Source organism: Podarcis vaucheri, assembly GCF_965113315.1.
Source record: "Podarcis vaucheri genome assembly, chromosome: 8".
Lineage (NCBI taxonomy): Eukaryota > Metazoa > Chordata > Lepidosauria > Squamata > Lacertidae > Podarcis > Podarcis vaucheri.
In genome coordinates this window covers 77,938,272-78,514,987 of record NC_138766.1, presented here as the reverse complement: position 1 = coordinate 78,514,987, position 576,716 = coordinate 77,938,272, and the positions used below count along the sequence as shown (strand labels likewise).

Genomic DNA, 576,716 nt, shown 5'->3' with positions numbered 1-576,716 from the left:
CCTGAGGGTCTGACTACTGAAACCCAGATATTATCTCTTTAGAAAGCCTGTTCAGCAGCCGGTTTGAGGTTCCCATGCCAGCACACTGTAATATGTAAGTTAATAAGCACTTGCCATTGATGCTTTCTGTAGGAACCATTTAATTTTTTAATCATATCTTTAATTTACTGTTTGCGCTTTTATCCAGCTTTTTGTGTATGCACACTCACAGTCAAGTGGGAGTTAGGGTAAGTCTGAGCTCCCTAGAGAATAAACAGTGACCAATCTGGGGGTTATTGCTCTTGCTAAAATCGATTGGGCTTTTTTTTTTTACCTTTATCTATAATTATCCTGCAATAACTGGCATATCATCATATATGTGTGTGTGTGTGTGTGTGTGTGTGTACACACACACACACACACACACACACACACTACATATATAGAAAGTGCTTTTCCAAGAAGGAAGCAACATCATGTTATTCCCCCCCCCCAAAAAAAGTGGGTGTCTTATTCTTAAGAACTGGTGCAGATGTTTTTGCACCTGCTCTCCCGCGCGCAAAAAGAACTGCTCATATGAGTAGTGTCCTTGCATGAGCGGGTACAGCATGGGAGATATTTATTTTCCCGATCCTAGGACAGAGAAGGGCAGATCTGCATCCAAGAATATCACTTTTGAGCTAACTTGAAATGTGTCAGAGCAGCCACGTGTATTACGCTCTCCGTAGGGCTACCTTTGAAGGTGACCCAGAAACTACAACTCTCCACTCCCATCGTTCAGCCTGGTCACTGAGGTCCAGCTCTGAGGTCCTTCTGGCAGTTCCCTCCCTGTGAGAAGTGAGGTTGCAGGGAACCAGGCAGAGGGCCTTCTCGGTAGTGGCACCCAACCTGTGGAACGCCCTCCCATCAGATGTCAAAAAAATAGATAAACAACTAGAAGACAACAACTAGAAGACATCTGAAGGCAGCCCTGTTTAGGGAAGTTTTTAGTGTCTGATGTTTTATTCTGTTTCTAATATTCTTTTGGAAGCCGCCCAGAGTGGCTGGGGAAACCCAGTCAGATGGGCGGGGTATAGACAATTTTATTATTATTATTATTATTATTATTATTATTATTATTATTATTAAAAATTTACTTTTGAACACCTCTTAAGAACCTATGTTTACCCAAGCTTTCCTGGACTCGAACATCATAATCACCACCATCATAATTATTTGCTTTTCTCACTGATCAGTTTTATTTGTTAGCTGCAATTGCACTTCATCTGGCTTTTGCAACATTATTATTATTACTTCCTTGTTTTCAAGTAAAGCAAGTGTGGAGGGAAGCAAATCTGAGCTTTGCCTAAGGGTGTTCTGCTGCTTTCGAGCAGTCACTGCCTCCCCCCAGCCGCCTGGCTCACTTCCAATACTGGGTGTTATTTATTTAAATTTTTAACACCGCTAGATGATTTGAAAATACCTCAAAGCGGTTTACGAAGAGTTGCCAGGGATCGAGCCTTTGGCCTTCTGTCTGAAAAACCTGTGCTGTTCCACTGAGCTATATGGCCTGTCCCCATCTCAAGGCTCTTTTTATAGCATAGAATCATAGAGTTGGAAGAGACCACAAGGGCCATCGAGTCCAACCCCCTGCCAAGCAGGAAACACCATCAGAGCACTCCTGACATATGGTTGTCAAGCTTCTGCTTAAAGACCTCCAAAGAAGGAGACTCCAACACACTCCTTGGCAGCAAATTCCACTGTCGAACAGCTCTTACTGTCAGGAAGTTCTTCCTAATGTTCAGGTGGAATCTGCTTTCTTGTAGTTTGGATCCATTGCTCCGTGTCCGCTTCTCTGGAGCAGCAGAAAACAACCTTTCTCCCTCCTCTATCTGACATCCTTTTATATATTTGAACATGGCTATCATTATATTTCATTAGTGTCCACGTTTCCTTGTGGAGAAACTCTGATCCTATCCTTCTCCTGAAAAATACAAAGGACGTCCGAAGAAGAAATGATACCGCAGTTTAGAGTAGGCCAATTTCGTTTTGGAAAACAACCCCCCTAAAATGCATAATTACACGTTTTTGACCCATCATATGCCTCCGACAGGCAGAAAAGCCAAGATTCAGTGCAAGTGGACTCCAGGTAGTAAGTAGCACAGCAACTGGAGTCAAAACAAGATCTTTACATGCTGCAACCAATAAAAGGCTAGTGGCCGTGAAGTGTTGGAAACTGTTTAAAATTACAAAGCCGTGAAATGGTAGGTTTGCGAAAGGGGTAAAATATCTCTTTTCTGATGATGTTCCATGGCTAGCTCCAGAGTCTTCTGAGCACCCACAGGTGGGTTGTCTGCATAGATTTCTGAGAAATTGATCCAGTATCATTGCTTGTTTGTTTGTTTGACAGGAGTTATACACCGCTTCATCCATAACCTCTAAACCATTTACATATAATAGTAAATGTTCTTCGGGGCTTTTCCCGCCTGCCTCCGCCTGCATTCGCTCCATAAGACGCACACACATTTCCCCTTACTTTTAGGAGGGAAAAAGTGTGTCTTTTTTTTTTTAAATGATATTTATTAAGGTTTCAAAGAAAAGAATTACATGAATTTAAAAAAGAAGAAAAACAAAGACAAAAGTAAAAATAAAAGAGAAAATACAAATACAAAAAAATAGAAAAAAACACTTAAAAACAAATTAATCCTTCCTTATCTTACATTTCATTTCCTTGCTTTCCTGACCTCCTCACACCTCCCTTTTTTGTATTCCAATTCAGCTAGTTAATTCAGCAATTTCTTTCCCTCTTTGTTTTTATCTTAATCCTTTAACTTAATATATTATAACTTTGAATTCTCACCTGTTAATAATCCATTTTTACATACACCTTTATAACATTGCTGCTTAAACCACTTGACTTCATTCTGACATCATTCTAACATTCATTAATTTTGCAATATTTCTGTAAATAATCTTTAAATTTCTTCCAATCTTCTTCCACCGACTCTTCTCCCTGGTCTCGGAAAAAGTGCGTCTTATGGAGCAAAAAATACGGTATCTTGCTTGGCCCTGACTAAACATGGTTTTGCAGATTGGACTAGAAAAATTTGTCCAGGCGGCAATTCTGCTTGCAACGTAGGCAAGACACGAAAGTCGCAAGAATTTTTTTCCAAATTTCGATGCAGCTCCACAGTTGCGCTGGGCAGCCCCTGGGATTAGCTGCAGTTATTGGACTGATGTAAAATGCAGCATGCAAATGTGACCTTCAAATCACATCATCTTCCGTATGGTGACCTTTCCGGTTTCTGAATGCAGTTCTTTCTCTTCTGTTTCTTTCCTTTTGATTAAACATACCCAATTCCTTCCCCTTTCCCCTTCGTATGCCTTGCGTGGCGAAGCCTTATTATCTAATTGGCTTGCCTGCGTAGCAGTGACCAGCTGTTAAGTGTGGAAATTGCTCATATGTATGGAGCGTCACGTTTTTGTTTGGTTTAGTCATTCTTAAGCCGCTTCTCAGGCAAATTCCTGAGGTTCTTTACAGTAAAAATAAAATACTGTAATAGAAAAATTCAGAAGTGCACTATAAAACATCATTCAAACAGTCCAACAGCAGTGAGACCCCCCCCAAAAAAAATCACAGTGAGATCCCAAGCCAATGTCATGTGAGGTGAGTGGGGTTGAGAGACTTCAAAGAAGTGTGGCTAGCCCAAGGCCACCTAGCAGCTGCATGTGGAGGAGCGGAGACGCGAACCCGGTTCACCAGATTACGAGTCTACCGCTCTTAACCACTACACCACACTGGAGGGGCAACAGGACATCTCCAGAGCAGCAGTTTCCCTTGACACGTTGCTTGGATGGAAGAAGGACCTCCAAGAGAAGTTATCTGTGGTCATCCTGGACTCCAGATTACATGATCTAGCTGAGCTGAGGTGCTGCTAATATTCAGGAGGGAGGCATTGCAGAGCAGCAATGATCAGGCCAGAATAATAAGTGCAAGAGGGTAAGGCAGCGGAGCCCTAATTCAAAACCTCAAAGCAAAGGTTGCTAGTTTCCTTGCTAATTCAGAGGCTTTGTGTCTCCTGGTCCTTGCAAATCTCTATTCCCTTTCGTATTTGAAGAAGGATCTTATAACGGAGCCACAAATACTCCCTTTGGCTCCTTTGGTCCCAGCAACAGTCTGTGAAGTTTTCTGTTCAAGTCCCAGAGTCTCTAAGAGAAGAAAAATTGTTTCTGCTGGTTTTGTGTTCTAATGTCATTATGATGGTGAGGAGGAAAGTACAGACCCTTTCAGGTTTCTCCCTCCCCTCAGTCTTCGGCTTTCCTTTCTGTTTCTTTTATACAAAGATGAGTTAACGTTAATTTAATTACCTTACAGCTTCTTAAACAGTACCACACATAAGAGCTGAAAACCATACATTTCCCTCCTCCTCTTTCTCTGGAGAAAAAAACATATATGAATCATTTGACCACAATTACCATTTTCCCCCGTTAGAGAAAGCACCTTGCTGTCTATTACATAAAGTGATTTATTAGTATGTGGGGCAGACCGTTTGAGATACAGTGTCTGCCTAACCAATGAGACATGGGTAATTGCACAGCACGAGGCCTCCAGAAACAAATTATATTTCGCATTTAATATAAACCCAAACACCTAAGAAGTAAAAACACAATGACTGTAAAAACAAAACAAAAAACCACCAAGTCACAACACAGGGGGGCTGTATTGAATGATCTACTCAGAGTAGACTCATTGAAATCAATGGACATGGTGTAACTTGTGTCCATCAAATTCAGTAGGTCTTCCCTATATTTTTAAGACTAGTCCTACTCAAAGTGACCTATTGAAGCTAATGGACATTACTTACTGTAGCCAATGAATTTCAGTGGATCGACAGTGAGTAGGACTTGGCTGAACGCAACTTACTATCATCATCAGTATTGTGGCATGTTTTCCTTCCTTCATCTCTGCATTTTTGCAAACCGCTGCCCCATGGGTATTGGGGAAAACGGGCCAGTCTTTGTGACAACTTCCTAAGCATGGGTTGTAATCAGATCTACATCTTCTTTTTAAGCAAGCCTTTTCTCCCAATTATGGTTCTCCCAGAACCGTAAGTAACACAGAACTAATAATAGTAGTTACAGGGAACCCGGCAGAGGGCTTTCTCGGCAGTGATGCCCTCCCTGTGGGCGATAACCTGCGGCTCTCCATTATGGGAACAAGCCCTTCACAGCAGTCAGATCTTTGAAATGTTGCAAGGCATGGCTAGCCTAGCGCAAGCCTGAAGTCAGAAGCAGTCCTTTCTGCACCAAGCTGTTGCTTTGCATTTGTTCGCCATCAACGTTGAGGACGGCGAAACAGTTAATTCATTTTGCCATCAATTCCCTCACCCTCCCCCCTTTGCAAAAGTGATTTGACACAGTCTAGCAGGGTGCTGTTATTGAAAAATTGAAGCACCAGGTGTGATTAAATAAGATCACACATTTCATTCCCTCTTTAATTTCACATCAGTCTTCAGCAGCTGTATCCTCGTGCTTCCCTACAGCCAGAGAGCCACGCCGCATTAATAGCAGACGTCTCATTGTACAGCACGTTCCATCAGCTGACGGTCGATCGAAGCTGTCCATGAACGCAGTTATTTGTTTTGATGGGCCAGGCCTGCAAACCTTCCTGCGCTCTTCCCCTTTTTTGCTGGAGTTAAGAGACGGGCTGCTTTATTGTCATCGTCAGAGGTGGGCATCGGGGGCATCCTCGAGGCTGTGTCTGGCTGGACCAGAGCCAAGGGCCCGGAGGGGAGATGTGCCCTCCAGTTTGGGGTCCCTCAAGCTTGAGGTCAGTGAAGTTGAAGCCTGAAGTGTAGCAAAACAGGTACTGCTCTGTTGGCATAATTGTCCCATACGTAGGCCCAGGATTTACAGAACTCCAAACCCTTCATTTGCTTAGCTGAGTGGCAGAGAACATAATTTGCTTTACATGTCCTAGAACAGCGGTTCTCAAACCTGTGGGTCCCCAGATGTTGTTGGACTACAACTCCCATCATCCCTGAGCTCTGGCCTTGCTAGCTAGGGTTGATGGGAGTTGTAGTTCAACAACATCTGGGGACCCACAGGTTGAGAAAGGCTGTCCTAGAGGAAGTCCATGACATCTCCAGTTGACAAGGATCAGGTAGCAAGTGATTGGGGGGCAGGAACCTTCTGGCTGAGACCCTGAGGAACATTACCAATCAGACTAGGCATTTCTGGGCCAGAGGGACCTGGCTTATGTCAGTTTGCTACATTCCTAAGCTGTCTGCCAATCCTAGAAACGGGTATGCAGTTGGCAGAAAGGATTAAGACTCTGGATTGGCCAGATGATAATCCTTTTGAGAGAGGGCTATCTATCTTTCTTCTGAGGACCAGCATTCCCTCAGGGGTCACCTGTAAGAAGCCACACGTTGACAGCAGACAGAGCTAAAAATGTTCTGAATTCAGTAATTCAGAATAGCCCTCCCTCAATTTTTACCCTAACCACTCCTGAGCAAATCTAACCAGTAAGTCCCCCTTGGCTTGATGGAGTTGTTGTTTAGTCATTTAGTCATGTCCGACTCTTTGTGACCCCATGGACCAGAGCACGCCAGGCACTCCTGTCTTCCACTGCCTCCCGCAGTTTGGTAAAACTCATGCTGGTAGTTTCGAGAATACTGTCCAACCATCTCGCCCTCTGTCGTCCCCTTCTCCTTGTGCCCTCCATCTTTCCCAACATCAGGGTCTTTTCCAGGGAGTCTTCTCTTCTCTTCTCTTCTCTTCTCTTCTCTTCTCTTCTCTTGAGGTGGCCAAAGTATTGGAGCCTCAGCTTCAGGATCTGTCCTTCCAGTGAGCACTCAGGGCTGATTTCCTTCAGAATGGATAGGTTTGATCTTCTTGCAGTCCATGGGACTCTCAAGAGTCTCCTCCAGCACCAGAATTCAAAAGCATCAATTATTTGGCGATCAGCCTGTTACTAAAGCGCAACAACTTGGGACCAGGATACCTGAAAGATGGTCTTCCCTCTTACAATAGCTAGTTGATCACTGTGTTCTGCAGGTGAGGGTCTCCTGCAGATGCCATCCTATTAGGTGGTCAATGCCACACAGTGTAGGAATTGGGCCTTTAGCGCTGTAGCACCTATCCTTTGGAATTCCCACCCCTTGAAGATTAAATAGGCGCTGCCTCTCTTGTATTTTTGGCACCTACTGAAGGCCTTCCTCTTCCGAGAAGCCTTTTAAGTTTAGCTCTTTCCCAGTCTGCACCTATATTGTAATTGATCTTAAGGTGTTCTATTATTTTATCTCTTGTTGCTTGCCACCCTGGGCTCCATTGGGAATAAGGGTAGGGATATATATTAAGTAAATAAATAAATATATGGAGGATTTGGGGGTGATTGTTTTGCTACTCATTAGATTGCTCCGAGCGCTAGTATTTTGAGAAAGGGAGGGGGAAATTCCTTTGTCCACCTTCTCCACACGCTGCTCTATCATGTCCCCTCTTTTTTTCTTTTTCTTTTTTGATGAATAAGCCATGGTTTTATGCTGCTGCCGTAATTCACCCAATACAGTGGTGTTGCTCGGGTTAAGTACTTAATTCGTTCTGGAGGTCCATACTTAACCTGAAACTGTTCTTAACCTGAAGCACCACTTTAACTAATGGGGCCTCCTGCTGCTGCCGCGCCGCCGGAGCACAATTTCTGTTCTCATCCTGAAGCAAAGTTCTTAACCTGAAGTACTATTTCTGGGTTGGCGGAGTATGTAACCTGAAGCATATGTAACCTGAGGTACCACTGTAATAGCTCTTCTTTTTTTCTTTTTTTGCTGTCATCTTTTTTTTCTTTAACAAAGTAATAATCATAAATATTTTGACAGAATAATAATCATAAATAAATAAGAATAAAAATGTTCACCCCACCACTGAGACCATTCCATTGTAACTATCCAACCTCTCAAAATTTCAACACTTCTTGTGATGGTTTGACCCTTTTCCATTTTAACAGTACAAATTCTACAAACACCCTCCATATCTCCTCAAAACCATTTCTCCTGCATGTTCCCCGTCTCACCTTAGTGACACATGTTAATTTATCATTAATAGATATATCCCACACCACTTTATACCATTTTATATTCAGCTTGCTGCTTCCACTTCCTAGCTATAATAATGCGTGCAGCTGTCAGTAAATTTGTGAGCAAGTCCTTCCTAGCCTGCGAACCTTCCACCCCATTGTAAATTAATAATAGTGCTACCTCTGGACTTTCAGTCAGCTTTAACCCAGTGATTTCCATTATCTCCTTAAACACCCTTTGCAAAAAAAAAAAAAAAGGTACATATTTACACCACCACCACATGTGAACATAATTCCCTGTTTCCTGGCATCCCCTCCAACATAACACCGAATATTCCTTGTTTATTTGATTTAATCCGATTGGTGTTAAATACCATCTCCGAAACAATTTATAATAATTTTCTTTTATTCTTATAGACAGCATTTTCAACGGACATTTATCCCATAATTTCCCCCAGCTGTGACTATTTGCCCTGTTATATCCTTTTCCCACACCTTTCTTAATTGATCTTCTTGAGCCTCCATTTCTATTAATATTTTATGTCCCCTCTTACTGATTTTTTCCTCTCTGAAATAAGAATCCTCAAATGTTTAAATGAACGTAGGAGGAAACCAGGAGAGTGGAGGAGCAAGCTAGAAAGAAAGCAGGAATGCAGCAGTGCACACCAAGTCCTTCCTGCCTAGAAGAACTCCCATGGTCAGCCAGCTGGGCGGAGTCATTCAGAAGGTTCTTCACGGAGAAGGCTGCTACCTGCAGTTCAGCGATTGACCACCTGGGGGGCCACACATTGGTTCCAGCAGGACCTCCCTCACACGTGCTTAGGGTGGAGTACTTGGAAGCATTTGAAGCTGAGCTATACTCATAGAGTGTTACTTGCTCAAGCCTGCAGATTTGGACCAGTGAGTCCACAAAGATTTAGACCAGTAAATCCACTGAAAATAAGCTGGAAATAGGAAGCTGAAGAGATTCTTTGCTGGTGGAAGTGGGTGCTGTTCAATTCTTCATTCTCAATCTGCCCTGAGTATTCATAGTTTATTGTAATTTGTCTACCCCCCATATTAAAGCAAACTTGCTCCCAAGGTGAGATTCTCGAGAAGGCAAGAAGCACATGTTATTAAATTAATGGGAAAGTTTCCTTCTCGGTTGGGGAGAGCAGGACAAATAAAACCACTTTGACCTTTCTTTCCCTGCATGAGACAAATTAAGCTCCACAGTTCCATCATAAATGGAATCTTGTAGCAAGCATGTAATTTGACTTGCATGAAATGCACATTTTCTTAATGTCTGCACCCTACGTAACTGGAACGATGTTCTCTGGGATTTTTTCCCCGGCAATGAATATCAAATTAGCACATGCTTTTTACTGAGCTTTTGCTAAGTAAACAGGCAGCTGCTTCCACTCAGAGCTCTCCTTCTCTGTCACCGTTTTACTTAGCAGTGTAGCTTTTGGTTGACTGGATGGAGTTACCAAATAAGGACAATGGTGTGCAGTGTAAGAAGTATTGATAACTTTGAGAGTATCTGGTGAAGAAACTTGTTTCTCAAAATTAATATTTAAAATGGGCAGACTTATAGTCCTTTCGAAGTTTGTCATCTCTCAGGACTTGCGATAAAGCTGGTGTCCTCTAGATGTTGTTGGACTTCAGGTCTCATCACCCCTGGCCTTGGGCCAGAACTTCTGGGAGTTGGGGTCTGACAACATCTCAAGAGCCAACAGTTCCTTCAGGGATGTCAGAGCTAAATGCAGTAACAGCCCCACTAGTCAAAAGAAGGAATTGAGATAGACCAGCCATATTGATACCCTTGCCTCTTCCAGTTCAGGTTTTATTACTTGGTCTGAGAAACTTGGAGGCTCTGTTCTGGTTGACAGTGGACTGCCTCTCCCTGTCTCCTCCTCCATTCTTGCCTTGCACCCAACAGGAGCCAAGTATGACACCATAATGCATCTTGTTGGCATCAAAGGAGGGTGACAGCAAAGTTTCCGAGAGAGGAAAAGTGTGTTTTCAAGTCAAGTACCTATACAGAAGAATTATTGTATAGTTAACCTTATATCAATGATTCTGGCAGATTGCTTGGATAGCTATGAATCTGGGAAATAGCTTAAGCTCTCCCCGCACCCAGCTTGCTGCAATGATAGATGATCCCTACTGTCACAAGGCTGCTGGGAGGGTTCAGGTTCCCTAATGTTGTGAGACACGCCAAGCTAAAAGCTATTAGAGCAGTGCAGAGCTGCTTGTACTAATGTTTTAAACATTGCATCTGTATTAGATTGGATTTTATTGACCTTATTATCTGGAGATGGTGTTTAAAGGTGTATGCATTACACGGGTCTTGGGAAAACCTCTGCAGCATCCATGCTGTGGCTGGAGTTGTTCTCCTGGGTCTCTGCCTAGCATGCTGCTGTGCGGAGCATCTATTGGACAGCCATAGATGCTAGCTATTAGAGAGGGATTAAATGCAATGAGATGGAACGCTAAAGTGAGCCTTCCCCAAACTGCAAAACAAATGATTTGGAGATTTGAGCTTCCCTAAGCAGAACTATGACCAAACAACGGTTGACATAGTGCCTGGGAAATAGGGCGGCTCTTTGGTCCTGGGTGTCAAGACTGCAAACTGACTGTCGAGATCTTTTAACCACAGCTATCCTTTAGGACGGCATCTTAAAAAGCAGAGACATCACCTTGCCAACAAAGGTCCGTATAGTTAAAGCTATGGTCTTCCCAGGAGTGATGTATGGAAGTGAGAGCTGGACCATAAAAGAAGGCTGATCGCCGAAGAATTGATGCTTTTGAATCATGGTGCTGGAGGAGACTCTTGAAAGTCCCATGGACTGCAAGAAGATCAAACCTATCCATTCTGAAGGAAATCAGCCCTGAGTGCTCACTGGAAGGACAGATCCTGAAGCTGAGGCTCCAATACTTTGGCCACCTCATGAGAAGAGAAGAGAAGACTCCCTGGAAAAGACCTTGATGTTGGGAAAGATGGAGGGCACAAGGAGAAGGGGATGACAGAGGACGAGATGGTTGGACAGTATTCTCGAAGCTCCCAGCATGAGTTTGACCAAACTGCGGGAGGCAGTGAAAGACAGGAGGGCCTGGCATGCTCTGGTCCATGGAGTCACGAAGAGCTGGACACGACTAAACAACTAAATAACAACAACATCCTTTAGGAACTAAGCTCTTCTTATTTGCCTTGGCAATCCCAGCTGAGTTGTTTGACCATATTTAGAAATGATTCCAGTTTTGGCCCAAGGCAGTCACCCCATTTGTGCAAACACTTCCCCCTGTGCAACAGGACCACCTCACCCTCTCTTCTCCCCACACCCTCAGCTCTCCAGATCTGCTCTGGAGGACAGGGGGAACTCTTAGAGCAGATTGGAGGGCGCGTGGAGCACTTAGGAAAAGAAGAGGAAGTCCTTGCGCCTACAGATTCCTTCTGCAATGCCAGTGCTATTGTTGGTTTTGATGTTGCAGTCTTCCTTGAAGACTAGACTGGACAGCTGGAAAGGCATGCTGGGCATGTTTAAAACAAATCTATAAATATTTAAAGTTAGAAACACCAAAATAAGTAAATTCAAATATTATTATCGCTGTATAGTGACATCCCCAACCGGCAATTGTCAGCTCAACCGGCAATTGTCAGTGGAGCTTTAGTTAGGGATATTTCTTGCAGGGCAGGAGGTGTGTCTTCACAGTGCAACAGATTTCTATTGGAACTCTTTATATTGGAGCAGACAGACAGACAGAAAACAAGCTGTTCTGCAATATAAAACGAGTTCCACCAGGTGGTATGTCAGGAGTGCTCTGATGGTGTTTCCTGCTTGGCAGGGGGTTGGACTCGATGGCCCTTGTGGTCTCTTCCAACTCTATGATTCTATGATTCTATGATTCTATGAAATGGAAGCGACTACAGCAACCCCGGCCACCATTTGCGACAGCTGCTACCTGTGCCCCCTGCCGGAGTGAGGCTTCCCAAAGCTGCCACTCAGCAGGGTGCCTTAAATGACTCCCAGATGAGTGTTAGCTTCGTGGTGGAGTGCCTTTCGCCTGATCTTCTGCTGGGGAGGATGGCAGGGTGCGCAGTTGCCCTGCCCCACAGACTCCTCCAATGCTGAGAGACAGTTGAGGTGCTCACACCCCACCGTAAACGAAAACTATAGATGGGTGTGTGTGAGGAATCAGCCCTTAACACAAGCTGAGTTGCAGCAGACATAATGAAGTGTGAAACATGCTGTTCCCAGTTGGCATGCCATGCTGCTTTAATTTGCAGAATATATAATTATGCAGCATTAAAATTTCAGGACCTTAGTCTTTGACAGAAATTGAAATGAAAACAGACAAATGCATGAGTCAGAAAAGACAATTGCTGCGATCGGAGTAGCTCAGAGTATGGCGCCGTCGCCGCTTTCTCTCTTGCGAGGCTCTCGTGGCCTGATCTCTGCCCTGGTAAATACTTGCTTGCTTATTGCACCACCGGTGGGTGGGCAGCTTGTCTAAAGTGGGAAAACATCATGAAAGGGAAAGGCTGCCGTCTGGTTTCCACAATGTCGCTGCATGTAATTAGCGCAATGTGTGCACTGCCAGCATGAGCATAGGGGACAGTAAGCCACAGGTGTGGGATTTGTGCGGAGAAAGACATGCACCAGTCCCCCGTGCTATTGTGGGCTGCATCAACAGGAGTACCGTGCCCCGATCAAGGGACTTCATACCCCCATTCCATTCTGTCTTCGTCAGATAGCACCTGGAATACTGTGTCCAGTTCTGGCGCCACAATTTAAGAAGGATGTTGACAAGCTGGAAAGCGTGCAGAGGAGGGCAACCAAGATGATCAGGGGTCTGAAAACCAAGCCTTGTGAGGAACAGTGGAAGGAGTTGAGTGCAGTCTGGAAAAGAGGAGACTGGGAAGAGCTAGGATAGCCACCTTCAAATATCTTAAGGGCTGTTACACGGAAGACAGAGCAAGCTTGTTTTCTCCTACTCCAGTTTGACCCGAACCAATGGCTTCAAGAAAGGAGATTCTGACTAAGCTTTAGAAAGAACTTTCTGACAGTAAGAGCTGTTTGAAAGTGGAAGTGTCTCCCTCAGGAGGCTGTGGACTCTCCTTCCTTGGAGGTTTTTAAAGCAGAGGTTGGATGGCCATCTGTCATGGATGCTTTAGTTGAGATTCCTGCAATGCAGGGGGTTGGAATAGATGACCCTTGGGATCCCTATGATTCTGTATTCTACGTGTCAGCCTTACAAAAACATGGTTGGGGTGTCTCTAAACATGTACTAGATTGCCAAGATGGCTGAAGCATCTAGTTCCCTGGTCAGCAACAGGGTTTTGTGGTCAAGCCGCTTTGCTGGGGGAATTGTTTACCAGTGCCCTGACCCTTTAAGGCAGAGCTTTGCAAACTCCTCATGTTGTTGACACACTTTTTAGACGTGCATTATTTCACGACACAGTATTTGATAGCCAACCGGCTGTTAAACGAACCACTTTCCATCCCCAGGAGGAGCGCGGGGAGTGTTCGCAGGATACACCTACACACTGCAGCCGACACACTAATGTGTCGCAACACACAGTTTAGAAAGCTCTGCTTTAATGGGCATGCAGGATCCTGGGTTTCCTCAGGCAGCAAACTGAGGAGTGGCAAGCAGAGGACAACCCACACACCCTTCTCACTGCCAGCTGCATCTCAACACCTCACAGTGCCTTTGTCAATCAAATGCAAGGCTATAGCCAAGTGCCTGCTATAGCCATCAAATTATTTGAATGAGAGGTTTATGTGTCCTTCTATTCCATGGGAGTGCAGGAAAGGCACCAGATATGGCAGTGGGCGCAGAGTTGAGCTTCCTGTGATTGGGGTGGGTCCAAAGGGGCCTTTCTAGGTGCAGAAAGTGCCTCTGGCTTTCGGAAGAGCTGTTTTGCACCTTGCAGTAAAGGTAAAGGGACCCCTGACCATTAGGTCCAGTTGTGGCCGACTCTGGGGTTGTGGCGCTCATCTCGCTTTACTGGCCGAAGGAGCCAACATACAGCTTCCGGGTCATGTGGCCAGCATGACTAAGCCGCTTCTGGCAAACCAGAGCAGCGCACAGAAACACTGTTTACCTTCCCACTGGAGCAGTACCTATTTATCTACTTGAACTTCGATGTGCTTTTGAACTGCTAGGTTGGCAGGAGCAGGGACTGAGCAACGGGAGCTCACCCCGTCGCGGGGATTCGAACCACTAACCTTCTGATTGGCAAGTCCTAGGATCTGTGGTTTAACCTACAGCGCCACCCGTGTCCCTCTTTCTTGTCTTGCAGTACAGAAAGCCAAAAAATCTCCATCTAGTTGCACACACCCCTTTACGTGAGCAGGGCACAAGAACGTCTATGTTTTAGCATTGTGTGAATTTATTTCCAAGCTCATTTGTGGAACAGTGCTAGCGGCTAGTTTTTTTCCACTAACAGTTCTTTGGATTCTGCCCAAGTTTTGCTTTTGAAAAGGTAAGTCTCTCACTCTTATAGCTGAAAAAATATGCTTGGAAGTGTGGGGGCAATGCCTGCTGAAATTTCTAAAGCCGGATGGTGTCTCAAAATGATTTCCAGGCTTGGGCATATGGGGCTTCATTGTCCTGGGTAGTTCTTTACCCCTTGCCATGATTGATGAGCAAATGAACAAATATGGCCAGATACACAGTGCAAATTCAGATATTCTGCAAATTTGCCTAAGTTACGTAGCATGGAAAATTCAAGTTTTATTGATGCAGAATTGGGATTGGGTGCTGAATTTGATGGTGGTGGGGGGAGGTTAGTAGAAAGTGTACATAATTCTAGATGCAGTTAGATAATCCTTATAGGGGGCCTCTTGGGGCACTGTAATTCCTCAAAGACTGGCTAAGTTCCTAGGCTTACTGAGAAAGGGAGGCTGCAGGGGAATGTCACAGGTCAATTATACTTGTAGGCATAGCACATCCAGCTCAGCAGGTTGATCAATGACGCCTGATAAACACATTAGTGAGCATCCTCCGGTCAAATAGCTGCACCACAGTGGCAATGCATCGTTGTTTGTTACCCAGGAAGTTCTCATCAGAACAATTAATGGTTGATCAACTATCCTTTTCAACACAGTGCCTCAGGTAGAGGCTAGCAGAGTCTGGGATCGTACTGCATGTTGTCAGCTATACTGCATTTCCTGAACCTTCAGTTAAAATGGAAATTCGAGTTTATCATTCACAGACTCCTCATTAGAATGGGCCAAGGGGTCCTAAACGGCCTAGGCCCAGTATACCTGAAGGAGCGTCTCCACGCCCATCATTCTGCCTGGACGTTGAGGTCCAGTTCCGAGGGCCTTCTGGTGGTTCCCTCACTGCGAGAAGCAAAGCTACAGGGAACCAGGCAGAGGGCCTTCTCAGTGGTGGCACCCGCCCTGTGGAATGCCCTCCCATCAGATGTCAAAGCGATAAACAACTACCCGACATTTAGAAAACATCTGAAGGCAGCTCTGTTCAGGGAAGCTTTTAATGTGTGACATTTTGATGTATTTTTAATGTTTGTTGGAAGGCGCCCGGAGTGGCTGGAGAAACCCAGCCAGATGGGCAGGGTACAAATAATAAATTATTATTGTTATTGTTATTCTCCCTCCAATGGGAAAAAACGACTATTTGTACCCCCGTCCCCCCCAGCTGCTTACACAGTTTGCAAATCTATTCAGCCAATACCACAATGGTGCAATCAAGACAGGAGATTCTGACTCAGCATAAGAAAGAACCTAAAAGCTGTTTGACAGTGGAATGGTCCCCCTTGGGAGGTTGTGGACTTTGGGAGGTTGTGGACTTGGAAGGTTTTTAAGCGGAGGTTGGGTGGCCATCTGTCATGGATGCTTTAGTTGAGATTCCTGCATTGCAGGGGGTTGGACTAAATGACCCTCGAGGTACCTCCCAGGTCTAGAATTATGTGATTCTATGAGTGTGGAGGGGGAATCAGATAAGGCCTGAGAGTCAGTGTGGTGTAGTGGTTAAGAGCGGTGGACTCGTAATGTGGTGAACCAGGTTCGCTTCCCTGCTCCTCCACATGCAGCTGCTGGGTGACCTTGGGCTAGTCACACTTCTCTGAAGTCTCTGAGCCCCACTCACCTCACAGAGTGTTTGTTGTGGGGGAGGAAGGGAAAGGAGAATGTTAGCCGTTTTGAGACTCCTTCGGGTAGTGATAAAGCGGGATATGAAATCCAAACTCTTCTTCTCCTCTTCTTCTCTCAAGCACAGTATGTATCAATGAAGGCTGTTCACACATTGGAGTGTGAGCCATGGAGTGCAGGCTGATTTGAGTGATGACGTATCTAATAACTGGCATGCATGTGAAGAACATCTAACACCATATGCTTTTCTGTCCTCCTGCTGCTGGTAGTAAACAAGCATTCTTTGCAGCTCTCCACTGACAACATCAATGCTGTTGGTGCACAAATTAGAAGCTAAACAGAAAGCCATGTTAATTTCAAGCTCCATTAGAAACACCGGCAGAAGAAAAGGGGGGAGGGCAGTCAATGTTTCCTGAAAAGGGTACAAAAGATGGTCAGGGTGCAATCCTTGATTTTCTGATAAAGAACAGAGGAGGGTTGGCTAAAACAATCGACGCAAATGGGAAATATACTGGTGGACTTAATGGAGGATGCATGAAAAACCAATAAACATTAAAGAAAGGGAAAAAAGAAAGAAAGAAAGAAAGAAAGAAAGAAAGAAAGAAAGAAAGAAAGAAAGAATAAATATACCCTAGGTGTCTGGCAGGATGGAGCTATTGCCAGCTTCCTAGCACTTCAATTCTTCCAAATAACTTTTATGGACAATCCGGTAATGTTTATAGTCTCGCGGCTGCATACGTGGAAAATTGTTCCTTTGAAGAACGCTGTGGTCAGATTTCACTCTTGACGTTTCATTGGCATAGCCCATCTATGTGTGAGAGTCCTTTGAGCCATTTTTTAAACATTTGTCGTCCTTCCAGGGCAAAATCTGCAAAAATGCATTGTTCCATTTGATTATTCAGACACATGGGGTGGCGGGAGGAGCGGGAGAGTCAGGTTTCAGCAATCAATGGTTTTCTCTTAAGTTTGCAGCAAAATGGATTTATTTTGTATCCAGAGCGATGTCTTAATATGGGCTTCCAGGCTTACATACTAAATGTACAGACTGCACAGATGTAGAATCTTATGCCCTGGAAAGATTCAAGAAAAAGCTAGTTAGAGATAGGGGCGTTTTACACAAAAAGTATCCTGACTCAGAATCTAGGGTACCACATTCCATTCTCGGCAACCTTCCAGGACCACGTGTCAATGCTGGGTGGTGCCAGAGGCAAGAATGGGCAGGGCAGCAGATGTATCTTCTACCTTTATACAGTGGACTCATTTCTACACTTACTCTAGCCTCCACCCAGGGAAGCAAGAACCATGATCAGCGTTCAAGGGCACATTCCAGTCAGGCAAAAACACATATGGGAGGTGTTAAGCAGAGCCTGGAGAGGGTGTGGCTGGGAATGGAATGTGGACTCTGGAGAGGCTTGGGGGACTACATTTAGGGCCAAACCTTCCCCACACCTGAACCTATTTGCGTAGCATGGGTTGCCAGTGCCCGGGGCCGTGCAGAGTGGTGGGTGGATGGAAGCAAAACGGGCGGAGTATGCATGCACATTCAACTGCTTGACAATGTCCATGTCACTCAGGAGATCACAGCCACAGATATAAGAAGAGTCATTCCATTGTCTGAAGAGGTCACTTCGTGGTTCACATGGAGAAGCCGTTTTCAGTCAAAACTGCTGACCGGGTGTTGATATTTTGTCCCCCTAACAATTTTGCGCCTGGGGCAATTGCCCCTGTGCTGCACCACTGACTGAACCATATGCTTCTTGGAGTATGTATGGCCCTGTTCCAGATCTGGCTCATCACCTGCAATTCCCTTTGAAATCAGTTGGCCTTAAGTTAGTCTTGATTTACTAAAGTCCCATTGTTCTTGGTGGGTCTTAATAACCATAACTTTTGGGTGAAATTTATGAGTGGCCAAACATCACAGTTACCGTATTTTTCGCCCCATAAGACGCACCGGCCCATAAGACGCACCTAGTTTTTTTTGGGGGGAAATAAAGGGGAAAAAAATTTATTTCCCCCCAGGTGCGCTGCGCTAATCCCGAAGCTTGGGGTGTGCGGAGCTCAGCACGCCCCAAGCTTCTGGGTGCCGGCAAGGTCTCCGCTAGCGTGGGAGAGCTGGGTCTCCCACAGCTAGCGGATAGCTTCAGCGAAAGCCTGCATTCGCCCCATAAGACGCACCCACATTTCCCCTTCATTTTTGGAGGGGAAAAGGTGCGTCTTATAGGGCGAAAAATACGGTAGTTCTTAGAAGGAGCTCCAAAATGCCAGTCACCAATAAATTCCTTCCAAATCAAATTCAGCAGTTGCCCATTGTCTTTTCATCTCCTCTTTGGGAGGCTACATTTGCATCAACTTGGTCAGGTAGCAGGTTTGCCATTTGGTTTATTTGTGAATGGCTGTCGAAACATTTGCTTTTGCTGTTCAAGCCAGAATACGTAATTACAAACTGAACTACCCTCTGGATAAATGTTGTGAGTATTCTTGCAGAAGGTTAGCATTCTCTTGGACCCAGAACACATAATGTTTATTACCTGCTTAACCATTATCCATTCATAGACTTGCTGTTGCTATTATTACTCAGTTTACATGGCCCTTTACAGAATAACGTTGGAAGAATCAATTCCTAGGCCAGAAGAACAGACAACAACTTTTGATGGTATGGGCATGTGATGATATCTAAATGTTCCATGGGTGAAGACAGAAGGCAGAAGTAGCTAACCTGTAGCTATCCAGATGTTTTTGGACTCCAACTTCCATTAGCCCCAGCCAGCAGGGGCAATGGTCAGGAATCATGGGAGTTGTAGTCCAGCAACATTGGAAAGCCACAGATTCACCACACAAGGCATCAAAGGAAGCTACTCTGAAGATGCAGCAGGTAACTGGAACCAACGGTAGAGTCAATCAAGGTCACTAGTTGAGATCATTGTAGCAGCATGGTGCACTGGCGTAGCGTGGGGGGTGCAGGGGGGCCGGCCGCACCGGGCGCAACATCTGGGGGTTAGGGTTAGGGGGCGCAAATCCACGGGTTAGGGGGCACAAATTACTTGCCTTGCCCCAGGTGCTGACAACCCACGCTACGCCACTGGCATGGTGTAATGGTGAAATACATTTAACTGTGCTTCACCTTGTACAATATGTTGACACAACATGGGCTTTATTTTAGATACTTCTGCAGCTGGAGCCCATGACTAAGGAATATTTAAAGGGTCCCCTAAACCTACTATTGATCCCGATGGCCTTTCTAGTATGTAGTAGGTAACTGTGAATGGAAGGTTTAGGTTGACATTGCCCCTTGTGGTACTAAACATACCACTAGATGGTGGTGTTTGTCCTTGACATGCTAATCTGCATCCTTCGACCACACCTGATCTCTCTCCCTCAACCCAAGCATGCAGCTCAGCCAGTATTTGAAATTAAATTATGAATGGTCCATTGAAATAATAACTTTACAAACCTCACTCCGAGCACAGACGTGATTGGTCAAAACAAGCAGAACACTTAAGTTTTGTTTTGCTCTCCTAACCTCTTTTGATTTCCTCTGGTCTTCTTGTTGTTGTTGATGATGATGATGATAATGGTTCATCCCAAACCAGTCAGAATGCTTAACTCATTTTTAATTCCTTAAAAGTTCCTGGCAAATCACAGCTATATCACAACCATCCCACTGTTTCATTCCTTGTAACTCATTGTAATAAGACTATCCATTTCAACCCAGCTGTGAAACTGACCCAATGGGTTTGAGCTGTCTCCCAAGATTTTGAAAGGGATAAAATTTAAATCACGTAAACCCTGATCATTTGGGACAGGAGGTATTAAAATTAGGGTTAGTCTGAAAGTTCTTAATTTTTTAAATTTAGAAATAGCAGCTGTTTCATGGGAAAGGAGGTGGGATGAAAGTGGTTTACCTGCTTTTTGAAGGTAGGGGTGAATTTATGGACGTGGGAAGAAAATATCACCATTCCTTCTCCTGGCTCATGCCTGCCATTTTGGTTTCTCCAGAGCACTCTACATCATGGCATGGAATTGTTCTATAGAGCACCAGTCTCCCCCCTTTCATGACCTGGAAAATTGCATTGAGGCAGGGAGAAAGGAAAACCACTTTGGCTCAGCATTTAAAATCCTCTTTCTCCTTTTTTAATATGATTTGACCTGTACTGGAAACCAACTGCATGCCCTCGCCATTTCACCCTCATAATGCAGATATCCAAAGTATACTATACACCCAGGTCAGAGCCTTAGGACCTGACATTTTCCAGCCAGTCTCAGACAGACAGACAGACAGACAGACAGACAGACAGACATATCTCCAGAGAACAGCATCTTCCCTTGGAACTCAAACCAGATGTCTTCCTAATTCTTTTCATAAGAGAGCATAGCGTAGTGGAAGAAACATTGGTTTGGCCTACTTAGGTTTTGCGTCCCATTTCCTGTGACTCTGACCGCTCCAAGGCACTAATTTTAGCAGCCTCGTCTCACCCAGTCTGTGCCACAAGCTTTGTTACAAATCAGTTAGGCAGTTGTCCATGTTTACCTACAAAGCACAGGAAATGCAGTGGCGGTATGTTGCTGTTTTGTTTTTAAAAAGGCATAAAGACTAGGCAGGGAGAAGAAGAAGAAACAAAAAGATTTGCTTCCTGGTGTGTGGTCACATCCAGCTGACAGCTTAAGAGCTGAGCCAGGATCATGCAAACGGGTGTTTATTGTTCCAAGTTTGGAAGAATGTTCTGTGGCTGTAATAGGCACAAGTGCCGTTCTAGAACACCCATTCCAAGAACCACGTCTTGTTTATTTTCCTTTCTTTAAGCAGGAAGTCTTATATCTTCCTTTGGCCAGTAAAGGAAATACATAAAATTTCAGGATGCACATTGTTGACCAGAATGACATTCTCTCCCATTTAAGTCCACAGGACAAGAGCTACACACACACACACACACACACACACACACACACACGGTTTTCTTTGTAGGATAAATGCACAGGGCAGAGCTCAGTGTTTGGGACCTTCCAGTGAGCTGAATGAGGCTGTTTGGCCTTCCCTTTGACTAGGAGGGATCTGCAATATGTGTGACGAGCAGGGCATGTGGCATCTCACCCATATCCCCTCTGACGTGAAGGAAGTTCTGTGCATGGCTCAACTGCCGGGGAATTTGTTTTGGCTCACTTCTTCGCTAGTTAGCCATTAAGAGTCAATTTCAACATGATTACAAATCTACCTTGGGCTTGCCTGAACATGCAACTGTTGTATCTGCGAGCTGGACACAGGGGTCTTTGTGCAATTCTTGCCCGCTTGTCTGCTGTGTCACTGACCTTCCATGGCTCAAGCAGGGAATAATTGCAGGGAGCTTTTACACGCAGTTGATTGTATCTTATGTGATCAAGGATCCTGCTTTATCAAGATCCTCGAGTGCTCAGAAATTTTGACTTCTTTTATGAGATGGCCTCTCTTTTTTTGGCCACCGTTAATGTAAGAAATACCCTTGGCCCTTGGGAGTGAATTTTGGAGGGCTGTGAGGGAAGCAGGAAAGGGTTGTTGGGCAAGCAGAGTTCTCTTCTATCTCTGAATCCAACCCATTACTCTTGTAAAGTGTCAAAAAATGTAAGCATGAATGTAGCAAGCTAATGTTTGCCTGCCTTAGGTGTACTGTATGGGCACATTTGGGCTTGGGATTGGAATGAAACTTACCTGTCTAGCCAAATTCCTAAAATCCATTTGTGCATCCCTTCCTTCCTTCCTTCCTTCCTTCCTTCCTCCCTTCCTCCCTTCCTCCCTTCCTCCCTTCCTCCCTTCCTCCCTTCCTCCCTTCCCTCCCACCCATGGATTTTTTCTTTGAATCTGATCACCTTGATCCAACTCCAGTCCTCCTTTTAAAATATCATAAAATAGTAGAGTTTGAAGGGAGCGTGAGGATCATCTAGTCCAACCTCATACAGTGTAGGAATCTTTTGCTCAAAGTGGGCTTGAACCCACAACCTTGAGATTAAGTGTCTCATACTCTACCAACTTGAGCTATCCCTCAAGGTTGTTTACACACAACAAGTACACAGCTTGTTGCACCAGGATGCAGACACACGTTCACATGCGCATTTCATTGAATAAGAGTTTGGATTTGGATTTGATATCCCGCTTTATCACTACCCTAAGGATTCTCAAAGCGGCTCACATTCTCCTTTTCCTTCCTCCCCCACAACAAACACTCTGTGAGGTGAGTGGGGCTGAGAGACTTCAGAGAAGTGTGACTGGCCCAAGGTCACCCAGCAGCTGCATGTGAAGGAGCGGTGAAGCAAACCCGGTTCACCAGATTACGAGTTCACGGCTCTTAACCACTACACCACGCTGGCTCTCAATGCACTGCGGACAAATGGCACCCAAAGCTGCATTATGTGTCTACTTAGTTCCGGGTGGGAAACCTTTGGTCCTCCAGATGTTTCTGAACTACAACCCCCAGCATCCCTGGCCATTGCCCATGCTTGCTGGGGCTTGCTGGGAGCTGTGGTCCAGTAACATCTGGAGGGACGAAGCTTCCCTGTCTCTGCTTGAGCGGGATCAGGGTGGACAAATTTAGCACTTGGCACAGTTTGTTGCATTCGTAAGGCAAGCATCATTTGGCAGGCAGTGGTTTGATGTTGCTGTTTAGTTCTTCTTCGGGGGTTTATTTGGGGGAGCGTTTGTAATAGTCTCTTAATGAATTATGAATGTGATAATGTGAACGTTTCCCCTCACAAGCCAGCCTTCACAGCTTCTGGAGTAATAATATTTTCCGTGGTGCTTTAGGGCATGCAGAGTCCTCACGGCTTGGAGCCCCACTCGGTTCCTTAAGGCTTAACAGAGTCCTTTCCTCTCATTGCAAGACAATTAATTTTTATGATTCGTTTACCGATACTGGCACAGGCTTTGTTTTTGTAATGTTTAGTTGAAAATTGGTTTACAGCAGTTTCTTTTTTTAAAAAAAATATTATTATTATTTTAGTGCAGTGAATGCGACCGAGGCAGGGGAGAAATCAAGCCAATGTGGTAATGTGCAGCTTTGGGTAGAATTTGGAGGAATTCACAAAAAGGGACAGCCAGCCTCGAGGGAATGGCTTCTCTTCCTAACGTTTCGCTGTAATCCTTCTGATAATACCTCAGACTTGTCAGCTTTGGGGCGAAAGAGCCAGAGCTGATTTCTCACTGACTCAAAAAATAACTCCATGATGAACAGTTTTTTAAAAAAACAACACACAAATAAATACACTTTTCTTCTGTAATATTCTGATTGCACAATCCATTGCAAACATAACTGCAAAATGTAGCTCTAAGAACTTTGGTATCTCTCTCGTTCCCTGTCACCTCTGTTGATTTCATGTATCATTCCTTAAATGTCATCAGTGATGCTATGAAATGTCACACTTGGTTAATATTGCCAGTATGAGCACATTATAGCCGTGCTCTCCTAGAATAACGGGAGTTGGAGGGGACCTGTTGAGTCACTTTGCCCATATCCCATACCCTGCAATTGTCCCGATTTTCCTGGGACATCCCGGAATTACAGAAGCCGTCCTGGCTTCTGATTGGATCCCGGAATGTCCCGTTTCTCCATCACTGCCACCACTGAGCTTGGGGAGGAGGTTGAGCTTGCAGCCAGCACTGGGGCTTGCAGTGGTGCCACAATCTTGTGTGAGTCAGCCGTGTCTTTCAATGCTACATTCTCACAAGAGCCACCTGTCTTGCATAGGAGCACCAGATGACACTCATCCTGGTTTTCTCCAGCAGAATATTTTATTATTTGTTACATTCCTATACCACCTTTATCTTCCAAGGATCTCAAGATGGTTACATGGTCCTCCTCCTCCCCATTTTATCCCCACGACAACCCTGTGAGGCAGCTTAGGGCTAAGGGGCGGTGACTGGCTCAAGGTCACCCCATGAGCTGTAGAGTATGATACCCGCTGCTCAATCCAGCTGTAAGTTGAGCCTCCTCAGACCGATAGCTTTCCAGCCTCTGCTCAAAGTCCTTCAACGTGGAGAGCCTGCCACCTACCTGATTATTATTTTTTCTACTGTTGAACTGCTGTCACTATCAAGAAGCTCCCCTAATGGTTGCCAGCTGGTTTTACAGGCCCCACATGTTTGAGAGACTGCCTCCTTCCCTGGAGAACCTCTTGGGTATTAAGATCAGCAGAAGGAAACCTCTTGGAGGTATTTTCACCCTCAGAAGCTTGGGATGATGGTTGCCTTGAAGAGAGGTCATTCTCTATGGCCGTTTCTAGGTTGCGGAATTCCTTCCCCTCAGAGGTGCATCTGGCAAGTTGATGATACAGTTTCCACCACATGCTGAAGACCTAGATTTTTTCCGTGGCCTTTGACGCCTGAGATATTTGTTCTCAGAACCTGTTGCTGTAATTTAACTGTTTTTTAATATTTAATTTTAAATTCTTGTAACCTACCTGGGGAGCAGCTTCATTAAGTCTTTGTGCAGCGAAAACTCTGTGTTTCACGGCACTCCCCCAAACTGAGTAATTGATACTCAAACCAAGGGCCATAGATATCACCCCAAAACCCAACATGGTCTGATTCATTCCAAAGTGGTGGCAAAGTTTGTCAACACTTTTGCAGCACTTTGCAGCAAAACAGAGTTCTGGTGGTGAGACCTGAGCAGTCCGTTCAGAATTCCACACCCTGGTTTAATGAGAAGTGTTTTGAGCTCGGGTTTCCAACCAGCTTTGAACGCTCTTGAACACATTATAATCTAAGACACAGTTAACCATTTCCCAAACAAAATGCAATGGAGAATTTTATCAAACATTTTGCTCAACTCAAGATAAATTATTCCTCCAATCCACTAAACCAGTAACTTGATAAAAGAGAGAGAGAGAGAGAGAGAGAGAGAGAGAGAGAGAGATAAGGTTAGTCTGGCAGGCTTGCTCCTGCTAATCACCGCATTGTTTTCGAGATACTTACAAATTAATTCCTGGCGGATACGTTCTAGTATCTTCCTTGGTATCAGACTAATCAATCTGCAGTTTTCCAGATCTTCCTCTCCCTCCCCTTTGAAGATTGGGACAACATTTGTCTGCCTCCTGTCCTGTGGGACCTCACCAGTTCTCCAGGATTTCTCAGAGACGATAAGATTGTGGTTCTGAGAGTGCTTTAGCAAATCTCTTTAGTGTACCCTAGGATGCAATTTATCGAGCCCTGAAGAACTAAACTCATCTAAGGTAGCTCATGTACATTGCTACAAAATCCTCCCAAAAAGTCAAAGAATCAAACCCAGAACCAGACATACAGAATCATACACTGTGATAGGAATTTTATGGTCTTAGATATATGGTAATGTTCATAACTGCACATACATAGATCAGCACAGAAAAGCCAACCTGGAACCATTTTGACTCCTAAACTGACCAAATCCTTTCTCTGCAAGGTTAACCTGGAAAAGCCTCCCCATTGTCTCTTTCCTCACAAATCCTGTCTCAAAGATATGAATAAGGTGTGAGCCTGTGACCTGGCCCAGGAAATAAGTATTTTACCACTACAAAAGAATGGCCAGGCTCCCCAAGAAATCCAATCAAGTAACTTGCCAGACAGGAGATAAACTGTGACAGGAGAAAAACAATATTTAAATTTCTGTGGTGTAGGTGGGATGTATCTGAGGGGTGGTCTTAGGTTACACCCCTTCTGTGATGTATGCATAATGTTTCTGGGGGTGGTCTTGGTCTAGAGGATGGGAATTTCAAAAGTCTTTATAAGCCATTGCACAGCATTTTTGTGGGTCCTCTTCCTCTCCTGCGTGTGAGGGGAGTACCCTGTTGCAACAGATCAATAAAGATCAAGCTTACTAGCTGCTTTGCTTCTCAATATTCTCTGGTTGGCCTCTGTTATTTTCTCCTACCAATAGGGAACCTATGTAAGGACTCTATATGGGCTCTTGGATACCCCATAAGGGAAAAGGTCATATTTTTATTTACAACAACACAAAACTGGGTTTTCTTGCTCTTCCTCCTCACCCAGCAACAATTCCTAAAATACAAATATATTAACGTGGCCCCTTGCACCGTTTTGACAATGGTGCCTCTGGGAGGCTGCTGTGCTACAATGCCATCAGTACTCACCACCGGAGTTGCATACCCTCCAAGTGTTCCCATTTTTCAGAATGGTTTCTGATCTGATCCTGGAATGTTCCTATTTCCCCTGCCAGTGCTGCTGCTGTTGAGATCAGGGAAGAGGGTGAGCCGGTGCTTGTCCTGAGTGATTGTGGCAAGGGAGGACCCCATTGCTTCCCCATGGCCTCTGCTGGGCAGCTTGCAGGAGCTGCTGGAGAGCAGGCAAAGAGGAGGAGAGGCTGGCAGATGAAGATGATGGACTTTATGGAGCTAGCTGACCTCACTGGAAGAATCCGCGACCAGAAAGAAGGGGAACATCAAGACGTTTGGAAGGAGTTTAAAGACTATTTGAATAAATATTGTAACATTAAAAAATTAAAAGTTACCAAATATACCTAGGATTAAATTAGGAGTTAATTAAATAAATGAGATTTAGAATGTTAAGAAAAGTGAAGAAATTTGACTATAATTGGAATATTGTTTTGGAATAATGATACAGTGGTGCCCCGCAAGACGAATGCCTCGCAAGATGGAAAACCCGCTAGACGAAAGGGTTTTCCGTTTTTGAGCTGCTTTGCAAGACGATTTTCCCTATGGGCTTGCTTCGCAAGACGAAAACGTCTTGCGAGTGTTCCGATTTTTTTCCACTACCCCCTTTTCCTAAGCCGCTAAGCCGCTAATAGCCTTTTAGCCGCTAAGCCTTTAATAGCCGCTAATCCGCTAATAGCGCTAGGCCGCTAATAGGGTTGCTTCGCAAGACGAAAAAAACGCTAGACAAAGAGACTCACGGAACGGATTATTTTCGTCTTGCGAGGCACCACTGTATTGGAAAACTGCTACATTCAGTTACAAGGAAATTCAGATGGGAGGGACTAGAGGAAGTCAAGCAATATGTCTATGAGGTTGGAAGTTTAATTAATTAATTAATTTGTATTGTTTATGTGTTTGCTGTTATATCTTCTGTTTTTATTCTTTATTTGTTTTCTTTGTTTTCTTTTTCTTTTTGTTTCAGTTGTTTTACAGTATGTGTTGTATATGTATGAAACTCAATAAATATTATTGAGGGGGGGGAAGAGGAGGAGAGGCTGCTGCTATGGAGGCCCAGCTCCGCATGATGCTGAGGGGCAGGTGGAGAACTGGGCGGGAAGAAAGGAGTTGCACAGTGGAGTGGAGCACAAGGAGTCTTGCTTTTTTTATACAGTCATACCTCATGTTACGTTTGCTTCATGATACTTTTTTCCAGGTTGTGTCCCGCGGCGACCCGAAAGTACCGGAAAAGGTTACTTCCGGGTTTCGCCGCATGCACAGACGCACAAAATGACGTCATGCACAGAGGTGGCGAATCATGACCCGCGCGTGCGCAGACGCGCCACTAAGGGTTGCATTCTATTCATGTTGCAAACAGGCCTCCGGAATGGAGCCCGTTTGCAACCAGAGGTACCACTGTATATTTAAATAATGCTTCGTGCATCCACATCTAATTTTGTCCCTTTGTAAAATTTATTTATTGGTGTGTGTTTTTATTGTTTTGTAAATCTACCAATGTCAAGGACTGTGTGAGGAGGGCTGCACTGAGGAGGAATGGTGGGAGCCACCCCCTTCTCCTGATCCTGAGTCTTCACAGGAACAGGAGGACAGCATAGATTTGGAACAGTGGTTTGCAGAGGGACATAGTTCAGAAGGCAGAAGCTGGGAAATACTGGATGGGGGACAGCTAGAAGAAGAAACATTGGGAGAGAGAGGGTTAACAGATTCACAGTCCTTGGACAGCATTCCTCCACCGCCCTCCCCAAGGTCGAGAAGAGCTCAGAAAGTCTCAGAACAAAAAGCACAGAGGGTATGAACTCAGCTACAGTAATTAAACTCAGACGTAGGAGTGGCGTAGATTAATAGGGACAGAGGGGGGTGAGCCTTAATTGGAAGCACCGCCATTTCTAACAAGACACAATCTTTTGTGATTATTAAAGAATCTAACGTTCCTTTTGTTTGATCTTATTATTTACTGCCACAGGGGAGGAATCATAGAATCATAGAGTTGGAATAGACCACAAGGGCCATCGAGTCCAACCCCCCTGCCAAGCAGGAAACACCATCAGAGCACTCCTGACATATGGTTGTCAAGCCTCTGCTTAAAGACCTCCAAAGTAGGAGACTCCACCACACTCCTTGGCAGCAAATTCCACTGTTGAACAGCTCTTACTGTCAGGAAGTTCTTCCTAATGTTTAGGTGGAATCTTCTTTCTTGTAGTTTGGATCCATTGCTCCGTGTCCGCTTCTCTGGAGCAGCAGAAAACAACCTTTCTCCCTCCTCTATCTGACATCCTTTTATATATTTGAACATGGCTATCATATCACCCCTTAACCTCCTCTTCTCCAGGCTAAACATGCCCAGCTCCCTTAGCCGTTCCTCATAAGGCATCGTTTCCAGGCCTTTGACCATTTTGGTTGCCCTCCTCTGTACACGTTCCAGTTTGTCAGTGTCCTTCTTGAACTGTGGTGCCCAGAACTGAAGCCAGTTTCCCAAAGCCTGACAGCCAAAGAATAAAATAAAATCGGGAATAAGGGGTTTTCTCAAGACACTGGAGGGCGTGTGTGCTGTGTCCCGTTGATGTTGGAAGGGTGCCCCCTTCAGAGAAGCTCCTCTAGGTGGTCGGCTTAAGCCCTTACGGGCCTGCCCCGCTCCCCATTGCAGTTACGGGTTGACTGCAATGTGTACGGAATCAGCACCGGCAAGGAAGGGGCACATTCATAAGTCTTTCTCATGCCCAGTCACAAGAAAGGCTGGCGGGGAGTGTTGTGATTCATCCCCATCTGATTGGAACCCTTGTATATCTTTCCTTCCGTATAAATAAAGGTAAATATATTCTGAGATCTCTGGGGTAAATCTTTCCTCGGCGCTCGAGAGATATTTCTCTGCTGGGAAACAATTAGTCTGTGGATTTACTTCTGCCTTGTTTTCTATTTCCTGTTTCCTTTACCCCCTCTGTGTGATACGCCGGCTGCCTTATGAAGGGTTGGGGATTAGCTGTGCAGCAGCACACAATGCACACAGCCAAGGTAGCAATAATGTGAGTCATTCCTGCTGCTTGCGGCAGCCCACCTAGCATTTGCCTTGGAGTAATCTCACCTTTCCTGTGATGAAAAAGTAGGTGATTTGCCACAGAGCCCTTGCGAACCCTCGCTATGTAGCGTAATTTTCTCTGTCTGTGCTGGTTGCTATAAAACCAATCTATTTTTATGGCTGTCTCTATCTGAGATATTTCTGGCTAATGAAACAGTTCAATTTGTTTTGGGTGTGTGTGTGTGTGTGTGTGTGTGTGTGTCTGCCAAGGGTAAAAAAATATATATATCTGCCAAGGGTAAAAAAATATATATATCTGCCAAGGGTAAATAAAAAAATCCACAATGGTGTTTGTTCTCTAACCAAAAGATTTTGCATGATAGAAGCAATGCCAGGTCAAAGCAAACTGCTCCTGTTATGGTTCTCTGCAAGAAGAGAACATTAAATTATATTAAGAAGTGACCAGCATCTACCTGATAAGGTAAAGGTAAAGGGACCCCTGACCATTAGGTCCAGTCGTGACCGACTCTGGGGTTGCGGCACTCATCTCGCTTTATTGGCCGAGGGAGCCAGCATACAGCTTCCAGGTCATGTGGCCAGCATGAATAAACCGCTTCTGGCGAAAACCAGAGCAGCGCACGGAAACGCTGTTTACCTTCCTGCCAGAGCGGTACCTATTTATCTACTTGCACTTTGACGTGCTTTCGCTCAAGGATAATTAACTATGAACCCCAAAATTTGGGATCCCCTCCAAACCTGTGCCAAAGTTTTGCATTTGTTTTGCAGCACCCCACAAACTGAGTAATTGACACATCAAACATGGGGTTCATAGTTAACACCCAAAAGGTTTGGAGGGGATCCCAAAATTGGGGGTTCATGGTTAACAGGGCCTGATTCTCGCACAGGCTAGCCAGAAGTTCTTCTGCTCTTGCTTTTTTCTTTTATCCGGTGTTGTACCTTGGTTTATTTTTATTGGTCAACGTAGTAGGAGATTGGGGGTCTCTGGTTTTTAAACGTTAGTCAGAGTCCACATCTCTAAGGGGTGTTCGATGCCTTGCAAAATTCCTGTGTGCAAGGTACCGTATTTTTCGCTCTATAAGACGCACCAGACCACAAGACGCACCTAGTTTTTGGAAGAGGAAAACAAGAAAAATAATATTCTGAATCGCAATGAAAGCGGCAATCCCTCTTGCTGTTCTGGCTTCTGGGATAGCTGTGCAGCCTGCATTCGCTCCATAAGACACACACACATTTCCCCTTACTTTTTAGGAGGGAAAAAGTGAGTCTTATAGAGCAAAAAATACGGTATATACACAGAACCTCCCTACTATCAAACTACCATTCCCCCCCCTGCCATATTTCCCTTCTTCCTTCCCACTTCTATTTTCTTCATGTTAAAACTATGCTGCTTTGAAACTGTGAAGCTCCCTTGCTATTTTCGCCAGTGGATGATGCATGTTGTTAAGTAATTTGTTATATTTATAGTATTGAAATGTGGGTTTTCTGTCTGTTGTTGTATTTGCTGTTGTTGTTTCGCTATGTTGCTGTGAAATTGCTTTTGCAGTGTTTGTTTGAAACGCAACCCTGTTTCATCGTAGTTCATAGAAGTTCACAGACTCGTGGAGTTATACGGGACCACAAGGTTCATCTAATTCAACCCCCTGCAGTGCAGGAATCTTTTTTGCCCAAGGTGGGGCTCAAACCCACAACCCTGAGATTAAGAGTCTCGTTCTCTACTAGCTGAGCTATTGAGTTTGTTGTGAGCCACTTGGAGCATGTTACTTTTTTGTGTGGGAAAGCAGCATACAAATAAAAACGAATGAATGTTGTTGTTGGAAGGTATCTGAGCACTGAAAATAAGAAACACTTCAATGGCTTTCTCTATGCTCACCTATATTAAAGAGCAGGAGCAACTCAGGTGGAAGAGAGGGAGAGCCCTTGCCATCGGAAACAGATACACTTTTGATGTACAGTGGATGCTCAGGTTGCAGATGTGATCCGTGTGGGAGGCACGTTCACATCCCGCAGTGCCGCGTCTGCGCATGTGTGGGTTGCGATTTGGCGCTTCTGCACATGCGCAAAGAGCGATTTAGTGTTTATGTGCGAGTGCCAAAACCCGGAAGTAACCCGTTCCGGTACTTCCGCGTTTCGGTGCGTCCATATTCCGAAAACGCGCAACCTGAAGCCTCTGTAACCCGAGGTTTGACTGTACTTTTTTTTGCGCTCTTGGCCCCAGATTTCAGAAAGGCTCTCAGCGAAAACACATTAATGAGTTTGTAATTGCTGGTCAGAGCCCCATGGCTATTTCTGAGATCTTGCTCAAATTCTTGACCAAATCCTGGACAGATTTTTTTAGGGTGCTCTGGGAGGTGCAGAAATGAAGAGAATCACTCTCCTTTGTAGATGTCTCCCACAGAATTAAAAGCCACAAGCTTGTGCAAAGTGCACCCAGTGGATACAACACCTAGTGTGCTTGTTTTAATTGCTGGAGCTGTTACATACACTGTATGAAAATGACTCTCGTGTACTGGCCATGATAATTTCTTAAGAGTCCTGTGCATCAATTTCAGTGCCCTGCCACAGCCGTTGTCCTAGGTTCCTGACAACATGGCTCTTTCTTTTTTCTGCATCCAACCTCTCTTCTTACTTTCTTTCCTCCGCCTTCTTTAGCCTGCCGTCTGGAGAGATGCCACTTTTTAAAATATAAAAATCTCCCTGCAAGTAGAAAGTTAGCACACCAGGACAAGGTGCTTCTCTCCAGCTGCATGTTGGGAACTTTGCTGACTAGGAATACAGATTCTGGCTTTGCAGGGAGTTTCTTATGGAGGCGGCAGCAGCAGTATTTAAAATTGTATTTCCTGGCTGCAGGTGGTATAGTTTGCTGTGCCTCTGTAGATCTGGAATCGGTGCGTTAGATGGTACATTAGATTCTTGAGGCTTCAGAAGATATGAGCTTTAGAATTTGTGCAATAAACGTGCTTTGTGTCCCAGCGTTTAAAAGTGGTTAGTTGAAGTTCACTTTGGACATTCTTTTCAGTGCTATTTTAATCTGATCTAAGGGAGATGTGTTTAGAAGATAAATAACTGAATTAGTTTCCCAGCAAAAGAGGGCAAAGGCAGTGGGGTGGGGTTTCTCCTTTGTAGAAAAAAGCCAACAACAATGACATCCTCTCTTGGGGCAAATCTAATGTGCTCTGTTCTTAACTGTTCAGGCCTTTGTGTGCTGTAGGGAAAGAACACAGATTAAAAACATAAACAGCTGAACATGCTGTCAGGATCCAAAAGATCGGGCTTGGCTCTTTATTTTGTGTCCCATGCAATTGTTTCCTATTAATGTCAATCGGAGCTCTTGACAGCGAGATTGTAACTTGCAATTAATACCAATAAACTGTGTCCCAGTGTGCTGACTAACACTATGCAAAGCTGGAGACAAACCCAACACATAATTATGCTACCCAACATGTAAAAGCTTGACTTGGCAAGGGCAATGGGGTTTTTATTTGCCAGAGGTCCTTGCAACGCTTAGGAATAACCGTCTGAAAGTACAGGTGTCGTTCTCTACCCCAGTGTTTCCCAACCGGTGTTCCGCGGCACACTAGTGTGCCGCGAGATGTTGCCTGGTGTGCCGCAAGATGTTGCCTGGAGGGAGGCGGGCGAGTCCAAAAAAGGTTGGGAAACACTGACTTAAGTTTCTCTTTCAAAAAGGAAACATGGGTTAAAGCGGCGCCACCGCCTCCCACTCACTTTCCTGCTCTGGCTTCTCTAACAGTTTTCCGAGTTGCGTCACTGGATCAAGCCCCCTTTTCCACAGGTGACACGGGGCTGGAGGGAGGGAAAGAGGGCTTTACGTCGCGCACAAAGGCAGCCTCCTAGAAGCGCTCTGGGCCGGCGCCGTTTCGCCGAAGGCGCCGGAGGACCCCCACCCTCAGCTCCTTCAGAAAGGAAGCCCCGCCCCTCGGCTCCCTACTCCGCCAGGCAGCTCAGCTGACTGACGAGGACGTGCTGTGGCGGCGGCCGCCGCACAACCACCGCAGTTGCTGGCAGCGTCCGCAGCGCAATAAGTAACAGCGCCTGGTGCTGCCAACTCTTTCTCTCTCTCTCCCGCCCCCCCCCGCCCCAAGCTCTCGTGCGCCCCGCGTCAACATCGCCGCGCGCAGCTTCCCGAGCTCGAGGCCAGCCGCTGCATGCACGTGCCGGCTCGTCATCGGCTCCGGTTGTTGCCTTTCTCCGCCAAGGTCGGTGGACCCCGAGCCTAGGCTTCCTTCCCGCACCCCGCTTTCCGAAGACCACACACCAGTTGGGCCAGTACATATTCCCCTCCCGTGACTGGAGCGGAATAGCCCTTTCTCTTCTTCCCCAACCCTTGTCGTTGGAGGAGTCCCTCAGTCCCTCGCTTTGCTGCCTCCTCCCCCCCCCCACCCCCAAAGCTTGGAGGTTCCCCGGCAAGGGGGAGGGAAAAAAAATTGAAACTTACACTTTCGTGCGTCCCTCCCGGCGTGACGCTGCGCGCTGACGTCACGGGGCTGTAATGGTGGTGTGCCTCGAGATTTTTTTCATCAAACAAGTGTGCCTTTGCCCAAAAAAGGTTGGGAAACACTGCTCTACCCATCTATTTGTTTTAACATATCTTCATTCGTTTAGTATGTGGGTTTTGTCTCTTCCAGAGAAGGCACCTGCGTCAAGGCAGAGGTACTCCAGTCTGTGGATGTTCCTAGGCATAGGAGCTGAAGGGGTTTTCCCTCCCACCCACCTTTTTTGTTCACGGATTAGCGCTTCCCCAATTTGGCACCATTAGAATGTGCATGGGGTATGAGAAGCCAGACTTGGAAGGAAACTTAAGCATTGACTAGAAATGCAAAAAGAAGGGGAAGAAATGGAGGCAGTGAGAGATTTTACTTTTTTGGGCTCCATGATCACTGCAGATGGTGACAGCAATCACGAAATTAAAAGACTCCTGCTTCTTGGAAGAAAAGTAATGACAAACCTAGACAGCATCTTTAAAAGCAGAGATATCACCTTGCCGACAAAGGTCTGTATAGTTAAAGCTATGGTTTTCCCAGTAGATAGATAGATAGATAGATAGATAGATAGATGATAGATAGATAGATAGATAGATAGATAGATAGATAGATAGATAGATAGATAATTTATTGTCATTGTCCGTATATACACAGTATGCACAGCAACGAAAATCAAACACCCACCCAAAGACCGGATACACATATACATTTGCACGTATCTCCGAGCTCTCATCCTATTTGGTCATAATCTATAAATCTATAAAACATACATAGTCTAGAATATAGCATGACCTATTTAAAAGCATAACATAACCTAAAACCTATCTCATTCCTTCCTCTCCCTACTTGCTAAACCTTGCAACTGGCCCTGAGATCATTATTTAGTGCAATCAGAGCTCTTGGATAGAAACTATTCAGAAGGCGTGTGGTTCGTGTTTTCATTGTCCTATATCTTCTGCCCGAAGGCAATAGTTCAAAGAAGTTGTGAGCAGGGTGGGTGGGATCTCTCAGAATGTTATGTGACTTCTTTAAGATGCGAGACGTGAAGATCTCATCCAGGGTTGGTAGTCGGAGCCCAATAACGTTCTGGGCAATTTTAATTGCTCGCTGTAAAGCTTTTTTATCCGTTTCAGAGCTGCTCCCATACCACGATAATATACTATAGGTTAAGACACTCTCGACGGTACTATGATAATAGGACAGGAGTAGGTGCTGGGATAGATTCAGTCCCCTGAGCATTCTCAGGAAATACAACCTCCCCTGCACCTTCCTCACAACCATATTAATATTTGTAGTCCATGAGAGGTCCTCCGAGATATAAATGCCCAGGTATTTAAAACTACCAACCCTCTCCACTTCCTCGCCATTTATGTGCAATGGTAACAATACACTTTTCTTTCTCCTAAAGTCAATTATGAGTTCTTTGGTTTTTTTGGTGTTAAGCATAAGATTATTTTCTTTACACCATTGAATTAACCCCTGTACTTCTTTCCTATAAGCAGTCTCATCGTTTCCACTGATGAGCCCCACCACTGTTGTATCATCCGCAAATTTGATGATTGTGTTGGACTTATACAGTGGGGTGCAATCAAATGTGTACAGAGAATAGAGAAAGGGACTTAGCACGCATCCCTGAGGGGCTCCTGTGCTTAATACTAGAGTAGAAGAATAGTAAGGTCCCATTCTCACTGTCTGCGGCCTATCAGTCAGGAAATTCCTTACCCACAGACAGATCTTCTGATGTATACCCAAGTTGGTCATTTTAAGAAATAACCTGTCTGGCAGAATTGTATTAAAGGCAGAACTGTAGTCCACAAACAACAGCCTTGCGTAGGTTCCCTGTCGTTCTAGATGACTCAATACAGTATGGACGGCGATGGAAATAGCATAATCAGTAGATCTGTTTCTTCTGTATGCAAACTGGAACGGGTCCAAAGTGGATGGAAGACTAGCCTTAATATAATCTAGCACCAATCTCTCAAAACATTTCATAACAACAGATGTTAAGGCTATTGGTCTATAATCATTGAGAGATACCAATGTGTAGTGATGTATGGAAGTGAGAGCTGGACCATAAAGAAGGCTGATCGCCAAAGAATTGATGCTTTTAAATTATGGTGCTGGAGGAGACTCTTGAGAGTCCCATGGACTGCAAGAAGATCAAACCTATCCATTCTTAAGGAAATCAGCCCTGAGGCTCACTGGAAGGACAGATCCTGAAGCTGAGACTCCAGTACTTTGGCCACCTCATGAGAAGTGAAGACTCCCTGGAAAAGACCCTGATGTTGGGAAAGATTGAGGGCACAAGGAGAAGGGGACGAGAGAGGACGAGATGGTTGGACAGTGCTCTCGAAGCTACCAGCATGAGTCTGACCAAACTGCTGGAGGCAGTGGAAGACAGGAGTGCCTGGCGTGCTCTGGTCCATGGGGTCACGAAGAATCGGACATGACTAAACGGCTAAATAACAACAACAGCAGAAATGTATTGTTATAGGTTGTGGATGCTAGGGCTTGTGGGTGCGAGTCACCCATATTTTTTAGAATTAGAGTTAGAATTAGTCAAGGTTTAATCAGTGAGCCACCCATTGGGTGGGGGGAGGCAGAGGGCAGTCGCAAGCTGCCCATTGCCCTTTTGGTCATCCCGGAGCCTGCAGGCATCCGAGCCACCGTGTCAGTCCTGCTCCCCTTGGTGTGGCACCCAGTGCCCCCCGCCGCCCCCCCAGCTATGCCTCTGGTTTTAATTAAACTGTGCCAAACATAGAAAGGCCTGGATTTAGCTTATGTTAATGAACCAGGCCAGACTGGCAGGGCTAGTTGAGTGTAAGCCATTAAGAAACAAAGACCAGTGATGGCCCATCAAGGAAGCTGCCAAAAGAGACTGCCAGACAAGGAGGGGAGGAGCCCTTCATCCAGCTGTGTGTTGAAGGGCCAGAGACAAAGGGGTCTTTCGGATTTCAGGGTGGATGGCATAAGCACACAGGGGAATTTTTGCAAGCAGTTTGGCAGGGGAGAAGGGGCGGGTGCTCAGAACAAGATGTGGGCTGGCTGTAAGAAAGAGGTAAAGGTAAAGGGACCCCTGATCGTTAGGTCCAGTCTTGGACAACTCTGGGGTTGCAGTGCTCATCTCGCTTTATTGGCCGAGTGAGCCGGCGTACAGCTTCCGGGTCATGTGGCCAGCATGACTAAGCCACTTCTGGCGAAGCAAAGCAGTGCACGGAAACGCCGTTTACCTTCCTGCTGGAGCCGGGCGCTCACCCCGTCGCGGGGATTCAAACCACCGACCTTCTGATCGGCAAGCCCTAGGCTCTGTGGTTTAACCCACAGCGCCACCTGCAGAGAGAGGCATGGAGGATGGCTTTTTGCTGTTCTTTGAATCCAAAGAGGAGGAAGAGTAGGCCGCTTGGGGATGTGAATGCTGTGTAATCCCTTCAGGTTGTATATATATCTGTAAATAAACCATATATAAAAGACACTGCCTCATTCTCCTAAAGGAAACACAAGTTCCTGAACCCCTGGAATCTCGTGGAGATAGGGGTGGCGGGTAACCATATTGGGAGCTCAAGTCATTCTGAGTCAGGTGCAGGCTAGGAGCTGGGCTGAGAAGCCCATTTGAGAAGAAAGGCTGAGAAACTCACAGTGGTAGAGTTGTTATGTAACTCCGTGAATGAAGAAGAGTTTGGATTTGATATCCCGCCTTTCACTCCCTTTAAGGAGTCTCAAAGCGGCTAACATTCTCCTTTCCCTTCCTCCCCCACAACAAACACTCTGTGAGGTGCGTGGGGCTGAGAGACTTCAGAGAAGTGTGACTGGCCCAAGGTCACCCAGCAGCTGCATGTGGAGGAGTGAGGAATCAAACCCGGTTCACCAGATTACGAGTCTACTACTCTTAACCACTACACCACACTGGCTCTGCATGAGCATTCCAAACTGTCACCTGAACCCAGGCTCTTGGTTTGCATCCTCTAGAGCAGTGTTTCCCAACCGGTGTTCCGCGGCACACTAGTGTGCCGCGGAACGTTGCCTTGTGTTCCGTGGGAGGGAGGCGAGCGAGGCGGGCGGCGAGAGGCAGGGCGGCGGCGAGCACACGCGGGGCGGCGAGTGAGCTCCCTCCCACATCCCATCGCCGCTCGCTTCGGCCGGCCTACTGGAGGAAGGCGCGAAAACCTCGCGCATGCGCAGGCCTTCCGCCTGCGACAGCCCAGTAGGCCGGCCGAAGCGAGTGGCGATGGGATGTGGGAGGGAGCTTGCTCGCCGCCCCGCGTGTGCTCGCCGCCCGACTCGCCCACCTCCCTCCCACGGCACACCAGCCTACCTCCGTGGGAGGGAGGCGGGCGAGTTGGGCGGCGAGGGGCGGGGTGGCGGCGGCGAGGAGAGGCCGCCCAGCGTGGGGCTCTCGCCGTCTGCCTGCCTGGCTGCCTGCGAGCTCGGCGGGCAGCGCTTCCGTCCTCAGCGCCCGCCTCGCGGCTCTCATTCCCTGCCCCTGCCAAAGCTCACCCAGCCAAGCTGCGCTCTCCTTCCTGCCTCGCTTTGCTGCCTCCTCCCCCCCCACCCCCAAAGCTTGGAGGTTCCCCAGCAGGAAGGAGGGAACTTAATCCTCTCCAAGGGCTGCGGAAAACAGACATGCAAATGGGGGCTTGCCAGCACTTCAAGCGCCGCCGGCTTTCTTCGGGAATTACCGCCCGCCGAGCCCGGTAATGCTGACAGGCCGAGCCGCGGGGCTTGGCAGCGCAGCCGGCAGAGTGTGGGAAAGGGCGGCCGCCACGTGCCGGGCAAGGCGAGACTCGACGGGGAGGACACCGGCAGCAGCGCCCCCCCCCCCCAGAAACCCGCTCCGGGCAGGTAATTCACAGAGAGTGGACAGAAGGAAGCCTTAAAGGGCTTCAGCCTCCCAGAGTGGCGGGGAATAATAATAATAATAATAATAATAATAATAATAATAATAATAATAATAATAATAATAATAATTGACAGGTGGTGTTTTTCTAGGTGAGGGGGTGGGGACTGTAATAACAAAAAAATCAGCTGTATATCAACCGCTGTTTTGCAATGAGGAATTGCAAATAAGGAAGATCAAAAGGAGAATGTTTTTTGGGGGGGGACTCTCTTCCTCTTCCTCTTCCTCCTCCTCCTCTCGTTCTTGCTCCTCTTCCTGGCAAAAGGGCTGCTGAGACCCCTTCTCTCTTGGGTGCCGGTGGGTGCTGTGACGTTGACGCTGCTGTGGCAAGTGCCTTTACTTAGCAGAGTGCATTCTCCTTTACACAGGAGGGGAGGGGAAAAAATTGAAACTTACACTTTTGTGCATCCCTCCCGGCGCGACGCTGCGCGCTGACGTCACGGGGCTGTAATGGTGGTGTGCCTCGAGATTTTTTTCATCAAACAAGTGTGCCTTTGCCCAAAAAGGTTGGGAAACACTGCTCTAGAGCCTAGAGTCTAGGCAAACCAACAGCTACAAACCAAAGTTGGTTACCATACTTGGTTTATCTTTGGTGAGACAAACCACAGCCTTGAGTTTGAATGACATACTAAAAGAAACCTCAGCATAGTCCTAGACAGCAGGGCAGCAGCAGAACCAGGCAAGGATTGCAGCAGCTGCAGGCTCCTATTGAGAAACACACACATTTGCACTAAGCTATGGTTTGGCCGCGGGTGGCGCTAGGGACGCGGGTGGCGCTGTGGGTAAAAGCCTCAGCGCCTAGGGCTTGCCGATCGAAAGGTCGGCGGTTCGAATCCCCGCGGCGGGGTGCGCTCCCGCTGCTCGGTCCCAGCGCCTGCCAACCTAGCAGTTCGAAAGCACCCCCGGGTGCAAGTAGATAAATAGGTACCGCTTACCAGCGGGAAGGTAAACGGCGTTCCGTGTGCTGCGCTGGCTCGCCAGATGCAGCTTTGTCACGCTGGCCACGTGACCCGGAAGTGTCTCCAGACAGCGCTGGCCCCCGGCCTCTTGAGTGAGATGGGCGCACAAACCCCAGAGTCTGTCAAGACTGGCCCGTTCGGGCAGGGGTACCTTTACCTTTTTATGGTTTGGCTTATCATTCGGTCCAAACCAAGCCAATGAAAGCAAACAGCCTGGCGGCATGTAGATGGGGATCACATTGCTTTTTAGCAATAGCAGCAGCTAAAGGTCTCCAATCCTATGCATGTCTACTCAGAAGTAACCCCCACTGTGTTCAGCAGGGCTTACTCCCTGCTAAGTTGGGATAAGGTTTGCCGTGTCAACAAGGCTGTGAAACTGAGCGGCTTCCCGGGTGCTAAGACTGCATTATCGATTTTGACACTGAGAAATGCCCAGGCTGAGCACGTGCTGTTCTTAAACTCTCTTGTGTCTGTCTGCACCCTTGCAGCTGCTACTTTGCATCTGGTCCCGGTCGGTTCTGGTAAAAAACAGTCGATCCTGCATTCCCAGCCACGCAGTGGGGAATGTCTCGGGTTCCCAGAGAGAGATGCATAGAGGAGGTCAAGGAGGTCTCGCACTAAGTTCTCTGGCAGGAGGATCCATGGGCCCTCTTCCTGCCATCAGGACACCTTGCAGGTGGGAGGAATAGGTGACCTGAAGTTTGCAGCTGCACAGGGTACAGAAAGAGAGACAGAGCAGCGGTAGGCAGAGAAACTGGCCTCATAGGTGAAAGTCACATAAATAATTTCCCTCAACTGAATCTAGTGCAACTAAACCTATTGCATTGGGAATAAAAGGTGTCTCTTGTCTTCTGCCTTTGTGATGCCCTCATCGTCCTGACAAGTGATGGAGACCAGGTTTGCATTCCGACCTCTTGCTCCCCTGTTCCTTAACTTAAACTAATATGATTGTGTCTCCTGTCATAAAACCATAAAACATTTAAGTCTGAGCTTAAAGGTGTCAGGCCTTTGGCCGACCAACATCAGTTACAAGCAATAAACCACCCTAATAATAATAATAATAATAATAATAATAATAATAATAATAATAATTATACCCTGCCCATCTGGCTGGGTTTCCCCAGCCACTCTGGGCAGCTTCCAACACAATATTAAAATACAATAATGCCTCAAACATTAAAAGCTTCCCTAAACAGGACTGCCTTCAGATGTCGTCTAAAAGTCTGGTAGCTGTTGTTCTCTTTGACATCTGGTGGGAGGGCATTCCACAGGGCGGGTGCCACTACTGAGAAGGCCCTCTGCCTGGTTCCCTGTAACTTGGCTTCTCACAGTGAGGGAACTGCCAGAAGGCCCTCGGCGCTGGACCTCAGTGTCCGGGCAGAACGATGGGGGTGGAGATGCTCCTTCAGATATACTTACAACAAAGCTATGGGACATGTACTCAAGCTGCCTCTCGAGAGCTTCTAGACTAGAGTCATAGAATCCCAGAACTGTAGAGGTGGGAGGGACTCCAAGGATCATCTAGTCCAACTCTCTGCAGTGCCGGAATCCTGCCCACTGCCGTCCCTAGGTGGACTCAAACCACCAGCCAGGCACAGATGGTGCACAGGCCAGAAGATGCCTTAGTGCACACTTTGGAGTGTGAGTCATGCCGTGAAGAGCTAACAGCTGATTTGCACAGCCTGACCCTGACAATCAGCTGGGGCCTCTCCAGCTTTGCAACTCAGACAAGCATTTCTGCTTTCATAAGGGAGTGGATTTTCCAAAGACGTGATAATTGTGGTAATTGACTTTCTGCCATTTGGTGGGAGGTGCTGTGGGCATTCTGGAAAGGTGTAAATACAAATTGCCTTGGCCTTTCTTTAAACAAAGTTTTACTGCCATTTAAATTTTTTTACTGCCGTTTCCATGAACCTGACCTGGCTCCAGGCTTGTAAGGTTCAGTTGCCAGATTCCTGACAAGTTCAATCAATTCAGGAAACTGCTCAGTAGTGCCTAAAGTAGTATTAGCCTTGTCATTTTAGTTTCCTGGCCATTAGATCATCTTTGTTATAGCTGCACTATATTAAACTCAACGGCTCATGCAGTTAAGGTTATAAGAAGATGCCAAATACGGTGTCAGACTAATGATCCTTTTAGCCTGGACTCCGAATAATGTTTAATGGCTATCAATTAAGGGGATGACCTTTTTGTCTAGTCTTTGGATTACCTAATAGCTGGAAATGTTTCCTCAATGCCCATTAATGGCTAGGAGACCTCTCTTTTTTATTATTAAAAAATGGCTTTTTATGGCTGGTGGCTACTAGCTATGACACATCATGGCTGTCTGGCTGGGGAAACAGTCAGACATTTCAAATGCAGCTGATAAAGGAGATGGAAGAATGAGATTTTGTAGAAAGCTAGAGGGAGAAGGACTCTGAGGATATCATTTTTCATTGGGGTGGAGGTTATGTTGCTGTAAAGACAGGCATTGTCTGTCATAGTACTTTTTCAGGAAAACAAATTGCTTGCATCTGCTCCAATCTAGATGCCATAGCTGTAACTGAATCCATTCTGGTGGTCAGAAGGGCTCTGTCTAGTCAGACTTTTGTGGATGTTGTTTAGTTTCTGCAACCTGAAGATGTGGACAGGGTTCTTGGAAAGGAGAACCCTATTTTAGAATAGAGCATTCAAAATGGAAAGCAGATACCAAAAAAATGCAGTTGAGATTCCCTTATAAAGCACCGTAAATTAGCAGCGAAGCAAAATACCCTGAATGTCTTTCATCACATCCAAAAAAATGCAATAAAAACTCCACACGTCAGTTGAAATATCACTAGCAGGTTTACAAAATCACTGAATCAGAAGCTGTGCCTCAATGTCTCACAAAAAAAGAACCAACCTTTGCATTTTCCCATGTAATCAATTTAGCCTCAGCCATTTTCCACCAGGACAAGGGTGGTGCTGTGGGTTAAACCACAGAGCCTAGGGTGTGCTGATTAGGTCAGCGGTTCGAATCCCCGCAACGGGATGAGCTCCCTGCTCCTGCCAACCTAGCAGTCAAAGTGCAAGTAGATAAATAGGTCACGTCAACAGGTCACGTCACGTCAAAGTGCAAGTAGATAAATAGGTACCACTCCGGTGGGAAGGTAAATGGTGTTTCTGTGCACTGGTCTGGTTTGCCATAAGCAGCTTAGTCATGCTGGCCACATGACCCAGAAGCTGTACGCCGGCTCCCTCGGCCAGTAAAGCGAGATGAGTGCCGCAACCCCAGAGTTGTTCGCAAGTGGACCTAATGGTCAGGGGTCCCTTTACCTTTATCTTCCACCAACCAGAGCAGTAACACAGTTAATCCCTAGACAACTTTTTCTCATGAAGCAAATGTCCCATCTGCAAAGGATCCATAATAGCATAGCACATAATTTACAACCAGCTCATCCATCTAAGGCAGGGGTAGGAAATCTCAGCCCAGGGAGCAAACACAGCCCCCCAGCCTTCTCTCTTTGCCCCCCAGGAATCATAGAATCATAGAGTTGGAAGGGACACTGGGGTTCATCTTCTAGTCCATCACCCTGCAATGCAGGAATCTCAGATGAGCATCCATGACAGATGACCATCCAACCTCTGCTTAAAAACCTACAAGGAAAGAGAGTCCACCACCTTCTGAGGGAGTACGTCCCACTGTTGGAACAGCTCTTACCATCAGAAAGCTCTTCCTGGTGTTTAGTCGGAATCTCATTTCTTGTAACTCGAAGCCCTTGGCTTGCTCCGTCTTCCATGCGACAGCCCTTGAGATATTTGAAGGTTGCTTGACCACACCTCCTCCCACCCTCTCCTTGAGTGCTGTCCTGTGTGCTTGAATTGTGATCATGCCTTTGGCTTCCCTGGGTGAAGAAATGCGTGTTGTAGGGATGGGGAAACCTCTGGTGTTTTCACAACTGGAATGTGACCTACTTACTATGCGCTTCCATTGCTCTGCCTATTTTTTCCCTAGGCCAAGTCATGGCCCCTTGAAGGCTGGTCATGTGGGAATCTGGCCTTGAGTCTGGAATGGGTTTCACCATTCCTGATCTAAAGAAATCCAGCGCCATACAGATAGCAGCAGTACCGCTCCTTCCCTGTCCCAATGAGACTGCAGTGAGAGACCCACTACTGAAGAAACCATCACTTAATCATTCTATAACAACTATTAAGTATCAGTCTCACATTTGGAGGGGGGGTTGGGGGGAAGGCTCTTGAGAAGCCATGGGTCTGCCCATGAGTCTGACCCGCAGGGGCTCACACAGACCTGTTGCACTTGATAAGAAAAAGATGCACACATCTGCTTTTAAACCTTTGAAAATGCTAGGTGGGATTATTACAGGGTGACTGTTTGTCCTCTGAACTGTGCACCAAGCATTAAATATGATAGGCAAGTAGTTAAATATGTCCGTTCACAACTTTTCAAAATTCTGATCAGAATGTTCCTAATTGGGGAGCTGATTTATTTCAGGCACGGTGACACTAGGAAGGGACAAAACACCATTGGTAGCAGTGGTGCCCAAAGTAACATTATGTATATTCTGCTTTGTTGCCATTTTAGGATTTGCAGTGTGTGTTATTAGCACTATTAAGTAGCCATCAAAAGCAGAAGTGGGTCCCATGTTGAAGGTTGGGTCTCAGGTCTGGACCCATTGACCTGCTATCTAAACCAACCATATGCATTTCGTGTTTTTCATATTGTGGTTTTATGTTGTGAACCACTCTGAGATCTATGGGTATAGGGCGGTATACAAATAAAATAAAATTCCACCTACTCTCTAAAGTTAAGAAATGTCTTCCTAAAAACACACACACACACACAACCTGTACTCAAGAGGCTAGGACGGTGCAGGGATGTAATCTTTCCAGCATCAAACTCCTGGTCCTAATGCTTTGTTCTTAGTGGGTCTTCTGCTTCTCTTGCTATTTTTTTCCTAGCATGGAAGATCCTGTTCAAAATTGCATGGCTGTTCAGTTGAATGGCTAGGTACAATAGCTGGAAAAGTCAAGTTGCACCTGACCAAAGTTATATTCACTTCTAGCCTTCAGGAGGACGGAGGTTGCAGTTTCTGAAGAAGCCAAGTGTTGGCAAGGGTCTATTTGAAAAAGAAGCAGACCAGAACTAAATTATCGCAGTCCTCTTATATATTGTCTTCTTTCCCCGGTAGTTGCTTTCTGAAGCCTCTGCTTCCACTTTTCAAGGTTCGTTAGCACTTGAGAGTTCAGTAGGAGATCACAGAACAGGAGGCAAGAAGTTCACGGTCACCTCCTAGCAGAGATTGCGAAGATGGGAGAGCCAAGAAGACACGGCAAACCTGTGGTCCTCTAGAAGTTGGGATCCAACTCTCATCAGCCCTGACCATTGGCACTGCTGGTGGAAATTGACAACATCTGGAGGGCCACAGGTTCCCCATCTCCAGTGGGTCCATACAGATGTGGAATTACTGACAGGCTGACCTTTGTCTTCATTCTGGATACCAATCCTATAAAGAGCACTTAACAGTTCAACCCGAAGGATGTCTGCTCACAATTAAGCTCTGTTTTGTCCCATGTGGCTTAGTTCTAAATGTGCATGCAGTTGCAGGCTAAGAAATACTATACGAACTTCTGGATCTACTCAAGGGTTGTCTGTTTGGCTACTGCAGTTGGCATCATAGTGGAATCTCATTTTGAACTTCGGCGGCAGCAGAAATTGCTGCAACTGAATGCTGTGGCCCCAGAGGAGAGGCAACATTTCATAACAGCTGGGCTGTCGGCTTGCCAGTAATCCCTGTGGGAGTTGTCAAATGTGTGGGCCAGCCCAGAGAGTGTGGATGTGAGTGCAAGTGGGGTTGGACTGTCAAGAATACAGATGTGGAGAGCGCCTCAGGTGAAGAGGAGAAGCTAAGTTTCGGATGTGGAACGTGACAGCGAGCAGTGAACATAGTGTGGGCAAGGGTAAATCTTTTAGGTTTTGGGAAAGACCAGAGGAGCAAAGTTTTGGAAAAGGAGTGTGTCAAAATAAATGCCGCTTTGTTCCATACATTTAATGCGCTGCTGCTTCGAGACCAACCAATTTATACTCCCCATCACTGCTTCCCCAGGGATTGGTCTTCAGTGGATATAGCTGTAAAATCTTAGGAGAATAGCTGTTCAAGGAGCCTTCAGGTAACACGAGAGAAGCAGAAGGGCACTGGGAAGACTTTCAGAACCGCAAACATTTACATCTAGCAAAATCCTCTATGCCTCATTTGTTTGCAGCTCTGAGGCATCCATTGGGTTTCAGTTTATTTATTTATTTTGCAAAAAACAGAGAGAGGGAGAAGTCTTTTCAAAGAATAGGCACCTTGGGAGCATTTTACCTTCTGTCGAATCTTCTTAAGTAGGAAGCCACCAGAGCAAGCACAGAAGGCTAGAGGAGGAGGAGACTCCCAGCTAACTGTCCCCTGGCAAACATGAGTTTGGATAATGGCGCTGTATGACCTTGGTCATGCCACCAAATTGCTTCAAGCTTCCTCATTGCCTGCTTCCACAGAATCCAGTATGGGTTGTTGTTTTTTTAATCACCCATCCATTTGACTTTGAAGGTACCACAAGACTCTGTTTGCTTTGTTAAAGACCAGCAGATTCATTGCAGCTGTCAGGGTTACTTCCAGATCCTAGCTCACAGAGGATCACGCTAGCCAGCGGTTGTTGATTAAAAGTCTTTATTGAGTTACAGTCTCCATTCTTGAGCTGCTGCGTGCAACCCTACGCCTTATGCTTAGGTCGGCGAAGCTCCTTCTGAGTCTCCGCCCCTTGCGCACCAACTTAATATCCTAGCCCTGCTCCACCTTTTCCGCCTGACAGTTCTCCTCTGGGTCCCTCTGCCCCCCTGGGTCTCTCCCTTCCGGGATTCTTCTGACGCTGACCCCCCTGACTCCCCTGTCTCCTTGCGCCGGGCTTTAGGACCTGGCTCTCTTTCCGGGCTGCCTACTGCGCCACCTTCCTGTGCATTTGAACTTGGCGCGCGCGCCCAACCTTCCACTTTCCGTCTAACCGTCACTTCGCTCCCCGATGAAGGTGTGGCCACTCCTGACTCGTGCCCTCCCTCCTGTTGTGAGCTGCCAGCGCTAGTTCCCAGGCGCTCTTCCTCTTCCCTACTCTCTGGCGGTGACGTAGGTCCCGATCTCCAACTGCTCCCCTCTGAGTCCCCTCTGGCTCTTTCTTCCTGGGGTGTCCCCCTAGTCTCCCCCCTTGCCCTTGCCACTGGTGCTCCTCTTTGTGAATCTTCTGATTCACTGGACAGACTCGGAGATCTCGGGTCGTCGTCGTCACTCATCCTTTCTTCTGCCTCCTCCCCCTCGCTCTCTGTTTCCTCCCTTGCCCTCGCCTCTGCTCCTGAACCCCTGACATCCATCCCCCCCTCAAAGCCCCCCCTTCCCCCCTCCCCTCCCTCCGGTGCGGGAACTGGGTGCTGCAGTGTCAAAGGGACGAATGTCGGGTACAGTTCGCTTCCCGTGGCCGGCCTCCATCCGCAGACTCCCGGTTCTTCCTCCCTGCTCTCATCAACGACGGTCACCTCTGCTTCCATCTCCGTGCCGCCGTGCTCGAGACCCTGGTTGTCCCCGAAAAAGTCCATGTCGGTCTCTCCCTCGCTTCCTTCTGTAGGCGTAGCTCGTCCTGGACCCTCCAGCCACTTCCTGCGCCACTGCTCCTCTGGTCGATCATCCCACCAATACGAGGGTTCTGAGGCAGATCCCGAGGGTGACCCCTCCGGGGAACGGGCGTCTCGTGTCGGTTCCTCATCCGAGTCGAACCCCCGGAACGTGCTGGCTGAAAGCGTGGGCGTGAAAAGCCAGTCGTCGAAAAAGTCCGCCGGCATTGGCCTATGGGGAAAGAGGGCATGAAACTCTTCCTTGAGCAGAGGTTCATCTAGAGCGTAGCCCGGCACCCAGCTGTTGGCATTGGCCGGGGTGCCCTCCTTAGCGAGAAGGTATTCTACCCCCCTCTTCCCCCCATCTGGAGTCCAAAATCTCCGTGACTTCGTTGAGGCGCACCTCCTGTGCCACTCCCCGTTGCCTGGTTCCCTCTCGGAGCGGACTCGGCGTCGTGCCGGGTTCCTGAAACCTGTGCGGTGCCTTGTAGGGAGTGAGCACCGATCTGTGGAACACCGGATGCATTCTGGAACCCTCCGGAAGCGCCAGCCTGAAAGCCACCGGGTTGACCTGCTCTTCGACTTGGTAGGGCCCCAGTTGCTTATGCCCTAGTTTCTTCTTGGCCAACGACCTGGCCGGCACTGCGTGGGCTGCTAACCAGACCCAGTCTCCCACCTGGATCTCTTCGCCAACCCTTCTGTGTTTGTCTGCCTGCACCTTGTATGCGTGTTTGGCCAGCTCCAGGTGCCGCCGCAGCTGATCGTGAACCTCTTGCAACTCCGACGCGAACGCATCTGCTGTCTGCGGCTCCCCCTCCACCAGTCTTTCCAGTCCCGGGAAGGTTCTGGGGTGCCTCCCGTTGTTGGCGAAGAACGGCGTGACCCCCGTGGACACGTGCTTCGTGTTGTTGTAGGCGAACTCGGCGAGCGGCAGGTAATCCACCCACGTCGCAGGCTGTTGATTCGCATAGCATCTCAGGTACTGCTGCATGATGGCATTGACCCGCTCCGCTTGCCCGTTGGTCTGCGGGTGTCTCGCCGACGCCAGGTTGATCTTGACGTTTAGGAAGCCCATCAGCTTCTGCCAGAAGTTCTAGATGAACTGCCGCCCGCGGTCGGACAGAATAGACCGTGGCAGACCGTGAACCTTGAACACGTGGTCTATGAACAGTTTGGCGGTTTGTTCCGCCGTGGCCACCTTCGCACACGGGATGAAATGCGCCATCTTGGAGAACAAGTCCACCACCACCAGCACGGCCGTCTTGCCCCTCGAGCTGGGCAGATCCGTGACGAAGTCCAGGGCGACTCTCTCCCATGGCTCGACCGGAGTTTGCAGCGGTTCCAACAGTCCGGCCGGCGGTCTGTGCACTGGTTTGGCCCTCTGGCAGGTGTCGCACCTCGCCACGTAGTCCGCGACCTCCCCTCTCATTCCGGGCCACCAGAAATCCCTGGCGACTAATTCCACCGTCTTCTCCTTGCCAAAGTGCCCGGCAGTGGGCGCGTCGTGCAGCTGATGCAGTACCTTGGCGCGAAGTTCGTCTCCCGGCACGTAGATGGCCCCTTTGCGGATGAGCAATCCATCTCTCAGCTGGAACCCGTTGGTCGCTGCCGTGCCCCTTCGCATCTCAGCCATCTTTGCTTGCGCGAAAGAGTCATTCTGCAACGCTTGTCGCACCGCCTCCAGGTCCACTGTCGCCGCAGCGCACGCCCACACTGTTGGCGCGAAGATGTGCATGGCGGCCGCTGGCGTGGCGTCCTCCAGATACTGTGGCTTACGGGATAGCGCGTCCGCCATGATGTTGGTGTCCCCCGGGACATACTCTATTCGGAAGTCGAAATTCGCAAAGAACTCAGCCCAACGTATCTGCCTCTGGTTCAGGAACTGTGCCGTGCGCCAGTGCTCCAGATTCTTGTGGTCCGTGCAGACCTGCACCGTGTGCTTGGCTCCAATCAGGAAGTGCCTCCATGCTTTGAACGCTGCATGAATAGCCAGCAACTCCCTGTCCCAGATGGTGTAATTCTGTTCGGACTTGCTGAGCTTCCTGGAGTAAAACGCTCCGGGCCTCCAAACCCCCTGCGGGTCCTTCTGCAGCAGGACTGCTCCGACGGCCCTGTCCGAGGCGTCTGTTTCAACTCTCATCGGCCTGCTAGGATCGACATGAAGCAGCTGTTCCTCCGAGGCGAAAAGACGCTTGAGTGCCTGAAAGGACTGCTCCGCCTGCGCTGTCCAGATGAACTTCTTTTTCTTGGAACTGAGCGTGTCTGTAATGGCTGCAGTCTGCATAGCAAAGCCTTTGATGAACTTGCGATAGAAGTTCGCGAAGCCGACAAATCGTTGGACCTCCTTCCGGTTGCGTGGGCTTTTCCAATCCAACACCGCTCGAACCTTGGCGCTGTCCATGGCGAGCCCCTTGTCAGACAACCTGTATCCCAGGAAATCCACCTCCGTCACGTCGAATTGGCACTTCTCCAGCTTGGCGTAAAGCCTATGTTGCTGGAGCCTGCTCAGCACTTCCCTGACGTGTCTGTCATGCTCCTGCTGCGATTCCGAAAAGATCAGGATGTCATCCAAGAAACAGACGCACGTCTTGTAGAGGAGCCCCGCCAACACGTGATGCATGAAAGCTTGAAAAACGTGGGAGCCATTTTGCAATCCAAAAGGCATAACTCTATATTCGTAGGTGCCCAGGGGTGTGAACATGGCTGTCTTCCACTCATCTCCTTCCCGCATGCGAATCAGGTTGTACGCCCCTCGCAGGTCCAACTTGGTGAACACGCTGCCCTTGCGTACTTTCGCGAGGAGGTCGTCGATTCGGGGCATGGGGAAGTCCGACGGCTTGGTGACACTGTTCAAAATGCGGTAGTCCACCACGAGCCTTTTCTGGGGCGTGTCTCGCTTCTTCACAAAGAATACAGGACTGCCCCCCGCTGCCTGGGACTCTCGGATGAAACCGCGTTTCAAATTATGATCAATGAACTCCTTGAGTTCCTGCAGTTCGTCTTCAGACATGGAATACAGCTTCCCTTTGGGCAGCGCCGCCCCCGGCAGCAGGTCAATCTTGCAGTCATATGGTCTGTGGGGGGGTAGCTTGTCTGCCTCCTTCTCGCAGAAAACCTCCAAAAATTCTGCGTACTTGTGGGGAATCGCTTGCAGCGTGCCGAGCAGCAGCTGTGACTCCTCTTGCTCCCCTTCTTGCTGGGGCATGATGCAGTGTTCAGCACAAAAGGAAGAACCGAAGGTCAGCTGCCTCTGGTACCAAGCCAGCGTCGGGCTGTGCCTGTCCAGCCAACTCATGCCCAATACGATAGGCGTGTCTGAGAGTTGAGTGACGTTGAAGCTGATAATCTCCTTGTGATTTCCAAGCCGCAGCACCATAGGTGGCGTCTGCTTCACCACTTGCCCCCCTAACAGCTCCCTGCCATCCACCGTGACAACCTGCAGTGGCAGCGCGGCAGGCAGCAACTGTATAGCGTGCCGGTCGACAAAGTCCTGCCCTATGAAGTCTGCATTGCTTCCCGAGTCGACGGTGATTGGCACGTCCATGGTGATTCCATTGGGTAGCTGGAGCGATGCGGTGAGCCTCACTACTGGCTTGGGCGGGAGGGGGTCCATGGGCGGTAAAATCTCTGGGGACTGCTTCACTGACACGTCTGGCTGGGCCCCAGTGCCTCCTCTTCCAGCCAGACATCGTCGTTTCCCTGCTGTGGTTCTCCTTGCTGCGTTGCTGCAGTCACCATTGCTGAGGCTGCAGTGTGCTTGTGGAGCCTCCGGGGACACTCTTTCGCCAAATGGCCTGGATCCTCGCAGATGTAACACTTCCTGTTCCCTCTAGGAGGCTTCGCTTTCACTGCTGCCGGTGCTAGGGCTCTGGCTGCTGACTGAGCCCTTGCACTCCCAACCTCCATCGGTTCCACCCCTCCCCCTGTTGGGGGCGTGGATTGCGCACGCGCTGCTTCTCTGGGAAGGAAGGAGGAGCCCCTGGCTGGTTCGCGCCCGCTGCGCCCTTCGTCCCTGCTCCACGGACGTTCTTCCAGCCGCACTCCCACCGCCAGCGCCCTCTGAACGATCTCCTGCGTGGTCCGGGGTCTCTCCCCCCTCGCAATCTCATCTTTCACCGAGCTGTTCAAGCCCTCCCAAAAAAGGTCTCTGACGGGAGCCGAATCTCTGTCCCATTCCAGGGCACTGACCAAAGCGAAAAAGCGGGCATGATATTGCCGTACGCTGGCCCTCCCTTGTCTTAGTCCGTGCACCTCCCTTCGGGCAAGATCCACGTCAATGCTTGATAAAAAACAGCCATCCATCGCTTTAATAAAGGCGTCCGCATTTTGGAGCGCAGGATCCTTATCCCTCCACAAATTGCGCAGCCATGCTTTAGCGTCTCCATGCAAATCGGACATGATGAACCCCACTTTCTCTTGTTCATCTCTAAAGTCTTTGTGCAGTAGTTGTAGTGCACACATTACGTCTGCTCTAAAATTGGGGTACTGTTGCAAATTCCCATCGAAGTGCGAGACCAGACTGCCTGTGCGTCTCCCCAACCCAATCCCCTCTGATTTGGGTGTCTGTTGCCCCTGCTTCGTAAGCACGTCCAACCTGACCTGGAGATCCCTGTAGGCGGCCGCTGCGTCCTCCTCTCTCTTCCTGGACGCCACCGCCTCGGCAGTCAGTCGTGAAACCGCGTCTCTGAGTTCCGTTATTTGCTGTTCGGCCATCATATTGTCTACCGTTCGTGAGCTTTCTTGTAGGCACCCGCTTTCCCTCCTCTCCGCGAGGTCGTGGATGTCCACAATTTGAAGAGAAGGAGCTTACTGTCAGGGTTACTTCCAGATCCTAGCTCACAGAGGATCACGCTAGCCAGCGGTTGTTGATTAAAAGTCTTTATTGAGTTACAGTCTCCATTCTTGAGCTGCTGCGTGCAACCCTACGCCTTATGCTTAGGTCGGCGAAGCTCCTTCTGAGTCTCCGCCCCTTGCGCACCAACTTAATATCCTAGCCCTGCTCCACCTTTTCCGCCTGACAGTTCTCCTCTGGGTCCCTCTGCCCCCCTGGGTCTCTCCCTTCCGGGATTCTTCTGACGCTGACCCCCCTGACTCCCCTGTCTCCTTGCGCCGGGCTTTAGGACCTGGCTCTCTTTCCGGGCTGCCTACTGCGCCACCTTCCTGTGCATTTGAACTTGGCGCGCGCGCCCAACCTTCCACTTTCCGTCTAACCGTCACTTCGCTCCCCGATGAAGGTGTGGCCACTCCTGACTCGTGCCCTCCCTCCTGTTGTGAGCTGCCAGCGCTAGTTCCCAGGCGCTCTTCCTCTTCCCTACTCTCTGGCGGTGACGTAGGTCCCGATCTCCAACTGCTCCCCTCTGAGTCCCCTCTGGCTCTTTCTTCCTGGGGTGTCCCCCTAGTCTCCCCCCTTGCCCTTGCCACTGGTGCTCCTCTTTGTGAATCTTCTGATTCACTGGACAGACTCGGAGATCTCGGGTCGTCGTCGTCACTCATCCTTTCTTCTGCCTCCTCCCCCTCGCTCTCTGTTTCCTCCCTTGCCCTCGCCTCTGCTCCTGAACCCCTGACAGCAGCATAAACGTTTCTGGAGTAGAGCTTGCTCATGTCTGAGGAAACAGGCCCTAGAATCACAGGAAGCTGCGTTTATACCAAGTCAGACCATTGGTTCATCTAGATCAGTATTTGTCCGCACTGAACGAAAGAGTCACTCCAATGTTTCTCTCCTGGGATTGAACCTGAGACCGTCTGCATTCAGAACAGATGCTGTGGCCCTTTGCTAAACCACAGAGGCTTACTCCATGGTACATGTTTGCCCCTTGTTTGTGTCGGGATCTGTGTTCGACTGAGCTGATAAAGCTCATCTTCCTCCGGCCGAGTCCTTCAGAATCACCCCTGATGTGATTGATGACCTGAACCTTTGATGAAGCTCCAGGCACATCCCATTCAGCAGAGAATCCAAAACAGCACGCAGAAGTGATGAGATTTATGGCTACATCGCTATGCTTTATTTCTTACTACGCAGACAGCAAAGAAAAATACATCCTCACTCTGTGAGAGCAGAGAGCAACTGAGATAAAGGAACAGGAAACCAGTAACGTCACATCCGTCTCCCATCTCCCGTGAGACTTCCAACAGCCAGGAAGGTCTCTGGAATGTAAACAGAGTCTTGTGACTCTAAGCAGCTGCACAGTGGCAAACAGAAACTAACAGTTTGCAGCTCTGCTGGCTAACCTTCTTGGCTTTACTAAAGCAAAATAATTTAGAGGTTTTTTCAGCTTCAGAGTGAATTTGAGTTTGCCATGTGCTTCAAAAGGAGGAAGGTCCACTGCCCAGTTGTAAAGCGTCTGGCTGGGATATATCAGTCATTGACATTGCAAAACTTCAGGCAATGAAACTGGGCAAGCTGTCGGCCTGAGAGCAACTAAAGTTGACAGTTTTTGTGTTGGTGTCAAAGCTGTTCCATAGGCAGCCGTCAAGCCAGAGCTAAGTAGCCCAAAAGACCCTGTAAAGGTTATTATTGACAAAGCAAAAGTCCTAGCCTGAACAGTAGGCTTTTCTAATGCTTCCTGTTGAGGAGAGCCAATGGCCAGCCTAGCTGGGTGGAGGCAATTTACTGCAGAGGTAGCCAATGTGGAGGACTCCACACGCTGTGTGGCACGCGCCGGGCGCCGGCCGTTAAGTGCCGCGCGCTCCAGCTGGCTGGCGAAGCGCGAGGGCAGCAGCCGGCACGCTCTTCCCCTCCCGCTGAGCGCCAAGGCGGGAGAATGCGAGAGTCATGAATCCATTAATGAACTCCGCGCGCGTCGGAGTTCCAGCGGGGACCACGCTCGCGTTTCCTCCGAGCCTTTCGCTTTCTCTCTCTCTCTCTCTTCTGTCCCCCCCCTTTTCCCCAGCCCCAGCACCCGCCGCTTTCTGTGGTTCTGGTCACTGGGACTGATTAATGAATCATGAGGTGGCTGCTGTTAATGCATTTATCTGGGACAGACTGTACCGCAGCCTTCAGCCTTCACACGGCGGGGTGAAGCGAGCGCGCGAGAGAGCGAGGCTCCCGCTTTCTCGGCGGGCTCCGACACCTGCAGCCGACCCCGCTGCTCTCCTCGCCCGCCTGCCTGCCTCCCGCCATAGAAAGAGAGGAGCTCAAGAACCGCCGCTCTCCATGGCTCCTGAGGAGAACATCATGGCAAATGTTACTTATATGATCCTATGTCCTTGTCCAGATGTATGTGCCAGGCACACAAATAAAGCTTTAAAGAATCCTGTGTGGGTGTCTGAGGGCCCTGCTCCTTCCTGCCACTCACCATCTGGCCCGGGGCGGGGCCTGAAGGACTCACAGGGACTGCTGCGTCTGCTGCCCAGGAGGACTCTCCTGTGTGAGTGTTTGAGGGCCCTGCTCCTCCCTGCCACTCACCATCTGGCCCGGGGCGGGGCCTGAGGCCTCATAAGGACTGCTGCGTCTGCTGCCCAGGAGGACTCTCCTGTGTGGGTGTCTGAGGGCCCTGCTCCTTCCTGCCACTCACCATCTGGCCCGGGGCGGGGCCTGAAGGACTCACAGGGACTGCTGCGCTCTGCTGCCCAGGAGGACTCTCCTGTCTTAAGAGGCCTCATGAGGCACCGGGACACCACTGCTCCGGCTTCACCGTGGGGGTTGAGGAAGGCCGCTCCCTCCTGTAGGCACACTCCTCTCAGGCCTAGGGGACGGGGCCCACACTCGCCACCGCTACTGTTTTAAGGACACTGGTGTTGCCGTGGCAAATGTTTAAAATGTTTTTATATATTTTAAAATGTTTTATAGGGGGTTTTACTTTTTACTTTGTTGTACCACCATGAACGGTGGTTTTTATTGATGTATTTCTATTTTGTTCTGTTTTATTTTGGTTTGGGGTTGGCTATTGAGTGGGGTGGGGATTTGTTGTGTTGGTACAATTGTTTTTGATTTGACTCGTTTCTATTTTGTAAATGGAGGTTGGTTTGAGGCTTGGGATTGCTACCGTAGTGGGGCGAGGGAGGTATGGCGGTGGGGGCAGATGTCATAGGCGAAGGGGATCGAGATATGGATATGCTCGTACCCCTTCCAATCTGCGCCCCATCCCGAGGGACGAAGGTAGGGTGAGCAAGGATTACTCACCTCCGTCACTGGTGTTGTGCAATGCCAGGTCTATAGGCAAAAAAACCGCCACCCTGCGAGACTTCTTCACCTCGCAGGGGGTCGACCTGGCTTGTGTGACAGAGACCTGGGTGCGCGAAGGGGAAACTGTTACCTTACGAGAGATGGCGCCCCCGGGTTTCTCCGTCCTCCACCAGTCGCGGACTGTGGGCCGGGGGGGAGGGGTGGCATTATTAATCCGAGAAGACTGTTCTTTCAGGGCTCTACCATCGCCATCGATCCCCGGCATTGAATGTGTTGGCCTAGTGTGGGGCTCCGAGGAGAGCTTGGCTGTCTGGCTGGTGTACCGGCCACCTAGCGCACCAGCAGCCACCCTGTCAGGCCTGCTGGAGGCGGTGGCCGGCTGGGCCTTGGAGTTCCCCAACCTATTGGTACTGGGGGACTTTAACATCCATGCTGATGCCACTCCCTCCTCACAGGCTCTGGACCTGGTGTCTTCCATGGCGACACTAGGGCTCTCCCAGTTTGTTTCGGGCCCCACACATCAAGCAGGCCACACGCTGGATTTGATCTTTGGCGCCGGTATAGATGTGATCATGTCTCCCTCGATGAAGGTGCCATGGTCTGATCACTATGCACTGAAAGCCAGGATTGATTTTCCACCCCCACCCTGCTTAGGTGGCGAGCCAATTTGGGCTCGCCCGCGGAGGCTGATGGACCCTGATAGATTCCGTCAGGCCTTGCGGGACCTTGCTCCCCCTGGCGACTCATTGACTGAGCTTGTTGAGGGCTGGAATATCCAGCTCCTGGCAGCCATCGATGAGATCGCACCTAGGCGCCCTCTGCGACCCCGCAGAAACCGGGCTCCCTGGTTTACCGAGGAGCTTCGGAAAATGAAGCGGGACCTCAGACGGCTAGAGCGAGTATGGCGGGGTGCCCGTGACGGAGCTTCAAGAACATCTTATAGGGTTTTTATGAAAACCTACGAGATGGCAGTGAAGGCCGCTAAGAAGTCCTACTTCTCGGCCTCCATTGCCTCCGCTAGCTCTCGCCCGGCGCAATTATTTAGTATAATTAGGTCTTTAACGTCCCTCGAAGGACAGCCAAATTTAAATAACAATTCGGCACACAGCTGCGAGGCATTTGCGAGCTCTTTTGCGGAGAAGGTCCTGTTGCTCCGCCATGACCTCCCTGCCAATTTGGATACAATGAAGGAACTGGAGGCCCCTCGACTGTCCTCGGGTCCAGTATTGGACCACTTTGACCGGATATCCCCAGCTGATGTGGACAGACTCCTCCAAGCTGGAAAGCCCACCACTTGTCCTCTTGACCCGTGCCCGTCCTGGCTGATTAGAGCGTGTCCAGACGAGGTGCGGGCCCCCCTGGGTGATATCATCAATTTGTCCCTTGGCACTGGGATGTTCCCAGGGGAACTGAAGGAGGCAGTGGTGCGTCCGCTCTTAAAGAAAACATCATTAGATCCTTTAGATCTATCCAATTACCGCCCGGTTTCGAATCTTCCATTCCTGGGTAAGGTGATTGAGAGAGCGGTTGCTGAACAGCTTGGTAGGTTTCTGGATGAAACATCTGCTCTCGACCCATTCCAGTCCGGCTTCCGCGCTGGTCATGGGACCGAGACGGCTCTGGTCGCCCTAACAGATGATCTCCGCAGGCAGCTGGATCGAGGCGGGTCGGGGCTGCTGATTCTTCTAGACCTGTCAGCAGCCTTTGACATGGTCGATCACGAACTCCTGGACCGCCGCCTTGCCGACGTGGGGATCCAGGGCGCAGTCCTTCAATGGCTGCGCTCGTTTCTCTCCGGTCGGGGACAGAGGGTGGCGCTTGGGGGGGAATTGTCATCGTGCCACTCCTTGGTGTGTGGAGTGCCTCAGGGTGCGATTCTCTCCCCGATGCTTTTTAACATCTTTATGCGCCCCCTCGCCCAGCTTGTCCGGAGTTTTGGGCTGGGTTGCCATCAGTATGCCGATGACACCCAACTCTATCTGTTGATGGATGGCCATCCTGACTCGGCCCCAGATACACTGACCAGATGTCTGGAAGCTGTGGCTGGATGGTTACGTGGGAGCCGGTTGAAGTTAAATCCTTCGAAGACAGAGGTCCTCTGGCTGGGACGGAGCGATATGGGATTGAGGGGGCAACTCCCGTCTCTTGCGGGGGTGCAATTAGTGCCAGCATCATCCGTGAAGAGCTTGGGTATAATCTTCGATACCTCCCTCTCTATGGAGGCGCAGATTACAGCTATAACAAAGGCGGCATTTTTTCATCTCCGCCAGGCTAAGCAGTTGGCTCCTTATCTCTCTCGCCCTGACCTAGCCACTGTGATCCATGCGACGGTCACCTCCAGACTGGATTATTGTAACTCGCTCTACGTGGGGCTGCCCTTGAGACTGACCCAGAAACTCCAGCGGGTGCAGAATGCCGCAGCGAGACTCCTTACAGGGTCTTCGCTGCGAGATCATATCCATCCGGTGCTGTACCAGCTGCACTGGCTCCCGGTGGAGTACAGGATCAGGTTTAAGGTGCTGGTTTTAACCTTTAAAGCCCTATACGGCCTAGGACCCTCGTACCTACGGGACCGCCTCTCCTGGTATGTCCCACAGAGAAATTTACGGTCTGCAAATAAAAACACCCTAAAGATCCCAGGCCTCAGAGAGGTTAGGCTGGCCTCAACTAGAGCCAGGGCCTTCTCGGCCGCGGCTCCAAGCTGGTGGAACGCTCTGTCACAAGAGACTAGAGCCCTGCAGGACCTGGCATCCTTCCGCAGGGCCTGCAAGACAGAGCTGTTCCACCAGGCCTTTTGTCAGGGCGCAGCCTGACCCCCTCCTCTGGCAATCTGCACAAAAATTTGCTTGATGGTTGCCATTAATTTGATTTTAATTTGATTTAATTAATGTTATAATGAATGTTTTAGAATGTTGAACTATTTTTATTGTTGTTAGCCGCCCTGAGCCCGGCTTCGGCTGGGGAGGGCGGGATATAAATAAAATTTATTATTATTATTATTATTATTAACCCCTATCCTCCCTCACCATTGGCCATGTTGACTGCTGGTGATGGGAGTTGGAATCTGGAAGGCACAATCTTGGCTCCTTCTCTTTTGCGATCAAAGGAGATGCTTCATCTTGTAGTGTTGTTGGCTGCATAAGCCGTTGATTTCTGAAAGTGTACGCAGCAGTTCCTTGCAGTTAGATCAATCACTGGTCTATCTTCAGAAGTGGGCAGCTCCCTAAAATTAGATGTGGATGTCTTCCTATGGCCTATTAGTCCACTGACATATTGGAGGGAATTAAAGACAACAAATTGACAGAATGTAGACCTGCATCCTACTATTTTTCTGTTAGCATTTCCTTTCCTGCCCTGCCTTCTGTTGAGTGTCTAGAGTTGTTCATTCATACAAGGCTTTTTGTAGATGCCAGTTTGTTTTAAGAGTTGTTTTTCTCGCTGCTCAAGGTCACCAACAGCTTTGGCAGAGCATTAGTAGAATGAAAAAGAGACGTGGGGCATATCTTGCATGACACAGACTTCTGAACCTTTATCTTTCAAGTTCCCAAAGTCCTTTTAATAGTAGATCTTGCTTATTTTAATGAGCCTCATTATACCTCATTTGTTCAGCTCTCTTGTGTGCTGCCATATGGCTCCGGTGGCTACCTAGTGAAAATGTATTTATTATCTCATAAAACATATATATAGAGATGTCAGATGCATGTAATTAAAGGAATTGTCTTTTGAGATATATATATTTTATCAATTAACCACCTGGAGCTTCCTAGCCAAATCTTAATCAGCTAGCTGACGGAGGACATCTTGAAACCATGTCTGGAAAGAGGCAAGCAAAGATCTATATATACATACAGGCATAAGCCTCCTTCAGGCATTCACGAAAGTGTGATAATTGTAAGAAGAAAGAATGGGGGGCAGGATTCTATTCAGTTCACATTTAGAGGCGAATTTCCTATTTCTCATTTCCTGACACGCAGCTGTTGTTCAAAATTTTTACTTTTCCAAATTTTGCAGTGTAGTTCTACACAAATTCATATACTAGAGGACAGCACACATTAGAATGCACATGTTAGTGGGGGGGGGAGAATTAAAAAAGTAGCTCGCTTGTTAGAGCACGAGACTCTTAATCTCAGGTTTGTGGGTTCGAGTCCAATGGTGGGCCAAAAGATTCCTGTATTGCAGGAGATTGGGCTAGATGATCCTTGCAGTCCCTTCCATCTCTACAATTCTGTGAAAATGCACGATATTAGGGGAAATTGCATAGGAAAATGTGTACACTAGGAGAAGAGTACACTTGCACTCTTTTTTAAAAAAAATAAACTGATGAGGAAAGGTAGAGAGCTGAACCAAGATTGGAAAAACAAGAAACCCAAATTGGCAGCTCTGCCCATTCCTAATAGGAAGCAGAAGGGCAAGGATGTGAACTCTCATCTCAGCACTGCACCCCATATGCCTTCCTGGCCTAAAATTTATTATATCTGTGTTCCTCACGTGTATTCCCTCCCCCCCCCCTTTTTTAATGGTAAAATTTGGACCCTGCTTTGCTTGGCATATCTCCCAGTTCTAGTTGTTCGAATTCCTGCTCCATGATTGCAGTCATCGGATTTTTTTCTTTCACATGACGGTGTATGTTTTGACTCCACAGAGTGGGAAGTGACGAAGACAGGATGTTTGTGTTACTGTGTTCCGTGAAGTGGGACTATTGTCCTTTGTCCTTTGTTCTCTTTGCTGTCTGATGCTAGAGAGAGAGAGGGAGCCATGTTGCAGTGCTCCGTGTGTGTTTATATGTAAATAAAAAGTAGATTAGCCAAAATGCTGAGTTGCTGAGGCCTGTCATGCAAGTTGCACAAACTGTTCGGATCCCTGAGTGTGCCAATGTCTGTTGGCATCGGTCGCTGTGATGTTCTGGCTGAAGAAAGCTTTTGAAGCTCCCGATCGACCAGGAGGGAGAGAACATGCCAGTCGGGCATGGGTCTCTGCCAGGGTCCTACTCAAGTGTAGGCTAAACTCCTGACACTAGTAAGTGCACAGAGTAGATCACTCAGGCTTGAGATCTAACCCCCTGCCCCCAACATATGAAACGTTAGCTAAAAATGGATGACATGTTTTAATTTCTAAAGAGAGAGGTGCAGAGACTCAGACCATATGGGACAGAGAGACTTCTTAATGCAATTTGGAAGTGAAGCATGGGCAGAGCAGGTTGTGCTTCCCCATTGGAGAGGGACGGGCATATTATATATCTGCTAAGGCACATTTTGACTACATTCCAACTACCTGGTAGAAGCAATTGTTGGCTATCAAGCCTGGCCATTATTTTTTTGACTCCTGGGAAGTACCTTTCCTTCCTACAAGTCCATTGTGTGCTGGCAAATGATGTCCGCATGCTCTAAGTACAGATCCCACGCTTTCCACCTGCTTCTTGAATGGAATGGCATCCTTGCTTAACCAGGATAGCTTAACACATCAGGAAGGAACTAGTGAAAACTTGAGTTCACCTTGACACACTGAATATTGTGAGATATAGCATAATCCTCACAAAGTGATTTTTATGACATCAGTTTCCTGTGTGGATTATGGTGTTTGAACACTCCTGGTGCGATGAGAGATGTTAGGGGAACATGTCAAGGTGGACTCGTTTTCCAGTCATTTGCTCCAATTTCCTACCACGCTGAACATTTGAATTGGTCCTCGGAGACAATTGGAATGTAAATTCAAGAGTTTATAGCTTTCTGGCTGAAAATGGGTGTATGTTTTTGTCGGCAAAGCCTGTGGTTTTTTTTAGCAAAAGTAACTTGAGTTTCCTCAGCTTTGCCCATTCACTTTGCCCATTATGATGCCAGTCTGTAATGCACAGACCCCTTTGCTGTGTGCAGGTCTCTTGCTTCAATAGTACGTGTGCAAGCAACATAACACTTGAGGGTCCTTAAGGGATGCAGGTGGCGCTGTGGGTTAAACCACAGAGCCTAGGACTTGCTGATCAGAAGGTCGGCAGTTCGAATCCCCGCGACAGGGTGAACTCCTGTAGCTCGGTCCCTGCTCCTGCCAACCTAGCAGTTCGAAAGCACGTCAAAGTGTAAGTAGATAAATAGGTACCGCTCCAGCAGGAAGGTAAACGACGTTTCTGTGTGCTGCTCTGGTTCGCCAGAAGCGGTTTAGTCATGCTGGCCACATGACCTGGAAGCTATATGCCGGCTCCCTCGGCCAATAAAGCGAGATGAGCGCCACAACCCCAGAGTTGGTCACGACTGGACCTAATGGACAGGGGTCCCTTTACCTTTACCTTTACCAGATCAACATTCAGTGTTAAAGGGCATTCTTTTCTTTAAAAAGGGATCTGCACCAGAGGCCTTGGAGACCCAATGACCATTAGAGTTATGGGTGTTAGGCAAGATGGACCAATTGTCTAACTCTGTATAAGCTAGTTCTTTATATCCAAGTATGCTGTGATCTCAAGGAGACAGCAGGCTCACTCATAACTGAGCTATGGATGTTGTGGAGAGCCTTCTACAGAGTGGTGTCTTTCACCACTTAAGGAATTCTGTCTAGAGAGGAAATGCTGCAAAGAATTCTGGGACATGTTCTACCACACGCCTTGTTAATTTTAGGTTTGTCCGGCCTCACCACTGCTCCATTTGAGGTGAGAGTTGTGCCATAGGACATACCCAACACTTTCTTGTGTCTGCATGTTGTGGGATAAGACGAGTCATGAGTGGATAAGCTGTCCTTCAGTGAAACTCATTCACCACTCCTGATCTTCTGACTTAGGGACGTTGATAACTTTCAAAGGGTTTCCCTGGAACACAGTTTGAATATCACCGCTGGTGAATATAAGCTGTCATTACAGGATATTAGTTTTTGTTATAGAGCAGGGGAAGCCAACATGGTGTCGTCCAGATGTTGATGGACTACAACTCCCATCATCCCAGACCATTGGCCATGCTAGCTGGAGTTGAAAGAAGTTGTGCTCCAATAACAAATGGAGGTCACCACAATGTCTGCCCCTATTACAGATTTTGTAATCCCCTTTAAGAACATGTGAGACTGTTTTCTGCAGCTGGCTTCTTTGGGAGCCAGAAAGTTAATTGTGAAATAGTTGTGTGTATTTTCTGCAGGTGGTATGGTAGGAAGAACTTTGTCTTCATTGCTAGCACAGATCGAACCCTCTGGAGAGGTCTTGTATTAATTTGTGTCTTGTATTAGAGGACTGGGAACTTGCTTCCTTTCCCTCACCTGGCAGCTAACACCAAAAGAATTATGTTTGCACAGTCAAAAGTCTGTTCTGGGAATGGTGACACGAGAGGACACAGAAAGTCACAGCTCGAGCCCTTGTTTGTCTCTCAGCAAATTATGTAGCCATCACATGCATCCCCAGATTTACTATCTCTGAACTAATTTAGGGTTCGGGTCTCGGGCTTAAATAACTGGCTGGATAACTTGCATAACTCTCTGCATAACTTGCAGAAATAGTTACAGCTTTTGTGTGAGCATTCTTTATGATGGGTTATTTCAGCTACAAACAATGGGCGTTCCCAAACCCAGTGAGATCCTTGCGCGCTGCTTTTTCAGAGCCAAGCCACAGAGGATAGAAGGTAACATCTCCAGCTTCTAGGGTCAGACACATGAGTGAAGGTCAATGGGAAATTGTCAGGCAGAGAATTGAGGCCAAGGTAGATTACCAGGAGGCATCTTAGATAGGTGGAGGTGGGTGTGGAGAAGGGTTGCCCAGGAAATCGAGAGAGTGTGGCTGGCATCAGTGGTGGGCATTGCCGGGGACCTGCTGAGGTTCATTTCTTAGTAGGGGAGTTGCAGCTGTCTCCCAGAGCCCCCTCGCCTGTTGGCACTCTTCTTGCCATTGGCTGCCTGCTGTCTCTCCCTCTGGCAAAATAGGAGAGGGCAAGTGGATAGCAGGAACCAGAAGAAGGAGCAACAACTGTTGCCACCTCCTCACCCACTTGTGCCTCAAGGCAGCAGTAGGGACTGAGCCCAGAGGGAGTGTGTTGGTGCCAGATAGAAGGCAGAGGGACTCACGGAGGATATCTCGGTCCACCCCCCCCCATCGTTCTACCCGGACACTGAGGTCCAGCGCTGAGGGCCTTCTGGCGGTTCCCTCACTGTGAGAAGTGAAGTTACAGGGAACCAGGCAGACGGCCTTCTCAGTAGTGGCGCCCGCCCTGTGGAATGCCCTCCCACCAGATGTCAAAGAGAACAACAACTACCAGACTACCATCTGAAGGCAGCCCTGTTTAGGGAAGCTTTTAATTTCTGATGCATTACTGTATTTTAATATTGTTTTGGAAGCCGCCCAGAGTGGCTGGGGAAACCCAGCCAGATGGGCGGGGTATAAATAAATTATTATTATTATTATTATTATTATTATTATTATTATTATTATTAGCAGGGTATAAATAATAAATTATTAATTTTATCATCATCATCATCTTGACACAGGGCCCTTAAAGCCTGGTGCCAGCGTGGCAAAAGTCTTCTGCGGGGACAGAAATGGTTACATGACTATACAGGGGACAGAAATAAGGGTGAATGCACTGTAAGCGAAGCTACTAAAGTGGTACCTCGGGTTAAGTACTTAATTCGTTCCGGAGGTCCGTTCTTAACCTGAAACTGTTCTTAACCTGAAGCACCACTTTAGCTAATGGGGCCTCCGCTGCCGCCATGCCGCCGGAGCACGATTTCTGTTCTCATCCTGAAGCAAAATTCTTAACCTGAAGCACTATTTCTAGGTTAGCGGAGTGTGTAACCTGAAGCGTATGTAACCTGAAGCGTATGTAACCTGAGGTACCACAGACAAAAAGTCAGCTCACTGGAAGGATTTTTGTAGGGGACAGGAACAGCCAGGAACTAACCACGTTGGAACTGGATGGAGCAAGGCAGAGTCCCTCACAAGCAGCTTGTGATGAAAAATCATTTATTTCTTTTCCAATCAGCAGTCATGGCAACTAGAGCAATGCTCTGGTCCAACTCCCAGAAGGCCTGCAGTTTGAGTCCACCTCTGACTGATGACCTTTGCAGGTTACAGAATAGCAGACACTGCCCCTCTGGAGAGGAGAAGCACCAGCCACTTAACAAATACCAGCCTCTCCCCTATTCTTGCACCCTACCCCCCAAGCAGTCCATGGATATAGCATGAACAAAGAAGAATGAAGCAACCTGCTTGGCCATTCTTGCTTGGCATGGAAGCGAGTTTTAATCATGGCTGACAATTTCAGACGTGATTTCCCCTTGGGAGTTAATCTCCTATTTAGGCCCGTTCTTATAACCAAATGGGAGGCTCTGGCAGTGGCCCTCCAGAGTTTCAGACTAGGAGTCTCTCCCAGCCTTATTTGAAGAAGCTGGGAATTGAACTTGGCACCCTCTGCATGCCAAACAGGTCTTCTGCCACTGAGCTGCAGGCCATCCTCTGTAACAAGAATGTGGCCTGAATTGATTGGTACAGGGAATTGCATGTGCTGATCATGCACCTGCCTGTTGCTCTACCTTCCGGAATTGCAACTCAGCCTGCATTGCTGCACATCTGCCGAAAGCAGGTTGAGCAGTAAATGTGATGTGTATATGGTGAATATTCACACAACCTGCATGTTCAACACCACGGTTTGGTCATGTGAACTGGCAATAAGACGCCGACGTGGTTCAGAATGTTCAGAATTGATAAGATCTGGATGGGAAGCAAGCACTAAATAACTGCTCCTGTTACTCCCAAGATGCGGGTGGCGCTGTGGGTTAAACCACAGAGCCTAGGACTTGCCGATCAGAAGGTCGGCGGTTCGAATCCCCACGACGGAGTGAGCTTCCGTTGCTCAGTCCCTGCTCCTGCCAACCTAGCAGTTCGAAAGCACGTCAAAGTGCAAGTAGATAAATAGTTACCGCTCCAGCGGGAAGGTAAATGGCGTTTCCGTGCGCTGCTCTGGTTCGCCAGAAGCGGCTTAGTCATGCTGGCCACATGACCCGGAAGCTGTACGCCAGCCCCCTCAGCCAATAAAGCGAGATGAGCGCTGCAACCCCAGAGTCGGTCATGACTGGACCTAATGGTCAGGGGTCCCTTTACCTTACCTTTACCTTACTCCCAAGTTTAGACTAATTCTCTACCTGGCAGCAACTGAAGCCAAGACTCCTATGACTGACGTGCAGTGCATGTTGTAAAATAGTGACTTCATTCTCTTTGAAGAATCTCAGCCTATGCTTAACTACGTTACTCAGACAATCAGTTTGTAGAGAAAGTTGGGATGCCGGGAAAATGCTCCAGAAATGCCTTTTCCAGGCTTTCTATTACTCTTCTGAGACGTTCATATGTTCGTGTTAAGTATTCCTTTTTATTACTATTTTTCCATGGCTCAGGGCTAATGAATACAGAAATCCATGCCTGCTTAGTGAAACTGTCCGGCTTAGTGAAACTGAGGACCTAATGGTTTCCGAAATCCATTCATGTACCTCTTTTTCAGGCATGCGACAGCTGACTTAACCAGGGGAGAATGGTTAGAAATAGTAATCTCAGTTTTTCTTAGCACTTCAATTCCGTGTTGCCTTATGGAAGATTTGCACATATTGGCTCAAGCCAACACTGACTTTGTCCTGTACAACTTCCATTAATTCAATCTATTATTTGACCCGTGTCTCAACCTTTATTTTGGTGTCGTTTTATATTTCTCATTCCATACCTCTGTGGACCAGATCTAGGACCCCAAACAGACACACAGTTCGCGTTGTTGGCAGATAATGCTCCACCAATGTGCACGGGCATATTTCTCTGCCGCTGCTAATGGTGGCTTTTGACTTGAGGCCTGAGGGCTGGGTTCATGTTCTGAACCAGACACTGGTCCCTGCCAGAAACCCTGGACTACCTGCTGCAGTGTTGTTTCTGATTACCTTAAAAGCAATCGACACAAAAGGAAACAGGACCTTTCGTCAAGAACTACTTGATAGAAGAAGAACAACTCTGGGACTGCTGCCCAAACTGGTATCCTCTGTTTTGCAACTCTCCCCCTGCATCCAGACCATCAACGTGTATATTTCTTCACTTCTGAACCCATGCCTATTGTAATGGGAATTGGGGTTGCTTGTGCGTAAACTGCAAACTGCTCCAAGCTAGTCGTATAGCTAAAACTTTCCCTGGTTTGACAGCCCTTGAAACGCGACTGTCTTAGTCACTGGCAGAATCCGTGAGTGGGCGTCTCCTAAATTTCTTCCAACATAGAAATTCTTTGACTCCCAGTCTCCTCCTAGATTCTCTGCGCGGAAGCCTTCTGCGCAGCGTGGGCGTGCCAAGCGGAGGTCCAGTGCACTCTCCGCTGATTTCACTGGAAGAGTCTCGGAGCCTCCTCTCCACAGTACTCTCCACCTTTCCTTCCTCCCTGGTGTCCCCTGGATTTCCTTCCCCAGAGGAAGCTCTCTCTCTCTCTCTCCTTGCTAGTTCCCTCCCCTGCATCATTGGAGCGTCTTACCTCTCCTCTTGCCTCTGATGGCAGTTCCCTGACACCTACCGTTAGGCAAAATGTGGTGAAACCATAGGCATATAAACCACTGTTCTCACAAGTCCCCTAACGAGCCTGCTTCCCTCAGGTACAGAGAAGGAGGTTGTCCCGCCATCAGTGATGAAATATTTTGTCTTCTGTGTGTTTTAAAGGAGGGTTGTGGATTTTTCTCGGTCCCCCCCCCCCGTTTTATCTTTCGTAAACCATTTTGAGTTGTTTTTTACCGTCAATCGGTGTTTTGATTAAATAAATAAATAAATAAAATAGATGCCAGTCACATGCTGTATATCAAATTGGTAAGGGTCTCACCTTGACCTCAGGCTGCCCTTCCCCGCACCAAGTCAATGGCTTCTGGCAGACAACAGCGATCGCCGTTTGTTGACATCAGAGCATTTGGGAAGTTATGTATTATTTGGGGAGCGGGACTATTTCAGTGGCATCCCTGTGTTGGTCATGATGTGCTGCTCAACCTTAAAGTCTTCCATTTTAAATTCCTCCAAGGGCTGAACTTTTAAGTAACAGTGAGGAATATGAGGTCCTTCAGAGCCTGAAGATTGAACACCCCACGTAAGCCTCGAACACATTTTCCTCCTCCTTCGGTGCCGTAGCTGCAGTTTTAATGCGGTGTTTATCTGTCATTGTCAGTAATGCCCATGAAATGCATAAACCTGTCTGTGGGATCAAAGGAGCTATGCTGTGATTGAAGAAAGAGCATTCCACTACCTAAACAGAACTGAACATACTAAAATACCGCTGTTGAATGCTTGCATTTGGTGCAGTTCAGTCAGCACAGGTTGTCTCCTGTATTTGATGCAGATAGAACACCTTTTTGCCCTCTTCCTTGACGCTGATCTCCAGGGTTTAGATTTCATGTTTGTTTCCAATACCCATCCTGCCTGTTACCTGTCCTTGGCGATACATCATTTGCATGGTGACGCAAAAGGAGTGGATTGTCAGTCTTCATAAAATGTCAAGGACCCAGTGTCAAGATAAAAAGGCAATATTCTTGTAAGTGGTTCAGGCAGACAATAAAGCCTTTTTGTCAAGTTAGAGATGGTAGCATCTTCCGTCTCTGAGTGTGAAGTGGCTTTAACGTGGGAATATCTTGGCTCTGTAGTCTGCTATATGACCTGCTTCTCACAGAGGTGGCAAATCTGTGTTGGGGCTTTGCCACTTTGAGATGCAGTTGGAGGCTTCCGTTTCTGAATGCTACTCCTTGCAAAAATAAAAAAGGGATGTCACCAGTAGCTTCTTTTGATGGTCAGGTAGCACTTCAAAGCCACAAGCCAGGAACAGGGTTCCCCTCGACCCATACACTTTCTGAAGTACAATTCGTCAGGTACCAGAGCAAGGTGGGATCTGAATCTAGTCAACACATCCATCCAGCAGCAGCTACAATAGTATAGGTACAACATTTCACATGTACAGTGGTACCTCAGGTTACGTATGCTTCAGGTTACATACGCTTCAGGTTACAGACTCAGCTAACCCAGAAATAGTACCTCGGGTTAAGAATTTTGCTTCAGGATGAGAACAGAAATCATGCTCCAGTGGCGCGGCAGCAGCAGGAGGCCCCATTAGCTAAAGTGGTGCTTCAGGTTAAGAACAGTTTCAGGTTAAGAACGGACCTCCGGAACGAATTAAGTACTTAACCCGAGGTACCACTGTAGTGCATGGATGTGTGAACATATAAAACCCTTCTGATAGAGGGTTTTTACAGAAATAAGCTATATCACGGGTCAACATGTCGAATGTACACCAAGTCTGGGATTGTGAACTGTTTTTAAAGAAGGGCAATCTGACCTTTGTTATAAAGAACTAATTACTTTTCTTTTAGTAGCAACATGCCTACTAGTGAGTGGAACAGAATTGGAAAGGATTGGAACATCTGAGTATCTCTCATTGTAAACAGACTATACGGTCTATTGCCGTATCAGAAAAATTAACAAAGTGGTTCAGGCATTAAATAATACAAGTGATGTAGACGATTTTGTTGAAATATGGCATCCTTGTATAAAACACTGAAATCACAGATTGGACTTCGGCAAATTTCTCTAGATTGATCTGTCCTGTAGCAGGGAGGGGGCGAGCTGGGGTTTTGTTTTTGCATCCCTTTCTCTCTCTCTTTTTGTAATTGTTATATATTGGAAGTCATTAAAACTATATTGAAAAGCAAGCAAGCAAACAAAAAATATCCCTCCCACAGCCTTAGAGGCAGAGCGTTGCCATCATGGCTAGTAGCCATAGAAAGCCTCTTCCTATTCATCTAATCCTCTTTTGAAAGCATCCAAGTTGGGGACCATCAGTCGCACCTGTGGCAGCAAGTTTGCTTCAAAATTAGCGTGTCTAGAATTGCAGCCCTAAGGAGAACAGCAGCCCCCATCTTCATAGCATTTCTCAGGGTTGTATGCCCCTCTTTATAATTATTTTCTCTGACCACTCCGATGCTGGGGTTGTTGTGGGTTGGCATGCAATGAGGAAGAATAGCTGAAGGGCATATGATGCAATTTGCCTGCATGGGCCCATATGACAGAGTGAAGTGAATGCCTCTGATTTGTAGCATAAGGCTAATGGTGAGTTATTTGATTTATTGTTGTCTTTTTATGGCCGGGGAGCAGGGAGAGAGGTGTTCGTTGGTTTTCCTGGCTCAGGTCAGGTGCCAAAATAACTTGACTGGCCTTGACTGGCTACCGAGCAGATAGGCACTATATCACCAAAACAGCGGGTTGCATAGACTGAACTTCATGTTGATAAACAGCAAGTGTGAAGCTGGAATAAAACACTCTCCTGTATTTGTGCTGTCAAATGCCTTGGTCTGAGGATTTTCTGCCACACTGTGTTGGTTGTGCCTCTAAGCAACAAAGCATGCACACACAAATACCAAAAGAAAATGTAGACACACACACACACTTTTTAATGCAGTCAATTGCAATGTGTTTATAGTGGTGCATGTTGTGCACATGAATTATAGCACCCCAGCAGAATTTCTGAAAATGAAAATTCCTGGATACTGCCCTGTCTAACTTCTCCAATCTGATGCCCTCCAGGTTTTTTGGACTACCGCTCTCATCATCCCTGACTATTGGCCATGCTGGCTGCAAGTGATGGGAGCTGAAGCAATATCTAGGGGGGAACAGGTTGAGGAAGGCTGATCTAGCTCATTGTAAGGCAGGTCCATGGGTCCAGTTAGCTTGTTTCAGATGTGTTCTTTCCTTTCTTGAAGAAAACAATTCTGCAGCCTATCTTGGTTTTCCTAGTCTGGTCTCCTTTGGACCACATATCCGAAAGGGACCAGGCTAGGAGCACTGCAAGCTATGGATTTTGCGTGGCTGTCTTCCCAGGACACTTTCCTAGCTGCGCGCCACAGCAGGAAAAGGACCATAGCTCATCTTTGCAGGCAAGAAGCTCCAGGTTCCAGGCATTTCCAGTTTGATGGGCAAATAGCAGGTTATGGAAGGTCCTCCTCTAGGGACCCTGGGAAGCAGCTGCCAGTCAAAAGTGCCTTGTACTATGCTAGATGGACCAATTCTCTAAGGTAGCTTCATATCTCAATATGAACATGGGAAGCTATCTCCAAGCTCTTGGGCAAGCAGTGGCGTGACACCCCAGGATGCTTATTCACTTTGATCTGCTCTCTTTCTGTGGCCTCCTTTCAGAGTGTTCCCTCCAGTGCCATTCTACTGGGTTATTTGCATTGGGGTTGCAAAAAAAGGATAACCTTTTTATCTGATGGAGCGTCTCCACCTCCATTGTTCTGCCCGGACACTGAGGTTCAGCGCCAAGGGCCTTCTGGCGGTTCCCTCGCTGCGAGAAGCCAAGTTACAGGGAACCAGGCAGAGGGCCTTCTCGGTAGTGGCGCCCGCCCTGTGGAAAGCCCTCCCACCAGATGTCAAAGAGAAAAATAACTACCAAACTTTTAGAAGACATCTAAAGGCAGCCCTGTTTAGGGAAGCTTTTAATGTTTAATAGGTTAATGTATTTTAGTGTTTTGTTGGAAGCCGCCCAGACTGGCTGGGGGGACCCAGCCAGATGGGTGGGGTATAAATAAATTGTTGTTGTTGTTGTTGTTGTTGTTGTTGTTGTTACCTTGCATTGCTTACATAAAAAAGCAAGGCAAGACCATAAGTGATTATTCTTTCAACATTTTTTTAACGGGGTGAGGGGAAGAGAGAATGTAGATACTAGACCAAATTGGCAATGCCTTCACCACTCCATCAACAATTATCGTCCTGGCCGCATGGTATTTTGTTTGTTTTCTGATCCTAATTAATCATCTTATTTTTGAGTTAAAATAATTAAAGCTAAATCCTCTCTCTTCATTTTAATCCTTCCCGTGCTAAGCCGCGCACTGTTGCGCCATGCTGTCTATCCTGTGGAAGATGCTTGGAGCCATTTTCCTGCCTCGCAATCATGTTGTCTCTTGGAAAGTTATAAACTCTGAGAGATGAAAACACCTTCCTGAAAGAAAAAAAAGAAGGAAGGAAGGCAGTGTTAATAAGCAGCTCCCTAATCACAGCGGATGTATGCCTAGATCCGTGATCATAGGACACCAAATGTCAATGTTCCTCGCCGAAGCAAGCACTGGAAGTTAAATGCTTTAATTGGGTTTTACTTGCTTTGTTTTGTTTCAAACCTAAATGAATCATAGAGCTAAAAGGTATATTGTGCAAGCTTGAATAAAAGTCATTTGCCAAAAGTCTGTGCAGATTTCAAAGTAATTAAAACTCATGGACTGCCTACTTGGCACTATCTTCTTAATTGATAATCAAAATGAGCAGATCAAATAAGTATGCTTTGAACACAGCTGATAATTGCCAGCAATTCCCTTTGAAATTCTTGGATCAGTTGGATTCCATCATTAAACTGGTTGTTTGCAAATTCGCTACTAGTTGATGCAAATCCACAAAGAAAACCCTTGCATAATACAACGATGACACTGGGTCTCATTAAATAACATAATAAGTTTTAGGATGAGATGAGAGGGAAATAAGTTGCTTAGAATTTGTGCCGCTTTTTTTTTTTTTTTTTTTTGCCAAATCAAGGCGAATGAGAGTGTGTAAAGGTAAAAAGCAAGACTCTGTTCACTGCACTGGACAATGATGTGGTAGAAGTCAACCAAAGATTTAAAACCCCTTTAAAAGCAATGGGTGTTGTCCATTGTCACCCAAGTTGCATGATGGAACTTCCTTTTCCTCTCTTCTCCTGCATCTCCTTGTTTCATCACAAATTAACTCCAAACCTCCAGAGTACATTTCCGGGTCAGAGAATGGATATCTGTTCCATTCTGCTGGCAAACACTGCTGGCAAACTATACCTTAGAATGTGTTCCTGAAAGGTGGGGTGGTTTGCAGAACGAGATACATCAAAAACTTAATCGTAATACAGTGTAGTGTGTGCGTACTTTCATTTCTTTAAAACAGTTTTTTTTTTTTAAAAAAAAGAGTATATTACCCAACTATTCCTGTCTAGAAAGACAGATGTAGTTACAGTGGCACCTCGGGTTACAGACGCTTCAGGTTACAGACGCTTCAGGTTACAGACTCCACTAACCCAGAAATAGTACCTTGGGTTATGAACTTTGCTTCAGGATGAGAACAGAAATCGCACGGTGGCAGCGCGGCAGCAGCAGGAGGCCCCATTAGCTAAAATGGTACCTCAGGTTAAGAATGGACCTCCAGAACAAATTAAGTTCTCAACTCGAGGTACCACTGTATTCTAAACTCCAGAACTCCACGCTGTTTCTTTATTGGAATACATAGCTTACTGCCATTGGGACAACACACAATCAGCTACTGAATGGCCCCTAAAACAGATATCTAGGGTGTTGAAGAGTTCTTTTCTGAACCAAATGCCTTACTAAGGCCCAGTGTGTAAGGGACCTGGACTGCAGAGAAAACTTACTCATGTAAGAAGAGTTCCATCACTACCCCTCCAGCCCACCGGGGTCTAGTTTGAATGCATTTCACCATGTGCTCTGTTCCCTGTACATGCCAATAGCAGCTAATTATTGGTGTACTAATGCTACACATATATGGGATGGTGCACATGGAACGTGATGATGGCAGTGATAGCCACCAACTCAGATGGCTCGGCTTAAGTGCATGTGTCCTACTAAGCGGAGTATTCCCTCCAAGAAAATAACGCATGAACAGAGCCAGAATGTTCTTATTAATTGCTTTTGAATGCTGCAGTTGGTGTTTTGTGCTTCAGGTAGTGCTGGGATAATTGAAACAGCTGGGGGTGGGGGAGGAATCAAGTAGGATTCAAGGTGGTCTGCAAAGCTCTGGGGACAGATGTGCATATAAATGCACATTAAAAATAAACCCAAATAAATAAATACTGAGTTGCTCGCTCTTATTTACTTCTTGCGATCTGGTGGGACAGAACTCATTCCCACAAGCTTAGATGCTTGCATTTTCTATTATTACTTAAGACTTTTAAAAGAGGGGGAGGGAAATCTGTCTGAAGCTTATGTGATGTTTCAAAGTAAAGAGATGAGTAGAATTTGCATAATAGAATCACAAAAATGGAAAGCATGGAACATTTGATATTTAAAATAGTCTCATCTAAAGCTTTTAGCTCAGGTAGGAAAGGTTAATAAAAATCCATCCATACAGCATATAAATTATTCCAGACTTTAAAATGTAAAACAAAATTATGTCCAATCCATCATTCTGCCTTCTCTTACAAACATATGTCTCCTTAACAAACCTTTCCTACTTAAACACCTACTTGAAAAATTAAAGTGAAATGCACCACACTTCTGACTTGTGTGAGCTATAATCCAGTGTCCAGTCACTTAGCTCTAGGACTTGGCCCTAGACCAGGGGTCGGCAAAGTTTTTGTGGCTTGGGCCGGTTCACGGTCCTGCAGACGCCACGGTGGGCTGGAGTGTGTGTGCGCACGCACGCACACAAACGCAAACACTATTTCTGGCGCTCCTTCCGGTGTGAAGGAGGCGTGCGCAGCTTCCCATTGGCTGCAGGAGCTTCCTGCAACCAATGGGAAGCCGCCCAGCATCACAGAAGGCGGTCCCTGCTCTGCTCTGCGCCAGTTTAGCATGGCGCACAGGAGCCAACCGAGCGGGCAGCAGGGGTCCATGGGCCTTAGGTTGCCAACCCATGGTGTGAGAGCACAGTGGAAGGTGCCATTGAGCATTTGCACCTTGTCTTGCCCGTGACAATGAGTAATCAAAGCCAACCCTTCCATACTTGGGAAGTGAACTCATGGGAGGGTCTGAGGGGTAGAAGACATGACTTGCAGCCACCATCACAGAAATGAAATGCTACAGAATGATGTTGGAGTACCTATGAGGAAACAGTCGAAGTGCTGTACTGAAATCAGGGGCCAAAGATCCGTTTAGTATTTTGAGATTATAACAGTGATGGTGAGGTTAAAAAGAATTATTAGGGCTAGGCAGATCTGCCAATTTTGTTTCTTTTAGTTTCTCATGTTCCTGATTCTGGAATTCAGTCCCCCTACATTCGTTTGCAACAACAACAACAGCAACAACAATAATAATAATAGATTCCTTACAAAAACTCGTCAGAATTTAGTACAAACTTCTCCTAATAGACACATTTTTGTATGCCATTTTGATTAATATGCACAATTTTGCAAGCAGTTCCCCCTAATACAGTGGTGCCTCGGGTTAAGTACTTAATTCATTCCGAAGGTCCATTCTTAACCTGAAACTGTTCTTAACCTGAAGCACCACTTTAGCTAATGGGGCCTCCTGCTGCTGCCAGGCCGCCGGACCACGATTTCTGTTCTCACCCTGAAGCAAAGTTCTTAACCCGAGGTACTATTTCTGGGTTAGCAGAGTCTGTAACCTGAAACATCTGTAACCTGAAGCGTATGTAACCCGAGGTACCACTGTATCCCTTTTTGTATGTTATTGTTATGAATATATTCATCTGACTGCAGATGTCCATCTAATAAATGCATGTTGGGTTGCAGAACTGCTTTGCAAAATTCAAAGAAGTGCAGAAAGGAATGGAAGCATGGGGGGGGCTGGTTGCTTTGTCAAACACAGGCAGTGGTACCCACCAGTCCAAAACACTACATCTTCAGATTCTAGATGCACAACTGAAAATTAGCACTGGCAGCCACCCGGTTAAAAGCAATCACAAATTGGCTTAACGTATATGTTTTTCGTCCATTCGTCCATTAGTTACATTTGCATCTGAGTAAAACTAAATGTTCTGAAGCAATGAGTGTTGTTTTCTTTGTTTTTAGATCTTGCATCCATGTGTTAACAGCAGGCATCGACTTAGAAAAAGACATTCTCTTCTATCACAGGTATCTTTTTAGTCAGTTAAACATTTGTTAATGGATTGACCTAACAAATTAAGAGAATAATATTGTGTTGTTGTTGTTTAGTCATTTAGTCGTGTCTGACTCTTCGTGACCCCATGGACCAGAACACGCCAGGCACTCCTGTCTTCCACTGCCTCCCGCAGTTTGGTCAAACTCATGCTGGTAGCTTCAAGAACACTGTCCAACCATCTCGTCCTCTGTCGTCCCCTTCTCCTTGTGCCCTCCATCTTTCCCAACATCAGGGTCTTTTCCAGGGAGTCTTCTCTTCTCATGAGGTGGCCAAAGTATTGGAGCCTCAGCTTCAGGATCTGTCCGTCCAGTGAGCACTCAGGGCTGATTTCCTTCATAATGGAGAAGTTTGATCTTCTTGCAGTCCATGGGACTCTCAAGAGTCTCCTCCAGCACCATAATTCAGAAGCATCAATTCATCGGCGATCAGTCTTCTTTATGGTCCAGCTCTCACTTCCATATTGGGAAAACCATAGATTTAACTATATGGACCTTTGTTGGCAAGGTGATCCTACTGAAAAATCTGTGTGTCTGGCCTTCCTGCTTGCACAGACGACCGTTGCAACCATCATCTCCCTCAAGCAGTAGGAGCCTACAGCTCTTGAAACAAGCCAGGCCACTTTAAAAATAAGAGCTCAGTCGGTACAGAATGAGACTGTTAACCTCTGAGTTGCAGGTTTGAGCCCCATGCTGGGGAGTCCTGCATTGCAGGGGGTTGAACTATATGTCCCTTGTGGTCCCTTCCAACTCTACAATTCTATGATTCTACTTGGAGGATGGAGCTAGCCACCGAGACTCAACCTGGAGTTAATTGTTGCTTAAGCAACATCCTAAACCTACGCCAGTCTGAGTCCCACATAGACTTTCCCATTCCAAATGCCTCACCTGCCTCCTAGCACCATCACCTGAAGCAGAACAACAGCTGAGGCACAGCTACAGTGGTACCTCGGGTTAAGTACTTAATTCGTACCGGAGGTCCATTCTTAACCTGAAACTGTTCTTAACCTGAAGCACCACTTTAGCTAATGGGGCCTCTTGCTCCTGTCACACTGCTGGAGCACAATTTCTGTTCTCATCCTGAAGCAAAGTTCTTAAACCGAGGTACTATTTCTGGGTTAGCAGAGGCTGTAACCTGAAGTGTATGTAACCTGAAGCGTCTGTAACCCGAGGTACCACTGTACTAGCCATTGAAACACCTTTTTTGGTTTTATCCAGTGGATTGCAGTACATTCCAAAAGGTTAGCTAAACTTGTAAATAAGCCTCATTTCACGATGCAGGTTAGGCAAATGATCCATGCAGTCATTTCTGCAGACGGTGGGTCAATTCCCACCACTTGTAGCTACAGTTTGCACCAGTGTAGCTTGGAATCCTTGGCTTTATTGAGAAGATATAAGTAGAGAATGAGATATAAAACATGGATGATTATGATTGAAGTACATTCTCCCCCAGGGGATCGTGTCACAACTGATGGTTTCATTTATTTTTTGTGTCTCTTTAATGAAAATTCACTCTGCTGGATATTTAGCTAGCCCAAGGAAACTTTTCCATTTGTTATTTATGATGTGTAGAGTTTCTGTTCTGTTGGCTGAAGACGCTATATTTTAGAACGAACCAAGATGCAGATTACTTCTCACTTGACTCTTCTTATTCAATTACTACCTTTTCTCTCCCCCTGTTCCACTTGGCTTGGCAATTGTCCCATTACTTTTAGCAACCATATGCAAGCTATTATTCATGCTAAATGACCAGTAGGGTTTTTTTAAAATGTATGAAAAAGTCTGGCTTTTTTCATTTATTTTTAATTTGCTATCAACTCTGTTGCTGTAACTGGTCATCTGACTGTCCAGTTACAAACTTGAACATTTCCGTCTTTACAGCACGAGGTGTAAATTCCAGCTAATATCTATTCCAGTAGGTGTTTCCTGTTTCCTCCTGTGCTTAAAGAGATTTCCCATCCTTTGCTTATTTATTCCGTGTCTCAGCCTTCCAGTAACAAGAGTTATCTGGGCAGTGTGCAAAATAAAAATAAATCGCAAATACAGTACAGTTGCAAATTAAAAAGCATCAGATAGGGCAGTTAGAACTTGAAAGCAGATCACTTGATCAAATGATCAATATATATTTTTAAAAAATGAAGTTGTGATGCATTAGAGCAGAGCAGGGTTGGAGAACCTGTGACCAGGGATAGTTCAGTTGGTTAGAGTGTAGTAGAAGAGAAGAAGAGTTTGGATTTGATATCCCGCTTTATCACTACCCGAAGGAGTCTCAAAGCGGCTAACATTCTCCTTTCCCTTCCTCCCCCACAACAAACACTCTGTGAGGTGAGTGGGGCTGAGAGACTTCAGAGAAGTGTGACTAGCCCAAGGTCACCCAGCAGCTGCATGTGGAGGAGCGGGGAAGTGAACCCGGTTCACCAGATACGAGTCTACCACTCTTAACCACTACACCACGCTGGCTCTCATTGTCAGTAGTGCTGACAATGTCAAGGTCATAGAATCGATCCCCATACAGGACAACAGCATATTCCTGCATTGCAGGGGGTTGGGCTAGATGATCCTTGGGGTCTCTTCCAGGTCTACAGTTTGATGATTCTATTATTCTCTTGGTCCTTGCATGGCTCCATCAGCATAGCCAAAGACAAGGACGAATGAGACTTGCCCAGCAACATCCAGTGGGCTGAAGATTCCCCATCCTTGGAACAGGGCGTTGGAAAAACAAGCCCAGCCATCATGCTATAAATCACAGCACTCTGTGAAATTGTAAAGGTCTGGCCAGACAAAAAGGTTTTTGCCTAGCATCGGAAAGATATTAAAGCGGGTGCCAAAGTGTGCTTTTTTGAGGAAGGCTGAAATTGGCACACCAACCTTAGCTGGTAAAAGGCAATCTAAGCCACAGAGGCCACTTATGTCTCAGGTGGCAAAGATGGATTGCCCCAAAACTTTGGATCTGACTCCAAAGGATCCTTTAATGCAGTCCTCTCCAGAACAGGCTGAACATGTATCGAACCTGTCTGTTGCTTCCCTAGATCCTTCTGCTTTTGGACAGATACCTCAGCATTTTTGGACCCTCTTGCACTCATGTCCTGGTTGTCTACTGTGAGAACAAGATGCTAGACTAGGTAGGCCTTTGGCCTGATCCAGCAGGCCTCTTATTATGTTCTTACAATAACCCCATTCTGGATAGCCTCGGGGTTTGGAGACAATTTCCCCTGTTTTGGGTCCACTGCCTGCCTGTGCCAGTTTTCAGTCACATTGAATATTTCATTTTTAAAGCAACAATCTAATACTTTTTATGAAACAATTCCATTGCCATTTTTATTAGGTGACAGGGGAAGCTTTAGATAAGAACAGGTCTGTACTAGGCAGTGACTTGCTGGTTGGTATTCTGTAACATTTAGACTAGCCTTTTAATAACTGGGATCACCACACATTGACCTGTGTTCTGTTGAGCTAGAATATGGTGGAAATGGCCTTCTTACCTTTACAAAGAAGCAAACACTCCTTAACAGAACCTTATTGGAGGTTTCATAGAATCTTATAGTTGGGTTCTCAAAGGTCATCTTGTCCAACCCTCTACAATGCAAGAATCTCAGGGAAGCATCCTTGACAGAACCTCTGCTTGAAAACCTCCAAGGAAGGAGACTCCACAACCTCCTGAGGAAGACGGTTCCACTGTCGAACAGCTCTTACTGTCAGAAAGTTCTTCCTGGTGTTCCATCAGAATCCCCTTACTTGTAACTTGAAGCCATTGGTTTGGGTCCCACCCTTCAGAGCAGGAGAAAACAAGCTTGCTCCATCTTCCATGTGACAGCCCTTGAGATATGTGAAGATGGCTGATGTATCTCCTCTCAGCTTCCTCTTTTCCAGGTTCCCTATTGGAATTCAGGTCTCAAACCAATGGCTTCAAGTTACAAGCAAAGAGATTCTGACTAAACATCAGGAGGATCTTTCGGACAGTAAGAGTTATTTGACAGTGGAACAGACTCCCTCAGGAGGTTGTGGACTCTCCTTCCTTGGAAGAAGAAGAAGAGGAGGAGGAGGAGGAGTTTGGATTTGATATCCTGCTTTATCACTACCCGAAGGAGTCTCAAAGCGGCTAACATTCTCCTTTCCCTTCCTCCCCCACAACAAACGCTCTGTGAGGTGAGTGGGGCTGAGAAACTTCAGAGACGTGTGACTAGCCCAAAGTCACCCAGCAGCTGCATGTGGAGCAGCAGATACGCAAACCCGGTTCACCAGATTACGAGTCCACCACTCTTAACCATTACACCACATTGGCTCTCTTGGAGGTTTTTAAGCAGAGGTTGGATGGCTATCTGTCATGGATGCTTTCGTTGTGATTCCTGCGTTGCAGGGGGTTGGACTAGATGATCCTTGTGGATAACTTTCAACCCTAAAATTCTGTGTTTCTGTGATTCCTATAGTCATGTCTTGTTCCAGTTAGTTCCCATGGTCTGGCTTGTTGACAGCCGGCACTGGAAGCCGATCACTAACAGTGAAATGACTCTTACTGCGTTGTACGGGCACGCTGCGCTTAGTGACGGCTGTGAGTGAGGTATTGTGCTGGTACTCTGTACTTGTCTGTTTCTGCCTGCTTTCATTAATGCGCTTGGCCCAAGTACTCCCGCTTCCCTGGAATGGAGTCTGACAGTGCCATTTACTTTCCAAGTGCTGCTGATGCAATCTTACCCGCTAAGATGCAGAGAATCATCAATCACTGCAGGGGAGCATTTGCCACAGCAGTTGCCACAGCAAACAAGAGAGGGGAGCCAGAGGGAGCTGGCATGAACGAGATCTGCCTGCTGGGCATAATGGTGTTGCCACAGAAGAACAAGGCAGACACGCCCTTGCCTGGCCTACTGCAGGCATTGATTGATTGCCATTATTTGGAGGACTAAATGCCCCCAGCTATGCACATGGGGAAATGCTCCTGTTGTTAGGTGTGGGACACATAGGCGGTAAGCACAACACATCACAGCAAAGGTCTCTATGGTTCGAATATAGTGGACATCATCTCTGACCATTGGCCGTGCTTGGCTCAGGTTGATGCAAGTCGGAGTCCTGCAATACCTGGAGAACCACAGGTTCCCATCCCTGATCTGTCTAGTCCAGCACCCTGTTTTCCCCTGTGGCCAACAAGATACTTCTGAGAAGACCACAAAGGTCTTGCTTTGTTACTGATATACAGCAGCACTACTTCCAGACCTGGAGATAGGAACTGAGGTATGGAACTGAGTACCCTCCAGATGTTGTTGGACTCCCAACTCCCATCAGCTTGACCAGCACAGGCAATAGACAGAGTTGATAGGAACTGCATTTCAACAACATTTGGCAGAGCGGGGTGGGTGGGTCTAGGTTGGATACCTGTGCATTTACAGAAGGTAAAGGGACCCCTGACTATTAGGTCCAGTCGTGGCCGACTCTGGGGTTGCGGCGCTCATCTGCTTTATTGGCCGAGGGAGCCGGCGTACAGCTTCCGGGTCATTTGGCCAGCATGTCTAAGCCACTTCTGGCGAACCAGAACAGCGCACGGAAATGCCGTTTACCTTCCTGCCGGAGCGGTACCTATTTATCTAACTTGCACTTTGATGTGCTTTCGAACTGCTCCGTTGGCAGGAGCAGGGACTGAGCAACAGGAGCTCACCCTGTTGTGGGGATTCAAACCACCAGCCTTCTGATCAGCAAGTCCTAGGCTCTGTAGTTTAACCCACAGCGCCACCCGCATCCCGTGCATTTACATAGCAACTGCCTAATAGACCTCCATGAATTTGTCTCATCCCCATCTAATCTAAGAGAGCAGCCATCACCACATCTTCAGGCAATGGAGCCCATAAATTAATTCTGTGCTACGTACCTTATTTTCACTGTCCTGAATCTGTTGTTGGGTGACCCCGAGTTCTAACAAAAAAAGCAAAGGATCTCCATCCGCTTTTCTCACATTGTGCATCATTTTATAAGCTGGTTCCGTAACATGCCGTTTCCTTCACAAGTTTACTTTAGTTCAGTATGGTTTGCACCCATGTAATTGGGCGTAGCACTGCAACCTCCACCATCTTTCCCCCTAAACTTGTTGTTGTTGTTGTTGTTGTTGTTGTTGTTTAGTTGTTTAGTCGTGTCCGACTCTTTGTGACCCCATAGACCAGAGCACGCCAGGCACTCCTGTCTTCCACTGCCTCCTGCAGTTTGGTCAAACTCATGTTCATAGCTTCGAGAACACTATCCAACCATCTCATCCTCTGTCGTCCCCTTCTCCTTGTGCTCTCCATCTTTCCCAACATCAGGGTCTTTTCCAGGGAGTCTTCTCTTCTCATGAGGTGGCCAAAGTATTGGAGCCTCAGCTTCAGGATCTGTCCTTCCAGTGAGCACTCAGGGCTGATTTCCTCAGAATGGATAGGTTTGATCTTCTTGCAGTCCATGGGACTCCAGCACCATAATTCAAAAGCATCAATTCTTCAGCCTTCTTTATGGTCCAGCTCTCACTTCCATACATCACTACTGGAAAAACCAAATTTAAGATGCCTCAAATAGGGGAGCTAGTCTCAAACGTTTGTTGGGGGAGACCTAGGTTTTTTTTTTGTGGGGGGGGGGAAGTTATTTGTCCTGTCCTCAAGCTTTTTATGATGGAGGACCTCTGTAGCCACCCCCAACGACACGATCTCAAGATGGAAGGGGAGGGAACAGCTGCAGTCGCCTGCGATTCCTGCGCAATGTTTGCCATCTTGCCAAAGGTTGCAGGCAGCTTTACCTGCAGCAATTGCATGTTGATTGCCCTTTTAAAAGACAAAGTCCAGCAACTGGAGGAACGTGTAGCTACGCTCCAAAGAATTAGAGAGCTGGAGCTCTTCTTGGAAGCAACAGAGCACACCGTCTCCACCAGGGAGGAGACAGGGGACTCCCCTGAGAAGGAGGCTAGTTCACCAACACAGGAGCCAGATATATGGAGAAACGTGACTCAAAGAAGTAGGAGGCCCAGGGTTCACTCTGATTGTTTAGAAATACACAATCGCTTTGAGGTCCTCTCCCCTAGCATGGAAGACGAAGAGCAGACTCCATTTGAGGATCTCTCCCTCATTACAGTCGATCAGGTATATGAAGACGAGCAGCAAAGTCAGTCCTCAGGGAATGTGCAGGCGACCTTGGAATGGACAGCTCACGGAAGAACCCCGACCAAACCCAAGAGGAGGCGTGTAGTGGTGATAGGGGATTCCCTACTGAGGGGAACAGAAGCAGTGATCTGTGGGCCTGACAAGATGTCTCGGGAAGTGTGCTGTCTCCCCGGGGCTAAGATCCAAGATGTAACTGAACGACTGCAAGGAATCATAAAACCCACTGACGAATACCCCTTCCTCTTGGTTCATGTGGGAACCAATGACACTGCAAGCAATAGCCTCCAGAAGATCAAAAGAGACTACGAGGCTCTCGGCAGGAAATTGAAGCAACTAAATGCACAAATTGTCATCTCGTCTGTCCTCCCAGTTGAACGACGTGGCCCAGGGAGAGAGGGGAAAATAGTGGAAGTGAACAGCTGGCTTCGCAAATGGTGTAAACAGGAACGGTTTGGATTCTTAGATCACGGACTGCAGTTTCTTGAAGATGGACTTCTGGCAAGTGATGGGCTGCACCTCACAACGGTTGGGAGAAATGTTTTTGCCAAAAATCTCAGAAACCTCATCAGGAGGGCTTTAAACTGACTAATGTGGGGGAGGGAGACAGTGCTCCTGAAGGTAGGAGTCTATCAATTAATGAAGATGATCATCCAAATGTCATAGACCAAATGGAGCAAACAGCACGCGGACCTAGTGGAGGGAGGAAAAAATCCTTAAATAAGAGACACGGGGGAATGATTAATGGACTTCAATGTCTGTACACTAATGCGCAAAGCATGGGAAATAAACAAGATGAGCTTGAGCTCTTGGTACAGCAAACTAAATATGACATAATAGGCATCACTGAAACCTGGTGGGATAAGTCCCACGATTGGAATGTAATAATGGAGGGATACAATCTATTTCAGAGAAACAGACCAGACAAGAAAGGAGGAGGAGTGGCGTTATATGTCAGGGGTGTGTATACCTGTGAAGAGATCCAAGATTTAGAACCTCAAAGCCAAAGTGAGAGCATTTGGGTCAAAATTAAGGGAGAGAAGAATAACAGAGACCTCATTGTGGGAGTTTACTATAGATCCCCAAGCCAAACGGAGGACATAGATGATGCCTTCCTGGAACAGATGGCCAAGCATGCAAAAGGAAGGGAGATAGTAGTAATGGGGGACTTCAATTACCCGGATATTTGTTGGACGTCAAACTCAGCCAAGAGCATAAGGTCAAACAGATTCCTCACTGGCCTTGCAGACAACTTCATTGTCCAGAAAGTGGGAGAAGCAACAAGAGGAACAGCCATTTTAGACCTGGTCCTAACCAATGTTGATGACCTGGTTAGTGGGGTAGATGTGGAAGGATCATTAGGCGCGAGTGATCATGCTCTTCTGAAGTTTACTATACAGCGGACAGTAGCAGCCAAGCATACTAGGACTCAATTTCTTGACTTTAAGAAAGCCGACTTCATAAAACTTAGGGAAGTGCTGGGTGAGATCCCATGGACAGCAATACTAAAAGGAAAGGGAGTTCATGATGGCTGGGAGTTTGTTAAGACGGAGATAGTAAAAGCACAATGTCAGGCAATACCAATGAGACGAAAACATGGAAGGTGCCTAAAGAAACCAGGGTGGCTATCTAAAGAACTTTTAACTGAATTAAGATTTAAAAAGGATGTGTACAAAAAATGGAAAAGGGGGGAAACCACCAAAGAGGAATTCAAACAAATAGCCAGCACGTGTAGACACAAAGTCAGAAAAGCTAAAGCACAGAATGAACTCAGGCTTGCTAGAGAGGTTAAAAGCAACAAAAAAGGCTTTTATGGGTATGTTCGTAGCAAAAGGAAGAACAAAGAAACAGTGGGGTCACTCAGAGGAGAAGATGGTGAAATGCAAACAGGGGACACAGAAAGGGCTGAACTCCTCAATGCCTTCTTTGCCTCAGTCTTCTCCGATAAAGAAGACAATGCCCGACCTGAAGAATTTGAAGCAAATGATTCAGCAAAGGAAACACAGCCCAGAATAACTAAGGAGATAGTACAAGAATATTTGGCTAGATTAGATGTATTCAAGTCTCCAGGGCCAGATGAACTGCATCCAAGAGTATTAAAAGAACTGGCAGATGTGATCTCAGAACCACTGGCAGTCATCTTTGAGAATTCCTGGAGAACAGGCGAAGTCCCGGCAGACTGGAGGAGGGCAAATGTTGTTCCTATTTTCAAAAAGGGGAAAAGAGAGGACCCAAATAATTACCGCCCAGTCAGTCTGACATCAATAGCAGGGAAGATTCTGGAGCAGATCATTAAGCAAACAGTCTGTGAGCACCTAGAAAGGAATGCTGTGATCACCAATAGTCAGCATGGATTTCTGAAAAATAAGTCATGTCAGACTAACCTGATCTCGTTTTTTGACAGAATTACAAGCCTGGTAGATGAAGGGAACGCAGTGGATGTAGCCTACCTTGATTTCAGCAAAGCATTTGACAAGGTGCCCCATGATATTCTTGTAAAGAAGCTGGTAAAATGCGGTCTTGACTATGCTACCACTCAGTGGATTTGTAACTGGCTGACTGACCGAACCCAAAGGGTGCTCATCAATGGTTCCTCTTCATCCTGGAGAAGAGTGACTAGTGGGGTGCCACAGGGTTCTGTCTTGGGCCCGGTCTTATTCAACATCTTTATCAACGACTTGGATGATGGACTCAAGGGCATCCTGATCAAATTTGCAGATGACACCAAACTGGGAGGGGTGGCTAACACCCCAGAGGACAGGATCACACTTCAAAACGACCTTGACAGATTAGAGAACTGGGCAAAAACAAACAAGATGAATTTTAACAGGGAGAAATGTAAAGTATTGCACTTGGGCAAAAAAAATGAGAGGCACAAATACAAGATGGGTGACACCTGGCTTGAGAGCAGTACATGTGAAAAGGATCTAGGAGTCTTGGTTGACCACAAACTTGACATGAGCCAACAGTGTGACGCGGCAGCTAAAAAAGCCAATGCAATTCTGGGCTGCATCAATAGGAGTATAGCATCTAGATCAAGGGAAGTAATAGTGCCACTGTATTCTGCTCTGGTCAGACCACACCTGGAGTACTGTGTCCAGTTCTGGGCACCACAATTCAAGAAGGACACTGACAAACTGGAACGTGTCCAGAAGAGGGCAACCAAAATGGTCAAAGGCCTGGAAACGATGCCTTATGAGGAACGGCTAAGGGAGCTGGGCATGTTTAGCCTGGAGAAGAGGAGGTTAAGGGGTGATATGATAGCCATGTTCAAATATATAAAAGGATGTCACATAGAGGAGGGAGAAAGGTTGTTTTCTACTGCTCCAGAGAAGCGGACACGGAGCAATGGATCCAAACTACAAGAAAGAAGATTCCACCTAAACATTAGGAAGAACTTCCTGACAGTAAGAGCTGTTCGACAGTGGAATTTGCTGCCAAGGAGTGTGGTGGAGTCTCCTACTTTGGAGGTCTTTAAGCAGAGGCTTGACAACCATATGTCAGGAGTGCTCTGATGGTGTTTCCTGCTTGGCAGGGGGTTGGACTCGATGGCCCTTGTGGTCTCTTCCAACTCTATGATTCTATGATTCAACTCTATGATTCTATGAAATACTTTAGCCCAGATATGGGCAACCTATACCCCCCCAAAAAATGTTTGTTGGACTCCAACTCATATGATCCCTAACCATTGGCCATGCTGGCTGGGTCTTTTGGGAGATGGAGTCCAATAATATCAGGCTCCTCATCCCTGCTTTAGGGATTTTTAAGATGTGGTGGAAAGTAGCATAATCAAATCAATCAAAGCATGGACAATTCTATATATCTAGGGCCTTGCATATTCGCCGTAGTTGATTAAAAATATATATATCTAGAAAGCCTGGATTCAGTGACCTGTACATGTTATGCCAGTAGAGAGCATTTGCATAATTCATGCTACAGGGTTTTAAAGATCAGTTCACACAATTTTATTCTAGTTGTTGGAATGCCACTGAATCCCAACTGCTGTCATTGAAAATTCTCTTGAGCCACCTCTGCTGCTTCCGGAATTTTAGCAGATGTGGCCCACAAAGAGTCAAGTGTGTCTTATGGGTGGGTGGGGAATGCTTTCTAAAAATTCTGAAATGAAAGCTTAAATTTTCAGGCAGTTGAATCCTAAACCCAAAATAGTTGTACCTTGGTTTTCAAAAAGCTTAATTCCTGAATGTTTGGGCTCCTGAACGCTGCAAACCCAGAAGTGAGTCTTCCGGTTTGCGAACTACTTTTGGATGCCGAACATCCGACGGGGCTTCCGCAGCTTCCGATTGGCTGAAGGAGCTTCCTGCAGCCAATCAGAAGCCGCGCTTTGGTTTCTGAACATTTTGGAAGTCGAATGGACTTCCAGAACAGATTCCGTTCGACTTCCGAGGTACGACTGTATGATGATTTGTGTTTTCCTGTGCTGCTGTGGAATTGCAAGATAAACACAGTCTTGCATAAGCATGCCCATAGAATTTGTGATCACTTATCAGAAGGGTTTGAAAGCGCTCAGAGCTCTTCAGTATATATGTGTAACGATTCAGCGGCTGAAATCTCTTTTAAGAACAATATTAAATAACTATCAGGCCTCAATTGAGTGCTAAATTGGATACCGGTTCACTGTGGACTTGTGACACCGACAGACAGAATACAGGAGCCAGGAGGAAACGTGTCAACCGTGGACGTACAATGTGACACTTTAAAGAGTTGAATTATACAGCGTTAAGTATGTTTCTAGTTTAGCGATAAAGGATTACACTGGAAAAAATGTAGAGGCCGTTGAGAATAAGTGTAAGAGAAGGGACCTCAAATTAATTGGTGTTGCAGAAAAGAACAGTTGACATTGAAACAGCTAATAACTAATAATGGTAAGGACTTGTTGGGAAAGTTTCTTCCACCCTTGAAAAGTGGAGAGAAGCTGTACAGAATACTAAGATGTGTTTTCTATACAGTGGCCTCTTTTTCATTGTGAGGTGGAGTCTTTGAAGTCTGAAATTAAAGCCCGATCCTCAGGAAGAGCTGGGCGGCAAGTTCCTCATGTACACGCATACCCAACAGGCTCTTGCCTCCATAATGTGCCACTTTGAGAGTTGGCATGGTGATGGTCAATTGGGCCCACATTCCCAGCGTCCATTTAAACCCTGTGATATGCTGTGATATGAAAACAAATAATTCTGAAAACTAAATTCTGTTAAGGGTGCTAAGGGTTATTCACCTTACAGAGCTACAATTTCTGACGTCCATGTGAAAAGGGATTGTGTGCCTTCCAACATGTCGCAGAGGAAAACTGGGGTGCACATTTTTTTCTGGTTTCCCCAGCCACTCTGGGCAACTTCCAACAAAATATTAAAATACAGTGGTCTGTTAAACATTAAAAGCTTCCCTAAGCAGGGCTGCCTTCAGATGTCTTCTAAACGTCAGATAGTTGTTTATTTCCTTCACATCTGGTGAGAGGGTGTTCCACAGGGCAGGCGCCACTACCGAGAAGGCCCTCTGCCTGGTTCCCTGTAACTTGGCTTCTCGCAGTGAGGGAACCACCGGAAGACCCTCAGTGCTGGACCTCAGTGTCTGGGCAGAACGATGGAGGTGGAGACACTCCTTCAGGTATACTGGACCGAGGCCGTTTAGGGCTTTAAAGGTCAGCACCAACACTTTGAATTGTGCTTGGAAACGTACTGGGAGCCAATGTAGATATTTCAAGACTGGTGTTATGCGGTCTCGGAGGCCGCTCCCAGTCACTAGTCTAGCTGCCGCATTCTGGATTAGTTGTAGTTGCAGTTTCCGGGTCACCTTCAAAGGTAGCCCCACATAGAGCGCATTGCAGTATAAAGTGAGTTCTCACCCTGGAGTTGGAGGCAGGGGGGACCTTTTGGAAGCTGAGAACTACCTTCCCTCACAACCAACCTGCTGGGTTCCAGTAATGGCGGTTGTGGCCAGACTCACACCTCTCGCCCTCCAGGTAAACAAGAGCTTTTGTTATAACAGTTCAGGGGCACATATAAGACATATAAACCTCAGAAGGCCTGCTCCCAAGTGCCCCTCACTCCAAAGTACAGGAGGCAGCACCGAGAGAGAGAGCCTGTGTGGTGTAGTGGTTAAGAGCTGTAGTCTCGTAATCTGGGGAACGGGGTTCGCGTCTCCGCTCCTCCACAAGCAGCTGCTGGGTGACCTTGAGCCAGTCACACTTCTTTGAAGTCTCTCAGCCCCACTCACTTCACAGAGTGTTTGTTGTGGGGGAGGAAGGGGAAGGAGAATGTTAGCCGCTTTGAGACTCCTGAAGGGGAGTGAAAGGTGGAATATCAAATCCAAACTCTTCTTCTTCTTCTTCTGTGTGGGGTGTCCTGTTTGCTGGATGCTTTCCTTAATGCAGGGCTTTAAACTCTGGGCCATAGCTGTCATCATCCCTTATCATTGATCCCATTGACTAGGACGGACAAGGCCATATCCTTGCTTTAAACCAATAGTATTTAACAGTTTCAAAGGTGGGACTGACCCACCTTTAGTCCAGCTGGGGTTTCACTTCTCAGTTTTCCAACCTATATTTACAGTGGTACCTCTGGTTACGTACTTAATTCGTTCTGGAGGTCTGCTCTTAACCTGAAACTGTTCTTAACCTGAAGCACCACTTTAGCTAATGGGGCCTCCTGCTGCCACTGCACCGCTGCTGCACGATTTCTGTTCTCATCCTGAAGCAAAGTTCTTAACCCAAGGTACTATTTCTGGGTTGGCGGAGTCTGTAACCTGAAGTGCATGTAACTTGAAGCGTATGCAACCCGAGGTACCATTGTATACGGCAGCTTCATTGCAGTCTGCGGTCAGCTGCATCTCCCATCAGTTGAAAACCAGTCCTGTAAATTGGTCTTCCTCAACCTGATGCCTTCTGAATCCTTTGGACCATAACTCCCATCATCTTTTGCCATTCACCACACTGGCTGGAGCTGATAGGAGATACCCCTCCTCTTAAAACACACACACACCTCACCTTTCACCTACTCTGAAGTCTTTTAAGCCCCAGGCAAAGACTTTATTCCCTCTGTCTTCTTACCATTTTTCTAATATTTTAGACATGTTATTTTAGTCCCTCTGGAATTCTGACGGTGATTGGTATTACTTGCACGGTGCTCCCTGTTCTTAGAGGTTTGCAAAGATGCTGAAATCGTTTTAGTTAAGGGTTTCTGTTTTGTTTTTAAGGCCCTATTATGTACTGCATTTTGAACATAATTGGGTATTTTAATTGTTTTATGGTTTATTGTACATCGTCACCTAGAGGCTTTCACACAAGGCGACAAATGAAACGAAATAAGTGCAGGGATGCCGTTCACAGCCCCTGCACAGTTTGTGCCCTCGCACGTGCAGCTGAACAGAAACCACCTTTGACCACTTGAGGTCTTAACTCATCCGGACGCCCAAGTCTCAGAGACTGGCTACCCCAGGGTTAGGAGATAAACCTTGGTCTGTGGGAAAGCAGGCTTTGTGGAGGAGATGAACATCTTGAGGGGAGATTGAGAGCAAGCAGGAATTGAGCTTACAGTTAAAGTATAAGAAATGAAGAGGGAGTGTGGGGCATCTGCCGGGAAGGAGTATGCAACGGAATAGAAAAAGTAGTGTAAGAAAAATGTAGTACAGTGGTACCTCTTCTTGCATTCACCTCTGGTTACGTATCCTTCGGGACACGCATGTGGCAAACCTGGAAGTGTTTTTCTGGGGTTCACCCCGCGCGCACATGCGCAGAATCGCTCTATCATGCCACGCGCATGCGCAGAACAGGGATCTCCAGTTATGGAAACCTTGGGATCCGACCGGAGCTCCAGAACAGACCCCGTCCACAACCGGAGGTACCATTGTACAGGGTCAGCCCAAAGCATTTTGGCACCCGAGTTGGGCCAAAATGTTGTTGCCTTCACTGCCTTCTTATTGCTTAGCTACCAGGGCCATCACTCCCTTAGGAGAGCTGTAAAGTCTCCTTCAAGGACCCACAACTGATTCTGCAGTCCCATGGGGGAGGAGATTGATTCATTTTGCATTTGAGGTTCATAAACATAAATAGCAACCCCCTAGAGGTCCCGGGCCCTAAGGAAGTCAGATTAGCCTCAACCAGAGCCAGGGCCTTTTCAACACTGGCTCCAGCCTGGTGGAACGCTCTGTCTCATGAGACCAGGGCCCTGCAGGATCTGATTTCTTTCCGCAGGGCCTGTAAGACAGAGTTATTCTGCCTGGCCTTTGGCTTCAAGTCAATTTGATTCCCTCCCCCTCTTTCTTTTTTCTTTTCTCCTCCTGTGATGAGGGTGCATTTTAATGTTTTAATGTTGTATTTTAATCTTGTTTTTAAGTTGTATTCATTCAACTTGTTGGTTGTTAGCCGCCCTGAGCCCGGCCTTGGCTGGGGAGGGCACGGTATAAATAAAATTTATTTTTATTATTATTATTTGAAGGCAAACTGAAGCACAGCCATCCTTCAAAATTCACACTTCTCCAGATTTTGCAATGCAGGCAATGTGTACAACAATGCATATATAAGAGTGCACCAAAATGCATATATTGCCAAAAATAACACACACAAATCCATTATATCAGGGTAAATTGGGTATATTAGTTAAAACTGCATACAAATACATGTTTCTTAGGAGAAATTCGCACTAAAATGCTAATGAATTTTCATGAGGATTTTTATTTTATCTTAATGTGAATTGTTGGGGGAATGTGGAGAACTGAATTTAAGACTAGGACAATGGGAAACTTTTAAGAACTGAAATGGGCAGATTTTCCCATCCCTGCCTAGTCACATTTTCCTGTGTGGCTGCGGAGAGGAGAAGCTGTAAGGGAGCCATCCTTAAGAGTCTGGGAGCATTGGGAGAGCCACATCCTCAGACCAGGAAGGGTGACTGGTGAGTCACCAGGCAGACGCTGGGACCCCGAGGCAAGGAACTTGACACTTGGTGGCCGTGACTCACTGCACGAGTTCCTGGGAACTCTCAGCTTCCATGCAGTGAATCATTCATGTGCAACTGTTCGTCATTTGGAACAGCATTTCCACTTAGTGCGCTTATATGGGTTACAGAGTTCAAGAACGCATGCTAAGAAGCCAAGGTCCCTGGTCTCAGCCCAAACTCAAAGCCAAGGGAGACAGAGGCATCTGAGCAAGGCAGCAGTCCCTGCCCACAACATCTGCATATAGGAATTGCTCTCAAACTGCCTTCTCTCTACAACACCATGCACTAGGATGCAAGTGTAGGCTGTTGTTGTTGTTTAGTCGTGTCCGACTCTTTGTGACCCCATGGACCAGAGCACACCAGGCACTCCTGTCTTCCACTGCCTCCCGCAGTTTGGTGCTGGTAGCTTCGAGAACACTGTCCAACCATCTCATCCTCTGTCGTCCCCTTCTCCTTGTGCCCTCCATCTTTCCCAACATCAGGGTCTTTTCCAGGGAGTCTTCTCTTCTCATGAGGTGGCCAAAGTCTTGGAGCCTCAGCTTCAGGATCTGTCCTTCCAGTGAGCACTCAGGGCTGATTTCCTTCAGAATGGATAGGTTGGATCTTCTTGCAGTCCATGGGACTCTCAAGAGTCTCCTCCAGCACCATAATTCAAAAGCATCAATTCTTTGGCGATCAGCCTTCTTTATGGTCCAGCTCTCACTTCCATATATCACTCCTGGGAAAGCCATAGCTTTAACTATGTGGACCTTTGTTGGCAAGGTGATGTTTCTGCTTTTTATAGGCTGAGCTGGCAATAACTCTGATCCTGTAGGTTTTCTCCTGTTTAGTCTGCCAGGTTCTTTCTGCCCACCGAGAGACCAGCCTTTTTTGAAATCAAAAGTTGGCCATCCTAATGGAGATTCTCTCAAGTGGTCTCTATGCACCCCACTGGCTCATGTGAAGACACATCTACAAAAAGACATTGGGTGGGGTGTGTTTTGTAACAGGGTCTCCAGGATGTGGGAAGATGAGGAGGAAATACCAGTGAAAAAGGCCTCCACACCCCTTAGTCCTGAAGGTAGTCTTGGGCAGAGAGGACCTTCCACCCTGATTTCCCTACTACCCACCAAGACATGCCCACTGTGTCATCACTCATTATCCACATGTTCCAGACTAGGACTCTGGTCATCCAGTTAAAGAAATCTTAGTGATGGATCAAATGAGTTTTGCAATGCAATCTTATGCCTTTTTAGGAATAAGTCACTTAAGAATAAGTTACTCAGAGCTGAGTAGGGCTGACGCCCAGTAAAGAGCCGTCTCAGTCCTATACATGTCTGCTAAGATGTAAACACAAAAGTAGGTCCCATTGAGTCTAATGAGGCTTGCTTACAGGTAAGTGGGTCTATAACTGCAGCCTTAATTACTTAAAGCAGCATAAACTTGCATATGACTAAAAGAAGCATGCAAAGTTTGATTTTAGATGGTGTGTTATGGTTGGCACATCTTTCGATTTATTGGGCAAATATTTGTCAACTGACCAATCAATTGACCATGTATTTGATGGCTGTCAAATCTTATCAAACGTTCCACAAAGTCATGATGCTGATTAGCCTGCTGTTCATTAGCAGAAGTGCCTTTTAAAACTACTACTTTTTTTAAATTAGTTGCTGTTCCTTAGCTTTATTTCTGTTTTAATTTCCTTTTTTTAAATAACATGTAGGCTGGCCCTCGTGTTCTAGGATAAAAGCCAAGGAGAAGAATTGCTCGGTGAATCATTCATATTTATAGAAACCTTACCTAACATTCTTAAAAGTTATAATAATTTATGGGAGGGGGTTAAAAAGTTTGTGTTGTCTCCAAAAGCTACCTAATCTGTTGTTGTTTTTTCAGTTAGCAAAAATTCATATAATGATTCATACTTTGATTTATATGTTGCTTTTGCACAAAAATAATCACGCTCAAAGCAGCTTACAAGAAAGAAAACTGAAATACATCTCAAAATCACCCACCACAAGAACAATTACAAGATAAGATTAAAAAACAACAACACCCAATAACATAATAGCAAATGTAACAACATGCAAGGAATGCGGGTGGCACTGTGGGTTAAACCACAGAGCCTAGGACTTGCCAAGGTTGGCAGTTCGAATCCCCGCAACGGGGTGAGCTCCCGTTGCTCGGTCCCTGCTCCTGCCAACCTAGCAGTTCGAAAGCACATCAAAGTGCAAGTAGATAAATAGGTACCGCTCCGGCGGGAACGTAAACGGCGTGTCCGTGTGCTGCTCTGGTTCGCCAGAAGCAGCTTAGTCATGCTGGCCACATGACCCGGAAGCTGTACGCCGGCTCCCTCGGCCAATAAAGCGAGATGAGCGCCACAACCCCAGAGTCGGCCACGACTGGACCTAATGGTCAGGGGTCCCTTTACCTTTACCTTTACCAACATGCAAAGAACATTTCAGTGCTATTTCCTGCTTGGCAGGGGGTTGGACTCGATGGCCCTTGTGGTCTCTTCCAACTCTATGATTCTATGATTCTATGATTCTACAACAACATTCACATTAACAGCATCACATCTCCTGGCAATAGCAAAAATAGCAAGGGCTTTTGACAGTTTCACCTTGGTCCCGGAAACACCCCTCCCATGCTATTGCTCATAGAATATCTCCTGCAGCAACTTGCAAACCTTGCAAAGAAAGTGTTGGGTAGCTGGAAACATCTTTCCCATGCTGATGCTGCAGGCTGTTGATTGTTGAAGTATTTTTAATTGCAAGTTAATGCTTTGAAAATTACTGATTTTGCAACATTTGAACTTTCCCCCCTCCCCCATGACTCAATGCCTTGCCCTCTGGTACGTTGCGTGTCATAGCTGGTCCTGAATTAGAACAGCCATTCTCCCCACTGTGAGAATAGGGAAGAGGAGGAAATGCCCCTTCTAAGAGTCCTCCTGCGGTTGTTGCTAAGCACTTATATTTATTTTAAAAAAATTAACCTATTAAAAAATAATAATTGCACAGTAAATGAAAAAATGCTTTCTGTCAATTAATAAAGCTTGCAAAAAGATGGTTAAGTCCTAAGCTTCCAGGAAGGGCAGGCAGGCAGTCTGTTGGTTTTCCTCTCCTCTTTCAAAGAAAGGGACAATCATAGAATTGTAGGGTTGGAAGGGACCCTGTGGACCGTCTAGTAGCCCCCCCCCCCATGGAGAAATATGCAGCTATCCCATACAGGGATTGAACCTTCAATCTTGGCATCATCAGCACCATACTCTAACCAACTGAGCTATCTAGGCTGAGAGGTCAGAGAGCTTTTCCAGTGCAGCAACTGTTCGGGGGGGGGCATGTCTGGGGCAGATAGGGTTTGCTGGTTCCAAACCCTCTTGCCCCCAGGCATTTCTCTGGAATAGGAGGGGGGGAGAGATTATGCCAGCCCTGGGATTGGCATGGTTATTTCCCCTTCCATTGAGTGAAGGTAACAAGCCCAAGTAAAATGGTTGAGTTCAATGGGGATGACTCCAAAATAAGTACGTATAGACTGGAAACATACATAGGAAGGCTGCCTTATATCCAATTAGATCATCTGTCAGTCTTGCTTGCACAATTCAAAGTGTTGGTGCTGACCTTTAAAGCCCTAAACGGCCTCGGTCCAGTATATCTGAAGGAGCGTCTCCACCCCCATCATTCAGCCTGGACACTTGAGCTCCAGCACCGAGGGCCTTCTGGCGGTTCCGTCACTGCGAGAAGCCAAGTTACAGGGAACCAGGCAGAGGGCCTTCTCGGTAGTGGCACCCGCCCTGGGGAACACCCTCCCACCAGATGTCAAAGAGAACAACAACTACCAGACTTTTCAACGACAGCTGAAGGCAGCCCTGTTTAGGGAAGCTTTTAATGTTTGATGCATTACTGTATTTTAATGTTTTGTTGGAAGCCACCCAGAGTGGCTGGGGAAGCCCAGCTAGATGGGCGGGGTATAAATAATAAATTATTATTATTATTATTGTCAACACTGACTGGCAGCAGCTGCCCTGGATTTCTGGCCAAAGTCTTCCCAAACCCTAAATGGAGACATCAGTAATTGAGGGGGAAGGGGGCTTTTGCGTGCAAAGAATGTGCAGGTACTTGCAGGAAGCAAATTGCAAAGCAGAGTCAGGACTAGAAGGAGAGAGTCAAGAAGAGGGAAATGGAGTTGTGTGGCTTTCGGATTCTGCTGCTTAGTGCAGGTTTTATGATGCAATAGCCCTTTGATAGTAGTCTATGCCAACCAGGATGCATTTAGACTATTACAGTAGAACTAGGAAGGAAAAGTACTGGGCAGGGATTTTATATATAATTATATGTGTAATAAACCACTTTTATATTTCATCAGCGGCAGCTAACTGAGAACACCCGTAAGCTCAGAACTAGCAATCTACTATTTTAAGATATCCCAGAGCAAGTTAATTTTAGAGTTAGTGCTTTGTAATTTTAACTAGAGCATTGCATCATTGGAGGATTTCACTTTTTTTTTTTTTACAGCGTTTTAAGAAGGGAAACTCGTGATTATCTAGGGAGCAGAAAAATCTCCCAGTTTTTATGCACGTGCAACGCCTGGAAGAGGATGGGAGTTCCAGCAGACATCCATCACCTGGGGGGCAAATGAGCCCTATGTCTGACCCAGGTGAAGACAGAACCATCCAAAATGCATACTATATAGCAGCGGTTTTCATCCAGTGTGCCGTGACACCCTGGGTTGCCTTGAACGATGGTCGGGTTGCCATGGGCAACACTGGTCTCTGTCCCTCTTTCTTTCCTTCCCTCCCTCCTCTAATGCCCTCTTGCATCTCTGCCTCCCAAAGGCTTGCACAGCTGTTAGTTGCAGCAGTCCTAGCTATAAGCTCCCTAGGCCAATGGTGCCTCTGAGGCTGGCTGGGGAGGGTGTGCTTCCCAGGCCCCTGTGGGGCATTGTAAGGAAGAACCTCACTTTGGGGCAGGGGGGCAGCTCAGAGACACCTCTGCTATATAGTAGGGATGGAGAACCAGATGTTGCTGGACTGCAGTTCCCATCATCCCCCACCGCTGCCTATGCCAATGAGGGTTTGGGGGAATGTTCAGGGAGGCAGGAGAGGATATATTGCTTAATGATATTCTTCCTAACTTGCATTATGTCTTAGCAGAGTTTAAACATTCCCTCTTAAACACACAGTGGTTTGCTTGTTGCAGGCTCGTCTGAACCTCTCTATATAAAATTCCTGGTAAGATCACTTCTTGTCCCTCTTAAAAAGAATAGACACGACAATCTTATTAAAGTCAATATAAAAGTAGTTTACTCACATTCATTCAGTTCACAGTTAGATCCCTGAAGGCAGACCTAGGTTACAAAAGTATATATACATGTGGAACTATCCGATAAGGGAGTTAGTCCTAAGTGACTGCGGACAGGCACGTGTTTTCACACGTAGAAAAGCAAAATGGAGAAAAGGAGCAAAAGAAGGAGGTGTGCTCCTCTGTCCAGGTTAGGTCACGCTCACCTCTAGTCACATGCAGAGGAAGTTTGTCCCAGCTCAGGAGGAAACAGGAAGTTTTCTCCTGGCTGGTACAAAGCATTCCCTAGCGTGTCCACTTTAGGAATGTTGTACTTGACTGCTATGTGTTTCACATCCCAGAGGGTTGATGGGTGTTGTAGTCCAACAACATATAGAGGGGCCACCACTGCTTACCTATGCTGGGAAGTTGATCAAAACTTTAGGGTTATAGCAAATCTCTTTAGAAATGCTCCTAACATTTTAGAATTGGGATAGCTTTTCCGGAGAATGTCCCATCTGTCACAGCCACCCACCCTCTGCAAGAATTCACCGTAATCTGAGTCGAAAGCATATAAGGAACGAAAGGGAAGAGTCACATCAACATTTAGGCTAACTAGACATTAGGCTTAAATCATAGCCATACTGGGGATTTACAGCCACTTTCAAATCTGGCTGGTTAAAGGAGTGTGCCAGGTGTGAGGCTATACTTCTAAATGCAGCCAAATTCAACTTGACATCATGTCTATAAAGCTGACTTAATCGCCTAGCCTGCTAACATATTTGGGTCTGCATGCCAAGTCTGATGACACAAAGTGCTGGAGTACAGTGCATCTTACACTTTTATTTCACTGCCTAAAATCCTGTTGCTCTGGAGATTTTCTTTTCTTGTTAGCCTGGCTGGGCTGTGCAGTCAGCAGTCCTTCAGAACATTTTAATTGCAAGGAGCTTGTGGAGGCATAAATAATCCCTCTCGTTTTATTCTCACAACCTGGTGAACCAGGTTAGAAAAAGATAAAGAGCAATTGGCCCAGGATTGCTCAGTGAACTTCGCAGCTGAACAGCAGGGCTGATGGGAAACTTGGGACAGTACAGGTGTTGTTGGACTCCAACTCCCAGAATTCCTGACCACTAGCTATGCTGACTGGTGCTGATGGGAGTTGTAGGCCAAAAACAGCTGGAGTGCCACATGTTCCTCACTGTAGAAGAGCTTCTTTTGGGATGCTGCTGTTAGCAGGTGGCAAGACCATGGTGCAAACAGCGTGGTGTAGTGGTTAGAGTGTTGGGAGACGAGGGCTCAAATCCCCACTCAGCCACAAAGCTCAGTGGGTGATCTTGAGACAATCACTTATTCTCAGCCTAACCTACCTCGTGCGGTTGGTGTGAGGATAAAATGGGAAGGAGGCGTCAGGAACTGGTCGAGCGTAGGTCTTCAATAAAACAATGAAGCACCCAGTGTAAGTGAAGTCAACTCTTTATTCAAGAAACAAAAACAGCTCAGTCCTAGGGGGCACAGCAAGCCTTCCCAGTAGGTCTTTCCTCAATGAAGCAGTTGTGAGGATTGAAGCTCTCCACCTTACTTCCGTTCTTTAAGGCTCCTCCCTGGTTATTTCCCCAGTAGCCTAAGGCTCTGTCATCCTGTCTCTCATTGATCCTGCCTTATCTTTGTATTCTGGCCCTCTCCTGGCCTTTCTCCTCTCCTGCCTCTGAGTCTGGACTGCTCTCTGCCACAGCCTCTCCCTGCTCACTAAACCCTGTTGCCTCTTCAGCTTCCAACACCTCCTCCACCCAGTCTGCTCCCTCTTCTCTCTCTAACCACTTAGCATCGTTCCACCACCAGTCCTCAGGCTCTAAGCCTTCTTCCTGTGGGGGTTCCCCAGCAGGTACCTTGCACCAGTCCTCTGCTGCATCCAGCCCGTGACAGGAGGAGATATATGCCTTGGAGGAGAAGGTGGGATATTAAGGCAATCAATAAATAAACAGAGCCAGCCCTTTGTAGCCAAAGAGATTCAACAGGCAGCCTCCTTTGTAGGTGGGTGGCTTGAGAATCCAAGAGTCTTTAAATTGGTTTCCTTCATTTTTCACACCACATCGTCAGTTCTTTCATGGCACCCCAGCACCCCATGGTACACAGCATGGAAATGACTAGCAGGATGTTCCCATTGCTCTTGCCCAGCCAGATGGTTGCCGAACACATAAGGTTCAATTAGGCTTTCTGTTTAAATACTTCTGACTCCACTAGTGGGACAAAGTTGGGGAAAGAGGGTGAAATGGCAGTACAGTGGTACCTCTAGATGCGAACGGGATGTGTTCTGGAGCCCTGTTTGCATCCTGAAGCGAACGCAACCCACGTCTGCGCGTGCACAGGTCGCGATTCGCCGCTTCCACACATGCACGTGACATCATTTTGAGTGTCTGCGCATGCGTGAGCGATGAAACCCGGAAGTAACATGCTCCGTTACTTCCGAATCGCCACGGAGTGTAACCTGAAAACACTCAGCCTGAAGCACATTTATCCCTAGGTATGACTGTATGGGAGTTCTTGGGGTTTACGTATCCCAGTTCACGTATTTACATATTCCAGCTTTTTGGAGCATGCAGTCAGGAACAAAGTTGGGCGAAGTTTATGCCAGTTAGAAATCTACACAGAAAAGTGACCACAGGAAGCTAATTCTCAGGAACAGTGCAAACGTTTTTCTCTCCCCCTGGAACAAATCACACATTTTAGATGACCCACAGTTTGAAAAACCATGTTTCGAACAGGGAACTTTTTCTTCCCCTAAGCTTAGCAGTTTACCATTTATGCTGCCCTGCAGGTGGGAGATTGAATTCACTCTTGACTGAAGGAATGTGAGATTGGGACTGGGGCTGAGAACATCCTTGTTCCCAAATTCAGCCAGTCACTTGTTTCCCAGCTCCTTGGCACTGTAATAGCCATCTTGTCCGAGCATCACACAATTCCAGGTTCTCCTACAGGGATAGGAAAAAAGAGTAGGCTGAGAATGAAGAATGCTCTGTGTGCTGCTTGTGAGCATCCCATAGGCTGCAATCCATACTCTAACCAGGATGGACTTGCAGGATCCATAGCATAATAAAATTGGAGGTGGGGGCAGAAGTTCATCCATTACTGAAATTTTATTGGATTATTATTATTTTTAAAGGAGATAAAGCATTTGATAAACCAATAGGCATCTGGTTAGTCACTGTGTGAACTAGGATCCTGGACTGTGTGTACCTTTTTCCTGGGCAGCAGGACCTTCGTATGTTCTTGTTTTCTGTAAGTGCCAGAACACAGACAAACTCTGCACTTTGGGACTGCACATGCTCATCTCCTAGCTCCCATAAAAAGTTCTACTTCCACTGTCAGAGGAAGTATCCCGGGAGCCACAAGTGGGGAGAACTCTGCTGTGGGCTTCCCATGGGTATATGGTTGGCCACTGTGAGAACAAGATGCTGAACAAGATAGGCCTTTTGGACTCACAGCTGTCCATGGAGGCACAGGTCAGTTCTGTGTCCAGGGCAGCTGTTTACCAGCTCCATCTGATACACAGGCTAAGACCCTACCTACCCTTGGACTGTCTCACCAGAGTGGTGCATGCTCTAGTTATCTCACGCTTGGACTACTGCAATGCGCTCTACATGGGACTACCTTTGAAGATGACCCAGAAACTACAACTAATCCAGAATGCGGCAGCTAGACTGGTGACTGGGAGCGGCCACCTTGAAAGCCCTAAACGGCCTCGGCCCAGTATACCTGAAGGAGTGTCTCCACCCCATCGTTCAACCCAGACACTGAGGTCCCACCTCAAGGGCCTTCTGGCGATTCCATCACTGTGAGAAGCCAAGATGTCTTTTAAAAGTAGGATAGTTGTCTATATCCTTGACATCTGGAGGGCTTTCCACAGGGCGGGCACCACTACTGAGAAGGCCCTCTGCCTGGTTCCCTGTAACCTCACTTCTCACAGTGAGGGAATCGCCAGAAGGCCCTTGGAGCTGGACCTGAATGATGGGGGTGGAGACGCTCCTTCAGGTATACAGGACCAAGGCCGTTTAGGGCTTTCAAGGTCAGCACCAACACTTTGAATTGTGCTTGGAAACGTGCTGGGAGCCAATGCAGATCTCTCAGGACCGGTGTTATATGTTCCCGGTGGCCACTCCCAGTCACCAGTCTAGCTGCTGCATTCTGAATTAATTGCAGTTTCCACCAGGGAATGGTATGCCAGAGATCTCTGGGCTGCCATGAAAAACCCCTTTTTGCATTTGCCAGCACCATTAGAGAGAATGAGACAAGTGAGCTGACGTCGGGTGTCTTAAAAGGGCAACAAATTTCTGGTTATTTCATTTCTTTCTTGTCTCATTTTTACTGCTGAGGAGGGGAAAAGGGAGTCACTTGGGGGATTTTTCTGCCTCACGCGCCAAAATAATTTCACACTATTTTGGAACTATGAACTTGTATTGGTAAGAGGGCATCATTTGTGGCTCCCACCTCAGCAAACAAGCTATCTTGGGCCAGACCTGTGTGCGATTGTATTTTCAGAACTTCTGGGAAGGCATTCTGGGTGCCACCAGGACTGGCTGTGATCTCACCGCCTTCTCCTGAGCTGCAGAGAAATCAAAATTTACATGCATCACACAAATCACACCCTTTCGCTCTGCACAAATGCTGTTGGCATCCGATAACCCTTTGGAAGAATGCTAGTGTTTCTAAGGAGTAAGGGGAGAGTATTAGTCGATGGGAGAGGGCCGTAGTTCAGTGGCAGGGCCATGTAGGAGCTCCCAGGTGAAGTATCTGGCAGGGAATGCCCCTTCTCTGATATCCTGGACAGTTGCTGCTGGTCAGTGTAGACAACATTGATCTAGATGGACCAATGGTCTGATTGACCTATAACACAGCTTCCTATGTTCCTAAGCACATTTCCCAAAACGTTCCTTCCTTTCCCAGGTTGTAGTTTCACAAAACAGTGTGATAGGTCGCAACCGCATGTGCTGGCAAGTCTGCAGTGCTTAACATCATGAGAGGGCCAACTATTTAAGCTTTCGGGTACATAATTTTCAATCCGGTGTCGGTCGTATGTGCTGTAAAATGAGCCAACACCCTGTGTATATATATTTGTGTGTGTTTAATATTCTAAAAGTGGTTCTGTTCCAGGAATTACTTAATCCAAATTTTGCTTTGTTTTCCCACCCCCTTTCCTTTTTCTCCCCCTCATGGCACTTTGAGCTTTGTTCGTTTTGGCTTTTCGGAGACGGATTCTGGGATGGGAAGGAAGGGTTAGGTTCCACATGGCTTGGAGGCAAGGCGTGCCTTTTTTCTTAGCTTTGGCAGAGGCACCAAGGAAAAGAGAGGAGCTTCTCAGAAAAGGGAAAGGCTTCTGTGTCTCTGAGGTTTACCCAGGCAGAGCAATTAGAGGATTAGAGCTATGAACTGGCCTAACTTCTGTTAGTACTTGTGCCCAGAGTTGGGAGTGGAGGGGTTAAATAAAGAACGCATGGTCCAAACCGGTTTCTAAAAGAGGATAACTGGTCACCTATGTTAAATCTCGCTTCCCTTCTTCGGAGAGAAGTCCTTTTACTGCTTTTGAGTCTCCATCTTTTTGGGAAATGGAAAAAAGAAATCTTAACTATTTCATATTTAGAAATCCCAAAAACACCCCAAACAGTTTGAGGAAGTTTTTTAGCATTTGTAAATATGGGAATTTAACATTAGGTGAAAAGATTACCTGATGCAGATAATCTAGAAAGAATGACAAATAATATTGCTTTCCAGATAAATGAAAAGCATTTTAAAAAATGGACAGAGTATGCGAAGAAATGTTGTAATATACTCATTTGGCCTTTATTGGCATAATTTAGACAATAAAAATAATAAGAGGGGGGAAATCCATAAAACATTGGTAATCCAGACATATTAAACACTTAAAACATATAAAAGACTCAGTAGCCACCATTAAGCAAAATCAAGTAGTTTTAGATTTGACTTCAGTACACAATGGGTCTGCAACAAAACGTTGCAGAGTGGAGTGCTCCTTCTTTCAGGAAAACATTCCCCCCCAATGATTGTCTCCCTACCTACCCACGCATCAGCCAGCTAGCATTCTGTGACCACTGAGCATGTTTTGTCTTCAATGGACTGGTGTGTTTGTTTTTTTGCAGTGGAGGAGGCAGGCGTCCCATGAGTGTTCTTTGTAAAAAAAATTAAAAAGCGTATCTGCAAACTTTGGGGTGGCGCTGTGGGTTAAACCACAGAGCCTAGGTCTTGCTGATCAGAAGGTCGGCGGTTTGAATCCCTATGACGGGGTGAGCTCCCGTTGCTTGGTCCCTGCCCCTGCCAACCTAGCAATTCGAAAGCACGTCAAAGTGCAAGTAGATAAATAGGTACTGCTCCAGCAGGAAGGTAAACGGCGTTTCTGTGCGCTGCTCTGGTTCGCCAGAAGCGGCTTAGTCATGCTGGCCACATGACCCGGAAGCTGTACGCCGGCTCCCTCGGCCAATAAAGCGAGATGAGTGCCGCAACCCCAGAGTCAGCCATGACTGGACCTAATGGTCAGGGGTCCCTTTACCTTTACCTTTAAAAGCCTGCTAAACCATCCCTCTGGTACATGCATGATGCTGAAGGGAAGGCGGTTTCTTTCATGAAAAGGGGGGGGCACTGATTTAGGGAAGGTCCAGGCCAGCAAGAACCTCACCCCACGATTCTGCTGATCATGCAGCTCAGCTGTCCTGTGTTGATTGCAGAGCTTCAGGCCCCCTTCAGGCCGACTGGCACGGCACCAGCTTCGCATTAGGGTTTTTATAAAGCACCTCAGATGCCTAGGCACTCTGCGAACATGAAATTAACAAGGCTGCACCTGCAGGGCTCACCATCAGAAAGAATATGGAGGAGGGGGAGGAGAGAGAATAATTGAAAGAGAAGATCACAAGCTTAGTAACAAAATTATCATCAGGCACAAGCAAACTGAAATAAACATGCCACCAAATACTCCAGCTGCTGTTAACTATAAAATGAGAACAAGGCAGGGAGGTGGGGAAATGATGCGGCCAGAATTGATGGCAAGTCTCTGGGTCTGGATGTGTTCCTCTGCTCTCTATACTAGGGGTCTGCTAACTTTTTCAGCAGGGGGCTGGTCCACTGTCCCTCAGACCTTGTAGGGGGCCGGAATATATTTTTGGGAGGGAAATGAACGAATTCCTATGCCCCACAAATAACCCAGAGATGCATTTTAAATAAAAGGACACATTCTACTCATATAAAAACACGCTGATTCCCGGACTGTCTGCGGGCTGGATTTAGAAGGCGATTGGGCAGGATCTGGCCTTAGTTTGCCTACCCATGCAGTCTATACCAGGCATGTCCAACAGGTAGATCGTGAGCTACTTGTAGATTGCCGGGGGGGGGGTCCCAGTTAGATCTCAGTATGAAGTTTAGTGATCGCCTTTGGCCAACACTCCCCTAAAAATCAAATTCCTGGCAATGACAATGGGTAGATCATAGCCGGTCTTTTTATACTGTGAGTTGATCGCAGTCTCTTGGGAGTTGGACGTGCCTGCTCTATAGCAACACGAGTTACTTTCTTCTTGCATCAGTATCATATCTTGCAGTAGACAAGGACATGGGTCAGTTTGTCAGTCCTCCGCTGTCAAGCTGGTTGCATCACTACCATCCCGTCCTCAAGGATGGGAAGCCTGTGGCCCTCTAGATCAGAGCTTTCCAAACTGTGTGTCGCAACACAATAGTGTGTCAGTTGCAGGTGTGTCGCTCAAACTCTCCCTGCACTCCTCCTGGGGCTGGAGTTAGTTTAACCTTTGATTTGCTAGTAAAACTGAATTGCCGTATGATGAAACAATGCTTCTCTAAAAAGTATGTCATGCAAGGTTTGGAAAGCTCTGCTTTAGGTGTTGTTAGACTACAGCTTCCATTATCTCTGTCCATTGGCCATCGGTTGGGGATCACTGGAGTTGGAGTCCAACAACATAATGAAGGACAACAGGATCACCACTCTGCCCATAACCCCTTGTTCGGCCCATCACTGGAAGATAATGTTACAGGCTGCTCTGACCCCTGCCAAGCCACACATGGGATTCCAGGGGTCTTGGCCCTCAACCAGGGTTGGTGCTCCTTTGGAGAATTGAAGACACAGCTGTGGCTGTTGTGGCTTTAAGAAATATGGTTTATTTGCATATTTACACCTGAATTTAGATGGAGTGAGTCCAGATCTTACAGCATGCTTGTCTCAAGAGGGGCTTGTTCCCACCATCATCAGTGCAGCTCTGGAGTCCAAGACTCCCAGCTTGCCTTCAGCCAGCCAGCCAAAACCCTTCATTCTGCCCTTTACAGTGGTGCCTTGCAAGACGAAATTAATCCGTTCCGCGAGTCTCTTCGTCTTGCGGTTTTTTCGCCTTGCGAAGCACGGCTATTAGCGGCTATTAACGGCTTAGCGGCTTTAAGAAAAAGGAAACAAACTCGCAAGACGTTTCGTCTTGCGAAGCAAGCCCATAGGGAAATTCGTCTTGCGAAGCGACTCACAAAACGCAAAACCCTTTCGTCTAGCGAGTTTTTCGTCTTGCGAGGCATTCGTCTTGCGGGGCACCACTGTATTCAGTTATTCCAAGCCTCTTGTCCCATGCCCCATACTCTTCCTGTGACATCATAGTCCAGTTACCCTGGCAACCTTCCAAATCTCCCGTCTCTCTGCACAGCTCAGTCAGGGCAAGGTGCGAGGACAGTTCTCATGCCTTACCAATGGCCTTCAGTGGCCCTGTATTGTTTCTTAATGGCCCTAGCTTGGCCAGGTCCTTTGGATAGGCTAGCCCAGGAATTCCTCTGCAGCTTATATTTCCCCTTCCCATCCCAAATAACCCAAATCCTACCGTTTTAGTAATTTCTAATTTCCTATAGCAATAGTGACTGAACCCCTCTTTTAAATATGCTGACTTCTTTCACAGTGGGAAGTGGATTAAATATAAGAAAGATACCTAACCCTGTAGATCTGGTGCGAGTTCCTAACCTATTTGAAGGCCCACTGAGGCGTCATATTTCAAGGCTCAAAGGATGTGGTACCAGTGGAACTCTTTAGCAGTGGATCAAGGATCCAAATTGGATAAGACCATCTTGTTCCCACAGCAGTGATTCTCGCCTACCTGCCTTTGAGCAAAGAGCAAATATCAATTGTAGCGTGGCTTTGATCTCGCTCAATTGCCGCTGCTGCAAAGGAGACTACAGGACACTTGTTAGTGGATCCTGCATTGTAATTCAGACTGCAGCTGTCAAAATACATGAACAAAGTGTCTTTTGTGATGAATTTCCCTTGCTTTGTTTGCTGTTACTCATTCAGAGTTCAATAATTAATAACGAGCATTCCAGTCATTAGTATAAATTAGCCAGGTTCTACTGTATGAGCCACCCACAACTGTGATTATTCAGTAGTGTTTCGGAAATGCTTCCATAACACATCATCGCCCATTAATGTCGCTTCCAAACGATATGTCTAAATTCTTGGTTTAAAGGGGGCGGGGTGGGTGGCCTTCAATCTGAAGGAATAAATAAGTAAGAATGATTTATTATTATTATTTTGCTCAGAAAGTTGATTAGCCAAAATAGGAACTCCGAGTTGAAGTTAAAATGTAAATTTAAATCCCCCCATGTTTAGGATTAAAAGTAGGGTATTTTCAAACACCTTATGCATCACAAGAAAGATGTAAATGGGCCTGACATTAGTGGTACATGAAATCCATAAATGGGGTAATATGTGGGTCAGATGGTAGGAATTTCTCTGTTTGTTTGTTTGTCTGTCTGTCTGTTTGTCTGTCTGTCTCTCTCTCTCTCTCTCTCTCTCTCTTACACACACACACACAAACACACACACACACACAAACACACACATACCCCACCGGGGAGGAGCAATTAAAAGTGGTGCCCCATTTCCATGGACCCCAACCAGATTAACACACACCCCAATTTACCAGCTCCTCATTCCTGCGAGAAGGAATCCCCTCCCAGTTGGAAGCTATGTAAACTCACCTTCTAAGCCAAATGAGAGGGAGGCATTTTCAGCACAGTCCTATCACAGGACAGAGGTTTTCAACATTTTCTGAGTCCACTGCTCCCTTGACCCGACTACATTCTTTCTGCGGCACGCCTGTGGGGCTCAGGAGCCCAGTTATGTCACCCCTCACCTGCAGAGGGGCTGCCATAACATAGGAACATACTGAATTATACTGATTAGCTGTATCTTGCTTGGTTTCAGAGGGGTCTCGCCCAGCCCTGTTGCTGGGGATTGAATCTGGAAACTTCTGTATTTGAGGCAGATGTTCTGCTGCTGAGCTATGCCCCTTCCCATAAGATGGAGAGGGGCATGATATTGCAAGGCTGTGCAATTGAAGATGTGATGTTTTGCTGCTCATTTGCAGGTATTGAACCTGAAAGGCCTGGGGGTCCTTCAGATGTTCAGATCATCTGAAAATTAAGCTGCTGTTTTGCTCGTTTGCAGCATTAACTCTGCATGTTCCAAAAGACACATGTTGTTAAACATATGCGTGTTTTGAGACCGAGAAACCGAGAACTAATAATCCCACAAATCTACAAGAGTACAAGCAACTAGATCTAACACCTAAATCTACTTTCCTCTCTTTATTGATTGAATTTCTGGTGTTAGCTTTAAATATATATAGACCTGTCAGGATTCGAGTTCCTTGGGTAAGCATCAGTATTTGTCAACTTCACTCTCACCCAGAAAACTAGCAAAGAATCCCCATTGACATTAATCAAAATGTGAAAAGATGAAATAGCTTATGATTCTGGCACACTGCATAAAAGAGCCTTGAGGCATGAGCTTTCTGTACAGGATCACACACCAGCAACGGAGTGAAGGCACAAGAGGTGTGGTAGTCTAGTCTTTCCTGTGTTGCTGCAGAAGAGCCTTCAGCAGCCCACAACGTTGGCTGGGCCTCCTTGTTCACAGACTCTCTGGTGTGCATAGGCTTGACCTAAGGTTCTGATTCTGCTGCTGTTCCATTAAAAATGTCAAGGCCATGCTGGGTATGTAGAGAATCGCACTGGGTGGGATTGCAGAACATGGGGGGAGGGAGTGTCCTGTGGCAGCCAAAGTATATACAAGAGCTAAGATGATGGGAAGCTACTCAGCTGCCTTCTGCTGACTCCAGGTGCATTGCAAAGATAGGTGCTCTTTGTAGCCTTGGACTGGAAAGGGTTAAAAACTTTTTTTTTTAAGGAAATGGATTAATTTAAGAGACCCCCTGTTGACTGGTGGGCTCATGGCTCTACCCCTCCAAGTGTGTGTATATTGGCTTTTCCATCTTATCGACCTATCATGATCTTATACCAAATGGAGGCAAGAGTAAAGCCCACCACCCTCCAAAAAAATATACACCCCCCCACCCGGGCTGCAATGTACAATAACTTAACACAGATGCCTGTATTTTTATTTTGTAAATTAATTATAGTAACAATTATAAATTAACAGCCAGTGGCTTTGGGGGAAAAACCTATAGTGGGGGCTGATGGGAGTTGTGGTCCAAAACATATTGAGGGCAGCACTTGGCAAAAAGCTGTTGCAGGACTATAAGCAACACACAGAGCCAGCTAGAGCCATCATTTGGAGCTCATATACCAAGCCCTAAACAACTAGGGACCTTTGTATATAATTTTATTAAGTTTTCTGTCTGACAATTTAAAATACTCAGTTTACATCCTTAAGATATCAATGACATCTCTTCTTCTCTTTCCATGGTTCATTTTACATATCATAAATCCCTGCATATTTTACAAAAACTATACCATTCATTCTTCCATTATTGCATCCATCAAAACTGGTTTATGCTGTTGAATTTATCTTAATGCTGCCATCGTTTTCAGCTGTACACAATTTCCCCCCATATATTCAGTGAACATTTTCCAGTCTTCTTTAAATGTATGTTCTTCTTGTTCTCTAATTCTGTGTGTTAAGTCTGCAAGTTGTGCATATTCCACCAGCTTAAGTTGCCATTCTTCTTTGGTTGGAACCTCACTTGTTTTCCAATTTGGGGCTAACAAAACACAGGCTGCAGTAGTAACATACATAAATAACCTTTTTAAATATAGTAAGTGAAATAGAAACATCGCCACCCAACCCCACCCTCACCCATCTCTCCCCCCCCCTCCACCTCTTTCTCCCTTTTCTTCCTAATGTCTCAACAAATGAAAATGATTTGTAAAAATGTTACATGGGGAGGGGGGAGGACACGAGAGAGAGACATTGCGCACTTTTGTAAATCAACAAAATCTTTAATAAAATAAATAAATAAAAATAAATAAATAACCTTTTTAGACACCAGGGAATTTCAGTCTGAATTATTCCCAACAGAAAGGACTCTGGGTTTGGGGGGTGGGGTGGGAAGTACTTTTAAACATTTTTTTCAATTCGTTATTGATCATTTCCCAATACTCTTTAACCCTTTTACAAGTCCACCACATATGAAAGAACATTCCCTCCACCTCTTTGCATCTCCCAACACTTGCCTGATTCAGTCTTACACATCTTAGCAAGCCTAAAAGGTAAAGGGACCCCTGACCATTAGGTCCAGTCGTGGCCGACCCTGGGGTTGCAGCGCTCATCTCGCTTTATTGGCCAAGGGAGCCGGCGTACAGCTTCCGGGTCATGTGGCCAGCATGACTAAGCCGCTTCTGGTGAACCAGAGCAGCGCACTGAAATGCTGTTTACCTTCCTGCCTGAGTGGTACCTATTTATCTACTTGCACTTTGACGTGCTTTCGAACTGCTAGGTTGGCAGGAGCAGGGACCGAGCAACGGGAGCTCACCCCGTCACGGGGATTCGAACCGCCGACCTTCTGATCGGCAAGTCCTAGGCTCTGTGGTTTAACCCACAGCGCCACCCACACCCCTTTTTAGCAAGCCTGCTTGGAGTTAAATACCACCTGTGAGTCATTTTCAGGTAGTTCTCCCAACTTGGACCTTTGATGGAGCTTCTGCTCCCATACTACCCTGTCAACCTGCTGAGCTCTACAACTGATGCCCTCTGGGTTGTTCTGCATCCAGCCTCCAGGGAAAGGCCTTATCCTGCAGCGATGCCCAAATGCCCTCCGCCTTGAAATATGATTGGCATTGATGCTGATTAGTTTTCGGCACCCGTGGAAAATCCATCTCTCCCATCAGATCTTTACGGCAGGTTGATTGCCTGGCCAGGTTTTGATTATGCCTGTTACTGCTGCTCTCTGCTTGCGGTTTTAATGTTTATGCTTGTGTTGGGTAGCTTTTCATTCATATTATTGTATGCTGCCCCCGGAGTGCATTGTGATGAAAAATAGGTTACAAATATTTTAAATAAATAAGATGAGATAAAATCACGAGAGATGAATGTTGAGGTAGTCTGGCTGCAAAAATATCCACCCATGCATTTCCTACTTTTAGTTTGCCTTTGAGTGACTCATTTTTGTACAATTGTACACCTCAGAGGCAGATGCTTTATGTATGAGTACTACATGTATTTTTAGTGTACCTCATTGGGTCAGCTACAAGGCTAGGGTCTTTGGGTTTATGAATGAGGAAAATTGATAATTGATGGGGGCTATTCGGTTGTGGGGTTTTTCTTCAGAAGCAAAGAAAGTGAAAATAAAAAAAATCCTTCCAGTAGCACCTTAAAGACCAACTAAGTTAGTTCTTGGTATGAGCTTTCGTGTGCATACACACTTCTTCAGATACACTGAAACAGAAGTTGCCAGATCCTTCTATATAGTGAGAAGGTGGGGAGGGGTATTACTCAGAAGGGTGGTGGGAATAGGAGATAGGCAGATAGCTGAGATGAGCCTGTTGACGACTCTTAACAACTGTAATAGGTCTTACAGGAAAAGGCAAGGGGTGAAAAGGTGAGAAATGGTTTAGTCATGTATAATGGGATAAGAATCCAATGTCTTTGTTCAAACCAGGTCTCTCCGTGGTTTTAAGTTTGGTAATGAGTTGCAATTCTGCAGCTTCTCTTTCCAGTCTATTTCTGAAATTTCTTTGTAGTAAAACAGCTACTTTGAGATCTTGTATAGAATGTCCTGGGAGTGTTCTCCTGCTGGTTTCTCTGTTTTGTGATTCTTGATGTCAGATTTATGTCCATTTATTCTTTGGCGTAAGGTTTGGCCTGTTTGTCCAATATAGAGAGCTGAAGGACACTGTTGGCATTTGATGGCATACACAATGTTAGACGATGAGCAATTGAATAGTCCCGAGATGGTATGTGTGATGTTGTTGGGGCCAGTAATGGTGTTGTCCGGGTGTATGTGGCAGCAAAGTTGGCATCTGGGTTTATTGCAGGCTCTGGTGCCAGTGTCCGTGTTAAGTCTGGTTGTAGTATTATTGTGGGTTAGGAGTTGTTTAAGATTGGGTGGCTGTCTGTAGGCAATGAAAGGTCTTCCTCCCAGAGCTTGAGAAAGAGAACTGTCATTGTCCAGGAGAGGTTGTAGATCTCTGATGATGCGTTGTACTGTTTTAACTTGGGAGCTGTATGTGATGACTAGAGGTGTTCTGTTATTTTCTTTTTTGGGTCTGTCTTGCAGCAAGTGCTCTCTGGGTATAAGTCTGGCTCTGTTGATCTGTTGTCTAACTTCATCTGCTGGGTATTTTAGTTCTGAAAAGGTTTGCTGTAGATCTCTTAGGTGAGAGTCTCTGTCTGTAGAATTGGAACAGATGCGGCTGTAACGTAGTGCCTGGCTATATACAATGGACTGTTTGGTATGTTTGGGATGGTAGCTAGAGGCATGTAGATATGTTTGTCGGTCAGTTGGTTTACGGTATAAGGTGGTGTCTATGCGCCCATTCTGTATTTTTATAGTAGTGTCCAAAAAATGTATTTCTTGCATAGATTGATTCATTGTAAGGTTGATTGTGGGGTGAAAATCATTAAATTTCTGGTGAAAGGTGTCCAGGGTCTGTTGACCATGTGTCCAGATGATAAAAATATCGTCAATGTATCGCAGGTACAAGAGAGGTTTGAGTGGGTAGGAGTTTAGGAAACGTTGTTCTAAATCTGCCATGAAGATGTTGGCATACTGTGGGGCCATGTGGGTGCCCATTGCTGTGCCGCTGATCTGAAGGAACAGGTCATCACCGAATTTGAAGTTGTTGTGGGTAAGGACAAATTGGCAGAGTTTGGTGGCAAGGTCCGCTGTGGTTTTATCTGAAATGGTGTTCCTTATAGCTTGTAAACCATCGTTGTGTGGGATGTTGGTATACAGAGATTCCACATCCATAGTAGCTAGTATAGTATTGTTGGGAAGATTATTTAAAGATTGTATTTTCCTCAGAAAATCTGTGGTGTCACGTACATAGCTGGGAGCACTGATGGCATATGGTTTCAGAACAGAGTCCATATAACCGGAGACACCCACTGTAATAGTGCCAATACCTGAAATGATGGGGCATCCTGGATTTCCTGGTTTGTGTATTTTAGGTAGAAGATAGAAAGTTCCTGGTCGAGGTTCTGTTGGTGTGTTGGTGAGGATCTGTTCTTGGATGTGTGGGGGTAGCTGCTTAACAATCTTGTTCAGTTCTTTCTTGTATTCTTGTGTGGGGTCTGAGTCCAATTTTGTGTAAAAGGCGGTATTGGAAAGTTGTCTGTGAGCCTCCTGAATGTAGTCAGTTTTGTTCATGATGACGACAGCTCCACCTTTGTCTGCTTCTTTAATTATAATGTCTGGGTTGTTTCAAAGAAAGTGAAACAGCTAAATAACAGAAATCTGCATTTATTGGAGAAGCATGTTTTGTAAACCGTATTTTTCGCTCTATAGGATGCACTTTCCCCCCTCCAAAAATTGAGGGGGAATGTGTGTGCGTCCTATGGAGCGAATGCAGGCTCCCTCCGCGCTCCAAAGGCTTCGCGTTGCTTTCCCTGCAGCCGACCCCTCTCGCTCTCCAGGCTACAGGGATAGTCGTGTGCAGCCCCCTCCCTCCCCCCTGGCAGGGAGAGGCTGCACGTGGCTATGGCTTCTTTAGCCTCGCGCAGTCTCTTCCGGCAGGGAGAGGTTGCGCGGGGCTAAAGAGGAAGCCAAAACAGTGAGCGGGATGGATCCCGCTGGCTGCCTTGGCTTGTGCCATAGCCGCGTGCAACCCCTCCGGCAGGGAGAGGTTGCTCGCGGCCTGTACGCTGCTCTTTAGGGCTGGGGGGGAAATAAGATTTTTTTTTCTTGAACCCCCCCCCCTAAAAACTAGGTGCACCCTATGGTCCGGTGCGCCCTATGGAGCAAAAAATACGGTAATAGTAAGTTCCTGTGAAAAAGTTCTACTAACAGCGACGCAAGTTTTGCAAGATAAAAAGCTTCTCGGAAAAGAACGAGATAACATTTCGTTGGAACAAATCTCATTGCAGCAGTTTGCATGCCAAAGCCTGCGCAGGCTGTTGTTGGTTTTTTGCACCTCAGAAACACAGCACAAAATGTGACAGACAGACAGATGTCCCAGAATACAGTGCAAAATGATTGGGAAGAAGCCTGCCGTAGTTGGGCAGCAACCAACAAGAGCCCATTGCTGGCTGGGACACAGACACCTCTAGGCCACTCCTCTCTGTGGTATGGCAAATTGATAGTTAAGAGTATCATCCGCCTATTATGGTGCGCATGTAGTTCAGGAAGCACATCTGCTTATATAGATGCTTTGCTTGAAAGGAAATCCACGTAGCCTGTGATTAAGAAAGCAGAGCATGTGGGTATCATGTGCATATAAGCAACCGCTTAAGGCCAGGTCAACAAATTGGCCCAGGAACCTACTGGTCTGATAAGAAGGGCCGCAAAAACTGAGTTTACACAGTTGCATGGACCAGCCAAGAGTTTTCCTTAAGTCACCTGGGAAGCTCTTAGTTCCTACCCAAAGTCTTACAGTCGCAACCGATGCAAAGGCAAGAGTCTGAGGGGATTTCTGTTTCCACTTCCCAGGGAATGACCGGGGGACGGGACGGGACGACAGCAGGGTTATAGCCTGCTTGGCCCAGCAGTGGGGCCACAGACTGCAACAATTAGCAGCAGGTTTCTGCTAGCCACCCAATTTCCCCTAATGTCCAATTTCCCCCTATGCCTCAATTCAGCATCACTTGGGGGTAGTTCTTCTTTTTCTAGAAGAAGTGATGCTGGAACTCATCATGGACCTTGTTCTCTTAGAATGGCAGTGACGGCCACCTGAGAGGTGCCAGAACTGAGTTCCTGTGAGTTCCTCCTTTTAAAAAGCCCTGCTTATGGGGAGTGTGGAAAATTTAACACGGTGGGCGGCTTCTCAGACTTGCCCCACTCCCAGCAGCTACCTAATGCCTTACACTTCTGAAAGTGAGGCTAGGGATCCCCAACGGAGGAATCTCAGTTTTACCTCTGCTGTGCCATATGAGTCACTTTAAGAAAGAAATTTAGTATCTGTTGATTGCCAACACCTTTCACTCAAATCAATATTGTGCTTATCCAATATAACTCTACTCTGTAAAAGTTGCTGTTTACAGCAGCTACTACTACGCTATAAGATCCACTGTCCTGTGATATCATATATGGTATGTAAGGTTGTTGACGGTTCTTATATTATTTTTGCTGTAAAAATGCATGAGATTACGATATTGTATTTATTTGTATTACCTAGAGACATAGCTGTCAACTTTTTCCTTTTTTTAAGGGAAATTCCCTCATTCCGAATAGGGTTCCTCGCAAGAAAAGGGAAAAGTCGACAGCTATGCCTAGAGTTTGTACTACTGATGAAGCCTAGGATGGCGAAACAAGGCTAATATTCAGGAAATCCTTGTCTTAGACTCTGTGAAAGGATTCTGTGGAACTGTAACAACATTTCATGTGGATTGTTGAACAGACTGGTGGAATAGACACTTTCACATATATGGGACCTTATGCATAAACTGCATTAGAGAATAAACTGATCCACTGGGTCTTCTACTTTTTTCGTTGAACTTTATGAGCTACTTCTGTTGAAATCTACAATTCAATAAAATGAATAGTATATATTATTTTTTCAAATGTACAGCCGGTTACGTCTTGTGCGTTTATTGAAAATATTTAATCATAGCCGAGCTCTGATACTGGAAACGAGCCCAGCAAGATGGAAATCACCCAGAGGATGATGGCTGTGGGGCTGTAGCAACGGGTGTGGGCTGGTCTATCATTGGGCCAATGAGGATTTGACTCTCCTTGCCTTCTGGGGGTATCCCAAACCACACTGACTTTTTTAAAAAACAAACAAACCACAAAGCTGTTTACAAAAGAATAAAGCCATAAAATCAAGGGAAAATGTACAACCCTACTTTAAAACTTACAAAAGTTAAATCAAAGAAAACAGATTTAAAAACAACCCAATGTTTTAAGCATCTTGGTAGGCTTGCCTATACAAGAACGTTTTTAGCAGGCGCCAAAAAGAGTGGCAGGGAAGGCATTTGCTGAATCTCAATAGTCAGGGAGTTCCCAAAGTGCTACCACACTAAATGGTCAAATTCTTACAAAGGTGGAATGAGTAATATCATACCCTCCCAACATTTCTCTGGTGAAAAATAGGGACGTCCCATTCCACAATGATAATTTTACTATTTACCGTATTTTTCGCTCTATAAGACGCACCAGACCACAAGACGCACCTAGTTTTTGGAGGAGGAAAACAAGGGGAAAAAATATTTTGAATCTCAGAAGCCAGAACAGCAAGAGGGATCGCTGCGCAGTGAAAGCAGCAATCCCTCTTGCTGTTCTGGCTTCTGGGATAGCTGCGCAGCCTGCATTCGCTCCATAAGACGCACACACATTTCCCCTTACTTTTTGGGAGGGAAAAAGTGAGTCTTATAGAGCAAAAAATACGGTATACCCCACACATCTTACTGGGTTGCCCCAGCCATGCCGGGCAGCTTCCAACATATATAAAAACATAATTAAACTGGTTTTTTTAAATAAAAAAACCACAATTCCCTATACAGGGCTAGGGACACGGGTTGCGCTGTGGGTTAAACCACGGAGCCTAGGACTTGCCGATCAGGAGGTCGGCGGTTCGAATCCCCGCAACGGGCTTCCAATATATGTAAAAACATAGTAAAATGTGAAACGTTTTTTTAAAATTCCCTATCCTTCAGATGTCTTCTACAAGTTGTATAGTTACTTTTCTCCCTGGCTCAGGGGTGTGTCTCAAAACGTCATACCCTCCAACATTTCTCCGATGAAAATAGGGACGTCTTAAAGAAAACCTAAGGGACGTGGGTGGCGCTGTGGGTTAAACCACAGAGCCTAGGGCTTGCCGATCAGAAGGTTGGTGGTTCAAATCCGTGCAACCGGGTGAGCTCCTGTTGCTCAGTCCCTGCTCCTGCCAACCTAGCAGTTCAAAAGCATGTCAAAGTGCAAGTAGATAAATAGGTACCGCTCTGGTGGGAAGGTAAACGGCGTTTCCGTGCGCTGCTCTGGTTCGCCAGAAGCGGCTTAGTCCTGCTGGCCACATGACCCGGAAGCTGTACGCCGGCTTTCTCGGCCAATAAAGCGAGATGAGCGCCGCAACCCCAGAGTCGGCCACGACTGGACCTAATGGTCAGGGGTCCCTTTACCTTTATACAGGGCTGCCTTCAGATGTCTTCTGAAGGTTGTATTGTTACTTTTCTCCTTTGCCCACAAGTCGCACAACTCCATACCCTCCAGCATTTCTCCAATGAAAACAGGGACATCCTAAGGAAAAGCGGGACAATGAAAAACAGGGACATCCTAAGGATCAAATCAGAAACTGAGACGGCTTCTCTAAATCAAGGACTGTCCCTGGGAAATAGGGACACTCGGAGGGTCTGTAATATGTGGCGCATGTAGTAATGCCAAATCCACCAACTGAAGCGGTCAAGTGAGCACATGTGGGGTATGGCAATCTCATAGGTAAACCGGTCCCACGTTGTTCAGGGTTTTATATACTGTTGCACGCCACCCCAATCTCTGAGCCGTGCCAGTTTATGCAGGGTTCATGCTTCCTTTGGAATGAAGGACAGTGGAGGCTATGGTGTCTTTTTGCTGTCTGTATTTTTCATCTGGCACAGAGCCACTTCCTTTGTTACTTTAATGGACCATACTTAGAGGGCCATTAGCTCGCCAGGAAGCTAGCCTGGCTATTCCAACAATTAGAAGGTGGCTCAAGCATGCAGCCTGGCCTGCCCCAAACTCATAACAATACAGTGGTACCTCGGGTTACAGACGCTTCAGGTTACAGACTCCACTAACCCAGAAATAGTACCTCAGGTTAAGAACTTTGCTTCAGGGTGAGAACAGAAATCGCCCGGCGGTGGTGCGGTGGCAGCGGGAAGCCCCATTAGCTAAAGTGGTACCTCAGGTTAAGAACCGTTTCAGGTTAAGAATGGACCTCCAGAAGGAATTAAGTTCTTAACCTGAAGTACCACTGTACAGTTGTACCTTGGATCTTGAACACCAATCAGAAGCCGTGCTTTGGTTTCCGAACATTTTGGAAGTCGAACAGACTTCCGGAACGGGTTCTGTTCGACTTCCAAGGTACCACTGTACAGTCTTCTTACAAACCTCTTCTTACATCCGCCTCCGCTCATGTCCATTTTGCCCAACACCCATGGCAAACCCGGAAGTAACTGGCGGGTTTGCCGCCGTTCACACATGCGCAGAAGTGGGCAATCACCGTTCGCACATGCGCAGAAGCGGGCGATCGCCGCCCGCGCCTGCGCACAACGGTACCTCTCCCAGCAACCCATTTCGACTTCTGGACGGGCCTCCGGAACGGATTGTGGCCGTGAGTAGAGGTTCCACTGTACTAATAGCAACACCTCGAAGCCAGCCCAGTAGCAAATCAGCAGCCCGTTCAGATCTCTGCACGCCGGTGTTATATGGCGACAAGGCCTCGCGCCTGTCAGCAATTGTGCTGCAGCATTCTGCACTAACTGCAGCTTCCAGGTTGACTGCAAGAGAAGGGCCACATACAGAACACTGGCAAAAAGATTCCTGCATTGCAGGGGGTTGGACTCGATGACCTCTGTGGTCCCTTCCAACTCTACAATTCTAAGATTTGTGTGAATGGGTAAACCCAGCATTAAATAAAAGGGGCTTCTTCCATCATGTCTCATTTGGCTTCAGAAAGCTCTCATGCCCCCAAGCAAGCCACTAATATGTTAAGAAATGTCAGTAGTATTGGGATACCACAGGGGTCCTCCCTCCACAATTCCCCCCCCCCCCAAAAAAATGTAATAGTCCCAGAACAGCTTAAAGGGATTGGGCACATTGGAAGTAAATGTCTCAGTGACATTTTGTGAATGGTGTGAAGTTGACTGGGGATAAAAGGAGCCTTCATTTAAACGCCGGTTCTCCGTTCTTTGTCGTGCTCATAAAAGTTAAAACGGAGTAAAAGCCTTAACATGTGTAATAAAGTAATGTTCTGCCTTAAAGATTGCACGGCCCCTTCTCCGTGCCAGAAAATGCTATTTGCTGCAGTGCATTTGCTGAGCAAAAAAGGCCTTTAAACGCACGTGGAGGCAAAAGTCAGCAATTTTTCCAAAGGCTGCAGAGGAATTAAAACACCTTGCCCAGAAGACCCGGCCATCAATATAATAACCACCAAGGCAAGGCTGTCTTGGTGGTTCATAAGCACCAAAAGGCAAATGAACTGAGAGCTGAATTTAATGTTCAGCCTCTCAAAGAGACACTGTCACTCAGTGTCACCTTTTTAAAAATGCTGACAAATGTTTCGGCACAGGGGTTGTGTACCTTGCAACTTCAGAGGTTTGCCGCTGAGCCTTTGGACAGGTACCTCTGAGATCTTTTCCACTTCCAGAATCTGAAGGCAGGAACCAAGTCGTCTCTGCAGCAAACCTTGACTTCAGCAAAGTTCATGAACCACCATGTTAGTGCATAGTCAAATGTACAGTTTACTTGAAAGTTGTGCTCTTTGATCTCCAGAGTTGCTTTGATGCCTCTGCAGACCTCCCAGCAAGCTAGGCTTCTCTATTCCTTGCAGTGGGGATGTGTGTGAAGAATTCCTCCTCCTGGAGGAAAGGGGGAAGACTCTCTTTTAATGGGAACTCTGTAGGGCCAGGAATACGCAGAGCTGCTCTCACACTACCCGATACCATACCCTCCAATATTTCTTCGATGAAAACAGGGACATCTAGTAGTAGTAGTAGTAGTAGTAGTAGTAGTAGTAGTAGTAGTAAAGCCTGCCCACCTAACTGTGTTGCCCCAGCCACTCTGGGCAGTTTCCAACATATATAAAAACATAATCAAACACACAAAGAAACAGAGCTCCACAACAGGTTAAGGCTCGCTCTCCTTCTCTCTCCTTCTGTCACTCTTTTCTGCCTTATCTGTGTAAAACTGTCAAAGGTTTGCCCCTCTGTAAAACACACCACACACACACACACACACACACACACACCTCTCACAGTTACAGATAGGTAGCCGTGTTGGTCTGCCATAGTCAAAATAAAAAAATTCCTTCCAGTAGCACCTTAAAGACCAACTAAGTTAGTTCTTGGTATGCGCTTTCGTGTGCATGCACACTTCTTCAGATACACTGAAACAGAACGAGGTTGTGGGCTTTGTTTGTTTGTATGTTGTTGTTGTTTTAAAAGCAAGGATGATGAGAATTTTGAGTCTGGTGTTGCTCTAATTACCCGAGGACGCGTACATGCCGTTTACTAGAATATATTTTGGATGAATACATTTATTGTTGTTTTTTCTGCAATCCAGTTGAGTCTCATAGAGCAGCTGCAATAGCCTCTGACTAATTGGCTTTACCAAAGGCTACCTGCTGAGAGCATCTGCCAGGACTTCCATTCTCCCCAAAATGCTTCATCTCAGAATTGCAGGCTGTATGTTTTGATCATCTGGCCTCACAAACAAACAAAAAAAATCCAACATCGAAATCAGATTGATTATATTCTCTGCAGCCAAAGATGGAGAAGCTCTATACAGTCAGCAAAAACAAGACCTGGAGCTGACTGTGGCTCAGATCATCAGCTCCTTATAGCAAAATTCAAGCTTAAACTGAAGAAAGTAGGAAAAACCACTGGACAGGTAAGATACAATCTAAACCAAATCCCTTATGAATACACAGTGGAAGTGAGGAACAGGTTTAAGGATTTAGATTTGCTGGACAGAGTGCCTGAAGAACTATGGATGGAGGCTCGCAACATTATACAGGAGGCAGCAACTAAAACCATCCCAATGAAAAAGAAATGCAAGAAAGCAAAGTGGCTGTCCAACGAGGCCTTACAAATAGCGGAGGAGAGAAGGCAAGCAAAATGCGAGGGAGATAGTGAAAGATACAGGAAATTGAATGCAGATTTCCAAAGAACAGCAAGGAGAGACAAGAAGGCCTTCTTAAACGAGCAATGCAAAGAAATAGAGGAAAGCAACAGAATGGGAAGAACCAGAGATCTGTTCAAGAAAATCGGAAATATGAAAGGAACATTTCGTACAAAGATTACCATAATAAAGGACAAAAGTGGTAAAGATCTAACTGAAGCAGAAGACATCAAGAAGAGGTGGCAAGAATACACAGAGGAATTATACCAGAAAGATATGGATGTCTCGTACACCCCAGGTAGTGTGGTTGCTGACCTTGAGCCAGACATCCTGGAGAGTGAAGTCAAATGGGCCTTAGAAAGCACTGCAAATAACAAGGCCAGTGGAAGTGATGGTATTCCAGCTGAACTGTTTAAAATTTTAAAAGATGATGCTGTTAAGGTGCTACACTCAATATGCCAGCAAGTTTGGAAAACTCAGCAGTGGCCAGAGGATTGGAGAAGATCAGTCTACATTCCAATCCCAAAGAAAGGCAGTGCCAAAGAATGCTCCAACTACCGCACAATTGCACTCATTTCACATGCTAGCAAGGTTATGCTTAAAATTCTACAAGGAAGGCTCAAGCAGTATGTGGACCGAGAACTCCCAGAAGTGCAAGCTGGATTTAGAAGAGGCAGAGGAACCAGAGACCAAATTGCAAACATGCGCTGGATTATGGAGAAAGCCAGAGAGTTCCAGAAAGACATCTACTTCTGCTTCATTGACTATGCAAAAGCCTTTGACTGTGTTGACCACAGCAAACTATGGCAAGTTCTTAAAAAAATGGGAGTGCCTGATCACCTCATCTGTCTCCTGCGAAATCTCTATGTGGGACAAGAAGCTACAGTTAGAACTGGATATGGAACAACTGATTGGTTCCAAATTGGGAAAGGAGTACGGCAAGGCTGTATATTGTCTCCCTGCTTATTTAACTTATATGCAGAATTCATCATGCGAAAGGCTGGGCTGGATGAATCCCAAACCGGAATTAAGATTGCCGGAAGAAATATCAACAACCTCAGATATGCAGATGACACAACCTTGATGGCAGAAAGTGAAGAGGAATTAAAGAACCTTTTAATGAGGGTGAAAGAGGAGAGCGCAAAATATGGTCTGAAGCTCAACATCAAAAAAACGAAGATCATGGCCACTGGGCCCATCAACTGGCAAATAGATGGGGAAGAAATGGAGGCAGTGAGAGATTTTACTTTCTTGGGCTCCATGATCAGTGCAGATGGTGACAGCAGTCACGAAATTAAAAGACGCCTGCTCCTTGGGAGAAAGGCGATGGCAAACCTAGACAACATCTTAAAAAGCAGAGACATCACCTTGCCAACAAAGGTCCGTATAGTAAAAGCCATGGTTTTCCCAGTAGTGATGTATGGAAGTGAGAGCTGGACCATAAAGAAGGCTGATCGCCGAAGAATTGATGCTTTTGAATTATGGTGCTGGAGGAGACTCTTGAGAGTCCCATGGACTGCAAGAAGATCAAACCTCTCCATTCTGAAGGAAATCAGCCCTGAGTGCTCACTGGAAGGACAGATCGTGAAGCTGAGGCTCCAATACTTTGGCCACCTCATGAGAAGAGAGGACTCCCTGGAAAAGACCCTGATGTTGGGAAAGATGGAGGGCACAAGGAGAAGGGGACGACAGAGAATGAGATGGTTGGATGGTGTTCTTGAAGCTACTAGCATGAGTTTGATCAAACTGCGGGAGGCAGTGGAGGACAGAAGTGCCTGGCGTGCTCTGGTCCATGGGGTCACGAAGAGTCGGACACGACTAAACGACTAAACAACAACAACAAATCTCTTTTTTAAAGAAGAAGAAGAAGAAGAAGAAGAAGAAGAAGAAGATGATTTGATATCGTACTCATTCAAAAAAAAAGTGTCCTGGACTTCCGGTGAGGCAAACTGATGAGCCCCTAAGGACTGCGAGCACCAACAGCGCTGCCTGGCTAGTCCCCATGCCTCACCCTACCCCCCTCCTCTCCCCCCCCCACTTCCTCCCCAACCTTATACTGTACAGTGGTACCTCGAGTTACAGATGCTTCAGGTTACAGATGCTTCAGGTTACAGACTCCGCTAACCCAGAAATAGTACCTGGGGTTAAGAACTTTGCTTCAGGATGAGAGCAGAAATTGGGCGGGGGCGGCACGGCAGCAGCGGGAGGCCCCATTAGCTAAAGTGGTGCTTCAGGTTAAGAACAGTTTCAGGTTAAGAACAGACCTCCAGAACGATTTAAGCTCTTAACCCGAGGTACCACTGTACTCAGCACTAATGTCTCACTACAAATGCAACTGATTTGTAAGAAACTGTACAACCTGGAAAAAAGAAACATGTACTTTTAGAAACCAAGAAAATATTTAATAACATTTTATTTTTATTTTTAAAGTGTCCTCGCTTTGGTTTGAAAACAGGTGACATTTTCAAATCTGGACAAAACCAAAGCTTAGGCGTAATTTCAGGTGATTGGATCTTTTGTCCAGGGTTTCAGGCAGGGGACATTCCCAGTCCTTCCGAGAGATGGCAAGGATCGAACCTGGGACCTTCTGCATTCAAAGGAGATGCTCCAACACTGAGCCATGTCACTTCCTGTACAAAACTTCCTGGCTATAGGCCCAGCTGTGAAAATGTTGCTGCAGTTCTTTGGAAGTGGAGAAAAGCCCTTCAAATGTGACATTAGCCATCGATTTCAGGTTCCTAAGGACCTCAACTTTCTTTTTAAAACAATGTAGAGCAGCTTTATGGCCCCTTATTATTGTGGAGATATGCTTGAAAGTGCTTGGCCAGCGCTTGAAGAAATTTCAGAATCCGGAGGGGAGGCTGGATAAGATCTCCGCAGGTCAGGGGGCAAGGCCTGGCATTGCTCTTTGCCCAGTTCTGTGGTGAATGGGAGCAGATCAAATTACAGAAAATAAGCAGGCATATGCAAAGTTCATCCATTTGCATGATTTATACGTTGGCGGAATTTGGATTTTTAAAATAGAACTCCCAGTTAGTTTGGCGGAGACTTTGACACGTGCATGAGTGTGAATTTTAAAGCGTTGCCTACGCAGTTCCTGATTATTGCTGCCCCCGAAACCCCTCCATCCTTGATCCGGCCTGGAGGACAGAATGAACCAGAGGCTCTTGTTGTTTCGTTTTCATACTGCTTTTCCCATCAAGTAGCTGAGCTGTTCAAAACCACCTTTGAACTGGTGTACCGTCGATGCCACTTATCAGTGGATTGCTTTGTTAGAACGTTGTGCAATAAATAAAAAAATACATGCAGCAATGTCCGGATTTGTACACAGGGGGCCAGGCTTGGAAATTCTATTTGCCGGCAATGTGACCTCAATACAGGAAGCTTAGGGCAGTAAACTCCCCCTGACATTCCACTGTTCAGTGAAAATCAGAATCAAATGCAGCCTTAACCTTAATGTGACCCACGGGAAATTACTGGAACCCGGAGCCATCCTTGCCTTTGCCCTGTCTCATCCGTAGCTTCTTGGCAAAAATACGCTAGCTTGCAACAGTAATTCTCTTGCGGAGCATCTGTTTGCTGGCTGCAAGCCATGGCTCTTTGGGTGTATATTTTATTTATAAGCGATCTTTTATCAGGAGTTGAGTACATGTAGAACACCTATACGCAAGGTGTCTAATTACAAGTCGTTGGGGGCTTTTCTCTATTTTTGGCAGGACATGGGGACGTTTGCAGGATTAAAGTGGAGGGTCCCCGTTTAAGGTGCTGCTACGAATTGGCAGCTTCCCTCTCTTCGGCCATCATCTAAAATGCCTGCCAATTCATAGCATGCCTCTTCATTGATAGCAAGCCTCTTCGCTGAGCTTTGTAAAAATAAGAATAAGCGTCAAGACGTAACAAGCAAAACACTCAGAATATTGGCATCCCAGGAACACTCTGGAGGAGAATTAAACTTGCTTGTTCCTCATCAGTTGGGATCCTTATATGTTGTTGAAAATTGTGCACACATTTTGCAGATTATTCTAAGACAGAGCTCCTTCCAGAAGACATGAAAAGTCTGGATATTGAAGGGGGTGCTGGATATTGAAGGGGGTGCTTGATATTCTTTGGCCAAATCAGTTTTTCCTGAGCAGTGTCTCATTAAGAGCTGGGATACTCCATGCTCCATCCTATTCTGATCAAGGATTTATCACCAGATTTTGCTGTGGTAGAGTTAGCCCTTCATTGAAAATCAACCCTGCAATAATTCACCCTGTGAATTCGCAGTTTCACTTCTTATCCAAGTATACACAACTTGTGAGTTGAGCTTTTTAAGCTTCCATATGAACACAAGGGGGGAAAGTTGGATTGTTCTTCACACAAAAAGGAACCACAGAGAAAACAGCGTTACCAATAAAATGCCCAAAAGGGAGCTAGGGATGTTGTTGTTCTTTAGTCATTTAGTCGTGTCCGACTCTTCGTGATCCCAAGAAGCAGGCGTCTTTAATTTCGTGGCTGCTGTCACCATCTGCAGTGATCATGGAGCCCAAGAAAGTAAAATCTCTCACTGCCTCCATTTCTTCCCCTTCTATTTGCCAGGAGGTGATGATCTTAGTTTTTTTGATGTTGAGCTTCAGACAATCTTTTGTGCTCTCCTCTTTCACCCTCATTAAATTAAATTAGGACTAGGAGTGTTTTATTAGTATGTGTTTGTGGTGTTTATTTTACCTTTTGAACATTTTGTCCTTACCTCAGCTTTCATTCCTACGTCGTAAGTCAGGAGTGGGCAACCATTTTGCCCCTGAAGGGCCACCTGCCAGTAGATGTGGCTGGACACGTTCACACTTTTGTTCGCCCACATTCTCATAGGGCCTTACAGCAACAATCCATCTAGCTCAATATTGTCCACACTAACTGGCAGCAGCTCCCCAGGGTTTCTGGCAAGGTATCTTCTCCATCTGTACATGGAGATGGGAGACTTGGGAACTTCTGTACGCAGAGCAGAAGCTTTGCTGCTGACCTTCTCTCTCACACTCATTCTCTCACACAAACAATCCTGGATTTCCCTTCTGGCTGGAGAAAGGCAGGTCCTTATCCAACCCAGCAGGGACAGCAAATCCCTTTGAAAGCAGAGGTTGTGCTGGCGACAGGCCTGGAGCAGATCTTCTTTGGAGAAGAACCATCCCAGCTGCAGAGTTCATAAAAAGTAAAACAAAACAAAAGTAGATTGGGCTAGAACCCTGTTGAAGCAATTATCAGTTGATGACTCATGTAAGTTTTAATCTGCTAATTAGTAGACCAAATATGCATACTTAGCATATGGTGGGACATTCCTGAGGGAGGTGGTTAAGTTATGCATGTGCACTGCAAGGCCCAGGAATAGGGAACCTGTGGCCCTCCAAAATGTAGTTGGACTACAGCCCCCATCAGCTAGGCTGGCTGGGGCTGGTGGGAGTTGGAGTCCAGGATCTGGAATGCTAAGTGTGCATATTCGATCCACTAATTAGCAGATTAAAACTTACCGTATATGAGTCACCAACTGATAATGGCTTTAATAATTGCTTCAGGTGAGGGTTTCCAAAGATGGTTGTTGTTGTTTTTCAAGTGCTTGCTTTTGCCTAGTGCACTTTTTTGACTCTTAAGTGCACTTTGACTTTTGACTTGATCAAAGTTGGGTGCACTTTTTGACTTTTAAGTCGTATGGTTTCCATTGAACTGGCTAAATGCCTCACCTGGGGATGCCTGCGATTGACCTTCTGCATTCAAGGCAGATTCTCCACGACTGAGTTGTGGCTCCTCCCCAGCCAAATGTGGCCACCAACCAACTTTGGGGTACAGTGTAATAATAATAATAATAATAATAATAATAATAATATTTAATTTATATCCGGCCCATCTGGCTTTTAACAAAGTATTAAAATACAGTAGTCTGTAAAACATTAAAAGCTTCCCTAAACAGGGCTGCCTTCAGATGTCTTCTAAAAGTCTGGTAGTTGTTCTTCTCTTTGACATCTGGTGGGAGGGCATTCCACAGGGCGGGCGCCACTACCGAGAAGGCCCTCTGCCTGGTTCCCTGTAACTTGGCTTCTTGCAGTGACGGAACTGCCAGAAGGCCCTAGGCGCTGGACCTCAGTGTCCGGGCAGAATGATGGGGGTGGAGATGCTCCTTCAGGTATACTGGACCGAGGCCGTTTAGGGCTTTAGAGGTCAGCACCAACACTTTGAATTGTGCTCGGAAGGAAAGGTTGGATGCAAGGGGGAAATGGTCCCAGGTGATTATCTGAAGGCGCATGAGAGGGCACCAATTTGCTGGTGCTCAGCAGGTCTTGGTCTGGTCAGTGAGTGAGTTGATGGGAGACCTCCTGGCTGCCTCGTGTGTACTGCCTTGGATTCCTGGCAGGTGGAATGCAAATGCAGGAAAATAAAATAAAGCAAATATATGCCTGGGCACGCTTTGCTTTAGCAGTTGTGTGATTTGTGTAATGTAGCCTTGACCTTTTGTTTCAGCTGCGATGTGTTGTAATTGCCTCTCTTTGAGCTAAGCATCTACTTACGGATTGTCTGTTGTTGTTGTTTTTAACAGCCTCGGCAGAGAGCTCTTCGTAAACCGTTGCCAGCCTCTGAAGCTGCTGCCCTGCCAGATGACTCCGAAATGAACTTTTTTCTCCACGAGAAATCAAACAGAAATACGGCATGAAGCGATGGCACTGCCAAAAAGAAGACCGCTCTCGAGAACTGGAGGAGTAGCCAAAGCCCAGCCCGTCTCGACAGCGGGATAAAACATGAAGAATCTTCGTTTGCTCGAGGGATTGAAATAATGGTGCTGACTTTCTCCGGCTTGTCATTGGTGGACGCTTTATGCTGGAAAACCTCCTTCTGATACTCATCACTGTGCATAAACTCCGTGTTCCCATCAGGGAACTCTCTGACTTTCACTAAAAGTTCTGGGTTTGGGGATTCCGTTTTAGGGTTTTTTTGGGGGGAGGGGCGGTTCTTTAGCATGACAATACTGGATTATATTATGTATGCAGACGGCATGATGTTTATGGGATGGGTTGGGCGGGAAGTTCCATCTCTGCGAATTCACTGGAAATGTTCACGATTATCCTTGCTCCCTGATAGGAATGTCGGCATATCCTGTATGTGTTAGTGATGCAGCTGAATGGTAAATTCCACCCTATGGTATCGGCATTCCATACGTGATCTCCACACAGATGTTCTCACGGATTTGGTTGTGCTGTGGGAAACCTTCGGAGGACGCATCTGTTAAAAATGAGTTTCATGGACCTCCCTTTCACTAGGATTGTACCTTAAGTCTAGCTCATGATTTGCATCCTTCACCGATTCCTGCAAGTTTTGGTCTGGTAACTTGTCTGGATGTTGTTAGGCTATTTTGACACTTTACTTATAGAAGTAGTAGAATGACAGCACGTACATTTCTTTGCTGCACTAATTCCTCCCACCCCCCAAAAATGACAAGTAAGACTCTGTTGTTTTGATGCATGTTCAATAATAGAGGGAAAGAAAATATTCTCAGATAAAATAGATTGCTCTCTCGTTGAAAGAACCCCTTGTTTTTGATGATGAAGACAGCTGTATCATTGTAAAAACAGTGAGGTGATTCCTGAAGCATCCTCATCACACTGGGTGAAACCATCTTTTCCTTTCTCTTTATCCTTATGGGGTTTTTATTTTAAAATATATGCATTGTTTTGCAGGGTGACCTCTGAAAAACCTGCACTCATCTGTAGCAAAAGCCAGCTGTACATAGTACTGATTGGCTAGCGCATGGAACGCCATGAACACCACCTGACCACCCGCTTTTTCTCCCTGGAACAGGGATGCTCGCCAGTTTTTAACAGGGGGAAAATGGGAGAAGGTGAACCTAGAGATGAATACACTTACATATGCTATTTTAAATAAAATATATCCCCCCCAAAAAAAACCCCACACTCTTTAGAAACAGGACTAATTGCTTGATCCAGGGTTTGACTTGTAGGCGAGGAAGATATTGCGACCACTTTTTAAACGTTATGTCTGTCTTCACCATTAGAAGCAATTTGTGCCGACGGTCGAGAGTAAGAATACTTGGGGGGCAGGGAAATGACTACCTTACCCCTTTTTTGTTTTTAGGTACATGGATAAATTTTGCAGATTATGATGTTGAAAGTTTAGGAATGAAGACTGCAGTTATTTATAGGATGGTAAAATTAACCACCAATCACTTCCAAGTCTCTTTGGAGGACTGAAGCTTTCAGAAAGCAGAGCTTTCCCAAATGTGTTCCTGAGCAGGTCAGTCCAGTGACATTTTCTTCCTTTGACCAGCTCAGTCCCTGGGCTTCACATCTTCCTTCCATCATATGTGCCATATTGTCCTCAGATCTCTCTTGGGTTAGCCTGATAACTCACTGGCGGTAGAGTAAGCCAAAAATCCCAAAGGCCACAAATATTTTGGAATTCTTCAATAGAGTGTCAAGGAGCCATCTATTAAACTATGTTTTGTTTCGAATCAGAGCTGTCCCTTTTTCAGCTTAAGCCTCTTGCTGTCATAAAATGCTGTCTTACTAGCAAAACTGTTTACTTTCAACATAACTGTAGCTGGCTCGAGACTGTTGCATCTGCACTGAACTTAGCTCAGCACCGTTCGTTTTCTAGGTTGCCAAAGCAGAGCGGCTTAATTTCCATCCATAAAAGTGCTTTCCATCCAGTTTCCTATTGGAAACAAAACTTTCAGTAGTGAAAGATAATGGTAGCATCCATAGGAAACCCAAAGGTCTAGATCCTCCTAGACCTTAAATCAAGAGATAGGAACTCTGCAATTGATCTCTCTTTCTCCCACCTGATAGACTGTTACACTTGCTGAGTGACTTTGAATATATATGAACTTCCATGTAATTCATGCATTGAACTTTGTCAATCCTACAAGTTGCACCTTAAGAAACCAGCTGTTCTATGAGCACACATGGATCTTGAACTCCTCACCTCTTTTCCTTCTTGTGATCACTTGCGATTTACACTTGTAATCACTTGCCATTGGCAGCCCAGATGCAGCAATGACTTGTGGACTTGGCAGCCTTCACAAAAGAACCCCAGAAACTCAGCATCTACGCATTTGCTAAATCAAGATTGGTCCATCTCAGCATAGCCTTTAGCCTTACAGCGGTTGCTATGGCTGACCTGCTTTGAGGAAGAAATCAAAACCCATATGGATTTAGTAAGCATCTCACTTTGTCCTGGTCAAGCACTTGTATCAAATTGCCAATGTTTTCTCAATCTGGCCCTTGAAGCTTGACCATATTTTTGTTATTAGGCTTCTTCGTTTGTGATTTTCCACACAGATGATTTAGTGTGTTCTGCTACCTGGAGGAAAGAGTCTTTCTGAATAAAAATCATGTCCCAAGCATCTGCATTGTTGTGGAGGGCGAGTGGTTTGCAATGCTTTGTGATGTCCATGCAGAATGTACACATGCTAGCATTGCAAGCCAATTCCGACTGCTTTTCTGGTGCTGTGGCATTGTTCGTGTCTGCTGAGCTTGACAGCAGCTGCTGGTTTAGAGGTGTAAAAACATGACATGAACGTTCCCTAGGAAGGGGACAGGTGTGTTTTGCGGAAGTAGTTGAAGGCCACAGGTGGTCTTCAACTAAGTTTTACTCAGGGTCAACCCACTGAAACGAATGAACGCTGGGTCCATTAAGTTCAGTGAGTCTAGTCTGAGTAAAAGGCAGTTGACTACCACCCTGGGACAATGTGGTTGAACTTGGCTCTTCCATAAAAATAATCAATTGCCCTTTGTGTTGCACAATACAGTCTCTGATACTAACTCCTGTATGGGACCATGTCTACAACCAGTGCCTCAGATTATTATTGACTAGTGATGAACCTACTTCTGTGTGTGCCGAGGGGAACTAACTGGTTTCCTTGCGCACTCTCTCAGCACTTTCCTCTTCCACCAGCAGCTGTCCGTTGCGTGTACAGCCTTCGAGCATTATCAGACTCCCTTAGTAATCCATGTGAAGACCCTCAATGAAGTGTTACTGTAAAAAAAGAAGAGTAGTCCTGATAGATCAGACCCAAAGACCCATCTTTGGTCCAGCATTTGGTTTCTAACTCTGACCAGCCAGTCACCTCTAGAAGCTCAGGGTGTGAAGGCCTCCTTCATTGTTTGTCTCCAGCATCAGGAATTTAATTAATCGACCACCCTGATCTGTCGTCCTTTTCCCTCAGGGTTAGATGGGTTGGTTTCTGAACGAAAGAATTATGTTAAATACAAACAGGAGAGAAAAGGCATTTGCAGGCTCAACGTGCAGAGAACATCCTTTGCAAGATTTCCCCTTAGTGAAGCTCCTCTCTGGACCCTTTCCAACATGTCAACATCTGCCATGCCCCTTGCTGAACTTCGGGTGATATTTAGCTAAGTTTTGCACAGAGTAGTCCTATTTAAATTAATGGACCAAATTTAATCAAATACCACCCATAGTTCTCTAGCTGTCATCACCCTGCAGCGATTTTCCTATCTTGAGGAACTCTTTACGTGTTGACTTGCATGCTGAAGACACCTACCATTAAAGTCTTGTGTGTTGCAACGATGGTGCATGTTCTCAGTCCACGTGGGGCTGGGCCTGTTGGGTCTCATCATGGGCCCTTGTGATTTGAGGAAGCACACCCAATAACTGAGTGGCGGTGTCAGCTAAGCTGTTTTTCAGGAAATTGTGCCTGCCATTGTTGACCCAACTCAGTAACCTCCTGAGGAACACCAGGGGAATTTTAAAGCACAGTTTGAAGTTACATCTTTCTCATAACCTTCCTCTTCTGTTTTGTGGTGATTTTTTTTAAAAAAAAAAATATTCCAGGATGATTTCCAGTAACGAAAAAAATACGTGAGCTGTTATGTATTGTTATATAGGCCTAGAAACTAAATGTGTTCTCAGGTATTACCATTACCCAAAGATGAGGGTAAGCACTGGGTAACCAATATAACGGCTGCCATTTTGTTTGTGTTTGAGGGGTATACCCACAAGTCTTTGCCATACTTGCTTCCATTCCACAGTCACCATTGTTGGCCTGACTGTCCGTAGTGACACCTTGGGGCATAGACCAGCCAAAAGGACCTTCAAACTCTTCTCCTCAGCTAGGCCCTTTGGGTTTCAATCAACTGTTCTCATTCCAGTCCTCTAAAATGACAATTGGAAAGTATGTTTCTGTTGCTCGTGTTTCCTCCGAGGTCTTGGGCAAGGTGGAATTCATTCTGAGATTTGGTCTGGGCAGAAAAGCCCTCATTTGCAAAATGACCATGAGATCCAAATAAAAGTCTGATCAACTACAATGTATACATGCTTATCCCTGGCATAATTGTCATTATTTTGTGGTGCTTTTACTTGGGGGTGGGGAGGTAAGCAAGTTTCAGAGTGCTGTCATCAGCTGCTGGCTGGTTGCCCAGGAAAGTATAAAGACAAAGGTTTCTTACTGTCCTCTTTTATTTCAGTATTTACAGAGAGAGGCTATAGAACCCAGCTTCTTGGTGAATGGTGTTATCCCGAGTGAATCTCCACACACACACCCATCTCTCCCACTTCCTCGTTCGTCACTTCTATGGCTGCTGCTACATGCCCTCTGTCTTTGAGCTCTTTGCTCTCCTACTTTTAAGACTTGCTGAGTTCTGGGAGATGGAGGACCTGGGATACTTTCTAATAACACCATTTCATCCAGCTACCTCTCTTCTTCTGCCCTCCTCTCCCATTATTTCCCAACTCTTCCCTTCATCTGCCTCTGAGCTGTGACCTTCCTCAAAACCCCTGTTGTAAATCTATACTGTCTTCCTCTTCCTCCTCCATGGAAGGGTCAGGATGGGGAGGCGGTCTCCAACATTGCCCTAGCCCTGACAGCAAGGTATCTGAAGATAGCTTTGGAACCAGCTCTGTGTTGTTGTCATGGCTCTGCCAGAATACTTCGCTTTGGCGTCATTCACAGAATCACAGAGTTGTGGAGTTGGAAGGGACCACGAGGGTCATCTAGTCCAACCCCACGCAGTGCAGGAATCTTTTGCCCAACGTGGGGCTTTGAACCCATGGCACTGAGATTAAGCGCCTCGTGCTCTACCGACTGAGCCCTTTGTCTGTTGCCCCATGGAATTCCATGGGAAACAGACCAAGGTTAACCATTAGAATTTTTTTTTTATTCATAAGAGAATGAAAAACAAATATTTTGCTAAAGGAAGGGTGTGGGTAAGAGCAGTATTACTTATGATATGACATTATGGGGAGGTTACTTTTGTTTTTGCACAGAAAATTTCAGAACAAGAGGTCTCGCCTCTCAGATCATCCGCGTTCCACCAGACTCACAGCCTGCTTCGACTCGCAAACCAGCTGCAACAAAACATGTCTCTCCTGCGTCGGTCTCTACAGCCACAGTAGGTGCTGCAACTTCCCAACAGTTTGACTTCAACCCCCAAAGGCGCATTCCTCCATCGTCTCCAGAGACAGACGGATGCCAGCAATATGTAAGAGACGGTAAATTTTACTCAGAGGAAAAGGCAACACAAGTAGATTCCCACAAAGAGCTGGACTGATTAGTACAGGAAATCGTAGGAGAAAAAACCCCAAAACAAAACACCTAAGGAGTGTCTTTTTCTCAGCTCCTACTGAAATCCAGCTTTAAATCCTTAGGAAATGAGTTGGGACTAGATTTAATCTCTGCAGAGAAGCCAGCTGAGAAGGCAGCAGAGAGGGAGAGAGAAAGTGGGGGAGGCAATCAGTTTATATTCCTGTTGGTTCAGGAATTAATTATGGTATTCCCCTGTTGCTTTTGGTGCTGGGTGGAGTCTTGACTCTCCTTCTCAGATCCCATTCTGGAGAAAAAAGGAGGCTGATGCTGCTCCCAGCTTTGCAATGCTCAGTTCCTCCATCAATACCAAATTGAAATATTATTAGGCGTCATCCAGGATGAACTTGAAGAGGAAAATATCTTTTCTGTTTGTGGTTAAGAGTAGGTTCCAAACATCTCTCTAAGTACCTATTATGACAAAACCATCTTATTGCTACCAAAGCTTCCTTTTCAATCATTTTAAGCACCTTGAAGCGAAGTCAGCTATTTGGCATCATCAGTCCCCAAATTAATGACTGCCCCCCTTTTTTTTTAAAAAAAATGTTTATTTATAGAAATGAAAGAGATCAATACTGTCACCAAAAAAAACCTGCGTGTGAGCAGTAAAAAGATGAGCAGGGTGGAGCGAATCCTATTGATCCTACCCAGTGAAATGCTGAAGGGGCTTATGTGTGGCGTTCTGCCTTGTTTATTTGGAGTCAGCGCTTTTTGTGTAACTTGCTTCCCCTTTGCTAGTCCTCCGTCTGATCCTTTGTTTGTTTGCTTTAGCAAAACAGATGTCTGGACTATTTGCACCGCTGATTCTCAAGCCCTCTTTTTCCCAAAAGCCACAATTTTCTGTTTCTTCCCTTTGGAATGAGATGGCTCTTGAGTTATGAGTTGCCTCTGTTCCAGATCAATCCTGTTCTGTAAGTAGATGAGCTTCCAACCAATGCTTTTTTTAAAAAAGAGAAAAAATCCATCTGCAAGAGGAGGACATTTATCACATCCCCCTCCTACCCTAATCTGCCCAGCAGGTCTTTGAGCTCCACTGACCCAGATAAGAGGGTATCCCATGATAGCCTGTGAAGTCAGAAAGTGTTTTGAGCTTCATGAGATAGTGGAAATACATTTCGAGAGAGGTTATTATGAGCGCTCTCTAGCCGGCACTATCATACCCTTAAAAAAAGAGAGAGAGACATTGTGTTCGTCAGGAGCTCCTGAAAGTAAGATGGTTGCAAATTCTGGGAGGCAGGGACACTGGGAAAGAGTAAGAAGTTGTGTTGATGCTGTTGAATTGTGTAGGGGGTTTTCTCCATAATGTAGCTGGACACTATAAATCAGAACGTTCACATGAAAATATCAGTCAGCATCGAAAGGGGAGGTTTGGTGATTTGGGGAACCTAAGAAGAATTCCCCCCCACCCCAGGTGACCTATCTGGTCCAGCGTCCTCTGTCCTATAGTAGCCAACCAGACTCATTCGACATCCATGCATCCAACTGTTGTTCCCTAGCAACGGATATTTGGAGGCGAGCGTCTCTGATCCTGAAGGTACTATATAGCTAGAATGTCATGTAGCCACATCTGTGGCGATCACACAGGGTCCCCGGACGTTTCACCATTTATTGATCCCTGTGCTGCCACTCTATTCCTCGCTGCCACCACCCAGCCCTACCTGGGACAATACTGAGTCCAGTCAGGGTTAAATTGAAACATAAACTTCTGTTTATTTATTGCAGTTTAACAAGCGTGTGGTTTCATAAACAGTATTAGTCAATTACATTCATGGGGTGCCTATCCAGACCTATAACTTCCGCTACCTGCTTTCTCTCTCTAAACCACCTCTGAGATATTTACTTGTCTTCCTAGCCCCTAAATGTTCCTGACTCAGCTTATTCCGCTACACTAACTCAACCTACCCACCGACTCCATCCCTATTCACTCCCACTCCAACCAACCACCCAACTCCCAACGAACTCCCCCCTTCGCCCCTCCTAGAGCTGGTTTTATAGTCCCACTGACTCCACCCCTCTGGTCCTGACTGGGCAAGCTGTTTAACTATTTCACCTCCAGCACTCTCTCATATGCTAACGTCACAGACCTGTCTGGTCCAGCAAACTCTGTCCTATAGTCACCAACCAGATGCATTCGACATCCATGCATCCAACTGTTGTTCCCTAGCAACGGGCATTTGGAGGCAAGCTTCTCTGATCCTGGAGGTACTGTATAGCTAGAATGACATGTAGCCACATCTAACTGTATCCATGAAATGAGGAGTCACTGTAAACGGGGAGCAAAAGTGTTCAGTCGTTAGTTGGGCCCCTGGTTGGTCCATGTGCCAATATCGTCACGATTCAATTGTGGCCAAACCATAATCCTGAGGAACTGCCCCAGCAAACCCTGGTGCCCCCAGCAATCCTGAGGAATCCACCATTCCTGCAGAGCTCATTGACATGAGCTTAGTGTTCTTATTGCCTGTTAGACTCCAGCTTTCATTGTTCACATCTAATTTGCTGGTCTGCGATTTATGTTTGTGAACTTCAGTGCCACGGGTCCGATAGAGAATTTGGAAAAGAAGGATGCCATGTGTCTTCTGCTCAATACAGTGGTACCTCGGGTTACATACGCCTCAAGTTACATACGCTTCAGGTTACAGACTCCGCTAACCCAGAAATAGTACCTTGGGTTAAGAACTTTGCTTCAGGATGAGAACAAAAATCACATGGTGGCAGTGTGGCGGCAGCAGGAGGCCCCATTAGCTAAAGTAGTGCTTCAGGTTAAGAACAGTTTCAGGTTTAGAACGGACCTCCGGAACGAATTAAGTACGTAACCAGAGGTACCACTGTAAAAGCCCAAGCTAGCATGCCATGCGGAGATAGCCACAGCCAGTTTCTAACATTTGGATTCTGTCTACTGTGGAAAGAGTAAGGATTTGTTGAGTTCCCAGGTTTCTCTTGTCTTATTCATTTCATAATCCTATGTTTCCTTGTGCTAAATATGGATGTGTTTTGTTTTCGGATAAACATTACAACTGACCCTTATATTCCCAGGCAATCAGACAGGTTGAACTCAGGTTGTTACAATGGCTCCTTGTTGGAGGATATCTGTGTTACCAGACAGTCCCATAAATTAGGGAGTAGAAGCTAGCTGCATTCTGTTTATTTGTTGTTTGCTTGTTTGCCTGTTTTTGCAGCACAGATGGTAACAAAGCCGTTTACAGAACAATCAATTAAGGGTGATCATCAATCAAATAATACAGTGTTTAAAACAAGCCAACCACAAGTAAACACACAGGGTGGAATTCAGTGTAGCATTCAACCGGGTAGGCATGAGCAGAACAAGATTTGCTGGCACAACAGGACTTTTTCCCTTCTTCTCTTCCTTTGCACCTCCAAATCTGTTTTAGGGGCACCCCAAGCCTCCCAATTTAAGGGGCAAGGAATCAAAACTTCAACAGGGGGGATGCCTGTCTGCCATTCAGTGTTTTTTCTGTCAGGAAATCCCTCAGTCCTCTTCCCTGACTTAAAATCCCCAGGGTTCCTTGGCCAGAGAGAAAGCTTATTAAACTAGTTTAAGCCTAGGATAAGGGAGAAGATCATTCTGTTCACATTTTAATGCCAGCCTACCAAAGCCACCCTTTCCTGGACCAATATGCAAAGTGAGACACAGCTATCCTTCAAAATCTGCACTTCTGTGGATTTTGTGATGCAATTCTCCAACAAAAAGAAAGAAAGAAAGAAAGAAAGAAAGAAAGAAAGAAAGAAAGAAAGAAAGAAAGAAAGAAAGAAATGCATATATCAGGAAACTATGTACAGAAAAGTGTGTATATTGGAGGAAATTATGCCCCCCCCCAAAAAAAACCCAGGGGAAGTTGCTTGTAAAAACATTAATATTAGGCAAATTTGTTTGCAAAAAAAAATCTATATTAGGAAATATGCATGCAAAGATGGCATACAATTTATTTCCGCAGACTTTTTTTTACAAAAAATAAAAATTGCAAGCTTATACAGAAATGGGGCAACTTAACTTGAAATTGGGGGGGAAATGAGAAACAGGGAAAGGGAAATGGGCAGAATTCTCCATCCCTAGGTTAAGCTGTGTGATATTCTTTGGAGCTGGCATGAATGAAATGTGCAAAGTATCTGAAATAAAGTTGGGATATTACAAAAGTCCAAACCCAGATAGAAATAACGATTTACTTTGTATCTCCAGGGTGACTCCAAGGTACATTTCCGAAATAATTGCATCTTTCACTTTTTGCATGACTTGAGGGCTGTCTGGGAAATGGCAAGCGAAGACCTTTCCAGAAACGATGTAAAATCAGCTGATGAAGACCAGCGTAACTTGAGTGGCTCCTGGAATTAAACCAATATAAGCGTAAAATATGTGAGGCAGACCAAGGACTGTCGGATGGTTAGAAAGGCAGCGGATGTCTTCCAGTTGGGCCCATCGCTATGACTTCTGCAGCCTTCTCTGTGCCTCAATGAATAAAGGCACATACCATACCTGTACCCTCACCCCCAGACCCTTTAACTCCAGACCAACAGGAACTGAGGCAGCGTTGGGGTCCAGCAATGGGTTCATAGTTGGCAGAAGAAGTTTTTGTGTGGTCGCCAATAGCTTCACTTTTACCCAGGAGGAGTTTTTTGACAATCACTCATAACTGAGTTTTTCATAAACATGGTTTTAAAAGTGAGTCTGTAAGTGACTGCGGAGGCCAATTCTGGATACACACGCCCTTCCACAGTGGGGACATAGGTTTACGGACCTATGATCATGTTGGGGGTTTGCCAAGCATGCCTTCCTCTTAGTGCATGTCTCCCTTTCGTCCTGAGTTTGAGCGTCTTCAAAGTCCATGACACCTTTGGTAAAGGCTGTTCTCCAATTGGAGCGCTGACAGGCCAGTGTTTCCCAGTTGTCGGTGTTTATACAGTGGTACCTCGGGTTACAGATGCTTCAGGTTATAGACGCTTCAGGTTACAGACTCCGGTAACCTAGAAATAGTACCTCGGGTTAATAACTTTGCTTCAGGATAAGAACAGAAATTGCACGGCAGCGGTAGGCCCCATTAGCTAAAGTGGTGCTTCAGGTTAAGAACAGTTTCAGGTTAAGAATGGACATTTTTTTAGATTTACCTTGAAGAGAGTATTTGAACCTCTCTTGTTGACCACCAGCATTAGGTAAAGGTAAAGGGACCCCAACCGTTAAGACCAATCGTCGACGACTCTGGGGTTGCAGCGCTCATCTCGCTTTACTGGCCGAGGGAGCCGGCGTTTGTCCGCAGACAGCTTCCGGGTCATGTGGCTAGCATGCCTAAGCCGCTTCTGGCGAACCAGAGCAGCACACGGAAATGCCGTTTACCTTCCCCCCAGAGTGGTACCTATTTATCTACTTGCACTTTGATGTGCTTTCGAACTGCTAGGTTGGCAGGAGCAGGGACCGAGCAACGGGAGATTACCATTTTAAAGTTTGGAATAGAGTAGTGGCTTTGGAAGATGATGATCAGGCATCCGCACAACATGACCATTCCAACAAACTTGATGTTGAAGAATCATTGCTCAATACTGGTGATCTTTGCTTCTTCCAATACACTGGCATTAGTTCACCAGTCTTCCCAGGTGATGTATAAAATTTTTCAGAGACACTGTTGATGGAATTTTTCAAAGAGTTGGAGATGGCGTTTATAAGTGGTCCATGTTTCGCAAGCATATAGTAAGGTTGATAGTACAATAGCTTTGTAAACAAACATTTTGGTTTGCAAATGTCCTGGTAGTCAACCAGAGAAGGGCCAGGAGTGAATTGGACCCAGCATACGACCAGCAAGCAAGAGGAACTGAAAGAAGTTGCATACACACCAAACATTTGAAGCACAAGGCTTCCTCCAAAGAATCCTAGGAACTGTAGCTTTACGCCTCACAGAGCTAGAATTCCCAACAACCTTGAACTACAGTTCTCTGGATTCTTCAGGGGCAGTTGTGTTCTTTAAATGTATGGTGTGGACATAGATGAGACAATATACACTTCCCAGTCTCTTCAGAGCATTGGAATGGGCAACATCACCCTATAGGGCAGGGATTTGCCATGTGGTGCCTTCCAGATGGACTCCAACTCCCATCAGCCCCAGTCAACTTAGCCTTTGGTCAGGGATGATGGGAGCTGGAGTCCAGTCACATCTGCAGGACCACAGGTTCCCCACCAGTGTGGTGTAGTGGTTAAGAGCGGTAGTCACGTAATCTGGGTAACCGGGTTCGCGTCTCCGCTCCTCCACATGCAGCTGCTGGGTGACCTTGGGCCAGTCACACTTCTGTGAAGTCTCTCAGCCCCACTCACCTCACAGAGTGTTTGTTGTGGGGGAGGAAGGGAAAGGAGAATGTTAGCCGCTTTGAGACTCCTGAAGGGGAGTGAAAGGCGGGATATCAAATCCAAACTCTTCTTCTTCTTCTTCTCCTTGCTGTAGGGCAGTGTTTCTCAACCTGTGGGTCCCCATATGTTGTTGGACTGCAACTCCCATAATTCCTAGCCAGCTTGACCAGTGGTCAGTGATGATGGGAGTTGTAGTCCAACAACATCTTGGGATCCACAGGTTGAGAACCACTGCTGTAGGGCTTATAGCTTTAGACCAAGATTCACTGAGTTGCAATTCAGGGATCTAGATCTAGAGATCCAGATCTGAATCCTGATTCTTCTCTTCTCCATCTCAGCACTGGAGAAAAGTAAGAATCTACTGGGTTGCTAGCGGCAGGATAATTAAAGCATAATTCATGAAAAGATGGCAACTGCAATGGGAAATGTCTCAAATAACGTAACATTTGGATAAGCCCTCAGGCTATTCCTACTGGGATCTTAAAAAGCAGCACCCCTGTGTCTAATTCTATACCCCTTTTCCAGCATTATGGAGGTTAATTTGTAGAGCGGTATTTTTCTCCCCTGCAGACAGGATACTGTGATGTTCAGTGCATTATACGGATATCAATGTTAATTCTGTGTACATTTGTTAATTATGTTTGTTAATTTCTTCTGTTTTCAAAGGTTCTCATAATTACAGGAAGCCAGGGAGGAGAGGGAGAGGAAGCATCTTTTAATGAAAACAATTTAATTATCACACGAGTCCCTTTCAGCGTGATTTTTGGGAGATTTGGAAATCTGCTTTCTCGTTTCATATCTTAGACAGTTTTGTACTCTGCGTTGTTTGACCTCATTTCTGCATGGCAATGTTCCTGAAATATGGAATTTATTTATCTATTTTTTAAAAAAGAAAACTGAAAGTTTTGCCTTTGTTGATGCTTTAAAAAACAAACAAACCCAGGCATGGGAGTAGATTTAATAGCTTCAAAGGTGGGGGGAAGTAGCAAGGTTAATGGTGTGCCATACATATGAATGAAAAGTAGTGCTGAGATAAGTCGACTTGAATCCAGTTTTGGCTTAAGTTGCAGGAAGACCCACAGGATTCTGTAAATACCTGCTCTTTGGTCATCACTTTTGCTTTGCAGAAGGAACATTACAGAACATTTTTGAAGGAAGGATGATTTAGTAGATTTAGTAGACCAAACCCATGGGCTACTTCCCTTCGTGGATAACCTTCTAGGGGGCTGTATGTCAAGCAGAGCTGTATGATAAAATGGGCATATTATTATTATAAATTAAATATGTACACTATCCTTCATCTGTAGATGTCAGGGTGGTTCATAACATACTGGTAGCAACAGAAGGGATGCTTACTCCAAGCCATCCTGGTTTCTGGAATGTCCTGTTTTTCCTTAAAGGTAAAGGGACCCCTGACCATTAGGTCCAGTCGTGGCCGACTCTGGGGTTGCAGTGCTCATCTTGCTTTATTGGCCAAGGGAGCCGGCGTACAGTTTCCGGGTCATGTGGCCAGCATGACTAGGCCGCTTCTGGCGAACCAGAGCAGTGCACGGAAACGCCGTTTACCTTCCCGCCGGAGCAGTACCTATTTATCTACTTGCACTTTGATGTGCTTTCGAACTGCTAGGTTGGCAGGAGCAGGGACCGAGCAATGGGAGCTCACCCCGTCGCGGGGATTCGAACTACCAACCTTCTGATCGGCAAGCCATAGGCTCTGTGCCCTATTTTCATTGGAGAAATTTTGGAGGGTCAGTACAATAGGTTACATTCCAGCCGTACAAAACTCAGACTTTTCTATGCACATTACATATCTCTTTGCCTGCTTTCCAAGCAAACCCTTCCAGACCAATTAAATTAAATTTCCCTGGAGAAGGACCAGCCATGTCGGATCCATAACTGCCTCTTTTCCCTACCCCATTGCTCTACTTCTGTTGCTCCGCCCACTCCCCTCCTCTGGCTCCGCCCACTGCTGGAGTGCGGCCCCCTCTGGACAGTTGTCCGTAAGGAACAAAAAAGCTTGCCCATCCCTGATCCATAGGTTTTACACCTTCTGTTTTCCAAAGGATGCAGCTACGTTAGCCTGAAATTAGTGAGTTATAATACCATAAGAGGGAGTGTGCAGCTTGCATTTATATCTGTGGTTTCATTTTCCCTTCTCAAATGGAGCATGTTCCAGTGCGCATAGTACAGCAATCGGTGGTTTCGGAGCGAAAATACCCTTTTCTGCATATGCTTTGGCAAGCGCCGACAGGCCTGCATTCCGATGCCGTGAGGAGAACAAAGGGTTATTTCTGCCTCCTCGGTTCGGGCACTGCTCCTTGTCCTCCTCATGTAAAATGAGTCCTGTATAGCTTGTCTGTTGTTCTGGCAATTCGGGGGCAACTCAAGCTTTTGTCAGAAACTCAAGCAATTGTGACTCCAAATTTATAATTCCACCTGGCGATAGCAGCTGCTCATTCTTTTTTTTTTGTAAAAAAAAAAAACTGCCTTGGTGGAATGAATACATATATATTCTGTGTTCGCTCAAAGAGTTGTATTCCGCCTACCCTCCTCCTTCTCTTCCATGCACCACCAGGAAAAAAATTAAGCCATCTTAAACATGTTCATTTAGCTACAGAGCTTCTGCTTCGCACTTGCTGCACCAAAACTAGCTTGGGTTAGTTTGCATGCCGGATACAAGGACTCAAGTGGACAGATCCACATGTCAAAGCATATCCATGGCACATGTAAATCACATGACTTTCCCGAAGGGTCCTGGGGACTGTAGTTCGTTATGGGTGCTGGAAATTGTTGCTCTATCTATAAGGGGGAAACTACAGTTCCCAAGATTCATTGGGGATTGTCACGGGCTCTAAATGGGCATTGAATATGCTTAAAAGGTATCGTGTGGATCTGCCCCCCATGTATTCCCAGTTTCATTATTATCAGGGGATGATTAGCTGCTTGTGCTTAAAATGGTGCCCCTTCAGAGTTTGTGCGGCCCCACAAACCTCTGTGTGTGACAGAGCTCCTCAGACATGTCTGCTCTAGTCACTATTAGAGTCCGACAGTGGCTGTTTGCGGAAACGCCTCCAACAAAGAAGTTCCTTAACGGAAACACGTCTCCTGGACTCACGACGTGACAGCTTCCGACGAAGCATGGGTCTCCCTGCAGTTGCTTCTGACACCTCCCCACTATTTTCGCTGGACGTGTCTCTCACCCCTTTCTCTCCCCTGCTTCCTGCCTGCGTTGCTGCGTCTCTCTCAGTATTACTGAGATCCTCCTCCAGAGACCCCGCGCTCCCCCTGCTGGTCCCTGCTTTGGCTGTTGAGTCTCTCCCCGTCTCTGGGAGCCCTATCACCTCCTTTCCCTCTGATGTCAGTTCCCTGACATCCACCTCCCCTCCAGGGCCCCCTTCCCCCCCGCCCCCTCCCTCTCCTCTGGGCGGTGAGGAGCTGAAACCCCGAAACGAATCCTCTTCATCTTCAGACGTCTCGAACATTTCCCTCCATCGGTCTTCGTTCCGACTCGCTGAATCCTCCTCCACCTCGGAATCAGAGAACCCCTCCAACTCCTCTTCTTCGTCGGTGGTGGCGAAGTATTCCCTCCGGAACCTCGCCACTGGCTGGGGTTTACGAGGGAATCTCTGATGAAAAGTTTCAATTAGAACCTCGTCATCTACATCCTCTGCCCTGACCCAGGTGTTTTCCGACTCCGGTTCCCCTTCCCACATTACCAAATACTCTACTTGCTCTCCCTTCCACCTGGAATCTAGAATCTCCGCTACATGGTAGCTGTGTTCTTTTTCCTCCATCGCTGGTCCCCTATTGACCCTCCCCTCTCTGTCCCCTATATACGGTGACAGCAACGATCTGTGGAACACTGGGTGCAACTTCATGTGGTTCGGTAACCGGAGTCTGAAAGCCACTGGGTTGACCTGTTGCGTGACTTCAAATGGGCCCAGTCTTTTGGGTCTTAACTTCTTACAACCTCCTTTAAATGGTAACCCTTGGGTGGACAGCCACACCTGGTCTCCCACCCTAATGCTTTCCCCTTCCCTTCTGGTTTTGTCTGCCTGCCTCTTATATTCCTCCTTCGCCCGGTTTAAATTAAGTTGGAGTTGGCGATGGATCGCTTCCATTTCTTCAACGAACTGTTCTGCTGCTGGAACGCTCCAGTTCTCCCCCTCCCCCCCTGGGAAGGCTCGGGGATGACACCCGTGATTGGCCAAAAAAGGGCTCATCCCCGTGGACACGTTCTCTGCATTGTTGTAAGCAAATTCTGCCAACGCCAGCTTCTCCACCCAATCATTCTCTCTGTCATTAACATAACACCTCAAATATTGCTGGAGGACACCATTAGCTCTTTCCGCCTGCCCGTTGGTTTCTGGATGACGGGCAGTAGAGAAATTAACCTCTACATGCAGTAAGCTCATGAGCTTCCTCCAGAACCTGGAAGTAAATTGTTTCCCTCGGTCCGAAACCACCCTCAAGGGGGCGCCATGCAACCTAAACACATTTTCCACAAACAATTTGGCGGTTTCTTCTGCTGTGACCGCATGTGAGCAGGCTATAAAGTGGGCCATCTTGGTTAACAGATCTACCACCACCATAATGGCTGTTTTCCCTTTGGACCTGGGCAGATCAGTCATGAAATCTATTGCCACTGCCTCCCACGGTCTTTCCGGCGTGGGTAGTGGTTCTAATAAACCTGCCGGCGCCCGCCTCTCCCCCTTGGCTCGTTGGCATCGGTCACACCCTCTCACATACTCCCGTACATCTTCCCTAACCTTGGGCCACCAGAATTCCCTGGTAACCAGCCACATGGTTTTGTGTTGCCCAAAATGCCCTGCTGTGGGGTTATCGTGCAGTTGCTTGAGTACCTTTTCCCTCAATTCCCCTTCAGGTATGTATAACGCTCCCTTGTAGTACAACGCCCCATTTCTCTCCTCAAAACCCCCGGGTTTGTCTCCCTCCCTCCTAAGACTCCTGAGTTTGTCCTGGGCGTATTCATCCTGCCCCGTTCCCTCTACCAGTTCCCTTTGCCCCACCAATGCCGCCCCACACACCCAGCGGTCCTCGGGAATGACATGGGTCTCTTCGGGTGCACCCTCTCCCTCCAAATATTCAGGTTTGCGTGAGAGAGCGTCCGCCCTAACGTTCTCCGGGCCTGGTACGTAACAAATCTCAAAGTTAAATTTGGAGAACTCCTGGGCCCATCTCAACTGCCGTTGGTTGAGCACTCGCGCAGTTCTCCAATACTCTAGATTCTTATGGTCCGTGCACACTTGCACCTTCTGTTGTGCACCAATTAGTAGGTGCCTCCATCTCCGGAAGGCCTCATAAATTGCAAGAAGTTCCCGGTCGTACACCGTGTAGTTCCTCTCAGACTTGTTCAGCTTTCGCGAAAAGAAGGCACACGGTCGCCACTCTGACCCCTCCTTCCCCGGCTGCAGAAGAAGCACCGCCCCTATGGCTCTGTCCGACGCGTCTGTTTCGACCCTCAGCTTTTTTTGTAAATCCACATGTAGAAGTTGTTCGTCAGAGGCGAAGGCCCTTTTCAGTTCCTCAAACGCTCGCTCCGCCTCCCCCGTCCAAACAAACTTCTTTTTGCTGCTGAGACAGTCCGTGATGGGCGCCGTCAGGTGGGCGAAGTTTCGGATGAACTTACGATAAAAGTTTCCAAACCCTAGGAACCTCTGCACATCCTTCTTGGTCTTGGGTGTTTTCCATTCCAGCACCGCTTGAACCTTGCCGGGGTCCATGGCCAACCCCTTATCTGACAAGCGGTACCCCAGGAATTCCACCTCCTTGGTATGAAACTGACACTTCTCCAGTTTCACCCACAGTCTGTTGGCTTGCAGCCTGCTCAACACTTCTCTGACGTCTCTCACATGTTGCTCCTCATTCTCCGAATACACCAACACGTCATCTAAGAAGGCCACGCAATTCTTGTAGAGCAAAGGCCCCAGTACGTGGTTCATGAAAGCTTGAAAACACGCGGAGCCTGTTTGTAATCCAAAAGGCATAACTAAGTATTCAAATGCCCCCAAAGGGGTGAACATGGTGGTCTTCCATTCATCCCCTTTCCTTATACGTATCAGGTTGTACGCCCCCCTTAGGTCCAGCTTTGTAAAAATCTTTCCCTTCCGCACCCTGGTCAAAATATCATCAATCCTGGGCATAGGAAAAGCCGCCGGCTCGGTCACTGCATTTAAGGCCCGAAAGTCACATACCAGCCTCGGCTTGTCCGTGTGTTTTTTGTCCACAAAAAACACTGGGCTACCCCCCGCTGCCTTGGACTCTCTGATGAAGCCTCTCTTCAGGTTCTTGTCAATGAACGCTCGCAACTCCTGCATTTCCCTGTCTGACATGGCATACAACTTGCCTACAGGAAGCTGTGCTCCGGGGAGTAAATTGATCTGGCAATCAAAGGGTCTATGCGGAGGTAGTTGGTCAGCTTCCTTCTCGCTGAACACGTCGCTGAGATCAGCATACTGTGGTGGCACCTTCCCCTTCTCCATTACTTCAGTCCCTGCCAGGGTGGCTTGGGCCCCTGCTGACCCCTTTTCCCCCCTGCAGTGTTCTAAGCAATGTGCGGAACCGAAGGAAACCACTCTTTGATGCCAGCCCACCAGCGGATCATGTAGGGCTAGCCAGCTCATTCCCAAAATAATGGGAGCACCTCCCAAGGTGGCCACATTAAACGCTATCAGTTCTGTGTGCCTTGCCACCCTCATTATCATTGGGATGGTCTGCAAGCTGACTCCTCCTCCCAACAGTTCCCTGCCATCGATCGTGGTCACCTGCAGGGGGTTGCTTAAAGGGATAGTCTGTATCTGGTGTTCAGCAGCAAACTCCTTGCTCATAAAATTGCAGGAGCTGCCTGAGTCCAACAGTGCCTTTATTTTTAGGGGGTGTCCATTTTGCAGCTCTAGCGACACTTCAATCACTAGAGCAGGTCGAGGAGCTTCTGGCACTGGCACTTGGGGAAGGGGCACTTTCACTGCTCTTTGGCCTGGCTGCAGTGCCCTGATGGCAACCAGGCGTTGGCTTTTACCTGCTCCGTTTCTCCCTGCTCTTCCCCCTCAACAGCTCCCACCATTCCTTGCCATTCCTTCCTCTGGGGGCAGACTCTGGCAAAGTGGCCTGGCTGTTGGCAGAGATAGCATTTCCGGGCTCCCTTTCCCTCCTTCTTCGCCCCCTCACTGGGCTTTGAAACTGCGCGCGCGCGGGCTGTTCCGATTTCCATCGGCTCTGCCGGCGGGAAAGCTGGCTCAGGAATGTCTGGAATGTGTAACTCCTTCCAACGTTCCCCTCTCCCTTCCCGCCTCTCCAAGGCTCTTGCCTCCTGGCGCGCTCCAATGGTCAGCGCAGATTTGGTCAGCTGATCCATAGACACCGCCCTGGGGCTCCTGGCCAGCTCGTCTTTCACAGCTGAAGAAAGACCTTCTTCAAATAGCATCTGAATGGGTGCTGCCGATAAATCCCACCCCAATCTGTGAATCAGCATGGTAAATTCAGTCCAGTACTCACGGACAGATCTGCTTCCCTGCTTGCAAGCCATTAACTGTCTGCGCACCACCCCTTCCTCAATGTCGCTGGAAAACATGATATCCATTGCACGAAAGAATTTCATAGTGTCCTTTAGGATATCGTTGTGCGTTACCATCAGGGGTCGAACCCAGTCTCGCGCGCCCTTCTCAAGATGCCCAATTACAAAAGCAACTCGAGATTCCTCATCAGGGAACTCATCAAACTGGACATTCAGGGCATATTGCATTTCAGTCCTAAAGGCATGGTAATCCTTGGGGTCCCCCCCAAACTTCTGCACCAATCCTGGTACCTTTCTGGGGAACTGAGTGGTTCTCCCCTTCTTGTCTGCATCTTGAGCCCTCCTCTCCTCGAGCCTCGCCGTCTGCAGCGCCAGTTGGACCTCCAATGCTCGGTATCTTTCTTCCAAGCTTGGATCAGCTCCTCCCCCTGCTACTCCGGCTCCGGCTGGGTCGCTCATGATGCTTTCTCCTGCACAGGCAGCGTACAGAGACTGTCGGACTGCTATCAGGGGATGATTAGCTGCTTGTGCTTAAAATGGTGCCCCTTCAGAGTTTGTGCGGCCCCACAAACCTCTGTGTGTGACAGAGCTCCTCAGACATGTCTGCTCTAGTCACTATTAGAGTCCGACAGTGGCTGTTTGCGGAAACGCCTCCAACAAAGAAGTTCCTTAACGGAAACACGTCTCCTGGACTCACGACGTGACAGCTTCCGACGAAGCATGGGTCTCCCTGCAGTTGCTTCTGACACCTCCCCACTATTTTCGCTGGACGTGTCTCTCACCCCTTTCTCTCCCCTGCTTCCTGCCTGCGTTGCTGCGTCTCTCTCAGTATTACTGAGATCCTCCTCCAGAGACCCCGCGCTCCCCCTGCTGGTCCCTGCTTTGGCTGTTGAGTCTCTCCCCGTCTCTGGGAGCCCTATCACCTCCTTTCCCTCTGATGTCAGTTCCCTGACAATTATGTTGTCCTTCCATTCCTAGCCTCACCCATCCCAGTACGAGGGGAGAAAGTCACCCAGGATTAACCCAAAGACTGCGCCTTTACTTTCCGTGATGAATATGCAGTGGGAAGCTTTACTTAAATGTTTGTTTGTCTTTATATTAATATATCTAGGCCACGTTTCCACCTATGAGTCTTCAAAGCAACTGGCAAGATCAAACAAGTGAAAAAATACATAATAAAATAGAATAATGAGTGCCTCACAGCAGGAAAAATGTCTATCAAATATTTTTTTAGAAGATTGCATAAGCTTGGGGCTGGGGAGAGAACACACACACTTAATCCAACTCAAAAGACGGAATAAAACTCTTAACTGCCCACTGAGAAACCCATACTCTGGGGTCTGTAGTGCCATAACCCAGTTGTGGTGTGATACTAGGTTTGTTCACAAGTTGCACTGAACACGGGGACGAGCTTTCTGTACACGCGTGCAAGTGTTTTTATGTGAAAGAGTATACGCTTGTTGATTAGATGTTAAATTGCTGTGTTGGGCCATTGATCTCCTTCGTTTCCCCAACAACCCTGTGAAGCAGGGTATCGTCACTACTGCTCCATTTTACAGATGGGAAAGTGAGGCAGTGGGGAAATGGAGAGCATGCAGCTGAGCAGGAATATAAATATATGCTGTCCACTGACTACGCTGGGTCTCACAGGCAGAGATTTTATGGTGGATCGTAACATGTTCCTCCAGTGAAGAGGAATAAAGTTATAGTTTCCCTATTCCCTTTTGATATGTCATTCTTTCGGCGATTTTCCTTTTGGGGGGTTGTTTTGTTGTTGTTGTTTTGGTCACGAGCTGGAATTTCCACTTCCACTAGACTTGTTGCTTGCGAAAAAAGGAAAGAAGATTCACGTTCTTCCCAGAATAGACCCTCCTCATAAATTCACTGAGTATTCATTGCACACTGTTAACGGAGAAATCTGAGGGCTCCCTTGGACAAAAAACAAGGACACCAGCCAGGAATACCAAAGCAAAACAGCAGCCAGTAGGCTTGGTCTTTATTGAAGACAGGATTCCCACCTGCCACAAGGTGAAACAAGATGGAAGCCAAACAAAAGGGAACCCAAACTTTTATTAGCTGCTAATCCCCATGTTACACCCCCAAACTACATCACTAATACACCATGAAAGGGGAGGTCTGGTGGCAGTAATCTGAGCATCCTAGAACCTGCCCCATGGTTCCCCTTGCCCTCCACCAAACACCCATCAAGTGTAACAAAAGAGATATTTACATTTCCCTGTTTCCCAGTCAAGTTAATCACACCCTTTTGCCTTTATCTGAGTTTGTTATTTCTGGAATGGCTACCTGTCTGGCACTCAGGTATCAGGAGGCCAGGAATTATCACTCAGGCAGAGGGGCTGCTGAGTAGCTGAGCTCACATGTCTATATGAATTTCTGAAGTTTTCCCAGTGGGCCTGTACATAGATAAATTTATCAGTGACTTGTTACATTTGGTATTGTGCAGCAGAGGCCCTTTGAATAGATAGGAAGAAAATGTGATGAAGTGTTTTGTGGGGGCAAATCACAAAAGTCACAAAAGTGGCTGTGCTGATTTTGGTTGTGGGTTGCATGTGCATGATATCTGCTGGAGCGGCAACCCCGCCCCCCATACATAAATTCCTGCAACAACACAATGATAGACTGAAAGGCATTGCTTAGCAACTGGAATACATTTTATTGTGGTCTAGTTACTTGCAACGATTGAATGTGACTCAGCACTGCTGGGGGCTGCGTTGGGATTGAACGGAATTAAGTACACTCGCTTCTAGACATGCTTCCTCAGCAGCTGCCAAGTGCTGAGGTTGTTGGGGGGTGTGTGCGCTGCGGAAGCTCAGTCAAGCAGTTAAGCTCACCACAGAAGACAGCCGTTGAGCAGAGTTGTCTTTTACTGGGCCAACACATACATCACACACAGTATTTACAGATGTTACAAGTAGTCTTCTCTCTCTGAGAACCCAGAAAGGGTTCTCTGCTGCAAAGTCCTTGCTGTGTTAAAGTTCCAAGCCAAATCCAGTTGTTTGCAAAGTCCTGCAAAAACGGGTGGAGTTCTGAGTTCTGAAGTCTGGAACTTCCCCAACTCAAAGGATCTCTTCTTCAAAAACCCTTCAGCTGAATCCACAGCTCCAAAAGATGGCAGGAATTGTTGAAGGCTATCTCCTACCACAACAGGATGCTGCAACCTGAGCCCCTTTGATATGCAAGTTACATGCCAAATCTGCCCAGGAACACAGATAAAGAGAGTCACAAGATGCCTGCAGGTACATGGGGGGGGGCGGAATGAGTCATCTCTGCTGACTCATGGAGAAGTAACCCATTAACTGCATCCCTTAACACCAATCCCGTATACCTTGGTTCTCAAACACCTTGGTACTCAAACAACTTGGAACCCAAACACTGCAAACCCAGAAGTAAGTGATCTGGTTGTGAACTTTTTTCGGAAGCCAAGCATGCTCCGTTTTGAGTGCCACACTTCCATTTTGAGTGTCATGCTGAGGTCTGTCTATTTTTGCTGTTTATTTTGCATTTTTGTTTTTGCAGCTTTTTTGTTACTGATTGATTGATTAATTGTGTGACTGCAGTACATTGTTTATTGCTTTCATTTTATGGATCAATGGTCTCGTTAGATAGGAAAATCCATGTCAAATTGCTGTTTTAGGGGTTGTTTTTAAAAGTCTGGAATGGATTAATCCGTTTTGCATTACTTTCTATGGGAAAGCGCGCTTTGGGTTTGGAACGCTTTGGTTTTGGAATGGACTTCCGGAACAGATTAAGTTTGGAAGGGGAAAGAATGACCTATGAAGATTTATTGATAAGAATATAAAATGGATGGAAATTGAGATCGTATGAAGAACTAAATGATAGACTTACAGACTGGCTGCAATATCATCAAATAAATGCATTATGGAACGAAGATAAAAAGATAGGGATGAATGAAAAAAAATCTAAATACCAGATAGAAATATTAGAAAATAAAACCAAACTCCTATCTAAAATGTACAACTTTTTGTTAGAATGGGATACCAAAGACAAAGAGATAAAAGAGGTAATGGTAAAATGGGCAATGGACTTTGGTTATAACATAGAATACAATAATTGGGTGAAATTATGGAACAAAGGAATGAAATTCACGGCCTGCACCACACTTGGAGAAAACATGGAAAAAATGATGTCTAGATGGTACATCACACCGGTGAAATTAGAGAAAATGTATAAAACCGGAAATAAAACCTGCTGGAAATGTAAGACTAAAGAAGGGAGCTTCTACCATATGTGGTGGACCTGTGGAAAAAAAAAGGGAACTTATATATAATGAATTAAAAAAAATATTTAATTCACTTTCTCTAAAAAACCGGAAGCCCTGCTATTGGGAATAATTGGGGACGAAATTAAAAAAGAAGATCAGACACTATTCCAATATGCGACAGTAGCAGCCAGGGTTTTAATCGCACAAAAATGGAAGAACCCAGATATCCCAACTATTAAAGAATGGCAAATAAAATTATTTGAATATGTTGAACTAGCAAAAATGACACACACAAAAAAATAGATTCCAAAAAGGTACAAAGTTTATTAGCGATTGGAGTAAATTCATAACATACATTGAAGGAAATTTCAGAAATTTAAAAACCACAGCGGGTATTACATAAATCTTACGATGTGTTCAGCTGTAACTATGAAACTGCAGAAAAGGAAGACTTATTAAGAAGCCGGAAATCGGGAGGGAGGGAGGTCAACATGCGTATATAATAGAGATATTAATAAGATGTTGGAATTTTTTGAAAGATTGTAATGGAAATTTAGGCTAGATTATGTTGTGTAATTTAGGTTAGTATTTGTTGTGTACTTGCTGTTTGCTGTTGTTTATGAAGGAAAATGTATATAATAATAATAATAATAATAATAATAAAGTTTGGTACCACTATATAGGTACAGGCCATTCCCCTCTTGCTACGTTGCTGTGTCTCTGGTAGATCTTCTCTCCTGTGAAACATAGCTTCCATCCAGCATGGGACTGTCTTGGTGGCTGCTGCCCATGGGGACTGGCAGGGCAGAGGCGCTACCAATAGGCAGAGCCAACTAATCCCAAGTTTTCAGAAGCATTACCGTCTCCAGACATCATGGTTGGTCGCCATTGAAAGCCAACATGAATGTGTCCATTCATTATTTAAAGCCATCCAAGTTGGTGACCGTCCGTGTGCTATCCAGGAACTTCTAACTATGGATGGGCAACTTCAAGGCCCCATTTGCTTTCCCTTCTTGCGGTTCTTAAGAGCCAGTGTGGTGTAGTGGTTAGGAGCGGTGGACTCGTAATCTGGGGAACCGGGTTCGCGTCTCCGCTCCTCCACATGCAGCTGCTGGGTGACCTTGGGCCAGTCACACTTCTCTGAGGTCTCTCAGCCTCACTCACCTCACAGAGTGTTTGTTGTGGAGAAGGAAGGGAAAGGAGATTGTTAGCTGCTTTGAGACTCCTTAGGGTAGTGATAAAGTGGGATATCAAATCCTCCTCCTCCTCCTCTTCTTCTTCATATTTTGACCACACTCGGAAACAGAGGACTGTTCTCTGTAGAGCAGGACACCCAGCCACCCTGGCAACCTCCTGTGCACTTTGTGAAAAGCTGTATACTGCCAGATAGGCGTGCATGTATGTGCACACTTGCTAGAGAGAGAGCACATATAATTAAATGCATGTTGCAGACATACGGTGATGAGTTATGGCAGGCGGGAGCTGGGAGTAGCCACACAATGAAACTGGAATATAAAACTGATCCAATTCAGGTTGCAAAGTATTTTTATGTTAGAAGTTTTAACCCAAACCATGATGGATTTTAGTATTATTTTGGCTTATTTAACGTAAAGAAAGTCTTGATTGCTGGAGGCAGCGACTGCAGCCAGCTTTATGCAAGACCCACCGAGGCCCCTATATTCTGGCTAATGTGTCTGAGGGCCGCAGTTAGAAAAAGAGATGATTATAGCACACTCATTAATTCTGCACGGTGCTGCATGAATGCAGTAATGTGGCAAAAGCACATAGTAGAGGTGGCTATTGTGCCATATGAAGGAATCTTATTTTATTTCATTGCTTTTTCGGAAGGCATTCCCACCCCCACCAGCAATCTCCAAGGTTTCAGGAGAGGGTGTATCTGAATAGCCCTTCTCTAATTGCTCGGTGATTTTGTCCTGGCGGAGGCAAAGGTCAGTGTTTCTATTTGAACCATTTCTAATATTGCAAAAGACTTTGATACTGTCAGCCTGGTGTGAGTATTGACACAGTGAGGGGTCAACGGTCGGGCCAGGATATCTGATGTTCAAAAAGGCCTGTCCTTTGCTCTCTGAGAGGCGATAAAGGCAATGCCCAACAATTACATTTCTGCCCTTAGCTATCTGCAGCTTCCTATGTAGTTTGGAAAACTCTCTCGCTCCCTTTCTCCCGTGTTTAAAGCAACAGTACATACATACAATCAATTTTAATCCAATAGAGCTACCAACTGAGATGAAGGTCTCCTCTAGGGAAGCGCTGGGGTCCCACTGCTGGCTGGTTTGCTCACTTGCAGGAACATCATCACTGCAGACAGGAAGCTGCAGTTTTGCTCCATGCTCGATTCAAGGCAGAGTTGCCTGAAACAGCTGCTTCTGTGGGACAGCGTCATTTGCCATCTGGAAGCCCCAGCTTCCATCTGCAAGGCTCTCTGCCCTTTCCCTATGGATGAAAGAGGCTGGAACCTGGACTGTATCATCAGCTGGCAAGGACCAGAAGACACTGCTTTTCTGGCTGGTTTTTGTTAAGGAGCTAAGAAGAGTCTGGCCAAAGGCCCATCGAGCCCAGTGTCGTCTTCTCAGTGGCCAAACCAGATTATGATGGGGAGCTTGCAAACATTATACGGACTCAGCAATGCAGTCCCCACCTGCAACTGGTCTTCAGAGGGATACAGTTAAAGATAACAACCCAAATAGGATATATTAGAAACTAATAGAAATTATATTGTCCATCAATAAATACCAATACCAAACAATTCAACTGAACCAATCTAGCTTAACAGCTCAAAAGTAAACAGGAGAGAGAATATTAGGTTGGCATCCATCTGTTTCCAGAGACACTGGACTGCGTCTCCAGGGATGAAATCAAACTGCACTGAAGTGGCCTTCCCAGGGCACAAGCCTGGGCAGTGTACATGGAGGTCCTGGGCGGTCCAGATGACGAGACCCGCATCTCAGCCTCGCTGATGTGGACCAAAGGAAAGCAGAGCAAGGTGTTTGGTACCAGCTTGGCTGCAGGAGTTGCTAGAAGAAGGCACGCAAGCTGCCATCCAACTGCCTTAGGGACTCCACTCTGGATTTGTGTAGAGTTTACTCCTGAGAGTTTTCTTCTCCCCAAGATCACCTGCAAGGCACCGGAGGTTTGGGGTCAATGTCTTCCTTCTCCTAAATGGGCTAACTTCCCAGGTGGACGAGCCCCATTTGCCCTTTGCTTCCCTGTAGTGTGGGAAGAGCCAGTGTGGTATAGTGGTTAAGAGCAGTGGACTCGTAATCTGGTGAACTGGGTTCGATTCCCCACTCCTCCACATGCAGCTGCTGGGTGACCTTGGGCTAGTCAGACTTATCTGAAGTCTCTCGGCCCCACTCACCTCACAGAGTGTTTGTTGTGGGGGAGGAAGGGAAAGGAGAATGTTAGCTGCTTTGAGACTCCTTAGGGTAGTGATAAAACGGGATATCAAATCCAAACTCCTCCTCCTCCTCCTCCTCCTCTTCTTCTCTACAGCACGTTCAGAAACTGCCTTATTGGCTGTCAGACCCACTATTGTTCTTGTCTTCGCAATACACCAGAGCATGTCTTCACACAGAGAAGAAATCCGAGGGTTTGGGACCCATTGGCCAGTCGAAGCCATTCCTGGAGTGTGGCCCCTGTCACATGCTGACAGAGGAAGCAGTGACATTTACAGTGCTTTCACCACATCTTAGATGAGGATAATGTCCATTTCAAAGAGCATGCTTCACAAAGAAAAATAAACCATTTCAACTTGTTCCAAAAGAAACCAGCCGTCAAATTTCTTTCCTAACCTATGCTGAGCCTTGCAAGTCATTTGGAAATCATCTCTGACACACTTGCACAGCTTTAACTAGGCTCACCCTGGATTACTGAGCTACATAGATCAATGGCCTGTTGCAGCCTAAGGCAGCTTCTTGCATTCCTAAAAATGGAGCCAGCCTTGATTATAGATCCGAGAAGCCCCAAAGACCTTAAATATGACTGGCTGAATTGGTGCCACCCTCCGCTCCCTCGCCCCCCCCCCCCGGCCATCCGTACCCAAGGATTCATTTCATCTTCTGTGCAAACTGAGTGCCTACTCTTACCATGAAGCTAAACACACAAATCTTTAATGTGCAAGGATATTCAAATTAAACCAAGAGAAGAGCCCCAACGAGGAGCTCTGAGTACTTCCCCAAGGAATGCCAGAACACAGAAGTGGAATTTACATGTGTCCTTCACTTCCTATTCACTGGCTTCTACAGAGAGCGCCGTGATCCTCTCTCCCTTTCCTGCTTCCCCCTCTCTAAAGGACTTCAGAAAATTATTTAACATCTCTCAACAGCACTACCCAAGCCCTCTGGCTCAGCTGAGGAATGGAGTACCATCCCGCAAGCTGCTGACACCTCTTAACAGCCTTGGCCGTGGACCTGCTTGCTCTGTGAAACAGGACATCAGGCTTATGAATGGGGATGTGCAGTCCTGCTTAAAGCTTAAGAGTGATAGTTAGAGGGAGTAAGGTTGCCGTGTGATACGGGGCAGGGGACGAGAGCTTGGCCTGCTCTTTCGCCTTTAAGTGAAGTTTGGTGTGCTGTCATCAGCTGAAAAATTAGACACCCTATTCCATCAAGGAGAAACCTACTAAAGTTAGAGGCTGGGAAGGACTCCTGCCTAAAACCCAGGAGAACTGCTGCCACTCAGTGTGGACAGTACTGAACTAGATGGACCAGCGGTCCAATTCTGCATAAGTCTGAGTTCCTATGAGATGAGTTCATAGAATTTCAGCTGATCGTTTTATGCAGTTTTAACACGGATGGTTTTAACAGCTGCCTGAAATATGTTATTGCATTGTTTAACGTTGTTCTAATAGAATTTTAGGGACGCGGGTGGCGCTGTGGGTTAAACCACAGAGCCTAGGACTTGCCTATCAGAAGGTTGGCGGTTTGAATCCCCGCGGCGGGGTGAGCTCCCGTTGCTCGGTCCCTGCTCCTGCCAACCTAGCAGTTCGAAAGCACATCAAAGTGAAAGTAGATAAATAGGTACCGCTCCGGCGGGAAGGTAAACGGCGTTTCCGTGCGCTGCTCTGGTTCGCCAGAAGTGGCTTAGTCATGCTGGCCACATGACCCGGAGGCTGTACGCCGGCTCCCTCGGCCAATAAAGCGAGATGAGCGCCGCAACCCCAGAGTTGGTCACGACTGGACCTAATGGTCGGGGTCCCCTATACATTTACCTAATAGAATTTTATTTTTTTGTGGGCTCCCGTTGGGGAGGAAGGGCGAGTTATAAACGTAAATGACTGAAGGGGCACCTATATGTATGCAGAGAAGATGCTCTGCCAGAGAACTAAAGGCCTTCTCTAATACTTGATAATAATGATTTTTAAAAGAAGTTTGAGCGACCCAGACAAGGGCAGATAGAAGGAGCTGTCATTCTGTCAACCTTACTGTTCTTTTGCCTTTTGCAGCAGCCTGGCAGGCAGAAAGCAGGCCGGTGATTGGTTGATAACCAAAACGGTTTCACTGCTATCATTTTTGGATGCCATGGCACTGTAAAAGGCAGAGCGGCATTGCCAGTCACAAGTTAGCAACTCTACTCACGCTGGGCAGGATTTCAGCATTTTAAATTGACTCACAGGCATGTAATCACAAGTCTTGCCACTGGTACGCAGGAAGGGCGCTGGTTTTCAGGGTCTAATTTAGACCTGGGTGTGAATCTACCAACAGTCCTTCTGCATAAGAAACATGCATCATATTAGAACCCAGCTTTTACGATTGTGTTTCCCTCAAGTTGCCTTGCTAGCAAACCTTGAGTGACGACATGTTCATAGCAATGGCCCTACGCCTGAGCTCTGTTCTGGCACATGTTTTTGAGAATGGGGCTCAGACCTGATCTCACACTATAGGAGAGAGCAGTGCTTTTTCTTTCTAAAAAAAATGTTTAGGGGTACTCTGAGGACAGAAGTGCCTGGCGTGCTCTGGTCCATGGGGTCACGAAGAGTCGGACACGACTAAACGACTAAACAAAACAAAGGGGTACTCTCATTTTGATTCAAAAACCGCCCACCATTTTATAGTTCATATCAGGAAAAATGAAGTAAATGGACAAAAGTACAAAGATTCACAAAATGTTTAGGGGTATGCGTACCCCTGCATACCCCCAGGAAGAAAAGAAAAAAGCACTGGGAGAGAGTGTCCCTGAACATATGTTAAGTGCCATTCCCCTTTATTTTGTGTAAGATTAAGGAGTGTTGCTGCCTTGAAAGCGTTCACTCAAGCACATTTGCTTGTGATGCAGCCTATGTTGTTTCTGGAGAATCCAGCCCAGCCCACAAATCCTCTCCATGTGGAGTAACCATTTTATGCATTGCCCAAAAGGGGGGCGGATTTACATACCATTTTCCTATGGAAATGCACTTCGTTAGATGAGAGTTTACCACAATGAGGAAGGGCCCACACAATCTGCAGCCCGGGTGCAGAGGCAGATTTCATACCATCCAACACTTCTCTGATGAAAATAGGGATGTCCTATTCAATTATTATTATTATTATTATTATTATTATTATTATTATTATTATACCCCACCCTTCTGACTAGGTTGCCCCAACCACTCTGGGTGGCTTCCAATATATCTAAAAACATAGTAAAATGTGAAACATTTTTTTTTAAATTCCCTATCCTTCAGATGTCTTCTACAAGTTGTATAGTTACTTATCTCCCTGGCTCAGGGGTGTGTCTCAAAACGTCATACCCTCCAACATTTCTCCGATGAAAATAGGGACGTCTTAAAGAAAACCTAAGGGACGTGGGTGGTGCTGTGGGTTAAACCACAGAGCCTAGGGCTTGCCGATCAGAAGGTTGGTGGTTCAAATCCGCGCAACGGGGTGAGCTCCTGTTGCTCGGTCCCTGCTCCTGCCAACCTAGCAGTTCGGAAGCATGTCAAAGTGCAAGTAGATAAATAAGTACTGCTCCAGCGGGAAGGTAAGCGGCATTTCCATGCGCTGCTCTGGTTCGCCAGAAGCGGCTTAGTCATGCTGGCCACATGACCTGGAAGCTGTATGCCTGCTCCCTTGGCCAATAAAGCGAGATGAGCGCCGCAACCCCAGAGTCATCCGTGACAGGACCTAACGGTCAGGGGTCCATTTACCTTTAAAGAAAAGCTGAAATCAGAAACTGGGACAGCTTCTGTAAATCTGGGACTATCCCTGGAAAATAGGGACACTTTGAGTGTCTGGGGTTTAGGGGAGCGTGACTGGTTTGGTCACACTGGGCACAGAGCCGGGGGGGGGGGTGCTGCTGCAACTATTATGTAGAATGGAAGGCAAGGGAGGATTCCAAATTTTGGCATCACACAGGGCACCACCGAAATTTGAGACCCCAAAATCTGCTGCTAACTGTAGACGACCAACTTCCAGGCCTCTTTTACTGTCTGTCTCTTCTGATGATCTTTAAACCAAGCAACAGCCCTTTAAGTAGAGAACTTCCAAAAGAGGAGTGTTCTCTGCAAATAGGGCAGGTAGCTTTAGTGTAGTGGCTTGTGGTTCAGAACACCTGGTGTGCTTTTGTGGAGTTGGAAGCAGCTGCTGCTTGTGAGTCATATCCTCACCTTTCTCCTAATTACCATGTCCCCACCTCCTTCCACTCACCTCGCCCTTTTGCCCTGGGCCTCTCCCTTTCCTCCTCCTCTTGAGCGATGCCTCTGTTCTCTGGCCCAGCCAGCTGCATCCTGCCAAAGGTCCTACAGGTATTTCTGGGCAACCCAGGCAGCAATGTGTATGATCAGACAGCCTTGCATCACTTCCGTTCCCTCCGTAAGACATTCTGCTTAGAGAACGGGGGTCTCCTCCTCAAGGAAGGAGGTAAATGTCTTGCAACTTGTTTGAGCAGGTCTTGAGGGGCAGTGGAAAGATAACAGAGACACAGCACAGTGGCAGAGATGTTCTGCCTTTGGATGGAGGGCAGAAATGTCTGGGGGCTTGCCTTCACTGATTTGGTCAAAGGCAAGAGAACCTATCACTAGAAGCTGGTTCAACAAGTGAGGGGATCTGCCCATTAAGACCTGACTTTGTGGCTATTGCCTCGCTTTCCCCCCCAAAAAAAAACAGAGCTTGGTGTTGATGCCCTAGGTGGGTGAGGATTTGAAAGGGCAACAGAGGAGCCAGGAGATAAAAATCTGGAATTCTTTGGGGAAATTTAGTGCACAAAGCTCAGGATATTGTGAAAGATCTTTTGTGGGTGCGCACGCTTTCACTTTCCTGTGTTATTTGCACAGGTGTGGATCAAGAACAGGTAAGATTAAGTAATATGTGAATCATTGGCTAATCTGATTGCCATCCACATTTGCATATGGAAAGTGACTTGCGAGGATTGCCTAGAGAAATGTAAATCACAAATGGACCCATATCTCTCAGTCCAAATGTTCTTCAGCCATTTACAATGCTGGGAGGGAGGAAGTTTGTTTGTTTAAATAAATAAGGTGTGTGTGTAGAAGAAATCTGGCTGGCAGATCTTCAAAAAGTCTCATCAGACAGTGAATAAGATCAGAATATCACAGAATGACTCAGCCTAATGTAAAGGAGCCCCGAGCCTTAAAGATTCCTTTTAAAACTCTATAACTTTAAGATCATATATATTGAAGTAGTTCTGATTCAGTTTGCATTGAATTTGGACTGGGTTTATTTATTTATTTATTTATTTATTTGGATAAAGTTAGGATTCCTAACTTTTTTTCTTTTAACAGGACAGACACAGCAGCTGTGCATGTAACAATAGCAAGATATTCCAGTAGAGATGGAGAAGCTGCGGTCCTCTGGATGCTATTGGACTCTAACTCCCATCACCACCCAGTCAGCATGGATAATGGTGAGGAATAACCAGAGCTTTTTTCTCAGATTTGGCATCTGTCTGTCTCAGGAGACAATGGAGGAGAGTGCATATTTGCTGGTGAAGTCAAACCAGTGGAAGTTTACAGTGCCAGCTGTAGCTTTGGAAAGCGATACAGGAGAGACATGTTTCGTTGCAGCTGGGGCAAATGAAGGTACCCGATTGTGATTTTGCAGATGCACCGTGACGGTTCTTCTGCACTACTCCCAGCCATCATTCCTCCTCTGGTCATTGCTGTGGATACACGACTTGACTGCCTGTTTCCAGGCACTGTGGTTGTTTGGAAGGGATTCCCATACAGTGGCGGTGATGTTGCCAGCCTTTATGTCGCGTCTGCAGAAGTCTTTGTAACACAGAGTTGGTCTGCCGATAGGCCTGGTACCTAAAGCCAGCTCCCTGTAGAGCACATCTTCCATTCTGTGGACATGACTAACCCAGCACAGATGTTTCTGAGACAGGAGTGCAAACATGCTGGGAATGTGGGCTTGGGAGAGCACATCTTTGTTTGAGAATCTGTCTTGCCATGTGATGCCCAAAACCTTCCTTGTGGGAATGTTCAGGGTGGCAGGAGAGGATATATTATTTATGAATAGCCTTCCTAACTTGCGCTAGCAAGTTCCTTTATGTAGCAGAGTTACATTCCCCTTTTATATGCACAGCAGGTAGATAGCTGGTTGCAGGCTCGTGTGAACCTCTCACTATTATACAATTCAATTTGTCTCAGATTGAATTGTACGTTCCTCATAAGTTCCCTTGAATCCCTCTTAAAAGAATAAAGATGAGATAATCTTATTCAAAGTAGATTTTAAAAAGTTTACTCACATCAGTTCACAGTTGGATTCTTGAAGGCAAACTTAGTTATAAATATGTACATGTGGATCTACCCTACATGGGGGAATAATCCCAGCGCTTCTGCCAGCTGAGAGCTAGCAGGGCAGTTCTACCTATAAGCTGGTCAAACGAAGAAGGAAGTAAAAAAGAGGAGTGTGTGATGCGTGACTTGTCCTTTTGTTACCTGGACAGGTTAGGTCACGCCCACCTTCTATCACATGCAAAAGGAAGGATGCTCCAGCCAGGAGGAACAGGAGGTTTTGACAGGCTGGACCAAACATTCCCTCGCATGTCTTCTCTAGCATTACAAGGAATGTTGTACTTGACTGCTTCTCATGGATCACATCCCACATTCCTGACGTCCAACAACACATGGAGGAGCAAAAGTGCCCCCCATCACTGTCCTGCAACACTTATGCCATTTCAGAGCTTGAACGTAAACATTAAAACCTGCAGATGACTGCAATTAAGTTCCTGTTTACACAGGAACAGACATTGGAAATAGGATTCAAACAATGGGAAAGAAGGTGCTGCTGTTCCTCAGATATTTTTAGGCCCTGGGCCTGGAGCTGGCAGCACTAATAATAATAATAATCGATGGAGGCCCTTTTACCACCTGTGGCATGTAATTATAGTTTTACCTGTCTTATACAAAATGAAAACTGTTCAGTCTTGAAGGTGGCATGATAATACAGTAGAGTCACTGCAACCTTTGGTATGCACATTCAACTATAATCTCCCACTAGGGTTGCCATACTTTTACCAGCCTTGCTCATGTGCCTTTAACAGGAGAATATTGGTGGGCAGGGACCTCAGAGGACATCTAGCTTAGCCTCTCTACTGACACAGGAACTCTGATGCTGTGGATAGGTAGCCAGCCATTTTCCACTAAAAAAAATATATATTAAAAATGAAGAAACTCCACCACCTTCTGAGGCAATCTATTCCTCAGCTGTTCTTCTTAATGGATAGTCTAAATTCAATTTCTTTTTAATTTGAACCCACTGTTTAGGTCCCACCCTGTGGAGCAACTGAAAGCAAATTCACTCCATTATCTTTGCGGCAGACATTCAAATATTTGAAGGTGGTGATCGTATCACCTCTTAGGGGCTTCTCCTTTTTTATAGCATTTTTGTGATGATTTGTGCCCATTATGTTATTGGGGAGGTCATACACAATCCCACTTTAATACTGTTTGTGCCTGCGAAAGGGTTTTTTTTGGGGGGGTCGTGCTTCTTCATTTTGCATTGGCGCATATCCCGTAACTTCCTGCTGAAACCCTGTCGCTTTTTATACCACAAATGGTTAATTTTGTGCTGCTTTCGTTGCGCTATAGCCCCTCCAGACACCAGTAATGTGATAGCATTGGGTACACATCACATCACAAACTAAAGCAGGATAAATCCACCACCTATGGCTGTGTCGAGACTACGTTGCAAAACACGAGCCGCAATAAAACCCCAGTCTGGAGGGGAGCCTCTGTCTGGCACGAAAAGCTTTCCCTATCATTTTTTCTCCATACCACTGAAATATTTCCCTGCTTGATTTCTGTGTACCAGGCTGCTGTTAAAAAGTCCAGGAGTAGGGCCAGTTTAGAAAGCTGGCAATCCAAATTCTGATACTCAACCAAGTTTCCCCAATCAAGTACTGCAGTCTGAGCTAAGCAGTGTCACCAGCCAAAGATGGCAGGCAAAGTTTCTGAAATATTAGTGTGAATCAAGAGTTTTTGAATCAGCTTTGGAACAAGTGGCATCTGACTGTGTTTCACGCTGCCACCGCTATAAGGTACATGTTTATGACTTGGCTAATAATAGCGCTGAACAGCTGGAAACAGAAACAATGTCTAGTGCACAAGCGGCCCTGCCTGATGAATGACCGTGTGGTCAGGGTGGTAAATGTTGTTTTTTCCACATTGGGTTCACAGAGTCACCCACTGAAGCCTCATGTGCCAGGGGGTCATATTTTGGGTTGGCATGTGGTTTTGCATATGGCAAAGTTCCGCAGAGCAAATAGAAAACGCCAGATCTAGAGGTTCTGCCAGGATACTAAATCTGAATAAAAGCGATGTGCTTTAATTCTTTTAAGTGGGGGCTGCACTGGGTAGACCGCCTCATTCATTGTCATGTGTTCCCTGAGTTGTGCTTGGCAGAATTCTGTCTGTTTGGGCAGAATTATTTCTCCCGTCTATTTATTTACTCGTTTTGTTTCTGAAGCGCTCTCCATAAAAACATCCCGAAGCGACTTCACAATAAAAACATCAGCAATAAAAGCATATTTCAAAAACAATTTCAAGTCCACTGCAGATATGGACTGGAATAAAAAAAAAAAAACCCTCTACTTAAAAGGCTTTTTGGAAAAGGGACGTCTTCAAGAGGCACCGCAAAGAAGGGGCCTGTCTGATATGTAACAGCAAGGAGTTCCAAAAGTTAGATCCTGATTCTGACACTGGAACAAACCTCCTGATGGTTGCACAGGACTTCCTGTAAAGAGAAATGGAGGGAAGGAGGGGAGTTTCACCTGACGATTTTCTGCCTTTAAGGCCCAGTAACCCTGCCAGGGGGAAAAGGTGACAACTAGAGGAGATTGGGCACTGTGTTTAACTTATATGTATGATGAATCTGAGGAGCATCTATCTAGCATGAGTTGTGAGTACGTTCTCAGCCCAAATGGGCTCCTCACTGCTTTTGCAGGATTCCAGGTGATCCGTGTTTACATCTTGCTGTTATGAAGCAAAACTGAAGCAGGATTTGACCTTGACTCTGCATATATGCCCTATCATGACATCATCCTATAATGTTTCGTTCTGCACCCAAAGCATCTTCTGTGTAGAAGATGTTGTTGTTTAGTCGTGTCCGACTCTTCGTGACCCCATGGACCAGAGCACACCAGGCACTCCTGTCTTTCACAGCCTCCCACAGTTTGGTCAAACTCATGCTGGTAGCTTCGAGAACACTCTCCAACCATCTCATCCTCTGCCGTCCCCTTCTCCTTGTGCCCTCCATCTTTCCCAACATCAGGGTCTTTTCCAGGGAGTCTTCTCTTCTCATGAGGTGGCCAAAGTATTGGAGCCTCAGCTTCACAATCTGTCCTTCCAGTGAGCACTCAGGGCTGATTTCCTTAAGAATGGATAGGTTGGATCTTCTTGCAGTCCATGGGACTCTCAAGAGTCTCCTCCAGCACCATAATTCAAAAGCATCAATTCTTTGGGATCAGCCTTCTTTATGGTCCAGCTCTCACTTCCATACATCACTACTGGGAAAACCATAGCTTTAACTATATGGACCTTTGTTGGCAAGGTGATGTCTCTGCTTTTTAAGATGCTGTCTAGGTTTGTAGAAGATACCAGATGTTAAAAAAAAAATCACTGTAAGTCATTTATGCCTGTGATTTAAAAGCACGCTTGCAGTGTTTCTCAAACTTGGGTCCCCGACTGTTGTTGAAGTACAACTCCCACCATCCCTAGCTAGCAGGACTAGCGGTCAGGGATGATGGGAGTTGTAGTCTAACAACAGCTGGGGACCCAAGTTTGGTAAGGCTGAGAAACCATGGAGAGCCGTTGCCAGATATTGTAGATAATATTAAACTAAATGTACCAATGGTCCGACTTGCTATAAAGCATCTTTCTTTAAGCCTACATAAGGTCCAATGACATCTGGAGATCCCACAGGTTATCCATCACCTCAACCAACAACCAACTCTGTTCAAGGAGAAAAGAAGCAGCTGTTAGGTGATACAAAAGTTTAGGCAGCTACATTTCACTACTGGAAAAAAAAGAAACACCAATATTTTTCCTTCCCGAGCAATATCCAGTTGTGATAAACCAGCCTAGCTGTAGTGCTAATTTGTAAAAGAGAAGAGACCACTTTAATTTGCTCCAAGCGATAGAATAATTTTGACTGAGCGCCCTCATTCCATAAATTCACATTAGAAAATATGCTTTTGTTTGTCTCTCCGTTTCTCTTTATAGTTAGCAAGAACAGCTCAAGGCAAATGCTATTTTAAGGTGGAATCCCACAGAACGAAGCACTTCACAAGGCAGCCTTAAATCGCTTCTCATATAATTTTGCATTTTAACCATCACCCCACAGAAGTTTACCCTTGACATATTTGCCATCGCCTCAGTACCGCTTGGGAACAAGATAAATATCACGGGGTATTGAGACTGCACACGATAGCTGGCTATTGGATTTGGGGTGTGGATCTTGCAGGCTAACAACTACAGATAAACCGAGGCTGCATACGCAATATACTGTGAAAACACCTTGGAAACACATTTTCCCCTCAAAGAATTCTGGGCACTGTAGTTTGTTAAGGGTCGCTGGGAATAGTAACCCCGTGAGGGGTAAACTGCAGTTCCCAGAATTCTCCTCAGGAACAGAACGTGGTTTGAATATCCTTTAAAGACGTATAGAGACTGATTTGGATAGCTAGTAAGGGTAAGGTTGCACACAAAAACTCTTTGCGCCTGGGTCTTTGAGCACCACATTCAATTTGTTCCTGCTAATGAGGCAACAGACTGTTGTTTAGATTGCTGACTCTCACTGCTGATGTTACGAGAGCTGGATGAAGATATATGTTCAGCGGCTTTCGATGGCCATTGAAAGTGATTTGTTGAAGGGCAGGGTCGGGGATTGGCATCTAGCAAACGAAACGGGCCTGGGAAGGAATGGGTAGGAGAAGTTGTGGCTGAGTTATCTGCCTGCCACACAGAGAGATTTAGAGGCATACATGACTGTATAATGGCTTTGAATTTCACAGATCTGTACAACTGTGTGTTCACATTGGGCGGCTTAAATGGCAGAGAGGTGACTTTGCTCCCACCCGCTGCACACGGCTGAGTTCCAGGTTGCATTTCCAGAGTGTTGTTCACGTTTATTATTTATTAAATTTGTATACTGCTCTTCATCAGAAGATGGCAAGGTGGTTCACAACCTAAAAATACAAAATGAAAACACCAAACAAAGTAACTCTCCTCCGACAAGAACATTTAGAAGGTCGTAAAAAGTTTAACCAGCCCAAGGCCTGGTAATAGAGAAACATTGTTGCCTGACAGCTAAAATATGTAGTGAAGGAGCCAAGCAAGCCTCCCTGGACAGAACATTCCACAAACAGGGAGCCACCACAGAAAAGGCCTTTTCTCGTGTTGTCACCTTCTGGACCTTTTGTGGATAGGGCACATGAAGAAGGGCCTCAGATGATGAGCACAGGTTGGTTCCTATGGCGGGAGGCGGTCCTTGAGGTACTGCGGTCCTGAGCTATTTAACGCTTTATAGTTCAAAACCAGCACTTTGAGTTGCGCCCAGAAACTAATTGGCAGCCAGTTCAGTCGGGCCAGAGTTGGCATTATATGCTCACACCTTCTTGCCCTGGTGTGCAACCTAGCACCAGCTGAAGTTTCTGAGCAGTCTTCAGAGGCAGCCCCACATTGCAGTAATCTAACCTTGAGGTTACCAGCACATAGGCAACCAGAAGTTCGGCTGCCCCTGTCCAGACAGGGGCACAGCTGGGCCACCAGCCGAAGCTGACGGAAGGCACTCTGCGCCACTGAAAACATGCATGTGCGACAGCTGTCTCAAATGTGCATGCTGTTCTTAAGTACGACGTGAATGCAGATTAATTTTTCTAGACAGATTGAAGATGATTGGAGAGAAGAAAAATGCACCCCATCACATTACTGGTCAAGGAACGAAATGACTGATATGGATTGTGGCTCATGCTCTGTGAATGCAGTTTCAAAAACTAGCAACGGGAGCACATTTGGAGTAAGTGGAGATTTGACCATGCTCTAGCTGTTCCCTGTGTTTTGCTGGCCTTGCTTCCTTTCCTGACATACAGAAATTTGGAAGGTGACACATTCTGTTATCCTTGTGCCTGCAAACATATCACTTCTTCATGCCATGATAAAGGCGGAAGAGCAGGGCCAGGTAACAGAAGTAGTGGCAACTCTGCAGACTGATGTATGTGAAGCAATTTGGATGACCTCTACTCTTCTGTTTTCTAGCTAGCTTGTTATATGTTTCAAGGCAGTTGCATCTTTTTCTTCTCTGTTCCCCACGTCCGCCAAGTAGAGACCTTGGACGCAGGTTGCCTTGAATGTTGCTTGACACAACCATTACTTAATTTGAGTTCAAGATTGCAGGATCATCTGCTGAGACACCTGCCCTCCAGCGTCAATTCATACCGGTAATAAACACCATTTCCTCTCCCCCCGGGTTATGTTTCCCCACACACTCCTTATCAGTTCAGTTTATTGGTCAACCAAATGGCAGGGTAGAAGGTTTTTGCATTTTATGGACGTACAAATTAGGGATTTGTACATCAGATATGGACAAATATTACCGGTAATTGCGTTTCAGCATAGGACTCCGTGTAAGACATGTATTGGTCTGTTAAACTAAGCCAAGCGAGGCTTTGGATATAATTTGTCCAGGCTTCTACTTGTCAGCCTGTTTGTACTAGATTTGTTTTATATATATTTGTAAAATGCACTTTGCCCCCAGGCAGACTGCAGGGCAGTTTCTTCCCAAATAAAATAGCAATAAAATCAATACAGAGTCAAACACAATCGTAGTGAAGACCAGAAGATTAAAACTCAAAAATTGAGAAACCCTGGAAGGACAAAAAATGTATTTACATGGTACCAAAATGATAGCAACACAGGTGCCAGGCAGGAAGGAATTATGTTCCGTAAATGTGGGGCCACCACTAAGAAGATCCTCTCCTTAGGTTAAGCAGATAGTAACTAAGTTAGCAGTGGGATCTGGAGGAGACTCTAAGAAGCTGACCTCACAGCAGAAGACTGGTATGAAGGAATGAATTCTGCCACATGCCAAGATGCCATGTGATGTGCTAACTCCATTGAACACTGAAAGCATGGTCTTCAAATTGAGGCACAAATACAAGATGGGTGACACCTGGCTTGAGAGCAGTACATGTGAAAAGGATCTAGGAGTCTTGGTTGACCACAAACTTGACATGAGCCAACAGTGTGACGCGGCAGCTAAAAAAGCCAATGCAATTCTGGGCTGCATCAATAAGAGTATAGCATCTAGATCAAGGGAAGTAATAGTGCCACTGTATTCTGCTCTGGTCAGACCTCACCTGGAGTACTGTGTCCAGTTCTGGGCGCCACAATTCAAGAAGGACACTGACAAACTGGAACGTGTCCATAGGAGGGCAACCAAAATGGTCAAAGGCCTGGAAACGATGCCTTATGAGGAACGGCTAAGGGAGCTGGGCATGTTTAGCCTGGAGAAGAGGAGGTTAAGGGGTGATATGATAGCCATGTTCAAATATATAAAAGGATGTCACATAGAGGAGGGAGAAAGGTTGTTTTCTGCTGCTCCAGAGAAGCGGACACGGAGCAATGGATCCAAACTACAAGAAAGAAGATTCCACCTAAACATTAGGAAGAACTTCCTGACAGTAAGAGCTGTTCGACAGTGGAATTTGCTGCCAAGGAGTGTGGTGGAGTCTCCTACTTTGGAGGTCTTTAAGCAGAGGCTTGACAACCATATGTCAGGAGTGCTCTGATGGTGTTTCCTGCTTGGCAGGGGGTTGGACTCGATGGCCCTTGTGGTCTCTTCCAACTCTATGATTCTATGATATGCAGCTGTCTCCCATCTCTGCCAGCCCCAACAGCCTAGTACAATTCTTGCTGTATTTTACAAAGTATTGTGCTTCTTGGAATGTGTAAACCCCTCTGAGATGCTGGGACTGAACTAAAACTAGTATTTCAGTAACTTTCGTTGGCTTGTTTGATCCTCATTCAAAAGCCTTCTAACCTATTGGATGGAGATCACTGCTTTCTGGCTGTTGGTCCTGTAAAAGGTTGAGGTGGTTCTAAATTGATTTTATTACACTGGTTGAGTCAGTTCTAAGCATGTGTAGCTGGTTTTATGGCTTATGTTGCACATGCTATGTATTATTATTATTTTATTATTATTATTATTATTATTATTATTATTATTATTATTATTATTATTATTAAAAAGTTTGTGTTCTACGATTGTACAGAAGTCACCTTTGGAGGGTAGTGACAGCTTATAAATCTATGTATTATCCACCCACCTATTCTGATGCACCAGAATTATATCCTTTTTGTCTTAGTTTGGACTTTCTGTCCATTAAAATTTCATTCACTTGGGAGCAAATCCAACTGAATTCAGTGGCAGTTCCTTCTGGGTAAGCATGCATGGGATCAGGTCTACACTTTTGCTTTGCAGTTCTGGCAAGTCTTCCTAGACGGAGCTCATTTGATACTCGCGGGTGAATTTGTGCTTTGGGAGAGAACCCTCCAGCCCACACTCGCTTGACAAAACTGCCTTGCTGCTCAGGGTGCCAAAAGGCTACGCAAGCTTTGCTGGGATGTACCATATGCTGATACGGGAGTCCGCGCGGTAGAGGGCGCGCGTATAAACTTGTCTCCCTATCGAAGAAGAAACGAGGAGCGAACTTGCTCCTTTTTCCTCAATCTCCTCCAAAAGCCAGTTTTTCCTTTATTTTTTTATCTCGCCCCGCCATGAAGAGGTTCGCTTGGGTTCGACAGATCTGACTCCCTTATTTTAACTGCAGTTGATTCGCTACTTGATCTTTCCAAAAGAACCCAGATTGGACAGCCCGATTGCGTTTTGGGGAGGAGGGAGAGAGAGGTCTCTTTGCACCAGTGCTATTGAAATATTTAGTGGCAGGGAGTTTAAAGAGGCGGACAGGCGGGATTTACTAACCCCCTCCTCCGAAAGCGCTCCGGCAGCCCCAACTTGTGCATGCTTACTCAGAAGTAAACCCGCCGAACTCAGTGTGGGCCCGACTCCTAAATCGCTACCCTTAAAATTGCTCCCTGGGCCTTCTGCTTGATCTGAGAGCAAACCACATTGGCCACCCAGCGCGATTTCAGAGGCAACCGCTCACCTCGCTGGGAGGAAGCAAGTCCCTCTGAGCACACGGGGGCTTACTCCCGAGTAGACCCGTTTAGCAGGCTTGCACCGTGGCTGTACACAGGTAGCATCGGGCTGCCGGTGCTGACTTAACGGTTCCGTGCACGGTTTTGCTCGGCAGCAAGCGCCGCCGAAGGTTTGATTGGCAGGCTTCGGCGCGGCCCTACGAGACACGACCTGCAAGGAAACGCGGGCCAGCAACTCATCCCCGGAGCGCCGCCGTCTCGCAGCAATTGTTTCCAGCTGCTACGCCCTTCTCCCTCCCCTTCCCCCCTCCTCTTGCTGACTCGGCTGGGATCTCCGCTGCCCCGAAGGCGAACCGGAGCGCGTCTTTCCCTCTTCCCGGGCACTCCCACCCTCAACAATCGCTAAACACGTTGGCGGTGCCCTAGGCAACCGGTTCTTGTCGCTGCCTGCACTGGGGCCGGGGTGGAGTTTTTTTTGGGGGGTGTGTGTGTGGATGTGGGTGCCGAATTCCCACAGACTTGGGTGGGTGTGCGTGCATGCGTGTCCCCCCTCCATCCACGCTTAGGGTCCTCCCTTTAAATCAGTGTCACTGATTGCAGGATTGCAGGAAGGGGTGGCAGGAGGAAGAAGGGCAGGCCGTTTCCTCTTGCAGCCGGTGTGCACCCCTCGAGCAAATCACCCCACGCACCCACCAAGCCAGCCAGCCAGCCACCGGGCACGCACCTTCCGAGAGGGGTGGGTTTAGAAGGGGCGTGGGGGGTGGGAAGGAGGAAGAGAAGCTTCCACGGCCATTGGATCTACCGCAAAGCTGTATCCTCCGGCTCGAGGGGGGTTATGAATGGGTGCAGCGGAAGCACCTCCCCCTCCGGACGTGACGCCCAGCCAATCGGCGAGCGGGCTGCGTGGATGGATGAGGTCAGCGCCGTGGTGTCGGGGAATGGAATGTTGCAAGTGTAACATTCAGAACCGGGTAACGTTCGACGGTCGGAACTCCGCGGTCGGCAACGTTCGGAGAGGCGGGGGAGGCGGCGGTCAGCCTCCCTCCCTCCCTCCCAGCCAGCCAGCCAGCCCCTTTCCCTCCCGGAGGGGGGGGGCGCGCTCCTGTGCCATCGCCGCTCGCTGAAATGAATGGTTGAGAGGGGCGGGGGCTAGGAGGAGGAGGCGGCCGCGAAGGCAAAGGAAGGAGGAGGAGAAGGAGAAGAAGAAGAAACATCAGCAGCAGCAGAAGAGGCGGCGGCGGCGGCGGGTCTTTTCTCTGGTTGGGGGAGATCGCAGAGCAGCCTGGAAGAGAGACTTCCCTCTCCTCCCTTCTCCTCCTCCCCGCGGAGCCGCTGCAAGGGAAGAAGGCGAGAGAAATGCAGGGATTCGTCAGGTTACGGCGCTCGGGCTGGAAGATGTGAGCCTCGGATGGTGCTACGCCGCGAACCGGAGCCGGCTGCTTGCACAGGCTGCTGGTGATATACCGACTTGCTCGGAGAAAGCCGGGCGGCTCGGGGTGTGTTTGTGTGTGTCCGTCCGTCTCTCACCTCTCTTTCTCTCCTCCACCCCCCTCCCCCAGCGCTCCCCTTCCTATTTTGTGTGTTAGGAAAAGACATCCGAGGAATGTTGTGTGTGAGTTGAAGTTGCTGCTTGCGGCTCTTGCACCTTGATCATCCGCAAGCACCGGCTCCCTATGTGTGTGTGAGAGAGAGGAAGAGAGAGCGAGAGGGCGGGACAGATTTCTCAATCTTGTAACAGCCGATTTGAGGGCGAAAAGGGGGACCTGGGCTGGGTGGTTTCATTTTCCCGGAGCGGGTGCCTTCTCCCTCTCCCCTCCTCCAAGGGAATTCCTAGCCCCACGCTCCCTCCTTTCCTCCCCTCCAAAGCCGGGCTGGGCGTGATTATTCTCTGCCTGCCCCTGCTTCTCTCAGTCCCTCTCTCCTTCTCCTTCTTCTCCTCTCTGTCTTCCCCCTTCTCTCTCCCTTTCCCTTCTCGCTCTCCCTTCCCCCCCTCCCTCCCCAATCTCTATTGTGCGAGCCAAAGATGAAAGACCGGAGGGGAGAAAGTTAAAGAAATCGCCCACATGCGCTGCATCAGTCCGAGGCTTTGGGAAAGGAATAAAGAGGAGGTGGGAGAAGAGAGTTTAAAGTCTTTGCAGGCGGGAAGATGGCGGACTCAAGCTGAAAGTGTCGACTGGCAAACTTGGGCGATCTTTGTGTTTATTTACAATCCTCTCGACCCAGATAGGACACATGCAGGCCAAAAAACGCTACTTCATCCTGCTCTCCGCTGGCACTTTCGTCGTCCTGCTGTTCTACTTGGGAGGCTTGCAGTTCAGAGCATCCAGGAGCCAAAGCAGACGGGAGGCTCACAGTAGCAGGAATGGCTTGCAGCACAGCGGCAGCCCCGAGCACTACTGGCCCCGATTCCCGGACGCCCTGCGCCCCTTTGTCCCTTGGGAGCAGCTGGAGAACGAGGAGTACAACATGCACACTTCCCCGCGGCAGAAGCGCGACGCCAACGCCAGCGTCTACAAGGGCAAGAAGTGCCGCATGGAGTCCTGCTTTGACTTCGCCCTCTGCAAAAAGAACGGCTTCAAGGTGTACGTCTACCCTCAGCAGAAAGGGGAGAAGATCGCCGAGAGTTACCAAAACATCCTCGCCGCCATCGAAGGCTCCCGGTTTTATACTTCCGACCCCAGCCAAGCTTGCCTGTTCGTCCTCAGCCTGGATACCTTAGACAGGGACCAGTTGTCCCCCCAGTACGTGCACAACCTGCGGTCCAAGGTCCAGAACCTCCACTTGTGGAACAATGGTAGGAACCACTTAGTTTTTAATTTATATTCCGGCACGTGGCCCGACTACACTGAGGACGTGGGCTTCGACATTGGCCAGGCCATGCTCGCCAAAGCCAGCATCAGCACGGAAAACTTCCGCCCGAAGTTTGACGTCTCTATCCCGCTCTTTTCTAAGGATCACCCGAGGACAGGAGGGGAGAAGGGCTTCCTGAGGTTTAACACCATCCCTCCTCTCAGGAAGTACATGTTGGTGTTCAAGGGGAAAAGGTACCTGACTGGGATAGGGTCCGACACCAGGAATGCCTTATATCATGTCCATAATGGGGAGGATGTTGTGCTCTTGACCACCTGCAAGCACGGCAAAGACTGGCAAAAGCACAAGGACTCACGGTGCGATAGGGACAACGCGGAATATGAAAAGTAAGTGGCTGCTCTTGCTGTCTCTTTCCTTCTTTGCACGTTAAAAGGTGGCAGCTTAATGGCTCTCTGCAACCCTCTTTAAAGTCCCACCGTTCGGGCCTGCTTCTCAGTGGCGTAGCGTGGGGGGTGCAGGGGGCCCCGGGCGCAACATCTGGGGGTTAGGGTTAGGGGGCGCAAATCCACGGGTTATGGGGCACAAATCCACGGGTTATGGGGCGCAAATTACTTGCCTTGCCCCGGGTGCTGACAACCCACGCTACGCCACTGCTGCTTCTTCTACAGAATTCCCCCGAAAACTACAAGCAGGATAAATGGAAATCTTTCAAAGTGTGAAATAGGAGGTGTGGGCCTACCAGGTTTATTTGCCCCCCTTGAGTTGGGTGGAGGCATTTAGATGACTTGAGAATTGCACCCCCCATTGGAAATCAGGATGAAAGCCTATGCATACTTGGGAGATTGCGATCCTGTGTGCGCTTTTAGCCCCACTAAAAAACGTTGATTTTATTGCAGAGTAAGCATGCATAAGATTGCATCATCGTACATATTGCTGAATTCTCCGGGGTTTGCTTCTGAATGTACAAGAAGTGTTCAAGGGGCATCTTCCTGATTTCTTTGGGGCTTCCTCCTGAGGTAAAAGTGTGCCAGGTCACAGCTTCGTCTTGGTTCAGCTGCAGCTGAAGGTGGAGTGACCTGTGGTGTCCTAGTCAGCTGTGACCCATCCTGGGTAGAAATTGAACAAAGTTCATTGTAGCTTAGCTCCCTTATAGTTCTGCTTGCACAAAAGGCTTCTTTCTGCGTGGTGTCGATTTTCTTTTTAACCTTGATGGATAATGCCTAGAACAAAGTTCAGAGAAATCTGATGACTTGCTAAAACGCGTGGGTGTGAACATTTATTTAGATGGCTATGAGTTTGTTATGCAGCTGCAGAACTGATTCGGTTAATTTATGTGCTGGATGGATGCTCAGCCTTCACCTTTATTTTTCTTGCACAAAACAGCTGTGAAACCAGGGAACGTTGAGGTGTGTCCAGCTCCAAAACCTTTTGCATATTTCCATGTTGACAGCTGTTTCCAGCGGTGTAAATGTTTCCTGTGGTTTTGTTTCCTGTGGTTTTTCTGTTCCATGTCTTTCCCCCCTCCTACTTTTGATACGTTTAACTCCATGGGATGAATACCAATCTAGATAAGAAATATAAATTGCAGAGTAATATGGGTGGTACCTTCTGTTGGTTCCTCAAGTAGTAGAGTAGATTTACAAGCTTTTGAGTTGTACAGAACCCTTTCTCCAGACCTAGAGAGAGGCTCATTGCAGTTCATACACTTACCCAGGTGCGTCAATAATAGCAGGTGTAAACTGAGCTACTTCTGCATCCAAGCTCCTATTCCTAGTGTCTCTTCTCCAGTATAACTTGCAAGTTGTGAATGTAACTTTTTGCATGTAGATGCTGTTGAGACAACAGCTTTGCAGAAATGGCCACTGTAGGGTTGTAGTGATAATGAGCTTGTTCGAAACTCATTAGTTAACTTTAAATGCTGACCACGTTTGTGCTTGCAGAGCTGAGATCCCTAAGTAAAAGCAGCTTGATTTCCATGTGAGAAACAAATGCGGAGGCTTACTCCTTTTATTTAGATGTTGGTCCAAACACAGGTTGTGTCAGGGATGGTTAGGGAGACTCGTAAAATCAGCGATACAAGTTGGAAGACTGCAACCATTGTCAATTTGTAAGTCATAAATGGAAAAGTTTGAAAGCTTGATTAGGACTAGAAGAATGAACATTACTGGCTCCTGCAAGAGCAGCCAAATAAGGAACATCTGCACTGGCAGTGCACCTGATTCCTCCACGAGGGCCAATTCCGTTGGCTGTGTGCATAATGTGCATTTAGAGGTCATGAGAATATCATCCTGGTGATGCCCGCATATTTGCAAACCTTTGCAGCTCGCGCATAACTCAAGATCTTCTTCCTTGAATATTTGGGTGAGTGTGTGGGGTAAATGGGTCTCTTGAAGGAGGTGAGTGATTGAGAGAATGAGGTTTAAATGCCTGTAGGCTTTCAGGAATTTCTTTGTTTGGAATATGATCTACCACTCTGATGTTGCCATCTGAGCTTAGTCTAACGCTTCCATTCCTTTAAGTCCTACCAGTTTGGGTATGTTGCTAAGCTCCCTTTGGTTCATTTATGTTTAGAAGCACACTCTGCTTAAAAGGGTTGGCTCTTGGAGGTCTCGGTCCCTTGACTAAGGGATGCCACAAGTCCCAGCAACCGGGAATGTCAGTGCAGGACTTTGTGCTGTCATTTCCCCCTGGGAGAAGATGTTAGGGTTCCATTTCCTCGTTTTAGGCACCCAAAAATGCCCAGCTTTGTCTGAGGTAGAGCAGGGTCCTCTGTGGGGTTTTTTAAAGGCAGCCTAGGGATGTTGACTCGCGGTATTCTAGAAAAGGTGGCTGCGATTACTTTTGCAAAATGCCATAAATAACGTTTACTTTGGAAAGGCGGCACCTGTGTGCGCATCTGTTGGCACCCTTAGAAATCACTCCAAGGCACAGATTCAGTGTGGATTTATAGAATTTTGCCATTACTGTGCAGAACACTGTCTCTCGCTCCCCCTTCCCCCCACTATTCAAGTCCCGTCCATGCTTGGCTCTGCACATATAGTTTATGAAATCTGACAAGGCCACATCCTGGGGGAAGCATGACTTTCAGAATCCTGGCGGTATCTCTTTATAAGCACATTATATCTATTCTCATACATGTGATAGTTGTAGGAGATTGTCCTCTGTTAACTCTCTTTACCTTGAGGGGGAGAAAGAGGCGGCTTGCTTCCGAGAGAGAATGTGACTGTTCCAAAGAGTATCCCGAAACTGCCTTAAAAAATCCTAGCCTTGCCTTTGATTTCGGCTGGAGAATAGGAGCCTCTGACCCTACAGATGTTCTTGGGCCACAACTCCCAAGGCATTGGCCATGTCGCCTGGGGGTGTTAGGATTCGGAGTCCAGAAACATCTGTCCTCCTATTATCCCTTGATCTAAATGTTGAGAGCTTTTTGGAAAGAACACATAAATTCCTGGTGCATTAGCCTCTTCATGGCTGGTTTCTTAGGGCTTGCAAACAGCTGCGTGGAAGCTCTGTGGGCAGAGGCAATGTATACCAGGGGCCAGAGATCGTAGAATTGTGGAGCTGGGATTTTTGAGGGTCATCGCTGCTATGCAGGAATATTTTGCTCCATGTGGGGCTCAAACCCAGAACCCTGAGATTGAGAGTCTCCTGCTCTTACCAACTGAGCTATTCAGCAGGAGAGCCATTACATCTGCCCTAAGATTCCACACAAATCTTGCTGTGTTGTGAGTGGAGTGCTCAATGATTTGGGCATCCAGTCCAGCAATTCATAGTTCCTTTTGGCTGATGCTCTATAAGTTGAAGATGCACCATTCTCAAACTGAGGAATGGGCTACCTTGCCTCAACGCAGTTGGGTGAGGCCACGGTTCCTGTGTCTCCTAGTTTCATCTTGTGTTTGATATTGAATTTGCAGAGGAATTTACCTTTCCTTGTTTTCTGTGATGGACAGGACTGCAGGTACTCTGCAGGTGACCTGTTGGCCTGGCAACATTGATCCTGGCAAGGCAGACACTGAGTGGCTGAACAAGGGAAAGCAAGTGTAAACTTCACAATTAGATTCACTTCTCCTTTTCCCTTCTTAAAAAAAAAGGGTTATTGTGTTGTGTTAACAGAGTGAGATTGCAATCCTGGGCATGTCTACTCTGATGCAAGCCCCGTTGGATTAAATGTTTCTTAACTCTCAGGTAACTGCACAGGATTGTGACTTCAATGAACAATCCTCTGCACCTGGTTTACTCAGAAGGAAATCCCCATTACATTCCATAGGTCTTCTTCCCAGGTAAATAGGCGTAGGCTTGTACCCTAAGTCTGCAATCTTGATTGTGTCTCCTTGGGGTTAAACCCCACTGAAATTGGACTCTGTGTGGGTAATTATTTTTTGTTCGTTTTTAATACACCTGGAAAGGATCAGGCTGTAAATTATAATCATTTGCAAAATCTGTATGACTAGCAAATTGGAGGAAAAACCTAAGTGTAAAAGTTGATGGCCGCTAAATTCTGCCCAGAGAACTGTCCAGCACCCCACTTTTTCCCATGTCTCTTCCGCTACCCCCAAATCTGTCCTAATAAGGCCCCAACATTTTTGCAATATGCTTAGTGAGTGTTTGACATGTTTTGGCTCAGTCTTCCCAAGTTCTATTAAGAAATCCATCTGCAGCACTGAACTAATTAATTTTCATCAAAGTTATGCATCTCAGCAGATAAAGCTGATGCCGACTAAAATGAATTGCATTATCTTGATTAGAATACTCGCAAACGGGATTTAAGGAGCGACTTGCACTCTCTGTGCGTATGTATCTAATATACATTATGTTAATACATATGCCTCTGTATCGCTTCTTTAGGTTTGTTTTTAGTGCCATTAATTCTGAATCATATAAATGCTTGGGTAGTGTGCTTTGTAATATGGGCTTAGGTGTTGCGTCTTGCTTTTTTTTTTTTTTTTAGGCTGAAGAGAAGCAAATGGTCTGCTGCTTTTTGAACTGGGAGGGGAAGGAATTGGGTCTGGAAGATGCAGAGTCCTTGGCACATGTCCACTGAGCCCAATTTCCTATGCCAATGGTCCATGAAGCTGCAAGGTGGACTGTCCACTCCGTTTAAAAGAGGAAGAATGTGTATTACTCTGTATGTGTGCATATTAGTTGTCCATGTCTTCTTTGCCCTGTACACTAGGTGTTTCACGATTGTGTGAACACACAACTTTTCATGGCACCTGTGGAACTGATTCTGCAAAACTCAAAAATGCTTATTCTTGATAATTTGAAAAAGATAAAGGACCCCTGGACGGTTAAGTCCAGCCAAAGGCGACTATGGGGTGTGACACTCATCTTGCGATGGTGGTGAGCTCCCATTGCTCTGTCCCAGCTTCTGCCAACCTAGCAGTTTGAAAGCACACCAGCGTAAGGAGATAAATAGGTCCTGCTGTGGTGGGAAGGTAAAAGGTGTTTCCATGCACTCTGGTTTCCGACACTGTACCCCATGGCCTGGAAAGCTGTCTGTGGACAAATGCCGGCCCCCTCGGCTTAACGAGTGCTACACCCCATAGTTGCCTTGTTTATTCTTGGATGCCCCCACTGAGTGGAAGTGATTGCTGGCGAGGAAATGGTTTGGCGATGAGGATCCTCTTTCGAATGGCAAAATGTCAGAAAACAGGAGTAATTGAGGGGTCAGGTTCTTAATCGGCAAATCAAAAAGCAATGAAGGGTCGTCAGTTCTTCGGCATGGCAGCTGAAATCAATGGGTGCAGCTGCTTTGGCCGACTAAATATTGTAATATAATGTTTATTAGATATATTACGTTATAAGACGCAGTAATGAAAGCATCAAACAACACTTTGTTCTGGATCCTAGTTCGATGCGGTTAATCACTAAAACCATATATTCATAACAGTGAGTAGCAAAACAGAAATTTTTAATTCTTATAGCAAAAGGCTTTGGTTTTGCCTTCATCGGGAGAAAATTGTGCTGTTTCCAAGGTGGCAGGTTTAGAGCTTGCAGATAGAGGGCTCAAAAGGTCTTTAATTGCGGAAGGAAAGTGATGTTGGTACTGTCCTTTAGGTTGAGGCCATGCGGTGTTAATGTGTAAACGCAAAAATCTTCCCCTTTTTGCTAACATTCTGTTGGCATCCCTAGAGCAATTACTGATTATAATAGTGACCCAGGAGTTTGCTGCAGGTGAGGCAGAGCAGGTTAAAAAGGACCCAGTGTTCCTGAGACCAGACTGATGGCGGAAGAGTGTTGCTAATGTTTAGGCTGAATTGTTTTCACGTGGGAATTCCTTGCACCCGGGTCATTCGCTTGCACGTTGAGGGTGGAGCAACACTTGCGACCAGGTACCCTTTGACTCAGATGTTGCCTTCAACTGCATGGGATTCAGCTGCAGAGAACCGGCATCTTCCTTGCCACTTATGAATTGGGCCGGCAAGTCTATTTTGAGCCAATGCGCTGTTTTAAGATAAATAGCATCAAGCATTTACTTAACTTAATGGATGGGTGTTTGACGGCGAGCTGAAATCTGACTTCCTGAGGGTTTTCTCTGTTCATTATCTGCTTAGCAGCTTTACCAGGAATACCCAAGGAGTTGTCAGTGCAGGTAGGTAGGCAGCCGTCTCTGTAATAATAAGTGATTAATAGCTGCATGTTTATCTATGTAGTTAAAGCAGCATTTCTGTATTGCTAAACAGACTACTTATTGTCTGTGTGTGTGCATGTTTTGTCCATAGCCCGTAACTGTTTCTATGTGTGGCAATGCAGGCAGGAGCTATCAGTTGCATCAGCTGTAGATTACTTCACATCACAAGGATTAATGAGCATAACCTTAAGTCATGTGTTGCCTGCCTATGAATGCATAACGTCTTAGGGAAAAGAAAAAAAAAACATTCTCTCTCTCTCTAAAAAAAATAAAGTTATCCTTCCAGGCTAACTGGGAGTAACGGGGAACCAGATGGTACTTTGCAATCATAGAAGGGCATTGTGATTTAGCGGAGTTGAAGCAATTCTTCCAGTTCCCTTTTTTTGCCACCTTCAGTTCCTAATGCCCCGCCAAATCAGTTCCAGAGACTTGAGGGTCTATAGCAGGGATAGGAGGTGAGTGGATTTCAGGGGGTAAGGGGCAACTGGTCGAAATCACATCCCCTTATCTTCTGACAGTGGGCATCTCTGCTAGATTTGCATCTTTCCATGCGTACAGGGGTGCCAATTAGAACCAGCCTAGTGTGAATGTTAGTTGACTTTAACACATCAGTTCTGTAGTATTGTGTGTCTCTGTGTGCAGAGAGGGTCTTGGGTTCAGTCCCTTGGCTTCCAGCCAAAAGGTTCAGGTGACAGGAAAGACTGGAGGGATCTTACTGCCAGTCGGAACAAATAATATTGTGATAGCTGGGAAAACCGCCTAACCTGCTATGAGCACATTTCTACTAAAATTGTAGATAAAACATTTCTTTGCACCAACTGAGGAGTGTGCTAGGTATAGGGTTTCATGGATCGTTATCTGATGAGGAACTTGGTTGCCTCTTGCAAATTTGCATGGGAACATAGGAGGAGCCTGTGTCTATGTAAAACGTAGTTTTATAAGGTCCTGATATCAATGTGCCTCTTTGTTGCTGCTATTCCTGGGTGCTGTTCTCTCTCCTCAGTTCGCCAGCAAATTGTTCTTTATTAAGCCTTGCCATTTCCCATAATGTCCGGTAGACCTTACGGTTCAAAGCAGGGTGGCTAGGAATTCCAGTGTGGAGTCATGAAAGCAGGCTTCTCTTGATGGAGGAATTCAAGGCACAGGACGTGGCTGGCCGAGCAAGATTTGACATGTTTCGTGCGCAGAGAGAGAGAGGCAGAGAAATACACGGGAAGAAATTCCTGTTTTGCAAAGAGACCTTGATCCAATAAAAGGCTCTACCTGGCTGTGGATAATACGATTCGGGGGGGGGGGGACCACATTGAGCCTAAATATGCTTGTAGCAAGCTGCCCCCCCCCCCGCATTTCTTTTGAACAGGTGAAGATGCCCCTTCCTTTCCTTCCTTCCTCCTTCAAAAATGCATTTTAAAATGGTTGTAAAATAAACCAGGGATGACATACGGAGCAGGCATTTTGGATATTTAATTATATCACGTCTTAACTCCTGTTCACCTCCCCTCATTGCATCTCGCTTGGTTTATAACTCTGATGTTCAGGCAATCTTTTTAGAGACCAAAGTTGCTCTTATTTTTCTGTTGTAGCAATCCTTCTTTGCTTGTTGTATTACGGTATTTTAATATTTTGTTGGGAGCCGCCCAGAGTGGCTGAGGAGGCCCAGCCAGATGGGCGGGGTATAAATATTAAATTATTATTATTATTTTTATTATTATTACTTGTTGAAGCTGTGGAGGCCTGCTGTGTCACAAGAATTCTTCTAAATGCCACACCTTCTATAGTTTGCCGTGAAATTGGGAAGAACTTTAGAGATTAGGCTCTGACTCACGGTGCTCATCCTTGGAAACACCTTTCATCTGGGACTAGTGTGTAATATTTTTAAAAATTGTTGCATTTTCTCTGGTTGCGCCATCATTGCATGTCTTTAGGTGTCGGCCAAAAATAAATACCGTATTTTTCGCTCTATAGGACGTACCCGACCATAAGACGCACCTAGTTTTAGAGGGGGAGAACAACAAGAAGAAAAATCTCTCCCTCTCTGCGCAGCGCCCCTATCTTTCTTGATAGGAAGATGATGCTTTGCACACACCTGCCATTGTTGATACCTAAAATTTCTGTTTGTGTGTGTGCATGAGATTGATCTTGTCAGCTTCTGCAGTGCCGTAAAAGCCTCAGGTGATGTAACAGCATGCACCTTTTTTAAAAGTCCTACCTCAGGTGTCATTGAAATTATTAGAGTTTGAAAGGACCTCTCAGGCAATCTAGTTGAGTCCTCTTCTGATAGCAGGAAGTCCACTATGACAGCATCCCCCGTAAGTGGGCCATCCAGCCTCTGCTCAAAATCTCTATATAAAAAAGAGATTTTGCAGCAGTCCTTCCCAAATCTTGTTTCTTGTTCTTTGAACCCCGTTGGTCTGGCCGAGTCTGTTGCAAAGACCACTTTCCCCTCTAAGCTGATAAGAGGAATTGCCGTGCGCGACTGATAAAATCATTCTTGTAAGGCAGCTAATAATAATCTATGCAGGGCTGAATTCGCTTGTTCAAACAAGTTTCCTTTTCTCTCTCTTATTCCCCCTCACCCCGCCCCTCTGTCCTTTTGAACAGTATCGGTAACACATAACGGCTTAAAAACTCTTCCGTAAGCAAATTTCCTGTTTGTTTACTTGTTTGTCTCATACTTTCTGTTCAATTGAATGGAACAGAATTAGCCCTGATTTGGTTGATTAGCTGGCTATGAAACAAAAGTATTGAGTGTGTTAAGAATGTCAATTGAGCAGGCTTCCAGATTGGATTGTATCTTTTTCTTTTTTCCCCATTTCCCCTACATAATTGTAACGGGTTATAATTATATGCTTGGATTTGTGCCTTTTGACACAGAGTTCACTATAAACCGCGATCATACGCAAGTTCCCATTGTATGCTTGCACCCAATTAAAAACCCATTTGAGTTCCTGGAATGTGTATGTGTTGAGCATTGATGTCTGCCGCTGATAACCTTCCCTCTTGCCGGCTGCATAACTTGCTCTGCTCAGAATGAGTCTTCAGTTTCCTCTCCCAGCTCCTCCCATTAAATTGCAGTTGGTCATTGGAATGTGGACACAAATCAATGGTCCACGTTTTTTTTTTTTTTGTTTCCTTTTGTTTGAGATACAATCTAAAGTCATTCAGAAATATTGCGCACATTTCAGATCAGGAGACTTTTTATTTTGGTAGGTGGCTGAGCCTGATGGTCCGTTGCATGCAGATGTTCAGTGCAAACCTGTGCATGTTTACCTGTAAATAAGTTACATTGAGTTCTGTGGGGTTTACACAGGTAAGCGTGCATCAGGTTGCGGCTCTCATTCTTGGGCTGCACTGCTAAACAACAGAGGGCTCCAAATACTGTCTCGGCTTACTAAGCAGCCTGTAGTTTTGCTCTCCCCATCAACCGGTCCCTGTGTCTTTGAGCTTTAGGGGAGCTGCAAAAGGTTAGAAACAGCAAAGAGATTTGCTTTCTCCAAACTTTGGTGTGTGTGAGTGAAGGCTTTGCCTGTCCTGCAGAACTTGGGGAGATAAGAAACTTACAGGGATATCTTGCATTTCTTCTAATCTTATCCAAACCAGGGGAACGCTCCCTTAATAAGTGGATTTGTTGCTGCCTGCGTAGATATGCTTGTTAAGCAGTAAATCTTACTGGAAATTAGGGGAGGCTTCAAAGTAAACATGAATACTTTCCGGCTTCAGAAATGGAGCTTGGAACGTGTTCTATCTATGTGGGGGTATAGATTTGCTTATCTCCATTCCATGTAATTTTTTGCAGCATTCTTGTGACTTCTGGGAATGTCGGTGTGGGGTGTGTTAAGATTATTCTCTGCCTGTCTCTTAAAAAAAAAAAGTGGGGCACCAAATATCCCAGATTCAGCGCCAAGGAAACCTGAATTCCAGTACTTTCTGTAAAGTGGAATTGGGCACATAAATCAAGACAAGCTTTTGCTTGATGGAGACAGATGATACCCCAACCTTGTTGAAGCTATGTAGGTCTAAGCCAGGCACAGGCAAACTTGACCCTCCAGATGTGTTTGGGACTACAACTCCCATCATCCCTAGCTAACAGGACCAGTGGTCAGCGATGATGGGAACTGTAGTCCCAAAACATCTGGAGGGCCGAGTTTGCCTATGCTCGGCCTGAGCAAATGCTATTGTGCTGATGTTAAGCGTGGAGAAGGGGCCAAGCAGGTCACTGCAGCCTCTCTTTAGCAGACTGAGATGGCTCAGTTGGTAGAGCATGAGGCTCTTAATCTTAGGTTCATGGGTTCGAGCCCCTTCTTGGCAGAAGATTCCTGCATTGCAGGAGGTTGGGCTAGACCATGGGTAGGCAAACTAAGGCCCGGGGGACGGATCCGGCCCAATCGCCTTCTAAATCCGGCCTGCGGACGGTCCGGGAATCAGTGTGTTTTTACCTGAGTAGAATGTGTCCTTTTATTTAAAATGTATCTCTGGGATATTTGTGGGGCATAGGAATTCGTTCATTCCCCCCCCCAAAAAAAAATAGACCCCCCCCAAGGTCTGAGAGACAGTGGATTGGCCCCCTGCTGAAAATGTTTGCTGACCCCTGGACTAGACAATCCCCGTGGGCCCTTCCACCTCTACAATTCTATGATTCTGACAGAACTCAATAACATATGATGTCCTCTCACTTGGAATACAAATGACCTTACCTGGGCAATCAGGCATTCAGAAAGATGCAATAAGTGCACCTGGAGGCCTCAGCTCCCACCCCCGCTACCCCCCACCCAGAGAACGGCTTCTCTTTGGCTTTTGGCTTTTTTAAACTTTTTTTTTTTTGCACCCACAGATAACTGCAGCCACATTTGATAACAGTACCTGATTTACAGGTGCAGCCGAGGAATTTGATGTTTAGCTGTTGCAAAGTGCGCCATCCGAAATTGCACCCGATATCTTCTGCAGGTGCCAAATCGGAGCCTGCCTCTGCAAATCAAACTCATTATTTGCAGATGAAGGGGAGAACAATTCTGGGTTTTGCAGCAGGGATTTTGCACTTCAGAAGAAAAAAAATAAAAAAAAATGCTTTGCTTTCTTTCCACAGAGGCAGCCCATATGCGACGCGGTTTCTTTGTGTCTTTGATTTGCCATACAGTGTTATACGGGGTGCTGGTGGATGAGGTCTTTTCTTTAATAATAATAATAATAATAATAATAATAATAATAATATCAATTTGCCTAATCCAAGTGGGGAAATATAATTATAGGATTTGTTTTGGGTGGTGCCATTTATTTGGATTCCCCTTAAAAGGGGAATAATGCATTCTCATTTTCAGTTTACTACTTTGGGAATGGCCTGAGTGGGGCAGGGAGATGGTGGCCATCAAAATCCTGTATTCAGAAGAAGAACAATAAGGAGCCTGATAGCATCTGATATGGCAAATAATCGCTGAAAATTAATATAAGCATGTGGATCATAATGAAAGACACGAGACTCATTATGAGTGTAAGAAAACCTGTTTCTAACTCTTATTAATTGTCAGATTCTCTTAGCCTTTGTGGGAACAAATTAAGTAAAACTCTTGGTGTGCCCATGGTATGAATACTAAAATAATTCTTGTAAGAGAATGGAGGAAGATTAGCAGAGCGATTGGGGGGGACGGGACCAGGTGGTCCGAGGGATGCTTTTGAGAGGGAGGACTGAAACCCCCTTGGATCACTTGAGCTGTGATGCTACACCTGCTTACCTAGGAGTAAATCAAGGGCTGTTTTCCATGCAGATATATGGAGACAGAATCATTTGGCTCTCATCCATGTGCCTGCAAACAACCTCCGTTCAAAAGTGGTGTTCTGTGTTGGAGACACAGCAATCAGAAAAAGAATATATATGGTGGCATTTTGACCTCTGGCAAATGTTCTCACATGAGGATAATGGTGTCCAGTTCACATACCACTGGGCTGCTAATCATGTGCTAAAGGAGTGGGGATGCCCTCTTCCTCTTGGAGCAGGATGAGCCCGGTCTTGGCCGGGGAGGGCGGGGTATAAATAAATTATTTATTTATTTATTGGATGGATGGATGGATGGAGTCTTCCCTCACCCCTTTGAAAGAACTATAGGGAGAGAGGGAAATCGGTCTCTACCTTGGAATATAAATAAGTGTAGAGAGAGCAAGCAGAATAGAGTGCTGGAGAATTCAGCTTCCTGAGAATCTCTGGTTTAATTTTTTATCAGAGTTTCCAGTCTTTTATGGCTGTGAAGATTACGCTTGAAAGTGTGATGGTTGAATTCTTAGAAGTCAAAGAGAAGTAGGGATTTCCAGTAGTTGGTTGGGAACAGGGCTGCAGTGTCCAGTTCCCCTTCCACTCCTGATTGCAGGACCAGAGTATATTATGCACTGTAGTAAAAAATAAATGCAGAGCAAATGTATGCAAAGAAAGGAGAATTGTGCACACGTTGGACTAATGTTCGCAGCCTACCAAAACGGCAGGATCCAGCTTTTCTGGGTGAAGAACTTTTAAAAAAGAATAACTCTGCGTACCTGCAGCCCTTTCTTTTCTTAGTAAAGGTAAAGGGACCCCTGACCATTAGGTCCAGTCGTGGCCGACTCTGGGGTTGTGGCGCTCATCTCGCTTTATTGGCTGAGGGAGCTGGCGTACAGCTTCCAGGTCATGTGGCCAGCAGGACTGAGCCGCTTTTGGCGAACCAGAGCAGCACACGGAAACGCTGTTTACCTTCCTGCTGGAGCGGTACCTATTTATCTACTTGCACTTTGACGTGCTTTCGAAATGCTAGGTTGGCAGAAGCAGGGACTGAACAACAGGAACTCACCCCATCGCGGGGATTCAAACCACTGACCTTCTGATCAGCAAGTCCAAGGCTCTGTGGTTTAACCCACAGGACCACCTGCGTCCCTTTCTTTTCTTATGGTGTGCTATATATTCATGGTTAAACTGGGTAGCCCTGGATTTCCAAGGGCACACCATTTAGGACCACTCCAGAGATGCTTTGTCACAAGTGGGTACCTTCTTCCCAGGCATTCCCTCCTTCCCCCCAATTTTTAATTGGATACCATTTGGGCTGCTTCCATTTGGGATGCTTCTCCCTTGTAACTCTGATCTGTTTCCTTTCGAATTTCCAAATCTCTCCATCAGGTTGACATTTTACAGCTTTCAGTTGCCTGTCATTTTTCTTTCCTCTTCGTTTCTTTTCCCCCTTCCGTTGCTGTTCCAGCATCTCAGTGCCGAGATGGTGGGAGAAAAGAGTTTGTGCATTGAGTTTGTGCACAGCAGTTTGCGCTTTAAACTACTTTTTCTGCCTTGCTCTAAGAAGAAAAGAAGAGTTTAGATTTGATATCCTGCTTTATCACTTACCAAAGGAGTCTCAAAGCGGCTAACATTCTCCTTTCCCTTCCTCCCCCACAACAAACACTCTGTGAGGTGAGTGGGGCTGAGAGACTTCAGAGAAATGACTAGGCCAAGGTCACCCAGTAGCTGCATGTGGAGGAGCGGGGAAGCGAACCTGGTTCACCAGATTACGAGTCAACTGTTCTTAACCACTGCACCACACTGGTCTAAGGGTCCAAGTGGGTTCAAATATATCAGGGTGAGGAGCCTGTAACCCTCCATATCTTGATAGGCTCCCCCACCCATTAGCCCCAGCTAGCATGGCCAGCTGGCAGAAATCATGAAGGTCGTAGTCCAAAACAGCATCCCTACAATATAGCCTTGTTTTTCTGCAGAAATATGAGAGGCTCCATCAGCATTGGCATTCCACTGGCTTAGACAAGCATTCCCCTTGACTTGAATTTTCTGATCTTCTTGTTTTCAATTTATCTTTTTAACTGTTTTCACTGTTATGCCTTTTAATGGGCTTTTTTAATTATTTTATTCACACATGTTTCTAATGTTTTGATGGAGTTCTTTTATTGTGCGTTTTAATTATGTGTCAATATGTTGCAACTGATTTCATTCATGTAAATCACTTAGAGGTCATTCGGGAATGTAAGTGGTGCATAAATTGATAGGTGATGACGATGACAATAATAATATCACAGAAGCACCATGGGGTGGCTTATTTAATTAATTTATTTGAAATGTTTGTGCCCAGTCTTACCTCCATTAAAAAAAAAAAAAGCTCAAGGGCAGCTAATGGCAAATCAAACCATATAGGAACAATTTAAAAGTATCAATTACAAAAGCGCCAGAATGGCAGTAGAAAAACAAAACTCAACAAAAACGCGCCACCAGCAGCAATAAAAGTTATTAAAAAAAAGCAGGGATAATTAAAACCAATACAATAGAGCAAGCATCTACAAAACAAAAGGCTCATTGGAGAGGAAAGCTTTTATTAGCTCCTGGAAGGTCTCGTGCGCAATGTAGAGAAAGTGGGGCAGAGTCTTAATTTTTCTCCTCTTAATACCTAGAACCCAGGTCTGTCTAACAAAGCTGAATACTCAAAGAGAGACAGAAGAAGGTCATACTGGTGACCACCAACTTAAATGACTTTAAAGGAGAATTGGACCAATACCTGGAGGATGAAGCTATCTTCTACCTGCTGTGGGAGGTAGTATTCTGTACCAGCTGCTGGGAATCGCAAGTGCTGTTACACCCAGGTCCTTCTTACAGTCTTCTCTGAGGACAGCATGCTGGACTAGATGGGCTGTTGGCCCTGATCCAGGAGGGCTGCTCATACATCCCTTATCTCTTGCTAATTTGTAGTAGATCTGTAAGGGTTTCTTCCTCCCCATTGTTTAGCAATGGCAACCACCATATTTGCTTGGTATGTATGCCATCAGTGCTTCCCCAGCTGTAAATAAGCTACGCTTGTTTTACTGGGATAGAGTTCCTAGGAACTTTGAACTGGAGAAAGGGCGCAGGCATTTTTTTAAAAATGGGGTGGTTTTTTTGTGTTTTTTTACTGATTCTTCTTTCCTCCAGAAACCCCTGTGTTTGGGGAAGCAAAGTCTCTGGAACAATGTGGGAGTTGGGGCAGGGAAAAAAGAGAAGGTGAAGATTGCCTCTCTCATCACATCCTCTGCCAACTTGAGTGTCTGCTGGAGGTCTGAGACCTCCAGGTATAGGGCGGTATATAAATTCAATAATCATACTATTACAGTCATACCTCATGTTACGTTTGCTTCATGCTACATCTTTTCAGGTTGCGTCCCATGGCGACCTGGAAGTACCAGAAAGGGTTACTTCCGGGTTTCGCTGCTCGCGCATGCGCATAAGCACTAAATTGCTCCTTGTGCATGCGCACAAGCGCCAAATCGCGCCGCGCACCTACGCAGATATGCCGCTTCAGGTTGTGGGTTTTTTAGGTTGCGAACGGGCCTCCGGAACGGATCCTGTTTGCAACCAGAGGTACCACTGTAATAATTTTAGTTTCCTGTTTGTGGAAGGGCCACTTTGGATCCAATGCCATAAAACATAAACAACAAATAATTTTTCCTTCTTGATGTGGGACGGCCCACACACCCCTCCTGGTGGTTCACCACTCAAAAATCTGGATGGCCTTTGTTAGTATCACAACTGGATGGCAGAGTTAGCAGTTGTGGCTGTCGCATTTTCAGACACATGTCCACAACCATCAGGGCTGAAAACATTTTCTTTTTAAGTGTCAGTGGGGGAATTCTGAGAGACGGTCCTAATGAGAACTTCTGGCCACGGAACTGAGCTGTGGGCAGTGCATGTTGCTCCCTCCAGCTGAGGATATAGGAAAGAGGACTGTGGCAGACTTTTATTGTTGTTACATATGTCTTTGTTTTCTTCCTGGGCTATTAAAAAAAAAAAGCGGACGGAAGATGAGGTTGATTTTACTTGCATAAGAATAAGATGTGCCAGACAATGGACAGGCCAATAAACTTGGTCTGCATCCTCTTCCAGACCAAGGAATTCCTTAAAACAAAATGTCCCTTGGTTCTTTTCCCCTCTAAGGTAGTGATATTAGCAGGCTCTGTTGTTCCTTTTCTTTGATCTTTAAGGAAAGTCACGGCTTGCCTAATGCACTGCACTGATCATTGTGTGCAGTTTTGATTCTATTCTGGTCGCATTGCTTTACTGTCTGTGAACATTTCCCCACCTGATCTTCTAGAGTTAGCCAACTACTGCGAACTTCAATTTTTCCTAAAGTCAAGCCAAGCCAAGCCATGGACCCCCTACCTTTGAAAACACTGATATCTCTGTGGCAGTTCATAGAATCATAGAATTGGGGAGCTGGAAGGGATCCCAATGGTCATCTGGTCCAACCCCATGCAATGTAGGAATATGCTGGGTGGTTTTTAAAAAAAATACTTTTTATTAAAGATTTATTAGTTTACAAAAATACGTGCATTGTCTCTTTTTCCAAGTTGTGTTTTCTACAGATCAGTTTCATTTGCTATGAGACATTAGTGTTGCATGCAGTATTGGGTTGGGAAGAAGGCTGGAGGGGGGGGTCATGTGGCAATTCTTCTATTCTTAGTGTATGTGTGGGGTTTTGTGTCGGCGTCACTTGTGTGGGTTCTCTTCCTATTCGTTTGTTGCATTTCCTTGGTGGTGAGAGAGGTTGGAGGGTGTGGTTGGTTGGCTGCAGTGAGATTTGTTTGTGTGTGAGAGGGATGGATTTTTGAGTCAGGTTAGCCATATTGAATCGTATGCTGTCGGCGGATTTTTGTTGGGCTGTGTATGTGATAAAGCGGAACCATACTGGGGTGAAGGCGTCTCCTTCTGTTTGTCCCCCTGTCAGTTTCAAGGTCAGTTTTTCTTGTAAGGCCATTTCCCATACTATTTGGTACCATTGGTCCATGTTTATTCCTGTCAGGTCTCTCCAGGGTCTGGCTAGGATGCTTCTGGCTGCTGAGAGTAGGAGTAATATGCAATTTTTGTTGTGTGAATGGTGCCAGCATACCCTCCTACATGTCCTGGCACAAAACAGGGATGCACGTCTTCCAATCTGCACTCCCAGGTGAGTCCCGTAGCCAACGTGAAATCACGGCACCCAGAAATGTGTGCGTTTGGATGTTGTGATCTCGTGCGTGACGTGTTTCCGGCCGCAATCTCACGTGTTTTGAGGCACTGTGAGAGCACCGCTGCCCAAAATGAGATGTCCTGGACATTTGATGAGTATGTGCTGTGGACCTCCTGGGTGGGTTACTTGGACACCCTGAGGTCTGCGGACCAACAATTGGAGCTGCTGTTCTAGATAACAGAACTTCAGACCCTGGTGGGTTCTGGAACTGAGACTTGTAAAGACCAGTCAGCCAAACATAGGCTGAAGCAGATCATGTGCTCTTTATTGACCTTTTATAAGAGCTTCCAGGTCAGGCTTGTCTTTTGACCTGAGCATCAGTGAGATGCTGCTTTTGTTGTTGTTGTTGTTGTTGTTGCTGCTGCTGCTGCAATGAGACTGTTTCTGTCTTGGCTTTCCAACCCCAGCTTGACTTCTGAAGAGACTGGCAGAATTCTTGTTTTCCCTGCAAAATGACCCCCAAATAAACATAAACCCTGTAAACGAACTCGTCCAAGAGCACAGCAGTAATAGGCTTGCAGAACAGCATTAGAGGAGCGGGAATAGTCCGCAGTTACAGTTGGATAAATTTACTTCCTACCTGCTGCTTTCAAACAGTGCTCATTTTTATGCGCTCGTCACGTATAGCATTTAATTAAAAGCAGTAATGCTTGAAACAGGGAGCTTCCAGATATTTCTCTCTCTCTCTCTCTCTCTCTCTTTTACTTCGCCCCTCCGCTCTTCCAGTGAATAAAACAAACAGGCATCTGGCATTTGTTTTCTGCTAACACAATCCTCGCCAAAGGAAGACTGGTAAAACATAATTTTCTGTTACGGGGTGTGTGCATTTTTTATTCCTCCCGTGCTATGAAAGGGTCCACCTCTTCAGGCTCCCCCCCCCCATTTTCTTCTAAGAAACGCCTTCCTGAAGCACTAGAAAATCAGTAACGAAGATGCGTTTTGCCAATATTTTGATTATATTGATTGATTGATTGTGTGGCTTTGAATAAACACTCACAAACTTTTTATTGATAATAATCAGCTAAATAGTTTGAGGATTTATACAACTGTGTAACATGCAGAAAACCGCATTTTTAGAGAAATCAAAGAGGGAGGAAAATGGGAATAAGGATGATATGTTTCTGGATAATATGTTTTGTTTTAATTTTGAATAAAAAAAGTTTTTAAAAAAGATTGGTTGTCTCTCTCTCTCTCTCTCTCTCTCTCTCTCTGTGTGTGTGTGTTTGTGTGTGTGTGTGTGTGTGTGTGTGTGAGAGAGAGAGAGAGAGAGAGAGAGAGAAACGTGCTGGGTATTTAAATAGTTGACACTGAAAAAAGCTATTTAATTCTTGTAGTAGGCCTAGTGTTTGAAATTAGCCAGGCGCCAGGTGCATTTTGCACCTGGCTATCAACCACTTGCGACCAAGTGAAGATGCCTGAGCACCAGGATGGAGCCTGACATCTTCTCACGTGCAAATACCACATCCTGTAGAATTCCATCAGCGATATTTTATCTTCACAATCAGAACCAAAATGCTTTTTCTGTGCAAGCTGAGAAGGATCAGTCACCATTAAGAAAGAGAGGGCGGATTAGGCCAATATAGATGTGGACTGTCCCTGGATCAAGGGACTTTCCTTCTTTAAGTTCTCAAAGTTCTCAACCTAGCTCAAGGTTGTGATATAAACTAGCCAGACGTTTAACAGAGATTCAATCAGTCAGTCCATCATGTGAAAAATAGGACCTTAGAGCCATCTTTCCCCTTAAAGGCAACTCGACTTTCTACTTAAACATGGGATGTAAACCGCTTCGAGGTTTTATTGCGATCAAGTGCTGCATATATAAACATTGCAACATAAATAAATAAAAATGATACACGAGATACTTTTTGCATGGATAATAAGGGTGCTTGCAAAACTTCATCTGGACTCTGTAAAAATATATGGGTGTCAATCAATATATCCAGTTTGGGACGCACACATTTATGGGAGCAGGCTTAGTTCTTGCGAGCAACATGGCTTACAAATTTCGTTAGAATTTCACTTTGCATTTGCACAACATCCATTTGTGGCTTTGCCAGGATCCCCTTGGTATAAACTTGTGGCGTTGTATTCTGCATGGATTTACAGTTGGGATTTTGTTAAAGCACAAGGCTTACTTTCCTTTATCTCTAGCAGCGCATAACCATGTGTTTCCTGCTAGGTTTTTGCTATCTGCCAAACGCCTGTACTGTTTATCTGCAAGGTCCTGTTAGTTAGTACCTGCTATTAAAATCTTGCATTTTCCTTAATTACCCACCACTCCTTTAAAAAACTTACTCTTCTTTAAACATCTGACCCTACTCCAGTGTCAGATGTTTAAAGCTGTAATCTAAAGCTTCCCTTACAAAATCCAAGCCGGCTAGAATGCTCAGGTGTGGAGAACAATGCAAGTCTTTGTTAGGCTGGTGATGGGGGAAGAAATGTGTGTCAGAAAATTAACAAATACCTGCCTCTTGTTGCACCAGAAGTGAAGGGATGATTTTTTAAAACAACAACAACAACATTCTTTTATAACTTTAGCACAGCATGCTACAGTATTTTTTTTAAAAAAAATCCAGTTAGCTGTTACATCACAAATTCGATCAATTCTCTCTGACCTCTGTCATTAACTCGCTGATGTTGCTGTATTTGTAAGTTGCCAAGATCCATTAGTTTTTCTGATTTATATGTTAATGGAAATAATAATATATTGGTCAGCCAAACGCTGATTGCATTCCCCCTCTGCTCCTGAACAAATATTGTAGTTTGTTGCAGTCTTTCAGGTACCTATTAAAATTAATATTAGCCAAATGATTTTTGTGGAGTTTGTCTTCTTTTAATAGTTAAAAAGGAAAGAATGCTCTAACATCTCTAATTGATTTTTTTTGTCCTGGATTGGACATATGACTGATCAGGAATTGGCCAATTGATTGCTCCGCATATAATTTATTTTAATGATATACCTTGCTGCTCTTCCAGGAATCTTACAGTTGCGAGATATCTATATCTATATCTTATCTATCTATCTATCTATCTATCTATCTATCTATCTATCTATCTATCATCTCAGAATCACAGAGCTGGAAGGGACCACAAGAGTCATAAAGTATGACCCCCTGCAATGCAAGTATCTTTTTGCCCAACACGGGGATTTGAACCCATGTCTCTGAGATTAAGAGTCTTATGCTCTACCCAACTGAGCTATCCTTCACAATTGTGGATCTCTGTTGGTCTCCCATTTGGCAACTATTCAGTGCAGTTTTCCCTATAGTTTTGGCAGGGGGGGGACCGTTTCCATGCGCCTTCGTACGGAATATTCTCATGTATGGTTCACTGTTGTATAACAAAATGATTACGAATTGCTGTGCCGCACTGTGGAACTGAAGAACCTTTAAAATGATGAGATGGCTATTAACATTGGCCAGGATCCAAGATCTTTGACTGTTCCAAAGGTGTGTGCAGATCCAGGAAGGTTTCCATGCCACCCAATTAAAGACACCATATGGATAATGAGAGATAATCAGTTAGATCTGCATAGATGTGCCTAGGTTGGTTTCCCCCCTCACTCAACCCCCCCTTTAAAAAGGACTGTGTATATATTGCAGTAGATATCATATTGGAGTTATTTCCGTCTGTGTGAGAGCTAAGGGTGATCACCTTTTTCCAATATGGTGCTTGTTGTGTTTATGTTAAAAAATTACCTGTTTTTTAAAAATGTCCTGCTGAATGCCATTTAGCCAACTAAATGTTTTTACCTAATGGCAGTGCAACCGACTCCCTTGGGAGGTCTTGGAGTCTCCTTCCTTCGAGATTTTAAAGCAGAAGTTGGATGGTCATCTGCCATGGATGCTTTAGGTTAGATTCCTGCATTTCAAGAAGGTTGGACTAGATGTTGTGTGTCCATTCCAGCTTTACAGTTCTCTGATTCTATAACTGTACGCTATTAGTTGTGTGAAACAGCATAGCCCTTCTGGTTTCTTGTTTTGGTTGTCTTAAATAAAGTGGCCCCTTCCTCTCAGAATTCAATAGTGTATCATGGCAAACCTCTGTGCCGTTCTTATTCTTTTAATCTTGGTCTCCTTAAGGTTCTCAGAACTTCTTTTTCAGGTTCTTTCTGAACCTAGGCATTGGACAGAGCTGTTACTTTGGAAAGGGAAGAGAGGAGAGTGGCTTCTTTTGCACATTGATTTCCTGCGTCGTGTTCTTGGGAAGCTGCCAGAATTTGGGCATTTGCTTTGATGTCAGAGGATAAAATGACTATTCAGGTATCAGTTAACCGCAGCCACCGCGAGGGAACCGGAGCTCCTGGTTGCGCTCCAACAACATTTTGTTATGTAGGCGAGTATCATCTGGAATGTAGCATTTCATGTCCGCACTGTGACAGGTTGGCAGAACGCGGAAGGGAACGGAACAGAGAGAAGGGATGCAGTGGAAGGAAGTGGCGCAAGATCCTGGGATGTTGATTTGGCTGTTTTAGTGTCCCGAGGTGTTTCAGAACCTGAAATGGTGTAGCTGAAATACCTAGTTCTAATTCACCCAGGGCAGGAGATGGCTAACCATAGACGTGCTCTTGGACTCTTAATTCCCGTCAAACCACATGGCCTAATCTTCAGGACTTTTGAGGTCTGCATTTTAGCAGGATCTAGGATTGTAAACAAAGCATGTCTCATTGGTACCAAGGGGCCTAATGCCTAGATGAGAACCCTCAGCAAAGAATGGGCATGTGGCAATGCGAGAAATCCCCCAGACATGTTTTGCAACTGACAGGTCCAGTTGTGACCATGTGGAGATCTCTGTCTGACAGACTCCTTCTCTTGAAGATATCCCACAAGGCAGTGAAAGATTAGGACCAGGGTTTTCCTTTTCTGATGTGTGCTACCTTCCCTGGTTGATGAGCCCCATCTGAACCCCTAGTTGACTAACTATATCTTATCTAGACAAATGTTTAACAATGCACTCAGAACAGCCAGGAAATCTGAATGGCACTAGTGCCAAAGACCACATTTTGTTTTTGGATTTTCCTTTTATTTTGCACCTGAGCAGCATCCCCTCTTCATCTTGCCCTCTGAACCCCACCTCATCCACAATATGGGAAATGATATTATTGCTTACCTTATATGGGGACGCAGGTGGCGCTGTGGGTTAAACCACAGAGCCTAGGACTTGCCGATCAGAAGGTCGGCGGTTCGAATCCCCACGACGGGGTGAGCTCCCGTTGTTCAGTTCTTGCTCCTGCCAACCTAGCATTTCGGAAGCACGTCAAAGTGCAAGTAGATAAATAGGTACCACTCTGGCGGGAAGGTAAACGGCGTTTCCGTGCGCTGCTCTGGTTCGCCAGAAGCGGCTTAGTCATGCTGGCCACATGACCCGGAAGCTGTACGCCGGCTCCCTCGGCCAATAAAGCAGGATGAGCGCCGCAACCCCAGAGTCAGCCACGACTGGACCTAATGGTCAGGGGTCCCTTTACCTTTACCTACACGGTGAGCACTTAAAAGTGCTATAAAACTGCTGTATTTTCTGGTTTTTGCAAGCAGTCCTGGGTTTTCTGTATGATCTGGGTGCTGCTTGGTTCAGGCGCAGCAATACTTTTGGGGGGCGTTGTTTGCCTAGTTGGAAAGAGGCATCGGACTAGGAAATATTAGGTGAGGTTTTCTCTCTAGCTTTCTAGCTAAACTGTGCATCTTTTCTGTGCCACAAAGAAGGGAGGGGGAGCTGGAAAGCCCAGCTCTGACCCATCAGCTTGTGATTAATGGCAGGTTTGCCAGTAATGAGAGTATTGTTAGTTAGCATCTTGGCATCGTGTTATTTCTTTATTTGAACTCATGTCTGTGGCTGTGCATGAAAGCTGTGATGGATATTGACTAGGCTAATCTTGACTGTATGCTTAATCACAGCGAGGCGAGCGGATAGTATTTTGGAGACGGGCTCCAGGGGAAGAGTATAGCGACACGGGTGTAAACTGAGCCCGCGTAATTCTTTGGGGACGCTGCGGAGGATTGTTATTGCATTAGAGTGGGAGGAACTGCCAAGGAAATACTGTTGTACAATTAAATGGGGCTGTTAACAGCATGACTGAGTCAATTCATTAATGACAACAGATTATTCTTGTTCTTGCTTTTTGCTTTGCAGTTCCCCCCTGGGTGAGGATGTGCCAAGGAGACAAGCAAGTGGGAAAAGGTTTGATGTGGATTTAGGGAGGAATCCAAGGTCAGCCGTGGGAGATCTTGCATGCAGATGATGGTGGGAATACCTGATGGTACTTAACACCTTCCTTTGTAGTTTTAGGCCTGCACAACCTGTGATCAACCAGGATAAACAACAGCCAATGCACCCCACCTGTTGCCTGACAACTCTTGCTAGGTTTGCAGTACCATGCAGTCTGTTTGAGACATACCGTATTTTTTGCTCTATAAGACTCACTTTTTCTCTCCTAAAAAGTAAGGGGAAATGTGTGTGTGTGTTATGGAGCGAATGCAGGCTGCGCGGCTATCCCAGAAGCCAGAACAGCAAGAGGGATCGCTGCTTTCGCTGCGCAGCGAATCCCTCTTGTTGTTCTGGCTTCTGAGATTCAGAATATTTTTTTTCTTGATTTCCTCCTCCAAAAACTAGGTGCGTCTTATGGTCTGGTGTGTCTTACAGAACAAAAAATATGGTACATAGCAGTCCAGCGTGCAATGTTTTTCTTGTTGAGTTGTGTGTATGCACTGCTGAAGCCATCACATTACTTCCCCTCCCTTATTCTCTTGCGTCAAATTTTAGATTGTAAGCTTCCTGTGGGAGAGACCTGCCTCTCTTACTTTTTAAAGTACCTTTCCAAGCACAATTCAAAGTGTTGGTGCTGACCTTTAAAGCCCAAAGCAGCCTCAGCGTTGTATACCTGAAGGAGCATCTCCACCCAATTCATTCAGCCTGGACACCGAGGGTCTTCTGGCGGTTCCTTCGCTGCAAGAAGTGAATTTACAGGGAACCAGGCAGAGGGCCTTCTCGGTGGTGGCACCCACCCTGTAGAACGCCCTCCCGTCAGATGTCAAGGAAATGAGTAACTATACAGTGGTACCTTGGGTTAAGTACTTAATTCATTCCGGAGGTCCGTTCTTAACCTGAAACTGTTCTTAACCTGAAGCACCACTTTAGCTAATGGGGCCTCCTGCTGCCGCCGCGCTGCCGGAGCCCGATTTCTGTTCTTATCCTGAAGTGAAGTTCTTAACCTGAAGCACTATTTCTGGCTTAGTGGAGTGTGTAACCTGAAGCATATGTAACCTGAAGCGTATGTAACCCAAGATACCACTGTATAACCTTTAGAAGACATCTGAAGGCAGCGCTGTATAGGGAAGCTTTTTTAAGCTTTGATGTTTTATTATGATTTTATATTTGTTGGAAACCGCCCAGAGTGGTTGGGACAACCCAGTCAGATGTTGTTGGTTCAAATAATAATAATAAAAAATTAAACCTGATGGTGCTCTATTTCTTATAAATTTTATTCAGGCTGGTTATTGCCAATTCCTTTTGCGCATGTGTGACGGTACCTACAACAGGACCGCCACTGCTCAGGTAGTGGGTTGTATCGTGGGAGAGAGGAACCCTTTCTGCCTGAGGGCCACATTCGCTTCTGGGGGCCACTAGCAAGAGTCACAAGTAGAAGAAGTGACTGAGGACATTGTCAAGCTGTGCTTGGCTTGGCGGGGGGGGGGCACCAGTTGTGTAGATGTGTTCCAGTGTGGTCAGATTTCTTTTGTCCTGAGAGCTTTTGGAGGTCTCGTAACAAACGGGGAGTTTGCACAGAAGCTGTTGCGGCGTTCAGAAAATCCAATGCAAAGGGCTATTGAAGCTCGTATACAAACACAGTCTCATTGTCTTTCTCCCTTTGTTAAAATTTGCTTTTTGGTGCTCCAGGCTGTTTAGTGCTAGGGAGGAATCGTAAACAAAGCATAAATAAGGCCAATTTTCAAACTGCAGAATTCCATAGCCAGTAGTCCTTTAATTATTACTGCTAATAGCCACCATGAAAACAGTAGTAAATTGCATCAAAGGTTTATTGAGGATATAAAAATGAGTAAACAAAACAGCGTGCCTCAGAGGCTTTTTTTGCAGAGTTGAGGCTGAAGCAGAGTTCGAACCCAATGTGCCGTATTTCAAATAGGTATTAATTGCAAGGTTTCCTCGGAGGCAAATCTGCTTTCCAACAAAAAAGCCAAGCTTGTCTTTAGATGGAGGTCATGTTGCATGCCTGGGAGAAATGTATCTAGTTTTATTCAGAAAGTTATTTTTTAAAGGAAAATTGCTATATGGAGGAATCGATAGTGTTTGTACAAGGAATAGCAGTTGAGGCTCATAGTTCGCCCCAATTCATACTACATGAAGAAATGCTTTGAACTTTTTTTTTTTAATAAAAAAGGTCATTTCTCTATATATTTATGATCTAAAATCATACCAGTATACTCAGTGCCTGCTCTTTTGCATGTAGGATTAGGAAAAGGGCTTCCAGAAGACACCTGATAGCCATAGGACATGCATTATTTACATGCAAATGTGCAATTCACTCAGAGGAGAGTACCAGGAGAGTAAAAGGTAAAGGTAAAGGAGCACTGGACAGTTGTTGTTGTTGTTGTTTAGTCGTTTAGTCGTGTCCGACTCTTCGTGACCCCATGGACCAGAGCACGCCAGGCACTTCTGTCCTCCACTGCCTCCCGCAGTTTGATCAAACTCATGCTAGTAGCTTCAAGAACACCATCCAACCATCTCATTCTCTGTCGTCCCCTTCTCCTTGTGCCCTCCATCTTTCCCAACATCAGTTAGGTCCAGTCAAAAGCGACTATGGGGTTGCGGCGCTCATCTCGCTTTCAGGCCGAGGGAGCCGGCGTTTGTCCACAGACAGCTTTCCGTGTCATGTGGCCAGCATGACTAAACCACTTCTGGTGCAACGGGACACTGTGACAGAAACTAGAGTGCACGGAAACGCCTTTTACCTTCCCGCCACAGTGGTACCTATTTATCTACTTTCACTGGCATGCTTTTGAACTGCTAGGTTGACAGGAGCTGGGACAGAGCAATGGGAGCTCACCACTGTAGAGTGGATTCGAACCGCCGACCATTTGATCATCAAGCCCAAGAGGCTCAGTGGTTTAGACCACAGCACCACCCACGTCACTGTTTCCAGGTGAGTCCTGGGGAACGGTACCACACTCCCGGCCCCGCCCTTGGTGATGCGCATGCTGGCTGGCTTTGCCTCTAAACACCCACACATTAGTGTGGCCAACTGCAAAGGAAGGCATCCCTGCAGCGAACTTCCTTCCTTCCTTTGGTGATGACCAAGTGGATGCCGAGAGGTGGGACCAGGTGGCGTGCATGACTTCAGCAGGACATCTCCATTGAAAAGCATCTCTATAGTAACTAGGAGAAGACCTTTCCCTGCCATCTTGGAGAACAACTGTTGGTCCAAGTAGACAGTCCCGGGACATATGTATCTGCTCCATAGTCTTACACTGTCGTATGATTTGCCGAGGCCCTTCTGGGAGTCTGAAAAGAAAGGCAATAACTTTGCAATGGCTTCTAGCTAGCTAGAATGCCAGTTCTGTGGATCACAAGTGGAGAGGGTTGCTCTTGGTCCTGCTTTTCGTCCTCCCATTGGTCTGATCCAGCAAAGTTCCTCTTACGTTCCTCCCCCCGCAGCCCCCCCCGCTACTTCTCCAGCTAATATCTTTTGGGAGGAGGAATCGAAACACTACAACTTGCTGTCTTTTGGAATTTTTTTCTTTTTCACAGAGTAATTTTGCCTTCACTGGCTCGGTTCGTGTAGCATTTATCCATATGTGTCAAGCCTGTTAGCTTAAAACTATTTTGCTAAAATGGTCCCATTTATTGTCATCTTAGCTAGTGTTATGCAAATATATATGCTTTTTTACTGTGTGAGGCTTCCCCCCTACCCGCTCCCTGCTCGATGAGAGCAACAAACTCGCCGCAGGTCAATTTAGGAACAGGTTTTTCGATAACAGCTTTTGTGCGGCACACAAAGCGAATTCACTGAAAAATATATCCTAGGAGAGGAGACAACACCATTTCCCTTTGTTTAAAAAACCTGAAGAGCTGCGGAAGATTGGTGTGTCCCCCCCCTCTCTCCAATGAGAAAAGCCCAAACAATGGAAGCCGTTTCCTCTGGTGATGAGGTAGGTTTTGTTTCTTGGTGTGAATAAATCCTTAAGGATGGCACTAAAGTTTGCTGTGTTAAACAATTAACGGCAGTAAAGATGTCGCCATAAAGTGATGCATTCGATTGTGAAAGGGCTTCTAAAATGAAGAGTTTCCGTATCGAATCTTCGTGTGTAACAACAAATTAGGTGGCGGTCTGACCTTTTGAATTTCCTGGGCTCTGAGCATCCAGAGGTTTTCTTAATGGTTTTTCGAAATGCAGTTCACCCAAGTATCTTGACACAGACTTTTCATGGCCACGGAGACACAGAGGATTATTCTCAGTACTCTTCGTGTTTTGCTTTGCTCAACAGTGTTATGCGTATTTAGAAAAAGTGATACATAAACATTAAGCACTACTGTACTAGCTTTCTGTTAGCGAAGAGAGAAACTGAGAGAAATCTCAACAAATACTACACACACACACACACACACACACACACACACACACGTGCACCTGGCTCAGTTACAATGAGAAGCATAGTTCTGCTTTCTCCTCCCTGCTCTTCTCTACATGTGGGGAGAGTTGAAAGTATCTGCTTTCAAACAAACCACCGTTTCCTGGGATGATCAAACTGAGCTGCGATTTGTTTAAACTATGGTTAGTGAAATCATGCCGGAAACAAACCATGACATGGTTTGTTTTGAAACTACAATTTCAACAAACCACAGTTCCCTATTGTTAGAAAATGTGGGGAACATAGGCTTGTTGAAAAGTAGAAATGGTCTCCTTGTGGAAGCGGAAGAGGAAAGCTAAGTACACCAGCCCAATGTTTGTGCTCGTTGTTCATTTACCAGGAAACCAACATTTCCCATTTAGGGTCATGTTCCGTATCAGCTTTCTGTATCTCAGTGACCTAATAAGATGTTGTTTATTTCTGTAGCTTTTCATTGACTTCACCGTAATTCTTTTGCAGCACAATCCTATGCATAACTATTCTGAAGTAAGTCCAGTGGGGATATACACATTCTCTCAGGTGGGTATGTAGAGGACATACAGCAACCTTGGTGGTTTTTGATGTGTTCAAAAGGGCTGATATTTCAGTGCAGTGTAGACTTAGGGCAAAAATCTCCAAGAATTTCTGACATACAGGTGGCATTTGTAATTATTTTTTCTATACTCTTCCTGCTACTAGGGACGCGGGTGGCGCTGTGGTCTAAACCACTGAGCCTCTTGGGCTTGCCGATCGGATGGTCGGCGGTTCAAATCCCCGCAACGGGGTGAGCTCCCGTTGCTCTACCTCAGCTCCTGCCAACCTAGCAGTTCAAAAGCACACCAGTGCAAGTAGATAAATAGGTACTGCTGCGGTGGGAAGGTAAACGGCAGTTCCTTGTGCTCTGGCACTCATCACTGTTGTGCCAGAAGCTGTTTATTCATGCTGGCCACATGACCCGGAACATTGTCTGTAGACAAACGCCGGCTTCCTTGGTTTGAAAAGCAAGTTGAGCGCCGCAACCCCATAGTCGCTTTTGACTGGACTTAACGTCCATAGGTCCTTACTTATCTCTATTTTAACTTTACTAGATGATTGGCAAAGGCAGCATGCTACAGCAGTATTCTCTGCACTTACTTGGTGCATATTTATCGGCTACTCGCCAATCAGAGTTCTGAAGGGAGCACTTTGGATGCTCCTACCTGGCTGGCAAAATATCTCCCTTGCTAGCATGGAACTGTTGAGTGACCAGCATGTTTTGTTTGGGGATGGAAAAAATATCAAGTTACTAGTAGCGAGCATCAAGTTTTCAGGTGCCTGGGAAACCAAGCATCTGAGACTTTTCCTTGTCTCTTCGTGGCCTGGATTATTTTGCTTTTGCTGCGATATACTTAAGGGTCCACAAACTTCGCTTAGTGTTCAAAACTAAATGAAACAGACCCTCTCTCACCCTCTCCTGTAGTTTCAGTCTGCTAGAAGAAAAGGAAGACGACTTCCAGGTTTTCCCCAAAAGTCACGTTTCCAAGGTCACTTTTCAAAGTGCGGAAACCAAGTAAACAGATTGGTGAATTCTAGGTATAGAACCCTTTCAGGATTTTGTTTGTGAAGGAAAAAAAGGAGCAAGAAATGCAGACAACTCCCTGCGAAAGGCGATGGTAGAACTGTTGAGTTTGCTTGGCTTTTTTGTGAATTACTTGACCTAGCTCTCCCCACGCTGCTTTGTACAGAGTGTTTAAGACCATCAGGAATACCAGGCGGTGGTGTCTAGCCTTGAAAAGATTCTTGGCTCATTTATAAGCGTGCTGTCTCCGAATGTAAACAGTGTGAAAGGTTGAGCATGCAGAAGGTTATTAGTGCCCCAGGTGAAAATCCATTGGTGACCTCCCTTCTCGGTGCAAAATGAGGTTTAGGAAGGCTATTCGTGTTAACATAAAAAGGCTTTTGTGGCTCCCCCACTAACGGTTGTTAGCTTTTTCAGAAAATGTTCTTGGAGAAAGCGTTCATTCTCTGCCTTATATTGCTTTTGTTCCACGCAGCCTCCTGAAAATTCGCCCCCACCCTGCTTTCACTCATGGGTGGAGGGTCCTTAGCTCAGTGGGAGTGGACACATTTTGCAGGCGAAAGGTCCCAGTGTTCTAGTCCTGGAATCTCCACTTAAAGACCCTCTCTGCTTGAGACTCTATAGAGCAGGGGTCAGCAACCTTTCTCAGCCTTGGGCTGGTCCACCGTTCCTCAGACCATGTGGTGGGCCGGAGTATATTTTAGGGGGGGGGGAATGAACGAATTCCTATGCCCCACAAATAACCCAGAGATGCCTTTTAAATAAAAGTACACATTCTACTCATGTAAAAACACCAGGCAGGCCCCACAAATAACCCAGAGATGCCTTTTAAATAAAAGTACACATTCTACTCATGTAAAAACACCAGGCAGGCCCCACAAATAACCCAGAGATGCATTTTAAATACGCATTCTACTCATGTAAAAACACGCTGATTCCCGGACCATCCGCGGGCTGGATTGAGAAGGCGATTGGGCCGCATCCGGCCCACGGGCCCTAGGTTGCTTACCATTGCTATAGAGCCACTGCCTTTTACAGCAGACTGGACTAGGCAGGTTGGACCATTAGTCTGAATTGCACATGGAGACAGAGCTGCCAGCAGGCTTTTCATAGGTGTCTAGTTGCGCATGTGAGAACAGGACACAGTAGTAGGTGGGCCTTTGGCCGGACCCAGCAAGGCTCTTTTTCTTACAGTGCACAGATCTTCAGGCAGTGCAGAATTTGGCTGCTTGTACTCCCGTGGGAGAGCCTATCACACCATTTTGTTTTTTTGAGCTCAGCCTTGGTCGTTGGCAGTCAGTTTCCAAGTCCAACTCAAAATGATGATTTCCCCCCACTTCTACCCCAAGGCTTAAATTCCCGAGGGGGAAACTTGTATATTTCTCTCTCCGCCCTTGGAGATGTTCTGGAGAGGCCATATTGGAGCCCCAACTTTTAATCTGATAAAGTCAACGAGAGAGTGAGGAGCAGTGGCTTCTTCCCTGTTTATGGAATATAGTATTTCCCCCACCCCCCCACTTCTCTAAGAAGTTTGAATTGGAAGAAGACTTCTGATGTGCTAATGCATGTTTGTTGATGATACATAAAGAACTACACCACTTTTAGAAGACATCTGAAGACAGCCCTGTATTGGGACATTTTTTAATGTTTGATGTTTTTACTGTGTTTTTATAGGTGCTGTGAGCTGTCCAGAGTGGCTGGCAAAACCCAGCCATTTATTTATTTATTTATTTATTTTTAAATGTATTATTGCTTAAGTTTTCCAGCTGCTTCTAGCTACATATCTAATAGTTTTAGAAAGTTATTCATTGATGTTTTTAAATTATATTATATATATATTTTAAACAACTTTTTTCTATTTTAAAATGCATGCTTTTGGGTTTTTTTTTTTAAGTGGCTAAAAAGTGCAGTACTTTTTATGTAATCTATTGTACACTATACATTAGTGGCTGATTGTCCTGTTCGTTGCCTGTGCCCTGCCAACCTCCTAAAACACTCATTCAACACCTGCAACTTAAAATTTGCTAGGGAAACTAGAACCAGTGTTTTCTAATTCAGGGAGACCGGTGTTCAAATTTCACAGGAAGCTGCCAAAATGCAGTCCATCTAATTCAGTATTGTCTACATGGACTGGCACAACTATTTCAGGTGTGGACCTGTCTACCAGTCCTTCCCTGAAGATGCCAGGGATCAAACCAGGAACCTTCTGAAGATGAAACGGATGCTTTGCCACTGAGCTATATCGGCTCAGCTATGGAACTCGTCTCGTGCCTTAGCTTAACCTGCCCCCGAAAAATAAAGTCAGAAAGCTAAATGTGATGTCTGCCTTCCTCACAACTCCTTGGAGGAAAGGTGGAATTTAAAATGTAATGGGCAACAGCAGAAGGTATCATGTAAGTGAATTAAGACTGACTTTGCCATCCTTCTCCCCACCCCACTTTGTATTAAGATCTCCCCTCCCACTTTTAATATAATCTCTGGAACAGGCTCTTCTGTGGAGATCCCTTGAGATGATTCCCCACATAGGTCTCCTTTTGCATTGCAGCTTAATATAATTTTGCTGCATGACCTTGGGTTTCCAAAGGAAGTTAATTGGCTCCCACTGCATTCACACCCAACTTTTGTAGAAATTGATAGAACAGGAGGTGTACACTGTTGGTTTTTTGTTTGCTTTTTAACGTGATGGCCTAGAGGAGTAAGAAGATTGATAAACTTGGGCAGCGGCTTGCAAACTCAAAAGCCAAAGTGTATGTTGTAATGTAAAGGAAGCAAGGCATGCAGGTCTGTGTGATATTGGAGATGGGGAAAAAGTGATTAGTTTGTTACCTTGTGCCCATAACACCTAAAACCACAGGCCTGCTAGGGTGGTCAGAATTCAATAGATGCACACTGTGACTTTTAATTGCTTTTGAGTGTGTTGGCGATACTCTGTCTTCCTTATTATTATTATTAGTTATATTTAATTTGGCATGCCGTAGACTTTAGGGGTTCGATTTAGAATTGAAACCTCTTTTGTGTAGAAGTGCTGATTACAAACCTCATCTTCATTCCCAAGGAGTAGGCAGTTGGAGTTAATAAGAAAGAGAATTCATCTGTACCACCCTACAGAGAAGAGGAGACAAGGGGTACATTTTTCAAAAAGATATATATATATATTAAAATAGCAGTGATTGCAGCCTAACTTTCACCTGCATTATTTTATGCCGATAGGCCTATGCAGTTGTTTAATACGTCCCCTGAGCAGATAGTTGTTTTATTGATTGCTTGGCACGGCTTCTGAATGTTTTCATGTTCCTGTATACTGCCCTGAACTTTTGTGAGACGGCAGCGTAGAAATACTTTTGTAAATAAATATTTCAAATTCAAAGCTAGGTTCCATCATTCTCTCCCTGCTCCCCCCCCCCCAAATGCTGCTGTCAGTACGATCAGAGAGTGAACGGGGCAATTAATTCACCAAATATGACCTTGTCGAGGCACATGCATTCAGTTCTTCATTGCAGCCCACAACATCTGGAATCGGCAGATTGAGGGAGGCTGTGTTATGCCATTCACTGAGACGTAGAAGGGAAAGGCAGCTTAGGGGCTGCTGTTAGGATAACTAATTTCTATGGCAGATGAAGTCAGTGTGGCACCCTCCATTATTTGTTGGATTTCCATAAGCCCTAGACCAGGTGCGGGGACTTTTGCTCTCCAGATGTTGCTAAACTACAGCTCCATCATCCCTGGCCATTGGCCATGCTTGCCGGAGCTGATGGGAGATGTAGTTCGACAGCATCTGGGTAGCCAGAGGTTCACCTTATGAGCCCCAGACAACATTGCCAGTGGTCAGTGGGAATGGGAGTTGTTCACCAACTTCTGGAGGGGACCACCTTGGGTAGCCATGTTCTACAGCAATTCTTCCTTCATTGACTGGATTAGAAGGTCTGTAAGTGGTTCAACGTGGTGATCAAGCCTTGTGTCAGGCACCACTCTCACATGAGGGTGTGCTGGGAGCAGAGGGCAGCTGGCTATGCATGTACTAGATCTGGGCTCTTTTCACACACTAATACCCCATCCTGTAGAATTACATTTTATCTGCACAATTGGAATGAATTTCTGGAACCAAATCGCTTTTTCTGCGCAGCCTGAGCAGTCGCAGTCGCCATTAAGAAAAAAAAGAGGTCGGAATAGGCCAATATCTACGTGGACTGTTCCTGCATCAAGTGAGCCAGATGTTTAACTGAGAATCAATCCCAGCCAGTCCATCATTTGAAAAATAAGACTTACAGCCATCTTGTCCCCAAAATGGCCACTAGACATTCCATTTTGGGGACTTCAACCTTGGTTTAAGGAGCTATTTGGTGCCTAGCTTATGTTGCTGAGTTTCTAACACTGCCTGGGTCCAGAAGTGGCTCTTCAGGTTTCCGAATCTGGCCCCTGCAGCCCTCTCCCTGCCGTATCTGTTAAGCTGTGGGTGAACATACCAGACGACACGGCGATTCTTCCAAAGCAGCTCTTTATTTGTAAGCTGGAACAGAACTGAACTGAAGAACTCAGTCAGCCTTCTTATATAGAGCTCCAGAAGAATGTAACTGTAGCAACTTTCTAAAACTATCCAATCACTGAATGTCACTTTCGATCCTTCATTTGCATAACTATCTACAGTATCCCCCTGCTGGCCCAGGGTGAGAACTTCAGTACATAACAGTATCCCTCACCTACCCTGTTTCACCCCTGAATGTTTCTGCCTGGCTGGACCGTGCCCTTGACCATGCCTCTTGATTGTCTGAGTAGAGGATCGAGAGAAGTATGTGTGTGTGTGCGCGCGCGCGCAGAAACCAGTCTCTTGTATAGAGGTGACATGTACATTAGTTGCTCTGCCTACTTTTGCTGGCATGCACCCCTTGGAAGGCTGCCCACAAGAGAACGTGGCCCTCAGACCGGGTGGAAATGCCCCCCCCTTTGAATTAGGCTATGCCAAGGAATGCTTTTGCTGCCAATTTGATTCCCTGCAGCAACACCCAGTGCTGTTCCTTTGTTTACCCTATGTGGGGTGGAACAGATGGGCATGGAGGCCCACATTTGGAGTCCTCTCTTGGCTTCGCGTAGTTTTAATGCAACAGACGGCCACACATTAAGGTCCTTCTGGGAGGGGTGGCGGCGGGGGGGGGGGGAGAGGACTACCGAACAGCTTCAGTTAGCGTCATCCTTAAAATTGCTCATGACTTCCCCAAAGCATACTGTGACCTCTACCAGCCTCCGTGCATTAACAAAGTTGTTCAGGGCTCTAGGAACACTTTCCCCATTAGCCTACTGTAGCTGCTGGTATGAATATTTAACACGGCAAGCCGTTCTTTTTAAATTTCTCTTTCTCCTTCTCTTCCTTTCCCCTCAACCCCCGGAACCTAGATGCTAAACTAGGGTGGGATATTGTTTAGGGTTGGTCAGTAGCATGGGGGGGGGGAGGGTCAAGATTTAGTTTTGGAGATCATTATTTTTGCCCCAATTGTTAGTTCTTATTATGAATCATCAATGTATTGTTTCCTTTCAATGAATACTTGCAAATCTACGTCACCTGGCAATGTATACAGTGCCTGGCAATATACATCATTATATTGCAAAATCTGAACTTTTGGCCGAAGTTTTAGAGCTTATTTTAAAGAAATTAGCCAAATTCTATACTTCCGACGTGGGTTGCCATACGTCCCAGGCATTGCAGCGTTTTCCTCCTGGACACTGCTTCCAACAACCGAATCCCGTCTATGTCTGGGAAATTCTGTACGTTCGGCAACCCTAGTTTTACTTACTTTCATGTCTTTGTCCTGTAATTTGCTCTGTGAGCCTCCCTGAAGTTTTAGGATGAAGGGTGATATAGAAATCTATTAAAATAAATAAATAGGTGTTTCCAATAGCCTGTTGTTTTATACGACTCTTTAAATATTGCTAGGTCTTATATTCCTTAGGGAATTTTGTGTTCTGAGCAGCCTTGAGTGCGGTTTGCTTCAGAAAGTTGGTGCACCAATGCTAGACTTTTTCACCTGCTGAGCTCTAGGAAAGAAGAACCATGTTATAAATTAGCCAGGGCTCAAATCACGATCTGTTAGGCCAGCCTTTGCCAACCTGTTTTGGACTACAACTCCCATCAGCCTCAGCTGGCGTATTCTGGCTGGGGCTGATGGGAGTTGTAGTCCAAACCCTTGCAAGGTCCTAGGTTTGCCTTTCCCCACTGCCCAGAACCTCTAATTTTTTTTCCTGCTAGGACTGTGAGAAAGTTTGCCTTAAAAAAACCATTCCTCTTTCTCCGCTTTTCATCTCTGGTTTTGCAAAAGGCCTCTACTTTCCAGCCTCCCCTCCCCCATCCTTTCCTCTCCCCCCCCATCCCCACCCCACCCCCGAAAAAAAAACCCCTTTGCTACCAAGGGACCAATGAGGGGCATCATTTCTGACAGGATTTGCGTTTGAACTTCACTTGAGCACAATAGATTCCCTGCGACTTTGCCTGAGCTCTGTTTAAATGAATTCCGGACATTTCATGGGTCGCTGGCCTCTTTTTCATCTGCGGGGGGGGGGGGAATGGAATGTCTAGAAGGCAGAATGACTTTTGAGGGCACTAAAAGATTTACCATGTCTGGGGCAACCCCTGAACTTCTCTTTAAAAGGGGGGGGGGGTTAAACGCCCAAAAAACACAATAGGCATCCTATTAGTGGCAATAATAATAAGTGACAAAATTATTATTTTCACCTTTCTGCCGGGAGGTTAGAAGGCTTCTTAAAAGCTGCTGTAAATCCGCCCTGTGACCCTCGTATGACGGATATATAAATTTAATAAATAAATAGATGAAGCTTTCCTATGATCAAATTATTAAAATGCCAAGCGAATCAGCTGATTTTTGTGGTTGAGTGAAGCAAGGAATAACTAATGCAGCTATGGGGGGGGATGTGTGTGCTTTTTCTTTAAATAAAACTGTGCACCTCCTAAGTGCGTCTCAGTGAAGCAAATGCAGTCTAATTTCTGCAGTCTTGATTTCCAGTTGCTTTTTTCCTGCTAGCTAGAAACTCGTGACTTCAGCGTTGGCAGAGAAGCGATTGCCAAAAGGAGTGTTGGATAATGTCTTTGTAGCGGATGAAGCGGGCTTTGGAGTTGTGTTTTGTAACCCAAGAATATAGCCAAAGTGGGTATCCTTCAGATGTTCATTGGACTCCAACTCCCATCAGCCTCAGTTAGCATGGTCTGTGGTCAAGGGATGTTGGGAGTTGTAGTTCCCACAACATCTAGGAGGGCCCCACATTGGACACCCTTGTTACAGCCTCTTGGGTTGACTACTGAAGTCAGAGGCCAGATCTAGGTTTGAGGCAAAACACAACCCACCCTGGGCCATGTGCCTTCTGGTGTGTCTGCTCATCTCCTGATGGACTTAACCGGCAGTAGTGGCAAGAATCATCCACATTCCAAGCAGTGGTAGGCGACCGCCATTTTAACTCCCCACAATGCCCTAGAGATGTCTGGCTGCTGAAATGGAAATCTAAAACTAGTGTGGCCTATGTGCTTTTCCATAGAGAGAGTTGGGAGCATATTGAGCCACAAATCTAGCAGCGGTATGTCTGAAAATCTTTGTTGTTGTTGTTTAGTCGTTTAGTCGTGTCCGACTCTTCGTGACCCCATGGACCAGAGCACGCCAGGCACTCCTGTCTTCCACTGCCTCCCACAGCTTGGTCAAACTCATGTTGGTAGCTTCAAGAACACTGTCCAACCATCTTGTCCTCTGTTGTCCCCTTCTCCTTCTGCCCTCCATCTTTCCCAACATCAGGGTCTTTTCCAAGGAGTCTTCTCTTCTCATGAGGCGGCCAAAGTATTGGAGCCTCAGCTTCAGGATCTGCCCTTCCAGTGAGCACTCGGGGCTGATTTCCTTCAGAATGGATACGTTTGATCTTCTTGCAGTCCATGGGACTCTCAAGAGTCTCCTCCAGCACCATAATTCAAAAGCATCCATTCTTCGGCGATCAGCCTTCTTTTATGGTCCAGCTCTCACTTCCATACATCACTACTGGGAAAACCATAGTTTTAACTATACGGACCTTTGTTGGCAAGGTGGTTTACAATTGGCACCTATGTCCTTTATGGTCTGGGTCCTATATTTCAGAAACAGCCTCCTTTTCCCAGATGGGCTACCTTCCCAGGTTGAGGAGCCCCTTCATTTCCCTCTCCAACACATGCAGAAACTGCCTACTTGACCACTGAACCCACTATTGGTCTTGTCCACTCAATCTGCCAGAGCCTGTCTTCACATGCAGGGGAAGTCCCTAACTCTCTGAGGGTTTGAGAGACCCACCGGCTACCCTCACCTAGTTTAGCCAGCTGGTTATAGCCTTTCCCAGGATGTGGCTGCTGTCTTGTGCTGACAGCCTTGAGGAGCCACAGGTGGGGACCAAAGGTGAACAAACTCCCTCAGAAGGAGCACAATATGTGCCTCCCCTCCCCTAAAAAAAGAAGCAAGATATAGTAGTAAAAAAATAAATGGGGAGACTAATAATTTTGTGGGCTCATGTGCATTTAAAAAATAAATAGGGATTGCTCGTTGGTGTTTGTGTGCGCGTTCTAATGGCGGAGGATTGCAGCAAATGAAAAACAGTGTGTTTTACCTGAGCAACAGAAGTGTTCAAAATATCCTTTTTTCCCCTCGCCCAGTCTCTGAGAGGACCAGAAATGCCCCTTAGCTGCTTGTTCCTGCAATTTCATTTGTAATGCTCTGTGTTCCGTAGGTCTGCTAAGCCTGACCGCCACCACCGCTGCTTGCTGCCTTCCATACTATTTTTGGAATGTGTTTGTTCAGGCCAGATGTACAAGATAAAAGGATCTCCCGGGAGATCCTGTGCAGAGCTGACACCCGTAGGCAAATCTGCACAGGATGCTGGGAGCAGAAGGGATGTTCCCAGGAGCTAGAAGCTGCCCACAGTTTGCAGGGAGCAAAGAAGGGAACGAGGCCGTGGCTCAGCTGCACAACACATGCTTTGGATGCAATAAAGTCCTGGGTTTGATCCCTGGCTTCTTCAAATTAAAAGGATCTCAGGTGGAAGTGCCGCTCAGCACCTCCCACCGAAGGCCTTGGAGAGCTGCTGGTTACACAGTTGATCTGGAGCGATATGTGGCTGTTTCCTATTCGCAGATATATTCAAAGTACTTTTAAGCAGCGCTGCCTTTCCCACACCATGGGCTCTGTCTTGTCACAGCTGCATGACTGAAGCATTGTGTGTGAAGTGTATCCCACGAGGGGGAATTAACCACTGAGTAAGGACGCCCACCCGCGTGCCTAACTTGTCTTGATCAAACAGGTATCTGAGATAACCAGTAATTACTCTCGCACTTTCAAAATTTCTCCTTCAGAAATGTCAAAATGTTGTCCTTTTTTTTCAAAAAAAGCAGCACATAAAATATACCGAAACATAAAGATTTTGTATGGAGGGACGCGGGTGGGGCTGTGGGTTAAACCACAAAGCAGTTCGAAAACACCCCCAAAAAGTGCAAGTAGATAAATAGGTACCGCTCTGGCGGGAAGGTAAACAGCGTTTCCGTGCGCTGCTCTGGTTCGCCAGAAGCGGCTTAGTCATGCTGGCCACAAGACCCAGAAGCTGTACGCTGGCTCCCTCGGCCAATAAAGCGAGATGAGTGCCGCAACCCCAGAGGCGGCCACAACTGGACCTAATGGTCAGGGGTCCCTTTACCTTTACCTTACCTGATGGGAATGGGCACACAGCAGATTTCAAAGTGTACACCCAAATATTCCCTCCCCACACACATGCAACTAACGTGGATGGAATCTGTGCCACCTTCCAAGGTTCAAAATTAACGGAATGTGACATTTCATTGGAACAACGTTTATGTAGATTAATTATGACCTGAAGAGGGAACATGGTGCTCAGTGAAAGAGCTAGATAAAGGCCTAGTCAGAGGTTAACTGCTGCAACAAAACTAGAGTTAATGCTAACCATGGTTTCAATCATAACCATGGTTTCACGGTTCCCTCATAACCCTGGTTTGTGAGCATGCTTCAAAATTTATAGCTTCAGTCTCGGATTTAATAGGGAGCTGCAGTTAATAATAAGCATAGTTTCTGTTGGTGCAGGTGTCATATGAAATTCAAGACACAAAGTGGAGTGGAATCTGCTCCAGAAAGGGAAGGAAGGAGACAAATTCCAATGTTTAGAAAGCATTAGCTCTTTTACATGTTCTTCTTCTAATTTAATCCTGACAATAACCCTTTGAGGTTGGTTAGGCTGAGAGGCAGTGACTGGCCCAAGGTCAGACAGTGAGCTTTGTGGCTGAGTAGAGATTTGAACCCTGGTCTCCCAGGTCCTAATCCAGCAGTCTAACCACTACACCACTCTGGCAGAGGAGGGAAGCTTGTGTCCATTTTAGGAATGCAACAGGTTGCAAGAGAAGGGATGGAACTGTCAGGCCCTCTTCTTCCAGCCCCCTTTTGTAGGACAGTGGCTTTTCTGGCATGTTCTATGAGACTTCCCTGAAGGGCTTTGAAGGTCAAAACCATAACATTGAAATAAATCCCACCTGATTCAGCAGTTCTTGCTTCCAAATAAGTGTGCACAGGGTTGAAGTAAATGAACTTGCATATGTAGACAAGCACACCAAACAGAATTCTGTTTCCTGTGTGTAAGCTAGTGGTTCTAAAACGTTTTTCTCTGGGCCACAACTTTCAGAATAAAAATTTGCTTGCGCCAATTTTTTTTTTTTTTATTGATAGGAAATACATTGGAAAACGAATAGAAACAACTCTCAGCGGTGCTTGATTTATAACAGAACAACTACTGTGTAAAATGATCATGGGATATCTGAAACAATGCAGAAAGAACAGGAACCAGTCTCAGAATATAATTCTAAATGAAACTTTTACATATATACCTTAAGCATGTATACCAGGCATAGGCAGACGTGGCCCTCCAGAAGTTTTGGGACTACAACTCCCATCACCCCTGACCACTGGTCCTGTTAGCTAGGGATGATGGGAGTTGTAGTCTCAAAACATCTGGAGGGCCGAGTTTCCCTGTGCCTGATGTATACAGACCTAGTGAGGTGTGAGCTTGCTTTTTCCGGGTAATCTTGTTTATATTAGGTCTGATTTGAGACAAACTCTCAACTCCTCTGCTACACAAAGAAGCTTTTCTCTTTTATGATCTTGCATATTTGTCAGAGTTGAAAATCCCTGTGGAGAAATGTAGAAGAATAGCCAATACTCTGGGAGAGGGGCGTGGATACTGATTGTGCCACACCCTTTGAGAATCCCTGGTCTAAGCAGATATAATTCCTAAAGTATGGTACATGGAGGTTAATCCATGGGTTTGCACAGCCCTCCTAGATTGTATATAAAAAGTATCTTTAGTTGCAAACTAGTTGCTTATATCAACTGGCTAGCTTGTTATTATTTTTCTCTTACAGGAAACACATGCACTTCAAAATGGGAATCTTGGTTTTAAATCAGCGCTTTAAATTGCCTTGATTTTTAAATTAATCCCTCCCGATCGGTACCTGTCATCCTCATTACAATGCAGTCTGAAGTAATATTGAGTGACACTGCAACATGAATGTGTCAGGGAGCAAACAATGAAGTATGTAATTCTATCTCGCGTTAATTCAGAGTGTCACAGATGGTGTGATGGTTATAGAGCAATCTATAAAAAACGACCCAGGAGGACAGAGAGCGTTGGCGCATTGACTTATTCCCCAGTTATTTAGCCCTCTAGGATCTGATACGAAAACAGATAGTCCACTCTGCACGATCTACCTACTGGTAAACCTTGGCTGACTGGCTGAATTCCTTAACCTCAGACATACAAACTTAGATGTATGTTTTTCTTTTGCAAAGCACTCCTAATATTTATTGCCCTCTTACTCCAGCTTCTTTCTGTGTCTCTGACTTTACTTTTTTGCTCCCACTATCCAGAGTTTCTCTCTCTATTATTCCTGTTCACTGTATGGACAGGTTGTGTGTGTGTGTGTGTGTGTGTGTGTGTGTAAGCCCTCTGCTCCTTAGGAAGAACAGGTTCAAATCCCAACAGAGATAATGTCAGCCCTTCAGATATCCAAGGTAGACTAATTGGGCTCAATGATGCTCCCGTCTTTATGCTTCTTGTCAATCTGTAGACAACTCCCATCATGCCCCTGGATTAATGAGCAGAGAGTGAAGGCTGTGGATCGGAGGATGAAGAGCGATGCGTTCTTAGGTTTTGCTTTTGCTAAAGCTTTCATAATAAAACAGGTTGTTTCTGTTGTCCATGCCTCCAGCATACGGCATAAAAATAAGAGGGGCATATTGGACTTGCTGGTACTTAGCATTTTAATGACCTGAGTGCATGCTTAAGAGATAGTCTCTCCTCTTGTGAGCTCCTTAGCCAGTTAAGGTCCTCATTTTAGGCTCTGTCCAGTGTGATTGAGCTTTACAAGGTTATTTCATCACTGCGTAGAAGGAGGGCCTTGTAGGACAAGGTTATCCACCGCATATCTAGCAAAATACCCTACTTTCCACAGTAACCAAACATATGATTCCCTTTCCCCACTTCCAGATACTGTATTTTTTGCTCTATAAGACTCACTTTTCCCCTCCTAAAAAGTAAGGGGAAATGTGTGCGCGTCTTATGGAGCGAATGCAGGCTGCGCAGCTATCCCAGAAGCCAGAACAGCAAGAGGGATTGCTGCTTTTGCTGCGCAGCGATCCCTCTTGCTGTTCTGGCTTCTGAGATTCAGAATAATTTTTTTCTTGTTTTCCTCCTCCAAAAACTAGGTGCGTCTTGTGGTCTGGTGCGTCTTATAGAGCGAAAAATATGGTACCTCTTATTCTATAGCGCAGGGCATATTTTGCCAATCTGGCCTACAAGGTCTTCCCAACCCAAGCCACAATCATGTCACATTTGACATCAGGTGTTGAGTGTCTGGAGCTTGCACAGCCAATCCCCAAAGAAGCTGGGTTGAATTCCATGCACCAGTTGAGTCCTGCTTGGTCACTATCCCCCACCCACCTGCCATCCTCAACTTTGACAGGTGGACAGGGCCATCTACCTGCGAATCATCATTGACAAGTAATTGTTCCTTTGGGGTGGGGTGAGATAAAGATCTGGTCTGCTGAACCTAAAAGGTTGCCCACCCCTGCTATAGTGGTATTCAAAGGTATGAGGAAGGTAAAGGTAAAGTAAGGTAAAGAACCCATGGATGGTTAAATCCAGTCAAAGGCAAATATGCGGTTGTGGCGCTCATCTCGCTTTCAGGCCGAGGGAGCCGGTGTTTGTCCACACACAGCTTTCCGTGTCATGTGGCCAGCATGACTAAACTGCTTCGGGCACAACAGAACACCATGATGGAAACCAGAGTGCATGGAAATGCCGTTTACCATTCCCGCCGCAGCGGTACCTGTTTATCTACTTGCACTGGTGTGCTTTTGAACTGCTAGGTTGGCAGGAGCTGGGACAGAGCAATGGGAGCTCACCCCATTGCGGGGATTCGAACCGCCAACCCAAGAGGCTCAGTGGTTTAGACCACAGCACCAACCGCGTCCCTATTCAAAGGTACTGTATACTGTCTCTTGAACATGGAGGTTCTATTTAGCTAATATAATGGCTAAGAGCCATTGAATCTGCATAATTCCTTCTTAATGTCATATTAAAATAGTGCATTTATACAGAATGCTTAAAAAATATTTTAAACAGCTTTTTAAAAAACTACTAGTGATACTGGGTTGATGTTGATCTGAACTGGCAAGTCTTCAAGTGCGAAAGCATTAATTTCTTTGCCAAAATAAGTGATCCTCCTTTCCCCTATAGATGCAAATTTGACAGTTAAATATTTAGCACTTGCAATTGACGAGACAGAAGCCCCTAATTACATCAGTTCTTAGTTTTTGAAATTCTTAACCCAGCGATTAGCTAATCCAGTTCGTCTGGAATTAAATTCTCTGGACATGTCACTTCATAATTTCAGTATTTTTCCCCTCCCTAATTTTGCAGCTGTGCTTGAACTGATTTTTTTTGGGGCGTTTTTTTTTTTTTAAAAAAAGGCTGACTTGGACCACATCGTCACCACACCTTTAAAGCACTATGATACCACTTTAACCAGCCATGACTTTCCCCAAAGAATTATGGGAGCTGTAGTTTGTTGGAAGGGTGCTGAGAGTTGCTAGGAGAGCCCTGTTTCCCTCATAGAGCTGTAATTCGCAGAGCTGCCTTTGAAGATTGCCAAACCATTCTGGGAATCTACAGAAAAAAAGAAAAGAGAGCAGTGTGTACATTAAAAAAAAGAAATCTATATACAGTTCCCATGCATTGATAGGGTTGTGTGAAAAGAACAGGCAAAGGATATATTGCTTTCTCCTTACGGAAGGCCTACCATTGTTCTGATTCAACATCCTAGTGATTATCTGGTTGGTTTTTCCCTTTTAAGTCTTGCCCTGAATACATCCATGTGCTCAGTCTGCCTTATTGCATGCATGAACTCTGTGTGTGTGTTGTGTATATGTACACAAACACATACACACCCTTATGTTTTACCACGTGAGATCAGAGCTTTAAAATATATAGGGATAAATCACAACAGCGAGATTAACTGATGATAATAAAACAATCCTGGCTTTGCTAAGGAATGGGAAACTGTTATTTCTATTTATTCCTTAGCAGATCAAATCAAACTTGTTTGGTTCTAGTTCGGCAATTCTGCATTGGAGAGTCTCCCGGCCCTTGAAATTTATTTCTAGGGAAAATGCCATTTTCAAAATACAAATGTTATAGTTTCTTTTTTCTTTCTCCCTCCCCGCTTGCCTGCCACTTTTCAGTCGGAGGAGAGGCCACCTCTTTAGACTTGACACCCCTCTGTGAAAATCTGATTGCCATGGATACCCTGTTTGTTGGTGCCATTCAGCCATTTACTAAACCTGGCTTTGGGTCCCTTTTAGCAGAATAGCTTGGGATCTTACAAGTTTGCTAATGCAGAATTCATGACGGTGATTGGTGTGGATTTTTTTTTTTTTTGGGGGGGGGAGAGTGATATATAGCCTGTATCACTTGTGTGCAGCTACAAGTGTAAGAGGGGTGTGTTTGTGTTTGCATTCACCCGCACATACGTGGTGTGTCTCAACGCACACAGCTTTCCTACGTCTAATAACAGCGTCGGAGGGCTGTCTGGCCGACATTAAAGAACTTCAAGGTGAAGCTTGCAAATCTTAGCTGACACCCCAGCCTTGATTCTGCCATTTCTGCCAAAAGGCTTAATGGTGGGAGAGAAAGCTGGCGTGTCAGCACTAATTTTCAGCATTAACTGTGAATTTCCTGGCTTTTGTGTGTATCTAAGTTGGGGCTCTTATCTTACCAGTGCCTCTGCCCCCACCAAACCCCAGTCTCTCCAAAAGAGCTTTGCAGGACAATAGTCAAGGAATTAACTCCCTGCAGCTTAGGGTGCAAGGCACTAATTTCTTTTTTATTTCTTTTTTAATTTTCAAAATAACAACCAGGAGCTATTGGAGTTGATGAGACCCACTGTGTAGAAGTGCTTGTTGTTGTTGTTGTTGTTGTTGTTGTTGTTGTTGTTACAATTTATCTATTGATCTCCTTCCAAACCACCATTTGAAGGTGACTTACAAACAAGGTAATTCGGAAAAGTTTAAAAAAACAACAAAAAGGAACAAAAATTTGTAAAACCCATTTTTCCAGCTGGGAAAACCTGTTTGAAGAAAAATGTCTTCAGCGGTTTCTGGAAAATGCAGAGTGTGTGTGTCAGCAGAAATGTTATTTCACCGAACAGGGGCCTTCTGAGATGTTTGGAGGGGTAACTGCACTAAAAAAAAGCCCTCCGAGTTAACTGTGGAACAGCCTTTGGAGATCTTTGGAACCTGCAGGAGATACCCTCTCCAGCTGGACAGCAATCCAGCCTCTTTCTACCAACCACTGCCTGGTTTCCTTGTGCTTGTGGATAAACATCCAGAACGAATGACCTGTTAGAGTCCAAATATGACCGTAATGAGATTAAGGTTCCATTTTCCTTGGTGAAATATATGCATACCCTAATTAGCCATTGATACGCGAGACATTTTTCCAAAATCAATCCTCCCTTCCCACATTTCGTGATGGGTGGGCACGATCTCCTATATTTCCAAACTCTAATTTCTCTGCACTTTGCTATACAACTCCTCAAACACATGAAGCAGAATGTTTGTGCTTGCTAGGGTACTATAATGAACAATCATCTTCCATTCCCTCCCTCATCCCCCAAATCTTGCTGTTAAACTTTTTTTTATGACCAGGAAATTAAATGCCCTGAGTAGGTATGAGCCATATAAAGGTAAAGGTCAAGGTAAAGGACCCTTGTACGGTGAAGTCCAGTCAAAGGCTATTATGGGGTTACGGTGCTCATCTCGCTTTCAGGCTGAGGGAGCCGGCGTTTGTTCACAGACAGCTTTCCGCGTCATGTGGCTAGCATGACTAAACCGCTTCTGATGCAATGAGACACCGTGACGGAAACCAGAGTGGATGGAAACGCCATTTACCTTCCTGCCGCAGTGGTACCTATTTATCTACTTGCATTGGCGTGCTTTCGAACTGCTAGGTTGGCAGGAGCTGGGAGAGAGCAACGGGAGCTCACCCCATCGTGGGGATTCAAACCACCGACCTTCTGATCAGCAAGCCCAAGAGGCTCAACGGTTTAGACCACAGCGCCACCCATGTCCCGATATAAAATAAGGAAGGTCTGTACTGAGCTGTGTAAGGCCCAAGTCACAAGTTGCCTTGATGCCTTAAAACCTGCTTTCTCTGGCTTCCATAAACACGCCACAGTAATGTTGGATCGGTGTGACTCCTTCCTCCTTAGTTGCTCTCCAGCAGGGAAGGAGGCTGATGATCAGGTGCGAAGGAAGGACACGGGTTGCCCTGCCTGTTGGAGGCTAAACCAAACACGGTTGCAGGAGATGCGGCAGGGCTTGGATCGGGACCCTGTTGCTGTGGGGAAGCAAAAGCCTAACCCTTTCCTCCTGTGCCACAACACCAAGTCCAGATCACTCTCTCCAAGCGGCTATTAGTTCTGGGTGAGGAAAACCTCCCGGAATCATGTTCTTCAGAGAATGCTTACTAATATTTTGAGAACTGGCTCTTTTCTTTATTGCATGGATTAGAAGCACGGAGCTGTATTTCGGGATATGGCTGCGTTAACCCCGTCGGAATCAGTATGCCTTTGGAATACCACTTGCTGGCAATTGCAGTTGGGGAGGGTTGCTCTTGCACCCGCTGGCAGACTTCCTATAAGCATCCGACTGGCCACTGTGAGTGCAGGATTCTGGCCCAGATCATAGAATTATAGAGTCGGAAGGCACTACGAGGGTCATCTAGCCCAACCCCCATCAAGGCACGAATCTTTTGCCCACATGGGGCTCGAACCCATGACCCCTGGGTTAAGATTCTCATGCTTCTACCGACTGAGCTATCCAGGTCTTTGATCCAGCCGGGCTCTTCTTATGTAGGCATACAGATTTCCATGGGGAAGGGATGTTGGGAAAACCCATGGACCCAGTCCCTTTCCCCTTTCTGTTTGACTCTCCATGTCGTGGGTGCTGAAATAATAACATTGTCAAAAACTGGGAAGCACAATCCCCTTGTCTAGACTAGTTGCTGGCTGCCACTCTTGCCATCTGTCCTCGGCTTCAATTAATGCAGAAGCCTTGCGCTAAATTCCACCACCCACTTTATGGCTACGACCATCTTCTCTCTGGCCTTGCGTTCTGTGCTTTGGTTGTCTCTTTCCTCCAGATGCATCAGCAACTTGTTCTCTCGCAGGGGAGGCGGGGAATCTGCTGGACTGCAACTCCCATCATTCCTGGCGGTTAGCCATGCTGGCTGGTGCTTATGTGATTTGGGAGTTCCCAAAAGCAGGGATGCAGGTGGCGCTGTGGGTTAAACTGTTGGCTTTTTGCAGTATAGTAACGCTGCAGAGAGCTTGCTGGGGAGACCATGCATTAAAAAGGGACTCAAAAATAACTTAAACAAGGTTTTAATTACAAAAACAAAAACTCCTTTTACACTAAATACATCAAGAAACAAACATGACCCAACCACCAACCCATCCCCCAGGGTAATGGGAGAGCTAGGTGCTGCTCCTTGTATACTACACCCAATTGCTGACACAGCTTTATCAATACAACTCAGCAGACCTGCTATGTTTCACAGCTGTAAAGCTGGGTCTCGTTATCTTGTTCTGGCCCTTGCTCTGGCCACTTAAAAACATACACATCGGGTGGAACAATGATGAACCTTTACATTTAAAGAAACCATTCAACATAAACCTCAGAGCCTAGGACTTGCCGATCAGAAGGTCAGCGGTTCGAATCCCTACGACGGGGTGAGCTCCCGTTGCTGGGTCCCTGCTCCTGCCAACCTAGCAGTTCAAAAGCACGTCAAAGGGCAAGTAGGCTATGGCGGGAAGGTAAACGGTGTTTCCATGCGCTGCTCTGGTTCTCCAGAAGCGGCTTAGTCATGCTGGCCACATGACCTGGAAGCTGTACTCCGGCTCCCTCGGCCAATAAAGCGAGATGAGCGCCGCAACCCCAGGGTCGGCCACGACTGGACCTAATGGTCAGGGGTCCCTTTAGCTTTACCTTTTAAAAGCACTGGAGTGCCACAGGCTTCCTGCTTCTTTTGCCACAAGCCTTGCCATTCCTGCTCTGCACAACCTCATTGGTTATCAGCTCCCATGTTGGGGCATCATTCAGCCAGTTTGTAGGAAGGAAAGGGAGTCAAGCCCAGAGTGAATTGGAGGCATGGCCCAGAATCCCTTGTTCTGCCTTTTTGCTCTCTGCCCCCATCTGTCAGCATAAGCAGGACCCTTCTGTAAGACTTCTGGATCATGGCCGTGACCCTCTCCCGCTTTAATCAACATTTCTTTTCCAGGACGTAATTTCATGGGGCTGTTTTGCCTTGTCTCCTGCTCTATGAAAATTAGGATCTAGTTTGGGGTGGGGGGAACGGGAAAAAAAGCTTGCAGTATCTTGGTTACCTTCGAAAGGCAGGAGAGAATTCTTTCCCCCCCCCCCCAGTGCTATTTGGCTATTAATACAGGAAGATTGCGCTTTTGAGAGCATGTGTGCATTGCAATTTGAGCTCTCTTGCACGCATGCACAAACACACGGGTTAGCAATGCCCTTTTTCTGCTTTGCTTCTGCAGCATGGCTTTCTCTCCTCTGCCCACATGCCCTGATTTGGGAAGCTCAGACTTTCCCCATGTAATAGCCATCCAGATGTTGAAAGATCAAAGGAGAGTTTGCTTGACCCATATAACAGCATTCCTCTTTTGTGTCTGCATGCAGAGTTCAATTTGCTTAAAGCTTCTTTTGACTTCATGGAGCCTTGCAAAAAGTGCCATAAACCTTTAACACCTTGGGGGGTGGGGTGGGGGAAGGAAAGGAAACAGCTAAATGGATACCCGGCCCCCACCTGCACACCCCTTTCAAAAATAGCCCTTCTGTAAACAACTGTTTCCTTTTTTGTTCTTTTTAAAATTATATTGGAGGTGTCAATCCTTATAAAGTGATGGAAATTCCTGCGTTTTGCAATAACAAAACAAGGAAGTTCTTATGGAAGACATGGGCCCTTCCTGTATAATTTTAGCATAAATTGGCAGACAAGGAAGTGTTGTCTTTTCCAGCTCTTTTTTGTTGTTCAGGAGGGGGGAAATTAGTGGCATCTCTCTAAAAACAAATTCATTTAGTTAATTCCCCTAACAGCTAGTTTCTGGGTTTCTTTTCCTGGTAGTTTGTTCCTCTAGATAATTCATTGGCAGAGTGGCCTAATATGTGAAATTTCAACTAACAATTATAAAAAATAATATTTTCAGAATCTGATAGTATGTCATGCGTGACTCTTAAGTGTTAGCTTACAAAATGTACAGATTGTAGGAGACTAAACATCCCTTGCCAGTTTTGGAATAATGGGATTTGAGGATGTTTTAAATGTACTTATGATATGGTTTTGAAGGCTAAGCAATTCTGAACCCTTGTTTATGGAGCAGGTGGGTGAACCAACTAATACATGGAACCAGAGTTGCAAAGGGATAGTTTGGCCTGCTTATTTCAGAGCCCTTCCTGTGCTTGGTGCTATTTAGACCTATGACTAAAGCATGGGCCCTGGGAGGCAGAGGTGCCACCCCTTCCTTCTCACAAAACCAGATTTTTAAATGAATTTTTGGCTGTGCAAATGCAGCTCCTACAGGTAAGTTTCTCTCCCCGCCCCTTTCAAATAAAGTCATCTCTCCCATTGTTTGTGATGTATTGGACAATGACAATAAAGATTATCGTATTGTGTCGTAAACGATTTACATTTATGCAGTTGTCCTTGAATTGCCAGAACCAGAATGTGGATTACTTTAGTGCTAAATTTAGTGGAATCCGCCTTCCCCCACCTCCCCGGAATACAAGTACAGAACACTTAAATGCTGCCCATAGTTGCCACCTATAATCTATAGCTTAAATTATGCTGGAAGTGTAACCATGTCCATTTTAAGACTGTGCTCTAGCTGTAGCTGCTGGGTGCCTGGTATAATTAGCCGGGCCGTTTTCCACCCCTCCGTACTTTGGCTTGCCAGGGGTCTGATGTAACTAAGGTTGGCACGCTATCCTATTACTTGAGCGCCGAGAGAGGCCAAAGGCTGATTCATAGGCTGTCCCCTAGTGCCAGAGCAGCGGCTGTGGTTCTCCAGCTGGTTATTGGCCAAGCAGCTGACTGTTTCTTCTAGGTTAGGAGAAAATAAGAATAATCACAGCAGCAGCAGCAAGACTTAACCAAGCAAACAGCAACAACAAAAAGTCCACATCCCGTGAACACCTGGGGCTGTGCCGGGAGCTTGCCTCTGGTCCTCCCTCATTTTTGCTGCGATGCTCGTGAGGAGGCAGGCTTTGAGTCAGAATCGCCGGGACGCAGCATGTAAAGAATATATAGCAGAAAATAGCAGGTCAGCCGTGTGGAGAAATAAGAGCAGAAAAGAGAGTATATTTTCAGTAGCAATTTAGTGCATGATTGATCTCCTTGATGCTGTTAGCGGTGTGTTCATAGCTGAGTGAGCCCACCAGCAGCGGCTTGTCTGTGCTGTGTGTTTGCGGAGAGACCCGCAAGGATGGAAAGTGAACTCATGAGGGCGTTGGCTCCTGTAAGTAGAATTTTGCTCGCGCCTTTAAGGAAGGCAACCCATTGGACCCCATGTGAACACACCTCTGGGCTTTTACTGGACCCCTTTCCAATGAAACAATTGGTGTGCAAATGACAGGTTCTTCCAGAGCTGATAAAGTAGGTTCATGGGCCATGATTTTGGCCCAAACCCTCACTTTGTAGTCTTCTCTACATCCCCTTCTTTATATGGCAGGATGAGTCATGGGGAGAATAAGCTGCGGAAGATGGATGTTGAGATTTGAACACGCAGCCTTCTGTCTCCGTGGGATGAATTGTCTTTCAAACACCTTGGTTCCTGAAGAAGACAGCTTGTTACGGGGTGCTAAAACTCGAAGGCTAACGTTGACATAGCTAACGTTGAAGGCTAACTTTGATCCCTTCCGACTCTACAGTTCTGTGATTCTATGGCTGGTTGCTTCCCTTTGTTTTTGTGGCAGATCTGCTTTCTGTCCCATTCCAGACAAAAGTACCCCCCCTTCCAGAGTTTCACAGCCCTCGGTCTTTCCACCCACTACCGTTCTGGGTCCGTTAGTTGAATATTTTGGTGGTGCCCAGTCTCTCCTCAGCAGCCTCTTAATATTCCCAGCCTTTATTGCTGGTACCCGCTGCTGGAGGAGATTGGGGCGGCTGCTTTGTTGCCCAAGACGGTTGCCAGTTGTGCCAAATCACTAGTCAGATGCTGGGTTGCCAATTGAGTCTTGGTGTGGCTGGGGCTTTTATAGTCTCTGGGTGCTTGCTAGGCATAACATTCCTCTCTTTTTTAAAGAAATTAAAAGTGAGCTATTCAGGTTTTATTTCCATTTCAGCAGTCCAGGTCTTTGAAAGCAGCTTTGCCAATGAAGCAGGATTGGGCAGGTGGTCTCCTGTACCCAAACGTACATCCTTCTGTTTGCTAGGTGTTGTGTAAGAGTAGCTACCTCCTCCGAGCCGTTAATTGAATATTAATCTGATAATCTGCTGGATCCTCTGAACGAGTGCCAGCCCAGCACCAAAAGTTAGCACTGAGGATATTTTGTAGGGTGGTCTTCTTGCCTTTTCTGGGTCATACAAAAAACTCGTGTGTCGCTTAGTTTCCCGTCTCTCTCTCGCATTAGCCACCAACTTTATTGTGGCGGGTGCCATATAGGCATATTAAGACTCTATAAAAACCATAAAGCACAACACACATGTCCGTCCCTGAATCTAATTTTAGACAAGTCCCCGTGACAAAGTTTTTATTTTGAAACAATCTGAAATTCAACATGCAGACTTTGCATAATGTTCTGCATTTCAAATAATAGCAGGGCAGGGATGTTGTCCAAACTTTAATTGTCTAATGCTGAAGCTTTAATTAATAAGGGATAGTGTATTTTAATCAGTAAAGGTTTTTCTTAAAAATAATAAATCTATTTTTTTGTAAATGCTGCTATGACTCTGGTATGTTATTGTATAATCCTAGGCAGCTTTCCCCACACTTGCTTGACTATCTTAAAAGAGACACGTTTATTGAAAATTGGGAAATAAGCAAATATATTTAGATTTAACTGATTCCCCCCCTCCCCAGTTAATCACTTGTAAAGTAAAGGTACCCCTGACCATTAGGTCCGGTTCCGGATGACTGTGGGTTTGCGCTCTCATCTCGCTCTATAGGCTGAGGGAGCCGGCGCTTGTCCACAGACAGCTTCTGGGTCATGTGGCCAGCGTGACTAAGCCTCTTCTGGCGAACCAGAGCAGTGCACGGAAACACCATTTTCCTTCCCACTGGAGCGGTACCTATTTATCTACTTGCACATCCTGCTTTTGAACTGCTTGGCAGGAGCAAGGACCAAACAACGGGAGCTCACACCATCGCAGGGATTCGAACCTCTGACCTTCTGATCGACAAGACTCTGTGGTTTAGACCACTGCACCACCTGAGTCCCTTAATCAGTTGTAATTGAATACAAATATATTTTAGCGGACTGACAGTGAATGGATGTGGGGAGGTTATTGGGGTAGTATCAGTTTCAATACATTTGAGGGCCAGTTCTGTATGAAATATTCTTGGTTAAAGCAATCTCTCTTTTAGAACTTTCGTTACTTTTATAAATTAAAAGAAATGATTGTGTTGAAAACATCAAATCTCTTTGTAACAAACAGTATGCATTTAATATTTATATATTTACAGACAGATGAAATTAATCTGTCGATTTGTTTAAAAGATATTTAGCAAGTTTGATAATAAAAGTTTAGCAAAAGTTGTGTAATTGGGCACTATAAAAGGCTCTGGTGCCTTCCAGTTCCTTTTACTTTTAACCCTTTATTTATAGGGACTCTCCCCACCCTAGTGGTCTCTTCCCTCACCCCCTTCAGCAATTTAACGTAATCCAGCATTCTTTAGAGCTCAGCAAGAATTCCCCAGCCGGCAAGCAAATTGCTGTCAGAAGCTCATTGCTTTTAAGTAGACCAAAAGGGAAATGTGGAAAGCAAATCATTCAGCAAATGTAGCACAAAACTCTTTCCATGGAAGTTATTAGTTCTTGGAAACTTTCTGTAATTATGACATATTCTGGTTTCTTAAATCATTTGGGCCTCCTAAAAGCGGGCTGGGGGTGAGTGGGAAAATCTTGGCGTAGCTTTTATTTTCCGTGAATAAGAAAGCTGTTGTATATTCATGATTTGGGCAGGGAGTTTCCCAGCCCTCCCTCTTTCTTCTTTAAAGAGTTGAGTTTTGCAATATCCCAGTTAAGCCCTAGTTTTAAGAAATGGCATATATCCTGATACAGTGATACCTTGGTTCTCAAAGTTAATCCGTTCCGGAAGTCCGTTCCAAAACCAAAGCGTTCCAAAACCAAGGCACACTTTCCCATAGAAAGTAATGCAAAATGGATTAGTCCATTCCAGACTTTTAAAAACAACCCCTAAAACAACGATTTTAATGTGAATTTTACTATCTAACGAGACCATTGATCCATAAAATGAAAGCAATAAACAATGTACTGCAGTCACACAGTCAATCAATCAATCAATCAATCGGTAGCTGAACTAGGTTCTACACAGTCACAAAAAAAACGAAAAGAGCCACAGAAACAAAAATGCAAAATAAATAGCAAAAACACACAGACCTCAGCGTAACACTCAAAACGGAAGTGTGGCACACACATTCAGCTTCCAAAATAAGTTCGCAAACTGGAACACTTACTTCTGGGTTTGCAGTGTTTGGGTTCCAAGTTGTTTGAGTTCCAAGGCACCACTGTATTTAAAAGATGGTTGAACCTTTTCAGGAACCTCAGGGGCTGCTGTCAAAGCCGCTTACTCTATGCCTTGTAAATAAGAGTTGATTACTTCCTGGGTTCATGGATCAACACCTAAGGCGGCAGTCGTGACCCCATTTAGCTGGGAACAAGCCTCAGTGAGTTCAGCAGAGCTTGCTTCTGCGTAGAGCATGCATTTGAAGCACTACGATGCCACATTGAACCGTCATGGCCTCCCTCGAATAATTCTGGGAACTGTCGTTTGTTAAGGGGGCCGATAATTGTTTGGAGGCCCCTATTCCCCTCACACACCCCAGAGTTCTCTGTCAAGAGGGATTGACTGTTTAACCACTATGAAAATGGCAGCTCTGTAAGGGGAATAGGCATCTCAGCACCCTTAACAAACTACAACTCCCAGGATTCTTTGCGGGGGGAACCATGACAGTTTAAAGTGGTATTGTAGGCCACATTCACTCCATACATTCGAAACAACATCAGATTCTTTTTTACATCACCTATAAGGGTGGTGGGTCTTTCAAAACACCCTCTTTGGTAGAAGCAGCGCCTCAACTGCTTTGGCAGCACAGTTGAGGTTTTTGGGCATTATAGATGCTTGAGACAGCGAGGAAGAGAATCTAATTATTTGGCATTTTCAAGGCAAAGCACATTCCAGGGTGTCTGCAGCGTGTTTTAAGGTATGTCTGCATGTCTCCTAGAGACCACTGAACAGTTAGACAGCCTGCGAGGAAGCTGGAATGTTTGTTTGTTTTTTCCTTGAGGTTTGTATGGCTTGCTAATTAGGTCTCATGGTTTGTGTGAAATGTTACAGAAAAAAATTGTTTTTAAAACAAAACGGTGTAGTCTTCTTTTGGTAACAAGGCAATAGGTTTCAAAGGTCAAATATTGTCTTTGTTTTTCCCCTCCATTCTTTCATCTCTCTCTTTTTGCCTTTTCTGGCACAATTTCAAACACAAATTGTGCTTTAAAAGTTGCGCGAAAGCTTTGGAAAGTATGCAATTAGCATTTGGAAATGACGCATAGTGACCTGGTTTGTAATGCTGAACCATAGTTTAGTGGTGCTACATGGATGAAATTGGGTGTGAACCTCAAGCATGGTGCTTCCCCTCTCTGGCACAACCTACAAGGAGGAAATTGGAAGCATTCTGGTTTAAATTAACCACAGTTTACCTTTACATTAGTTCAGAAACTATGGTTAGTTCAAGCTAGGGTTTACTGGAGCAAACCAGGAAAAGAAACCACAGCTTGGTTTTGGGTTGTTTTCAGTAAATCAGGTTTGACCCATAAAGACCAACTTCAGTGAATTTAAAGCAGGAAGCTTCCAATCCCACAAGGAGAAAGGAGAGGGTATGAGCTCAAAAGGCACATCCATGCTCATTCATTAAACTATGGTTTAGCATCACACCCAAATCAGAACATCCTCATTATCAAAGTTCCTTCTGTCTATCTGGCCAAAGTTTGTGTTTATGCCATTGTGGGTTTTTGTGGGGTGTGGGGCAGCCAAATGAAGAAAGTAAAGACATTTTTAGTCCACATTTTTTAAAAAAACCCAGAAGGAGTAAGCAGCTGCGAGGCTTAGCAGCTTGATGCATATGGAATTTACAATCCACTTGTACGGCAGCCTGCAATTTACTGTGTGGAACAGAAAATTGTTTGCTTGTTTCTTGTCCTGCTAAGGCAAGATTTAGATTAAAATGGAACGCAAGTGTGTCATAAACGGCTGAGAAATTACGCCCGTTCAGTTGTGTTGCCTCTTGGTTAACCTTGCTGATCGGAAAATGTGGTGTCTTGTTTCAGATAAGGCTTCTCCTCCCATCCTCCCCCCTCCTTTTCTTTTGAGTGTACCTGTGCTGGATTTTCATGTGAATGACTGGATTGTACTTCATTTTAACAGAATTTCTAGGGGGGAGCACCATACCATAAGAAGCAAATATTTCATTATGCATCAGAAGAAATGTGCAAACTTTGCTTTGCTTTGGTGGTAGTGGAATGAGTTAGAGCTGCGTGGTTAAGAGTATGGCCTATATAAACTATTCCTGTTCAAGATATTAGTTCTTTTGTGAACTTTATGCATTGTTTGGGTCAGCTCCTCTCAGCCTCCACCTCACGTCTTGTCAGAGGTATAGACATTATGCATTACAAGTCCATCTCTCTTGACCACTACACCATGCTGGATTTATTGGGAATTTACCATGTCCAAACTGTGCTGTTGACGGTCGGCAGTTAGTACCTTTGTTGAGTTTGTGGGCTAAACCTTCCAATAATTCACACCTGGCCATCATTTGCAATGCTTGCCACCTGCTCTTGAGCTAACTCTGAAATCTACTGCATGTTCTCATAGAATTGTAATCTAATCCAGCCCCCTGGAATGCAGGAATATTTTGCCAGATGTTGGGCTTGAACCCACAACCTTTAGTTTAAGAGTCTCATGCTCTACCAGTTAAACTACCCCAGTTAAGCCTTTATTACCTTTAAAAACTTTCTACAGTACAGCCAGATTTTATCCATAGATAAATGATTTGGACCTGAGTAGCAGCCAACTTTGCTTCAGTGCATTCTTGGAACTTCCTTCCTTTTGCCTGTTGTGTCCTCCTATTCTGCTCTCTCTCTCTCTCTTTGTTATGCAGTGACCTCAGTCACACATAACACTAACCCAAAGCATCCAAATTTGTAAGTTTCTGAGAGGAGATCGCAGCTACTCTGCTTCCTCCTTTTTGCCACTCTGGTGCTGTGCAGAGCTAAACCATGGTTTGGCTTAGGTTTTCATCTGAACCCAGTTTTGTGGCTTGGCAAGTCTCTGGAAAAAACAACAACATAGTTTGTCCTATCTCTTACAGCTCGTGATTTGTCTGGAGAGAAGTAACCCATGGACCCAGTTTTGGATGATACACTAAGCCAAACCATGGCTAAGCAACAGAACAGCGGGACGTGGTTTCAGCCTCCTCTCCAGAGGCCCACAGATTTGCTTGTCCATCCTTAACCATGGTTTGGCTTAATGTTAGAAGCAAATTCATGTTATCTCTCCTATGCCAACATTTTAGACTGATGTTGATTTTTTACTTCTAATTTTCACACTTTCCCCCTTAAGATACTTGAGGAATCATAACCACCCAGCTCCCATAGTGCCCCCCAACTTCACCACAGGGGCATCGGTGGGGAGAAGCAGTAACAGCCTTTTCAAAACAAACAAGTAGTCTTTTCCATTCTTTTGTACATTTAATTTTTTTTTTAATGATGCTTGTTGATACAATAATCTCATGCAAACAGCTTTGGATGGTGTCCCTGCAAAGCAGAACACAAATACTCTAAATAAAGAAGAAATAAATGGAATTACTTTTTTAAAAAGATTCCGTAATTTACTGAACTCATTCCTTCGTTCATTAAATTTTGTTAAATGCCCCATCTACCTATGACGACTGCGATGTTTTGCTCTGATGCAGTAGTGTGGATGTTTGGCCCAGACTTGATTATATGGAAATTGGTTGAAGTCCCATCTGTTTCATGTATAAATCTTTGCCTACGATTGCGGCCACAGAAACAGAGCAATCGTTCAGCCCTCTGAAATGTTTTGGCATGCAAGTGACTTTAGGTATAATCCCGAAGTTCTCCCGGTGTACAAACTTTTTGTTTCCTGGCGTGAAAATATCAGTCTTTTGAAACACCTTTTGTGTCAAAAGATGATGGTTTGCTCGCCTGATGTATGGCAGTGATTGTCAGTAACTTTTGAAGCCCATCTAATTTTGGCAGTGAGGCATTCTTTTCTTGTCACATAAGACATACTTGATAAATTTTCATGGTCTGTGGACATGGCTTGGTAATTTTCAAACCTTCGATCCGAGGTGGAATTTCTGAAGAATTATTGAGAGGAGAAAGACATTGCGCTTCCCCCTACTGCTCTGGGTTGACGCTTGCCTGGCACGCTTTCCATCTTTTCTCAAAGCCATCGGGGGAGCCTTTTGGGAGGAGGAAAAGCAATTCCGTGCTCTTTACTTTGCTTATTTGAATATTGGCCTGCGCTGAATGGATTTTCAGATAGGCAGGAGTGCATCTATTGAGTTACATCATCTGAATTGTGTTAAGTGTTGTTTTAGACCACTGCAGTTCATATGAGATGTTTTGAGACCATAATCATAAGGTATTATGTTTAAATATGCATCCTTCATATGGATGCAGGAATTCAAACCATTGTTTTGAGTTCTGGACAAGCAGAATGCAGGGAATTTGGGGTTGATGTACCTCTCTGTTTATTTCTGGCTCTGGAGGGTAACTACAGGCCTCTAGGGCAAGCATAGGACAGGTGTTTAGGAACTGGAAATGTCATGTTTGGAAGGAACAAGATTTCTCCATGTCTTTTAATCTTGCGTTATGCTTTCGCATATCTACTCCTTACGGTTACCATCAGAAGTGATGCACATTGTACAAGAACTTTAAACTGAGATAGCATCCCAGATCATTAAAGGCTTCACCCTCCACACTAATAAGCAGCAATTTCAGTGTTCCTGGAAAGCACCCATGTTCTAGTGGAAAACGGGCTTCTATACCTGCTTGCCCAAGAGTAGTTTCCATTGTATTCAGTGGGACTCATAATTGTAGGTGGACCATAGAGAACACTTATATTCACATTCCAATTGCTGTCCAAAGGTAGTGCGAATTTGCAATTAAATCAGGCAGGTGACGTTCGTAGATCTAAGAGGTCTGAATAGGACACACCAAATGATGTTGTCTCTCCAGTCTGCACAGCCAGCCTCCATTGTTAGTCTCTTCTTCTGTTGGGCCATTGGAAAAACATTATCCAAAGTCTCTCCTGGCACTCCTGAAAATGATGTTGCCTGCAGTGATTTGTTGAAATCATTAAAGCCTGTATTTAAAGATTACTGGTTGTCCCGGTCTTAATTTGTTAGACCTCTAATGACCGACTCTTTACCCTCAAAGCTAACTGCTTGCAAATCTAATTGAGGAAGGACTTTTTCAGGCCAAAAGGAGGGGTTCCCACCCCCTCCTTTCCTCCACATCAGACATCTTGTGTGCATTGGCTGCCATTAATTAAGGTTGATGAAATGGAAAAGAAAATGCAGACGAAGCTCAACTCCTTATTTTGATGGCTTCAGGTATGGATAGGAACACAGGCATTCCGACATAGAGAGTCATACCTCTTGAGGATCAGCCAAACAAAGCAATAACTGCAGGAAGCTGGTGGAGGGATAAGACACACAAACTAGGGGGGAATGAAAGCTTGTGTGTTGTTTTTTGCACGCAGCCATGGAGGAGAACCACCTGCCCTCCTAGTCTGGCAAAGAAAACTCGGTGGCTGTTGTTTTCCAGACGGAAAAGCGCTGCTGAGAAGATGGAACACATTCCCATGGATCTGTTCTACCTTCCCTTGGGAACTGCAGGTGTACAGAGTGCCCTGGTGCTCATGTTCTGCTTGTGGGTTTCGTGTAGCCGTTGGACTAGATGGGCCAATGATTTGATCCAGCAGGTTCTGCTGAAAAGATGGGAGGCAAGAGTCAACCTGTGACTCGTATTCTTTTCACCTACAGGAAGGTTTATGCGAATAAAAGAGGCACAAGCTGTTGCTTTGCACATGTTGCACATGGGCATGTCGCTCATTTCACCACCACACGTTCCATAGGAATAACAGGAAGCTGCTTTACACTGAGTCAGACCACTGGTCCACCCAGCTCAGTATTGCCTACACGGACTGGAAGCAACTCCCCAGGGTTTTAGGCAAGGTTCTATCCCAGCTCTACGTTGGAGATGCTAGGAATTGTGATGTTTTGCTATGAAAGGCGGATTCTCCACTGCTGAGCTGTGGCCATCCTTCCCAGTTTATTGTGAAAATTTGCTCAGGGTGGCTGGTTTCGCCGTGGGAAAGCAGGATTGGCTGTGCCCCTAAATTTTCATTTCTGGAGTTTTCTGGGAGTTACTGCTTTTGCAGTAGTGGTTCCTACAGAGGAAACACATTCACCGGTGGTTCCTCCAGTGGAAGCGCCTTCATTGCCCGAGAAGAACGGCAAGGGAGGGTCACTGCTGATTTGACGGGCCTCCCAAATGATCATATAAACCAGGCTTTGGTCTCTTTAAGATTCCACTGCATTGACTGTCTTGCTGCTACAGACATAAGCACTTGATTTATTTAGATTGTATTTGTTTTGCTTATTTGTGTCCTTGACTCAAGGCCTCCAAGAGGGCTAGAGGTGTATCCTTCATCTCATTTCTTCCCCACTCCCCCAAACGGTGAGGTAGGTTAAAGCAACCTAGAAATAGGCATTGGTTGTGTGCATACATAGGTGCTTAAACAATATATGCTTGGCCACGGTGGGAATGAAATGTTAGACTATGATAAGCATTTGGCCTTCTTGGGTTCTTATGGATGTTTCCTAGGAGGACACATCTCTCAAAAGGGAGACTATCAAGCACAGCAGCTGGGAATCTGTGACTCTCCAGATGTTGCCGGATTTCAACTTACATCAGCCCCAGCCATCATGGCCAATGGTCAGGGATGATCATAGAATCATAGAGTTGGAAGGGACACAGAGGGTCACTTAATCCAACCCCCCTGCAATTCAGGAATCTCAACTAAAGCATCCATGACAGATGGCCACCCAACCTCTGCTTTAAAATCTCCAATGAACGAGAGTCCACTACCTCCTGAGGGAGTCCGTTTCACTGTTGAACAGCTCTTATCCATCAGAAAGTTATTCCTGATGCTTAGTTGGAATCTCTTTACGTGTAACTTGAAGCCATTGGTTTGGGTTAGGGGTCAGCAACCTTTTTCAGCCTGTCCACCATCCCTCAGACCATGGGGTGGGCCGGACAATATATATATATTTAAATGAACAAATTCCTACGCCCCACAAATAACGCAGAGATGCATTTTAAATAAAAGGACACATTCTACTCATGTAAAAACACGCTGATTCCCGGACCGTCCGTGGGCCGGATTGAGAAGGTCCTACCCTCTGGAGCAGGAGAAAGCAAGCTTACTCCCGCTTCCATGTGACAGCCCTTTTAGATGCTTGAAGATGGCTGTTGTATCTCCTCTCAGTTTCCTCTTATCCAGGCTAAACATACCCAGTTTCTTCAACTGTTCCTCAGAAGGCTTGGTTTCCACACCCTCAATCATCTTGGTTGCCCTCCTCTGCACATCTTCCGGCATTACTATGGCTTCCCTTGAGCAGGACGCTATACCAGGCATGTCCAAAGTCTGTTTCGGTGGCCAAATCTGGCCCGCCGGTTGATAAAAAGCTCAGCAACTTTGGTTGGCCCTCACGCATGTTCGCTTCATCAAATTCGGCCCTGTTTGAAAAAAGTTTGGGCACCCCTGTATACTTATGTTGATGCAGCCTAGAAGAGCATTAGGGTTTTCTGCTGCTGTATCACACTGTTGACTCTGGATAAGCTTCTGGTTTACTAAGACCCCTGGATCGTTTTCACGTGTACTACTGACAAGCCAGGTGTCCTCCATCGTATATTTGTGCAGCAGGTTCTTCCAGTGTTATATTTGTCTCTATTGAAATTTGTTTTGTTAGTTTGGGCCCAAAGCTGGAGTCCAGCAATATCTGGAAGGCCACAACCTCCCCAACCCTTATCTTGGAAGTGGTAACAATCCAGTAAAGCTGTACCTTAAAATATGAACAAAAGCTTTAGTGGGCCGTTAAGAAACCTTGCTTTGGCTTGTGTAGCGATCTTCTGGTCTCCATCAAAATACTACTCCTCTTTTTGGTTGCCATATGTGATGCTGCATTTAAATTCTTTTGGCAGTAGGTAAAATAAATGACATCTGTGTTCGTTTGTTTTTGCTGTAATGACTGCAGTATTTTAACCAGACATTCGCTGAAAGCACCTTAAGGTACTTAGTTTGGGGTTGCTTGCTGACTGTGTAGCTTGGTATGGAGAATCTGAATTAGTGGAGATCTTTGTCACTGTATCTCCTTTCATAGGGCAATTTGCATGGGAACATTTTCAGTTTGCATTGGGAAATGTTCTGATGCTGTGCGGCAGAAGTAGGGAACCCACTTTGGTCCAGCGGGCAAGATCCAAAACTGGTCACAGCTCAGTAGACTACTATTGACAGTTGACTGAATTTGTGTCTTTGAGAATGCAGCAGGCCTTGTATTTAGATTCAGAGCTTCACTTGAGGCTCTAGTTGAAAGATCTTGGGTGGAACCAGTCCCATTGGAGCCTGCGTTTGGTGCTAAATTTAAGAGGTTCTGAAAGGAAGCAAGAACTGGGAGTGCACTATTAAGGTTCTCAATTATTCTTTTATCTGCCCAATGTCTGATGTCGTAAAAACATCCTTCGTTCCCATGACATCATTAGGAAAATGGCCTTGTGGGTTGAATATTGTTGATGGCCTGAATATTCCCCATGCCCGCCCTATGGAATGATTTGATTTAGCACATTACTTGTATTTAGGAAGCAATGCTAAAAACATGGAAACTGCCAAGCTTGCCTAATGCTGGCATCCATTCATTGTTGCTGAAGAACGGATGAAATAGAAAATTTTCATCAGAAAAAGAAACCACTGGCAAAAGAACTTCCCTAATAAATAAAGAAATATCCATTTGGAAAAAGTTCCACACTGTGTCACTGTTTGCATGCTATCTGAGAATGGAAAATACAGAGGTACCTCAGGTTACATAGGCTTCAGGTAACAAACGCTACAGGTTACCGACTCCGCTAACCCAGAAATAGTACCTCAGGTTAAGAACTTTGCTTCAAGATGAGAACAGAAATTGTGCTCCGGCGGCGCAGCAGCACCGGGAGGCCCCATTAGCAAAAGTGGTGCTTCAAGTTAAGTACAGTTTCAGGTTAAGAACGGACTTCTGGAACAAATTAAGTTATTAACCTGAGGTACCGCTGTATGGGATGCGGGTGGCAGTGTGGGTTAAACCACAGAGCCTAGGACTTGCCGATCAGAAGGTCGGTGGTTCGAATCCCCACAACGGGGTGAGCTCCCGTTGCTCGGTCCCTGCTTCTGCCAACCTAGCAGTTCGAAATGACGTCAAAGTGCAGGTAGCTAAATAGGTACCACTCCGGCGGGAAGGTAAATGGTATTTCCGTGCGCTGCTCTGGTTCGCCAGAAGCGGCTTAGTCATGCTGGCCACATGACCCGGAAGCTGTACGCTGGCTCCCTCGGCCAATAAAACGAGATGAGCGCCGCAACCCCAGAGTTGGCCACAACTGGACCTAATGTTCAGGGGCCCCTTTACCTTTACCTTACACTGTATACTTTATTGCTTCAGTGCAGGGATGGCCAATAAGATGCCATCCAGATGTTGCTGGACTTCAAGTCCCATTGTCCTTGACCATTAGCTATGCTTATGGTCCAGGTCCAAACATTCAGAGGGAGCCATGTTGGCTGCCTCTGGTGTAGTTTAGGTGGCCTTAGGGCAGCCACACACACTCTCAGCTTAACCTATCCCATTGGGTTGTGGAGATGGAGAGAACCATGTAGACCACTCTCTAATGGAAGACACAATCTGGCAAAATCTGGATGGCCACTCCGGGCCTAGATCCTTCATACTAGCTTCCTGCACTGTTTTAATGTTCATTTGTTAGCTCTCTCCTATACTGGATTTAATAATCCTTGTGGGTGATCTGATAGCGACAGTAGTGTCCCAAATCAAGGAAGCATCTGCACCAAGATAATCCATTTGGCATTCTATGAAATAGTTTTAGCCGAAACAGCGAAGGATATGAAGGAGACACATTGCTCGGCTGATTGGTTGGTTGGTTTCCCTGGGATTTTGTCCTGTGCATAGGTCAAGCCACCTTGTCAAATGTTGACTGACAATTCTGTAAGCAAGGGCTGTTTACCCACTGAAATACATACCTTTTGCCACTGCATTTCTTCAAAGCCATTCTGTTTGTTCTGCCTCCAACTTGCCCTAAGGCCATGGTAGAAGGCTTTCCCCTTTCTATAGGAAGCTGTCACCCTGGCCTCCTTGCAGGTCAGTCTGTACTGGGAGACATCAGAGAGATATCTTACTGACAGTTGCATTCCTTTAATTCCTAAAAACAAAAAGAAGTCTGCAAATCCCTGCAGTTCATCACTTAAAATCCTAGCTGATGGAGGTTGTAAAAACCTGCTCTGCATATTTGTTTATCTTCTGGCATTCTGGAATTCTAAAGTATTTTGGTCTGTGTTTACGTGCATATTCCGTCTTCATTTAGAGATTGCCTCTCATGCTTGAAAAGCTTCTTTCCAAAGGGTAATGGAAAAGGGGGCAAGCATCCTATATTTTACAGTGTCAGTGTTCGCTACTAATTCAGAATGAAAATAATGTTTAATGACTTGCACTTGCTCAGGGCTGCAGCTGATGGTATGAATTGGTTGGGAGGTAGTAATTTACTACCGCCAAAGAGAAGTGCGGAAGGAAAAGCTTTTTTTGCTGCAATCCCGTGCATGCTACTTTGGCGACAAGTCCCATGGAACTCAGTGGGGCTTACTTCTGAGTAAATGTGCACGGGATCCGGCTGTTTTCTTCCTCTCACTTAAAAATAAATAAACGCTGCATTTGGTTTCCTCCTGTTTAGATCCATTTGTGCAGTTAAAATCTCCCACTGATTGCTTGGGTCCCACAAGCAGACTGTGCACCAGACTTTTGTGTAATAGCAGCTCCACCACCATTCGTTTTAAAGGGGGTGGGAACTTAGGCAAGAGAAGGAGAAAGGGGAGAGAAAGAGGGGGAAAGATGGACACAGGATTACAGCACATCTCCTCTACAAAGCTGAAGACAGTTGATATTAATGTTTGCAACAATCCTTTTATGGGAGATTTCTGGTTGATGTTCCCGTTAGCCTTTAATGCACTGGGTCAGTGGAAACAGACAACATGATGCCCCCCAGATGTTGTTGAACTACAACTCCCATCATTTCCAGACAAACACAGCTAGTAGTATATGAATTCCTAGAGGATCCTATTATAAATGGAGCCGCCATGTTGGGATTCCAATTCCATGGTTCTCCCAGTACAAAGGCCCACCAGTGTGAATGTTCCCTTTACACCGCCGTGTGAACAACCCAATTTGTCTCTCTCGAATGAGTTTTCCATCCTCGCAGTACTGTCTTCCTGTGTTTTCATTTGTGAGTCAGCCTTGGATCAGTGTCTCAAGAAGAACCTATCAAAGGCCAATTCATTCCAGAAATGTCTTGTCGGTGGCAGATTTTCTTTTTGTTCCTGTCTGGTTTGTTCCCCTGAGGTTCTGAGAATAGCTTTCAAAGGGAGCTGAAGATCAGAAGCTTTCGGGTTTGGTTTGGTTTGGGATTTTTACTTTTTACTTTTTAAAAAAGTGGTTGATCACAACACCCTGGGCTGGAGACCAGATGCTTTGCTGATTCTTATGTCAGGATTAGATTCAATTATGGTCCTCACATAGTTGCAGACCCATGTCTTTTAGACTTGGTGGGAAGTTGCTCTGAATTGCTGTGTTTTCTGGCTGCTGAATTCACAGAACCCTGCAGTGCATTTGATTGAGCTATATGACTTTACGGTACTTTATGTAAACTGCCTTCCGCCTGTGAAACACAGAATATAAATACCGTATTTTTCGCTCTATAACACGCACCCGACCATAACACGCACGTAGTTTTTAGAGGAGGAAAATCCATAGGCATGCCACCCGTAGGCATTCCCTCCATAACACGCACAGACATTTCCCCTTACTTTTTAGGAGGAAAAAAGTGAGTGTTATGGTGCAAAAAATACGGTACTTTAAATAAACACATTAAAATGTGTATATTTTTTCTTTTGACCAAGAATGTATCTTCCATTACTTCATAAAACTGTAATAGTTAGGCCCTGAGATGTTAGAAAAGTTACAAATTTTCAGGTTTTTTAAAATTAAAAAAAGTCCTATATCTCCTGCCAATGGGAAGCAACCCATCATCAGCAACAAGGCTCAAGAGCTTGAGGGCAAAGAAACATGCGATGGGGCAAATGTTTGGAAAGGGACGGAAAATTTAAAAAAGATGGTCTTGTAACAGTTGTACAAAAAAGTGTATGAGTACACTTCGTTAAATGTGTAGGTAACATTATTCCAAAAACGTGGCCGCACCGTTTAGTACAGGACTTAAAGTTTTGGAACTCTGTGGTCATCCCATCTGAAAAAGGATATCTTGAGGTTGAAAAGGGTGATCAAAATGATCATGGGGTTGGGACACCTTTAATAATAATAATAATAAAATAAGGTAATCCTAAAGTAGTTGGGCCTTTTCAATTTAGAAAGGAAGAGGTGGGGGAATCTCTGACCCATCGGCCAAATCAAGGCCGTGATGAGACTTCGGTAAGGTAGGCCTGCTTTGGGATTGCATGCTTGGCTTGCAACATTTTTAATCCTCTGTGTCCCTTTCCTAGTACAGTGGTACCTCTGGATGCGAACGGGATCCGTTTTGGAGCCCCATTCGCATCCTGAAGCGAACACAACCCACGTCCGTGCGTGGCGATTCGCCACTTCCGCACACACACGCGACGTCATTTTGAGTGTCTGCGCAAGCATGAGCGGTGGAACCCGGAAATAATGCGCTCTGTTACTTCCGGGTCGCCGCAGAGCGCAAGGCGAAAATGCTTAACCCGAAGCTACTTCAACCTGAGGTATGACTGTACATAAATGCTTTTTTGAGCTGGAATTGGATTCCCATAGCTGAATCGTGGAGCTAAAAACACCACCAGCAAGTTTCAGTGTCCAAAGCAAGCAGCGGGGCTATTCTCCATTTCTGGGTCGCAGCCATCAAAATTTACGCCTGGGAGATGGTTCTGGTCTTATCAAGCCTGCAATGTTCAGAGTTGAAACAGTTGGAAGAACCATCTCTCTATCTGAAGCAAGACGTTAAAGGATGGTACTCTGAGTGACAGTTTACTGTGTGTGTGTGTGTGTGTGTGTGTAGATATAAAATTTGCCGGATTCTTATTTTAATGAAAGCTTCCCTCTTTGTGTGTGAGGGAAATGCTTTATGGGGAGTTTTTCTTTTTTAATGTATTACTTCAAGTAGGTGTCAGATCTTTGAACATGCTGCATGAAATCCGGGAACCTTTGAAACAAACTCATAAATATTGCTCCACCGCTCGTTGTGGTTGGCTCCTGCAGGATGTGTTGTGCAGTTCATCGCCAAGCAGCAACAGGGAGATATTTAAAGCATGTAGACATTATAACTTAAAACCCTGTAGTAATGTAATTATTCCATCAGTCGCAGCGTCCCAAAATAACCTCGAGCCTTCGGGATGTGAAGAGAATGCTACAGGGCATATGCTGTATTTAAACAAAGAGAGCTGCTGTTGCGCCCGCTTTCTTCCAAGGCTCTGGCAACCGAACCTTTTGAAAGAATTTTGTATTTGTTTGATCAGATAACGCCGTGAGATTTCCATGCTGGGCCTTGATACCATAGTGATGTCTTGCTTGTGCGGCGGAAGATAACAAAGAATTCAGAGTTTTCGGCTTTATTCCGAGTTCCTAGATAGTTTTGGTCCTGCAGTTAAATTAGATATGCAGGGTTTTTTTAAAAAAAAATAATAAGCAGAACAAGCAAGCCAGGAATGCAAATAATGTGACTTCATTAACACAGGCATAGGTAGGAGAAATTAAGCAAAGAATGACTCTTATACCTGTCAAGAGGAGCACTTTCATAGGTAAACTGCCAGCATCCCAAGTGCAATTGCCCCAAATTGTTCAAACCTACCCAAATAATTCAATATCTTCTCAAACCAATCCTCCTCTTTCTCACTGACCTTAAACCCTTTCATTTCATATCTATATACAGTTAGGTATTCTAAAATTATAATATTATTCAGTTTTTTCCTCCATTGGGTTATAATGCTGGTGCATCTCTCCTGTCTTCTAACATTCCTTTCATACTGCAATCCCTCACGTGTTACGGAATTGTGACTTTCTGACCGACACGCCGGCACATCATGCCAAATTCCATTCACATCAGTGAGTGTGGTCCATACCCTCCAACTTTTCTCCTATGAAAATAGGGACATACTAAGGAAAAGCGTAGTGATGTATGGAAGTGAGAGCTGGACCATAAAGAAGGCTGATTGCCGAAGAATTGATGCTTTTGAATTATGGTGCTGGAGGAGACTCTTGAGAGTCCCATGGACTGCAAGAAGATCAAACCTATCCATTCTGAAGGAAATCAGCCCTGAGTGCTCACTGGAAGGGCAGATCCTGAAGCTGAGGCTCCAATACTTTGGCCACCTCATGAGAAGAGAGGACTCCCTGGAAAAGACCCTAATGCTGGGAAAGATGGAGGGCACAAGGAGAAGGGGACGACAGAGGATGAGATGGTTGGACAGTGTTCTCGAAGCTACCAGCATGAGTTTGACCAAACTGCGGGAGGCAGTGGAAGACAGGAGTGCCTGGCGTGCTCTGGTCCATGGGGTCATGAAGAGTCGGACATGACTAAATGACTGAGCAACAACAACAAAGGAAAAGCAGGATCAAAGGAAATTCTGGGATCAAATCAGAAACTGGGATGGCTTCTGTAAATCTGGAACTGTTCTGGAAAATAGGGACACTTGGAGGGTTGGGTGGTGTTAACACAACATCGGGCATCATTGGACAACATTGCTACCCAATCTACCGTTTCCGCACATGCATGTTTCTGTTCCCCTAGGATTCCCCCATGGGAATGGCAGGAAAGAGTGAAGTGACTTTTCAGGTGAAAGCTCAAATCTAAACAGTTAGGGAAACATCAGGGAAATGGGTGGAAAAAGGTTGTATGGATGCAGCCTAAGTCAATGAGAAGTGGGAGAGTTAGTATGTATTGATGGCTGTGTCTCCCCAGTCCTGGCTGAGCAATTGTAAGAAGCTGCCTTATACCGAATCAGACCATTGGTCCATCGAGCTCAGCCTTGTTGGGCTACAGCTCCCATAATCCCCGCCCATTGGCCAAGCTGGCTGGGAATGATAGGAATTAGTCCTGACAATATCTGGGAGTTCAAAGCTGAGAAACGTTGGCTGTCCCATCCTACCCCAACTTGGTGCCTTCCAGATATGGCCACGCCAGAGCCAGTTAGAGGCTACACGGTTGGGCTCTGCAAGGTTTCGGACAGGGACTTTCCCCAGCCCTAGCTGGAAACTGCCGGAGATAGGAAGTGGGACTTTCTCCATGTATAACTCCCACTGAGTAATACTCTTGGGTTGTGCAAGAGATAGCAGTGCTGTTGCCCATGTTATGTAATGAAGTTCTCACCCTGGGCCAGCAGGGGGGATACTGTAGATAGTTCAGGTCCACATATGCAAATAAGGGATCGAAAGTAACGTTCAGTGATTGGATAGTTACAGAAAATGGTTGCGTTCTAGTGGAGCTCCATATAAGCAGGCTGGCTGAACCCTTCAGTTCAGTTCTGTTCTGGCCTGTGAATAAACAAGAGCTGTTTGAAGAATCGCTGTGTCGTCCGATATGTTCACCCACAACCTAACAGCCCATGTTAAGATGCTGGTAGGACTGACTTTCTCTGATTTATTTTTTTTAAGGGAACAAAATCCAGCAACTGTGAGATAAGAGGATTTCTTGAAACAGGTGCTTAATATAGCTGTTATTGGCATATTTATGGAGCCGAATAGTAATCCATAATGAGTTACTTCCCAGTTGTTGTGCCTTTTCGTTGTGAAAACTGAACAGGCTGCTGGGAGCCTCCCCAAAGAGCCTGCTAAAATCCTTGCGCTGCTAACAAAACTAATTTTCTCGTGACTTTTTGCACCGAAGCAATCTGATAAGCACTAATGCTATAAACCAATGCATAGAAAATCCTTAGGGGGAGCGTTTTCCTTGTACGGGCTTCTTTCCTCCAAGCACGCACACGCACACACGCCTGGCTGCACAGAACAAAATCCAGATGCCACAAATGCCAGGTGGATGCTTGTATGCACACGACTGAAGAGCTAAGGCCTGCCTGGAAGTTGTTCCCTAGCTAGCCACACAGAAGGCAAATCCCTTTGACTCCCAGAGTTCAGAGAGATCAATGCATCAACTTTTTAGATCTTGCATGCAAGTACACTTTGAAATATTCTGCGCTGGAGGTGCTTTGAGTGCTGATCTCTTCCGCACCCTACCTGCCTCGGCCTTAAAATCTATTCAAGTTTTTTCTGGACCGCCAAACCTCTATCCTTTCTGCTGCCTAACCCTCCTGAACCCTATTCCTTATTGACTGCATCAAAATTTTTACCCTGCATTTGCCCCTGCATTTGCCGCTTTCCATCAGAGGGCGAGAAAATAATTGTATTTTGAAGATTGTTTTTTTAAAAGGGAGATAAGATTTTGGTGAAAACAACAACAACAACAACAACCACAACAACCACAGCACCTCGCCCATCTGGCTGGGTTTCCCCAGCCACTCTGGGCGGCTCCCAACAGAATAAATGTTAATAATAATTTAAAAAGCGATAAAACACCAAACATTAAAAACTTCCCCTGAATAGGGCTGCCTTCAGATATCTTCTAAAAGTCAGATAGTTGTTTATTTCCTTCACATCTGATGGGAGGGTGTTCCACAGGGCGGGTGCCACTACCGAGAAGGCCCTCTGCCTGTAACCTCACTTCTCACAGTGAGAGAACCACACCCAAATTCTTGTGGGTGGGGTGCAGAGTTTGTGTATTGCCATCTTGCATGCCCTTCAACATTTCTATTGTGAAAATAGGGACATCCTAAGGAAAAACAGGACATTCCAGGAGCAAATCAGAAACTGGGATGGCTCCTGTCAATCCAGGACTGTCCCTGGAAAATACAGACACGTGGAGGAGAGTCTGATCTTGCCAGTGGCCTGCACCCTTTCCGGGGTTCTCCCTCTCGTTAAAGCTCAAGGGAATTGCACCATGAAGTAATTCCACACCTGGGGCTTTTCCACACCAGAAGGGAAGGTGACCAGCCTAATAAGTGTTTGATGGGAAGAAACGCAATGCCAACTCCCTCAGCCACCATGCAACAATAAGGAAGCCTTAAACATCCCAGCTCACCTGCGGCAGAAAAATGGAAGCATCCTTGGCAGAGGAAGAATACTTTGCAGGAAGTGGGGGACCAATATAAACACGCAAACACACACCTTGCCTCCACCTTCCATTGCATTATCAAGTTTTAACCATGACTGTTGCACCGGTGGCAGTGCTACCCAGGTTTCCTCTTAAGTAGGTTCTTTAGAACTACTTCTAAATTTTGAGATAAGAAGAAAGCCACTCCGTGGGGTTGTTCTCTCTTTCTTGCTCCCCTGTGGGGTTGTTCTGGTGTGCTGCGTGCCTATTCATAATCTGCGCTTTGAGAGGTAGTAATTATCGAGCAGATGTAGAGTACAGTGGTACTGAGGTTCTTAAGCAGCTTACTGATACAGCAGTTTAGGAAATGTGTACTGGCTGTAGTAACATTATTTCTGGTTGCCTGTCTTAGTTCGTTTTGGATTAATCCGTCTTTCGCTCGGGAGGGAAATGAATCGAGTCAGTCCCTTCGAGAGTTATGTAAAAATCTGTTAACGGTGCTAAATAAATGTGCAGAATTTTATGTGCGCTGCTGAAATTGGAATGTCGGTTTGACACAAATTTTCCCAAACAGAGTGTTGGATGAGCTGGTCCTGTTCTGAAAATGAGGGGCTTGACAACTTTTCATTTAGGTAGGATTCCAGGGTTGAACTGTCCTGTTTTCTTGCATAGAAATCATATTTACTGTGCCATAACGTGCCCGGATAAATCTGATCTATTGGTGGACATCTTCGTTTATAACATAAAGTAGCAGGCCACGGCTCTCTTTCTCTCCTGTTCTAGTTGTGTGTAATTAAAATAACATTGGAATCTGCCTTGCGTCAGCCATCAGCCATAGCAATAAAACAACAATACGATATACAAAGAATAGAAATAAAAAGTCAGTTATATGAAATACATTTTAGGGTTTTGATCAATAGTCAAATAGTGGATCTTATTCTGATTGCCCCAGCTAAAAACCTTGCAACTTTTGCTGTCACCTGCTCATCTTGATCTGCCAAGAGTGGTTGGACGACCACTGTGGTTGGACGACCCGGAATGAACAATAAAAGAGGGGTGATAAACTCATTCTTCAAGTCTTTATAAAGAGTGCAAGCCAGAAGGGCATGTGCCACCAATTCGGTACTGCCATCTCCACAGGGACATGAGCGTTTTTCATGTGGAATCTGTTGGTATCGTCCCTCGAGTACAGTCAAGGGCAATACAGTGGTACCTCGGGTTACATACGCTTCAGGTTACAGACTCCACTAACCCAGAAATAGTACCTCGGGTTAAGAACGTTGCTTCAGGATGAGAACAGAAATCATGCTCTGGCGGCACAGTGGCAGCGGGAGGCCCCATTAGCTCAGGTTAAGAGCAGTTTCAGTTTCAGTATAAGAACGGACCGCCAGAACGAATTAAGTACTTAACCCGAGGTACCACTGTACATTCAATCTTGCGAGAGTAAGAGCGCGTCTATATTTTAGAATTGCTAGGTTATGCAGATAGGGTGCCAGAGAGTCGAAATGGGAAGGTGGAAATAATGCACTAGGAAAATAAGTGCACTGCATCTCGCTCAATACTGTCTATAGTGACTGCCATTGGCTCTCCAGTACAGGGGCATTGCATAGACTTACTTATGGTACCTGGCATTGAACCTGGAACCTTTGAAGTCTTTTCTACCACTGAACCCACACCAGTTCCCCTATTTTGCTTAGCAATTTAATGAACATGGCAGAGGCCGAAGTACGGCAAGCTGGCACAGTGTGCTCATTTTGCAGAGGTTTGTGTCACACTGCTAAGCTGTGCAGAGTTTGCTTGCATGGTTTCATGTTGTGCTTCTGTCTGTTCTGCACGGAATTCCTTATCCGTTCATCCATCACCCTCCCAGTCGTGCTTCTTGGGAGGGGGTGTGTGTTTAGAATTTGATGCGAAATTGCATTCTGATATGCAGTGCAATCGTACAAGACAAAGGAGGGAAATTATTCGTAAAGAATGGTTGGTATGGTTTTTAAATAGAAGAAGTCTACTCAAGCATTGCAGAGCCACAGATCAGTGGAAGAGCAATATGTTTTGCATGCAGAAGCTCCCAGGTTCAGTCACTCATGTCTCCAGGCAGGGCTGCGACACACAGCCTGGAGAATCCTGGAGAACTGTTGCCATTTATTCTAGACAACATGGATGAAGACAGATCAATAGCATGGTTCAGTATTCTTAAGGTCAGAGCTGGTTCTCACTGTCTCTCAGCCTAACCTACCTCACAGAGGTGTTGTGTGCATTAATTGAGGGTTCTTTGAGCTCCTTTGAGGAAAGGTAGGGTATGAATGCAGCAAATAATTAAGAAATAAATACATCATGGGTTCCATGGTCAGGTGATGGGCAGTAGACAGAGGAAGCAAAGCAAGACCAGTTCTTGTTCTCAGGCAAAGTTCATAACTCTGTGATCCTTCTTGAGTAGGAGTGGCCAATCTAGAGTCTGAGAATACTTCCCATCCAAGGCAGTTGTGAAGCTAACTACACCATCACCATTGGAACCATTGCGAGATGCTGAATTTCTACGCATTTATACTCAAAGTGGTTCACAGAAGAAAATGCATTCAAAACGTATGCACAAATATACAATATCATGTTACTTTCATACAAAACGTATGCACAAATATACAATATCATGTTACTTTCATACAAGATAGAAAGTAAACAAGATATTAAAAAAACTAATTTTGTGCATGTGTGTATAAAATTACATGTGATCTAGTTCAGAAAATGCGATTGTGTACAGAGCAGCAATTTCAAGTCCTAACCCCAAGGGGCAGCTGGTGAGAACTAAAAGCCTCTGTTCCTAGACCATCCCAGCAATTACTAATGATTGCATCTTAATGATTCTCTTTCTCAAGTTGCATTTTAACCTCCTGCTCTTTGTGCTGATATTGTTTTCCGTGCAATGAGTCTAAGCTTATATGCTCAGTAAGAACTGAACCGCATATCCTGGTTGGCACACGGCTTCCGCTGCAATAGATACAATTCCTGCTCGGGGTTCTAGCCCAGAGAAGCACAGTGAGGACCACCTTTGGCAACCATCAAGAACTGGACAGGTTGCTTTTTACAGCACACCTCACTGCTCCAAATCTTCATAGAATTGTAGAGTTGGAGGGTCACGCAGTCCAAGCCCCTGCAATGCAGGAATCCTTTGCCCAACGTGGGGCTCAAACCCACAACCCTAAGATTATGAGTCCCATGCTCTACCAGCTGAGCTATCCAATAGGATATTTTTTGGTTGCTAAAAGTCAGTGCAAGGTCCGTATAGTTAAAGCCATGGTTTTTCCAGTAGTGATGTATGGAAGTGAGAGCTGGACCATAAAGAAGGCTGATAATTCAAAAGCACCAAGAATTGATGCTTTTGAATTATGGTGCTGGAGGAGACTCTGGAGAGTCCCATGGACTGCAAGAAGATCAAACCTCTCCATTCTGAAGGAAATCAGCCCTGAGTGCTCACTGGAAGGACAGATCCTGAAGCTGAGGCTCCAATACTTTGGCCATCTCATGAGAAGAGAAGACTCCCTGGAAAAGACCCTGATGTTGGGAAAGATGGAGGGCACAAGGAGAAGGGGACGACAGAGGACGCGATGGTTGGACAGTGTTCTCGAAGCCACAAACATGAGTCTGACCAAACTGCGGGAGGCAGTGGAAGACGGGAATGCCTGGCGTGCTCTGGTCCATGGGGTCACGAAGAGTCGGACACGACTAAATGACTAAACAACAACAACAAAAGTCAGTGCCTTCAGAGCTCGATAAGTTGCTACAACCCTCTTCAGTGTAGGGTCTGAAGTTTTGTATGTACTGAGCTGTTTCTGATGGGAGATTCATGTGCAGAAGAACCAGCACATCAGCATATATGTGCTATGCTGACTTATGATAAAGCCAGAGGAATCTTAAGGTTACTACTTGCAGAACAAATAAGCCCTGGAATTTTCAAGATGTCAGCAAAAGTCATTAGGCTACACATTGCCTCTCTGAGTTATATTTTGTTCTCCTTTTGTCTTGACTTGTGTTAGGAACAAAGAGCTGTATGCATGTCTAACAAGCTCCAGGTGTTTGAAAGTTTGCTATCTTGACTTTTTGAAAAATTGCCGTATGCCGCTGTCTGTAGACAGCAGACACACCTAAACATTTGTTTATCCTACTTAAGTGGCCTTTTGGACCAACGAGAGTGTGTTCCAGATCCATCCAATAGCCCCTATCTGTTTTGAGATGATAAAATGCAAGCAAATCGCAACAAAGGATTTTCTTCTCGCCAGCCCAAAATTGACATTTGCTCATGTGTGAAAAACTCGATTTGCTTCTTGTGGAACTTCCTCTCTGCTTTGTAGGAAAGGGCAAGAATCTATCCCGTTTGTTCATCTTCACAGCGCTGCTTGGTTTTCCCATGTCGTGGAAGAAGGGGAAAAAGACGAGTCTGTTATGGAGTTATTCCTTGGGAGGGAGCAGACGCCATAGCTTAGCACGCTACGTATAGAAAGGTCCAAGTTCAGCCCCTGGAAGCTCCAGGTGATGGGAAAGGCAGATGCTGGAGAGAACCACTGGCAAAGTATAGCAGCCGTCCCCAGTTGTTGTTGGACTCAAACTCCCATCAGCCCCAGACAACATGGCTAGTAGCCAGGAATGATGGGTACTGTGGGCACTGTCCCTTGTCATTTCTACAGAAGACCTTCCTTTTTCAACAAACCTTTTAAGTGGAGATCCTTCTTCCATTGTTTCTTGTTAGCACTACCTTTACCAGTTTTTATGTATGGGATTGTTTGGAATGTTTTGATGTATTGGAATGCATAGTTATATATATATGTGAAACTGTTTTTAATTCCTTTTTCTTACACTTTTTCCTTGTTTTAAGGTTGTAATTCTTTTTTGGTCTTTTTAAAATAATTGCATTCTTTTTGTTATTAAAAATCCATGCTTGCGACCTTGCAGTGACAGATGGGTAGGAAACCTGATATATAGATAGGCCAGGTTAAGGTTGCTTTTTATCTTTTTTTAAGACTATGGAACCCTCTGTAATCATAGATCACACATTCCTTTCCTCTTGGTATGTTTAATTATTGACTCAGTAAATCACATAGCTCAATCCTGTATTTCCTTATAGGCAATTGTGACAACTGATCATTTAAAAACTCCCCCCCTTTTTTTCTTCTGTGACCTGTCTGTTACTTGTCCATCTGCTTACTGCCTGTTATTAAAATTCAATAAAGAATATTTGTAAATGAATAAATAGTCCAGCAACATCTGGTTGGAGAAGTTTGGAGCAAATAGTTTGACCTGGTATGAAAGCAGTGTCCTGTGTTAATGAGGTGTGGGATTTGAGATAGGAGGTCTTCCTGTCCTATTGCAAATCTACCTGTTGCTGTTTTTTTAAACCGCCTTCCAAATTTATTGCTGGTTGGGGGGCAGTGCAAAAAAATAAATAAAAAGTTCTCTGTGCGGCTGGCACACTTGCCACAAACCCATTTTATATCGTCTCCTTTTGCATCTTTCCTAGCCTGGGAACATTCCACAACCCCCCTAAATTTATCCTTGTGGAATCTTGGGAATTCAAACCACTGTTGCTGATTGCGGGCCTGTGGTGGACTGTTTCCTATCAAAGCTACCTTTGTTTGATTTTTTCCTGGTCTTCCTTTATTTTCCAAAGGGGTCATGGCAACCTGTTGCCAAAGGACTTGTTCTATCTTAGCCCTGCTTGCTCTTCAACGATGAGAGAGGGGCTGAATGTAGCTTGCAATCTCCCCCCCCCACCCCTCTCTCATGCAAACCTGTTGATTTTTTTTGTTACAGACATCCTGTTGGAATGCCGTTTTCAGGTTGCGAGATCTCAAGGGAACCGCAAGAAACCTTTCTTTAAATGTGGAACAAGCTGTGGCAAAACTTCTTTTAATTTTTTTGGCTTTTGAAGTGCGCTCTGCATAGAAATTTGGCCTTTTATTAAAAAGCACAAGCTCCTCTGATCTCCATTCTTCTCTCTCTCGCTCTCTTTCCTTAAGAAACTCTCCGCTGTTATTTAAAGTCTCTTCATCTATTAATGTTTTGTTATTATTCACTGATAAAGAACTGAAAGTCTTGCGGCTTTGCTTGTTGCATTAAAGCAATGGAAGCGCCATCATATGAGGTTCTGTACCTTTTTCTGTCTATTGACAGCTCACGAGAGTGTGGTATGATTGCCACCCCCTCCTTCCTAGACCTATTTTAGAAATCATAGTTGTCTGCAGACAATGGATGATGGGAGTTGTAGTCCAGAACATCTGGAAGGCAACAGGTTCTGGGAAAGGTTAGCATGGAGGCCTGGGTGTGTTGTATGCCCTTGGGCAAGCTGGGGATGAAGACAGGCATGGCGGTAGAGTGGTTTGGAAGCAGCGGCACCACGGATGATGGGATTTGTAGTCTAACAACATCTGGAGTGCCGCAGGTTCCCTGTCCCTGCACTAGCAGTCTTGGATCTATCACAAATAATGTGCAGATAGGTTCATATCATGGCGGAATAAATTGCTGCAATTCCTCTATATTACGCCTGTCTATGTGTTCTAGATTCAGGTAGGTAGCTGTGTTGGTCTGCTGCAGTCGAAACATATATATATATATATGTATGTATAATAAAAATAAAAAAATTGTCCTTAGAGACCAACTAAGTTTGTTCTTGGTATAAGCTTTCGTGTGTATGCACACTTCTTCAGATATCTAGGTAGTATAGCGTGTTCTCCTTCATGGAGAGCACGTGTTGCGGTGGGGGCCGCCAGGACACTCCAAAGTTGGGGGCGGGCTAATTGATCATTGGCCACTGATGCGATTGGGGCTTCCCTTGTTGTTGGGATGAAGTTAATGTTGCCATTTGTTGATTGACAGCCAGAAATGCTAAAACTCCTTGCACAAGGCTAGGGCTTCCTCTTTTTGCCCGTGCATCGGATTGATCACAGCGAAGGGAGATGGTTGTAGTGACGGCTGTAATGACGGTTGCGGGGTCAGATAGTCGCAACCAATGCCTAAGCAACCACTCACAAATTTGTATTTTAATAAAGTTGTGGCCAAAATTATGCCAAAAATCTTAAACAAAAAATTCTGTGTGATGTGTGAGTTATTGGGCTGGCCCTGGGGACCTCGACACGCAACTGAAGAAGTATGCATGCACACGGACGCTTATACCAAGAACAAACTTAGTTGGTCTCTAACGTGCTACTGGACAATTTATCTATTTATTTATATGTTTCAACTGTCTGTGTGTTGTCATTCTAAGGGTTTTGCCATGATGAGCAAATAAAGTTGTGCCAGTTTTGGAGCAGCCTCTAAGAAGGGACAAGTGTGCACTTGGATCCTAGTCCTTAGCAAACATTGCAGAGAAGGAAGACAACAATGTCTTCTTCGCTTGGCCCCTCTACCCATTTCAAATGCTGCTTGTTAGTACTGAATTATACTGTATTCCTGTGCGGCAGATACGAATGTTAAAGGCTTAAACAAATGGAATACTGTAGCGAGGTCTTGCAAACAGCACAGTTAACATTTCAGTCACAACTGCTTATTGTGGCCACCGAAAGTTATTTGATGACACCTTCCTCAGCGACGACACGTATCTCTGTAACTGCTGGCATCTACACAACGTTGAAAGCTGACTTTACCACGACCCCTTACATAGCCTCATGTTGGTTTTTAAAAATATCTTGTTACTACAACATATTGAACTAAAATTTATGTTGCTAAACTGAGAAACAGATGGGTCTTGGAATGCGATTCAGCATCTGGTCAGGATGCTGGAGAGAAAAAAATGGCTGCTAACTCACACAACTCTTTTTCTCTTTCTTTGTTGGTGAAACTCCATTTATTCTTCCACTACCCTAAAATGATTGATTCATAACAAAGTATAACTACCCATTCATGTTTGTTAAATGCGCATGGACTTCATTCAGAAGAAACAATAAATGATGGTTTATCATCATATGAACCCAGTCAGATGGGCAGAGTGTTAATAATAATAATATTTATCATCATCATCATCATCATCATCATCTAAAATTCATGAGTTTCCCTACTTTCCCTGCCAGCACATGGAAGAGACTGGAAGCTTTCACTATATATTTATTATCATTTATTGTTTCAATAAATTATATGCCCCTTAAAAATGGTTTCTAAGCGGTATACGGAAACTCCTTTTTTAAAATTAACTGGTTTAGCTTTACCTCTGAACAGTAAACTGGGACCTTAACTATGGTTTATTGAAAAAAGGCAGCGTCATAAATGAAGGTTTGAAGTTGGGGCTTGTTTCAGTCAACCATAGTTCAGGCTAAGCACAGTGTATCTGGGTTTGGACGCAATGCTAAACTGTGGTTGGTTTAAAAGGGAAGCGGAAGCTTCTGATCTCTTTGCAGCCACATGTAAGCTGCCCAGAGTGGCTGGGAAAAGCCAGGCATATGGGTGGGGTGTAAATAAAAGAAGAAGAAGAGGAAGAAGAGGAATTAAACAATGGATGCCTTATAAGCCTGTGGTTCATTCATGTTAATGATAAACCATAGTTTACCATTGCATTTGAATGCAACAACTAATTTTTTGTGTGTGCTAGAAATTCAAAATCATTGGAATTTGTCCCCAGGATGCACTGTGCTGAAGAAACTCCGAGAATAATAAAAAACTGCAAACCAGATGTAAAACCAGCTCGCACCCCAGGTATCCAGATGATAAAAAGCAGTCACAAAGGGGGTTTCAGTGGCAACAAATTAGTATAGAAAATAAATAAAGATACACCAAATCTTTCAGGGGATTTATGTATGATTTCAGTAAGGCTCTCCAGTTTTAGGTTGCTTTCGACAGAACTCCTCTATCTAATAAGAGTATCTTAAATTCCCTGATTTAAGAGTGCACCTTCTCCAAACATTTTGGGATCTGTCTTTTATTCCTATTAAACCGCCTCTGCTCTCACTCTATGAACATTTGTTGTCACCTAACGAAAAACCTAGAAACTGTAAATTTAAATTGGGTGGAATGAGGAAAAATGAAATGAACTTAGTGTACTTTGGCTGGTATTTGCTGTCATATATTTCCTACCCCCCCCCTGTCAAAAAAAAATTGTGTGATGGGGTGGGCAGTCTTTCCAGAGTTAGAATTAGGAGTTTGATCAAATGGCAGAAACACAATTCTTGAGGCCAGGTGGAAATATGGTTTCAATTGTAAATCTAATACCGTGTCATTCCTCCCCTGAACCAGAACGAAAAAGGGCTTTGAGCGTAAAAACACTTCAGGAAAAACCCCTCAACTTGCCTTTTATCGGCTTTGAAGGTGATGCAACTCCTTTAGTTCTTTAAAATGAAAAGAAAAGAAAAACAACAACACCTAACCGAGGTTGAAAGACATCAGCGTATACTTCTGCCATCTGAAATAATAATAATAATAATAATAATAATAATAATAATAATAATAATAATAGGACTCGCTGCCCAAACCCCCTGCTTCCCCCCCATCAAATGTAAAGTGGCATGAGAATGTAACCTCAGGGTTCTGCATCTTTTCCCTGTAGGTGTGAAAATCTTCACAAGGGAAGCCACAGTTTGAAACCTCAAACACCAGGAGAATTTATGGTCCATGGCTTAAAGAGGAGAGAAGTGAATTTACCTTAAAGGCTCTGTCTCTCTATGCTTGGAAACCTTGCTTTTCTCAACCATGAGGTATATCAAAGCCCCGTCAGGTTCTACTAATAAATGGGCTGCTAACATTTACCTGTTAAATGAAGAACGCTCTTGACTTCATTATATATACTGTACGTAGATATACCATGAGTGACCGTCCAGTTTTTCCGTGGTTTAAAACGGTAAAGTTTAGGTTATGAGTAGCCCTTGCGTCTCCTGCAAATAATATTCAGCTCTGTCTTATTCTTTTTGCGGCTATGTTAGGGGTGAAACAAAATATTTATTTTTTTCTCCTCCTCCTCCTGGGCTAGTGCCATTCATTAGATCAGAATTGCAAAGTTTGGAGGTGGTGTTTTTAAAAGGCTGTGGCCCAAAGGCCAGCATCATTAGTATTCCTTTGTCTTGACAAGTGATTGCATGCGAGGAAGTAATCGAATGAATCTGGACATCTGCCACGGCTCTCTGCCCATGTGACTTTGCTAGTGGATGGCCCTTTTAAGGAATTAAATCTTCTCCCCATCCCCCCAAAGTGGGAAAAGGTACCTCTCCATCCCAGCCATGCCCATACACTAAATTCTGTCAGCCCGCATCAGTGGGAGCCAGTGTGGACATTGATGGACTACAAAACCCACCATGTCCAGTGGTCAGGGATCATGGGAGTTGTAGTCTAACAATGTTCCGATAATATCTCAAGGGCACCATGTTAGCTACCCCTGTTCTGTGCCATTTTTTCCAATGAAGTCTATTATTATTATATTCACTATTATTTCATTCCTATACCGCTTTATATTTTAAAGAACAAACCTCAAAGCACATTAAAACATCAAATAACACAATCCAGATTAGAAACAATTTCAAGCTTCTAGGAAATTATTTCAGATCTACCTTACCTTGTTGTAGGGATTAACTTGTAGGGATTAACTGAGGAGTGGGGTGAACCACGGACTCCTTGGAGAAAAGGGTGGTATATAATGCATATAATGCGTACCTGCTTACGAAAATGTGGAGGAGCCAGCCAGATGGAGATGCCAGTCGCCAACCTAGCATCCAGAGATCTCTACATATTTGCTATTGGACCTGTGCCAGTTGCAAAACACGCCCAGTGCCTGGGGGATTTTGGACACTGCTAGAGTTGTGGACACGGGAAGGGACATGGGTGGCGCTGTGGGTTAAACCACTGAGCCTAGGACTGGCCGATCAGAAGGTCGGGGGTGCGAATACCCACGACGGGGTGAGCTCCTGTTGCTTGGTCCCTGCTCCTGCCAACCTAGCAGTTTGAAAGCACGTTAAAGTGCAAGTAGATAAATAGGTGCCGCTCCAGGGGGAAGGTAAATGGCGTTTCTGTGCGCTGCTCTGGTTCACCAGAAGCGGCTTAGTCATGCTGGCCACATGACCCGGAAGCTGTATGCTGGCTCCCTCGACCAATAAAGCGAGATGAGCGCCGCAACCCCAGAGTCGGTCACGACTGGACCTAATGGTCAGGGGTCCCTTTACCTAGAGTTGTGGACAAATCAGATCTCTCCCCGAAAGTAGAACTAAATGATCAGAAAATCATAGTTTTTGCCAAAAGGCCCAAACCTTGCTCATGGTACATCGATGGCCATAGGTTTGAGCAGGTCACCTTCTTCAAATATTTGGGTATAACCCATCACTCCTCAGGAATCAGAAAAGCCCACGGGGATTATGCTGCAGGGAATGCCCAGAGCAGCATAAATACTCAGGTACCTCACGACTGAAGGCAGACCATATATACCCGCAGCCCTCAAACAGTTTGAGGCCAAATCCATTGTGTAGCTTGCCTATATATGGTGCCCAATTAGGCCCCCTTGCCGATTGCACACCATTAGAATTGGTACCGTCTAAATTCTTAAGACCAGCCCCACAGGTGCCTAAAGACGTCTCCAACGCTACCATGCGTCTTGAAACTGGATTTGTAAGAATCGAGGCTGGAGTATGGCTCGCCACAGTAAATCATTGGCTGAGACTATCCTTCCTCCCACATGGCCTTGAACCCTTAACTATCAAGGATGATTTCCAAATGACGTGGAAACTCTTGTGAGTAAAAAGCTCTGTGATAAAGCAATTGCTGGATTCTTGGGGTAGCAGGGTTTTTTGTATTTAATAAAGCCTAAATAAAACGTTACCAAGCAGTTAGAAAGCTACCATTACTTTGGATTCCTCTAATTATCCAACACAAGTGTGTGTGTTTTGTGTGTGCGCGTGTATGTTCTGCAAATAGTTAAGCAAAGTGGGGTTTTCCCCCGAAATGCATCTAAAAATGTATGTCGGTTGGAATGAGAAAAGCTATTTTGGTTTGGTCTAGGGTGTGTGTGTGTGTGTGTGTGTGTGTGTGTGTGTAAAATGATACTGCATGCAAAGTAGTGGCAGAGAGGGGAGGATTTAATCTTCACTCGTGTAAATCTCATCTAATGGGACTTCTTTCAATCTGCCAGAGTGGAAGAGAGCCAAAGTAATATTTGTGTGCCAACAGAAAATGCTACTGTGTCCCATGTCCAGATGTGATCATCTTTCTTTCCTTTTCTTTAATTACTGTTCCATTTGCCACACTGGCCCACTGGCATTTCCGCCAAAACATTTTTAAAGCCCTCCTCCCCTAGTAAAGGGGCTGGAAAATGTTATCCTTCTGGCTCTTCCTCATTTCAAACTTCTTTTTTATTTTTAATTTTTAAAATGCTATGTAAATGGATTTCCAAGGGCCATGATAGCAGCAGACATTGGGAGAGAAAAAATGAAAATTAGTTTGCTTTCCTTGCTTATTAAGGTTTATAGATTTGGGAGCATGTCTTCGCGCAGCTCCTAGTTTAACTGCGGAACTCGCTCCCGCAAGGGGCGGCGATGGCTGGCTGCCAACTTGGATGACTTTAAAAGAGGATTAGACAAATTTGTGGAGGGTAAAGCTGTATCAGGGACATGGGTGGCGCTGTGGGTTAAACCACAGAGCCTAGGACTTGCCGATCAGAAGGTCAGCGGTTCGAATCCCCGCGGCGGGGTGACCTCCCGTTGCTCGGTCCCTGCTCCTGCCAACCTAGCAGTTTGAAAGCACGTCAAAGTGCAAGTAGATAAATAGGTACCGCTCCGGTGGGAAGGTAAACAGTGTTTCTGTGCGCTGCTCTGGTTCGCCAGAAGTGGGTTAGTCATGCTGGCCACATGACCCGGAAGCTGTACGCCGGCTCCCTCGGCCAGTAAAGCGAGATGAGCGCCACAACCCCAGAGTCGGTCATGACTGGACTTAATGGTCAGGGGTCCCTTTACCTTTACTTTACCTTTAAAGCTGTATCAGCGGCTACTAGTCATGATGGAGGCTCTGCTCTGCTTCCACAGCAAGGGACAGTTCTGCTTCTGAATATCAATACAGTGGTATCTTGGTTCTCAAAGCCTTGGTACTCAAACAACTTGGAACCCAAACAGTGCAAACCTGTTTGCGATCTGCGAACTTTTTTTGGAAGCCGAACATGCTCTGTTTTGAGTGTTACGTTTCCATTCTGAGTGCCATACCTCCATTTTATAATGAATTTTTATTTTATACCCCGCCCTTCCCGGTTCAGAAAACAGGGCTCAGGGCGGCTAACAACAAATTTAAAACACTTAATTGATGCAACAAAAAACAGCATAAAATACAGTATGAAACGTGAATAACAGTAAGTTCAGAATTCAAAAATCAATTTAGGGGGGGAAATCCATCCAATAAACATTAGATGCTCACCAGGGCTAGCTGGCTAAATTAGTCCTATTTGGGCCAGCGAGGAGACCAGGGGAGAATTAGCTGTGGGATCCCAGAGCTGATAATCTTCATAAAAAGGGGAGGGGGAGGGAAGGAAGGGGAATAAAAAGATTAGGATAAGTTCAAACTGAAAGCCAGGCGGAATTGTTCTGTCTTAGAGGCCCAGTGGATGGAATTTAAATCCTGCATTTTGAGTCTGTATGTTTTTGCTATTTATTTTGCATTTTTGTGGCTCTTTTTGTTTTGTTTTTTGTGACTGTGTGGAACCCAATTCAGCTACTGATTGATTGATTGATTGATTGATTGTGTGACTGCAGTACATTGTTTATTGCTTTCGTTTTATAGATCAACGGTCTCGTTAGATAGTAAAATTCATGTTACATTTCTGTTTTACGGGTTGTTTTTCAAAGTCTGGAATGGATTAATCCGTTGTATAGGAAAGCGTGCCTTGGTTTTGGAACGCTCTGGTTTTGGAAAGGACTTCTAGAATGGATTAAGTCTGAGAACCAAGGGACCACTGTAACTGGAAACTGCAGGAGGCGAGAGTTCTCTTGTGCCCTGTTCTCGCAAGTTGGCTTGCTCTAGGCATTTGGTTGGCCACTGTGAAAACAGGATACTGGACCCGATCGGTCAGGAGTGCTCTGATGGTGTTTCCTGCTTGGCAGGGGGTTGGACTCAATGGCCCTTGTGGTCTCTTCCAACTCTATGATTCTATGATTCCATGGAAGCAGAGGGCAGAGCAAGCAGTACCTGTGACTTGCTCAGGCAAGTCCTCGTCTTGGGATTTTATTTTCTCGCGCTAATCTGTGTGTACCTCTTAATACTGTGGTATCTGATGGGCACAGATGACGGTCTGACTGAGTAATCGCAACTGGACTTTTTCATTTAGATCTGTATCTGAAACCATTCTGAGTTAGCAGCCTGGTCAACAGCCGCTTGCTTTTTGAGTTTGGCTCTTGAAACGCGGCGTAGAACCAAAGGCAGATTTCTGTGCGTCATGGGTAAATCCGTGTTAGATACTGAGATATGAAAGCCAGGAGCTAAATGGCACCTTAAGCCTAGGTTATGGGTGCAACAACGGAATGTCTAGGCACGCTTTTTTATAACAAGAATACAAGGCTGAAAATGAATGAACTGCAGCTAAAATATTATTCCAGTTACAGATAGGTAGCCGTGTTGGTCTGCCGTAGTCAAAATAAAAAATTCCTTCCAGTAGCACCTTAAAGACCAACTAAGTTAGTTCTTGGTTTGAGCTTTCGTGTGCATGCATTTCGTCTGAAAGAACTAACTTAGTTGGTCTTTAAGGTGCTACTGGAAGGAATTTTTTATTCTAAAATATTATGTTAGTTTTTCACCTGGTTCTAGTCCTTCCCCTCCCCACCCACCCCTATTATTCTCAAGAGGGTCTCTTCTCTGGTCTTCAGAGAGTAGCTGGATGTGGGGAGGCAGAAAAAGGTCGTCCTTTCCTTCCACTTCGCAGTTTTAATCTGAAATCTTAGGCGCAGCACTGCACCCAAAGCTCAGAAACTGCTTGGGCTAATGAAATTCTCTGTTGCAAAATGTGCCTAGAACAATGGGAGTTTCGAACAATGGTGTAAACTCACACCTAAGTCTTCCAACCTTGTGCTTTTAGCGATGTAGAGCTTCTCCTAGGCCTTTGGATAATTAAACAATCTATGGCCTTTAAAACCAATGTTTCTCAGTCATGGGCTCCTAGCTGTTGTTTGGACTACAACTCCCATCATCCTTAGCTAGCAGAATCAGTGGACAGGGATGATGGGAGCTGAAGTCCAACAACAGGTGGGGAAGTAAGGTTGAGAAACACTGTTTTAAACCATTTGTGTGGGTCTATTGTTTTTCTATGGCATGCATTTTTTGTGTTTTTATATTGTAAACTGCCCTTGGAGGATGACGGGAAGAAGAAGAAGAAGAAGACTGTCCTGACTTGCAGATGCTCTGCCAAGGCCTTAGCCAAATAACTTTCCCAGTCCTGGCTCTCCTAACTACATGTGCTAGGGAATGAACCTTAGAAGACACCCTGTTGGCTATCATTGAAATATTCCAGTTAAATATAGGGGCTAGGGTAGAAATTGCTTAAATATCCCGGAAAATCCAGATTTATTTTTTTTCAAATTTCCCTGAAAATAGCTCAATAACTTCTCTCTTTTTTTTTGGCAACAACTTTGCTCAACAACTTTTGTGTCCAGATTTTCACTTTTGGAAATATGGCAACCCTATCTCAGCTGAAGGCCTTTGATGGAATGGAATAAAGGTAAAGGTAAAGGGACCCCTGACCATTAGGTCCAGTCATGACCGACTCTGGGGTTGCGGTGCTCATCTCGCTTCATTGGCCGAGGGAGCCAGCGTACAGCTTCCGAGTCATGTGCCCAGAATGACTAAGCCGCTTCTGGCAAACCAGAGCAGCGCACAGAAACGCCGTTTACCTTCCCGCTGGAGAAGTACCTATTTATCTACTTGCACTTTGACATGCTTCTGAGAAGGTATTTAATGCTCACTCAAGCAGTGGGGCAAAGCATGAGTCAATAGGAAGGGAGTTCCACAGTTTTGGGGCTATCATACTGCTACTATCACCAGCATGTGTCTCTGCCATCATGGCCGTTAGCCACTTGTTTGTCCTGAGTTTCGCTAAGTGGTAATAAATTGCAATAAATAAATGTGCACATGGTTTTGCTTTAATGGTTGACTTATTTGCACGCATCGTTAAGCGAGCTGCAGAGCATCCTGGGATGTGCGTCCCTCTCTTTTGAAGGAGCACAACAGTGTTAACAGTGAAGGACGCAGTACAGCCTTCTCTCCCGCTGGCTTCTCCATCTATTAGACGAGGCTAATCTTTTTAGAGGCAAAAGCTTATCTGCCTTGCTGGCACGCTGTCCAGTTAACTAATAAACTTGTGCTCTGAAATTTCACAGAGCCATGCTTGAATGCAAAACACTATTCCGAGTAACGCTGCCCCAGCTGCTTATTCGTGTATCCCAAGTGTGTACATATGTGGTGTTGTGTGTGTGTGTGTGCTGGAGCAGCGCAGAATATTTGCCTGGAACCTATTTGGCCAGAGTTTTCATTTCATTCTCTCTCTCTTTTTAAGTTCAGTAAGTCCATGAACCTCAGCTTCAGTTAGCCATTCAGCTTAGCGCATGCTGACTGGAATCGTTTGCAGGAAGGGGACAAGTCTTCCCAAACGACCACGGAGGTCTCTGCCTTAGGGCTTGTAAGGAAGGGAAGCAAGAATGCACAGTTGGCTTGTGGGAAATTGGGAGAAAGGGGAAGGAGCTTCAGGCTAGAAATCCCAAAGCCTGATTCTTATAAAACTTTCTCTCTCTCTTTTTTTAATTTTAAAAAATGCAGTTTCGGAGGTGGCCACCCAGTATTGGTGCAGCATCCCAAAAACAGCTGTTACAAGTTGTGAACTCTCGCCTTTCTGCTTGGCTACAATTCATTCATTCATTCATTTTCTCTCTCTCTCTCTTTCTTTCTCTTGCACACATGTATAAAACCACACGTTCTTCTCCTGCCTCCAATCTCGTGTCTACCTTTAGTTCAGGGTTTCACGAACTTAGGTCTCCAGCTGTTTTTGGACTACAATTCCCATCATCCTTGACCACTGGGGGTCCTGCTGGCTAGGGACGATGGGAGTTGTAGTCCAAAAACAGCTGGAGACCCCAGCTAGGAAAACACTGCTTTAGATCATACAGTGGTATCTCGGGTTAAGTACTTAATTCGTTCCGGAGGTCTGTTCTTAACCTGAAACTGTTCTTAACCTGAAGCACCACTTTAGCTAATGGGGCCTCCCACTGCTGGCACACAATTTCTGTTCTCATCCTGAAGCAAAGTTCTTAACCCAAGGTAATATTTCTGGGTTAGCGGAGTCTGTAACCTGAAGCGTATGTAACCCGAGGTACCACTGTACCTGTTTGTTCGTAAAGCGGCATGTAAGGTGCCACTAATAAATCTCTCTACCCGGGCTGGCTGTACCATGAAGCAACCAGTTCAAGTCACGTACTCAGGAGAGGGAGCTGGTGGCTGAAGCCCATAGTTGTGTCTCCTGAGTCCTTCAGCCATACCTTTTTTCCTCTTCTTTTGGAGGACAGAACTTGGTGCGCTACACGGCCTGTCCTGCTGCCTTTGGGTGCTGGTGGAGGAAACCATCCCATCGCGAGTATCAGAATAAGATTCAGCTGCCAACCCTTTGGAAGCCATCTTGCCCTTCAGCTCATGCAGCAAAATGTCTTGGGCAGCTGGCCCAATTTTAAAATTTTATCTAATGCTGCTTTGTTGAAGACTTGGGCTTCAACAACAGAACTTGTTATGGGTGCCTTTCAACTTTTCTTGGAACACAGAAACCACCTTCCTCTTCCCATTTGGGTCTTCTGTCTGCTACTCCCGGATCTCTTCCCCCACCTCTTCAGGATCTGCCCATTACCTCCATGACAGTTCCTCAGGGCTCATGACACTTGAGGGCCACATTCCCATCTGAACAACCATTCAGGGGCCACCGGACAGTCGTGGGCAGGTCTAAGGCAAGAGCAGTCGAAGCAACAAATGTAATAGTGAGGCGGTTTCTGCACACATTCAGACACACTATCTCTATCTTTTGTCCAGGCAAGCCGGAAAGTAGGGCTGACAGGACTGTGGCAAGGGGAGAGTCCCAACCACCAGACAGACAAGGCTGAATTAGGCCTACACTCCTGAGGTTTCCCATCTCTGTGCTATCGGTATAGACTCAGCAAACCCCATGGCATTTGCCTTGATACTTGCAAATTCTGTTTCTCTTAAGCCAAATGCAAAAAACCCAAAACACATTCTTTCTCTTTTTTATGAAGCAACATCTGTTTGGAACTGCAAAAGCTCCCTTAAAGTGAATCACCGCCACAGGAATAAAAGGGGAAAAAACTGTACCTGACAAACACAGACTCTAAAAGTTTCTTGCGTGTTGTTGTTTTGCATATGGTGAGATACAGCAAAAAGAAGAGCTGCTGTTTCGGCTGGGGCATTTTCGGTTGCTTGTCTTGAAATAATATTGCAGTTTTAGCTCACATGAGCATTTCCATTCCGTAGCCAGTCAAGGCTTCTTCATGCACTGGGAGTGGTGGCGGCAGTGGTTGTCTACTTCCCAGTAGCAAAACTTTATTCTCACCCCAAAGGTGGACTCTTGTTAAACTCTGTTTGATTACTATCAAAGCGGGTCTGTTTGTGAGAGGGCTGAGGAACCGGCAGCCCTCTAGACTCTGTTGGACTCGCCTGTCAGCACTAAACCCTATACTTCATGGTAAGAGATGGTGAGAACTAGAGTCCAGAAATTTCTGGGGATCCAGTTTTCCCCACACTGGTCTATAAAGTGCTTAAAGCAACTGGGCTTCGTTCAGATCAGGGTTCCCTAAACTTGGGTCTCCAGCTGTTTTTTGACTACAACTCCCATCACCCCTAGCTGGCAGGACCAGTGGTCAGGGTTGATGGGAACTGTAGTCCAAAACAGCTGTTTTAGATTGTTGTCTAAACAGGAGAAATTTCTCTTTGGCGAAGGTCCACACAGATGAGCTACTGCTCTTACTCTTTCAGATTCCTCTTCAAGCCCCACCATTTCCACGAAGCCTTTGGCACCACACCCTTCAGCACTTTCGCCACTGCAGCTCATCTGAATCACGTGCGATCAAAACAAATTTTTAGATCAACAAATTTGGGTGTGACATGGTGGGGCTGCGTCACCCACCGGACCTCCTTACAACGGCGTCACTGCAGGTCTTTGTGTTGTAAACGCACGAGCAAAGGTTGCAAACTGGTTCCCCTGGTACGTTTGCACCATGCTGACCTCGCTGCCACCACCACAACCTTGCCTCTCTCCACCCCAGTACAGTAGTACCTTGGATTAAGTACTTAATTCGTTCTGGAGGTCCGTTCTTAACCTGAAACTGTTCTTAACCTGAAGCACCACTTTAGCTAATGGGGCCTCCTGCTGCCGCTGTGCTGCCAGAACACAATTTCTGTTCTCATCCTGAAGCAAAGTTCTTAACCCAAGGTACTATTTCTGGGTTAGCGGAGTCTGTAACCTGAAGCGTATGTAACCTGAGGTACCACTATATGCAGAAGTGATGCTGCTGTTTAGAGGTGAGTTGAGCATTGCAGTTCCACCCGGCTGCTGCTTTAGATTGTCTTCTGCTGGAGCAGATACTCCTCCGCTCTATCATGAAGCACCATGCGCAATGATGGCGCTGTGGAAATGATCACAACATTTATAAATTACCCCGATAAGGCCAAACAGGATTCTGCTATGGAAGGAGGTCACTGGTGCGGCATTTAATTATTATTATTATTTTTAAAAGCCCTACATCTGTTGACAAGAGCCACTGATGAATTCGGAGCGATTTTTCAAATTAAAGAATAATACTGTTTTAATTTGTTTTCATGATACTGAAGATAAATTTTGAGAAAACAATTGTTACAACAGTAAACCACAAGTAACTTGTCCTGATAAAATTACAGACTTTTATCATACCATGTGTAAAAATTTGGAGCAAATTGTGACATCATTTTGTTTTATTTGCCTTTACACCTGGGGTATCCTTTTTTTAAAATATATGTATTTCAATATTTTTAACATTAACAATCAAAACACAATTTCATCATTCTCTCCTTTTTGTCGACTTCCCAGCCCAATTTCCATGGAGCTGTTGTTTCTCCTGCTCAGCTTCACCCGATCTTCTGTCTATTAAATCATAACCATGATATTATAATCTAATTACTTCTGTTGCTCATAGCTCAAATCCGGCTCACGAGTTCACCATACTATAACAATTCCTTGAGTAATCCGAAAAAGGCACCCACAAAACATTCATCTTTAAATTCTCTTAATTTTGCTGTTACTTTTGCCAGTTTTGCATAGTCTTTTATACACCTGGGTATTCTAATGTCTCTGCCCTAGTTTTGCAACTCCACTTCTCTTCTCTCTGAAAGTTATTTAAGTCTTATGTATGTTGGGATTATTGCATACTTCAAAGCAAGTCTTATGGACTTCTTCTTGTTGTTGTCTTTCCTGGGCACACAGGCATATACATCCAATGGTACCCAGTATGTTAGAATCACATTTTCCTTATCCTTTGCTTTTTTTTGTCTGGAAAATAAGCAGGCACTTGAAGGAGCTTGTAGAGGAACAGCTTTTTGGCCGAGCATGCTGCATTAACGCATTTGCATTGCAGTGAAAAGATCTCAGTAAGGTGCAGTGTGGTTTTTCCCACCCTTCTCTAAAAGAAAATCTGTCAAGTAGGGGGGAAAAGGCAGAGGGGAATCAGATAATCGCCAAGAATCAAAAGAAAACAACAGTTTTCTGCTGGGACATCAGAATTCATTGGAAGAGCAGGGTGTTCCTGTCATAAACCTTAGTAAAACAATTTGCAGTTGATATACCGGGTCTTCAGGTTCATCTTCTCTTACTCCTCCTAGGGACAATGGCAATATTATTATTATTATTATTATTAACAACAAGACAGAGAAAGAGACAGAGATTTTGCAATTTTCAAGAAAGAATTCTTTGTGCATTTTCTCCTCTCCCCCGTGTTCTCCTGATAAGAGGAGAAACAGTTTCCTTGCCAGATAGAATGAATCAGAGACTAAGTAGGATGGTTGGAAGTTCAGGTTTTCCACATTTAACAACTGATTCCTCTGTTCCAGTGGGGAAGTAAGTCAGTTTTGGAATCTTCCCAGTAGCTTATTAGTCATGGTTTCCAGGAGCCAGGGAATATTGCCCAATCTGCTCTCCGTGCCTCCATATGGAGACTTTGCGGGGCATTTTTCCATCTTAGCAACTCGAAAGCCTGGGGATCTCAGCTGCTCTGAAAGATTCAGGAAAGAGGAACAATGCTGCCTGGCTGCTGATTTCAGCTCAGTGCGTGTCTCTTGTTATTATGGGAACGAGGAGTGTTTACAACATCTTGTCTAGATGGAAAAGCAGCTATCATAGCATTTTTATGTGTGTTTGGGGGTGGGGTGGAAGAGGCCCAAACATATACCAGGTGTGATCGAACCACCTCCCATTTCAATTGTTTGTTCTGGTCAAATGTCAAGAAACATCTTATGATTGGGAAGCAAAGTCTGGGTTTCACCATTTTGACATTGCTGCAATGAAATGTTGACCCAAAGCTTAGCTTATTGGTCTTTAAAGTCTCCCCCCCTCCACTCTTTTGAAACTTGCTCCAAACAACCTCTCCATTGCAGCCAATTTATATCTCTGCAAACATTGCATGAAACCTATTTAATTGAAAATGAACACTGAGACACCTGATGTTCGGCGGTGCTCAGGTTTTGAATCTGGCCCGCCTGAATTTAGCCCCACTTTCGCCCCAGTGAGGGAGGAACACGAAAAAGCCCCGGTTCTGTTTTGCCACATCTGACTTCAGATTAAGTTAGATGCATTTCCGTCACTGCCAGATGTATGAGATACTGTAAAATGAGCGTTTCTTTTAGAAAATGAAGAGTTGTTGGCTCAAGGGAATGAGGTTGGCTGGAAGGGTTTGTTTGCACTGGGACTTTGCTGAGAGTGCTCTGGTCAATATAAATCATAAACTGATTTAACATGAGAGACCTGTCAGCTGTAAGCCAGCAATTTTATTGTTCTGGTGCTAAGCTACATTTTGTAATTTTTAAAAAATTACATCTAGTCATCAGGTTTCGATCAGTGTCTGGTATACGTGTCTTCCAAGAAAAGTGATGCTTTATTTTATTCTATGGCGCGTTTTTTGTTTGTTTTGCCAAGGGCATGTGAAATGCCTCAAGCAGATCTATCAGGAAGCAAAGCAGCATTACATAGGAACAGAGGAAGTTGTCTTGTACCGAGTCTGCCCCATATTGTCTACACAGACTGGCAGCAGCTCTCCAGGGTTTCGACTAGGATTCTCTCCCAGCCCTACCTAGAGATGCCGGGAATTGAACCTGGAATCTTCTGCATTCAAGGCAGATGCTCTACCACTGAGCTGTGGTATTCCGTAGTGGACAGTGTTGGACTTGGGTAGGGTAGATCTTACTTCATATCCATTGCTTACCCAGGCAACTCTCTCTGCGTGGCTTTGAACAAGTCACGAATTTCACATTGTATACCTGTATACCCATTGTATACATTTCCTGTATACCTGAAGGAGCGTCTCCACTCCCATCGTTCAGCCCGGACCCTGAGATCCAGTGCCGAGGGCCTTCTGGCGGTTCCCTCATTGCGAGAAGTGAGGTTGCAGGGAACCAGGCAGAGGGCCTTCTCGGTAGTGGCGCCCTCCCTGTGGAACGCCCTCCCACCAGATGTCAAGGAAATAAGCAGCTATCCTATTTTTAAAAGACATCCGAAGGCAGCCCTGTTTGGGGAAGTTTTTCATATTTAATGCTGTATTGTTTTTAACACTTGATTGGGAGCCACCCAGAGTGGCTGGGGAAACTCAGCCAGATGGGCGGAGTATAAATAAATTATCATTATCATTATTATTATTAGAAGAAGAAGAGTTTGGATTTGATATCCCGCCTTTCACTCCCCTTCAGGAGTCTCAAAGCGGCTAACATTCTCCTTTCCCTTCCTCCCCCACAACAAACACTCTGTGAGGTGAGTGGGGCTGAGAGACTTCAGGGAAGTGTGACTGGCCCAAGGTCACCCAGCAGCTGCATGTGGAGGAGCGGAGACGCGAACCCGGTTCACCAGATTACAAGTCTATTGCTCTTAACCACTACACCACACTGGCTCCTTGTAATAATAATAATAATAATAATAATAATAATAATAATAATAATAATAATAGTAGGGACAAGTCACACTTAACAGCAAAGTCCATTTCAGCTTCTTCCTACATTACTTTAGTTATGTTTGGATGGAGGAACTGAATGAGCAGACCTATGATATTTCTTTGTCCCTCATGAATCTCTCACTTCCTCCTTACTGGGCAGTGTCATGAGTCGTACGTCACATCAAACCATGGTTTAACCTAAGCACACATGCTGGTGCACACTGTTGAGAAGTCCTTGCTGTGCTCTTCACCCTCTCCTGCTTTCTGCTCACAACTTGCCTAGTTGTCATGTCCAAACCATGACAGGTAAGCGAGGTTTGTTCTTGACTTCCTGATGAAGGTTTGCTTGTGGGAAACAGAACCACAAGCCCGGGTTTGGATGTCGTAACAAGCCAGACTCCGTGTCTTGTTCTCAAGCAGCAGGAGTGGGGGAGGAATACAGTGAGATACTTGTTCACATTAAAACACAGGGGGTTGCATCCAACATTCATCTCATGCAGCAGACTTCTGCTTGCAGGATGGAACTCCCCTCCCTGCCCCCCTGGTGACCTTCCAGATCAAATTTTGGAGACACACCAGGACAAGAAGGGAGAAGTCTTGTTGTGTGGGTAGAATTCTGCTCACGTAGTATTGAATGCAGCCTGGTTTATTAATAATAATAATAATAATAATAATAATAATAATAATAATAATAATAAATTTTATTTATACCCTGCCCTCCCCGGCCAGAGCCGGGCTCAGGGTGGCTAACAGCAGTAAAATTACAGTAAAAACATAATAGGGAAAGAAAAACCCCGATTTAAAATACAGGCTAAAATGGAATTTAAAATGCAGCCTCATTTTATAAGTAGCCCATAGATCAACACCATAAGGGGAGGGAAACATAAGGGTCAGACTGAGTCCAAACCAAAGGCCAGGCAGAACAGCTCTGTCTTGCAGGCCCTGCAGAAATATATCAAGTCCCACAGGGCCCTAGTCTCTTGTAACAGAGCATTCCACCAAGTCGGGGCCAATAGTGAAAAGGCCCTGGCCCTAGTTGAGACCAATCTAACCACCTTGTGACCTGGGACCTCCAAAATGTTGTCATCTGTGGACCTTAAGATCCTCCGTGGGGCATACCAGGAGAGGTGGTCCCGTAGGTACTATGGTTTATTAATGAGACAAACAAGCCAAACCATAGTTTACTCAGGAAATCACAATGTCCTTGGGCCAGTCAGTAAATCAGATCCCAGTTCCTTGGCTGAAGGAACATAGGTCAACAGTAGAGCATATCCTGGTTTCCTGGAAATGCTGAAACTCTGGAGTGCTTCTGCCAATCTAGACAATGCTGAGCTGGGTTGACCAATGGCTTGACCTTGATTATAAAGCAGATTCATCATATGTATGGGATCTGGAGGCATAGGATTAAGATGGTAATGTCCCTTTTGATAGAACAGCTGAGAAACTTCAGAGATTGCATTGTGTGTGTGCCTGAAATCTTTAGCCTTTCCCGAATGACAGCAAAAGGAGGGAGTGATGCTTGCAATCTTGGACAATTTCGCTACAGTGGGAAAGAGGGGAGCAATCTAGTCAAGCCAAACTCCTAGATAGATCCAAGGGCTACAAATGTCTGTTCTCATGTCATCAAGCCCGCTGCAATCTTCTTGCCATTGCCGGCGTCCTACAGCCGACAAGAGAGCCAGTTTAACTTCCTCTCTCTTAAGTGGTTATCTAGCTTCTGCTGATTATCTTGTCATAAGACAAAGGGCCTGCAAGATAGGTGCATGGGAAATGTCAACAACAGCAGTCCCGCAGGGAATGGGAAGTCAAGGAAAGCTGCTGGCAAAGCCCTGGTGATGCGGGAAGAAGCAATTCCAGCAAAGGATTTAAAAATCCTACAATTGAAAGGTGTGGGGGGAGATGGGAAATGTTTAAGAAGTGACGTAATCAGGGCTGAATGGAGTCTCGGATCAGGTTTGTCACGTTTATTGCATCCATTTGCCTTAGAAATTTTAACTTGAGAAAAAAGAGTTCTGTTAACAAATATTTGTTATCTGCAATTATCTATCATGACTTCACTGAGGTCCTCCGAAGGTCTTCTGCTGGTTCCCTCACTGCGAGAAGTGAAGTTGCAGGGAACCAGGCGGAGGGCCTTCTTGGTAGTGGTGCCTGCCCTGTGGAACACCCTTCAGACGTCAAGGAGATAAAAGAGCAACACAACTTTTAGAAGACTTCTGAAGGCTATACTGGGAAGTTTTTTTTAATGTTCGATGTTTTACTGTGTTTTATATATGCTGTAAGGGGTGGTGCTGTGGGTTAAACCACAGAGCCTAGGACTTGCCGATCAGAAGGTCGGCAGTTCGAATCCCCGCAACAGGGTGAGCTCCCGTTGCTCGGTCCCTGCTCCTGCCAACCTAGCAGTTCGAAAGCACGTCAAAGTGCAAGTACAGTGGTACCCTGCAAGACGAATGCCTCGCAAGACGGAAAACCCGCAAGACGAAAGGGTTTTCTGTTTTGGAGGCGCTTCGCAAGACGAATTTCCCTATGGGCTTGCTTCGCAAGACGAAAGCCCATAGGGAAATCTCCGGGGACCTCTTTTAAATGCTGGTGGTGGGGAACAAAGCCTTCCCCCCCCCTCCGGCCTTCAGAAGAGGTCCAGGAAGGCCGGCGGGGCCGAAAGGCTTTGCTCCCCACCGCCAGCATTTTAAAAGCAGTCCGGCATAGCAGGGAAGCGCTTCCCGCTATCGCGGACGGCTTTTGAAGGCAGGCGGGGGGAGCAAAGACTTTCGCCCCCCGCCGGCCTTCAGAAGAGGTCCTGGACCTCTTCTGAAGGCCGGCGGGGGGGGCGAAAGTCTTTGCTCCCCCCTGCCTGCCTTCCCGGGAGAGCGGAGAAAGGCAGCGCCTTTCTCCACTGTTCCCGACGGCTTTTGAAGGCAGGCGGGGGGGGGGAAGACTTTCGCCCCCCCGCCCGCCTTCAGAAGAGGTCCAGGACCTCTTCTGAAGGCCGGCGGGGGGCGAAAGTCTTTGCTCCCCCCTGCCTGCCTTCTCGGGAGAGCGGAGACTTCTGTGCTGTCCCAGGCGATCTTAAAATGCTGGCGGGCGGCAGCGAAGCCTTCGCTGCCGACCCCCAGCATTTTAAAAGCCCCCGGGGCAGCGGAGACTTTTCTGCTGTCCAGGGCGATCTTAAAATGCTGGCGGGCGGCAGCGAAGCTTTCGCTGCCACCCACCAGCTATTTAAAATCGCCCCGGGACAGCGGGGGCTTTTAAAATGCTGGCGGGCGGCAGCAAAGCCCTCCTGTCCCCGGAGCTTGCGGGGCGGGAGGTGGGGAGAAGGGCTTTTCTTCCCACCCCCAGCCTTCAGAACAGCCTTCTGAAGGCTGGCGGTGGGAAGAAAAGCCCTTGTCCCCCCCCCCAGCCTTCAGAAGAGGTCGGGGGACAGACTGTCCCCGGACCTGGTCTGAAGGCGGTTTCCCTAGGAACGCATTAATTGATTTTCAATGCATTCCTATGGGAAACCGTGCATCGCAAGACGAAAAACTCGCAAGAAGAAAAAACTTGCGGAACGAATTAATTTCGTCTTGCGAGGCACCACTGTAGATAAATAGGTACCGCTCCGGCGGGAAGGTAAACAGCGTTTCTGTGCACTGCTCCAGTTCGCCAGAAGCGGCTTAGTCATGCTGGCCACATGACCCGGAAGCTGTACGCCGGCTCCCTCGGCCAATAAAGCGAGATGAGCGCTGCAACCCCAGAGTCGGCCACGACTGGACCTAATGGTGAGGGGTCCCTTTACTTTTTTGTATATGCTGTAAGCCACCCAGAGTGGCTGTGGAAACCCAGCCAGATGGATGGGGTATAAATAATAAAATTATTATTATTTATGATTATTTCTGCAGTCTTGCATTGGCCATTCGGTGGCCTGTACTGTATGAAGCAAACATTCTGCACGCTTCTCTGTGTTACTTTACTGTGAGGTCATTCAACCCACTCGTAGCATGTAAACAAGTCTTCGGTAGGAATTCCCCGGAAATAGGATCAACTCTCCTTAGCACAGTTGGGTATGTGTGGCTGCTTTAAATAACTAATTTCAAGAAAGCTATTTGTATGAGTAATGTACAGTGGGCTACGTTTTATTTTTAATGTCTCCTCTCTTGACTTTCAAAGGCCAAGTGTTAAGTTCTGCAGAACACAAGGCTGCCTTAGTAAACAGTTCATGGTAAAATAGCAATTGGGCCAGTTTCTTTTTGGAGAGAGCACCAACCCATTCTGATTTTTTGGTGCAGCTGAACCCTGGCATAGTTGGATGCAAGAATTAATACGGCCGCTTGCTGTTCCTGTTCTAGGGTATTGAGGCTCTTTACAGAATTCTCCCATAATTCACCTTGCATTATAATTCCTTCCGTCAGCAGCTGAAGGGTTGTGAATGAAGGAGAAGCTGAATGAAGGTCCTTCTCCTGTGCCTTAGGAGATGTGGGAGCAAGTCGGTGGAGGCATTCTGTGTTGCTGGTCCTGAGCCCATTTGAACCATGGATGCTCTTAAAAAATTGTAGCTGATAGCGGTGGCAATTTATACTTTCATCCGTATACAGTGGTACCTCGGGTTACATACGCTTCAGGTTACAAAATCCACTAACCCAGAAATAGTGCTTCAGGTTAAGAACTTTGATTCAGGATGAGAACAGAAATCGTGCTCTGGCGGCGCAGCAGCAGCAGGAGGCCTTATTAGCTAAAGTGGTGCTTCAGGTTAAGAACAGTTTCAGGTTAAGAACGGACCTCCAGAACGAATTAAGTACTTAACCCGAAGCACCACTGTATTTTAACAGGTATTTTCTGGACAAAATATTAAAGCCATATTGGAGACAAGGAGAGATTCAAAGAATTTGAAGCACATGAACCTGACTGTGGGTCATCCTTTGCTACTTTTAAAAGATTAGGGCAGTCATGAGTGCCCATTCATTTAGCAATTCGAACTGCGTTCAGGTGGGCTGGATATGAAGGGGAAGTGGAATCTTCCAAGGCAGACGTGCAAATTCTGTGGGCTGAAAAGTCGTGGGCGAACTTATTCTCCTCACATTGGATAATATAAACATTTTATCTTGAAAAATAACCTTTTGAAGTGAGAAGTGACAACTGGAAGAAGCCCAGAGGGGTGGAACTGAAAAACATTTATTTTAGCGGGGTGCATTTGTGGATTTTAAGATAAATTAGTCATTTCATATTGTGGCGGAGTATCTGTGCTTCCTCCTCGCCTTTTTGGGATGCAAAAAAATTGTGTGTGTGTGTGTGTGTGTGTGTGTGCAGTGTTAGAAACAGAGATATGAAAGCTAGGCTCTAAATGGCGCCTTAACCCTAAGTTATGGGCGCAACAATGGAATGTCTAGGCGCACTTTCATTAACAAGAATGCAAAGCTGAAAATGAATGAACTGCAGCTAAAATATCATGTTCATTTTCACATTGTCTACTCCTTCCCCTGCTTACCTCCCTAATATTCTTAAAAGGGTCTCTTCTCCAGTCTTCGGAGAGTAGCTGGAAGTGGAGAGGCAGAAGAAGCTCGTCTTTTCCTGCCAACCTGCAGTTTTAATCTGAAATCTTAGGCGCAGTACTGTGCCCAGAGCTCAGAAACTGCTCACGCTAATGAAATTCCCTGTCGCAAAATGCGCCCAGAACAATGGGAGTATCAAACGCTGTATATATGACCAGCTTGCACCCCAGCGAGGTTGCTTCAGTGCTGCTACCACAGCGATTTGATTTCACTCCCCGGAGGTGCATTCCATTGTCTCTCAATAAAAATAAATAAAAATAAAAATAAAAATAAAAATAAAAATAAAAATAAAATTTATTTATATCCCGTCCTCCCCAGGCAAAGCTGGGCTCAGGGCGGCTAACAACAATAAAATAAGACAACATTCTAAAATCATTTCATTATAAAATTAATTCAAGACAGACAAAAGGCCAACAAAAACTATATAATATATACACAAGACATTGTTCATGCAAAATGAGACCACACTTCTTGTACAGACATTATTGCACATCAGTATTGATGCACCCAGCTACCAAATACATGAAACCTTTTCCCTGCAAATAAGGATTGATGCTTAAACGTCTCCAAGATTTGTAGCTCTGTGAGGGGAATAGGAATCCCCCTAGCAACTCTTTGCAGCATTAACAAACTAAAGTATCCAGGAGTCTTTGAGGCCACGGCTGTTCAAAGTGCAGACAGGGCTTAGGTCTTACTCACAATAGATGCAGTGAAATTGATGAGCGAGTTAGGTCCATTCCTTTCAGCAGGTCAGAGTAAAACCTATTCCCGAGAAGAAACTAGGAAGCAAATCAAACAACCCCCACCCCACAGAATTGCAGCATGTATCCCGTTTGAAAAACCTACATTTGGCATGCTTTCTCTGCACATATATTTCATAACTCATATTTAGTAACTATACTGGGTAGAGTTGAGTGATGTACTCAATACGAAGAGTTTTCTTGACAATTGGATGTTAGTAAAGCACTGAGTTTAAAAATTCTGAAACTGCCCATCTTTGGGCATTAAAGTATTGGGAGACATTATAAATTGGAAACCTCTAACCTGTCACAGTATACCTGAAGGAGCGTCTCCACCCCCATCGTTCAGCCCTCCCATCAGATGTCAAGGAAATAAACAACTACCTGACTTTTAGAAGACATCTGAAGGCAGACCTGTTTAGGGAAGTTTCAAATGTTTGAGGTTAATCATGTTTTTAATATTCTATTGGGAGCCACCCAGCGTGGCTGGGGAAACCCAGCTAGATGCGCGGGGTATAAATAAATAAATTAATTATTATTATTAGTGGATTGGTGCAAATATTTCTGAAACATTTCCCCCCAGAAATGATCCACCTGGCTGGGTCATTCTGTTTGGTCGCTAACAGGCACCCAAGTCCTTCTTTGCTCAAGGTGCTACTGGAAGGTTTTTTATTTTATTTTGTTAAAGCACACCTTGTTTGTCCAATAGTAACCTTGTTTGCCATGGGTTGCCTTCCTCCAGCCCCATGTGCTGTAACTTTATATAGTCCTCCCTCTCTCTTCCGCCAGATTGCCTCACCCTCCTGTCCTAAACTCTTTGTCTTCCCTGCTGGGAAGTTTGATGGTGTCCAGCTGTGTAAGCTTTTCATGGGATTCAGCCACTAACTTGCATGACTTCCCTTTTAGGTATAAATCATTGGGGTGGGGTGGAGAGGCATGTGCTTCTTTGATGCCCCGTGGCGCTTCATGGTAGGCTTCCATGGGCTCATGTGCCCCCTATTCAAGGTCATGAGGACTTGGCAGGCAACTTCATCCCACATAACTTCTAAATATTGCTAGGCCTGGAGAATAATAATAGGCCTTGCAGCATGTTTAATGTAGCTCCTACCAGCAGTCGAAGATTTCATCCCTTGTAGTAGACAGTGAGGGGATATTTACCATACAAGCTTAAATTGTTGCTTTCCTTCAGGAATCCCTAGGAATTTTGTATGGGATCAGGATTTCTAGGAGAGACATTTTAGCACCCTATGCACAACGCGTGATTTTTTCCTGCAGCCTGGCAAGCCTGTTTGAAAAAGCCTCTGTTGTTGGGCCGATATTCGAAATGTTAGATGGCGTTACGATGGAAGGACCCATGATGACCAGCAGTGGAAGAATGGCTGTTAAAACTAACAGACTTTGCTGAGATGGCAAAACAGACATGTTGAATCAGAGAAAAGTCATTGCTAACATTTGTTGAAGATTGTAAACCCCTCATAGACGTTTGCATGACAAAGAAATAATGATACCTGGATCTGAGGATAGAAGATAATGTTTGCTTATAGCAAGTGGCCTTGTTGGGTGTTATATGGGATGGGAGGAAGTGAATATTGTTGGTTTTATAGCATACAGATGAAGAATCTTATTTTCTGAATATTATTTTTCTCTTTTAACCTCTTTTCTTCTTTCTTTCTTTCTTTCTTTCTTTCTTTCTTTCTTTCTTTCTTTCACCCCTTTTGTGTTTTTATTGCATCTAGATAAAAGTCTTGGTTTGCTTAAGAAAAGGGGGAAAAGATATTAAGTTTTGTAGTTTTCTCTAGAAACTGTAATAAAATTTATTTTCCTCCTACCCTAATGGAAAACTCAGCTTAGAGTACAAAACAACACTGTGGTTGAGAAAACAGGAAGGTTGTGAGGAACCAAGGAAAGCAGAATGAAGACAATGACTTTATTTCATTTGGTATCAACACCATCTGTAAATTTTACTATGTTGTGGGTGAGGAGATGTGGGAAGCACAGCAGTATGGGCTGGGGGTGGCATTTTGGGCTGTGGGAAGGATAATTAATAACAAATGCCAAAAGTTTCCACATAGAATACATTTGCATGTATCATCTCCGCTGTAAATCTCCTTCTGTGTTCTCAAAGAAATACAGTGCTGCATAGATCCTGTACTAGCTCTCCCCATAAATCTTACCGAGGCTGCTCGGGGGTGTGCATTTTATGAAGAAAACATCCTGCTCTTGAAAAAATTATCTCAAGCCTTCCCAAAATTGGGATTCGTTCTCAGCGAGGGTTGACTTTCCTTAACTTTCTTTTCAATACACCTTCCCAACAACAACCATCTATTGATGTTGCTGTATGGGTGTCTTAGGCTCAGACTGTTGCTTCTATTTTTCTACCTTACCTCTGACAGTCTTCCAACTGTTCAGTAGTGATGGGCTGGAAGTTTAAAATCCAGATACGAAACTTTCATCTTCCTTTAATTTGGAGGGGTGAATTTGTTCTCCAGCATGTCCAATGCTGGGAATGACCTCACACAGTGGTTTCATGTTAAACAGCCTAGGGGATAAAGTCGAACCCTGAGGAACCCCAAATTGGAAGGCTCCATGGGGCCAAAGATCACCCATCACCCCCTGGAAATGTTCATCCAAGCAATACTGGAACCACCACAAAGTGGTGCTAACCACCCCTAACTCAGACAGCAGCTCCAGAAGGATAGAATGGTTGATGGCATTGAAAGCTTCTGAAAGGTTCAGGAGAATTTACAAGGACACATTTCCACTATTTGCCTCCCAACAATGGTCAAAGCAGTTTCTGTGCCAAAATCTGGCCTAAACTCCATTTGAAATGGATCTCCAAGAGTGCCTTGCTCAAGAAATGGAGATTGGTAACTGGTCAGTAATTACTTAAATTTTCCAAATACAGGGAGGGGTTCTTGAGGAGTGGTTTTGCCATTGCCTCCTTCAAGATGGAAGGGACCACCCCATCTCACAAGGAGATAGTAATCACCTCCTTGGCCCAGCCAGCTGTCCCCTCCCTGCTAGTTTTTTTTATCACCCAGGAGCAGCAAGAGTCCAGAGCGCAAGTGATCACCCTGACCAATCCAAGCATCTTGTCCACATTCTTGACTCACCCAACACAACAGGACTAGACATTGCTTTGGACACCTCTCGAGATTCATTTGCTATTAACAGCTCTCTGTGTGCACAGAGCCACTGTACAATGTATTGATTAAACTTGAACCTTCCCTTTTAGGAAGAAGAAGTTAGGTACGGAATATGCTGACCACCCTCGAAACGAAGTTAAGCACTTTTAATTCCCAGTGGTATCAATGGTAGAGTTAAGCCTGTTCTCCGCTCTCATATAGAAACCAGTGGGGGTGTTGAAAGTGGTTGGATTGCGCCCCGTAAGTCCCATGGATTTTAGTGGGAGAGTTTAGTACAGCCATAACTCTTTCACGGAAAGGAATGGGATTTGAAAGCAGTTAACCTTGCCTAGATTTTACCCATTGTTTTGGCTATACTTTAGTGATAGAAGGTATTAGTGTTAAGTTATTTTTCAGTACAGTGGTACCTCAGGTTAAGTACTTAATTCGTTCCGGAGGTCCGTTCGTAACCTGAAACTGTTCTTAACCTGAAGCACCACTTTAGCTAATGGGGCCTCCTGCTGCCGGAGCACGATTTCTGATTTCATCCTGAAGCAAAGTTTTTAACCTGAGGTACTATTTCTGGGTTAGCGGAGTCTGTTAGCTCCAGCGTATGTAACCCGAGGTACCACTGTATGCCCAATGGGGTTACAGTGGACTTAACGGGGACTTTCAGAGGGCAGTTCCAAGCATGGTCCGGATGTTGAATAAACACAGTGCCTCTGTTATATTAAGAAAATAGCAGACAACTGCTCCTCTTGCCGTAGCATCAGACTCTGCATGGGCCTGCCCTCTCAGCATGAACATTTGTCTATACAGGCTCTAATGAGACATTGCTCTGTCTGTTTTGTTTATGAGTTAGGTCAGCGCTTGTAGGGGGGGAGAGAGAGGAAAAAATAACTCTTGCCCGTAGTGAACGGAATACTTTATTTAGCAACCAGAAAAAGGACTCTGAAGTGAGAAGGAGAAGCTTGGAGTTGCCCTCCACATTTGTTAGAGCTTTTATTCTTTTCTGTTCTTTTCAAAGAAGTATCTCTTAGGATTGCAAGTTCTCTGAAGTCTACAGGTTTTCTTCAATATCCCATATTTTAGGCAGGAGAGTTTTTTTAGGGCTGAGTGTGTGTCCTAGTTGCTGTTGACTAGTCAATAAAGCCTTACTTGAAAAGCTTTTGGCATGGTATTCCAATTGTCATAACCTGCCCTGAAACCTGAAGAGCAAAGGGAGGGTAATTAATAATAAAACAAACAGACAAATAAAAATAGCCTTCATTTAAATGGCTTCTATCAGTCCCGCTGTTGTCACTGTACAGTGGCACCTTGGTTCTCAAGCTTAATCCGTTCCGGAAGTCTGTTCCAAAACCAAAGCGTTCCAAAACCAAGGCACGCTTTCCCATAGAAAGTAATGCAAAATGGATTAATCCATTCCAGACTTTTAAAAACAACCCCTAAAACAGAAATTTAACATGAATTTTACTATCTAACGAGACCATTGATCCATAAAATGAAAGCAATAAACAATTGACTGCAGTCACACAATCTGTAGCTGAACTGGGCTCCACACAGTCACAAAAACAAAACAAAAACAGACAGACCTCAGTGTAACACTCAAAACGGAACTGTAGCACTCAAATCAGAAGCGTAACACTCAAATCGGAGCATGTTCGGCTTCCAAAGAAAGTTCACAAACCAGAACACTTACTTCTGGCTTTGCAGTGTTTGGGTTCCAAGTTGTTCGGGTATCAAGGCATTTGAGAACCAAGGTACCACTTTGTTTGCTTTTGTTCCTCGTCTTGAACTCTGAAAAAAATGACGAGCTATTTCTAGCGATATACATTATAAATGCTACCATGGATTTTCCGCCTCCTGAGTTTGCACTGTGTCTACATTGCAATTGTGTGACTATATAACTTCAGGAATCCTCAGGCTTTGTGATGGGCCACCCCTGGGATGTGATCCTGGCAAAAGGAAGCAGTGGTTGAACCGGTCAGAGGTGTAGCTAAGGACAGAGCAGAGGTCAGGCCAACGAGAACCAAGGGCCAGATGCAGAGACCTTGAGCACTCATCCTAATTTGCTTGCACCCAGTTTTCGTGGAGTTTTAGACTGCATGCTAGTCTTTACATTTTTTTCCATTTTCAAAACTTTTGATTCAGACATACATTTAAAATTTCCAAGATGAGGCAAGAAGAAAAGATTTATAATGCCGTAATCCTGCCATTAAATATTTGCTCAGGCCTTGCAGGTTCTTCGGTATTCTTGGGGAAATTAGCTATATCTCAGCATATGCATCTTAGAGGTGTTGTGGGGATATAAAAAGAGGTAAAGATATTATGCCCTATTCTAGTCCATTCAGGGTTCATTAAAAGGGATATATATGTATATGATCTACCTAAATCCAACCAAGTTTTGATAACGAAACTTATCTTTCAGATGACAATGGGTAAAATTCCAAACCCCTTACTTTTGTTTTGAGTTGTGTTTTTTTTTTAAAATAACACTTTCAATTAATCAAATGCACCCTTCTTCCAAACTTGCTCTTTAATTATGTTTTCTCCAAACGTCATATAGAAACACATGTAATCTTGCCCCAAATTTTGGAAATACAGCACCAAATCTAGATAAATTTGTTGGTTTGTAAAATATACATTTGCATGGGAAGGATATGACTCTCCTTAAAAAAATTAAATACAGGTACTTCTGATTGTAAAACACAAGGCTTTTAAAAAAGCAAACGTGTTCTTTTTCTGCAGCATTACTATGAATAACCACCAACATATATATTTGGTATTCTCCCAGCTGGTGCCACAGTGGGGCTTATTTAGCTTTCCAGTAGCTTAGCGAATAATGTGTAGTGCCTATTAACTTTCATTTATGAGCTAGCTAAATGAAATGAGCAGCTGCATATACATTTTGCATTTTATGCACGGAGAGTAACTCCCCCCCCCCGTGTGTGTCTACGTGTGTGTGTGTGAGAGGGGGAGAGGTTTCGGTTTGTACATCTAGGAAGACATCGTGGCTGCTCATATTAAATAAACTGTAAAGTAGGGACTCATTTCTTTGCAATGGCTTGCAGCAATTTATCAGAAGCAGGAGTGATAAAAATTATCAGATGATAAGATTGTGTCTTATTTCACATCAATTCATGAGGGGGTCTTTTGGGTAGTGTTTAGCTTCAGTTTGGTGACAAAGTTAGTACTGCATGCATACTTTGTTTCTCTGTGTTATTCCTTTATGGATGTAAGTATTGCGTACCCTCCAACATGCCCTAGAGGAAAATTAGGACACGCATCTTTCAGGGTCATGAACCCTCAGGAGCAGGGGTCAGCAAACTTTTTCAGCAAGGGGCCGGTCCACTGTCCCTCAGACCTTGTGGGGGGCTGGACTATATATATATTTTTTGGGGGGAATGAATTCCTATGCCCCACAAATAACCCAGAGGTGCATTTTAAATGAAAGCACACATTCTACTCACGTAAAAACAGTCTGATTCCTGGACCGTCCATGGGCTGGATTTAGAAGGTGATTGGGCCAGATCCGGCCCCCGGGCCTTAGTTTGCCTATGCATGCTGAGGAGCCAGGTGACTTGCATGAGAGCACAGGGCCGAAAAGTGTGCTTTTTTCGGGGCTGCGATCTTATGAGATAGACAATAATCCCCAGCACACATTCTCATTACACGGGAGCGGACTTTGCAAAGACGCCAGCCCTGAGCTTCCCACTGCATGAGTGCCCCACTTTTTTGCACCTGTATGTTCATTTAAAGGGACACGGGTGGCGCTGTGGGTTAAACCACAGAGCCTAGGACTTGCTGATCAGAAGGTCGGCGGTTCGAATCCCTGCGATGGGGTGAGCTCCCGTTGCTTGGTCCCTGCTCCTGCCAACCTAGCAGTTCGAAAGCACATCAAAGTGCAAGTAGATAAATAGGTACCGCTCCGGCGGGAAGGTAAACGGCGTTTCCGTGCGCTGCTCTGGTTCGCCAGAAGCAGCTTGGTCATGCTGGCCACATGACCCGGAAGCTGTCTGCAGACAAACACTGGCTCCCTTGGCCAATAAAGCGAGATGAGCGCCGCAACCCCAGAGTCGGCCATGACTGGACCTAATGGTCAGGAGTCCCTTTACCTTTATGTTCATTTAAAGAGCCCCCTCCTTGCTTTGACAGGGATATTTACACCCTCGCTTCTTCGTCTGAAGTTTCGCTGACAAACAATTGCTTGATATTGTCTGTTTTTGTGTTTGCCGACCCTGTGGATCCTTAATTGCGGCATCTCGAAAACCGGCAGCTCTGGATCCCCTGGTCTTCTGTATTAATAAACTCCTTCAAGCTATTCTAGACAGGAAGCCAAAAATCATCAACACCGTTGGGGCTCTCCCCATTACAGTTCAGCTCCTTTTCCTCTAGCGGTGCCCAGAAACTTTGCATCATGGCTTTGCTCCCTCTTCATCATTGGTACATCTGTGTTAGCTCATAAGACTCTGGGGGCTGAGAGTGAGTGCGAAGCAGAAATTAACTGAAACGAGTCTGCTTAACCAAAGGCCTACCCCCATCCGCCCCCCCAAAAAACCCCTCTTGTATAAATCAGACTGGATTATAGATATTCATACAAACAAACAATGCTTTAGACGCCTTTCTTCCCTGCAGCACTCTTTGATTATATTACTCAGTGCTAGGGAGATGAAAAGAATCTGTTTACTATCAGCTCAAAAGAAAGAGTTGTGGGGGCAGAGCAGCAGAAAATGGCTGCGAGATTGTAAATCTGTTTTATATTGTAGTAGCTTTCCTGGTGCAGTATAAAAAATGGCTTAAATATTACGCCCAGGTACAATAGCCTGTCAAGCTACCTTTTCCTCCCATTTACGTTTCTTTTAAATTTGTTTAATCACAGATAGAATAAACAATAAATAATTCTCTTGTTGATGGTGCAAACTCAATTTCATTTTTTGCCCCTCGGTACAGTTGCATAGTTAGAATAATAAATATATAGTATAACCCAGACGGAACTTCAGTGTGTTGGGAGGGTCAACTTGCTGTAATGTTGTTTTGGAAGGATACTTCCAGCCCTTGAGGTTCAGAAAAAAAAAGCTTGGCTATTAAGGTCTAGTTCTCATGAACATCCCATCAAATTATGTCTCACAGAATGGTTTTTAATGGAGAGTACTCCCACTATTGAAGTGTTTGGCAGCTGAGCAAGTTTATATACACTCAGAAAGGACAAGATTCCCATATTTTACTTTCTCAAGGGGAAATATCTGTAGCTTTGTGCTACAGGTATCTGCCCCCAATGGTTTAAACGAAAATTTTGATTTATCGTCATTTTTGTCATAATGTCGTTAAAATGCCTTTTCCCACTTTGACTATATGCTGATGGGTGTTGTGTTGTTTAAAATCTCTATGGCAGAAATGAAACCTTATCCCTTCGAGGGAGTGGTTGAAGGCTGTCACAGCTGTTATAAATTGAGAAGAGAGCTTGAGTAAATTTCTTCTTTCCTTGGGCCACCGGAGTGCGGACAGTACTTCAGACACCTTGCATTATATACTGAAGCGCAGTCGGTAACCAGTAAAGTGTATGTGTAATTTTGTTTTGACATTTTAACGCCATACAGTCTGTTATAAAGCAGAGATTTACTCTATGCCTTGTAGGAAACAATTTTTTTATAAAAGTAGATGCAGCAAGCTGGAAGAATTACATCTAATGCATAACTATCCTAGAAAGGGCAGTAGTGCTCTTCCATCATTTAAGCTGGAATCTGGTTATAAGCATTTCCCCAAAGAATTTGGAGGAACTTGAGAGAGACACTTTGTTGAAATGCATGCTTTTCCAGCAATCCGTAGTTGTTGGTATTTCCTTGCTTTTTTGGCATTTATTTATATTAGTACAATACAGCTACAATTTGGCGGAGAAGGGAATTACATTGTATAATATAGCTGCTGTATTGTATTTCATCCAAATTGGGTCTCTGTATTTGTTGTGTGCACATTTTATGAATAGCCTGGTGTGCATTTTCATCTACAAGAATGTGCTGAGTCTTGTTTCATTTTCCTAAAGAACCGTTGCCCTGTAGAATGAAGCCATGGCCATCTTGAAAAGGTGATAGACCAGCTTCTGTACAATTTTGTGTGTGGATCCTCTCCGTGGTGATCTCAGAAGCCATTGTAGGATGCTGCTTAAGGTCTTTCTCAGTGGCCTTGCAAAGGGGATACCTGCAGCAGCACCTTGGATGTAGCTTGTTACTACGGTAAATAGGAAAGATGTCTGCTGGATTTCACCCACAACATTTTCCCATCCATTCATTCATAGCTGTATTTCTGTACTGCCATCTCCTGTAAAAAAGGACCCACCCACCAACAGTGTCTCAACATCTGGACTGAGCTTCACTTGGTTGACTCTTATCCAGTCCATTAGCAAGGCCAGGCACCAATCCAGCTTATTCACTACTGCACACTTTCATGAACTGTAAAGAAGCAGATTTGTGTGTCATCAGCATAGGTAAAGGTACCCCTGCCCGGGCGGGCCAGTCGTGTCCGACTCTATGGTTGTGTGCCCATCTCACTTAAGAGGCTGGGGGCCAGCGCTGTCCGGAGACACTTCCGGGTCACGTGGCCAGCGTGACAAAGCTGCTCTGGCGAGCCGGCACCAGTGCAGCACACGGAAACGCCGTTTACCATCCCGCTTGAAAGCGGTACCTATTTATCTACTTGCACTTAGGGGTGCTTTCGAACTGCTAGGTGGGCAGGAGCTAGGACCGAACGACGGGAGCTCACCCCGCCGTGGGGATTCGAACCGCCGACCCATGCAATCGGCAAGCCCTAGGCGCTGAGGTTTTACCCACAGCGCCACCCGTGTCCCTTGTGTCATCAGCATACTGATTGCAAATGTCTGGATGATCCCATTCAGCTGTTTCATGTAGATATTAGAAAATATGGACTATAAAATCACACCCTCTGGATCCCCACATTGGTGACTCCATGGAGCTGACACACCATCGTCTGGATCACCCCCACCTTCTGGAGCCAACCACCAAAAAGGCCCAAAAATAGGACAGAGAGGAGGGGCAAGCAAAACCCCTTTAAAACATACAGTAAGCCCGCAATTTAATACAGGATTGAGCCTAAATGGTGCAGAGTCAAAGCACACTGGGTGGAATTACCAGTCTTTTTTCCCATATGCCCATTCCATCCCGCCCCTTTTCTTATTAAATTTACTCAACATGAAAGCTGAATTCGCACAAGTTAAATGTGTGCAACTTGCACGTGTACTGCACAGACTTTCAATACACTATCTAAGATAGCAACAGATAACCTCAATTGGGTCCAGACTGTCATATTCTAATATTTATGTGCCAAGAAAGTTGTTGATACTTTATGGCTGCGGGGCAGAAGGGTTAAAGTTACTGACACACATTTATATGAGAAAGGGCCTCCAGGATTTTCTTGGGAAGCCTGATTCATCACTTCTCTGCCTGCCTTCCCAGATGAGAAAAAGGATCCCGTGGTCTCCGAGAGACACTGAAGCGTGTTTCTAACTTGGCTTTTCAACCACTATGAGATGAATTGCAACCCTTCAGGGGCGTGGAGAAATGGAGGAACCATTGCAGAAAGTGAAACACTTTTTAAATTTACCAGTGATTGTGGCCTCTGGACTTTCTCTCTCGTGTGGCTTCTTGCAGAGGAAGTCTGTCTTCCTCAATGAAACGAAACATCCAGCAACAGTCTTGCAAAAGGCTCTTAATTAGCCTCCTGCTCGATATTGTTCAATACACAATTAGAATTAGCGTGAAAGTGAAATATGGCTGCGGTGCAGAGGCTTCCCTCCCCTCTTCGCTCCCTCCCTCCCTGTTGCTGCACCTTGCAGTCCATAAATAATGTTTAGGAACAGGCAAGGAGACTTCCTTGGCAGTTGCCTTTTGCTTCGAGCAAATCCAGCGACTATTTGTTTCTGCTACGAGGAAAAGTTGAGCTGCTGTAAACTTTCGACAATGTGTTCTTGATAATTTAAAATGAGGGGCGGAGGCGTCTCGGGACCTCGGCTGCTCCAGAGGCTTTCTGCAAGGGCCTTGGGCAAACCATTTAACCCAGTTTCGCCTTTGATGTAAATTGAGAGATACAACACAAGTATCGAGAATATGTTTACGGCCCATAAGCTGCCGTGCTGACGCCACGGTTCCTGCTATAATGGAAAGCTAGATGTCTGACTTTGTGCCGCAAAAACTTTCCTCTGCCTCTTGCCCATCGCTCTGTCCATGGATTACGGTGGAAGCTGCTCCATTAGGAGAATGGAGCCCCCTGTCTCCCTCTTCAGTCTGTCCACATCAGGTAGCCCATCTGTGCCTGAATTCCTACATACAACCAGAGCAGGGGATGGCACTGCCTGTCAGTTTTCTCCTCTTGTAGGGGGGCAAAACTGGAATTAGTTGGCTCTGCCTGCCTTTATTTAGCTCTGGGGCCACCTCACAGTGCCCTCCCATTGCCTACTCTTCCTTTGAAGGTGACTTAGAAACTACAGCTAATTCAGAATGCAGCAACTAGACTGGTGACTATCCCAGTATTAAGGAATATGGAGCGTTGCCATTGGCCATTCCTGTATTTGAAATCCAGTTTAATTAATGTCGTCAGATACTGACATTTTGTGTGTGTCCCCCTCGTGTCTTTTTAAATGCAGGAAAAATGGCTGCACAGCTCATTGGGGTCTCTGGAATAAGCTCTTAGGTCCTCCTGACCAGAGAGTCATAAATCAGTGTCTCTCTGTGTCCCATGATGGTGACGATTCTTTGCTCAGCCAACTCTTTACATTCTTATTCCGAAGCTGCAATGTGACACTCTGGGAAATTGTTGCATTATGCAATTTGGGTGTGGATGCAGTGAAAGTTAACAAACATACAGGCTTTGGGGTTTTTAGTTTTATTTTCTAACTCGTCATGGTAGATGCTGCAAGGCCTTATGCGTAAGGGCTGGCCCGTGCATGTTCAGAGCTGCTTCACAACTAAATGAGAGCACTCTGAGTTATGTGAATATTAATTCTATCTGCTGGAGTGGAAGAGAGCTCATAGGTAGGGCATCTGCCTTGCATGAAGAAGGTTCCAAGTTCAATCCGCAGCATCGCCAGGTAGGGCTGTCTGAAATCCTGGAGAGCCCCTGCCAATCAGTGTAGCTCAAAGTGCTCTAGATGGCCTAATGACCCGATTCAGAATCACGCCCATAACCTGAACGCCTAGAGCATCATACATCTCACTCATTGGGATTGTGGCATTCAGAGGCATTATACCTCTGACGGGAAGTAGAATGTAGCCATTGCAGCTAGTCACTATCTGCTCCATGATTTTATCCAACCTTCTTTCATAGGCATCCAAGTGGGAGCTGGGTGATATATCAATATCCAGGCATGGCCAAACTTGGCCCTCCAGCTGTTTTGGGACTACAGTTCCCATCATCCCTGACCACTGGTTCTGTTAGCTAGGGATGATGGGACTTGTAGTCCCCAAACAGCTGGAGGGCCAAGTTTGGCCATGCCATATTGCGATATCAGTTTCATATTTATTTATTTTTGGCTTTTGTGTGTCTTTTTTACAAAATCATTTTTATTAGTTTTACAAGTACAAAATACAAATAAACATAAAGTAGTGAAGACATATCTATAAAAATATGTAGATTCTGTGAATCTCAAGACTTCCCCCCCCAACCCTTTCTTGGAGTCTTATTTTAAACATCTACAACTGCATATTCAGTCCTTCTCCAATTTTTATATTAAACCATATTGTCCATAATATTTTTCCACTACAAGTGAGTTAAAATCCTGCTCTTGTTTCGATCTGCTTACAGTGGTTTCCTAAGTAACTCATAATTTTTCCCATTCTTTTAAAAAGTTTTTCTCCTCTGGGTTTCTGAGTTTTCATAATTTTTGACCTGGCAATATGCCGTGAATCATGATGTGTGCTATGCGCGTGTCATGTGCTATGCAAAAATCACAATGTGGGAAAAACCGTGAAGCTAGCCAATGCTTCTCCCGATTCCTGCAGCCCTTGTTTCACTCTTCCGGCTCAACTTTCCCCTGCCTCAGGGGCAGGGGGCCGCGAGACACAAGAGCAGGCATCAGCAAAAATCACGATGTGGGAAAAACCTTGAAGACATCCTTGAAGCCTCTACATAGCTCCATCCTTATTTCAGACATCGTGATATATCAGTATATCGCAGTGTTTAGCTGGTGATATGAGGGACATGGGTGGCGCTGTGGGTTAAACCACAGGGCTTGCCGATCAGAAGGTCAGCGGTTCAAATCCCTGCGACGGAGTGAGCTCCCGTTGCTCGGTCCCTGCTCCTGTCAACCTAGCAGTTCGAAAGCATGTCAAAATGCAAGTAGATAAATAGGTACCATCCCAGCGGGAAGGTAAAGGCGTTTCCGTGCGCTGCTCTGGTTGGCCAGAAGCGGCTTAGTCATGCTGGCCACATGACCTGGAAGCTGTACGCCGGCTCCCTCGGCCAATAAAGCGAGATGAGCGCTGCAACCCCAGAGTCGTCCACGACTGGACCTAATAGTCAGGGGTCCCTTTACCTTTACCCATGATGTATCACAGTGTTATTGCCCAGCCCTACATGCAAGTTGGTGACCATTACTGCCTCCTGTGGAAACGCATTCCGTAGTTTTAACTAAGCGGTGGTTGAACAAGTATTTTTATCCGCCTCGAATTGTCTAACGTTCAGCATCATTGGATGCCCATATTTTAGTGTTATGAGAGAGGAATAAAAAAAATATTATCCACTCTGAAGATTGCCACTTAAATTTATAGTCCACCTTGCTTTATAAAACCAGACAAAATGAAAGCAAATTATCACAATTCAAAAGCAGCAACGCTACAGCCCTTCTTATCCTTCTAGAGACACTGGTGGCCATTGGGCGAGACAGGATTTTGGACTAGATAAGCCTTCGGTCTGACCCAGTGGGACTTTTCTTATGAAGAAATAGGTTATCACGTTGAAAAGAAAGCGACAACGTGAAGGACAGGGAATGGAAACCATTCATGTGTGCTAATGGGGAAGGGAGAGTCCGTGCGGCTACTGTGATTTTTGCAAGGTGCAGATGCCGTTTTTAGCCTGGAGAAGGGCAAACCTCAAGAGACCGATATTAGAGTTCCTTGCAACTTTTTGATGGTTTGTTTTTGTACTGCATTCATCAGGCATTAGCTGCCTTGTGTCTGCTGGCACGGAGACGAGGCATTGATTCGGAGAGATCTCCGAGGGGAGTCTGCTGCCAGCTGAATCCCTAATAACACTTCCGTTGGCAACCAAGTCTCTCCCCCCACCCACCCACCCACCCCGGAGACCATATGAAACGTCCAATTCATTATGTCCGCTCCATTTCTGATGGGAGGTTATGTGTGAAATTGCAGTGAAAGGCAGAGCGTTGGGTAGTTGGGGGTTTCTTTCTGGGTTTTTGTGTGTTTGGCTGAAAAGTTTAGGAAATGAAACACGAGAGGTGAGGAGAAATCTAACCAAAGAGCTCAGCCGCACGGGTGGAATGAGTCTAGGCCAGTTTTTAAGTGTTGTGAGACCACGAGAAAATGGAAACTTAAGGGAACACCTGGGCTTACGTCGAATAAAAATCTACGTTAAGTATGCTGCGCCTGAAAGTTGACAAAAGGAAACTTTGTTGGTGGATTAAGAATAAAAAGAACTCCTTTCCTTTAGTTATGATGGAATTCATCTGTTTATTGTTGGGGAAGCTTAACGACATATTCCTGATGTGAAGGATAAATACAGAGTTTTACAAGTTGCCCATGATTACTAATTACTTAAACTGAATTAATAATGTTGATGGACAGCATGAAAATTCTGTGCAAAGCATCCCAGTGGAGGATAAATCTCAAATTGACCAAGTGCACCGTTGATTTGCCAGTTTTCCTTCTCTGCCCACCTCAGGGGGGAAAATATCTCTTGAATAGTTGGGGCATTTAAATTTCCTGTAATCAGCCTTTAATGGAGCTTGTGTTTTTGAAAGTTTGAATACAAATAGTATGTTTTCAAGCTGCGTGCTGTGAGGGATAATTGGCACATCCGGAGGTACGAAAAAGAGGGTGACTCCATTCCTTTCAGCTCTGGCTGTCCCCTTTTTTGGCTCTTGCTCATCACGGATTTAGTGAGCATCAGGTTGGTCAGTTTCTCTATTTAACCTAGGAAGGACATCACCATCTACAGAAGGGATGGGGAACTGTTGCCCTACAAGCCCCAGCCAGCATGGCCAGGGGGTTGCAGTCCAATGACATTTGGAGAGTCATTGATTTGCCGCCCCTGATCTAGAGGACTTGTAGACTCCGTCTTCATCCTTCCATGGACTCTTTGGCAGAGGCTGAACTCTCATCAGATAGGGCATTCAGATGTTTAGAGAGACATGGTATGGATTTCTGGAACCATACTGCTTCCGCCTTTAGGACAGGGGTCGCTCAAATTTGTGCATTCACGAGTGTCAAAAGTTCACTGCCTGACACACTGGCTTTTCTGTGTGCTAGACTTTGATTGCTATAGATTTGGCACGTCCAACAGGTAGATCGTGATCTACTGGCAGATCACTGGACATCTGTGGTAGATCACTGGCTCCCCGCTCCCCTAAAGAAAGCTCAACAACTTTGACCTGAATCCCCCAAAAGGGGGTAGATCACTGGCAGTTTTTAACTCTGTGAGTAGATCACAGTCTCTTGGGAGTTGGCCACCCCTGCGAATGCACAAACATGTATTTCTTCACGGTTTTTGCAGTGGTGCAGTCCAGAGTAGATTGCACCGTTTAACGTTTAAGAATAATTGAATTTGACTCTCTTGGGTGTGTGAGAAAACTGTTGGAATAGAAATAACTGGTTTACTTTGGGGGGGGCATGACCAGTTTACTGAGGAGTTTTGTGTCACGTCCCTTTGTAAAAAGCAAGAACAGAGAACACGACGTTTTAAAAACTGTAATCTTTTAAGCTCTATTGAAAGGAACACTGACAAGCCCAAACACATGGGGCAAACGTGACTCAGAGCCCTTGTTCAGTGGTCAAAGCTGGCGTGTGATGTGCTGAACGGCTGTTCAAATATTGGGCACACAGATGTTATGTATTAACAAATATGCAAACAGAGCACAATAATGATAACGATCAGCACCACACTTCCTGGTTTTGGAAGTCCTAGATTAATTGGTCTGATATTTGCAAGACTAATCCAGAATCGGACAAACTACAGACTTTTGTTTCTGGATTCTTGTTGTTTTATATAAAAAGATTAAGTTGCCCCCATGGTAAGAAGCAATAAACAGCTGTCATATATTTCCTTGCAGCCAAAGAATGAATCATGCATATTAGTGCTTTTCGAAAAGAGAATTTACCCAATAATTTCTAACACTTTTATGGCTTTCCCCTAGGAAATAGTTGTTACTGTTGGGACAATATACTATGTACCTTCCACCTATCTCATATGTTAAAACCAGATTTGTAAAAATCGCTGGATAGGATATATGACAGCATCTCCATGACCACTGTTCCCTAGCCCAGCACCCACTGTTGTTGAAGCTAAGCATAGTCATGCCCTATAATAATGGAATATTTCCCAGGAAAGATATAAAAGCTACTCTGGACTGGTGGAAGTCTGTGAGCCAAATTTTTCATGCAGGAATCTTAGAGTGGAAAGCAAGTGCTGCCTTGAATTTGAATGTATCCAGCTTGGCTTCCAGTTTTAGGATAAAGCAGAGGTTGGTAGTGTCCTTGAGATCATTCCCTGCCAACATGGCCAATGGCCAGGAGTGATGGGAGTCCCAACATCTAGAGAACATCAGGTTGCCTGCCTTTGGGATAAAGTGAGATCAATCTGCATGGTTATTAAGATCTCCAGTTAAGGTGTCCAGTAGCCTTTGGGTTTTTCTTTTAGGGTCAACATTGGGTAGAGTATAGGGGAGAGTCTGCATCTTCCTGTATTATATTTGCTGTGGTGCAACCACAGCAACTCATGTTTCCTTTGAGTGAATATTTGCTAACAGCTGTAACACATTTTTATAAAGACCAGCATAGTGTGCTGTGGTCCGTTATATAGGCTTGAATTTCTTGCTATATCGCCATCCTTACAGATGGGCAAACTCTACTGAGAAACCGAAATGCATATTTCCACGTGGGAGGACTGAGGATTTTTAAACAAGTATTTAGCATCATTAGGACAGAACAGAAAATGTGGGGAATGTTAATTACAGACATTGGAAAAGAGTAGGGGGCGGGGAGCCCCTTGTCCACTGTTCTGCTTTGCAAATAGTGATTTAAATAGAAGAAAAATTAGGAGAGGATAAGGGAGAGCCAGATCTACACAAGCAGCACTGATTAAAATAACGAAGTTCAACGGATACATTGTGATTGGAATAGAATGAGTGACAAATTGTAAGTTTTTATCCGAAGTATTATTATCTCCCTCCCCCAGTTTATTGGAGAACCCCTTAGGATTTGTAGGTTGTCGTTCTATTTCCATGCCTCTTTGGAGTGTTGCATGTGGTTCAGCTTTTCTTATAATTGTGTGTGTGTGTGTGTTGTGTGTTGAACTATAATATTTAGATATATTTTCTTTTCATCATGCCCGTTTAGTTTAAAATAAGAAAGGCTTATGGAATGATTGGCTTAGGGAACCTTGCTCTTTCCATGACTTCTTTGTTCAAATTAAGCTAATCCGAAAAAGCTTGTGTGGAAAAAAGAGAGAAAACCATGTCTTTTATCTACCCTAAAGCTATCATTAAAATATTGACAGGTACTGCTGTTCACCCCGCTGATCGCAATCACCCCCCTATTACTTTGTGCTCCCGCATCTCTTGCATCTGCTTACAGTCTTGCAATGTTTGCCTCCTTGGAGTAAAGCTTATCAGCCCGTTGCACAAGTCACTCTGATGAAAGTGTCATCATCGCCTTATTAGGTATACACTGTATGTCACGGTGTATATTTTATGAATGTTTGCATAGGTTAATTGCAGGTATTTCCTGAGGTCAAAATACACATATTAGCTTCACTTGCTGGGCTGAGAGTCTCTCTCTCTTTTACTTTCCCCGTAAAAGGATCCGGAGACACAGGGCTGAAAATTACTTAGAACTTAGTGCAGCTTGAGATGATCGAAATTGTTACTATCCGTGTATATATATATTTTTAAAGGGTAGCCGTCACACTCCAGCGTGACCAAGGAACAGAACCCAGGGATAGGGCAATGCCAGTGAAGATGGAAGACCATCTCAGTCCTCAGTGGCTGCTGTATTAGTTCTATGGGGCAAAGCTGAGTGACTTCTCCAGCCCTTCATTCCAGATATTTAGGGGGCAGAAGGTTTCCCCACCATAATGTTGTCCTTGAATGTATTCTTCTTCTTCTTCTCTGGCGATCACTCGTAGCCAAGTAAGATTGTCTTCCATAAACACGGTTTTAACAGTGAGTCCGTAAGTGACTGTGGAGGCCAATTCTGGATCCACACGTCCTGCCACAGTGGGGACATTGGTTTCTGGGCAGGAGTTGATCACGGTGTGGATTTGCCAAGCGTGCCTTCCTCCTAGCACGTTTCTCCCTTGCGTCCTGAGTTTGAGTGTCTTCAAAGCCCTTTGGTAAAGGCTGTTTTGGTAAAGGCTCCAACTGGAGCTCTCGCAGGCTAGTGTTTCCCTGTTGTCAGTGTTTATACTACATTTTCTTTGAGAGAGTCTTTAAACCTCTTTTGTTGACTACCAGCATTATGCTTTCCATTGTTAAGTTCAGAATAGAGTAGTTGCTTTGGAAGACGATCATCAGGCATCCGCACAACATGACCAGTCCAACGAAGTTGATGTTGATGAGCATACGACTTTAATTCACCCTGTGAAAAAAAATGAAGGGATGAGGGTCCAATCTCCACCCCTCCCCCATCATTGAAACTGAAGACCTCCCTGGTGAATTCAGATACAGTAGTCCAGGCCTTGTGTGATGCTCCCCATTCATAAACAAAGGTATGGCCCATAGACTGTTTGCTTTCCCCCTCTTTGGAGCAACTTTTCCTCTATCTCACCAGCATCAACCATAGATTTGTGTTAACATGTGCACCAGTGAAGCAGGGAGGGAACCATTGGTTTAAAGTAAACTTGCAAGTTGCAATTTCTAGGGAACCTGCTTTGCATTAGTAACCATGGTTTGTTCTGGGTATATACGCAGAGTGATACCGTTGTTCATACTGGGAAGTAAAAAAAGGAGGGTTGCTCCAGGGAAGGGAGATTATGGGAGGCTGTGTAGATGGGTGCACAGCCCACTCCCCATTTTACAGGCAAGCTTATGAGATTGACAGTGTGACATCTGCATAGGACCCCTGTTGTCTGCTCATGTGCATTTTCTTATGAGTCTATGCTTTCGCAAGGCGAACACAACGCTTCTTGGTCGCAGTGCCTCCAGGCCATTGTCACGGCGTCCGCAGAATTAGTCAGTACCAATGCGCTTAGCATAAGATGTTGCTAATTTGTTCAGCTCCTTCTAGTAGATTGACAGGTCTCTGTCTTTATCCGTGCCAACTCGAAGCATAAGCACAAAGCAAGAACGAGATCTGATCATATGCTTTTAGTTCTGCTCTGCTGTTTCTTGAGCTCCAGTGTCTCGATGCCCGTGGATTTCACTGTAGCATTCATTGTGCATCATCTCTTATTACCAGCACAAGGTTTAAATCACATGTCCTGTAATGTTTATTAATGGGAGTCATTTGGTTGGACTATTTCTTGCATAGAACAATCTTTGTGCTTGCCTAGGGCCAAATAGTTGGTGGATACCACTTTGGGTAGGAAGGAAGTAAGTTTTGGAGGTAGGAAGAATCTTTTCTCTTGTGCAATCCATCTGCAAGCAGAAGTACCGTATTTTTTGCTCTATAAGACTCACTTTTTCCCTCCTAAAAAGTAAGGGGAAATGTGTGTGTGTCTTATGGAGCGAATGCAGGCTGCGCAGCTATCCTAGAAGCCAGGAACAGCAAAAGGGATCACTACTTTCGCTGCACAGTGATCCCTCTTGCTGTTCTGGCTTCTGGGATTCAGAATATTTTTTTTCTTATTTTCCTCCCCCCAAAACTAGGTGCGTCTTATGGTCTGGTGTGTCTTATAGAGTGAAAAATACGGTATATTATCTCTCTGGTTTTCCAGGACATGTGATTCAGTCCAATGTAACATCTAAGAACATATCTCCATTTCAACAGAGAACGTTTCAGTTGAAAAACAGCTCAGACCTTTCCCCCTGCTCCCCTGACAAAATAGCTCACATTTATTCTGACATTCCATGTTAAATTTCCATCCATTAAGTATGCAAGTTATCTTTTAAAAGCCCAGGTCATGATGCTAAATCAGCAGATATCTTACTCAGAGCCTCCAGAACTGGCCAGAAGTCACCTTTCTTGGAAAGGGGAGTGAAAACTGAGCCGCAGATGAGTGTGGAGTAGAAACCCGGAACTGAGAGGTGGAGCTGGAAGTCAGATCTAGAAAAGCAGGCAGAAGTAAGAGCCAGTAAAGACTTTTTGTAGCCCAGGCAAAGACCCACCCTGAACAGGAAGGTTTCACTAGAATGGCCAGGTTGGATGGGGAAGTCAAACCAGTACCTTGAACATTCAGAAAGTGCCACCCAAATTTATATATTTATTACATTATTATACCACCTTTTCTTCCAAGGAGCTCAAGGTGGGTTACGTCTCTTGCCCCCTCCCCATTTTATCCTCACAGCAACCCTGCGAGGGAGCTTAGGCTGAGAGATAGTGACTGGCCAAAGGGTGACCCAGTGATTTTCATAGCTGAGTGAGGAACCCTAGTCTCCCAGATCATAATCCAACACTAACGGTTAGACCACAGCGGCGCTATAATGCTAGGCAATACAGTTAGCATTGGAACTATGATAGAAACGCCGTTTCGCTTTTCAAGTGTACGCAGCCCGCATGTCTCGGAGCTCACTCCTTGCATTTAATAACGTGCAAAGCTGATGTACATCTTTCTCCTACCTGAGCACTAACGTTCCCTGGGAAAGACACTTGTAGGCTGACCCTGTTGCTGACACGGCGATTTAGCCTTATGTTACCCTTCATCCATCTGCTTCTCAGGGAGCAAAGTCTTTCTAGATGTTGGTAAGCAGCCTCGGGAGGGGGGAGGGGTCATCTGAAGTTTGCAGCGCTGCTCATTAGCTTCATGAATTAATCCCGGCTAATTAGTGTCACTGCGTATGTGCGGGTAATACAGAGTATAAAATGCATCTAGAGATACACGGACGCGCTTGCTGAATCGCTGAACTGCTGCACCTCTCAGAATCCTCGACGAGCCAATCTTGTATTGCTTCCAGAAGTAACTGGGTTTGATTAGCCCCAGAATAAGGGTTCCTCTGTAGTCTCGGGCCACATCCGCACACCATACATTTGAAGCACTATTATACCCCTTTTAACAGATTCAGGTAGGTAGCCGTGTTGGTCTGTTGTGGTCATAATAAATAAAAAGATGAAAGATTTAAAAAAAATTATTAAAAGATGGTCAAAAAGAACAACAACAACAACAACAATAATAATAATTCATTTATTTATTTCTACCCCGCCCATCTGGCTGGGTTTCCCCAGCCACTCTGGGTGGCTTCCAACAGAACACCAAAATACAATAACCTATTAAACATTAAAAGCTTCCCTAAACAGGGCTGCCTTCAGATGTCTTCTAAAAGTCTGGTAGTTGTTTTGACATCTGGTGGGAGGGAGTTCCACAGGGCGGGTGCCACTACCGAGAAGGCCCTCTGCCTGGTTCCCTGTAACTTGGCTTCTCGCAGTGAGGGAACCACCAGAAGGCCCTCGGCACTGGACCTCAGTGTCCGGGCAGACTCTCTTAAGGGAGTTCTTTTTGGATAATCTTTTAATAATCTTCTTTTTTATCTTTCATCTTGTTATTTATTATGACCGCTTTTAACAGTTCTCCCAAACAATCCTGGGAACTGCAGTTTAAGGAAGCTGGGCGTTATTGGGGGACCCCATGTTCCCATCACGAAGCCACTCTGGGAATGACAATAATAATTTCTGCAACATTCAGCATCTTGATGGGATAAATGTAGTCTCCTGAAAATTAGATACTTAGCTAAACTAAGGCCTTCTCTAGACTGATAAATGATAATTCCTAACCTAGTGCTGTAGCAGCTGGGGCTCAATGTGCTTCCCTTTTTTAAATAAGAGCCATTTCCCTTCCCATATATTCAGAAGCATCTGTTATGTCAGCGTTTTGTCTCTCTTTCAGTAAATTCTAATTAGAATTTGGATTGGAAAACTATGCTTTGTCATGGTTTCTGATCTTGCTGCATCGCAGCCGTACAAAAGTTTGAATTGCTCATGGAGGTTCCAGCTTCATATTTTGGAAATTTCATTGGTTTGCTGTTAGTTAAACTATATCCTCTTAACTCTAAGGATTTCAAGGAAATATTGAGACTATGACTCAAATTTGGCAAGACCAAAAGCAAACTGGAAGGCGTCAAGAAGAAAGGAAATCTGATGTATTCAGTGACTTGCAGGCTACGCTTTTAAGGTTGCTTTCAAGCTGGAAAACTTGTGTTTATTTTTGGTGTTTTTCCTTCAGACCACATCAAATCTCAGTGTTTCAGTGCTAACCTTTCTTGCTTGTCTCTGTGTCGGGATAAGAAAAAAGTGTTTTCCAAGCACCAGAAAATAGGTAGCTTTCTTTCTGAGGACATTCCAATGCTCAATCCTTTGAAACTTCTCCTCACCATAAACCACTCTGATTCCCTTCCATTCCCTCAAAACATACCTGGCAGTGACATAATGTAAATCTAGCTGCAGGGCTTCTGTTACATCTTCTCAATTGCCACGGTAGTCCCAAGTCCATAGGAAATATCGTTTCCACAGCTCCTTCTGGAGCTCCACAGACATCAGGAGCCCGAGGAACTATAATAAAAAAAAATCCTTCCAGTAGCTATTTTATTATTATTATTATTATTGTTTCGACTACGGCAGACCAACATGGCTACCTACCTGTATCCAGAGGAACTACATTAGCCATGAAACCTTGCACTCGGGATAATGTCATTGCAGAGCAAAGCATGTTGTTGTTGTTGTTGTTGTTGTTGTTGTATGTATTTGTTTATATGATGATGATGATGGTTTTATTATTTATATCCCACCTATCTGGCTGGGTTTCCCCAGCCTGTTTCCCTGACAGGGATTCATGGTGGTCCCTCTATGAGAAATTCCCATGGTTGCAACCACAACCTGCCACTAGTAACTTCCACCCGACAAATTGTTAAGAATGTTTATCCCTCATTTCCTGAACAGATGCAGACATAGAATCATAGAGTTGGAAGGGACCACGAGAGTCATCTAGTCCAACCCCCAGTGATGCAGGAATCTTTGGCCCAACGTGGGGCTCGAACCCATGACCTTGAGATTAAAAGTATCATGCTCTACCGACTGAGCCATTTGCCACTGCTGTTTTTCTGTATGAAATGGGAGGCCTGCTTTTGCAACTCAAATACAGTGGTACCTCGGGTTAAGAACTTAATTCGTTCTGGAAGTCCGTTCTTAACCTGAAACTGTTCTTAACCCGAGGTACCACTTTAGCTAATGGGGCCTTCCGATGCCGCCACACGATTTCTGTTCTCATCCTGAAGCAAAGTTCTTAACCCGAGGTACTATTTCTGGGTTAGCGGAGTCTGTAACCTGAAGCGCCTGTAACCCGAGGTACCACTGTAAAAAGGTAAAGGTAAAGGGACCCCTGACCATTAGGTCCAGTCGTGGCCGACTCTGGGGTTGTGGCGCTCATCTCGCTTCATTGGCCGAGGGAGCCGGCGCACAGCTTCCGGGTCATGTGGCCAGCATGACTAAGCCACTTCTGGCGAACCAGAGCAGCGCACGGAAACGCCGTTTACCTTCCCGCCAGAGCAGTACCTATTTATCTACTTGCACTTTGACGTCCTTTCGAACTGCTAGGTTGGCAGGAGCAGGGACTGAGCAACAGGAGCTCACCCCATTGCGGGGATTCGAACCGCTGACCTTCTGATCAGCAAGTCCTAGGCTCTGTGGTTTAACCCACAGCGCCACCTGCGTCCCTAGCGCCACCCGCAAAATAGGCTCACAAGTGCCTACCCTGTTTACAGAGCTTATTCTGGAAGCCTTATTTTCCTGCCTCCATTGCTGTCGGTTTTAGTGTCGGCCCCCAGGTCCCTAGTATTGCACTGGCATTGGCCCTGAATTTGTTCAGCGAAGCAAAACAGAGGATGTTCTACATTTCTACAGCAGTGTAATAAGGGACGTAGGCCCTGTGCTTGTTTTCCGCTGTTTACAAAATGGGGCCAGTAACCTTTTTTCTTCCTCGCGGGGGGTGTTTTGGAGAATTAATGAGGTAATGTTGCTGAGGCACTCTGGAGACGCAAAGCACTATGTAGGATCAGCAGTAATTATAAACAGGGCCGCGTTATCCTCTCGGCATCCTGGTTCCCATGACTGTCTGCTCGCTCACACAAAGGTTGTCACTTTAGCAAGATGGCTGCCTCGCTCGTCAGAGATGCTCAGAGATGCCAATTCTAATTAGAGCCGTTAGTTTGAAACGCAAGTTGCTGTTTTCGATGAGCAGCCGATAAGCTTTACAATGTGTCGACGTCCAAATGGCTTGAACTTGAACGAAAATAGGGCAGACTTCTCGGTCTTGCAGTATCTCCAGTCCTCTCCCTCTGCAGTAGTTGGCTACATTTGAAACAGAAACCACTCTCAAACAGAGACATTTTAACGTTTATAATAAAATTTGAGTGGTGGTTACCGAGTGGCATCCTCCTCCTCCAATGTTTATTTGTTTGTTTCTCTTTTTTTTTGCTTGTCTGGAAGGCCTTTTAAGCTAGTTGATAATGTGCAATTTTCGTTTCTCCTTCCTTTAAAAAAATAAAATAAATCGGGAACATTTAAACCTAAAAGTGTGAAAACAATCTGGAATGTTAGTCGTCACATCCTAGCCTGAATAGGTGCAGTAATCTCTGGGAGCTTTCTCTGGGAGGTTGTTTTAAGTCCTGAAATTATGCAGCTTGGAAATGTACCATCTGTGTCAGGAAAAGGATTAGAAAGGGGGGGGGGCGATGGGTTTGAAGTGTCCCATGTGCTGAGTTGAATCTCACATTTCCAGCTTTTTTGGCTAGCCAGGAATTGGTTTTAAAAAGAAGCCTCTCCCATAAACAGATGCAGCCTGGTAAACTTGCAGTTGGCTGGCTACATGCTCGCAGCGGAGGCCTTGTATTATCCCTGTGCATCCCAGTTGCCGAGAACATGGTTCTTCTTCCCTTGGCAAAGATGATTCTTTTGTTTTGCCTTTGTGGCTGTTTATTCCCTTACCAGCAGCTCTTTCCAGCTCTCTCTCAACATACACCTGTCCCCTATTCTGCTGGAGAGGATTTGACAGAATGCAACCCTTTTTTCTCACGTAGTTTGGATCTGTAATAAAGATGTCTGTTTTGGCAGCTCGTGGAGCTTCTTTGACAAATACCGTTACTAATTATTACTGTTTTTGTGGAGTTTATTTATAGTTTCCGTTCAGTGTTTTGAAACAGGGCTAGGCAGACTTCAGCCTGGTTGAATCTCCTCTGGTCCCCCCCCCGAACCCCAATAATTGGTACTAGTAGCTGGAGTCAGGTGCAAGAGTCAATTACAATCGAAGAATAGAGTGCCTCTGGTGTATTATGAGCCTAGGAATTTGTTTTCAGTACCAGAAGTCAACTGAGCCTGCAGTCCCTTCTCATGAAGGTCTGCTTTCTTTATTTCAACAGCCTAATTTGTTTTGTTTTCTTGAACAGTTGGTGCCAAAATCACCTAGAGACCAACCTCCCACCGCCCACATTTTAAAGCTATTTACACAAATTATCTTGGACCCCATAAATGTTCTGGAGGAACTTGAGAGCTGAATAAGGTATTCCCATATTGTTGATGAGGGGTGTAGGACGAGAGAGTGCTTGCTTAAGAGTTTCTAGCTTTGGACAATTTCCAGCTCATTTTCTTGGCCATTACGCAAGAGTCCGAACATAATCATCTTGCCTTGGGATTGGCAACCCCTTAACTGGAAAAGGAAAGAAACTCTGAACTATTTATATCCCACCTTTCTTCCAAGGAGCTCTAGGTGGCATACCTGGTTCTCCCCCTCTCCACATCATCTTCACAACGGTCCTGTGAGGGAGGTTAGCTCAAGAAACTGGCTCGAGATCACCCAACAAGTTTCATGACTTGAGTTGGGAGTCACCCCCTGGTTTTCCAGGTGTAACACTTGGCGCTATACCACACTGAGTCTCTTGAGTGTAAGTCAAGAGGAATTGACTATTGATGGCCTGCAAACTGGCCCACAGTATTTCTGGAGGAAGTTGTGGTGATGTTTCCTACCTTGAGAACTTGTGGGGGGAGGCTTCTGAGATATGACCCTGCACTTCCAGTCTTCTGTAGAGGGCATGCCATCCCTCTTTGCCCTTTCTTGGCCCCTTGGTTCCTGGGACAAACCTCTCAACTTCTGGTAGAAGTGTTTTGTTGGTTCTCGTTCTACTGTTGGGAACAATCCTCCATATTGGAAATCACTGACTATCATTGTCCTGTTCATAAAGTATATCTGAGTAGTAATGTGCTTGTTCCTGCATAAAACCCCTACAGGAGTAGTAATTAACGCTTCTAGTTTTTGTTGTTATGAGAACAGTTACACAGATCTGTGGGCAAGAGGATACAATGAGAAACAGCTAAATCTGCTGGAATTCATTATGATGTTGAAGGGGCAGTTGAAGTTTGCAACACAGAGTTGAGTGGTTGTGAAAACACCTTGGCTAGGCAGACACTGGTGGTGTAAGTGAGTCTTTAATGATATCTCTGGCAGAATGACTGGTAGTCCATTCACGTGCCTCTCTTTATTTTTATTTTTGGATGCACTTACCGCTTCGACTTGCATCTGAAAGAGCAATAGGTGTTTTATGACATCATGGGTTTCTACAGAGACCGAAAGAGAGGGGTGATTTCCTACATTGCCTGTCTCAGAATAGCTTTGGGTTTTTCTCTTTTATAAGGGAATCTCTCTTACACAATCCCACATGCCTAGATTGATGTAGCCAGCCACACTTTGCGAACTCCTTGCCTCTTTCTGGAAGAGCTCACTGTAGGATGAATTAAGAAAAGAGGGACTGGAGCAATAAGGCTGCTATAAGACACGAGTGTGGATATGTTATCCTGTGCGGATATTTTTACACTCACATCTTTTGTTCTGGCATACACCACGTCACAGACACCTGCATCTTGTTGTTGCAGTTCTATGCACCATCCTGTACTGGAGCAGCAAGCACTGGGGTTGTGCCACATGGCTTCAAAGGAGCCGACAGAACGGTTAATGCCTATAAAGAAAGAGGCACTGAAGAGGTGGAGGCCATAGTTGCTACATTGTCATGACCCCAGTACCAGCAATGACCTGGACACAGAGTTAGAGGCTGCAGGGGCACCAGAATAGGAGCTGGGTCTGGGCTTAGATCTGACTGCAGAAGATAGGAAGACCACTGCACTTGAGAGAGAACTCTCAGACTACCAGGCCTATGGAACCAAAAGTCTGGACCTTCATGGATACCTTCTTCTGAGTCTGAAGAACCAGATGCCTCCCACCACACACCACCAGTCTTGGGAGTACTAGGACTTCACCAGGAGGAAGGAAGCAGGAGCACCCAGCATCTTTAGACCTGAAGGTTGGCTGGCCCTTTAAGACTCTGAAGTTCTCTGAAGGGGGTTAAACCTAGAGGAGGTATTCTGGAGCCAGGACCCCAGAAGGCCTCAGTGTGCTCCCAACGTTTGTTGGAGCACCTTGCTTGCTTGGAGCTGTCCATGGTCTAGCCTTGCCTCTTGTCATGCTGTTTTCCTCGTGGGTTCAGACATTGGACCAGAACATAGCACACACACTTTGAATGCAGAAGGTCCCCAGGCCTATCTTTGGCATCTCCCTTCAGAAAAAAAGAGGGGGAAAGCCCAAAGGTCTCAGCAGGCCTGGAAAAGATACCTGCCAGAGCCCTTGGAGAGTGGCTTCCAGTCAGAGTAGCCTGCTATTAAGCTAGATGGGGTGGTCAGAATTTAAGGTAGACAATGATCTACTGGTAGGTTATTAGCCAATTTCTAGTAGACCTTCCTGGTGGTGTTGGTTGCGGGGATCCTTCCAAGAATATTGGACCTTGGGTGGATTCTGCTAGGCAGATCTCTCTTCTGCTTTCTGGGTGTTTATGAAAGTTGGCTGTTTATGGGTCAAAGATCTGAAACTCGCAGAATGTGTTTCACTGTGGTTGCTTATCTACCCAGAGCTCTGTCACAGCTTTCAAGTCAATGAATGCATCTCTGATTCTTAGTAATCAAGCAACAGGATCACCAGTTTTGGCAGTAGCCTGGCATTTGGGAGGAACAGCTACTACTAATAGCTGGTTAAGGGGAATCAGATCACTTTCCTATCTAATCCAGATAGCTTTATCTGAGGGCATTGACTCTGTTAATTATAACGAAACATGCCCAACGGAAGTTGCTGCTAAGCATCTTAAACTGTCAGATGAGTACTTGGGCTTCTGTTAAAATCCCATTTTAGCCTACTGCTGCAAATGCCAGCCCCTTGAAACCAGGCAGTGTTGGTGAAACATACAGAGGCCCTTTCCCTGTTAAGACACCATGTTGAACTTAACTACTAAAGAAATGTACTGTATGGGGAGGCATTTTGTTGTTGCCTGTGGGTGACATGCCAATCCAGCTTGCAAACCATGTCCCCATTTTATTGGGCTGTCGTTTCCATAAAGAGGTTCCACCAGAAGAATTCCCAGCAAAAACTCCTTGCAGGAAAGAGGGTGAGGGGAATCTTCTTAACAGAGCAGTTCCAAGGGGTTATATGGATATGGTTATATGGATGATATTGCTAAAGAGCATCTCTACAAGGTGTCCACCTCTACAAGATACTACCTACCAGTAGATGCTTCTGCATGTCTCTTCTAGATGTATCTCCCACTTCTAGATGCTTGGAGCAGACGAAGGAGGCCTGTTGATATTATGAGCATCCGAAAATCATCTTCGTGGCTACTGCAGTGCTGAGCTAGAGAAACCTTGCTTTGATCCAGCAAGTCAATTCATTACCGTATTTTTCACCCCATAAGACGCACTGGCCCATAAGACGCACCTAGTTTTTTTTTGGGGGGGGGAATAAAGGGAAAAAATTTTATTTCCCCCCCAGGTGCGCTGCGCTACACCAGAAGCTTGGGGCGTGCTGAGCTCAGCGTGCCCCAAGCTTCTGCGTGCGCGCAAGCAGTCCGCTGCCGCCCCAAGCCTCGCGCACCCGGTGGGACCTCCTGCCAGGTGCGCGAGGCTTGCAGACACTCGCCCGAAGCAGGGAGAGCCCTCCCGAGGGCTCCCCGTGCTTCAGGCGACAGGCTGCCGCCCCAAGCCTCGCGCACCCGGTGGGACCTCCTGCCGGGTGCGCGAGGCTTGCAGACACTCGCCCGAAGCAGGGGGAGCCCTCCCGAGGGCTCCCCGTGCTTCGGGCGACAGGCTGCCGCCCCAAGCCTCGCGCACCCGGTGGGACCTCCTGCCGGGTGCGCGAGGCTTGCAGACACTTGCCCGAAGCAGGGGGAGCCCTCCCGAGGGCTCCCCCTGCTTCGGGCGACAGGCTGCCGCCCCAAGCCTCGCGCACCCGGTGGGACCTCCTGCCGGGCGTGCGAGGCTTGCAGGCATTCGCCCCATAAGACGCACCCCGATTTCCCCTTCATTTTTGGAGGGGAAAAAGTGTGTCTTATGGGGCGAAAAATACGGTACATAGATTTAATCCATTTTGATGGAGTCCTAAGTAAGGAAGGTGACACATCCCTCCTGTGAAAAGCAAAGGTAGTCCCTGTTGGCTTGTGAGTGAAATCTCAAAATCCACACTTATCAGGCCTATCAGAAGGTTGCAGAATTCGTGTGTAAGCTCAGGTTATCCAAAGCTGTTCATCAGCCAAGATGTTAAACAAGACAAAAGGGGTGAGAGGAGGAAGAAAAGATGGGAAGCATTCTTTTGGAATATCAGTGTGTTGTAATGATATGGCAGAAACATATGTGAATTGACTGCACCAGGTGCCATTGTGCCATCTTAGTTTTGCTCCAGGTCTTTTAAAAATCTGTCAGAGGACTTTATTTCCTTATTGTTTTCATGGACACAGAACTTTTAAAGTTCCAGTCGCGCTAGAAAGTCACACTGTCTCCTGCTCTGTGCCAAATGGCAGGCTGAGATACCTTGAAAATCCCAGAGAGAAGCCTGAACAGTTCATTATTACAGACATCTTTTTTTCTCTCTCTTTTGGAGCAATGTATGTTGTTGTTTACACTGAAGCAAGCTGAAAAGCAAGGCTGCTCGCTTGTTTGTGGTTTTGGCTTTTGCATACTAGCTCCAAGTGGAATTGCAATATCCTGTCCTGTTTGTGGGATCAAAGAGCATGGCTCTTATTCCAGATTAAATTGCGTCAGAATAAACGCAACTCTTCGGTTGTATTTTCGCCAGCCCTCGACACAACTATTTTATTTTCAAGGGCTTAAACTGGATAGGTTAACCCAAACACACTAACTTTGTATCCCTGCAGATTGAGTAAATTTACTTTTTAATGGGTTTTTTTACCACTTTGGCTTTACCCGAAATTTAACCTATACTGCCCACTCTCCTAGTCATTAATTTTGGCATTGCATTAGAATTGCTTCTCAGCCCTTTAAATACTAAAATCCATTCTTTTTGTGTGGTTGGGCAAACCTGTCCATCTGTCTTCAGGGGTTACTAATCCACATTAAGGATACATACTTGAGATGGCTTAATGGAGATTATTTTCCCTTTTAGTTACTCCTTTGTACTTACAACTCTGTTCTTAGAAATGAAGAGAGGGAGCAGCAGAGAAATGTAGCGCTACAGAAAATGTCGTACAAAGGTCTTCTTATCCTCCTTCTCCATCCACAATAACATTAGCTATGACCTCGAGGAGCTTTACTCGCTTTTATAAAAAGAGAGAAATGTTCTATGAGGCGTTCCTTCTGTGCCATTTTAATCCTCGGCTGATTAATCGGCATAATCGTGCCCAAGGGATGCAAGGTAGTATGCCATCTCCGAATTAACGCTCCTGAATATCTGGTTGTGTGAGAAGTCATAACAGGGAATGGGGAGGAGCACGGGAACTCTTAAAAACTGATTTGAATAGTGACAAGGGACCCAAAAACAGAGATCCTTATCATCGTTGCCAACGGCGCAGGAGATGTAGGCCAGGCGAAGCCAGCTAAACAGTGGTAGGTGCCAGACAGACACCGAATCCTCCTTCCTCTTAGCCTCGCGGGGGAATTTAGGAGGGGAAATAAATGGAACTTGTGTCTGCCAAAGCTGTGAGATTATTTCACTTTGGGCAGGTGTGTCTATTCCAGCTGAGGTTTTGCAGCCAGCCTGCATCTAACCGATGCGAAATCTTGAAGCTAAAATCCCTAGCTGGAAATCATTGGTCACCTGAGAGCACAGAAGGCAAACGGTTCTGTTGGATTTTGCAATAATAGATCATTTGCCCCGCCAACTGTTTCTGGACGGTTTTTGGAAGGGGTTTTCGCAGCTGCACTTTGAAGTTCCTTGGGCCCCTGAAAGACAGCAACCTGATGCTATCGAGTTTTTGATAAATTTGATATCTTGTGAATAATATGCACACAGAGTTTGCCAATGCAAGTTTCCACATGTAAATGCAGAGTCTAACAAGGTGTGAAAATATTCCACCACAAATTCCTTTCAGTTCTTCATATTTTTTTTTGGGGGGGAGTACTGGGTTTTCTTGGGGTGGGGAGCAGGAATTGTGTGTCAGGTTCTGTTTGGGAAGCCTGGGCACATGTCAAGTCCCTCAGCCCCAATTTTCTGTCTGTAAAATGGGGATGTCATGCTGTCACCGTGCAGTTGCAAGACTGGAAAACATTTTGGCAATTAGAGCTGCTATTTGAGTGGTAATTAACACCACCATCTAGCTAGTCACACCAAAGGGCATTAGCATATTCATAGTCCTCATTAGGTGAGGGCTCAGAATAAATAGGCTTTCTAGATATCTTTTTTCACAAGCAAAGGAAGATAAAACACTTGAAATAAGTGACACCAGCTCTGTTGAATACAAATGCACAAAGTGCTTAAGACTAACCTTGTACATTTGTATGTCAGATCTGTTTCCCTGTCTGTATCTAGTCTGAAAGCCTAGGTTTTGTAATTTTAGAGAAGAACTATCACTTTACTTCTCTGGAGTGTGATGGCAATACATTTACAGCATCACACCTCTTTACTCCATAGTGAGTAGCTCAGGAAAACTACCATTGCTGAGGTGGTGCTTATGGCAACTATTATCCCACCCACTTCTTGTGAATGGAAAATAAGAAAATAAAAGAAAAACCCTCCCGTACCCCCATAAGTGTGTTTTGATAGTGCAGGGATATCTACTCTGATTGTGGGTTTGTCCTCTTTTATTTATATTCATTTATTCCTCTTGTCATTCTTCCTGCAGTTAGGTGCCCAGGGCAGTTAGCAATACCCTTGCAAATAAAACCAACATGAAACAAAAGCACCTTAAAACCCACATTGCCATAGAATGCAGCCTTGCAGGCAGCGATCACTGGGCTCCACTCTGGATATGAACCAACCAAACAAGCAGTAGTCACCTGAAGGATAACAGTGTGTGGGACACGGTGATCTCCATCAGAAGGAACTTTCACAGCCAGGGTGCTGCCACCGAGAAGGCCCTGCTTTGCATCACTGCCCTATGGAACATATTCTTCTGGGGAACCAGGAGAAGCTCCTTCCCCACCGAGATCAAGGTGTGGGGGAAGACATCCTTCTAAGTATTTGGGTTCCATCCTGCTCAGTGGTGCACTCACGCTAACACTTCAGATTTGGTCCCAGTAGCTTATGGGCAGCCACTGCAACTCATAATTCCTAAATATATATATGCAGCCATTTTTTCCATAGATTGATCCCATGACCATCTAGGCCAGAGGATGTTTTAGGCTGTCTCTGCCAATACCTGGGGCTGAGAAATGGCCCTCCTCCACCCTCTCTCTTTCCCCCTCTGTTAGTAATGAATTATGAATTGTTTCGATGCCTTTAAAAAAAGAGAGTTTATGTGTCTTTTAAAAAACCATTCTGAACGGTTTTTTTGTGGGGAGAGACTACGATCAACAGAGTGGATGTGTTTATATTATTGCTTGATGTTATCTCGTGAACCACTTTGAGCATAGGAAAGCGGTGGCGCTCCCTCTGACAGTGGACTCAGATGTTGGTGCCAACAAGATGGTAGCCAAATTGGAGCCAATGGGAAGCAACTAGGAAGTATCAGCATTCTCAAGAAATCTTTGAGGTTTACAGAAGCACCAAAAAACCCCCAAAGAGGCAAAAACAAAACTTTTTTTAAACACAATCTAATGAACCTGATCCTGCCTTAGAATGTAGGTGTCAATTGGAGATGAAAAATGGAGCTTGATATGAAGAACAGATGAGAAAGAAAGGATCTTATTGGAGCTCATGGTCAGCAAGAATACCCATAATGCCTTTCAAGGGAAGGGAGGATATACTGTAGTGGGTTTTTTTTTGCAGGTCATACTTGTGCAAAATACAGTGGCTGTGCTTCTGGGAGTATGCATGAACGTTGCAACCACAGGTAAAAAAGGTAAAGGGGACCCCTGGACGGTAAAGTCCAGTTAAAGGAGACAGTGGGGTTGCGGCGCTCGTCTTTCATGCTGAGGGAGCCGGCGTTTGTCCACAGACAGCTTTCCAAGTCATGTCGCCAGCATGACCAAACCGCTTCTGGCGCAACGGGACACCGTGACGGAAACCGTATGCCGTTTACCTTCCCGTCGCAGTGGTGGTACCTATTTATCTACTTGCGCTGGTGTGCTAGGTTGGCAGGATCTGGGGCAGAGCAACAGGAGCTCACCCTGTCGCGGGGATTTGAACTGCCGACCTTCTGATTGGCAAGCCGAGGAGAATCCGTGGTTTAGACCACAACACTGCTTGAAGGGAGTATGTTAGTTGGCTGGGAAAGATCCATGTGGCAACATGGTTGTGATATTGTATCATACTCTCCAAGGGCTATGAGGTCAGGTGGCAGGGGCAGAGGGGCACCCATAGAAGGTGGGAGTTCCACTTGGGCTTAAACCAAATGAGGTGGCTTTTTCACCTTGCTTCATGGGCAGACCAGCCCTGAGGAAGGAGCTCTTAAATTATTATTATTCAGGGAAGTTTTTAATGTGTGACATTTTAAGGTACAGTGGTACCTCAGGTTACATACGCTTCAGGTTACAGACTCCGCTAACCCATAAATAGTGCTTCAGGTTAAGAGCTTTGCTTCAGGATGAGAACAGAAAACGTGCTCTGGTGGCGCGGCGGCAGCAGGAGGCCCCATTAGCTAAAGTGGTGCTTCAGGTTAAGAAGAGTTTCAGGTTAAGAATGGACCTCTGGAACGAATTAAGTACTTAACCCGATTTACCACTGTATTTTTAATCTTTGGTGGATACCGCCCAGAGTGGCTGGGGAAACCCAGCCAGATGGACTGGGTACAAATAATATATTATTATTATTATTATTATTATTATTATTATTATTATTATTATTATTATTCCATGAGCTGTAGAGACCGGATTGACATTGGATGCCTGGTCCCCATGAAAATGACATCAACTCTGCACAGATTCTATCCATCTCCCTCTCTCTCTCTCTCTCTCTCTACTTCTCACCCCATCTAGGTTGGAAAGTAGACATTCTCTGAGTCAGGTTTAATCAAGTTTCTTTTAAAAGACCCCAAAAAACCAGTGGCTGTTCCCATGAAGTTGTACCTAGCAGCTCATATTTTTGGTATTTCCTCTTCATGTTCTTTTTTTAAGAGTGGGGAGGGATCTGAGCCTGGCTTTTGTTATGGGAAGAGATGCAGAGTGACTCTTCGAAACTTTAGTCGGATTATGACACAGACTTCCTGCTTGCTGAGTAATCAGTCTGTACGTTGGCTTGTGGTAGATTTTGTCTTTGGGCGAGAGAGAGGGGGAGAGGAGGGGAGTGGCTGGCCCTGGTGTGGAAGAAGAGGGAGCAAGAGAAGGGAAACTGTTGGTTTGGATTAGGGCAAGATGGCTGGGAAGTGCTGCAAAGTACGCTGGATCTTCAGGAATTACTGGGGTCGGGGCGGGGGAAGAGTTGTTTATAATAATGGGGGAAATTGTTTGACAAGAGCCTACTTTGTGCTGTAGGTTATGGTGTCTGGCTACGTGCCATTTCATCCGCTTTGCTGCAATTGTGTGCCTTGAAAAACGAGGAGGGGGGGCGCTGTGGGGAAACAAGTCAGTCGAACTTAATAAATCATGGAGATTCACTCGGATCCCGTTTGACTTGACTCTGTGCCAGCTATACATATGCTTATACATCATGCATCTGGGCTCGGAGCTGACGTTTTAATGGTTTGATTAGTTTAGGAAGAATACTTCCATTGTGCGTGCCTGCAATTATATTAAGTACTGCGTGAAGTTGTTACATTATGATGAGCTTACATTACCTTTCTCTGTGTATATACTGCCGTCTATGTCTGTATCCAAGATCCGAGCAGTAATCTGACCCAATCCTCTTAAAGAAGGAGCTGCTAAATTAATAAAGCTGTTAATCACATAGCAGGGAAAGGGGAGAGGGAAAGAAGCGTATGCGTGTGAAAATGCCAAAATGTCTCAAAAACACGCACACACACCAAACCCTCTTGGAGCAATGGGAATTCTTTTTAAAATGTTCAGTTGTCAAAAGTTACACATTCCTCTGCAGAGTTATCTTCCCTAATGCAAAAGCCTGGTTCGCACAAACATACCAGGCTTCATAAATCACAAACCATGGTTTATGAAGTAAAAAAACGAGTGCTGCTTCCATAACCCCTTCTCTGCCCCCATCCCTCTCTGTTACACACCAGCTTTGGCACACCTGAGTTGGATAATAACCAGGAAAACAAACCAGATTGTGGCCCTGAAGCTTATTTCTAGCTTCATAAACCGTGGTCTAGCTCTGCTAAGATCTCACAGCCTGTTTTCTATGCAATACCAAACCACAGTTTAGTGTTACAGGAATTGACTGCAGGCTCTCTCACCTTCTCTCATCCCCTCTGGAAAAGATTGGAAGCTTTCGGTTTCACTTTTGTACTATCCAGAGTCCCTTATTACATTGGAACTTGGGGTGCTCCGGCTAGTTTAAACTGAAGATGGGGAACTTGTGGCTCAACAGGTGTCAGGAGCAGAGGAAGCTTCTTACACCAATTCAGACCATTGGTCCATTGAGCTCAGAATTATTGACTCTCCCAGCCCTGCATGGATGTGCGGAGGGTTGGACCTGGGATCTTTTGCATGCAAAGCACCAGAGAAGGAGAGGAGAAGCGGGGGAAAGTGTGAGCCCAAGGCTCATCCCCGCAGCACTAAACCATGGTTAGCTTTTAACATGATGGTGCAATGGCTGCCACCCCGATAAATGACTTTAACGCTGCACACATTCAGGGCATAGATGGCCAACCGGTGATGGACATGGAATGAAAAGTATTAGCAGCAAGAGCCTAGGGCACTTTGAGGCACTGTATCAGTGGCTCTATAGTAGACAGGCATCCCTGGGCTTTAGGCAGCAGGCAATGCAGTATCTTTAATCTTCCGTTGTGCTGGATGCTTAATCTCTATTGCATTTACTCTATCTCATTTGCACATACTTGCCTGCCAATGTACAGATAGGGGATTTGCTCAAATATTAATCAACCTTGCTTGATGGTAGAGATTTCTGCAACTGGCAACTTGCCCTGCGCGCCTCCAGAATTTGCCCCCCACACAAGAAAGAAAGAAAGAAAGAAAGAAAGAAAGAAAGAAAGAAAGAGAAATCGGTCTGTCAAAAATCCTTTCATTCGTTCATGCCCCTCCACCCATTACTTTATGGCACTAGATTGTGGATCCTTTCATTTTAGGCAGGAGAGTCTTATGTTGCATTTGGAAAGAAGTGAAAAGGTAGCCATGGTTATATAGCATTGAGATATATCTGATTTTGCTAGGTGCTAATTGAATTTATAAAATCAAGTTTGTATTAGATTTGTCAAAAGCTGTTAAGGTTGCCTTGGAAATAAGTGATATTTTCCTCGTCCTCTCTTCCCCTGACCTCCCTGCAACACACACTGTATTCCTCATGTGATTTTTGAGTACTAAATGAATCACCTCCCAACCCAAGTATTTGGGGTGAAAGGTGCTGATTTACAAACTCACCACGGGTGGAAACAAACAATTTGCTTTGCTTTCGCCAGAGAGCTGAATGGAAAGCCAAGTGCATACTTAAGCCCTCTCATTGATTGTCATTCAGTGCAGAGAAGACAAAGCCTGTTTCACACAGCTGTTTTGACGTAGATAAATTATGTCGCCACAATACACTGATGGGAGTTGTATTCCGAAGCATAGAGAAGGCACTAGGTTGGGGAGGCCTGGCATAATGTTCTGTGTCCCACCTTCCAGTAAGTAAAGGTAAAGGGACCCCTGACCATTAGGTCTAGTCGCGGACAACTCTGGGGTTTCGGCGCTCATCTCGCTTTATTGGCCAAGGGAGCTGGCATACAGCTTCTGGGTCATGTGGCCAGCATGACGAAGCCACTTCTGGCAAACCAGAGCAGCTCATGGAAACACTGTTTACCCTCCCGCTGGAGAGGTACCTATTTATCTACTTGCACTTTGACGTGCTTTCGAACTGCTAGGTTGGCAGGAACAGGGACTGAGCAACGGGAGCTCACCCCGCCGTGGGGATTCGAACCACCGACCTTCTGATCGGTAAGCCCTAGGCTCTGTGGTTTAACCCACAGCACCACCTGCATCCCTTCCAGTAAGTAGACCACTGGAAATCATTCCCTTTTTACAGACTGGAAACTTTGGTTATGAAGTTGTGATTCGCTCAAGGCTATCCAGTGAGCTCCAGGAGAACTTTCATTTCTTTGCATTGTAAGTGGTGGTGAAACCACCTGAAGCACAGTTAGCACACGATCTTCTCGCTTCCGCATTTCTTTTCTTTTCTTTTTAATAATAACAATGAGTGAAAAGCTAATGTGCGGTATTCACTGAACTATGGAAATCAGCTGCCCAAACAGGAAGCACCTATTTTTAATGCTCCAAGGGACATGGCTATTTCTGAGCCGTGAAATGTTGCCCATCTCAATGCAGTCTGCGGAATGACTCTTTCTGTCCATATCACCTTCACCTTTCTCAGCTTTTTGACTTGACTGCTTTTATTCCATTTCATAAAAAGATCGCACACACAAAATCACCACCGTACTTGAAATCGTAACAAAAGCTTAAATGCTAAAACAGATTAAAATTAGTTCATCGTTCTAAGCAACTGGGTAGAAGTTTCTATATACCTATATGCCTCTTCTATATACCAGAAGGGAGGAACCGTTTCTGGCCAACCCTCCACAGGCCACTTTGACAGCTGAGTGGGACCACCCACCTGCCAGTCACCTGGCACCATGAGTTGAAGGTGTTTCAACTTCAAGCAGTGCTTACAAAGGAAGAATCTCTGACATGTGCTCCTGGTTGTTCCATTGCAGCTGGGCTTTGAGCTTTCCCTTGACAGCGCAAGGAAAGGTGGATGCGGTTTGTCCGAACAGGTCCAAATGGAAGAAGCAGGCCAGAGATTCTCCTACAGTGCACTGCTATGCTCCACCTGTAATGGCTAAAGACACTAAATCAGGGTTTCCCATACAATAGTACCTCGGGTTACATACGCTTCAGGCTACATACACTTCAGGTTACAGACTCCAAGAAATAGTACCTCGGGTTAAGAACTTTGCTTCAGGATGAGAACAGAAATCAGGCTCCGGAGGCATGGCAGCAGTGGGAGGCCCCATTAGCTAAAGTGGTGCTTCAGGTTAGGAACAGTTTCAGGTTAAGAACGGACCTCTGGAACAAATTAAGTACTTAACCCGAGGTACCACTGTACTTGAGTTTCCAGCTGGTTTTTTGGACTACAACTCCCATCGTCCCTAGCTGGCATCAGTCAGTGATGGAATTGTAGTCTAAAAACAGATGGAGACCCAAGTTTGTGAAGTCCTGCTCTAAATTCCCATGCTGCCTTCCCTTGCTCATTATTTTACCCCTCTTGATGACAGGTTTGATTTCCGCTATTGTTGCAGCAATTGAAAATTAATGAAAACGTGTAGACTGTATTTCCTTTCCAGGCTGCAATATAGTTGCGGTAGAAACTATGCCACGATGCCAGTTTTTGTTTTTGTTTAACTTAATTATTTTTTCCCCTGATTGAACACCGTGGCGCTTCATTATCCGAAACATTGGGAAAGGCCTGTCAAGAGGACGAGAATGCTCTGATCACATGGATTTCCAATCCTGTCTAACTGGAAATCAGATGTTGAGATACTGTCTTGATAGCAGACACTTCAGTGATATAGCCTGCTTTTGAAATGCAGATATCCAGCTTCCCTCTCCCTCCTGGGAGACCTGTCAAGAGGATGAAGAGCAAGGCCATTTTCCAGATCTCTGGGTTGTTTATGTGCAACCACCTTAAATTAATAAGAACGCTGCCTCTTCCCCTCTTGCAATGATTGCCGCTGGATCCGTCCCCCCTCCCTGTTCTTTCCCATCACACACCCCTTTGCAATTTATGTACCATCTGAAGTGGACTTATAACGCTGAATTGGTGGCATTTGGTGGCACTTACGGGTCAGGCAAATATAATTTAATAATCTTTGGGAAGAAACATCCGAAGACATTTTGTCCATCAGTAAGCGAGAGTTTTACAATGAATGGTGTCCTAAAGTGGGTACAAATAAAAAAATTAAGTAGCACACACACACACACACACACACACACACACACAATCAAACTAACTAAAGAGGGTATTGAGCCGCATAGAAATGGAATAATCTCACTCTTCCTTAAAATCCTGCAACGGCGATCCAGTAACCTTGCTTTGTGATGTTGTTAGAAGTATTACCATATTTTTCGCCCTATAGGACGCACTTTTCCCCCTCCAAAAATGAAGGGGAAATGTGGGTGCGTCCTATGGGGCGAATACAGGCTTCAGGAAGCTCTGCACAACCCTCCGGAGCCCGGCGTGAAGCCGCGCCGGCCTCCGGAGGGTCACGCAGAGCTGCCTGCATTAGGAAGCCTCAGCGCGCCCGGGCTTCGCACAGCTGTCCGCAAGCCTGGGTAGACCGGCGCGGCTCCCTAGGCTTGCAGATAGCAGGCTCTTCTGGGGGCTGGGGTTGGGGGAACTTTGGGCTTCCCTCGCGCCAGCCCCGTGCCTGGGGGGGAAATAAAATTTTTTTTCTTTATTCCCCCCCCCAAAAAAAACTAGGTGCGTCCTATGGGGCGGTGCATCCTATGGGGCGAAAAATACGGTATTTTTCTTTAATTCCTGCTTAAAAAACTGGTTGCCTTGTCTGGATGTGGCTAAACGTCTACTGGTGGGAAACTCTCTCTCTCTCTCTCTCCCACACACACACATCATTAGGAGTTTTATGCATAACACTAATTAGAATGTTAGGTGTGCAATTTGTTAGTGGGAGATTGCGTGCATTTGAGCAAAGAATGTTAGCTTGGCTGTTTTTAGGTTAAACTGTAGCCTCTGTGTCTTAGAAAAAAGAAGAAGCAAATATTCTGAGCTGCTATGTTGTGAGATGGATGAGCCATGCAGGGTAATGTGCAAAACTGAAGCCTCCCCTATCCTTCCGGTGAGTTTGGTACATCCATTAACAAAGAGACCTTGCTACAATGCAGTTGTTTTCAATCACCTTGAGTCTGCGGCCAGTTCAGAAAAAAAAAGCAAAATCTGGAATGGAATGTCTTTTAAAAGCTCTGTAATTCCTTGTGTTGGTCGCCACGAGCCTTGGTGTTTTCCCACCACCCAAAACTGAGCAATAAATCATGTTGTTTTATTAGATGTGTCTAGGTACCTGTTTATTCTTGAAATACGTTTTACCGTTTTTACAGTGGCATCAATGAACATAATGTATGTAACATAGGAATCTGCCTTATAGTCAGTCAGACATATTGGTCCACGTAGCTTTGTATTACCTGCACTGACTGTGTCAGCAGCACCCCAGGGTTTTAGGATGGGAACACACCTAGCTCCTGCTGAACACACTGGGGATTGAACCTGAACTCATGTAACTGAGCTATGGCCAACCTAGCATTCTAGTCCCCCAACTTTTTCGCTGATCCTGCCAACAAAAGTGCTGAATTTTTGCATCTGAAATTGGAATTTACAAAAAAAGATACGCTTCCATAAACTTAAGATTAAAGACTGAATGCGAAGTGGACTTTTCAGTGGGTTCCAACCTGTACATTTTTATGGTCCTATCCCATTTTATCATTGATGTGCTGCCAGTCATGTGCTGTCTAATATACTGGGCATAGATTGGATATGATGGTTTCTTATAGCATCATGTGTACCATGGCTAGGTAAGGGAGGAAGGAATTGCCCTAAGATGGAGGGCAGATTAGGCAGAGGGAGCTTTTGAGGTTTCAGCCTTCCTATCTGTTACTCAGCAGTCAGAGAGAGGGTCAGTTAAGCAGTTAAGGCCCAGGGTGGCGCTGTGGGTAAAAGCCTCAGCGCCTAGGGCTTGCCGATCGAAAGGTCGGCGGTTCGAATCCCCGCGGCGGGGTGCGCTCCCGCTGCTCGGTCCCAGCGCCTGCCAACCTAGCAGTTCGAAAGCACCCTTGGGTGCAAGTAGATAAATAGGTACCGCTTACCAGCGGGAAGGTAAACGGCGTTCCGTGTGCTGCGCTGGCTCGCCAGATGCAGCTTTGTCACGCTGGCCACGTGACCCGGAAGTGTCTCCGGACAGCGCTGGCCCCCGGCCTATAGATGTGAGATGGGCGCACAAACCCCAGAGTCTGTCAAGACTGGCCCGCTCGGGCAGGGGTACCTTTACCTTTACCTTTAGACCCTTTCAGCAGTCTTCCTTAGCTGAGTGTCTTCCAGATGTTTTGGACTACAATTCGCATCAGTTCTAGCCAGTTGTGACACCAGTCTGGGAAGATACAGGCCAGAACAATGGAAAGTGCCCTGTTGTGTAAGGGCTGCATTCACAAAGCAATTTATTCCATTTCACCGACATTTCGCTAACGGTTAGTTTCCACATTGCATTTGAGCTTTCCACATGACGTAAAAGCCACTTGTAGAGAACTAATGGAACATGTCTTCCATCAGCCTGGATAGCTTGGCTGGTTAGAGCTTGTCGCTGATAACACCAAGCTTGCAAGTTTGATCCCCGTGCAGGACAGCTGCATTTTCCTGCATTTCAGGGATTTGGACTAAATGATACTCTGGGTCCCTTCTAAGTCTACAATTATAGGATTCTGTGATAGGATATATTTAGCACTCATTTGCATGTTATCTGATTCCAGGGGGCAAAAATAGCCATTTGTAGCCCCCTTAACTCAGAAAATCACATGAGTAAAGTGTCAAGGTTTGTTTGTGGTGATATTCCAGCATATACTTATTTGCATGGGGGGTCAGAGGCACAGGTACCACAACCAACCTGGGTTTGCCTGAAAGTGTGGTAAGAGCAGCAATTTCAACCAAAGTGTTTTCCCTGACCGGGCATCTATGGCATTTTAAAAACCTGGCTCTCTGTACAGGACCAACCCCTATTTACGAGATTCAGGGTTTTCCCTCCCTGCATAATGCCATTCCCCCAATCATTAATCAATGATCTTGATTAAATTTAGAAGAACCAGGCAGTAAAACCAACACAATGAAATTCAGTTTGAAAATTGAATTCGAATGAAATTGAATTCAGTGTGAATGCTTGAAGCAGGGGGGGGGGAGAGGAAAAAGACCCCCCCAAAAAACAAGCTAGTAGGAAATGAGGGAGTAGCTGGCAAAGCAGTAGCTGAGCAGCATCTACTTTATAGCTGAAGACAAATCATCTGATGAGCCCTTAAGCATCTGTGTGTGCAAGCTATAAGTCCTTCCCTGTTGTTGCAAGCTGAGTTTAAATATAGGGGCCCTGCTGGCACAGAGAGCTAGCACATAACCATTGCCCAATCTGTAGAGTTCCTTGTTAGAGCCTTCAGGAACATCCTAGTTGGGGTTAAAGCAAACACTTTCAGCCCCAGAGTGTTCTGATTATGGAGAGACTATAGTTCAGAAGGGGACGCGGGTGGCGCTGTGGTCTAAACCACTGAGCCTCTTGGGCTTGCCGATCAGAAGGTCGCGGTTTGAATCCCCGTGATGGGGTGAGCTCCCGTTGCCCGGTCCCAGCTCCTGCCAACCTAGCAGTTCAAAAGCATGCCAAAAAGTGCAAGTAGATAAATAGGTACCGCTCCGGCGGGAAGGTAAACGGCGTTTCCGTGCACTGCTCTGGTTTCGCCAGAAGCGGCTTAGTCATGCTGGCCACATGACCCGGAAAAACTGCCTGCAGGCAAACGTCGGCTCCCTCGGCCAGTAAAGCGAGATGAGTGTTGCAACCCCAGAGTCGTCCGCTACTGGACTTAACGGTCAGGGGTCCTTTACCTTTTTTATAGTTCAGAAGTATAACACACGTGGCATTCAAGAGGTCCCAGGCTCATTCCCCAGTGTTCCGAGATAGCGCTTGGAAATAGCCCTGTAAGAATTCCTGGAAAGCCACTGTCCATCACTATGGCCCTCCAGATGGTGATGGGATATGATATGAAACCAATACCACAATATGGACTTCAAACCCATTTTGGACGATATCAATATATTGCCCAGCCCTAGTCTAATCACACTTGCAAGACTGTGAGGTGGTGGCAATATTCCCAATGGTGGTTTTTTTTTAATTTTATTTTTTTTAAAAGTGTGTCTTTCCCGTCAGACGTTCCCACCACACCAAGCAGAGAGACACGGAAGGATGAGACATGGAAGAGACATGGCTGGAAGGTGGCAGGAGCAGAGCAGTTGATCACATAGAGATTAACTGTTAGCTGCCTCTGTGAGAGTTTCGTTGTTTCATTAACTTGTTTCTGGATTTTCCCATTTTTCAAAAGGCCTCCCCGACCCCCGACCACACACTCTTTCTTTCATGGAATTGTTAATAGCAATCCCTCGTAACAAATGACAATGCAGCTCTGGTCTTATATTCCACAGTTTAATGCAAATATGGCTCTCCTTTTATAGCCCTATCGGCACAGTTGCCTTTTTAATCACAGTCCAGCATTTCAGCAGCTCAGTTGCATTTTCTGTCTATTCTCATTGTTTGGCCAGCATTGTTTGGTTTCTCCCCCCCCCCGCCTCCCTCCCTCCTTCTCTCTCTCTCTCTCTCTCTCTCTCTCTCTCTCTCTCTCTCTCTGAAGCTCAGGAGGTCCAGCTTAAGGCCAGGAAGAGCTACCCAGCACAGTAATTACTGGCAAACCGTTGATTGCCTTTTGTGCTCAGATGATTGGAGAGGATGTTACAAGAAAGGTGTAAACAGATAATTTCCTTTTAGATGGTTAGCTGGTCAAGCAAAGTGGATTCGCTGCCATTTAACATCATTCCAGTTCATTTTGCAGGAGCCACTTCAGCCAAGAAATTGCCTGCTGAGCTGCTGGTCAGACGCGGCTCCCATTAAAAAACTCCTCCTCCTCCTCCCCGCTAAGTATCATGGAAACAACAAGCCCCTCTTGGCCCTCAATGAAATGAGGCTTCTTTCTACACTTTGCCAAGCACCAGACAAAGGGCTTCATAATGTTGTTGATGTGTGTGTGGGGGGGTGATAGCAGCAGCTTTAAAGAGGGAGTGGGGAGCCAATTGTGGCCTCCCTATCTGGCCCATGGGAGTCTCCCCTAGCCACACCCCCTTTCCCAGGCCACTCCCCCTTTCCCAGGCCACAACCCTCACCAGCCTTGCTGCTCTTTTCTCCTCGATGGGTTTTTGCCTGGCTGAACTGTGTCCTTCGCACTGTAATCAACTGAAGGCAGCCAACCAATCTCAGAGGACCGCCCCCCAACCTCTCACATTATCAGGAAAAAAACAAATAAGTACATAAACAAAGGACCTGCCTATGTGATTCTGACACAAACCCCCTGCACTGCTGACAGGCAATAGAAGGAAAGAACAATACCCCATCTCTCTCCCTTTCCCCCCAAATGCAAGATGTCTATGACAAAAGTCTCTCTTGCTGAATGTAAACAAACTGTGGAAAAGGCTGTGAATTAAAAGTGGAGACAATAGAGGTACCTTTCCTTTATCTGTTTTGTAACACAAAATACTTAAATAAAAACTAATTAGTGTCCTTGAATTCTGGAGATGACTTTTGCTCACCTGGATGAAGTGTGGCGAGAGGGGTACCAGCCTGCGTAGAAACTAGCCTAATATATTGGGATCTTTATTAATCACTCCACCCACTCCTGCCTTTTGCCCTGTCTGCCTGCCATTGGCATATGGTCCCTATAAGGATGTTCAGAAAGAAATGTGGTCCTTGCTCTGGAAAAGGAACCCCCGCTTTAAAGTCCATTTCCATGAGAATTTGCCAGAAAAGCATATGATTCAAGAGCATGTTGCTGAGGGCTATCTGGGCAGCTTGGAAAACTCCCAGGGAAACCTCTTCTCCCTGCCAATCAAAACAACGGCCATGCCAGAATTGGGCTGCACTCCTGAGCACAGCTAAGCTGCTTAAATCCCATTTGCTTCAGCGGGATATAAGCAGCCTAGCTATGTGCAGGATTTCACGAATTGTTATCTTCTTTAGCCATGGATGGCGTTCTAGCACTTCTCTTTTCTTTGGGCTTTAAGAGGACCTTTGCATTCGGCAAAATTAAAACAATTGCACACTAAAGAAATTGCGAGCGGAGGTTCCAGAAGGAAACTTTTTAAAATTGGAACCTTTTGCGATACTTCCAAGTAGAAAAGTGTTTTGCAACTCTTAGATTTATCACTTGCATATAAAGTCATTGTAAGGGTATACATCAGCTTTCAACATCCTGGTGCTTTCAAGATGTAGGCTTAACAGAGGTTCTTGAAGGAGGCAACCAAGAATGGCTAGAGGATGTAGCTAGGTCAAATTCTCTTCATGTGTGCCAATGGTGAAACCTAATATAACTTTATAAGGCGTATAACTTTCCTCTTGGGTGAGGGAGGAAGGGCTCAGTGTGGCCCTCAAGTGCGTGTAGGAAATCTCGTGATATTCGTGTCTGCCTTACAAAGGCAAGAGTCCCATATGCTGCTCTTCTTTTGCTATCTCATCCCACCCACCACTGGAATGTGGCCCCTTGGGATATTGTGTATGACAGAATGTGGCCCTCGGTTCCTCAGCCCTTCCCTTAGACCCCATCTTCATTCCTTGTTAGGCATGGGATCTGGGTTGCACCAGCTGCTCCCACCCTGTGCATTCATTGCAATGTGAGAACAGCTTCTGTCAATCTTGTAAATGAGCCTACGGTGCTGATTCTCCTGCAAAACATTTTACTAGCTGGCTGGAGACTGGGGACAGCGTGCTCCATTCCTCCTCCAGCAGTCCACTGCATTTCTGTGCTGGATGCAGAGAAGGCTTTGAGCTCTCCGCACCTACAGGTGTGACCGAGGACTCGAATGAAGCCATAGCTCAGCCAGGCAGGCCTGTCTTTCTGCTGAATGTGTGGGTCAGTGGCTGTGATCCTGCTCCTCTTCCACACGTTCAGTCAGTAAAGGTATGAATTGGTTGTCCGGTTGACTGTGGAAAGGGTTCCTTGAAGCCAGGAAGTTTGAAAAGCGCAGGTCATTAGGATGTTGATGTACGCACCAAGTTCACCCCATCCCAAAATGCCAGTGGACCCAACAGTCGGACTGTGCTTTAGGGTTTCTTGGTTTCTGACACCTTCCACTAGACCCATGCAGTTTCACTTGACTAAATTATCATCAAGCAAGCATTGTGGAAGGGCAATGAGAAATCAATGTGGATGTTTTTCTGTTAGCGCTTCGTTTGTGGCAATTTTCCTTTACATTTGGGGTTCAAGTAGGGAAAGGAAGATAACGATGTCGACTGGCATGAAACCAGCAATACGAACTCTCGTTAGGAAAAGAAAATTGCAGGAGAAGGGCAGGTATCCTTTCTCTGTTCATCTGTTAATTGGAGGTTTTGCCTTAGTCCAGGGATCCCTGGCTAATGAGTGTGTGTTCTCGCATGTGCAAAAGAGAGTTTGCAGAAGCCTTCCTAGACTCCGGAGACTGGTATCAGAATGGCTGTGACCTGCAAATGCACTCTGGATTTTTAAAACACCTTTGGTAGGCGAGAGGAGGGAATGTTCCCAGGGATGAAATTATCGGTCCCTTTACCGCTTGGGTGTCAGGGAAATAAAGCTTTTCTATTACGAGATCACAGTAAATCATGTTGAGAAGGGGGAAGGGAAGGAGAGAAAGTGCAGGGCAAAGTTGCTGTAATTTATGTACGGAAACGTTCTGCGCGGGGATGTGAAATCCAGTCAGCTTCTGTAATACAGGTTCAGTTATAGGAGCGTGACAGATTTAAATGTTGCATAAAGAAGGGGGTCTGTGAGGCTGTGAGGCAGGGCGGAAGAAAACACCGGGCTCCTAAATACGTGGTGCTGATCACAAGGGCCATTTCCTGCATTGCATTCACTTAACACCTAGGGTGTGCTAAGTGTCCTGCTTGTAAGCAAAGTGTACACACACCTACGGATGCTTATGTCAGAGAGGCAATATTGGTTACAGATAGTGATATGAGGTGAGAATGAGAATATTCTCAAGAATATTCTCTGCTAGAATATTCTCCGGAGAATATTCTCCACAAACTGTAAATTCTAGTGTAAGGACCAGTTTTACAACCCACATTTAAAAAACCTAGTAAATAATAAGTCAAGCTGTGATATTGTCAGTGTAAGTAATGAATAATGATTTCCTTTTTTTTGATCCAGTTATATTGATGGGCATTTTGTCATTCACCATTGGCAGTTCTGAAATGTCAGCTACAGAAAACTTTCTTTTTTTTAGTTTAAAAAATGCTGTTCATTTAATTTGATGAACATTTGAATTTGTATGTGTTTCAACTATATGTAATGGCCTTTTTTCCCTATTTTGGTGTGACCTTACTCTTAGCAATTCTATACCTTTGGCCATACAGTGTGATTTATTTATTTTTTACAGAAAGTAGCTTTAATGCTTTATGCACTTAAACTACCTAGGCCTATACAATTATGTGTAACAGCATGTGAGGTGGCCTTGATTTAAACAGTTGACGTTTCTGTATTTTTATTTAGTGCCAGTAACTGGTTTCTGCATTTCATACATACACAACATAATTAGAATTCAAATTTGATGGTAAATATACGGTTAGTGGCAGGCTTAGTGATTAACGTGAGTCATTCATGTTGAATTTTCAATTTCAAGTTTGGTGCAAAAAAATCAAAAGAATGTGAATTCACTGCATTGCCCCGTTGAATAAAAGTATCTGTGCAGTTTTTGGTTGCCATCTGAACATGTTTACCCATGAATAAACATGTATATTAACTAATTATATCATTTTCAATGCATTAAAATGAATATTCTCCTATTTTAAATGAAAATTCTCTAATTTTCTCATTAATCGAGCATATTCTCCAAAATATTATTCTCGAGAATTTAACACCACTAGTTACAGAGCCCTATTCTATATTGGGTTTCTGTTTTGGAATGGAAGGGGAATCCACAAGCCTTCTCATGCAGTGACTTCCATGACTAAACTGCAATTGAACAGAGGACCAGATTTACCCCCCAGGCCTCATACCTTCCACATTGATCTATACATAGAAATTAGCACCTGCTTTTTTATGCAAATATAATATTTTGTCCTTTTTTGTTGGGGGGGTATTGCATTTTCCTTTTTTATGGAGATGTGTGTAAGCTGGCACCTTAAATGAGGCACATAGGACTGGACCTTTGCACATAGCCCCGCGTGGTTCTTTCGCTAAGACTCCCCTGTGAACCAACACCACGGTACTTTGTCAGTGTGCGACCTTGCGGGGGCCTTTAAATAATGATGCAATGTTGCTGCCACTTCTCTCTCTCGTTAAAAGCCGAACAAACTGATGCGCTGGGTGAGAAAGTGAAGCTTTATTAAAAAATAATGGCCTGGATTAACTGCTGCCTTGACTGAGTAAACAGCTGTAATGAATGGGGTAATTAATATCTGAACAACTCTCTCTCTTTTTCTTCCTTTTAAAAACAGCAACAATAATTGTGGGCTCTCTATGGCGCTTGCTTCTTATGCGCGGCAAACCTGCCAGGTCTCTGCATGAACAGGTTCTGCGTAACCTGTGGGGGAATTAAGCCATTGTGTCCCTTCTGACAGTGTGGTCTCGCTTTGTGTATTATTTACAAATCGGAAAGCCCTTTTTGGGGAATGTCGCTGTTGAAGAGAAAACCAGCCTTGCTAACAAAGGCCTTCCTTAAATGTTTCTGATGCTTAGATGAATTAGCATAACAATTGGTGGCTTGTCACCAAGGTCCAAGGGGATGTGGAGACACAGCCAATGACAGGCAGAGCCTCCCCCTGATTGGTTGCAAACAAGAAGGCAGGCTGGTGGGGATTGGCCAGAGGCAGTCTGGTTTTGGTGGGGCGGTACCCCATTCACCCCAATGGACTGGCCTTCAGTGGGCATAGCTCAGTGACAGAGCAAATGGCTTTATAGTTCTTGGGATCTTCTGGTAAAGTTGAGAAAGATGCCTATTCTAAAACCCTGGGGAAAGCCACTACCATTCATTGTCCTTGAAGCCGTTGTATTTTAATTTTGTTTTTAAGTTGTATTTTAATCAGTTGTTTTTATACCTGGTGTTAGCCGCCCTGAGCCCAGTCTTGGCTGGGAAGGGCAGAGTATTATTATTATTATTATTATTATTATTATTATTATTATTATTATTATCCAGCTGTGATCTGGATCTGCTTCTAGATCAACACAGAGAGTTTGTAGACTCTCTTTCATTGGAGGTTTCTAAACAGAGGTTGGATGGCCACCAGTCATGGATGCTTTAGCTGAGATTGCAGTGGGTTGGTCTAGATGACCCCTGAGGGCCCCACCAACTCTACAATTCTATGCTTCTATGAAAGGACTTCCAAATGTTTAACAGGAGCGACAAGGATGCAACACACCTCCACCCCACCCTAAATTTGCACTGCTGAAATGAAGATTGCTTGGAATGGATTAGTAACAAAGATTAGCAAAGAGTTCCCCAAATTTCTGTTCCTGGAGGCCCCCTCTTCTTGTGAACTGAGCAAAGACTCTCATTGTAGGTAACCTCCTCCGCAGAGTTCCAGTGTTTCTTTGGCCTATGTATGTGCCCAGCACAATGACACAAGAAACAGAGCAACAACAGAATTGTGTGTTCTCCCAAGAAGGCAGGCTGGCAGGAATGAGCTACTTGGAACCCAACGCAGAGGGTTGTTTCTGTGACTTCTGGCCTTCCACAACCAGCAGAGAAACACAGCCTGCTTCTCCCTTATCAGGCGAGTAAATAAATTTTCAGGCCAGTAGCTTTTATGGGCTTATTTACAAGGCAGCCTAAATTTATGCCTCCTGGCAAATTTGTGCTACTTCTGCCACACAAGTGTATTTCAGGACCTGGGATAGCTCAGTCGGTAGACCACGAGACTCTCAAACTCGAAGGTTGTGAGTTTGAGCCCCATGTTGGGCAAAAGATCCCTGCATTGCAGGGGGTCAGACTAGATGGCCCTTGTGGTCCCTTCCAACTTTATGATTCTATATGGCTGGCTGCTGCTCTTCCTCCCAACCGCAGGTCCTGAGGTTGAATTTAGCTGAGAGCACAGTGCCGACAGTTGCTGGAGGTTTGCTGCTGTGTATCAATTTATGGCCGACCATGGCTTCTCCTATGCTGGAGCACTTACTCCTGGGATCAGGCCCCTAATGAGCCTTGCAGCCAAGCAGGAACATGAACGTCAGCTGAGATTTTGTATTAATCCATCTTCCTTACGGCCTCAGTTTGTAGAGGCAGTCAAATATCCTACTGGAATAGCTTAGCACTTAAAAAAACCAACAAAAAACTTCAAATCCGCCCCCCCTTAAAAAACACCCCTCTGCATCATCCAAACATCTTCTGTTGACAGAGGGACGGCTTCTTTTCAACCAGTGCAAACTGCAAGGTTGCTTTAGGGGGAAAGCAGCTTTGTGAAGAGTTTTAGATCGCAACGATGATGAGACCGATTGGGGTGGTGATTAATAATAGTAATATAATATAACTGTCTGGTCCTGGATGAGAGATACTTTCTTTTTTAATAAAAAGAGAGATTTTGCATGCAGGTGTGTATAGGGGGAGGGAAACCACTACATCTTAAGTGCCTTGTGGCAGGTCTCGTTCCCGGGGCTTGGCGCTCTCTAGGCAGGGAGACAGTTGTCAACAAACAGGATATTGCAAATGCTAATCCCCAGTTTTCTGCAGAAGTTATTGCTGAGAACAAAAGGCTCATGAGATTCGCAAGGCAATATCTTTTTACCAGAGCAGCCTCTGTGAATGTGAATCTCTGAAAGTTTGCCAGTCCGCTCCTGAAGAAGAATCCAGTGTCATTCAGAAGCTTGCATACCACTCCTCAAACAAAAAAAAAATATCCCTGTGAAGTTTTTTTTGTAGGTTGAATGCCTGGGCCCCCTTCTAATTCCTAGATCCAGAAAATCCACAGTTTCTGGAATATCCAGTCCTGCCTGGTCATATTTCATGTGCCTGTTTCACTTTTGATTTCATTTCACTTTTAATTTGTATATCATCCTTCTATATTATTATACAAAATTGCTATGCAGTCATGGCCCACTAAAGGGATGCAGTTAAGGGAGTGGCTCTGTGCCAGAGGGCAACTGGGTGGGCCTCCTTCTCCCAACAGTGTTTAGAGATGAAAGTGATGGAGAGGGAAAGTTGCAGGCTGGAAAAGACAGATAGAAAGCTGTGATTTCTGATTTCTGTTTGAAGCTATAGGAGAAACCCAAACCCTCTTGGGGTGTTCATGCTGTGAACCCCTCCATTGCAGGTTCAGGTTGTTGTTGTTGTTCAGTCGTTTAGTTGTGTCCGACTCTTCGTGACCCCATGGACCAGAGCACACCAGGCACTCCTGTCTTCCACTGCCTCCCGCAGTTTGGTCCAACTCATGCTGGTAGGTTCAAGAACACTGTCCAACCATCTCATCCTCTGTCGTCCCCTTCTCCTTGTGTCCTCCATCTTTCCCAACATCAGGGTCTTTTCCAGGGAGTCTTCTCTCCTCATGAGATGGCCAAAGTATTGGAGCCTCAGCTTCAGGATCTGTCCTTCCAGTGAGCACTCAGGGCTGATTTCCTTAAGAATGGATACGTTTGATCTTCTTGCAGTCCATGGGACTCTCAGGTTGTATGTATGTGTAAAGAAACCATATATCATAAAGACACCACAGTCTCCGCTGTACCTTCGTGTACCCAAAAGGAAGCACAGACCCTTGGGTAAGCAAGCGCCTGGAACCCCTGGAATCTCAGAAACTGGGGTGGTGTGTAACAATAAGAACGTGCCCATTTTGTGGCTTTTCAGTTCCGTTTGCAAAAGCACCCACGTACAAATTTGCTGGCGCTCCCAGTTGAGCATTTGCATGAGGTCATGGTAAAAATTGCTAGGGGTACACTAATGGTTTTTGTTTTTTTGTTTAGAGTGTTTTTAACAGCAAGAACTAATTTCCTGCAAGTAATGAAACAATTATAGTTTAAGGTGGAGGGAGGGAGGGGGAGCAAGGAGTCTTGAGCAATTAAACAAGAAGCAGCTTGGCTTTCGAGCGGACTGACACAGAGCAGCAGGACAGTGGCTCCGGGTTCCCCTCCTTCATTGCAACAGGCTTGGACGACGCTTTTGATCCCTTCCAAGTTGCGCCTGAGTTTCTGTTAGCTTTTCCGGAGATGCATGGAAGATGTGGGTGTCTCCCCACCTTCATCCGTATCTTGAAATAGCGAAACCACGCCGGAATGCGCCGCAGCAGCAAGCTTGCAAAACTGAATATGGAAATGCGTAACTTTGAAAACAAAACTATTAGTGGCCGCTTTACATGTGGAGTTCATTTCTTGGAACCTTGGCAGTTGCCTGCCACCAAGTCAGATCTCTGCTCCAAAGCTGGTACAGTCATACCTCATGTTACGTTTGCTTCACATTGCAGCTTTTCAGGTGACGAACATGGCAAACCTGGAAGTGTTTACAGTGGTACCTCAGGTAACATACGCTTCAGGTTACATACGCTTCAGGTTACATACACTTCAGGTTACAGAAATAGTAACTCAGGTTAAGAACTTTGCTTCAGGTTGAGAACAGAAACCATGCTCCAGCGGTGTGGCAGCAGCGGGAGGCCCCATTAGCTAAAGTGGTGCTTCAGGTTAAGAACAGTTTCAGGTTAAGAACGGACCTCCGGAACGAATTAAGTACTTAACCCGAGGTACCACTGTACTTCCGGATTTGCCGCGCGCACACACGCAGAAGCAATGTGCGTGCTTTGCGCATGTGCAGAAGCATTCTTTCGCGCATGCGCAGTAGCGACACTCTACTTACGGACTTTGCGTGGTGCGGATGGCACCCCAAAACAGATCACGTTCGTAAGTAGAGGTACCACTGTATTGTACAACTGTATGGTCATACCTCGGGTTACAGATGCTTCAGGTTCTGCGTTTTCGGGTTATGGACACGTTGAAACCCAGAAGTACTGGAACGGGTTACTTCCAGGTTTCAGCACTCTCGCATGCACAGAAGCACGAACTCGCACTTTGCACATGCACAGAAGCGCTGAATTGGAACCTGCGCATGCGCTGACGCGACCTTCGAGTTGCAGGCGTGCCTCCCACAAGGAACACGTTCGCAACCCAAGTGTCCAGTGTACTACAGTTCCTTTCCTAGAGGCCATAGGGAAGCTCCATCTTTTGTCATTTTTGAATGGGACTTAAAGGCTCACCTCTTCCCTGAGTGATGGACACAAACCAAGTACAGTGGTACCTCGGGTTACATACGCTTCAGGTTACATACGCTTCAGGTTACAGACTCTGCTAACCCAGAAATAGTACCTCTGGTTAAGGACTTTGCTTCAGGATGAGAACAGAAATCACGTGGCAGCAGCAGGAGGCCCCATTAGCTAAAGTGGTGCTTCAGGTTAAGAACAGTTTCAGGTTAAGAACGGGCCTCCGGAATGAATTAAGTACTTAACCCGAGGTACCACTGTATCAGAAGTCGGGCTGTGATTAGTTTACAGTATGGTTACTTTATGCTGGGTTTTCGTGCTGGCTTGCTTGGGAGTGTTATGACTTACTTGGAAGTTTTAGTTTATCTTTTTAAAAGTATAGCTAGGATAGCTCAGTAGGGAAAAGTATGAGACTCTTAATCTCAGCGTCGTGGGTCCGAGCCCGATTTTGGGCAAAAGATTCCTGTATTGCAGGAAGTGGGATTAGATGAACCTGTGATCCCTTCCAACTCTATGGCTTAGATGTGTTTAGGTTGCATTTTGATCTGTACTTTTTTACATGATGCTTTGCGGAGTTTCTTTTCTTTTTTTTCTCAAAGTGAGTAATAAGCTTATTTTCAAAAGCTGAAAAAGAGCAGAAACTTCCAAAATACTCAGTTTTTGTGACCCGGAAGCTTCCGATCCAAAGGCCTTCCTATAAAAAGAATGCCCTTGTTAACCACCGAAAATTAGTCAGGAGGTCTCTTGGCAAAATAGTGTCAAAGAGATTGTGCCAGCCCCCTCCAGATGTTCTGAAGGTGTTCCTAATTGTGCCAGATGCCTTCTGCACCTATGGAAATAGACAGTGTGTGCACCTTATTTTGCTTGATTTATTTAGTGAAGGGCAAAGACTACATGCAGACTACTGAAGCTCTTTCCCCCTAACTATTGGAAGTTCCCCTTGACTCCCCATCCGGCTTTTGAAATGTCACCCTACAGCAGCTACTGATTTTTCAAAATTACATTTGCAGCCTTAAAGTCTGCGCCCGGAAGTGCACTCCGCAATATTTTGACCCTTTGCGAAGTTAATCCCCCCCAAACTGACATCCTTTCTCTTGCAGTAGATTGTACATTGTGTGTGTTGACTTTTTTCCGTTCCAGTTTTTCTGCATCCAGAACCTGCAAGTCTTTTGTGTTATGTGGGCGAAAGCATCCAGGCCACATAGCAGGGCACATATTCTTATCCCAACAGTGTGACTTTAAAATGGCGAAACTATCATTCTAGGGTTGTTTGTTGTTTCTGTTATTGTGAAGGGCCATTAACCCAGGGAATGCCTCTGTATTTAATGCAAACACAAGATGCATTAAAAGGCTTTTATTGCTGCTTTGGGCTGCGATACAGCACACAGTCTAGGATTTGTTTTTTAAAACACAAAAGGATGGAGAACGGTATGGAGAGGATCCGGCAGGCTCCGAAGGAAAACGTGGGTCGCTCATTGTCGACAGGAGCACCATCAGAACCTAATTAGGCTCTGGTTGGCTTCTTGCTTCCTGAGGACGGCACTCAGCCACTTTGTGATAGCTTTTTGCAAGGGGAGAGGAGTTAAAAAGGTGGAGCTGAATCTGTTACCTTTGATATCTTAATGCTCTTGAGACTAATACACTGCCACATGGGGTGGTGAGCTTTCCTATTATCCATTCTGATCGAATTTGTGATGATCCTAACAGAGCAAAATTGGTTCAAATCCAAATTGTTGTTGTTTAGTCATTTAGCCGTGTCCGACTCTTCGTGACCCCTTTGACCAGAGCACGCCAGGCACTTCTATCTTCCACCGCCTCCCGCAGTTTAGTCAAACCCATGCTGGTAGCTTCGAGAGCACTGTCCAACCTTCTCGTCCTCTGCCGTCCCCTTCTCCTTGTGCCCTCCATCTTTCCCAACATCAGGGTCTTTTTCAGGGAGTCTTCTCTTCTCATGAGGTGGCCAAAGTATTGGAGTCTCAGCTTCAGGATCTGTCCTTCCAGTGAGCACTCAGGGCTGATTTCCTTCAGAATGGATAGGTTTGATCTTCTTGCAGTCCATGGGACTCTCAAGAGTCTCCTCCAGCACCATAATTCAAAAGCATCAATTCTTTGGCGATCAGCCTTCTTGATGGTCCAGCTCTCACTTCCATACATCACTACTGGGAAAACCATAGCTTGAACTATACGGACCTTTGTTGGCAAGGTAATGTCTCTGCTTTTTAAATCCAAATAGTCAGTAGTCAGGCCTAATTTCTTTCTTTCTTTCTCTCTCTCTCTCTCTCTCTCTCTCTCTCTCTCTCTCTCTTTATTTCTACAATCGCAAATCTATGCATTCTTTTCATCCACCGCTCTGGCCCGTCTTTCTCACCGCTTCTGAAGAGGAAGCTCAGCTGCAACATTTTCCTTTATGTTGTCACCATGGTTTTAATAAAAACCTAGAAAGCAGATCAATCCACCCCCTTTTCTTTCTCTCCCCCCTGTGAAATTGGCATTGGCTGGGCTCCATTGCTGCTAAAAGGGGCTTGTTGAGTTCTCTTCCGCCGCAGCAAATGTCATGCTCAGAACTCCCATCTACTCTTTGATGAGCAAGACCCCAACTGCCTGAAGATGCCATAATGAGAGAGAAGTCAGAATTCTTTTGTGCTCTAATTAATACAAAATTAACCCCTGGTCATCAAGAGCTCCTATCCCTCCAAGCAGCAATTGTTCACAGGGAGGCAGTTAAATATTTCATGTGTTTCCTTTAGAACGGGTACAGATGAAACGCCAAAAAAATAAGGGCACCAAGGGGTTTTCTGATTTCTAACAGAACTGGAAAGAGTTTAGCGATTCATCTTTTAATTTTAGCAAACGTGGCTCTTCACATTTATTCAGTGCTTTGTCTGTATGCTCAATTGGGAGGGGGGCTTATTCAATGCATTACACATTTAACATGGATCTTTTCTCATTGAGTATCTTTCCAAGTACTTTGTATCTGGGATATCTGTTGGCAATGGACTTGTGCAGACTGAGAGCTGAGAGCCAGTGGTGTGGAGGTTAGAGTGTTGGAGGGGGGCCTTGGGAGACCTAGGTTCAAAACCCCCCAGCAAACAAACAAGCAAACAAACAACCGCCCCACTTGGTCACTTGGGGCTGGTCACTGTCTTGTAGCCAAATCTACCACACAGGGTTGTTGTTGGGAGGGTAAAATGGGGAGGGGAAGAACCATATACATCACCTTGAGCTCCTTGGTTAGAAAGGTGGGATGTAGCAATTGGAATACAGTGGTACCTTAAGAAAATTAAGAAAAATTCCCAAACTTGCAAAACAATAAAATAAATGTTCAAAATGCAGAGGGGTACTAAACCATATCCTGAAATGTTATAGGTGAGCAATTCTAAAGCCATTTTGACTCTTAAATGCCCCCCCCCAAAATTTCTCTGTAGTAAAGGTAAAGGGACCCCTGTCCATTAGATCCAGTTGTGGCCGACTCTGGGGTTGCAGCGCTCATCTCGCTTTATTGGCCGAGGGAGCTGGCATACATGTGGCCAGCATGACTAAGCCGCTTCTGGTGAACCAGAGCAGCGCACCGAAATGCCGTTTACCTTCCCGCCAGAGTGATACCTATTTATCTACTTGCACTTTGACGTGCTTTCAAACTGCTAAGTTGGCAGGAGCAGGGACCAAGCAACGGGAGCTCACCCCATTGCAGGGATTCGTTCCACCAACCTTCTGATCGGCAAGTCCTAGGCTCTGTGGTTTAACCCACAGCGCCACCCGCGTCCCATGTTAGCCTTAACTATGTTTTATTATTGATGCCAAATTGAGGAGAGACTTTGTGCTGGAAGCGAGTGGGTGAGCCTGCAGCCAACTCCTGTTCCCATACTTAGGATTTAACACTTCAAGTAGGAAGGAATAACCCAAAGCCACTTCTTTCTGCTAGACATGGCTCTGCGCCCATGTGTTTGTGAACACAGTGTTTACTTTCTTGCTCCCTGACTTTCTCTGGCGAGGTGGCCTTTGCTGAATAGCAGGATATCTGCACACCAGATAACCTGCAGAACAGTATCTGCTTCCCAGGAGAGGAGCAGGAGCAGTGCAAAGAGCGATCTGGTTTGTAAAGTCTTGGATGTGACAAAAGAAAAATTAGTTGCTCCCTTGATGAAAGGAGGTCGGTTGCAGTGGCTTCCGCATCAAAGCCACCATTCAGCAAAACTTTTGTGTGTTTTTTGCAACGCCTTCTCCATTAGTGTGTTGTGCATTTCCTGATAAGTTAATTACTCGAACTCTTCATAGATACGATATCTCACAGTTAATAATACAGCGGTATTGACACGCTGCTGTAGACACGAATCCAACACTCTCTGCTCAGCACAATTCCTCCAAGCAACAAATGGGGGGAGTAGCTTGGAGCCGTTATCTCAGTCTAAGGAGCTACAGTACAGTGTGATATCTCCTGTTTTGCTAATTGACTCAATGGGTTATCACGAAAAATGGGAAAGAACAGGTGGGGCTGGAGTGTAATAAAGAAGATGCGTGCAATTAAATCAATACTAGTTATGTTAAATCAGAGGTGAGGAGTCTGTGGCTCTGCATCCCCAGTCAATGTGATCAGGTAGGTTGAGAGAAGTAGATCACCAACAGCTGGAGAACCCCAGAGGCCCCATCCCTGATCTGTGCTGTGGATTGTATGAGCTAACATCTCTTCCACTCTCTACTGACTGTGCAGCTTTTTGGGTCTAGGGCATGCTGAACCAAGTTATCGGGTAGCCATCAAGGAGCAGCTATTTCAGCGAACCTTCAAAAATTTAAATGATCCCAGCAGACCTGCCTGCGCTCGACCAGGCTGACCGCTACTCCTGACAGCATTTAGACTTCTGAGAGTAGCCGGTCTGGTGCTGTGGGAAGCTTGCGAGCAGAGCTCGAAAGGTGGTGTATAAATGCTGAAAGTTAGATAAATTAAACAATCCCCTGGTGTTGCTCCTTGGGGTCTAGCACTTGTCAGTTTAGATCCAGATTTGCTCCCCGGCAAGTAAAAGAGTGTCTTCCATTCATGCAAGTGACCAGGTTCTACAGCAGCCTAGAAGAAAGTGGGGAGATGTATCTTTGCCCATTCTCCCTTCCCCTTGCAGTTTCCTGTGCTGTTCCAGAGGGGACACTCTCCCCCCCACCCCAGCCCTCCAGGAAAACTTTTCAGAGGGATGCAAGGGGAAGGAGGAATCAGCTAAAACTGCCTCTCCACCTCCTTAGTCCAGTGTGACTGGAACTCTGCTCATTAGAAGTCTGGATTCAACAGAGTAGCCCCCTGTGTAGGGAGGCCACTGTTAGTTGTCATGGCTATGTGTCTTTATGTACAGCTGTATATTCCTGTGCCATAATTTATAGCTATGTAACCTTCCAGAATAACTGGAATTATTGCCATTAACTGCAGAGTTGCTAGCCGTGCGAGCTCGGTATATTAAGTATTTGGCAAGCACACTGGGGTGAGATATATTAAGACTTTTGCTGGTGGACAGGGGCGAAGTTCCTATTTCTCACGATGTGCAGCCTGCAAGTGTTCACGTGTGGCGTGAAAGCAACATTTTCTGCAGAATGCACTGAGTGATCCAAGTTCCATCTCATGGGCTGTGTGCCCTGTCGCTGACCCCGTGATTTGGGCATGAGATATTTTAAATAATATATGTTTTACCCATAGGCTTTGAGCAGCAACTCACCTGGTCACCTGCGGTGGGTGGAAAGCTTGCATCCAACTCAACGCTGCATTCAGTTAGGACAAGGATATCTGCTTGTGCAAGAGAATGTGTCCCCCTCTCTGCCCTGCCTATATACCCTCTAAATCAGTTTTCCCACAACCTTCTGAAGCAGATTTTTAGAGAGAGCAGGATGCACTCAGGGAGGGAGAGAGGAGTCCCATTGCACAAGTGGGAATCATCACATTGATGGGACGCATAATAATAATAATAATAATAATAATAATAATAATAATAATAATTTTTATTTATTTATATCCCACTCTCCCCAGCCATAACTGGGCTCAGAGCGGCTAACATCAAAATATAAATACATTAAAACATAAAATTTAGCAATCGACTGAAAGACGGCTTAAAATTGGATTAAAATCAAATAAGATCAGAAGGCAACCATCAAATTATGACTGTAGGGGTTGGTCATTATATGAGCCGGTGAGAGGAGTTAGAGAGGCCTCTTATATATAGGGTCTTATAGAAGGAGAGAGGTCAGACTGGGCCCCAAACAAAGGCCTGGCGAAACAGCTCCGTCTTGCAGGCCCTCAGGAAAGATGTCAAGTCCCACAGAGCCCTGGTCTCTTGCGGCAGGGCGTTCCACCGACCAGGGCCAGGGACGAAAAGGCCCTGGCTCTGGTCGAGGCTGGTCTAACCTCCTTGAAGCCCGGAACCTCCAAGATATTATTGTTAGCGGGCCCACGGGGTATACCAGGAGAGGTGGTCCCGTAGGTACGAGGGTTCCAGGTCATATAGGGCTTTAAAAGTTAGAACCAGCACCTTAAACCTGACCCTGTACTCCACCGGGAGCCTGTGCAGCTGATGTAGCACTGCGTGGAAATGGTCCCAGGGCGAAGACCCCGTTAGTCTTGCCTTGGCACTCAGCACCCGCTGGAGTTTCTGGGTCAGCTTCATAGGCAACCCCGCGTAGAGCAAATTACAATAATCAAGCCTGGAGGTGACCATCGCATGGATCGCATTGGCTAGATCAGGGCAAGAAAGGTAAGGAACCAACAACTGCTTAACAAGGCGGAGGTGGAAAAAATAGTTGAACATTACCTGAAATCTCTTAAGTGACCAAACCAGGAAACTGGCTTTTAATTCTCCCACTTGCTTTTGGGGCAAATTATAGTTTTTATTTTCCTGCCCCTTTGGGGCAGCTGGGGTACTCAAAACATCTGAGGGCTGATATTATTTTGTACAAAAAGTACGAAGTAGCCATACAAGCTGTAAAGAACTCCTCCTGTAATGCAAATGAATTGTTTAGGCTTATCGAAATCCCCTAACTATGGTCCTGTCTGGTTATATAGCTTGTCTCTGCCCCCTTCCTCTTGCATTCTCAAAAGCCTTTCGCTCAACTGCTATGAATAACTCCCTCTTTGCAGACTGTGCATTTGTGAGAGTCCCCCAACTCAGCAACAGATTTTTTTTATTATTATAAAAAAAACTTTCTAAAAAGTCATTTCCGATATTTAGAAATGTGAACGCTGATCACACAATTGTCGACACGAGAGCGCTCTTTTGACATTCTCAGAGAATGTAAATTTAATCATGATAAGTGCTTCCTCCAAATGCTGCTTTTCTTTATAGTGGGAGTTTGTCTGTCACAATAGCAGAAATATATTCAAATAGATACCATATAAAGGCAAGTGACCTTTTCTGCAAAATGCATTTTAGGATTGCTCTGAAGGCTTTATTATACACCATCAAAGTTTTTTTCTTTTCTTTGTGTAGGTTAGGGGAAAATAGGCAACAGAGCTGTTTTTGGTCTCTCTGGCAAAACACCTCAGGGCTTGCTTTAGAAATACCCCCCCCCCCAAGAAGAAGAAGAAGAAGATACCCTATCTTCAGAACTGATTGTTATCATTATGCTTATCCTGGGACTTTCCAGTTATTCATTTCCCACTCTTAGTGATACAAACCACAAATCTGTAGCTAAGACAGAAGCCACCTATTGTAAGTAAATTATAGCGCAATAGGACTCCCAAGCAACAATCCTTGCTATCTCTTTGCAGTAACTCCTATGCCATATATATATATATATATATATATATATATATATGCGCAGCTGGCCAAAGAGAGGCTAAGAAGCTAAGAAGAAAAAAATCATATCCCACCTTTCTTCCATTATACAACTCATAGAAGTGTGTCTTGGGTTCACTTCTCGAATCTGACTGCTTGTAGCTGGAAACATGACAGTGACTTTTACATGCATATGAACAGTGTTAGAAACTCAGATATATAAGCTGGGCACTCAATGGCTCCTTAAACCAAGGTTGCAGCTGCCATTTTTGGGGTAAGATGGCTCTCAAGTTTGTTTTTAAAATGATGGACTGATTGTGATTGATTCCCAGTTAAACATCTGGCTAGTTCAGGCAGTGGCGTAGCGTGGGGTTGCAGGGGGGGCCGGCCGCACCGGGCGCAACATCTGGGGGTTAGGGTTAGGGTGCGCAAATCCACCGGTTAGGGGGTGCAAATCCACCGGTTAGGGGGCAGAAATTACTTGCCTTGCCCCGGGTGCTGACAACCCACGCTACGCCACTGAGTTCAGGTCATAACCTTGAGCTAGGTTGAGAACTTAAAGAAGAAAAGTCCCTTGATCCAGGGACAGTCCACATCTATATTGGCCTATTCCGACCTCTTTTTCTTAATGGCGACTGTTCCTGCTCAGGCTGCATGGAAAAAGGTTCCAGAAATTCATTCCGATTGTGCAGATGAAATATAACTGGTAGAATTCTGCAGGATGCGGTGTTTGTGTGTGAAAACAGTCAATATCCAAGGATCCCCAGGCATGCATCGCCAGATGGTGGAGATGTCAGACGCCATGCAAGTTGGTTTCAAGTGGTCGAAAGCCAGGTGTAAAAGAGGGACTGGCTCATATTGAACACCGCTTATGAATTTACTCTAAGAAAGCATTTGGCTCTTGTATTAACAGAGAGGAATGATTAGGTGTCAATACCCAGATTTCTAGAACTATACGTGGTTGAAAAGATGCCTGTGCACTCAAGACAACTTCCTATAATGTGATTTCTCCCACATTTGGACCATTTACCATTTCATTAGACTCTTTGCAAATGAGTGATACTAAACCAGCTAATGCCAGAACCAAGCTTTTGAGTCAGACAGGGATGCTCTTAGGAGGAGTCTTTCAGAGAAAAGCAAATGCTGATGCTAAGTGCTGAATCTGGTGTTTATCTTGAGTTTAGTGTCCTTCAAAACTAAGGCTCAAAAGAGCCTTATAGGAGCTGCATTCACTGCCTCTGCCTTGCAGAATGCGTAATGTTCCATCAGAGATACTATTAAGTCAGGAGGGGAAAGCGTCAACAGTATCTTGCGCCCCTCAAGTGCCCATGCAGAAGGAGGAACCAGGCAGAAAAACATAGCATCTAGAGAGGTGGGGTGCATAGATTATTGAGCTTGAGAGACTTGTGTTCAAATCTTCAATCAGGTGCAAAGCTCACCAAATGATCTTGGCCAGCTCTCCAACTCTACCATCCAAGGCTGATTGTGCAGATAAAATGGGACAGCCCCATGAACTCTGCCTTAGGAGATGGACAAGACTCCTTAGCAAGGTTCCTGGTGGTTTGCTTTGGTTATTCCCTCTTAGGGTGTTCTAGTTTGTAGTGAGAAACTCCTGGGTGAAAGAAGGGATGATGCGATGCTGTTGGGTAATGATGGCAAAGCCTCTGACTGGCTGATTTCCCCTGGATAATGATGTCATGCAGGGGCAGGTAGGTGGAGCAGCGAATTGGAGGAGATGAGAGACTTAAGATGTGCAGTGGCTGCTGCTATTTAGTGGATCCCTAACAAGACTGTCATGTCACGCAATGGGTCATTGCATCTGGCTGTTACCTAGAAGATTGGTGGTTCGAGCCCACCCAGGCACAACTGTGGGCAGGAAGCTTGCATTGCAAAAATGACCCTTGAGGTCCCTTCCAACATAATATTTATTTATTTATACATACATACATACATACATACATACATACATACATACATACATACCCCGCTCATCTGGCTGAGTTTCCCCAGCCACTCTGGGCAGCTCCCAATCGAGTGTTAAAAACAATACAGCATTAAATATTAAAACCTTCCCTAAACAGGGCTGCCTTCAGAATCCTATGATTCTGTGATTATTATTAAGACAGGCTTCTTCAACCTTGGCCCTCCAGATGTTTTTGGCCTACAACTCCCATGATCCCTAGCTAGCAGGACCAGTGATCAGGGATGATGGGAATTGTAGCCTCAAAACATCTGGAGGGCCAAGGTTGAGGAAGCCTGTTTTAAGAGGTGCATCTTCAGCTTACAGTGGAAAATAAATTCCACAATGGAAAGAGAGTAGGGGTGTGTGTGTGACATAGCAAGTTGTTTTATACTAAGCTAGATTATTGGTCCACATGGTTCTTCATTGTCTGATAGCAGTGGCCCTCCTGGCCTCTTCCCTCCCTGTCTGGAGGTGCCAGGATTTGAACTTGGGACCTTCAACATCCAAGACAGATGCTCTACCACTGAGCTATAGCCCTGCAGGGTTGGGGGGACGAAATGGAGCAGGAGGGCAGGGAGAGAACTGGCAGAGGGAGAAAGCAGAATTGCCTTGGCTTGAAGTTCAGCTATTGATTTGAAGGAACCAGCTCCAAACCTTTGGCTGCAGACCCCTAGTTCTCTCGTTTCAATTTCCGTCCAAGACCTGACTTCTAAACTCCTGAACCTCATGGTGTGCAATTATGTGAGCGAATGAGAGAGAGGGGGGGGAGGGAGGGAGGGAGGGAGGGAGGGAAGCATTTGTATCTATGTTGAATGTGGTGGTGACTCCCATTTGGCCGAACTGTAGACAGATGCGGACAATGAGAGAGAGGGGGGGGGGAGACCAAGCTGTGGTAAATGAGGATGTGATTAGCATTTTCAGCATGAAACCTTTGGGTCAGCAGGAAAAGAAGAAAAGCAAAGCAGTTTGACACTAGAACAAGAAGAGCTTCTTGCTGCTGAGACTATTTTGGAGACTTTGAAATGCCCCTCTTTTGTTGACAAAGCATGCAAATGTTCTCATTATTTCCTCTAATTTGCATTATTAAAGAAAACCATACTACCCGGGCTGGAAATTTTTCTCCCCCCACCCTCTGTGTAATGTTGAGTAGTGGAAGAGACAACTCTGCTTGCTGACGCTGCAGGCTCAAATTGAGTTAACAGAAACACAGTTCAAAAAGCATCTTATTCTTATTTTATTTGAGATGCTTTAATTACCTCACCACGCCATGCTGCAAGAAGATGGATTCTTATATAAATAGTAGCCCTATGCTGGCCCTGTTTGCATGCTTGTGTTAAGGGATTCAGATCTAATTAAGCACTAATCCTTTTTTTTTAATATATATCAAGGGAATAAAGGAATGTGGGAAGAAGATTCCACCCCTTACCGGTCCCGTTTTTTAAACCGCAGGGACTTCTAAAACAGAAACCTCATTTGGATTCGGCAGCTTTGTGTCTAAAGGGATAAATATTGCAATATGAAATCCAACCCCATGCGTTATCTGCAGCACAGCCTCATTTATCCGAAGGGACCAAAGAGACTGAAGCCCTCAGCTAATCAGCAGTTTGGTTTATGATTCCCACACCCAAATGATAGAGTTTACCGGCAGAGAATGAAATCCTGAATGTAAGCCAGCAGCCTTTCCTCAAGGTAGTCCCCTCCAGACATTGTGGACTTCAATTCCCATCAGCCCCAGCCAGCATGGCCAGTGGTGTGGGATGATGGGAGTTGTAGTTCCAAAGCATCTGAAGGAAGCCATGTTGGAAAGGGCTGGTCTACAGGTAAGGGACAGAATCCCAAAAGCGTTTTTCACAGTACTGTAAATTCAGGAGGCTGGGGATAAAACAGTGATATGTTTGCCCTGGCACCTATTTACATCTGCATGGTGTTGTTGGTGTTGACCAATGCTAGTCAAGGTCACTTTGGCCAGGCCTCTGTTGACCCACACCCCAGCGAAGTGGGCCTGGTCCTCCTGTTCAACATTGCAAATGGGTTGTTTTGAGTGGGGCATAGTTTGGTGGCAGAGCACTGGTTTCTCATGTAGAAGGCTGCATGTTCAGCAACCAGCCCCTCCAGTTAGAGCTGTGAACATCACTGCACCAGAGTGGTGCATGTTCTGGTTATCTCCCACTTGGACTACTGCAATGCACTCTACATGGGGCTACCTTTGAAGGTGACCCAGAAACTGCAACTAATCCAGAATGCGGCAGCTAGACTGGTGACTGGGAGCCGCCGCCAGGACCATATAACACCTGTCCTAAAGGATCTTCATTGGCTCCCAGTGCGTTTCCAAGCACAATTCAAAGTGTTGCTGCCGACCTTTAAAGCCCTAAATGGCCTCGGCCCAGTATACATGAAGGAGCATCTCCACTCCCCGTGGTTCAGCCCGGATACTGAAATCCAGCACCGAGGGCCTTCACTGTGAGAAGTGAGCTTACAGGGAACCAGACAGAGGATCTTCTCAGTAGTGGCTCCCACCCTGTGGAACACCCTCCCATCAGATGTCAAGGAGATCAATAAGTACACAACTTTCTGAAGGCAGCCCTGTTTAGGGAAGTTTCTAATGTGTGGTGTTTTGCTGTGGTTTTGTAATTTGCTGGAAGCCCAATCAGATGGGCAGCATAGAAATAATAAATTTTTGTATTTATTATTCCACGTCTGGAAACCTGTGGCCAATTCTGGGCACCACAGTTTAAGAAGGATGTTGAACGTGTGTAGAGGAGGGCAACCAAGATGGTCAAGGGTCTGGAAACTAAGCCTTATGAGGAATGCTTGAAGAAACTGAGTATGTTTAGCCTGGGAAAGAGGAGTCTGAGAGGAGATATGATAGCCATCTTCAAACATCTGAAGGGCTGTCACATGGAAGATGGAGCATGCTTGTTTTCTCCAGCTCTTGAGGGTAGGACTCGAGGCAATCGCCTCAAGTTACAAGATAGGCGATTCGAACTAAACATTTGGGAAAACTTTCTGAGAATAAGAGCTGTTCATCAGTAGAACAAACTCCCACCACAGGTGGTGGACCCTCCAGCAGAGGTTGCATCGCCATCCACCATGGATGCTTTAGCTGAGATTCCTGCATTGCAGGGGGTTGGATTAGATGGCCCTCAATGTCCCTTCCAACTATATGATTCTGTGATTTGTTGCGGGTGGCGCTGTGGGTTAAATCACAGAGCCTAGGACTTGCCGATCAGAAGGTCTGCGGTTCGAATCCCCGCCACGGGGTGAGCTCCCGTTGCTCGGTCCCAGCTCCTGTCAACCTAGCAGTTCAAAAGCACGTCAAAGTGCAAGCAGATAAATAGGTACCGCTCCGGCGGGAAGGTAAACGGCGTTTCCGTGCGCTGCTCTGGTTCGCCAGAAGCGGCTTAGTCATGCTGCCCACATGACCCGGAAGCTGTACACCGGCTCCCTCAGCCAATAAAAGCAAGATGAGTGCCGCAACCCCAGAGTCGGTGGCGACTGGACCTAATGGTCAGGGGTCCCTTTACCTTTACCTAGAAACCCTGGACAGCCACTGCCATTTAGCAACAGGCAATATCAGTTGTGTGTCTCAATAGAAGGCCACTTTCTGTGTCCACCTGCCTCTTGCTTTGGCCCAGAGGGGATGAGCAAGCAGACATGAGCTTTGCTTGGCAGGCAAGAAGGGGGCAGCATTACTGAGATCAAGGAGCAACACCAGCACCTGGCAACAAGGGCAGTGAGAGGGATGAATTCCCTGCGAGAAGAGAGCTCTTTGGCTGTGTCTTGTCTAGCACCCACCTCACCCAACAGCACAGGAGTTGGCCCTGCTGTGTCTCTTTGAGAGTCAATTTTGCCCAAGGATCATTAGCTGCGGATGACTCACTCTTTCCACAGATGGTACCCTGCTCAGAACTTGGTTGGTTTTGCTGGGTCTGGAAGAAAGCGCCAATTGAAGTCTGGGTGGAAATGATACTTTCCCCCGAGCTGCGAACATCGCTCAGATGCAGGAGAGAGGTTTGTTGCGAAGCGAAAAGAGAGAGGGCACCTTGAAGGGTGTGTGGGAGAGGATAATGCTTCCTCATTAGCATACATCCCCAGAAAAACGTTTGTCTGTACACTGCGCCACTTGGAGCATTGGCATATGGGACTTTGAAAGCATGCGCTCTCTGCTGTCTGTGGGGCGGCTTTTGCAAATTAAAACCAAGGGTTAACGTGAAGCAAGAGGCCTATTTTTATTTTATTTTTTGCAAAGCAGGTCACCTAGTATTGTCACCTTTTAGAGAAGGGGTGGGGAGGACTTTGGCCTTCCAGTTGTTGCTAGGCTACAATTTGTAGGCTACGGTGGCTGGATCCATATCTGAAGGGCCACAGGCTCCCCAACTCTTTTAGAGTACGCTGTGTATATAGAAGCCAAAGGACGTGGCCTTTCTGTTTACAAGAATAATAGAATTGTAGAAATAGGAGGTGCCCCCATCTAGTTCAACGGAGCCATAGAGTTTGGCTTGTTATTGCCGTTATTTTGCGAGCGACTGGGGAATTACAGAGGGCTCTGGTGTCATTCATAATCCCTGTAACCAGCAGTGGCTTAGAGGAGAAGCTAGGGAGATGAAGGAAAGGAAAGCCCCTCTCCAGTGGTTGCGGAGAACCATAGAGCGGGAAGAAATGAGCCATTAAGGTGCTTGAGGGTGATTAGACTCCTTGCCACAGGAATGTTTGCTGGGGCTTTGGGGCTGGTTTGTGGCTTGGGCAAAGGACAGCGAAACCAGAGTTAATTCTGCACGAGGAGAGAAGGAGTGGGTGACCTCACACAGCTCTGCAAGTACAGAGCAAAAGCAAAGTCCTTTTCTTGGCGGTCGCCTCCTGATAAGCCGGATCATATTCGTTGTGAAGAGAAGAGGAAAACACTGGTGATGCCTCTGACAGCAGTAGAGGCTAAGGAAGGGGGAAAGGAGAAAGCCACGGGAAAGAGAAACCATGGGCTCCGATTTGCGCCTCTGCTTTAATAAGGAGTTTAGCAACAGGTCAGGAGTGTGGAGAGGGCCTGCGAATGGCTGCCACCTGCACTCCGAAAGCCGGCCTGCTTATTTCGTTTCTCACCACTTGAATTCCATTTGCACTCAGCAATTCTCTGGGGGTTGCCAAGACCTCGCCGGTGCAGCGAGGGAAGCAATCTCTCTCTCTCGTCTCCCGGCGAGGCAGCCAAACGCCACATCAGTTTGTTTTGAGGATTTTGGCTCCTAGCTGAGGCATTTCCTTGTGCCTCGCATCCCTGCCGAGATGCTGGAACCTTAAGCAGCACTTCCTGAAGAGAGAGCAAGGGAGAAAAGGAGAGAAAATGGAACTGGAAACTCAAAGGACGAAATCAGAACAGTCCCTAACTGGAGGTGTTAGCTAGGCGTGGACAGGGAGAGAGACACAGTTCTGGCTGAGCTGTCCGGTGCACCAGGCTTCCTCTGATTTGAGGCCCTTATTGTGGCCTGATGATGTGGATCAAATGCTGGACCCCTGGCTGCTGAAAGTGCGGCTGGCCAGATTCCTTTGCAGGTTGGGGCTCCTGAGCCAGACAGGGATTTCCTAGTCTGTATTAGCAGGGCTCTTGCTCTCCACTTTGGGTGATGGTACATGTCAGGGAACTGACATCGGAGGGAGAGGCGAAGGGGAGGCTCCCAGATGATGCTGGCGAAGGACCCAGCAGCAGGGGGAGAAACAGCTCAGTAGAGGGGGAAGCCAATCAGCGCAACACCAGGGATAAAGGGGGGCAGACGGGGGAATTGGAGAGAGGGCTCCAGGACTCTTCACTGGACATCAGTGAGGAGAGCCCAGGTCCTCTGCTACCCACGCCTTCCCAGCGCAGAAGACTCACGCGCAGTGAGAGGAGGAGGAGACTGGGTGTCAAACAACTTTTATGCTGGAAGAGGTTCAAGAAACGCCCACTGACGGATTCTGCCAGTGACTGAGGCAGCCATGATGAGAAGGGCTGTGCAGTCAAAAAGGTTTAATAAGGCAAACTAACCGAGAAAGGCACCAGCTTACGCACGAGTAACTCATACCTATTACAGTATAGCAAGGGAGAATCGCAGTGTGCTGAACCTTCCTGCTGTAGCCTGGTCTTGGTTAGGTGGGCTCAGATATAATAATAATAATAATAATAATAATAATAATAATAATAATAATAATAATAATAATAGTAGTAGTAGTAGTAGTAGTAATAGTAATAATAGTAATAATAATAATTTATTTATACCCCGCCCATCTGACTGGGTTTCCCCAGCCACTCTGGGCGGCTTCCAACCGAATATTAAAAACAATACAGCATCAGACATCAAAAACTTCCCTAAACTTCGTCTCGACACATCTGATGTTTCCCTTGAGTTTCTGGGATTTGATATCCCGCCTTTAACTCCCCTTCAGGAGTCTCAAAGCGGCTAACAATCTCCTTTCCCTTCCTCCCCCACAACAAACACTCTGTGAGGTGAGTGGGGCTGAGAGACTTCAGAGAAGTGTGACTGGCCCAAGGTCACCCAGCAGCTGCAGGTGGAGGAGCGGAGACGCGAACCCGGTTCCCCAGATTACGAGACTACCACTCTTAACCACTATACCACACTGGCTCTTGGGGGTCAAGTGTGTCCAGACCAGGCCCCACAGTTTAGTGAGGTCTGTAATGGTCTAAGATAGTGCACATTTAAAAGGTCCTTTAAAAAAAAAAAGTTCAGAAGTGAAAATATAAACCACAAACGTGAATGGCCATCTGTCATGGATGCTTTAGCTGAGATTCCTGCAATGCAAGGGGTCGGCCCAGATGGCCTCAGCCTCCTTTCCAACCCTACAATTCTGTGACATACGTCTGTGAATGATACAAATATACTTCATTACACAATTGACCTTGTCTGAAACTTCCCTTTGCAGAGCACACGGAGGGTCAAACTGGATTCATTGCCCACAAAATGGGACTGCTTCTGTTTTTTCTTCTTCCCCGGTGCTTTTTTTTTTTTTTTTTTTTTTGCTGCAAAGGACTCGTAATACTTCAGGGGAAATTTTACTGTGGTTTTTTTTGGGGGGGGAGTAATCAGTTTAAGTTGACTCATTATTATCTTAAATATTGTTTCCACGAGCTGACCAGTGCACTCAAGATAGCAGGATTCCAGGAAACGAGATTCTGGAAATGTCCCGCTTTTCTTTCCGTGCCTCTTGTGAGCTCAGCGAGGCATGTGTCAGCCTCCCGAAAGCTGTTTATTTTTTAGAAAAATAAACGGAAAACCATCCTATGCAGAGCAGAATCCAGTGGGGAGAGCCGTGAGGTCAATGTCTGCCCTTGTCTGGTTCCGAGAAGGTCCCCTTTGCCCTGATGATGTCATAGCCTTGCTACTGGTATTGTTGCATGAAAAGGAAGAGGGTTGTTTTCTTAAGTCAAAGCTTTGCATGTGCTGAAAGCTGTAAGTTGGGTGGACAACCGCCGTTCTTCCGGCCAAGTGTGGGCCTTTGGACCTCTCTGCTCAACACTCGGGACTCTTCCTCCACGCCCTCCCTGCATGCTTTTGCCTGGCTAGCATGTGGCCCCTAGGAAGCAGCTCACAAGGAATTGTGGACCTCAGACTGAAAGAGCTTCCCCACCCATTCTGAAAACACTGGTACTTTTGAGACTACGTGAAATGGTTTATAGAGTAATCCTCAGGAAAGAGGCAGAAACTTCACTGTTTAACTTGGTTGATAGGCTTAACTTTAAAGTCGATCCGTTATCTACTTTCTAATTAATTGATTGATTAACTAATGGATTAAATGTAAATGCATTTACCGAAACCCAATATTTAGGTGCCTGTTTTGCAATAATGGAAGGAAATGTATGAAGGGTGGTATTGAATGTAGAGAACCTGCTCCTCCTAATTAGAAAAGGCAACCATTTAATTCCTTTTCTTTTCATCCTTTTACAGCAAAATAGCCCAAGTAAACTAAACTTTTAAGAAGGCTCCTCTCTTAAAATTAGCTCCCATTCATGAACCTCTGGATGAGTGTCAATCAGCTCTCATTGTCAGAAAGTTCTTCCTGAAGTTTAGTCGGAATCTAACTTGAAGTCATTGGTTTGAGTCAGGCATAGGCAAACTTGGCCCTCCAGATGTCTTGAAACTACAATTCCCATCATCCCTGACCACTGGTCCTGTTAGCTAGGGATGATGGGAATTGTAGTCTCAAAACATCTGGAGGAACGAATTTGCCCATGCCTGGTTTGAATCCTACCCTCCAGAACAGGAGAAAACAAGCTTGCTCCATCCTCCCATTAAATATTTGAAGATGGCTCTCAGTCCCCTCTTATCCAAGCTCCTTCAACCGTTCTTCATAAGGCTTGGTTTCCAGACATGATCACCCTCTTCTGCCCACATTCCAGCTTGACAATATCCTTCTTAAACTGAGGCACCCAGGAGTCCAGTTGTGGTCTGACCAAGGCAGAATACAGCAATACAATGACTTTTCTTGACTATACTTTTGTTGATGCAGCAAGTCAAATTATTCCAGGGTTCTGATCTAATCTGCAGGCCACTATATTTTCCCATACTTACTATAGAATATTTTGCCCTTAAGGGATTCTTTTAAAAAGAAAAGGAAAAAAGAAGTTCTTTCCCGCATTTATACTGTACAGTGGTGCCCCGCAAGACGAATGCCTCGCAAGACGAAAAACTCGCTAGACGAAAGGGTTTTCCGTTTTTGCGTTGTTTCGCTAGACAAATTTCCCTATGGGCTTGCTTTGCAAGACGAAAACGTCTTGCGCTTTTTTAAAAAAGCCGCTTGAAGAGGCGCAGTTGCGACGGACCGTGCTTCGCAAGACGAAAAGACTCGCGGAACGAATTCTTTTCGTCTTGCGAGCCACCACTGTACCTGCACCCTTATTACGCTATTAATCAATTACTGCTGTTGAGGATCAGAAATAAGTGTCAGATTACAACAGTTTATTTGCCATTCTTACTCTGTGCAATCTCCAGGCTGGTTTAATGATATTCAATGAATTTTTGCAAGGTTCTCTTTGTTGTTGTTGGTTTAAGTGTATGCATTATAGTGGAGTTAAAAGTTGTAATCAAAATGTTTAGGAAAACCCCTACTGACCTTCATAAATAACTCCCTTCTTCAGCATTAGTTGAATGTCTCATTCTAATCTTTATTAGCAGAGCTGACTCACTAATTAGAGGAAGCAACCCAGTTTGGAAATAGCAAAGTAATTATTAAAAACAACAGCAAGCAACACATGCTGCAAGGGATAAACATTTTGATGCATACTGGTGTCTGGCTTTTCTTCCTTTTAAAAAATAAAAGCTCTTTTCTACCTTTTTCAGATTACACAAAGTGAGGCGAAATTATACAGTTATAACATTCCTTTTCCATTTAACTCCACAGGGCTTGATCTAGTCGGTATTTGGGGAGGGGAGGGGAACCATCAACTTTCTGGAGTTGAGCTAATGATCATTGATCGCATTTGTCTTGTGCAATTTGTTTTAATGAGACAGAAAATCTTCCAAGAACTATCTTGTATGCATCAGCTTTGGCTTGCCTATTGATTTAGTTTGCAAAGGATGAGAGGAAGGGAGAAAGAGGGATTGGATAATCTCACCAGATATGACTTCTTGCTCTTCCTGTTCCAGCAGACGACAAAAGTTGCTTTGGGCTTGCGGGTGTCTGTATGGTAGAGTACATGTTTAGCATGCAGAAGACCCCTGTTCCAGACCCTCCAAGTGTCCCTGTTTTCCAGAGGCAGTCCTGGTTTTACAGAAGCCATCCCAGTTTCTGATTTGATCCCTGAATGTCCCGCTTTTTCTCAGGACATCCCTATTTTCACCAGAGAAATGTTGGGAGTTTCATAAATCCAGTATGACTTTGTCCCACAACTCTTCACCATTGTATCTCAGGGTTTCATGCTACTAAGTTCTGCTTAGAGTAGTCCATTGAAATGAATGGACCTTAGTTACTCACTCTGATGATTTTCAGTGTGTCTACTCGTGAGTATTACTAATGTTGGATGCAACTGTCAAAGTGCTTCTCCAGATCATGGCATTTTAAACTAAATTACTATTTAACGTTGACTTCCCCAGTGCTTCCATTGAATCCGTTAGACGAGGTGTCCTGCTCACTCTCCTAAATTCAAATATCTCTGTTCGATAAAAAAACAACCTGGGTTCTTTCCACTCCTGTAACTCCCAGCATAACCATCCTTGTGATGGTCTGGGGGAGATCGACAGATATCCTAATGCTCTTGACCTTTGGGGTTATTTCCAAGATGGCTGTCAAGCTTGCTGAGACTCCCTTGTATTGATTCCCTTTCTCTGGGCGGAGATTCTCCCTTGAATTTACCTCAGGGCTTTAACATTCTTAGCCCTGCAAGGAGAGTAATGGCATTGAGGCAGGCTACATGACAGGACTGCTTCCTTCAGTGTGAAGTGGCAAGTTGTGTAGATGTCATGCTGTTTTGCTTTCCTGTTTTCTTCTCTCCCCCCCCTCTCCATTCCCCATCTTAAAACCTCAAGTTTAATATTTTACAAAATTCAGCTTCTTATTGCAAGTTGGCAAATTACATTTTTCAGTCCAGTCCAGGAAATATATACAATTTCCTTCCTCTTTGATGGCTATTGGAAAGAGAGAGAGAGAAGATGAAGATGAACAAGAGGATTCATGAAGGCTGTGCTTGAAGAACATTGAGATTATTAATCTTGGCCTTGATCATGGGTAGGCAAACTAGGGCCCAGGGGCCCGGATCCAGACCAGTCGCCTTCTAAGTCCGGCCCGCGGATGGTCTGGGAATCAGTGTGTTTTTACATGAGTAGAATGAGTCCTTTTATTTAAAATGTATCTCTGGGTTATTTGTGGGGCATGGGAATTCGTTCATTTATTTCCCCCAAAAAAATATAATCCGGCCCCTCACAAGGTCTGAGGGACAGTGGACCGGCCCCCTGCTGAAAAAGTTTGCTGACCCCTGGCCTTGATTGTATGAAGGGGAGGACATTTTTCTGCGTCAGGAGAACTCTGCCAGATTTGGGCCTCACACTAAAATTGCTGTTTGCTTCAGATAATAAGTTAACTTGCTTTATGTTTTATGGTCAGGCTTTTCAAAAAAGCATTCTTAAGACTAGGGATGGGGAGCTCTGGCCATCCAGGTGTTGCTGAACTATGTTTCTGGCCATTGACCATGGGACTCGTCCACCTGGGAAGGTAGCCCATCTAGGAGAAGGAAAACTCTGATCCTAAGCCTCTGCTGCCTTGTGGAGTATCTTCAGGAGAAGAAAAGGTTAAGGAGTAAACCCTACACAAATCCAGAGTGGAGTCCCTAAGGCAGTTGGATGGTGCCTTCTACTCCGTTCCCCTGCAACTCCTGCAGCCAAGCTGGTGCCAAATGTATCACTCTGTTTTCCTTTGGACCGCATCAGCGAGGCAGAGAAGGTGGGTGGGTGGGGTTGTCATCTGGGCAGTCCAGAACCTCCAGACACGCTTGCTCCCAGGAAAGGTCATTTCTGTTTGCTAATGCAGCAAAAACAGTGGGAGGCAGCAGTTACGAGTTACTGCTCTCTGCAGCCACAGCAGGCGCTGTGATTCTCCAGCTGTTTGACATCACCCCTGGAGGTGCACTCCATTCTCTCTCGAGACAGATGGATGCCAACAATGACCATGCTGGCTGCTGCTGATGGGAGCTGGAGTCCAGCCACATCTGGAGGGCCACAGTTCCCCACCCCTGCTTAAGATAAGGTTACCAGGTTACTTCAGTTGATTTTTCAGGGGACTGATTTGTAAATCTAGAGACTGTCCCCGGGAAACGGGGACATCTAGTAACCTTAAGTTAAGAGTATTATTACTCCACTCCCCATGCAGTTCTAGCAAGAGATGTTCCATGGCTTCATTTGCAGAGGTCTTATTAAATTTCTTTTTTTTTTTAAAAAAAAAGGTTGACTGATATTTTGATGCCATTGTTTGTGCGTCATTAATTTGAAGATCCTGTTTGTAGAGGAGGGAAGCACATTAAAAGCACGATGGGCAAGGTTATAGCAAAACTCTTCTTATTTGCCACTGTAGGCCCTTTTCTACGTACTCTTTACTGGAGACGTATTATTAACAGAGGCTTCTAAGCACCCACTCATGATTAAGTAAGGATTGCATCCCTGTGACTAGGCAGTGACATACTTTTAAAAAAGTGTTTGTTTTTCCTTATTCCGCACCACAAAGGCCTAACGAGAATATGTGGGCAGGTTAACATGTTGTGGACCAGTAACTTTTATAGAGTACTTTGCAGGACTCTTGTTAACAGCTGAATAGTGCAGCCAAGCAATATCAAAGGTTTCTTGCTCAGTTTCACAGATTGCTTTGTAATCTTACAACTCCAGGGAGAAGAAAAGTCTACAACCAGGTGGGGTTTTTTAAAACAAAAAAGTAAGTAAGTAAACGGAGCAATCGAATACTTCAGTACTTTTGTTAGCAGAAGATTCCGTGTTCAGAACTGTGCTGTTGTGATTTATAGAGTGGCTTATTCAAATGCTGGGAGCTGCCCCATAATGGCCTTTTCCTTGCACTTGCACAACCCCTTTGGTAGGAACTTGCTACCGTATTTTTCGCTCTATAGGACGCATCGCTCTCCAGGCTTCATCGAAAGCAACGCGAAGCCTCTGGAGCGTGGAGAGAGCGCTCCCTCTGCGCTTCAGAGGATTCGTGTTGCTATCACTGAAGCCAAGGAGCCTGCATTCGCTCCATAGGATGCACACATATTTCCCCTTAATTTTTGGAGGGGGAAAAGTGCATCCTATAGAGCAAAAAATACGGTATGTCTTTATCACTTGGATTAAGTGTGTGTGAAGCTGCACGTGAATAAGGGAAATTGCTGGGAAGGAGGAGCCATTCAAAGAGCAGTTAGCTATGGTCCTGGAGTGTGAAACCAGATTTCAAAGCAACTTCTGTGCAGAAGCTCAATGTCTGAAACATATGGTCATTTCTTCAAGCAGAGTAATTTATTAACCTCTGTTCAAGGAAGCAGAAATCTACAGAGATTCTGCTTGAACTCTCTCTCTCTCTAATTCTCTCTCTCTCTCCACACCACGTTTAATCTTCTCTTGAGCATCCTCCGAAAGGAATGTAGTGCGTTCGGGTTAAAATGCATTTACGGCGGTGGAAAACCATGGACTCTTGAAGTTCTGGCTTCCTTTCATACCCTGAATGAAGCCAGCTACTTGGAGACATGGTGCTCATCGCCGGGGCAATCCTAAAAAGAGAAGGTGAGATGGGAAGGGGTTGAAAAAAGGCACACAACAGACCTGCCTGCAGAAGGAAGAATGCTCGGCAGAAGGTTTTAACTTTCAGAAGAGCTGCCATACAGCCGCCCATTGACTGATACTGCAGCTGATCTGAGGTCTCTTAAGGAACATTTAATTACACAAGCAGCATGCGTGACTCCCTGCTACCCAGATTCATTTTCCCAGCAAGCGCTGCAGGAAACAAATGCACTCAACAGTTGCTTAGTTAGAGTAGTCCTACTATTATATTGCTTCTTGGCTGGCTGGCATTCTGCCCGCTGCTGTGGGTAGCCTGCATAATCCTAGCAGAGCAGAAGTTGGCAAAATGGAAAGGCATCCATGAAAGACAGCCGGATAGGCCATCGAGGCACGGCAAATGCAATGGCCGAGCTTTGGCCTTCCTCCTCAAACCCCCACCCCCCGTTTTTTGGTGGAACTGCTGACGTCTGGTGTATTCCGTCGTTCCGATAGCTCCGGCTGAGCGCTCGCTGCTCATCTATCTCTGAAACATCTCCAGCCATTAGCGGTGAGAGGCAGCGGCGTTTTGCGTTGACAGTTATTGGTTAACGGGGCGTCCGATAATTGCTCACCTGTCTGCCAGAAATTAAAAGAATGCTGAATGGAGTATGGCCCCCAAAGCGATGTTGATCTGATGATGTCAGCTTTCTATGTTTGAGAAGAGTCTCCGCCTCCTTTTCTGCATTGTGGTTCGGCTGCTGCATTCACCCGCATTGTTTAATTTATGACCCCCGGAATATGCACCCATGGTTTACCGTACTTTTCCGTGTATAAGATGAGGGTTTTTTGTTTGAAAATTATGTTAAAAATTGGGGGTCGTCTTATACACGGATAGTGCAAAGCGGGGACTTGGGATTGGTTGCTGCCATGAGCCTGAGATTGTCAGTGGCTGTAGGGCATGTAATTGGTGGCTGCGGCAAGGACTGGTGTTGATTGGCTGTCCTTGTGGCGATTGGGCGGGCGATTGGTGGTTTCTGCCTGCGAGAGGAAAGGCGATAGGTGGCTTTCGTGACATGTGTGATTGGCTGTGTAGGTCAGGCGGGTGAGCGATTTTCGGCAATCCCCCCTATAAAAAGCTCAACCCCAAAAAGCTCAACAAATCTGGGCAATCCTCCCCCCATTTTCTTAATTTGGAGTCCCCCAAAATAGGGGGCATCTTATACACGGGGATGTGTTATACACAGAAAAATACGGTATTTTGTCCTCCTGGCTTTTATATCTCAGTTACCTCTGCCTCAAGCATCCTCTCCAAGCCTGGTATTTTTGATGGTGTGGTTCAATGAAAGCAGAAGTGTTTGCTTGGCTTCTTGCTTCCTGCCACAAAATCACAGCCCCGCTTCAGGATTGCGACACAAATGGAAAGGAAGAGCAGATATTGCTTGATCACCCTACTCTGAGGCAAATATTTGACTCAGCACCCACAGCTGCTGACCACTTTGTTTCACAAGTTCCGTATTGTTCTTCTTGCAAAGAAAAAATAAATTATTTCAATTCCCTTCATCACGGGCCGTTTGAGCGTGAAATAAATTGTGTCCTCGCTTTGTTTCTTGGGTCTGGCTTTCCTTTTCTTCCGTCTGCATGATAAGTGTGAGAATTCTGGGTTTAACCTGCGTGCATAAAAAAATGCTGGTTTCAAAATAAAACAAGAAGTTGGTGAGTGCATGTGGAATTATTGAAAAATTAAGGTGCCAGGGCAGCAACGTTCTCAGTGTCATGTTAATGAAACAGCATGTACTGTCTTAATAAGTATTTTGTTTCACACTGAATTTTATATATATATATATATGTGTGTGTGTGTGTGTGTGTGTGTGTGTGTGTGTATGTAAAGGTACCCCTGCCCGTACGGGCCAGTTGTGTCCGACTCTAGGGTTGTGCGCTCATCTCACTCTAGAGGCCGGGAGCCAGCGCCGTCCGAGGACACTTCCGGGTCACGTGACCAGCGTGACAAAGCTGCTCTGGCGAGCCGGCACCAGCGCAACACACGGAAACGCCGTTTACCCTCCCTACAGAGGTGGATATGTCAACCGAATTTAGAAATATAAGAATCATATCAGGGACCTAATTAAGAGCACAGTTTGTAGGGTTAGGGTAGGATTACATACATATAAATTGCTCAACCCAGAAAGTCAGGAGCACTCGCATTACTTGATGTGCCACAACAGGAACCTTAATACTTCTCTGTGTCGGCAGAAGAAATAAAATTAAAGCCTGTGATATAAAGCACTGTTAGGAGCAGCCTTAATAAATGCATTGCACCAGCCTCATTCAGTACAGAGACACTGGAATTAAGTGGTCTATAAATGTCAGTTTGAATCCCGTTAAGTACACTTCCAAAAACTCATACTAGAAGCTGCAGGCCTCTCATCAGCCTCTTCTGATTAATGATCACAGTTTTAATGTATTATAGTTGTTGGTTGGCATCTGTCTGCCTTGAGAGACAAGACAGGAGTGTGCCTTCAGGGGTGAAGTCAAGCCATTGGAGAGTTACAGCGCCTGCTGTGGCTGTAGAAGCTGATACAGGGGAGAGATGTTTTGTTGCTGTTGGGGCAGATGGTGGCATCTTGTTGTGCTGCTGCAGATGCTCTATGGTGGTTCTTCTCTCGGCCCTCCTCCCAGTGGTCATTCCTCCTCTGGTCACTGCTATAGATGCTCAACCTGACTGTCCGTCTCCAAAGACCACCCAAAAGCATCCTACATACACCATAGAAAGAAGGGGTCTACAACAGTAATTTGAGTGTGTGTCTTGTCTCCTGACTGACCTGATAATGGTCACAGTTTGCATCATCTGGCCAGCCTGGGATATCCCTTTGACATGGTAAATACCTTGGTTCCTGAATCCCTTTTACAACCTTACACCTTCTGATACGCAGAAGTTGCTCTACTGACATGTCTACTGGCTTAACTGATACTTATCAGACAGCTTTTGCAGGGAGGGGTAAGCCCCCTACATTCCAAGCAGTTTATCTATTAACAAGTGAAAAGAACTATTTGGGGAAATTATCCATTTCCTTCCTTCTACTGCAGAGAAAGGGACGTGGGTGGCACTGTAGGTTAAACCACAAAGCCTAAGACTTGCCGATCAGAAGGTCGGTGGTTCAAATCCCCGCGAATGGGGTGAGCTCCCGTTGCTCAGTCCCAGCTCCTGTCAACCTAGCAGTTCGGAAGCATGTCAAAGTGCAAGTAGATAAATAGGTACCGCTCCAGCGGGAAGGTAAACGGCGTTTCCGTGTGCTGCTCTGGTTTCCCAGAAGCGGTTAAGTCATGCTGGCCACGTGACCCGGAGGCTGTACGCCGGCTCCCTCGGCCAATAAAGCGAGATGAGCGCCGCAACCCCAGAGTCGGCCACGACTGGACCTAATGGTCAGGGGTCCCTTTACCTTTACCTTTACTACAGAGAAATATTGGGGGGCATTTAAGAGTCAAAATGGCTTCAGAATTGCTCACCTATAACATTTCAGGATATGGTTTAGTACCCCTGTATGTGCACCCACCCTGTGCATTTTGAACATTTATTTTATTGTTTTGCGATCTTATAATTTGGCAGGGGGTACACGCAATGACCAGTTCTCTGGTAACACCTTATATTTTGTAAACGGCCGTTTTTGGTGAAGGGTGGGGTGGACAGCTATCAATAGTTTCGACACTGTGGGTAAAATGTGGACATGGCAAGGCTTTTACGGTGGGCCAAAGCCTTGGTTTATTTTTATTTTTGTGCATTTGCCCTTGTTTTAAAACAAGCAGTGTTGACCAAATACCTTCCCATGCATCCTGGATACTAATAGCATTAGAGCCCTACATCGCCGGCAATTGTAAGTCAGTTTTGTAGTGACTGAGAACCCGAATCATCAATAAGCACCGAGGTTCAGGGTGGCTGAATATTTATCTGGGTTGCCCAGCATGTTGCTAAGAAACACTGAGGCCTTTTGAACGACTAAGTCTGCCCCCCCCCACCTCCATCCCAGAGCTACGTTTTAATTTGCTGCCTTGTGAAAAGTCAAAAAGCTGCAAAGGGAAGGTGTTGTGTTTTTATTTTCGTGGTTGTCCTGATTCTCATATTTATTTGCTCAGTCACCTGGGCACCGGAAAGCTTTTAAGAAGAGAATTTTGTGTCTGTGCATATGTACACAGACAGGCACTCCGTCAGCCTGCGAGAGAAGAGAGGTTTTCTGAAAACTAATTTGTTTTGGGGCAACTTTGGAATTTAAATCCTCTCCAGGGTTCTTGGCAGATAGAAAACTACAGAGGTGGATATGAATACCCTGTCGCTTCCCAGTACAAGGTTGGGTTTTGACACTATGCTCAGATATATGGCGCCGGACAACCAGGTTCTTCCTGGCTGACCCAACCATTAAATCTCGTGGAAATCTCGAGCATGCTGTGACAAGTCTGAAAGCAAAACCCTTTTTCTTTATGCTTTTAGTCGACTAGCCAAACCTTTACGGCACAGTATCTTTTCTGCATCCTCCCCCCCCCCGTCTTCTGAAGTGCCCATTAATAACAGGCGCTTTCCAGATTGCTAGCCCCAAAAATGTGCTAAGAGCAGATGCAAGAAGAAGCTGCGGGGTGGGATTGCAACTGCAAGAGAGGGCGTTTTGCCGGGGATTTTCATCCTATTGGACTTTTGAGTTTGATACAGGGATTAAGTTAACTTTCCTCTGAGGAGGTGCTTCTCAAACTTGGAGTTTCCAATTGTTGTTCGGCTACAACTCCTGTCATTGTCTTGCATGCAAGTTGTCAGGGAACTGACATCGGAGCTAGAGGCGGAGGGAAGGCTCTCAAATGATGCTGGAGAAGGGCCCAGCAGGGAGAGAGGCAGCTCCGCAGATGGGGAAGCAAATCAGCGCAACACCAGGGATATAGAGGGGCTGATGGGGGAATCGGCGAGAGGGCTCCAGGACTCTTCACCAGACACCAGCGGGGAGAGCACGGGTCCTCCACTACCCATGCCCACCCTGCGCAGAAGACTTCCGCGCAGAGAGAGTAGGAGGAGACTGGGTGTCAAACAACTTTTATGTTGGAAAAGATTTAAGAAACACCCGCTGACGGATTCTGCTAGCGACTGAGGCAGCCACAAATTGAAGGGCTGTCCAGACAGAAAGGTTTAACAAGGCAACATAACCAGGAGAGGCGGCAACTTATGCACGAGCAACCCCATACCCATTACACAAGTGAATTGTTGAAAGAGCAAGCGACAGTCGAGCGATGCAGTTGAGATTGCAGGAAGGGACCCCTAGGGTCATCCAGTCCAACCCCTGGCGAATAGACATTGCGTTGTGGCCGACTGTAACCTTGGTTTAAGGTGCTGTTGGGCGCCTAGCTTATATATATCTCAGTTTCTAGCACTGCTTCTAACTCTACAATGGCACATGAAGAGGGGCAATTTCTGCCCTCCGTTCAGAAGAAAGCTTGATGCCCAAGAGATGAGAAATAGGCAATATCTGTGGTTTTTGCACCGCAGAGATGACTCTTGCTGTCCAAATCTACAGTTCTGTGATTGAAGCTGTGCTAATCCTTGGGCTGAAGTTGGTTCTCCATGCATTACTCTCTACTGTCACTTTCATCTTCAGTTCAGAAACCTTCCCCCTGTGTGAGCTATTTTCCTTTCCATTCCTGACCCCACCATCAGAGAATCTGGTTTTACTGTACATGCACTGGAATTAGGTTGATAATGGCCAGAAAGAATTGCTAGCTTCTATGCATGCAGTGTGGATTGGCTAAGCCGAGAGGCCCTAATGGCCGGAAATGCCATTTTTTATTTATTTATCTGCAAGCAAACCATTATCATTCAGAAGGCAATGAAGTGAGCAGAGGTGAACGAGTCTGCGCTGGGGGTGGGGCGGGGGTGGGTGAAGTCTCGGAATATATCTCGGGAGAGAGGGAGGCATTGATCCGGTTCTTGCAATTTTCTGAATTTCCCCAGACCTTCTGCCATTTGCTTATTTCTTCTGCTCCGTCACCATCAGTCTCCTTCTAAGTACCATTACTGTAAAACTTCCCACTGAGAAATTTATACATGAAGCAGGTTCTTTCTTTTTCTTCCTTTTCTTTCCCCCCAATCTCTTTTAAAATAAAATAGCCTAAAAATAGACCTTGTGGGAGCAGTTTTCCACACTAAGAATGAAGCCTTGCAAAAATGTTTTAATGCAGATTTGGGACCTAATTATTTTTTCTCACCCTGCCTTAGCTGTTGGCTTAGCAGTAGTGTGAACATCTCCCCCTAATAGAGCTCTGCCTCTCTAGCCCTTTTCCGGCTCCCGGAGGTTGTGACTCTAAGAGACCAAGTAGCCACCTTCCTTCCTGATCAGTTCCAACTCTTCTCTCACTCTGCAGATAATTGACCATTATTTGGATAACCTGGAAAAGCCCAGTTACTTAAGTCAAACCGGCCACCAATTATTACAATTTGTCATTATCGACATTAGAGGCAAGGTGACAATTCCAAGGATTAAAAATCCAAGAGAGGGTCTCTCCGCCCCCACCCCTCTTTAGAAACGGGTGAATGTGTTGTGGGAGAGAGAGGGAGAGACAAGGAATCTAAAATATGGTATTTCAGAAACGCAGCTGTTAGATGAGGAAGTGTGAGGTATATAATTGTCATTTTAGGCATGTAGGTAAGATTATAAAATATGTTTGCGCTATGCAGAGAGAGGAAAATGCCTGGCTCCTATCACAGTGTATTTGTTTTCGTTTATTATTAAATTTATATCCTTTCCTAAAAAGAGCTCAAAAAGAGCTCTTCAATAATAATAACAATAACAATAACAACAATACAGTCACACCTTGGTTCTTGAACGTCTTGTGACTCAAGCGTTTTGGCTCCCGAACACCGTAAACCTGGAAGTAAGTGTTCCGGTTTGCGAATGTTCTTTGGAACCCGAATGTCCGGTGCGGCTTCCAATTAAGTGCAGGAAGCTTCTGCAACCAATCAGAAGCCACGCCTTGGTTTTCAGACCTTTTCGGAGGTCAAACGGAGTTCCAGAACAGATTCCGTTCGAAAACCAAGGTACAACTGTAATAATAATTATTTTTGGTACCCCACCCATCTGCCTGTATTGCCCCAGCCACTCTGGGTGGCTTCCAGCAAAATATACAAAAGCACAGAACAGCCCTGTGACGTAGCTGAGGCCAAGAGTTAAAGACTGTTCCAATGTCACCCAATAAGCTTCATGGCTGAGGGTAGATCTCCCAAGTCCTAGTCCCAGTGCTTTAGCCACTGTTCCTCACCCCGCCAACTATCAAGTCCTATTATCTGTGAACGTTTGAATGTTTATGTAGAACATTAGGGCAGTACATTGCTTACCATCGTGGTTTTCTGTTTTATTATGGATCAGGTACACAATAAAATTCATTTTGTTCTCTGAGTAGACCTGCATAGCATTGCACTATAAGACAGAGAGGGGGGGAGAGGGAATGACTAAGTGTGAGTGCTTTACCCAAGGGTATTCAGCGGGCTGCCAAGAGACACAATCTATGTATTTTTTTTTAAATACTCACATGCTACCCTTCCGTTGAGAAAGGTCCCCTGGGTGTCCTCGCATCAAAATTACAGCAAGTAAATAATAAAACAAGCACTAATAAAACAAAGAAAGATGAGGATGTAGAATTAGAAAGGATAGCCTGAATACTCAGGTTAGTTCAGAATGCTCCTAGATGAGTCTAGGAGGTGAGAAACCTCTCCACTGGCTCCCTGTTTGCTTCCAAGTTTAGTTCAAAGTGCCGCCATTTAGCTTTCAAAAACCAACATGGCATCTCATGGGGCTTCTGTCAGAACAATATTGCATGCAAAGACAGGCTCTAACAGATTGAGCGAACGAGACCCATAGTCAGTCCAGCAGTCAAGAAGGTGCTTTCTGCTGTAGAGGGAAGTGAGGGGCAGGTGGGGCTTGTCAACCTAGGAAGGTAGCCCATCTAGGAGAAGGAAAAAACTCATCCTCCATTACCTTGTGAGATACCTGAGAGAAAAGAAAAGGCTAAGGAGTAAACCCTACACAAATCTGGAGTCCCTAAGATGGTTGGATGTCGCCTTGTGGTGTAGTGGTTAAGAGTGGTGGACTCGCAATCTGGGGAACCAGGTTCGCGTCTCCGCTCCTCCACATGCAGCTGCTGGGTGACCTTGGGCCAGTCACACTTCTCTGAAGTCTCTCAGCCTCACTCACCTCACAGAGTGTTTGTTGTGGGGGAGGAAGGGAAAGGAGAATGTTAGCCGCTTTAAGACTCCTTAAAGGGAGTGAAAAAGCAGAATATCAAATCCAAACTCTTCTTCTTCTTCTTCTTGTACACCTCCTTCCTGCAACTCCTGCAGCCAATCTGGTGCCAAACGTATTGCTCTCCTTTCCTTTGCACCACCTCAGTGAGGCCAAAAGGGGGCTGGTCTTGCCATCTGGGCAAGCCAGGACCTCCTCCATGGACACTGCCCAGGCTTGTTCCCCTTGAAACTGACAACGCTCCATTCTCAGAAATGGTGACATTTTTCAAACTTTCTTTTCCCAAATTTTGTGTGTGTGTGTGTGTGTGTGTGTGTGTGTGTGTGTGTTAAAGTAAGAATCTCTTTCTTTTATATAACTTTCCGTAATACCTTTAAGATGGGTAAAGAAATGAAACAAAGGCTGAGAAGCAAGTTGCTTGATAGGACATTTGCCGACCTCAATCTCTTTGGTTTATCAAAAGGGAGCTCTAAGTGGCGTTTTGATTGCTACATATACTTTCTTGGGAATGCGGCAAAGCTGCCGGGTGACTTCAAGGTCTGTTCTTCCAGTAAGTGGAAGCTGGAGTTGAAAAGTGCAGTTGAGGCACAACTTCTAGGAGAGGAGGAAATTAAATGCCTCAAAGTCTTAGCAGAACAAGGGGGCAAGACTTCCTTATCACTCGGACAAGAACTTCAGATTGAATTTGTTCAGATACAAAACGGCCACCTTGGATATAAACTGAGTGACCTCCAAAGGCAGGAGAGCAAATTGAGGTGGCCTTTGGGACATGGAGATTACGAAAACATGGGATACCTGGTAGCATTTAATGTACAAGTGTGGGTCAAATGTGGTCATTCAATGGCACTGTCAAATGTCCCAAGAGTTATTACACCTCAGTCCGTGGCTGAAGTGTAGTGTGTTCCTATGGAAGATGCCGACACCATCAGGAAGTCCGTTCTGCACAATGTAGGAATTGGGCATCTCCCCGTCGGAATTTCCTCCCATTAAATATTAGTTAGTAGCTGTCTTTTCAGCAGCTACTGGAACTAGTTGGTCCAGCTCTGGGTGTAAACTGCCTAGGAGACTCTTGTTATAGGGTGGTATATAAAGATTGAGCATAAGATAAAAGTAAAATAAAAAGGCTATCTGCTCCGGCAAGGCAGAAGCTCTTCCAAGTTTCAAGCAAGATGACTGATTTCATCCCAGCCACTTGAGATCATTGAAGTGGAGATGTCAGGGATTGGATGAATTGTTGGTGGGTTGGTGGGTCTGCTTGTTGGGTGAACCAGGAATTGTTGAGCCTTAATAGATGTATGTGATACGCATTCCTGAATCCTTGGTTTGGGAATTCAGCACTCAACTGGAAGTGAGAGAAGGAGTCACTTTTCTTTGCTTACATCAGTTTGTGGCCCTCAAACTTCACATCCCACATGGCTGTTCTCATAATGACTCCCACCTTAAGTAAGAGAGACTGCAGTTCTTTGCTCAGCCAATTGCCTTTTTAAAACAAAAGCAACAACAACAGTTCCACTATAAAGAAGGCACTCTTCCCATCAAGATCTGAGGTCTCACCCACCAGCAGTCCTCAGTAATCTGTGCCTGTTTTACACCTAACCTGCACATCTGTGCTCCGTTCTTCACCAGGATAAAAACCCATCATCTCATTTATTTTACAAACATAAAGGAGAAGGAGAAATTCCATCCCATATGTACGTCAAAGGCAATTTACTGTGCTTGACATTGAGGCAGATGGAGAGGAATGTGTTTTGGGCGGGGTTTTTTTCCTTCTTTTTTAATAGCTTAAGCTGTCACGAATGCAGGAACCCATTTTGATCAGAGTCCTTTTTGAAAGTTTGAAGATCTCAGCAAAATGCTAGTTTTATTTACAATCAATGGCAGATACAGTCGGCGGTTTATTAATACCTAAATCAATACGATGCTGTCTGGTATGTCACATTAATTTAAAGTTGCGACACATAGGCAAGTAAGCAAATCAGGGTGACTTCCAGGAGAAGTTAACTTCACTGTGGTTAAGGTGTGGGGAGGGAAGGAAGGAATCTTCGCTATGATGGAATAGCACTTAACCACCTGGCCAATGGGTCTCTGGCACTTCCAGAGCATCACCCAAGGAGCAAGCTCTGAATGCAATAGCCAGGAACAGCATGGTCATATGAAATTGGGCAGAACTTGTAAGTAATTTCCAAAAGTTACTACTGCACCACATTTATTACTAACTCCCTTATTTGCAAGTGACATGTGTGGCACTGTGGGTTAAACCACAGAGCCTAGGACTTGCCGATCAGAAGGTCGGCAGTTCGAATCCCCGCAACGGGGTGAGCTCCTGTTGCTCGGTCCCTGCTCCTGCCAACCTAGCAGTTCAAAAGCACGTCAAAGTGCAAGTAGATAAATAGGTACCGCTCCTGCGGGAAAGTAAACAGCGTTTCCGTGTGCTGCTCTGGTTCGCCAGAAGCAGCTTATTCATGCTGGCCACATGACCTGGAAGCTGTACGCCGGCTCCCTTGGGCAGTAAAGCGAGATGAGCGCCGCAACCCCAGAGTCGTCCACGACTGGACCTAATGGTCAGGGGTCCCTTTACCTTTACCTATGTAATTCATTTGCAGAGCATTAAAGGTTCCTTTGCTGGTTCAGACTGGCCTGCTTTTAGTTTGGCATTCCGTCAGCCAGATGTCTCTGAATGCAAACCAATTTTGCCGCACAACAACTGATATTCAGAGGCATGCTGTATCTGGAAGTGCCACTCGACTCTCACTAGTGGGACCTGTTACAAAATCTTGCAGTGTAGCATTCTCCTATACAGCGTTGTTGCTGGGTAGTTTTGCCCTTTGGTAGGAGACTCCATTCCACCACCGCTCAGCTTTCAGTTCTGCCTACTCCCAACAGCCAGTGAGCTTTCCGTGCTCAGTCCCCATTGTGCTGTTTTTGAGTTTTTCTCACTTACGGCTTTCCCCCTAAAGACTTTTTGTGTTTCTGCAAAACTTTGGTTTCCCCCTAAGCCTGCCGATACCTCTCACTAGTGCATGGATGGTGCTGTTTTGGCTGCGTAAGGACTAGCCAATTGTGGGATGTGTTCACTGTTAGTATGAAGAAAGATGGGGAACCTTTGGCCCTTGATGGACTCCAGCTCCCATCAGCCCCAGCCAGTATGGCCAGTAGTCAGGGATGATGGGAATTGTACTCCAACAAACAACTGGAGGGCTACAAGTTTCCAATTCTAAACAACCATTGTTAGATCTGTCCTTGGTAAATTCATCTCTTAAGCTTCTTTGAAACCATCTAAGATGTTGAGCACAATCTCATCTTTTGGCATTTTGGCCATAGGGCTCCACATTAGCTGGTGCTGCTGCTCAGTAAACCAGGTGCTATGAAAAGGAACGTGGCTGCTCACTTAAATTAGAGCCCATTTTATAGAAGCATTTATTATCATTCTCTAAAGATGATGCACTTTAGAAGGAGTTTGCCCCTCTTCGATATCTGGAGCATGCTCAGCTTGGAAAGCTAGCGCTTCAAGCCTTTTTTTAATATTTAAAAAATCCTGATGGGCTGACTTTCCACCTGCAGGAAGTTTTCAAAAGGGAGAGCATTCAAAGGGTGCAGCTTTCCAACACATGCACACACAATCTGAAATGGTACAATCTGAGGAAGAATTAAACGAGCTTTTTCTACGTATTTGAATTGTCGTCTTAACCAATCTGGTTAGCCCGATGCTTCAGAATAGCATAACTTTCTTTATCAGGGGAAAAAATTCTCAGCTTGTTATACTTGCATATTTTACTTAAGCTAGATTAACATTTCCTGTCTGGGCATATGAAAGAAACGCTATTTTCGTTTTTGGCTCCATTTACTGTATATCTTAGCATTTTATCTAATCACGTTGTCCGTAATTGTGCATACAGGGAAACGTTTTCTCTGAGCTGGCTCTAATGACACCATATCTTAATCTTGACAGGTTGCAGTCAATTTAGGACCTAACCGAGTCTGAGAACAGTGAACGTTATCCCTTTCAGTGTGGATTACCTCATGTTTGTGCTAAAACTTGAGTAAAGTTTAGAAAGATATTTATTCTAAGCCTGTTGTTGGAAGTTGTTCGGACTGCGCTTCCTCTGCACTGGAAGAAATGCTTCGAAATACATAACAAATTTGTGTTCAAACCAGTAGTACCATACTTCAGAACAGCCTCCCACAACCTGGTGTCACTACAAATCTCATCAGCCCCAGCTTGCATGGCCAATAGTCAGGTGCGATGGGAGTTGTGGTCTAAGAACATTTGGGAGGCAACAAGTTGAGTAAGGCAACCTTAGAATATATGACCAGCTTCATCCTTAGATGGAAGCTTTGTTCATTCAAACAACAATTTGAGGGCTCAGCTGTCTAGTGTGCTTCTCTCCTAATGTGTGTGTTGAGCACAACTGTCTGCAGGGAGACTCTGTTCAGCTGAACCCTCTAAGATCCTTCTTGCAGACTTGGGAACTTGCTACACAAAAAACCAGGAGAGGAGGGGGAGCTATGGGGAAGGACATTACTGAGTGTCAGTGTGGACATTACCACAATGGTATGTGCCTCAGTCTACCCAGTGGTAGGGCCAGCCCTGGCAGGTAGCAGAAGAATAAGGGAGCAACTTCCTGGGTCCTTTATCAGGTTCAGCCCACATTTCTGTCTTTCTCTGTGCAAGCACAGCTCTTCCTAAAGGAATAAAAATCACCTTTTATAGCATATAAAGGTAAAGGTAAAGGAACCCTGGAAGGTTAAGTCAGGCAAAGTCAACTATGGGGTGTGGTGCTCATCTTGCTTCCAGTGGCGTAGCGTGGGTTGTCAGCACCCGGGGCAAGGCAAGTAATTTGTGCCCCCTAACCCGTGGATTTGCGCCCCCTAACCCTAACCCCCAGATGTTGCGCCCGGTGCGGCCGCCCCCCCCCTGCACCCCCCACGCTACGCCACTGCTTGCTTCTAGGCCGAGGGAGCCGGCGTTTGTCCACAGACAGCTTTCCGGGTCATATGGCCAGCATGACTAAACCGCTTCTGGCACAGCGGGACACCATGATGGAAGCCAGAGCACATGGAAATGCCGTTTACCTTCCTGCCGCAGTGGTACCTATTTATCTACTTGCACTGGCATGCTTTCGAACTGCTAGGTTGGCAGGAGCTGGGACAGAGCAACGGGAGCTCAGCCTGTCGTGGGGATTCGAACCGCTGACCTTCCGATCAGCAAGCCCAAGAGGCTCAGTGGTTTAGACCACTGCACCACCCAAGTCCCTCTTATAGCAGATGTATATTATGCCAGTAGTATATATGTGAATGGCTTGCTTGGATGTCTTTCGCTCTTACATTTGTTCCCTGGTGGGGCGGAGGCTTCTAGGATAGTGACAGCACTCAGGCAGTTCCCCCCCCCCAAAGGATCTCATGAGAATAAGTAGGCAGCAGCAATCCTTAGCAATTCATAGCCAGCCATCGCTGCTTATTTGGTATGATATATGTAAGCTATAAAGGATAATTCTCAGGAAACAAATTTGTGCAGGTTCTGACACTGTATAATGCAGTAATGGAGCATTTGGCAATTACGGAAGTTTATTTACTTCTGAGAAAAGACCGTATCGTGTTGTTTCAAAGAGGGGGAAGCCTCCTTGTGGCTGGAACCCTTGTACCGTAAATTACATAATCTCTCTAATAGCTGCCAGAATTGTACCCAGCTGTTGTATTTTGCCCCCACACAGCCGCAGAGCTGGATAAAACGTTTTCAGCGCAGCAATTAAGAACAGATCATCAATTCCACGGCCACCATCACCCCAATTCTCTCCGGGTGTTTTTTCCCATTTTGTTTTCAAACCATTCCACCGAAGCATTGTATATTACAACTCCACTTTTCTCCATAAATAATGTTACCTGCCGAGGCAGGGTTAGCAAAGCATCATTTCATTAGAGCTGCAGATGGCGCGTGCAAATATCGATGTTAGTTCTTTCTGCTGTCTGAATGGGAACCGTAGGGTTGTCTGTCTGTCTGTGTTCCTTTAGGTGTGTGCATATGTGTATATAAACACACACACACACACACACACACACACACACACAATAATGCACATTTATCTTAATGAGCATTGCCTTAAGGTGTACATATTCACATAAAGATTTAGAGAATGGACACAAATTGACAGTGGATCAAATTTAGCCATGTCTAGTTGGACATAACTAAATGACTAAACAACAACAAAATCAATTTCAGTAGGTCTACTCTAACATTGAATCATCAGGCAATGTCAATTAGGTACAATGGTACATTGGTTCTCAAACGCCTTGGTACTCAAACAACTTGTAACCCAAACAATGCAAACCCGGAAGTAAATGTTCCGGTTTGCAAACTTTTTTCAGAAACCAAACGTTCTCCATTTTGAGTATCACGCTTCCAATTTGAGAGCCACACTTCCGTTTTGAGTGTTACGCTGAGGTCTGTCTGTTTTTGCTATTTATTTTGCGTTTTTGCGGCTCTCTCTCTCTCGCTCTCTCTGTGTGTGTGTGTGTGTGTGTGTGTGTGTGTGTGACTGACTCTGTGGAACCCAAATAAAAAAATTCCTTCCAGTAGCACCTTAAAGACCAACTAAGTTAGTTCTTGGTATGAGCTTTCGTGTGCATGCACACTTCTTCAGATACAGATGTGTATCTGAAGAAGTGTGCATGCACACGAAAGCTCATACCAAGAACTAACTTAGTTGGTCTTTAAGGTGCTACTGGAAGGAATTTTTTTATTTTGACTGGCAGACTGACACGGCTACCTATCTGTGGAACCCAGTTCACCTACTGAATGATTGATTGTGTGACTGCGGTCCATTGTTTATTGCTTTTATTTTATGGATCAGTGGTCTCATTAGATAGTAAAATCCATGTTAAATTGTTGTTTTTAAAAATCTAGAATGGATTAATCCATTTTGCATTACTTTCTATGGAAAGCGCACCTTGGTTTTGGAACGCTTTAGTTTTGGAACGGACTTCCGGAACGGATTAAGTTTGAGAACCAAGGTACCACTGTACTTATTTAGTATATTTATATTCCATTCTTCTTCTGTCGTGGAACTCAAGGCAGCATACATGAGGTTCCCAGGCAGTCTCCCATCCAGGCACTTACTAGGTGTTGGCCTGCTTAGCTTCATGTGCCCTCAGACCTTACCCTGCATGTCCTAAGATCCACAAGGGCTGGTAAATATTGCTTTCTCCTCTTGAAGGGTATCTATTGCATGTAGAATGTATGAATCAATGCGAAATCAAAATACATTGGATACATTTAGTTCATGGATGACTTTAGAATAAAGCATAGTATAGCATTACAAGCAATCTCTGGCACATCCTCGCTCCCCTTGCTCCTTTGCCCTTTGTGTCCAGATTTAGAAGCTTCATTTTTTGGATTGTCAGCATATCCTAGACAGCAAACCTTGGTGTATGATCCTGGTTCGTGGGCAAGCAAGGGTTTGCACAAACCAAAGTTTGCCAGGTTTGGATGAACAGCAAACTATGGTTTGCTCCAGAGGAGGAATGGAAGCAAGGCTTTTCGCAATTGCAAGGATGGAGATAGGTAGATATATCCGGCAGCTGAATTTTAAAACACTGATCTCCGTCTTTCTTTCTTTCGTTTTGCATTCGTGATCTCACTCCCTATGGTAGTGCCTTGGTATCAAATGGATTAACAACCGGTTTACACCAAACATGCGAAAACAAATTAGCAAGAGGCAAATACAAACGCTTCCTTATCCTTAATGAGGAAATGTCTGGTGCTGACTGTAGTACAAAATGTAAGTTTTTATTCCGTTTGAGTAACCCTTTGGTATTTTAATGAAGTCCTGTTCCCCCGTACTGCATATGGCTCGCTGTCGGATAGCTTAACACTAAGAAAATCTGCCTTGAATAAATTAGTATATATTTGCAAATTAATTGGTTAATTAGATTTCAGACATCTCTCGGGGGCAGGGAAGAAACAGATGTGTGTGCAAGCCACACCGATAATTGGGGGAAAGGAGAGGCTTCCTTGCAGAGCATGTTGCTGGATTCTCTTTATTTTTTTAATAGTAAAAGAAGTCTTGCACAGGGTGCATAGGCTGAGAAAAACAAAAATCTCATTATTACTGGGGAGGGGGGGAAAGCATTAGCATTTCCATGGCATGTTAATTTGTTTTGTTTTTTTAAGGTTGGCCGCCGTCTGACCCCTTTAGCACCATAGTGAGATCTCTTATAAAAGGCTGACCATTGGTCCAGCTATTTCAGCATCTCAATGTTTCCCAGTCTTAGGTACCCAGCTGCTGTTGGACTACAACTCCCATCGTCCGTAGCTACCAGGGCCCATGGCCCAGGATGATGGGAGTTGTAGTCCAACAGCAGCTGGGGACCCAGGTTTGAGAAAACTGATAGCAGTTCCCCAGGGTTTCAGAAAAGGGTGTTTCTTAGCTCTATCTGGAGATGTTGGGGACAGAAGAGGGAACCTTCTGTATGCAAAGCATAAGATCTGTCTCTGGCCATTCTCCACAGAGTGGGAATGAAGTGCATTTTTAGAATGGGTGTGATTTCAAATGAGCAAAGGGTCTCTTTCCTCGGTTATGATTAAAAGTCTTCAAGAAACCATATGGAGTGGATTGCGATTGTGCTTCCCAGATTTTAAGGGAGGGTGGGAAGGGCGGTGACTGAACCAGACAATATTAAGCAGTCGATGAGGAAATAAGCCAACCGCCGTTTGAGGACAGAATGTCTTAGTCAATGTAAGGTGCTGGCAGAGTCAGATTCTGTTCTTTGGAACAGCAAATGTAAATTCAGAAACCACATGGTGTGGGCTCCAATCTTGAGAACGTATCGTTTTGCAATCACTTACCCAACTGCCTCAAAGCCAGGGGGGAGAAAGGGGTGCACAGGGATATTTCATATTAATTGTTGTTTGCGTTAGGCTGAAAGCACTTGTTGAATAATTGGCGCACTAATTTGCAAACTAGGAGTGCGTGCTTAAAAGAAGCAGAAATAAAGACTCTCCTCTCCAATGGAAAAAACAAAATAGTGCTGATAGCAGTATTACAAACTGGGCGAGATCTTTATTAGAGTACTGAAGCCCACACTGGAAATCTATCAAGAGGTGACTGGAGGACTGTAGCCAATATTCATCTTTATTTTAGCAGGGACCTGAAATTATCAAATGGCCGATTTGTGGCCAATCCGTGCTTCTTCGGTCACATCTGTCTTCTGAGATGCCCTCAAAAGTCAAACCTTTGTGAAGGTAGCAGTTGCAGACTATGTTTGGCTTTGCACATGTGCAATGGAATACAGTCAAAGTTTTGTTTTTGTTTGAATACAGAGAAAGTCTGATGGATATGCTGTATCGGTTAAAGTTGTTGAAACAAAAATCTTATGCTACCAGCAGATTTTCCTCTGACTGGACTTCACCAGTCATGAAAGTGAAAAGAAAAGAAAAGCCACCATGAATTAGATTTCCATTTCCCCTACTTTCCCTTATGTCTGATCTTTTATTTAGTGACTGAATGTGTGTTTGTGTGCGCGCGCACATACATAATTATTTTAAATCCCATATTTTGGGATGCAAGTCCTTCTGAGGCTACTCACAAGGAGCTCCAAAACACGCAAATGAATTATCAGCAAACAATATAAAAACAAAGCGAGTCACCATAATCCTTTCCGCAGGGCAAGTCTGGGTTAGATGACACTTTGGGGATCAGTTCTGCTAGAACTGCTTTTCTTTGCCTAGCTGTGTCTCTCATAAAAACAGAAGGAACAACATCCTGCCTTCAACTTGGCTAGTCAGAAGACCGAAAGCAGGACCTGAGCACAACTGTTCTCTCCCTACTTGTGATTTCCAGAAACTGGTGTCCTCTCCATCAGCCACACTAGGAAACTACCTTTGGGTGATATAGCAGTCTTCACGATCTTACTGCGTTATCCCAGTGGCAAAGAACAGAACCTCACATTATTTTTTCATTTATGGAAATATAGCTGAGGTGCTTGTGACTTTTCCATGATAGCACGGGGAGCTTAAATATGTCCGCATGTCTTCTGCAGGCCACATGAAGTTCTGCTTTAAACAACCCAGGGGTGAGGAACCAGGGACCTTCCAGGCATTGCTGGACGACAACGGCCATCACCCCCGACTATTGGTCAGGGTGGTTGAGGCTGATGGTAGTTGAACTCCCAACAACATCTGCAGGGCCCCAGATTCCCCACCACTGACGTGTGTTTATGTAGCTTCCCACCCAGCCAACATGCTAAAGGTGATCTTTCAGGAAATGAATGAATAATGTCAGGTGCAGGGGCACGGGAGGTACCGACGAGTAAGATTTCATTTCCCAATATTCTGAGGGCAAAAGCCAAGGCTGATGAAGCAGGGCGAGTGAAAAGATGTGGACCTGAGCAAGTGAAGCTGCTAACTATGAAATCTATTGGGCTGGCTTCCATCAGACTGGCTGCATTTCCTAATCAGAAGGATCGCCAGACCAAGCTAAAGAACAAAATATAGGTCATGGTGCCCCAGTTACACTTTGCCTAGTCACAGGACGATCTGCCTGGCAGTCTGTGTAGCTGGCAGGACATGGAAAGGTCTCGCCAGCTTCTTGGGGCAGGGGGATGTTATTGGGGTGCCACCTGCAGGCAAATTTGCTGGAGTGCCCAGCTTTTTGCCAGAAGGAATATCAGATACCAGGGGGCAGTTTCCTGCTCTCACCAGAACATTTCATGGTGGGCTTCATTAAGGTGCTGTGTGAGTACCTACTTTCGGGCTATTCAGCCCGAGTCTAGTCTAGAGACCAAGAACCATAAGAATATGGGCATTGAAGTTGCCCATCAAAGGTTCACACCAGGGCAGCAGGTAGACAGGTCACTTGGTCGCAGTATTCCCCATTGTGGTGAGATGCATTTCTATTTGAATCACAGCCATTTCCCCCCTAAATGTGCATCTGTACAAATGCTTTGCAAATCCAAGGGCTCCTTTTGTCCCGTGCCCCTGCCCCACGGCATGTTTCCTCTTCTTTGATGGTACTTAAGTGGCTACTCTGGTTTTTATCCTGCATTCTAGATAACCCCAGGGTTCCTCAGGAGGTTTCCTCTGAGGTTTCTGAAACTTCCCTGCTGCACAGCTTGCCCGGTCACCTTTAAACTCACTTTGCAATGTTCATCTGCAGGAGAGCGTTGGATTTGTCTTGGTCTCTACTCTCAGTTCAAACAGTAAGGTCCCCGGGGCTACCTAGTACCCCATTCAGCAGAATGTCTGCTTTTAGAATGTGCTCTAAGATCTCTGCAACATTTTGATTGGTATTCCTTAGCTGATAATGCAACTCTCTATCATTTTTATATGTGCACATGCACATATAAAACTTTGCAACTAGGCAAAGTTGTAATTGGGACGCGGGTGGCGCTGTGGGTTAAACCACAGAGCCTAGGACTTGCCGATCAGAAGGTCGGCGGTTCAGATCCCTGCGACGGGGTGAGCTCCCGTTGCTCTGTCCCAGCTCCTGCCAACCTAGCAGTTCGAAAGCACGTCAAAGTGCAAGTAGATAAATAGGTACCACTCTGGCGGGAAGGTAAACGGTGTTTCCGTGCGTTGCTCTGGTTTGCCAGAAGCGGCTTAGCCATGCTGGCCACACGACCAGCTCCCTCGGCCAGTAAAGCAAGATGAGCGCTGCAAACCCAAAGTCGGCCCCAACTGACCTAATGGTCAGGGGTCCCTTTACCTTTACCTTTAAGTTGTAATTGACACATATTGTTTGCAGCTTCTGTGCTATGCCAAAGGAAGTCCAATCAGTTTCCACCACACAGGCTACTAAACGGGCTGAGTGGTTGAGTGGTTTGAGTCTTGGCTTTTGCATCCAGACCCAACCACCTTCCCACTATGACCTGCTAGTTCCGTCCTTAGAATGACAAGCGCGTTGACACAAAACATTTTGTTTGCATCTGTTAATTTGTTTAAGTAAAAGCTTGAGCCTTATTGGGCTAAATAGCTTCTAATCACATAATAAGTAACGTAGAAGTTGGCTCCCTCCCCCCTTCCTTACTTCTTTAACTTGGTAGGCTCAGTAACCGGCAAATGCTGGAACAAAGCAGCCGAAAAAGATCGACATGCCCAGAAGTAAGGATTTGTGTATTCATTAGTGACCTCGACACTTTCAGAAAAACATGGCTTGATTAATATCAGCTTAGGAATTGGGGGATTTAGATTTCAAGAACAAAAAGTGTGTTCAAAGATGGGGAAGAAATGATTTTCAATTTAAATGCAATGTAAGAGCTAATTGCCTTTCTCCTGCTTAAATTAACTTTACCCCTGTGCCAGGTCCTGGAGAAATAGGGAATTAACGAGACTGTAGGCACAGAGTAGACCCAAGTAGGTGCCAATGACTTAATGGGAACAGAGACTTTATGGTTATTGCTTTAGTGCTTTAGTCATAGACGACTTTCGACCTACCTATGGGTCTCATGCATAAATTACTCCTCTCTCTACACTTTGGAAAAGCAAATAACAAATCCTGAAATAGCTGAAGTCAGACTGTGAGGTTTTTATACGCTCCCTTCCAGCATTCGAAATTTGCCAAGTGCATTTTGCACCTGGCTATCGGCCACTTGCGACCGAGGGAAGATGCCCGGGTGCCAGGACAGTGCCTGATGTCTCCACCATCTGGAGGCGCATGCCTGGGGATCCTTGGATCTTGCCTGTTTTCACACGCTAGCAACACATCCAACAGAATCCTATCCCTTATGTTTTATCTGCACAATCAGAATGGATTTCAGGAACCAAAAAGCCATATTGAGAAATTCAACTTTCAAGCCATATAACCCTGGTTTAAGAAGCTGTAACCCTGGTTTAATAAACCATTTGTTGCCCGGCTGATATATCTGAGTTTCTAACACTGCTCCCTCCTGTTTGGAGGCCTTGTGTGTTAGTTGCGACAGAAGAGGGCTAACTTACGTAAAGTCCCCTCTCATAATAGTAGAACTCTGATGTTGTTTCCATGCGGAAACGCCCTGAAGTTATATCTTAGCACGATGGTGATGATGAAATTGAATGTTGGAAGATTCAGAACAGGCAGAATAAGGACTTCCTTCAGGCAGTGCATAGTTAAACTAGAAGCCACCTGTCATGGAACTGACATTGGAGACCAGCAGAGAGAGAAGTCGCCCCGATAGTGCAGGAGAGGGAACCAGCAAGGAGAAAGAGAGGGTTTCCGAGGGGGAAGGGAATCAAGGTGACACCAAGAAGGAAGGAGGGAATGAGAGCACTTTGGAGGGAAGGCTCCGGGACTCTTCCAGTGAGATCAGCGGGGAGAGTGCCGGACCACCACTGGGCACGCCTACTCTGCGCAGAAGGCTTCCGCGCAGAGAGGCTAGGCGGAGACTGGCTGTCAAGGAATTCTTATGTTGGAAAAAGTTTAGGAAACACCCACTAACGGATTCTGCCAGCGACTGAAGCAGACGCACAGGAGTGCGCTTCAGTTAGGGAAAGGTTTAAACAAACAAGCAGTTTAGGGAAGTCGGTGACTTACACACAAGCAACTACAATTCCCATTACACCACCCTTGCAAGAGGTACTGATGGCCCCCAACTTGGATGACATTGAAAGAGGATTAGACAAATGCATGGATGGTGAAGCTATCAGTGGCTGGGTGTCTCAGTTTGAGAGAGGGCTGCTTCAATCAGGTCCTGCTTGCAGAATTTCCCATAGGTATCTGGTTGGCCCCTGTGAAAACAGAATGGACCCTCAGCCTGATCTGGTAAGGATTTTCTCATGCTCTTATGCATATTCCTATGCAGATCGCATGAAGACATTTGCACCTGTGCTCAGATCAGTTCATTTGGTCAGCAGCTGAAGACTCAGTATGGTTCCCCAGTTCGGTTGCTACATTCGGGGTGAGCCAGTTCCTTTTCAGTAAAGGCTCTGAGTCGTGGGGTGGGGAGAAACTGTGCTAGGACTTCAGCAGTCACAGAACCATAGGACTGTAGAGTTGGAAATGCAGGAATACAGTGGATGCTCGGGTTGCAAACGCCATCTGTGTGCAGCATTCGCAACCCAGGTCTGCGCATGCGTGGGTTGCGATTCGGTGCTTATGCGCAAAGCGCAATTTAGCGCTTCTGCGCATACGCAACTGCCAAAACCCAGAAGTAACTCGTTCCAGTACTTCCAGGTTTCGGCGGTCCGCAACCCGAAAAAACACAACCTGAAGCAGCTGCAACCCGAGGTATGACTGTATGCGGCTAGGATCAAACTTGCAACCCGCTTCAGCCGACTGAGCTATCCAGTCATTTGGCTTCCTTGCCTTGTGCATAACCCCAAATTCAGCACTCTTCCTTCGTCCGACTCCTATCCTCCTTTGCAAAATCACTGTGAGATTTCTGAAAGTGGGACCCTGTGCTTTCCACGAATATATCTTCCAGGTGTCAGATAATAGCATGGCCCCCAGTGACTTCTGCTCTGCATATGCCCCCACAAGCTTATGCTCCAGCCCTCCCTAACCTGCTTCCTTCCAGATGTTTTGGAATACAACTCCCAGCTCTCCAACCACCAGCGTGGCTGTGCTGGCCCTGGCTGATGGGAGTTGTAGTCCACCTGGTTGGGCAAACCTGGCCTACACTGCCACCATGTGGTGACTGTCCAGAAAGCGGGTAGTTCTGGAAGGAAAAGGGTTGAAACAAAAGGTTTTGATAGGATGAGATCAGCCAGGTTAATAACAGTAGTAACACTTGGCTTTGGGGATGTTCAAAGCCCTTTGCGCACATTCACATTTCATTGTTGCAATCCTCACGACAGCCCTGCAAGGAAAGCCAGTGCTACTGTACCCAAATCACAGATGGGAGAGCTGAGGCCAAGAGAGTGACCTAATGGCTGAGTTGAGATGTGAACTGGGGCAGCCTCCAGAATTCACAGCACCGGCCCTTCGCTTGGTGTGCAGACTGGTCTTGTCAAAAAAGGGTACTACTGAATTCCAGTTTCTTAGTGACTATCATTCCTAGGGGACTCAGGTATTTGAGGTGGTATCAAATCCAGCGTATGTGTGGATGTAGCGTGGTGTTGTGGTTAAGAGCGGTGGACTCATAATCTGGTGACCCGGGTTCGATTCCCGGCTCCTCCACATGCAGCTGCTGGGTGACCTTGGGCTAGTCACACTTCTCTGAAGTCTCTCAGCCTCACTCACCTCACAGAGTGTTTGTTGTGAGGGAGGAAGGGAAAGGAGAATGTTAGCCACTTTGAGACTCCTTCGGGTAGTGATAAAGCGGGATATCAAATCCAAACTCTTCCTCTTCTATGCATTTCCCTTCTCTTTGACCCACCCTGGTCAACATAGCCATTATGAAGAGATTACTCTCTAGAAATATTATATAGGCAGAGACAAGGACCTGGTGGGTGTCCTCTTGTATAGAGGAGTACAAGTGCAACCAAATGATTATTCCATTCCCATGTTTCCCCAGAGTAAATTCAGATATCGGCACTGAGGTCTGGCTTCATCCTTTGTTGCCTGAACTTCTGTTTTCCTGGTAATTTCTCCCACAATTTTTCTGAGCGTCCCCCTTTCTCTCTCTGCCGACAATGACCAAAAATCGACACGTTAAGTCAGATGTTTGCATCAGGTTGAAAAGGGCACAGGGGCCCGGTTCTGCTAAGCAACCGGTGCTTGGAATGAGGCCTGAGTTGCAAAGACAGAGAGAGGAGCTCAGCGCCTGTCTCCCTGGCATTTGCAGCTGTGTGCAAAAGCCGTCCGTGCGTTTAAACGAAAAGTGTTTTTTGAAAAAAACTAAAGGTTTTTTCTCTCTCCCTTAAGCGTTAAAGGTTGTGAGCTGAGCAGTTTCCCAGAGAATAGGGATGACACTCATCTGCCATATAGCGTCTCCGCCAGACTGGTGCCAAACGCTTCACTCAGCCACCACTTTCCGAAGTGTTTTGACAGGCGGAAATAGACAGGCCTTGAAGGTGCTGGATCAGGGAGAGTGTTCGCATATACGCCACTTCAGAGGGTTTGCTTTGAATTTACCAGAATGCTCACTGATAAGGAGACAGTCCTGGCTCCCCTCTCTTTCCTTCCTCTCCCCCCCCCCCCTTGCCGCTTTTGGGAATGTGTTGGCGAAGTAATTACCCCGTTCCCCGAGAATGCTGTTGAGAAAGGGGAGGCTACCAGAATGTTCCGCGTCTGCTGTCGCTGTCAAGGCGGAAGAAAGAATAGAATCTAGGAAACAGCAGCGGCGGATGAGAAGATGTGAGGGACAGAGTCACCGCTTCTGCCGAAGTTTAAAAACTAAAACTGCTTGAGCTTGACAGCTCAGACAGCAAATTAAGCTTTGTTTGGGCAGCAGGCGGGGTGTGTATGTGTGTTGTGTGTCCCCTCCACAGGCTTCTGCTAAACTCCTTAGGGACAAATGATGGGTTGATTTGCTTTTGTGTAATAACAAGCAGGGCCCGCAACAAAATGTTGCGGCGTGGAGCGTGCTGCTACTCCCCAAGCCCTGTTGCGTGATACTCCATTCTGTCTGCCCTCATCCCCCCCACACACCAGAGTGAGTACAGAACTGAGATGGTTCTGTACTTACTGGACTATGTGGAGACTCGCCTCCTCCACCACCCAATTAAGGTTCGTTTTCTATTTACTTCTTTTTAACTTAAAAATACTTCTGCAAAACTTGAGGTTCCTCCAACACTTGCTGGTGCTTGTGTAGAATCATAGAATTACAGAGCTGGAAAGAATCAAACAGTCCTACTTCCCGCTATGCAGGAATCTTTTGTGGGACTTGAACCCACAACCCTGAGATTGAGTCTTGTGCTCTTCCGACTGAGCTATCTCAGTGTTTGGGTAGTGCTGTTCTGGCTACTTAAAGATCCATACCGGGGAAAAATAATTTGCTGCATTATTGCGGGGGATATATATATATCTTCATGCATACAGCCGCTACAGAGGATGGATGTTATCCAACTAACACAACCCATCAGCACAGTGATTTCTGCTAGACTTCCATTTAATCACCTTCCTTGTTTTTGCGGCCTAGGACCCACATACCTACGGGACCGCCTCTCCTGGTATGCCCCATGGAGGACCTTAAGGTCCACAAATGACAACATTTTGGAGGTCCCAAGTCACAAGGTGGTTAGATTGGTCTCAACTACAGCCAGGGCCTTTTCAGTACTGGCCCCGACTTGGTGGAACGCTCTGTCACAAGAGACTAGGGCCGTGCAGGACTTGACATCTTTCCGCAGGGCCTGCAAGACAGAGCTGTTCCGCCTGGCCTTTGGTTTGGACTCAGTCTGACCCTTATGTTTCCCTCCCCTTATGGTCTTGATCTATCGGCAACTTTTAAAATGAGGCTGCATTTATATTGCATTTTAACCTGTATTTTAAATTGTGGTTTTTTTTCTTCCCTTCCCCTATTATGTTTTTACTGTGATTTTATTGGTGTTAGCTGCCCTGAGCCCAGCTCTGGCTGGGGAGGATGGAGTATAAAAATTATTATTATTATTATTATTATTATTATTATTATTATTATTATTGCTGATCAGGAAATGCTGGAAGGGCAGGTCAGTCCCAACGAACCCTCCCCAGGTCTGTACTGTGAGTTTCCCATCAGGCAGCCAAAAGAGATAAATAAACCATAACAACTCTGTATGTTTGGATTAAAGAAAAGGCAACCCAAAGAGATGGTTTGTTGGGTGGAATGGTAACGTGGAAGTGCACCACCTATTGGCCAAATTGTACAACTGCAGGGAAAGGAAGGGCAGGGTCTCTTTTTAAGGGATTCCTGTAGGCTGCCTACCTGGACAGCTGACCAACGAGGGCCTCACCTTGATAGAATGCTTACAAACCACCGGAAAGTTCTCCCGAGACAGGCTGCCTTCCCTGCTTCAAAATTACCGGCGTCTTAAAACAGAGCATCCCTTTGTGCCGGCGAAGTTGTGTAATAAATAATTCTAGGCCAACAGAATTTGTTAGTTTCTCCTAAAGAAACATAATTATTTTTAAATGACAAACTGGACCCTTTGTTGATAAATGTTTCATATCCTGGCTGCTATGCCTGAATAACTTGTGTAAATAATGTATTAGCTCACAAATGGACTTAGCACATTCTAGCGGCGCGGGAAGAATGCTAAAAGGAAAGTGGTTTGATCCTGCGGGGTGCTGGCTCCTTCGCTGCTGGAGGAAGTCGGCGGGCGGGAAGACTGGGGCTGCGTTTCAGCACCTCACAGCCTGATGCAACGGAGCAAACCAAATATTCTGGATGCAGGTGTGGTCAAGCATCAATTAATGCAAATATTTTGTGTACGAGCAAAAAAAAGCTTGTTCAGTGGCCCTCCAAGATCTGTGGACTTGTTTTCCCAACTCACCACCCCTCAAAAAAACAAAATTTTAAAAAATCCAAATTTGTTTTGTAGTATAATTAGCACACAAAAGGATCTCTGATGGTTGGGAAATGTCCCACCATGCCACCTCATATGAACTTGGTTTTCCTTTCCCACATGTACCAGGACATCTGAGAAAACTGCCTTAACCACAGACCAGATTTTTTTTTTTGTGGTATGGCATGAACCCAAGACTCAGGATCCATCTCATTTTCTGCATTTGTGTTTGAGGATGGGTGGGATGTTTTTCTCTTGGCTGATGATTGTTGGAGGAAGGGTCCTCTTCTGCCTTTTCCCATTGCATGTGGCCTTGAGTTGTTTGCTACGTGGAAGCACCTCTTTGTGTGCGCCTCCTCTCTGCTTGGGACACAAATGTCACATATGGATCACATGGGTGGCTGGGTGTGTGGGTGGCCTGCCCCAGCAGGGGGTTGCACTGCTATGGTCCTTTGATCCTTCCTGTGATCCCAAGAATATCTTCACTGGTGTTGCCAAATCTAGAGACTGCATTGCATTTGGACATCTGGTTTTAAAAGAAGTGTAGTATCATCTACGGTAGCCTTCTGGTACCCTGTAGATGTTGTTGGGCTACAATGGACCATTGATCATTCCAACACTGATGGAAAATGGGAGACCAGAAACATCTGGAAGGCTGACCTCTGCTGAGGAAGGAATGAAGCTGATCAGCCGCTTCCAGACATTTCTGAGGCTCGTTTTTATTTCGTTCTTCGTTTCGGTTGACAGCAGAAACTGGCAAAATGGAATATGATTCCATCTAAGAATGACATCTTCCTTGTCCCAACTTACTTCTGGGCTTCTAACAGCTCAGGCTAACCATGCTTCTGAGTTGGGCTTCTTTGAGCCAGACGTTTCACCTCTAGACGGGAAGATGGTAGTAAGCATCTTTAATCCCAAGGATAGTTACATCAAGCATGCAGTATTGTTCTTTCAGACGTGCGTAGTTATATGAAAGTCCTGCCGTAAAACCCATCAACATCTCCAAAAGTGAAGCAAAGTATTAGCAAGTGAGAAATCACTCCTTTTAATATTAGTCGAAGAGTAATGAGTTTTAGATCCCATGACCCCTCCTGTGGGAAATAAAACTTGATGCGTTTGTCAGGTCCGTGATGTGTCTGCATGAAGACATGCAACATAGATTTATCCGAAATAGGGCTTGTCTATTCACTGAAGATGCTCCTGTCCGCTGAAATCATTAAGGCATATTTCACTAAGTAGAGCCGAGCTTGACTTTAATGGCTTCTATATCGGAGTATTTTTATGTATAGCATAGCACTGCACGGCGAGCAGCTGAACAGCCATTAGAGGCTGTAAATGTGATTTAAAATACCTTAGTGCCCATCTGCACAATGACATTATAGCCCTGGTGTAGTAGGAGCTGGGTCCCTTGTCCCTTTCAACTAGGCTGTCACGGGATGGAAAGATCCAGTACTTACCCCATCAGTGGTCTCAGAACTGGAAGAAACTCTGACGATGCACATCAGATATCACTGTGTGCACAGGTTGTCCAGCCTACAGATTGCACCCTTTTTTTTTTAAGTGACTTCCACAATCCACAGTTGTGGGAACTTGATAGTGTTGACAAAGGGTTGACTCATAATGCCATAGGCTTCTCCTCCCATGAATTATTTCCAATGTTTAGTGGAAGAGCCACACCAAAATGACACCCATGTCCCTTAGGGTGACTCAAAAGCCGTCCATAAGTCGCAGAATTTACCTTAGTCCCAACTGTGACCTATTTCCCCAGGGTGACTTCTTCCGATTCCTTCGTATGTGTTGATTGAGCCAACAGAGAAACCTTGGGCTGTATGGAACGGCATTGAGAAGGTCCATAGCTCAGTGACTGAGCACTTGCCTTGCATCCAGAAGTACTCAGATTCAATCCCAGCCAGGGCCGTCTTAAGCATATCCGGCACCGTGGTGCAAAGATCCCTCCGGTGCCCCACCCCCCGTTTCCCAGAGTTGTTGACCTTTTCCCAAGCCTCTGTGGGGATCGCTCTCCTCTCACGGAGGCTTAGGAGGCAAGCTGCACACCTGCCAGCCATATGGTTGACGGGGCGCAGCTGACGGGCATGTAGGGGGGAAAGGGGAGGCCGCCGGCAAAGCCACGCAGCTCCACCACTCGCTGGGGTGCCCCTGAGAGACCGGCGCCCTGGCACAACGCGCCAGTAAACCCAATGGGAAAGACGGCTCTGATCCCAGCCATCGCCAGGTTGGGTTCAGGGATGCTCCAATCTGAAAGCCCAGACTGCTGCTCTCAGTCAGTTAGCTGGACTAACTGGACCAATGGGTCTGACTCTTTATAATGTAACTTCCCATGTTCCATCCATGCTAGCATGACCCCGTGCACTTTCCCCTATAATATCAGGCTTATATCATGATCACCTCCTGAAAAATCACAACTAGTTCACGATGAAAGTGATGCAGCAATTGCAGAATATATCCAGAATCACATGCCCGTTCTGCCTCCATTTCTTTTCTGGGCAACAAGGCATAGCTAAACCTTCAGCTGTATCATAATCTGGCTTCTTCGTATTCTGGTGCACTAGATTTTAAGACATGTTCTAGGAGCCTGGCTCTCCATCATGGGCAGGGATTGGTCTTTTCCCCCTCTGCACTTTCAAAATCTATTGTTGAAACTTATTTTGCAGAGCTCCTTTGGCGAATCCAGCTTGGCTTTCCTGTGTTCCAAAAGGGCCACGGCGACCAGTGTTTCCATAATTTCTGCCGCTTTGCTAACACCTCAGCCTATTTTGCTTGGCTGCATCAAGGGTGCAATGTCTGGCTGAGCCAATGTTAATGAACCAGACTGAATGAAATACTCTTGATGGCTGCCTCTTGGCGCTTGGCACAAAACTCCTTTTTATGTTGGTTTCAAGGTCGTCAGATATCATTATAGCCAAGTATTAAAAATTTCAAAGAAAGGAGGCAGTGTGTTTGATTTATAGAATAATTATCTTGCTTTAGCTCTAACTTGGCTTTGGCAATGGTTCTGCAAGCACTCGAAAATTAAATCCATTTTTTATGGCACTACAAGGTATTATCTCACAGCAAATGATAATTAAACACCTGCGAAATCAATTAGCCCTTTAAGCAGGAAGGGGGGGGAGAGAGAGAGTTTTCCAATTATGTTTTTGCACCTTCCAAACTTCCCCCGTCCTGAATTCGGAAAACCAGTGCTTGAGTGGAAAGAAGTTTAAAATCCCTACCAATTGTATAGGGTGTGTGTGTTTTGTGAAAGGCTATCCCTAAATGGCACTGATCCTCAATCCAGACGCGGCCAATTTAATGGCAGTGGCGCCTGTCCAAGTGCGCTGCATTAGAGCTCACTCCTAGACGACCGTCTCTCCTGACACGCAGTTGAGCTGTTGGGTTTCCTGCAAAAGCCGTTACTCACTTTTCTGTTTCGGGTGCCAAGTTTTACTTGACAGCTTATTTAAAAGCCAAGATACCTTAATGGAAAGCAGCCAGCAAGGCGTTCGGTGGAACAGAACCGGGGATTTTCTTTGGGCTCTCTCCCTTTGTTTCCCCGCCTCGCTCTTTCTCTCTTCGGTAGTTCTGAACTATCTGCATTAAGAATTCATGTGCTGCAAACTTCCCGATTGGTTAATAGCTGAAACTTAATACGCTGGAAAAAATAAGGAAGAACTCTTGCCGTTTTGCCCTGAAGTATCATGTGTATTTAATTACTTTAGCTGTTGCGACACTTTAACTGATCCAGATGCTGCAGTTGGGATGATAGTATATGCTTTTTTTCTCTACGGAGTGTGCAGATTCAGGAAAGGAGAACTGGAAAAATTTGGGTGCTTGCCACAGCAGCTCCCTCCCCCCCGCCGTTTTTTGTTTTTGGCTCAGAAAACAGTGGGGAGGGGAGGTAAAACCTTTAGTAGGATGTTTCCTACTGCCACAGCAGGCAGCTGGCTGGCCATGTTAACCTGCTTCACTGCACCCGACAGCCGAATAAGTATGGTGCTTGTGAAATGCATTATGTCGGACTTGGACTCCTTGCTGGCCTTGGCTTCTCTTTTGAGATATATCTTGGAGAAAAATTAAGGGGTGGCTGTTAGAATTTCCAAGATAACGTCCGAGAGCCTGCTCTAACTTGGTGGCTTTCACACTAAAGCCTAGAACTACAAGAGCAGCAATTGTGGACAGTGAAATCTTGAACTACAATGAACTACAAATCTTATGGTGTCCAAAGGTCTGTTACATAGAAGACAGCAAATTCTGGTCCTCTGATGCGCAAGAGGAGAGGTCTAGATCAAATGGGATTAAGCTACAGGAGTGTAGATTTGGGTTGGCCAGAAATCTCTTGGTGGTAAGAGCAGTTCAGGAGTAGAACCACTTACCTAGAGACATGGTGGGCTCATCATCAGTGGAGATCTCAACCAGAGACTGGACAGCCATTTGTTGGGAATGCTCTAACTTTGGTTTCCTTCCAATGAGCAGGAAATAAGTTGGCCTAGACAACCTACAAGACCTCAAACTTTCTGATTGTTCTGCAGCTTGCAGCCCCAGGAGATTGTGAGGCCTGTTCTGGACCCCCGTCCATTCACATAGTGAGACACAATAGTCCACGTCAGCAATCCATGTGAACTGAATGTTCACATTTTGACCAGAAAATCTGTGCAGTGTTCACGAGCTCTTGGGCACCCAGTTTGGCGAGGAAGAGGTTTGCTGAAGGTAACCACCAAACTGGTCTTCAGTTTGTGGTAAATCATGATCTGAGTCTTAACCTAACCTATGTGACATTAGGTTGGTCCACATGTCACAGTAAACCATGGTTATTTGCTTACTGTGAGCAAGCAGGTCTTCCCGTTTTGCTCTTCCCCTAGCACAAATGGGGAAGCAACAAGCCACACTAAATCCTTGGAGGCACAGGAAAAACCTTGACTGCAAATTGCCAGACATAATTTTAATCCAATGGGATGAATAAGGTGGGTACCATCTGATCATTCACAGCAAGCTATTTAACAGGGGCCTGTTGTGATGTGCGGCTGAAGCCATTGCCATAACTATCTATTTCCTGTATAAGTTGAGCGTGCTTCTAAAAGAAAGAGGCAGGTGGATACCATTTTTCAAGAGGGTACCATTCTTTTTATTTATACAGTCTCCCCCACTATTAACTTTTAGGGGGGAATTTTAAACATCCCATTTTACCTAGGCATTTGATGGCTGAAAGTTCTGTCCCTGGCAACCTTGAAATTATTAGTTGAGAGTATGTAGTTGTATTCGGGAGTTACAAACTTTTACAGAAGGTTGTTCCAAATTGTTTGAGAAGGTTGTTTCTTACAGCTTCTTATTGTATTGCTAGTGATATGTACGTTGCCCTGAACTCCTTTGGAAGAGAACATGAAGTATCAATCTAATAAAGAAGAATAATAATAAATGTTATTTATTGCATTTATATCCCACCTTTTGCACATGATTCTCTCTTTCAGACTGAGGCTTAAAAGTAAAGACCACCAGATCTGCAAATTTTGAACTCCACTGACCTCTAGCTCCCAAGGTCATTCATGGATCTTTTGACTAGCCCGCAAGTTGTGGTGTAGAGATCTCAGGTTTGTCTTCTAAAACCTGAAATATCGAGACCATTAATACTGGCAGTCGCAGAACTAGCTAGACGGGTTCACCATCTAGAGTGAAACTCCATGATTTTAGACAGGATCAAGGCTAAAATTAGCAGGGGACTGAGGAATCATGGCCATTATGAATTAAAATGGTTCCCTGGGTAGTTTATAATCTCTTCAGTGTAGCGACGAGGGAGAAGCCTTAAACACTGGGGAGGAATGTAAGTTATGGCTGATTAATTGATGCAGAACCCATGCTGTTTGCTTCTACGGTTTGGGATAATGACTATTCGGGAATTCAGAGCCGCTGCCTAATCCAAGCATTGATTGACAGGGCTGATACTTTCCTCTCCCCCCCGCCCCCAGCAGCGTGTTAGATCGAGAAGTTGAAATTACAGGAATGTTGTGCATTCTGATAATTGCCAGCGCAGCACTTTGGTGTTTACACCTGCGTGATGGATGAGGTCGTGTATGTTTTCTCAGCTATGGGTGGTGGGAAGGAGGGATATTTCAATTAAAGTGTGAATAAATTAGAATTGATTACAAATAGGGCCATTTGTTTATACTGCCTAAAAAGGTATTAGCTGAAAGCATGCACCACTTAATCATTATGGAAAGCAGGCTGAAAGCTAATAAAATGTGTGACGGATATTTGTGGAATGACGGCAGGGCGGGGAAGGAGGGCTCTTTGCTCAGACCCCAACAGCAAGAATAAAATGGCTAATAAAAGTACTTGAAGCACTTAGGAATATATGCTCCTGCAGGGTAATGCAGTGGCGTAGCGTGGGTTGTCAGCACCCGGGGCAAGGCAAGTAATTTGCGCCCCCTAACCCGTGGATTTGCGCCCCCTAACCCCCAGATGTTGCGCCCGGTGCGGCCGGCCCCCCCTGCACCCCCCACGCTACGCCACTGGGGTAATGTCCACCCAAGACTGCCATTGCAGCTTGACCTGAGGGAGAATGAGACCTTATTCCCCAGTTTTATGGCTTATTCATCGATCTACAGCCCCACATTTGGGAACGAGCTTAGCATAGGAAGTCCCTTTCTGAAAGGAACTAGTTCAAGTTCAGCGTGTCTGAAAAGGAACCAATTCCAGTTCGTGTTTGACCCTTTACAAAACGAAAGAGTTCAGTTCACAGTTCACTTTGAGTTCACCCAAATGTTCCTTGGCGCGCACACAAAAATTCAGCGTTCAGAATGTTGCAGGCTGCTGTGCTGAAGGATAAAATATACTTAAGAAGGCTTTTAAAAACCCATCAAAGCACACACACAGTGGAATGTGAATCGGTTAATTAATTTCCCCCTGCAGGTATGCTCTTTAAGCTTGAAAGCCCCAAGAGTCTAAAGAATAAATACACACACACACACACACACACACACACACACACACACACTTAAAGATTAACTAGAAATCATTCAAATTTCCACCCCAAAACTAACTTAGGTCAAGTTCATTTCACCCAGCAAGTATGGGAACTACTTTCAGGTGTAGTTCAGAGATTTTTGAATTAATTTGGTGAACTTTGTTAAACTGAACCACTTCATTCCCAAGCAGTGAGACAGAGCTTTCCACACAGCTGGAAGGATGTACGAAACAAAGGTCTGCTTCCATAGCCTGCCATATGTATGTCCTTAGAATTAGATCGAAAAGGCTCTTTTTTCCAGGAAATGGATCTCTTCACACACTAGGAACAACAACATAGCTACCCAAATAATCTTAAGCCAACCAAACAGGTGAGCCACTTGCCCTCATCTTTCAGATCCTTCTCTCAGTGACATTTTGTTTACCCCTTATTTATTTACCTACTTAATTAATTGGCCTGCCCCATAGCGGAAGAACTCTAGGAAGCCAGGGTGGTGTAGTGGTTAGAGTGTCAGACTAGGACCTGGGAGATCAGGGTTCAAATCCCCACTCAGGAAGTTCAGTGGGTGACCTTGGGTCAGTCACATCCTCTTAAACTACCTCACCGTGTCCTTGTAGGGAATAACCGAGGAGGGGGTGAGCCATGGACTCCCGGGAGAAAAAGGTGGGATATAAATGCAATAAATAAGCTCTTCTGCTTACTTGGGGAGGGGGGAGTAGAGATGTCAGTCATCAACCTTGCATCCAGAGATGTCCACATGGTCATCATTGGACCTGCACCAGTCGCAAAATGCACCTGGCGCCTGGCTAATTTCTAACACTGCTTCCACCTCCCATCAGCCCCAGACAGCATTGCCAGTGATCAAGGATGATGGGACCTATAGTCCAACTGTTTGGGGAGAACACCATGTTAGGTTACCCCTGACATAAATCAGCATACAAGGTGCTACTCTGCCCTTGAGTCCCCACTGCATAAGACGTGGGGACCTGAGATTCTCACACTTCACACTTTTGCCTAGATCCAGCTAGGAGAGAGCACTTTTTCCAGCATAAAAATTACTGGTAATTGGGATATTTCATAAATTGCACGCCAGTGTTTAGATTTTCAGCTAGGTGTAATAAGAGCCGAGGTGGGCGGGAGCATTTGAATCTTTCATGCAGCAGACAAAACATCTCTGTCCAAATGGAACCTCTTAGATGCTTGTTATCCCACAATCTGCTACCACCAGGCTGCCTGTTGATGCATTTTTGCTCTGTTAAGAGGCTGTGATTCAGGTTCCTACAAAGGGACCTTGGTGAAAGGTTGCCGTTTGCATAACCACTTCACACATTCAAGAAGCTTTTCACAGATGGAAGGGGGGGTGTGTGTGTCAGACTGATAGCTCATCCTTCGTGCTGCGTCAAGCTCTTAAAATTAAATTTCTGCTCTCGTATTATTATTATTATTATTATTATTATTATTATTATTATTATTCTCCATTGCTCTGTAAAGTCCCATGTTTAGCAGTAAGTGTTCTTGGGTCCTTTTGCCCTGGTCTGTTGGGGCAGAGGGTGGATAGCTGGTGCTCAAGTGCACATGCTAAAAGGCAGAGTGGACACCTTTACAATTTATTTCTTCCTCATATGACCTTGTCAGGGCTGTACTATGTGCGGTGGACTGAATTAGGAGCCAGGAACCAGGAGCTGTAAAGTCAAGATCAAAGAGCAGTCAGAATCAGAAAGCTAGACCTGTAGAACAAAAGCCAAAGCTTGGGCCTAGTCATGGGAACACAGGGAGTTGGTGTAGTGGTTAAGAGCGGTAGTCTTGTAATCTGGGGAACCGGGTTCGCGTCTCCGCTCCTCCGCATGCAGCTGCTGGGTGACCTTGGGCTAGTCACACTTCTCTGAAGTCTCTCAGCCCCACTCACCTCATAGAGTGTTTGTTGTGGGGGAGGAAGGGAAAGGAGAATGTTAGCCGCTTTGAGACTCCTTAAAGGGAGTGAAAGGTGGGATATCAAATCCAAACTCTTCTTCTACTGACCGACACCATTGGTCCATCTATAGCTCAGTATTGTCTACATTTATTGGCAGTAGCTCTCCAGGGTGTCTCTCAACCCTCCCTGGAAATATCAGGGATCTGGGACCTACTGCAGGTAGAGTGGATGCCCTACCAGTGAGCTGCCTCCCTTCCCCAGGGCTGGTCCACTCATGAGGCGGCAGAATCCCCAGGGATCAGCAGATCCCAATGTAGATCTTTATTCCCTCCCATGTTCCTGATGTAGATCTTTACTCACCCTCTTCTTCCCTGGCAGGAACAGGTGTCCTGTCCCGTGGTTCTCCCCAGGTGCCAAAATGTCTTGACGAAACCTCAGGTTGGCCTCAATGCTGCGAAAGGGACCCATTTATACTTCTTACTTGATTGGTTCACCAGATGACTCCTGACGGAGACAAGCCACTACTTGCAGTTCAGTGGTTCACCACAGGGGGCAGCACTTGGCGGCAGAAGCGTTACCCTTTGGGTTGGTTTGCACGACTCGGTAGGGTAGATATCTATGGCATTTGTTTTCGGTTCCCTCGTGCTGCCTCTAATCTACCTGGGCATTGGGCTCAGCGGGCCCTTCGCCTTTCTTGGAGTCCCAACCTCAACATTCCCTTGAAACGGCCCTGCACACAAACACCCACCCACCCCCAGTCCTTCTCCCCATGTAAAATGAATTTATTCTGGTGGGAAATGCACCTTGCAAACTGATTTTGTTTTGTGCTGAGCCTGTACTCCCATACTTTAAAGCTGTCTCCCGTCGCAATCCTAAAGCAAACTCACTAGGGAGTCGCCTCAATGAGCTCCGTGGGTCTCACTGAGTGGGTCAACGCAGCAGGGACTGCACTGCGTGCTTCTTTAATGTTTCTGGCGAGAAGTTCAAAAAACACTTGGATATTTGCCTGATTAAAGCAGACTCGGATTTTTATTCCCCCCGTTTTATTTTATTTTGCCATAAGGCTTGCTCAATTAGTTTCTTAAGTCCATTGCTGTATAATTTGATTAAAATGTCTCTGGGTAGTCCCCACCCTTACTTTACCTTCATATCGTGATTGTATTCCAAAAGTGGCCTCAAATTTTCCTTGATCGCCTTCCAAGTCTAATATAATGAACTAATCCATTTCTCTTAAAAGGTTACCAACTGTCTATCTCCTGTCCCTTCAGGGACAGCTCCTAAGTAGGATATTGTTAAAGATATTCAGCTCTTAATAAGATGTGAACGCACGCATGGTGCCAACTCTTTCTCTTTTTTTCCTCTTTTGGAATTCCCAAATTACTCACAATTCATAATTAACCTATAGAAACCGCTGCCAAAATGCTGTGTGAGGTCTGCAAGCACGAGCGGATCTAGATAGAGATGAGACAGTAGGTATACAGGTGGACCAAACCAGGCCCGTTTTCCCACTTGAAGGAGGTAAAGGAGAGGTGGCCAACTGCCCATCCATTAGCTATGCTCTTCTGCTTTCTTGGGGAGCGTCTGCAGCCCAGTGGCAAAGCACATGTTTGGTGTTCAAGAAGTTCCCAGGTTCAGTCTCAGACTTCTCCAGTTAGGACAGGGGACGATTCCTATACAGTGGTACCTCGGGTTACAGACGCTTCAGGTTACAGACTCCGCTAACCCAGAATTAGTACCTTGGGTTAAGAACTTTGCTTCAGGTGAGAACAGAAATCGTGCTCCAGCGGCGTGGCGGCAGCAGGAGGCCCCATTAGCTAAAGTGGTACCTCAGGTTAAGAACAGTTTCAGGTTAAGAACGGACCTCCAGAACGAATTAAATTCTTAACCTGAGGTACCACTGTAAACATGAATTTTTCCTTGGTACAGTCAAGGAGCTGTCGGGCAAGCACAGGCCATCCACAGGGCAGGAAATAAATTGAGACTCGTAATGCGATTAGATGTTATTCACAGAAAGTAAGGACACAACAGTGTTCCTCTGATCTAGCTGGAGACGAAACTGATCCCTGCTTTCCCCCTCCAGCCTCTACCTCTGGATCCCTCCCAAGCAGACACAGACTGCGATGAGGGGGTGGGCTCCCCCTCTGGGCCTGCCTTGCACCAACGCAGCCAAAGAAAGGCAAAGACAACGTCTCCTTTTCTCCAGAGCCCAACAAAGCATGTCACATAGGACAAGAGGAGTGCGACCTGAGAAGAGAGGAAGTTGTGTTCCCATCTCTAGTATGCCCTATACAAAGGGGGTGCCAGTTACAAGTCAGACTGAACCCTGGGACGTTTTGCGTGCAAGGCGAAATCTCTACCAATGAGCTATGAAGCCACCCCCAGATTGGACCAATAGCAAGTGTAGATATTCCCATCATGCTCTACTTTGAGCATCTCACACGGCTATCCATGTTTGAAGGGTAGAGATAGGTGGTTAGACTTTCAGTGACACAGCATTAAAAACCTCAGGTTCTGCATCTCAGTAGCAGACGAGTTTATAGAGGAGGAAAGATGTTCCAGCAGAGAAAATTTGCCACATTCACATTTCTCAGTCTGCTTTTTTTTTAAGAGTTTGAATTACTTTCTTTCTTATGTCGTCTCTAAAACTGACATTTTGCAGAGCTTGTAGCTATCCAGAACATTAACTGGATTTTCACATTTTTAGCACATTAATGATGGGAAATATAGGACTGGCATATATTAGCCCTAAAGGGGGAAGCTATTCTAGTAGATGTTAAACTTTCCCATTGTGCGACAAACACTGAGAGGGAGAAAAAGGGCTGGTGTTTAGAAATGGGGAGATAGCAACTTCAGTTTTTTAACTGTCTCTTCTTAATGTGGCTTTCCTCCCATGAATGGTGCCAAGCAAGCTGTTGAATTGTAAGGTCAATCTGCTGTCCATGCGGAGAAAAAAGAAATCGGTGTTGTTAATTATCCTGCTGATATAAGCAGGGTGGGATGTATGCTGTGATTCCTCAGGAACGCAGAATATGGTACGAAATCTGGGTCCGGTTTCCTGAATAGCTCTGCTTTCTTTCTTCTCTTTTCCGTTTTTATGGCAAGTTTCTAGTCCCTATGGATGTGGAGATATGCTTGAGGAACTTCTGAAACCAGATGGGTGGCTGCCTAACCAACTAACTACAGTGGTGCCCCGCAAGACGAATGCCTCGCAAGACGGAAAACTCGCTAGACGAAAGAGTTTTCCGTTTTGGAGGTGCTTCGCAAAATGAATTTCCTATGGGCTTGCTTCGCAAGACGACAATGTCTTGCAAGTTCCTGCTGGGTTTTTTTTCTCTCCCCCCCCCTTTCTAAGCCGCTAAGCCGCTTATCAGCTGATCCGATCAGCAGATAAGCCGCTAAAAGCTGCTAATAGCGCTAATCCGCTAATCCGTCAATGGGCTTGCTTCGCAAGACGAAAAAACCGCTAGACGAAGAGAATCACAGAACGGATTCTTTTCGTCTTGCGAGGCACCACTGTAACTAAGATCTCCAGTGGTTGGAGGCTGAGCATCTGGGGTCTCTTGTGGCTCATTCCATGACTAAGCAAACAATTGCTGAAAATGCATAAAGGTTGCCAGGGTGTTTGCAAAATAAAAAGCAATTTGTCATTCTCCCAGTTTGCATAACCTGTGCAGATTGTGGGATTTGGCTTTTCCGTTGTGCTGATTTTGGAATGCCTAGGTAGGTAGATTTAATTTTATTCCAGTGCAGAGGACGTGCTGCCCTGTTTTATAAGCCTGGTGACACAGAATGGCGCCGTGCCTGCAAACGAGAGCTCACAGGCGCTTCTGTTCGTCCCTTCCCAGTGTTTTACTGGCAGCTTTTTTTACTAGCCCTTGCTCCTGTGCTTCCAAGTGCAGCCAGATGTGTAGGCATGAGATGATGGTGATGATACTCACCACATCTGGAAAAGCCTCGCCTGCTGGTTTCTGCAAATTTCAGTGCTGTTAAAAGGAACAGATGCAGCAGCTGGGGTAGCTCAGTCAGCAGAGCATAAGACATTTAATCTCAGGGTCGTATGTTTGAGCCCCACCTTGGGCAAAAAAAATCCGGGGGAGGGGGTGGAATATGACCTCTGTTGTCCCTTCCAACTCTACAATGCTATGATTCTAAGATATAGACATTTTGGGGGTCAGTTGGCACTTGTTCATAGTAGACTTCCTAGAATTCTCTCCATACACACTGTATATGGATTTGGTTGGCTGGTTGGAATTGGATCAGCGTAACTGTGCATCATTGCAGCTATAGTTTGTCACAATGTTTTGTTTAAATTTAAGGGAGAAAGATAGAGAGGGACACAGGTGGTGCTGTGAGTTAAACCACAGAGCCTAGGACTTGCCGATCAGAAGGTCGGCGGTTTGAATCCCCGCGATGGGGTGAGCTCCCGTTGCTCGGTCCCTGCTCCTGCCAAACTAGCAGTTCGAAAGCATGTCAAAGTGCAAGTAGATAAATAGGTACCTCTCCGGTGGGAAGGTAAACGGCGTTTCCGTGCGCTGCTCTGTTTTGCCAGATGCGGCTTAGTCATGCTGGCCACATGACCCAGAAGCTGTACGCCAGCTCCTTCAGCCAATAAAGTGAGATGAGCACCGCAACCCCAGAATCGGTCACGACTGGACCTAATGGTCAGGGGTTCCTTTACCTTTACCTTAAGGGAGAAGGTTCAAGAAAAAGTTGATTTTTTAAAAGGTGATATAAAAAGGGAGACGGGATGAGATTAGGTGCACACATACCAGGTTTTTACTCTTTTTTAATACAGCCTATCAGTTGCATCTTCTGTAGTTTGGAATAAGACGACAGAAGGGGTCGTCGTCTCCCAAGTTGGGTCATGGTGGAGAGAATCTTAATCCATTCCAAATGGCTTTTCCCCATACAACCACGCTTATTCCCATGCAAGTTATACACACTACTTTCAGCAAATGGGACTCTCCTAATGATGGGGCCTGTAACTGAAAATTAGTCTACTGCAGTATTCACAGCCTCTTGAGACTAAATATAAAAACAGAAATGCATATGTCCATGTACAGTATAGATGTATCACACACACACACTCTCTCTCTCTCTCTCTCACACACACACACACAGAGAGAGAGAGAGAGAGAGAGAATACCTTTAAAACATTCAGTGTCTGCAGGCTATGATTAAATGAGATTATTAACATTGTGAAGTTTTTGTGCAGGATTTTACTGTCAAAGTAAAAAATTTACTATTTTACTATACTATTTGCAGAGTACAGGAATCTCTGTAGAAAAGGAAGGTGCATGTGTGTGTGTTGAAGGGATGTGAGGTGGGGCAGGGGGGGGGGCCAAGGAGAGATTCAATCTTGATCCTTTTTTGTCTCTGGAACCAGCAGGCTGGCAAGTTGAGAGCCATTTGCAGGTTTGCCAAAAGCACAATTAGCTAATAACTGGCTTGAAACTGTTAGGGATTTGATGTGTGTTTTTGGTAAATGGTTCTGAAATGATTGATGGAATTGGAAAGAAAGCAGTAGGGTCTAGCTAAACGCTTTAATTTTGAGAAACGGGGGTCACCGGTCCTCTGTGTTTAATTGCCAAAATTTCTTCTCCAAACCAGTCTTGCATCACAACACACACACACACACACACACACTGCTCTTACTCACTCCCTAGCCCAGCTAATTTGTCCTCTGCTGGCCCACAGTTACACAATCTGACTCTTTCTAGCCATTTTTCATCCTTTACTGGGTTGATTAAGGTGAGATTGTCTTGGTGCCTGGTTGCTCTTGGTTGACTGTATTGGTTGTCAAGCCTCTTTCTCCAGTGACAATAAATTGATGCCTTCCTGGGGCAACTTTTGCATCAATATTTCCAGAATGGAAAGCATGAGTGACTTAATGGGGTGCATTAAATCAATTCATTAATCACATATTCCAAACGTAGATTTATTTAAAAATGATAACAATCCGACATTAATCGGAGCCAGTCTTCCTCACCGCAAGATCATTCTAGCGACAAAAATTGCAATAGCATCTGTTGAGCTCAGAAATGCATCCCAAGACCGTTTTCCAAACAACAAATGGTTTTTGTTCTGCTGCTTAGTCAAAAGAGATGCTGTATGTTTTTGTGTGTGTGTGATATGAAGACATAATATTAATCCCAGCTTCTCCCAAGGGTAGTTTACAACACGAAACCGAAAATCCCAAGACGAGAAAAATAGACATTGTTTGCAGTGTTTGTCGTGTTTACAAAGAACAGCAAAGCAGGACAAATTCCAAGCCCAGGTTCCCTTTTAGTGAGATGGGTTGTCTATTTCTGACACATGTCACTTTTCCATGTTTTTGGCCCATCCTGTTTCCACAATAATCTGTGATGATTTTAAGTGAATTCCAAAGAATTCCATTCAAATTGATGTACTAACCCAGGAGGTAAACATGAGGGCCATTTACTTAAAAATGCGGACCAAACCAAATTCTTCTCCATCTCTGTTTGCTCTCATGCTTTCTCTCAGGTTTTTTCTCCCTGCATTTAGTCTCTCTGCCTCCTTGAACCTCTGTTAAAAGTCGTCCCTATTCTCTGCTTCTCTTACCAGTGATGGCATTGCACTGCAAACCCCACACCCTTCAACATTCCTCAGGTGAAAATAGGGATGTTTCCCACTCCCCCACCACAACCGACCCTCCTTGACCCCCCATTTTTTGTCTGCCCGTCCTCCATTGCTTTTAAACAGAAATAATCTGTAGGACGGCCAGGGCCGGATTTAGGTTTGATGAGGCCCTAAGCTACTGAAGGTAATGGGGCCCTTTCTATGTCCAGCTGTCCTTTGTCAACAACAAATTGTCTGTGCTGTTTTTTGTGTTGAATATATGCTATATAGTAATTTATGGACCTAATAGGTATCTGAAGCCATTTGCACATGCAGAATGTAGGCACCCTATATATTGTTGTCGTTTAGTCGTGTCCGACTCTTCGTGACCCCATGGACCAGAGCACGCCAGGCACTTCTGTCTTCCACTGCCTCCCGCAGTTAGGTCAAACTCATGCTGGTAGCTTTCGAGAACACTATCCAACCATCTCATCCTCTGTTGTCCCCTTCTCCTTGTGCCCTCAATCTTTCCCAACATCAGGGTCTTTTCCAGGGAGTCTTCTCTTCTCATGAGGTGGCCAAAGTATTGGAGCCTCAGCTTCAGGATCTGTCCTTCCAGTGAGCACTCAGGGCTGATTTCCTTCAGAATGGATAGGTTTGATCTTCTTGCAGTCCATGGGACTCTCAAGAGTCTCCTCCAACACCATAATTCAAAAGCATCAATTCTTTGGCGATCAGCCTTCTTTACAGTCCAGCTCTCACTTCCATACATCACTACTGGGAAAATCATAGCTTTAACTATACGGACCTTTGTTGGCAAGGTGATGTCTCTGCTTTTTAAGGTGCTGTCTAGGTTTGTCATTGCCTATATATAGAAATGAGCAAACCAGTGATATTTTAGGGAGAAGGCTAGCAGGCGAGGCCCATTACTTACATCATAGGAGCCTACACAACACAAAACACTGTTTCTGTATGTAGGTTTTATTTTATTTGTTTTTTATCTTATATTTTGGAAATGTACACCAGGTGTTTTTCTTTTCTTTAAGTTTTTTTGGGGGCCCCAAGAGAGTGGGGCCCCTAAGCTATAGCTTGTTTAGCTTATATGTAAATCCAGCACTGAGGATGGGGAGTCAATTCAGCTCACTGAGTTGCTTTCATTTTGCCATCTACATTTGTTTTCCTTTCTCTCTTTTGCTTTTGTTCCTGTTGTTTCTCCCCTAATGCGATGCCAGCTTTGCAGATGTGAGCTGGTCCGGCGATGAGTCTAACCAGATGTGCAGCACCAGATGTTTACATTTGCATGCACAGTTACTCCCGGGCTCATTGTTAATTTATTATTTCCCCCCCCCCCTGTCTCCTGTTAGGTATGATTATCGTGAAATGCTGCACAATGCCACTTTCTGTCTCGTCCCTCGTGGCCGGAGGCTGGGATCCTTCAGGTTCCTGGAGGCCCTGCAGGTAAGATCAACCGTTTGACTGGAGACTTAGAGCCGTTTAGCACTCCTGTCAGCTGGAATTCTGTGCTGCGTGATAGCAAGGCAAAAGGAAGGCGGATTGGAGATTTCATTTCCCTAATAGTCCATAATCCGGCGTTCCTACTTCAGGAGCAGTTGGCAGCTATTTTGCCTGCACCAAATCTGGGTTGACTTAGCCTATGGTTACCAGATTTTTTTCAATGAATCTGGGGACACTTTTTTATTTTAAAGCTGAGTAGCAACAGGGAGTCAGTAGTGGGGATGGCGAGGCAAAAAACCCTGGGCCCAAGCACACATGCATATTGTACAGTGGTACCTCGCAAGACGAATGCCTCGCAAGACGAAAGAGTTTTCCGTTTTTTGAGTCGTTCCGCAAGACGAATTTCCCTATGGGCTTGCTTCGCAAGACGTCTTGCGAGTTCTTGCGAGTTTGTTTCCTTTTTCTTAAAGCCACTAAGCCGTTAATAGCCGCTAAGCCGTTAATAGCCGCTAACGGAACGGATTAATTTCGTCTTGCGAGGCACCACTGTATAAAGGTGCAAAGTCCCTCTTTCGCACCCTGTGAAACATAAATGCGCAGTTTTTTAAAAAACTGGGCAATGGCGTGCCACCGGCTCATGACTCCCAAGCCTTCCCTGATCTCCTGCCCCCTTCCCCCCTTTGTTTTGACAGCTCGGGGGGAGGCTTGGGAGTAGCGGGCGAGCAGCCATTGCCCAGTTTTTTTAAAAAAAAACCTGCACATTTATGTTTTGCAGGGTGCAAAAGAAGGGCTTTGCACCTTGCCTGGCAGAGAAACTGCACGCCTTGTGCCCCTCCTGGGCAACAGCCACCCGCCCACGACTCCTGAGCCTCCCTCGATCTTTCAAAACAAAGGGGGAAGGGGGCAAGAGATCTGTACCACCAGACGTCCCCGGTTCACGTTTGGCAGTGGCGGCAGCAGCGAGTAGCGAGCAACTCCTGAAGCCAGCCGGAGCTAACTGCGCTACCAGGCTGCCGCTGCCACGTTTCCCGGGGACGGAGTTGCCAATCTGGGGACATTCCAGGGATGGAATTTGTCTGGAGACAGATTTGTAAATCCGGGGGACTGTCCCCGGGAACCAGGGACGTCTGGTAACCCTAACTTAGCCTAAGAGGGTTTGTTGAACTTGGGGAGTTGGGTAGTGGGGGAGAGAATCTATATTCCTGGAGAAACACTAACTTCATCCAACCAGGAAGTTAGGAGGAAATAAATAATACAGCTCATTGTTTTAATTCAGCCGAGACAAAATTGCCTATAAATTCTACCCGGGTTTTCACATTGCATACTAAGTAAGTTTTAAGTGACGGCATCAATTAGGTTGGATTTTGAACAGGCAGGCGACAGGGAAGCGATCTGCAGGGGAGAGCACGCCCAGGGTTAAAATGGCATGAAAATAACTGTTAAAAAATAAAGGGCATCTCTGCAGCAAAAGGCTGGGGTCGGGAGGGTTCTGCTTTGCCGCGGTGACGTCTGTCCTTGACCCCGCATTGATCCACTAGGATTTCAAAACAGCAGGCACTGGAAACGGTAGGGTCAGTTGTGAATGGCACAGTTGTGAATGGAAAGGAAATGAGCCTGTTACCATGGCACACAAGTGGAGGAGCAGGAGGCCATGCCGTAAAAGGAAAGATGCCGCATTTACAAATTTGGATCCCACAAAACAAAACGCCTGAACCATCAAAGGCCAAGATAGAGAGTATGACCAAAGCTGTAAAATGAAGTTGCTGGAAGCAGCCCTGTGGAGAAGGGCTTCAGGAAAGGTCTGTTCCCAGCTGGAAAACCCACTCTGTGGGTGCTGGAGCTACCGAGAGATATAAATAGAATACAATGGAATCCATATATTAAAATCTAAAATTCTAATCACTCATATAACCAAGCTAGGAATTAATAGCCAGCTTGGGTGAACAGGTGAGTTTTAAGGAGGCACCAAAAGCTCACCAGAGTTTAGGCCCACTTTCTTTAGAGGATATGGAATTCCATAGGCCGGGTGCCACCACAGAGAAGGCCCTCTCCACTGGGTTGTCATGGAATGTGCTTCAACTGGGGTCGGTAAAATCAGGAGAGCCTTTTCTGAGGACCTCGACATGCAGGAAGGTCTTTTGTGGGTGCAGGCCTTCCTCCAGATATCCAGACCTGAAGTCTTTAGGGCATTGTATACAGTGGTGCCCCGCAAGACGAATGCCTCGCAAGACGGAGAACTCGCTAGACGAAAGAGTTTTCCATTTTGGAGGTGCTTTGCAAAACGAATTTCCTATGGGCTTGCTTCGCAAGACGACAATGTCTTGTGAGTTCCTGCTGTTTTTTCCCCCCTTTCCCCCCTTTTTCTAAGCTGCTAAGCCGCTTATCAGCTGATCCGATCAGCAGATAAGCCGCTAATAGCGCTAATCCGCTAATCCTTCAATGGGCTTGCTTCGCAAGACGAAAAAACCGCTAGACGAAGAGAATCACAGAACGGATTCTTTTCGTCTTGCGAGGCACCACTGTATTAACAAAAGCACCTTCATCCCTCGTAACCTCTCTCAGTGGGTGGGTGCGTGCATACACACACAAAGAACCTACCTGCATGATGCTGACATAACCCCCTACGCTAACACTGTGTGACAGAATGAAAGAACAACACCCCCATCTCTCTCTCTCCCCCCTCTCTTTCCCCCCAGCTGCAAGATGTCTATGACAAAAGGGTCTCTCACTATGTGTAAATGAACCGTGAAAAAGACTCTGTGAATTGAAAGTGGAGGTGCCATGTACTTTTCCATGTTTTGAAAATCTTTAATATAAAAATCCTATTATAATTTTTTAAAATTAGCACCTTCGTTTTGGCTCAGGAGCAAATCAGTAGCCATGGCAAGCCCTCCAGAACCGGCGCAATATGATTGCGATAGGGTGGCCCATGCAGCGATGTAGCTGCCGTGTTCTGCATTTGCTGGACCTTCTGACCCAATAGCAAGCCCACACAGGAGTGTACCAATGGGCCTGTACAAAACTGTGTGTACCCATGCAAGTAGCCAGCCATTAGAGGGAATAAACAAGGGCCACTCCGTTGATAGGCTTCCCACTCTCTCTCTCTCTGTGTGGTCTGAGTATATGAGCCTTCCAATAGTGGACCTGCCAGACCCAAGGTTCAGTGATCCTCAAAATGTGGCATCGCAATGGTCCCACAATACTTTCCAACACAATTCTCTATTAAAGTCCCATTTCTGCAGAATAGGCTGCAATTTCATTGCCACGGGGCCTTGGAAGGGGCAGCGTGCCTTTGCTGCAATTGTTTCCATTTTCCTGATTTTAATGATTGCCTACGCAGGCTGCCTGTGTTCCTGTGATGCTCAGCAATGGATGGGAGCTGCCATTCTCCGAAGTGATTGATTGGAATCAAGCTGCCGTCATAGGGGATGAGAGATTGTTATTACAGGTAAGGCGGGGGGGGGAGGGGAGGGAGAAACCGCGGCCTTCGTCAGAGTGGTTGACAGTGGCAGCCATTTCCCACACTTCCAGGAAAGATGTATCCGAAAGGTCACGGCTATAAAAGAGATTTTTATCAGGAGGGATTTGTCTGTGTCATTGTGAATATTAACTCATTTAATAAGGCATCATTCACTTTCTGACATGAAGGTCACTCAGGCCTCCAAATGTCTTGGTTAAAAATGTACGAGCAGCTCATTCCTTTTTTTAGAGAAATGCACACGAGCTTCTGAGTTGCAAAGTGCTTGGAAGGGAAAAGTTTCTTTCAACTTCCAAGATAGATATTCATGGTTCTGAACGGTCTCAATGGCTGGTATCTGACTTACCCTCACAAGAGACCAGTTGAAGTTGACAGATTTAAATAGGTGTTTTGAGGTGTAGACGTGTACTTTTCATTCAAAGTACGCATTTATATGTGTGTTTTGATGGTTTAAACATTCGAAGGGTAGATTCTGGTGGGTAGCTAAGTTCCAATCCACATATTAGTCCAAGAGCTGCAGATCAGTATGGAAATTTTCAAAGTTCATATTCCTCAAAACAAGACACCGGACCCTTCCTAGTCTCCTATTCCCCTTTCTCTAGGGGGACAGGAAGTTGGATGCAATAATATTCCACACTGCAAGACATTATTTGGGGGCAGCTCAGAATGGTTTCACAATGGGATATGATGTAGAAACATGCGGAAAGGATAGACATGTCCCTTGGATCTTCTTCGCCTCTTCCATGGGCCAGTTATTGCAAACCAGGAGTTTCTTGGGACGAGAAAGTGAGACCAGCCAAGCTACACAGTCATGCCAGGCCCACACAAAGATACCACTTTGTATATAAAAAAATTATTTGCTTTTTCTGTTACATATTTCACATTTATACAATAACCATCCAAACACTCCCAATAGTCTCGATTTCACTCCCCCTCCTTCCATGGTGTCTTCAGTTACCCATCTGCTCTGCATATGCTAACTATTCCATACCTTCCCTTCTCATCTTCTTTTCACCTCACTTTACCTTATACCACTGAATCTACTCTAATCCTGCTAACGTATTTACCTGCCGACACTGACTTCTAATATACCGTAATCTACAAATATTTTCCAATCTTCCATGTATGTTCTATCATCTGGATCAGACCTGCTAACGCTGCATATTCCAACATCTTAAGATACCATTCCTCCTTCTCCAGTAATTTGAAATACACCATTCAGTACTGCATGAGGACATAAGGTGAGCCCTGGGGCTCAAGGCTGTTTTGTTTCCACATACTTGTGGACGTACTGAAAGCAGTGGACCTGCTCCCATTTTGTTGTTGCTGTTGTTCAGTCGTTTAGTCACGTCTGTCTCTTTGTGACCCCATGGACCAAAGCATGCCAGGCATTCCTGCCTTCTACTGCCTCCCGCAGTTTCGTCAAACTCATGCTGGTAGCTTTGAGAACACTGCCCAACCATCTCGTCCTCTGTCGTCCCCTTCTCCTTGTGCCCTGCATCTTTCCCAACATCAGGGTCTTTTCCAGGGAGTCTTCTCTTCTCATGAGGTGGCCAAAGTCTTGGAGCCTCAGCTTCAGGATCTGTCCTTCCAGTGAGCACTCAGGGCTGATTTCCTTCAGAATGGATAGGTTTGATCTTCTTGCAGTCCATGGGACTCTCAAGAGTCTCCTCCAGCACCATAATTCAAAAGCATCAATTCTCCGGCGATCAGCCTTCTTTATGGTCCAGCTCTCACTTCCATACATCACTACTGGGAAAACCATAGCTTTAATTATATTAACTAGTATTCAGGGGCATATTGCCTCCAGCTCTTGAAGCAGTGCTTGGCCATCCTACCGATCGCCATTAATAGCACGAGGCTCCATGAATTTATCTAACCTCCCATGAAAGCCATCTAAGTTGGTGACCACTGCTGTTTTGCAAGTAGCAGGTTCTGCTGTTGAATTATGCCCTGTGTGGAGCAACCCTTTGTTTGGTCTGTCCCGAATCTCCTACCATTCATCTTAATTGGACGACCCCCCCCCCTTCTCCACCAGTAGCTTCCAGAAAAAAGGGAGACAGGATTGAATTACAGCAGAACTCAGAACAGCTTAGTTATGAGGTGTTAGGAGAAGGAGGGGGAGAAGAGCCAGCTTGGAAAACATAGAAGAGCCAAACTCCCCGAGATCTCATCGCCCAATTAGAGTTCAAGAGCAATGGGCTCAAGGACATTTGATTACTGCCCCCACCCCCGTAGAGCCAAGGGCTGTTGCTGGGGAGAGAATGGCAGGAGCTCAGAGTGACCAATGCCACTATGGAGTAAAGGGTAGGCTTCTTTGCCTTGCACCACGATGACTGAATAAAACCATAAATACTTTCTTGTTTCTTCCTTGCTCCTTGATGCTAAAGGTGGAGGGGAGAGAATCTCCCAGGCCTGACAGCAGGAGAGGAAGGGAAAATTCACCCTATTCATTCACCCTATTCAACGTCAGGGAAATAGAGGCAAATCCCTGCATCTTGATGCTTCCGGATGCCAGGAACTGAAACTATGCAAAGCATAGAATCAAAGACTTGTAAAGCTAGGATCATCAAGTCCAGCCCTCTGCAATGCACGAATACAGTGGTACCTCAGGTTACATACGCTTCAGGTTACAGACTCCGCTAACCCAGAAATAGTGCTTCAGGTTAAGAACTTTGCTTCAGGATGAGAACAGAAATCGTGCTCCGGCGGTGCGTCAGCAGCGGGAGGCCCCATTAGCTAAAGTGGTGCTTCAGGTTAAGAACGGACCTCCGGAACGAATTAAGTACTTAACCTGAGGTACCACTGTATACAGCTATCCCATATGGGGATCAAACCTGCGACCTTAGTGTTACCAGCACCACGCTTGAACCAGCTGAGCTATCCAGCGGTCCAGCGCAGCTGTTTGCTTGATTATGGCCCCTGCCATGCAACCGAAATATCTAAATCATGCACATTTTTGAAAATCTGCATGACCCAGCTGCAGGATATGGGCTTGCTGGTTGCAGAAGGCAAAGGGAAGGAAGGATTCCAGGTCTCCCTCTCTTCTCCCCCCCCCCTCCACTTGCCTCCCCACATGGGGACATTAATGTTCCAAATCTTTGTCCTGTTCTTGTAATGCAGAATTGATTCTCTTCACAGCTGCTTCCTTACCAAGGCAAGCTAGTACGCCATTATTAACAGTGGTTTTTAAAGACCTGGCGCTGAGCCAGAATGTCTGCTCTGGGAAATGTTTTTGTTGTGTTACAGTTTCCCATTTCTCATTTTTAGACTAGCTCGGATGTTTTTATTTACATATTCTCTTCATCCTTGCACCAGCTCCCACTCCAGGGAAGCCTGAACCAGTTAGAAGCTCTCTGTCTCTCTCTCTTCCCCCCTACCCTACCCTCCTTTTTTAATGCAAAAGTCATTCCCCCTCCCCACCTTCTCTTCCCCATTATTACACAAATGACCCGCTATTAAAACGTCATCCCTTTCTAATAATTCTAGTGTATTTGTGGCAGATCAGCACAGATCCATCATTTCCCACACCCAACTTCTAGGCCAAGAAGATTAATAGCAAATAGCCAAGCATGGTTAAAAATGGGAGCTCTGGTTTCGGCTCCCATCTGTTAGAAGCGAATCAACTCACACAAAAATATATAGTTTAGAAAATAAGCTTTTCCCCTGCTTTGCAAATATGAATGGCTCGCTCTGTCTAATGGATTTGATGCTTCTTCGTTGCACACACAGGTATATATCAAAAGATTCGGCTGAAAGCGCTTGGGCAAAAATAACTTAATGTGATCAATGCAAATTTATACTACAAAAATAGCTGCCTAACAAGTAAAAATGCATACGCTTAAACATTGCAAAAAACCTGTCTCCAAATGCACGTGGCCATTAAACATTCTACCTGTACATATTGACCAGATATTTTTGCCCTATAACGTTTTAGCCATGAGCAAGGCTGCAAGAACAATTCAAAATATTGGTTTAGTGGGGGGGGGGAATAAGTGAAAGTAGGCTGCAATTATAAATGTGCTTACTCATGAGTAACCCTCACTGGATACATGGGACTCGCTTCTAATTGCACAGTTAGGTTTGGGTATTAGGTTATCTGTTGCAATCTGCCTTAGGAAGAGGTTATTTGGAAAGGCAACTGAGCAGTTTTTAAATAATACTCTAGCATCATAGGAAAAATGCACCTTCTGCATAATAACCTCCTGGCCATTTTTGTTTTGGTTTTTGGCATAATTTTGGCCACAACTTTATTGAATTACAGTAAGTGAGTGGTTGCTTAGGCATTGGTTAGCAACTATCGGTGCCCACTTGGAGGTAGGAACAGAACTGACAACCACACCCATGCGGAAGTCAGTAGGGGTAAAAAATTTTGGGGAGAGAAAAAGCTGGGCACCAGGCTCTCCCCTCTCCCCAAGGGCTCCCTGGGGTTCTTGCATGGCCCTAGCCCTTTGCCAGGGATACGGACAAAAGCATGGCGAGCCCTTGGATTCCTTTAATGGAATACCCTTGCAGCAGCAGCATTGGAGAGGCAGGCACAGCCAACCATATCCCCTCCACCAACCCAAAAATTAACCAATGCCTAACTGCAACCTTACAAGTTGTGACGATTTGCTACGAAGGACGCGGGTGGCGCTGTGGGCTAAAGCCTCAGCGCCTAGGGCTTGCCGATCGAAAGGTCGGCGGTTCGAATCCCCGCGGCGGGGTGCGCTCCCGCTGCTCGGTCCCAGCGCCTGCCCACCTAGCAGTTCGAAAGCACCCCCGGGGGCAAGTAGATAAATAGGTACCGCTTACCAGCGGGAAGGTAAACGGCGTTCCGTGTGCGGCTCTGGCTCACCAGATGCAGCTTTGTCACGCTGGCCACGTGACCCGGAAGTGTCTGCGGACAGCGCTGGCCCCCGGCCAATAGATGTGAGATGGGCGCACAAACCCCAGAGTCTGTCAAGACTGGCCCGTTCGGGCAGGGGTACCTTTACCTTTACCTTTAGGCAAAACCCAAATGGCACCAGCCAATCAGCCAAATGGTAAAATTCCTACTGGGCCCCTGCTCCAAAGCAAACAACCCCATGACAGGCATAGCAAGGTCAGCGCAAACAAACCCTAAATAAAGGGAGGGAGGGTGGGTAATCCGATGTGCACAGCGAAAAGAAGCTCAATTCTGCGCACAGGGAACATATATAGCACCCCCATCAATCAAATAAAATTGCAACAATCAATTTCCCCCCAGCAACATTGGAGGTGCCCAATCAAATCTGTGGCCATCCAAACTAACCTGCCCGGCAACAGGGGATGTCATGGTTGCTCCCACCGCAACACGTGCTCTCCATGAAGGAGAACCCGCTTTGTAGTTCAACAACCTATCCCATTGTCTTGGGACCTTTTGTTTCACACCTGAGATTCATTATGGGCTTAATGTTTTGCTGAAGCAATCTCAGGAAAGTTGGGCATTTCAAACTGAGCTGCTTTTAGTTGAACTTGATGCCAAGTCTATATGAAATCTGTGCTTGACATAAGGAGATCCTTGCCACCAATCTGTTCCCCCTGCCCCTCGCAAGAGGCTATGCAGAGAACAGATGTATTCTAATTAAGAATATTTTATTGGGAAATGGATTTCCCCCAACCCCCTCCGATAAGTGAGAAGGGTGTGCGTGAGTGAGAAAGCATTCGCTGTGTGTAATCTAATATCTAAGAGGAAAATGCAGAGCAGCACAAATCAAAAGCAAACATAGGTGCTTGCCTTGTGCATAATTAGTCCGGAAAGAATATATGAAAAAAATATATGAATATTTGAAAGGCTTAGAGGGAACGGAGCCCTCTAATGAGAAAACACTATGCTCCAAACAAAAGGAAGGATTTATTTCTGCACACACCCCCTTCAGATAAGCTTACCTAAATAAACAGCAGGAAGTAAAGAACAGAAAAGTACCTGGGTGCATTTATTTTGCTGTGTCCGCACATGTTCCTTGAATGAGTCTGCAAGGTGCCTGAAGGCCATGACTTGGGCAAACCTCAATCTTGCATGGTCTATTTCTTTCTTTTCCCCCTTGTTTGTTTGTGGAATGCGAATCCCAGCGGTCCAGCAATGAGTGTAGGAATTAGAAAGCAAGAACACACACTTGGGAAGGTATTAAAGCATAACTCAGCTGGGTTAACTGGTCCCAAGTAGGTACTCCTGCTTTTAAGAACACAATCCAGCCTAGCTGGATATAGATTGAAGTCTAGTTAGTCCTGTGTTCTTTGCATGGATGCTTAGAAACAGCAGGCATTAGGTGGAACCCTGGAAATGTAGTATCAATGGCCACTAGCTGCAATGGCTAAGTTCAACCATCACTATCAGTGTGACTCTGAATAAGTTGCTATGAGTCATAGGTGGGCAGAGTGTTGCGTTCATGTCCGCTTGCAGGATTCCCACAGACGTCTGGTTGGCCACTGTGAGAGCAGAACGTTGGAAAAGATGCCCCATTGTCCTAAATTGACAGGCTCATGCTGTGATCTAGTTTTTGGCCACATGTGATCTAGTCCCCATGGGTAGCCAATGCGGTGCTTTCCGGATATTGCTAGACTGCAGCACCCATAGTCCCAGCTGGCAGGGCTGACGAGAGCTGGAGTCCAGGAATATCTGGAGGTTAAAGGTAAAGGACCCCTGGACAGTTAAGTCCAGTCAAAGGCGACTATGGGGTGCAGCGCTCATCTTGCTTTTCAGGCTGAGGGAGCCGGCATTTGTCCACAGATAGCTTTCCAGATCATGTAGCCAGCATGACTAAACCGCTTCTGGCGCAACAGAACACCAGAGTGCATGGAAACGCAGTTCACCTTCCTGCCACAGTGGTACCTATTTATCTACTTGCACTAGTGTGTGTTCGAACTTCTAGGTTGGCAGGAGCTGGGACAGAGGAAAGGGAGCTCACCTGTCAGAGAAGTTCCTTCACTGACATCACCCCATTGTGGGGATTCAAACTGCCGACCTTCTGATCGGCAAGCCCAAGATGCTCAGTGGTTTAGACCACAGTGCCACCCGTATCCCATCTTGACAACCCCTTAGCCTAGTTAAACCACTTTCCCTAAGGGTGGCCATGGTGAACTGGGAACGAAGCACATTGAGCTAGTTCATATATTGACAGTACAGGACCGTATCTTTTTTAAAAACAAAATTTTGTTGGTTTTGAAATAAATACAACCACCATTAAACAAGTATATAGCAGTACAACTAATGGTGTTTGTTTTACCCCTTGTCTTTAGACATACACTTAACACAGTCAACATTCAGACATAACGTAACCTCTCCATTGAGAATATTGAGTGGTTGGTATAAGGAGGTCTTGATTTTGGTCATTAACATAAAAGAAAGGAGTCCACGTTTCTTGGAAGGTGTCTCTATTTATTATTATGTCTTTAATGGCCCTCTTGTGTCTGGTGAGATGCTCAGATATTGCTGTATCCCAGATATTATTTTCCCATATGTCTAGGGGTATTTCATTCTGGTTCTTCCATTTCTGGGCTATCATTAATCGTGCCACAGTCAGTAAGAAGCCTACTATTCATCGTGGCAGAGTGTGGAGCCCAAGTCTATGTCCAAAGATCGTAGGGCTATGGCAGGATTTGGAGAAAGTGGTTGGCCTGTAATTGGACCATATCTGAGGGGTCATATCTGTCAGGTCATACGGCCTCCGTTGGGGTTGCTTGTCTAGTTAAGCCAGCTTCCTACTACTGAGAAGAAGGGGAAAATGGGAAAGCAACTGGACCTTTCTGATTTAGAAAGATTATATGGCACCCACACTGAGGGCACTGGAACCCCAAAATAAGAATAACAACTACAGGGCATTGATGCTAAATTCCCACAACTATTTTAAAGGGAAAGAGTAGCAGCGCGCTGTTAACTTGGTAAAAGAGATCTCCCTGGCAGGGTAAGGTTGCGAACCGATCTTCTTCTGGAAAAGTCTCTGATTTTGCAAACTCTCAGAAGTGTGGGAAGCACAGCCTGTCCAGTCGGAAGTGGGGCAGAGAGACAGCAGCACAAACGAGCAGCCTGTATAATTCAATTTCCAATTACTGCTATCACGGCTGCTGCTGTTGTCTGACAGTGTGGATTGTGTGCTTCAAATGGGAGCCAAATGCACTATGCGCTGATCTATAAAACCTAAACTGATTGTGCCGTAAACGGATCATCTAGAAAGGCCCCCAGAAGTGCTTTAATGTTCTCGGGTTGCAATGTTTTCTACACTGTCTGATTTGTTTCAACGTTGTATTACAGATCCCTTCTACAATCAGGTCTATCCATCAGGATAAAATCCTAGCACTTAGACAGCAGACACAGTTCTTGTGGGAGGCTTATTTTTCTTCGGTTGAGAAGATTGTATTGACCACGCTAGAGGTGAGTAACTGTTCTCAGATATTAGTTGAGGCGTTGGCGGTCTCAGTGCCTAGGCTTTGTCTGACCTTGGCTCTTGAGGGGGGAGACCGTGGGTCGCTCGGGAGGGGGCTGTGTGCACATGTGAGGAATGGGGCAGAAGAAAGACCTTCACCGTCTCTATAACTTTTCTCCCCTGAGGAAATAACATTTCTTTGTTACTGGGCCTGGTGTAAGAAAAAATGACACTATGACAAATGAGAAGCCATTCCACTTCCAGGGAAAAGTTGCCTCGTGCAGACTAGTGGCTTTTGGGGGGCTTTGCGGTGGGTAAATCAGTATTCTTGTCATGCCTGCTGAATGAGGTCTTTTAGGAAACCTTTCTGGATAAATCACTTTTCTGAAGAAGTAGAATTGCAAAGCCCTCTCTTCTAATGGCAGGCTTTTGTGCCCCCAAGACATTTTGATGGCCTTTTGACTGGTCTGCCTGGGGTGTTGTGGGGTGAGGCGCTTAGTAGGACATAGAGTAGATTCAAGAGGAAGATGACAGAAAACTAACTTTTGCAAAAGGGAGAGAAGAATAACAGAGACCTCATTGTGGGAGTTTACTATAGACCCCCAAGCCAAACGGAGGACATAGATGATGTCTTCCTGGAACAGATGGCCAAGCATGCAAAAGGAAGGGAGATAGTAGTAATGGGGGACTTCAATTACCCGGATATTTGTTGGACGTCAAACTCAGCCAAGAGCATAAGGTCAAACAGATTCCTCACTGGCCTTGCAGACAACTTCATTGTCCAGAAAGTGGGAGAAGCAACAAGAGGAACAGCCATTTTAGATCTGGTCCTAACCAATGTTGATGACCTGGTTAGTGGGGTAGAAGTGGAAGGATCATTAGGCGCGAGTGATCATGCTCTTCTGAAGTTTACTATACAGCGGAAAGGAGTAGCCAAGCATACTAGGACTCAATTTCTTGACTTTAAGAAAGCCGACTTCATAAAACTTAGGGAAGTGCTGGGTGAGATCCCATGGACAACAATACTAAAAGGAAAGGGAGTTCATGATGGCTGGGAGTTTGTTAAGAGGGAGATACTAAAAGCACAACGCCAGGCAATACCAATGAGACGGAAACATGGAAGGTGCCTAAAGAAGCCAGGGTGGCTATCTAAAGAACTTTTAACTGAATTAAGATTAAAAAAGGATGTGTACAAAAAATGGAAAAGGGGGGAAACCACCAAAGAGGAATTCAAACAAATAGCCAGCACGTGTAGACACAAAGTCAGAAAAGCTAAAGCACAGAATGAACTCAGGCTTGCTAGAGAGGTTAAAAGCAACAAAAAAGGCTTTTATGGGTATGTTCGTAGCAAAAGGAAGAACAAAGAAACAATGGGGTCACTCAGAGGAGAAGATGGTGAAATGCAAACAGGGGACACAGAAAGGGCTGAACTACTCAATGCCTTCTTTGCCTCAGTCTTCTCCGATAAAGAAAACAATGCCCGACCTGAAGAATTTGGAGCAAATGATTCAGCAAAGGAAACACAGCCCAGAATAACTAAGGAGATAGTACAAGAATATTTGGCTAGTTTAGATGTATTCAAGTCTCCAGGGCCAGATGAACTGCATCCAAGAGTATTAAAAGAACTGGCAGATGTGATCTCAGAACCACTGGCAGTCATCTTTGAGAATTCCTGGAGAACAGGCGAAGTCCCGGCAGACTGGAGGAGGGCAAATGTTGTCCCTATTTTCAAAAAGGGGAAAAGAGAGGACCCAAATAATTACCGCCCAGTCAGTCTGACATCAATACCAGGGAAGATTCTGGAGCAGATCATTAAGCAAACAGTCTGTGAGCACCTAGAAAGGAATGCTGTGATCACCAATAGTCAGCATGGATTTCTGAAAAATAAGTCATGTCAGACTAACCTGATCTCGTTTTTTGACAGAATTACAAGCCTGGTAGATGAAGGGAACGCAGTGGATGTAGCCTACCTTGATTTCAGCAAGGCATTTGACAAGGTGCCCCATGATATTCTTGTAAAGAAGCTGGTAAAATGCGGTCTTGACTATGCTACCACTCAGTGGATTTGTAACTGGCTGGCTGACCGAACCCAAAGGGTGCTCATCAATGGTTCCTCTTCATCCTGGAGAAGAGTGACTAGTGGGGTGCCACAGGGTTCTGTCTTGGGCCCGGTCTTATTCAACATCTTTATCAACGACTTGGATGATGGACTCAAGGGCATCCTGATCAAATTTGCAGATGACACCAAACTGGGAGGGGTGGCTAACACCCCAGAGGACAGGATCACACTTCAAAACGACCTTGACAGATTAGAAAACTGGGCAAAAATAAACAAGATGAATTTTAACAGGGAGAAATGTAAAGTATTGCACTTGGGCAAAAAAAATGAGAGGCACAAATACAAGATGGGGGACACCTGGCTTGAGAGCAGTACATGTGAAAAGGATCTAGGAGTCTTGGTTGACCACAAACTTGACATGAGCCAACAGTGTGACGCGGCAGCTAAAAAAGCCAATGCAATTCTGGGCTGCATCAATAGGAGTATAGCATCTAGATCAAGGGAAGTAATAGTGCCACTGTATTCTGCTCTGGTCAGACCACACCTGGAGTACTGTGTCCAGTTCTGGGCACCACAATTCAAGAAGGACACTGACAAACTGGAACGTGTCCAGAGGAGGGCAACCAAAATGGTCAAAGGCCTGGAAACGATGCCTTATGAGGAACGGCTAAGGGAGCTGGGCATGTTTAGCCTGGAGAAGAGGAGGTTAAGGGGTGATATGATAGCCATGTTCAAATATATAAAAGGATGTCACATAGAGGAGGGAGAAAGGTTGTTTTCTGCTGCTCCGGAGAAGCGGACACGGAGCAATGGATCCAAACTACAAGAAAGAAGATTCCACCTAAACATTAGGAAGAACTTCCTGACAGTAAGAGCTGTTCGACAGTGGAATTTGCTGCCAAGGAGTGTGGTGGAGTCTCCTACTTTGGAGGTCTTTAAGCAGAGGCTTGACAACCATATGTCAGGAGTGCTCTGATGGTGTTTCCTGCTTGGCAGGGGGTTGGACTCGATGGCCCTTGTGGTCTCTTCCAACTCTATGATTCTATGATTCTATGATTCTATGATTCTATGATTCTAACAAGGAACTCTGATGGGAAACGAAACGAGTCTGCCACATTTTCAAAAGGATTTTTGTAGAGCTGTGGGTGCATGTTACAAACCCTCACACGCACACATTTCTCTCTCTCTCTCTGGGACTAAGATGTGATGTTAAAAGTGATTTAGCATTATCAGCACTAGTAATTTCAATTTCTGTTACTCCACAGCTGATGGGGAATGTTATTATCCTAGTTTGCCTCAAACCACGGTTTGCTGTTTTGTCCAAACCCTGCTAACCATGGCTTGCAGAAGCCCCCATCGACCTACGATTTGGGGCCCTGTTCTTCTAAGCAATTTGGGTTTGGCTCAGACATAATGACAAAGCCTAGGTTGCTGCAAACCAGAAATGGTTTGCATATCCAAGGCAAGGAAGGAGTGTGTGTAAGCCCAAGGCCGCTCACTCATAACATCAAACCATGGTTAATGCTGATCAGATTCCCTCATCAACTACGATTTGCAACCACACTTCAAACCATGTTTTCAAGTGCTGGTCTATGAGGAAACCATGGCTGGCACATGTTAACTTTTGATGGTGGTTAGCACTGCCCTGAGGAAAAAAAGGGAAGAGTGTAGACTTTCTCTCCATTTCTAAACCATGGTTTGCAAGGGGCCGTCATATCTGCATTTGGCCCTTCTCTAGTGTGTGTGTGTGCACGCGCGCACACACACACCCTTAACTCTCATTCGGTTATGCTGACTCAGTTGCAGCCAACATGGTTCTCTCCGGATGTTGACGGACTCCAACTCCCATCAGCCTCTGCCAGTGAGCAGGGATGGTGGGTGTTGTAGTCCAGTAACTTCTGATGGCCACCTCATTGGCTACCCGTGGACTAGATGAAATGTGAAGCTTATCTAATGCAACACACTTTCTTTTGGTGAGAAGTTCCCATGTGCAGCCCATATTGGATTTGCCCCCCCCCCTTGAATGAGAGTTGACTTGAATTAGCAGAAGTGTGTTTGTGTGTGTGTCCCCAATAAAAGTGGAATTGTGGCAAGCCTACACACTAATGTTAGAAACAGAAAAAAACATCTTTTTAGATTTAATTTTCAGCAGGGATTTCTTTAATGCCATTATCTTTTACAAGGCAAAATCCAAAGATGGTATTTAGCAACATGTGCGCACCAATTTTCCCTGTGCTTTTTATTGTTAATGGAGGAGCTGTAAATTTGTTCCCTTTTTGTCCTTTCCTGTATCCTTTCTTACAGATTCCTCTCCCCCCCCCCCCCGGTCTGTTTCAGCTCTGCAGACGGTTAAGTGTTGTTTTCATGGCCAGAAATAGCCATCTGTTAAATTGGGTAAAGCCCTTTTAGGTCAGGACCTTGGCCCGCAAAATAACGGGATCTGTAAGCAGCAAAAGCACATCTGAACAAAGGCATTGGACGCCTGCTTCAAAAACTGAACCTGGCTGAGTTGCAAGGAAAAAAAGCATTGTCCTGAATCTCAACAGTGAAACAGTATTGTGTATGAACAGAGCAGTTTAACTAGAGAAGTGCCCTTTCTGCACTGTCACAGGAAAGCCAAACTTGCCATTCCTGCTGCAGTTTTATTGGTTGTTTCTTCTGAATGGGCAACAGCAAGAATAACAGAGACCGGGAAATGGAAGGGACCCTGAGGGTCATCTAGTCCAACCCCCCAACAACGCAGGAATATGCAGCTGTCCCACATGGGGATTGAGCCCTTCAGCCTTGGCATTATTAGCACCACGCTCAACTGAGCTATCCAGGCATATTTATCTTATTTATTTCTTCCATTTGCATGCCAGCCTTCATCCATAGATCTCAGTTCACAACATAAAATTACAATATTAAAAAAAACCACAGAATAAGAACAGTGGAAAACCAAGAATCCCCCGTCCCACAACACGTTTAAAAAGGCATGGGATGTCAATCAGCCAAATGCCTGGTTTAAGAGGAACGTTTTCAGGCCTGGCGTCTAAAAATGCACAATGAAGGTGCCAGGTGAGCCTCCCTGGGGAGAGCATTCTACAAATGAGGGGCCACCACAGAAAAGGCCCCTTCTTGTGTTGCCCCTCTCCGGACCTCGCATGAAGGAGGCACACAAAGAAGGGCCTCATAGGATGAACACAGAGTCTGGGGTGGTTCATATGGAGAGGAACGGTCCTTGAGGTATTGCAGTCCTAGGCCATTTAAAGGTCAAATCCAGCACTTTGAATTGAGGCTGGAAACTAATTGGCAGCCAGTGCATTTGGGCCACTTAGCAGCTCAAACCGTTGGGCCCACCTCATTCAGTATTTTCTACACTAGGAGTGGGGGCTACAGATGTTGTTGGACTCCAATTCCCATCAGCCTCAGGCCAGCATGGCTAACGGTCAAGGATGATGGGTTCTGGAGTCCAACATTTGGACTTGGTCACAGGTTCTCTACACTGACTAGCAGTTTCCCCGAGTTTCAGACTGTCCCAGTTTTTGTCCCCTGAAGAAGCCACAGACCAAGCCTAGATCATTCTCCTGCATTTGAAGTGTGTGCTCTGTCACTGAGCTGTGAGCACTGGCCCCCTCCTTGTGAAATATCCCTCAGCAGGCAGACCTTATTTTCATTAGACCTTTTGGAATATTCTTATTTGTTTATTGCAGCTTCGCTTAACATTGGCCATGCTGGCTGGAATTGATGGAGGTTGTGGGGGCGATACCCAACATTGGGCCTTGCTTTTATAAGACAGGAGCTGATCTCCTCAGCATCCTGCTTTTTTGCACCCATACAAAATCAGCTGTTCCCCCCCCCATGCTTGCACAGAATTGGAGCAGAACCGAATAAATGTTACTGCACCTTTGGTTTTTCCTTGGGCCGAAGCCACGGGGCTATCATTACATTCTGCTCCATGCAATTTGTGTTTCCGGCACCATATTTTTGTGTGTGTTTGTGTGGGGAGGGGGGGGAGAAGGGGAAGGAGGCGAAGGTAACAATCATCGTTATTCCAGGAAGGTACCACCCTGTCTAAATCTACCGCCAGACTAATTATCTTATGCAGGACATTGATGGCAAAATTGTAGCATGGATTCATCAGCCTCGCAAGCTGACATGCCATTTTAAAGAGCGAAAATATTTTGACTCCGGCTTGCAGCATCTAATAAGTTCGCTCTGTTGCCACGGTTTCTGCGGCGCCTAATGAGGTAGTTTGAATACCATTATGCGAGGCTTCTAACCCGCAGGAATGCGCACGGGTCCAGCATCGTCTGGGCTGCTTGGGAGAAAAGAGAAATAGATTAAACAGGAATGCTAAACAACCGGCCTCTTGCTGGCTTTTTGCAGAAAAGTGTGCTGATTGCTACCTTCGGCAAGCGGCGACACCTCTCCCGTTTCTCTTTCAGACCTTCTTAAGAGTCGCTCCTTTTCCCCTTTCTTTTTCCCCTTTTAACAGATTATTCAAGACAGAATATTTAAGCACATATCACGTAACAGCTTAATATGGAACAAGCACCCCGGAGGGTTATTTGTACTGCCACAGTATTCGTCATATCTGGGAGATTTTCCTTACTATTATGCTAATCTAGGTAAGTGATTCTCGGCGGATGACCTTCCCGATACGGAGGCTGGATCTCATGGCGCGTCAAAAAGGGGGTACGGGCTTTTCACAAAACCTGGGTGCAGGGCTGTCTTAAGCATATGTGGCACTGGGGTGCTAAGATCCACCCAGCGCATGTGCCCCCCCCCCAGGTTGCCCAGTCGCAGGAGGGCGGAACCAGCCGGCCGTCTGCCTCAGCGTCTCGCTGGCTCGGTCACCCCCGAACTCATGGCACAGAGCCGCCCGCAAAAGACTCTGCCATGGCTCTCTGACCTACAGGCGGGCTCTTCCCCGGACTCAACTCTCAGGCCCCGGACTCTTGGCCTGGCGCCCCGAGAGTCCAGCGCCCAGGTGCCCTGCACCCCTAGCACCTATGGATAAGACGGCCCTGCCTGGGTGCGCAAATCAGGAACCAGCCTTGTGGCACACCCTTTCTAGAGTGAGTCTCCCCAGTTCTTTCCCTTCTCAGCATTAACCCCTGTTAGCTTGCCCTCAAACTGGGCCACTCAAGGGTTGCTGTCAAACACTTGAAGAAGCTAACCGGGGTGTCTGAACTTTCAGTTGGAAGGAACATCTCAGAAGCACAATTTTAGCCAACCCTTCATACCACTTCCCCAAGCACCCCCCCCCCTGGGGTCCAGCAAACGACTAAAAGGGACTTTCGGTTTATTATTTGTTCATAACTTCAGACTTAATCATTAGCAGTTCAAAGCTGTGCATGTGAAAATTAACCGTTCAGCAATAAAATCATCATAATCATAAAACCCAACGGAACCCTGAACACTGCCTTCAAAGAAAGTCTTTGTCTGGTGCCTGAATTTCAGCAAGGAGGGTGCCTCTCTAATCTCAGTTGGGAGGGAGTTCCACAGGCTTGGGGCATGTGGCTTCTGAGCCTCTGAGCCATCGGGGACCCCCAACAGGAGTCAAGCAGGGAGATAAGGATTGGGGCCTTGTAACTGATAAGGGCCTTGTAAATCCACACCAAAGCCTTGCACTTGGCTGGGTAACAAATGGGCAGGCCTAGAAGCTATGGGGCAAGTTTGACCCATGACCCACCAAGCCAAGTATTGTCGACTTAGACTGGCAGTGGCTGCTCAAGATCTCACAAGGACTGCCTTCCCATCTCTGGTCCTTTCAGCTAGCTGTGTCAAGAGACTGAACCTGGGACTGTCCATGTGCAGAGCCACTGAGCTGTGGCTCCCCTCCTGCTCATGAAGTGGGACCTTCTGTCCATCTCTCCAGCTGATCAGCCAACACCAGTCTTCCTCACAGCCCTGGTACCCTCCAGCTATTTTGGGCCACAGCGTCTATCAGGGTCAGCCAATGCAGCCATGTTGGGGAAGCTGGAAGATGCCAAGTTGGAGAAGGGTGGCCTACATGGTCTGATCCTCTGGGTGGCCTTAGGCCAGTCCCTGGGCTGGCTTACCTTACAGGGTGGTTGTGCGGAATTAAACAAGGAGCCATGCCTTCCACTTTGAGCTCCTTGGATTAAAAAAATGGGATAGAATTGCAATAGATAAAATCCATAAAAGCCTGGGGCAGGGAGTGAAACAAATAGCTCTTGATCCCTCCAGCCTGCACACGGGTGGGGAAGTCAACAAATTTCATTTTGTTTCAGATGACAGCAATTCTATACTGCTCAGATTGTCGCCCTTTACATAACAATATTGATTTGTCGCCCTTTGCTTAACAACATGTATTTATATATATTTTTACTGCTGGCTTCCTTTCCAGGCGTCAAGCCCCCATCCAAATTCACCGCCGTTATCCATGCAGTTACTCCTTTAGTTTCTCAGTCTCAACCTGTGCTGAAACTCCTGGTTGCTGTAGCCAAATCCCAGTACTGTTCCCAGGTAAGGAATTATACTTGGCCTCTAGGCGATCCACCATTGAGCCGTGTCTCTGGGATGACTTCAAAATAAAGGGTCCTCTTTGACGTGCCTCTTGATTGATAGATGTCAATGTGCTTTTCTAATGCAGGGCTTTGGCCAATTCAACAGAGTTTAAAGAGATGTAAATAGCTTTTGTTTCGGGTGAAGATAGTGCCGAGTCAGACAGTTGGTCCATCTCACTCTGCCTGCCAGAGCCTGGAGGCCTCCAGAAGTTGCTGCACTGCAATTAGAGCATGAGACTCTTAATCTCAGGGTTGTGGGTTTGAGCCCCGCGTTGGGCAAAAGATTCCTGCATTGCAGGGGGTCAGACTAGATGATTCCCGGGTCCCCTTCCCAGTCAACAGTTCTGTGATTCTAATTACCAGCTCCAGCCAGGAATGCCAGCAGTCAGAGGTGATGCCAACGTCTGAGGCTGATCTAGTCAATAACTCTGCTCGTGACTAGCCATGACTTTCTGGGGACTCAGACAAGTGTCTTTCTGGTAGCTGAGATCCTATGGAGTTTCCAGGGATTGCTCTGATCCTGAGCTGCTGTCTCTCCACCCTTACTGAAATATCAGCCAGGAAGTTTTGATTCAGTGCGAACTGTGTCAAAATGGAAAAATATGGTTGTGCAGGAGGCCTCATTGGAGAGTTGTGGCCAACAGCACATGTTCCACAAGACCAAAGGTATGCTAGTTGGTTTTGCATCCTTGCCTAAGGTCCAGTCCCAGAGGATATACCGTATTTTTCGCTCTATTGGATGCACCGGACCACAGGACGCACCTAGTTTTTAGAGGGGGAAATCAAGGGGGAAAATATTATTCCCCCCTCCCCCCCCACAGCCCCAAAGAGCAACGGACAGGCTTCTTGGGGCTGCGGGGGAAGCCCGGGGTCCCCCCCCCCAGCCCCAAGGAGCAAAGAAGCCAAGACAGCGAGCAGGATCCATAGCCGCACAACCTCTCCAGCCAGGAGCTAAACCTCTCCAGCGCAGCTAAAGAAGAAGACAAGGCAGCAAGTGCGATCCATCCCGCTCGCTGCCTTGGCTTCCTATTTAACCTTGTGCAGCATCTTTAGCTTTGCGCAACGGGATGGATCGCACCCGCTGTCCGCCGGGGCTGGACTAGATGACTCCTGGGGTTCCCTTCCAACCCTGCAATTCTATGACCTCGGAAGGTGTTGGGGGTCTCCACCACTGGAGGGTTTTAAGCAACGGTTGGGGGACCATCTGCCTGGCGTTCTTTAGCTGTGATTCCTACATTGTGAGGGGGGTTGGGCTAGATGACCCTCAGGTGGCCCTCCCAACTCTATACAGTCCTACAGTTCTGCGGCAGGAGATCCAAGCCACTTCACACAATGCCCACTCCCAATTTTCATCGGAGAGACATGTGGCTTCAGTGTCTAGGTAGGTACCCCCCTACCTGCCACACTTCCCCCACCCCACTTAAGCTGAGGGAATTCCTGCCCAGAGAAGCTCCCAGGTGGGGCAAGGGTTAAGATCTACCTCTGGTGGGTCGCGCTCACTGCCCTGGCTTCCTCTTTAGCCTTGCGCAACCTCGCACGGCTGGAGAGGTTGCGCAAGGCTTTTCTAGAGGAGGGAGAAGGGACTGACTGGCGATGTCAGTCCCTTCTCCCTCCTGGGGAAAAGCCTGCAAGAAGCTTGTGTGGGGCTCTTGGGGGCTTTTCCTGCCTGCCTCCCCCCTGCATTCGCTCCATAGGATGCACAGACTTTCCCCCTTAGTTTTTATGACGGAAAATGTGCGTCCTATGGTGCGAAAAGTACGGTATTTTAGTTTAATTTACTGCCTCCTGAGACATTTATTGTCAGGCTAGCAGCCTTCCGTGCTTTAAAACTGAGATGGAGAACCTGTGGCCCTTTCAGGTGCTGAAGAACTACAACTCCCATTATCACTGATCATGTACCAGGGCTGATAGGGTCTAAAGCCCAATTTCCAGAGGGCCACCGGCCGGCCAGCCCTGCTTTAAAATAACAAAATGCAGAATTCTGCACCCAGGCAATTTAATATCCGGTGTCAAGGGAAGCTGGATTCTGCAACCTGTTCAAACTATGCAAATTAAGACACTATTATCTCTTGAATAACTCTGCAGCTGTTACAGATAGGTAGCCGTGTTGGTCTGCCATAGTCAAAATAAAAAAATTCCTTCCAGTAGCACCTTAAAGACCAACTAAGTTAGTTCTTGGTATGAGCTTTCGTGTGCATGCACACTTCTTCAGATAAACTGAAACAGAAGTTGCCAGACCCTTCTATATAGTGACATAAATCTGACATCAAGAATCACAAAACAGAGAAACCAGTAGGAGAACACTTCAATCTCCCAGGACATTCTATACAAGATCTCAAAGTAGCTGTTTTACTACAAAGGAATTTCAGAAATAGAATGGAAAGAGAAGCTGCTGAATTGCAACTCATTACCAAACTTAAAACCATGGAGAGACCTGGTCTGAACAAAGACATTGGATTCTTATCTCATTATACATGACTAAGCCATTTCTCACCTTCTCACCCCTTGCCTTTTCCTGTAAGACCTATTACAGTCGTTAAGAGTCGTCAACAGGCTCATCTCAGCTATCTGCCAATCTCCGATTCACACCACCCTTCTGAGTAATACCCCTCCCCACCTTCTCACTATATAGAAGGGTCTGGCAACTTCTGTTTCAGTGTATCTGAAGAAGTGTGCATGCACACGAAAGCTCATACCAAGAACTAACTTAGTTGGTCTTTAAGGTGCTACTGGAAGGAATTTTTTTATTTTGTCTGCAGCTGTTACCATTCTGAAGGCGCTGTTTTTGCTATGAAATGCATGGAGGACAGACACCCACCCATTACAAATCTTGCTCAGCCACCTTCCTGTTTACTGAGATTTCACCAAGACGTCCCCGCTTACTTCCAAGCTTATATTTCCAGTCATAAGGGTTAGAAACCTGCCTTGAAATATACCCAAAAGCAGAGATTCTTAGAAAGCTGAATCTAGCTTCCACACATGCTTTACTACTTCTGGAATCACAGCACACAGGCAACTCTGAAAGCGGAGCCAGGAGCCGGACCCGATCCCTGCCCAGGGCTCACACAGCACGACAGAAGCGGCACAAAACTGCGTATCATACCAGCAGCGTTAAGGAGAGAAGAAATAAAAAAATTCCTTCCTGTAGCACCTTAAAGACCAACTAAGTTAGTTCTTGGTATAAGCTTTCGTGTGCATGCACACTTCTTCAGATATTCAGGTATCTGAAGAAGTGTGCATGCACACGAAAGCTTATACCAAGAACTAACTTAGTTGGTCTTTAAGGTGCTACAGGAAGGAATTTTTTTATTTTGACTATGGCAGACCAACACGGCTACCCATCTGTAAGGAGAGAAGAGTCGCCTCTTTATATAATGGAACATTTTGGCCTTTGGCCTCTGCCAAAGTGAGCTGTAAGGATCCTTCCAGATGCGACACAAATTGTTGTTCTGATGGCATCTGTCAAAAGGGTTGAGTCCCCCCCCCCTCATTGTCAGGACAGAAAAATGAGTCGTGTACTTTTCTCTCTGGAAAGGAATTGGATTGCGCAATTTAATTTAATCTTTTTGGGGAAGCTCAGAATTGAACCGTGTGACTAAGGAGGACGCTTGAGCTTTGTCTTTGGGCTACACAGGCATTCCGCTCAAGGAAGGGTGAATTTTCCTTTTCAGATCATTGTCTTATGGAATTGCGATAAACCCCTCCCTGCCAAGCACCGATGGCCTGCCACTGCTGTTCCTGTTATTGTCATTGAAGGAGAGAGCAAGGTAAGTTTGGCCATGCCAAGGTCTCAGTCATGGGGACTAAATAACATTCATTCATTCATTCATTATTCACTCATTCATTTAATAATAATAATAAATAATAAATTTTATTTATATCCCGCCCTCCCCAGCCAAAGCCGGGCTCAGGGCGGCTAACAACAATCAAATAATCAGTCAAATAATCACACAATCTAAAATATTTCATTATAAAATTAATTAAATCAAATTGATGGCAACCAATTATGCAGAATTATGTGCAGGTTGCCAGAGGAGGGAGTCAGGCTGCGCCCTGACCAAAGGCCTGGCGGAACAACTCTGTCTTGCAGGCCCTGCGGAAAGATGTCAGGTCCCGCAGGGCCCTAGTCTCTTTTGACAGAGCATTCCACCAGTTTGGAGCTGCAGCCGAGAAGGCCCTGGCTCTAGTTGAGGCCAGCCTAACCTCTCTGAGGCCTGGGACCTTGAGGATGTTATTATTTGCAGACCGTAGGTTTCTCTGTGGGGCATACCAGGAGAGGCGGTCCCGTAGGTACGAGGGTCCTAGGCCGTATAGGGCTTTAAAGGTTAAAACCAGCACCTTAAACCTGATCCTGTACTCCACCGGGAGCCAGTGCAGCTGGTATAATACCGGATGAATGTGCTCTCGCAGCGAAGACCCCATAAGGAGTCTCGCCGCGGCATTCTGCACCCGCTGGAGTTTCTGGGTCAGTCTCAAGGGCAGCCCCACGTAGAGCGAGTTACAATAATCCAGTCTGGAGGTGACCGTCGCATGGATCACAGTGGCTAGGTCAGGACGAGAGAGATAAGGGGCCAACTGCTTAGCTTGGCGGAGATGAAAAAATGCCGCCTTTGTTATAGCTGTAATCTGCGACTCCATAGAGAGGGAGGTATCGAAGATTACACCCAAACTCTTAACGGACGGTGCTGGCACTAATTGCACCCCCGCAAGAGATGGGAGTTGCCCCCCTGATCCCATATCTTCCCGCCCCAGCCAGAGGACCTCTGTCTTCGAAGGATTTAACTTCAACCGGCTCCCACGTAACCATCCAGCCACAGCTTCCAGACATCTGGTCAGTGTGTCTGGGGCCGAGTCAGGATGGCCATCCATCAACAGATAGAGTTGGGTGTCATCAGCATACTGATGGCAACCCAGCCCAAAACTCCGGACAAGCTGGGCGAGGGGGCGCATAAAGATGTTAAAAAGCATCGGGGAGAGAATTGCACCCTGAGGCACTCCACACACCAAGGAGTGGCGTGATGACAATTCCCCCCCAAGCGCCACCCTCTGTCCCCGACCAGAGAGAAACGAGCGCAGCCATTGAAGGACTGTGCCCTGGATCCCCACGTCGGTAAGGCGGTGGTCCAAAAGTTCGTGATCGACCATGTCGAAAGCTGCTGATAGATCTAAAAGAATCAGCAGCCCTGACCCGCCTCGATCCAGCTGCCTGCGGAGATCATCTGTTAGGGCGACCAGAGCCGTCTCGGTCCCATGACCAGCGCGGAAGCTGGACTGGAATGGGTCCAGAGCAGATGTTTCATCCAGAAACCTACCAAGCTGTTCAGCAACCGCTCTCTCAATCACCTTACCCAGGAATGGAAGATTCGAGACCGGGCGGTAATTGGATAGATCTGAGGGATCTAATGATGTTTTCTTTAAGAGCGGACGCACCACCGCCTCCTTCAGTTCCCCTGGGAATATCCCGGTGCCAAGGGACAAATTGATGATATCCCCCAGGGGGCCCCGCACCTCGTCTGGACACGCTCTAATCAGCCATGACGGGCACGGGTCAAGAGGACAGGTGGTGGGCTTTCCAGCTTGGAGGAATCTGTCCACATCAGCTGGAGATATCCGGTCAAAGTGGTCCAATACTGGACCCGAGGACAGTCGAGGGGCCTCCAGTTCCTTTATTGTATCCAAATTGGCAGAGAGGTCATGGCGGAGCAACAGGACCTTCTCCGCAAAAAAGCTCGCAAATGCCTCACAGCTGTGTGTCAGATTGTTATTTAAATTTGGCTGTCCTTCAAGGGACGTTAAAGACCGAATTATACTAAATAATTGCGCCGGGCGAGAGCTAGCGGATGCAATGGAGGCCGAGAAGTAAGACTTCTTAGCAGCCTTCACTGCCATCTCATAGGTTTTCATAAAAACCCTATAAGATGTTCTTGAGGCTCCGTCACGGGCACCCCGCCATACTCGCTCTAGCCGTCTGAGGTCCCGCTTCATTTTCCGAAGCTCCTCGGTAAACCAGGGAGCCCGGTTTCTGCGGGGTCGCAGAGGGCGCTTAGGTGCGATCTCATCGATGGCTGCCAGGAGCTGGGTATTCCAGCCCTCAACAAGCTCAGTCAATGAGTCGCCAGGGGGAGCAAGGTCCCGCAAGGCTTGACGGAATCTATCCGGGTCCATCAGCCTCCGCGGGCGAGCCCAAATCGGCTCGCCACCTAAGCAGGGTGGGGGTGGAAAGTCAATCCTGGCTTTCAGAGCGTAGTGATCAGACCATGGCACCTTCATCGAAGGAGACATGACCACATCTATACCGGCGCCAAAGATCAAATCCAGCGTGTGGCCTGCTTGATGTGTGGGGCCCGAAACAAACTGGGAGAGCCCTAGTGTCGCCATGGAAGACACCAGGTCCAGAGCCTGTGAGGAGGGAGTGGCATCAGCGTGGAAGTTGAAGTCTCCCAATACCAATAGGTTAGGGAACTCCAAGGCCCAGCCGGCCACCGCCTCCAGCAGGCCTGACAGGGTGGCTGCTGGTGCGCTAGGTGGCCGGTACACCAGCCAGACAGCCAAGCTCTCCTCGGAGCCCCACACTAGGCCAACACATTCAATGCCGGGGATCGATGGCGATGGTAGAGCCCTGAAAGAACAATCTTCCCGGATTAATACTGCCACCCCTCCCCCCCGGCCCACAGTCCGTGACTGGTGAAGGACGGAGAAACCCGGGGGCGCCATCTCTCGTAAGGTAACAGTTACCCCTTCGCGCACCCAGGTCTCCGTCACACAAGCCAGGTCAACTCCCTGCGAGATAAAGAAATCTCGCAGGGTAGCAGTTTTGTTGCCTATAGACCTGGCATTGCACAACACCAGTGAAGGAGGTGAGTAATCCTTGCTCACCCTACCCTCGTCTCTCGGGATGGGGCGCAGATTGGAAGGGGTACGAGCATATCCATATCTCGATCCCCTTCGCCTATAACATCTGCCCCCACCGCCATACCTCCCTCGCCCCTCCACGGTCGCAATCCCAAGCCTCATACTAACCTCCATTTACAAATAGAAAACAAAACAACCAAAACAATTATGCCCAAACAAAACCAATCCCCGCCCCACTCAGTGTCCAACCCCAAAAACAAAACAAAATGGAACAACAAAAATACATAAATAAAAACCACCATTCACGGTGGTACAACAAAGTAAACAATAAAAGCACCTTTAAAACACCTTAAAATATATATAAACATCTTTAACATTTGCAGCAGATAATGAAATAATATAATATTATGAAAAACAACAACCCCCATTTAAGGTGCTGCAAATTAAAAGCAATTAAAAGATTTAATTTAAACATATATATATGCTTTCGTAGATTTTCACGGGTACAGGAATGCAGGTTTTGGTGTCTTCGGGTGTCTTCCCGTGTAAGAGTCGGGGTGTCTGTGCGACGTTTCGACGAGGTCTCACTCGTCATCTTCAGGCTGGTGCTTTCGGCTTCTTGTTACTGGAACAGAGCAGAGTCTGGTGTTTGAGTTCCTATAAATACTGTTGAGGGGTGTGGTGTATAGCCTCCAACGTTCTGGGCAGAGAGGAAGTTCCTAGATTAGTGTGCCTTTTCTTCTTTTGTTCCTTAATTACTTGAGGGATATCTTGGGTGATTTCATGAGTGATATTCTGAATATCACTGGGTGGGTCATTAAGTGTAGATTAGTTGCTAAAGCTTTCGTGTCTTGACCTCTTGAGCTTGTGAAGAGTTTTTCTGAGAAGATGGCTGTGCTGCATTTAGTTGTGCTCTGGCTTGGCTTCGTGTATAGGGGCGAGCTATGGTTTTGTGCCTTGTGCCAGCCAGATCTGTGTAGGGATTGCAGGGGGGTGCAGCATCCGGAGGTGCCACTATAGTTTGGTTACTGGATGGAGTCTGTAATATGTCTGTGGAGAGGGTCTGGGTTTGGGTCTGGTGTGGTTGATTGGTGACGGCGTTCTGTGTGCCTCTGGTTCTGGTGTCGGTTTTTGTGGGGAGGGCTAATTTCCAGATGTCTGGCAGGCGGGACGTGTCGTCACGCTTGTTCATGTTGTGAGGGTGTTTCTCTATCTCGATGGCTTCCATGATTATTCTCTTGTGGTGATGTTCCATGTTAAAGAGCAATTTGGAATCTGCAAAATTAATTTCGTGTCCTGTTTCTTTCATGTGTTGGAAAAGAGAGGAAGTTTTTTCTTCTTTTTTGACGGCATTCTTGTGTTCTGCGATACGTGCATTTATTCGTCTGTTTGTTTGTCCAATGTACGTGGCTGGGCAGACTTTGCAGGGTATTTCATAGACCCCTTGGTTTTCCAGCTGGATTTTGTCTTTTGGGTTTCTGAGGATATTGGCTATTTTTTGGTTGGTGCAGAAGGCTGTTTTGATATTGTGTTTATGGAGGATTTTGCTGATTTTGTCTGTAGTGCCCTTGATATAAGGAAGGAGGGCCATGCCATTGTTTTCTTCTGTGTCTTGGTTTTTGGGGGGTGTTTCTTTTTGGATTAGCTTCGTAACCCTGTTTTTCTGGTATCCATTGGCGATTAACACATTTGAGAGATTCTGTAACTCAGTTGTCAAGTGGTCTTTGTCAGCCAGGCGTTTGGTTCTGGAGATGAGAGTCTTGGCTACGGAGTTTATTTGTGCAGGGTGGTGGTGTGATTGTGCATGTAAGTAGCGGTTGGTGTGTGTTTTTTTCCGGTAGATAGTGTGTCCTAGGGAGCCATCAGGTTTTTTGTAGATTAGGACGTCAAGAAAGGGGAGTTGGTTGTTGTCTTCTATTTCCATAGTGAATTGTATTTTGGGGTGTAGGCTGTTGAGATGTGTGAGGAAGCTATCTAGTTTTTCTTTCCCGTGTGGCCAAATTACAAAGGTGTCGTCAACATATCTGAGCCAAAGTTTGGGTTTGTGTTCTGACTTGTCTAAAGCATTGGTTTCAAAGTGTTCCATGTACAAATTTGCGATGACCGGTGAGAGGGGTGATCCCATAGGTGCTCCTTCTATCTGTTTGTATCTTTGTCCATTGTGGATGAAGTACGTGTTGGTTAGGCAGTGGTTGGTCAGGTCCAGGATGTATTTGGGGGGGTTGTATTTGTTTTGAATGGCTGTCAAGGCTTCATTAATGGGCACTTGAGTGAAGAGAGATACAACATCGAAGCTCACAAGTAGGTCATCGGGATGTAGGTATTGTTTCTTTATTGTTCGCCCCGAGACGCATCCCCACGGAAAACATCATATGCGGAGTCGAAGCTAGCCTGACCAAAATCGACCCAGATGAAGCCAATAAAATCAGACTTGAAGTCACCAACATCCTCTGCTCCAGCAAACCACCCAGAAGCAATTTACACAAAGAAGAACAGAAAGCACTCACCAACCTGAGGAAAGACAACAACATAATCATTCTCCCAGCAGACAAAGGCAACGCCACTGTTGTGATGAACACATCGGACTACCAAGCAAAACTATCAAATCTACTCCAAGACCCTACCTACCAACCTATAAAAACAGATCCCACCACCTATCTGGAAAAAACCACCAAATCCAAAATAAAAGCCTCTCCTATCAGTGAAGAAATCCAGCTAAGAATCATCCCCAGAGAAAAATCATCCAGATGCCCCAAACTCTACGGTCTCCCCAAGATACACAAAGAAGGAACACCACTCAGACCAATAGTCAGCTCCATAGGCTCACCTCTACAAAATCTCGCTAAATTTCTCGCTAAGCAACTTCAGCCCTATGCAGAATCCATCGCTTCACACGTTACTAACTCCTTCCAGTTCATAGAAACAATAAAGAAACAATACCTACATCCCGATGACCTACTTGTGAGCTTCGATGTTGTATCTCTCTTCACTCAAGTGCCCATTAATGAAGCCTTGACAGCCATTCAAAACAAATACAACCCCCCCAAATACATCCTGGACCTGACCAACCACTGCCTAACCAACACGTACTTCATCCACAATGGACAAAGATACAAACAGATAGAAGGAGCACCTATGGGATCACCCCTCTCACCGGTCATCGCAAATTTGTACATGGAACACTTTGAAACCAATGCTTTAGACAAGTCAGAACACAAACCCAAACTTTGGCTCAGATATGTTGACGACACCTTTGTAATTTGGCCACACGGGAAAGAAAAACTAGATAGCTTCCTCACACATCTCAACAGCCTACACCCCAAAATACAATTCACTATGGAAATAGAAGACAACAACCAACTCCCCTTTCTTGACGTCCTAATCTACAAAAAACCTGATGGCTCCCTAGGACACACTATCTACCGGAAAAAAACACACACCAACCGCTACTTACATGCACAATCACACCACCACCCTGCACAAATAAACTCCGTAGCCAAGACTCTCATCTCCAGAACCAAACGCCTGGCTGACAAAGACCACTTGACAACTGAGTTACAGAATCTCTCAAATGTGTTAATCGCCAATGGATACCAGAAAAACAGGGTTACGAAGCTAATCCAAAAAGAAACACCCCCCAAAAACCAAGACACAGAAGAAAACAATGGCATGGCCCTCCTTCCTTATATCAAGGGCACTACAGACAAAATCAGCAAAATCCTCCATAAACACAATATCAAAACAGCCTTCTGCACCAACCAAAAAATAGCCAATATCCTCAGAAACCCAAAAGACAAAATCCAGCTGGAAAACCAAGGGGTCTATGAAATACCCTGCAAAGTCTGCCCAGCCACGTACATTGGACAAACAAACAGACGAATAAATGCACGTATCGCAGAACACAAGAATGCCGTCAAAAAAGAAGAAAAAACTTCCTCTCTTTTCCAACACATGAAAGAAACAGGACACGAAATTAATTTTGCAGATTCCAAATTGCTCTTTAACATGGAACATCACCACAAGAGAATAATCATGGAAGCCATCGAGATAGAGAAACACCCTCACAACATGAACAAGCGTGACGACACGTCCCGCCTGCCAGACATCTGGAAATTAGCCCTCCCCACAAAAACCGACACCAGAACCAGAGGCACACAGAACGCCGTCACCAATCAACCACACCAGACCCAAACCCAGACCCTCTCCACAGACATATTACAGACTCCATCCAGTAACCAAACTATAGTGGCACCTCCGGATGCTGCACCCCCCTGCAATCCCTACACAGATCTGGCTGGCACAAGGCACAAAACCATAGCTCGCCCCTATACACGAAGCCAAGCCAGAGCACAACTAAATGCAGCACAGCCATCTTCTCAGAAAAACTCTTCACAAGCTCAAGAGGTCAAGACACGAAAGCTTTAGCAACTAATCTACACTTAATGACCCACCCAGTGATATTCAGAATATCACTCATGAAATCACCCAAGATATCCCTCAAGTAATTAAGGAACAAAAGAAGAAAAGGCACACTAATCTAGGAACTTCCTCTCTGCCCAGAACGTTGGAGGCTATACACCACACCCCTCAACAGTATTTATAGGAACTCAAACACCAGACTCTGCTCTGTTCCAGTAACAAGAAGCCGAAAGCACCAGCCTGAAGATGACGAGTGAGACCTCGTCGAAACGTCGCACAGACACCCCGACTCTTACACGGGAAGACACCCGAAGACACCAAAACCTGCATATATATATATATATATATATATATATATATATATATATATATATCGCTATATAGTGGTACCTCGGGTTAAGAACTTAATTCGTTCTGCAGGTCTGTTCTTAACCTGAAACTGTTCTTAACCTAAAGCACCACTTTAGCTAATGGGGCCTCCCGCTGCCGCCACACAATTTCTGTTCTCATCCTGAAGCAAAGTTCTTAACCCGAGGTACTATTTCTGGGTTAGCGGAGTCTGTAACCCAAAAAATACGTCAGATTACAATAATATTGTCAGGAACTGGACTGAGGAGGAATGGTGGAGACTGCCCCCTGCTGCACTTCCCAGAGAAAAGGGAGACAGTACAGATTTAGAACAGTGGTTTGCAGAAGGTCATAGTTCAGAGGCTGCAGAGGGGAGAAACTGGGAAATTTTGGGAGAGGAGCAGGAAGAAGAAGCAGCACCAGGGTTGAGACAGTTGACAGACTCAGTGTCCTTGGAAAGCATGCCAGACCCCCCCCCCCCGCTCCAGCTCCCAGCGAGCATTGAGAGTAGGAGAACAAGAAAGCTCAGAGGCAGAAAGCACATATTAGCCAGCACAGGGATGACGTTTGATAGGAGAGACAGAGGGGGTGGGACTTTACTCAGAGCAATGCCATTATCCAAGAGAGACATCATTTCTACAGCTCTCTCTCTGAATATTGAATAAAAGACTTGGTAAGAACTCTTCTTGTTTGTCTACTTCTTGGCTGGGAAGTTACAGGGAACCAGGCAGAGGGCCTTCTCGATAGTGGCACCCGCCCTGTGGAATGCCCTCCCACCAGATGTCAAAGAGACGAAGAACTATCAGACTTTTAGAAGACATCTGAAGGCAGCCCTGTTTAGGGAAGCTTTTAATGTTTGATGCATTACTGTATTTTAATATTTTGTTGGAAGCCGCCCAGAGTGGCTGGGGAAACCCAGCCAGATGGGTGGGGTACAAATAAAAAATTATTATTATTATTATTATTATTATTATTATTATTATTATTATTATTAATTGGCTGCCCACCGTGGGAGGTATCGGATTCCCTGAAGCCTATAAACACAGGAAACCAAACAATAAAAACCAAAAAGTTTTAAAACAAGTTAAAAGCAAAAAAGAAAATAAAAACAGTGGACTCTTAATTCCTTGCATGAGCCTCATGGAACGGAAAGGTTTTCAGCAAGCTTTGGCACAAAAGCTCCCACTGAATTTCTAGTGGCAGGGTGTTCCACAGGGCAGTGGTGGTGGTTTTCCCACTTTTTAACATAGGAAGCTGCCTCATACCCAGTCCATCTAGCTCAGTAATGTCCACACTGACCAGCAGTGCCCCTCCAGTGTTTCAGACAGGGGACATTTGTAGTCCTACCTGCAGTCCAGTCCAGATTGAACCTGGGACTGTGAGGACGAGGTGCTGGACGCAGTGGCCTTTGACCTGAGCTAGCAGGGCTCTGCTGACATTTTTGCAACTCTAGGGCTTGCCGATATTAAAGATGCCAACCCTTGGAAGCAGCCCTTCCACAGGTAAAAGAGTCCAGGTTCCTGGGATTCTCTTCCCAAACAACCACCAGATAAGTTGGTGTGGTTATGTCTGACTGAAAGTAGCAGCTTGGGCTGCTCTCCTCTGCACCAGAGAAAGGGCTGTGTGGCGTATTTCCAAACTCGCCACATCTTTTTTTTGTGCAGCGCATTGGACCTCGGAGTCTTCTTTTCCATCCACACACAGAAACATGTCCCCCACCCCCCACCCCCATGAACAGCCAGTGATATAAATGCTAAACTGGAGGAAGGGAAAGAGTCTAATCTTGGTTTGACTGACATGGAACACAGCTTGGAAGGCTTGGGGTTTGGTTTTTATCAGCCGGCTGTCTAGAGCAGAACGAATTTTCACTCTGAAGTTTTCCAGGTGCTTTACGGCTGTTTGAAATGTACAGGCCTTGGCTTTACTGGTGTCTCGCCCCAACCTCCCCCCAGTAGATTTGACAAGGGAAAAGTCAGTGCATGGCTAAGCTGCCAGCTAACTAGGTTCCTGACTCTAAACAGTGGCCATGTGAGCAGTACCAGGAGATTTGCTGCAGGGCTGAGATAGGAGGCTGTTGCTTGGAGATTGCCCACCTTTTCTGCCATTATTCTTTCTCCTTTTCCTATATCAGAGAGCCCAAGGGAACAACATGCCCCCTCAAATTCCAAAGCATGTGTAGGAACTTGCCTTGGAGGCATCTTAGAGACAACAAAGAAATCTTGACGTGAGGTCAACAGCGTGCCATTCGCACGCTGGCAGGTTGCTCTGCGCTCCAGAATGAATTCCCAAAGGGGGGGGGATAAAACAAAATGTCTGTGGACTTCAGAATGTACGATCTGAGCCAGGGGCAGGCAACGTCCGGCTCCCCCTCCCCACCTGAGATGGTCAGGACTACAGCTCCCATCATCCCTGACTGTTGGCCTTGCTGGCTGGGGCTGATGGGAGTTGGAATCCAACATTTGGCGGATGGAAGGTCGCCTGTCCTTGCTTTCTCAACCTGTGGGTCCCCAGATGTTGTTGAACTACAACTCCCATCACCCCAGGCTAGCAAGGCCAAAGCTCAGGGATGATGGCAGTTGTAGTCCCAACAACATCTGGAGACCCACAGGTTGAGAACCACTGCCTAAACCGAGGTTTCTCAAACATGGGTCTCTGGCTGCTTTGGGACTACAACTTCCATCATCCGTTGCTAGCAGGATTGGATGATGGGAATTGTAGTCTGAAAACAGCTGGAGACCCATGTTTGGGAAACCCTGCTCTAAACCAAATTTAGAGCAAGTTTTTAAAGACGTGGGACTGACCCACCTGTAGTCCAAACGTGCATTCGGGGGTCGGCTGCTCAATTTGCCGGCATATATGCATATGGGTGGTAGGTCAGCCTTAGATTTGGTTGAAATCCCCACTTGAGTGACTTTCAGCCAGTCGCTGCCTCCTGGTCAACCTTGCAGGGGTAGTTGTGAGGATACAAGTGGGAAGGGCAACCATAGCCACTGCCTTCAGCTCTTTGTAGCACATGCATCCATTTCTCTCTCTCTGCTGCTTCTTTTCATATAGCTACATAATGGATATAAAAATTAAAATAAAGCAACAACCTCCTGGCACGAGAATCTGCAGGGATTTTTACAAGGCCTGTACAATTCACCCCGTACCTCAAATTCATTGCTAGGAACTTGTGTGTCTTATTTTTGAACGGAAGCTGGGAATCAGGGGCTTGTGGTTCATGGGAGAGGGAAACTGCACCCCTTGCTCCCCCCCCCCACTGCAGACACCTAACACACCTGAGCATTGCACATGACAAAAATCAGGTGGAAGGGAGCAGCCGTGAGCCCCCCGCGGTGCTGCCATTTCAAAACAAATTGGTGGATAACGTAGCAGCAGAAACAAGCAGCCCGCACGGGAGGAATGCGTAGCGAGCCACCACGAAATTCAATTCTTCTTATCTGACCAGTCATCCTCAAATCTTCCCCGGACCTTTCTGTTCAATGGGGTCATTACCTCCATTAATGTGACGGCGGAGAGTTAACTCTTCCAATTTGGGTCTGAAAGGGGTGCTGCCCTTGGCAGGGCGAGTCTCACGAGCTGAGCGCTGACCCTCTTTATCCCCCTCCGCAGGTGATGAGCAGCCGCTTCCTGCCCTACGAGAACATTGTCACGGATGCTGTTCTAAGCCTCGACGAGGATACGGTGCTTTCAACCACTGAGGTGAGACCTCTTCCCATCCAAGTCTGCTGCTGGCTTGCTTTCGCCCTCTGCTCTTCGCAGTTTTTGTGCTGGCTGCCTAGGCGAGGATTGCATGATCGGCCGTCTCTGACGTTAGAAATATAGGAAGCTGGCTTTGCACTGAGCCAGACCATGGTGGTCCACCTATTTCTTTTTTTAAAAAAATATATTTATTAAATTTTCAAAAATTATACAACAAAGACAAAAATACAAAAATACAAAAAATTAACAACACGTATAATTTCAATCACTTATTTTCTTTTAACTTATTTCTCGGACCTCCTCATACCTCCCCTTTTTGTATTCCAATTCAAATTATTCGTTTAGCAAATCCTCACCCTTAATTTTCACTTAATTTTACACCTTTCTTTCTTTTTATTTTCCCAATTATCTTAATCGTTTCAGCAGATAACCACTTAAATTCTATCCAACATCAATTTAACATTCACTAATTTTGTAGTATTTCCCAAGATAGCCCTTAAATTTCTTCCAATCTTCTTCCGCCGTCTCTCTTCCCTGGTTTCGGATTCTGCCAGTCAGTTCTGCCAGTCGGTGGTCCACCTATTTCAATGCTGTCTACACTGTCCGGAAGCAGCTGTCCAGGATTTCAAGCAAAAGCTTTTCCCATGCCTACCTGGAGCTGCCAGAGTTTGCACCTGGGACCTACTTTCCTTTTAAAAAATATTTTTTATTAAAGGGTTTCTTGTGCTACGAGACAGACAAATAAGCAGAGAAAAGTACAATTTGGGGGGAAAGAAAGGGGGGAGAGAGTGTGATGGGGATGTTGTTCTTTCATTCTATGGCCTAGTGGTAGTACAGTGGTACCTCTGGTTGCGAACAGGATCCGTTCCAGAGGCCCATTCGCAACATGAAAAGCCTGCAACCTGAAGCGCCATATCTGCGCAGGTGCGTGGTGCGATTTGCCACTTCTGCGGACGCATGAAGCACGATTTAGTGCTTCTGCGCAGGTGTGGGCCGCGAAACCCGGACGTAACCCTTTCCGGTACTTCCGGGTTGCTGCAGGACGCAACCTGAGAAAACATAACATGAAGCAAACATAACATGAGGTATGACTGTATAGGGATTGTGTCCGTATCACAAGGATAGCTCCTTTACACACACACACACACACACACACACAGAGAGAGAGAGAGAGAGAGAGAGAGAGAGAGATTAGGGCATGGGTCGGCAAACCAGGGCCTGGGGGCCAGAACATGCCCAATAGCCTTCTGGATCCAGCCCGCAAACGGTCCGGAAATCACCACGTGGATCGCCAGCATGCACGTTTTTCCCCTCTTCCTCACACGGCGGTGGCGGCAGCAGCGCCTCCTCCCTCCTCCTGGCTTCTCCCCGCCCTGCCTAGAGGAGGAAGGGGGCTGGGCTTTGTTGGTGCCATTTTAAGCAGCCCCTCTCTGGAGCCTTTTGCGCGCTGCTCATCATCCCTCTGCCGCCAGCCCCTGCCACTCACAAGACACAGGTAAGCAGCCACCGGGGCTCGTGGTGCTCTTGAATCATTCTTTTACCTCAAAAAATATAGTCCGGACCCCCACAAGGTCTGAGGGACAGTTGACTGGCCTCCTGCTGAAAAAGTTTGCTGACCCCTGGATTAGGGGGTCCAGAACTTGGTTGGCTGTATTCTGCCAGTTGCAGTAGGGACCTTCTTTCCTGAAGGACAGATGCTCTGCCATTGAGCTTTGGTCTTGGACTATGCCTTCGCTATAGCATTACAATTGTACCTCGGAAGTCGAACAGAATCCGTTCAATTTCCAAAACGTTCGGGAACCAAGGCGCGGCTTCCAATTGGCTGCAGGAAGCTCCTGCAGCCAATCGGAAGCCGCGATGGACATTCAGGTTCCAAAGAACGTTCGCAAACCAGAACACTCACTTATGGGTTTGTGGCATTCGGGAGCCAAAACGTTCGTCCCGCAAGGCGTTTGACTTCCGAGATACGACTGTGTCTATTGATCCAGCTCCGTTCAGTCCCAGCGAACACAATTCCATGGACCTGGTATGCTGCTTTGCTGCAGTTGTGTCACTCACAGCATCCTGTACTGAACTCAGCTCCTTTCCGTGTCTGTCGGGACGCAGGTTACATTCCACGCTAACAGCAAGCATTCAGGTTGCAGCATGGCCCGTTTTCTTAACACAGGCTTTCAGGCTGGAGTTAACACTTTCCTTTCCTTTTAAAGAACGGCACATTTTCTCATCCCCAGCCTTATTCCCTCTCCCTCCCTCTCTCTCTCAGAGCAACACTTGTAAAGCAAACGTTTCCACCCAGATGCCTGTGTTTGATTCCTGTGTCTCTGCTTCCCGCATATCAAGAGCTGAGTCCAATCTCTCTTCAAATGAAAGGAGATTCCTTGTATTTGAGAGCTGTTGTGCCCAGAGCAAGATTGTGCTCAAGGAAAAAGACGCGCACACACACAGAAAGAGAGAGAGAGAGAGAGAGACTAAAAGCCCGCTGTAGAAAACCAATTTTTACAACTGGGATGAGTATTGATTTCTAGCACCTCTTCCCGCAAAGAGAAGGAGGAGATGGGCGACCGTTTATATAAGACTGCAATATATCGGAAATACATTATTAATGGCAGCTGTGGAAAAGCTTTGGGTCTTTATTGTCCCTTTCGATTTCAGCACTTTTCTTCTTCTTGTTCTCTGTAGCTCCTTCCCCTCTTGCTTAAAGGGACAAATTCCCCCCTGGAATGGTTGGACACTGCTGGTTTGGAGCTGTGTGTTGCTGGGCCTTCAACTCCCATCAGCCTCCGTCAGCTTGGTTAGTAGCCAAGGATGATGGGATTTGGAGTCCAGCCCTATCTAGGCAGCCACAGATTCTCCATTTGAGATGAACGCCTTTCTTGCTTCCAGGGTGGTAGAGAAGTGCGAGCGCTTGGGTGACCCAGTTCACTTTCTCCTGCATATCTGCGTGAAACTAACGAAGCTCCAGCTTCAGGGCCCTTAATTTTGGAGAGGTGCCAGAAGCAACTTCAGTCCAAATTGCTTTTTAAAAAAATTGGGTCTAGTAGACCCGATTTGAGCGGCACGACTCAAATTAATTAATTTTTCATTGCATATATTTCAACAATCCCAAAGTTTGAGAGTCAGTAGCACAGATGGTGTGGTATAATGGTGTGGTGATCTGCCGTGGAACAACCCCATTGAAGAAGATTACAGTGGTTACCCAGACTTCATTGCTGGTTGCAAAAAGGTGAAGGGACCCCTGACCATTAGGTCCAGTCGTGACCGACTCTGGGGTTGCGGCGCTCATCTCGCTTTATTGGCCGAGGGAGCCGGCATACAGCTTCCGGGTCATGTGGCCAGCATGACTAAGCTGCTTCTGGCGAACCAGAGCACCGCACGGAAACACCGTTTACCTTCCCACTGGAGTGGTACCTATCTATCTACTTGTACTTTGATGCACACAAACTGCTAGGTTGACAGGAGCTTGTTGCAAAGAGGCCCCCATTTTGGGGAATCCAAAAATGCAGGTTTGCCACTGTACTCCATGTAGCTTATGAGTCTAAATCTCCTTTTAAAGACATTACAGCAGTGGCCAATCATCATGTTCTGTATGACATGAGTCTCAAACGTGGAGTTGTCGTTGATGAAGCCAGATACTTTAAAGCAACTTATCCCCACCTGGTGCTGCTCAGGTGTTTTTGGGCTACAAATCCATCATCCCTGACTATGAAGTCCAAAACATCTGGAATGCCGCAGGTTACGAAAGGCTGCTTTTAAATTTCTTGAATTCTGTGCCTGGCACACGCACGCACACACACGCACACACACGAAGGCAAGTAGCCTATTATTGCCCAATTTAACATTTGACAGTAGTCTCCAGTTTGAAACTTGCTTTCAAATTGGAATGATAAAAACCTGTAAGGGGGGGGGGAGGAAGCCCCAAATGGTTTTGTTCTGTTCTTTCATCTTTTACCGTTAATGAAGGTTTTGCCCTTTTCATTCATAATGAAATGAAATATTAAGCCTTTTCATTCCTCTGGGTGAGAGTCCAAAGTTCCATCTCCCATACTGGGAGGGACATGTGTGTCTTGTAATTAGAAATCTGTGTGGGCTGACCGAGGGAGGGGGGGAGCAGGTGGAAGAGGTTGGTAGGTGGTAGGTTGTTTTCCTCACCACCCATTCCAGATAATCTGTATTGCATCCGCTTCGGAGGGAAATGATTAAAGTGAGCTGTGAGGCTTGCGTCAATCTTCTGCAGTGGGAATTGACAGTCGTTTTTCATGGAAATCCAACTTCCACACTAGCATGCTGCAGTCCAGCAGTCCAGCAAAATCTCAACTACACCCCTAACCCTAATTTAGCCCCAGTGGGATGCTGGGATTGTAACCACAGGGTTACAATTGAGGGAAGAAGCTTCAGAACTGACAAGGGAAAGGATTTGGTGTCGCCCCAGAGGCCAAATTTGGCCTGCCAGACCCTTTCGAACTCTCCCCAAGGCACCGCCACTTCACGCCGATCCTTGCTTCCCACTCCAAATGTTTTTAATTCTGGTCAGAGTGTGTCCTTGGACTCTTAATAGTGCCTCTTGCTTCTCTAGATGGTGGCTCAAGTTGCCCCGCCCCCTTTTGCCTCTCTCCCCTCCCACCACTGGCGTGGCTTTGCCCAGGGGGAAATTGATCCCTCACGGTGAAAAGTGTTTCCCGACCCAGCTAGAAAATGGATATGGAAGCTGTGGGGTTCTGTTTCCAAGCACAATTCAAAGTGTTGGTGCTGACCTTTAAAGCCCTAAACAGCCTCATTCCTGTAGACCTGAAGGAGCGTCTCCACCCCCATCGTTCAGCCCAGACACTGAGGTCCAGCTCCTACGGCCTTCTGGCGGTTCCCTCACTGCAAGAAGTGAGGTGACAGGGAACCAGGCAGAGGGCCTTCTTGGTAGTGGCACCCGCCCTGTGGAACACTCTCCCATCAGATGTCAAGGAAATAAAACAACTCTCTGACTTAGAAGACATCTGAAGGCAGCCCTGTTTAGGGAAGTTTTTAATGTTTGATGTTTTATCGTGTGTGTTTTTATATTCTGTTGGAAGCTGCCCAGAATGGCTGGGGAGGCCCGGCCAGATGGGCAGGGTATAAGTAATACATTATTATTATTAGTAGTAGTAGTAGTAGTAGTAGTAGTAGTCAGCTGTTAGCGCAGTGTGGGGCAGCACCAGAGCCAAAAATGGGTGTTCTATCTACATTCCTTTTCTCTTTTTGCCACGTGCTTCGCTGCCAGGGGAGGGACAGGTCGCTGTTGCCAGAGCACTGAACCCATCACTTTTGAAATTAGGCCATAGCCCACAGGTTGCCCACCCCTGACCTAGATGGCAGGGAGAATTTGAACACTAGAGGCAGGAGGTTGTGACAGCCCATGACTCGCCCTCAACCTGGATTCATCATTTAGCATGGGCGCGGCATCCCTTGCCTTTCCCCTCCTGCTTTTTTAAGTCTTTTCAAGGAAACAGATGTCAGATTTTAGAGCAGGCAGCCGCAAGGTGACCTTTGGCTCCTTGACAGGATGGTTTGGATGCGATCAGAGATGCGGCATGAATGCTCCGCCTGAACTGCCTTCCGAATGAAAACACTTAAAAGTTTCGGGACGTGCCTTAAAACTGCATACTTCAGGATGTGTGCCATTCTTCGCTTCCCCAAAACAGCTTTCCATTCTAAAGGATCTGATAATAACTGCAGCAAGGAAAGCAAGCCACGCTTACTCCATCTTTTAAAAAGTTTTATATTCTGTGTCTGGTGCAAACATAGGTCTTTATTTATTGTTGTTTAGTCATTTAGTCGTGTCCAACTCTTCGTGACCCCATGGACCAGAGCTGCCTCCCGCAGTTTGGTCAAACTCATCCTGGTAGCTTCGAGAACACTGTCCAACCATCTCATCCTCTGTCGTCCCCTTCTCCTTGTGCCCTCAGTCTTTCCCAACATCAGGGTCTTTTCCAAGGAGTCTTCTCTTCTCATGAGGTGGCCAAAGTATTGGAGCCTCAGCTTCAGGGTCTGTCCTTCCAGTGAGCACTCAGGGCTGATTTCCTTAAGAATGGAGAGGTTTGATCTTCTTGCAGTCCATGGGACTCTCAAGAGTCTCCTCCAGCACCAGAATTCAAAAGCATCCATTCTTCGGCGATCAGCCTTCTTTAATTTGAAGCATTCATGTTTGTGGTTCAGTGCGCTGAATCTCCCATAATTCACCTCTTCAGCAAGGATGCTGTGAGACCATCATTTCTCATAGAAAGTCGGCCACAGGAGTGCATCATGGTATTTGTAGTCCGACTTTCAGTGTTCACCATCTGCCTTGCTTCCTCGCTGAATCTAACTTAAAGCAGTTTTCAAACCGGGTTGGGGGGGGTGAGGATTTCTGGAGCTTACTTTTAGCCGAAAGGAGAGAATAGAAAATTGACATTTTCAGCAGAAGGAAATGAGAACACTTCGCCACCCCCACCCGAGTCCTTCAATGAAAATGGTTTAAAGCAGTGGCTTTCTTGTTCACACCAGTAAACACGCAATTCCCACACGGCACGCAGATTCTCTACCAGTTGCAAACTTTAGCTTTGCACGAGTCGCGCCTGCAAAATGTTAATGTGATTCTCTGGAGCTCTAGATTCCTGTTAACAGGAAAACATTAAAATGTGCATAATTACAGGGCAAAATGTCAAGCAGTCAGTTTAATTTACTGATGAATACAGAGAATTAATGTTTTGCAACAGTTCCCAAGATTGCAAATTATGAAATTAGTGGGAAAGGTAATATTTTGTTTTGCTGACATTTTTGAGGCTGTTTGATTACCACTTGCCACATATGTTCTGTTTGCTTTCCTTGCCTGCAGGTGGATTTTGCCTTTACGGTTTGGCAGAGTTTCCCAGAGAGGATCGTGGGCTACCCTGCCCGCAGCCATTTTTGGGACAACACTAAGGAGCGGTGGGGCTACACATCCAAATGGACTAATGACTATTCCATGGTATTGACTGGAGCTGCTATCTACCACAAGTAAGAATTGGGAGCATCATATCTGATTGAAACCAGTCTCTGCAAGAGGAGACTTTTTATATATATTTTTAAAAAGCTTGGGTGCATTCCTGCAGTTTGCTTGGAGAAACCCTTGTTTAATCAGGGCTTTGGGAGATGTGTTTAAGACAACACATATTAACCTGATTGCCACACATAATGCCAAAATGGGTGGATGAATGGGCACATGTCAGGCGAGTGACACTGGAGAAGAGAATGTGCAATTCTACATCCTACTCCTGATTCTAACATTCACCCCAAACCCTCCCAATTTAGTGAAAGGTGAGTACCGTATTTTTCGCCCCATAAGACGCACCGGCCCATAAGACGCACCTAGATTTTTGGGGGGGGAAATAAATGAAAAAAAAATTATTTCCCCCCCAGGTGCGCTGCGCTACACCAGGAGCTTGGGGCGTGCGGAGCTCAGCGCGCCCCAAGCTTCTGCGTGCCGGCAAGGTCTCCGCTAGCGTGGGAGAGCCGGGCGCCTCTCCCAGGGCTAGCGGACCCCTGCGCTAATCCAGAAGCTTGGGGCGAGCTGAGGTCAGCGCGCCCCAAGCTTCTGCATGCCGGCAAGCAGTCCGCTAGCCTTGGGAGAGCCGCAGGGCTCTCCGAGGGCTAGCGGATCGCTGCGCTACACCAGGAGCTTGGGGCGTGCTGAGCTCAGCGCGCCCCAAGCTTCTAGGTGCGCGCAAGCAGTCCGCTGCCGCCCCAAGCCTCGCGCACCCGGCAGGAGGTCCCACCGGGTGCGCGAGGCTTGGGGCGGCAGCGGACTGCTCGCGCGCACCTAGAAGCTTGGGGCGTGCTGAGCTCAGCGCGCCCCAAGCTTCTGCATGCGCGCAAGCAGTCCGCTGCCGCCCCAAGCCCCGCGCACCCGGTGGGACCTCCTGCCGGGTGCGCGAGGCTTGCAGACACTCGCCCGAAGCAGGGGGAGCCCTCCCGAGGGCTCCCCGTGTTTCGGGCGACAGGCTGCCGCCCCAAGCCTCGCACACCCGGCGGGACCTCCTGCCGGGTGCGCGAGGCTTGCAGACACTCGCCCGAAGCAGGGGGAGCCCTCCCGAGTGCTCCCCGTGTTTCGGGCGACAGGCTGCCGCCCCAAGCCTCGCGCACCCGGTGGGACCTCCTGCCGGGCGCGCGAGGCTTGCAGGCATTCGCCCCATAAGACGCACCCCGATTTCCCCTTCATTTTTGGAGGGGAAAAAGTGCGTCTTATGGGGCGAAAAATACGGTAGGTCCTAGTCCTGGGATAGGGGACATGAGGTGCTGTAGAAGTTGCTGGACTCAAACTCCCATCAGCCCCAGCCAGCAAGGCCAAAGATGGGAGTTGTAGTCCAACGAGATGTGGAGGGCCAGAGTTTCGCCATAACTTCCCTGGCCTTCAAGATGCCTCTTATTGCTGCTACAGCTGCCCTGCCCTTCAAGATCTCCACTAAATGCTGCAACTGGTATCCAAGGATGGAATCCTCTGTACATTCTTGTGTGCATCCTACAGTGCATTGTTTCCCACAATGCACTTCTTCACACCACAAGCACCTACTGGGCCATCGCAAGAAATCAGCCTTGTTTTACCATAAAAATGAGAAGAAATTTGTGGGGTTGGGAGTGGTTTGGGAAGAGTGCCCTCAGAAGACCCATTGAACATCTGGGAGAGCTGGTTATGGTTGGTGGGGGGGAAATAGCCTTTACATGCTCAAGAGATGCTCTAGTTTGCTCACCTGTGCTATTATTGATAGGTAAAGATTGGTATTGAGGTGGAACCGTGATGTAGCTAGGCCCTGAAAATATTTTCTCATCTCTGTCTCTTCCTTTCCTGTTAGCTTGTTGTTGTTTTTAACAGCATTTCTTGTTAAAACACCAAAGGAGATTCTGGAAGGATTAGAGTTCGAGTTTGTTTCATAGATGACTTTAATTCCCACTTTCAGGGTCCGGTAATTATTGTGTTTTTCTGAATCTCTTTGATGTCGATCGTATTATAGAAGCAGCCTAACTGTTCCCTTTCATGGGCTTCAATAGACTTCAAAAGCGCCCCCAAATTCTTCAAAAGGCCTAAGCCAAAACACTCCTTGGCATCAAGGAAGGACGGACATGTCCCCAGCAAGGGAAGGTTTGAGTTGGCTGACCATCAAAGATGCTAAACTAGCCAGCTTTGTAGGGTGCCAGTATGGTCCTTGTGAATCAGAGTTGTTTGGAAATAGTCATCTTTGTTTATTGAGATTGCAAAAGGACAGAGCCACCAAAGGAAGCCTCGTTTTGGTTTTAAACGAGTCGTCATTGTTTTCTGACTTCCCTCGCCTTTGAACAGCCAAGGAAGCCTCCTAGAATCAACCGTTCCTCATGAGGCTTGGTTTCCAGACCCTTGATCATCTTGGTTGCCCTCCTCTGCACACATTCCAGCTTGTCAATATCCTTCTTAAATTGTAGCACCCACAACTGGACACAGGTGTGGTCTGACCAAGGTTCTATTACTTCCCTTGATCTGGGCCCTATACTTCTGTTGATGCAGCCTAGAATAGCATTAACCTTTGCTGCTGCTGCATCACACGGTTGACTCAAGCTAAGCTTCTGGTCTACTAAGCCCCATAGATCTTTTTCACATGTACCATCTAGATGTCCCCCATTGTACATTTGTACATCTGGTTCTTCCTGCCCAAGTGCAGAACCTCACATTTGTCCCTATTGAAATTCGTATTGTTCCACTTCTCCAATCTGTTCAGGTCATCTTGAATCCCGATTCTGTCTTCTGCGGCATTAGCTACTCCCCCCAGTTTGGTGTCATCTGCAAATTTGATAAGCACACCCCACCCACACCCAATTCCTTCACCCAAGTCATTTATAAAGATGTTGAACAACAATGGGTCCAGGACAACTTCAGGCAAAATCTCATTTTGGGGGGCAGGCACATGGGAGAATAGATTTTAGGGCAGATGGTCAGATTTCCTTAGATTAGGAGTCCACAACTGGTAGCTCATGGTCAAATAAATCTACCACAGATCACCTCTACAAAGTATACTTCATGGTTCCCTGTATATCAAACATCTTTCCACCTCTGCGATTCCTCAAATTGTAGAGGATGGACTATGGACTCTTTGCCCCCAGTATGGGGAGGGATTGTGACTCAGTGATAGAGCAGGTTGTGGGCAACCAGGAAGTCCAAGGTTCAAGACCTGTCAGCTTCTTCCTGATGACCTGGAGAACCATTGGAAGTCAGAGTGCACAAGCCTAGGCTGAATGTAGCGATACCCTAACCTGGTATAACAAGGCTTTCTACGTATCCCCATGTCCTGAAAATGTATTGTTGTTCACTGTCCCCTAAAACACACCATTTAGGATGGATATCTCTCTCCCCAAGTTCAGCGGGGCTTAACTCCAGGTAAGTCTGCAAAGGATGGCCGCATCCAATCCTCACTGATGGGACTCTGTTGGTTTTTTACAGATATTATCACTACCTGTACACTCATTTCTTGCCTGCCAGCCTGAAGAACATGGTGGACCAATTGGCCAACTGCGAGGACATTTTGATGAACTTTTTAGTGTCGGCTGTGACAAAATTGCCACCAATCAAAGTAACACAGAAAAAACAGTATAAGGAAACCATGATGGGACAGGTATGTGTCTAGAGACAGCTTTAACCTTCTTGCAGCTATATACATTCTGCACACACACACACGCCTTATATAAGCAAACACTTTTTTTAATAGGTTCAGTTCACACATTCAGAGAAAGCCACCTAGCATGCTATATCAAGAGGCTTTCTCATCTTCCCCCAGGCCTTTTGCTGATTAAACAATCTATATGTCCTTTTAAGGAAGGGCTTGTTTTTGTTTTAATTTGTTACTATATTGTGTGTTTTTGTAGTTTTATATTGCAAACCGCCCTATGATCCTCAGATGAAGGGTAGCATAAAAATTAGTTATTAATCAGAATAATTCCAAGTTTTATTGTCAGGTGGTCTGCACACATGTAGTCAGAATATTGCATCTCATCTTGGCTACTTTTTTAAGTACAGTCATACCTTGGGTTACAGGCACTTCGGGTTGTGCAATTTTGGGTTGTGCACCGCGCTGAACCCAGAAGTACTGGAACGGGTTACTTCCGGGTTTCGGCGCATGCGCAGAAGCGCTAAATCGTGCTTTGCGCATGCGCAGAAGCGCTGAATTGTGGCCCGCACATGCGCAGACTCACGGGTTGTGAATGCTGTGGGTTGCGAACGTGCCTCCCGCACGGATCATGTTCACAACCCGAGCGTCCACTGTAATAGCATGATCTGGTAATACAGGATTGCGATGGCTTAGATCATGTGAACACCAAAGAGAGCTGCTTGAAATGTTAACGCAATTATCACGTAAATCTATCCTGAAAAGCCATGCTTCCGTCGATATGATAGAGGGCATGCATACTTGTCAGTATCGCCAGTAAACTCAAAAAGCCTGAGCAAGTTTCTAGTTCACAAAAAGCCTTACTTAACACGCCTCTCTACGCATGTGTACCTGCTTTAGTCATCTGCAGTTTCTCTTCCTGCTGATAAAAGCCACTTTGCTGTAAGTGGGAGACCATTTAGAAGTCTATAATAAAAGTCCTGACACCTTATGGTCTTAAAACCCTGAAAAATAATGTATATAAATATATAGATAAATATATATATATAACAATGAAATCTTTGTGCTGTTCAAAAAATAACTTGAAGCCGTCATAGTCTGAGAGGAGGAATGTTCTCAAACTGTGCTGTGACAGATGTGATATTCTATTTTTGAAATGATTCTTTCAAGTGACTTCCCATAAGAAAACAAGATCACTTCATAATTGTTTCTCTGCCCCCCCCCCCAAACGATTCAGCAGCTTGCGTTAACTGTGGGGATGCAATGTGTGGTTCCTTCTTGGCAAGCAGCCTTTCCTTTTCTGGCTTTTGGGAGCTGCTCACAGATAAGACGTCACTGATCACACACTGATTTTGCCTTTGCTTGGGAGCTGGTAAATTAATTTAGAATTATTTTCATGGGCAGCACTCTTTTAAAAAAAGGCATTAGTTTTTAAGACTCACTGGGTCAAAATGCCCTTTGAGTAAACATGTGCCTAGCTACTTCCCTGTGTTCTACTTTACAAGTAACACTAAACCATGGTTTAAGCATGAGCGCTGCTGCGAGGAGGAGTTTGGGAACATCTGCTTCCATTTTACCTTAACCAGAGTTTTTGCCCCTAAATGGTATGGATAGTGAAACATTAGTTTAAAGTTGGCTGGTTTCCAGCAACAAAAACTAGCCTAAATTATTAAAACGTGAGGTAAAATCAACTGTGCCTCTTTCTAGATGAAGTTTTTATATTTTTAATAGTTTTTTTAACATATCATTTTCAACAATTATAAAACATACTTTTATATCTTATACAAATTTTTTGACTTCCATCAATCCCACCTGAAAATTTTCCAATCTTTTCCACTTAATTTACATTTCTTACTTTCACTATTACATTTAAGTATAACTAATGTCTCCCTTCTTTATCTTCTTTGCAATATTTCATATATTCCTCCATACAAAACTTCTTGTAGTCCTACTAGCGTAATTTGTTGATTACAGTTGCTCTTCAAATAGTTCGTATATTTCTTCCAATCTTCTGTGAATCTCTGGCCCCGCAGTTTTTATAAGCACTTACTACTATTATTTTATTTTAATCTGCTGCTCAATTAATTAATTGTGGGGACATCTTTCAAGTCAATTTTAATGGTTTGGTTTTGTGGAGGGTTATGTGAGATTAATTGAACATTGCAGGCCTATCCTTGACTCTCGTTTGTTTGATTTCCCCCGCACAGACCTCCAGGGCTTCTCGGTGGGCCGACCCAGACCACTTTGCTCAGAGGCAGAGCTGCATGAACACTTTTGCCAGCTGGTTTGGCTATATGCCGCTGACCCATTCTCAAATGAGGCTCGACCCCGTACTCTTTAAAGACCAAGTCTCCATCCTGAGGAAGAAATATCGAGACATTGAACGACTTTGAGGAGCCCCGCTAAAGGGGTTGGGGCAGGGGGCGAGAGAGAGAGAGAGAGGAGGGGTACCGGACTGTTCGCGTAGCCCAGCACAAACCCACCGCTGACTCACGGAGCCAGACTCTCAACCAAGAACAAAACACAAACCCTCTTGACACGCCAGTGGGAAAAGCCAACTCCAAAGGGGGAAAAAAGACTCTTTGTGCTGGACTGCTTCAAAACCACCTCACGGGCTGCAGGTCGCTCAAGACTAGGTTGTGTACAGTTTCATTATGGAACATTAAATAATTATTTTTTGAAATGATTGCTATGCAGGTTTAAACTTTTTTAATGATAAAAAACCCTATTAAAAACAGAGTTCTTTCTTTAATCAGAATCGTGTTGGTTGTTGTGTTGAAGGTCGACAGGCTTCATCCTTATAAAAAGCTTCCCCACCCCAAGTGTGTACGTGGAAGGGTTGTTTTTGATTTTGTCAGCAATAATAAAATCATGTTGTGGGGCAAGAGCGTTAATGGAAATGGATAAAAACACAACAAGAGCCCTACTGGGTCAGAAGTTCCATTTATTCTAGGATCCTGCACCCCATCATGGCCACATGGAACGACCGCAAGCAAGGCAAGAGGCCGATAGCGATGTGCTCCTCGTGTGTCTGTGGTGCTGGAGGTCAAAAATAGCCACCATATTTAGCCTCTTCAGTGAGATCTCTTGGGTCTTGCACTATGCCAGAGGCAGCCCATTCCACCAACAGTAAGGAAAGCCTGGCAGGAAGTAGGAAATAAGGTCTTGTGGTTTAGTCGTGTCCGACTCTTCGTGACCCCATGGACCAGAGCACGCCAGGTACTCCTGTCTTCCACTGCCTCCCGCAGTTTGGTCAAACTCATGCTGGTAGCTTTGAGAACACTATCCAACCATCACATCCTCTGTCGTCCCCTTCTCCTTGTGCCCTCCATCTTTCCCAACATCAGGGTCTTTTCCAGGGAGTCTTCTCTTCTCATGAGGTGGCCAAAGTATTGGAGCCTCAGCTTCACGATCTGTCCTTCCAGTGAGCACTCAGGGCTGATATCCTTCCGAATGGATAGGATGGGATGTTATGGATAAGAAATAAGGTAACTCTAGTAAACAAATGGGTTTCTACTGGAAGTACATCATACGTAATTTTATTTGTATGCCACCTTTCCACAGTTCAAACCATGTTCAAGCCAGCTTAATACTTGGGTGGGCGGGGGGGGGGGGGAGAGGATAAATAACTGCAACGTAAGAAAAGTAGTCATACACAATAAAACATTAAAAACAGAAAACCAAACTCAACACTTTCCACATAAAGATACAAAAAGCCAACAGCAACTACGATCACCCCTGCAACAACAAAAACCCAAACAACCCCCAAGTCTGATAGTTTGGTTCAACAGCCTCAGCTTCTGCAGCTGGAGTCAGTCCGGGCCCCACTGTCCCAGAACAGGTGGGAAAAGCCTTCAAGGTGGGGAGCAGGTCTTCCAGGACTCACAGCCAAGTAGCACCTGCTCTTCTTGTTGGGGCTTGTCAGTGGGGTGGGAAGGGGTTGTAGCTCAATGGTCAGCGTGAAACCAACCACCTGTCTCCTTGATCCTTGCCCATCCTGGCTATAAAAGCAAGCCAGGAAGGGCTGGGCGGTGGACTCTGTGGGGTGGTGAATGCTTCCCTCTGTGAGGGAACATTCCCAGATCCGCTGAAAGAGGCAGTCATTAAACCACTTCTTAAAAAAACATCTTTAGACCCGGCCAGTATGGCCAACTATCGCCCAGTCTCAAATCATAGAATCATAGAATCATAGAGTTGGAAGAGACCACAAGGGCCATCGAGTCCAACCCCCTGCCAAGCAGGAAACACCATCAGAGCATTCCTGACATATGGTTGTCAAGCCTCTGCTTAAAGACCTCCAAAGTAGGAGACTCCACCACACTCCTTGGCAGCAAATTCCACTGTCGAACAGCTCTTACTGTCAGGAAGTTCTTCCTAATGTTTAGGTGGAATCTTCTTTCTTGTAGTTTGGATCCATTGCTCCGTGTCCGCTTCTCCGGAGCAGCAGAAAACAACCTTTCTCCCTCCTCTATGTGACATCCTTTTATATATTTGAACATGGCTATCATATCACCCCTTAACCTCCTCTTCTCCAGGCTAAACATGCCCAGCTCCCTTAGCCGTTCCTCATAAGGCATCGTTTCCAGGCCTTTGACCATTTTGGTTGCCCTCCTCTGGACACGTTCCAGTTTGTCAGTGTCCTTCTTGAATTGTGGTGCCCAGAACTGGACACAGTACTCCAGGTGTGGTCTGACCAGAGCAGAATACAGTGGCACTATTACTTCCCTTGATCTAGATGCTATACTCCTATTGATGCAGCCCAGAATTGCATTGGCTTTTTTAGCTGCCGCGTCACACTGTTGGCTCATGTCAAGTTTGTGGTCAACCAAGACTCCTAGATCCTTTTCACATGTACTGCTCTCAAGCCAGGTGTCACCCATCTTGTATTTGTGCCTCTCATTTTTTTTGCCCAAGTGCAATACTTTACATTTCTCCCTGTTAAAATTCATCTTGTTTATTTTTGCCCAGTTCTCTAATCTGTCAAGGTCGTTTTGAAGTGTGATCCTGTCCTCTGGGGTGTTAGCCACCCCTCCCAGTTTGGTGTCATCTGCAAATTTGATCAGGATGCCCTTGAGTCCATCATCCAAGTCGTTGATAAAGATGTTGAATAAGACAGAACCCTGTGGCACCCCACTAGTCACTCTTCTCCAGGATGAAGAGGAACCATTGATGAGCACCCTTTGGGTTCGGTCAGTCAGCCAGTTACAAATCCACTGAGTGGTAGCATAGTCAAGACCGCATTTTACCAGCTTCTTTACAAGAATATCATGGGGCACCTTGTCAAATGCCTTGCTGAAATCAAGGTAGGCTACATCCACTGCGTTCCCTTCATCTACCAGGCTTGTAATTCTGTCAAAAAACGAGATCAGGTTAGTCTGACATGACTTATTTTTCAGAAATCCATGCTGACTATTGGTGATCACAGCATTCCTTTCTAGGTGCTCACAGACTGTTTGCTTAATGATCTGCTCCAGAATCTTCCCTGCTATTGATGTCAGACTGACTGGGCGGTAATTATTTGGGTCCTCTCTTTTCCCCTTTTTGAAAATAGGGACAACATTTGCCCTCCTCCAGTCTGCCGGGACTTCGCCTGTTCTCCAGGAATTCTCAAAGATGACTGCCAGTGGTTCTGAGATCACATCTGCCAGTTCTTTTAATACTCTTGGATGCAGTTCATCTGGCCCTGGAGACTTGAATACATCTAAACTAGCCAAATATTCTTGTACTATCTCCTTAGTTATTCTGGGCTGTGTTTCCTTTGCTGAATCATTTGCTCCAAATTCTTCAGGTCGGGCATTGTTTTCTTTATCGGAGAAGACTGAGGCAAAGAAGGCATTGAGGAGTTCAGCCCTTTCTGTGTCCCCTGTTTGCATTTCACCATCTTCTCCTCTGAGTGACCCCACAGTTTCTTTGTTCTTCCTTTTGCTACGAACATACCCATAAAAGCCTTTTTTGTTGCTTTTAACCTCTCTAGCAAGCCTGAGTTCATTCTGTGCTTTAGCTTTTCTGACTTTGTGTCTACATGTGCTGGCTATTTGTTTGAATTCCTCTTTGGTGGTTTCCCCCCTTTTCCATTTTTTGTACACATCCTTTTTTAATCTTAATTCAGTTAAAAGATCTTTAGATAGCCACCCTGGCTTCTTTAGGCACCTTCCATGTTTCCGTCTCATTGGTATTGCCTGACGTTGTGCTTTTAGTATCTCCCTCTTAACAAACTCCCAGCCATCATGAACTCCCTTTCCTTTTAGTATTGTTGTCCATGGGATCTCACCCAGCACTTCCCTAAGTTTTATGAAGTCGGCTTTCTTAAAGTCAAGAAATTGAGTCCTAGTATGCTTGGCTGCTCCTTTCCGCTGTATAGTAAACTTCAGAAGAGCATGATCACTCGCGCCTAATGATCCTTCCACATCTACCCCACTAACCAGGTCATCAACATTGGTTAGGACCAGATCTAAAATGGCTGTTCCTCTTGTTGCTTCTCCCACTTTCTGGACAATGAAGTTGTCTGCAAGGCCAGTGAGGAATCTGTTTGACCTTATGCTCTTGTCTGAGTTTGACGTCCAACAAATATCCGGGTAATTGAAGTCCCCCATTACTACTATCTCCCTTCCTTTTGCATGCTTGGCCATCTGTTCCAGGAAGGCATCATCTATGTCCTCCGTTTGGCTTGGGGATCTATAGTAAACTCCCACAATGAGGTCTCTGTTATTCTTCTCTCCCTTAATTTTGACCCAAATGCTCTCACTTTGGCTTTGAGGATCTAAATCTTGGATCTCTTCACAGGTATACACATCCCTGACATATAACGCCACTCCTCCTCCTTTCTTGTCTGGTCTGTTTCTCTGAAATAGATTGTATCCCCCCATTATTACATTCCAATCGTGGGACTTATCCCACCAGGTTTCAGTGATGCCTATTATGTCATATTTAGTTTGCTGTACCAAGAGCTCAAGCTCATCTTGTTTATTTCCCATGCTTTGCGCATTAGTGTACAGACATTGAAGTCCATTAATCATTCCCCCGTGTCTCTTATTTAAGGATTTTTTCCTCCCACCACTAGGTCCGTGTGCTGTTTTCTCCATTTGGTCTATGACATTTGGATGATCATCTTCATTAATTGATAGGCTCCTACCTTCAGGAGCAAATCTTCCATTCTTGGGCAAGGTGATTGAGCAGGTGGTTGCTGAACAACTCCAGACACGCTTGGAGGATGCGGACCATTTGGATCCCTTCCAATCGGGATTCAGGCCTCATCATGGGACTTAAACTGCCTTGGTCACGCTGGTTGATGATCTCAGCGGGCTAGGTGAGAGCCGTTTCCTAGTTCTGCTGGATCTCTCAATGGCCTTTGATACAATCGACCATAACATCCTTCTGGACCGTCTAGAGGGGCTGGGAGCTGGGGGCACAGTAATACATACCGCTCCTTCCTCCTGGGGCATGTTCAGAAAGTGGTGGGGGACGAGTGTTCAGACCCCTGGGCTCTCACTTGTGGGGTGCCTCAGGATTCCATCTTCTCCCCCATGCTTTTTAATATCTACATGAAGCCGCTGGGAGAGATCATCAGGGGGTTTGGACTGGGTGTCCATCAATATGCAGATGATACCCAGCTCTACCTCTCTTTCAAATCAGAACCAGTGAAGGCAGTGAAGGTCCTGTGTGAGTGCCTGGAGGCGGTTGGAGGGTGGATGGCTGCTAATGGATTGAGGTTGAATCCTGACAAGACAGAAGTACTGTTTTTGGGGGACAGGGGGCGGGCTGGTGTGGAGGACTCCCTGGTCCTGAATGGGGTAACTGTGCCCCTGAAGGATCAGGTGCGCAGCCTGGGAGTCATTTTGGACTCACAGCTGTCCGTGGAGGTGCAGGTCAATTCTGTGTCCAGGGCAGCTGTTTACCAGCTCCATCTGGTATGCAGGCTGAGACCCTACCTGCCTGCGGACTGTCTTGCCATGCTCTAGTTATTTCCCACTTGGACTACTGCAATGTGCCGTACGTGGGGCTATCTTTGAAGGTGACCCAGAAACTACAACTAATCCAGAATGCGGCAGCTAGACTGGTGACTGGGAGCGGCCGCCGAGACCACATAACACCGGGCTTGAAAGACCTGCATTGGCTCCCAGTACGTTTCCGAGCACAATTCAAAGTGTTGGTGTTGACCTTTAAAGCCCTAAACGGCCTCGGCCCTGTATACCTGAAGGAGCATTTCCACCTCCATCATTCAACCCGGACGCTGAGGTCCAGTGCCGAGGGCCTTCTGGCGGTTCCCTCATTGTGAGAAGCAATGCTACAAGGAACCAGGCAGAGGGCCTTCTCGGTAGTGGTGCCCGCCCTGTGGAACGCCCTCCCATCAGATGTCAAAGAGATAAACAACTACCTGACATTCAGAAGACATCTTAAGGCAGCCCTGTTCAGGGAAGTTTTTAATGTGTGATATTTTGGTGTATTATTGGTCTTTTGTTGGAAGCCGCCCAGAGTGGCTGGGGAAACTCAGCCAGATGGGTGGGGTACAAATAATAAATTATAGTATTATTATTATTATAGCATCTGCTTTGCATGCAGAACATTGCAGGTTCAACCCCCAACATCTCCAGGGCTAGGGCTAGGCATGCCCTCTATCTTAAATCCTCAACGGCCACTGCCAGTCAGGATACAGGGGACAGTACTGAGCTAGATGGTCTGATAAATGAAGTTGACAAAGAGTAAAGGTATATTCTGGGGCCAAAAAAAAAAAGGCTGTGAATATGAAAAACAAAATGGATATTTAAGCTACTCACAGTTTAGGGTTTGGACATAGTGCCTAACTGGTTAATGGGGGGGGGAGTAAGCTTTCAGTCTCCTTGGGGCAATCTTGGGGGGCAGAGAGCACACAAGCCAATAAATATAGTTGATACTTATGTATGAATAAGGTAACTCCAACCTATTCCTCAAATAATTATTTCAGTTTCCTCTGCAATCTTCCTATCCTCTGCTCCTTTCACACCTTTGTCATCTAACCGTCTGTTTTCCTGGACTTATTTCCTATGTTGGGACTAGTTTTTTTTAATTTTTAAATGTCCCATTTTTCTTCGCAATATCTGTCTCTATTTCTCTTGATTTCAACATGTTTGTCAACACTGTTGCTAACATTCCAACTCACAAAGCAACCGCCTGCACATTCTCTCTAAAGATTTAAGCCCCATTAAACGCAGCAGGATTTGCTTCTCAGTAGACTTTCTTAGGGCACTGTTCTGCTGAAGTTTACCTGGAAGTAAGCTCCACTGAAAATGATTTGGCTTCTCTGCGAGTAAAGAAAGGTGCTTAGCATCAGGCCGCAGAATTCTTGAACTGCAACACTTCACTGTGCCCTAAGAGATCTTAGCAGCGATGCAAAATATGCGAGAGCTCGTCAAATTATGGGAGCTGTTTATCTCCGATAGGTGGCTTGGCATAGTCCTTGCCCCCTACAGTGAATAGCTAAAATAATGACTTTGGCTTCCTACATGTGAATACCCTTAACCATTCTTTCTGTTTACAGATAGCTAATTAAATAAAGGACAATAAACGGCTTAACTCCAGGATGATTTCAGGATGGTACAGGGCCTTTTCTCCTTTGTAGCACGTTTCCAAGACACATCCGACTGCCTCGGCAAGTATGCGTCTCACAGACAACCTTGGAAAAGGCTGCCCCAGATTCAGGAATTTGCTCCCAAGCAAATATCCCCATTCTAAAGGCCTCCAGCCGGCAGTGTCCCCATTAGAGGGAAAGACGCTTGCAGCCGTGGGGCACGTTGGCGATCTGGTTGGTTTATGTGGCAGGGCGGATCCGGATTGTATGGAGAGCTCTAGCACGGAGCTTAGAGACCGAGCTGCCCTCCATTCAACACATCCCTCACTCTTGTGTGCTTTGCAGAGCTGTTCAACTTGGGCTGCACACAAAGAAACCCTTTTGTGTAGCTTTGTGCATGTTCGGTTTCAAAGAAAAGTAATTCTCCTTTTTTAATTGTGTGCGGCAATTTTTGCCAGTGGAATGGCTTTCCAACTCACGAGGTTCCCGACGACTAAATACATGGGGTGGGGAATTAGGGCTGTTTCTGCCCCTTTTCATGCCACTTCTGCGTTTGCGGTGATGTACATGTGTGCAGTCGCGTGTGCCTTGAACGCACGTAAATCGGGAGTTGCCTGTAATAGGACTTGTAAAGGAAAGCAATAAAACCCCTTGACTTCCACCTCAAAGTTTGAAGTGCCACTACTCAAACCGAAGACATCATATTCCAAAATAATTGCCGCCGAGTCCAGTTAGCTTAGAGCTTGTTTGCCCACTGTGTTATATTTTATGTGTAGATCATTTCCACACATCTAAGTCCTCTGCTTGAGAGGCTCTTGGGAGCCTGTATTTGAAGGTGTCCTTCCTTTGAAGAACTCTCTGTCCAAGTCTGGATGAAAGGTAAGGATGAGAAACTGGGGTCTTAAGGTGACTATCAGCAGTTAAGCAAGATTGAATGAGCACACAGGCCGGCTCATTCGTTTTCCCCAGTATGGTCAGGTGTACTGTACTTTCTATTTATCATAACCATTTCTATATTTGCATCTAGGAATATGAACTAGTAAATGCAAATTTTATACAAATGAACCATCTCTTCCACCCTCTTTTTGCAATGCATTTCTTCCTTTTGGGCCATCCTACATCTAAAAGGGGATGTGGGTGGCACTGTGGTCTAAACCACTAAGCCTCTTGGGCTTGCCGATCAGAAGGTTGGCAGTTCAAATCCACACAACGGGGTGAGCTCCTGTTACTCTGGCCCAGCTCCTGCCCACCTAGCAGTTCGAAAGCACGCCTGTGCAAGTAGATAAATAGGTACCACTGCAGCGGGAACGTAAACTGTGTTTCCATGCATTCTGGTTTCTGTCACGATGTCTCGTTGCGCCAGAAGTGGTTTAGTCATGCCTGCTACATGACCCAGAAAGCTGTCTGTGGACAAACGCCGACTCCCTCAGCCTGAAAGATGAGCGCCACAACCCCATTGTCGCCTTTGACTGGACTTAACCATCCAGGGGTCCTTTACCTTTACCTGACATCTAAGGACCAGCGTTGAATGAAACACCAAGCTTGAATCAATTTCCATGAAGTGAAACGAAGGAGTTACCAGTTGGGGAAGGTCGATGCATTTTTTGTCGTTGAACTCATTTCTAAATACTCCTTGCATGGATTCAGTTTGAATGCAGTTCATTTCTGAAGGAGGGCTGTTCGCCCGGGAATAGGCAGAAAACGAATGGCAAGTGTCCAAGATCAGGGAGTTACTGGCTTGCCTTGTAAGCATTTGGCAATCTCCTGATAGCGTGTCCATTTCTCATTCCAGTTTTAATATTATCATAACGTCCCCCCACCTTAAAAGTAAATATTTAACTTTTTGTAAAGATTTTATCTTGATGTGTCTAATACAAAGCTGCTGGGAAGGTAGCTATCTACCATGAAGATCATGAAATAATTCTCCCCGCTCTTAACAGTACATGTTTTTTAACTCAGACCACTCTGGGGTGCTTTTATCATGGAAGTGTGAGGCTAGGATAACCAGCTTTCAAACTGACACCAAATCCACTACCACTTTTATTAAGAAATAGGCAGAAAGGGCTTTCTGGGGATTTATTGCAACAAAACCTACACACATCTTTTTAGTTACTCAAGCTGACCTCCCAAAACAATGTTAAATCCACCGTCTGTATTACCAACAATAATTACATCCAAGCAGGGAAGAGCTTCTCTGAGTGTCAAACCCTTTGACTAATAATTGAAATGGCAGCAAAGGCATAATGTAAGAAATTAATGGACTTGCCAATCAGAAGGTCGGCGGTTCAAATCCCCAAAACGGGGTGAGCTCCCGTTGCTCGGTCCCTGCTCCTGCCAACCTAGCAGCTCGAAAGCACGTCAGAGTGCAGGTAGATAAATAGGTACCGCTCCGGCAGGAAGGTAAACGGCGTTTCCATGCGCTGCTCTGGTTCGCCAGAGGTGGCTTAGTCATGCTGGCCACATGACCCGGAAGCTGTACGCCGGCTCCCTCGGCCAATAAAGCGAGATGAGTGCCGCAACCCCAGAGTCAGCCACGACTGAACCCAATGGTCAGGGGTCCCTTTACCTTAAAGCATTTACAGTTCAAACTGCAGGCAAGCAGGACAGACTTGGCCTGAGGTTCAAAAGAGGACAAAGGCAAAGGCCCTTTTCCCAGATCCCACCCACCTAACTTCTCAAGATGGAGACACCTAGATGGTGGTGAAAGACCTTGACGAAAGGTGTCAACGAATGGGCAGAGGGGCTGAGCTGATTTCATACATGAGAAAGTGGGCCTTTAGATGCCTTGGCCTCAAGTGATGGTTGACTACATCTCCCATTATCTTTGACCCTTAGTCCCTGCTGGCTGTTGCTGATGGGATATGGAGTCCCACAAAAGTCCCCACCGTTTTATACATTTCCTTCACTCACGCATACAAGCATATTGCTTGTTAAAGGAATCATGCAAAACCCTTTAAGAGCCATTTTTAAAAGCAACACCCAAACAACCTTGGAATAATGCATCATTCTGTCAAACTGTGCTTATTATTAACTTCTCGTAATTGCTCTTTTCCTTTTTAATTTCAAATAACGCAAACGTAGGACACAGGGCGAAACAATTTCCCCCTAAATAAAAGATTCAGGTTAGGAACACAGGAAGCTTGCTTCATAACAAGTCAGATTATTTGTCTCTTTAACCCAGTGTTGTCTAAACTGTCTGGCGGCAACTTTGGGGGGTTTCAGACTAGAGTATTTCCCATGCCTACCAGGCAATGCCAGGGAGTGAACCAGGGCAAAGAAGCCCTCTGTGATGCCCCTGAATCGCTCCAAGGCATAGAGCTATTGCTTGAAGCCAGTGATGGACTCTGAAATTAGACCTTCCTAGGGAAGGGAAGGGGATGCAGGTGGCACTGTGGGTTAAACCACAGAGCCTAGGACTTGCCGATCAGAAGGTTGGCGGTTTGAATCCCCGCAACGGGGTGAGCTCCCATTGTTCGGTCCCTGCTGCTGCCCACCTAGCAGTTCGAAAGCACATCAAAGTGCAAGTAGATAAATAGGTACCGCTCCGGAGGGAAGGTAAACGGCGTTTCCGTGCGCTGCTCTGGTTCACCAGAAGTGGTTTAGTCATGCTGGCCACATGACCCAGAAGCTGTACGCTGGCTCCCTCGGCCAATAAAGCGAGATGAGTGCCGCAACCCCAGAGTCGGCCGCGACTGGACCTAATGGTCAGGGGTCCCTTTACCTTTACCTAGGGAAGGGCAGAGCTAGATCCTGCCATAACTCAGTGGCAGAGCACCTCCAGGATGAATTCCTGACATCTCTACAATAGGACTAGGAAAGAAAACCTGCAAGAAACCCTGGAAAAGTCCCTGTTTGTGTTGATAATACTGAGGTGGTTGGACCACTGGTCCAAACTGGTATAAGGCTATGTCCCTACAGTTCCTATGTTCATTGGAGATTAAATTTCACCCTGTTTGAACTATTAGGGAGCAGGGGAGTGAGAATAAAACAGTATCCATATGACACAACACCCAAAAAAGGTATCTGACCACACATGCCCCTCCCATCCTGGCCGAGCCAAGTTGCCCAGGCTTTGAAATTAGCAACAGATCTGCCATTTTGTTCACACAAGCCCTAGGATTGATCTTGTTATGAGTGCACTTTCGTTGGCCCAGTCACTGCCTGTGAGCCTAACCTACCACACAGGGAGAAACCATGTAGGCCCTCTTGAGCTTCTTGGGAGGGAAAAGAAAGGCAGGATAGGAATGCAATAAATAATAAACAAAACAAAACCTAATTTCAACATACAACTCCAGAAGGTGAAACTATAATTCCAGGAAGACCAATGGCCAACCTGACTCAGTATAATATTTTTTTATGTGTTCTATGGAGGAGGTGGAGGAGAACCAGCTTCTTGGCTTTCACGGACAGCTCAGCCATTTTATGTGTTTTCATGGAATCGTAGAATTGTAAAGTTTGAAGGGACCACAAGGTCCCTTCTAGTCCAACCCCCCTGCAGTGCAGGAATCTTTCACCTTAAGTGGCCCCGAGATTAAGAGTCGCATGCTCTACCAATGTTGTGTTTGCAAAGTAAAGGAAGGATTGAACTCTGATTAATAAGAATACACCCAGAGGCTTGAACCAGCAAGACTCCGGGAAGGGTCCCTATAATCGTGTCTCTCTGTGCTTGTCCGATTGCCACAGCCCCTTGGCCCAAGCCGTTTTTATTCACAAAAGAACTTTTTACAGAGTGTTCAAAAGAACCAATCAGATTTCTTCTGAGCATTTCCACAAACCCACGTGGGGACAAGTTAAACTATAAACACTCGTTATCCATGCATACTTTTGGGGTAAATGAATGAATACTACAAAGGAGCGAATACAGCAACCCTGGAGGTAATAAACAATCAGTACACATGATAAGAAGGATGGCCAGGAGGACCAGATCACTACCACCTTCATGTGAGATCTGTTTCCTGGCTCCAAGATTAACATTTTAAGATTATATATAAGAAAACTACATCAAAGTAACTTGCCTACTATCTTTATGGCCCAGGAAGCCTGCCTGGCGAAGCAACTGCTGTGTACGTGACGTGAGGAGAGAGAAATGGGCAGTAGGGTCAAAAGGGCCAGAGATGCAGAGGTGTAGATTGATCAAAAATCATATCAAAATAGTTTAAACCCAGTCAACGCAATGCTTTCACTGCTGACACAGATGGCTTACTCTATATCTGTTATAATTCCTCATAGCAATCCCACCTGATCAATACATCTCTGTATATTTGCACTCCTACAACCAACAAAGCTATTCCAGGGATGAGGAATGCAGATTTTGAAGCAGTCTCACGGTACAGCTTTGCTCATTTGGCATCTTAACTCTGCTGCCCCACCTCCCCCATGAATTTATAATTGTTATGTCACGCTCTGTATTGTATCTGTCTTCATTTCATCTCTTTCCGTAATTCATTAATTAACAGCTGTTGTGTTTATTTTTATGCAAGCAATTAAGATAATACAACACCGAGTTGTTAGGGTTTTTTTTTAAAAAAAGCAGCAAAAAAACCAGAATCTTGAAATAAATCCATACCCCCTCACACAGACACACAACACAGGAACTCGTTTCTGAAACCTGAACAGCCAGGCACAAACACCTGCTGCCACTGAGGGGATTCTTGATCCCTTCGTGCAGCTCTCCCTTCCAGGCTGTGATCCAGAAATACCGTGAAGGATTCTGGGTATTTTCTCGAGTTGGTCAGAGAGGAGCATTTCAATTTATGTGGGGGAGTTCGCTGCGCCTGTTTGGGCTTGCCCATGACTCACGTGGTACAGTGGTACAGTCACATTGTTTTAGGCTCTGGGCTTCCTGGTCTTGAGGGGGTGGGGTGAAGAGGCCAGCCAGCTCAGTCGGTAGAGCACAAGGCTCTTAATCTCAAAGGTCATGATTTCCAGCCCCATGTTGGATTCCTCCATCGCAGGGGGTTGGACAAGGTGACTCTTGTGGTTCCCTTCCAATTCCATGAGTCTATGACTCATAACTACCATTAATTGGTTGGATTCAGCTAAGGACTCAGCCATACAGCTGCAAATAGAATGTTTTAAGTGCATTATGTGACACTAGATTGCGATGGTGAACTAATAGTAAATTCAATATATATTTTAAAACGTTTTTGTTCTAAAGGATTTTCACAGTGTGTTTTTTTACATATGTGTAGATTCAGCCCAAGTCATTGGGTGAGTGGAATGACTTCTGTTCACGCAACAAAAACTCCCCTCCCACTTTTCTCCTGGACAACCCTGTAGCACCCATAGATTTTCTCCAGAGGGTTGGGAGAAAGCTCCTGAGTAGATTTGAGGGTATGCAGGTGGTGTGCAGAGGGAGAAGATATTCTGTTGTACAAGCAGAAAACTTAAGGCAGTTATATAGATATCACATGGGGTGTTGGCTGTGCAAATGAACTTCCCCTCCCTCTCTCCTCCCCACGCATGCTCCTAAATCTGCATGCTCCTAAATCTGTTCTGAGGGTTCTCGCAACCTTCTGGAGCAGATTTGTGGAAGGCTCAGGGGCTGCGCGGGGAAAGGAGAGAGGAGAGAAGTTCTACTATACAAGCAGAAATCCTAGCACTAAGAGATTTATTTAGCTGGATACTGCCTTCGAATACAAGTGTTTGCCACTGTTATTATTGCCACAGGAGCGTGTTGGTCTGCAATCCCACAGTTCAAAGCTGGAGTTAGTTCTTCATAGCAAAAACATGATCTCCACAGATTTGGTCGGTTGCCAGGCCTAATGAGCAGAGCAGCTCATTCCTGGCGGTCTTACTCCAGGAAAATCACTTGCTGAGACTGAAAGTCCCCATCTCCTCACAGCTGTCTAAGTCCCATCCTCTCCATGGCTGTCCGGACCCCCTGACCTACCTGGCAGACAGATGGTGTGCCCAGACGAAGTTCCAAGTTCAGAGGTCCAAAGATCAGGAAACACAGTCTAAATAAGCCAAGGTAGAAGTTCATCAGCCAGGACACAGTCTGGAGTCAATCCTGAAGTAGAAACTCGTGAAGGTCCAAGGAGAATACCAGATAAGGTTCCCCAACATGGCCAGTTGAGCAGACACAGTACCTGAGCTCTGCTTTCCTCTTACATTGTGTCTGCTGATTGCAGCATCTGGGCTTGATGTGGCATGTGAGCCTCACCTGCTCTCAGTTTGCCCCACCTGAGGAATCACATGCCTCCTTCCCCACCTGCACTGAATATATCAAGAACTCTGGCCAAAAGTTTCAATATAAGGAATAATTCCTACTCAAGAGTTGAAATGAAAAACGTGTGTATGGAACCAAATATCATGATATGTGTTAACATACTTTAGGATGTATATAATTTATTATATTTATGATCTATGGATTGAAGCACCTTGATCTATCTTGACATATATTTTGATATTACCAGCTGAAGAAGGTGTGTACTCCGAAACAGGGCCCTGTCCTGGTTACCACTACTGAGTCGTACATCTGATTCACACTCCGGATACTCCTTTTTGGCCCCATTTGATCCTTTATTCTTTATTCTGATTTTATATAATGTGGACTTTTTTTGACTGCTATTGAGACTTGTATAAGACAATTGTTGTTCATGTACCTTTGTACTATATCACTGTATATTTGAAACTACATTATTTCTGTACTTAAACGTTGTATTCAAACTTACCATTACTTTAAAACTATCGTACTTACACGTTGTGTTTAAATTTACTACTAGCTTCAAACTGTTATTCTTAGCAGAATACACACGTTTTTCATTTCAACTCTTGAGTAGGAATTATTCCTTATATTGAAACTTTTGGCCAGAGTTCTTGATATATCCTTCCCCACCTGGGCAGCTAGTAAACTAGGCTGCAGGCCCTGGCCTGCCTCTGAGGAGAGTGCACTGCCCGCTGTTCCCTATGTCTCAGGACCCACCGTGTTTATGGGGATGGGGGGTCTCTTGGGCGAGGGGGTCCCATTGCTCGGCTTCCTGTGATCTGTGCCCTGTCCCGTCATCATCCTCTGTCATCCTGTGAGTACTGTATAGTATATACACAAAGTATCAAATGTGGTGACAGTAATAACAATACAACAACACCACAAACTGGCTTATAAGTATAAAACCAAATTTGCTAGAATAGAGATAGACTTGTAACCATTCAAACAACAAACATACTAAGGTGCCATGTGCAAGACAAAGCCAGGAGATGCTGCAAACATGGAGTGGATAAATGTACAAATGTATCTTAACAAGAAGTGAGAGCTGGACCATAAAGAAGGCAGATCACCGAAGAATTGATGCTTTTGAATTATGGTGCTGGAGGAGACTCCCATAGACTGCAAGAAGATCAAACCTATCTATTCTTAAGGAAATCAGCCCTGAGTGCTCACTGGAAGGACAGATCCTGAAGCTGAGGCTCCAATACTCTGGCCAACTCATGAGAAGAGAAGACTCCCTGGAAAAGACACTGATGTTGGGAAAGATGGAGGGCACAAGGAGAAGGGGACAACAGAGGGTGAGATGGTTGGACAGTGTTCGTGAAGCTACAGACATGAGTCTGACCAAACTGCGGGAAGCAGTGGAAGACAGGAGTGCCTGGCGTGCTCTGGTCCATGGGGTCACAAAGAGTCGGACACGACTAAACGACTAAACAACAACATCTAAACAAGTTACATGTGCAGTAAACGTTATACAAACTGGATAAATGAACCGTTCAACAAGTAGCGTAAGTCCAATCACAGAAAGGCAACCCCATGCTGCCACAACGGCAAGGGTAGCACACTGGAGAATAAAAAATAGTTTTTCAAAGCTGTTTTTCTAAGATTGAACTGGATGAGATGTTCTTCAACGGGTCTTGAGTTGGAAACACAAAGCCGTATGCATGGATCAATCATGGGAAGGCAAATCAAATCAAAGCCACCACCCTGGTGAAAATAACACAAGTGGGCAAAAGGAAACCTGTTCTCCGGATATATTACAGGTTTCGCTACACGCTTCATCAGTCCGAAAAGCCAGTCATACAAAACAGTTTGCTCAGGATAAAGAAAGTATTCATAGGCACACCTGTGAGTACTGCCTAGACAGCTTGCTCCTGTGTGACCTACTCCCAGCTGCACCTCTCACCAGGATCCTCTTCCTCCTCCCCAAAGTCCTGCCAGTTCATGACAATGGCTTTTTCCAAGCAATCGGATACTGCGCCTGCACACAGCCAACCTCTCTCCCACCCATTTCATGCCTCTTCTGGTTCTGGGAGACAAGGGCGGAGGGGAGTTCATCACAGCAGGAGGGAGAGGTACCCAGGACTTTTCACCAATCTGACTCATTGCTGCCTCTCTTTATAATATATAAACATATATTATATAGGTTGCTATGGAGAAAATCCATTAAAAGGCAACTACACCCAAAGGAACTATTGGGAGGGGGGATTGGGGGGAGGGGGCACCATATTGCCAAAATCCACCCCTCATTGAACCTAGTGAATGTCAACAGCACGTGAAGTGTTAGAATCCTTTCAGTGTTGAATGAACACAGCTGATGCTGAATGGGCATCATTCGCAGTCTGGTACCCTACCAGAGTACAAAAATATTTCCTATTAAGTGGTTCTTAGAGTTTATCACATCCTAGAATAAAGGAAAGGTGAAGCAGCTGTCCTGTCTCGGTAACAACCTTTTAACCAGGTTGTTCTTGAGCCGGGTCAGTGAACTATATTAAATTGCCCGGAATAAATTGGCTTTTGTAATATGCTAATAAATTAAAAATAAATAGATGTGCCATGCACATTTTTGCCACACAGCGCATTATCATAAGTGACACTGAGAATTCCTTATGGTCTGGGATGCAACGCTCGTGCACATCTGTAAGCGTGGAACAGAAAGTGAAAGACACCTAACTTGAAATGGAAGAAGATGCTTTCTGCCCAATCCGTGTTTTCGATTTGAACATTAGCTGATAGCTCAGTCAATAGAACATGAGCCTCTTAATCTCAGGGTTGTGGGTTCGAGCCCCACGTTGGGCAAAACTTTCCTGCACTGCAGAGGGTTGGAATAGATGACCCTCAGGACCCCTTCCAACCCCTTTCTATGAATTGCAGAAATGCGAACGCCAATGGATCGCCCTACTCAGAGTAGACCCACTGAAATGAATGGGAGAAAGCCAGCCACGTCCATTAATTCCACTTCATCTCCTCTGAGCAAGACAGGATACAGTACAACTCAAACATCCAGAGTCAGCTGCAATGTCACTCAGTTTCTATTTATGGCAGATTTGTTGGGAGTGGGCAGCCAAAGCCCGAGGCCCTGGGGTCAGAAGGAAGCACTGAATCTTCAGATAGGAGGCAGTAAAGGGAAATTATTGCCCTCCTGCAATGCATGGTCATTGAATTCCTGAACCACCACCATCCCTGCCCAGAGGCTTGCATGCTCGGCTCAATCCATGTGTCCGAAAGCCCAGTCTGTGGCAGGGAAGAAGTGGATCCAGCTGCAAATCACTTCAGAGGCTGCATTTCTCTCACCCCAGTGATTATACCGTGCCTTGTCTTTGCTATTATTATTCATTTTTTGTTCTCAAAAAAGCCACTCTTTCCCCTGGCCATTGTGAAACTGCACGGCGAGTCTTAGACGCACTGGCTCCTCCCATTTCTTCACCACAAGCATGGTCGTGTCCATTCTGCTCTGAGGAAAGCTTGGGTCACATTCACAGCGCACGTTTGAAGCACTACGATGCCATTTCCAACAGTTGTGGCTTCCCCCAAAGAATTCTGGGAGATGCAGTTTGTGGAGGGCGTTGTTAGGAGACCCCTGTTCCCCTCTCAGAGCTCCATTTCCCAGAGTTCCTTAGGAAAAAGGGTTGTTTGTTAAACCTCTCTGGGTATTACAGCTTTGGCAGGGGTCTCCGAACAATCCTTAATGGATTATATTTCCCAGGATCCTTTAGGGGAAGCCATGACTGTTTGACTCTTGGTGCTTTAAGAACGAGTAGTGTGAATGTGGCCTCGGTGGAATAACATCCACAGATCCAAACTCATTTTGAGGCCCTCTTCAGAGATGCCAGAGATATGGGTTTCACAGAGGGATATGTAGTAGTAGTAGTAGTAGTAGTAATAATAATAATAATAATTTATTATTTATACCCCGCCCATCTGGCTGGGTTTTCCCAGCCACTCTGGGCAGCTTCCAACACAATATTAAAATACAGTAATGCATCAAACATTAAAAGCTTCCCTAAACAGGGCTGCCTTCAGATGTCGTCTAAAAGTCTGGTAGTAGTTGTTCTCTTTGACATCTGGTGGGAGGGCGTTCCACAGGACGGGTGCCACTACCGAGAAGGCCCTCTGCCTGGTTCCCTGTAACTTGGCTTCTCGCAGCGAGGGAACCGCCAGAAGGCCCTCGGCGCTGGATCTCAGCGTCCGGGCAGAACGATAGAGGTGGAGACACTCCTTCAGATATACTGGACTGAGGCCGTTTAGGACTTTAAAGGTCAGCACCAACACTTTGAATTGTGCTCGGAAACATAATGTTTTGTTGAGTGGGGGCCTATCATTTCAGCAGGCCTTTTTTTATGGCTACCAACCAAACTCCTCCTCCATGCCTGTTGCCTCTTGCGATTCTTCTGTCTCTAAGCCAGGAGAATCACTAGCAATATTCCAACTCCTACACGAAGGAGCAGTAACCCCCGTGGGGAAAGTGGGTGTGTGGAGTGCCTTGCACTCTGTCTCTTTCTTCCAACAGCGCATTTTGCTGTAGTCTGTCACCGTCAAAGCCTGAACCAGCCTCCCCTGCACCCGAGGAGGCATCCTCTGCTTTCCAAACATCCTTACAAGCTCATCTCCTTCGGATTATAATAGCTTTATAAGTCAGCCTGCCAAGATGCTTATATTGGCCACCGTGTTTTATTTGTAAAACAAACAGTGTGGGGATTCTAGGCAGGCTGTAAGCAACGGCCTGCGGTGCGCAACCCCTTCCTCTCCACTTGCACAACACCAGATATGTGGCTCTGATCATTCAGCCATGCTCAGCGGGGAAGGGAAAAGGTTCTGGGCATGCTTGGAGAGGAGGGCTAGCCTGAGACGTTTTGCTGCCTGAGGTAGAGGTGAAAGAAGGCACTGTTTTCTGTTTTGCCCTGCATTCATCGCATCCAGTGTTGTTTTGATCCTGTGCTATGCCTCCCACTGCCTGCTGTAAATTATGGACAGGATTCATGAGTTCAGCCTACACTCAAGTAGGACCCTGGCAGAGACACATGCCCGACTGGCATGTTCTCTCCCTCCTGGTCGATCGTTCGGGAACTTCATAAGCTTTCTTCAGCCTGAACATCACAGCGACCGATGCCAACAGACACCGGCACACTTAGGGATCCACAGAGTCTTCGAAGCTTGCGTGACAGACCTCAGCAACTCAGCATTTTGGCTAATCTACTTTATTTACATATAAACACACACGGAGCACTGCAACATGGCTCCCTGTCTCTCTAGCATCAGACAGCAAAGAGAAAAAGAACAAAGGACAATAGTCCCACTTCACTGAACACAGTAACACAAACATCCTGTCTCTGTCACTTCCCACTTTGTGGAGTCAAAACATACACCGTCATGTGAAAGACAACAATCCCATGACTGCAATCATAGAACAGGAATTCTAACAGAATTCACCTAGCAAACCCCACCAGCAGAAGCTCTGGGTGTCTGGGGAGGTTAAAACAAAACAAAATATAAAAATTGCAAAGAACCCCCAAAGGACTCTCCAGACCAAGTGAATGTGCTGTCCGATGGCAAATGCAATTCAATGTGAGCTATGCAAAGGAGATTCCTGCAAACATCCAAGCAGTAGAAACATTTCTCAGGTAAATGACATTGGATTAGTAACAAGCTCTGAACCAGGTGATCGTGAACTTCACCAAGATCTTTCCTGAGCAGGAGCAGGAGCAGTGTGCATGTCTCTCAACATTGGATAATTTCAGAGAAGCTCCACATACAAGGGGAAAATTTAGAGATAGGCAAATCCGTCTCTTTCAGTTTCCTTCAGTATCTCATTTCTCCAGGTCTAAGTTCTTCCATTCCCACATCACGTGGTTTTTTTTAAGTCCTCATGAGAATTAATCAGCATTTTAGAATCATAGAATCACAGAATTGTAGCGTGGGAAGGGATCCCAAGCATCATCTAGTCCAACCCTTTGCATTGCAGGAACCACAGCTAAATAATGCCAGACAGATGGCCATCCAACCTCTGTTCAAAAACCTCCAGTGAAGGAGAGCCTGACACCTTCCAATTTGGAGCAAATTTCTCCCAGTATTCACATTTAGACAAATGTACACATTTCTGCAAACCAATTTGCCCTGATGCAATCCATTCTGTATGTTGCTTTCACCGACATATGCCATTTTATGTGCACCGTTTGTCCCAGCATGTGCTTTTTGGTGAACAAATTCAGAGAAGTGCAGATACCATGTTTCGGTTTTGAATGCTTTCAGAAAGTGTAAGCCAGGTAAGTTCACATTTAAGTGTGAATGGAATTGAAAGCCTCTCTCCTCACACCCCTCCTTTGAAGGTTTCTTGACAGAAGTGGCGCTTCCAAACAGAGCAGAGTTTCGACATCTCTTTTTCTAGAAATCCAGATCTACCGATGGCTCTGGCTCGTGTTAAACCCAGGAGATCGATCAGGCCGAGAGACAGGCACTTGGCCAAGGTCATCCTGTTCGTTTGATGTTGTGGCTGAGCAGGATTTTTCTAAGCCAGTGTCTCCTCCCACAAGCAAGCCTAACGGTGCATCTGATCCACCCCACACTGGTTAATTTTTTGGTGTATATAAATGAGTTGCTTGTATGCTGTGTGTTTGTGTGTGTCTTCCTCCTCCTCTGTGCACGGCTCGCCGAAAAGGTCACCACATGCCGCGGTTTGTAGCGCGACACAACAACAGGATTTCCTCATCACTTGTGCACCTTTGTTGGCTGTGGAGAGGGAAGCCGTGAGATTCTGCAATGAAACCGTCCCCGTTCTGAGCCCAGGCCTAGGCTAACTTGAGACCCTGAATACATTTGGATTGCATTATGTGCCCGTTTTGTGCAATTAGTTCTTCTGGTTAGCTGTGGACAGAGGAAAAAAGCTATACTAGGGACACAAGAGCCCATTGCGCATTGAAACTCTGCTCATACCTTTACCTCCTCCCTGGGCCCTGGGGTCTTCTCCAATTTAATGTTTGATGTTTTATCGTGTTGTTAATATTCTGTTGGGAGCCCCCTAGAGTGGCTGGGGAAACCCAGCCAGATGGGTGGGGTATAAATAATAAATTATTATTATATGTTATTATTATCACCTGTGGCCACCACAGCACCCTAAGCACCACCCTTGTCCCCTTCCAAGGCCCCCTGCTACTCTACTTCCTATTTTATTTTTAAATTGAGTATGTGTGTGTGTGTTTGTTTTGTAGAGGGTTTGCGATGGGCTTTCCCCCTTGTTATGTGATTGTGGGGGCAGTTGTGTGTTATTTGGGATGGAAGTGTTGCCTTTTTTGTCTTCGTTTTATTTTTTGTGGTACGTATAGACTTTGTGGGGGGCGGGATTCTTAGCATCGCCAGACTTTTCCCTGTGAAGTTTGTATTTTTTTGTGATTTTTTCTGCAACCATTTCTTAGATTTCCAAAGGTGCCCCTGCTCGCCCAAAAAAATGCTAATGTTCCAAAAGATTTTCTTTGTGGTAGGGAAGTGGCAGCAAGGAAATCATTACCTGGCTGCAACCCTATTCGCTCCTTCCTAGGCGTAAGGTCCACAAAACTCACTATTTTTGAGCAGACACATATAGGACTGCTCTGTAGGGAACATGAAAAACTTGAAACAGTAGAACTATGAAACAGCAATCTGCCAGTACCAGCAGGTTAGATCTAGTCCATGGGTAGGCAAACTAAGGCCCGGGGGCCGGATCCAGCCCAATCGCCTTCTAAATCCAGCCCATGGACGGTCCGGGAATCAGTGTGTTTTTACATGAGTAGAATGTGTCCTTTTATTTAAAATGCATCTCTGGGTAATTTGTGGGGCATAGGAATTCGTTCATCCCCCCAAAAAATATAGTCCGGCCCCCCACAAGGTCTGAGAGACAGTGAACTGGCCCCCTGCTGAAAAAGTTTGCTGACCCCTGATTCTAGTTTCTCTGAGGTAGTCTGTATTTATTTATTTTAAACATGAAAGAGTATTCAAAAATAGCATCCACCCCACTGCCACCCAGTTGAATCCTGAAGTGGTACAGTCCAGCCACCATTCAGGACTCTACCACGTCTGCAGCATATGCACCTCCTCCAGCCTCTGTTTTCTAGAAAGAGACACAACTTTGCTTTGTGCTTCCTTTCCCATTATCATCACAGCATGCCAGCAAGCATGTTGTCCAGCTTAATAGACTCGTCGCCATGTGAGCCCTGAACCAAACTGTATGTTCTTGAAAGAGAGCTAACTAAGCGCATCTTGAAGAGCACGTGCCAATGCTATGAATTTTTACATGGCCTTGTTTAAACACAGCTCATTCTGGGTGAATTATCGTCATGGGGAAACCTCCCACCATCCCAATTTCTTCTGGATTTCCTGGCATAACGTGCCCTATAATCTGAGCATGTGCCTTCCTAACTTTCATTTTGTATTTTTGTTTAAAACCTTCTTTTTAAAAATCTTTGGCTCTGCTGTTACATTTTCCTGCCTGCTTCGTTATTTTCTTCACTGGATTTTTGGTTTCCCAAGAGCCTCCTGAGCATCGCTCTCCCTTCAGCCCGAGAAAAGGAGTCACACTGTTTCAATCAAACCAGCCAAAGGAATCAGCAGAACATGCTCAGCACGCCAGAGCCCTAAAGGAACCATTCATTACGTGTGAGCCTCAGTGGGAGTAGGCAATTGGTGCCTAGCAAGCCCCTTGAAGGGTGCTATCAAGTCTGGAGTGAAGTATCGCGCAGTCAACACCGTACAGTGGGAGGCCGCGTTGAGAGGTGGAGACGGTAATGGTAGCATGGACCCCTAGCTTTCTGGAAATAACCTCTAGCACTTTTTAGCATCAGGTGTGTCTGCCCTAATGAGAAGCACAGGGACATAAACTTATACTGTCTCAGGACTTTGGTCCACCTAGATAGAGCTCAGCAGCGCCTACCCTGACCGGAAGTGGCTCTCCAGTGTTTCAGGCTGGAAGTCTTTCCTTACCTGGAGATGTGCTGGGGTTCAAACCCATGACCTTTTGCATGCAAAGCACATGATCTGCTACTGAGCTACAGCCCTTGCCTACTTGGGACTAGATAAATATATCTCATTGTTTTAAATATTTGATACGCGTGTGTGTTTCTTTCATGGACTGGTTGGACGCAGAGGAATGGTGGGACAAACCAGCTGGAGAACCCCCAAGTGAAGAAGATTCGGAGCCCAAGGTGTGGTGGTGGGATGATGGAGAGAGAGAGAGAACACTGGGAGAGGAGGTGTTGGAAGCTGAAGAGTTAATCAGGACCTAGGACCCTCATACCTACGGGACCGCCTCTCCCGGTATGCCCCAGGGAGGACCTTAAGGTCCATAAATAGCAACACTCTAGAGGTCCCAGGTCCTAAGGAAGTCAGATTAGCCTCAACCAGAGCCAGGGCCTTTTCAACATTGGCTCCGGCCTGGTGGAACGCTCTGTCTCATGAGACCAGGGCCCTGAGGGATCTGATTTCTTTCTGCAGGGCCTGTAAGACAGAGTTGTTCAGCCCAACTGAGTTCAATGGATCTGTTCCAAGCATGAATATGTCTGGAGCCATCCCTCTACCTCTATGTGTGTATGCACTCGGATTCACAAAACATGCCATCGATTTATGGTAATTTACTGCCACAAGTTACGTTGCTGAGCTTGGCTGGGATGGATTTAAAGGGGTATTAGCGACATGCAGGGTTTCACCAATAGCTACTTAGCTTAGGGACTGGGGAGCCAAAATCGCACCCTCCAGCTCCCATACAGAAAGCTCTCTCCATCCAGGCAATTTGAGAGGCACCATAAGTTCAAAGACACGTTCTCAAGGAGGGTGTGGATCAGGATTCACTGGAAGAAGAACATGGCCCAGGGGGAGTCCAGAGGGCAAGATAATGAAGACTTCAGGGCTACATTTAGGGTCCTGGCCTCAGTTTTCCTGCTTCTGGCCTAGAATTTCTATTTCCCACTTTGAGCTCAGTAAACTATTGTGGATGCTGTCCAAAACATTTGCCCCCCATGAGTCTTGGCAGCTTGCTTTTCCAAGTACCCGGGATCAAGGATTCAAAAATCGCACAGTAAGCACTGAATACTGCAAACTGGCCCCCACAAAATGAAAGGAAGGGGGGGAAAGAATCACTTGTATCGTACTGAATGGAATTTATTGAATTAGTCTGCAGATCATATCATGGCCAAAGCAAACGAAATCAAATACATTCAAAACGCCATATAAAAATGTGCACGACAAAGCTTTATATTAAGCCTCTGTACAGAAACAGTAATTATAGAAGAAACGCATGTCAGACTAAGTTTATAGCTTCAAACTTGGAATCTCCATGACGACAGTTAACTGGAGTGGACTCCAAACATCATTTCCTGAGACTGTCTGGAATTGGAAGCCTTAATAGCAAAAAAAGGAGCGATCTTTAAGGGTTGCATAGCAATTAGCTCCTTGGTTTTTCTTTTTCGTTTCAAAATTCATTTTTGAAAGAACCCTAAATAGTGTTTGCTAACTTTAGTCTGACGTTAGAGTTCAGCACTATTCAATAATTTAGAATTTTTGCTGCAGCCTTGCAAATATAAGGAGTTGGATGCAGACTTAGGACTCAGCTACATTAGCAAAGAAACAATGATTTGAATGTGGTATAAACATGCAGCACCAGGTGGCAGCAGAGAGCAGGGAAATTTTTATACGCAATTTTCCATAGCATTTGTTTGTTTGTTTGTTTGTTGTTTAGTCGTTTAGTCGTGTCCGACTCTTCGTGACCCCATGGACCAGAGCACGCCAGGCACTCCTGTCTTCCACTGCTGCCCGCAGTTTGGTCAAACTCATGTTAGTAGCTTCAAGAACACTGTCCAACCATCTCATCCTCTGTCGTCCCCTTCTCCTTGTGCCCTCCATCTTTCCCAACATCAGGGTCTTTTCCAAGGAGTCTTCTCTTCTCCTGAGGTGGCCAAAGTATTGGAGCCTCAGCTTCACGATCTGTCCTTCCAGTGAGCACTCAGGGCTGATTTCCTTAAGAATGGATACATTTGATCTTCTTGCAGTCCATGGGACTCTCAAGAGTCTCCTCCAGCACCATAATTCAAAAGCATCAATTCTTCAGCGATCAGCTTTCTTTATGGTCCAGCTCTCACTTCCATACATCACTACTGGGAAAACCATGGCTTTAACTATACGGACCTTTGTTGGCAAGGTGATGTCTCTGCTTTTTAAGACGCTGTCTAGGTTTGCCATTGCCTTTCTCCCAAGGAGCAGGCGTCTTTTAATTTCGTGACTGCTGTCACCGTCTGCAGTGATCATGGAGCCCAAGAAAGTAAAATCTCTCACTGCCTCCATTTCTTCCCCTTCTATTTGCCAGGAGGTGATGGGACCAGTGGCCATGATCTTCATTTTTTTGATGATGAGCTTCAAACCACATTTTGCACTCTCCTCTTTCACCCTCATTAAAAGGTTCTTTAATTCCTCCTCACTTTCTGCCATCAAGGGTGTGTCATCTGCATATCTGAGGTTGTTGATATTTCTTCCGGCGATCTTAATTCCGGCTTGGGATTCATCCAGCCCAACCTTTCGCATGATGAATTCTGCATATAAGTTAAATAAGCAGGGAGACAATATACAGCCTTGCCGTACTCCTTTCCCAATTTTGAACCAATCAGTTGTTCCAGATCCAGTTCTAACTGTAGCTTCTTGTCCTGCATAGAGATTTCTCAGGAGACAGATGAGGTGATCAGGCACTCCCATTTCTTTAAGAACTTGCCATAGTTTGCTGTGGTCGACACAGTCAAAGGCTTTTGCATAGTCAATGAAGCAGAAGTAGATGTCTTTCTGGAACTCTCTAGCTTTCTCCATAATCCAGCGCATGTTTGCAATTTGGTTTCTGGTTCCTCTGCCCCTTTGAAATCCAGCTTGCACTTCTGGGAGTTCTCAGTCCACATACTGCTTAAGTCTGCCTTGTAGAATTTTAAACATAACCTTGCTAGCGTGTGAAATGAGTGCAATTGTGCGGTAGTTGGAGCATTCTTTGGCACTGCCCTTCTTTGGGATTGGGATGTAGACTGATCTTCTCCAATCCTCTGGCCACTGCTGAGTTTTCCAAATTTGCTGGCATATTGAATGTAGCACCTTAACAGCATCATCTTTTAAAATTTTAAATAGTTCAGCTGGAATATCATCACTTCCACTGGCCTTGTTATTTGCAGTGCTTTCTAAGGCCCATTTGACTTGTTTGTTTGTTATAACGATCTAATTTCTGACTTATTTATAGCGGGGGTTTTCCTGTGTGTAGATCCATCCCTATACATGCTTACAAGAGAACCACTGAAATCAATGAGGCCTGCTAGTATGGGACTAACTTAAGTCCCATTGAGTCTACACTACTGATGACTAAGTCTGGATCCAAGCCAATATATTTTGGAGCAGAATTGGAGCGTTTGCCCCTCTATATACCTAAACTGAGCATGACTACGTATCCATCCATCCTTAAATATGCCTTGGGACTGGTATGTTCCAAAACGTCCCCCGCTGAACTATTGGACACAGCAGCTTTTCAAAACAGAAGCAACTAAAAGCTTTCTGGTGTTCCATTTTTAAAGGAAATGACAGGTATTTTTCATATCGATGCTAAAGTTTTGCACCTGCTAGCCAATGCACCATATTGCAACAGGAAAGAGCAGCTATATTGATTTGTCCTCTTTTTACACCTAGTACTCTGTTTAGAGTTGTTTCAGGTTACATTTTCAAGTGGATTCAAGGCCTGCATTGAGAATCCATAAGGCAGTAACAAATGTGAACCTTTTTGAAACTACAAACTACCCAGAGCTGGTGCCAACTGTTTTCCAAGGCAGGAGGCAGAATGCTGCAGTAGAACAAATCTTTGGTCTCATCCGCTACAAATGTTCCGTAATGCTTGACATCTCAATATACATCCAGTTTCTTCTAATGTTCTGCAATGCCTGACATCTCAAGAGACTTCATACGCATATCTATAAATGTGTGAAAGTTTCTGAACACATGCACACCCATGTCCATCCATACATTCTTCATAATGTGAAAGGGCTCAAATGATTTCATCCTGGATCTTCACTGGAGTGGACTTGCCTGTTTTCCCACCTGAGGAGAAGCGAGAAGGCGTCTCCCCCTTGTCTTGCTGCCCCTTGCCGAAGCTTCACTTACTGGGGTCATGTTGCTTTGACTTCTGGGTTCCAACGAGATCTTGTGAGAGGACTCTGCACAATCTTGTGAGGCTCTTGCAAGATCTCACCAGAAGCTTCTGTAGTCTCTTCTCATGTTTCTGGCGGCAGCGGCAGGAAGGGGAACTCTCATGGAGGCGTCCCTTGAATCCTGCTACCTGAGGTCAGGGGTGGACTTCGCTCTTTCAAATTTCAGTGCAAGATCAAAATTTGATGCCCCCATCTCTCGCCTTTCGTTCTGCTCAGTTTACCAGGTCATAGTTGCAACACCCCTAGACTCGACACCCAGTGTGGCAGAACCGGTCGCGCTGCCCCAGATCTGCCTCTGCTGAGGTGGCTTCCGCAGTCTGCCTCATGGATGGGCCGGCCCTGATCTTCACACCCTGCATCCAATGAGAGTACAGTCTGTGTGCACAAATACAGTGGTACCTTGGGTTACATACGCTTCAGGTTACATACGCTTCAGGTTATAGACTCCGCTAACCCAGAAATAGTGCTTCAGGTTAAGAACTTTGCTTCAGGATGAGAACAGAAATCGGGCTCCAGCAGGAGGCCCCATTAGCTAAAGTGGTGCTTCAGGTCAAGAACAGTTTCAGGTTAAGAACGGACCTCCGGAACAAATTAAGTACTTAACCAGAGGTACCCCTGTAGTTGAGCTGCGCACAATCGTTAAATTCTTCACATGTAACATTCGACGAGTGTACTTGGGTGCCCTGCAGTACAAACCAACGCGTGTGCAGTCATTCACACAAACACTCTGTCCATGCACAGAGACAGCTTGTACCTGTGTTCAGTGTAACGTGTGAACAAGCCTCGAGACAAGTGTCCTGCTGGAATCAAGAGTTGGATCGCAGCTCTCCACGCCTCCAGACACAACAGCCTCTTTCACTGGATGCTTTAGCTGAGATTCCTGCATTGCAGGGGGTTGGACTAGATGACCCTCAGGGTCCCTTCGAACTATTCTATGATATCGTCCCGCTCACTTTTCTTGCCATGCTGTTTTCGCTGAGCGCTGCGTGCAAGAGCAGCAAAACTTGCTGAGGCCAACTAGCCTTCCAGGTCTCCAAAGTGTTTTGTGCCCACGCTTCAGTGATGGGAATGTGAGTCAATTTCACTGACATTGCTGCTGGCTCACACAGAGCAGAACGGAGGAACATGGAGAGGAAATAAATGACACAGGGGGCTTAGGGAGGGAACTGGGGGGTCTCCAATAAGGCCTTTCCTCCCTCTAGAATATGGACAAAACACATGCAGAGGAGGTTAGAGAATGTGCAGATTATCAAATTGCAGTTTAAAAAATTTAAAAAATTTGAGAACGTGGAACAGGGATGTCAAAAGGCAGAAATGAAAGGACTCTTCCAGGACTTACAAGGCAGGGCTTGAAATTATTCCCTTAGGAATCTGGTTCGGAGCAACTGCTGGTGCTTCAATGTTCTCGCCACTTTTACTACCACTTGCATGCTCACACGTTCATTGAAAAGAGACCTTGAGAAGCGTTTCGTTTTAATGGCTCATGCTAAACACTGGCTAGGGACTGTCTTTGGCAGGCCAAGGATACAGCATGTGCCTGGATCGTACCACTTCAGGCTGCAGGAGGGTGAATTTCAAAGGATGGCTTGTTTTGTCATGTGCAAATTAGGTGCGAGCTGAATCCAACTTCTCCTCCAATCCTAGTTTGCCCCTGTGGAGCTCTGAAAGGGGAATAGACAGAACTGGAAATACAGTAGTACCTCAGGTTAGGAACTTAATTCATTCTGGAGGTCCGTTCTTAGCCTGAAACTGTTCTTAACCTGAGGTACCACTTTAGCTGATGGGGTCTCCCGCTGCCGCACGATTTCTGTTCTCATCCTGAAGCAAAGTTCTTAACCCGAGGTCCTATTTCTGGGTTAGCGGAGTCTGTAACCTAAAGCTTCTGTACCTGAAGCGTCTGTAACCCGAGGTACCACTGTATACAGTAGTTGACTCTGCCTGCCACCTGCTCTGGCGCCACCTAGTGTTTGGCTCCCTTCTTTCTGCCCTACCAGTCTCAATCGGCACCAGCTGACACTGGCTACTAGGCACAGAAGTTGTAGGTCATTTCCACTATCAGAGAGGCAGCATTCCCCTAAATACAAGTTGTGGGGTCCATGCGCTTCAGGCATGCTTCCCTGTGGGGCAACTGCTGGGCCACAGGACAAGACAGGCCTTTGGTCTCATCCAAAAGCAATGTGGCTATGGAAAGGCCATTGAGAGGCAACAGGATGTTCCCTCAGAGCTGCCACCCCTCGGGACAAAGGGTCAGCACATCCTTCTCCCTGAGCTTGCCAGTGGCAGCACTGGCAGGGGAAATAAGGCCATTCCGGGATCAAATCAGAAGCCAGGATGGCTTTCATAATTCCAGGACTGTCCCTGGAAAATAGGGATGCTTTGAGGGTATGCGAGCTCTCTTTTGAAACAATTGTGGTTGAGGAAGAAGGTTGGAGAAGTGGCTTAGGGATTTCAGTCTCCCTGTTTCTGACCAGCTTCCCTCTGAAGAGCACCACAGGCAACGATTCGAAAGGATCCGCTCCCGGCCCTCGCGAACCGGCGGAGCTTTGCCGCAGCGGCTCAGATGGCAAAGCGCTCGCCTGGGAAATCTCTGGAACCTGCTCGACGCCCCGCCACAACCTCTCTGTGCGCTGCGTGCTAATAGCTGGCTTGGCACATGGGCCTGTTTGTTTAGGCAGGCGTACGAGGGTCACTAAAAGCTGTGCAGAGGAGCGCGGAGAGATGTCACACTCGACTTCCCAAGCAATTTGCCGGGGGCTCTCTTCTCATTCGGAGAGGCCGAATCAATCTTAAAGGGAGGCTTGGAATGCGACTACATTAAAGCAAATTTCAAATCACATCAAATCCTGCTTTGCCAGGCTTGGGCGGCCTAGCGTGGTCAAACGCTCTGGATTTTTCTTTATCCCTTAATTGGAGGGAGGCGTTGTCACCTGAAGGAAAGTGCTGAGGTGAAAGGAAAAAGCCATCAGGAAGACGTCGGAATATCGCCTCCCTCGCCTTTCAGGCCAATCTGCCAAAATTTGCTAGCGTGCAGTCTCTAAATTGCTCAGGTAGAGTAAACTTGGGGTGGGAAAGGTCCCTGTGGAGGATTTGCACCTGTGGAAGAGGAAAGCGACAGATTCTACAAGGTTCTTGTGATACGCAGGGTATTTCTACGTCACAAGCCTAAACTTATTTAATAGACATTCCATGCGTTCTTCCAGACTGGCGGGGTTGTTTGTTTGTTTTGCAGGTGTATTCTGCAACTCGTCACTGATGCAATAATTGTGGATTTGTGGTGGATTCATATTGCAGCATCTACACATCATTCCATGTTATTAGTTGTTCTGTGACGCTTCCCAAGCATTACTGTATTATTGAAAAATAACTACTTATTATTGAAAAATAACTACCAAACTTTTAGAAGACATCTGAAGGCAGCCCCTTTTAGGGAAGCTTTTAATGTTTAATAGGTTATTGTATTTTAGTGTTTTGTTGGAAGCCGCCCAGAGTGGCTGGGGAAACCCAGGTTATAAATAGGCAGGGTATAAATTATTATTATTATTATTATTATTATTATTATTATTATTATTATTATTAGTTGTTGTTGTTGTTGTTGTTGTTGTTGTTGTCATCACGAGGGGCACTCTTGCACCATCTTTATGAACTGTACTTTCTTCAGAATACAGCAAGGCAGCGTACATCAAATTCTCAATATGAATAAGAAAGAATTCAATCAATAGTGGCTGGCAAAATGAAATCAACACTGCAAAGACAGATGGTGAGCAAAGACAGTCAGGGTGGTGCAGTGGTTATAGCGTTAAGACAAGGGCCTGGGAGACTTGGGTTCAAATCCCCACTCGGCCATGAAGCTCACTGGATAACCTTGGGCCAGTCATTGTCTCACAGCCTAATCTGGGGGTTGTTGTGGGGGTTAAATGAAGAGGAGGAGGACCAGGTACACTTCCTTGAGTTCCTTGCAGGAACAGGAATGGATATAAATGCTACAAATAATTAAACAAGGCCTGCCTGAACAACACAGTTTTCAGAAGAAGGCAACACCAGTTCCTGTGTGCCTATAACACCACAAAAGTGGGGCAGAACCAACCAACAAAATGAGAGCACTGAGATATGAAAAGTCGTGGGATTTCTGTAGGAAGTTACAGAATAGGCACTGATTCAAAACTAGGCAGATGTTCCTCGCTGAAACTTTTGCAGGCACAAACAGTATTGAAATCATAGAATCATAGAGATGTAGAGATGGAAGGGACCCCAAGCGTCATCTTAGTGCAACCCACCTGCAATGCAGGAATCTCAACATGCGAGTCCCCCATCCAGTTTGAAACCATACCGCACCCTGCTTAGCTTCGCAGATGAGCTAGAAAGTTTTAACTGCCCTAATACCACCCTAAGCACAAAACGTCATGAATACACAGTAAAAAGGCTGGCTAGAGGAAAACCCTGTATCCAGGGTCCTGTGGGAACTGCTGTGTACAGGGGCATTTCCAACCCAATTGCCAGTATCCCTCATCATACTACAATTCCAGGGATTCTTCGGGGCGGGGGAACATAGAAAATGAAACAAAATCCCCATTACTAGCTCTCTCTTTTTGAGTAGAAGAAGATGGGTTAATATTAAACATCCAAGGGTGTAAGTTTTGGCTCATGAACTGTGGAGTTGGAATGTTAGTTCTTTGCACATTACAAAGACAGAGCAAATTATAATGGAAATTACAAGTTAGCTTAAATATGGCGCTGTGCTTCTCCCGGGGCCCAGAAAATGATCCTATATTTAACTAAGAAGTGATGTTATCAATTATTGATCCCCCTCATGCTTTTAGAAAGTTTTCAGAACTATTACACACAAAGAGAGAGAGAGAGAGGAAGGGTACAAACTCTTAAACATGGGCTTATATTACATTAATATTAGAGGAGGAAGTGAAGAAAAGGGCATTCATGCAGAATAAGTCCCTCACACCCCTGATTTTCTGTAAGGAAAGGAAGTTATGGGGAACTGGTAGCTGGGAGAGGCGCCAATCAAAAACCCTGGAGAGTCACTTCCAGTCAGTGTAGACAGTCCTGATCTGGATGGACCACTGGTTTGGCTCAGTACAGAGCACCTTTCTTTCTATGTTCCTAAATTAACGATGGAGAAAGCAAAACAACAACAACAACCGTTTTAATAGTATTTAAAGCAAAGACAGAACTGTTGCTGGCATCCATCTGTCTCGAGAGACAATGGAGTGCACCTCCAGAAGTGAAGTCAAACCATGGGGTTGCTTGTGGAGCGCCATGGGGGTCTGTACTGCAGCATGGTGGCACCGGGGATTGGGGGTGGCAGGGGAGCTTGAGGGATCACGGTCGCTTCTGGGCATCTCGGGTGCTGTAGGGCTGTCCTAAAAACAAGTTTGGTCTACCCCAGGCACCGGCAGGGGTTGCTACGCTCCACTCAGCCTCACTGATGTGGTCCAAAGGGAAGCAAATACATTTGGCACCAGCTTGGTTGCAGCAGTTGCCAGAAGGAGGCGTACAAGGCACCATCCAACTGTACCCTCCGGATTTGTGTAGGGTTTACTCCTTAGCCTTTCCTTCTCATGAACCTCCCAAGGCAGTAGAGGATCAGGGTCAGAGTTTCTGCTTCTCCTAGATAGGCTACCTTCCCAGGTTGACGGCCCTCACCTGTCACTCTTTGCAACATGGGCAGAAACCGCCTTCTCGACTGCTTGACCCAATATTGATCTCATCCGCTCAACCTGCTAGTATAAATTGCACGGGAAACAATGAAACATTCTCCAGAAGAGATGCATAACATGCCATAGGAAGAAGGAAGGAACAGGTAAAGCGGGCAGTGGAAGGAAATGAAGGCATCGAATTTAGCAAGCATGGCTTGTGGGCAAGATGAAAATTGCAGCTGAGCAACATCTGGAGAGCCATCGGTTCCTCACTCCTGATTTACGGCATTTCTCGAACGCCATTTGCTGAGTGTGTTAATGCTGATTCCTTCTCTCTCTGCTCTTACGCGACCAGTTGCCACCCTGAAACTCCCTTAATTCAAATTCCTTAGAGAGTACTGGTGGGACTAATTAATTTCCTCTAGATGCCTTTTGCTGTGCAAATCGGGGCAGATGATGATGGTTCTTTGGCTCTCCAGGGAAAAATTAGTGCCAGCATCCTGATGAGGTTATCCACGGCACATCAGCAGGTCAAGAACCTCACTCCATTTGTGGTGTCGCCCTTTGAACCGATGCCTTGCAGTTAAATTAATCACTGCATTGCTGGCTGCTTTTGTTTTATGCGCCAATCCTTACGAGTGTTTTCACCTTCACATCTTCAGTTGGTTCGGAATGCGAAGGGCTGGGGGGAGGGAGGAAACTATATTGGTCAGAATGGTCATTTACATGACAAATGTCTCCCTTCGGCGTTCATAGAATCCTAGAATTATTGAGTTAGGTGGGACCACGTGGCTGATCTAGCGTAACTCCCTGCATTGCAGGAATATTTTTTGCTCAACCCGGGTCTCGAACCCGCAACCCTGAGATTAAGAATCTCATGCTCTACCGACAGAGCTATAAAGAAGGTAGTAGTTGTTTTGCGGGTGTATTCTGTAACATCTTGCCAATGCAATAATGGTGAAATAGTGATGGATTTATACTGGAACATCCACACATCATTCCGCTTTAGTAGTTGTTCTGCGATGTTTACTTAACATTACTGCACTATCGACATCTGAAAGAGTGTCGGAGCTTCCGTACGACCGAGCTGTAATGGCTACTCTTCCAGACGTACAATGGTACCTCACAAGATGCAAAACTCGCAAGACGAAAAACTTGCAAGACGAAAGAGTTTTTCGTTTTTTGAGTAGCTTCGCAAGACGAATTTCCCTATGGGCTTGCTTTGCAAGACAAAAACGTCTTGCAAGTTTGTTTCCTTTTTCTTAAAACCACTTAAAGAGGTGCAGTTGCGACTTGACTGTGCTTCGCAAGACGAAAAATTCGCAAGATGAAAAAACTCGCAGAACGAATTAATTTCGTCTTGCGAGGCACCACTGTTTCTTCGGAACCTTATCCAGGCACTCCTCCGACGGTGATTAACGACCTAAGCCTTTGAGTGAGACTACAGGCACACTCTCCATTGTGTAGAGTACTCAGACAGCAGCAGCAGGAGCCAGAAATATGTGCTACATTGCTACTTTATTTCTAACTACGCAAGACAGAAAAGAATATGCGTCTGCTCTCTGCGAGAGACAGAAAACAACAGGACACAGAAACAGGAAACCAGTAACTTCAACATCCGTCTCCCGTGAGACTTCCAACAGTCTGGAATGTCAACAGTCTTGTGACTCCAAACACTGCACAGTGCCATAACAGAAACCTAACAAAGAGAACCCTTGCAGCATACCCTTCGGCATTTCTCTGATGAAAATTGGGACGTCCTATATTATTATTATTATTATTATTATTATTATTATTATTATTATTATTATTCACACACACACCCATCTGACGGGGTTGTCCCAGCCACTCTGGGCAGCTTCCAACATATATACTGTAAAAACATAATAAAACATTAATCATTTTTAAAAATTCCCTATACAGGGCTGCCTTCAGATGGCTTGGTGGCTGATAACTCCATACGTTCCAGCATTTCTCCAAATTAAATAGGTTCTGATTTGATCCTGGAATGTCCCGCTTTTCCTTCTGACATCCCTATTTTCATTGGAGTTTTGTTAAAAATGTTTCATGCTTTTTTATGTTGGAAGCTGCCCAGAGTGGCTGGAGCAGCCCAGTCAAATGGGCGGGGTATAAATAATAAAGATGTTGTTGATGATGAAATAGGACATCCCTGTTTTCATTGGAGAAATGTTGGAGGGTATGTGAAGCACAGTAAATATAGGTCTCCAGTAAGGTAAAGGGTAAAGGTAAGGTAAGGTAAAGGACCCCTGGACGGTTAAGTCCAGTCAAAGGCGACTATGGGGTTGCAGCTCTCATCTCACTTTCAGGCTGAAGGAGCTGGCGTTGTCCACACACAGCTTTCCAGGGCATGTGGCCAACATGACTAAACTGCTTCTGGTGCAACGGAACACCATGATGGAAACCAGAACGCACGGAAATGCCATTTACCTTCCTACCACAGTGGTACCTATTTATCTACTTGCACTGGTGTGCTTTCGAATTGCTAGGTAGGCAGGAGCTGGGACAGAGGAATGGGAGCTCACTCCATCACGGGGCACCCGTAGATTTGCGGGTCAAGGTCTTTGGCTTTCTGGGTGGCCCTTGCTTGTGTTTAGAAAGCAGGTAGATGTTTGTATGGTCATTTCTTTATTTGTATTTTATGCGTTTGATATTGGGGCGAGCACGAAACCTTTTTCTAGGTCATGGAGACTGAGGCCTTAATTTGGGGGTCTGAGGCAGTCAGGTTAGCAGAAAGAAGATCACTCCGAGACCAGGTCTGGTGGCCTGCAGGTGCTTCTGACTACAAAGCAGATCAGTCCCACCTTCATTTGGGCCCCTGGTTCTCATACAAGGGCTATGATGCCATTTCCAGGCTTCTGACAGATAAAGAGGGAGTCACTCACTCCTTCATGTAGTGGTGGATTCTCATTCTTGCTCCTGCAGAAAAACCGACTCCTGAAAAATGTACAGCTTTCATCAATAACCCCAGGGTTGGAAGAAATGATTTCACGATAACAGATAGTTCCATTAACTCAATAGAGGGCTTTGCCGTGGAATTAATACGACTAGTCTTCACCGTTTATAGAATAGATTTCCTCTTGAAGCAGAGAATGTTAGCTCATTCATCCTTAAAACAACCCTGCACAGTGGGTAATTATCCCTCTTTTACAGGCAGCGGAAAAGAGATGGAGAAATTAAGTGAGTCAGTCAAGGCCACACAATAAAGAACGATCAGATATTCGGTTAGCAGTACTCCTGGTCTAATTGCTCTACCAGGTACCACACTGACTCGGGGATGAAATAACTGAACAATCACTCTGAAAGGAACCTTAATAGGGAGCACAGTTTAAAACACACACACATATATCAGTGATGGGTCAAATTTCTGCAAAGTGTGGTGCAATGCAAATCCAGTGGTTTCATCTGCAAATCCCCTTCTCATTTCTAAGTTCACCTAAAACAGGCTGACCATATAGGTGACAAGCTTCTGATCTGGCTGACATCAAGGCGTAATTTTGCCATAGACAGATAGATAGCTAGATAGCTAGCTAGCTAGCTAGATAGATAGATAGATAGATAGATAGATAGATAGATAGATAGATATAAAGGTAGATATAAAGGTAAAGGGACCCCTGACCATTAGGTCCAGTCATGACAGACTCTGGTGTTGCGGTGCTCATCTCGCTTTATTGGCTGAGGGAGCCGGCGTACAGCTTCCGGGTCATGTGGCCAGCATGACTAAGCCGCTTCTGGCGAACCAGAGCAGCACATGGAAATGCTGTTTACCTTCCCGCCAGAGCGCTACCTATTTATCTACTTGCACTTTGACATGCTTTTGAGCTGCTAGGTTGGCAGGAGCAGGGACCGAGCAATGGGAGCTCACCCCGTCGCAGGGATTCGAACCGTGACCTTCTGATCGGCAAGTCCTAGGCTCTGTGGTTTGACCCACAGCGCCACCCGCATCCCCAGATAGATAGATAGATTCCACTAAATATTGTCCTGCATTTCCCCTTATCTGCATTATGGATTGTTGAAGCCCCTTTTTATGCTGCCAATTTTCTGTGCAATGGAGACTTAATGGGTTCTTTGTAACAACCTGTTTGTTTCCCCAATGTACTAGAGTAGTTATTCAGCCATGGGTGAGCCATGAGAGCGTAAGAAGGATTGTTTCTTTAGTCCCTTCGAAAATCCTAACCAGTTCTGTGCATGGTAACATAGAAACATTTACCCCACCAAGTGTCTTAGTCCTGGTTCATACATTCCAATGCCCTGATCCTCACTTTATAGGGAGAAGTGGTTGCGACCCTCCTTCATTTCTTCATGCAGCTAAGGCCACCATTAGGTGACCTGTTCACTGAGCATTTATCCTGATTTGCTTGGGTAAAGTTTCCCAAGCATTTCTTAGGATTGTTTGCGGAGAGGTTATACCACGTTGCATCCAGCAATTGTTCTAACTGGCTCCTGTGCATTTAAATGGCTACCATTCTTGACAACTGGGAAAGGATTGGGGGCCCTGTAGGATTGCCTATAGTTTGCTCAGGAAAAAATGACTTAATAATAAGTTAGTTTGTTGTTTTTTTAAAATATGATTTACATGTGCTCATGGAGCTCAGAACAGCTGCTTTCCCCCCTGTTTTGTACTCTGCTTGAGAGACATAAAATGAGCACACAGCTTATTTGCAGAACATTGTACAGAAGAAAACATTGGGGGAAACAGGTTTTTGAAGCTTACTCAGACAAGTAGTTTTAAAGATGTTAAGGGCTATCAATGATTTTTTTAAAAAAATGCTTCACAAAGGAGATGAAGGAGAAGTCCGCAACGTGGCAAATGTTCAGGGAATTGCCCAAGTCAATTATCCATTTGATTTTTTTTAAAAAAACAAAACACAGACAAACCACCCAAAACAAGGGAGTATCCTATTCATGTATTAAACTTACTAGTCGATTGTTACCCAAAAAGCCGTCCAATAGGGCAATCCTATGGGAAGATCTCCTGCAATGAGCAGCTTAGGATGCAGTGAACAGGGCGGAATTTGGTCATCTCTGGTAATATGGCACCCTGTGCATATGGCACCCTGTGCAAGCCCAAAATTTGGTACGCCCAAATGGATCATCTCAATTGTGGATCTTCTCTATTTTTCACCTCTGCAGCTCAGCGCCCTGTGCAGGGGAGCCACCCGCACACCCACCCCAAAATCCAGAGCTGCAGTTAATCTCCAGCAGGTTCATGACTCAGCTGAGCTCAGATGGTGTTAAGCTCCTAACATTGGTTCTGCTGAAGATTCAGCACAGATTCCTCATCCCAGCTTAGATAGGGCTCAGCAGGCTGAACCAGAACATAGGCAGTCCAGCAGTGTGGAGGGGCAGGGCCAGAGAGGGTGGCTTTAGCTGGATCCTAAGCCTATTCAGCTTGGTCACGTGGCCTGACAACCCAGCCTAGAACACCATTTCAAAGGCTTGTTTCCCCTCTGCCAGGCTTAGAGCAGCAGCAATTCTGTGTATCGTTCTGGTCGCCTCACCCAAAAAAGGGAAGAGAGAAGAGGAGTTCAAGGATCTATTTAAGAAAATAAGAATTTTAAAGTTGTGTTTCTTTGCTTCTGAATTTCATCCTTTTATATGGTTTTGTATGTATGGAGAAACACAGAATAGTAGAGTTGGAAGGGACCCTGAGTGTCATCTCACCCAATCCCCTGCAATGCAGTAATCCTGCCTACAGTTGCCTCTGGGTGGGCTCGAACCGCCAACCCTCTGGTTAACAGCCAGATGCACCAACCCATTGAGCCACAGGAGGGCATGCCTTATTTTTGTTGTTGTTGTTTAGTTGTTTAGTTGTGTCCGACTCTTCGTGACCCCATGGACCAGAGCATGCCAGGCACTCCTGCCTTCCACTGCCTCCCGCAGTTTGCTCAAACTCATGCTGGTAGCTTCGAGAACACTGTCCAACCATCTTGTCCTCCGTCGTCCGCTTCTCCTTGTGCCCTCAATCTTTCCCAACATCAGGGTCTTTTCTAGGGAGTCTTCTCTTCTCACGAGGTCGCCAAAGTATTGGAGTCTCAGCTTCACGATCTGTCCTTCCAGTGAGCACTCAGGGCTGATTTCCTTCAGAATGGATAGGTTTCATCTTCTTGCAGTCCATGGGATTCTCAAGAGTCTCTTCCAGCACCATAATTCAAAAGCATCAATTCTCTGGCGATCAGCCTTCTTTATGGTCCAGCTCTCACTTCCATCACTACTGGGAAAACCATAGCTTTTACTATACGGACCTTTGTTGGTAAGGTGATGCCTCTGCTTTTTAAGATGCTGACTACGTTTGCCATTGCTTTTCTCCCAAGGAGCAGGCATCTTTTAATTTTGTGACTGCTGTCACCATCTGCAGTGATCATGGAGCCCAAGAAAGCAAAATCTCTCACTGCCTCCATTTCTTCCCCTTCTATTTGCCAGGAGGTGATGGGCCCAGTGGCCATGATCTTAGTTTTTTTGATGTTGAGCTTCAGACCATATTTGGCGCTCTCCTCTTTCACCCTCATTAAAAGGTTCTTTAGTTCCTCCTCACTTTCTGCCATCACTTATTTTACATTTTTGTAAATATAAAACCCTTTTGTAAACCCTTAATTTGTTGAAGGGTTTCTTACAATTAAACAGTGGCAACATGTTCTTAAATAAACAATAAGTAAATAAAACCAAGGTGTTTTTTGCCACCTACTTTTGCTTCTGTCCCCATCCAACACTGGCCTGTGGTCCCCCAAAGTTGCTTAGAAGGCACTGTGTCTCTCAGGCTGGAAGAGAAGTTTCCTTGCAGCTCTTTCTCTGAGCAGATGGAACTATGCAAAGGTACATGTCACTAAATATGAAGCCCATTAATGAGGCTGCCTTTGAAAAAGGAGAACAGGTAAATTAGAATCTCCAGCTTTACAGGAAGACTGTACTCTGCTCTTCAAGTCATTAAATCATTAAAGAGGGGAAGTATTTGACTTGCAAATAAAACATGGCTAATATTCAAATTATAGGAAACCGATCGGATTCAAAAACAGTCAGCCACCCTCTCTGGATTCTTGAGTGCCTCGCGTCCCATAGAATCCTAAAACGTTTTCCCACAGCCGTGGGTAGTCTCATTTTTATTCAACTAAGATCGTAATAACGTGCCGTGTAAAGTGAGCAATCTCCCTCTAAAGCGAAGCCTTAGATGTGTCAGAGCTGTGGCCCAGGAGAATTTCAGTAAATATGCCTAGATCATTGATTCATGCAATCCAGATTTTCCCCCCACCAACACACTTTATTCTGAGAAAGTCAATACTTTTGAAGGATTGGGTGGGTGCGGGGTGTATTTGTACAGTACATTGCTAACGACAGTTCTCCTTTGGCGAGAATGCGCGACTGTTGGAGCCAGCGAAACATTATAAATATTAAAGGAAAGATTGTCTGTGGCAGAAAAGCAAAAGGAGAGGGACGGATGTATTTGATAACCACATCCCCCATTTATTGGAAGTACATGCCTGTATTTGGACAGGGCTCCTCTTAAACAATGAGCAAGGCACAAGAAAGGTCAACAAGCATCATCTTCTCTTTGAAAAGAAAGTGTCTCCCCCCACACACACACAGTTTGTGAAACTCGCAGGTACTTTGTCAAGTGTTTCATGTGCGGTGTGTATCTGGGGACCAGTCAGCAAAGTCAAGCGCTAAAGATTCTTCCCCTCCAGGCTGTGCTACTTCAGGCTAAACTTCAAGAAACCATATTACAGTGGTGCCCCGCAAGACGAATGCCTCGCAAGACGGAAAACTCGCTAGACGAAACAGTTTTCCGTTTTGGAGGTGCTTCGCAAAACGAATTTCCTATGGGCTTGCTTCGCAAGACGACAATGTCTTGCGAGTTCCTGCTGTTTTCTTCCCTCCCCCCTTTTACTAAGCCGCTAAGCTGCTTATCAGCTGATCCGATCAGCAGATAAGCCGCTAAAAGCTGCTAATAGCGCTAATCCGCTAATCCTTCAATGGGCTTGCTTCGCAAGACGAAAAAACCGCTAGATGAAGAGAATCACAGAACGAATTCTTTTCGTCTTGCGAGGCACCACTGTACTTTTTTAGTCCTACCCAGGCCCAGACAGAGATGGGGCCATATGGGCCTACGATTCCAAAGGGGGCCTCGGTCAGCAAATTCACAATCGCAGGGGATGAACTGGGCTGAACACGGAAGTGCAAAGACGGCAGTGGGCGGATTCCCTGGGGCCATGGCTGGCAGCGCGAGAGAAAGACATTTTTCCAAATCTTCTAATTGCATTACGCATTTTCTTATCATTACCAGCTACAGCGGCCTCCAATGAGAGAAGTTTCAATATATTAAAATGAATTAAGTCCTTCTTTCGATCAACGATGGCTCAAGAACGCCTAAATGGTTTAGCAATGATAAACATAAACCACGATAAGGCGAAGTTGCTTGATTTTTCCTGCGTAATTCAAGAATTCCCAGAAAAGAAAGCGAGGAAAGCATTTTTAAATGTAAATACTTAAAATAATCATTTTCCCTATGTATTTTTAAAAAGCACTATTGTATATCTATATTTTCTATTTTGTCTTTATATGCAGATACGGTTCAAGACTTGAAATAAAATTATTTGTCAGCATAACTTTTGTGAAAATTATTTATATACTTACTTATCTACAAGACTTCAGTTATATGCAGGGTAAAAAAAAAGGAGGGGCACATTATCTACCTAGCCCGGGCCTCTGCCTGGCTCTGCAAGGCCCTGGTCCTACAAAGTAATATTGAGCGTGTCCAAGAACACTGATTTGCAGAGCTGTAGCAGAAAGAACTTGGCCATAGACACAAAATCTCTGAGGGCCCCGAAGGTCTAGACACTCTCCCGTCTTCCATCCTCTATGGTTCTGCACAAGGGGCTGGCTCTACTATTAGGCGGAATGAGGCAATGGCCTCAGGCAGCAGATCTGTTGAGTGGCAGCCGTGGCAGCCCCCAAGACATTCCTCATGATCCATCTGACTATTCCCCTCTGTTGGAGACCAGAGCTACAGGTGCCACAGGCACCTCATACCCCCAGCTAAACTAGTCTGCTGCCCTCAGGTGCCAGGAATGTTATGTACTGAAGTTCTCACCCTGGGCCAGCAGGGGGATACTGCAGATAGTTTTCACTCAGGTCCACATATGCAAATAAGGGATTGAAAGTGACGTTCAGTGATTGGATAGTTACAGAAAGTGGTTACTGTTGGACTGGATAGTTACAGAAAGTGGTTACTGTTGTGTTGTAATGGAGCTCTATATATGCATGCTGGCTGAACCCTTCAGTTCAGTTCTGTTCTGGCCTGCGAATAAACAAGAGCTGTTTGAAGAATCGCTGTGTCGTCTGATATGCTCACCCCACAACTTAACAAGGAATATGCTATTCCGTTTCCAGAGCTGACATGAAAGTCACTTGCCAGTCCCATCTGCTTCTGGGCATGGAACCTGGCTCTGCCATCATGCACTGAGCTTACTGCATCTCACGAGCAGGGGCACGGCCGTATGTATGAGTGTGTTTGTGTGTGTTTGTGCAGCTCTTTACAGTTCTCACCCATTGCTGTAAAGGAGATTGTTAGCCGCTTTGAGACTCCTTAGGGTAGTGATAAAGCGGGGTATCAAATCCAAACTCCCCTTCTTCTTCTTCTTCTTCTTCTTCTTCTTCTTCTTCTTCTTCTTCTTCTTCTGTAACAGCTGAAGTCTAAAGTAATATACTGAAGCAAGATAGCGAGAGCATAGCTTTCTTTCTGGAATAGCTTGAGAACAGCTGGGATGGAGCTCTTTGAGGATAGCTTTTAAACGGAGTAATTTATTCAGCTTTGCAGTGTAAAGCTTAAAAGTCGTTTAAGTTACTATTTAGATAAATTACCGTAATTGGTGTTTGGCTAACGCACTGAGCGTTTCAGAATCTTTAGAAGACTTGTCTTTAATTATTACGAGCTTCTAATTCCTATTAACTAGAATTTAAATAATTATATGCACGGGGGGGGGGAGCCCTCAGTGAAAAGGCTACCCTGAAAAATCTGGACCCTTCTGAGACCCAGGAGGACACTGAAATTGTAGCGGCCTGTTTTATGTGACGATGATAGAATAAAAAAAGCAAAAATAGCACATGCAACACAGTCTTTTGGGAGAATAAATCTCTTTTCGCGTATCATATTTTTTTTTAAAAAAAAAAAATTGCTTCCACAACAGAGCCTTTTAGTGCTGCTGAGGCACTGCCTTTCCACAATGAACTAGAAGCAGAATTAAAACAGGGATTCTACACATTCAATATCGCCTGCTATTAATTAGCCTTCCCCACGACCAAGATCACTGACTACTCAGATAAAGTCCATTCAGCAAAGGACCTTTCCAATGTTAACTGAAAGCTTCCTGCTTGCAGGTTCACAATGGTTCCCCCCTCTTTGTTTTGTGTTTAACATGTCAACTGCTGCTATTTAAATAAATGACTACACAAACAAACTTTGTTCCCCATTGGAGTGTATTAAATTACAGTGGTAGAATCATAGAATCATAGAATCATAGAATCATAGAATTGGAAGAGACCACAAGGGCCATCGAGTCGAACCCCCTGCCAAGCAGGAAACACCATCAGAGCACTCCTGACATATGGTTGTCAAGCCTCTGCTTAAAGACCTCCAAAGCAGGAGACTCCACCACACTCCTTGGCAGCAAATTCCACTGTCGAACAGCTCTTACTGTCAGGAAGTTCTTCCTAATGTTTAGGTGGAATCTTCTTTCTTGTAGTTTGGATCCATTGCTCCGTGTCCGCTTCTCCGGAGCAGCAGAAAACAACCTTTCTCCCTCCTCTATGTGACATCCTTTTATATATTTGAACATGGCTATCATATCACCCCTTAACCTCCTCTTCTCCAGGCTAAACATGCCCAGCTCCCTTAGCCGTTCCTCATAAGGCATCGTTTCCAGGCCTTTGACCATTTTGGTTGCCCTCCTCTGGACACGTTCCAGTTTGTCAGTGTCCTTCTTGAATTGTGGTGCCCAGAACTGGACACAGTACTCCAGGTGTGGTCTGACCAGAGCAGAATACAGTGGCACTATTACTTCCCTTGATCTAGATGCTATACTCCTATTGATGCAGCCCAGAATTGCATTGGCTTTTTTAGCTGCCGCGTCACACTGTTGGCTCATGTCAAGTTTGTGGTCAACCAAGACTCCTAGATCCTTTTCACATGTACTGCTCTCAAGCCAGGTGTCACCCATCTTGTATTTGTGCCTCTCATTTTTTTTTGCCCAAGTGCAATACTTTACATTTCTCCCTGTTAAAATTCATCTTGTTTGTTTTTGCCCAGTTCTCTAATCTGTCAAGGTCGTTTTGAAGTGTGATCCTGTCCTCTGGGGTGTTAGCCACCCCTCCCAGTTTGGTGTCATCTGCAAATTTGATCAGGATGCCCTTGAGTCCATCATCCAAGTCGTTGATAAAGATGTTGAATAAGACCGGGCCCAAGACAGAACCCTGTGGCACCCCACTAGTCACTCTTCTCCAGGATGAAGAGGAACCATTGATGAGCACCCTTTGGGTTCGGTCAGTCAGCCAGTTACAAATCCACTGAGTGGTAGCATAGTCAAGACCGCATTTTACCAGCTTCTTTACAAGAATATCATGGGGCACCTTGTCAAATGCCTTGCTGAAATCAAGGTAGGCTACATCCACTGCGTTCCCTTCATCTACCAGGCTTGTAATTCTGTCAAAAAACGAGATCAGGTTAGTCTGACATGACTTATTTTTCAGAAATCCATGCTGACTATTGGTGATCACAGCATTCCTTTCTAGGTGCTCACAGACTGTTTGCTTAATGATCTGCTCCAGAATCTTCCCTGCTATTGATGTCAGACTGACTGGGCGGTAATTATTTGGGTCCTCTCTTTTCCCCTTTTTGAAAATAGGGACAACATTTGCCCTCCTCCAGTCTGCCGGGACTTCGCCTGTTCTCCAGGAATTCTCAAAGATGACTGCCAGTGGTTCTGAGATCACATCTGCCAGTTCTTTTAATACTCTTGGATGCAGTTCATCTGGCCCTGGAGACTTGAATACATCTAAACTAGCCAAATATTCTTGTACTATCTCCTTAGTTATTCTGGTACCTCAGGTTACATACGCTTACATACCAGTGGTACCTCAGGTTACATACGCTTCAGGTTACAGACTCCGCTAACCCAGAAATAATGCTTCAGGTTAAGAACTTTGCTTCAGGATGAGAACAGAAATTGTGCTCCGGCGGCGCGGCAGCAGCAGGAGTCCCCATTAGCTAAAGTGGTGCTTCAGGTTAAGAACAGTTTCAGGTTAAGTACAGACCTCTGGAATGAATTAAATACTTAACCTGAGGCACCACTGTACTGTCTCCCCTCTCTCTTTTCTTTCAATTATATTAAGTTTTTGTCAAAATGGGAAAATATTAGAAACTATTGATGTAAGAATTCCCTCTCCAACCTGGCTAAATATGGGGAAATAATAGGGGGAAACCTATTCTGATTCCCCCCCCCCAGCCATAGTGAGCAGAAAAGCAACCAAGCTGGCAGAACCTACAAACCTGAAGCTTTTACTCTCAAGGAAAAAAGGTTGTCTGGAAGTCCTTGAAAGGAGGACTTTTGTCAGCCACGAGTCTTCCTGCATTCTGCTTCCTTGAATGTCCCAGATGCTATGAGAGCGGGAGGAAAGGATCAGTTGCCATTCTCCCCCTTGTGTCCTTCTGCTATGCCTTGCCCTATACACAGTGCCGGATTTACGTACAGTGGTACCTCGCAAGACGAATGCCTCGCAAGACGAAAAACACGCAAGACGAAAGAGTTTTCCGTTTTTTGAGTCGTTCTGCAAGACGAATTTCCCTATGGGCTTGCTTCGCAAGACGAAACGTCTTGTGAGTTCTTGCGAGTTTGTTTCCTTTTTCTTAAAGCCGCTAAGCCGTTAATAGCCACTAAGCCGCTAATAGCCGCTAAGCCGCTAATAGCCGTGCTTCGCAAGACGAAAAAACCGCAAGACTAAGAGACTCGCGGAACGGATTAATTTCGTCTTGCGAGGCACCACTCTATAAGCTAAACAAGCTATAGCTTACGGCCCCGCTCTCTTGGGGCCCCCAAGAAAAATTAAAGGAAAAAAACTGGATGTACATTTCCAAAATATAAGATAAATATAAAATAAAACCTACATACGGCAACAGTGTTTTGTTTTGTGTAGACTCCTATGATATAAGTAATGGGCCCCACCTGCTAGCCTGCTCCCTAAAATATCACTGGTTTGCTCATTTCTATATACAGTGGTACCCTGGTTCTCAAACTTAATCTGTTCTAGAAATCTGTTCCAAAACCAAAGTGTTCCAAAACCAAGGCATGCTTTCCCATAGAAAGCAATGCAAAACGGATTAATCCGTTCCAGGCTTTTAAAAACAACCCCTAAAACATTGTATTTCACTACTGTCAGAGCTGCTACCAGGTCCCAGCTCACATAGGACCACGCCACACAGCGTCCACTTTAAAAGAGTCTTTATTGAGTTACAGGTTTCATTTCCGAACTGCAGCGTGCAGCTCTACACCTTCTGCCCTAGGTCGGCGAAGACCCATCTGAGTCCCCGCCTCTTGCACACCAGCTTAATACCCTAGCCTTGCTCCACCTCCTTCGCCTCTCCCTACGTCTCTGGGTCCTTCTGCCCCCCTGGGACTCCTCCCTTCTACTCTCCTCTGACGCTGACCCCCCTGATCCTTCCGCTTCCTTTCGGCGGGCTTTGGGACCTGGTTCACTCTCCGGGCTGCTTACTGCTCCAGCTTCCGCTGCATTTGAACTTGGCGCGCGCGCCCAACTCTCTACTTTCCTCTTGACCGTTGCCTCGCTCTCTGAGGAGGGCGTGACCACCCCTGACTCGTGCCCTCCCTCCTGCTGACGGCCTCCGGAACCCGATGCCTGGCTGCCTTCCTCCCTGCTGCTCTCAGTCTTGAGCGTGGGTCCCGACTTCCAGCTGCTGCTCTCTGAATCTCCTCTGTTCCCTTCCTCCTGGGGTGTCCCCCCGGATCCCCCCCTTGCTCTGCTCACTGGGGCTCCCTTTTGGGAGTCCTCTGACTCACTGCTTAGGCTTGGAGATCTCGGGTCGTCATCATCACTCATTCTCCCTTCGGTTTCCTCCCCCTCGCTCTCTGTTTCCACCCTTCTCTGCGTCTCTGCTTCTGAACCCCTGACATCCATCCCCCCCTCGAAGCCCCCCCTTCCCCCCTCCCCGCTGTCAGGTGTGGGTGCTGGGTGCTCCATCATCATGGGAGGGAATGCTGGATACAGGTCGCTCCCCGTGGGTGGCCGCCAACTGAAGACCTCCGAGTCTTCCCCCTCGCGGCCGTCGACGTTGACTTGTTGCTCTTCCATCTCTGTACCGCCGTGCTCGAACCCGAGGTCCTCCCCGAACACGTCCATGTCAGTCTCTGCGTCGGTCGCTCGACCTGGCATCTCCCGCCACTTCCTGCGCCATTGCTCCTCTGGTCGATCGTCCCACCAATACGAGATGCCTGATGCCGAACCTGCCGGTGAACCTTCTGGGGAACGGGTGCTCCGTGCGGGTTCCCCTTCTGAGTCGAATCCATGGAACGTGCTGGAAGAAAGTGTGGGTGTGAACAACCAGTCGTCGAAGAAGCTCGCTGGCATGGGTTTGTGCGGGAAGAGGGCATGAAACTCGTCCTTGAGCAGGGGTTCCTCCAAAGCGTAGTCTGGTACCCAGCTATTGGCGCTGGCCCGGGTGCCCTCTCTGGCTAAGAGGTATTCGACTCCCTCTTCCCCCCATCTGGAGTCCAAAATCTCCGTGACCTCGTTGATGTGGTCCTGGTGCTTCACCCCCCGCGTCTCCGTCCGTTCCCGGAGCGGACTTGGCGCCGTCCCTGGCTCCTGGAACCTGTGAGGTGCCTTGTAGGGAGTGAGCACCGACCTGTGGAACACCGGATGCATTCTGGAACCCTCCGGCAGCGCCAGTCGGAAGGCTACCGGGTTGATCTGCGCTTCGACTTGGTACGGACCGATCTGCTTGTGCCCCAACTTCTTCTTGGCAAGTGACCTGGTCGGCACTGCGTGGGCTGCCAACCAGACCCAGTCTCCCACTTGGATCACTTCGCCAACCCGCCTGTGCTTGTCAGCTTGCACCTTGTAGGCGTGCTTAGCTAGCTCCAGCTGCCGTCTGAGTTGATCGTGGACCGCCTGCAGCTCTGACGCGAACGCGTCCGCCGTCTGTGGTTCTCCTTCCCCCACTCTCTCCAGTCCCGGGAAGGTTCTGGGATGCCTCCCATTGTTGGCAAAGAACGGCGTCACTCCTGTGGACACGTGCTTCGTGTTGTTGTAAGCGAACTCGGCTAGCGGCAGGTAATCCACCCACGTCGCAGGCTGTTGATTGGCATAGCATCTCAGGTACTGCTGCATGATGGCATTGACCCTCTCTGCTTGCCCGTTGGTCTGCGGGTGTCTTGCTGATGCCAGATTGACCTTGACATTTAGAAAACCCATCAGCTTCTGCCAGAAAGACGAGATGAACTGGCGTCCGCGGTCGGACAGGATAGACCGTGGCAGGCCATGCACTTTGAACACGTGATCTATGAACAGTTTGGCGGTTTGTTCCGCCGTGGCCACCTTCGCACACGGAATGAAATGTGCCATCTTGGTGAACAAGTCCACCACCACTAGCACAGCTGTCTTGCCTCTCGAGCTGGGTAAATCCGTCACAAAGTCCAGGGCCACCCTCTCCCACGGTTCAAACGGCGTTTGCAGCGGTTCTAACAGTCCCGCCGGTGGTCTGTGTACCGACTTGGCCCTCTGGCAGGTGTCGCACCTCGCGACGTAGTCCGCGACCTCCCCTCTCAGCCTGGGCCACCAGAAGTCTCTCGCGACTAATTCCATCGTTTTCTCTGTGCCAAAGTGACCGGCCGTGGGTGCGTCGTGCAACTGTTGCAGTACCTTGGCGCGAAGGTCGTCTCCTGGTACATAGACAGCCCCTTTGCGTAGGAGCAAGCCGTCCCGCACCTGGAACTCGTCCGTGGTAGCCGTGCCTCTGAGCAGTTCCGCCATCTTGTCTTGCGCGAATGAGTCGTCCCGCAATGCACGTCGCACCGCATCCAGGTCTACTGTAGCTGAGGCACACGCCCACGCCGTCGGTGCGAAGATGTGCATGGCCGCCGCTGGCGTCACCTCTTCTAGGTATTGCGGTTTTCGGGACAGTGCATCCGCCATGATGTTGGTGTCGCCTGGGACGTACTCTATTCGGAAATTGAAGTCAGCAAAGAACTCCGCCCAACGTATCTGCCTCTGGTTCAGGAACTGAGCCGTGCGCCAGTGCTCCAGATTCTTGTGGTCCGTGCAGACCTGCACCGTGTGCTTGGCGCCGATTAGGAAGTGCCTCCACGCCTTGAAAGCTGCATGAATGGCCAGCAACTCCCTGTCCCAGATGGTGTAGTTCTGCTCCGACTTGCTGAGCTTTCTGGAGTAGAACGCTCCCGGCCGCCACACCCCCTGCGGGTCTCGCTGCAGCAGAACAGCTCCCACGGCTCTGTCTGACGCGTCTGTCTCTACCCTCAACGGTTTACTGGGGTCGATATGCAGCAGTTGCTTCTCCGATGCGAAGAGATGCTTGAGCGCTTGAAAGGACTGCTCCGCCTGCTCCGTCCAGATGAATTTCTTTTTTTTGGAGCTGAGCGTGTCCGTAATTGCTGCCGTCTGCATCGCGAACCCCTTGATAAACTTGCGATAGAAGTTGGCGAAGCCGACAAACCGCTGGACCTCCTTCCGGTTGCGCGGGCTCTTCCAATCCAATACCGCACGAACCTTGGTGCTGTCCATGGCTATCCCCTTGTCCGACAACTTGTATCCCAGGAAATCCACCTCCGTCGTGTCGAACTGGCACTTCTCCAGCTTGGCGTACAGTCTATGTTGTTGCAACCTGCTGAGCACCTCCCTCACGTCTCGGTCGTGAGCTTGCTGCGAGTCCGAGAAAATCAGGATGTCATCCAGGAAGCAGACGCATGTTTTGTAGAGGAGTCCCTCCAACACGTGATGCATAAAAGCTTGAAAACAGTGAGAGCCATTTTGTAATCCAAAGGGCATAACCCTGTACTCGTAGGTGCCCAGCGGTGTGAACATGGCCGTCTTCCACTCATCGCCCTCCCGCATGCGGATGAGATTGTACGCCCCTCGTAGGTCCAACTTGGTGAACACGCGTCCCTTGCGCACCGTCGCGAGGAGGTCGTCAATCCTGGGCATGGGGTAATCAGACGGTTTGGTCATCTGGTTCAAAAGGCGGTAGTCCACAACGAGTCTTTTTTGGGGCGTGTCTTTCTTTTTCACGAAGAAAACGGGACTGCCCCCCACTGCCTTGGACTCTCTGATGAAGCCACGCTCCAGATTATGCTCGATGAACTGTTTGAGTTCCTGCATTTCATCTTCAGACATGGAGTATAGCCGCCCCTTCGGCAGCGTCGCCCCCGGTAGGAGGTCAATCTTGCAGTCATATGGCCGGTGAGGGGGTAGCTTGTCCGCCTCCTTCTCGCAGAAGACCTCCAAAAAGTTCGCGTATTTGTGGGGGACCGCTTGCAACGTTCCCAACTGCAGTTGTGATTCCTCCTCCTCTCCCTCCCGTCGGGGCAGGATGCAGTGTTCTGCGCAATAAGAGGAGCCGAAGATCAGTTGTCTCTGGTACCAAGCCAGTGTCGGACTGTGCCTGTCCAGCCAACTCATGCCCAACACAATGGGCGTGTCCGACAGTTGGGTGACATTAAAACTGATGACTTCCCTGTGGTTGCCAAGGCGCATCACCATTGGTGGCGTCTGCTTCACCACCTGCCCCCCTAGCAACTCTCTGCCATCCACTGTGACGACTTGCAGGGGCAGAGTGGCAGGCAATAGCTGTATAGCGTGCTGCTCCACAAAGCTCTGCGCTATAAAGTCTGCGTTGCTTCCAGAATCCACAGAAAGCGGCACTTCGATAGTGACGCCGTTGGGTAGCTGGAGAGACGCTGTGAGCTGCACTACTGGTTTGGGTGGGAGGGGATCCGTGGGTTGCAATATCGCTGGGGACTGCTTCACAGATGCGTCTGGCTGGGCCCCAGTGCCTCCGTCTCCAGCCAGACATCGTCGTTTCCCTGCTGTGGTTCTCCTTGCTGCGTTGCTGCAGTCACCATTGCTGAGGCTGCAGTGTGCTTGTGGAGCCTCCGGGGACACTCCTTCGCCAAATGGCCTGGATCCTCGCAGATGTAACACTTCCTGTTCCCTCTAGGAGGCTTCGCTTTCACTGCTGCCGGTGCTAGGGCTCTGGCTGCTGACTGAGCCCTTGCACCTCCAACCTCCATCGGTTCCCCTCCCCCTCCTGGCGGAGGTGTGGATTGCGCACGCGCTGCTTCCCTCGGAACGAAAGAGAAACTTCTCGCTGCTTCGCGCCCTCCACGTCCTTCATCTCTGCACCATGGACGTTCTTCCAGCCTCACCCCCACAGTCAGCGCCCTTTGGACCACCTCCTGCGTGCTTCGGGGCCTCTCCCCCCTTGCAATTTCATCCTTAACCGCAGAACTTAGACCCTCCCAGAAGAGGTCTCTGACAGGGGGCGAATCCCGATCCCATTCTAAAGCACTGACCAGCGCAAAAAATCGGGCGTGATACTGCCGGACGCTCGCCCTCCCTTGTTTTAGTCCATGAATCTCCCGTCTGGCAAGATCCACATCAATAGTAGACAAAAAACACGCATCCATCGCTTTGATAAAGGCATCTGCATTCTGAAGCGCCGGATCTTTATCCCTCCACAAATTGCGCAGCCAGGCTTTGGCATCCCCATGCAAATGGGACAATATGAACCCCACCTTCTCTTCCTCATCTCTAAAGTCTTTTGCCAGCAGTTGCAGTGCGCACATTACGTCTGCTCTAAAATTAGGGTACTGTTGCAAAGTCCCATCGAAGTGAGCCACAAGCCCTCCTGCTCTCCGTGCCAATCCCACGCCCTCCGGTCTGGGTCCCGGTTGCCCTTGCTTAACAAGCATTTCAAACCTGGCGTGTAGGTCTCTGTAGGCGGCTGTAGTCTCCTCCTCCCGTTTCTTGGAAGCCAATACCTCTGAGGACAACTGGGTCACTGCCTCTTGCAGCGCGGAGATCCTCTGTTCTTCCGTCATCTTGCTAACCTTTGTGAGCTTGCTTACAGACACCCCTCTTCCTCCCCTAGCGGCTTCTGCTCCCGCTGCGAGGTTTCAGGTTTCTGAAGCTTTGAAGAGATGGGTCTTACTGTCAGAGCTGCTACCAGGTCCCAGCTCACATAGGACCACGCCACACAGCGTCCACTTTAAAAGAGTCTTTATTGAGTTACAGGTTTCATTTCCGAACTGCAGCGTGCAGCTCTACACCTTCTGCCCTAGGTCGGCGAAGACCCATCTGAGTCCCCGCCTCTTGCACACCAGCTTAATACCCTAGCCTTGCTCCACCTCCTTCGCCTCTCCCTACGTCTCTGGGTCCTTCTGCCCCCCTGGGACTCCTCCCTTCTACTCTCCTCTGACGCTGACCCCCCTGATCCTTCCGCTTCCTTTCGGCGGGCTTTGGGACCTGGTTCACTCTCCGGGCTGCTTACTGCTCCAGCTTCCGCTGCATTTGAACTTGGCGCGCGCGCCCAACTCTCTACTTTCCTCTTGACCGTTGCCTCGCTCTCTGAGGAGGGCGTGACCACCCCTGACTCGTGCCCTCCCTCCTGCTGACGGCCTCCGGAACCCGATGCCTGGCTGCCTTCCTCCCTGCTGCTCTCAGTCTTGAGCGTGGGTCCCGACTTCCAGCTGCTGCTCTCTGAATCTCCTCTGTTCCCTTCCTCCTGGGGTGTCCCCCCGGATCCCCCCCTTGCTCTGCTCACTGGGGCTCCCTTTTGGGAGTCCTCTGACTCACTGCTTAGGCTTGGAGATCTCGGGTCGTCATCATCACTCATTCTCCCTTCGGTTTCCTCCCCCTCGCTCTCTGTTTCCACCCTTCTCTGCGTCTCTGCTTCTGAACCCCTGACAACTACTAATATACTTCTTAATTGCATTTCAGTTCAACAATTACTTTGATGAAATACATATTTTGTTATGTGCAAATGGCTTTAGAGACCTATTAGGTCCATAAATTACCATATAGCATATATTCAACACACAAAAACAGCGACAATTTGTTGTTGACAAAGGACAGCTGAATATATAAAGGGCTCCATTACCTTCAGTAGCTTAGGGCCTCATCAAACCTAAATCCGGCCCTGCCTGTACAGAGTACATTTCAGTAACCTCCAGGGTACAGAAGAAATCTATACATCCTTTTCCAGAGAAGCCTTTGGGGGTTAAAAGAAAATTTGCTGGCAGAAGAAGCGGGTCCTTCCCAGCCTTGCCAGGGGCCTGGTGTGCCGATGATGGATGAGAGAGATCTGATTTCCCGGCTCGTTCCTCGTGTGCCAGGGCAAGCTGAGGCAGGAGCACGGCTAAACACTGGTGTCGGTCATCAGATAAGAATCAGACCTACTGTCCTGCCAGTGATGAGGGGGGAAAGCAAACCCAAAATCCCCAAGCAGAACGGTTGGCTGCACCTCCAGCTAACAAGCAAGACACTGCCTGTGACTGGCAGGGAGCAATCCATCTCGATCCAAGATCAGCACAGACTGACACCAAAGGAGGAGGTTGCGCTGCTGCCGTTGGCAGATCCGAAATGCAAAGAGTATTTACCTAACTTTGGTGCCCCTCCTCACCTTCCATCCCTTAGAAGGAGCCGGTTGCACAGGGAGAGAGGTGCTCAGGGTTCTGATGGCGACTAAGGTTTACACAGAATTTGGACTGGTTTGTAGCTGGAGAAAGCTCACGTTCTCCCGCTTTCTCCCTATACGGTTGTTCAAATTATTGGACTTAGCTGAGATGGCAAAGTGGACGCGCTCAATCAGAGAAAAATCACCGTCAACTAAAGATTGGAAGCTCCTTATAGATTTTTCGTGTGACAAAGAAATTGAACTTACAATATCTGGGTCTGAAGATTGAAGGAAACATTGGTTTATAGAAAGTGGAATTGTTGGCAGTTATCTTGGAGTGGATGTTTTGAATAATTTTCTAGCTGACAAAGAATCAGAACAGGCTCATCTCAGCTATCTGCCAATCTCCCATTCCCACCACTCTTCTGAGTAATACCCCTCCCCACCTTCTCACTATATAGAAGGATCTGGCAACTTCTGTTTCAGTGTATCTGAAGAAGTGTGCATGCACACGAAAGCTCATACCAAGAACTAACTTAGTTGGTCTTTAAGGTGCTACTGGAAGGAATTTTTTTATTTTAAAGAATCAGAAGTTCTCTTTTTCTTTTCTTCCCCCCTCCGCCCTCTCTTTCTTCTTTCTTTTCTTTTTTCTTACCCTCCTTTTGGTTTGTGCTTTTAAACTGGATTAGTTGTTTATGTTTAAAAAACTTTCAAACTTTAATAAAATTTATTGTGAAAGGGAGAGAGGGAGGGAGCTAGCAGCAGCAGCAGCAGCAGCTCTAAACGAAGGCAGCCCTTATGGCAAGGTCTCCTGGCAGTGCCAATGGGGAAAGCCAGAAGGGAAACAAAGGCAATGTGTGCAAACAGATGCACAGGCAAATCTACATCTTCTTGCAATTTCCAGTGGGTGCCCGAACCTCCCTCAAAACTGTGACAGTCTGGAGGCACCAGAGGAAAAAGTGGGGCAGTGTGCTGGATGGCAGAATAGTTGTGTGTGTCTCAAGTGGAGCAGACCCCCTTGAGAGGTGGTGGACTCTCCTTCAATGGAAGTTTTTACACAGATGTTGGGTGGCCATACATGATCTAGTTGAGATTCCTGCATTGCAGGGGGTTGGACTAGATGACCCTTGGGGTCCCCTACAACTGTACAATTCTATGATTGGAAATAATAATAATAATAATATATCCTGCCCTTCCCAGCTGAAGCCAGGCTCAGAGTAGCTAACAACAATAAAGTAACACAGCATTCTAAAATCAATTCAAAATCAAATTAAATTAATGGCAACCATTGGGCTAGAGTTCTGTGAGGATTATCAAAGGAGGGTGTCAGACTCTGCCTTGGCCAAAGGCCTGGTGGAACAGCTCTGTCTTGCAGGCCCTGTGGAAAGATGTCAAGTCCCGCAGGGCCTTAGTCTCTTGTGACAGAGCATTCCACCAGATCGGAGCCATAGCTGAAAAAGCCCTGGCTCTGGTTGAGGCCAGCCTAACCTCCCTGTGGCCCAGGACCTCCAAGATGTTTTTGTTTGAAGACTATAAGGTCCTCCATGGGACATCCCAGGAGAGGCGGTCCCATAGGTACGAGGAATGTCTTTTTCATGAAGCCCTACAGGTCACTGTAGACAGTACCGAGCTAGATGGACCAATATTCTTAGTAGAAAGCAGTTCCCTGTATTCCTATTCCTCTCTTGCAGAGGAGGAAATGCACTCCCTAGTCCAAAGCTCTTAGAGTTTTGCCCATCTGCAAGGCTGGCAGATGCTGCTGATTAAATTGTTGCCTCCACAATGAGTGTGTGGGCTTAATTGAAAGCCAAGAGTTTAGCAGGCGCCTACAAACCACAGCTAGCCCTGCAGCAGTCTGCAAAAACACTTCCAGTCTATGCTGGAGAGATGCGTGATGTCAGCTCTGATCCATCCTGGAAAAGACTGTAAGCAAAGGCGGCTGCTGTGGGGAATCAGAAAACAAGCAACTGCGCTAAGCTTCTTTCCTGTATCTTCCGAACAAACGTATCCTCCTGTTCCTCATGGCAGCTGTCTGGTTTCTGCTGCCCTCTTTCCCCTACGTTACGGTAAGTCACTATGACAGCATGTGCTCTGCGATGGCATTTCTGTGCCTAAAATTAATTGCGGCAAGGGACACTCCTTGCCTAGTCAGAAGTTCCAGAAGAGGAGCTACAACCTGGAAAGAACGAAGTACTGTGGAGTATTGGACAAACCCAAGCTCTTGGGGCATAAGCTTTCATAGGCAATAACTTGCTTTCTCAGAAAAGTACGGCGCTGGACTGTTGAATTTTGCTTGGGCAGCAACTTGTCCAATGTGGGAAGATGTCCATGGAAGTTGCCTCTGCGCACGTATCTTCTTTGCTGGACACAAATTTAGTGGGCAGGCCTGCTGCAGCCGGCGAACGGCCAAGTCAAAGGCTACCCAGCAGTCAACATATCATGGGCTTCCAGAGGCATGAAAACTCCCCTGTTACTGCCCGTAGGCAGAGATCCAGCAAAGTCGATGTTCGGCCACAGGAGAAAACTGCACACACAGCTAGAACGTCACATTCATTCCAGCGATTCCCACAACTCTGCTCTCCTGTTGCTCCAGGAATTCCCAAGGCCAAACAGCCAAGCCGGTGTTGAAACTGGACATTAGCTCTTCTGTTTATAGCAGTGGAATCTGCAGCGACCCTAAGTAAAAGCAAATTGCTAATTCTGCATTTTGGACCCCAGGATGTTATCTGTGTTCAGGTCTTGAGAAGTATAACGAGAAGTAAAATGAAAAATATGACCATAAGAAGACCTGGAAGGACCCTCGTGAGCATCTATTCCAACCCTCTGCAACGCAGGAATCTCAACTAAAGCAGCCATGACAAATGGCCACCCAACCTCTGCTTAAAAGCCTCCAAGGAAGGAGAGTCCATGGCCTCTCGAGGGAGTCTGTTCTACTGTTGAACAGTTCTTACTGTCAGAAAGTTCTTCCTAATGTTTAGTCAGAATCTTGTTTCTTGAAGCCATTGATTTGGGTCCTACCCTTCAGAGAAAGAAGAGAAGAAGAGGAGTTTGACATTCCACTTTATCACTGCCCTAAAAAGTCTCAAAGCGGCTAACAATCTCCTTTCCCTTCCTCCCCCACAACAAATACTCTGTGAGGTGAGTGGGGCTGAGAGACTTCAGAGAAGTGTGACTAGCCCAAGGTCACCCAGCAGCTGCATGTGGAGGAGCGGGGAATCAAACCCGGTTCACCAGATTACAAATTCACTGCTCTTAACCACTACACCACACTGGCTCCATCATGCACGAGACAGCCTTTGAAATATTTGAAGATGGCTAACATATCTCAGCCTCCTCTTTTCAAGGCTAAACATACCAAACTCCCTCAACTGTTCCTCACAAGGCTTGGTTTCTAAACCCATGACCATCTTGGTCGCCCTCCTCTGCACACCTTCCAGCTTGTCAACACCCTTCTCAAATTGTGGTGCCCACAACCGGACACTTGGTGCTGCTCTTTTCTCTTTCCCTTTGGAAGACAACGGGAGCCATTCACTTATATGGGAGAAAGTGAAGGAGTGCACTCAATCCTGGGGGAAGTACTACTTGTACCCACCCCCTTCTTGGTAAGCCTGGTGGAAAGTAGTGGTGGAAAACAACTGCCAACTGTGGGAGAGAACCAAGGAGCCTGCTTTGGAGTAAAGAGCATGTGGCTGTCTAATTGCCATAGTTAGAGAACGCAGGCTTCACTCAGGCACAGAAACTGACTCACTTCATGACCCCAGGCAAGAGTGCGACCTCCTTGTCTCTCTCTTTTTTTCTTATAGTTTTTGCACACCTCTTTCCTAAGGTCTACCTCTCTATCCTCCCTGCAGGCAAGGAAGAAACATTGTTGAGCAGTCTCCTTGTCTCTTTTTCAGATCGCTTGCATAATTAGTAAAACAGCAGGGCACGGCCCCAAACTTGCAAGAACGAAGGAACAAAACAGCCCCCTCCGCATTGCTGCTTAATGGATGCAGGTGATTTACACGAATAGAACAGTCCTTCCTCCGATACCCAGCATGTTACATATCTAAAAAAGAATGGGCCACCCATATACACTGGCTGGTGGTAATACGTAGGAGTTCGTTGCCTGTGCCATCGCATTTTACGACTTCAAGCTTCATATTCTGTTTGTGCTTGTTTAATCACTATATCTACCAAGACACCCAGAGGCCTTGGAGAACAGGAGTGTGTGTATACACACACACACACACACACACACACACACACACTGATCCACAAAGGGTGCTGTTGTCAACTTCCTCTGCACCAGTGGCGTAGCGTGGGGGGTGCCAGGGGTGCCGGCCGCACCGGGCGCAACATCTGGGGGGGGGCGCGAGTCCAGAGGGAAGGGACAAGTTCCTTCCTCCGCCGGGCTCCCCGCCGCCGCTGCCAGCCTTGCACCCTAGCGTGCGCGCGCCCCCCGCCGCCGCTGCGGCTGCGCTCCACTCACTGCTCGCAGGAGGAGCAGCCGCTGCAGCAGCGCCGACACCGCCACCGACGCCTGGCCGGGCACGGGCAGCCTCCGCACCCCGCCGCCGCCGCCATCCCCTCGGCCCAGCCACAGGCGGCAGCTGCTTCTGCCGACTGGGAGGGAGGAGAGCTCCAAGGGGCCTCGCTGCGCCTAAACCCTCCGAGAGGAAGCCGGCGGGCGGGCGAGGGTCTCCCGGCAGAAGGGGGCGCCGCTGGCTCCGGCTCTCAGCGCAAGTCTCAGCCGCAGGGGGGGGCGAGGACGGAGCACGGCTGGAAGCCCCCGGACCCGGCCGGGAGGAGGAGAGGCGCTCGCCAAGCCCGGATCTGGAGCTCCACCTACAGCCCAAGGAGAGGAGGGGGCGGGGAGGCACCCGAGGGGAGGGGGCTTCGGCTGCCTCGGCCCGCGGGGGCTCCGCAAATAATAAATTTAATAAATTCCTGCTGAGCCTTTGGGGGGGTCCTTGGCTCCTTCGCTCGCCCCCAGCCCCAGTGGCGTAACGTGGGGGGGTCAGGGGGGCCGGGCGCAACATCTGGGGGCGCACTCGCACTCAAGTGCTAAAATCCACGGGTTAGGGGGCGCAAATTACTTGCCTTGCCCCGGGTGCTGACAACCCACGCTACACCACTGCTCTGCACACAGAGTTGCTGGTTGGACTGGAGGAGTAGCTGTCACTGGACACTGGGCTGCCAACAGGGCTGCCTTCCGATGTCTTCTAAAAGTAGATTCCGATAAGATTCTGTGACCCTTGTCCTGGTTGTATGCGTGACTGTACATACTTGCAGAAATGATGTGGATGGGTATCCCTTGGCTGCGCACCACACCTATTTTGTGCAAGCTGGCACCTAATACTTAACTGGACCAAACAATAAATGTCAGCGCGCTTTCAGAAATGAGAAAAGCTAGTGGTGATTTAAAGTTGTTATTCATGCATTGCTTGGTGGAACTCATATTTTAAAGTCATAAATTACTTAAACACAAAGTCATAAATACTTGGCTTAAACGCCTGTGGAAGAAAATTAATGAGTCCAGAGCAACAGTGTATGAGGCGGCAAAGGCAGAGGGCCCTCTTGTAGGAAAACTTTGAATCAGAAATTAAAGTTTTGCTACGAAGGAGAAGGAGGAGGAGGAGGAGGAGGAGGAGAAGGAGAGGTGATCCACTTCTTCAAGTGGAGATCAGTTATCCTTGAAAAGTTTCATTTCCACAAATTTCTTCAGGCAATGGGAATAAGAGTCCCTCAGTGCTCAACCCACTGAGTTGAAGAGAGGCAGTTTAATGAGGAGTGTGTGTGTGTGTGTGTTGATAGACAGATGAGAGAGAGAGAGAGAGAGAGAGAGAGAGAGAGAGAGAGAGTACTCAAAGAACTTTGGATACAATATCTTTGGATACAAGGTCAAATTGGGTTTTATGCTTTTTATATCAATGAGATGTATCAATTAGAAAGACTTCATATTCAGCATAAGTATAGGACTCAGTGGACAGGGGCATAGGAAGGGGACGGCGGAGGGGCGGTCCACAATGGATGTCATCCCTGAGGGTGGGTGTGACAACCCCCCCCAGACGAATTGCCACGCCACCCCCCTGGGCGCCAATCGCCACTCCAATCACCCCCTGGACGCTAATTGCCATGCCAATCGCCCCCAATGGGTGCCGATCACTACGCCAAGTGCACGGCATGTGCACCACTCCAGGTGATCAAGCAGCTAACTCTGTTGCTGTCGGTGGAACCAAATAACATGCAGACATCTCTCAATGAGGTCTACACTGTTAAACAGGGCTGTGAACAGAACATTGTGATGGTACATGGGTAAGGCTACCTTGACTTTCCATAAATTGAACATGTAGCTCAGTATTGCCTACACTGATTGACAGTGACTCTCCATGATATCAGCCAGGAACCATTCTTTGACCTACCTTCAGATGCCACCTGGGATTGAACTTTGAACCAGTGTATCTGAAGAAGTGTGCATGCACACGAAAGCTCATACCAAGAACTAACTTAGTTGGTCTTTAAGGTGCTACTGGAAGGAATTTTTTTATTTTGACTATGGCAGACCAACACGGCTACCTATCTGTAATTTGAACCTTCTGTATGCAAGATAGATGGTCCACCACTTGGCTACCCTCTGCTGCAGTTTGCACTGAGTGGCAACACATTGCCCATAATGTCAATTGCCCTCATGCATCAGATCAGTCTTGTTGATGGTGGGTAATTAAAATGGGGCCCAGCACTCAACGAACTCAGGGCGGACGTCAGAGCTAAGCCCTGTCAGTGTCCCAAGGCCCTGGAAGCTGCCCCCAGATGTCAGGGGATGACACTAGCTCTGAGAGAGTTGAAAATTAAGATGACCTTCTTCTGTGTTCTCAGATAACAGGTTGCATATCATTTTAAAGCTATCTGCGATGAATTACCTTGAGCTTAAAAAAGCAAAACAGGGCAGCCTCTTTTGACGCACTTCTATTTTCTGCAAGGCCTGGGTCTGATCATGACCTTCAGTTATTTTGCTCTGTGTGTTCGGAAGAGATTTACATGGAAGGAAAGAAGCTTAAATATTTTATATTTACTGCAGTCAGACTTTGCTGCCCTCTCAGAAGTGCCTTTAGGACAATTTAACACAGAGCTTATTGCCATCCCTAGGTGATGAAATAATAGAGGGATGAACTGACTGGTGCATTTATCTCTTATCAGTGCAATGGACTATTATGCATGAGAGTCAAGCGGATCGAGGGAGTGATAAGATAGAAGGGAAGAGATTAAAAAAAACAGGATGGAGCTGTTAAGCGCAAGAGGACAGGAAACAGAAGTGCATAACCGCTCCCAAATTTGTATAAAGCCCTCTTGGCCTCCATCTTCTGACCTACTCACTTTTCGGGAATGGGAACTGGCATTAGAGAGGGCAAGACTACATGTGTCGATATTTAGTTCAGTTCACCTCAAAAGAAGAACTCCCCTAATTTTCACTTTCTGAAAGAAGACACAAACCAAAACACGCCCAGCCTTCTAAATTTGCAGTTTTCTGAATTTCGCAATGCAGTCCTCCAGCCAAGTGATGTGTACAATACTAGGGGAAAGTGTGTGCATAGGGCATATCATTAATGAGAACAGCATACAAAAATGCATTATGTTGGGTTTTGCAAAATTGTAAATATTAGGCCAAAGTGAGTACAAAAATGTGAGGGGAAATTCTCACTTTGATGCTAATGATGACCTAAAAAAACAAAAACAAAAACCAAACTGAAGAAATTTGGAGGACAGAACCCCAGACTGAAAGAACAAGAAACCGGGAGAAACTGAAACTGACAGATTCACCCATTCCTAGCTACATGTTATGCATGGTTTACTTATTCCACTCCCTACCCTGCTGCCATCGCCACGAAAGGTTTTCTTTCAGCAGTAACAGCAGTTGTGTGGGTGGCTTCAGATTTAGCAGAAGACCAGCAAAAAGGGAAGGGATGGAAGAAGTTTTCTTTCACTCAGTTCTTCCCTGGTTATTTATCTGCATTCAAACCATGCCCTCCCCCCTCTGCTTCAGGGCTGGAGAAGGATGTCAGGAAGGAAAGGGTTGAGCACCCCCCCCCAACCCTCCAATCAACATGAAAGGCACCAGTGGCTGTTAAAGTCCAGGTGATAAAGTCCAGATAAAGTCCAGGTGAGAAGGAAAGAGGGAAATGTGTGGCAGCTGTGAGAAAGGCAAACTCCATGTGAAGGATCCTTAGGGAAGGAACTGAAACTGGGACTGCCGATACCATGCAGCAGTTATACAAACCTATGGTGCAACCACATTTGGAATATGGTGTACAGTTCCACTCTCTTCACCTCCAAAACAATTACAATGGTACCTTGGGTTACAGACACTTCAGATTACAGACGCTTCAGGTTACAGACTCCACTAACCCAGAAATAGTACCTTGGGTTAAGAACTTTGTTTCAGGATGAGAACAGAAATTGTGTTCCGGCGGTGTGGCATCAGCATGAGGCCCCATTAGCTAAAGTGGTACCTCAGGTTAAGAACAGTTTCAGGTTAAGAATGGACCTCCAGAGCAAATTAAGTTCTTAACCCGAGGTACCACTGTATTGTAGAGTTGGAAACAGTTCAGAGAAGGAGCCAAGATGATCAAAGGAATAGATCAACTACCCTACGAATAAAAGGTTCGAGCATCTGGGACATTTTAGCTTAGAGGAAGGCTGAGATGATACTATGGAAGTTTATAAAATTACACATGCCATGGAGAAAGTGGAGAGAGAAAGGCTTTTCTCAAGAACTTGTGGACATTCAACGAAGCTGAATGTTGGAAGATTCAGGACAGATAAGAGAAAGTAACGTATTTTTTGCACCATAACACTCACTTTTTTCCTCCTAGAAAGTAAGGGGAAATGTCTGTGCGTGTTATGGAGCGAATGCCTGCGGGTGGCGGGGGGGATCTGCTGCAGTCGTGAGCAGAGGATCCATGGTTCCCCTTCCTTCCCTCCTCCGTGGTTACAAAGCATGGATCCACATGGATCCTCATGATTTTTGCATTGGGCTACTCCAAACTCACTGTCAGATCACATGTCTGTGGCCACAGCATGAACCACAAAAATCATATATCCACTATTTTGTTTAGAATATTTTTTTTCTTGTTTTCCTCCTCTAAAAACTACGTGCGTGTTATGGTCTGGTGTGTGTTATAGAGCGATAAATACGGTACTTGCTCTCACAGGAGGAAATGCTGCCCACCAACTTGGACGGCTTTAGAAGAGCAGTAGAATCATGGAATTGTAGAGTTGGAAGGGGCTCTGAGAATCATCGAGCCCAACCCTTCTCAACGCAGGAATATGCAGCTGTCCCATACGAGGACCAAACCTGCAACCTTGGTATTATCAGCACCACAGTCTAACCAGCTGAGCTATCCAGGCTGTTGGACAAATTCATGAAATATAAAGCTATCCATAGCCATGAGCCATGATGGCAATGCTTTGCCTACACAGCTGGAGGCAGTAATGCATCTGAATACCAGTTGCCTGGAAACTACAGGAGGGGAGAGTGGTCTTGTGTATGGGTCTGGTTGGCCATCATGAGAACAGGATGCTGGACTTAGATGGTGTCATTGGCCTGATCCAGGAGTCTCTTCTTATGTTCTTCTGGACCTGAAAAAGGTATGAGTTCCTTGAATCCCAAGACAGCGGATCAGATAGTCAAAAGACTATCTGCCTGTATGAAAATCCAATGACATTGAAGGATGGGAGATTCAGGTTAGACAAAGGGAAGTACTTCTTCATTCAGCACATTAAGGAGCTTGCTACTTCAAGATGTGGTGATGGCTGTCAACTCGGATGGGTTTTAAAATGATGAATTCACAGAAGTTCAGGCTATAAATGACTACCAGTCTTGATGCCTACATGCTACCTTGAGGATCAGAAATCTTGTGAGTCTGAATACAACAGCAGGAGAGGACTATTGACCTGTCTTGCTTGTGGGCTTCCAACCAGCATCTGGTCGACCACTGTGGAAAAGAGGATGTTGCACTTGGTAAGCCTTGGGTTTCAACCATTAGGGCTCTCCTTGCATTCAAATTACGTGCTTGTATGCAGTAGGATCCAAAATAAATTCATGAACTAAATAATAAGGAGATATATGAGTTTGACCATACTGCGGGAGGCAGTGGAAGACAGAAGTGTCTGGTGTGCTCTGGTCCATGGGGTCACGAAGAGTCGGACACGACTAAACGACTAAACAACAACAACAACAACAACACACACACACACACACACACACACACACACACACAGAGTGATTTGCCAGGCATGGGTACCAGAACATCAGGATTGCACCTCATAAACAAGAACACACTTCCCTTTGCACCAAGTATTCAGAATCATCTTAAATTGGAACGGAAACTTTCAAGTGAGGCCCATAGCACAGTGGTAGGACATCTGTTTCGCATACAGAAGATTCGCAGTTCGTTCCCTGGCATCTCCAAGTAGGGCTCCTGAAACCCTGGAGAGTCATTGCCAGTCAGTGCAGGAAATTTTGGGCTAGATGGACTATTGGTCTGGCTTGGTCTAAGGCAGCTTCCTTTGCTGTAGCTTGAGTCAACATCCTCAATGAGCTGCCTGCAATGCTGCCGTGATCTCTCCACTTAATTCAGTTCTCATCAGTGTTCACCAGTAATATAAAAAGCTCCACACACTCCATCTACCCACAGAGAAAATTATGTTGGTGTCCTGCTGCCCAATTACTTAGCCTGGCTAAGTCTTCCTGGAGTTTCTTTGCAATTCGCCCTAGGTCTTGTCTAACCTAAATCATTTTGTTTCCATCAGCAGATTTTCGCCACCCTGCGCTTTCACCCCTGGCAGGTTAATAAAGATATCATCATTGCCACGAGCAGCATTCTTGGACTCTTTCCCCCCCTGGAATGCAAATCGGATGGATATCTCAGGAGGTTCACACCGTAAGCAACAATTTTAAGTTACCAATATAGACACAGCCCTGATCCCTGGGGCGCCAGGCTATTAGACTCTTTTTATTGCCTTTAAAATTGGCAGCATTTATGAGAATAAAAATACTCCTTTTCTAAGAGCTGCATTTCTTTAGAAGCTTAAAAATATTTTTTTTAGTACTTAAGATATTTCTAGTTAAGGGTGAAATCTACGAACCCGTAAAGCGAAGAGGCACACGGCATTTGTCATGTGAGGGATGTTCTAGCTAAATGCAGATAAAAGTTATTTCAGAAAATTTAGATTTCGGGGCCACAGGGCAGTCAGGAAAATGACAAAGGGGGCCAAGCCAAGAGGTGTGTGCTCTCTCTCTCCTGCGCCCCTTTTTGCCCCCTTGTGTGATGGGGGAAATGCCTGAACAGGTATTAAATTCGGTGCCTTCCATATTTACAAATTCTAGAGTGGTGGGCATGTTTGTCTGTTACAACAAACACAGAATAAGAGCCTTGTGGCAACTTAAAGTCCATAAAAGCTTGTTCAGCAACACATAGGTTAATATTTAAGGACATAGTTAAAAGATAAAGGGAACCCTGACCATTAAGTCCAGTTGTGACCGACTCTGGGGTTGTAGCGCTCATCTTGCTTTATTGGCCGAGGGAGCCGGCGTACAGCTTCCAGGTCATGTGGCCAGCGTGACTAAGCCACTTCTGGCGAACCAGAGCAGCGCACAGATAGTTAGCGTACAGCTAAAGGGGCATTTCAGCCCCAGCTGGAAAAGTGTCAAGACAAGTTAGGCAGGTATCACTGTAGAAACCAGGTGGAATGGGGCCAACCAACGGGGGCATGGAGTTAGCAGCTGCTTAAGGATGCCATGTGGCCACACCAGGCCCAATCCTTTTCCTGCAGATTCTGCAATCTTGCCTTGATCACTTACTAGTTGAGTAAATAACCCTTTCTAACATCTCGAAAAAAGCCAAGTACTGCAAGTGTATGCCTACTAGGGCATTTATTTATATTTATATATTGGATTTATATTGGAATCCTCTCTTCCTACTGACTCTGGAAATCTAATTTCTCTATTACCTTCTCTTATGTGTTTTTCTCCCTGAAACTCCCTCACTTTGCCCTCAAAATATTCATTTAATCCCCCCTCAAAAAAAAATAATCTCTTGCCATGTCTCTGACTCCCTTTTTCGAAACTGAACCCTTGGCACTATCCAGGGAAAAACCCTTTCCTGTTCCTTTTGACCCAAAATCTTGTTCCGTACATCGTTGCCAGATGTGTTCTATTATTTATCTGAACTTGGTGTGCAATCTTTTGTTCTTTGCTTTCCTTTCCTTGCTTGCCTTTTCCCCATACGCTTCAGCTCATTCGGCCAAATGTCCTCCCCCAAGTCCTCCTCTGGAAAAGGACTTGATGCTTTTTACGGCTTGTGTTCTTAGCCTTGACTACTTTTTGTAAAAGCCAAATTTGCTGTAATCCATTTAAACAGGATGGCCTTCCTCTGATTGTTTCAGGGCTGTGGCCTTGTCCTCCCTGCTGCTATCACTTTAAAAGTTACTGTACATTCTTATAACAATATTGCAGTTGCCTAAGGTGTTGATCCTAGCCTAATAGGAATCTTATATAATGCACTTTGATCCTGAGCTGCTGAGCATCTCTAAAGATAATATGCCTTGATCTTAATTAAGCTTAGTAATAGTACTATTATGCTGCTCCAAGACCAAAAGCTGCCCCAAAAAGCAGCACAACAGCAAAATCATTTCAGAATGTAATATGACAATAGCAATCTAAATTAACCATTTGTTTTATAGAATCATTGAGTTGTATTCACCCAGGCTGAAGTGGTGCCCCTTGCTTGGCTCAGCTATGCTGTTACTATATATTCTCTGTTTTTACATTAAGTTGTCTTCCAGAGAATCATAGAATTATAGAGTTGTAAGGGTCCCTGAGGGTCATCTAGCCCAACCCCCTGCAATGCAGGGATCTCAGCTAAAGCATCCTTGACATAGGGCCATCCAACCTCTGCTTAAAAACCTCCAAGGAACCAGAGTCCACGACCTCCCGAGGGAGTCTGTTCCACTGTCGAAGGAGCTCTTACAGATGCTTTGATAACACTCACATTATGACTTGTTAATGTCAGGAGTTCAGCCTACACTCAAGTAGGACCCTAGCAGAGACACATGCCCAACTGGCATGTTTTCTCCCTCCTGGTCAATCGTTTGGGAGCTTCAAAAGCTTTCTTCTGCCCAAACATCACAGCGACCAATGCCAACCGACAACGGCAGACTTAGCGATCCGCAGAGTCTTCGCAGCTCATGCATGTCAGACCGCAGCAACTCAGCATTTTGGCTAATCTACTTTATTTACATATAAACACACACGGAGCACTGCAACATGGCTCCCTCTCTCTCTAGCATCAGACAGGAAAGGAGAAAAAGCAAAGGACAACAGTCCCACTTAACAGAACACAGTAACACAAACATCCTGTCTCCGTCACTTCCCCACTGTGGAGTCAAAACATATCACGTCATGTGAAAGACAACAATCCTATGACTGCAATCATTGAACAGGAATTCTAACAGTTAAATTCATTATATAATAGGCAACAGCAATCTTTAGCCTCCAGCCCTGTCCAGCCTCCTGATTCTAGCACCTCCCAGCTCGTCCCTTCCCCAGCCTCCTCCCCGTTGTCCCACCAGCTAAGTCCTCATCTTCCCTGTCCTCCTGGGCAGGGTCCGAAAGCTCCCACCACTCCTTGTTAGTCAGCCATTCCTTGACATTAACTGACTGAAACTTCAAACCGTTGCTGCAAAGGAAGATTCCTTCTTTTCAGCTGCGGCTCGAATTCCTTTTTGATCTTTCCCAGGTCGAACTTTTCCCATGTCTGATGGCATATGATGTCAGGCATAGGAAAGATAGGTGTGGCTCTTCCCAAACTGCCTGTTGGACCAGCCTCAGAGAGCCCTCTTTGGTTCCTCACCACCATGTTACAGCATGGTAAATTGTTAGGTTCTGGAAATTCATAATTATCTTTTCCAGATGGGGCAGGTTTGGGTTTGGGTTTTTTTTGCCTCCGAGCTGTACTGAACCCTTGCTTTATTGCCACATCCAGAATGGCCAGTCATTCTGAATAACTACCAGGGCGAGATATCAGAATGATTACACTGGCAGCCTTGGCTGTCAGACTCGAAGGTCAGCGGAGACGTCAAGGAAATGCCGAAATAAAATGCTAGTTATCTTTTTAAAATAATTCCCTCGGAGGGCTGGCTGACCTGGACAGCCTGTTCACTTTGTGGGACAGAAGCAGCATTGACCAGCTGATTCGTGTTTTCTCTGAGATTTCCAAGCCATTTCAGAGAGATGGGAGACCATTTCAGGTGATTTGTATCTGGAGCAGGACCAGCGTTTGCAAGGAAGTGCTGCGTGTGTGATTATTGTTCTGTGTTATTCGCAGGGTTTGTGGAGTGCGAGCATCATATTTTATTCCGAGACGGAAAATCTCAGTGAATAGAGGGAGGAATGTATGTTGAGTGCCACTTATTCCCCTCAAAATAGAAAACATCCTGCTTTATTTCTTCATTCTTTTATTCCGCTCCGCGCTAGCACGAGGTAAAAATAAGATAAACTGGAACGGTATACAATACCGTTTCCATCAGGAGGCTGTAGAGAGGCCTAGAGAGCCCAGATCTGCTCTGAAATGTGCCTCCACCTCGTATTTTCTTCCCGTCTTGCAAGCACTTTCCTTTTCATCATTCCCCGACCCCACTCTGGTGCTTCTCAGAACGCACCAAAATAATATAAATAATGCATTAATAAATGCAACGGTTCGGACTGAAGCTCCTTTCCTGGAACCGTAATTAAACTGATTACATCCTGTGGCCTGCATTCCAAGCTGCCTCTCTGCTCGCACTCAATAAGCTGAAGCACGTGGAGCAAGCATACAGTCATTGGCAAAGCATTTTGAGGACGAAATCGCTTGCATCCACCGGGATCTTGACTATGCTGTTACAGCAGATGAATCTCAAAGGCTGTCCAGAGGAGGCTGTCTAGCCTTGTTGTGTGGGATGAGTTTCAGTTAGTCAGGCTTGAGGTGCTGGGATCGATCAGGGTGATCATTTGTACCATGGACATTTGCACCCCTCCTTGGCTTATAAAAACTATCAGGGAGGGGCAGCTGGCTGGGCCAGAGAGGTGCAAGAGGGGATGGTCCCTTCCTGCTTGAAGGAGGCAGTGGTAAAACCACTCCTCAAGAAACCCTCTTTAGATTCAGGAAATCTAAGTAACTACCAGTCAGTTGCCCATCTCCCCTTCTTGGGAAAGGTTCTTGATCACAGATCAGATCCAGGTGCTCTTGGAGGAAACTGATTTACTAGATCCATTTCAATAAGGGTTTAGGTCTGGTTTTGGCACAGAAACTGCTTTGGTTGCCTTGTATTATGGCATCTGTTGAGAGGGAGACAGGGGATATGTGTCCTTGTTAATTCTCCTCAACCTCTCAGTGGCTTTTGATACCATTGACCATGGTATCATCCTGTCCGTGTTGGGGGTTAAATTCTGTAGTGGGATAGGAAATAATTGTTTCTATTCAGAACCAAATGAATAGAGTTGAATTACTTGATAAGCTATGATTCAGCAGTTTCCCATTGAAGCATCTTCAGGAAATGCCTTTGTCTGAATCGTTCTGATCTCACATGGAAATCAGTAGCAGAGCAATTCATGGGTCCTTTTTGGGAGGTGGGAAAAGAAGTTCTAGGTAGAAGATACTGATTCTGTGCTATTCACGGCAGCACTATTTTGGCTGCCGCAATATGATTCTGATTCACAGTAGCTTAACACACCACCCAGTTAAATCAAAGTGCTTTGCCTGCCTTATTCATATATTGATTTGCACTCCTCAATTCCCTGAGCAGCCTATTCTGGCAGCAGCATTTTACTAGAGACTTAAGGTGTTTTTGAAATATATGTTCATTCAGAAAGATATCTCTGTCAAACTGGAGCAGGGGTGCCATGGGTGCCAGAGTATAGCACCTGTCAGTATCTCCTATGTCACCCACAAAAGTTCTCACTAAAATTCCCCTCAAAAAGCCATAATGCACAAGTCTGTTTGTTCTTCCTGCTCAGTTCCTGTTTGTAATAGCTTGGCCAACTCCACAGTGAACAAGCCCTCTTAAACATGCTCACATTTAATTGGATCCCAGGTTTGGAGAGGCGCAAAGTTCTTACCTGTGTGTGGTGGCGAGTAATGTTGGTGCCTTTTTTTCCTTGTTCAGTTTATTGGGGAAAGGGGACTTGCTTGAACCATTTTGTAGTCCTGTCAACCCACCTCCTCCAGAAGTTTCAGCCGTTTTATGTTGTCCCACGTGTGCCAGGGCGGCCATTTTGTGACTGGCACCCACAGCACTCCCTCAACGTTCCAGATGAGTGGACTGACCTAAAAAGGTTGGCGACCCCTGAAGAGGGGGATAAGACAAATGCGCAGACAGGAAATACGTGTCCTTTAAAGAAGCTTTCGTTCCTCAAAATGAAGCCACTGAAGCTTTTGCTTGCCAGCGGGCTACATTCGAAAGCTACCAAATTCCTTCTTGTAGCCTCCACCTCAGAATGTGGAGCAGGTCAATTTCATGCTCTTTATTCAGCTTGTAGTAGCAATGGATGAAACTTTTCCCAAAATGCCTAGCTGTATATACATTATTTACACAGTGTGATTGGCTAATTCTGGGCTGCTCCTGTAGGCCAATCAGGTTGCAGGTTCACTTCCTTGAGAAGCCTGATTGGCTGCTCCTGCAGGCCAATCTGGTTGCTGATTCACTTCCACCTGGAGCTGGATTGGGTGGCTCCTGCGGACCAATCAGACTGCCGCATTCTGGATCCTATTGTTCAAGGATTTAGCTCAGTACATAACACGTCAGCAGCCACAAAAGGCGACCATCCTGCAAACGTTTTCTCTTAGCAAAGGAGATTCAGAAGTCATGATAGAAGGTTGCTTTGCATCTCCTGAACACTGGCTAGAATATATGAAAACACCTCAGAGATAACTCAATGCCCTGTGCGCGTCACCTCTGAAAATATGCCATGCCAGTTGTCCCTCCTGCCAATGAAGAGATTGAAGGAATTTGAACAAAGGCGTCTCGGAAGGGCACTCCAAGGCAAATTAAAATTCATCAAGAAGTTCAAGTCTATTCATTTAGGTCTGAATAGAGACAATGGTTTCTTGCAGCACTACAAATTTAAACACAAAGGAGTAATAAGAAGGCAAAGGTGGAATTCCAGCTGGTTCTAGAGAAGCCTTCCCCCACCTGGCTGCCCTCCAGATGTTTTGGGATCACAGTCCCACCTAGAGGGTACCAGGTTAGCAAAGGCTGCTCTATGGGGCTGTGATCAACAGGAAAGAGCCAGCAATCAAGGCTTAGGGCATATTTATGCCAATGGAATCATCCTTTTTGAATGATAAAGCAGACCAATGATTTATTCCAAAGACGTTCTCATTTCATAAATATTTCCATGAAAGCTCAGAAAGCTTAATTATATGGCAATTTCCCCCCTCTCCCTCTCCTCCCTTCCTGGGAGCGGTAGAATTATAACTAGTTTCCCTTTCCCAGCTCAACAGACTGGTGATTTCTGATCATGCCTCTAATTGCTCAGAAGTAGCACCCGCTCTCCTTTAAATGATTGCTAAATGATTCAGGAATCATATTTATTCAGAGCAATTGTTCCACTGATCTTTGCAAGTAGGAAAAGGCAAAAAAACAGAAACAAAACAAAAAACAGGCCCCCCACAAAATAACCCCCCTTCTCTCTCTCTCTCTCTCTCTCTCTCTCTCTCTCACACACACACACACACACACACCCATGCATAAATGGGAGAAAACATCATTCATTTTTCAAATGGCTCTTCTAAGTCCTGTTGCAGTTCTTCCTCGAAGAAATTGTGTACCTTCTGTAATTATGTCACTGGGTCATTTTTAATTTTTCTCCAAAGGAAACAGCGCTAATTGATGCTTAGCTGCAGGAGTAGTTAGTCAGAAATAGCAGTTTCCTGGTGGAAGGAGGCTGGTGGAAGAGGCAGATAGTAATTGGAAAAGCTCAGGGGACTCTGCAGCTTAAACTCCTCAGGATAAGAATGGTGCAGCCAATCAATATTTAAGCCCATGTCATGACCTTTCTCTTTCCCGCCTGCAATTTTCACCTGGAGCACAAATGAACCCAGAGACAGCGATATGACCCCCCTCTTTCACACTCCCCCTGCTTTCCCTTTTTGCTGGGTCTTCCTCACAAAGATTGATTGGGGAATTCTTCCCTGAGCTAAAAAAAAATCATTAAAACTGCTTCACCGACAAGTTTCTTCGTTGAACTCTAAACAACATTATAGATGGACACCTTGGCCCTGAATATTTCTTGTTGACTGAAGGACCGATTCTGCTCCTGAACATGAGGGTGAAAATCTATGGAGAGGACAGAGCAGGGGTTGCCAACATGGTGCCAGTGGGCACAAGGGAGCTCTTGAGGTCTCCACCCAGCGCCCCTTAAGGCCTCAGCCATACCATACAACTATTATGCAACTTTAACAACAGCCTTGGCTTCCCACAAAGAATCCTGGGAACTGTAGAGTGCTGAGAGCTGTTAGGGGACTCGTATTGTCCTCGCAGATTGCTTTAATAGCCAACCCTTCTTCCTAGGAAACTCTGGGACTTGAAGTCCTGAGAGGTAAATAGGGGTCTCCTTGGAAGACTGGCACTCTCCACCCACACCCCACACCCCCGCTTTCTACAGGTCTTTGTGCTTTTCAAGGGCCAGATTAATGCTACCAGAACCATCTTTTATCCCTCTTTATATGCACACAGAACATGCAAGACAGGAAGAGCTTTTTGGTGGTAGAACAGGTAAGGTAGGTAAAGGACCCCTGGACGGTTAAGTCCAGTCAAAGGCGACTATGGGGTTGCGGCACTCATCTTGCTTTTAGGCCAACAGCTTTCAGGGTCATGTGGCCAGCATGACTAAACTGCTTCTGGTGCAACAGGACACCGTGACGGAAGTAAGAGCACACGGAAATGCCGTTTACCTTCCCGCCACAGTGGTGCCTATTTATCTACTTGCACTGGTGTGCTTTCGAACTGCTAGGTTAGCAGGAGCTGGGACAGAGCAACGGGAGTTCACTCCGTCGTGGGGATTCGAACTGCCGACCTTCTGATTGGCAAGCCCAAGAGACTCAGTGGTTTAGACCACAGCGGTGGTGGAACAATCAAGAACTTGTCACTCCGGCAGAAAAAAAGCACAGAGAAAAGAACCCATTGCAGATATCTTGAATCTCAATTAGGGTTGCCACATTTTGAAGAGCAAAAAAGAGGACACATTTGCCGACTTCTACTTTTAATTATGGATCGCTATGAGCCATGAAAAAGAGGCCATGTCCTGGAAAAAGAGGACATATGGCAACCCTACTTATGATGGAATCCTCTTGGACTATATTTTCCCCACTTTGTGTGTGGAATGGGTGGGTGCAGTGCACCTTTATGTTATTCCGTGGATTAGAGTTTTCCTTTTCTTTATTTCAAAAATACTGAATGGAGCAACCAGTCTGAGTGTGCCAGCTTCCCCACCACGGATATGCTCTGGAGAGCGGGTTATTGTTTCATTTCGTTGTTGTTTTATTCTGGTTTTTGTGCTTTCTTTCTGTATTTTTGTCTTGTGAACCACACTGAGAACTTTGGATGAAGGGTGGTATATAAAATTAATGCAAAATAATGGAAAAATAAATATGTGCACAGCATGGGGGGGAGGGGAAATTCACTCTCCTCCTTCATACAAGCGCTGTCTCACTCTAGAGTAAAAGGCATAGAACAGACTGCTTTTGGTTTCTCCTTTCCGTATTACAAAGGAAAGCCTAGAGATTAATACTTTAAGAAAAGAAAGCTGAAAATTAACAGGTCCTGGAACATGCATTGAGGGTGGAAGGGGGTAAGCTTTCTATCCACCTGGTGGCTTTGATTCTGTATGGAGCCAGTTCCTATAGTGGGGGGTTTTATAGAATGTATAAATAGCTTTATCACTAATTACTAATTGAAAATAGTGTAATCACCAATTACTGCTGCTGCGAAGGGTCATTTTGCATACTTCTAAGCTCTAATTGAATTGTCGCAGGCAATTTGGATTCCATTGACATTTAAACTTACAACCTCTGCATTCCCACCACCCCCACGTTCCTGTCTATTTGTGACAGGAATGAACTCCTGACGCTCCTTCACAACTCACAGCCAAGAGTCAGTTTGGCATAGGTGGTGGTTAAGATGGTTGGACTAGGACTTGGGATGCCAGGTGAAATATACTCGGAGTCAAGAGTGGATTTCATTCTCTTTATTCAGCTCATAGTGGTGAGGAGGAATGAATGTTCCCCCAAAATATCTGCTTTATATACATTATTTACACAGTGGGCTGCACATGATTGGCTAATTCCAGGATTCTCCTGTAGGCCAATCAGGTTGTGGATTCACTTCCACCTAGAGCTGGATTGGGAGGCTCCTGCGGACCAATCATACTGTTGCATTGTTCTAGGACCAATCAGACTGCTGCATTCTGAATCCTATTGTTCTAGGACCAATCAGACTGCTGCATTTTGGATCCTATTCAACTCAGTACATAACACCAGGGTTCAAATCTCCACTCAGCCATGAAGTTCACCAGATGACCTTGGCTGAGTCTCTGTCTCTCTCTGTCACTGTCTTTGTCTCTCTTTTCCACACAGGGATGTTGTGAGGACAAAATGGGAAGGGAGGGAGAACCCCACATGCTACCTTGACCTCCTTCATACATGACATCTCAGGACGACACTTCATGCATCCAAAGAAGATGACCATCTTGTGCACCTCAATCCATCCGCTTGTCCTTAAGGTGCCGCAGGCTTCTTCAACTGCTTTGCTGTGACAACAGACTAACCCTTTGGAAATGGTTATAAATAGGTTGTTGCTCCAAGCGGCTGGGTTTGCTTTGTGTCGCTCCAATTTGCAAACATTCTTCTGCATGCTAATTTCCCCGCTTTCCCTCTCCGATGTTAAGCCAGGGGCTTCAAGGGCATATTCTCTCCCTCGACAAAGAGTGTGGAACGTATGCAGGGAAGAATCCTTCTAATTGCACACTGAGTTACTGCCAGCATGACCCTGACAACAGTATTACTTCCTGAATACCCAGCCTTGATGAACTATATATTTTTCTCTCATGACAGGTTTATTCCTTTGTTGAAGAATTGTTTAAGAGCTATTTCATTGTATATTGCAAAGGTGTAATTGGGTCGTAGCAGGTTTATTTCTTTAATAGGTTAGGCAATAATTATATGTCACCCTTTTTAGTGCATGGGGTTTTTATTCTTCTTTAACATGCTGATAGCTTTTATCAGGCCGCCTTGTTAACAGCTTGGCTCCGAACACCCACCCTTCTCTCGGCATCTAATGGAGCGAAGGAAAGAGATGTGTATAGGTTTATTCCTGCGTCAAATTACCAAGCTAATATTTAAAAAAGAAGCAGTGCACTGTTATTAAGAATAGATAGCTCAGCCACCACTTAGGGTGGGGGTGGGGAATGAAGGATGGAAAGGCTGAAGGCAAAGAAGCTCCGAGTATTGAAAGGAATGTTATAATGTCACAGGTTATGCATAGGTACCAGGTAGGGATGAGGGGGTGTGGCGATCACACACAGGGCACCTGGACATTTGACAGTTTATTGACCCTGTGCTGCCACTGCGATTACTTTTTCCCGCTGCCACCACCCCGTATCTCACGGGGACACACGGAGTCCAGTCAGTTGTTAACATAAACAAATAATCAAGTTTATTTTTAAATGCAGGAACAAGCTTATGGTTACAGTTAATTTTACTTGGCAGATTCATATTCTTAGTTCCTAACAACTCCAAACTGATTATTCCCAACTATCAATCTGACTCCACCTAATAATTCCTCTCACTCTCTCACAATACAACTCTACCAACCCACACCTAAACCTCCCTCTTCCTTCTTCAACTCCCAAGCCTCAACTCTCAACTCCCAAACCTCAACTCTCAACTCAACTTTCAAAACCTCCCACTCTAACTTTTATTTCCCCCTTGCATTCTCACTGGCCAATCATATCACACCTATTTTAACCCTTTCCTTATGACCCATCCTAGGAGGCAAACGCCACAGGGGGGAATTCAATTCAGTTCATATTTGAAGGCAAACCTACCTCATTCACACTTTGCAAAGCAATACACAAACCGAAACACAGCCATCGTGCGAGATTCGTGCAGCTCTGAATGTTGCAATGCAGCTCTTGGACTCAGCAGTGGGTACAAAACTGCAAAAACCTGGGTAAAGTGCAGCTATGAGTGAGTGCATCTGCTGAAACAGCGTACAAAACTGTGTTATGCTTACAGCAAACGGATGATGCGGCGATGTTGAGAGCTGGACTTAAGACTGGAGAAGTGAGAGGAAGAAATTGATATTTAGCCATTCCTAGTACGAGGTCAGGAGCGGATTTCACTGACAATGACGCTTAGCAACAGACAGTTTATCTGAAGGGCACATTCACAGGAAAGGAAGTCTGGGGTGAAGGGCAGTTAGAACTCATCTCCCAAACTGGGGGTGGATAACCCCTGTCCTATGGGAAGTGCATATCTGTATTATGGGGTTCTTTGGTGGAAGCTGTGAAAGTTAAAATGGTACCTTCTGGTATATATACATCCTTGAGTGCATAGTCAAACTGTGGAACCCACCAGCTTGGATAGCAACACTCAGTTCACTCAAAAGAACCGTCCTCAACTGGAGGAGGAAGCTGTGTTAATGATAATGGTTTAATTTCCTGAAATGGGAATGTTTGCCTAGGCTGCATTTCTGTGTATTTTTAGCAGGGTGTTGTTGTTTTTTTGCTTTGGAAGTAGCTGTCTCATGTGATTGGCTGACTGTGAGTTACACGATTCTGTTGTGACTGTTATTCAAGTAACTGTCGTTTTTAACTTTTTTCTGGTCTCTCATCTCCATCTGTGTGAGGGAGAATGGTTGCTGACAGAGGTTTCTCTCGATGCTGCTGAGGCCAGTGGGGTCTCTCTGGGGTGAAGCAGACAGAGGAAGATCCCTAAATGTTAACAGGGAGAAACTTGTGCTCTCTATAAGGAACAAAGTGAATAAGCATGAGATTGTAGATATGCTCTTCTCAGTTATACGTTCATGAAAGAAAAGTTCTTCTGAATATAAAGAGTCTGGACATTTGCATATCATCAAAAATATTTTTTTATATATGCATAACAAACTCTTCTTGTCATTGTGGCTGATGATACAGTGCAGTTTCCCAGCTAGCAGTGACGGATGTGGCAAAAAGAATTGCAGGTGAGTTTGGTGTGCTTGCATAATGGAGAAGTCAACCCGGGAAGCAATTCTCCTTCCACTAATGCCCTAAAGCTGCAATCAAGACACCTACTTACCCTGGAGTAATCCTCATTAAACTCAGTGGGACTTACCTCTGAGTAGACCTATGTAAGACTGCACTGTGTGATGCTCAAGCTTTCACACATTCCATGAACACAGATGCACAGCTATCTTGTTCACAATGTGTGTGTTTATAAGGAGTTAATAGACCTGAAACACCAATAATATTTGGCAATTAATCAGCCAAAATATGATAGAGACGTTGCAAAAGAGATCAGTTTAAGAAGGCCAATCCATTCATGTTATCATTTATGAAATGTTTTGTTCTCAGAAGTAGTAGTAGTAGTAGTAGTAGTAGTAGTAGTAGTAATAGTATTACTATTACCATTGTAGTAACAAGAGCCTTTATGGGTAACCCGGAGTACTCAGCATTGGGCAGAATAAATGCATGCATTGAGCCACGGCTGAAATGAAAATATCTCGAAATGTCTGAGGGAATTAAAACATTTTAGGCATATAGCACATTAGCCACATGCTTAAACATTTGCCTTCAGCTGCACAAATGTGCAACCGGTGGAATGTGCTTAGTGAGATACACACATTATCTCCAACTGCACTAAGCTGCATATGTTCAGGATGGGATTGGGTAGCAAATGTGTCAGATGCTCCAAGAGGCTCCATTCCCCCCCCCCCCCGCCCAGTGTAATCCACTTTCACATTCCTCTATCTAGCCAAGCACTATCAGCAGCAGCAAGTGAAAAATGCTGCAGCACAGTTGCTGACAGGAGAGAGGCCTTGTCTGTATAGGGCACCTGTGCTCAGAGATCTGGGGGATCTCTGGGGTTGCGGCACTCATCTCGCTTTATTGGCCGAGGGAGCTGGCATACAGCTTCTGGGTCATGTGGCCAGCATGACTAAGCCGCTTCTGGCGAACCAGAGCAGCACACGGAAATGCTGTTTACCTTCCCACCGTAGCGGTACCTATTTATCTACTTGCACTTTGACGTGCTTTCAAACTGCTAGGTTGGCAGGAGCTGGGGCCGAGCAACAGGAGCTCACCCCGTCGCAGGGATTCAAACCGCCAACCTTCTGATTGGCAAGTCCTAGGCTCTGTGGTTTAACCCACATCGCCACCCGCGTCCCTGTACTTATGTGCAAATACCTTTTGCCTTCTCTTTGGGGCAGGTGTTTATTTTTTGCTCCATCTTTGAGTTCCTACTTGTCCCGTTTTCCCCGACAAGCTTCAACTTTCACAGCTAAATGCCTAACAACATGTTTTCGTAAGTGTTTTCGCACCGGAATTGGAAGAAAGATATGCGTATTAAAAAAGAATTTTCTCCCCTCCTCATGCAGCCCACAAGCATAAGAGGAGTTCAGACCGGGGCTGAGATTGAAAGGGGTTTGGGGCACTTTTTGGGTCTGTGTCAAAGGGCATCTCCTTTTTTTTTTTTTGCCGAAGAAGGTTACCTGTTCAGGAAGAATTGCTGTATTTTTCTGCCTATAAGACGCCCCCATGTATAAGACACCCCCTGTTTTGGGGGACCCAGATTTAAGAAAATGGGGGGAGATGGCCCAGAGTATAAGATGCTCCCCTAATTTTTGACATTACTTTTTAAGGGGAAAAATCCTAGTCTTATACACGGAAAAATACGGTATTCTGCATAAGCTATGTTACATCTCAACGATGTTGTCATGTTCACTATGAAGTCCCTGATCAGTTGGGATGCGCACAGCACTTTGTGAACCCCAGTGTTATGCTGTCTGTTGGGCCTTGCAAACCACTGTGCATGTGCTGGCTAGGCCTGGCGACCAGCTGATTGTCAAAGCACTGTGTTTGGGATCTGCGCATGGTTTTTTCTTTTTCTTTTCAGCAGCAACTGCCCTTTGGTCCCATCTATATTTTTACCTGCCCCACACTCAATGGCACATATGTACTGTGTATAGTAGGTTGGTGTGGCTGGGCCAAAGCAGCCTATGGGGCCAAACTGGGAGGCCCGGACTGGTTACCCACTGCTGAGCTAGGATCACCTATCTGATCAACCCCGAGAGATGCAAAATATAGCTTCAAAATGAAAGTATTCCTACCATTGCACAGAGGCACTGCACAAAACAATTTTGCCCTATAAATAAATAAATAAATAAATAAATAAATAAAATTTTATTTGTATCTCGCCCTCCCTGACCAAAGCAGAGCAGCTTGTTGTTGTCGTTTAGTCGTTGAGTCGTGTCTGACTCTTCGTGACCCCATGGACCAGAGCATGACAGGCACTCCTGTCTTCCACTGCCTCCCGCAGTTTGGTCAAACTCATGCTGGTAGCTTCGAGAACACTGTCCAACCATCTCGTCCTCTGTCATCCCCTTCTCCTTGTGCCCTCCATCTTTCCCAACATCAGGGTCTTTTCCAGGGAGTCTTCTCTTCTCATGAGGTGGCCGAAGTATTGGAGCCTCAGCTATTGGCTAACATCATATAAATAAGACAATATGCAGAATGCAATATACAATATGCAAATAAAATAGCATTCAACATTCATTAAAATAATATACAATAATATTAAATAGGAAATCACATCTTTCTCTCTGGGAGGCCTACTTCCATGACTGATCCGCGGGGAATTCCATTCCTAGCAAGAGTTCAGAGTGGTTTTTCTGGGATACTCCATTTTGCAAAGTCATCTGAGGGGCCTACAGAAAGCTCCAGCTATGCTTTCGGCGTGTTGCAAACAATCCAAATTCGCTTTCCACAACATTAGCCTTGGAGGCGACATACGTGAAGGGATTGGTTCGTGACTCAGCAGAATGAATCACAGCTAAGCATGCCAATATTCCCCATGCTTTTACAGTCCGCTTATAGAATCGTGGCGTACGAAACAGCCCCTGCCTCTAGCATTTCCCTCCATCAGGTGTAGAAAGCCCCCGAAACCAACTGTATATATACCCTTTCCCATCGCCAGGACTATTTTTTTAAAAGCACGCCTACAACACTCGAGCGCGATTTTACTGCAGCTCTGATTCGCCATTACAGAACACTTAGCATGCAACACATGCCAGAGGCGTAAAGCTCTTTAGAATATCACACTCGGACGCCATTTGCTTATTCAGTGAAGAGGATTCTGCTCCTGTACAGATGGTACATGCGCTTCTTGTTCAAATCACAGTGCACTACAACATTGTATGCCGGGGTCTTTAGGAACCGCTCTGGGTTTCTGCGCAACAATCCTGATTTGAATAAGCAACCATCAGTTCGGCAATGCTGACGGTCACGGATTCTTGACTCTTTTGAAGTGCCTTTTTTAAAAAAAGGGAGAAATGATAAAGAATTCTAAGCAAACATTTGTTAAGAGCTCTCTCTCTCTCTCTCACACACACACACGGCTTTGCTGTCGCAGCAAACCTGTGTTTGATGTAATCATAGCTGGTCCTCCTCAGTTTCTGCAGCTATTTTAACAGGTAAACATTCTTTCCTTGGTGCCATATGGAATCAAACTCGCTTCTTTTGCCGTCTTTAATTCCCTAAGGAACCCAGATTGCTTGAACTTTTTAATGGGTTATACAGTGGTGCCTCGCAAGACGAAAAGAATCCGTTCTGTGATTCTCTTCGTCTAGCGGTTTTTTCGTCTTGCGAAGCAAGCCCATTGACGGATTAGCGGATTAGCGCTTTTAGCGGCTTTTAGCGGCTTATCTGCTGATCGGATCAGCTGATAAGCGGCTTAGCGGCTTAGAAAAAGGGGGGGAGGGAAAAAACCAGCAGGAACTCGCAAGACGTTGTCCTCTTGCGAAGCAAGCCCATAGGAAATTCGTTTTGCGAAGCACCTCCAAAACGGAAAACTCTTTCGTCTAGTGAGTTTTCCGTCTTGCGAGGCATTCGTCTTGCGGGGCACCACTGTAGTTCTTTTCCTCCAGTTCAGATCTGAGATTTCCAGTCCCCATTCGGACCATCACATCAGTGATGGCTGGTGACTACTAGATAATGGTCACCCCTCTTGTGTAGTTAGCTAAAGGGGGTGCCAGCTTGAATAAAATGTTGGGGAGGCCCAGGTAAGCCCTGCCCCATATAACCAATCCCATGACGTGGTATACATACACATAGGTAAAGAAGAAGAAGAAGAGTTTGGATTTGATATCCCGCCTTTCACTCCCTTTAAGGAGTCTCAAAGCGGCTAACATTCTCCTTTCCCTTCCTCCCCCACAACAAACACTCTGTGAGGTGAGTGAGGCTGAGAGACTTCAGAGAAGTGTGACTGGCCCAAGGTCACCCAGCAGCTGCATGTGGAGGAGCGGAGACGCGAACCCGGTTCCCCAGATTACGTGTCTATTGCTCTTAACCACTACACCACACTGGCCACACTACACCCCTGACCACACTACACCCCTGACCATTGGGTCCAGTCGTGGCGGACTCTGGGGTTGCGGCGCTCATCTTGCTTTATTGGCCGAGGGAGCTGGCGTACAGCTTCCAGGTCATGTGGCCAGCATGACTAAGCCGCTTCTGGCAAACCAGAGCAGCCGGAGCAGTACCTATTTATCTACTTGCACTTTGACGTGCTTTTGAACTGCTAGGTTGGCAGGAGCAGGGACCGAGCAATGGGAACTCACCCCGTCACAGGGATTCAAACCACCAACCTTCTGATCGGCAAGTCCTAGGCTCTGTGGTTTAACCCACAGCGCCACCCACATCCCATACATACACATACACACACACACACACACCCCATTTGAATGGCAATGCCCATCAACTTTGGGGGACCTGGCCCCCTCAGATATTTTATTGGAAGGGCGAAGGAACCTTAGCCCCTAGGAGTTGGCCCCTATGGAAGGACACTGGAGTGAAGCAGTTTGGAGTGTAGATGGCAAAGGCGAAACAACTTGGGAACTGGAAGGAAAGTTTAGGATGGCTCGAGACACATCCAAAAAGCGATTCAGTTAAATGTGTTGGAAACTTCATAAAGGGAAATCCCGTTGGCAAAAGACGGAATTCCACAGCGCCATCTGGTGTCACAGTGTTATAACTCATATAAAGCGCTTTTTCTTTACCATATGTCAGGAGTGCTCTGATGGTGTTTCCTGCTTGGCAGGGGGTTGGACTCGATGGCCCTTGTGGTCTATTCCAACTCTATGATTCTATGATTCTAATGTAGCTGAGTCCTCAGTTTTGAGCAGGTGTTGTGGTGGGGGCTTCAGGACTTGGAGGCCAAGTGCAGCCCTTCCGGCCTCCCCCTATGGCCACATTCTTGCTGCACAGTACATGCAAAGCAATATGATGCTCCTTTAAATAGAGATGGCTTCCCACAAAGAATTCTGGGATCTGTAGTTTGGTTTAAGGTCCTGAGAGTTGTTAGGAGACCCCTATTCCCCTCATGGAGATACAATACCCACTGTCACCTGAGAAGAGGGATTGATCGTTAAACCACTCTGGGAGCTGTAGTTCTGTGAGGGGAATTACAAACTGAATGATCCCCAATATATGTTGGCCTCAAGCTGTGGTTGGACTACAGTCCCTACCATCCCTGACCATTGGCCATACTGGCTGGGGATGATGGGAGATGTAGTCCAACAATATCTGGAAGCCACCATGTTGGCTAATACAATTCATTATCAGCCCTGCCAGTGTGTCCAATTTTTTTTTTTGAGTTTACTGTCTCTCTCCCCTTCCCTCTCTCCATATATATTCTAGTCAACAAAGACAACTCTAAGCACACAATTTGTTCTAAATATGGTCGATAAGAGTACTTTTGTGTGTGCGTGTGTTTTTTTTTTAAAAAAAAAACGGGGTTTTGATGTGCTACTTTGGTGATTGCCTATGTAAGATAAAATGTATCCTCAAACGCTGAGCTGTCAGGGTAATATTCACAAATCACTCACATTGCTGTCACTAGCAGACAGTAAATATTTTAGGCCGTATTGAAAAATAATATTTCTTCATCTCAGATTCTGCACTCTGGCTCCCCATGCGCAGTTCTCAAAATAGCTTGTTGGGATTAATCAAAATGAAGAGGGCCTTCTGTACCACTATTTTTTTGAAGAAGAAAAGGTCGAGCCATTAAAATAATACAGAACGCTATAACAAGCTTCAAAACACATTTTGCAAGAAAACAATTTTTTGCGAAAATAGCAAAATATCAGCAGGGAGCATTCTAGATAAATCGTTGCTTCCAGTGGGGGAGGGGAGAGAGAGAGAGAGAGAGAGAGAGAGAGAGAGAGAGAGAGAGAGAGATTCAGTTCCTCAAGATAATATGTAAGATTATCAGATCCTTCCACTCTCTGTGCACTTACAAAGAACTTCAAACTTCTGTACACTTCTTACATTCATATTTTGTAAGTAGAAATGTTAATGCCCTAGGATAGTTTCGCACAGGGCTTTTTTAAAAGCAGGAACTCGCTGGAACTCAGTTCCTGCACCTCTCAGGTGGGCTTCATTGCCATTATAAGAGAACAAGGAAGGCTTTCATGGTGAGTTCCGGCACCTCACTCATTTGCACATCTTTCTTCTATTGTGGTTGGAGGAAAAGGACAAAAACAACTCCCTTCGAAATGGTGATTTGTAACGAAATACCTTACTTGCATGATCTAAAGTTAAACACCACGTGAAAGAGCAGAGAATGCTGACAGTTAATTATTAACCCATCTAGGTGCTTAGAGAGCTCTTCATAGCTTTAAGAATGGAATTTTCCAATGTTAAACCCATAGCAATACACATCCAGGCATTTTCCATTTCGATGTCAACTAAACAATTATACTTAACACTTTTGTCCCACCGTGATCAAAGAACATTAGAAGAGCTCTCAAGAAGGCAAAAAATGTATCTTGTTCAGCATCCTGTTTTCCTGTAGTAAAATGGGTTTTGTAGGGTTCTAAAGTGCAACAGAAGCCTGAACAACCTGTTTGTTAAAGATAACAGTGGGATAAGTGCACTCACCATGCGTAATGATGTCTGCTCTGTACCAACTCCAGCTCTGAAAAAAAATATTGGATGACTCCAGCAAATGGGGAAAGGGAGGTAGTTTGTAATCAACCCTAGTTAGAACAGGTTGATAAAATGTGACCAGGATAAATAAATAGAAAATGGCTCTTACTTCTTCTGTGCTACTCAGAAAAGACATGTTTTTGCTGGCTGCTTTTGTCTCCTTTGGTCAATTGCAGAATAGGAGGGTTTTATTTCCTCTTCTTGTTGTTAAAAGAAGAGGTGAGCAATGCCTGGAAGCTGAAGATTACGAGAGGGGAAGATAATAATATTATGATGTCCAGTGCTTTATTTGTGAGAACAGCCTAATACTGCCCTTGAGATATTGCTCCAGCCAATATATATTCTTTCTTTTCAAACCCTTAATAGAGTCTGGAGCTGGAAAGTTAAGGTTTTCTGACTGCGCAATTGCAAATGTCCTCTTGGCTGTCAAAATTCACAATGTGTATTTTTCTCCCTCCCCCCAGCTAGACTCCCTTGACCTTTTAGAAAATGTGAAGCATGTTCACAGATCATAAATTTCACCCTGTATTCCACCTCTCCTTTTTTTTTTTTTACAGTGGAAGTTATTCCATAATTGAGCTGAAATGAATTATTGCACTGGACATGATCCAGCCAAAGTGAAAGACTTTCAAGCACTCTCGATTTGGATAGAAGGGAGTTCAGCTCATGCTTAGCTCTTTGATTCAAAACACTGGGGTGCCAAGGTACCTCAGAACATAAGAACTGCCTGCTGGATCAGGCCAGCGGCCTATCTAATGCAGGATCCTGGTCTCGGCCAACCAGATGACTGTAGGAAATGCGCAAGCAGGACTTGCAGGTTCCAGCAACTGCTATTCAGAACCATAATGCCTCTAAACGTGGAGGAGAGCATAGACATCATGGCTAGTAACCGTGATAACTAGCCTTATCCTCCATGAAAACACCTAATCTTCTTTTATAGTTGTCCAAGTTGGTAGCCATCACTGCCTCTAGGAGAAGTGAGTTTCATAGTTTAACCATGTGCTCTGTGAAAAAGTTACCCTCTTTTATCTGTCTTGGATCTCCCAGCATTCAAATACCCTCCAACATTTCTCCAATGAAAATAGGGATGTCCTATTCAATAATAGGGATGCAGGTGGCGCTGTGGGTTAAATCACAGAGCCTAGGACTTGCCGATCAGAAGGTTGGTGGTTTGAATCCCCGTGACGGGGTGAGTTCCCGTTGCACGGTCCCTGCTCCAGCAGGAAGGTAAACGGTGTTTCTGTGCGCTGCTGTGATTCGCCAGAAGCAGCTTAGTCATGTACGCCGACTCCCTCGGCCAATAAAGTGAGATGAGCGCCGCAACCCCAGAGTCGGTCACTACTGGACCTAATGGTCAGGAGTCCCTTTACCTTTACCTATTCAATAATAATAATAATAATAATAATAATAATAATAATAATAATACCCCACCTATCTGACTGCGTTGCTCCAGACACTCTGGGCAGCTTCCAACTTATTTTAAAACACAATAAAACATTAAGAAACTTCCCTATAAATAACAACAACAACAACAACAACAACAACAACAACAACAACAACAACAACAACAAATAATTAAAAATAAGAAAGAAAGAAACTTTCAGATGTCTTCTAAAGGCTGTACGGTTACTTATCTCCTTGGCTCGCGAGTCACATGACTCCATACCATCCAACATTTCTTCAATGAAAATGAGGATGTCCTAAGGAAAAGCAGGGCATTCCGTGATCAAATCAGAAACCAGGACGACTTCTGTAAATCCGAGACTGTCTAGGGACCCTTGGAGGGCCTGCATTTTAAGCTTCATTGGATGTCCATGGGTTTCATCGCTGTTGTCTGCTTCACCTTGCTTTTTCCAATTCTGCCTCCCAGTAAGCTGCAGAAATTCTGCTGCCAGGAGGTGACGTAAGTGCCACCACACCAGGCCACCATCTGCAGCAGGGTTGATGGGTATCCACCAACATCTGGAGCAGGTTGGCCACAGCTTCCTCCATCTGTGGCACAGGCAAACAAGCCTTTCCCTAACCCAACTGAGAGCTGCTATAAAAGGAGGCAGGCAGGGCTTCCATTTTACTAATTTGTTTTAAAAACGTCTGGACGCCTGTGTAAGGTGCCCCCTCTTTCATTTTTATTTAAGGGTATTTATCATCATTTGTGCTGGAATGTTTTCAGAATCTTTATCCTGACATTAATTGTACAGTTTCAGGGAAATTACTACCACACCAATGGGGACTCATCTCTCATGTAAATGCCTTACTAAGCTTTTAATGATCTTCCTGCTTGATTGATCCCTCCTGGACGTTATCAGACATACCAAACAGTGCACAGAATATGCAATGAAAAGTAGGGGGGGGCCTTAATGAAACCTGCAAGCTCCCCATTAGACACCCCCCCAATTTTAGCCAAAAAAAACACCCCCCATCGCATCATATCATTCAAAGTATTCTGAAAATGACAGTGGGAAAGGGGAGCAGTACGAAGGGTTGGGGTCCCGCGGAACCCTGTACTTAAAGTTCTGCTGTTTAAGATGGTGTAGGAATCCTCAGGCCTGGGGCCAAGTGCTCCCCTCCAGTCAGAAACCAGAAGTCATACTGCAGTTTGACCCCAACCAAGGGTCTGGGCAAACTGGAATGTCTTAGCCTGGAAGCTGCTTTCTCCTCACTAAAACAACAACAACAAGAAGAAACAGAAAAAACATCCATACACATAGAAAACTAGATGCTGATAAGAATTCTAGCCTAACCTTCTTTCTGATAGACTAGTTTTTAAATATGCAATTCCTGCCCCTGCCCAACCATGACGAAATATTAAAAAATGTGTCTCTTCATCTACAGCCTAAACTCATCCAGTCTAGTAACAGGTTTACCATGTTTGCTGTGCAGTATTTCGAAGACTGGGATACAGCACTATCAATAAGGCTACAAACTTTGGCTTGGTCAGTAGATTAAACAACTAAAACTTACATTGGTTAATCAACTAAAACTTAGGCAAGTTTGTGCAATGGACCGACAGTTACGGGCACATTTATTTGTAAAACAATTTTCTCTTTGTGTGCTACTAAACAAGGATGTAAAATAAAATATTAAAGATGCCCTTTTCGTCCATCAACAAGTCACAGACTTTGCTTATTAAATTGTAAATTATCCCATACTTCCTTCCATACTTCAAAAAGGCACCAATGTATATCTAGCATATTTCAATTCAATCTATGAATTGTTTTTTAAAAAAGAGATTATTAATCAAGTTAAATGCTTTCATCAGTGGACAGCCCTAGTCAGCAATCAAGGTTTTGTTCAGAGTGTATTAGTGCTGTGACTTTATTTGTGGCTAGTAAGGAAAATTTCCTCTCCACTAAATATGCTATAATATAATATTCCTAATGCAATATTCCTATGCTAAATATTCAGCCATGATATTGCATAGAACTGCTGATGTAGATAACTTCAGCAGAACCCAAAACAAATTTATCCTGGCATCATAAAATAAATGGCTCTCACAGCCTGCAGGCACATGCAAGGTTCACCCCCCCAATGGTCCAAAATTAGAATAAAAAGCACACACCATAAAATTCACCATAACTTTAAACCATGGGGAACTAATCTGTGGCGCTCCAATGTTGCTGGACCACAGCTCCCATCCCCCCTCACCCTGGACCATGATAGCTGGGGTTGATGGGAGCTGGAGTTCAACAATATCTAGGAAGGCCACGGGTTCCTTGGTTTGAGTTTTAATCTGTCAAAATGTAATGCAGAAACTGAGCCTTGGAAAGCAGAGTTCTATGGATGAGCAAAACTCCCACAAGAAAAGTGTTTCTAATCCAGAGCAAAACAAAAAACTCTGATTCCCAGCCATTACCACATAAAATATATTCCCAAGAGACACACAATAAGTTAGATGTTACAACAAAAACCAACTTGATACAGAGAGAACATACAACGAATGTTACAGATACAAAAAAAAAGCAGCTATATCTTATTGGGACTTGCCATCACCATGATCAACTTGTCATGTAAATAACAAATGGAGGCAAAATCCATAGGTTTATCTGCCCCCCAATTTGTGAGTCAGTTTTTCAGAAATAAGGATAAACATTACTTTATTAAGCCAAATATCTGTACAACTTTCCTTATTTCTCTTTTTGTTATCCTAAAGGTAAAGGTAAAGGGACCCCTGACCATTAGGATGGCTCTGGGGTTGCAGTGCTCCTCTCGCTTTATTGGCCGAGGGAGCTGGCATACAGCTTCCCGGTCATGTGGCCAGCATGCCTAAGCCACTTCTGGCGAAGCAGAGCAGTGCATGGAAATGCCGTTTAAATTCCCGCCGGAGCAGTACCTATTTATCTACTTGCACTTTGACGTGCTTTCGAACTGCTAGGTTGGCAGGAGCAGGGACTGAGCAATGGGAGCTCACCCCGTCGCGGGGATTTGAACCGCCAACCTTCTGATCAGCAAGCCCTAGGCTCTGTGGTTTAGACCACAGCGCCACCCACGTCCTATTTTATATTTATTAGCAGACTGTTATTTTAACTTCATAATAAAGCCTTGGGAAATAATAAAATAAAATAAAAGTTTCTAGTCTTGTTGAAACGCTTTTCACTTCCCTTGAAGTCCCTTAAGATGTATTCCCTGGGCAAGAACTGCTGGATTTGCCCTGAATGTTACTCTAGGTGTCCTTTGCTTACATAACTCTACAGAGCTTACAGTGAGCATAATGTCAGATGGTCCCTTCTAAGGAAATTGGAGAAGTCAGCAGCTCCTGCAAACCTAAATGATTTGTACTGTCTTTGGGCATTGGGCTAAAGTTTGGTGCTCCTGCAAGGATTAGCACTTGTGGAAGGGGATTCCTCCCTCCTCCTCCCACTGCTTGTCCCCTGAACCATCCCAAAATCTGGTCCAGAGGGTTGGAGGGGAAGACTAAGGAACAAATTTGGGGGTGAGGTGGTCAAATAATGTTTCACTGAGCAGAGATAAATCTTTGCACTTATGGAGCATTAACAGAGCGCCATGTTGAACGCAGCCACTTATTTGTTTGCCGAATTTAGATACCACCACCACGTTTCCACAGAACCTGTAGGGCAGCTAACAACATAACAACAGCTTGTCTTTCATCGTACAAAGTCTGGTAGCTCACTTCATTTAAAGATTATCAGAGACTTTGAGACTAAAGATTTCATTTTGTACTTGTTTTGGTTTGAAGGAATTCTATAAAGATTGTCCATTGCATATGTACATGGTCATCATGTTGCCTAGACATTGCTGACGTTCTCTTTGCAGCACAGGGGTTTGTTTCGTTAACAATATAAGAGTGGCAACCCAGCCAGATGGGTGGGGTATAAATAATAAAATTAAAATTATTTTTTAAAATTATGAATAAAGAGACATATTTTTACAACCTGTAACCACTGGATGTCTGTTGCGATACATGCTTATATTACACTAGCCCCCAGGCCTATATTACATTAGGCCATACTGAAACTAAGCCTAGGTTTGAGAACAGTAATAGACTCTCCAAGTGTCCCTGTTTTCCAGGGACAGTCTTAGGTTCACAGAAGCTGTCTCACTTGGTTTCTGATTTTATCCCGGAAAGTCCTACTTTTCCTTATGACATTGGAGAAATGTTGGGGGGTATGGAGTTATGTGACCCCTGAGCCAAGGAGATAAGTAATTATGCAAACATACAACCTGCTATCTGAAGAAGTGTGCATGCACACGAAAGCTTCTACCCAGAACAAACTTAGTTGGTGTCTAAGCTGCTACTGGACAATTTTTTAATTTATTTTGACTGCGTCAGATCAACATGGCTACCTACCTGAATATGCAACCTTTAGAAAACATCTGAAGGCAGCCCTGGAGAGGGAAGATTTTAAGTGTTTAATGTTTTATTATGTTTTTATATATGATGGGGCAATGCAGTCAGATGGGTGGGGTAATAATAATAATAATAATAATAATAATAATAATAATAGAATAGGACGTCCCAATTTTCATTGGAGAAAGGTTGGAGAGTATGCAGCAATAACCCATTTCTCCCCCACTCCTCCTTCCACTTTCCAGAGCCAGCGTGGTGTAGTGGTTAAGAGAGGTATACTCGTAATCTGGGGAACCGGGTTCGCGTCTCCGCTCCTCCACATGCAGCTGCTGGGTGACCTTGGGCCAGTCACACTTCTCTGAAGTCTCTCAGCCCCACTCACCTCACAGAGTGCTTGTTGTGGGGGAGGAAGGGAAAGGAGAATGTGAGCCGCTTTGAGACTCCTTCGGGTAGTGATAAAGCGGGATATCAAATCCAAACGCCGCCGCTGCTGCTGCTGCTGCTGCTGCTGCTGCTGCTTCTTCTTCTTCTTCTTCTTCTTCTTCTTCTTCTTCTTCTTCTTCTTCTTCTTCTTCTTTCCTTCCTTTCCTCTGTCATCTTGTTGTGCCCAAACTTAAGACTGTAAGTTCTTGAGGAAAGGAACTGCCTTCTTGTACTCTGTAGAAGTACCTTGTATATCGGGGCCCAGGGCATGATCTGGGGGCACATGAAGAAGACACCATTTTGCTGAAGCTAAACTGGGAACTGTACGTATGTTGCCTTGGGTTCCAAAACAGAAGCTGCGGGAAACTACTGTATATCAAGTCATTGGGTCCCTTTTGCTCATTACAGTGGTACCTCGGGTTACAAACGCTTCAGGTTACAGACTCCGCTAAGCCAGAAATAGTACCTCGGGTTAAGAACTTCACTTCAGGATGAGAACAGAAATCGTGCGGCGGTGGCGCAGTGGCAGTGGGAGGCCCCATTAGCTAAAGTGGTACCTCAGGTTAAGAACAGTTTCAGGTTAAGAATGGACCTCCAGAACGAATTAAGTTCTTAACCCGAGGTACCACTGTATTGTCCACACTATTTGGCAGTGGCTCTCCAGGGGTTCAGGCAAGAGACATTCCCAGGCCTACCTGGCCTGGTCTGACTCAGGAGAAGGCAGCTTCCTGTCATGTTCCTGTCATGGATCCCCTGATGTCACATGCGAGTTGGCCATCAGCGTCTTGTCTTCAGGAAGGAAATGTGCAGAAAGAACTGCTTTCCGAAAAACATAATAGAAACAGAAAAGTCCAGTGTATTCTCAGCAACATTATGGACCACATCGTATTTTGTTTAACTTGCTGTTAATCTACAGGTTGTATACTCCCAATGCAATTTGTGTTGTCCAAGCTTACTTATATATATATATAGAGAGAGAGAGAGAGAATAAATCTGTTTCTACACCTTTTAATGGATTGTTCTCACTGTGCACTCATTTAGAAAACGTCCATCTTGCTGAATTATATTTAGTCTTTGGGAGGTGCTGAAGCCCACATATTATGCATACTGAGAAAGTTAATCTCTCTCTCTCTCTCTCTCTCTCTCTCTCTCACACACACACACACACACACACACACACACACGTATGGGGGAGAGGAAGTCTCCAATGGAACCTGCTGCATAGCCCCCAAGATTCCATTTAGCTCTATATGATATATGGTAAAAATGCAGTAATTTAATTTAGCAGCAGGCTGTAAGAAGATTACCCATGCCAGCAAAATTGTTCCCAAACAACAATGTTAACAGGATACTGTAAATTATTTTGCATTCAGCTGTCGTGCAGAGTGTCACAGTCGTTTTTCAATATTTAATTAAAATTAAAACTTACAACAACTTAAAATGCAAAGCCTGTCAAGGAAATTAATTGGCCACAAAGACCAGATGTTGAAGATGTTTGGGTGTGGGCTTCATAAACCAACATGACATGGTTCAGTCTATCTCTCAAAGGAACTGATCCGGAAGTGGATTATTCAAACGCTGCTACAAACTTGGGAGGGAGGATGTTTGTGAAGGATCCGCACTTGCTTCAGAAGATGCCTGTGGGTGGAATTGAATGTTGCATTCAGCTTGCTAGATAGAATGATTCCCGCTCTCTCCATGTGCTGGCCTGGGGGTTCTCCCAACCCCCTGAGTCAATTTCAGGGGACATGCAAGGCTGGGGGAAGTCCCTTTGTACAAGCAGAAGTCCTTGCACAGGTCTTTCACTGCCAGGGCTCTGCAGGTGAATCTCACCCCATGTTTTGTGGCATTTTCAAATGCACTGCCCCTGTTTAGTTTCAGAGAGGCAGTGGCACAAAAAACAGACTAATCAGTTGTGGCTCCACCAACTAATTGATTTACTGTGGCTCAATTTTTAGTTCTCTAGGATCCATTTCACTCTGAATACCGTATTTTTCATGGTATTCTATAAGACGCACCTTTTCCCTCCTAAAAAGTAAGGGGAAATGTATGTGCGTCTTATGGAGCGAATGCAGGCTGCGCAGCTATCCCAGAAGCCAGAACAGCAAGAGGGATCACTGTGCAGCGCTCCCTCTTGCTGTTCTAGCTTCTGGCTTAGCCCCTCAGTCCCTTCTCCCACCTCCCGGAAAAGCCCCCAAGAGCCCCAAGAAAAGCTCCCTTTAAAGAGTTGCGTGGAGCGTGTGTCTTGAGGGCTTTTCCCCGAGGAGGGAGAAGGGCAACCTGCCAGTGATGGGGGAAAGCCTTCAAGCGCCGCACACACGCTCCACACGGCTCGTGAAAGGGAGTGCTGAGCAGAGCCTGGGATGCATACAGGCTCTGCTCAGCGCTCCCTTTAAAGAATATATTTTTTCTTGCATTCCCCCTCCAAAAAATAGGTGCGTCTTATCACCAGGTGTGTCTTATGGAGCGAAAAATACGGTAATCATATTGTCAGAGAGAGAACATACTGGGTTCAGAATTCCATGAAATGCAAGGGGAAGAATAGACTTGGCAGCAGCGCTCCAAAATTTTAGGCTGGCGACATTCCCAGCCCTTCTTGGAGATCCCAAGAATTGATCCATGGACCTTCAGCACACAAAGTAGATGCTCTACAACTTTCTTCACATGCTCCATCACCACCCCACCAATCATCATTTGCCCTTTTCTGGACTCTCTCTCTCCCCCCCCCCGCCCTGCACTCTTGGTATTGCTGCTTTGCAATGTGAGGGAACAATATTTCGCGAATGACTGAACGTGCCAAAACAGAACGCCTGAAAAGAAAGCCAAGGCTTGAGAACATCTAACATTTATTTTCTGAAGGGTTGGCCTATTTCCCCACCACCCCTTGATTTTGTAGCCCAAAAACTACGCTGTTTCTCAAATTATCTTAAATGAAAAAGTTTGCAGAATGCAATTCATTGGATAATGTCAAATTACAACCGGTGGAGTTGGTTGCTCTGTTACGCTGGTATTCGAAACTGTTGCCCTTCAAACGTAAAGGTCATGAGTTGTAAGGGACAGTAGAGTGGCTGGGGAAGCCCAGCCAGATGTGCGGGGTATAAATAATAAAATTGTTGTTGTTGTTGTTGTTGTTGTTGTTGTTGTTGTTGTTGTTAGAGGGTGGACTACCTGGTAGTTTTTACAGGCTAGCCAGGATGCATGCAAAATTCAATTCAGAGCTGAGCTGAAGTTTTGTTACTTTATTTTTTTATTTAAAAAAATGAATCGGGAATATTCAACAATAGAAAATTCTTACTCAAACGGCTAAGGCTATATGCACATTAGTGGCCTAAAATGCAGCAAGGTCGCTTTCCCCCAATGTGTGTCATTTTACATTTCCATGCTGTTATACACAACAGAGAGGGGGATGGGATGTTGTCATTCGATTCACATGGCCTGTCTAGTTTCCCTGCTCCTGCAACACCCGCAATACCCACAAACTCCTAATCATGAAGCCGTCACCTGTGCATACGCTGTCATCTGTGCATGCACAATGTCTGCCTCAATGTACACACTCTCAAGAGAACGTGGCTTGAGTTTTCCTTCTGGGCTGAAGTTGTCTTGAGGGGAATACACATAACACAGCAGTGTTGCTCAGGGAACTACAGAACAGCTCTGCATTCTGGGTAATGTTGTGTGTACGTGGATTCAAACACCAGCGGTGGAAGCACACTGCAGCCAGAGAAAATGCCATTATGCACACAGCCTAAGCAAGTTCTTTGAAAATCTGAAGCGCCTCTCTCCTTTGCCTTCATGTCCTGTCCAATAAACGTGCCTCAGACAGAGCTGTGCAAAAGCCCTTGGTGGATGAGTTTCAAGGCACAGTGCAATAAAGTTTCCTGAGCCTTGAAATCAACAGAGCTGTGGAATCTCTGAGTTTTTCTAAGGCCACATTATGCGTTCAATGCACTCTTATATCACTTTAAACCTGCTGGGACCAGGGGTGGACTTTGGTAATATGGTGCCTTGAGTGAGGCCAAAATTTGGTGCCCTCAAATGGATCTTCTCAATTATGGATCTTCTCGATTCTGTGCCTTCCCAGCTTTGCACCCTATACAGGGGGACCGCCTGCACCGCCCTAAATCTGGTGCTGCTGGGACCGTAGCTTCTTAAGAAGAACTAAAATTCCCAGAGTTCCCTGGGAAGAGGGACCAACTGTTAAACTGCTTGGAGAAGTGTAGCTGTGCCTTGGAGAAGATGATGGCCAATGCTAGGCTGGATGGTCTATTGTAGTACAAGACAGCTTCCTCATGATGCTTGATCACTGACAGTGCAAGACAACTGTTCAGTACTGGCCCGAGGATCTCCAAGGGACCTCCCCAGCTGTACACTTCTCCGAAACCCACCTGGAACAACATGGTAAAGCCACCAGAGCAGAAACAGGTTCAGGGCTTGGCATGAGGACTGTTAAATCGCTTCCTCCTGCACATCTGGCCCCTCTGCTAGATAGCATCACTGCTGAGTAACGCATCTCCCTCCATGTACCTTCTGCTAAATTTAATGATTTATTTAGCAGCTCTCTGCTCGTGAGCTCATGCCAGAACTGTAATAGAATTCTGCATCAGACGGCGTGTACAGCCAGATGTTCACAATTTTCGCTCCTTCGGCAGAGATTTCATGCAAATGAGAGGAAGGAGAATTAGCATAACTGAGTCCATGTTTTTCCCAAAACCAAGAGAAGGAAGAAATGCGCCAATGTCTGCTTTGCTGGGACCAGGTCTCAGGAGAAACGCTTCCTGGTCTGTCCCATGCTGGTTGTAGGGTCTCGGGCAAGGATCGTATGGCAGATTCTAAAAAATGAAGTGGCGAGGGGGTGGGGGGAGAGAGAGACACTTCTTGGTGTGAGCTGGTGCAGAATCAAGAACCGGTACAGCTATAGACATTAAATCAAGGATGGGGAACCTTCTACGTTGTTGGACAACCCCCATCATCCTTGACCATTGACTATTTTTGCTACGGATGATGAGAGTTGGGAGTCTAACCATGGCCTGGTTCACCCATCCTGCTAAGCCAAACCTATATAGAGTCATTTCAACCTCTCTTCTTCACCTGAGATCATTCTGAGCTTTAGGTGCCTAACGTTCACCCTGCAACTGCTGGCTACTCATGTATACTCCTCCTTGGTGATTTCCCCTTCTTCCACTTTTTTATACATACCCTCCTTAATTCTAAGCTCATCTATAACCTCCTTATGCAGCCACACTAGTTTCCTTAAATGCCTCCCGCTTTTCTATTTTGTTGGAATTGTCTGCATTTGGGCCTTCTTCAGTTTTTCACCTTTTAGGAGCTCCCATCCATCTTGGATTCCCTTCTCTTGGAGTATTTCTGACCATGGGATCTCACTCAGTACCTCCTCAAGCTCTTTGAAATTGGCCTTTAATAAGTCCAGATTGCATGTCCGACTACACTCAGCTTTTCCTTGCCTCTGTATCATGAAATCCAGGAGCACACGGTCACTTCTTCCCAAGTTTCTCCATACTTTCATTTCATTAATCAGTTCCTCCCTGTTGGTGAGGACCGAGTCCAGAGGCACCAGTGCTTTTTCTGGAAGAAACAGCTCCTGCCCAGTAAGACCATTCTGTACATTTCAAGTCCTTGGAGTTGTACAGTAGTAAAAGAAAGCACTTTCTACATTCATAAGGCAGCTCTCTCCAGCATTCATATGTTCTGGGTTGCAAAAATGGTCTAATGAGGGGGGCACTGCAACCCACTTGGCTGAAGCCCTACAAAACTGTGGACTCTGCTGCCTTTCCTACTTTATTCTAGACCACGGGTGTCAAACACAAGGCCCGCGGGCCGAATCCGGCCCGCCAGACCTCGTCATGTGGCCCGTGTAGCCGCCGCCGGCCTTCACCTTTTATTCTCTCTTTTCTTTTTTTTTTACACAAGAAAGCCGCCTCTTCAGCGCATGCGCGGCAGCCTATAAGCCAGAGAACGTCTGCCCTCTAGCGGCGCCGGCCATTCTACACAGGAAACCTCCACTTTACACATAGTCCTGCAGATACAACCAGCCCTTTGAGGGTGACCAAACTGCTGATGCGGCCCCCGATGAATTTGAGTTTGACACCCCTGTTCTAGACCATTTGACCTCTCCACTCCCTTTTCTTCCAGGGGCTCAATATCTGGCAGATATTTTGCTTTTGAAGAACAGTAAAATCTAATGAAGTCTGAAGGCTCATTTTGGCAGCGATGGTGGGAAGAACCTTAAAGAAGTGGATTTGCCCAACATATAAAATGCCTTTCAGATGAGATAATCTGTTTGCAGAACATTTTGCTTTTCCTAAATGATGGTTCAGAGGTGGGCAGGGGGGCAGGCAATCTTCGCAGGGCTAAGCAGGGTGGGTGGGTGGAGAGGTCAAGTCTTTGCTCCTTTATGATGGGAAAATAAACAGTAATTGGTGAAATTCCTTTCTGCTTCTACTGAGTGACCGGACAAAAAATCCCCCAAGTGTCTTGCAAGCACAGACTGATTAATAATAAACAGAATCTGTCACATTAGCAAAAATATATAAACCCCAGCTGCATAGTTTACTCAGCACACGGAAGATGTTGTCAGCATATTAGTAATCATATTTTACAGCTTAAATAACTAAAGGAGAGAGAGAGAGAGAGAGAGAGAGATTTCCACCCTTTTAGGAAGCTTAGAAACTGGAAGTTAGGTCTTAAGAGGAAACAAAGCTGCCATCTTTCAAGTCCTTCAGTAATACAGTCTATATAAGTAAAAATTACAGGCTGGCTCATGTCTCCTTCTCACTACCAACTTCCAGCACTGTTGGGCTTCCATTGGGCAGGGCAGAATCAGAAGTGAGACAAAATAGCACCTGGTTATTCCTTTCTATTGTATTTATTGTTATAGGCTTGGTGGGGGATCAGTCTAGATGATACCTGCAGCTTTCTTCCAAACCTGTGGTCCTGTGTATGTAAGGCAACAAATCTTGATGAAGAAACCTGCTGAACTGGTCAAATTCGTTTCTTTGTAAGAAGCTGGCCAGTTAAGTATTGCATTTTATATGTCTAAAGAAGTTGCCTGGTTGCCATAGAGACAAATTGGCGGCCCTTTTCCCACCTCACCTGGTCGGATGCGACATCATCCAAGGAGGGAGACGAATAGGCCAAGAGGAATACGTGTATGTGAGCTTGGCTGATGCTGGAGACACAAAGGCTTATCTTGCTCTGTGCTAGAACCAAAGCAATGGCTTGGAGATCTCCCTGGGAACCTAATGGGAACCTATGCTCAGGTTTAAATATGCTTAAATAAAATCATATGTGCTAAAGACACCACAGTCTCCATTGACCTTCATTTGAAAGGAAACCAAACCCTGAGGTAGCTCAGTTGGTTAGAGCATGGTGGTGATAACGCCAAGGTCGCAGGTTTGATCCCCGTTTGGGACACTTGCATATTCCTGCACTGCTGTTTTGGGACTACAACGCCCACCATCCCTATCTAACAGGACCAGTGATCAGGGATGATGGGAATTGTAGTCTCAAAACAGCTGGAGGGCCAAGTTTGGCCATGCCTGGACTACATGATCCTCAGGGTCCCTTCCAACTCTACAGTTCTATGATTTGTAATTTGGAACCCCTGGAGTCTCTTGCCGCTCAGGAGATTGGGATGCATGTAGCATTATTTTTATAAGCCTGTTCTTCCGCTAACCAGACCTGACTTTACCATGACGCAGGGAGAAGTTCCTGCCACCGTGGAAAGTAGGGAGGGAGCAGCAGATTGAGGAAAGGGAAGGAAAACAGCAAAGCACTTAACACTCTGCGAGAAGAGTGAGCTCACGTATTAGGGCATGAACACACTAAAACCCTCGGCAGGCAAAGCAGATGGTCTAACCCTCAGCTACAACCTTTCTCCCGAACATGGAGGGCAACACCTTGCATTCTTGTGGAATGACCGTTCCAGAATAGACATGTAATGCATATTTTCATAAAGATTACTCTCCACCACTGCCAGGCCTTCGGGGCCGTGATAGAGTAGGAGGGACATTTTGCTCGCAACCTGCCGATCTCTTTATCTTCGCTCCTGCCCCCTTTGTGGAGTAAATAATGTGTTCGTTGACATCATAGGGTCCGATTGTCAGATGAGAAGGCAGGGCTGGCAGCCCGAGGGAAACGAACAAGCTGGCAGCCATCACCCGTGCCTCCTCCTGACACACACGGTGGCCAGCTATTATTGCATGCAGCAGCCAATCCTGATTTAAATGCTGCCTCTTGCAGCTAATAATTAGCAGCCTCCACTCAAAGGCCACCCACCCTCTGGCGTGTGGTCAATGCATCTCTGACTCATCAAGAGATGTTCCATGCTTTAGGGGGGGGATTACGTGAAAGATGAAAACAAAACAGAGAGAGAGATTGAAATGTGCCAGATGTCAATACCTACAGAGAGCAACGGAGCAGCCCTCTTCTCTTTGCTTACATATTAGGGCAAACATCCCAAATATGCGTGACATGCCAGGAAGCCCCACATTCCCTTCGCATTAGCATTAGCATTCCAGGGGTGGAAATGTGAGATCATCATCCCTCCCGTCCCACCAAATCTGGACACAGTAATAGCAAGGAGGGAGGCAGAAGACTGCATACCTACAAGGCCCCAGAAGCTAACATTGCAATCTTTTTTTCAGCGCCAGGGCAAGACTTCCATAAGAACATAAGGACATAAGCAGAAGCATCTCATGTGGAATGGAGAGAAAGGCTCAGAGGCTCTGGTCTAATAATAAAAACGTGGGAGATATTTATCATTATTTTATTTTTAAAATTTGTATACCGCCCTTTACCCGCTGGTATAGACAGGGCCAGATTTAGGTTTAATGAGGCCCTAAGCTACTGAAGGTAATGGGGCCCTTTATATGTCCAGCTGTCCTTTGTCAACAACAAATTGTCACTGTTTTTTTGTGTTGAATATATGGTAATTTATGGACCAACTAGGTATCTAAAGCCATTTGTGCATGTTGCCATGCAACCGGTCCATGCAGAATGTAGGCACCCTATATACAGAAATGAGCAAACCGGTGATATTTTAGGGAGCAGGCTAGCAGGGGGGGCCATTACTTACATCATAGGAGCCTACACAACACAAAACAAAACAAAACAAAACACTGTTGATGTATTTTTTTGTATTTGTTTTTTATCTTATATTTTGGAAATGTACATCCAGGTTTTTTCCCTTTAATTTTTTGGGGGGGCTGCAAGAGAGTGGAGCCCTAAGCTATAGCTTGTTTAGCTTAAACATAAATCCAGTGCTGGGCATGGATGATAATCCTGGACGTAAGAGAGTCCAAAATTCCTGTCTTTGGTTTTCCCCTCATCACCATCACTGCAACCATGTTTGCCCTGAGCCCCAATTCTCCTTTGCGATGAGGTTCCCTAAAGCTTGCAACCAGGTGAAGAAAGAAGCAGAGGAGGGAAGACCTATGAACGTATCTCCTTCCTATATCAGATGCAGCACTTGTCTTTTTACGGTTACAAAACACACACTTTTAAAACTGTGTCCGTGTACATAAACAGAAGCTACTGGTTTAAGATGAGTGTAAGGAACCCCCAGCGAGGGTACTTCTCCTTGCCCTTTCCTTGCTTGCACAAAAACATCACAGCGCTGTATGGAACGAAAACACCCGCTTCTGACATTTTCTTAACAGCAGGCTGTGAGCCCAACAATGCAAAATGTTAATTGAAATTACTGATTCATGTGGCTTTATAACAAGCCTCGTCATTTAAGTGAGGCCCATATGGGGCGGGCATGGGGAACCTCCGGGGTGTGAGTCACATTAGGCCCAGCAAGGGTCCTAGTTTAGACTACTTTCCCCAGGCTGTGCCCACATGCCCCCTCTGATGCCATATGATGTCCAGTGTGCCTGGCAGAGAAAGAAGAAGAAGAAGAAGAAGAAGAGTTTGGATTTGATATCCCGCTTTATCACTACCCGAAGGAGTCTCAAAGCAGCTAACATTCTCCTTTCCCTTCCTCCCCCACAACAAACACTCTGTGAGGTGAGTGAGGCTGAGAGACTTCAGAGAAGTGCGACTAGCCAAGGTCACCCAGCAGCTGCATGTGGAGGAGTGGGGAATTGAACCTGGTTCACCAGATTACAAGTCCACCTCTCTTAACCACTACACCACACTGGCTCTCCATCAAGCCCCCGCAATCGCCTGATCAGATTCATGCAGGCTGTGGAGGGTCTCAAGCAGAGGTCTTTTCCATTGCTCACTGCCCATTCATTTCAAGTTCTGTATGGTTCCTCCCTGCAAAGATGGTCACTGCATTTACAACAACCCCCTAAGGCAGGGATAGGGAATCTGTGCTCCCTCCTCTGCAAGATATTGCTGGATTCCAAGTCCCACCATCCCGGACCACTGGGCATGCTGGATGTGACTGATAGGAGTTAAGAGCCCACCACCAACTTCTGGGGGGGGGGTCTAACCTTCAGGTGAGGGCCAAGGTCACCTACCAAGCCCTCTGGTTGGGCAGAAATCTGAGTCTAAATCACTGCAGTCCATTCAACCTTTTGTTCATTATTATGCCATGTTGGCATTGTTACTTTTTGAGAAGACTCAAATTTAGGGCAGCTCCTTATATAAGCATGCCAACAGAGTGACGTCCTTTGCAAAAAAAAATTTGAGCATCTCAAGGGTATCCCCTACCCCCATGTTTTCAGCGAAGAACTGGGTGTGTGTTTTGTACTGCATAGTATGAACAGTCCTGGAAATTACACTGTAGTCATAATGACCCCAGAGGCCTCTTCCAGCTGCATGATTTTAAACAGAACCATTGATTGATGGTTCTTTCCAGAACACAGCTAAGACAGAAATGAACATGTCAGCAGTGCTGACCTCCTTACCAGTGTGTGGCGTTCACTGCAGATGGCTATCAGTGTCAAAGAAAAAATTCCTGCAACAACTCTTAACCCTAGCAAATAAAAAGCAATTTTAATCAGAGTACTCCCAACACACTGCTCTTTTGAAAGGCATTCTCTCTCACTCCCGCTCTGTGTCAAATTTATTTTTCCTCCCCAGCACTGTTGGGGGAAGAGACCAGCTAAACCTATGTACAGGTTGTGCTGCTTGCTCCTATGGCTGAGAATAAAGCAATTTAGAGGTAGGGGGAAGCATGGAAGTTAAGCCTAGCTCTGCAAACACACTAACCCGTTTGTAGTAGAAAAAATGTACTGTAGTCTTTCTCATTCAAGAATTGTTTGCACTCCTCCTAAGCATGCCACTTTCAATCCAAAGTGAATATACACCCTCCCATCCCAAAGGATTGGTGTGGTTACTCCACACCCATTTGAAAACTCTTCCCTTGATTGTTGTTGTTGTTTAATCATTTAGTTGTGTCCGACTCTTCGTGACCCCATGGACCAGAGCACGCCAGGCACTCGTGTCTTCCACTGCCTCCCGCAGTTTGGTCAGACTCATGTTGGTAGCTTCGAGAACACTGTCCAGCCATCTCGTCCTCTGTCGTCCCCTTCTCCTTGTGCCCTCCATCTTTCCCAACATCAGGGTCTTTTCCAGGGAGTCTTCTCTTCTCACAAGGTGGCCAAAGTATTGGAGTCTCAGCTTCAGGATCTGTCCTTCCAGTGAGCACTCAGGGCTGATTTCCTTCAGAATGGAGAGGTTTGATCTTCTTGCAGTCCATGGGACTCTCAAGAGTCTCCTCCAGCACCATAATTCAAAAGCATCAATTTTTTGGCGATAAGCCTTCTTTATGGTCCAGCTCTCACTTCCATACATCACTACTGGGAACTTCCCTTGATTAAGTTATCCCTTTTCCTCCCTGCACATGTACCAGGTGAAGAAGGAAACTCTGATTGCAATTTGGGTACACGTCCACCAACAATGTCCTTGGGCAGGTGGGGATGCACACATGGGCACACTGCAGGGGTAATGCAGACTCAAACTGTTTATTTTCAGAAATAAATCCGTTTCCATACCCTCCAACATTTCTCCAATGAAAATAGGGATGTCCCATTCCATAATGATAATTTTACTATTTATACCCCACACATCTTACTGGGTTGCCCCAGCACTCTGGGCAGCTTCCAACATATATAAAAATGTAATAAAACAGGAAACATTAAAAAACAACACAGCACTTCTCTATACAGGTTTTCCTTCAGATTGCTCAGGGGTTGGATAACTCCATACCCTCCATATATTTCTCAGATGAAAAAAGGGACATTCTAAAAGAAAAGCAGGGATCAAATCAGAAACTGGGATGGCTTCTCTAAATCAGGGGTGTCGCTGGAAAATGGGGACACTTGGAGGGTCTGAGTTTCTCAAGAAGCACATTTTTGGGGCAAAAGGTATGCAATAGATCGAGACTATGCATGGACTGCATAGAAAAAACAAGTACTCTCCAATATTTCTAGAATAAAAGGTTGTGTGTGAGAGTATATAGCAATGACGTGAAGCCATGACTTCTCCAGATCATCATTTAGCATACTATTACACCTATCCAGGGTGTGTGCATCACAATTCCAGAGGAATTCAAGACGTCTAGAATGGGAGTTGTGAGACTGGCAGGCTCTTGATAATCTCAGCTTCCTTTTCATTTATTTAAAAAACCACCACCACGTTTCTAGGCCTTATTGGTTTGAAGATACGTTGTGAAAGCAGGTGCAATGAATACTGAAGTTCCAGAAAGCCAGAGAGGTGGCTGAATAAGATTTTCATTGGCTCAGGAGGAAGCATCCTTGCCTCTCCCTTGATAAGGAAAAGAACCAAGTGAAGGAAAATGCACTGTGTGTTTCTGTGTGCGGAATTCAGCATTTCTCAGCCCAATTTTTTTAAAAGCACACACTGGTCTGGCTATGCCTAATTCATTTGTAGATAGCAATCAACATGTGTCCCATTCATGGTTTTCATATAGACCCATAAAGGGAATAAAGTAGTCTTTCCTGGATGAAAATCCCAAAGAGTTGGGGCTGCCAGCTTCAAATTAAAAGCGAAGCTCACGCACAAAGAAATCCCCAAACTGTTATGTCTGAAATAAAAGCTCTTCCTTCTGTTTAGGGAATGATAATGTTTGAAGTGCAAGTCAATCCCGCAACATAAGGGAAATCCCTCAACCTGGCATCCTATTAGAAAGACCTGGACTGAAAGAAGTGGGTTTTATGGCAGTTCACGACCAGCCTTTTTTTCACAGGCAGAACCACAGATCGCTCTGCTTCCCTTCTTCGGCTCCTAAAGAACGCTGGTACATCTGTTGGCTTGATGCTCATATAAACAGACTGCAAAAAACTGCAGCTAAACTAAAATGAACCCCCGAGGTCTGATCAGCAGCAGATTTACTTCTTGCAGGCACTGCTGTGTTTTTGAAATTGGCACAGGGGGCTCAGCGTGGCCATTTTATTGATTGGATTTGGAGCGGGGGGGGGACAAGTGGGCTGATTCGAGAGACGCCATCATTGAGTTGTGTTTGCAGCTTTGACAGGAGCCAAAAATATCCCCGCCCCCCCTCCACAATTGGGTTATTGGGGAAGAGGAGGCAACGCGAAGGTGGGCTGCTCATCTTGGGGCTTGTTTTTGGAACTGGCAGCCTGAGGAACAAACGACCCGACCCTTAGTGCTGTGCGCATGTTGAAAACAGCAATGCTAAACACGCATTAAAATAACTAAAGATAGCAGCAACTGCTAACAAACCTAAATGGCAGCAGAAAGGTCCTTAAGATATACTTAATGGCTGTTTCAAATGAAATGACATGCTTGCCGCATGAATGGCATGAGGTAGCTTAGGTGCCACCACCAAGCAGGCCCTGCTGCTGATAGCCATCCAATAATAATACAGTGGTACCCGGGTTACAGTCGCTTCAGGTTACAGACACTTCAGGTTACGGACTCTGCTAACCCAGAAATAATATCTCGGGTTAAGAACTTTACCTCAAGATGAGAACAGAAATCGTGGCACGGCAGCGGGAGCCCCCATTAGCTAAAGTGGTACCTCAGCTTAAGAACAGTTTCAGGTTAAGAACGGACCTCCGGAACGAATTAAGTTCTTAACCCGAGGTACCATTGTAATAATAATAATAATCTATACCCCACACATCTGGCTGGGTTTCCATACCCTCCAACATTTCTCTGATGAAAATAGGGACATCCTATTCCATAATGTTGTTGTTGTTGTTGTTGTTGTTGTTGTTGTTGTTGTTGTTGTTGTTGTTATAGCCCACCCATCTGGCTGGGATGCCTCAGCCACTCTGGGTGGCTTCCAACATACATAAAAATATAATAAAACATTAAACATTTTTTTTAAAACTTCCCTATACAGGGCTGCCTTCAGATGTCTTCTAAAGTTTGCATAGTTACATATCTCCTTGGCTCGTGGGTTGCACAACTCCATAGCCTCCAACATTTCTCCAATGAAATTAGAGGTGTCCTATGAAAAAGAGGCATGTTCCAGGATCAAATCAGAAACTGGGACGGCTTCTGTAAATCCGGGACTGTCCCTGGAAAAAAGGGACACTCGGAGGGTTTCCCATCCATCAGCCTCTAGTGGGAGGGGAATCCTAAGCAGGGCTTCAGATAAAGCTCTTGGTTAGTGCTCCACCTCAAATACAGGAGGAGGAGGAGGAGGAGGAGGAGGAGGAGGAGGAGGAGGAGTTTGGATTTGATATCCCGCTTTATCACTACCCGAAGGAGTCTCAAAGCGGCTCAAACCGGGAGGTGAGTGGGGCTGAGAGACTTCAGAGAAGTGTGACTGGCCCAAGGTCACCCAGCAGCTGCTTGTGGAGGAGCGGAGACGCGAACCTGGTTCACCAGATTACGAGTCTACCGCTCTTAATCACTACACCACACTGGCTCTCACGAATTCTTTGTTACATTTATATCCCACTGCTTCTCCAAGTAGCTCATGACAGCGTACATCAGGTGTTGGGGAACTTCGGCCCTACAGATGTTGCTGAGCTACAGCTCCCCCCAGCCAGTGGCCAGGGATGATAGGTGTGGTAGCTCACTCGCATCAGGAGAGCCCAAGGTTCCCCACCCCCCTGGTGTATATGGTGTCCCCCCCCCTTGGTTCTCACAGCAGCCCTATAAGGTAGGTTAGGCTAAGACAGAGCGACAGGTCAAGTGAGGCTTCTTGGCCGAGTGAAGCTGTGAATGGGGGTCTTCCCACTGCTAGTCACCCCGGGGCTCTGTTGGGAGGAAAGAGAATATATAAATTGAATAAAGGATACCAACATTATCCAGTTCTAAGCCAGACTAAGGCATTTTTTTATCCACTCAGGCCTTGGGTCACCTCTACAGTGATGTTCACCTTTTAGTGGAGAAAGTTAGAACTTGTCCTTATTGTGCTATTGGGTGAATATTTTAGGTGTTTTGTATTACGCATTATTTTAATATTTTCTAGCTCTTGTTTGCATTTCATCTTGATACTTTATTGTCTAAAGCAATAACTGTAAATCATCATCCTGATACTCTAACCACACTAATCATATAACTGCCTGACTAGTGATAGACTACTTTTTTTTAACTGCAGCTTCTGGTAGAGTATTTAATTTAATTTGGGTCATATATATATATATATATATATATATATATATATATATATATGCCCTGTTATTTTATTTTGCAGCTCTTTCCCTATTGGCAGCCTCGTTAGACAGGAGCATCATCTGGAATTTTGCATGTCATGAACCAATGTGCTTTGAGTAATGATGTGCAAAATTCCACAGTCTGTTAACAGGGAGTGACTCAGATGACCTGCTTGCCTGCCAGGAATAGGAAACAGGAGTGAGCGCTTTGCATTATATAAGAATAGGAAAAAGCAGCTGCTGCACGCAATGTTAACATTACAGTGGCCTTCACTGTTAAAAGAATCTCTTATAAAGCACCCAAATTCCTGCCAGTTGTGGAATAATGTGCCAGGCCCTCAGCACCACCAGGAAGACATCAACAAATTCCTCAGGGACCTCCCTACACATGAATCTGCCTGAGCCCTATACTCAGCACCAGAGATTCATCCCCATGTGTCTCTTCCAAAGGAGGTGCAAAAGGTGGCAATGACAGAAAAGGCATTTTCAGTGGTTGCTCCCTCATTACGGAACTCCCCCCCTCAGGGAAACTCACCTGGCACCAACACTCCCAGCTTTTAGGCACCGGGCAAGGTTTATCCAGGTTTTAGGATCTTAATTTGATCATAAAGGCATGTGATTCTCACCTAGAACTCAGTAAGAAACAACGATTTGAATGTGCTATAAACATGCAACACCAGAAGGCACCAGAGAGCAGGAAATTTTTATACACATCTTTCCATAGGATTTTGTTGTTGCTATAACGATCTAATTTCTGACTTATTTATGGTGTGGTTTTTTCCCTCTGTGTGTAGATCTATCCCTGGTTTGAGTGTTCACCATTTACTGGGGCACCACTTACTGCCAGCAAGTTTGGAAAACTCAGCAGTGGCCAGAGGATTGGAGAAGATCAGTCTACATCCCAATCCCAAAGAAGGGCAGTGCCAAAGAATGCTCCAACTACCGCACAATTGCACTCATTTCACACGCTAGCAAGGTTATGTTTAAAATTCTACAAGGAAGGCTCAAGCAGTATGTGGACCAAGAAGTCCCAGAAGTGCAAGCTGGATTTAGAAGAGGCAGAGGAACGAGAGACCAAATTGCAAACATGCGCTGGATTATGGAGAAAGCTAGAGAGTTCCAGAAAGACATCTACTTCTGCTTCATTGACTATGCAAAAGCCTTTGACTGTGTTGACCACAGCAAACTATGGTAAGTTCTTAAAGAAATGGGAGTGCCTGATCACCTCATCTGTCTCCTGAGAAATCTCTATGTGGGACAAGAAGCTACAGTTAGAACTGGATATGGAACAACTGTTTGGTTCAAAATTGGGAAAGGAGTACGGCAAGGCTGTATATTGTCTCCCTGCTTATTTAACTTATATGCAGAATTCATCATGCGAAAGGCTGGACTGGATGAACCCCAAGCCGGAAGATCGCCGGAAGAAATATCAACAACCTCAGATATGCAGATGACACAACCTTGATGGCAGAAAGTGAGGAGGAATTAAAGAACCTTTTAATGAGGGTGAAAGAGGAGAGCGCAAAATATGGTCTGAAGCTCATCATCAAAAAAATGAAGGTCATGGCCACTGGGCCCATCACCTCCTGGCAAATAGAAGGGGGAGAAATGGAGGCAATGAGAGATTTTACTTTCTTGGGCTCCATGATCACTGCAGATGGTGACAGCAGTCACGAAATTAAAAGACGCCTGCTCCTTGGAAGAAAGGCAATGGCAAACCTTGACGGCATCTTAAAAAGCAGAGACATCACCTTGCCAACAAAGGTCCATATAGTAAAAGCCATGGTTTTCCCAGTAGTGATGTATGGAAGTGAGAGCTGGACCATAAAGAAGGCTGATCGCCGAAGAATTGCTTTGAGAAAAGAGGTGAACAGATATAACATGCAACAGCAAAATAGAGTAAATAATAAATTGGAGCATGTCTGGAAGAGGGAAACCATGATGGTAAGGAGTCTGGAAATCAAATCTTATAGGGAATCATCGAAAGGGCTGGGTCTGTGAGCATGGAGATTAAGGGGAGACATGATAGTGGAAATGCGATATCTGAAAGGATCGCATGAAGAAGGTAGAGCAGGGTTGTTTTCAGGCTCCCCCCCCACTCCACTCCCCCTAAAACTGCTGTGGGGTTTTCCCTGTTCCTCTGAATCAGATCTGCGGAATGTGTTGAGCGCACATGCAGGAAGAAGAAGAAGAGTTTGGATCTGATATCCTGCCTTTCACTCCCTTTTTAAGGAGTCTCAAAGCGGCTAACATTCTCCTTTCCCTTCCTCCCCCACAACAAACACTCTGTGAGGTGAGTGGGGCTGAGAGACTTCAGAGAAGTGTGACTGGCCCAAGGTCACCCAGCAGCTGCATGTGGAGGAGCGGGGAATCGAACCCAGTTCACCAGATTATGAGTCCACCGCTCTTAACCACTACACCACGACATGGGGGGAAAGTCCTCCGATGCAAGCAGGAATCCTTGCACTGCTTATCGCTGCATGGGATACGTGCCATTTGTTTTGCCCTCTGGAGCACTTGAAACCAAGTGCTCTCCATCTTCTTCTGTACGACAGCCTTTCAGATATTTCATTACCAATCTCCTGTCTCTCCTTACTTTCTGCAATGGGTGGAAAGGTGCAGCGAGGGAGGTTTCGGCAACATGTTGTTGGCATCCGTCTGTCTGGGGAGACAATGGAGGAGTGCGCTATTGGGGACAAGTCAAGCCATTGGAGAGTTACTGTGCCTGCTGTAGCTGTAGAGACCGATACAGGAGAGACATGTTTTGTTGCAGATCAAGGCGTCCAGTTGTGCTGATGGCGTTTCTTCTCTCTGCGCTCCTCCCAACCATCATTCTTCCTCTGGCCACTGCTGTGGATGCACAACCTGTCTGCCCCCAGGCACTGAGGTCATCTGCAAGGGATTCCCACATGGTAGGGCTGATGTTGGCAGCCTTTATGTTGCGTCTGCAGACCTCTTTGTAACACACGGTTGGTCTGCCAACAGGCCTGGAGCCTGAAACCAGCTCTCTGTAGAGCACATCCTTGGGAATCCAGCCATCTTCCATTCTATGAACATGACCAACCCGGCGTAGACGTCGCTGAGACAGAAGTGCAAACATGCTAGGAATGTAGACTTGGGAGAGCACATCTTTCTTTGAGACTCAAAATCGTCCCCCTGACACAGCACATATGGAAGGCATTGAGGCATTGCTCCTGGAGGGTGCAAGTTGCCCACTGTAGGAACAATGGAGACGACGGGAGGTTGAATGCAGGTGAGCTGTGCAGAAGCACGCTGGCAAGCATGCTCCAAACAGGCCGCCGGCTAGCTCTGTAGAGGCTCCTTTTATTAGCAGAAGTCAACAATTGGAAACAGTAGTGAAACCACCCTGAACATGACAAATTTCCATCTAAGCACATTCCCAGCGTTAGCAAATACATGTGTCAGCAGGTGCTTCCCTAAAATGTACCCCGATACTTGATTACGTCTGCGTCCCCGGTCATGCTCCAGCCAAGCGTTATGTCTAGTAAACATATCTGTGAGAGGACAAACGGTCGGGGGGGGGGACCCTGTTTTCTAGCTAAGAAGGCAAGAGGTCAGGGAGAGCAGGTGCAACGCTCCTTGACACACTGTTGCATGTCTGGTGTGAGGTTTGCTTTCGCAAAGTGGAGCGTTACCTCTGCCCATGGCTCACTTCCATAAGGCAGCGTGCTCAACATGCAAGCCTGGAGACACTCCCTAACAGGAACACTGTCTGTCATTTAGCTACTGGGCCAGGCTCAAGATGTTGGTAAGTAAAGGTAAAGGGACCCCTGACCATTAGGTCCAGTCGTGGCCAACTCTGGGGTTGCAGTGCTCATCTCCCTTTATTGGCCGAGGGAGCCGGCGTACAGCTTCCGGGTCATGTGGCCAGCATGACTAAACCGCTTCTGGCAAACCAGAGCAGCACACGGAAACACCGTTTACCTTCCCACCGGAGCAGTACCTATTTATCTACTTGCACTTTGACGTGCTTTTGAGCTGCTAGGTTGGCAGAAGCAGGGACCGAGCAACGGGAGCTCACCCCATCGCGGGGATTCGAACCACCGACCTTCTGATCGGCAAGTCCTAGGCTCTGTGGTTTAACCCACAGCGCCACCTGCGATCCCAAGATGTTGGTATCAGTGTACAAAGCTTGGTATACCCCCCTAGATACCCAACTAGTCACTACAGAAGAGAGCATCCAGCAGATAGCATCCTATCAGAAGGCCCATTCTTCACAATGTTGGAATCAGTCCTTTAGTGCATCGACACCAGCCCTTTAGAACTGCATCCTATTATACATCAGACAGATGCCTTCCCTATTTTCCTTTCATAGAATCATAGAATTGTAGAGTTGGAAGGGACCCCAAGGGTCATCTAGTCCAACCCTCCGCAATGCAAAAATCTCAACTATAGCACCCATGACAAAGGTTGTCCAACCTCTGCTTAAAAACCTACAAAAAAAAAAAACTGATTGCAAACTGTATCAATCAAAAACTGATTCATTTTTTCCTCTGGGCCAGAGGTTTATGCACCATTTTCCATAGTGCCCAATGTTGTGGTTGTTAGGCATGCAAATAGGGCTGAGAGGAGGGTGGGGATTGGTATAATGCAGGGGTCTGCAACCTTTAAGACAAAAAGAGCCACTTGGACCCGTTTCCAAAGAAAAAACAACAACTGGGAGCCGCAAAACCATTGCGACATTTAAAACAAATATATCTCCAGAGCCACGATCTGACAGCGGGCGGGAAGGTGACATCGGGACGGTGCGTGACTAACGCACGCACCGCCCCCATGCGAAGTCACAGCCAGTACAGCGCCCGCCACAGTGAGGAGTGTCGGGGCGCACAATTCGCCTCCTCCCCTCGCTAGTATCCGCCCCGGAGCCGCAGCAAAGATGTAAAAGAGCCACATGCGGCTCCGGAGCCGCAGGTTGCAGACCCCTGGTATAATGGCTGCTGATATTGCAAAGACCTTGCTGGCTCGCTAAAGAAGAAGAAAACTGTGATAGACTCCCTCATTCCTTGGGTTTTGGCATTTGGGGTCTCTCTCCGACGTGAAAGGTTGAAAACTTCCCCCAGACGCAGTCTATTAGTTTTATTTTCCTCTCCGCTTCCCAACAGTTCCTCTCCCACTCCCACACTGGAAAAGAAGTTCGGGAGTGTAAAGCAGACTCAGAAAGGTTTTGAAACATTATTAGAATACATTTGAATATACATCAGAGTTAATATAACATTTGCGTTCTTCATTGACAGATGGGCCCTTTACGCCCCCTTCCTTTTTCCAAACACCACGTTTGTGCCCCTAAGAAAAATCGTTAGGGGATCAATGTTGCTATTTGAAGGATATTTTCCATTCCAGCGGAGAACAGGGAAAATCGGTGTTAGGTGACATCTACTGACTGGCGGCAGGTACCACAGCTCTGCTTTCCACAGAAACCCAAAAGCAAATCTTGTTTTTTTAGAATGCTTTCCCCTTTTATACAGGAATAAACGGATAGCCATCAGCTTGCAGATGAGGAACTATTAGTAAGTAACGATAAGTTCTGTTTTCTTTTTGTGTGCTGGGTACGTCCTTAGTGGACTGGGCTCTAAGACCACACGGTTCCAAACACTTTTGATTTCTTTTTGCTTGTGGTTTCAGGCAGGATGCTATCAGTAACTTCCTAGCAGCAGCACCGTATCCTAAAGGTTATTCATCTAAAGCAGAAATGGGCAGTCTTTTTTCCACTGAGGGCCACTTTCCCATGGAAGTAATCTGTCAGGGGCCACGTGTCAGCAATGGGCAAGATCAGAGCCAAAAACAAAGATGCCTGCATTTTTAAAAACATGCATGCTAAAAAATGCAAAAGCAAATTCAGTGTGATGTTTAGGGTTGGTCCTTGGAGGGAATGCCTGTTCTAAGCTGGTATTTGCCATATGCGGTTTACATAAGTACTTGCATGAAATTAAAGCGATTTCCACCAAAAAATGATAAATCAGGTGCCCAATTCAATGTGGGTATATTCTTAGTCAATCAAAACATTGGAAGCAATCGATTGGCTCGATTGCCTAAGCCATGAGTAGGCAAACTAAGGCCCGGGGGCCGGATCCGGCCCAATTACCTTCTAAATCCGGCCCGCAGACGGTCTGGGAATCAGCATGTTTTTACACAAGTAGAATGTGCCCTTTTATTTAAAATGAATCTCTGGGTTATTTGTGGGGCATAGGAATTCGTTCATTTTTTCCCTTCAAAATATAGTCCGGCCCCCCACAAGGTCTGAGGGACAGTGGACCGGCCCCCTGATGAAAAAGTTTGCTGACCCCTGGCCTAAGCGTTGCAGCCCACTTTTTATTTAATAACATAGTCTAATGGATTTTTTGGGGGGGAAATCTGAGCAGTTGTAAAGGCTTAAGTACCCAGCTATGCCAACCCCAATGCCCTGGATTTTGTGGCTGAGGTGAGCATACAAGCCTGTGCGCCATTGTGCACTTGAAGGGAGCTTAAAAGCCTGAAACGGAACTCCATACAATGCCGCCTGACTGCCAAACATTACACCCACAGTATGTTAAGCGAAAAGAAGTGACTAAACACAGCTTTTCCTCTGTTTGGAGGGGTTTGGCAGACTGGCACAAATTGGAAGGCTGTGGTGGGCAGATTTGTTCCAGCTATTTTTTGATTTTATGCAAATAGCAGAATGCCAAACTATCTCCGGCTGTGACTGACAGCGCTGACAGTCCCACATTGCAATGACATCTGGGGAAGTGCGAGGAGAGGGGGGGAGGAAAACCACTCCGTTTCCTTTAATAGAAAATATAAAGGACAATCATGGAAGACGAGGCAGTGCTGGCGGGTGTTGAACATGAATAATCTCAACCTATCTGTGCAACGTCTGCCAAATCGAAAAGACACACACCATGATGTTTCCTACTAATGAGACATTTAGGAACCTAGTTTAACTTCTTCAGTTCATGAGCCTCCAGATTGCTGGGTGAGAATTCTGGGTATTGTAGTCAATCCAAGATTCCCTGTTTTAGAATTTAGGAGGCTGCCCATTGGGCCATCTAGCTCAATATTGTCAGCACTGACTGGCAGGTGCTCCCTAGGGTTTCAGAAAGTAGTCTATTCCCCTACCTGGATTGAACCTTGGTCCATCTGCATGGAAAGCAGATGCTCTGAGCTACAACCCTTTTCTCAGTCTCACCCGCATCTCTATGTGAACCTCTGCTTCTGGCTTGATGTGTTAGCATCAGATTGGCAACAGTCAACCAACCAACCAACCAAACTGTTGCTACTTAGGCAAAGGCCATGTCATGGACTGGTTGGACTGGAAACCATCTGGTGGGGTGAACCATCTGGAGGACCGTCAAGGGAAGACGGATACGTCTCCCAAACTGGGCCGGATTTAGGCTTCATGAGGCCCTAAGCTAGTGAAGGTAATGGGGCCCTTTATATGTCCAGCTGCCCTTTGTCAACAACAAGTTGTTGCTTTTTTGTTGTTGTTGAACATATGCTATATGGTAATTTATGGACCAAATCGGTCCATACACAACACAAAACACTGTTGCTGTATGTAAGCTTTATTTTATTTGTTTTTATCTTATATTTTGGAAATGTACATTCAGGTGTGTGCTTTTTTTAATGGGGAGGGGGCAAGAGAGTGGGACCCTAAGCTATAGCTTGTTTAGCTTATATGTAAATCCGGTACTTCTCCCAAAGACAACTGTGCTATAAATACCAAATTGGCATGGGAGAACTTAATTCATTCTGGAGGTCCCTTCTTAACCTGAAACTCTTCTTAACCTGAGGTACCACTTTAGCTAATGGGGGCCCCCAGTGCCGCCACACGATTTCTGTTCTCATCCTGAAGCAAAGTTCTTAACCTGGGGTACTATTTCTGGGTTAGCAGAGTCTGTAACCTGAAGGATCTGTAACCCGAGGTACCACTGTATAATGAAGACGCCAGGCAAACTTCCCTGGGGGAGAGCATTCCATAGATGGGAACCACTGCAGAGAAGGCTCGTTCTTGTGTTGCCACCCTCTGGACCTCTTGAGGAGGAGGCACATGAAGGAGGGCCTCAGAAGATGATCTCAGGGTCCGGGTAGGTCCTTAAGGTACTGCGGTCCTGAGCCATTTAATAAGTAAGGAACATAGAAGGAAATGCTTAGGGATGAACGTAAATATTTTGGGGACAAATAAAGCCGTCCAAAAGCAAAACACAAACATAACCCTGGTGCTGGAATGTGATGAAGTGATAACAGAGGCATCTGCTAGTTCGATTTATGCCTGAGCAGCTTAGGAAGGATTTGATGTGCATTTATTATTTTTGAAATCCATAACGGTCTTATCTCTTCCAACTCATGAACGTATGTGTGTATGTGCTGCTGCAGGGACATGTGAGAATGTGCGACAGCAATCAGTTTAAGAGCCATATACATTTGCGAAAGAGTCCAGACTTTCCAGAGAGGGAAAGGCAAAGATCTCGTCTTCTAGCAGAAGAACGCTACAAGGCATTATTAGAATCAAGTTTCGGGACCAGATCTCTAGAGGTTCACAGTTGACGTCACTGCCTTGACTTCAGGCCCTCGTGCTTTAATTACAGCATGGCACTTCCACCGTTTTCCTGCTAGACAAGACCCTCGATGTCACAGAGTCAATGGGCTCAGTGCCAGGAGCATGCCCTGTGCCTGCCAGCAGTGGCAAGGTCAAGACAATTCTTTAGCGCACAAGTGAAAGGCTTTGCAAGCATGGGAGAAGGCATTTCAGGTCTTTTAACATGATCATCATTTATATACTGCAAATGGCCACACATGAACGAAACACTCACTTGTCCTTGGACATATATATTACACAAGGGACAAAAGTTCTGGCACTGGTTCAGCACAGCTCAACACAAAAAATAGCTCTGTTCACATGCCGCCGTTTCAAAATCGGAACCCCTGTTTGGTTTCCTAGTGATCTGGGCTGCTTTTTGCTCTCTCTCAACCCCCCTCCCCGTATTCAGAATGCACATGCCTCAGAGGTATTGAGGCAGCCGACGCTTCTTCAGTATAACTTTCTAGCTCTTGTGAAATGCACAGTTGTAATATCTCAACGTAGCATGGCTTTGGAAAGTCCGCACACAGCAGCATAGCTGAGCTCCTGCTGGTTCAGGTCACGCCACCGTTCATTTTCTGCTACAGCCCCACGGGCCAGCCGTCTGGGTGGAATTCAAGTCAACAGAGACCCACTGATTGAATGAATGATTTGCCAACACTGGCTTGGCGATATACATTCCTGACTTTCAGAGGAAAAGCTCAGAATGTCCCGTGTACCAGTAAAATGCATGGCTCTGCATCTACCAAGGGATGTATAGAGAGCTGGTACCAGAATTTGGGTGATGTGGAAAGGGTTCCAGAAATGACAGGGCCCAGGGAGAAGATAGATGATAGATAGATACCCTCCAAGTGTTCCTGTTTTCCAGGGACAGTTCTGGATTTACAAAAGCTGTCCTGGTTTCTGATTTGATCCCGGAATGTCCGCTTTTCCTTAGAACGTCCCTATTTTTGTCAGAGAAATGTTGTAGGATATGGTAGGACATTCCTATTTTCATCAGAGAAAAGTTGGAGGGTATGGAATAGGACATCCCTATTGTCATTGGGGGGACGTGGGTGGCGCTGTGGGTAAAACCTCAGTGCCTAGGTGGTTCAAATCCCCACGGCGGGGTGAGCTCCCGTCGTTCGGTCCCAGCTCCTGCCCACCTAGCAGTTTGAAAGCACGTCAAAGTGCAAGTAGATAAATAGGTACCACTTTATAGTGGGAAAGTAAAACGGCGTTTCCGTGTGCTGCGCTGGTGCTGGCTCGCCAGCTGCAGCTTCGTCACGCTGGCCATGTGACCCGGAAGTGTCTTCGCACAGGGCCAGCTCATGGCCTCTAGAGCGAGATGAGCACGCAACCCTAGAGTTGGACATGACTGGCCCGTACGGGCAGGGGTACCTTTACCTTTACCTATTGTCATTGGAGAAATTTTGAAGGGGACGTCTCTATTTTCATGGGAGAAATGTTGAAGGGTATGTAGATAGAAAGATACAGATATGGATAGATTGATCGATCACCCAACTTACTTTCCCCTTCATTCTCTGTTCAGTTCCCCAATATATTTGTTTTTAATATTTTATTTTCAAATTTTATAATCAGAATAATGCATAAATTCAATACTTTCCCAAAAATACAATATAGACTGCCCGCGCCCCTCTCCTGGATTCCAATCCCCCCCTATAATTTCTTGCATCTCATTTTATTTCTCCAAACTCTGTTTTCCCTCTTATTTATCTTAATTTCTGATTGTGTAATTACATAAATGTTGTATCAAACCTGCTAACATTTTAATATATTTACAGTGATATTTTAGTCTAAATTTTTTTTGCATTCCTGCTCAAACTTTTTCTCATCTTGATCTCTGATCTTCACAGTCATCTTTGCCATTTCGGCATAGTCCATCATCTTAGTTATCCATTCTTCTTTTGTTGGTACCTTCTTCTCTTTCCATTTCTGGGCAAGCAGCATTCATGCGGCTGTTGTCGCATACATAAATAGTCCTTTTAAAATCCCTTGGAATTCCATCAATGCACCAATTTCTGGGAAACCCACCCAAGTTCCAAATGAGTTAGAAAACACTCACACACAGCGAAAACCAAAATCAAGGCAAACAAAAAGGGGTTAAATCAGTTTGACCCAACCTGAAGGCCTTTAGATGATGTGGACTACAACTCCCATCAGCGAACGTGACTTGTGGCGTGGTGTTCCAGTCCAAAACATATGGAGGACACTAGTTTGGGGAAGACAGGGTTAAATGTTCTCCCTGTTCCTTCTCTCATTATACTTCCTTCCTTTTGTTATACTTGGGGGGCGGAACAGCTCTTGTGGGGGAGCTATAGGCTGTAACTAATTGCAATCATCTGTTCTCAGGCACCACCCCACATAACCCAAAGCAACCCTCTAAAAGTCCCTAAAGGCCAGTAGTGTTTAAGGGAGTTCTCAAGTTATTTATTAAAATATTCTCTACCATTTGTTTATATAAAATACTTGTATACCGCAATTACATTATTAACCCCTCCCCCCGTTTGCAACAATAGTGAATACACAATAAATACACAATAAAAACCCGTGTGTGTGTGTGTGTGTGTGTGTGTGTAGAGAGAGAGACAGAGATCACCAGCTTACAGAAAGTATTTATAATTGCCTGCATAAGCCTGGCAGCACAAGAAAGTTTTTCAGCCAATTCTTAAAAAAATATAGAAGACGTCTGCTATTGTTATGTTATCACCATGTTTTTAAAACCGCAAACCCTTTTGCAGGGCAGGGCAATGTTTTCTCCCTTGATATTAAAATGCACCAAACTCATTGTTAGGCAAATAATATGTAGGCGTGCCGCGAAAACGAAAATTGGCAAGAAGCCGTGGTATGAAAGGCAGCCTACTGTCTGTCGAGTCTTCTGCCGTACCATTATTCAGTCCAAAAAGAAAGTAATTTCAAAATCTAGATGCACTAAGTGCTAAAGGCTGGCTGTATGGGGAGGGAAGGGGGAATGAATGGGGACATATTGAGACTGATGGCTTTGTTGTGATGACAGTGAAGTTAATAACACAAGAGACAAGCAGCAAAATCCATTTTAGATTTCAAAATTAAACTGCGCAGCACTGACAGCATCCTAGTGACCATTACTGGAGCTAATTTTTATCTTGTAATGACTTTGTAGATCTGACTAGACAATGAGGCACGCTACAAAACGCTCCGGAAATGCTGTTAATTACTTTGATTTGTTATTCAGTTCTCATCTCATATTATCTTCAAAGCCAATGATTCAAGGCAGCAGTATTCAACCTTTTGAGACCCAGGGCTGCCTTTGAATCCATGCCCACTTTTTATTACATATTTGTCCTGTCGATCTGCTTCTTTTTTTCTATCCAGGTGGGAACAGCCACAGCCCGTGCTGGAGAACATACAAGGTGGTGCCAAATCTAATCCTATGCATTTCCAGCTGAAAGGATCACGTATCAAATGCGATGGAAGACCCTCTTCCTAAGACCCTGGACAGCAGATGCCAATTGGAATGGACAACGCAGCAGTGAATGGGCCAATGGTAGGATTCCATCCCAATCTTTCTCCTTTGCACCTACCATTATCTCTTCTCTGTAAAAACAACATTGAAAACAGCCTGTTTCTACATTGGGGGAGGTCTGTAGTAGGGCTGGGAGATCTATCATCCAAAACAGGTTTGAAGTCATGGTATCGGTTTCATAATTTTTGACCTGGCAATATATCACAAATCATGATATGTGTATGGCTGTGTGTGTGTGTGCTATGCACAAATCACAATGCAGGAAAAACCATGAAGCCAGCCAGCGCCTCTACCTTGGTTCCCAAACGGCTTGGCTCCCAAACAAACTGGCTGCTGAACGCAGCAAACCTACAAGTGTTCCGGTTTGCGAACATTTTTCAGAAGCTGAACATCCAACACAGCTTCTAATTGAGTGCAGGAAGCTTCTGCAGCCAATTGGAAGCCGCACCTTGGTTTTTGAACGGTTTCAGGAGTCGAATGGACTCCCGGAACGGATTACGTTCGACAGCCAAGGTACCACTGTAGATAGCTGTACAGTGGTGCCTCGCAAGATGAAATTAATCCGTTCCGCGAGTCTCTTTGCCTAGCGTTTTTTTCGTCTTGCGAAGCAACCCTATTAGCGGCTTAGCGCTATTAGCGGTTTAGCGGCTATTAAAGGCTTAGCAGCTATTAAAGGATTAGCAGATTAGCGGCTAAAAGGCCATTAGCTGCTTAGCAGCTTAGAAAAAGGGGGGGGAGCGAAAAAAAACCGGAACACTTGCAAGATGTTTTCGTCTTGCAAAGCAAGCCCATAGGGAAAATCGTCTTGCGAAGCAGCTCAAAAACGGAAAACCCTTTCGTCTAGCGGGTTTTCTGTCTTGCGAGGCATTCGTCTTGCGGGGCACCACTGTATCCTTATTTCAGACACTGTGATATATCAGTATCTTGCAATGTTTAGCTGGTGATACCGTGTGATGTTGAAGACCAGTTATCGAGCAGCCTTAGTCTGTACTTCAGTGGTAGAATATCTGCTTTGCCTGCAGAAGATCTCAGGATTCAGTCCCTGGCATCTCAAGGAAAGGCTGGGAAAGATTCCTCTCTCTGAAACCCTGGAGAGCTGCTGCCAGCCAGTAGAAGAAGAAGAAGAAGAGTTTGGATTTGATATCCCGCTTTATCACTCCCCTTCAGGAGTCTTAAAGCGGCTAACATTCTCCTTTCCCTTCCTCCCCCACAAAAACACTCTGTGGGGTGAGTGGGGCTGAGAGACTTCAGAGAAGTGTGACTGGCCCAAGGTCACCCAGCAGCTGCATGTGGAGGAGCGGGGAAGTGAACCCGGTTCACGAGATTACGAGTCTATCGCTCTTAACCACTACACCACACTGGGAGTGTAATTAATGCTGAGCTAAATGGACCAATGATGTCCCCATAGCAAAAGGCAAAATTTGATGGCAGTTGTACGCATGCTGAATGGCTGGGGGTGGACACTGACAATGACACGGGGGGGGGAAGCTTGTGAGTGTGGACCTGCCCTTCATCATTTGGCCCCTGAAGCTTCAGGGAAGTGCCAGAAGACACCTTATATGGCTGGGTCCTCAATAGTCCGCTTTAAGGCTCCTTGAGAATTTGAGTCCAGGTCTCCCCACCTCCAATGCTCAGTCCACAAGTCTACATGTATCCCAACAGCAAAGCGGGAGATTAATGCAGCTGGCATACGCAAACGGCACATTCAGAGCAGGAGATCGCTCTGAAGATTATCTCGCACAGCTCTGCACAACTTTATATTTCCTTTCTTCGGCTTCCATGTGTCTGCTTTATAATGTAGAATCACAGCAGTAAAGGAAATTGTTGTTGCCTGCGCAATTTAATGGTCTAAAATTCTTTCCACAAAGAGGTACCACAAAGAGGTTTTAGGATCAGTTATAAAAATACAGATAGGCTTATACTGTATATTGATATAGATGCCAATTCAGAATATACTACTGAGATCTTTTACTTTGACTTGAGAATACAAACAAGCCAGAAAAATGTCTGGAACCAAGGGATTTCCCAAAAGCAGAAGAAAAGCACTTTTTAGTTGTTGTTTCACCCCCTACCCTGAAGTAGCTTAATGAAAACAAAAAATTAAAAAATTGTGAATTTATACATTCATCCCTAATCTAATGCACCAATGCATCCAAGTCAATAAATCATGCTAAATATATCAGTACACTAAGTTTGCTCACGAGATCTGGACTCCTGCGCTAAAATTATGAACACTACTCATCAGCATGCAGGCCATACGTTATTTCTTCTGCAAGTCAAGGAGCTACATATATAGGGCTCTCTGTGCACATTTATTCTGCTAACATTTAAAACACAACTTTGTGAAAATTCACTGTCCTTTGCCTGGCAAGATCTGTGCCTTCTGAATAAACAAATGGATCAAATTCTGCTCTCGGTTACGTTACCATAAATCCAAAAAAATGCAGTTGACTGCAGTGGCGCTACTGTTTTATTAAAGTCCAGAATTATGCCCTAGGAGATTCTCTTTTTCACATCCCATTATTAAGCAAATGAAACACATAAGAAGTTGCTATCCGGCGTACGCTTCCTTGGGAGTAAATCTCACTGAACTCAGTGAGACTTATTTCTGAGGAGGCATGCATGGGAGCAAGCAATAAGTAAGTTATCTAATGGTAATTTTAAAAAGAGCCATCTATTTCCCTCTGCTATTTCACGACTTCCCGGGATGCTTGGGATTGCACAGAATTAACTGTCATTGGGTTTGTTTACAAATTCCCAGAGCGCTCAAAGGCAAGGCATACTAGCTAGACAGCTTGATTTGTATATACTTTAGTTGCAAATAGAAAAGGGGGGAATTTTCTAACACATTTTCTTTTTTAAAAAACTTGGCAAGAAATACCTTGGCTGCTAGCTTTCCCCAGTTAAGAGGGGGTACGCTTCAATCCATTAACTTTTTTCTTACGTTTGTGACTGCACCAGCGCAAATCCACGGTTTTCTTGTGTAAGTAGGTAAGACCCATCTACAAATGTGTCTAATCCGTGACTCGGTTTATCAGACATGATGCCCTAATGAAATCTCTGTGTTCAAAGGAGGCGTGCCACTAAGTCAGCCTTCCCCAGCCTTGTGTACCCAGGTTTTCCTGGACCTCATCATCCCAAGCCAACATGGCCAATGGTCATGGATGGCGGGGGTTGTAGTCCAGCAATTTGCAGTGGGTCTTAGGAGATTCCCACCTGTATTGATTTAACTATCTTTAAAAAGGAATCCTTCACACAGTCAATGGAAATATAGGAATGGATGGGGAAAGTATTTGGAATTAAGAAAAAGTATTTTACAGTGAGCAGCAAAGAAGGGATGGAAAAGGAGCACCATGAAAGATGGGTGGAAATGCAACTTTGAAATTAGTGTTAACTTAGAATTAATTGGTTAAAAATTTGGAAAACTAATAAAAATTAACTGTCAAAAATAATTAAATAAAAAAGGAAGCCTTCTGTCAAGAATCCAAAAACAAAGACAGACTTGCATCAATCTACGACCCATGCAAGAACAGAAATGGCAAGAGGTATGTAGACTGTGTATTTTCTTGATGAAGTCTCAGTTATTTTTAAATAATAGAGCCTTTTTCTCAAAGTACATTAAGAAACCAAGAGCCTGATACCATCTCAAAACTTACAGATTTATGATGGTATGTGATTTTGAGTGTGCGTCATGCATCTGATAGCACAGACTCCAGCCCATAAAAAGATTAAGCAGCAATAAATCTTGTTTAAATTTAACATGTGACAGCTCCTGGTGTTTTTGTTGTAGTAGACCAACATGACCACCCATGTGGAATTTGGTACATTCAAAAATCATGGGGGAGCCCTTTTCAAGAAAAATGTAGAGCTGCAAAGTTCAAAATCTATTGAGCCATGAAAATAAAACTGGTCTCCTAAAGCAGCTTTTGATATTTTCGTCCAGCTTCTCTTAAGAGTTTTGGATCTTTTCAGTCATTAGCATTGCGTTTGTACTACAGATGAACAGGTTGCAGCTGCCTTGGGTTTAATTGCTAAGAAAAGGGAGCAATGAAAAAGGTGTGGTAGCAGTATTTTATTACATTTTTGTACAACAAAACCTAAACTGTGTGGATGGTATCAGCCGAGAACAAAGATCTATTCTCTTTCTACACGGCTGTTCTTTGGGTTTTACCTTGAAAAAGAGCCCCAGCCATTCAGGGTAAAATAGTGGGTTGCCAAATAATCCACACAAGCTGTCCACCCTGGCCTGAAAAATAAAGCTTAATTTTATACAGAATTCATTCATTTAATAAAAACTCTTTCAGCATTCATAGTAAAAATATTAACAAACAGGTTGCAAATATTGTATAGAACACTCATTTTTATACACATTGGCTGTACAGAAGTTTGGGTATTTTGGAAATACTGTGTACTACTGGAGGAGAAAATAGCAGAGGAATAAAGGATTATGTTTTCAGAAAATACTTATTTCCCTGCCCAACAAATAGTATCAGCTGCCATAATGAGAAAGAGAGAAAGCATATTTCAGTTTCTCATTGCCAACATGGCATTTATGTCCCAAATGAGATTCCGTAATTGATCCATAATTTGCTTCAGCTGTTGATTCTTCTGTTTCAGTTTCTGTGGAAAGAAAAAGTTTGTCAACACTGGCGTCTCGTCAGGTTACGTATTCTGAATTTAAATTGGGGGGTGGGGTGGGGTGGCAGGGCACAGGGCAGCACAGAGGTCTACTACAGGAAACCCCCAATTTGCCGCAGGGGTTGCATTCCAAGTCATCGTGCGCATAAGCCCATTCTGCCCCCTTCTGGGTCCAAAAACGGCCGGCGCATGCACAAACACATGCAAAACTGGGGGTGCCTGTACTTAGTGCCAAAGAAGCGTATGGACAATTGTATATCGAGAAGTTAGGTATCTGACATGGTTACCCTTCCTGCCTCTGTTCCTTCCCCCTTCCTGTCTCTTATTATTTGATGGCATGAGAACAGCCTTTAATGTCCTAATCACTTGGGAGGAAGTGATAGCGCTGGGTACCTTCTTTGATGTTGGACATTTTTTTGAGAAAGTGAGGCACTGGGAGGGGGTGGCTAATGAATGATCTGCACACAGCCAGCTGGACAAGCCACATAGGCTAGCTATCTATAAATCGGATGGTTGTGGGCAGAGCGTTGGAGAAGCTCATGCACGGACTGATCGGCCACGGGGCCGTGCAAACAGGCTACCTGGGGGAGTCACTTCGCCGCTTCTTGAGGGTTTCCAAGTGGCAGACTGAAGTGCTTGCTTGGTATGTATCTATTGCTTGCTGTCTAGAATAAAACCTTTAATCTTCTCACTCACTTGTGTTTTGTATTGCTTCTGAATCTCATTTTAAAAGAACCACCTTGCATTTGGCAAGACAAGAAGCACATCAAGGTGGAAGGCCCTAGATTAAGGACAGATGTTGACAGAAAATAGCAGTCAGTCAGGGCACACTGTAGCGGATACTCCCAACCTGCTGTCATCTGGATGTTTTGGATTATGACCCTCATCATCCTGGACAGTTGGCTATACTGAATGGGGCCGATGGGTGTTCTAGTCCAAGACATGTGGAGAACATCAGGTTGGGGGAGATTTCATTATAGGAACATTCTCTTTTGGCGCATCCTTCCCCATCTTCCTTCTGCGGACAAGGTCATTTCCATGAAAAGCCATTGGAAAAGGGCAACACGCACTTCATTCTTCTTGCAATATTGTATTAGCAAGCAAACCTGGGTCCAGATTCCAGAGGAGCAGGTCTTTGGATATGAAGCTAATGTACAATGCGTAGGAATAATGTTCAAGCATTGGGAAGATTGCTAGTGGTGGGTGGAGCCATGGAGAAAGAGCCGTGCCAGCTTGCCAAATAGCTTTGCCAATGCACTTAGAGCTTGATTTACAGCTGAAATGAATCCCCTTGAGCAAAAACGTCTAATAGTGCTGAATTCTATTAAGCTCCGAGAGGTCCGCAAATAAATCTTAGCCTTGTACTTAATGCACTCCCAATTCTGCCCACCAGTGCCTTCACTGATAACACAAGGAACTTGCACCTGCACTTGCCTATTGTTTTAGCTGATAGCCACCAGTTTGTGCAAACCTAGCATATAACTTGGTGTTGCCATGAATTAAAACAGTTGCTCCAAAGCTGTATTTTATATGGCTGTGAAAGGCTTATCAAAGAGCTTTCAGTGTTGTCAAGAGGAGGAATTATTGCTCTGCCTATACATTCCTGGTGACTGAACACCAAGTATGTACAGAGGCGTTTGCAATTTCTGTTTCACAGTGTGATGTCACTTAGGCCTTTTGACATAAAGAATTTAATCCTCATTTTTCCCCCTTCCTGGAGCCATTTTTTTTTTTATTCAGCCAGAATCTAATAAAGTTCAACTTGGTTTGGCTGAATAGCATTTTGCCTCCTATGTTAGCAAGCGCAATGTGGATTTGCTGTAGAAGATAGGAGCCATGCCAACTCAGGGACATTGCGCATGATGAATGTGCTTCCCGGGGTGCAACTCTTCAGATCTGAGTGCTACATACTGCACGGCTTTGCCTCCAAAATACCTCTCTGGGGTTTTCTCTGGGCTGTAAAAAAGAACTCTCCACCATGCTGTGACTTTTAAACTTCCAGTGCTTTTTAATTTTTTTGGAACACTCAACACAGTTCACACAGTGTGGAGAAAACACTTTTGAGCACTGCAGTGCACTCCATAGCTGCTACTGATGCTGCCAAGGCCACACTGGACGCATTTCAAGCATATTCCATATTACAGGTTACACCCAATACCACATGCTTTAAAAAGAAAAAGGAAGCTTCAAGCCCTTTGTGCAAAACTGGCTGGTTCATTTTATATATATGTATCTCACAGCTGCTTCTGATTTGCCAGATATACAGAATGTACCCAAAGGAAAATGGCACCTAGCTGAGTTCTCATTCACAAACTGAGCATCAGGGAAGTGGATTAGAAGACACCCCTTGAGGATCCAAGGACAGGGGATTCTCTGCCTAGGAGGAAAGAGGCGAGTGGTTTCATCCCCCAAAGGGAGGATGATATTTAGGTTATTGGGCTAAACAGCTTTGATGAGCCGAGGTTGAATGGCAGAACATCTGCCTTGCATGTCGAAGGTCACAGGCTCAATCCCTGTCATCTCCAGGTAGGGCATGGAATGTCCCATGTCTGGAACCCTGGAGCGCCACTGCCTGTCATTGTAGTAATGAGTTATATGGACCAATTGGTCTAAGGCAGCTTCCTATGGTGCTCTGAAGTGTTCCATCAGGGATACAAACACATGCAACACTGATGCAAAGCTGTGAGGTGTAGTTGGGGTGGGGCTGTCTAGCAAGGCTAAAGTTAGCAAGACAGACAGTCCAGGCCGGGGAGAAACCTCTGCCTTAGTCCATGGACTACAAGTCAATAACAGAAAACACTGGGCTAGGTGACCAAAAAGTCAGATTCAGTATTTTCACTATTCCACTGCACAAGAAAGCACAAAATTGCCCTTATTCACAGCACCGGAAGAAGTTCTTTACACTCATGCAACGCTAAATTCTGCAAACAACACATACCAAACGCCTGGCATGGACTAGAGTCTGGGCGGGCATTACAAGCTGTCCCACACAAACTGCTGAACACAGTAACCTAATCAGGAACTGCCAGAGAACTCAACTTACTTGCACATCCTGAAAGTGCAAAAGGGAGCAGAGAAAGGGCAAAGGGGGGGGGGATCCATCTGAAGAAGAGATCCACCATATAGCACATGCCACATCGTTACAGACCATCATTACAGAGGACTGAAGGGAGCCACCCTGCTTTGCACAGTTCATCTATTTGCTTGTAGCGGTACAAACGCTGCTATAGCAGCAAATCCTTGACAAGGCAGCACTTGCGTCTGGGAAGCGGGCCTCCCTTTGTAAACTGCAAGGGAATGGTGATTGATCACAGGGCAGAATGCTCCCAGCTTCTCATCCAAGATCTTAACTAAATCATTTTAGTTGGGGATCCTGACCGTTAGTACTTGAAGATTCACTGGGTATAGTCAATGCCTTGATGAATTAGCGAGTCCTCAAGAACTCTTCTCAAGCACAGCTGAAGTGCCTTAAGAGGGTGACATCATGGCCAACACAGGGAAGCAGATGCTGGATCACGCCTTTAGCCTGTCCTCAAATAGTTGGCATTCAAGTCCCTTTGCCTTTCCTGCAGCTCTGCTTTGAATCCTTTTTCTGTTTGTCAGCAGTGACCTTTTGCGCCACTGTCATTCTGTTGACTCATGAGCAGTCTGTTCTTCACCATCACCCTCCAGTGTTGTTGCTGCTGAGCCAGCCAGCCATCCTTGAGCCCTTGCACCCCACTTGTACATCTGCGATAGCATTAAATATAAGTTGTTCTTACTGAGCTTTTAATCTCCGGTTCCTATTTCCAATTTCCAACAGTGTATTAAAGTACTAACTCCCCATCTCACACGAAAGCCTACGTCCAGCATTCTACAAATTTCTATCTCTCTTTCCAACATTATCATTTTTTCTATACCGGAAACTGCAGCTCCATAAGACAAGGCACTGGATGGAACATCTACTTACAGAGAGGATGCCTTCACAGCTATGCACCCAAGTTCATCCTGACTTGGCATCAAATGTTCAAAGGAGTTCTGTGCCTTGATATCTGTTGGAAAGGCTCTTTCTAATCACTAGGCTTAGTTACCATTCAGCTATTGCAACTTTGAATAAAGCCCCTGCAGCAATCTTTTAGAGCAAAGGGGTGAGGGAATATGTGTGCTGTAGGAGGCAATAAATCTTGAGTTGTCTTGACAATTTTCCTCCCTTTTTAAGGTGTCCTAGAATGTGCTTTCGAACTGCTAGGTTGGCAGGAGCAGGGACCGAGCAACGGGAGCTCACCCCATCATGGGGATTCGATTGGCAAGCCCTAGGCTCAGTGGTTTAGACCACAGTGCCACCCGTGTCCCTTTTAAGGTAATCTATAGAGGCCCTTTTCCAGGTGCCTCTTCCTGCTGAAATTCAGAGAGTGGCAACAAAAGAATTCTGGGCTGCATCAATAGGAGTATATGCAATTCTGCAATTCTGGGCTGCATCAATAGGAGTATAGCATTTAGATCAAGGGAAGTAATAGTGCCACTGTATTCTGCTCTGGTCAGACCTCACCTGGAGTACTGTGTCCAGTTCTGGGCACCACAATTCAAGAAGGGCAACCAAAATGGTCAAAGGCCTGGAAAAGATGCCGTATGAGAAACGGCTAAGGGAGCTGGGCATGTTTAGCCTGGAGAAGAGGAGGTTAAGGGGTGATATGATAGCCATGTTCAAATATATAAAAGGATGTCACATAGAGGAGGGAGAAAGGTTGTTTTCTGCTGCTCCAGAGAAGCGGACACGGAGCAATGGATCCAAACTACAAGAAAGAAGATTCCACCTAAACATTAGGAAGAACTTCCTGACAGTAAGAGCTGTTCGACAGTGGAATTTGCTGCCAAGGAGTGTGGTGGAGTCTCCTTCTTTGGAGGTCTTTAAGCAGAGGCTTGACAACCATATGTCAGGAGTGCTCTGATGGTGTTTCCTGCTTGGCAGGGGGTTGGACTCGATGGCCCTTGTGGTCTCTTCCAACTCTATGATTCTATGATTCTAAGTATTCTCAGTGGTGGACTCCCGCCAGCCTTTGAAATGAGCCCTCCAAGGAAACTCATCTGGCACCCACATTACAATTTATTTTTTTGCCACCATGCAAAGGCTTCCCCTACTCCCAGATTCTTCAGTGGTTTCCAGACGTTTAGTACCCATAGTAGTTGTTTTAGTGTTTTGGGTGTTTTAACATCTTCTCCTAGCCCGTGTTTAATATGGCTTACTGGGACTGCTGCTTCTGTGTGTCTTATTACAGACTTTGTTTAAACTGAGATTTTGTTATTGATGTTTGTTTTATTATTTACTTATTAATTTAAATGCTATTTAATGCCCAGATAGGCTTCTAAGCAGTTTACAGGCATAAAAACCAATTGCGAAAGCATTAAAATATAAACACCCATAATTAAAATATGCAAGAAAGCAGTCTCATTAAAACAAAGGAATCTCAGGTCAACGGATCATGGGAACGACTGGTAGGATGTTTCTTATGCATGCAATTTTAAAATTCAATTTGTGGTATTGCAAATTTTTGTTTTAACTGTGCGCTGCCTAGAAGCATTTTGCATTAGGCAACATTTAAAATAAAATGCTGTTAACAACTACTTACTAATATAAGCATGGAACAATTGTCATTGGTGAACAAAGGCCACTGACCTTGTGTTGTTCTTCCTTATGGGAGGAAGGCTGTCCCCCAATAGGGATGCCAATTGCCCACCCAGAGGTTGTAAATGTAATTTTAAATGCTCCACACCATTGAGAGAGAGGCTAGCTGCTCTGATTCCCTTCCTATACTGCCCTCCTTGCTCATCCTTCTTTCCCTCCTGCTTTTGTCTGAAAAAAACCCCACCCCTGCAAGCAAGTAGGGAGGAGGATGGATGAGGAACAGGCAGGATCTACCTGCTGTATATCAGAGCATTTAAAGCTAAAAGGACAGTCCTGGGCAAGGACCTAGCAGCTCTATGCAACCGCCAATACTTCTGACTCTCACTGTTTACCTCCCAATCGTAGAACCAGGCTGTAAAGAATGTTCCAGCAGACTCCTAAGTTCACAGAAGGACCATCTCAAAAAACACCCCTTTGCACACCATCTGCCTGTGGATTGGTCTGGCCTTTGCTTGGCTAACACAGTATGTATTTGAGGCTCATGCTTCCAGTTTCAGCAGCTAACTTCCAGGAACCTGTGATAAAGACTGCACCACCCCAGCCAAAAGTTTGAATATGGTTGCCTGCGGCCTGGACAGAAGTCTTTGGATTGCAAGAAGTGGCTCAATGTTCCAGGAACACAGAATCATAGAATTGTAGAGTTGGAAGGGACCCTTCGGGTGATCTGGTCCAACGTCCTGAAATGCAGGAATCTCAACTAAAGCATCCTTGACAAAAACTGCAGATATTGTTATTCGCCATTTTTAAGAAGCACACGTGCCCTTCTCAGCCTCTAGATATTAAATGAAATAACTATATATAGGAATGAGAATGTCTGTTTTAGAAAACTAACATGACAGGTTAAGCAAGGGACACAATTAGAGTTGCTGGTGACAGCTCAGCTTTTGTCCCACAGGCAAACATTCAACTACAACGTTCCTTTCAAATAGGCTACAATGCCAGAAAATAAGGACTGATGCATTTTTTTCTACACAAGCCAAAATCACAGCCATCTGGAGCAAAGAGATAGTGATGAGCAACAACTTGGTTAAAACAAAAAAGTTAGTAATTTATTAAGATTTAGGTGGCATTCAATTAAGTTTTACTCTGAGTAGACCCACTGCAAATTAGCAGACCTAAGTTGGTCATGTTTATTAACTTATTAACTGAGACCTCCGGGTATAGGGCGTTATATAAATTCAATTAACAACAACAACTTCAATGGGTCTATATTCTGTAGGACTAGCAAATACCACCCCATGGGTTGTATCCAGTGTAAGACTTACTCAGAGTCGATCCATTGGCATTAATGAGCATAACTACATTATGTTCATCAATTCCAACGGGCCTACTCTGAGTAGGATGAACATTGGCTGTAACCCTATGGACAGAATTCAATGTTGCATTAAGCTAACTGTTCTGTCTGGCAAGCAGAAATGCTTGTACTGATGGAGCAATCTCCCCTCTTCTTCCTCCCCACTCCCCACATGCTGTTCTGGGGGTTCTTCTGACCACAAGCCAATGGGGGGTGCTGGGGGAGGAGAGTGGGGAAGCTCTAGCTGGGCTTGTTGCTGTCCGTTTGCATTTCTTAGCACAGAAAGTATTGATCCGGTGTGTAGAGATCTTTCCTATTCTGATTAGTTCAAGAGGGTTCTAGGAGGTTTCTTCTCTTTGTGAAAGAAGTTTTATTACTATGTGAGACTTTGCGCCTGCCCATTAGGGGAAATAGGAAGCCCAGAGCATTTTTTTTTAGATGTCCCTTTTATGACGAGATACGCAGAGATACCATTGACCCTCAGCTGGAGAGGCTTGCTAACCTTTTGGATAAGTCTAAACCCAATTCTCTCCTCTTAGGCAAAGACCACAAGACGACCTGGATGGTCGCCAGATTCTGTGCACAGATTTGTAGGCGCAGACCACCCCCTGAAACAAATTAGTTCACTAGGAAAACAGTCGAAGCTGGCCTCCATGGTGGCAGGGCCAATTTGTATGGTAGCCCAAATTTTAGGTCTTTATGTGTATATGCGTTTATCTCAGATTTTAATCTTTAAGCTGTTGTTGTACAAATGTTTTAAATGTATTTTTTATTCTGGTGAAAGCTGTCCCAGTTGTGCTTTTCGAGCTGGTCTTTGACCGTAATAAAAATATGTACCTATGTACTATGTGAGAGAAACAGGAAGAAGGTTTCTGATGTTTGGGTTATTTCTCTGGGGAGCTGAGTACAGATGGTTTAAACTGTTACTGTTATCTTTCTGCCAAGGTCGCACTGACTATAGGGCCAGGAGGAGACTGGGTTTCACTCACTTTCTCTTCTATCTCTCTTTGTTCTTATGTTCTGTTTCTGTATGCTATAGTGTTAAGATTTAGTCTTATTAGAAGTTTGTAAGTTTTATTGCAAGTGCTGCAACTGGATTTTTATGGACTGTGCCAATCCTGAATGTTTTAAATTTGTGACTATTTATGCTCATTTGCCTTCAGTACCAGTAAAGCTCTGCTGGATGAAGCACAATTGCCTCTGGTCTATTTTTTGGAATCTCTGCTACATGTTTTAAGTTTTTTCCTCCTCCAGCGCTGGCAAGACAGTTGCGCTGGCTTTCACTACCACAGGTATTTAATTGAATCTGGTGCTATTTCTTTTCCGTGACTCAGAAGTATGTTTAAGGCTGTACACGCAAACGAGTAAAGAACGCTTCTGATAGGAACTCTGCTGCATGCAGATTGTATCAACTATTACCTTGTTCACTTCCATGATTTCCCTTCTCTCTTCACTAGCAAAGAGAAGCTGGCTGGCTGCTCCTCGATCATCATGCTTAGAGCCATCCTCCTCGACGTAAGGAATGAGTTGCTGAAAAGGTTAACAAAGCTGCTGTATAAAACACGCTCTATAAAATATACTGAGAGCTTTTCATAGAACCACGAATGAAAAAGCATGCCCTAAAACTTGTCAGCCAAGATTAATATGAAATTACAGAAACACTAGCTTTTTAAAATCACATTTCTATTTTATTTATTTGTCGTTGGACATCTTAAAAACTGAAGACAGCTACTCTTGTGCAAATGCTTAATACTAATTATTATTTATGAAATGTATATCCCACCCTTCTTTCCAAAGAAGCCTTGGGCAGATAAAAAGAAGAGATCAAACAGCTTTAAAGCACCTTTAAAACAATTCCAATACAGATGCAGGCTGGGAAAGATCTCAAAAGGGTTAAAAATATGCTCTATGAAACATTTCCCCTCACATCCAAGGGGCATAAACAGAAAAGAGGAATTCTAAAATGCACTGGTTCAAGCATGAAACCAGAGAAAGTGGTCCACAGAATGGGAAAGATCCAGCGACACACAAGTAGGCATCCACTTTGTTACAGAGCTTCCTCTCGTCCCCTGCAGCATCTCCTGCTCTGGAGATTGAAGGACCCCCCTGGAACAGGTTTTGGAGACATACTATGGGTTGGGAGTGAGGAAGGTGGGAGAAGAGAAACCAGAGGCCCTGTTGCACAACTGTCAAGCAAGCGGTTACAACTGGATCTCTCACCATGTTTCTGACTTACTGAAATATATACAGCATGATCTAAATATCTTTACCTCTCCTCCACTTACCTCTATTGGAACAGTTTCAAGTCCTGCACAGTTTTCATTGCATTTGTCATAGACCAATCTGAGTTTCCTAAAAAGTATCGCAAGCTGACGCAGATGTTCTTGAAGCTTCCCTAATCTGTCTTGATATGTGCCTGTATGATAGGTGACACCGTTTGGAAGCTGGAGGGGGAATGAATGAAATCCACGGTTACATTTCATCTACACTGAAAAATCAAAACAATTACAGAGATGCGTATTTCTTGCAAACACCTCCCCCCAACCATTAATGCTAACTGCAGTACTTGTTCCAACTAGTTCAATATTGTTTTCATTTATTTACTTTTATCCTCTATGTGAATCAGCTATTGTGTACATAAATTTCGTGAGATTTCTGGAACACACAAAGTACAGAACAGAGGTAGCCAGGTACTTCATTCCAGCTCATATTCTCCATAAAACTGTAAAGTTTTGGTTCTGTTCTAAACGTTACAGCAAAGTGAGTCCACCGAAATGAGTGGAATTTACGTCTGTTTTAGTACGCTAAGGATTGAAGGCTTTTGCAAGGCCATTTTTAATCAATTATGAGGAAAGAATATTATTCTGCAAGTAAAGAATCTGGTGACAGAAATCTTTCCTAGGATGGTATATAAACAATATCTCAGGGAGCAACACATTCCAGGGAAAATATTCTGCATTTCTGAAATATTTTTTTAAAAATGTACTTTCCAGGTATTAGGTATAAATTGGCGTATCCAGTAAAAATATTGAACTGTTTAAAAAAATTCAGAGTAACCAAAGTAGAACAGTACCTGCTATCCTCAAGGTGTACAGAGCTATAGGAGTGTTGAGTTTATTTAGCAAGCAACGCAGGACATTTATTCCATACTGGAATAAAAAAAGTATCCTGAGAAGAATTTGCAGAGAGCTACTGTCGTCATTGCTGCAGGCCACTTAGTGCCAACTATAACTTTTATCTGCTTGTCTTGTTCTTGTATCTGTATCAATTTGAACCATTCTTTGTACACTTTAAATATTAAAGTGTTTCTGTCTTTATATTACAAGTACTTGGCCAACACAGTGCCTCAGAGCCAACTCCTCCCTTTCAGGCGCCCAAACTCTTTCCATACCACCTTGCAATTTGCTTGCATTTCCTCCTCTATATTTGACCCCATTCCGAGAGCATTCAAGTGGGTGGGGGGGGGGGAAGACACTGGATGTGTATGTGTGTTGTTTGTGAGGAAGAGAGAGACAGGTTTCTTCGCCTACTGCTGCCCACCTGCATGTTCCTCAACAGCTGGAAGATCTCCATGGTGCGAAGCACAATGTCCTGCACCGTCTCTTGCCCGATGCGGCACAGCGAAGCCGTGTTCACCTCCCGAGCGGCCTGGGATTGGGGCCCCGAAAACGGCCCGGCGGATATCCCTGCTCCAGCCAGGGGAGGGGTGGACATGTTTGCTGCTGTGTGGAGGAAGGAGAGGTTAAAAAAACCAAAACGGCCTCGGTCCTGTATACCTGAAGGAGCATCTCCACCCCCATCATTCAGCCCGGACACTGAGGTCCAGCTCCGAGGGCCTTCTGGCGGTTCCCTCATTGCGAGAAGTGAGGTTACAGGGAACCAGACAGAGGGCCTTCTTGGTAGTGGCACCCGCCCTGTGGAACGCCCTCCCTTCAGATGTGAAGGAAATAAGCAGCTATCCTATCTTTAAAAGACATGTGAAGGCAGCCCTGTTCAGGGAAGTTTTCAATATTTAATATTGTACTGTTTTTAACATTTGCTTGGGAGCTGCCCAGAGTGGCTGGGGAAACTCAGCCAGATGGGCGGGGTATAAATAAAAAATTATTATAATATTATTATTAAAAACCCACAAAAAACGGAACGTCAAGACATGCATACACGTGTGTGTGCCACAGCCAGCAGGGTTATATTTCTCTGCGCTTTCTCTACGGTTCTGGACCTGATTAAAGGATTCGGGACCCTTGGCCCAGAGCTGCAGCAGCAGCAGAAGCAGCAGCCACCAACCCACATTCAGGGGCACCTAGACGAGCCTCCTTCCGTACCGGCCAGCCCGGCGTACTCCAGCGCTTTCCGGGCCGGGAGAACCGAAAGGCCGCCGCCGCCGCGAGAGGGGGGAGGAGACGCTTCCTTCCGCTTCAGGTACAGAGCAGCCGGGCAGAGAGCGCGCCTCGGATGAAAAGCGACGGAAGGGAACGGGGGGGGCGGGGGTGAGGCGCGCTCGCGCCGGCGCCGACGCCGTGACGCTACTTCCGCTTCCGGGAGGGACGACGTATCCTCCCCTTGGCCGTCCAGTGTCCCTCCCGGAAACGGAAGCGGAGGGTCTCCCCGCAGACGGGTTGTGCTGGTGGGTCTGGGAGCATAAAGCAGATGACGTATTATCCTGGGTGGTAATAAAGCAGCGGGGTATATGAGTATTTACAATAGTATATTAATGGGCAGCCCGGGTGGGGAATAGAAGATAATTTAGTTATTATTAATTAATTAATTAATTAATTAATTAATTAATAATTATTAATAATAAAGTAGCGGGGTGTTTTAATTAGTATATAAGTATAGAGAATAGTATATTAATAGGCAGTGTGGGTGGGGAATAGAAGAGAATTTAGATATTATTAATTAATAATTATTAATAATAATAAAGTAGCGGGGTATATTACTTAGTATATTAGTATAGACAAGCAGTGTGGGTGGGAAATAGAAGAGAATTTAATTATTATGATTAATTATTTAGAGGTGGGGTGTTTTTAATGCATTTCTTTAACACACACCCCAAATTTTAGCTTTAATGTGTTTATGTGTTGGCTGGCTGTAACTCGGTTTGGCATGACGAAGCAGCTAACACGTTTAGTAGATCGCCAGTTCAGGTGGGTCGAGGGATATAAGAAAGAATATATCCATAAAGAAGCAGGATAGGATGGGAAGTTTTAAGAAATATCAGCATTCCTAATAAAGAGGCAGGACAGGGGAATGTAAGAAATGTTATTTCTTGCTCATTATTTAGAAGTGGGTGGAATGTTTTTAATGCCTTTCGCCCCCGCCCCCAACTTGGGTTTAATGTATCTGTGGACGGGGAGGGGCTTGGCAGGTCAACTTGGCTGTCAGTCGCTTTGGCAAAACAAAGGGGCAAGCAGATAAATGAAATAATGAGGCAGCCAGTGCCAGTGGGTAGAGGAATGTGAGGAAGATTATTAGTTAAACTGATGTTAATGAAATAGTCAGTGTAGGTGAGTCTGGAAATTAAGGAATATTGTAT

The 576,716-nt window shown here is 45.8% G+C and overlaps 3 protein-coding genes and 3 long non-coding RNA genes across 13 annotated transcripts in view; 3 read left to right on the top strand and 3 right to left on the bottom strand.

Moving 5' to 3' along the window:
- SAMD12 (sterile alpha motif domain containing 12) overlaps positions 1–131,049 on the top strand; it is a 228,109-nt gene extending 97,060 nt beyond the window's left edge. For 2 of the 3 annotated variants that reach the window (XM_082235995.1, XM_082235993.1), the window contains exon 5: positions 126,305–131,049. In XM_082235995.1, coding sequence (XP_082092121.1) covers positions 126,305–126,327 — 23 coding nt within the window. In that variant the 3' untranslated portion in view covers positions 126,328–131,049. Of the gene's footprint in view, positions 1–75,100; positions 75,164–126,304 lie in introns of all 3 variants that reach the window. The other variant, XM_082235994.1, reaches the window with a different exon arrangement.
- A 38,943-nt stretch (positions 131,050–169,992) lies between these two features.
- On the top strand, positions 169,993–441,914 carry EXT1 (exostosin glycosyltransferase 1). The gene is made up of 11 exons (XM_082235632.1): positions 169,993–172,252; positions 392,723–392,816; positions 396,154–396,261; positions 404,543–404,662; positions 411,191–411,323; positions 413,069–413,187; positions 416,900–416,995; positions 428,460–428,549; positions 435,391–435,551; positions 439,000–439,171; positions 441,370–441,914. The coding sequence occupies exons 1-11, from the start codon at positions 171,288–171,290 to the stop codon at positions 441,553–441,555; spliced, it is 2,244 nt and encodes a 747-aa protein (XP_082091758.1). The 5' UTR covers positions 169,993–171,287; the 3' UTR covers positions 441,556–441,914.
- On the top strand, positions 392,828–393,552 carry LOC309539700. Its single transcript, XR_014222965.1, has 2 exons — positions 392,828–393,145; positions 393,370–393,552. It is a non-coding gene; the product is annotated as an uncharacterized lncRNA (long non-coding RNA).
- On the bottom strand, positions 410,552–411,191 carry LOC309539681. Its single transcript, XR_014222947.1, has 2 exons — positions 411,102–411,191; positions 410,552–411,010 (listed from the first exon to the last, which is right to left on the bottom strand). It is a non-coding gene; the product is annotated as an uncharacterized lncRNA (long non-coding RNA).
- Positions 441,915–520,891: 78,977 nt separating the features above from the next.
- On the bottom strand, positions 520,892–526,901 carry LOC309539660. Its single transcript, XR_014222925.1, has 2 exons — positions 524,616–526,901; positions 520,892–522,041 (listed from the first exon to the last, which is right to left on the bottom strand). It is a non-coding gene; the product is annotated as an uncharacterized lncRNA (long non-coding RNA).
- Positions 526,902–563,646: 36,745 nt separating this feature from the next.
- On the bottom strand, positions 563,647–575,665 carry MED30 (mediator complex subunit 30). Of its 6 annotated transcripts, none has more exons than XM_082235980.1 (5): positions 575,506–575,664; positions 574,724–574,905; positions 573,469–573,627; positions 572,603–572,713; positions 563,647–564,209 (listed from the first exon to the last, which is right to left on the bottom strand). In XM_082235980.1, exons 2-5 carry the CDS (start codon positions 574,895–574,897, stop codon positions 564,114–564,116), a joined length of 540 nt encoding a protein of 179 aa, XP_082092106.1. In that variant the 5' UTR covers positions 574,898–574,905; positions 575,506–575,664; the 3' UTR covers positions 563,647–564,113. The 6 variants fall into 6 exon arrangements, with proteins under 6 accessions (XP_082092106.1, XP_082092108.1, XP_082092107.1 ...); XM_082235982.1 differs by having other exon boundaries at positions 574,724–574,902; positions 575,506–575,653; XM_082235981.1 differs by having other exon boundaries at positions 575,484–575,648.
- Positions 575,666–576,716: the final 1,051 nt, after the last annotated feature.

Bases quoted from the DNA above. Each gene is read 5' to 3' on its own strand.
- EXT1 (XM_082235632.1), top strand. From the start codon at position 171,288: ATGCAGGCCAAAAAACGCTACTTCATCCTGCTCTCCGCTGGCACTTTC. The intron at 392,817-396,153 runs GTAAGATCAACC...TTGCCTACGCAG, and splicing joins GGTTCCTGGAGGCCCTGCAG to GCTGCCTGTGTTCCTGTGAT. The intron at 428,550-435,390 runs GTGAGACCTCTT...CCTTGCCTGCAG, and splicing joins CGGTGCTTTCAACCACTGAG to GTGGATTTTGCCTTTACGGT.
- MED30 (XM_082235980.1), bottom strand. From the start codon at position 574,897: ATGTCCACCCCTCCCCTGGCTGGAGCAGGGATATCCGCCGGGCCGTTT. The intron at 573,628-574,723 runs GTGGGCAGCAGT...TTCCCCCTCCAG, and splicing joins AGCTGTTGAGGAACATGCAG to CTTCCAAACGGTGTCACCTA. The intron at 564,210-572,602 runs GTAATAGTTGAT...TTCTTTCCACAG, and splicing joins AAATCATGGAAGTGAACAAG to AAACTGAAACAGAAGAATCA.